General features: G+C 35.9%; 2 long non-coding RNA genes across 6 annotated transcripts; one reads left to right on the top strand and one right to left on the bottom strand.

Annotated features, from left to right (window-relative positions):
• The first annotated feature begins 68,899 nt into the window (after window positions 1–68,899).
• On the top strand, window positions 68,900–342,187 carry LOC135299240 (uncharacterized). 5 transcript variants are annotated; one of them, XR_010361266.1, is made up of 12 exons: window positions 68,900–69,044; window positions 106,625–106,682; window positions 109,795–109,996; window positions 110,451–110,569; window positions 185,289–185,370; window positions 335,593–335,793; window positions 336,945–337,016; window positions 337,909–337,959; window positions 338,263–338,407; window positions 339,531–339,594; window positions 340,569–340,671; window positions 341,397–342,187. It is a non-coding gene; the product is annotated as an uncharacterized LOC135299240 (long non-coding RNA). The 5 variants fall into 5 exon arrangements; XR_010361265.1 differs by having other exon boundaries at window positions 340,569–342,187; XR_010361264.1 differs by having other exon boundaries at window positions 339,531–342,187.
• LOC135300014 (uncharacterized) lies at window positions 280,522–282,897 on the bottom strand. Its single transcript, XR_010361875.1, has 3 exons — window positions 282,501–282,897; window positions 281,726–281,798; window positions 280,522–281,437 (listed from the first exon to the last, which is right to left on the bottom strand). It is a non-coding gene; the product is annotated as an uncharacterized LOC135300014 (long non-coding RNA).
• Window positions 342,188–434,020: the final 91,833 nt, after the last annotated feature.

The following is a 434,020-nucleotide window of genomic DNA, read 5'->3' as shown; positions in this document are numbered from 1 at the left end:
ACACATTATGATTAGACGTAGATGTTATATGTATCACAGTTTCAAGAATATTGTGCAGCCTGCATCTGGAGTGGGCACAAGAGATCAAAACACATATTTCAGGCTTTCTATTTCAAGATCATTAGTATTTAAGATGTTTCCAAGTTGTCACATCAAACATGTTTTCTCCTAACACTTTTGGGTAAATTTGTGGAACTGAATAGAATAGACTTTTGTCATTAAATGTTTCTAAAGTACTGGGAGATCTCTTAGTCATGATCCACAATCTAGAGTCAGACCATCCTGGTTAGTATTGTGAATTTCCCCCAGTGATTTTAAAAGAAATCTGAAAAATGAACCAATTGGCTTCCACTCCCCTGCCCCACTAAGTCCCCTTTAAGCCATGAAACATTGTCTATCCTTAAAACAGCTTGTTGAATAAGCACATGCTATTTTTAAGCAGATAATATAAAGAGCTGTTTGGAAAACCCCAAGTGTTCACCTTTATTCTGAAGCACTTGTCTTTAAATGGGCCAGCTGGACTAAAGGGTGAGTTGGTAGTACAATATATTAATACAAAATCATAAATGAGATAGATACAGAAAGTCAATAAAGGGGGAAAAAACCCAAACATTTCCCTCAGTATAGGAAGCAGGGGACAGTCTGTTGACAACATCAAAGGGCAGACTTGGTACATAGGAAATTAAGATTCTTTTCCATGGGATCTATAGTTTGGTTTTGCGATGCACTGAGATAGGACTTCATGAAGAATAAATACATTTAAATGGAGATTATGTGAGTTCATGGAAGAAAATGTGAAGCAATGTTTTGATGAATCTTTCAACTAATAAAATCTAAAATGTGATTGCTGGAACGTGGAATGGCAAAATGAGGCAAGTTTATTCTTTACTTCTTCTTTTTTTATACTCTTTCCTGTTGCTTTTTCTACTGGCCTCTATGCAAGACAAGCTGCTGCACTAGTTACACTTGTGGCTCTCAAACTTGCTTTGAAGTCAGGCCTTGGCTGTGGTTTTGCAATGGCATTAAGAGACAGCACTGCTAGTATGGAATTCAAAGAAAAGGGAGCTATATTGTTGGGGATTTTTTAGTTATTTTCTTGGCTTTTGTTTTTAATTCTTGAGCTTTCTGTGTGCTTATTACCTTTACTATGGTATTGCTTCTTTCCTTATACTTTGTTGTGGTTACACAAAATGCTAATGCTGGAGCTGTCATCACATGTAGGTGGTGAAATGATTGGCATAGCAGCTGTCTTTTCAGCAGGACTTACAGTTTACGTGTAGCTTGCGTCTGCCAGCTCTCTGGCTTCCTGCTGATTTCTATCTCTGCATGGAAGTCACCTGCCTGGAGCTTAACACAAGCATGTCAAAGAGAGTGCTGGTAAAACAAGGTCCAGTACGTCCTCTGCGAAATGAATCTGTTATTGTTTGTCAAACTGCTCTTCAAACTGGGAAATTAATCTTTTAGTTTCAACCACTACACACAGAACTTATGACAGAATGAGAAATACATTTGTTTCTCCTATAGCTGATCAGAAATTGTTTATCAAATAGGAAATCTGTCCTCACTCCCACTGCCTGTTTGTATCTGCAAAAATGAAGGATGGTCTGGCATTCCAGCAAGGCTTTTAAGTGCCTGCTTTCCTTCAAGCACAAGTTTGGCCTTTGGTGATGATATTGCTATTGATATACTTACATTAGAGAGTGAGTAAATTCTTTGTGATTTTGTGACCTGGAGTACATTGGCATTATGCAAGCTTTTGTTTGTGAGTGTGGATCTCTGTTGAAGACTGAAATAGTTTTCAAGTTTTTCAGAATATAACATCCCTGTTCTTTCAGCTGCCAGCCCATTAGGGCACATCATTGATACTTGCCTCACGATCCTGACTCCTCACAGGATGCTATGTTAAATTCAAGGTCATGGGGTTAATCTTCAAAGTCGTTAACAGAATTGGTACATGTTACCTCAGAGAAACTCTCTTTGTGAATGCAACCTCTCCTGACAGCTGTGTTCCTCAGGAATTATGAAGCTGTCAACTTCAAGGGTGAAGCCTGAGAGGGCAGAAGACAAGACCTCCTCAGAAACACAGCCAAAGCTTTGGAAATTATTATCTGAGTAGATAAGAATGACCACAAATCTCTCAGTCTCCTAGGCGAAGTATAAAACTCACTACAACTTAGCTCCCATGGGCACAACTAAAGACAATAAAGATAGAGGATAAAAAGGTTAGCAGTAAGAAAAGGAAGAGCAAGAGACAAGGAAATAGGAGTGAGGAGAAAAATTGCTCTCACATTGTTTTCTCAAAATAAAAGCCTTGATTCTGATTTGGGACAAATAGTAGGAAGTACTTCAGAAATTACAGAGAAGGCATTTAAATTTGTTCATTAGACTTTCGTATATAGGCACCCATTTTTGTGCTCCTAAACTGATCACAATTTCTTTTTAATGTAATATTAATACATTATTAGTAATGGAGTACATGGTGGAACGGCTATATAATGCAAATAAAATTATAGATCGTTCCTTTGAATCATTAAAGAAATGTTTTGTGGCTAATCATATATGTCAGATTCCACTAACTGTCTTACAATGCAGGAAGATCAAAAATGATACACTGGGATGAGAATGCTTTATATACTTACAGGTAAGAAAAATATAGGTAGGAAAATCAAAGCCACTAACATGTTGGGATCTGCAACCTTTATGAAATTGGACTGGCCCTTTATCTTTCTCTGTGGTTTTTCAGGATTGTCTGCCTTTGAATTCAATCAATATGCATAGCTCTTGCAAGTACTGAATGCTCATAAATCTGTAGTGCAACTGTATGTCACAGAAAGAGAAAAGAAAAGGAAGCTTTGGATGTTAATGCTATGAATTTGAGACCTATAGGAAAAAATACCTGTAAGTGTTGCTTTTATGCAAGGGGGATCAAATGACACTTATTTGCTCTGAATGGCAAAGTTTTAACATTTTAAATGCTATTTACTTTGCAATCAGACACCTACCGATTAAACCCCACAATCTCTGTCCGCCGTGTTGGAAAACTGGTACTTGAAACCAGATATTTAGCCATAAAAATATAAGTACTTTTAAGATATATTCTTGCTAGGCTGTAGCTTATATCAAACCTATGTTTCTGGTGGCTATGCCATGTCCTTAAGCAATGTTTTACTAAAATAAAGATATATAGAATGTCTCCTGATACTTCAGCTTTTTCCAGATATCATCACTGCTATAAACCTGCAAGTCATACTTCAGATTGGTAGCAGTGGCAATGGCAGCAGCTCTTGAGGTTCAAGGACATTTGTGCCCGTTTGATATCCCCTTGAAGGCCTATGTATATTGTTTACTGAGTAGAGTAAGAATGCTGCTGCTGACAGTACTTAGCTTTTAGTTAATGCTGAATTTGATCCATTGCTAAGGAATAACAGGGATCCATATAAATTAAAAAAACCTCTTTATGAGCACAGAGTAATGCAAGTTCCTTTTGTGATAAAACATAACAGATTCCACAAAATTCATATATCTTTTTCCTAAAATAGCTTTACTGTTGACGTTATAGCTTCTTGAGAAATTAGTTGCTATCTTCTTTCATCTGAAGGCAAAACACCTGCTACTTGTAAGTGATTGTTAGTTAAATCACTTAAAAGATTGGCACTTGTTTTAAATGGCAATTAAATTACTGCATTAAGTCACATTTGTTTCTACTGTACTAAAAGTTCAATAACCTAGTGTACCTTGATGTGCACCACATTTCATAGTTGCAAGCTACTAGGTCAAATGTAAAGACACTGTAATAACAGGTAATAAAACACAGAAATAGCCTGGCCTGTCAAGGCCTAGACATGCAAAGCAGTGCAGGACTGCTGTGCTTGTGGCCCTTGCACTTCTGACAGCACATTTCTGCTGTTCGTTGTAGGTATTAGAGGCAGAGATAGCTGAATAGAAAAACATGTTTGTCACCTGTTCTCCATTTGGCAGAAAGTAAAAACATTTCTGAATAGTTAGTATAATGACTCTTTTTGACTGCTTTCAAAGTTGATTAACAGAATAAAATGTACTCATAAATATATAGCTTAGCAAGACTTAGGGAAAATTATTAATCTATTCACAGATAGCCTTCAACCATTGAAAATTTAGGTTGCTAAAACCCCTCTGTTTCTTTTACCTTGGAAGAGAAACTGGCCTTTATTAGCATCACAGCTCTATGCACACCCTCTCATTTTCTATACCTTTTAAAAAGGAACATATCTTGTCCTGTAAAAATGCAAGTGACCTGTTTACCTGAAATATATTGAACAGCTCCAATTGGAGTTGTGGTGGGAATTCCTTAATATCAAGCACAGTTACTAGTATAGAAATAGTTAACTATTGAAGAGGAAAATACAGTTTACTGTACTGTAGGCATCTATCATGGCATTAGGTGAAATACAATAAGTTCAGGAAATAGATATTGCTTCCATCAGAAAAACAATCAATTTTGGATCTATGTATAACACAGCATATCTATTATTGCACTAAAAGGCATCTGTCTTCCAGTCAATGCTTCTTTCACAAGAAGCATTTTTACTCCACAGAAAGACTTCTGTAAAAGGATATAGTTTGTGAATTGCCCTGTTGGAACTGATCAGGGATCTAAGGTATTTATAAAACACAGTTAGTGCCTAAGATGTATTCACTTTGATCAAAGAGGTTTTTCGGACTGACTCAACATGTGGACACACATCTGTTAAATGTCAGACATTAGGTAGTAGTACCAAATAACTCCCGAAAGAATCACTTTACATTCCCCACAAGTCACAACTTGCTTTATGTTCAGCTTTCTGTTGCATAAGGATTTGTTCCTGGCAGGTTGTATATATGTGTGAGACAGCAGGGACAAGAGTGATTATGATGAGTGTTGCTGTCAAGTCATCATTATGCTTACTACCATAAATAGAAGCACACAGCTCTAGCACCTGCCTGCTCCTACCCTGTAAACAGCTAGGATCAACTGAAATATAATCTGACAACAAGACCTAGATTACTTTTGTTCTGCATGCAGAGTTGTGCCTTGGTTATCTTTTATGAATGTGGTGCGATAGTGCAACACTCTGTGTTGGCTGGCAGATTTCCTGTGAATAAAAGAAAAAGCCCATCAGAGCAAAATTGTACTCTTTTCTCATTTTGAAGCAAAACTGAATGAACATTCTAGCAGCTGAGGCTTTCAAGGGGGAGCGGGCACCATTGGCTAATTTGCCATTATTACTCTGTAGTGAAGTTTAAACAAAGTTTAAAAATAACTAGATACCTCATTCTAAATTCCTGTGTGTGAGATTCAGCTCTTGTGGCTTTTTCCCCCATGTGTTTACAGGTGAAATACTCTGGATTTTTTGTAAGTGATTGTGTTTGGTGACTGCACTGAACATATTAGTGGCAAAGATATATCCTTCTCCTTTCTGGATCTGTTAAATAGCCACAAAACAGTGGTGAGAAGTTTATCCCTAGGCTTTTTTAAAGTTGAAGTTCTTTACATTTCATTGTGTGATCTCAGAACAAAGGCTCTTACAAACTTAATTACAAAAAGGAAACAACGAAAAAGGACTAGGTAAAAGGGATAGTGACAGTCTGTAATTGATTTTTTTTTCTTGTGCTGAGTTTAACAGAGGCAGTTCCTTGTCATCATTATGTTTATCAGTCTGTTTTCCTGCTTTGATCAATCTGCTTTCTGCTAAAATTTTGTAAGATAATTTTATTTTCATTTAAATGCTGCAATGGATTAGTAATTCTCAGTGTCCTGTTTTTCTGCATGAGAAGAAAAACTTGGCAGTTTTTTGAGATACAATGTGATGCCCATGCATTTTAGTTGCTGTTAAATATGCAAGCACTGCAGTGGCAAACAGCATGTTCACTCTAGGGTAGCTTTTGTACATTATAGTTAACTGGAACCCTTGATTTCCATAAATTATCCTTTATTGTAACATTTTAAATCTATGCTTTAGCATAAATACTGCTTGTGTAAATTTTTTTTGAGAACTACCAGGTTTGTTGCATGAAAGATACTTGTGGCAGTCTTTCATGAATACTTACTTTGATTTTTTTCTTGTTAATGAAATAATTGACCAAAAATCATGTTCACTGTTTTTTCCAGAGAAAATCCCACAAATGTACTTCAGCAAGCATTTCTGCAGGAAGTAAAGATTTTCTGGTACTCTTTGGGATTAAAACTCTGGATTTGTTCTTCCATGTGGTGCGTGTTTTCCATACCACCTATGATGACTGATGTCAGACTCTATCAGGGTCACAGTTTTACTGTTTTTTTTTTGTCCAGAGAACTCGTGGAGCCCATATGTTAGTCCAATCAAAAAGCATAGTGTTTTTATAGAGTCAGATAATTACCTCCTATGGTTCTGTTTTTACTGGCAGAAAGTAATTTTTAAGCATTACCTGACCTCCCACTTCTGGTAGATTTTAGGTTTTCCATCAAAACCAGTCTGCTCCCAATCTCTTCTGCATGTAGTTAATTCCTCAGTTCTAATGACCCACATCTGTCATGATGAATGTGACAGTAATTCAGAAGTGTTATAAGAGGCAGCAGTCAAATTACAACTCACTGAAGATAAAGGAACTGTTTCTAAAGTTAGATCAATTTGGTGTTTAGCTGTGGCTTTATGTGGGAAATCTTGTTTTTTCAACCTTTAAAATGAAATTTATTCTCTAAATTTTGCAGGATCTCTTTTACTACTTGGAGCTTAACTATGTATGTAGGGGATGCAGTGAAGGTTAAGGCAGAGAGAAATCTTACTAGATGGCAAGAGTGCATGAGGGATGGCTAAGGGCAGCTAGTCATATTCCTTCAATCAGAGGTTAAAGGGAGACAGACACAGCAATTTTGTTAACTGATCTGTACATATATGCTGAGAGATAGTTTTAAAAAACATTTAAAATTGCACATGTGAAAGCATTCCTTTTGAATGGAAGGAACATTTCCTTTTCCAAAAACAAGAAGTGTTGGTGGTAGAAAAAACCCTGAAAAAGATTCTCCTGCTCACCAAACTTTCCCTTTTAAATTGTACTAACTTTAGATAGAGTACTTGCTGTCACTTTATAGAAAGTTATGAAGTATAGAAGTTAGGAAACCATTGAACTATTGGATAGCAGAAAGAAAGGCTCGAGCAATACAGAAAAGATGGATTGAATCTCTGCCTAAAGATATTGAGCATCATAGTCCTTAGTGAGAGATTTTCAGCTATAGATCCATAGTGATTTGGGTACCACTTAGAGTACTCGTATGTCCTTCTTTATTCTCCCAAGACATAGTCTTAACTGTAGCTCTGGGTCTTTGGCAACATGAGACGCTAAAGCCTGAAATGTCTAATTTGTGTCTTGCACTGACGCTACTATATCATTGTGGTAGATATCACTTCTGATTCTAACCTGTTTAAGATATAAGTAAGAAGTGAATAAAGCTTGATGACTTCAGGGAAAGTCCATGAGCAAGAGTACTGGGGTATTCAGTTCAGGCCCAGGATTTCTGCAGTGAAAACTGTCATTCCTATGTTGATTAAGGCAAGGGAAATTAAAGTGCAAATATGGTAATGTCAATTATCATTCAGTACAAACTGTTAACTTTCCTAGCCAGAGAGCACTGCCATTTTTTTCTCTCATTCTAGGGAAAATGGAAGCCTGATGACTACTGTAATTTCTTCCCAGCATACAAAACATGTCTATAAGATACTTTAACAGAAAGTGATTGTCAGAGGGTGAGATGGTGTTGATAGGGACAAAATGTAATATGGAATGTATTCCTTCTTCATTATAACACCATATATTTGTTTAGGCAAAAGATTTCCCTTCCATAGTAATTTACTTTAGTCTCTGCAAAATGCTTATATTCAGAATGAAAGATAAAAACAGCAGTCCCTTCCCACTTAGCAGATTCTAGGTTACTACATACTGGGTTTTTCTTTTTCATGCTATTTTCTGCCTTACCAAACTTTTCTTTTATGGTAGAATCTGACCTGCTATAAACAAACAGTATTAATAGAGCTCTGTCATCCTACATTGGATCCATAGCATCTATCTTTGGCTCACTCTTCTCCCAAGTACATCAGTAATCTTTATATGTACTACTAGTCAATTAATTCATACATTTGCTGAAGGTTTAAATTCTTACTGATATTATTTTATACATTATCTCAATGCATGGATAAGGCTATATAAAACAGGGATGATGTAGTGTCATTTTGAAAAACATGGCAGTTTTGCAGACTTGAGCTTATAATATCAAAGTGCAATAGGCTGTTTGAAGAGAAGATAGCAAACTCCTAAGTCCCACCAGGTAATGGTTTATGGGCTAATACAAAGTTGCATTACAAAACCTCTGCTTGTTTTTTCTTACCTAATAGTGGACAAAAGTGCACTGAGTTTTTATGTTGAAATTTCCTATGAGTCTGAAGTTTGCTCATTAACCTGCCCAGTAACAGCATGTACTCCTTTTGTCCCTGGAAGAAGCTTTCCTTTTCTTGGTACGTGCTCTGAATGTGCTCTATTACTTGGGATCACTAGAGCAGGCAGTGAAGAAGGTTTGCAACATCCTCTTTCTGTGAAGGGTAGCTCAGTGTTTAGAGCTCTTATTGATTAGATCCTGTCATGTCAGACTGGATCAATTCCTTCCCTTGCCTTGAATGGTGTGAAGACAATTTGGATATGTCTTATGTCATAAAAATATTTCTTAGAATCTGAGTTTAATCTTTTTGTAGGTGGAAATATCTTCTCTTCATGAGTCAGCATAGAGAAGAGTCAACTATAATTTATTTTACAACCACTTATTGACATTTAATTTTCCTTTTTTTTTTTAGATGAAATGACAGAATGTAAATATCATTCAAACTTTAATCCCAAATAACAGGTTTTTTCCAAACTTTTTTGTATTTTTGTTGGTTTTCTTTTGGACTCTTTCAAATTGCTATGTGTTCTTGTTGAAGTCATTATCTAAGACAAGGCACATTTGTTTTGTCTTTGGGCTCAAAGCTGTAAGTAAAGTGAAAAAATGACTCCTAAATTACAGGTAAAATTCCAGTTAGTATATTTGAAGACAAATTTCAATATTCTGCTTTGCTTTTCCGGTGTTATCTGCTTGCTCAGTTTATGGTTGATCAGCATCTTCTTCATGGTACCTAGCTTAGGCAGATGTTTTGAATATCATAACTGGGTAGTGGATTTCTTCCACTGAGTACAGTGTCATAATGAATTTCAGCTTCTGATTTTGGATACTTTCTGCAAATGTTCATAACCATCCTCAAAACAGAGGTGAATTGAAAGTGTTCACAATGTTAAGCTTTGTTATATGCAAGTTTTTAATTTTCTGTTTTGCTGTTTCTTCACCATCCATCTTGCCTGTCATTCAGACCATCAGTGAAAATATTGACTAGAAGTAAGGATTTTTTTGGTTGCTGTTGTCTGTTTGAAATGCTTTTGCACTTTGACAGGGAGCTGCTGAATTCTGTACTTGGGAGATTTTTAGAGGGTTCTGCCATGTTACAGGGAATTAATGCAGACCAGATTTTCTTAGCATACTTAAGAGAAAACCCTAGAGAATTAAAAAAAAGAAAAAAAAGAAAAAAAAGTAATGCTTATGTTTATCACATTTATTGCTTCCCTGTTATCCATTAGCTTGCAACTCTGTCAAAGAAATAAATTATGCCAATTTGATACAAGCTTTTTTCTTGACAAATCCTTGTCATATGTTTTTATCATCTTATTATTTTGAGGTGCTTATGAATTGCTCAATAATATGTTCCAGAATATTTTCAGGAATCAGTTAGGCTGTCTCCAATTCCCCAGTCCCTTCTTTCTCTCCTGTTTAAAGATGGTACCAAGATTATCCTTTTCCAGTCCCATGAGAGTATCCAGTGAATTTTAGAAAAATCCATTTGAGAGACTGTTTCACTGGGTCCTAAATGCAGAATTTAATCAAGCCTTGCAAACCTGTGTACTTACAATTTATCTGAATATTCCTCAACGTGTGTTTCCTAGCTTGGCCAATTCTTCTTCCCTCTTTAAAAATATGTGGTTACAAGTCACCTTATTTGCAAAAAAATAAAGCTGTTTTATAAATTAACCTTTTTGTTATCATCAGCTTTCCTGGCTTTTCTGTGAAACAGTCAACCTATATTTTAATCTGTTTTTGTCTATTTAGTGTATTTATAGGATCTTTTTCTGCTTCTTTGTTAGTTGATTGGCATCTCAGCCTTTTAATTTCAGCTCTGAGTGTTTGTGCTTTATATTCATAGTACAATTTCCATAGTTCTTTTTGATTTGCAGAGTTCCTAAAAAGGTCTTGAGGTAATAATTAAGGTTGTAATATTTTTCTTCTTATAGAATTAATTGGAAAATATGATTTTAATGTTGCATCTTTGAGAGATTTCAGTTCCTGTCACTCTAGTTGATGCAGTCCTTGTGAAGGACCAAACACAGCTTTTGCTTTAGATTTTGATGCGGAGAAATCTAAAAGTTATTTAGGTTATTTAAGTGCTTTTGAAAGCTTAAAGCCATAAACTCTGTTATTAAGTGACAGATTGAAACTAAGTGCTTTTGAAAGCTTAAAGCCATGAACTCTGTTATTAAGTGACAGATTGAAACTATCTTCCACTTTCTCCCACCAAAAACCTCTAATTAAATTTTGATTAAATATGGGATATTTTTTCTTCCTTTACATTCTGTATTTAATTTCTATATAAAAAAATCTTGGGTTTAAATAATGGCTTCAGTGGCTTTGTTAGCATTCAGGAATATATAACCACCTTTTTCTCACTATATGTTGAATAAATCAATGATTTTCCTTGGCCTTTACATAGTATCCAGGATCCAGGTTTCACACCTCATTTCCCAGCTTGTGCTAACTCAGCAAGTATTGCTGGATTGGTGGGTTTGTTTGTTTGTGTTGGGTTTTTGGTGGGTTTTTTGTTTGTTTGTTTGGGGTTTTTTTGCATCTGTGTGGTTTGGCTTGTCTGTAATTAATTTGGCATCTATTGCACAACTTATTCAAGGCTTCTTAACTGGATAACCAACTTGAAGTGTGTTGTCTCCAAAGACAAAGCTTTTGGCTGGGGCAGTTCCTGCTTGGGAAGTGGAGAAAGTGAAAAATGGAGGTAAAATCATGGAATGGCTTGGGTTGGAAGGCACCCTAAGGATGATCTAATTCCAGCTCCCCTGCCTTGGGCTGCTAGGATGGGATTCTCTTGAAGAGCTCTAAATTATGCCCTTCCCTTTCCTGCTGCCAGGAAATTAATTTTTTAATAGGGAATACAAAGAATGGAGAGGATTCCTCATTGGTAACAGACACAAAGAATTCCCTAAAATTCATTCTTACAAGTGGTTTTTGCTACCCTATGTCCTGAGTCAGAAAGGGCTCTATAAGTAGAATGGTGTAATTTTATTTCCTTTTGGGATCAACTATTTTAGGTGGCTTTCTTCTTGGAATATGCCTGGTAAGGGTTTAGCTTAGTGGGAAATATATGTTATTTTCTTGTTACTTTAGGTGTGCTGCAATAGATTTCTCTGCAGTAATAACTGTAGCCCAGAGTCAGCCAAGCATATGAGCATGAGTGTGACAGTTGTTTACTATGAATAGATGCTTTTTGGAGCCTAAATTTTTGTGCTTATCTGTGTGCAAAGAGAGTCCATAAAAATGATGACTCTAAATTAGGTGAATCCTGAATTTTCTTTATGCTTGCTGCCATTTTATAAATCTAATAATCCATCGTTTCTCCTGTTCTTAAGTTTCATTGTTAGGTTAGCATTGTAGACTGCAGTTGAATTTTTTTTGAGATCCTTAAAAATGTCCTGAGATTTCTTTCTGTGAAAAAGTGCTGTACATCTTGAACTTGTTGGGAAAACTTTATGCCATAAAATTGGTATAGGTGTCAACTGTTTCTAAATATTTAATGTCAAAGGGATTTTTTTGGAAGATAAGATAATATTAATATATACAAGATTGTGTTTGTTAAGATTCATCACTGTCAGAATGGCTAAATTTTCTTGGAGATGATGATAGATTTATTATATCACCTTTACAGAGATTTCTCTTCCCTGCAAACTTAAATTTTAAGTATTCGCTTAGGCAACCGCCCTCACTTCCTCTTCACTGCTAGACAGAAAAATGCTGTGCTCATCCATTCCGTAGCTAAAGAACTGTAGGGAAATTGATAACTGTCTGATGAAGTATTTGTACCATGTGAGTAAAAGTCATCCAGAATAGCATGAGAGTTGGTGCTGATCAGATCCTTTTCTAAAATACTTTATTTGACTCAGCATTAGATGGACTGATACATGTAAATGGAGACAGAGGGAAAGATCTGCCTGGACAGATCACCTTGAACTGTTGAGATCTGTAGTTCAGCACTCCACCGACATTTGGTCTTGTTGACTCACCTTTGCCAGGTCCACAAAAGTCATCACTGATTGATAACCAACAAAACAAGAAATGCCCTTCTCCTGGGATTTTTCTCATAGTTTTGCCAGTGGACACTGGATGATAAAGCAAAACAAATAATTCATTGTAAAAGTTCAGAAAGAAGATTCAGATTTTTCTAGTTTGTGCACTTCTATTTGGGTCATTACATAGTAAGGATGAAGATGTCAGGCATAGGAAATGTGCTTTGAAAAAAACATCCAACAAGGCAGATGGAGAACTGAGACCATGGTGAACAGCAGGATCTCCCAGCAATATCAACAGGTATTGTACTCATGTCAGCAATGTTCAGCTTTGATGGGTTTTGCCCATGCTGTTCTTGCCATCAGTGGAGATTGTCATTGTTGTCTTATGAGAGAAAAATAAGTTTCTTTGTAGAAATGTCAGCCTGACATGTCTCCGATTTGCTTGTACTGAAGTATTAGTGGCTTTGTGTGTTCTATGCTGATATGCACTGTGGCACTGTGCCCAGCATCTTGCAATTAGCTGTCACTTTGCATCTTCATTTTTGCACCTTAAACTGAAGGTAAGAACAAAAGGAAAGACACTGTTAGTACAATATCTAGATGGATTAAATGTAGGGAAAGTGAAGAAAAGGGGGAAAAAGATATTAAATATTTATGAATTCTTGCTTTATACTGCTTATTTTGATGTGTATTCTTTATTCCACATGAGGCCACATACTATCCTAAGAAGTTTACTTACTCTGATGTTTTGATGTTTGTTTTTTAAAAACATTTTTCTCAACAGCTGGGCTTTGTAATTTTTATACATCTAGGAGAGTGTGTAGTATGAATGTGTGGTGTTTTTTATTTATTTTTTTTTAAGAAACAGAAGTAAAAGCAGGTAGAGATGTAGTATGCAGAATATTTAAACCATGTGCTTTATCCTACCTTTTATCTGTCAGTTTACCATGCTTCAGATTTTATTTGTGTGGTGCTGCCTTGGAGCTATTTTTTCTATTTTGCTTCCATGATACCTGGGCTAAACTTGCACGTTTTTCAGCAACATCTGCAGGATAGGCTTTCAACTTCATGTTGTCCTTTGCTTATCCTGATAAGAAACTAGATGTCATCTTGTCCAACACGAAATGTAAAGAGCAGATAAACAAACAGTTATGTAGGCTTTTATTCCCCTCACTTTGTTGTTGAGAAGAATTGCATCACCTAATATGCTCAAAGCTTCCACCACACCCAGTGCAGGTTGTGCCTAAAGAGGCAGCACTACTCTGCGAACGCTTAAAAATCTGAGCACTGAAGAGTACTGGGAGAAGGGATGGAAGGCAAAGCTTATGTATGGCTCAAATCAAAAATCTGTAGTTATTAGCTTCATCTTCAAACTCCACTCCTTTTTTACTAGATTTTCACAGCATGTTTTTAAAGCAAATGTAACTTGCTTATAGTCAGGACTAATAGTATAAAAACTTATAACTTGTCTTCAGTTTAGCCTGGGGTTCTGGAGAGCAGCTGAACCCACAGATTCCTATTGACCATGCATTAGTTAGTACTGGATAAACACATCACTTTATGGAATTTGTAGTACTGGAATGAATTAAATAACATTAACTCATTGCATCTTTCTAAGCATTGGTTTTCCTTATGTCGAGAGGAAGATGTTGAATAGCTTACAAATATTTTGACTTCAAAATGAATACTTCAGGGACCTGATTAAGTAAAAAGAGCTGGAATTCCATTTTGAAAGAAAGAAGAGAATTCTGTCAATTATTTCATCAAGAGCTATGTAGAAGATATATAAGTAGATAAATAAATATTATCCAGTAGTATGCTTGAAAAATTGGCATACCTGTCTCCATCAAAACAGAAATTATTGCAATAGAATATTTTCTGCCTCAACTTCTGGGAAACAGAACAAATGGTCTGAGTGGAAAAAAAAACAACAAAAGAGAAGAAAAAAAATCCTGTGAAATTTCAATAAAAATACCTTCACTCACAAGGTAGATATAATATCAACTCTTTATCAACCTCTGTTTTGATATTTAGAGATTCTAACCTCTTCTGCTTCCTGTAGCTCTTCTCAGTTTCATTCAATAAAGCTTTCTCTTCCTCAAATGGCTGAATCTCTTTCAGGTTATCACTTCCAGGGCCACAGATCTGTTAACAACATACCTTTACAGCATACATTTACTACTTTTCCAAGTGAAGGAGGCTGTCCCTAGGGCAGGAACGTAATGCAGTCTGACAATTCCCACCAAGTATCTTGGGAAATCTTTCTTTTGCTCCATAGATAATGTATGTCTGTTTAAGCAACAGCCTCCACCAGTGAAGCCTGTCTTCCACCTGATAATTCACTTCAGTGGGAATTGGATGTTCTGAGTAGAATGTAGTAACACATATCAGACTTCTGGGTCTCTACCATACATGCTGGGGCAAGTAATAAAACAGAAAGATAATAATATAGCAGGATAAATCCTTTATTTTTCAGTGTCTTTTGGACTGATCTAATAGTGACAAAATTGTTCTATGGAAATCTGCTGAAATTTAAAAGGATGGATTTCCTAATTTTAACAATGCCTTGTGAAAATAAACATGTGGAATGAAGTCAGAGTGCCAGAACTGCTGCTTTTAACATAAAGAGAGCCCACTCTTGCCTTAAGTTTAACAAGTGAAACTTTATGTGTTCAACAGCTGGCATGTATGTTCTGAGGGGCAAGGAGAAATCCTTGGTAAAGGGAAGGAGCAATGTATTTTTAAGATTTCCTCAGGAATAGGAATTTAGAAGTCCTCTTTAAAAAAAACTAACAGTACCTTCTCCTTCTCCAACTTTTTAGAGCTGCCAGCAAGGGATGAAACCATAGCATAAGTCCCAGTGTTCCTGGGCAGTGCCCCAGCCAGAAGCCTGGCTGCCTGTCAGTGCTGTCTCAAGTGGAACCACATGTACTCATGATGGCTTGTTGTGGTCTCAGCAGAGGGGTGCATGAGGCATCAGAAAACCATACAGGTTTGTGAGTTTGAAAAAGCTACGTAATTCTCGAAAGAAATTTTCAACTGGAAAACTTTTTTCTATCTTTACATATGTGGGAATATTGTTGCCACCTGCTCTAAAAGAGGTGGACCAGATGAACTAAGAAGGCACAGTAGTTATCACTTTAATTTCAGAGTAAAAAGATTCCTCAAATGAATCAAAATAATATGTCCCCTCTCTTATTTTTTTTCTAAAAGTTGTAGTCCCAGCTTTACTACTAGCTTTCCTTACTCAGCTGTAATTGCACAACATGCTGAGCAAATGCAAAAGAAGACAGTGTGACCTACTTTAATGAATGGAAAGATTAAGTTCTAATTTCATGTTGCTTTTTGCAGCCCTTTTTCAGGGACCAAATCCCTCTACTTTTAGATTATAGGGGTCCCTGTTTCATAGCTCACTTTCACTGGTTTTGCATCTGTATTATTGTGATAGGAGTTTGAGTGTCCTTATTTTATCATGGGTTATAATTAATTTATTAATCTACCAAATTAATTTATTTTTCATGCTGGTGGATAGATTTAGTTCAATACCCTTTATGGTTTAAAGTTTGCTCTGTCTTCTTTGTATTGGATGTAAATACTGGCAACTGCTCAAGCTGAGATAGATGAAGGAAATTTTAATTACCTTGAGGGAGTGAAGATTGCTTTTTCAAACACAATAGACTATCACTTAAACTGGATTATTAGCCTTTTTTTTCAGAAGGATCAGCTGTTTTTTTAGAGGATATTCAGTTCTGTATTCTGCCATTATTATTCAGATTTACATTCTGCAGTTTGAATTTTGTCTTTATATTTTGGCAGCTGTTGTGGATTTTAAAAAATAATTATTTTTTTATTACTTCATATTGCTGAGCTTGATATTTTCTAACAGCTTTTGTCAAATAGAGAAGATAATGCATTTCAGCTTTTCATTATTAAAAGCTTTTCTTTTTTCCCCCCATCCATGTTATTTCATTCTCTCCCTTGATTTTTCTTTTTTGTAGGTAGGTGTGTGGAAGAAAAAAACCTAGCAATTTTCTTGGCAGTATATTAAATATGACAGCAGGAAGGACAAAGATAAAATAATACACACATACCAGTTATTTGAACAATACAAGCAGAGAAACAATGGGTTTGTTTTAGCCACCGGGGAGCAATGAATTTGTGTGATTTGACTGCTAGTAATATTTCTGATATAGTCTGGAAAAAAAAAAAATCAAGCTTAGTATAAATGCTCAGAGTTTGAGGTTTTTTGTCTTTCTCACTCAAATCTGGGATCAAACAGTGCTAACCATAGACAGTTACAAACATGTTTGGAATAAATTAGCTCATAAACATTTTATTCTCATCCCTTAATGGGGAACACTTCACAATGCACTGTCAAATATGATGAGATTTCTCATTTAATGGCTCACTTTATCAACATTCTAGTAATTGCACTTTTAATGGCACAGTGTTTGTGTAAAGCAATGGTGACATTCAGTGCCCAGTTAGGCTACAATGTGATTGATCCTTTGCAAACATTGCTTAAGGGTCTTATAATTCATATTCTCTTGTTTTACCATGGCAGGTATGAGAGAATCTGAATATGCAATGAGTTAATCTGCATCAAATATCAAGTTGCTTGAGATACTGAATGTATTTTCCAAATGCATGACCATGTAAGAATGATCTGAAAATACTTTTCCAGCTAACAGTGCTCAGAGCTGCACCTGGGCATATGAGAGTTTATATGGGTTTTGGAAAAAATCTGGAATAAGCTGCATTATGTGATATACAAACTCTTTATAAGCTTTTCTAGTTGAAAGGTTAAGTGTAAAAAGCTTTGTTGGCAAGAGCTTGAGAGCTATCTTGTCTATCAAGAATCACACACGTGATAGTTAAGAGTGCATTATTGGTTAAACATGATTGTATAGAAATCTTAAGGAAAGCTAGTTTTTAGGGGGAATCCAGTTCTATTTAAGTGAAACAGAGAAAGCAGTTCAACTCATACCTCTTGAATTAATCTGCATAGTTTCTTGGAATTAGGAAGGAAAGATGTACATCCCTTAGGTCCTCTTTGAGGGTCTTACATGCAGTAGTCTTCTAGTGCTTAGGTCCTTCAATGTTACAGGTAGGCAAAGCTACCACAGTTTGAAATGACCATACATTTATGAAGTATAGCTGTGGGTGCTGCCTTTCTAAAATGCAATTAGCAATTAGTAGATGAGGTTTGTTTTTGATTAAGATATTTGCTCAGTATATACCACACCAATGCTCAGTTTTTTCTATTACATTGAGAGCAAGGACAATCTTTCTGTTCCTTTCAATTCGGCAGAAAGTAAATCCCCTTGCATTCCATTTGATGAATTGCCAATTTATTATCACAAAAATAGAAAGAATTTGATTTCTAGCTCTGAGATGGGTGTTTTAAATGCTGTTTTACATTTCTCCTGGGTTACCCTCTCTTCATTAAAACACTTTGCATCCTTCAAGATTGCTTACTCAGCAGGGAAGCAGCAAAGCTAGAATATATATAATTTATTAAGAGTCTTCCATCAGGTTTACCCATGCCCCTCTGACACCCAGAGCTCAGGATCTATGGTGCACTTATCACACTTCTCTTCAGCTATACTGGCTGGGTTGCATTGTTTTTGCTTCCTTTGCTAACTAGAGGCTTTGCCTTAAAGACATGGTCTGGTCTGTTTGCTTGGATGCAAACATCAATAGCCAATTAATCCCAGGTGTAAATCAGTTGAAATCATTAAAAGTAGATTGGTTGGAATAAATTATTCTTTCTTTTACATCTGAGCAGCTCAGCTGATTTCTGTTGGGCACCTGAGAGCAGAATTTATTTCCTGGAATCTTTGCAGAGAGATGCAGCTGTGTGAGCTACCAAGACCAGATTGCAAGTTGTGGGCTGAACTTTCTTTTTGTGCAACAGCTATAAGAGCATGGGGTCAGCGCTTATATTATGTGTCTGAAAGTTGTCTGGTCACAGAGGACTCTTACTCCTGCTGCTGTGTTCAGTTCTTGTGGTTGCAGAAGGCTTGTGCCAGTCACCACCACCTGGAGTGCCAGGTCACAACCATCTGAGAGTCTCACTATTCAGCTGCATCCCTCCTGTGAAGTCTAATTTCCAGTATAGTCCCTGCCTTTGTGTTCCCCAGACAAATGCACTGACATCTTTCTTGCAACTCCAGCTTATTGTCTAGATGCCCATCCACCTCTGTACCCTGGTTGTGGGTCCCTATGCTGCATTGCTTTTATCAGATGGATGTTGCACCTGGCATAGCTGGAGAGCCTAAGTAGCAGATGCTTTTCTCAGTTTTCTTTGAACTGGTCTTTTATGTTGCACATTTGATTAATACCAGATTAGTTTACTTTATTAGCCTCTGTTGGGATATGTTGATGACCCATATCTGTTCTTTTATTTGCTTTTTTCTTTAATCTGTTTTTCTACTGAATGGAAACTTACTGAAGCCTGTAGAAGACTATACAACTTCCTTGTAATTTATCACCTGTCAGCGAGAGAGGTTAATTTTGATGGCAATTAATTTATAACAAACATAAACAACAATTAAACAGTATTTCTATATTAGTGTTAACAACCGTGCTTCAAAGGTAGCAATCATCTTAACTTATAATTAATAGAAACAAATTGTAATAGTGGAAAGATGAAAAAAATTAATTCAACCTCTCCCGTTTGTTTAATGTAATAAAAATATAATGACTTAATTGATCTTTAGCTGCTATAAATAAAAGCTAATGACATGAAATTAAGTTTAGATATTGGCTTCAGGGAATGATATCTTTTAATGTAATAAAATATAGTGGGATGCACATAAGTGAATACTTTATGTTCCATTAATGGAATGATGTACTTTTCACTGTGGCAAGATAAATACCTATAAACAATTAATGTGGGGAAGTCTGCTTGTTTTTAAAAGCATAATCTCTGGCAGCAACTGTAGTGGGGCCATATGTTGCTAAATTAAAGGTTATGGAAAGAACCTGATAGGGGATATTTTGTATCTTGTCCATTAACTCATCTTTCAGGACACACACAGAATGTCTTTGGTATCACCAAATCAAAACTCTAGCATCTCCATGTAGTTTGATTATCTGACCTTTAAAAGTCTTAAGGGATTACTATTAATGCGTTTTGTTGTTTTTTTTTTTAAAGTTTTGTAATTCTAGCCGTAACATGAAGACCATTTTAATTAACTTTAGAAAAAAATTTGTTTATGTTCCATTTTCTGTTATTTTTGATAGGAAAAAAGGTAAGATTAGTCAAACATCAGAGATTCAGGCAGTAGGAACCGTCGTGGGTTATATTTCATCATGCAGTAGGAAGCTGGGTACCAAGGGAGATCATTAATTACCATTAATTTCGTGTGCATGTGCCATGAGATGTATTGACATTTTCAGGAGTGTAAAGGAAAAGCAAATTAATTTATTGAAAATTGTGTGGCATTGGATAAATTCAGTAATTTTATTTACATTCTGAGTTCAGGTACAAATTGCTGTCAGATAGAAAATTAGGGAAACAAAATCACCTCCATTCTTTCTGTGACTTGTAACAAGCCAGTTAAAATTAAATTAAAGTCACTTTGATTTTCATTCAACTAGAATGAAATGTAAGTATTTTAAGTATTTATCAGATTTGAAATCAAAATTAAATAAATGAATAAATGAACGAGCAATCATGTTAGACTGAAACACCATCAGGTGAGCAATTTTAACCACTCAGTACTGTGGTTAACCATGCTATGTGGTAATGATAGGAATTCCTTTTCTAAAGTGAAAGCTAACTTATTATTCTGTAGTCTATGATACCTGAAAAGTACAGCCATTAATGTAATTTAGTGTATTTTTTTCCATGAGTTTTTAAATTTGGTTTTGAAGCCTTTTATTTAATTTTCTCTGTAACATTCTGTGCCAGTTAGTTTCGTAGTTATGCATTGTGTGATTATTTGATTGATGTTCCTGGTTTTGGTTTGTTTTTCCAAAGCCAGGTGGGAATTTAATTAGTCAGAAGACTCATGGAGTCTCCCCTGGATTTTAAAACAGTGTTATACCACAATTGCTGAAGTTTCTCTTTATTCCTGAAAATGTTGTATTAATAGGTTTTCTTTTAATTGAGGTTACTGTAGCAAAATTTTTATGAGAATTGTTACTCCACCAGTTTCTTCAAGTCTTAGCTGTCCCTAACATTTGCCTCATTTTCACTGAAAGTAGTGCCAGCTTAGTTGACAGGTTGTTTTCTTACTATATGTCTGCAAATGTGAATATTCATTTCTTAGAACAGCCTCCTGTTGTTTTGTTAGATTATTTGTCACAGATTAGTCAATAATTTCTGAATATTGAGATCTTTCTATGGCCAAAAATCTTTAATGTAATACGCTTTACTGACTGATATAAATATCAAAAAGAATATTTTATTGCAGAAGTGTCTGTCTTTTTAATTTTTTCACCCAAGGACTGAAAAACAAAATTCAGAACAACATTGGTTTTGTTTCTTTGGTTTGCTTTCCTTTTGTGAATGTGTATGTATTTATGTACCAGGGTGCTCCTGCATAAAATGTGTTTGGATGAGTGTAACTATAAAATTAAGTTCAGCCTTTTCTTTAAGCTGCTAATGTGGCATTTAATCTTGTTGAGATGAAGAGCTAAGTTAACTGGTTGTTGTTGTAAACCGGGAAGCATTGTGTGAAGCTAAATGAAGCCATTAATTTGGCAGTCACAGCCTTTTCAAAGCTAGAAGTTTGAGAAGATTTTGCCAGATGATGGTGACAATTCTTCTGTGCTTTAGTTAGTTTTATTGTTTTATAGCCAGTGTCTCTCTTCTAGGGTTGGCTTTGGTCCTAGAAGAGCTACATCTAGCAAAGTGTCCACCACAATTAGGATAGGCTAAAACTGAGGGCTCTGTCATGGAGGCACTAGTTGCTTGTTTGAAGCTCTCTGGTGTTGCTCTGTTCAAGTGACAGAGAGCTTCAGATTATTTTCCCTTCTCTTCCTCAGAAACTTGTGTGGATCAACGTTGCTACGGCACAAAATCTGTGAATGGACATCTGATGGAAGACTAACTTAGCTACTTTTAACATTTGAGGTTTTTTTTCTCGTTATTTGCTGGTTTCTCTCCAAGGATGGCAACAGCCATGCTATTGTCTGCATTTGTTATCCAACTTCAGCCAATAGTTATCACTCACAAATGGATGACCTGTCTTTCTTGAGCAATCAGTTAAAAAACTGTAGCCAAAACTGCTGCAGTGCTTTCTCTAAAGTCCCTACTTTGAAATATTAACATAAGCAGATGTTGTGCATATAAAGATAATTTGCCTCCTATGCAAATTCTCCAGAGAACCTCTCTGTACATTGCTGAAAGGAAGTGTGTGGATTTATATATTTGTATGGGCTTCTTCCTTAATTTGGAATCTGAATAAACATTTGCATTTTTAGGTCCTTTTGAAGAGTAATATGTGTCATGCATATTTGATATAGACTTCAAGGCAAAATATAGGTGGCCAGAGGTAGATTAAACAGCTCAGAGTGGATAAAGTCACCTTAGATTCAGTGTAACATCAATTTCCAACAACTCAAGCAAATGTCCAATAAGCAGGATCTTGGTTTTTTATTCTAGGTAGATTCTTTCTAACTGTCTGGTTGGAACTGCTCCACTACATATAAATTGTATATGTCTTGAAGTTAATGCTCTTGTTTCTTATGTCATTATAGTCAATCTCCTTCACTTTGGTCAAAAGACCATTGAATTAAGTGGAAGAGCTCCAGCAGGAAATGTGCGGAGTCACTGCAGAGGCTGTCAAGAAAACATTCACTGATTTTTATTAAACTGTTTCTTAGAGAAAGTTTTCTCTGTTTGCACAAAACAGAGGCTAGATATTTTAGCAGAGAGAGTCGGAAGAATACTTCTGTACAGGCTCAATCCTGTAGAAAAGTGCAGGCATTGGTCAAGTATTCTCAATTTTCCGTGCAATACCACAGGAACAGTAAAAATGTCATCACCTAAGCTTAATTGAAACAGAGGAAAATGATGTGACATCAATAATAGCTTAAAAAAAATCTCCTTTTTGTAGTAACTCTTTGAATTTGTCAGAGAATGTCAATTATTTATTTCTGTGACATTGGCTCCAAGACACTTGGAGGCCAGTGCTCTGTAAGCTGGTAACTGTAGAAATATGTACTGTGCAGTAGTTCCCTTTTCGGGTAGCACTGAACTATACCTTAGCTGTTGCATGGACCCTTGATGGAGTAAGGAGGGCAGTCCTGCTGAATTAGAAGCAGTGCATGTAACTTCCTCTGTCCTATCTTGTGATTTCCCTGACAGCATCCCTGCAGATAATTTCACTGGCCTGTGTCCCATGCAGTGATTGCATCCAACTGTATGTTAGTTGCCACAGTATGTACTACTCCCTTCCCCAGCTGAGATTTTTTTCCTTCATCTTTACACTCGCAGTGGTGGGTAACTGCTCAAGTCAGATTGCATTTGAAGCCCAAGCTCCTTCTGAGTAGATCTCTATCTCTGTATGTTGACGTTTTGTAGTCATGTCAGGAATCAACGTAGGCTTCTTCTTATTTTTTTTTAATTGACAAGAACAAGATGAAATATCAAGTTAAAATCAACTTCCTTGAAACAGTTATTCTTCTTTCAGATTAAATATTGATTGTTGTAGCTCTTGTGCTGCTATTAATAGTTGAAAATGAAGTTTGATTTTTGTCAGTTTTGTTAACAAGACCTTAAATACTCTCCAGTTTTGGCAAGCTTTGATCAGTGTTTTCCCTACAAATAAACTGAAGGCTCACTCCTGGGAAAACTTCCCTGTTTTCTTTATTTCTGTCTCAGCATATCCCTTTTGAAAGCAAATTTCCATTTGATAAACCAAGCTGCTTAGAGCTTATCCAGTTTTTTTCTTAGGAAGTTGCCAATTTGCTTCTTATTTGAAAGTCCTTCTTTAAAATTCGTTCTGCTTCTCAGGAATAAGATAGCAGATTTTCCACAGGAGTTTGTTTTTTAATCCCTTCCCTGTTTTCCAGCAAGTGTATTTCAGCAGCTTTAATTTGTCAGTAACCCACTTATGACTCAGCTCTGCTTTACTTGCTCAAGTTTTCTTTTCTCTAGCATGAAGATATAGACTCTCTCTCCCTTTAATTATAATAATGTAGATAATTACCATTCTGCCAACTTTTTTTTGCTTTTCACTATCAAAAGGGTTTCTGAAACCGGGTTGATTTAAACATGTTTTATCTTTTTGTTGCAATTTATTGGGGATTTTTCATTCAATGATTATTAAAACAAGTTAATCATCTTCTGTTACATTTCACTGCCTGCCTTTTGAGTGTGTTTTTGCCTCTGCAACTCTGTGGAACCAGCAGGTGGGAGTGAGTTTATTGTGCTCATCTGCTGTGAGTCATTTTAACCTGGCAGTGGGGCTTGTTGTGTTGAGGACATGCTAGTTTAGGCCAAATACCTTTTTGTAGCTTTTGAACTGCACCACCTCAGTGCCTGGATGAAGAGAACCTTCATCCAAGAGGTGCAAGAGCAACTGTTTGCACCTTTCTTTGGAAATGCTCACTAGTTGTTTCAGTGATAGTGCTCAACCACAAGCTCTCCTTCCAGCCTTTCCCTCAACAATCTGAAGCAATTTCTGAGCTATTCTGTTATACTGCAAATCTTTGACATTGAGACAGATCTGGCTGGCTCAACAAACGTCATTTGTTTAGATCAGGATAATTTTAAAATTATAATTTCATTGAAGTTTATATCTGAGTTCCAACAGAAGACTTAATGCTTTGGATTCCTCTTCAGAGTATGAGAAATACAGGGAGTGTAGCACACCCCACTGTCACACCTGTCTGCTTTGAACTTCCTTTTTAGGCTTCTTTACAGAAGAGAGACCAAGCTGAATATGAGATTGAGTGTTCTGGGTCTTAAATTCTGGAAGTATATTTAGCCAGCCCATAACAGTCTTGTATACTCGATAAGAATACTGAGGAAATTGCTAGCTTTGAATTATAAGCTGTAGTTTGTGGTCCCTTCTTCTGAGGAATCAAAAATATGTTTTATATTTTAGCAGCACAACTACCATTTTACAAGTAATTCAGTGAATTTTTCCCACAATTTGGAAATCTGGCCTTTGCTGGCTTTAGCCAGACTCCCAGCTCAGTGGAAATATTCTCTTTAATTTTAATTAGACTTTATCCCAATAGATTAATTAATCAATAAGTAAAAAATTGTGAGAATGGGGCAAAATCTAACAATTGATAAAATAAATATGAAGTTTTCAGTCAGTAGTAATAGAGTTATTCAGTTTGAGAGATATGAATATGATATCTGAATATCATAGGTGAGACATGAGAATGCTATTGGAATCAGTCCTACGATAATAAAAACCTTAGGGCACATTTCAACTACACTGCCCAAGCATTTCTCCAATCTGTTTTCTGTAACTCCTGGAAGGAGAGACAATAAAATTTTTAACTGTGATATAACAATAGCTTAGCTCAAGTTTCTGTCAGCCCTACCCAATAAGTGTGAATGCAGGTTCATGGTACTAGGCTGGAACAAATGATCAAGTGATGTTTACCTGATAGAAATATCTCCTGACAGTTCTGTACTCTGGTTATGATAGTTACAGTTATCAATAAACACCAGATACAATTATAGCAAGCCTGTGCTATATACATAAATTATTACTTGCATTTTAAAACAACATTATGAATTCAGATATTGTTGAGAGATAAATATTTTTGTATCATTCTGAGCTCTGAAAGCAGCCCTCCCTCTATACAGAACTTGCATCAGAGTTTATTCTGTGGTTTCTTCAGCACTCACTGGGCTTTTTGAAGGAGGGTGAAGGACCTTTGCTGTGAAGGAGAGCATTCCTACTGGTACTAGAAATCTTTTGTGTGCTGACTCCACACCTATGGCACATATGTTTTTATGTGCTTGCATACCACTGAATGGGCATGATTTAGCTACCTGACAGAATAAAGGATGTCCTTTTAGCTGTGTTAGGGATAGGAGGTTGGAAAATTTGGATGGTAATGCTGTGATCTTTCATAATACCTTCATAATTCCTTCCAGCTGATTTTTCTGATTGTCCAGTTTTCTTCATGTAAGTCAGAAATATATTTGCAGTTTATTCCAGGATAACTTAATCCATGTCTAAAAATTGCTTTCAGATAACTTTGGAGTAAGCCTCCTAGAGCTACAGTGCCCTTTTTCTTGATAATTTAATTTTAATGTTAATTTTCAGAAGCAAGATAAAGCATTGCTTTACAACATTTTTCTACAGTGCTAACAAGAGTAGCTAAGGAGAAAGACCTCCATATTTAATCAGTATTTCAAGACTGCTATGTTTCAAGAAGGAAATTAACAGCTGAAATTCACCATCTTTACAAGAGCAGTGCAGGTTCTGTGAGTGACATTTCTCTAAGGCAGGCTTTTCAGTGTGAGTTTGCAGATTTCACAATGTCTTTTGTTGTTCTATTGTCAAGGTCATGCAGTCTTCCCAACCAACATGTGAAGAAATTCTGACACATACAAAATCAACATAATAGTTGCCTTTGATGCCTTTAGGCAGTACTAGTAGTTGGGTATAATTTTACATAGCTGACAATTGTTTCATTGTGAAGTCTGTGAAGAAAGACTTTCTTTGGTGCTTCATCCGTCTTACCATTTTTGTTTTAATCTTGTATTATGGTAGATCAGCCTTCTTTTGTACCCCATATAATTATTTTGTTGCCTCTTGATGGTGATATTGAGAAGCAGTCCATATTAGTACTATTCTTCCTAGTATGCTCAGGGAGAGCGAATAGTTTTGAACTGTCACTGGATGTTTAAGATTGCATTTTTTATCCGAACAATAACCAATTAGGGAAAAAAAGTGCCTTCATTTTTGCTGCCAGTGTTAATCCATTCATTAACTGGCAAAGTTGATGAATGAGTGGTCTCTTTAGAAGATGAACATGCTGCTTTCCCAGTGTAGACAAGGTGACCTGATTATAACCTGTGTGATTTGAGTGACAGTTCAGCTTGCTGCTTTCATTCTAGAGTTGAATCAATGTTAATGAAGAGTGGAATTAAGAAGGTTTATAGATACAATAATGATCTCCCCCAAGGCCTTTCAGGGGGGTAAATAAAAGCATCATTTTACTTTTATCACTGCTCACATATTGAACCGATAGATGAGGCACCACCTTACAGAGGTAAGTGTATGATGTACATTGTCAAATTTACAGTCTTAGCCTTAATTTCCCAAAGACCAGCTCTTGAAAACCTGAATCAACTAGCAGTAGTCCTCCAAAGTATTATCTCTGTTATGTCCCAGTACAACATCTTTTGTACAATTAATAACCTAAAGTCAAGTCTGAGTTTTGCCATCTTAGAGCACTTGTGAAAAGTACATTTTATACTTGCTATCTAGAATGGTCAGGGGATGGTACCTTTGTGCTCTGAAATGTAGGTAAATCTGTAATAGTTATTGCCAGATCCATCAGTCTGTAATTGTATACTGTTTTGAAAGCAATTATTAATACAACACATGCAACAGAAATTTCAGGGCTGCTGTTACAGATCTCACTATGATTACCAGACTAGATCAGGTAGTATTTTTAGGTTTTTTCTGCGCTATTGAAATTATATAACAGCACTTTCAAGGCTGTTATTTCTCCTTATTTTCAAAATTTTTCTATTAATATAGTTTGAATGAGTTGCTGAGATAATATTTTAGTAGAAAGAGTATGGTGGTACTATGGTTGGTCTTAATTGTCTGCATTAGGTAATTTCCCATGTGAAACAAGAGAAACATCAATTGACACAGACTCTAACAAAACAGATATATGCTATTTCAGTAATTGTTCCAATTTGTATAGGTTTATAAGAAAATATTTGTTCTGTGACATTCATACTTATTTCATGTTTGCAGTTTAAAAATAAATAGAATCCAATAAAATATCCTATTATAAGCACCCTAATGGATTTAAATAAAAAGGCAAAAAATAGCTTCCAGCATAATTAAATGTATTGTTGTGGTATTATACTGGAAATGCTCAGTAGAATTTGAAGCACATAGGAGAAGTATGCCAAAAGCACAGCAATTATGCAATAAATCTCTTAAAATATCTACATTATTGGTGCAGGGAGAGGGGGAATAAAATACAACCCTTCCGCCACTGTGAGGCCTGAAAATAATAAGAAGTGTATGCTTCTTTTAAAGCCACTTGATTGGGCATTAGGACACTGTTTTATTGTAGTATGAGTACTACCCATGCTTTTTTTACCACTTTTTTCTTTATTAGAGAGAAGAGAGTAGCAACTTGTGTGAATGACAGTACATAGAAACCACCGTTCTCTCTACTCAAGAGAAATGCAAGTATGTGAGATTGTATTTTTAGAGGTAGTAGGATATGTCATATATTGAAGAAATCTCTACTTGAGATAAAGGTGCAATGAAAATAGTTTGTGGTGTTGTAATTAAGGACCATTTATACGAAATATTGACTTGAGACTGAATTTAGATTGCCTTGGCAATCTTTATTGTTGCATGTCAGCTTCTGAGAGTTGTGTTTTGTCCTTGTCTCTGTGATCTAAAACCAAGCTGTGAGAACTCTGTGACACTGGTGTGCAGAACCAAGTAGCATATCAGGATGAGAGAAGTGGAGTCAGCACCTTCATGGACTAGCAATCCTTTTTTTGGATCAGGCTCTTGAAAGCAAGAATAATAGACACATTCTTTCCTTGGGATTTCAAAAGTATTTGCTCTGAGAGTGATGAAAACTTGTGATGAGACTTGCATTATGTTCCAGGTCCCAGGAAAATTGTAGTGCCTTAATTATTCAGCCTTTGTCCATACCTTTAAAACTAATCCTGCTTGCCTGTGCCTCTTCATGCTGTCATGGAGATTCCTCTTCTGCTTCTCTCCTTTTTGCTTCGGTTTGCATTTCTGCTCCCTCTGCTCTCTCTAGGTCCTGCAGCAAGAGTAGGCTTTGCAAATCAGTGCTGTGAGCAATGAACCTGTGCTTTTCAGGCATGCTAAGTACAAGGACTCATTCAGCCTGTCAAGTTCCAGTGTAACCTCTCAGTCTCAAAGAAACAAAGAATGTAGATTTATTGATATAATAATTTGAGGGATATCCATTACCAATAAACTATTTTCCTTTTGTTTCTAAAATACACTCCCAATAAGGCTTTACACTGCTTTTGGCAGTGTAACTTTTCTCTGCTCTCTTTAATATGTACTTCATTACAGATTTAAGGGGAATGAAAATAGCATTACTTAATTACCATACCTAGCACTATACTGAAACGAAGTCTCTGTCAATGTGTTAAGGTTGTCTCTTAACAAAGAATTTGGAAGCATTGGTTAGAACAATATGGAAGACATAAAAGTTAGTTATAAAAGAATTGTTTAACTCAATTTGTTTCACCTTTGTATTTAGAAAAGCAATAGACTAAAATTGCTACTTCTAATTACTGAAATCCAATTTTGCTAACTACTTAATTTTTAACTCCTTTTACCCATCAGAAAGGAGAAAAATAGAAGGAGGCAAGCAGCATTTTAAAATTAATTTTTTTTCATATGTCTATTTAAACAAAATTGTGACTGTTTGGATGCCTTAGGAATATTATATAATGGACTTTGAGACATTGCAGTGTTTAGTATTTGTACTGGATTTACAGGCCATAGAAGAAACAGAAGAGCGCTTCATTGTTAAGAAAGAACAATACCATTGTGCCAGATTACCCACAATTTTGTGTGCCTTTTCCTCCACCATCTCTTACATAAAAAAAATTAACAATAGACCTTGTTAGCAAAAACTGTGATAAAACAAATAAAGAAGATTCATAAATTTATTGCACTGATATAAACTTCTTAAATGTCATGTAACGTGGATTTTTGAATTTTCAACCTAATGCAATTTAGTCATCATTCAGGTTTGAGCTTTCCGTGTATACATTCATATGATCTGAAACTGAAATTAGAATATCCTCTACCATGAGAGAAGTTAAAAAAAAATGTTGGGAGTCTGAACTTTGCCACTCATGTCCTGCTCAATTCTGGATTTAATTGCAATTCAAAGAAGTTTTAATGATAAACACAAACAGGTGTTTATTACTAAACAACAGGCAGTTAAGTGTTTGACAGGATCACTTTTTGGTCCCAAAGTAGGAAATAGTTGCCAAGACTGAAATACTGAAGTTAACATGCTTCAGCAGAGCAGGAGGAAGTTTTTTTGAATGCCCTGTCCCCAGCTGTTTACCTCTCACACAAACAGAGTATTGGGCACACTTTGTCTTCGGCAAATATGATCATGATTCATTAGCCATAATGTAGCCAGTTATCAAGCAATATAACCCAAACTTACTCCTCATGAGGTTGTGAAATTCTGAAGGACAGAATTTATTGTGCTGTTTAGAATGTTCTGCCTTCCTAAAACTTCTGACCTATTCATTTCAAAAGCAATGAAAATGATGTCTCTGCTTTTCTCCCATCTGTTCCACCCAATAGATTTTTGAGTGTTGAGTTCAGTGAAGCCTAGGTAATTACCTGAAATTAGTTGGTACTATTTGTATGTTCTTTTGTGTCTTAAAGAGTCCTTTTTTCTAAAGGATGTGCTGCCATGCTCACTGAAATATTTGGGGATGTTCTAGGTACTATTTAATAATAAATTAATATGATTGTATTGCACACAATTGTTGCTTATGTTACCAGTAAGAATAAAATTCAATTTGTAGATTTTGATGTTAATTCTAATGTAGATTTTGTTTTCATGAATGTTTTTCTCACTTACTGGGGAAAGGGATATCAGGGGAAGAATTTTGGACAAGGAGATTCAATTTTGTTTTGATTCCTATTTAGGATATAATTGTTATAGAGTCAAGAGTCTGGGCACTCATTTGTGCCATGGGACAAGTCTTAAATGAGGCAAACTAACAGGTTTGCTCTACTATACTTTATATTTCTTCTGTCTCAACTGCATCTTTGTACTCTAGATCAGATTGATGCTAACATGCTTACATGAGGGAAGAATAGTCTATGCAGATGACTCGCTTGCCAGAGAAGCTATACCCTTCTTCATGAAGCCCTGTAAATTCAGTGTCTCCTGGTGTCCAGGTTTTGAGAAGCATGTATGGATCTAAAAATGACAATATAGGCTAGATTTCCTTCTAGGATGGCATAAAAGCCTCCTTGTACTACTGTGCTTGTTGCTGTGCTCTGGTGGTGTAAATCTCTTTTGCTTGTATCCTGTATTTGCTAGATTTCCAGGATTGTCAAGAAGAAGCAACCATTTTTAAAGGGTGGAGGCCAAAGGGATTTGTGTGCTTTGTCTTATACATGCTCCTATTTAAATATTTTGGACAAATCTTTTATTTTTCTTTGTTAGTGTTAAATATAATTAAAAATCTGTTGCGCTCATGGAAATGAAAGTTTCATTGTGATATTCACTCATACTGGAGGTGTGCCAGCTCTTTATGCCTGAATCCTTGCTGAAATACATGCTCTTCTATATTTCACTCTCTTCAAATACATGACATTGACTATAGTGTTTGTTAATCAGTTTTTCTATTTGCTGGCACTGTGTCTTGTGAAACCCTGGCTGCAGATTCTTCTGTTGATACACTGGCAACAAGAGCACTGACAGCTGTCTGTTTTTCAAGAATATATAACCATGTTTTCTGATCACTTTCTCCTATGGCTGTCTTTCAACGTGTAAACAGAGGGACAGATTCAAGTCTCAGCTACACCACTATAAATATGAGACTATCAAAAGAATTCTTTTAATCTCAGAAATGCAAATCAATGCTTGTTCTGGTGATACAGTTAGTTTTAACATAAGGGGAACAGTCAGAAAAATTGCTTTTAAAAAAATAATCCTGAAAAAGGCTTCTATTATTTCAGATTTAAATGGGTGCTGTTTATGTCATTATTGGAACTGGGATTGAATATTTGATTGAGATTTTAAAATTTAGCGACAATATTGATTAAGGGAAAAAAAGGTTTATCAGAAAATTGCGTACTCGTTTGTACATTCATTCACACTTTTGTCTTTGGATTAACATACAATATCCAGCTGTCTGACATGTTATAGTGATGCAAATAGATCTGAGCAGACCTAACTTTCGTTGAACTCATATGAACCTGAAGAGTGGTCTTAGCACACAGAAAATTACAAAGCTGAGCACAAAACTAACTCTATTTCCTGCTGTAATTAAATTCTTCAGACAGATAACTGTCCTTTTGTTTGTACTATGACAGTCAGAATGAAATGTGTTAGGTGGAACTGTTGTACTTAAATTAAAAATGAAAGGTGTTTAGCACTTCTATTTTTTGTGATGTTACATGCTGTGTATTTTGGTACTTTGCTGTACTTTGCTTGTTTATATATAATGCTGTCTGTGACAGCCTTTCTCATGTGAATATCACTTTTTTTCTGCATGAAGTCCCATATATTTGTAAAGAAAGGATGGACAGTATGGGCTTTACCAGTTTAAAATAAACAGTGTCATAGAATACTGATATTAGAGGAGATGGAGGTGAGAGATTTACAGCTAATTCATCAATCTACTAAATGTGGTACAAAATAGATTCAGTACTTTATCAAGAGTAACTGTGCATGGCTTTTCTTCATGGAAAAAAATACCATTTTCTGTGGAAAATATCTCACTTGCTGGTAATCTTATAGGTGGAAATAGATTGTAGTCTGCTGAAATACGAAAATGAGCAAGAAGCATCAAAGTACTTGAAAAAATGAGACTTAGGGTGAAACGGCATTGATAATAACCAAGTGGTGTTATGAAATCTGTCTTCACCAGAGAGTGGCCCAAGAGTGGCATTTAGTAAATGTTACTGTTCAAGAGTATCCTAATGAACTGATACAATAAAGAACTGGTGTTTTATTATCTTTGTGGATTCTTTCTATGGCACTTGGTAATCTGGGGTTAGATAAATTTTGCACTTTTAATCAGAGATTCAATCTCATGCCTACTATGGAGCAGAAATTTATATTGTTAAAAATATCAAGGATAAATCTTTGTATTACAGAACTGCATTAAATTAATTGTATTACTATGGTGAAGTCTACATTTGAAAAGTTACAAAATGTCAAAGTGAAGGCTGCAGGTGCACTTATGTGCATGATCTCTTCCTTACATGTTGCTGCTTACTTATTAGCTAGAATGTGCATTGTGTATAAGCATACAGTGCTAGATACAGATCTCTGAAATTCTCAACCTATGTTGAGGATTAGGGACTTGAGTCCTGCTAAAGAAAAAGGGTTCTGGGTAGCTGAAGCTTTAGGAAGTTGGGACCTACACTTCTCACTGAAATGTGGTAATTATAGAAAGTAATTGTAATGAAAAATGCAGAAGAAATATTGTTGGATGATATAATATGGAAAGGCTGGGAAATCACCATTTTTTGAGAAATTACCAGGTGGCTGATTTCTGACTGTAACTACAATTTAAACAGTCCCTAGAACACTGTCTATCATTCATATCTATTTTGAAGTTGGAGTTTTAAAATCTATGCTGATTACATAGTTGTAATAGTTTACATTTCAGGTAAAGTCTTTTTTTCTGGGTTTGAAATGTAACTTAAGCAACATGAACCTGTATGACTAAACTAATCACATCTTTGCTTATTACATGTTTTCCATTAACAGTTCATGCTATTTAGATTAAAACAGAATGCAGAATAATAATCAGTGGAATTTCAAGCACTAAAACAATTTCAAGCATTAAAAAAATGTTATAGACTTGTGCATCATAGGTATCAAAGTATACTTCCCCAAGATGTCTCAAACTGGAGTAAAGATTAATTTCTGATTAATTGAAATCCTGATTATTCCTTTTCTTCCCTTAAATTTCACTTTATTAATATGAAATTTTTAAAAACAATGCTAAAATAAGCTAAGATGGAACTTGGGATTTGCCTCTGGTTGCTTCATATGTATCTGTTCTCACCAGTGAACAATTTTTATTATCCTGGCTGTTGTTTTCATGGTCTCTGAAGTTCATGCCTTGTTGGTATAATTTCTGTTAATTTTTTGTTCTGTTTCTCATATCCTAGAAATGTATGTTGCAACACTTTTCCCTTTATCTAGCCTAACATTTCATTTTACATGTCCAATAGATTTTAATTGCTTTTGGTGATATTTGAGTTCATTCCAAAAAGGTCTTTACAAGGGATATTAATTGCAATAAAAAAAATTCCAGTGTACCATTTTGACATAATAATCTATAATGCTTGAATGAGCATATAAAAAATACGAATGCTGGCATGACCTACATCTGAGACAAAAGCTATTCCCTTAGGGAATGGAGATAATTTGCTTTTGTCTCATACATTATACATCTCCTCTTTTACACACCATTTCCATGAAAAATATTTTTTATTTTGTATCAGAGAGTTGTTAAAGTTGCGAGTAGAGTATTAGGCTCAGTTTTTTGGGATGTTAACATCCTGGCAGGATTTTGGCACTCTCATTCTTTGTTTCCTATTAACTGTTCGTTGTTTGTTTTTGTCCTCAATGCTTTTCTCCAAGTGAAGTTTTCTTTTTCCTCTTATGTTTTTTGAAGAGTGAATGATATCAATTCCTTTTTATTGGGGATGATACAAAGAAATGGCAAACTTTATAAACAGAAAGTAAACTGAAAATGTTTCACTGATACAGCCATGCCAGTGATTAATTAGCCACTTTATGTTAAATATGCAACCAACCTCTCCAAAGCTGATGGATTCCTACATAGATAGAGAACAGGACTGGCTGCTTCTAAAGCACTGTTTTGTCTCTTCAGACAGGATTTATGAGCAGACATTGGAGGTAAGGGAAGGGGTTCAAGGTACAATGGATGTACAACCCCACAAGAAGAAATCATCTCTGCCACAACATTTAAAGGAATTGTCCCTTTATGGTAACTGAGCTTTTAGGAATGGACTTTTTAGCTACTTTATGCTGAGGACAAAACAGTGTAGATTACCACTGTGCTAATTTGTTAGCATCCTCTCTACCCTTTTAACTGGACATGTATTATGTGGGTTAAATGATAGGGAACTAGACAGTTTTCTAGATAGGAACCAGATGGAAGCATAGTATAGTGGTTTTCTTGCTTGTCTTTCTGAAGGTACCTATTTATTTCATAGACACCTTTGCTCAGGTACCTCCACCTTAAGTTTTTAATTTGAAACCTCACCTATATCTCACCACCTAGGATCTTGGTATGAAAAATGATATGTGAAAAATAAAATACTACATGACAATTTGATAAGCTCTGGGGACAAATGATGTTCAGGTGAGCCATTTACTCCTGAATGTGGATCCAGTTTACTAGTGGCTGTGATATATTTCATAGACAATGACTTTTTTTTAGACAATTGTGTTTATGGTGTATTTGTTGTTAGGTTATTTATCATTAATCGTTTACAGACAGAATGTGAGTATAACTGGTGTGTATGTAACTGTGGACTGAAAGATGTGTATTTCATTTTCATTGTTGTATTTTTTGATCATATTTATATGGCTCTCTTATTTGCATATGTACATTTCTATATTAATAGGCAAGTATTTTTTTTCAACTATCAGCAAAAAGAGACATTCATGCCACTGTATCTTGTACAATGTTTACAGCATCTAACTTAACAAAAGTACTTACAAAGTATTTTACAGATGTGTTTGGTTTCATCACTATTCAAATCACAGTGTGAAATGTTTTACAGCAAAGTTGTATTAGTTGTTATGAGAGTGCCATGGGCTTACATGAATGTTTTAAACAATATTGCCTGTGTATTAACCTTAACATGAGAGGAAACACTGGATCATTGCCTTGCTGTGGGATTGTCAGCTTGCTGTGTGAAAAGCAGCAGCAGCAGCAGCATGACAATGTGAGGAATGAGTGAAATCAGCAGAGAGTGGCCTGAAAGGCTGTCAGACTCTGAATAATGTTTGAACAAGTGTGAAGCAGGAATATTGTTAGATGATGTATGTGACGTACCAGAGCCTTGGAAATACTGCTCTTCTATCAGATGAATTACTGTGTGCGTCTGAGCCCTGAATATCTTTCATCTGCTCCACACTCTCTTAACTGTGATGTGCTGTATTTCCTGCCTCAGAAATTCTGCAGAATATTTTATAGGGATTTTTTGGTTAGCTGAACTTCAGTTTTTACTCTCTTTTTTTTTTTCTTTTTTTTTTTTTTGTCTTTTAGACATTGGGTGTTCTGGGATTGGGATTTTTGTGAGAAAAGCTAATAGGGGAATAGCAGCCACTTTTCCTCTTAAGAGGAAAAGAATACTTACTCCTCTTGGAGCACTTACAGTGGCTAAACACATTATATTAAAGAAATTCTTTTCTTCAAGGGTAATTGTGATTAGCAGTGCTAGCCATTAACAAGGTGATAAATGTTACAGATTCCTGTTAACTTCATTGGGAATAGTATTTAAGCCTTTAAATTAAACTGGATGCAGAAAATCTGTGGTGTTTATGATCAGGAAGGTGTATCAAAGCTTTGTCCTTTTTACTGTTGAAGGTGGGAATTTCTTGCTGAAGGATGTATCCTGTACTAAAGGGCATCCAGTGCTGTGTTTTTAATAGTAATTTTAAATGTGTGTCTCTTATGTATTTGTCTGTTTGGGTGTTGCATATATTTCCCAGTGCTTTTTCACACTTTTCCATATGCTTAAACATTATTTTTTATGCTTGCTCTCATTCTTTTTACAACTTATTGTCTTTGCCAATATTATTACAAGTAATGTATTATCCAGCTCTCTCTTCTTGCTTTTGGCAATTAAAGCCCAAAGGGAAGTGACACCCCATTAAAAATACCCCAATAAGGTATATGATATGATATGATATGATATGATATGACAGGATATGATTGATATACTCACTTGACAAAGCATCACCTCAAAAAAAAGTATATTCCTCCTAATGTAATCTCTTGTCCTTTTTTATTCCCTATCATGTCTGTTGTGATTATTTCTGGTTATTATGACTTTCAAATCCTCTGGCTTCTTTCTACATGAAAAACAGAATTTTTCAAAGGCACAAATGGTGGCTACATTTCCTACAGAGAAGATTGAGTTCTGCTCCTTATGGATACAAACAACATTAGTTTATCCTCATTGTCATGACTGATTTTGCTGGTTTGAGACACTAAACTTCCAGAAAATCCCAATAGGAGAGAATGGCCCCCCATGTCTGTGATCAATATCCTTTGTTAAAGGCAGTTTGTTACTATAGTTTCCCTGAAAATATATGCTGTTTTGTTTATGTAGGTGGTGTGGTTTAACCCCAGCCAGCAGCTAAGCACCACACAGCCACTCTCTCCCTCCCAGCAGGATGTGGGAGAGAACTTGAAGGATAGAAGTGAGAAAAGTAGTGGTAGAGATAAAGACAGTTTAATAGTGAAAACAAAAGCCACATGCACAACAAGGAATTCGTTCACTGCTTCCCATGGGCAGGCAGGTGTTCAGCCACCTCCCGGATAGCAGGGCTCCATCACATATAACTCTTCCCTTGGAAGTCAAACACCGTCAGTCCAAATGTCCCCCCTTTCCATACTTCCCCAGTTTTATATGCTGAGCATGATGCCATATGGTCTGGAACATCCCTTTGGTCAGCTGGGATCACAGCTGTGTCCCCTCACTACTTGTGCACCCGTAGCCTCCTCGCTGGAGGGGTGAGGTGAGGAGCAGAAGAGGCCTGAGATTGGTGTAAACCCTACTCAGCAATAACAAAAATAACCTGGTGTTTTCAAGACTGTTTTCAGAACAAATCCAAAACATAGCTATGTACAAGGTACTATGAAAAAAGTAATTTGATCACAGTGCAAAGCAGCGCAGTAGGCACTAGTGGCAACAGCAGTGTGAGGGTAAGAATGTGATGTCTACAACTCTGCTTTCATGAGATATTGCCATTGTATCTCAGTTTTATTTAAGTCAGTGGAACTACTACTCACATCTATTCTTTTTTTTTCTCAGTGTCGTGCAGTAGTCTAATGATTTCTTTGCTGAAATCCTCATTGTGTAAATCTAGTTCTTAACATAATCTCAGATTTGTTTTTTATAATGGTTGAGAAGGTTATCTTTGGTCCTGTGAAGCATTGCCTGCTGTGGAAATTAAAATATAGTGTTTATTCTCTTCAGCTCAGCTTGACTAGCCAAGTATCATTCAGTGCAGACAGGAATAGATTTGGAAAGGTGGAAGGTGGCTTTCAAGTTACAGTTATGCTGTCCTGACTGTGGATCAGTTAGGGCTGGTTTGCTCCTCAGAATTATCTTAAACCATTTCCAATTCACTTTTGCTCATCCTGCAGTCACAGGATACCTTCTTGGAAAGCCATGGAACTTGTGTCATCACTACCTTCTTTTCTCCAGTTGAATTAAGTGCAACTGGAAAAAACTCCTGTTAATTTTCAAACTCAGAACTAGGAGGTTTAATTATGTGAGAAACTGGACAAAGGGAAGAAATTCAGTCACGGAAATCCATGCCAGCACCTTACCTTGAAGCAAGTGTTTTCATTTGGAGACATCCATGTCCAGAATGAATGTGGTTGTAAAAGTTATACAAAGAGTAGGCACTATTAATAAGTAGGCACCATGGAAACACAGCTTCAAAAAACATTTTGAGGAGCAGCGCTACAACCCTATGATTAGGTGTGCTTGAAGCACAAGCTGGGCCACTGCATACATGTGTAAAGAAATGTCAGTGAGCAATAAACACAGATATCACATAGTTTATTAAAGAGGAGCCTGAAATTATTTGAAGTGTTTGAAACTTTGTCTCAGACTGCATTGACACTAATCAGAAATCATGTGTAGTGATGACTTTATGCTGATTTCTTAAATATATTATTTTTTTACCATAATGGTTAAATTAGGCATGCTGTATTTAACATAATAACACCTGACAGTGCAGTTATTAGCAGCACTTACAAACTAACTAGGTGGTTATAGTCTAGAGGCAAAATTATTCCAATTTTGATATGTCATTTTTGTGTCTGTTTTAAGATGGTTGTGTTTTTATCCATGTCCAATACTTCTTATGAGGCAGGGAGAATGCAATTCTAGATTATAGTGAATTTCTATCCAATTCTGACTGAATGAAGAATGGAAAAAACCTTTACTGTGTAAAATAACTTTTAATATCCTAACATGAGTTGCCAAATAGTAGCAAAGTAACTTCTGGATAACTCAGTATCTGCTGAGTGTCAAAATACAACCTTGAAGGTTGGACCTTTGAAAGGCAAATTTACTGTGCTTTTGGAATGGTGTGGATTATAGGAGAAAAGAAATAACACATTCTGCAGAATCTGCTTTGATAAGAGTTTTCATAGCTGATATAATTATAGTGTTTCTAGAGCAGAATACTGCTGCATTGCTGATATTAGCTCACTAAAGGGCGTTTAGTTCATAGTGATGGCAGTAACTCTATGAATTGTCCCACTACCTACATTAATATTACACCTTTAAATAATGGTTCACCAGCAGAACTAAGACAGTCACAAACTTGTCATGGTTGAAAAGTCTTGGTCAGGTCCTGAACCTACCATTTTTAAAACACTAACTTTAGCTCTTGCATGTATTGTCTTAAAGAATATAACTTGCTCTTCATAGACTTTATTTTACCTTCCTAGCTTTAACAACCTTTGGAGTCTGCTCTTTGACTGTAACAAGATTATGGTTGTATGTGGGAAGATCCTAAGGATAGTGGAACAAGCCATCTAATGTCCATTTTAAAGAATCCCTCTAACTTGGACAGCATTGAATACTAAGATATCCTTCGTATCTCCAATATGGCAAATGTCATCTGCTGATTACATGCCACTGTCAGTCAACTAATTAGGTGTATTTCCTCCTACTCCTCAGGTAGCCTGAGGGAGTCATAAGCCAGTAATTGGTGAAGGTGATGCTGACAACATAAAATATTTAGAAAAATAGTGGTGTTCACATAGGGAGCAAAACTTCAAAATTTGAGACTTTCAGTGGTGTTATATTAATTCAATTTAGACAAAGAGCTCCATGTTTGTTCAAAGTACTTTTTCACACTAATTGGATACTCTTCAAAGGCTTAATTATAATTTTGAAATTACTTTTGTATCCTGGATAGATACCGAAATGCTAATATCTTCACAGCCATAAGCTTTGTAGCTGGGATAGTGTTTTCTAATACTGAAACTTTAAAATACAGGGCAGTACTTCTTACAGATGTAAAAAAGACAGAATGAAAAAACCCAGTTCAGTATAGTCTTATTACTGTAATATCTTGATATGATCCTGCTGTACTTTGGCAGTTGAATGTTTAGAGAAGTCATAAGAATGAGGCAAAATTTTTGACTGGGGGCCATAACTTCTCTTCTGCAGTTTCAATCACTGGAGAATGAACTGAAAAGAAAAACCTAACCATCCCCCACTCCACACCCCAACAATAACAACAGCAATAACAATGATAACAGCAATTACAACAACAACATTAATGGAATATAAACCCTGTGCATTTTTGTGTGTATTTTTGCGGGGAGGAGATAGTGCATCATAAGCTGTGGACTGTGAATCCAAAATATCTGAGGATTATTTTGCCTGTGTGCTAAGCATCTACAGCAAGACTGGACATCTTTGTGTTTGAAGGAATAACTTTCTACCATCTGAGCTGAAAGTTTTGTTTCTCTTAGTCATGAATCTAGCAGTTTAGGGCTGAATGTAGCTGACATATAGCTGGACAAGAGGATTTGAGGCTGTTGTATTGCCCTATGAGAGGAAAGTAGAGGAAGCTGCATCCATTTTAGGCCCTCTGTCCTTTCCTGATAAATCTGGCTATAGGTCCCTCCATAAAACCAATACATAGTTTTTGCACCTAATAAAAGAGCAGAGGGCCCACCAATAAATAGTTAAAGGTAGTGTAAATAAAGTGTTTGTGCATGACTTTGTGTTTCTGTGCTTTTGTGTCTTAGCACTCTGAATATGAATGTTTTAACCGGCACTGTATCTGAAGTTTAAAATCTGAAGTGCAGTTAACATATGGCCTCTAGCTGTAGTTTACAGATTACCTGGCAACTGCACATAAGACTGATCTCTTTTAGCCATTAGAATGATTTTACACACAAATTTTGAGTTAATTCCATTCTTTGGTTCTTGGAAATAGTCTGATTTCCTTGCTAATATGTCTTGGTTAAGCTTTACACTTTAATAACAGATGCTCTTCATGAAGTAGCTGGCAGATTGCACTGGAGTTGTGCAGCAACTACACTCTTGTTTGTGATTTTTGAATCTTGCAGCTGTTCATCCATATAACTGACAGGTTTACCATAAGACCAAATGCGAACTTGGTTGTGTTTGTAGAATTCATCAATACCATAGCAAAATAATGTTTCACAATTTTAGCTGGTGACATTCTCAGAGTTTCCTTCTGGTTGCCTCCAGAAGTCCTCCCTGGTTAATATACAGATATATGCAGTTTGGATGAGACATGTTTGTTGTGGGCCATTCAATTTTAAGGCATTTATGATTTTTTCAAAAAGGAATAGAGGCCTTCTGAAGGAGAAGAGGTAATCCAAGAGATCCAGGCTGTTCTTTTTAGGCCTTTGTCAGAGCCAGTTAGATCTTAATTGCTGTATTTGTACTGCTTAGCAATTTACTTAGCAGGTCTGTTATCCTGAGTCTTCAAAAGTCTTTAAAATTTCCAATAATTATAAAAAGATCAGATCTGAGTGCATAGAATTCCTACACACATAAACCAGAACATTTGATTCTCTAATGTTTCTTTTGGGGCCATATTCTAATACTTCCAATACAAATGGCCATATTCTACTGGCCTAATTCTAATAATAAGAATTCAAATTATTTTATTTCCTAATGAGTATCACCTTACTCAAAAATTGTGGCAGTTGGAGGTAGAGGAAGCAAGCTCTTGAGATTAGTGAAAGTGATGAACTCTGGCAGAAAATATATTAAAGTTCTAAGAAATTCAGCTGTTTCCTTAACTATTTTTAGCTATGTTGTGACCTGTCCTAATTAAACCATGCATATTTATTAAACATATTTTGCAAACTGGGATATTATTTGGCTGTTTAAATATAAATACATTTCATCCCATTCAGTGTCGAATGAAAGCTACAGAACAGGAAGACCTGCAGGAACCAGCTTTGCTACAAACTGATAAAAAGAATGCCCTCTCCCTAGAAATACAATCTGCTGAATAGACTGTTTTAATGTAAGCCCAGTTGCTTTAGCAAAGGGTGCATATTTTATTATACTCTGCCTACTGCCTGGTGTTTTTGTCTGGTTTTTGTGGGACCATTCTGCTGAGAGCTGTCAGGTGAGCAGAAGGCTGGGGATAGAGCAGTGAATATTGACTGGAGATTCCTGAGTAGGCAGGGGGAAGAGGAAGGAGGAAGGCAGCACACAGCATACAGCAACAGATGTAGTCCATCACTGGAGATTTTGCTGCAAGGTGGCAAAAGCTTATGCAAATAATGGAAGTACAGAGTGGAAAAAAAGCCCACTTACTGTGAAGCTCTCTTGACAGACTTTTCAATAGGCACAGTTTTTTCATAAATTATTGCATACTTCCAGAAGTACATAAAATGACAGAAGGGTTTTTGGCTGCTTTTTTTCTTGTGGTTCCAAATATTTCCTTGGAGAGTCTATGTGGACTTTCTGCTAGGTTTGCATCAGCATTTTTTGCTAATTGTTCCTGATGCTTCTCCATATTGTAAACTTTTTAACTGAAAAGTAGCAGTAGATTGCTGTCCCTAGAGATGAACAAAAATGTCTGTTTATACAATTTAAAAAGAGAAAGGATAGAAAATAGTGCTTAAAATAAATGTTTCCATTTTGGTACATACTGAATGAGTGGTTAAATGACATTAAACAACTTAATAATTGAATGAGAAGTCACATTTCTCTCACAGTTTCTCCTCTTAACTTGCCTGGAATTTTGCTAAAGCTGGTTTACTGCTATGAAATTGCTTACTGGAGAATCTGCTTTTGCAGGGATGCTGACAAATGAACTCTGTTTTGCACTGGTTAGGTCAGTGACAAGCTGTGACTCATAAAACTTGTTTTGGTTGGCTTCTCCTATCAATCTGTGCTTAGCCATTTTATCTGTGACAACAGTCTGTCGTGATAGTTGTCATTTGCCTTTGGCAAGTTCACCTCCTTGTCACATGTTGTCTATCAGGTATAATGGTGTACCAGGCATAATGCTGGACACCATTAATCTACAAAAAGGAGTGGTTGTCTCTTCAGAGGCGAAAAAAAAATAGGGCTGGGATTGTTCAAGGGTCTGAAAGTAGTTTCACTGAGTAGTTTCTCCAGAACTGCTTAAAGTTTTTACCTGCTAACATTCTGGTATTGATTTATAAAGCAGACATTCTGCATATTTGGAGAATATCAGGTTATACACAATTCTGTAAATCAGCCAGGCATACAGAACTGGAACAGGTGACTGTTTCACTTCAGCTGAGAGCTGAATGGGATGGAAGTGACCTTTTCATATAGGGGACAAAAAGAGCAAAACTAAAGGACAAGTGGAATACTTGTGACACTTTTTGTTAAAATACATCTAAATATCATGACCTCTAGAATTCAGGCCTCTGTGTACAAAACTTGTGAAGATTGCTAACTAAGTTTCATATAAATGTGGAATTTTGGGCTCCCCCCACCTTTGCCTTATTTGTTAGTAGTTTAACAGCATTGGATGGAATTTTTGGGTCATATTCCACAATGCTTATTTATCAAGAAGCACCTGATTTGGGGTTTTGATACCTTTTCTGCAGGCTGCCAAGTGCTTTATTGAATCTAATCCTCCAGTACATGCCCCACCTGTGGCATGTGCCACAGCTTTGGGGAGCAGCCATTGTGTAGTATATGTTACTGTGCAGATAGACCCTCCAGCTGGGTACAAAGCAAACTGCCCTGACCCAGGGCAGGGGATATACAGCATGATCACACTCTCACTTCTCGTTCACTGGGTGGTTATTTTGAAGTGATTATCCATCTCAGCCTGCTGGGAAGAACTGTTTGTGCAGCTTTCCTCCTGAACTTGCTATGTGGATAAATTGAGAATTTTTCACTACAGTCATGTGAAACCTTTCATGACCCCACATGGCGCAGGCAGTCAGCACTCACATAGGCCACTGTCTTATATATATGTTGGGAGGGTCTCTTGGAGAGCAACACTTGCATGTATTTTTAATTTCTCCAGGAATCTTCCTCTGATAGGGTGAGTCCTACTATTTTTCTCGGCTGTGTATATTTGCCAATTATCATGCCACAAGAAAAAATTTTCATCATGATGTTGTCATCTTTCATTTTTATGCTGATGCTACAGTTATGAGTGTCTTTGAAACATGACCTTTCTGGGTCTTACCTCTTTTATTTTTTTTGTCTGTCAGGCATTAAATCATTAATGTTTCAAAAATCAGATGTCTCTGAACACAAAAGTGAAGTTGTTAGTTAACTGTTTTCTTAAATTTTTTGAGAAGTATTAATCCTGTTTTTCTAACCTTCAATGACCTCCAGTTCTACTTCAAACAGGTGTTTAGTGGTTACCTTTGGTGGAGGATTGTTTCTTTTATATATAAGGAACTGCCTTTTATCATTGACATCTTGCTAGATTGTAGGTATTTCTTTCTGTTCTGGAAAGAGACACTTTTCACCCCTGACACATTGTGGTTTAGCTTATAGGAATTCTTTATTTGTCATTTTTCCAAAATCTTGAATATTCTGCCTGTAAAAAGTTCCCTAATCTTCTTTCTTCTTCTCCAAATCATGCCATACATCAGTGCAGTAATTTTCCATAATTAATAATTATTGCCTAAGTCTACATTGATTTTTATTTTTACGTAATTTTTTAAATGCAGGGCCTTTAAAAAACGTATCCAAATTGTATTTATAGTTGACTTGTTTATGAGAAATGGTTTTGCTCTTTTTAAAGCTGTAAGTATAAAAGTGGCTGCTTTATTCCATGATGATATTCACATATTTCATTAAAATTTTCCTTTCTCCATTTACAAAAATCATTTATTTAGACTGGTTATTTGAAGAAGACAAGCAAGAAGTAGAAGGGTGCTCTCTACCTTTGAACAGCCAGAAATACATCTTAATAGGAATATTACTGCAATCAGACATTCATGTCCAGTGTGCTCCAATGAAGCTCTTGGGTTTTTTATTAAAATGAAATGCAACATATCCGCCTCTTTTTATTCTAGTTCTCACCTATTTTTGTCCCTTCCTGTTCTCTTCAAACCCTCAAATTTCCTTGTACCCCAATAACTACTTTATCTCTTGCATGTCTTTTTGAACAAAGTCCTTTTCCTCACTTGACTTCTAGTGTTCATCTGTTTGATTATAGTCTCTGAGTTTCTTTTTACTCTGATAGACTTCTTCCTTCCTTCCCTGCCTGTGTCCCTTTTCTTCCCTCTGCCTAGTCCTTGTACTCTTGGCATTTGCTCCCTTGGGCATAACATTTAGCTTTGGGTAAGTATACACAGAACTTCTTCTGTTAAGCTGACTTCAACACAATTTTTCTTCAGTAGTGAGCAATATGTAGCTAAACCCAGATAACACAGTGACAAAGTTCAAAATTAGGTTTTGGCTAATGCCTGAGAATATGAATTCATGGCTTTCAGTCTGTGAAACAAATGCTCTTGGTCTGGCTTCCCACTAGCAGAAGCTTCCCTCTTCCTTCTGTTATAGCTGACTAAAGAGTAATTTTCAAGTGGGGTCTGACAGTCTTTCATTCTGGCCAACCGAGGCAAGGTGGTGGTCTTTAAATGGTAAACACAAAATACGGAATCCTGGTGGTGTTGAAATGAATGACAGCAACATCTACTGACTTTGTCAGAAGACTTTCTAGGGATTGTTGTTCCTTTTGACTTCAGGGAATTCAAAACTGGATTCTGGCATAAAGAGAAAACACTTGTATACATTGCATGTCTTTCAGACCTTTGAAAAGCCAGAGCTTACTGATGTTATTTTAATTACTGGATGATGTTATACAGGAGTGTGAATCTGAGGTACTGTAGCCCTGGTGGGAAAGATGCTCAGCCAGCTGAAACTGATTTGTGTTGCACTTTGAAAAGGCAGCACTAGAGCCAGCCTGGCTGTTGTTAAATTGCTTTCTAAAGCTGCTATTGTAAGTAGCTGGCTGTTCAGCTACAGAAGAATCTGTCTGTAACCAGGGATTCACTTTCATTTTCCTGAAACGGATTCATACAGACCTTTATGATTTCCCTAGGGAAATACTTTTACATTCATATTGTTCATTCCAGGTGCATGGCCACAGCAGTACACCTTACTTCCTCACAACAATTTACTATACATGTCAGCATTGGTTTTGCTGCTGTGACTGAGATAATTTGTGCTTTCTCATGAAAGGAAAGTTAGAATCAAGGATGATGAGAGAATCTCATATTTCACTCTGACTGAAACCCATAGGGAGAGTTTAATATTATACAATTCAAATTCTCTTTAAAAAAAAAAATCCATAGCAATTGTAATTTTCCTTCTACATTAGCATCTTGAGGTACCTTACAGAAACTGTGTGATTCTCACAGGGAAGAAGAAGGGATGGACTGCTTCTTCTTCTTACTAGCTTTTGTGATTCTCACTATTTTTAGGAATAATAGTGGTGATGGAGACAAACCACTAAGCTTTGAAAAGAGACAACTATGCTTCTGTATACAACATGGTGACAACTTTGAAGGAAAATATTTTTCTCATGTTCAGATGGTACATTATGGAAATTCTATTTCTTGTCACTTCTCTGGCCTGGTTAATTAGTGGGGCTTTGACTCTTGTTTTTTTTTTTTTTTTTTTTTTTTGCATGACTGAGGAAATACCTAAACCTAACAGGATATCTGCTTGAGTGCAGAAACCTGGACAGAAAAAAAGGAAGGGAAGAAGGAAGATAGAAAAAGACGGGGGATTTTAATGTTTTCTAGCTTCTTCAAATTTATTTTATAACATTGTAATAACACTGCTAGTAAAGGTTTTGAGAATCACTATATCTGCCTTCCAAATAGTTTTTTTTCCCCCTCAATATTTTTATTTTATCTGAATTGGGGGGGGGGGTATGCATATATGTGCATCTCTTTATAAAATCTAAATTTTTTCTGAATAATAAATAATGAGAAAAATTGTGCTAGACCCTGGAGACCAAGTGGGACCACTAAGAGCCAGATTACAGCACCACTTCTCAAGGTTTGCAGCAGAAATCCAGAAAGGTGGCTCTGAGCAAATGGAACCATGGACACCAAGATTCCATTTTCCTTGGCCACATGGCAGTCTAGCTGAGCTGTTGTCCTTGGCTTTTGTGGTTGTGAAACACTAACATTTAGTCCATCTCTGGTGGGCTGTTGTGACTTCATTTTGAGTCCTGTGGAAGATGGCTCAGAATGATTCTCAGAAACCATTTGTCTGCAACATTTATTCAAAATAGTTTGGGCTCAATGAAATAACATCTTCTGATCTGGCCTTAAGCTAATCAGTGTTTTAGCATTTAAGCACTAAATTTCCTGTAGTAAAAAACTGACTTTTGTAAAAATAATTCATTGCTATCTTCATTAACCTGTGGCATATCCATTGAAAGTTCCTGTTCACTGTTTATGTGCAGTGCAAAATGGAGAATAAAACTTTAGATAATTGTGGGCCCTCTGGTGGTCTTCCTGGAGCTGCATGTTCAGAAAATTACAAGACTGAAATGCATCACCTTTATGTGTGATATGTTTATGTATTCCAATATTTGTTTGTCATACCCAGCAAAATGAAGTTGTTTAGATTCCATTGTGTTCTCTGGTTATTTATATTAATGAACTAAAAAAACCTCTACTCCAAAAATCTTGCAGTCTAGATGGAAAAGAAATCTTGGTCAGGTATCTTAGTCCATCAGCATTCAGCAGCCATAGTTCAATGATCTCTCACAGTCAGCACCACTTCTGAAAGAAGTCTCAAATTCCCATTTTCCACGTTCATTTTTTTTATTTTTCTGCCATTGTCTCTGTTGTGCAGGTACAGGGGACTGAACAAGGAACTAACAAGAAAAAAGGCCTAATCTTACTATAATCTTCCCTAATACACATGTCTACATAAAGAAAGTACATCAACCAATTAACAAAGTAACAGTTTAAAAACTACTCTAAAAATTTGACTAATGCTAACTGGACCTTAGTCACATATTATATAACTTACATATATAATACTTTTTTATGAGATGTATGCTTGCAACCATCCTTTTAGGTAGAGATAACAGACTGCTCTTCTGGCAAAGAATGATGATGTGATTAACCCTGTAGCAGGACTTTTTCATTTGATCACCTACGAAAAGAATACCTTTCTTCCTATAATCCCCCTCCCCGCCCTTTTTTTCTGTTTCTGTCTGTTTTCTCTCCCCTCAAAGAGTTGCTGTGAGAGGAAAGTGCAAGAAAGCCAGCTGTAGTAGAAAATTTGATTATGCAAATGTTGTTTAAAGTTTGTAGAGAGTTACAGAAGATTAACGGTGTGTGATGTGAGAAATGAGGGCAGCTTCTTCTTACGGATGAATAACTGCAAGCAAATGTATATCTGTGGATGAAACATTCAGATAAAATCAGTAGTTGTGTTCTTCTGCCTTCCTTCTAGTTTGCCTGTTTGTTTTTTACCACATGCACTATAAAACTCCGATCTTCCAAGAATCTGAAGATTGTAGAAGTGTAGAAAAGCACAAGTGTCATGCATATTTGATCAGAGAACAGGCTGTATTTTCTTTTACACAGGACCTGGAGGGGATGAAGTAGTAACTGCAAGTGACATGTCCACCACAAACAGAAAGTGATACTTCACACAGTATAATATAAAGCTGTAAAAGCTTATTGTCCCAGAGTTTTTGGGGATATTCAAGGGTTCAAAAATTCATTAGATATGTTTATGAAAAGAAAATATATAAAAGCTGTTGCCTGTGGCTAAGAAAGTCTGGAAGCCACAAATCATGTGAATCAAACAAAAATATTCTAGAGAAGTACTTTTGTATGCTGCTTCTGTTCTTTCATTCCCATCTACATCTGCTACTCTCCGCTGTCAGAGACAGGATGCTGGATGGACTTGGCTTGGTGTTCCTGCATCTCTGGAAAAAAATCAGGTTTTGTCTGTTATATTTCAGTTTTGTATTTCTTTCAGATCCTTGTCTCCAGATGAGACTCAAACCACAACACTAGGCTATCCACCAAGGATTTCTTAACATCATTTCCATCATAGCTGAGACCAAAAGGAAGCATAAATTTCAAAGAAAAGTCTTGCTGAATTCTTTCAGACTAAGTTAAAGCAACCAGCTTCCTCCCCAGCTCCCTTGCCTTCTGGAAATAACAAACCACTGAATGAAGACAAATACATTTTCATTGGTCCTTAAAGATTTAAACTTTTCCCTAAGTGAAGATAATGGATCTTCCTTAGACAGGATATCTTTAGGTTTGGGTATTCTGGCAGGCTGTAGACTCTCTTAGGCTATGTGCAGATTGAACTGTCTGTGTCCTTCTTGCTTTCATTAAAATGTTTTGTGCTAAGCACAGTTCTCCACTTCAGTGTCCTTGGGAAGTATTATCTTTGTACTTTTGTAAAGAATCAGTATTGCTTTAGGCATTATAGTCCCATTATTTTGTCACAATCTTTGTTCTTCAGACCTTGTTGGCTTTTACCTTCTCCTTTTGCCTTGATAAAAGACATGGCTTGATTTTTTTTTCTGATTTCATGGAAAAAATGGCAGTATTAGGCACCTATAGGGCAGGAATATTATTTATGTAAAAGCTTCAAAATCTTCATAAAATAGGGTTATGTTTTTTTAATAATAATATTTTTTCTCAAAATTTGTCAATCAGGTGACAATTGTGAGTTGTAACAAAAGCAAACATGATTTTCAAGCAGTCTGATTAAAGCCCCTTGCTTTGATAACTGTTGAGGTTTCATTTTTTTATATTTGAGATGTACAAACCTCAGTATTTGTATGAAGAGATAATTAATAAATACAGTTATTTTCTTTACAGTTGTTATGGTTTCCCCCCAGGCAGTAGCCAAGCCCCATGCATCCACTTGCTCACTCCCCCACCAGCAGGACCGGGGAGAGAATTGGAAGGGTAGAAGCTACAAAGCTCGTGGGCTGAGGTAAAGACAGTTTAATAGGGAAAGCAAAAGCTATCAAGCAAAGCAAAACAAAGAATGAATTCACTGTTTCCCATGGACAGGCAGGTGTTCAGCCATCCCCAGTAGAGCAGGGCCCCATCACTTGTAATGGTGACTTAAGAATAAAAAAACCCATCACTCCAAACATCCCCCCTCTTCCTCCTTCTTCCCCCTGCCCCCCCAAATCACTTTATACACTAAGCATGATCCCATATGATCTAGAATGACCCTTTGGTCAGTTGGGGACACCTGTCCTGGCTGTGTCTCCTCCCAACCTCCCATGCACCCCCAACTTCCTTCCCAGTGTGGCAGTACAGAAAGCAGAAAATTCCTTGGCTCTGTGAAAGTTCTGCTCAGCAAAAATATCTCTACCTTGTCAACCTTGTGTTCAGCACAAATCCAAAACAGAGCCGCATACCAGCCACTGTAAAGAAAATCACAGCAGAACCCAGCGCAAAGAGTATTTGTGGTTGACTTAATTTCCTGCATAAAGAAGTTGCATGATTTAAGGAAGGCAGCCAATGTAGCATGATAAGCATGTGAACTGTTGACAGGAATATTTTTGATTCCTGGTTATTCACAGCTAAATGGCATAGTCCTGGAGAAATGCTTTAATCTCTCAGTGTTTCAGTTCTTATCTGGACTGTAAGGGTTTTGATGATAATCTCCTTAATGATAGGAGATGCCATGCACACTGTGCATTCAAGCACAGAACCGTGTTTGGTTTCACTGCTTGTGGCAGGTTGCGGTTTTTAGTACCTGAACTGCTCTCTCCATCTTAAAATTGGGTAAAGAGGATTCTAAGGAACAGGCCCAAAATGAAGGAGAAACTGTTCTATCTGCTTTGTTGGAGGTGGAATGTGGAATAGAGCTGGAGTAGCAATGAGGGAGTTTGAAAAGTGAGAAATAAATAGGCAGTAGCAACAGCAGAAGCAATAACAGGAAGACATCAATGGCAGAATGAGATCAGCAGTAGCTGGAACTGAAAGAATCTGCAAGACTCATGATTCACTAAAGACGTCTGCAGCTGGAAAGTGTTTAGGAGAAAGACTACATTAAACCATTAAACAACAACAAAAAAGACAACATATAAATGGTTTATCGTTTTGTCCTTACAAGTATACTGCTTGTGCTGCCCGAAGAATGAAAAGCCTGAGACTTTGCAGAACAGGTGTACTTCAGGGATACTTTGCTAAAAAAGTAAGATATGAATGCTTCTCTCCACCCACTTAAAACTCTGGAAAAAGTCTGTGCTTTAATATCAGTACAGTGTATACTTTTATGAATTTCTTAACTTGCACTTGGAAAGACCAGTTGAAATCCATTAGAAAGAGTTACTGAATTTTGTTAGCTTGCGACCTAATTAAAATTTTAAAATATTTTTTTTTCTTTTTCTTTCTCTGTCTCACTAGTAAGGCAATCATGTCAAATGATCCTTTGGCACATGGATTGCACTGTACTTTTAAAAACTGAGTTGTACTTGCTCTCACTCATATTTTTGGTCTTCAGTCACTCAAATATAACATCTACTATTTTTGTGGATCAAAAGCTTTCTATACCCTGAACTTTGTTGATTTTAATTGTTTTATGCTGCCTTTTACAGTTTGCGCCTTAGCATACAGATGGTAGATATTTACCATATATATAAAATTATTATTATGCTGCTCACATCACATGCCAGGCCACTGATGTAGTAAGGAAGGAATGCCTTGATCTGCATAAAGCTGTTGCATACATTTTTATTCTCTATTAATATATTTTTTTCTCACCCTTTCTTCTGCTCTAGTTTTGTATCATATTTTATAATAACTCACGCTGGATATTCTCTTGTTCAGCTGTTTATTAGAACTTCATTATTGCTTTGACTAGATGCTTCCCTTGCCAAAGCCACCCCATTTCAAGCAGACTGGGGTAGCTCAATTCTACATTCCAGGATGTTTGGACCAGACACATCCTGACAGATGTCATCTTGCAAGTACTGAGTATTTTCAAAAGTAAAAATTCAGGCTTTATATAGTTTCAGAAAAAGCTGTTGTAGTTTATGCACTAATCCAATGGCTCAGTGACCCTATGTGCACATTTAGAAACTCTAGAAGCTGTTAGTGTTGAAGCTTGTGTTCAGTATGTGTCTTTTGCTTCCAGGTGTGCGAAGTACTGCTATCATGCACAGGCCTGATCCTGCCTTTCTGTTCAAGGATGCATTGTGCTGCTCCAGTACCTTTCAGCTATGGTCATAGTACACCTTCAGCCTTGAGTGCATGTTAGCAATCATCTTCTCTCACAGTAATAAGGATATGCACATAGGTCCAGCCAGATGTGGAAAGAGATCAAACTACTGTAAATGCAGCCAGCCAATACCTCATTATTAGTAGTTTAAAGTAACTAAATGCATTAAGATGAGAAAGGAAAACAATAACAAAATGAAGTTCAGCCCATGTGTTCTTGTTCACAGAGCTAATTTAATTTATTGATAGCATTTCCAAACAACTCTGGTTATAGCTGCTGTTAGACTTCTCCAAATGTTCTGTATCTTATTAGTGCTACATGATAGTATCACCAGAGTTATTAAATTTCTGCTCTCCACCACAATATAAGCCTTTGAAAAGCCACCGGGCACATAAAGCGTGCACTTTCACAGTTCTTTTATTTGTAGAATTTCTGTTTCACTGTGCAGCTTTACAGTTATTAAAAATTATATTTAATCTGTTCAGTTGGCTGTCTCTTGAGTTGCTATTCCTATTTAGTGTTGCAACTTGGTTGAGTTTTAAAGCATTTTTCATTCACGAAGCAGGGCCAAAGCATTATTGAGCTAATGTGATGTTATGCGCAATAGAGACTCTTAATAGGTATTCACATTTTGGAAATGTTGTAGCTTGGATAGATTCTTGTGGCCTAATTTTAAACTGGTTTATGTCACATGCTGTTCCATTGACTTGGCAGAATCCAGTTCACTAAATGCAATTATACATATGTAACTGAAATAGATTTTCCCCCCTTTGTCCTGTTTATGTTCTCAGTTACTTGTGCACCCCTCACAGAGCCACAAAAATTCAGAAGTAACAAGCCCATTATTTTTCAAGGGTGTCTATATGGCGTTGCAAACACAACTTGGTAGCTACATATATATATACTTAAAATTTAATTTTATGTGTTGGTACATTGGTTTCCTGGACATCTGGGGTTCTGTACCAGTTCCTACTCTAGAAAAAATTTTGCCTGTTAGTTTCATTGTCATGCTAGTACCTCAGCACTTTTCCACTACATTGTTCTTGATGCTCTTGTGCCCACTCCTACAATATTATACTGGGGTTTAATGAGTGGGTGAATTATTCCCAGGGTGATTAACTTTAAGGTAGGACCCACATACATGCATACCTATATATGCATATGGCAGGAAACATTTTATAAAAATGTACTTTCCAGAAAGAAATGCTAATTTCCTAGGTTATAATTTTTAATTTTTTTTAAATGGACAGAGATAAAATGGGGTGTAGTTGTGCTTTACTAAAGTTTTGGCATTAAAATTGGAGTACTCTTAGGAAAAAATTCTTGGGTTTTGTTTCATCAAAGTAATTCAGCGATAAATATGGGAAACATCCACTCCTTTCTAATACATTTTCCTTCCACATAATTTTCATTACATCTATCTATAGTTAAAGCAGCTGATCCAGGAAGACAACAGTTTTGTGACTGGAAATTTTCTATTACAGGCATCCAATTGTTAGAAAAGTTCCTGTGCAGAAACTGTGTGTGTTGTGGGCCTACAACCATGGCAGCCATTCAAATATTAAGGAGCAGGGTAAGTGTTACTTGTATCATGTGCTGAGAGTGTTTTCTATGTTCTAAGTAATGCGGATATGTCTACAAGTAACACATGAAATCACAAGCCAGTCTGAGGTAAAGAGGTTAGCCTGGATGGTAATAGTTTTAGTTTAGGTATGGCCTCAGTAATTCTTGGAGTATGTTAAAAACCCACCAAATGAATTGGTGCTATTTAGCATCTGACCATGATTGCTGCTGGCTGTTTTTAGCAGAGCTGCCTAAGCTCCTCCCTTTGGATCTGCCTGCAGATCTGCAGCACTTTGGATCTGCCTGCATAAGTTGTAGCTGTATACCTTCAGTGTAGTTACCTTTGCAAGGTAATCACAGTTTATCCTGTGCATGTAGCTGTCGCTTATGCTTTCCTCATTGTAAAGTTACCACTCTGCCACATTGCACTGTCTGATGTGATACTTAAAAAAGATGTGGTAAGCATTTAATTTTATTTTCATATGAATAATGTCAATGGGCGGTCCTGTTCTAAGGTGGAATCAAGTCTCTTACATCAGTAAAACAATCTTGGTGTAACTTAAATTATCAAAAGCCCTGATGTGGTATGTGCTGTTCAGACAACACGATCTTATCACCTTATTTAAGTACTTCAGCAGAACTATTTGGTTAACACAATTGCATAGACAAAATAATAATAATGATTAATAATTAACTTCTTCTGATGATGACAGAAAGTAATAATTTTATCATGTATAGGTAATAGATAGTAAAAAATGGGCAAAAAAACCCATGAGACAGAAAATGGTGCTGTCAAAAAATACAGAGACAATGCTCGTTATTTAATGTTTCTTCAGTGATGACTGTTTTGACAGCTCTGCAGTGCTGCTACACATTAACAAAACTCAGAGCAAGTACTTAGTAAATATATATTTTTTAAAATCCAACATGTTGCTTATACAACTTCATTTTCATGTGTTACATGCCACTGTGCAGTGATTGGAGGCTTTAGGTGATTGCAATGCAGGGAAATTAAACTGATTTGTAAAAGTGTTAATTTCTTATAGCTACACGTACAGTTGTGTGTAATCTCATTCATAATGAAAAATACAGTTCCATACTTATATATACGTGAGTATATATAAAAATGCTTTTAATAATAATTTCTTTAAACATTATTAGGAAATAAATGTTATATCTTAATCTGTCAGAAAATCTTGTAAAAATTGAAGTAAAATAGCATTTTCAGAGAGAAATGGTTCATGTACCAGCAAGGCAACAGGAGTTTCATTATGTATGATACGGTCTGCATATAATTTCTTTCAAGCCTTTAGAAATTTTCCATGTATGATTTATGAAATATTCACTACCTGTTTCTGCAAGTTGCAGCAGTGGCTAGGCTAATTGTTGGTCCATTTTTTCCCAAAGTATAGCCCTTTGTGGATGTTATCTTTCATTTAAATTGTAATGATCGAACTATTAAGCTCATTTTTTTTAAGGAATCTTCTTTTTTCTTGCTTTGTCATGTCAACTTTCTTTTCTGTTTTAGAGAAACATTCTCAATAATTTTTATTGTATTATCAGTTGCTTCTATAGACTGATATTAATTTCATAAATAAATAGTTGTCATGGTATGGCATTTTTCTGTGAAAGAAAGCAAACAAATGGAGAAGTAAATTTATGTTCTTTCTTGCTTAGCTATGATTCACTATGTAACAATTTGGTGATTGAAATAAATCCGAGGAATATAATTATCTGCAGCCAATGGTCATAAAATAGTAAATACATTGAGCCACTTATGTGTGCTAATTTAAATGAATTTATTCCTAAGAGACTATAGTGACCATTAATAGTTTCTTATTTAATTGAACTGTTGCACTATTTATTTGTGTTTTATCTAGATTCGCCCTCATTTTCCCATTACTACTTTGTAGTAACATGTTGTGATGCATGTTTTTGAAGAAATACAGCTGGCATTTGTTGCAGAATCTCTGTGGGTATCTCCACCAGCTAGATAAAATCTGTTGTGTGTAATAGTCATGTTTGCAATAACTACGAAATTCATCGCAGCTGCAAGCTCTTTACACCCTGAAAAATGAGGCCTAATGTATAGCAGGGAACAGTTAAAAAGGTAGTGACCAATTTCTGCATGAGATTGTTTAGTTTAGTATCCTGCAAAAAAGGGAAGGAGCACATGAGCTTCTGCAGCAAATGTATGAGAAATAGACTGGCAGCTTAAAGTATTGCATGTAGCTTGTCCGCTGTTGAATTAAAAATGCGCCTTTCCTTCACTGTATGTTTGACTTAATAATCCTTTTCAGAAATGTCTGCATAAGGTTCTCTGAAAATGCAGATTTAATAAATTACTTGACAAAGGGTAAAAAAGGGTATAGCTTCCCCTATCTTTAGGAAGTCTTTTCTTAATGGGATTTACACTATGTGATGAAAGAAGCTAGGTATCCCTTCTTGGGTGCCCAAATCTGTAAGTAGCTTTCTTTCACTTAGCTGTTAAAGTAGAGCACAAGCAATAGAAAATGATGTGCATGAAGAAATATCTTTGTAGTGATGATACAATGGTTCCTTTAGAAAACTTTACTGTGAACAAACGTTTGCCTGGATCACACTCCAAATAATATAAAAAACTATTACTGGTCAAATAATAATGATGTGCACTTGAGATCTGGAATGAATGCCTGAAGAGAAGACTTCTTTAAGAAAGACTCAATCAGGTATCTCCTCCTACTTGCTCCTTCATCAAAATGTATTTGTTTGGCATGAGGTGTGTTGGTGGACATTAATTTGAAGCATAAACAAATTAACTTTGAGATTGGAAAGATCCCACCTTTTTTTTTTTTTATTTCCAGTCTGTCATCTACTGGCCATCTAAAGATGGTGGTTTCCTTTTTTATCTGAGGATGTGCAAATAATTTTAATAAAATAAAAATGAAGAAAGACTCAATACTCTTGAAACCATTAATATTCTGACTGGAAGAAGCATTTTGCATGTACACTTAATATTATAGTGATAAAATTGAAACTAAAACTATGTGTATTTTTCTAAACTGTGGGGATTAGAAAAAGGAATACAGATTTTAAATTTGGAAGGTGAATGAAAAACATCCATGTCATATTTCTTTTCCCCTTTGTTCAAAGATATAACAAAAATAGGGTAGTGTTCCCGTAGAATGGTTTAATGAAGGAAAGGGTTTGAATTCCTATCTGATAAACATTTACAGATGGATGTACAAAGGCAATACTTCAAAATGTAAAAGATAATCAATGTGAATAAAAATTTGGCTTTGAATACTTTACTGCAATGTTATTACTTCCTCTATGTGGTGTGTTTCCAATTTGGAAAAATAAAAACCCAACTATGAGCAGGAAAAAAATATATCCTTCAATAGTGACTCCATTTGTTGAGAAGATCTAATGGTTTTATTTTTATGCTTAATGCCTGTGAAGTTGCACAGACCATAATTTCTAAATCCATCAGGAATACCACTGTAGTACTGTTGCCTTCAAAACTATCTGTAATGGATTGCTTGCTTTTGATTTGTAGAGTGACATGGCAACCAGGATTAACTTTCACCCCCCCACCCCCATTCAAACATGTATATATTTTAGACCCCATTAAAAAAATTAAAAGGGGAAGTCATAACTGTTAGGTTAGATCATGGTTTTGAGTTCTGGATTCTAATATCCCTGCACCCAGGCTGTTAAAACTAGGAGATTGATACTTAATGATGTTTCTTGCCCTTTGTTCCCCCATCTAAGCTATAAAGCAGATTTGACAAACTCTTTTAAAAAGTGCTTGAAGAAAAAGGGGAAGACAAATGAGAGATGGGAGGGATAAAATGGGTTGTTGAGAGAGGCTTTGGCATCTGAAGAGTTGGAGAATAACTTCTGAATTTCACAAGCCCACAAAAATGTCTTGTATTTGACACAGAAAATGTATTCTTCTTTTGGTTAAAAGGTGAGAGCTATATGCATCTAGGTTTCATTCCTAATTGTATACACATTTTCTTCTATCAAAACACATTTTTTTAGGTGAAATATTTGAAATCAGTAAATACAGAACACTTGACATAATTTTAGATGTGAGAAAACCTTAATGAAATGACATGCTAATAAGAAATAATTTTTTCTGAAATAATGAAAAGAGGAGTTCCGAGTTGAAGTATGATGTTTGTGTTTGATGTAACATCTCTTAGCTTATTATATTACAGTATGATGTTTAAACCTAATATTAAAAATATAGTTGTGGTGCAAAGAAAAGTTAGGACATGGATTAAAGAATTGGAAGCAATTTTTTTGTTGTCTAGGATGTAAAGAAATCACAAATGAAGTGTTTTCCAGTTTTCATATTAGATGTGATGTAGTGGAAGACTCTTTAGTTTAGCAATGAAAGTTATAGAAAAATCATATGGATAGAATTTGAAATCAGAAAAATTGGGAATAAACTAAATGCAGTTTCATTAGAATTCCTTGCCATGAGCTACTATGCATTCTCTGCCAATGAAAATTCCAGAATCAAATTTCTTTAGTAATTGTATTTTTTCCTGATATTGAATTCAAACACAGTTGCTAGACTTTAAATGGACAGTAATTTAGGGCAGCTTGCCTCTTGCTTCATGCAGGATAAAATTCATTGCACAGGTTTCTTCTGGCCTTAGAATGTGTGATTTGGCGTTGATTCTTAAATCTATCTCAGGTTTTCATGCTGGCATATCTTCATCAGAACAGATATTTCCTATGAAGAAAGAAAATAATAAGCAAATAGGAAATCAGAAATGCATGATAATCTACTGAAATTATCTTTTGAGTGTGGTCAGGTGGAAGAATAGAGTAAGTAAAAACTTTTCAAATTAAAAAAGTTACTGTCTGAGCAATCTGTCTACCTGTGCTGAAAAGCCTGTTATCCAAGAATGCTGAACTGCATTTATAGATTTTTTTTCTGCCTTTCTGTGTATGAGACAGTAAAAGTTCAAGTCTACTGTCAATAGTGCTTTATTCAGAGAGCTTTGGATTTGTGCAATTGTTTCCAGAGTCTTAAATCTGAAAATCACAGGCTTTGTTCATCTCCATTGTGCTTATTTTCTTCTTTTTCTTTAGTCAGGTCAGAAAGTAGTTCTAAATTGCTTAGTTACATGTTCTTTAATTCTAGTCTCCTTAATCTTTTTACTTGTCCCATAGCTACTTGACATAGTATTCTAGGCAATATTCCAAATCTTCAAAATATTATCAAGATACTTTTTTTTTTGGTCTGGCATGAAATAGAGCTCGATTATCATTCAGTATCAAAAGCTGATCCAGTTGAAATAATCAATGTAACAGATTAACAGTGCAACATAATTGCTTTCCTTATATGTGTGTTTAGCTACATCACAGAATACTCTGAGTTGCAATACTCTGATCCACAAGGATCAAATTTAACTCTTAACTGAATGGACTATACAGGGGATGAAGCCACAGCCTTGATGTTGTTAGTACTCTGCTCTAACTAGCTGAGCTAACCTCAGATGACTTTGTGTCTGATCAACTGCAGACTTGGAAAAAATGAAGTAACATTTTCTATATCATTAGATAAGTCATTTTAATATATCAGGTAGCTTGAAGTTGCTTTAATAATTTTCAAAGGGAATTTACTAATAATTTTGAAACGGAGACTATCCATCCTCTTTATATGTGTAAAACCCTGGGTTACTTGAGTGACATTTCAGTTTAGCAGTTTAGTCTCTCTGCAGGCCCTTCCTTCCTTGGAGGGAGTCAGCAGCTCCTCCCAGTTCTGTATCATGTGTGAACTTGCTCAGTATCCCTCCCAGTCTTGTGTCCAAGTCATTAATTAAGATGTTGAAGAGCACAGGTTTGAGGTTGGAACCTGTGGAACCCACTAGTGACAGATCCCCAGTCTGATGTCACCCCATTCATTCTAACCCTTTGTGCCCAACCCATCAGCCAGCTGCTCACCCATTGCATGTTGTGTTCATCCAGCTGTGTGCTGGACATGCTGTCCAGAACAATACTGTGAAAGAAAGTAGTGAAAGCTTGATGTTTAGAGGAGAATGATTTCATTTTGCATACTTTGTATAAAGCAGTTAAAACATCACGGAACAATGAAGCATAAATCTACTCGAGATGTGGCATATTACTTCTGCTGGTTTGGTAACAAATATACCTAATTTAGGTACTGCAAACAGCAGCACTACTTCAGTACCCAGAATCTGTTCTGTGAACAGACTTGAAAAACTCTCTAATCGTGCTCAGTCCATATGGGACCTCCTTTAATGTTGGTTCTGTAAATTAGCCATCAGGGATCTTTTTTTCAGGTTTATGACAATGTACAATTGAAGAAAGACAAAAAGAATAAGTAGAAGTCTAGGAAGGTGAGATTACAAGGAAGCCGTGCATCCTGTACACTGGTTTTCTCCTGGAAATATTCTCAATAATAGTTCACAAGTACTTTTTACTGAAAGGGTTAAAGAGTTATCCAAAGTTGAACTTTTAAACTACTATGTGAAAGAATTTCAGAAATATGTTGAGGGTTGAAGCTTAGCAAGTGAATCATACCTTTCAATGGCTTTATTTAGAGACAAAACAAATGTAAAATGCTCACAAGATCTCCTTATATTATATTTACAAACAGGATTGATTTTACTCTGTTTTCTCAGAGATGCTCCTAAAATAAGACCCTCCTTGATACTTGTTTTAAGAATTCCAGGAATCATCTCCGCTTGTTTCAAGTTTCTTTCCTTGCTTCTTTCAGTCTTTTTATTGAAAAAACGGGTTTTTTCTTCTCTCTAGTCCTTAGTGTAGAAAAAGCCTTTCTATTATTTTTTTTAAATTTAAACCAGCTGCCATATTAATGTTCTAAATGACAAATGCTACAGCAGTGGCTCTATCATGCAGATTGTTAAAATATGTTTAATTTATATTATGTGTGTTATGATCCAAAGGAGCGACAATGGCATGTTGGATCACAGAATGCTTCTAACTCCCCTCCCAAATCCCACAAAACCCAAACACCCCTCCCCACCCCAGACCCCCAGCTCCATACAGATTTATGTGACTGTCCCAGAGGTCCTGAATTAATAATATGTAGCATGTGCACAAGAATGATAGATGGACGAGGAATGGCTTATGTCTCTGTTAAATACTGCATTGTAAAAGTTGTACCAATACATGTTTGTGAGACAGGTCTGGTTTCTCTTGCTTTCCTGCAGGTTGCTAATCTCTTGGGCAGATAAGGAAGGGGGTAGCTTCTGAGCTTTTGGATTTAACAACTCTGTAGTGTACCTCATACTTTCAAGCAAAGCACTAAAGCACCATTAAATTTTAAAATAGAGTTCAGAAACATTAAACTTTCTTATACACTGCAGTTCTTGGTACAAATGACTGAATTTCAGATTAAGGTAAAGAAAAAAAAACAAAAAACCAAAACCACGAAGAACTAAACAAGTGCAAATCACCCAGGAGTTAGAGTGGGAGATAGGCATTGTAGTGAGTCAGTCTGTATTTTTCTGTAGCTGAAAAGTGACAGCTGCCGTGTCCCAAAGGCTGTTTTGCATTTAAAAGTGAAGATTATACAGAGAACAAAGGAACTGTCTCCTTTCCCCTCCATATTCAGCTCATAGAAAAAGTCCTCTAGCTGGGGAGTAACAGTTTGGTGAAGGGCTTCAATTTTTTTCACATTCCTCCTCATTGCATATAAGATTAAAAATTGGCAAAATTGTGAATAGTGATATGAGTACAGAACAAATAATTTCATGCTGATAATCTCAATTTTACCTCTTCAAAACAGTATATGTTTTACAAAGTCACTTCAAATGGAAATGCACTACAAAATGGGACAACTGTAATAGAATAGAATTGCAGGATGGCAGGGGCTGGAATGGATCTCAATCATCCAGTTCCAACCCCCTGCTTTATGGGCAGGGACACATTTCACTACATCAGGTTCCTCAAGGCTTCCTCCAGCCTGGCCTTGAACACTACCCAGGGATGGGTTATCCACAACTTCTCTGGGCAACATGTTCCAGTGCTTCATCACACTTTGACTAAAGAATTTCTTCCTAATACCTCATCTAAACCTGTCCTCTTTGAATTTTAAACCACTGCCCATTGTCCTGTCACTATCTGCCCATCCCTCTCCCTCCTTTTCATAAGTCCCCTTCAGGTACTGAAATGCTGGTCTTTCTCAAGGCTTCTCTTCTCCAGGATGAACAACCCCAGCTCTCTCAATCTATCTTTGCAGACAGATCTCCATCCCTTTGATCATTTTCATGGCCTTCTCTGGATGCATTTTAACATGTCCATATCTTTCTCGTGTTGAGGACCCCAGACCTGGTCACGGTACTTCAGGTGATCCAGGTGGGGTCACTAGAGTTGCAGAATCACCTCCCTTGATGTGCTGGACACTCCTCTTTTGATACAGCCCAGGATACAGTTGACCTCCTGGGCTGCAGGTGCACTCTGTTGGCTCATATCCAGCTTGCCATCCTCAAGAATTCACCAGACCTTCTCTGCAGGGCTGCTCTCAATGACTTATTCTTCTTGTCTGGACTCATGTCTGGGATTCTCCTGACCCAGGTGCAGCATATTGCACTTTCTGAACTCCACGAGATTGTCATGGGCCTACCTCTCATGTTTGTTCAGGTCCCTCTGGATGACATCCTGTCCTGTTACTTAGCTTTGTGTCATCTGCAAACTTGTTGAGAGTGTGTTTGGTCTCACTAGGTCATTAATGAAGATATTGAAGAACATCAGTCCTGAGACAGAGTCCTGAAGGGACACCTCTTATCACTGGCCTCCAACAGGACATAGAGTCATTGGCTACAACGCTGTGGCTGCATCCATCCAGCCAATTCCTTAGCTACTGAGTAGTCCATCCATCAAATCCATATGTCTCCAATTTTAAGATAAGGATGTCGTGTGGGTTCATATTGTAGGTGCTACAGAGGTCTAGATGGATGACATCTGTTAGTCTTTCCTTGTCAACCATTATCATCACTTCACCCTAGAAAGAAGATTGATCTGGCACAATTTGCCACTCTTAGTAAAGCCAGACAGACTGCCTTAATGTTTATTTCTAAAATGTCAAAGTGGGATGTTTTGACATTGTTACAATGGCCTTTATTCAATATTAAATGCCACTTACACCTCATTATGCAGTAAGGAGAATAAACACGGATCACCTAGGGAACAAGGCAACCTGAAAAGTGTCTTTATCAGGGAAGTATGAAAGACTAAACTACCCAACTATTCATTATATTGAAGGTCATTCCTAAATCAGTCATCAGTCTCTGAGACTTAATTTGAATAGAGATTCTCAGGTGGTGCTTCATTGAAATATCCGTGTGTGGCAGAAATGGTTCACCAGGATGGAATTGTGTTTGAACAAAAGTTGCATTATTAATCAGTTACTGAAATCGATAGGTTGTCATAGTGCATTTTGGAGAAGCTGGGTATTGTGAGACATGAGGATCTTCTCTCAGTCAAGCTATCATATAGGGAACCTGAAAGCACAGGGAGCAGAAGGCTTTTGGTACCATAGAATGTGAAAGAATAAAAGCTCCTCAACTTAAAGAAGCTGTAGAGCTCCATTCTAAAATCTGCTCAGCACAGTTAAGTGAGTGTTATGAACTTGAGTACAGAAGAGCAAAGAAAACTGTGAATAAAATTGATCAAACACAGAAAGATTTGAAATATACCCCAAAACTTGATTAAAACCAAACAAGGTTAAATGTTGATACCAAAAAATTGATATATTTTATTTACTAGTAAAAGGAAGAAAGGAAGAAAGAAAAAGAAAGAAAGAAAGAAAGAAAGAAAGAAAGAAAGAAAGAAAGAAAGAAAGAAAGAAAGAAAGAAAGAAAGAAAGAAAGAAAGAAAGAAAGAAAGAAAGAAAGAAAGAAAGAAAGAAAGAAAGAAAGAAGTGTCTGTGAGGGGGACAGGGAGAGTCACAGGTATTAGGTAGAAACAGGTCACCTTTCTGAGGGTCCCAATGATGTCTTGTTGCTCCCCTCCATCTGGTCTTGGTACTGAAGGTCCCCCATGCCAAAAAAGCATAGAATCCAGTGGATTAGTATACACTTTGGGGGATGCATCCCAGTAGTAACGTGTTATGTTTCCTTGCAGAAAGACCAAATAATTTAAAGAATAATCTTTCTTTCACAGAAAATATGAAAGAATGCACCAAAACACTGCTTGTTTTGAGACAAAAGCAATGTCTTTTCTGTATGTAGAAGTTAAAATTCTATTTTTCTTTCTTCTGGTATTAGAGCTGACGTTTTTTCATCAGAGTGACAGTTTCCTGTTAATGTGGCAGCTTGATCAGTTCTGTCATTTTGTATCAGTCCACTAATTAAAATGTTGATTCTCTTTTTGAGACCAGCTTTGAAGAAAAGATGTTTTTGATGGCTTAGGTAATGAGCTGAGATGTACAGAAGCTAGACATATAGAATAGAGGGATGTCTGCAACAACAATTTGCAATTTCAATGTAAGTAATACAGAAAGTGAATGTTTTACACTAGTTCCTCACAGTCTGTACTGAATAGCACCTTGTGCTGAGTAAGAACTGCTGGAAACTGGCTGGTAGATTTTTCTTTCTCAGTATGGCCAATCTATTTTAGCTGAAGATCAATATGGGAAAGCAATACCAGCAGGCATTAAAGTGTAAAAGAAAGCAAAAGTGAACCACCCTTCAGTCTTGCAGACAATGAAATAGTGCATACTTATACAAACCATTAGTTCTCCTGAGCTCCTTCATCCACAGCTGACTGTGTAACCTCTGCAACAGGTTGTGTCTTGCTAATTGCATTTTTATAGCCTTACACCCTGTATCATTTTAACTTGGAATTCAGCATTCCCTTTGTTTTCACTATAAACTGGTGTACCCCACACTACTGTAGTACTGAGCTTCCTAGGAAAGCTCAATTTCCTGCAGAGGCAGATGTGCTAAATGGCAATGCAAGGATGATTTGTCGAAGCAGATTTGGGACGTGACATCTGATACTACCTGCAGCACTGTCAAGGGAGGAACATTGTCAACAAGCTGTTAAAAATGACTTCTAATGGCTGAGCAAAGTAGATGAAACATCAAGAAAATCACTTTGTTCTTTGTTCTTATTGATTGCCTAATTTAATTGGCATAGTTTTATTGAATTTTTTAACAGAACAAAATGAGATTTTAATGTAATCTCACTGAGGTTGGTTCTAATTAGATATATTAATTTATTATGACTTTCTTGGTTAGAAGAACTAAAAGTCATTAATTTCTTTTGATAAAGTTATTTTAGACAAAGTCCCAAACCTTCCAGCTATCTGTACTCTTGCGTATATTGGTGTATACTTTGTTGCAAATCTACAGAAGACTGAAGAGACCAAACAATTTTACTTATTATGTTGAAATTCAAATTCTAAAACCAATCAAAACTATTGAAAACTTCTGGTATTTTACAGATACCATTCTGTAAGATTTTCAGGAGTTGATACACCTGTAGTGTCAACCTCTGCAATTGTTGCAATAAGAGTGAGACAAGGCAAAGTAGGTTTCTTTGTTTGCATAACTTTCTAAGGCTTAATCAGTTTCCAGTTCATGCTAATTCTTCCTTACTTAAAAACCCAGATGGCAAAAGAAGTCAGTTTAATTTTGCTGGATTAGACATTGAGTGATTTGCAATACAGTGCATTTTTGCTTTCAAGCAAGTTGCTTGAAATATGGATTTATACACTTAACTTCATCCTTACAAGATAGTTTGGATCAGGAGTAATCTTGAAATGCTCTTGTATTACTGGAATTTGATAATTTCTTTCTGAGGTTTATGCATTGATCACATGTGAGCTTTATTGGGACCATGAAGAGTAGGGTGGAAAGTGTATATAGATTCAAAGAGCTGTCCTATACTGAGTCTAGAGATTTGCTCCCTGGGTCATTTGTGGGATGGTGTATTTTGGTGGGGAAATGCAAAGCTTTGTTAACACCGGACATTTTGGGATTTGTAATTCAAAGTTAGAAATATCACAGTGGTTTGCTTCACTGGCACTCCACTGTAAACCATATTTTCTCAACAGGAACCTGCACCTTATAGTATGGAACATTCTATAATCAGAGTAACTGAAATGCTACTTGTGTAATTCAGAAAACTCAAGTGATGTTGACCCACACACCCCTCTGGTGATGAGACAAAAAAGCTGTTGAAAGAGAAGAGATGATGAATTAACTGCTTTCTTCATTTGATAGAATGACTCTATCTGAGTGCTAGTGGTGGTTTTTTTTTTTTTTTTTTTTTCTTTTTAAAGAAAAGTTGAGTTTTCTATGTGTAAAAATTCTGTGGTTTGTACAGCTTTGTTCATTTACAATATACATAAGGTGACATTTTTACTGTCTTTTAGTCCTTTTTCAACAGAGCAAAAGGGCTTAAACAGAATTTCAAGTTCAGGTGTTTAGTTGTTCAGAAACAATGTCTTTCTCTAGAAGTTAATGTAACAGAGGCATAGAAAAGGATTCAGAGGTCTCTCTTAAATACCTGCTATGTAATACAATTGCTGGAAAAGGGAAATAGACTGAGAAAGGAACATTCTCTGACTCTATGAGAGACAATTTAGTGTGATCACAAGTTCTCCATGTTCTCTTTTGAAATGGCTGTTTCATTGATACACTCATAGAGAAATTGCTGTTGAACAACTGATGTCAGTGAGGATGATGGCAAGCTGGGCATGTCTTTAATTTGGAGCAATGTTTTAGATATTTACTTTGACTCATCTCATTTACAAGCCTCAAGGATGGTTCACAATTCCAATTCCCAAGCCCTGTGCTAACTTTCCAATCAGTAAGTGCATGAATGCTGGCATTCAGCCTGCTGCATCTGCCTATGCTCTGACAGGCAAATGAGAGAAGTTGGCTCCAGATTTGAATAATTTTGGTACTTCTGCAAGTAGCATTAGGCATTGTGTAACACTGAGGTAGCTAAAGGCAGTTGTGTAGATATGGTCCTTTGCTTCTTTTGGTTGGATTCCTGAAGTGTAAAATACCAATAATAATAGGGGGCTAATTCTTAGTTTCATAGAGATGTTGTCAGAAAAATATGCTTAGTAAGTCTGTGGATGTGCAAAATATATTGGTTCCTAATAAAATGTTACTGATTTTGCAGCAGTAGTCTATTGCATAATTTTCTTTCTTTGAATCTTAATTGCTTTATTTTTCAGGTTCGCATTGATAAGAAGACCTTATTATGGTCTTAATTTCTCAAATCAGATTTCATGCATTTTTGCTGTCAGAACATGCCTACAGATATGCAAGACACATAGAAAATTAATAAATCTTAGAATTTTGGAAGAGAAGATTATCCATTAACTCTTCAGCTTTTTGTAGCCCTCCAAAGAAAACTAAGAAACACCAAAATGCAGTGAAATACGAAGAGTACTTGTCAGTAACATTTGTAAGTGGTCATTGTTAACATGTCAGGAGTGTGTCTAGATTTCTGCTTTGATGTTTTACTACATGGCACAAACTCCAGTAAGGGTTTGCTTTTTCTCCTGCTTATTACTCTCGGTCTTTAATTGGACATAGGTCTTTTAGGGCCAATTGTTCTTGCTGCTTCTATCTTGCAGTGTTTGAAACACACTGTAGCCCTTTTTTCCTCACCTTGCATTCTATTAGTGAAATAAGCCATATAGGAAGATGGAGTGTTTGAAACACACTGTAGCCCTTTTTTCCTCACCTTGCATTCTATTAGTGAAATAAGCCGTATAGGAAGATGGTATGAGAGAGAGTTTGCTAGGTAGAATTAGGAAAAAAACCCCAACTCTTATGGTTCGCTTGAGTTCTTCTTGCATGACACACAGACACCTTTCTGCTAAATCAGACTTGACTGAACACTTGCAACAGGCTGTGAATGCTCTGATGTTTGACAGCTCCTGTTTCAGGTTTCCTTCATGAGAGCATGGTTCACTGTCAACTGATCCACCCCTGAAATTGAATCTTAAAGCTTTCTGCAAGTACTATGCTACACTCCCATTATGCCAGGAGGGAAACAGTCTGTTGCTCATTCTGACTGTGAAATGAGCCAGTGCTATGTGATTACCCTTCAGTTTGACTCTGGGAAGTAACTTGAACCTCATCAGATTGTGTGTTGTTTGGTTTTCCTGTATAGGTGCTCACTCTTTTCGCAGGCTTTCTGAAGTGTTGCTGTAATTGTTGATTTGTGTTGATTTTTCTTTTCACATAACACCATATGCTGCAGTTGAGAGATGCATTCATAATTTGTTTTCACACAGACTAAGTCCTGAATCACACACACATTGTCTTGATGCAATTTCCTTTGACAGTCAAGAAAGCTTGCTACAGTTGTGGACGCGTTAAAAGGCAGAAACCAGTAGTGAAAACCAGAAGACAAAAGCTATATAGCCTAAAAAAAGATGGAATAATATAATGAATGTGTAAATGAACTTTTGATAGTTTCCTGTTTGTGTCAGTTCACAAAATGAAATAATGAAAGTTCATGTGAGAAAGGAATTAAAAAATGCTTGAGGTTAAATGTTTCAATTTTCTTGGGAAAAGAAGTGATGTATTTCTGTCACTGGGAGAAAATTATTGTTTCCATGAAAAAAACTCCAACAAACTCCTAAACAAAAAAATGTTATCATAAATTTGGAGGAGGGTGAGTGTTTATGGATAATACAAAAAGTGCTAGGTAAGTCTTACAAAAACAGTGTTTGTTCAAAGTTTTAAGTCAATTTCAATCAGTAGGATGTGATTTCTGTGTTTGACAGCTCACTTTGTGTCTGTCTCTCATGGAGATTTAGAGAAAAATGAAGGACATATCCAAGGCTAGGAACTGCCAAAGATGGGACCTGAGGCTAGACTTATATCCATTCTGACAATACCTACATTCCTAGAGCTCTCCTGCCTTCTACCCTTCTCTCCATCATTGGTAGACACAAGCTATTTTCTTTAAGTCAAGTCAATACCTTGCCCATTATCAAAACAACTTGATCAGTCAGAAAGTCATTTTGCACTGCCTTTTCAAACTTAGAGAACTAAATTCAATAAAAACACCTCAGATCTTTTGGGAGAAGTGACAGTCTAATCATTAAGGAACATGTTCATTATGAAACACCAGAATATATCTCACTGGGAGCAGGAGGAGATATATTTGGTTATTGAGCTTTCTTTTCTTCACAAATTTTGTCAATACCTGTGTAGGGAGAATGAAAGTGTTCATTATTGGGAGACTTACTTTGTAATCAGGATGTGCATGATAAGGATAAGAATATATTTATCAGTGGAAATTATGCCCTACCATATGATTGCCACAAATGCAGTGATGATTTTTTTCTTCTTGGTGTTTTAGCTTCCCTAAATTCAGAGAAAGTTCAATTGATTCTTATTGAGGTATGAATAAAAAACATATTTTTTTTCCCAGTTATTTATTATAATTACCATGCTTCTTTCTTTTGAGTAAGTCACAGTGAGGGAGGTAGACACATTTTGTTCCACTTGGTTGCAACATTGTTTTGTTAGAATAATGCTTGTACTGTTTGCTTGTTAGGGTTGCTAAGCCATTATATTTCCCCCTGGAAGGGGTGTAAAGCTCGGACTCCAGTTCCCAAAATTCTTGTTATATTGTGATCTGATTAATCTTGCGGGAATGGGTGGTCTTTTAATTGCTGAACCTCCATCTCATTCTTGTGTCCTTACTTTTGGAACAGCTGAAAAGGTGAGTGCCATTCTGGGTCACCTCTGCTGCATGAATCTGTCGAGCATATGATGATCGTTTCTTGTTCCCTCTCTGAAGAGAGCCTTTTCTTGCATCTCAGGTACAGTAAGGGAGAAAAAGGGCATTCTGTTTTATGAAAACCTTTTCCACTTAAACTCTTTTCTCATTCTGATACAGGGTTAAACCTCTAGCTTCCGAAATTCTCTGTTAAAAATGAGACTGCTGTCAGTGGCTTGGAATAGGTCACAAGACTGACTGTTTTGGAGGTGCATGTCCTGAAGTGTTGGCAAGCTGAGGAGTTGGCAAAGCAATGGAGAAGGCAGGCTCTGAAGAGCACCAGAATGGCCCCTCTGCAGCAGCCTGCTGTGGGAAGGGAAGTGCATTTTTGCCATTTCCCGTTACTTTACTAGAAAGATGGTGGGTGCTTGGTGTATGAGGCTCAAAGCAAAGGTGACTGAGGATTTTCTCTGCCCCCTCTCTCTCCTGCATGCCCCTGGGACCCATAGGGAGTGAACACAGATGTCTCAGCTGAAAAGGAGTGGTGGTAAAAGATTACCAGCCATGACAGGGGAGGCTCTCCCCAGAGACCTGGGGAGAGCTACAGCATGTACTGGCCCCACAGTTTTAAAGATTAAAAGCAGTCGTATTGCATGCAGGTTGCTCTAGATCAGTGCATTTTTATCTCAGCCTAGTGACACTGTTTTCCCAACTGCTGTTTCCTTCTTTGTAGGCATTATTTATATGGAGAGTACTTTGCTTTTTATTAATTGCTTGTGATACTGTCCTGGGATACCTTAAGGTGCAGATAGTGAACGTCCATACTCATTGCTTTATCCTTTTATTGAATTTTGTGAGGTTAATAATTTAGCAGGAGCAATACAGATAGTCAGAATGCTGTTATTTCTGCTGTTTCTGGTGTTTTCTGGAATAAAATAAAAGTTAGGGCCTGGTATCTGTTGTTTCCTAAAGTAAGAAAAGCTTTTTTAGGCATAATGTCTGGTTAGCTGTTTACTTCTTAAGAATGTATATGATATCTGTAGCATACATACTCTCAAGCCTATATCATTATAAGTGATAAATTCAAGGCATCTAATCCAAAGTCATGCTCAGTTTATTCTTGACTTTTTCAGAAGAAATGCAAGCTTCCCACAAGATTAAACAACTGACTTTTAGCTCCCAGAGAAGAATGTTATTGTACTTTTATATGAGAATCTCATATAATGAAAAGCAGAACTTAATTGCATACTAGTGTCACAATAAGAAATTCTGATTAAAAATCTTAGAAGTTTAGGTGTAGGAAGTGTGGACAAAAGTTGAAATTCTTTAATCATAGGACTTCTGATTTTTAATGATGCTGTATTTTTTACAGCAAATTCATCATCTCTTAGATAATGCATTCAGGGCTTTTCTAGTGCTTGATTTATCAAGGAGACTGGTACAAATTCCTTTGTATTTTAGTCCAAGTGCCATGAGGGTAAAAGTGACAAGGCTTCTGTCATTGATTGACTATTGCCAAATCATATTTCGTGACTCTGCTTGCTGTTTTTTTGGGTTTTTTTTTTTTTTTTTTTTTTTTTTTTTTTTTTTTTCTTCCTGGAGTTTTTCTTTCCTTTCTCTCTTAATTTGTATATTTTATAACTTTTAAGCAGCTCCTTTAGATGAAAGACACCACATTTTCTTCTTGGCTTACTCTATGACCTCTGTCAGTCACTTAGATATTCTATTCCTTGGTTTAATTACATGTAGAAAGGAGAGATAGTTACACCTGTTGGCAAATATTTTATGAATAATCCCTTTACACATAAAAAAATATTACAGGGTTGTTGAGGTAAGTCAGTAGGTTTCCAGCCTGATTAATGAAAAAACAAAAACTGGTCCTGCGGGACTTTTAGCTATACAACTTCACTGGTGGTTTACTGAGCTTCCCATTTTGAGCAAAAGGTCAAGAACAGATGAAACTGTGAGTGGATTTTGAATTGTGTCTCTAATATTCTCCTCAGCTTCTGCTGAAATGGATATGAAGGATCTCTTCAGTAGTTCCCTCTATGTTATTTTAAAAATTTGTTACAAAAATAGGGGACATTGCTGTTTATTCAGTTCACAGAAACCAATCAGGAACCATAGTAAAACAGTTTTATAATTTCCTTTTATATTATGTTTAAGTCAAAGAGTAATTCAGTTGGATTAATTTGAGCTACACTTAGAACTCACAATTGAATTTAAGACTCCAAGATGGTCTTGATTTGACCTTAACACTGGAATTACTGGATATATAAAAGCAAGAAAGAAGCTGAAAGCAATGATGAGTCTCTAACCTGCTGTGCAGTAGCTTTTGCCATTTAGGTACCTGGGCAAAAACAAGACACAATTTGTAGTTCTAATGCATTTCCAAGAAAGCAGAGAGCTGTTGACTCTGCAGAAATAAGAAGCTTTTTAACATTTAGTTACTACACCTGTCAACACATTGACAAAATGTAAATGTGAATGATTGTTTTAATCCTGCTAAACATTTTCTTTAGCTGATCTCATGTATTTCATGCTAAAATTGATTTTAGCCATGAATATAAGCAATCAGCTTCTTCCAGATCACTGCAACCGTTACTGTCTGTAGGCAAAAGCATATATGACAAAGGCTAGCAGCAACTGGCTTAAATATTGATTTTTGACTCTGTCTTGTTTCCTAATAATCGATCAAGAAGACATGTGTGAAAAATTGTTATTATGAAGTACTTATCTGTACAGCACATGAAGAAAATACTGAAGAAGTTTTTTTTTTGTTATTATTTTTACAAGTAGTGTAGAACAGGTGCTTTCAAATACCAACCCAAGAATAAAATGTAGGGTAAAGGCAATAGTTTGGATGACATTTCCAAAATAGGCATCTACTTTTTGAAATGTTAGGTTCAAGGAGCAGCTACAGTGTTCAAAATTTTTGAAAGCTATATGACTATATATGTCTAATGTGTTCAGATACTTGAACTTAAATTTCCTCTCTTGCCCTTGCAGAATAGATACTGCTAGTATTTATTTGGAAGTTCTTCCATTTTTTTCCCAAGGATGTTTTTTTAAGCAAATCAATGATTCCCTAAAGCCATTAGAGATGAGATAGCTTTGCAGTGGTCCCAGGACTTTATTTGAGATCACTTTTGCAGGAGGTCCTGCTAACTATGCTTATCAGTTCAGTTGTATGTCTGCAAAAGTGATTTGGAAAGTGGACACCCCTGTTGCTAGTGATCTAAGAGGTGAGGACAGACTTCAAACTCTGCCCGTGTTTCTTAACATGTAATCAGCCTTGTCCAGGAGAAATCTAGCTAGCACGTTTGACAGCTAACTCAATACTCATGGTGTGCAGAGTTTGGTAATCCTCTGGAATTCCTTGAAAACATGTGAGTAGTAAGAGGAAAGCCTGCCTAAAGAAATTTTTAGTGTTTAAAGAGGTGAACTGCTGGCATTGTCTATTCTGCTTTCCAGAACACAGAGAGTGGCTTGTGCTTTGAAATGTTTCCAGAAGTGAACAGCTTCTTCCTTGTGCTCCTGAGCACAGCTGTCATTTTTTGGGTTTCAAGGGGAATTTGAAGAAAAGTCTGTGCTGTGTCTCAGTTGTCTAAGCTTCTGTACATGGCTATGGGGAGAGCTGATGAGAATTTCCACTGCAGTACACTATGGAGAAATCTGGAGTAAAAGACTCCAGCCTAAAGATAACTGCATGTGATGACTGGGCTGAGGGCAGATCTTCCTTTCGTAAGGACTTGACTGTTGTGCATGGACTAAAAAAGGATATTAGGCGAATGGTGTGGGCAGGATGACTGACCTTTTGACTGGTCATTTCGTTGGGACCCTTAATGCAGTGGCCACTTAGTTCTCTATAGGTCAGGCTCTGCACCCTAATCTGTCCAATTGCATTTAGAGTTGTATGAGTATGAACACAGCGTAACCTTTTTCAGCCATTAGTTGTTTTGAAAGAATTCCCTCCTAACCTCTTCTCTGTGGTATGTTAATCCTTTTGAATCCTGAGCAGCAGTTATGACACCTTGCCTCCTGCTGTGACACAGATTGGTTTCACACACAAATTAAACAGGTTACACAGAGCGATGAATGCCATGTTTTAGTGCAAGACTCCTGTTATATTGTCAGACAGACAACAGTACAAAATAGTAGCATACAAACTTCAAAAGGACTCTATCAAGCTAAGTAATAGTGAGTCCTTTAGTAGCTTTCATGAATAGTTTTCGTTGAAATGTTGATAATCCACTTGCCATGGTTTGATTTTAATTAGTGATGTCATTGTTCCATACTAATACTGAAACTATCACCTCACAGAATAAATAGAAAATGTTTCTGTATAGATGAATAAAAAATCTGTTTGTCATGTTGATTTTGTATTTAATGTGTTAGAATATTTAAATATAAGATCATTCCTTTGCATTTTCTTAATGTTACTATGATATGCTCTCTGTAACATTTATTTTCCCTTATTTTTAACCTGCACAAGCATTTATAGGATTTTAGTTATACATTTTAAGAAAATAGCCTGAACTTTAACACTGAAACAAACATACAGTATCATACAAACATACAATTGATAAATTTAAATTACATTATTAGTGTGCATTTTATAATGCATCTGCACTGATTTGAAGTTAATTTCATGTGAATTTAGACTTCTAAGCCCCTGTCAGCCACTATATTGTCATGGAGTTTTTTTCCTCATTAATATAGTTACTATTCTAACATTTGTTAAATTTTAATGAACATAAACTTAATTAAAATGCAAGTTTAGATTCCTTAGTGGTCACTGTGGTTACCCTCCAAAACAACAATCCTATCCCTCTCCTGCTCTCCAAGTCCAACTATGTGGGCTCCGTATATTTGCTGTTTTGTTTTACTTTCCTGCTTTACATAGAGGTTATTTTTCATATCTATGTGGACTGGAAAATTACATGTATGATTGAGAGACTGTACTGCAGATTTGCCTGTTTGAGTTGTGCTTTGGTTTCCCTGGTGGAATAGAGTGTAGGAATATAAATGCTTTCCATTTTGGGTCTAGGCTTGCAAAATAATTAATCGCTTTCCTTTTTTTAGGGATCTGATGATTTTAGGAGTAGAAAAGTAAAGAAGTCCTAGCAGGTGATGTGTGACACACTTGATTTGGGAAATCTCTTTCAAAGGCTTAAACAGGAGTTGAGAAAAGTTTCTTTAAATGTTTATCTGTTTATTTTGGTTCATACACCAGGTCCTCAGATCTCTAACTTTCCTTGTGAGCATTGGATTTTTTTGTCTCTAGGAGATGAAAAGGCTGATATTCTTAAAGCATTGCAATTGTTGTCTTTGTGAGCAGAAGCTTTCCCTTTGCCACAGCCATGCTTGGCTTCTAATGCTCATTTAATAAGCAATTCAATGCCGACAGAGTCAAATTTGATGTGAGCTGCTGGCCTTGCTCTGGTTTAGGGAGTACATGTGTGCTCTGCCTGCTTTCCTGCTTGGAAACGGTGACATGACCTTGAGAACTGAAGCATGCCAAGACACTTGCCAAGAGTGAAGCAGGGCAGACATGCCATTCAGCTATCCCTCTGGAGACAGCCACACTTGGACTGTGTTAGAATCATTACAAAGGCTTAGCTGGGAAGTCTGTGGCTTTTAATGCCATTTCATGGTAGTAAAACTTGTTGTCCCACCAGCTAAAAGAGTGGGTGTTTTAATAGAATAAGCATTTGATTAATGAAACAACATGTACTGTACAGAAGAAATGATCATAAAAAGCTGCCTTTTAATGGTCTAAAGTACCTTTTGCAGCTTGGAACCTTTTATCACCTTGTAAATCGCCCCTTGAGATGAATAGCTGAAGTTAGACGAGGCACACTTCCATTACCAGCATATCCTCCTGCAGATATTATAGAGCTTGGGCTGCAGCTGCTTCAAAGCTGCCCTTCTCACCAACACATTTTTACATCTTGCTTTCATTATGCCAAGGCGTATTGTGTGTTATTGCAGTGGCTTTGCTTTTAATAATCTTCTTGATGAAAACATTCAGACCTGAGGGAGGTCCACTATTTCTCCTTATCCTTCTCTTACAAGGTGGTGACCATTTTTTGCTACTTTTGTTCTGTTTTATAGATAATGTTCAAAGGTGCTAGTTAACAAGACTTAAACATACTCAGGAGGAGAGGAAAAGGCATAATAAAGCCTCCTTTAAAGCAAATATGGGAGAGAGAATAAAGTTATGTCATTTTCATTATGGAGGATTGAAAACTTCTCATTGCTTTCAGTGGGAGTATAAGCAGGAAAATAAAAAACATGACCCTAACAGCAAACAGATGGCATTCCCTTTTCTGTGATTTTGTACACTTTTGAAGTTGTAGAGGAACCACATAAGCAGTCATGCTTTCAATTATTTTCCCCACTAACAGAGGCAGACACAAAATTTATTAGTTTTTTCTTACTGATTACTCTTCCATTTCAGTCAGTGTGTCTGAGCTCTAAATTATCTTATGTGAAAGAAAGGGAAATAAATTTCAGAAACTTCTTGCACTCAAAACCAAAGGAAATATTCACTAAGTTTAAATTTTAATTTGCTAGCCTCTCTCTTATTTTGCCCTTCTTAGGGATTAGAATGGAGGCTGCAATGATATGGCTTCACTTTAGTAGAGATGAGCACCCAGCAACTGTTCTTTTCCATAAGAGGCATCTCTCTACAGAATGGATAGAACACCCTTTCAAGTTCCTTTTTTTCCCCTTTCTCCATTGTGGCTGAGATATACAATGAACATCCAGATTTAATCGTTTTCCTTCACAATAATAGTAAGAAATCTGTTATCTCATGTTATGACTAACCTGAAAACAAAACCTTGTGAAGAATGAATATGATAAGTCCCATAAAGACTCTAAAATGGAAACAAAACACAATGTCAAGGCAATCCAAATTAAAATAATATATTCCCAGTATGACTTCAAAATAGGTATTGTGTTTCAGAGTAATGATAAGCTTAGAAACAAGAGCATTTTATGTTTCCCTGTACTTTTATGCTAGGGTCTCAAAGCACTTTACAGCTGTAAATTGAGCAGTTTTATAGATGGGGAGGGGGGTGGGGGAGAAAGTCAGCAGTTTCCACATGGAAAAACAAAAATTATGGAGGGGACAATATAATGTTACGGACATTCCATAGTTTGGGGCAAAAGTAGGAAGACAAGAAGATTTTTTTTATTTGTGTATCTAGATTCTGTGAACTTACCAGTCGTCCCTTCCAAAACATATTTTTGTGTAGTCAGAAACTGTTCTGCAACTACCAGCACTGATATAAATCAATGGTCACAGGAAAGGAAATGAGATATTTCTCAAGTTAGATTTCCTAATCTGCTATTGATTTTCTATGTACCTGTATCTTAACACTGGTCTGTAGTTCACTTGTCTTTTGTAAACTCATGCACTGATATCCTTGAAAGAACTAGATAAGTGCAAACGGGTTTCTTTCTGTACTGAAGATGCCAGCTGATAGCTGCTATATCTCTGTGTGCAGGTTCTTCTCCTTCATCAGCATCCAGGGGTGACAATTAAGAGCTGCATCCTGTAGTTTCAGAAACCAGTGGGAGTTTTTTAGTAACTTTTCATATCTTTTTTTTCCAGATGCTCTGGGTATGAAATAAGAGACAACTATGGATATACTGTACAGGGTTGTTTATAAAAAAAATGTCACAGGAAGCCTCCTTGTTGCATACAGAGTGATCTGATTTATTTTTTTCTGGATGGTACTAATTTGCATATATTGATGAATACCTTTACATTTTAGCTAGTTACTGTAGGCCTTGCCACGGCACCTGTCTCATGCTTGTGCTGGGATGTCTTGGTCTGAGGAATTGTGCCTCTTCAAGTCATGGGACATGAATGACTGCCTGAGATGTAGTAATTTACACTGTATGGCTCCAAAGTTAGGTTACTCCAGCTAGCCCTACTCCTGGATGGTGTAGCTTTCTTTTGAAAACTTGCTTTCTCTATAGTTTTTGGCTAGAGTAGTTAGAATCCCTTTTTTGTCCGTAGCTGAGGTTCAAGTGCAAAATCTTTGATAAAACATGGTAACAGTATTTATTACACATTGTTTCTTCTAATATGAAGAAAATTAGTCAAATCTGAACTGACTGACTATACTCTCCATGCTTTATAGTGTTTATAATACTTCATTTTCACCAAACAATGATATAATAACCCGAGCATGCCTGTTGGTTTTATTTTTTGAAAGTCAGGCTTTTGTGTGAAGGGCCACTGAAACCTCCCCTTTCTTTTCTTTTTTCTTGTTCCAGGATATTGCATCTTTGATCACAGAAATATTTCAAGAAAAACTATATAGCAGAATTCCCTGGAGTGAGTCTTCAGTGAAACCTTCCTGTCCTAGTAAACTACTACTTCCTAATTAGAAATAAGGCAATCTGTATCACTTTCATTAATTTTTCAGTCCAGCATTTTTTACTCTGGTCTTTATACATAGTGCATTCTCTGAACTTTCCTGTTTTGAAGAAGACAAACAGTATTTCAGTGAAATGCTGCAATTTTTTTCTGAAATGTATCTTTATTCCTCAAGGTTCAAAAAATAACTCCCCACATGCTTTTAGACATTCTAATGATCAGTTTGCAGTGTTAATGATGTTAGATTTAGAAATGGTCCAAAGAGACAAATATCTTGTGTGAATGTAATGTAATAAGATTGGAATTTTGAAAGAGAATTTTAATTATTTTATTATCTCCTAAGAGAACTGAAGAATAACGTCTGTGTTAAAGAGATTTTGATAGAAAGAAAGCAGAATCAGCAGATGACTAATGAGTTTCCATTATGGAAACAATGTCTGAATTATAGCATTTCTTTTCAATGAAGTGAAAATAACTTGGCTCTATCAAGAGGTAAGTTACCTTAATAGATTTTCTTTGTTGATTTAAATTCTCTTTCATGAAGTACTGAGCATGCTAAGAACTTCTGGATTCCTCTATTTGAGCAACAGGAATTTAAAAAATAGGTAAAGCAAAGGTATTTTTATTATGATGCTGTCCAGGTTTTCATAGTTACAGATAGTAAAATTAATATGAACACATATGATAACTGTAATCTAAAAAATCAATTATCTGTCTAGCTATGAAAAAATTAATATTGCACATCTAAAAGAGCAAGTCATTTTACACCTCAGATGAAAGTCTTCCTAGTGAATTCAGTGGTCTATGGATTAGGCATTTCTTACATTTTCTCCAGCTTTTTAAAATATACAACATGAATAACCTTTGCAGCTTGGAACTGATGAGGAAAATATTGATTTTATAACTTCAGGATTAACAGGAATAGAGAGTAACTTCCACAGTCGCTAAAAGATTGATGGTCCTGATCTCTGCAGGGTTCACTGTATCCTGCGTGGACTAGCTCACCCTTTTTGAAACAGATCCTTATTTCTGATTGTTCTTACATGGTTCATTCTTTTTTGCCATTCTGTCATTCTTTTCGGCCCTTTTCTTTTCATATGAACTTCCCAACATTAGAATGAGAATTTTAAGGGAGTTGGGAGTTAATTCAGAGGTGTTTGAATGCCAAGCTTCTGTGCATATCTCATTTTGTGTTATGTATTCAGCAGGCAATTTACATATATTTAAGATGCATAAAATGATAGAATTCAAGTTTTTCTTTCTACCTCATGAAATTTGAATGATTTTTAATATAAATGTTCAATGTTTGGCTAGTGTATTTAAAAGCAAATTGTAGTAAATAAGTGGCAGATGGTGAATTAAGTGCTATGATTTCTTTGGGTTCTCTGAGTACATGTATTTTCTTACTAACTGCCAAATTTTCATTTAATATCCTTCTCTAGATCCTATAAGCAAAAAAGGTAAAACCGATTTAAAAATTTATACTTCATTTTTTGACAGCTTGTAAAATAAGTTTCAAACTTACTGGATTCCAAATACTTTTAACATCTGTATAATAGAAAATTTGTAGTAGAAACAACCATGGTGCCAGAAATACTGCAGTGATGTTGCTGATAGGACTGTGACTAAATGAAAGATGTAAGATAATGCACTGATACATTATCCTAAAAGTGCAGTGAACTTGTGACAAGCTTGTGTTTGAAATTCTGTTGCTGAATGTCCTGGGTTGACTATATGATGCTTTTATCCCTAATCGTCTTGTTCTGAATCAAGAAAATAATGGAATGTATATAAAGAGATATTTTTCCTCTTGATCTCCCAGTATTTTGGGATGTGCTTTCTTGCTAGAAATGATTGCCCTAGCTCCCTGAGTGTCTACAGAAAACCAGACAAATGAGTATCCAGTAGCCTTAGACTTGCTGCTTTCTCATAAAAAAGGAAGTCGTCTCTGATAGATACACCCCTACCAAGGTTGACTGTAGCAGATTTAATTTGATCTTTCAAGCACGGATTAAAAATAGTGTTCTTGTTTCAGTTAGAACATTACCACTTAAGCTTCAATACAAAAGGAGCTTTTTCATCATCCCAAAGCACACACTCTCAAACATTTTAACTGACAGTGGTTTAGTATTTGCATTATCTTTTCCTGATTGTGCATTTTTCACCAGAGACAGATGATAAAAGTTTATGTGAGAGAAGATCTGCAGTAACATCAAGAAAAGGCTTCATACTCTGTATTACTGGGGACTGCAGATGGCTAGAAATTGCATTAAAAATTTGTTGCATTTTCCGTGTGTGAGCATTTCTGCATATTTAGCTGATACTGCTGTTTTACAAGGAGGCGAACAGCATCAGTCTTGTTTTAACATTAGAACCAAGGTTGTAGAGAGTTGTAAAGGATTCTTCCAATATTCCTGGACCAAGGAAGATGATTTCTGCATGGATTAATTGTAGAATTAAAAATTAATCCTGTTGGTAAGTAGATACATAGATGTAAGATCAATTATTTGAAAGAAAATAAGGTATCAAAGGCCAAACCCTAATTTTATTTGCACCTCAGATAGATTTGCTTACATCCATTTTCATATATTTTACATCATGTTTTAATTTGATAAAAGTGGGACAGCCTTCCCAAGTAAGTGGTTGAGTCACCATCCCTGAAAGTATTTAAAAGCATGGTTTAGTGGTGAACTTGGCAGTGTTAGGTTTGTGGTTGGACTCAATCATCTCAAGGTTCTTTTCCAACCTAAATTATTCTGTGAACATGGTTTGGGGCTTGAGGACCTCCCATACCAGTCTTTGCTTCAGTGGTGGGTCCATACTGTACTGGCTGCCCAAGGGGGCCACTCTGTTCTGTTGTCATGCACAGTGTAATGCAGACTGAACAAACTGTGTTGCTGTTCTGAGCATTTGGCAGAGTGTTGTAAAACTTGAAGTGTGTTCAGTTATCTTTGTTAGTTATTATTCATCTCCCTTTTCTGTGGATGGATGGGTGGGAAATGCATGGAAGTGGCCAGTCTAAATGAATGGAATGGCTAAGGCTTGCATGTTGCAGAGCACTGCTGTATTTCACATAATTTTTCAGGAATTAAAATTCCAGTATCTCATATTTGTGGAAAACACTATATTGAGAGTTAAAACAGCACTTATGGAAGACTGTTTTCAGAAAATGAAATGTTAATAATACACCCCTGTCTAATTGTAATCAATCTTTTTATCTGTGGGTTTAATGTCTAGTCCCCTCAAGCAAAAATGGTCTATATTAGAACCATCAAATCTGTCATCATCATCATCATCATAGTCATCAGCATGATTGTACAATTGAATTTTCAGGTCTGATGAGAACTTTGTATGCACAACTTTGTTCTTTTGATCTCTTAGCTTTTAAACCCTTGATCCCAAATCCATTGTATTTGATGAAAGAGCTCTCCCAGCCTTCTGCAGAGACTGAAGATAACATTCACTGTGTTCTTTGTAATCTCTGTTCCTGGCAGAGGTGCCTATGACAATGGAGCCCTCTAAAGATTTTTTTTTTAAATTTTTTTTCTGGCTGGACAGAAAGTTTTCTGTACACAAATACACACTCAGTGCCCATAGTTCTGTCCAGTATTACTCCATGTGACTGGAATGGCCTACAGCAACAAGTAGAGCAATAGGAGCAGGTCTGTAGAGCAGAATAATTGATCTTGAGGATCTGACATTTGTGCTACATACATTTCAAAAGTTTTAGATTGGATTAACTTAGGCCTGTTCCATATGTGAGAGTGCACTAGGCGTTCTCCCAGACTTCTGTCTCCTCATTTAGTTGAAGTGGAAGGGATCCAAGTGCTCTCTGAGACGATTCTGTTGTACAAACAGGGGTATGATACATGGAGAGAGAGGCAGATACACGTGAAAAGCACATTCCTGATACCAAAACACTTGCATTCAGTGTTGGCTTGATTTGATCTATTCTTTGACTGAAGAAGTAAAGCCTCAACACTATATCAAAAATAATTGATAAAAAAGGCAGAATAAAAAAATTGCCATTTGACCTTTAGATTATGAAATTTTACTCAGAATTACCAATTATTCATGTAACAGTTTCAGATTTTTTTTGTTAGTGTATTTTTACTACAGGTGCTGGCAACATGTATTGTGGGTGTATGTATTCCCATTTAATGGAGAAATCTAGGGATGATGCCAAATGGGAGTGCTTTTTAAGCCCCGTGAGCAGTGAAATCTGTTAACAAAGGAACTGAGTTTATGTGGATATTGAGAAAAATTTCTTTTACTGAGATGAAGTTAGTGTCTGTAGTGTGAAGAAGTAGGCTAAGAAATACTTAGTACAAAACTTTATTATGATAGTATTGATCATACTGTTTAACTTTCTTCCTGACCTAAAAATTATGATCCCATTTCTCTGCTTCAGTCTAATCTGACAGTAGTGGAGGTATTTTAAACATTCTAAGTCCCTTCAAGTTTGTGAAAATGTGGCCTTGGGTAGAAGAAGTACCAGCTGTCTGAGCTGGGAAAGGCTGCAACTGAGCCCTCACTGGACAACACAGAATCCACACTGGTGGAAACCGGGAACCTGGGACTTCATTAGATACAGGAATAGCCACCCAAACATAACAAAGTGCTCATCACTTGTCTTGTTAAGCATGAAAATTTAATTTATATGAAGGTTTTTCTTTTCGTCTTTAATTTTAAAAAACTAAAATTAGGAAGCTGAAACTGAGGGTTTGTATTACCGGGTATCAGTAGGTTATCTGTTCTCATTGATTGAAATGAAAGGAAGATTATAGTATTTTACTGTTCTATGACTTCTAGTCTATTTTTTTGTTGATTCATTGGAGCACATAAGCCAGAGAAAGACAATTAGCTCCTGAGACCATGTGTAAATGACACTAACAGAAATCAGGAACTGCAGTGACACTGTAACTGAAATTTGAAGTTGCTGAGAGATGCTGCTTGATGCTATTGCAGACTTGCTGTTTCCTTTATCTATATGTAGTAGCAATGTTCATTTGAAAAAAAGTGTTTAATGTCACCAGCAGTCACTTGACAAACATTGCTCTGTATGAATCTCAGTTTTAGGAACAGCAGGTTAAATGTTCACATTCATACAAGTAAATAGATAGTACCAGTCTTCTAGAACTCACGCAGTTAGACGTTTGCATCCTGCTTCTACATTAAAAATTCCAGCCATCAGAAGTTTCCTGCATTAATTTAATTGGGAAATATCTTATTCAGACATCTTTATCTAATTTCCCTGACAATTCTTGGCTGCTTTCCCTTGTGAAAATACAAATTCACCGAAAAATTAGGTCACAGAAATAAGGAGAATGACTTCTGGTTGAAATGATACTGTATGTGCAGCTTGATTTCTTAAATGCTCTGAAGTGTTGATTTAGAAAGCTGAAAAAAATCTCCTTAAATAAAATATGTCTTTACAATATAGCATTGAAAGTGTCTGCCCAGTTGGGGAAAATACATTTCTAACAATGCAAGGTTGCCTTCCTAAACACATACCTGTGTATTTTCTATTATAGTACAGGAACAGATGAAGGGGATTTATTTAATTTTGCTTTTCAGCATAAATCTTCAAGTTCTCAACTTTTCCACTCATTTTTTAGAAGTTACCATCTGTAAGGGAATTAATTTTTAAGTGTTGTAATTTCAGAATTTCTCACCTACCAGGTGGCTAACATTACAATTTTTAAAATTTGCTTTCTCTCACTAAAATATGGTTCCTCATTTGAGTATTGGTCTGAAAAATAAAAAATTATGCCCAGGTCTTAATAGATATATAAATATGAGAAAGTTATAACAGAGCCTAATTCTTGGAATTGGCATTAGTTTAGACTGTGTTGGACTGTGTGTCATAAACCTCTCTTTGATAGCAAGCATTTAGGGGTCCCGATTCTCATGTGCCTTATTCTGGTTTTTTACCAGCTCCCTGACTGGAGTTGAATTACTTCTGATTTATAGATATCAGATTTATGGCTTCTGTGGGTTATCTTAATTTAGTTAAATTAAAATAAAATTAATCAAAACTAGTTTGGAAATGTTTTATCAGAATACTACATGCACAATATTTTTCTATATAATAAACAGATACTCTGTGGACATTAGAAATCCACTCTGATACAGAGTGTGCATGCGAGGACATGCAGCTGAGCTGACTTAGTTGTAATTAACAAAATTTATCCTATTACTAACAATTTTAAAGGTTTTACGTAGTTAAGCAATTTTCCAGAAGCTAGTGATGCCGTTTTTTATTAAGAGCTTATTTTCTTAAGTATCCCATTACCCTTTCAGTAGTTGCAGGCAATGGTCATCATCTTCACTTAGAAAACTGATACACATATTACAGTTTCCTGAGGAGCAGAGAAGTATCTTCCTTGTTAGAAGTTCCTTCTTGAATAATAATATGAGACGCTGCTAAATGTTCTTATTTGTAGGCTCAGTATATTTAAATTTTAAATGTTCTTTAAGGATTGTCAACTGTTTGTAAACCTCAATCCCATCCATACATACTAAGGAGAAAAACTAAGGGTTGGGTTGTATGGAGTGTCATAAAAAGGTGACTTTCCAAAACTCTGCCTTGGGTGGTAATAAGATAATGCACAGCACTGGGTGTAATGGTGTTTCCCTATCAAACACCAGAAACATGGTTTCTACATAGGATATCACAACAACAGAAGGATAAGCTAGAGAATGATCAGTAATTTTTGGTCTCCAATGACAGTCATGGTATAGAGTGTTAAATATACTTAGGAAAATCTGACTGTCTAAAATCCAATTGCTATATTCTGTAAAATCCTCACTGAAACAGTTGAATTATTTAGTTGAAGATGGAGAAGGATGGAAAGAGATGAGATTTAGAATAGCTAAAACTTCATAGACTTGACAGACTTCTGTTTATGTTTAATCCACAAAAACATAGGTTAATGTATTTTCTTTATATAAATATAAAGAAATAGAAAGTATTTTCTTCCAGTTTTAAATAACCTTGTAGTGCCTGTATAAAGATAATTATGTTTGCTTCATGTTTTATTCTGTGTCGTGGTTTGTAATTTACTGGCAGCGGTGGGCCTTTGGTTAAGAAACATGTCTACAGAATGGCTATTTCTAGCTCTGATATTGCTTCATTGTCTTAGATCTTTCTATGCCTTATTTGTCCCTAAATCTCTCAGAAAAAAAATTCAGAGTTTTGAGAATGCTGGAAAAGTGATACATACTATATGCAGTAAATACTGCAGTCCTGTGTCAGATGCTGCTGTCCTTACACCTATTGAATAGTCAATATTTGGAACATTCATATGTAGATTTTGAGCAATATAACAAGATGTTTTATCACTGTAAAACGTGCTTTAAACTAACAACAACCCACAGTGCTCAATAGTTGACCTATTATTTTATTTAGTTTAAATTGAGGGTTTAAACCAGCTAATTTTGCTAATAAATTTTGTGTAATTTAAATATGAGGGTTTTGTAATTCCACAGAGATTACTAATTTTGTATGCATGAATAAAAACTTCCAGGCAGCAAAATGCTAGTGATTAAAATATAAATTTTATACTCTAAAATCTTCAATGAAACTATGAGTTTTTCCTTATTTGAAGAGGGATAATGATAGAGATAAGATTTAAAAGAGTTAACACTTGAAAGACAGACATCCGTGATTTCTAATCTCTAGATATGGATTCAGATACAAGTTTGTTTTTTTCCTGCAAGTGTAAAGGACAGATAAGCATGTTTTTATCAGTGAATTTTGCTTAATTGCTTTCTGATGGTATCTAATACTACTGCTTAAATGATTATGTTTCTATTAAAAGGTAGGTTGTAATCTCACGTCTTCTACTTCCAACTTCAAAATGAACACATTAGAAATTATTTTCATTTTAATCTTTGAAATCTGTGTTGTAGTAAATGAAGTTCACAGTCATACAGTGGTTATATTTTGAGTTTTTTTTTATAAATTTAATTTAATTTAAAGAGGAAGACACCTATAACGCTTTCTGCTATATATTTATTTAAAAATTTCAATTTTTCTTTTCAAGAATATTTACTGGTGCTAATTACTATTGTGCTAAATACATGTTGGCAGAAGTGGAACAGTTTTGCCATGCTTATGATAATTCAAGAATAAAAAATTAAATGGGCTGGATGTTTGCAGATAATGTGAGAACAAGTTTGAGTCTTCACCTTTTCTAAGCTAAATCAGTAATGAACCCCATTCTTTGTATTTTGGGTAAATGTCTGGAATTTCTAATTTGCATCTATGATGTGACCATTGATATTCTCTGGTGAAAATGCAAATAAACTAATTTTTTGTGCAAAAAGAGAATGGGAAAATCTTGGAGGTCTCAGAAAGCTCTCAGAAGGCTTCAAGACCTCCTGAGCCTGCAGAGAAGTTCATGGTGTGGTTAATACCACCCTAATGACAGATCAGCCCATGAAGCCTGTTCCTACTATCTTTGCTGCTGTTGTGAAAACTCAGAAGTAAAAGGACCAAGAGAGCAAGAATGCTTATGAGACTGCTTGAAATATTTGCTTTTCTCCTATCTGCTAAAGCAGAAAGACAAAACATTTGTAAAGGCAGTTTATCCCAGTCATTTATTAATCAAGCAGTGGGGATACATTTCTTCCTCCCTTGTATTTTTTAAGGTTGAAACATGCCCTGTAAATCTAGTAGGCCCCAGAACATTGGGTTTTAATTAAAAGATTCTGGAAAACTTTATAAGCAAAGTTAATCTATTGCTTCATAATGCTGTGATTCAGTAAGAAAAGCTAGGACTGGAAATGATGAACAAGTAATTAAAATAACTGCACAATAAAAAGAAACATCTCTATCATTGTTACTCTAGTGAATCAAGGTTATCATAAAGAAGAAAAAATTGCATTAGCATCTCAGCTATTACATTTAGGAAATAATCTTACAACAGAAGAGAAGGAAACAGTAAAGAGTTTGTGATGCAGATCCAATTTACTACACAGTTCCTGGAAAACAGATTAGGGTTTTCTTAAATTTATATTGAGGCACCTTTTTTCAACCCCAGAGTACAATGCAGCATGAGTATAATACTAACTAACATCCTGGGCATTATAAAAATTGGAATCTGCTTGCCACTGCATAATTTCACGCAGCAAAACGAAATCAAGAGGGATTAATTCAGTCTCTTAAACTTAAAAGGTTGTTCTAAAGGTCCCCTGTCAGCCAGACTTATTCCTTACCTATGGGAGATGTGTACAAGAAAAAAACACCTGGCTACCTTCCTTTCACAGGCCTGTGGACTTTTTGATGTTGCACCAATGTGTCCCCATAAAATAGCATGTGTTAAGCAAACAAAACCTAATGTATCAAGATCTGCTATCCTTTGTTTTAGGTTATTCATGAGAAACCATGGTAAAAAATGCCAAGTTAACCAACCTTTCCATTCTTTGAAAAGTTTGCAAGTAGAAGGGCTTGCCTTGTCTGGTTTCTAATGTAAACCAGCAATCTCACACTTACTGTTATTTCATCTACTTAAAACCAGCTGCCACAGACTAATATGAGCTCCATGTAGCTTAAAAAAAAGGTGTCCAGATTAGTAGAACTCTTATTCTCAGGTTACTTTATTTCTCAGGCAGAATCCTGAGGCACAGACTAACCTGAAAACACTTTTCACTGAAACAGCACATATTTTGCTAAAACAAAAGGTCTATAGGCCATTATAAGCCTTATTTCTACTGCTTAGCTGTGAGACTTACACAAATACTCCTAACAATCTGCAGTTTTGTTATGCTTTTGGAAATAAGCAATTCTTTAGCTTGTCCTGGCAAGTAGTCACTGAATTCTACATGAGAGTAGGAAAATGAACTAATTTTCTATGCATATAATATTCAGGGGGTCTAGTTTTACCAAATAGCTTTATGTAAAATCCCTTCTTTTTTCCCCCAGTATCCATGACAAAGGCAATAAATATTGTCTGTTCTTCATCAATTTTACAGTAAACTCATCACCGTGTGATTAACTATGCACTCAGCTAGCTAATCAGTGTATCAGAAAATTAATTCAAACAGAGCACCAATCCAACAAACCTTGCCTTTTGCATATGCATTTGGTCTGATTACTGAATTCACAGAAATAACTCAGTTACTGTCTTCATGTGGCTAGCAGGAACTTACAGAACACGAATATTGCTATTTTTATAGCTATATATATGGGAGTTACTATACATTGTGTGGCATCTCAATTCTACTTGAAAAATGCACAGTATCAGACAATTTTCACTGTTACACAGAAAATCAAATTAATAATGGAAAATGGTCTGCCTTAGAGCTGCTGAGTTAGTCCAATTATCCTGTGTTAATTTGGAACTTCACATATCTTTTGCACTTGATTTTTATATTGCTGGAGTACAATGACCTCCCAAACTAAAATCTAGCCTGGCTGCCACCTGCATAGCAACCATGCTAGTACACAGTTTCCTCTACAGAGAACACAAAGTAGGTGAGTATTGTCCTCACTTTACTGAAGAAAGCCTGAAGTGTTTCATAGTTCTTCATGGTTTCTCTGGAAGTCTCTTACAGAGCTAGAAAGGGGAATCTGGATTTTCTCAGTCATTGCCCCATTCTTTATTGACAGAGAATGTTTTTTTTTTTTTTTTTTTGCAGAGCATTCTGCATGATGCTCTTCCCCTGTGTCACTGAAAATCTCTAGCTTTGCTCTTTTGGTTTTAATAGTAATGGGGCTGATTGACTGTTTGAAGTCTGTGGCAGCAAACTGGGAAGCAGAAGATGCTCTGTCTCTGAAGGTAAAGGTACATGTCTTGGGCCGTGAGAAAACACATGGAAATGAGTCTCCATTGGTTTTTGGTCCTTGTCTTTTATGAACAAGATTGAAGCATTGTTCTTCTGTTTCCTTATGTGTTTTCCCACTGAACTTACAAGAATCTGTCTGTCCTTCTTTGGTCTTCAGCTTTGAAAGAAGGACTTGCTTATCAGTGGTGGCAACAAAAAACCAGCAGCTTCTCCAAGAGTCCTGAAATAAGATATAATTATTTCCACTGAAAGTAATATTTTGCCTTTAACTTCAGACATTTTAATGCAAAGTGTTGTGTGAATATCATATGTTCTCCAGCATTTCAGATTCTGTTCCTGTTTGCCTGGATGATGGGACCCTCAGGCAAATAAGTTAATTGCAAGGGTATATGAAGAACTATGATATGGGGAAAAGATTATACATTTATTAATAATATGATCATTGGTCATTTTTCTACAGTTTCTCTTAACTTGAACTGATAGAAAGCTTGACTAAAAGTAGTACAGTACCAAAAAGAGGTCAAAATTACTCCTCCAGGAAAATAGTTTCTTTGTTTTTAGTTAGACATACTTAAAATGCTAATAGTGTCAATTAATTTGATTTACTTTATGCAGTTGGCAGCTAAACAACTTCAGAAGCTCCAAACTTCAATTTTCTGCAGACAGACAAGTGGCCTAGAGACCTTCTTCAGTGTGATTAAAAAGGCATTTTAATTTCTAAAGCAGTTGGGTAGAAATAACTGTAAAATAATAAAAATATTTTTTAATAGGTGGTGGACAGAGGCTTGTTGAAAAGGTATTTTTAAGGGTAGTGGAGTTGCCTTTTTTTAATACATTCATTTCCTAGTGTGGACTGCAGATAAAAACCCAGCTCTCTTGATGATTTCAAACAAACCATATTCCATAAAGAAACTTGGTTTTTGCTGTATGTTGTGACAGTTCTTTTACAATGTTTTCTGTAACACCCTTAAGCATTGTCACTTGATTCCTGTAATGTTAATTACCTCTGAAAGTTCCCTCTAGCCCTTCTTAAGAATATGAGTAATTGTAAATGCATCAAAATGACTTCTGTGCATTTATTAAAAATAAATAAACTTGACCCAGGAATTAAGCAACAATGAAGTACGTAATACTGAAGCTAAAAAGCTTTTTTTCCCTTGGATTAATTTGGTATGTTTTACTCACAGTAAAACATTTTTACAGCAACAGTAGTGTCACACATATGGGACTAATGATGTTGTCTTTTGAGGGAATATAGTAGCTTAAACGAAAGGAGTTTCTTTTCCTCCTAAATATGGTGTTTTGCTTTATACAGGAATTCAGGTCAGCCCTATGATTATATAGTACAGGACTGCAGATGTCCCTTCTGTCTGATTCCCTAAACTGTGTGTCTGTGTAACTGATGGATTTGTGGTATACAAGATGTTATTATGAACTCACTGAAATCAGTGATCATCTCCATGTGAAGTCAGTCTTTCTCAGTAAGTTGCCAAATGGTCCATGGACATTAGATCATGTCTTTTGGATGTTAACACTAAAAAGGCCCTTCAGGCTCTCCTACTTTCAAGTCTTTCAAGGCACCCTAGACCATTTCTTTGTATGTAATGTAGGACCCTCTTTGTGCACATGACTGAGATGTCTAATGTGGCTCCTATGGATGCTTCCATGAATATTTTTCTTCAGTGATGTGAGTTCCTGAGAAAAATCTATTGTCCTTTCTTTCTGTAGGATCTCCCTTCGCTGATTCTCCTCACTTGGTTGCTGACTTTGATTTCCTCCTTGTCTCTCCTCCCTGCCTCTGCCCTCATGCTTTGGAGTCGTGTGATTTCCTTTCCACCTTGACAGTAACTGAGCTGTCACTCGAGCACTCTTCTTTCCTTTGAGGAAATCTTGCTCTCATGAAGATTTAAGGATATATAATGATGACTGATTGCATAATAATTTTTCTTGTAATTCTTAATACTGCTTTTATCAGGACTTCTCTCAGAAAATCTTTCCTGCTCAGGACACAGTATGCTGCTTAAATGATGGACACAGTATGCACAAGGATCAAGTTTGTTTTGCCTTGATTAATGTCAATATTTGATTAGCATTTGACAAAACAAATATATGTAAATTAAACATCTGACTTTATTTTCAAGATCATAGTACCCCTGACTGCACACTTTCACAAAACCTCTCAGTGGGACTGGAGTAGACGTACTCCTACTGTAAAAGTTAGATCTGCAGAATTGAACAGTTCTGACAAAGATTTTAAGGAACAAGGATTCTCTCTATGTATACAAGGAAAAAGTAGGAATTTTTTTTTTGAAAGGGGAAGGGCAAGGCGAAGGAAGCGTAAAGCTATTCTTCCAATATTTTTTTATTTAATATATATATATCATAGTAATGTTTTGAGTTCCATCAGGCCAGCTTTCTGCTATAACAGATTTCTCTGTTATTTAGACAAAAAAAGTAGGTACCCAAATACCCATGAAGTACAGTGCCTCCACTCTGATTCATGGGAATGCATCTTTGTATAAAGAAATGTGGGTCAGGTATTGCTTTTATATTTTTTAATATGGTGATGTGAGAAGATGATTAGTGTTCTTCTTACTTGCTGAATTCAGCAGCTTCAATAGTACTCCTTTAATTGGTTTACCGGTGAAGTCTCTGAGGATCCTGAGACGTTTGCCTATGTCATAAAGCAGTGAGAAAGATGCCAAAAGGATTAAACACTTGTCTAGTTTCCAGACTCTGATGTTAGTGGTCCCTATTCAAATATGTTATGGCATGGAAATGTTCTGCTTGATAGGGATTTACTGAAAGCAAAAGTTAGATTATTTCTTGAAACTGCTGTAACTTACACTGGATACAAAGTAAATGGAATATAGGGTGCACAATGCTATTTGAAGTTAAATTTCCATTCCACTGAACCCCATCCTGTATATGCCTCCAATAATGGATTGACCTGAGAGAGAAGTGTATAAATTGTGGTTTCCAAAAGACATGTAATATTTGGACCAACTTTGGGCCAGTCCTTGCCCCTTTAAATATGTTGTCTTTCAGGCATACAACAGCCTCAAACATTCTTGCAATGGAAGATTGCATGCAGAGTAACGGAAACTCATCCCATTTATTTCCATTTTTGTCTCCCAGCACCATTTCCCTTGACTCTCTACTGCCTACAAGATACTGCTTTCTGTAATAGTAATTTTGCAGCTTCCACTAGCAGACACATATGCTATTGCTTCCAATCTCTCATCTTCAAATGATTGACTGACAAGTCTGACAGAAACAAATAGCAGGTGTGTTGACAGATATTGTGTTTGTATTTGCTTTTGAGTGCTTTATCCCCCCCTTCTCTTCATCTTTTTTTTTTCTTTTCTTGTTCAGCACCTTTTTCTATATAATATAATAATTCCAGTTTGCTTGGTATATAATCATGGGTCACTATACTAATATTATCACAGCTGTGGGTATAATGTCATGTTATTTCCTTTGGAATATCTTGTGCTTTTGCTTTTTTTAAAAAAATACCTCTGTATCATATTCCTTTAAGTCCTTTACAAAGGAATTTTCTTCAGTTTTCTTTCCTTACAGTATGGCAGGATGGACCAACAGCATGCCAAATGGCTTCTAGATCTCTTGTTATTTTAATTCTCCATTCAATACATGCACTTTTGTAGATGCCAGTAGATCCCATCTGTGCCCTGGTTGAAATACTACAAATGACGCAGATGAAAACTACATATTAGCAGAAATACCTGAGGAAACTTGGGCAGATTGCCTTTTATAATCTGCTGGCTTCTTGTTCCAGCTGGACAAACCACAAGGCTCCTTCGCCTCAGAGTTTGGCTCCTCTGTGCATCACCTTAGAATTCAGATTTGGAAAGATGACAGTTGTTAATATTTGTCTACATTTTGCAGATTATTTGTTTCTCATCGCATAAAAGCTTGCTAGAAACTTGGTAGCCTTATCTCCAAAATAAACCTTTTAAAATATATTTGTTTATACCCTTTATTAATGAAGCAAGTGTAATTGTATCGGGGATACTTTACATTGAATTCAAACTCCAAAGGTAGGGAGGTATGTGAGGCATAACCCAGATAGTCTAAGGCTGAACTAGGGCAAGGAAATAAGCTTTTTTATTTTCTTTTTTTTATCTTTTTTTTTGTGCAGTTACTAAAATCCATCTAAAATTATAAAAATAAAATACATATAAAATAATTAGTAAGACTGGTAGAAATAATATCTAATTACACAATATTTTTATTGTGACAGCTGGTGAAAGACCTTATCTAGAATAAAGGATTAGCATCTCCATTATGAAGAAGGGGGAATTGAGGCAGAGCATTTAACTGGTTTCTTCAAGATGACAGAATGAATAAATTATAACAAGAGAATGCAGATATCATCCAGCACAGAGGTCTGTCTCTATGTTACTGGGATTCCTATCAGGGGAAATCTGCCATAGTACGAATGTGAAATCTTGTAATTTTGTAATGCTTAGAGGTAATCGTTGGCTTAGCACCTTTGGGAGAGAAAGAGAAGAGGAACTGGAATATGCACCTCGATCCAATACAAGAAGATTCTTTTTAAGTATAACATGGAGAAATTGCAGTTTTCTGATATGAGTGTGCATGTGGGAATCTGTCTGTATGTTATGTCATACCTTGATCCTCCTTGTCACACCCTCAGCAAAAAGAAGGAGCTGCTTGAGGGTCATGTTTGTGAGTTGCTTCAGTTCAAATTGCCATCACTGAGGAATGTATTTTTCATTGCCATTACACTGATGGTTTACCTTCTGCTCACATATGTGAAAAGGTTATTTCAGAAAGAGGTTATTTTTTTCCTAGATGTATAACAGTACCAGTTATACCAGATGTATACCATACGTAACAAAATAAGTATTGTGCTTCACCATCATCATCTGTGGATTTTTGATTTGTGAACAAAATTGTCTTGAATTGTGATTTGAACTAGTAAAATTCTTTCCTGTAGCAGAGGGGAGGCTGCAGAAGAAGTTGAGGAGGCTTGGTCGTTTGTTTTTGTGTTTCTCCTGCTTTTCATTTGTTCTAGGGCCTGGCATGCCTTTGCTTTTTCAATTTTAAGGATCATTTACTACTCAAAGTGTTAGAAGTTTAGTTTTAAAACCTAGAGGTAAGAGGTTAAGCAAGTGTAGCAGAGGGTTTATGTTGTCCTGTCAGAATCAGGTGAAGGGGAGATGAAATGGAAGAACCAGAACACTTTCCTAGAGAGTGGAAAGCCTGCTGAAGTGGGAATGTCTGTCTGCCCCATAGCAGCTTCACTGTCAGCCTTCTCTCTTTAGGGTGGCAGGTCCATGAGGAAATTAGACAGGTCAATGTATGAAAAGGGACGTATGAATGAAACAATGAATGAAACAATGTATGAAACAGGGATTTGTACCTATGAAAAAAGGAAGACTGAAAGTTTGTGTTTGCTGGGGGGGAAGAAGGAAGCACAAAGTCTATATAAAGATTAAAGTTTATATACTTTCTCAGTTCTTTAAATTTGCTGAGTTCACTAGCAGGTCATCTGCCTCCAACTGGTTTAGTCTATTTCGAGGAGCTATCATTGGTATGGATAGGAGTTATGTTAACAAAGATGGCAGTACTAAACCCTGTGAGCATTCATAAAAAAAAAGAAAATTCACTCTGGGAAGAAGTTGTGGGAAAGCATTTGGGGTAATTATCTGTGCTGGGGAGTCAGGGAAGAGAATATTTGCCTTCCAACTTCGAGACTTCTAGGAGGAACAGCTACATTATTAGTAAGCCATTCACAAAAATCTGACATTAGAAAGATTTTAATTTAAATTTTAAATTTAAAGCCATTTAAAAATAGCTCTGTACAATAGCATTCTCCCTGAAATAGGGAGGATGTGAAATCAAAAATTCAAAGAAGCGAGATCCTTATGCGATCAAAGCTGCTAAGAATATAATGGGCATTAGTTCCTTCATTCTTTACAATGACATCTTGCTTTCTGTAGTTTAGAAAATTATTAATTAGCTATGTATGTTTTTTTGGATGGAGCTGATATAGTTTGAATATAAGTATCACTCAAAAAATTGTTTTTGTCATTAACTCATCGTATAGATTGGTGGATGAACAGAAAGTGAGACATAAGATGGACATGATGAGGGAGACATACCAAATATTTTGTCCCTTGTAACCAACTCCCACAACCTGTTTTGAAAAGGACATTGGATACTTTCTCTGCCACGCTCTCCAAGGCAACAGGAATAGTCAGCTGTTTCTGTCTTGGTTAAGAAAACCACTGAAGCTGTTTAATGGAATGAAGGCAGTAACACTGGATTGGCTGGATTCTCACCACATATGCAGTACCTTGCTGACCAGAGAATTTCTGTTACCTGAATGTTATTCTAGATTTTTCATTGTGAGTCACATTAAGACAGCATTGTAGAAATTTGATTATTCTATTTATTTATTGAAAAAAGGAAGGAATTCTCAGGCAACACAGATATTCTGGGAATCGTGTTGTTGGAAAACTTGTTTCCCTGATCATCAGTTTCAATTTTTGAAGGACATGGATTAGAATGAAAAAAAATGGATTAAATCGGCTGTGTTGTCATTAGATTGTGGTATACATATACACATGTACACACATATGCATATATGTATGTGTGTACAAGCATGTGTATATATGTTGAGTTGAGAATATTCTCAGGTATTAATAGACCTTTTAAAAAATGTTAGTGATCAATCTTCCATTTTAGCATTCTCTTTTGGCACTGTAAACAAATGCTGATGCTGATAGGTTCAAAGGATGGGAAAGACTCTAGCTCATAGACCATCAGACTCAATAAAACTTCTAACCAGAAACAATGACATAAAATGCTTTATTAATTTTAAGGTACTTTAGACTCCCACAAAACTGTATAGAAGTTCCTCAGAAAAATATAGTTCTTCTTCCTTTGCTAACAATGATAAACATTTATATTTAGTTGCTTTGGCATTTTTGCAGGGCAGTTTGGGGCCATCTTATTAACTAAGATTGCAGTCAATTATCTGCTTTATTGAGTATTTGTTTTCATTTGAGTGATCTTTGTATTGTTTGCCAGATAATTTTTCTGTAGTGAGGAAACTCATTAGAGCTCTTTCTCTACCTGCTTGCTAGAGTCTTACTCGTCTGAAACTGAAAATTCCAATTAACGTGATCTGAATTTGATTGGAGCTGTAAACAAGTGCAGCTACCTTTGCTTCATTAAAATATGGAAAATCATGTGCTTGTTTTAATTATAATTTATAATTACTTTTTTTCCCCACTGCTTGATGCAAATAGGCACTGGCCTTTACTCTGACATAGAAGGTGCAGCATCAAATCAAAAACTTTATTTTATTGCATGAAACAGATGGTAAAGATCACAGATATTTCCAAGAAAAGACAACGTAATTTCAGTGCTAAATTACCATTGCTCAAGGGCCTAACCTCCAGGAGCTGATAGAGAATGCAACTTTATGGTGTATTTCTTGTTCTAGTCTAGGCTTGGCTCACTTGAGGCTAGGAAATATGGAATCTGCTTCATATTGTTTAAAACCAGACCACAGTGTAATCATTGGTAGTTTCATAGCTGATTTTATTGGATTTCATTCACTCAGTGGTTTGTGCAATGTACTACTGTGTATAAAATGAAGCAAAAAGGGATCAGATAGAAAATTCCTGAGCAGCTGAAATCAGTGACAAAGCTTTCCCTAAGGAAGATCCAGGCCTCTTCCATGGTGTAGGGTGACAAACATTCTGTGTCTTCAAAGGTATCTCTCATTTTAGGAGGCAAACAATAGCTGCTTTTCTTCAGGGACATACAGGAAAGCAGTGTGTATACAGCCAAGTTTTCAAATGCCTAGAATCTTGATTTCATCATACTTTCTTTCCCAGGGACAGTATGGTTTTCTGTGAGGCTCTAGAATATTCTAGAATATTCTTCTACTGTCAACTGCTGTATGGTCTGCCATTCTTGCTTCCCCAGGATGTTTATATCTAAACATCTGTCCTTTTTTAACTTTCTCAGGTGAGTTACAGAACAAAGGAACCTGCTTATGCCCAGGCTGGTATAGGTGCCCACCAGTCTACCATGTTTGTCAGTAACTAGTAACAAACTTGGGGATACCACTGCATCCAGTGAAATCAGCCTGTATGCACCCAGATAAAATACTTTTTGCAACAGGGTGTGTCTGCAAATATTCTGAGGACAGGCCAGGTTAGTTTAAAAACTTCTCTGATGGATTGCTGTTTGTGGTTTGTGATGCATCCTGTCTAATTGAAGTAGCATGCCATTTTTAGTAAACCAGAAGCAATATTGGGTCATGTAAATATAAATTCAGAATGCACCTAAGAACTGCCCAGGGGTTGTTTGTGGGTTGGTGGCTCAATTTTTGGTGCTATTCCAGCTATCTTTTTAATTAGAAACCTGCCAGGGCTCCTGCCATTTCTTCTGCCCATCCTCCTCAGCAGGCTGCCTGCAACCACTTTGGAGCACAGGATTCCAGGTTTCCAGGTCAGCTGTTCTCAGTGGTTTAGCCACCACTTTATCTTGTAATAAATTGCCATAATTTTATAGTCTGGCTTAATTGGGACTTTGCATTATGCATAATATTTTGAAACAAAGTTAAAATTACATTTTTTATTGTAATTAATTATAGTTAAGGTTGGCTTTTAGAAATCTGCTGTCAATCTTTCTACATTTGTTTAAGTACAACACCTTTAAGTGAATTTATTTTTTTGTTTTGAGAATCTGTCTAAGACCTTCTAAACTTAGCTGGAATATATCCAACTTAACTTTGGTAATTTAATTGAGACACCTAATTTAGGAGCATCTATCTATCTATCTATCTATCTATCTATCTATCTATCTATCTATCTATCTATCTATCATCTATCTATCTATCTATCTATCTATCTATCTATCTATCTATCTATCTATCTCATTAAGTTCCCTTTCAGTTTAGTATAGACACAGTCCAAATAACATCTGAATTGCCTTTTGAATGTATATCCCTTTCCTTATAGCAGAGGAGAATGGAATGAGATTGCCAGAAGTTATGAGGCACAGATCTGTGCCAAAAATCATGTTCTTCCACTTAAATTTAGATACCTGCTTTTTTAGTTTGATTTTCCACTCTGCTGAGCGCCCAGTGATTCATAGCTTGTTTTTCTTTTCTGTCAATAGGACAAACACTTTCATCTATTTGCTTTAATATTTCTGCAACCATGCTATAGAGAATAAATGGCAGAATTACCACTTTTGAATGTCAGGCCACTGACCTCTTTTTAAAAGGTTTTAGAGCCTTAGCTATAGTAATGTAGCTTGGAAAATATCTGATCAAGTTGCAGTTAGTATGTGTAAGGAGGATCAGATTTCGTACAGGTGTGTATTCTTTCATGTTGAGTTGAGCAATAATTTAACCATTTCTTTCAGTGGTAAGATTTTTTAAAATGAACTGTTAAGTTCTTAAAAAGATTTCCACCTTTTGCTTGACTTGATGTGAGGGATATAAAAAGATGGTTTGTAGATATTTCTAATACATTAATTTTTCTCTCTAGTCTTTGTTCACCTGCAAAGTGACAGGGTTGCTAGTTACCACACAAGGACCTAGGCCAGTTTCAGTATCTGTTTATTTGGAGATGGTACAAAATCAACAACAGGACTGTTGTTGGGACTGCAGGCTGCATGTATAATGTATAATTATATAATTACATAATGTATAATTCTGTGTAACATGCTCCTGCAATACCCTTAAATAATATGTACAGTTTTAGGAAATATAGAATTGATTTGAAACTCATAAAGTTTTTCTTTTCTAACTGCACACAGTTACAGCGTACTGAATGGTATTGAGTCTGAATTAATAATAGAATATGAAAAAGTCTGTCTTAAAACTAGGCAGAAGTACATGTGCAGTTATTATATCATTCCTATTAGTCAAGGGCAGTTTTCAGTGAATTTCAGAGGGAATTCTTGTGGAATGGAATGTTTAAATTGTAGAAGAATGGTGGCAGTTCTCTGCAAGTTTCTTGCAGATAACAGGATTGCTTCAAGAGTACTATTTGAAGGATATTGAAGCTTTGCAGAAACTAAAGGCAAGTTTAATGGTAACTTCAATGGTAACTTCAATGGGGTCAGGAGTTGCTATTCCATTCTTTAACTTTTATAACAGTTATTCAGTTTATCAGTGATTGTGATGAAACTAATGAGAGATCAGAATTCTAACTGTGCAAGTTATTTACATTAATACTGATCTTTTCTTTCCTCCTTCTGAGGGAAAATGATTATGACAATAATTTTGAAATTAATGTATCTATGGAGTCACCACGGTTAACCCCAAGGCTGCATGCTATAGATTTAAAATGTCTTGTTAAAAAAAAAAAAAAAAACCTTAAAAAAAAATCCCTACACCAGTTCTTTGAAAGAGTCTAATGCATTGCATTGTATCCAAGTCTAAAATACACGTACTTTTATGAGATAATTTCAACAATAGGTACCATCTGCTTAATGTGTTCATAAAACCAGATATTAATTTCCTGGTAAATCAGTTGTAAACCAGAAAATATTATTATTATTATTGCAATAATTTTTACATAAATAAATGTCTCAGTGGCTCAGAAGGTTAAAGTTTAGAATAAGAGCTGGCATTTACTTTTCTTTGCAATTTGGCTAAAATTAAATTGCCTGATCATGAATCCAAGCCATATTTTATCTTTCATAAAAATAGAAAAGACCTGGAAACAATCTGTAGACCACCAGGATGTCTGAAAGTTATTTTCCAGTTATAAAAATAAACTAGCCTTGAATTTATTCACCATCTGTCAGTCTTCTTTTCCTACCAGGGAGCTGAATTTTCTGATGAGTTGCTTGCAGTCGTAAGGAACAGCTGTAGGAAGCAAGGATACCAAGATTGCTCTAATTATATTAAGACACAGAGCGGCTTTTGGAAATTTGAAAGAGTTCAGTTGCAGTGTCTGGGGAGAAGTTTAACATTTTCAGGATTCTCAAAAGCGCACACACTTCCTACCATGTCAGAACCTCCAAGGGTTCATTCAAATGGAATGGAAATGGGCAGAGTGACCTTCTGTTACTTAATTTTCCTCTGCACCAGAATCTGTGTGCAGGGCTGGAACAGGTGAAGCAAGAGACAGTGTTAATCTCATTAAGGTAAATCTTGATGATCAGAAGAATGTTACCTTTCCATCATAACCTTTGGGCACCTACTGACTTTGATTCTTATTAGTGGTATGCTGTTCTGTTTGAGAAAGAAAAGCAGAAGGTGATTTTTAGTCCATGCATGAAGTGATGATGACTGACTGTAGCTGGGTGAGCTGTGTCCCGTTTGTAGGAAGAGGCTCAGATTTACCAGCAAGTCCTCTCTGACTCCCTTCAGGACACATGTGTAGCAAGATTAAGGTCACCCCTGCTGTAGAGAGGGATGTAATTGACCTGTTTCTATTCTAAGGTTTTTGATTTCTATTATAATTATTATAAATGTATGTCAGCACTCAATAAACATAGGGGTAGCTGCATTTGAAAGAGCCCACATCTTATTTAGACTGCCTGAGATGTTTACTGACACAGAGAGATGGTTCAAAAGTGGTTTCTCTTCTCAAGAACAAAACAAGAGAAAGGTGAAAAGCACAACAGAATCATCTCTGTCTAGATACAATAATGGATTTGACTTCAACATAATAACTAATTAATGAATGAAAGGACTTTCAGACCAAAACTATATGACCTTAACTGTAAGAATGGCAGGTTAAATCTCCTTGGAGACTATTAGGAGCATTAATGGAAAGCTTATTCCTGTATTGTAGACTCTGTAACAAACTGAAGAAAATTGCTTTACAGGATGAATGAAGTGCAAGAATAGTTAAGGAATTATTTGAACAGTATTTCCAGCCTGAAGAAAAATGATTTCTGTATATGTCTTTCATCTTAGTTCTTTTATTTGAACAAAAGCAGCTTAAAATTAACATGACATATTCAGAAAACTGCTGACAGACTTCAGGTCTCTCTACACCGGAATATGCAAAGGGAAAAAGAAGGCATGAAATATGAAGCTATGCTGTCTGTCAGACTTACAGAATGACTGGGCCATGCACCAGATTTATGAAACACTACAATACAATTTGAAGTATATGTCATTTTCCCCCAAAACTTTGTGTGCATGTTTTTTTCCAAAGGCTTGCAGCACAAGGCTGTCAATTCCACAGTGTCAGGTACTGTGCAGCTGAAAATATATATGAAGAAAGGCTAGATGGCTGGCAAATAATATATTATCCTAGAGTTCATTTGTGCAGGTGTTACCCATGCTTCTGGTATACCTGCTCACAGTAGAGTACTCTACTTGGGGCAGAAAGGCTGAAGAACTGAATGCATGACATTTTATAAAAATCTGAGGAGACAAGTCATTATTAGTACATTAGAACTACATCTCTTTTCTTCAGTACCCTTGGTATCACTGCTTGGCATGGAAATTCTGACCCTATTAACAGTGGCTGAGTCTGAGGTTTATTTCTGGAAGCTTTTAAAAAACAGCTGGGGAGTACCTTTCACTTTTATTCATATGCTGTGGCTTCTTTTTCATGTCTTAAAGTTGAAAAAAATCCCAGGGCTCTCCCTGGCCTTATGTGACTTTCATGTGAATACATCTATGTTCCTAACCTTATCAACTTTTTGTGGTAGGTAGAAACAGCCTAGTGCTACCTCTAGTTGATAAATTTCAAAAAGCTTAGTTCATATCCCAATTCCTCTTAAACCTCTCCTTTTTCAGTTCACAACTTCGCAGGCTTTGCTGGAAAATTAAAATTGTATCCTTAAGCTTCATGCTGTGTGCTGTATTTCTTCACAAGTATGATGCCACAAGTAGCTTATTTCTGAGTTTTCAGGCATTTTTATTGTGAAAGTCTTTGAGGCAAGATTACCTGAATTTACAAGTATTTGACTACAGAAGTCCACCTTAAAATATTCTGTGCTAATCCAAATGATCTTTGCTACTTTCATTTAGGATTTCCTTCGGGAAAGAAATAAATGTCTATGTTACAACAGTACCTTTCTTTCTGGAGTGTTATAATTCAGGTCCATCCTTTCAGCTGCTTTCAGACCTCATCCATATTTGTATCATCTGTATCATCTTTTTATTTTTAATGTTCATAGGAAACAACAAGTTAGATCTGTTAGTGTCTTCTGGTTAGCATGGCTGTCAGGTTTCTGAATCTTCACAGTTACCATTCTAGTTCCCTTCCTCTGCAGTGCTGCTTCTAAACTCTTGTGCATGACCAGTATATGGGGCATACAAATCTTTCTTGAAGTATTAAAAAATAATTTTTTCTCTTTTTGGTATAAGTCCAAAAATCTTGCTGCAGGAAAAAGCTAGTCTCAAAATATTATCAGCTGACTTGTCCTAATCCTAGAAGTTTGAGTGACCCTTAGCTTTATCATTTGAATGTCTGAAGCTTAACTATTAATAATGCAGAAGTTTCCTTGGATATACTTTTAGAAACATCAGTAAACTGGGAACTTTTCTTGCTGAAAAGAAATAAATAGAACACTGTGATCTCAAAGGAGCAAAGAATTCCTGGAGCCAGCTTGCTCGGAAGCAGCTGAGTGGTAGCCAAGATTAATTTGTTCTTTAGATCTTAGTAGTCTGAATTTCCTTACTACTCAAGATTGCTTTGGTGATATTTATTATCCTTTTCACACCTATAGCAATTTCAGATGACATTTTTAGAGGTGGTAAAAGAAATGAACTTCTCTAATTTGTAAGAGAAGTTATGTGAATAACTTCACCAAGTGAAGTTTTTCAGGAAACAAACTTTATTAAAACTGCGCAGATTGACCCTTGAATTGTTGTTGTGGTTTTTTTTTTTCTCAATAAAATAATTGGGAAAATATATGTATTTCAGCTCAGTTTCTCAAAATGAGACATATCTACTTTGGTTTCAGAATTCAGCTTAATTTAAAATCATATACACTCATTTTTTAATAGCGCAATAGATAATATAGTCCAGTTTCTTAATTTTTACAAATGTTTCAAAGTGTTTTGTTTTATTTTATGGAGTCAACCAGAAAACTCCCCAAAATAATTATTCACATAGCTCAAGAAATGGGTGCCCAAGTTACTTAGGCTCACTGCAAATGTTCAGCAGTAGCTGTTTTTATTGAAACTAAAATTTCTGTGTAATAAAAACAAAGGTACTGTATAATGAATGTTGTTAACTTGCTTTGGTTGGGTTTTTGTTCTCACTTTTCAGAAGGAAATGGATGGAAAAGTCTGTTCATGTACAGAAATCTCTTATCACATTTCTGGCAAGATGAAAAGACCAGTGACTTGAAGCCCTTAGATAATGAATACATGGATGACAGTGACAAGTGTATTAATGTTATCTGCATTACAATATATTATACACTAGTGAGGGGATAGAATTTATGGGACTGGACAAAGTGACTACAGATCAGGCAATGATTAACATTTGGACCAGTGGCTTAAGACTTGGTTTCCTAAAATTAGGTAGTTAAATCCAGATTCTGGACTTTGGTTACTTTCAAATATGTAACTTAATTTTCTGGGATGCAGAAGACTAGTAGGTGTCATTTAAACCCTGCTTTGTAAACTTAAGTTGGTACTGTAATTGCAATATTTTATAGTTTATGGTTACTAATGGTTTAGTTTGATATTTCATTTGTACATGCTGTATGTGTACTTGTTTGATACATTGCAGTGCGCATAGTTACTGAAAAAGAGTAAAAGAGGAGATTTTTGATGGAACTGCTGAGATACCTACCATCTTAATATAAACCAGTAGCATCATATCTGTAATGAAAATCCACAGAGAGATTGAATTTGCAGTTGGAGAAGTCCAGACTGAAATGCTAAATCTGTAATACAGCAATCTAAAAATTACAAAATAAATAAGACCATCAAGAAAAAAAAATAGAAAAAAGACTGTGAACAGTTTTAAAAAATTGTCTCAAGTACCTTTCATTTCTCTTTATAAGATTTTCATCTGATTAGAGCTCAAATCATTGCTAGTTAGACTTATGTACCAGGCAATTAAATAAGATGAGAAATAACAGACTGAAGAAAGATTTTAAGTTAACATCTCAAATTTCAAGAACACAAGTTTGTACCATTCTACTGCTTGCATGTGGTATTTACACATTCATCATTTCACATATTTCTGAAATATAGCTATGCTACTGTTATGCAAACCTTTTTAGAACTCAAATTAATGTTAAATTCACACAGTTTATTCAATATTTTAGTTTCATGCCACCTTTTAAACTAGTGCTCTAATAATGTCTAGTACCAGTAAATGTAGAAGTATTTCAGTGACCATTTCTAGCTTCTTCTACTTTGTTCTTCAGAATTTGAAACATTCTAGAGTAATGATTTTTACATGTCCCCTGGGGAACCTAGAGGAGTTGAAGTGGTGACTATGCCCTCTTGCTTAATTGTAAATACCAAGCAGTAAATTAGTGAATAGGCTGGTATTCAACTATTATTCATATTTGGTCAAAGGTTGGACGTGATGATCTTGGAGGTCTTTTCCAACCTTAATGATTCTATGTGTTCTCTATATACTCTAGCCAGTACAGAACGCAGCTTTTCAGAATATTTTGAAAGAAAGCTTGGCTGACAAAGAAACAGGAAGAAATAAAAGCACAGGTGGCAGTGGTATCCACGTGAATGTTCTGAGTATTTTAATCGTCACATTAAACCCATGGAATGAGGATAAAGTTCCCAAATGCAAGCAAAAGATACATGAATTCTTCTAAAGGACCAATACTGTGGACAGCTGACAGACATAAGGTGTAAATTCTAGGGTGTTCTTTCTCTTTTTCAGTTCAGACACTAAGCTCCTGGCCAACTGGCAATGGAGAATTGTTGGATAAGTCTTGTCCATAAAACTGGTCCTCAGCTAAATGACAGTAATGCAGATTTCCTTAATGTTCTCAATAGATAGCCTGCTAGATTGAGTTAGCCAGCCCTAATTTATGACAGCTTTTGATCTAACACAGTTTATTGCAGATTATTTTTTTCTATCAGCTCCTTAAAAAAAAAAAAAAAAAAAAAAAAAAAAGTTCTGCATCTTTCTTGCACTGCACTTTGGTTACACAGGCCTCCAGCCAGCCTCCAGGTGAAGTACTCGTGAAAGATGTTATAATCTACAGTTGAATCTCACCCCAGCAGCCTTTCTGATTTGAGACTGATACTCCTAAATCTCAGAGATAAGAATTTTGATGGAAAATACCGTAAGATGGAATGTAGAAGAAAAGGCTAGAGTTAATCTACCTCAGTCCCAGATTTATTTTGAGCCGAGCCAGGCCTACCTGGCTAGTATGATGACTAGTTTGTACTAAGTATAATTCATATACCTTGTCAAAAAGTGCTTCCATCAGCAACTTGTGTAATAGTAAACTCCAAATAATGAGACATTTTGGAAAATTCAGCTCCACGGCTAGACTATAGAAATATTTACTTGTTTTGTGGAGAAGTCTGATTTAATCTTTCATTTTCAGCTGTGGGTAAAATTCTTTCTCTAGAGTCCTGTATTATTCATTCAATGCCAAGGTCTTTGATGAGTTGTTGAGAAGCCTGGCCAGGATGGGAGAACACACAAAAGACTATCATGCTTCTGTAAACAACAGAGTGGTTCAGTCTGAAAAGGTTGGCCAGCTAAGACTTTAAAATGACTGCAGCCCCACAACTGCCTGGGAGAGGTCTGTCATTACTTTGTGGCTTAGAGTGTTGTAGGACAGTGGTCTAAATCAAGGGTATCATAAAGTTTTTACTAAGCTTCTTTTAACAAGACATTGGAAGTGAAGTACTTGTTTTATTGCTCCAGTTACACTCTATTGGATCCAGGCCTACTAAAAGTAACAAATTGTGAGTTGCTTTTTACAGAGGAAGAAATAGTTAATTTTCATGTTGTTTCTTCTGGCCATTGTTTTTTTTTTTTCCTTGGCATCCTTGCTCAGACATTTGGCCTAAGATCAACAAATTTATGTGGAAGATATTGTTCAAATCAGGCCTTTCATAAAAATGGCTTAAGGAGGAAATTTGGTCCTGGCTTGCAACTTAGTCTGAATATAAGAGTTACAATGTGAAGGAATGATTCACCAATGCCACTGGTTGATTGCAACCTCCATATAACTTCTTCCTGCACAAAGACTGTTTAACATTTTTCAAAATCAGCGTCCCTTATTTGTCTTTCTCTTGACATTATGACACTGCACAAACTTCCATAAGGAAATTATATTGGCATCTGAAGGTGTTACTTTTCCTGTCCTTTTTCCTTTTTGATATATTTAATAACACTGAGGTAGAGAGGGAAGACTTCTATGCATTGGAAGTTATGATTCAGGTGTGCAATTTGGAAAAAGAAATCAACAACATGATTTGGACAGGAAGACAATGAGCAATTATTGAGACACTGCAGGAAATTTAATTAAAACTAGGATTTTTATGAGCAGTGTTAATGCTTGCTGTCTCAGCTAACCTGACAATAAAGGCTTTCCAATTGACAGTGACATCTGGCACAGGATCACATGTAGGAATTATGCAGAGGTAATAAAAAGCACTTAATTAGCATTGCAAATAGTATTCCAACATTTAGGAGATGTCTGCAAATTTGCATACAGATACGTAATTACGTAATTTGCAGCTGTTGTGTTTGTTCTGTAAGACCTTGCCACTTTACTAGTAGAATATGTAAATCAGGAATTAATCCTTTTTAGCACCTACTTTCTCAGTAGTCCATAAATCTGTGGCAAATTACAGAAACTTGTGGACTTTCCTATCTTGGCTCAAAATTCAGTGGAAAACAGAACTATATCCCTGGGCTTACTTAACTCTAAAGGTCTTTCAAGAGGTTTGTAAAATGCAGCTCCTTCGTGGTCAGTTTTTTGAACTCCATTCATGTCTGATACCTTAGTTTGCAAGGTCATGCTTCAAATCTCTTTTGATATATTCTCCTCCAGTTTTAGAGAGGATCCAGTTAATATTTATTCTCATTAGTACCTTTCTGATAGAGGTAATTACCTTATGTTACAGGTAAACAGACAAGGCTGGGCAGGAAGGATATCTGACCAAACAATAGTGCTGTCTAGATAGGATATTAAATTCAAGGTGAAGCTGGGCAACTCAGATGCCCAAAAAACACAACTGGACCAAATTATCAGCTAGTAATTTCTTAATGTATGATTTCTCAGTGTAACTTCTTATAATTCCCTTGTATATAAGATTTCTTTGCCTGGATGAGCTTGAACAATTTTCTCTTAGGTATCAACAGAAAAATACATGAAAAATGTTTATCTATACCAGCTTTCTTGAGATATATTTTAATATTAACTTCTGTTTTCTGCATTGATATTTTTGTAGCACATTTCTTGTATTTAGCTCTGGGGAGGTTTGCAGAGATACAGTCGATTAAGAGAAGGTAAGTCTGGCTACAGAGTTTGAACATATCAAAGTAATATATAGAGAAGTTGTTCTTTGGTTTTTATTTTTTAACATGTTTTCCCTTGTGTTTTTGAAAGTGCTTTTAGTACAATCATGCCATTGCCCCTTCCATGTAGTGGAAGATTCCCCTTATGCCTGAGTCCTGTAAAGAATAAAGTTCAAAGCAACAAGGGAGTTCAGAGCAGATTAGGTGATAAAGCATCTTAGAAAACAGTGATTATGCTCTCCCCCAGGAGAACTTCATTGTATCCAAGTTTAATTTGTGCTATGAAATTGACTGGGTTGTGGGCTGCTAGTTCCTTTTACACTCTTCCATTAGACTAAAGCAGTTTGCAGTAATATTTTTCTTTATTGACTGTATAATACCTTTTTGTTATTTTTTCTTGTAATCTAAGTGACATTTGCAAAATGACAATCTGTTTATGGAATAATTATAATTAACAATGAATATATTTTTAAGGGTCTTGTTGCTGGTTTTAATGAGTATGAAAATGGGAATTGAAAATGAAATCTTTCTGCCTAGAATGACTGATCTGCCTTATAGGCATTGTCAGCAACAGTTTTTATGGAGAGAGGGAAGTTGTAGTAAGAGAAAGAATAAAATAATGAGCCTTCATAAATGCACTAGACAAAGACAGGAGCAACAGATGTTTCTTTTTCTTTAAACTGAGTGTGTGAGCACAAGGAGAAATGTTCTCTGCTGACTGCTTCAGCAGAGTGTTACTGCTAGTAGCTGCTCTACTGAAAACAGAAAACATGGAAACATTGCTTCACATTGCTGTAGCTACACCTGGTTTTCTACAGCTGACCTTTACTTTCTAGAGGAGAGTTCTAGAGGATGAACTGTGGCTGGCTGTGCAGATGGTTCTGAGCTCTCTCTGCACCTCTGACTGCAGAATGGGAAGTTCTGGGGACTCAAATTCAGAGATGAAAATCCCCACGACTCCAGCCTCGTGCCATTTAAATACTGTAGGCATCTAATCAGATCATATGCAGAAGGTGTCAGCTCTGTGTCTATTTTGCTTCTGATCACAGGCTTCCAAGGTAGCACGCTGTCTCACTGAACCCCAGAGTTACTTTTAACGTCTTCAATGACTTACACTTCTCCTGAGGTAGCTGTAACTTAGGCACTGTCCCCTCTTCTTTCCTGCTCCACCTGCTGTCCCTCCTTACCTGGCTGGAGGTCTACTGCCCTTTGTGTGGATTCCATGTGCTGGGTCTTGAACCATTTGTTAAAGAGCTTTTTCTGGAAAAAACCCATGTGGAACAATACTGTCGCCATGATATTTTATGAAAAATCCTTTGCTAGGATTTTTCTCCTATTCTAGCCTTGAGAAGCCTCAGAAAAGAAATGTAAACAATTAACTATCTGATGGCTGTGGAATGTGGTCTGGACATTGTTTACCAACAGGTGCACCTTTGATTGGTTCATGTGAGTTGTTTCTACTTAATAACCAATCAAAGATGCAGCCGTGTCAGACTCTGAGTCACAAGCTTTTGTTATCGTTCCATTCCTCTCCTGTCCTTTCTGGTTTCTGAAGGACCTTTTCTCTCTATTCTTTTTAGTATAGTTTTAGTATATAATTTTAATATAATATATATAATAATATAATAAATCAGCCTTCTGAAACATGGAGTCAAGATTCTCCTCTTTTCCCTCATCCTGGCAGCCTCAAACATCACCATACAATACTCTTTCAAAAGGAGTGAGTGGTTGTACAGAAGTGCCAGAGTTTGGGAATGCTTCAGACTCCCCAGGCAGAGACTGACTTGGTGTTTGCCTGCTGTGCAGGGCTAGGGACACAGGCCTTGGTCATAGGCCAGGGCTCCCTTCTACTGCCAGACACAAAGAAAGGCCCAAACCACTCCTCCATGAAGGAATTTGTGTGGCTGAGAGTCTTTCCCTCGTCTCATGTGAGGTACAAACCTTCCAGCAGCAGATAGAAGATGATTAGGACTAATGGTGCTTCTCCTTTTGTGTTCTGGTTCTTTCAGCCACAGTTACTAAAAAGTACACTCACAGAGGACATTCTTTTGAATTAAAGATCCATGGCATTTTTTCTCCCAATTAAGGGGTGCATTTTTGAGATGCACAGCACAGTTCTTTCTTTTGAAAAAGTAGGGGAGTTCCCAGTAGTTTGATCTGTTTTCTGAACTTTCTTACAGCTTGAAAAAGGTTTTCTTGCAGATTATAACTGATTTATTTTGGTCAGTGCCATGCCACATGCCAGTTCTAGGCCAAACCAATTATAAACACATATCTTTTGTTAGCTGAACAAATCTGATGTAACAAAATGTAAGCCTGGAAACCCAGACTTTTGCAGGAAGCAGGCTGTCTGGAAGACTGTGATAGAACGTCCTCTGCAATGCTGAAGCCGGGCAGGAACTCACTCACAACCTGTGACAACCTGTGTGCCTACAATTCTTAGGGCTTATTTGGAAATTTCAGGTTGTCAGGGGCCTATCCTGATGTAGGACCAAGGCTTTTTAGCCCTGTGTATATTCCTTTGCTATTATTAGTAAAGAAAAGAGTGTATACAAAGTCACTTTTTATTGAGCTGTTGAAAAGGATCTGTAGTTATATATGTTTCGGCAACCCCTGGCACAGTCCTGGTCTTGTCTGTCATCTCTAGATACTCTTGTTTTATGAAACACTGAAATCACACTGTGCAAGCCAAAGAAATAATTTCCTTCCTTTCAGTCAGGAATAGATGGTGGAGAAACTCCACTATCAATTTAATTCATCAGCTTCATTGGCAGTATTTCAAATTCAATGGTTTTCAAATATATTTCTAATTTGCTACTAAGAAAATTAAAATAAAATTCCTAAATGTGTTACCAAAAGCAGCATTCAATACAGACTAATCTACACGTCAGGAAGGCATTCAATTTTTTTTTTGTCTGTAACTGCACATAATTAGTGTGTCTGCAATAAGCATGTAATTTTTATTATCTCTGAAGAGTTTGGCAGGGGGAATACATCATTACCTGCACATCTAATAATGTGTAGTGCTACAGTTCGTTTTCTGAGATGCCATGTGTACTGACAAAAAACATTGACTTTATCTTTCTCTTTGTTTTTTTTATAGACATAGCAGAAGCCTAGCAGTCTGAAGCAGATAAAAAATAAGGATGGACAATATGCTGCAAAGACATTTGCATAAACAGTGAGCAGTAGTGAACAGCAAAAACCAGTCCGAAGATTCAGTGAAAAACTGCTTATTTCCAAGGCTCAGGGAATGTCAAGCAACAACAAAAAAAGTACATTCTATCCAGCAACCTTGAATATGTGTAAGTGGTTTTATGGACATGTAAAATAGCATAAGAATTAGCAGACTACTGGGACATAAATAAACATACCATTGCTTTTTATTGTTGGGCTTTGGGCCATATGAAGTACAATCTCTTGAATATACAGCTTTACTATTAAATGTGTTTAATTATCTCACTAAATTGTGGATATAAGTGAATGGAATAATTTAGAAAAAGTAGCTACAGACATGAAGTAGCACTGAGAGCTGCTCAGAGTTGTGTAGTTCCTTGAAGAAGGAATCTTTGTATTAGGAGCAGTAGTATGCTGGAAAAGGTTGTGTAAAGAGGACAGTGATAAAGAGGAGAAAAGCTCCTTGAGGGTAACAATGAGAACTGTGTGGGCATGATTCTTCAAAACACTGTTTTGAGGGACCAGCAAGCAAGTCCTGCCCTTCCAAGGCGCTTCTTGGGATCAGATTTATTTTTCTTGCAGTCAGTGAAGCCTCAAGTGTAATCCTAAAAGCCCATGTAGAGCCCCCACATGAAGACTGCTTGTCAGCTGTGATATGGCATCTGGAAGACCTGGAGGGTGGATGTGTCAGGAAGTACACTGTGAGTATGGCTATTCCTGCAATCCTTTCAAGACAGCATAAATCCACACTTTGAGCCATATACATAATTTAAGCAGAAAAATGCAATTTAAATTACATTCTTTCTGTCTGAATGGAAAACAGGCATCTCTGGTGCAGTTCTTAGTTGGTTTTAATAATTTCTTCTTCACATTTGCACTGAATATGAAAAAGAGGAAAGAAAAGTCTCTTAAAATAAGAAGTACCAATAGGACAATTCAATGAAAAGGAAGTTCTGTTAAATTATTTTTCTTCTCAAATTAAATATTTGAGAAGAAAAACGAAAAACTCTTCAGCTGCTAAATGTCCTGTATTAAACTTTAGAGCTGTAAGTCCCTTCTTCAGGTGAGGAAGTTCTGTGGGTCCAGCTGGAGTCTCGTGAGAGCTGTGGTAGAAGCTGATCTTCCTTGCTAATGGAAAATTTGATTTCTGCCACACACCATTTCTCTTCTGCAAAATCTAAGCTAATGGGGTTTTTTTGAGAAATGTATATTTTATTAATTGTGGTTTGTAAGACTGTTTTTAGACTACAAATCAAATTCTGCAGTTATATTACTATGAACGCAGTCAAAAAATGGAACTTTTCTGTCTTAGTGGATGCTAAAATAATATTTAGTGTTTATAGGTGTGCCAGGAAAAAAAAAATCAACTAGTAAGTTTATCTAGTCTAGTTACATGAATTGACCCCTTCCTTCTATGATCTACAATCAGAATACCTAGTGATTTTTCAGATATGTAAATGATCCTGTCTTCTCTCAGCACTTCTGAAAGAGAATACACCTATTTCTCTGTATATGATAATGACTGTTAATATATGTTGAATCTGTAGAGTGTAACTTTTTTTTTGTAGTAGATTATTTTTGAAAAATCTGATCCCATAGCAAAAAAAAGCATATACAATAATGTTTTAAGATAAATATCCTCTATAGCAGCTTGCTATGAAAGCTTTAAACTAAAAGTATGATGAAAAAATTGAGATAGAAAAATGATTTTTTAGGAAAATTGTTTATGCTCAGAAGGAAATATTACCTGGTTTCAGAAATTCTGTTGATGTCTGCTGCATGTGTACATTTCTCATTCCCTATTATAGCTTTCATTCTTTACTTATGTTCAGTTTTTATTATGACTATCATTTGAGACTAATAATACAAAGTAATATTTTTTCTGCAGTTCTTGGAAGTATCACTTTTGATGCCTAAGCCACCTGATTTTTACAGACTGAATATTTTATGCTGGGAATGAAAAAAAAATATGCAGCGCTCCCAATAATGAGTTTCTACATAAAATCATTGCCTTAGGTCCAATTTATCTTTTCTGTTTTAAATGTTGCTTTTCTTTGTCTTTGACTACAAATGTTTCTCAAGTTTTTTCAAGGGCTGAAATTGTGCTTCAGAAGTAACAATATAAAGAATGCCAAAGTTATATTTATTAAACAAACAAAGATCTCAAAGAGTTCTGCCATTTCCTTTTTTTTTTTTTTTTAACTTGCTTGGCTAATGCAGTCATACTGAAGATTAGCACAATTTTACTGAAGAAAACCAATGCATAATTGTTTTACTAAGGGAAGTTCCACATATTACAAATGCTAAAAGCTTACCTAGAACTGTTTTTTTCTCACATAATTATCAGTTAATAATTTTTATAAATAGTTATTTATGCATAATTAGATACTAGAGACATTTTGAGGACCCCAGATGATACATTTTAAATTGAACTCTTGGTTTCATTGCCTTCTAGGGGTCCACTACTTTGTGGGTTTGGGCCAAACACAATGCTTGAGATGAATTATGTTATTTCAGAAACAGTAGCTGCTGATAAAAACAGTGAAAAGTGAAATTCAAGGAACTGTTCAGTGACATAAATACCAATAAACTACAGAATTACAGCCCATTCCTCTGAGATTCTATGCACCAACAGTTAGTCTTAAGTGATTCAGTCGTGACTAATTACATATTACCAGTCCTGATCTTTAACACTTCAATCAACCTTTAGTTGTGCTGTTTATAATTTGTCTCTGTTTATGGCTTTATGTGATAACTGTGCCAATCTGCATTTCATTAAAATTGACGTGGAGGTGATGGAGGCTTTCTCACATATTTTTTTTTTTAGATGCATCTCTTTCTTTGCTCTACCTCTTCATTTTTGCTCTGCAGCTTATTTTACTGACTGCCCCATAGTTCAGTGGCTTTTGTTGAGTTGTTGTGAGGGAAAAAAGGGGAAACCAAACATCTCTGCAGTCCAAACATGACCAGTTGCATTGAACAACCTGGAGCAGTGTGAAGTGCAGGATGTAGATGTCACCAGCAGCAGGACAATGGACACTGCAGCCATATCAGCCTTATGCTGTATGCTGAGAGGCAGGGTTTGAGTGTTTTAGCTCAGTGTTATTGTGACAGCGTTTTCTGAGGTTTGGGAAAAGATTACATTGTGCTTCCCTAGCCCTCTGAGACATGACAGGCTTTTGGAGACTGCTCTGGGATCTGTGGATCATCTTCATGTTGTGGAGCTGGCTCACTCTTCAACCACCAAATCCATGGATGTGAATTCTACATATGGAGTCCTCATAGATGTAGATGGGAAGAGCAAGATACCACACAGGGACACCAAAAAAGCCACTAACAGAAGGGGGGGGGTTCAAAAACTGGTAACACCAAATGCATTATTAAATGGATTCTCTGAACTACTAAATCAGAATTGGGCGCTTTCTTGCAGGTGGGAATCCTCAGACAGGGTTGCCCCTCTTGGAATTAATCTTCTAAAGCATATCTGCCTTTTTTCAGTAGTCCATGGCCTAGAGAGCAAAAATTTATGTTTCTTCTTGTGGGCAGTATCTCTTTAAGTTCATGATTTGTTCATGATCTCTAGCTTTTGGCTGTGGTTTGTGCAGGTATTATCCTTTGCATCCTTAATAATGTCACAATTCCACACTTGTTTTGGTGATATATCTATATATATCGGTGATATATCAGCCGATAGATATAATGTACTAAAATTGTTTGGAGTATACTGACAAATTCAGACTTTTTTTTGATGAGGTAGCTGTTTCTAGTTCAGTCAAACATTTAGAGGGGCCTCTAGGCTGTCAGTTTAATACAGAATAACACACAGAGAATATTCTGAGTTGGAAGGGACCCACAAGGATCACTGAATCCAACTCTTAAGATAATTGGTTTCTTCTATGGTACGACACAGTTTATTTTTTGTGTGAAAGGATGCTTTAAAAACACCAGACAGCAGCAACAGAGTGGTTTAGGTATGTTGGGGTATAGTACTGAGTCAGGACAATCCTGAGTTGAAATCTTTTGTTTGACTTCAATCACATTTTCTTTTATTTGTGGGTACAAAACTGGCTCTTGTTTATTCTGGACAGAAATTGCTGAGTAGCCTGCTATGATGACTGCTTTTGGCAGCATAAATCTCATAATGCAGGTGTTAAACTTCGCTGTTTAAGCAATTTTGTACTGTGCTCTCTCCCTATTCATGAACTGGTGTCTTGGATCTCTGCTTGTTTAGGGATCTCTGTGCTGCAGTCCATTTCATAACACAGGGGTGCTGTCAGGATTGTCTGTCTCTGCAAATCCAGCCCAGCATGTCTCTTTAAAACATTAAGTCCTCATGTACAGCCAAACCTTTGGGTTAGATCCCTTTTAGAATCAACAGTATCAGCTGTGAATATATCAGCTGGAGGATGAACCCTGAAGTCATGTGCTGCATGTTTCAGGCTGAATTTGAGTTTAATTGCATGTGGGAAAAAAAAGAAACAAGAAACATTTTAAATTTTCTGACCACAAAGATAACCTCCCACTAGGGGTCAAAACCATGCTCATTAATCCATGTTTATATACTTGAGTCATTGTTCTTGATTTTAAAATATCTTCTAAATCATCAGCTCTAATGAAAATGGTTGGGTATTGAGAATTTCCAGATGTACTCTGCAATGTAGTTTTCTGATGATAGGTCTGATATCCCTAAGAAAAAAATAGCCTATGTTTTTTGCTGGCTTTGACTGTGAAATTGCAAATTTCTTTTTAAAGAAATTTCAAGAATTTTTTAAAAGAAATTTTTCAACAATTTACTTGAAGTAAAATGTTACCATATGATTACTGATAAAAACATTTCTGATTGTGTTGGGGATAGAATCACAAAATGCTTTCTACTTGGGAGTAACTCATGGTTTCTAAGGTTGTTCTAAAACCAGTGTGTTTTGACCTCATGAGCTGTTTAAGCCAAATGACTCTCAGCTTTGACTTAGCAAGAGATAGGAAATTATTCCCTTGTGTAAAAAATGATATGGGATCCTGCAAGCAATGCATTTTGAGGTGTTAAAATAATTTCTTAAAAGCAGTAGTTTGTGATTGAGCAGATCTGTCAACTGCTACTTTTGTGTGAATGGAGCTTATTTTAGGTTGCTTTCACTTCCATATCCCTGGCCAAATTGCTGTGCTGAAGAAATGCAGGAAGCAAATTGTGGTGCTCGACTTCCCAAGAATCTCTTGGACCTTTCTACTGGCCTTTCAAATTGTAGCAAAACTGCAGCAGGGCAGTACTAATTTTTTCTTCAGCATTTTACATTTATTAATACTAGATGGTAGGTCCATATTTTTAGAGTAATATGAATTCAGCTGCTGAAGTAGCCGGTTGTTTTTAGAAATACCAGAGAGGAGTACTAAATGCCACAGCATACCAATTTTTAATATTTCTTTTTCTTATGCATAACTTACTGAAAGAAGTAGTACATAATCTTTGGATCTTAAGCTACATTTATTTTCCTTCAAAAAAGAGATATTGATACATTTTGCATATATGGGAAAAGAGATAAAACACGTTGTAAACAGTCTTCATTAACCTTCATCACAGTCTGTAATAGTTGGTTAGGGTGTCAAGTTATAGAAAAATGCATTTTGTTTAAACTGATTTTAGTTGACTAAAGAATTTCCTCCTGTGGTAACCAAGTGAATGTCTAAGAACTTATTTTTGCAGGGAAAGTGGGAATCTGTTAGAAATTATCTCTAGATAAGGTGCATGAGCTGTGTAATGAAATGCTTTCAATACCAGACCACATTTGCTTTTAATATAAAAGTAGTTGGACATGAGAATTGTCTCCCTAAAGGAGTTCTTGCACAAGTGATTTCCTGCCAGTAAAAATGTTTTCTAAATTTTTATTGAATTCGTTTCCGGTTCCTGCAAACTAGTTATTATAAGATATGAAAATCAATTCTGACATTTCCATTTTTAACATTTATTTTAGTGTCTATTTTGTAAAGAGGAAACTAGCAAATTGTGCATGCAGATCTCTAAAAGTTGTACCTGGATGTGGTGAGTAGTGGATGCTTAGGAAAATAAATGAGAATCAAGACTGGTGCGGCTTTGCTTTGGCCTAGCAACTTCTGGCAAACAGGGGGAGATGGCAGGCACACCATTCTTTTGGGTAGCCACCAGTAGACATGCTATTCATAAAGTTGTCTTGCCTTTCTTATAACGCATGTCAATATTTTCCACAAAGTTCTTTGGCAATGAGTTTTGCTACGGAGTGCAGGTGATGGGTGATGAACTCGTATTTCCATTTATTTTCTTGTCCTTGAGTGCTCTGTATCTTTTGCTGAAGAATGAATGTTCTCTATTCACTTTCTCTGCACTACTCATGGATTAGTCGTCTTCCTCCCTATTCACTCTTCATTAGTTTTCTGTCTAATAAATATAAGAACATGAATCATTATGGGAAAAGGAAATGAGAAGACTCAGAGCATGCAGTGTAGTGCTTTGGGTTTGGAAAAAAAATTAGAATATTCTGGTGAGCAGTATAACAAAACACCCCACAGCTGACCATAAAATCTACTTGTGTTGTCTTTACTGAGGTAATTTCTTGCAATATTAGATTTGACTGATATTGGTCTGTAATTGTAGTGCCATTGTTTTCTTAGTGATTTTAATCACATAGAAATGTTTTGAGAGACTGGTAAATTTGGAAAATTGTCTCTTTTCATATGAGACAGAGAAACAGAGGTTTCAACAGGCAACAGAAGTTGCCTGTTTAGAGTGAATGCATTTAAAAATCTCCAGTATGCAGCCTACCAGATTTCACTAGAGAAGAATCCTAGGCCAGATCCAAAAATTCCATAATTGCCCCCAGAAGGACACAGAGTTAAAAAAGACCAGACTCAAACAGATTCGCTTCTCAGTCCTGCAGGGACTTATAATGAAAAACTTTCAAAAAGTCTTGCTCAGAACTGAACTAACAAACCTTGAAGTGTTGCAAAATTAAGCACAGTAAAAAGGACTATTCAGGAAAGGACAATATTTTTAATAAATTAACTTATTACCTAAATTAATCTCCTGATTGAAGTTTTAAAAAACTAATATAAAAGACAAAAAAATCCTCCCTCATGAAACTTTGAGATTTTGTATTTAAATGCAATCTACAATTTTTCTTCCACAATGAATTTATGGCCTTTCTTCTTAAACCAGGAGACCTACATAACAGGAAGGAAGGTCTTCCCTGTTAGTAAACTAGTACCTTTGCTGGTGACCTAAGTTGAGTTCATGCTAGCATCCTTCTAAGACATATGTTACAAATCCACTAGGATTTCTTGACCACCAGTCACTTCCTGATGGTCTACAAATAACTTTCCACACAGATATTTGGACTTTTAGACTTTCTTTTTGTATTACATCATTCTCTATTTGGATGGTATGTCTCAGAATAGGAATCTTAAGTCTTCATCAACCTGGAGAGTCAGAAGTGTGGTCTAGGTCACTGGCCTAATATTTAATGAGTGCCAGAGTTTATACTCTGGAGTTAAAGCTTCAGGTGAGGTAGAGACTGACTTTTACATTTGAATGCAAATCAATTAAGTTGGGTTAATTTGTTCACTTAGACATAGCATGCCCTGTGTTGTTCTGACCTTAGTTCTCCAGCTAGACTCTTCTGGAGATTCAAACTGGAGTTCCAGGTGCTAGGAAACTTTAAGAAAATTACAGGGATAATCAAATTTTTGTAACCAAACAGCAACATCAAAAAAATTCTGATAAACAATATTTTCTCTAAAATAATTTGGAAACACAATATTTTTCTATTAATGTCTGGGTCTTGAAAGGGATCCATTGTCACTAGAGACCTGATACACTTAATATCAAGCCCAGTGAAGAGAAAAATGTTGTTTTCAAGTGTATTTTCCTCCAAATTTCTTGCCAGGAAGACTGAAAAAAAATCCCCAGCTTCCTGATTCTATCAGACATTCATTGTTTTTCTACCAACTAGCCTTGAGGGTTGAATGTTGTGTGTCTGTTGAAATCAACAGAATATTCAATGCTTATTAGAGAGCTGCTGTTTTGTTGTATGAATTAATGTCTGTGCAAATAGTGACTTAGTGTTTTGAGTTCTCATGCAGAAGAACGAAAGAATAGCTTGGCAGATGGGCTTCTCAGGAGGTACATTCAACAGATAATCAGTACAATACAATTCCTTTTATCTCTGCACGTACACAAAAATATAAAACACTGTTCTGATAATGTTTCCTCCCTTTCCTCAGCTTAGCAGCTCTGTGTTTCTATCTAGTGTCCAACCACACAAGCCCCTATGGTGGCAAGTGTTGGAATATTTCACTACAGGCTGACACATCTATTTTAGTGGATTTTTATACTTGAACTTTAATAATATATAATGATGTTGCTAGAGTGTGTAGGAGCACAGGAATGTTTTGCATCTCCAAGTCATTGAATCCAGTTTTCTGCTGCTCCAACAATAATATAATCTAACTGTATCTGATTTGAAGATATTTTGTTTAATCCTACTTCCTTCTGTCGGAAGCTGTCCTGTCAGCTCAGTGCTTAATGGTAAAAAGACTCTTGTCTGCCCTGCGTCTTATTAGTGGTTTGACTGTGGATGGTAGAGTGTCATTGATCCTGACACAGTAGTGCAACTCAATTTTTTCCCCAGTTGTCTCTTGGAAATACCTCTCTTACACATTCCACATTTGACATTCCACATTTGACTGTTGCCATACACAAATAATGTCACTGTTTCACAGTCCACAAATACTGTATGTTATACTCAGGTCTTTTTCCTTCTTGTGTAGTTTCAAATATAAGATTGACCAGCTTTGAATGAATAAGTATTTCTTATTCATTCAGAACTGTATAACCTTGCGTGATTTCTTGTTTTATTTAATCCCATATTTCCTTCTCTATTATTCAGTGTAATTCAGTTCTTCCTTTGTATAATTCGACTCTTCCTTTTTGCCTTTTGGGTATCTTTTTGCATAGGCAAAGTTTCCCTAAGATGTCACCACATCTCCTTGGCAGATTTCTCTCTTATTCCTTTTTGTAACAAATACATTAGTGAAATCATGAAATTAGGAGTGATACCCTAATTACTAACCTAATTATTACCGTACCCTGCTGTATCCTTCTAGCCATATACATCTTATTTTACCAGTATTTCTCACCTCAGTAATTTCCATTCTTCTCTCTTCCTTCTTTATTCCATTAATCAGTCTGTTTTCCTGCTAAGTTAATTATTATCTAATTTAATTAATAATATCCTCTCTCTGGACTTGGCAGGTATTTGACTTCCAGCTTAATTATTAATTAATTGATAGCTCTATACCATCTCTGATGGGATATGAGTTGACTTATCAAAGAAACTCAGTTTTCCACACAAAGCTTTCAGATTAGGATTATGTGATTAATTTCCAATAGATATTTGCTACCTTCTGTTCATCTAGTGAAGTTGAAGACAGCTCCTTCAGTTCACCACTTCAATATAGCTCTTCCAGATTATGGACAAGCAAGGGGAAAGGAAGAGAAGAAAAGACTTGTAAAAACTGAAGAGACATTATACTGAATTCACCTGTTTTGTATATTATTTAGGAATTGCAAACATGATATTTCCCTCTTTCTTTAAAATAGATATTTCATGGACATTTATAGAATTATTGTTGTGTTCTTACAGAGTAGGGTCCATTCAGATAGAAATCTACATATGTTTTTCTCATCAAGGTGATACAGTCAATGTGTCTTTCTCCTCTGTACTTTGATTTTAAGACATACCAGCCCAAGTAGCTGTGAAGCATGCAAGTCCTGAAAGTATTGCAAGCACAGGATGTTTTCTCAGTAACCTTTAAATGTAGATGGCATTGCTTAGTTTTGGCTTTTCCTTTTCAATCTGCTCTATTTTTTACTTCTGCATAATTATCCTCACATGAAATAATTAGTTTCAGCTGTACTGATCCCTCCTCATATATGAAAAAGCTTCCTGGCTACTGTAAATCTTCATCACCGAGGCTAATTCCCTTACAAGTATGGAGCTTCTATTTGGATTAAAGCACTGAGCAAAGATTAAACGCATTTATATTTATTCATTCTTTTGACTTCTATATTCCGGTCCAGGAGGCAGCTTTGGAAGGCTGTGACGGTTTTGATAGCCTGCCATTATGTTGTTTTTATCCTCATGTACTTCAGTGCTTAATCTGATTATTATTTATATCAAAACCAGTAAATGATCAGTTTTGTGTTCATGCTTTTAGGACAGCTTTTACAGCCTGATAACTCAGTCAGTATTCATGATTTCCCTCTCCAGAATGCCTTTTCAAGTGCTTATTGAAGGAAAATATGTAATGATAATGGTAAAATTTCTGCTGAGATAAGAGTTCTGGATGTGTTTGTTTAATACTTTAAGGTGCTGGACCATGTGACTTGCATAACTCAGGGAGATTTAAGACAGCTCCCCAAAGAATCCACCACCTTGCAGGACTGGAACCTCAATGAGTGTTTTTGGCTGGCTGTATTAGGCAATTTGTTCTCAAAGTTTTTGTGTTCTTCATGGTCTTCTTGTGTGGATTACCTCACACTGCACTCTAATTCCTCTTTTTTTTTTTTTTTTCCATATAAGCATCTGTGCAGCTCAGTAAATAATCTATTGACATAATCATGTCAGCTAAGACTCTGAAGTTGTGTAATCTCTGAAGCTAACTGGAACTGTTAGAATGAATGTGTTACAACAGAGGAGAGTTAATTTCACAGATATGTGGGGCTTGTGCTGTGATACAAAGCAGCGGAGTTTTCTTGGCATAGTTACAGTCATGCTGAATGTGCTGCCTTGGTATAGGGTATTGTTGTAATTCCTCATCTATAAATTGCAGTGCAGTCATCGTTCTGGTGGTTCTGCCCAAACCAAACAGATTGTCTCCATAATCTGTCAGAAATTACTCCTTCAGTCAAAGCAAAAGGCCCAGAGAATTTTGCAAGCCTGGCTCCCTGAAAAACACCATTCTTTTAAAGACTCATTGATAAAGACACTGAATGTGTCACATCCCAGAACAGATCCCTGTGGTCCTGTTTGTCACTGTCCTCCAGTATGACTCATTAGTCACTGCCTCATGAATTCTACCTTTCCAAATGTACTCCAAAGTCCATGTACAGAAAAAAAAACTAAATTCTTGTTTAATTGCAGGCTTTCTGGGAGACCTTGTCCAGTTCAGTTACAAAAGTTTAGGCTAATAAATAAATGTTAATCCATCATGTGTTCTTCATGGCAGATGGAAAGGATCAGAATTACACAATTACACCTACCATTAAGCTGTTCTGCTGGAATGGGACTTGATTCTGAATAATCACTAGTAGCCTCATGTCAGTAGTGAAAGCTGTCACTTCCTAATGTCTTTACTTTTTGCTACCTACCTTAAAGAGGAATGTAGAAAACTAGATTTCATCTTCCTTTGGAAATAGTGTGTGTTTGTAGATGAAGGATGTTTCAGAGAAATGGTTGTATTGTTTAGTCATTGGCATACATCAGGCTGTTCTCTTCAACTTTTGTTTGCCTTTACGACCTCAAAAATCTTAATTTTTATCTTTATTCCAAAACATTCTATGAAAAAATAGGAATACTTTTGGCTGCATTTCCTGGGGGAGACTATCCACTGTGGAACATGTTTAAAATATGCATTACATTCTTCTTGACATGTTAGCTGATAAGTGTTGCTTAAGATCAAAGGTGTCTGATTTAGAAAAAAGTCTTGTAAGTGCCCTTGACTGTGGGTTAATGGTACTATCACTTAATGCTACTTGTCATTGAAGGCAGCCCTAAGGATTTGTAAGAGATGCAACTGACCAAGAATGAAGGCCAGAGTAAATATGTGTGTGGAAATACTTGAAAGATAAACTATCTTTTTGTCATGGGAAAAGAAACAACCTGTTTAGAAGCAAATTGAATAAATCTTCCTTTGTGTCCAGAGAGAGCTTCTAAGATATTTTACTTAGAAAAATATAACAGGTCTGCTCTTTTTGGTTTTCAAGTATAAAGAAAATTAATAATAGGAAGGACATCCTGTTGTTGAAAAGAATCTGGTTATATGGTGCATAGGGTTTATGGTCTAAAATAATGGAGATATATTTAGCTGTTTTATTCCTTTAATTGTAGGATATGCAGGGTTCAGCTGGGATAATATGAATCATGTGGCATAACATTTCTCACTGTTCTCCATGCAGAGTGTCTGGATGTGCTGTCCATTGCTGCAAACTATGGCTGTGAGTAACCTGACAACACGGGCCAGCTCTGTGTCTGGAATAACTCTGCTGAAACTAATACAATCAGCTGTTGGGTGAGCCTTTCCATTGTGTGCAGCCCATACAATTACTTTAAAGGTGATAAGAGCTTAATTAACTCACTTTGAATTTTCAGTGTAATTTCCCTTTCACTTAGAATGCTTTTCTGCTGATTGGTAACATACGTAAACATTGACCATGTATTGTCAAACCCTTTCTCTTTTTCTCTTTGTTGCATGGCATCCCTTTTAATAACTAAAGCAGAAAATCATATATCATTGCTACTAATGTGATCTCTTTGTCCTTTTGTTCCCTCTCACACAACACTTTTGGTACATTCTGTCCTCCAACAGAGAAGTATGAGGCATAAGCATCTTCTTTAGCCTTGATAGGAGAACAAGTAATACCCATTAACATTAAAAGGATTTCAACATATGGCTTGAAGTTTCCCCAGAGATACTATATACATTTAATTGAAGTCATCATTAATAATGATCCTTTCCTTCACCTAAAACCTTGAGTTAAAACAGCAGAGCATTCTCTTTGAATGTATGGTTTCTGCAGATGTGTATATTTCAACTATCTTTTAATTAATTTCTCCCTGATGAAAAAAGTGTGAGTTGCAGGGAATGGGGCAATTTAATCTGAGCTTTTGTAAGGACTGTGTGGCACCCTGGGTAGTCAGCAATTATACTGGAAGTTTGGCTGCAATGATTTGGAACTTCAATGTTTCCAGCTGTCTGTTCTGCCCTTCTGCCAGACACCCCATCTTGGTAGAAGTGGGAGAAAGGGCTATATGCCTGTGTTTTGGCTATTCCAGACTACAGTTCAGCACTTCACGTTGCTTGTGGGTCCTGTTGGACTGGGATGTGTCCTGGTCATGCCAAGGTGCAGTCACATCTGCCTCTCTCAGAGGGAGTTCAGAGTAGTGTAGCTGGAAGCAAGAATAGCTAAGGGCTCTGCTCTGCTCTGCTCTCCTCTCAGACTTTAATGTACAATTCTGAGAGTAAAGAAAAAGGTCTTTTCTTAATTTGGGTCAGCCAATCTGAGCTAGATAACTTGAGCAAAACCAGCAGAGTAGATAAAGTTTAGAGTAGAAGTGTTAAAATTGATAGGGGTGTTTTGGGGGAAAAAAGTTTGGCTGCTAGCTGAAATTAAAGCCAAGTTGACCTTTTTTTCATTGCTCTTTTAGCTATTGCTAGTTCACTTGGGTTTTTCAGGAATTGAAAACTACTTGGGTCAAGACTGAGGAAGACTTGTTTAAATATACACCAACATTTGAAGAATTGTATTTTCTTACTTTATGATGCTGAAGATTTTTTGCCTTTTGTGTAAAAAAAATCTGACTGCCATTGTATAGGTATCTTGGGGCTAGAAAAAGTTTAATATGAGAAAGATCTTTAAAACAGAAGAAAAGTAAAAGCTCAATGTAGAAAGCTGAAGTAAAACCATTCAAATTAGAGAAATAAATTTAAAGGAAGGGTATAACTATTGGAACAAAATGCTGTGAAAACTGATAGTTTTCATGTCTTGAATCAAAATCGGATTTTTACCTGACAGACAAATTTTATCCCGACAGAAGTTATGTTTATTCCAGTGTGGGTTGTGGACAACATTTTTCATTAAAATAAGCTAATTGGGTAAAATTGAAAGGCCTAGTATGTAGAAAAATTCACAGTACATCATCGACTGAGTTATTTTGACATCATGATCTGTATATGTGTGAAACTAAGAAAATGGAGCAAAGCAATGAGATAGTAATTACAATTTTATGAATAAACACCTACTTATGTTGTGATAAGCCTCTCAATGTATGTGCAGCTGATCTCTTTCTATGCTCATTTACACCCATTAAATGAACCTGACTTACCCTCTGGTGAAACCAGTGAAAACCCTGTTATTCCCTGCTGATTTTAATGAACAACTCCTACCCTATTGATGTTGTTGATATAATATTGTGTATTAGATAGGCAGGGGGCAGTTGGTACTAGTAGTTTTCAAGTAACACTTCCAGGAAGGCAATTTCAATAAAAAGTAGAGAGTTTGCACACCATGATGAAGGCAGAGCAATCAATACTTATACTTGCTGGTACTTTCCTCTCACTGTTCAATATTTCTGAATTTTCATAGGTCTCTGGCTCATCCAAGATTATACTTATCAGTAATGCCACCACCCCAGATAGTGTTTCATTTTCAACTTTCTGGGTTGTTGGAGTTGACACTTTCTATTTCATTTTTAAAAAGGCATATTTCATCTGATTTCATCCACTGTACCCTGTAGTGTGCTGCTGCTGCCTGGCAAAGCACACAACTGGCTCCTAGATGTGCTCTCTCATCTCCTACAGTGACATTCTTATAATGAAGTAAACATTCCTCAGTGGACAGGTCCTTCTAGTTTCAGTTCCAGAGTGTCATTGGTTGACACATCACAGCTCTGCCTTGGAGGCCAGCTGGTGATGAGGCTGGATACTGAAACCCTCACTTGGCTGTAACTCTTACACAGCATGTTGTACAGCATAGGCTCAGATGTGTAGGATATTTTTTATTTACAAACAATAACCAAGTTTGGGTATTTAGTATTTCTAGTGGAATAGCTGTCATCCTTTTCCTTGCTTCATTTTCAGTTGGGTTAAGTGCGCTAATAAATGTAATGCTTGTAATGATTTCTAACTGGTTTGTGTCACATTTTCTGGTCTAAATTTCATGTAAATGTTAATCTATTTAAGAAAAAAATCTATCCTGATATTACAAAAAAATTATCAAAATGATTCTCCTGTTTTCTGAGATTCTGTCTTGAAAATCTGATCTAGTTTTTATAGCATGTTGCTTTGTAAACTTACTCTAAAGTTAATGATTCAGAGACTTGAAAGATCACAATTACATCCTATTTATCAGACAGCTATATCAGATCAAGCAGAAGTCATAGATGAACAGAAATAGTGATCAGCTGACAAAAGCATGGGCCATGCATCAGGCCAGGATAGGACAGCAGTATGCATGAACCTTGTGATTGGAGATGTTGGGAAGGACTTGCCCGTGAGCTCTGGTCAATGAAGTCTGTGGAATTAAGCGTGCTGTGATTTCGTGCCTGTTTCTGTTCAAGCTACAAATAGAATTTTGTCTGACTGGAGTTTACATTTCTAATTTGGTCCAAAACTCTTTTTTAACTTTCACTTAGCTTTGTGCTTGAAAGAGAAAAGATGAAAAGGTAAATCTGATGGCACATTTTTGAAACAAAGGCATTAAATCAGGAAGGAACTGTGCTTTCATTGAATAAAAATATTCAATTTCTAAATCAACAACTAAGTGGAGATGCATCAAGTAAAATTTCAACCTTCCTTGCCTCAATTCAATGTACAGTAGGATAATTCTTTAGAACAAGTTATTTTAAAGGATTTTTGATAGTTTAATGTGATAAGGTGTCTTCTTGTCCATAGTGCACATAAAAATAAATAAAAAGTACTCAATGGGAGTTACCTGATCTAAAAGAAACTGATCTAAATGGTACCAATGGACCATGGTAGCTCTACATTTTTGTCATTAGTGAATCTTCAAAAAGCTTTTATAGCAATGAAAACTGTAGTTTTGCTGCTAGTTGTCCAATAGGAAATGTATTAAAAGGCTGCAACCTTCTGTATGGCCCCAAAACACTAATTTCAAGAGTGATCTTTATTTTTTTTTCCTCCTTGGATAGTGTCAAGCAGCAATGGAGTTGTGCATTCGCCTATTCATATTACCATGTATCATGGTCCACATCACCATATAATTTAGTAATTAACTGCTTTTTTAGACAAAAATAGAGATATGTTTCTTGACCAAAGGTGTTTCGTTTGAACAGCTTCAAGGACAGTCTAGTATTAGCTGAGCAGGATTTCCCTGTGTCTATGTAGTAAAAACTAACTAACCCTTTTCACAAATGCCAGTAGCCTGCAAGTCTAATAAGTTAACCCTCCAAAAGAAAAAAGTATATTTTTTTTAAAGAAGTAAATACCAGGATATTTTTTATTTCATTTGAGTGGCTGCTTTCCAATATTTTGCTGTTTCTGTGTTGAGCTTTAAGGCTATGGATTTTTTGCTTCAAAGAGCCAACAGTCCTTGGAGTGACTGGTTTTATAATAAAATGGCACAAATAATCTTTTATCTCTTGCTAATTTTTCTGATTTTTTTCTGGTGTTGTTGAGATCTGCTGAAGTGCTAATAACTAGTTAGCTGACTTAGCTGCTTTGTCAGCTGCTGCTCTCAGTCTTCACCAATGAGCTTCACTCAAAATGAGAACTGTAAAAATGAGAAAAAAAATCAGATTATTTCAACAATTGGTTATGGTGAGTAAAATGGTTTAAAATGTCTGTTCTTGCTTCCTCACACACAGCAATCTTACTGTAGGATTTAATGAATAGTTGTGAAAACACGCTGTTCTTGCTGCAGAAGTAAGTCTGGACAGGCTGCCAAAAAATGTTGGCAGAAAAAGTCTTTGTCTTTTGTATAGGTCAAAAGTCAATTCTTTTGAACATTGTAACACATTGCAAAAAGCTGCTGTCCTTTAAAATTTCTATTGAAGGACCCTGTTGCCTTAGATGTTTTAATGGTCTGAATAAGTGAGTAATGGCATAATAATTAATTAGCCTTATGTAAGGTATTTCAACCAGAGATTTCAAAGTCATGGTTATGTCAGAACCCAAGTACATTAAACCCCAATGTGGATTCTTTCTTTGAGTGGTAAAGTAGTTTGAAATTACCAAGGCTTAAACTAAGAAGGATTGAGCAGTAGAGAATCAAGGCCACTTTATTTGTCTCTGAGAGTACTGGGAGAAGGATATGTAGTGCATTTTAGCTTGTGCTCTTTAACTGCATACCTGCAGTGAACATATTTTAACACTCCTGAATGCCTTGTGGGACAAAGAAGCAGAATACTGTCTCAAAGTAGGGAGCCTGCTTCTTTTTCATCTGCAGATAATTCTGTAGCAAATTGTAGACAGTAAGCGGTTACATTCATTTTTGGTAGATTTTCTTTTTTGCACTCTCATAAAAAGGTTCTATGATTTAAGACCCATGAGTTTCAGCATGGTTCTAACAGCTGTAGGCTCATGAGGCTTGCTCATGCTAGATTAACTTAAGCAGTTATTAATGCTTTTGTAGAATCATTAGCAATGTGATATTAATAAGAAAATATGGAAATGTCATATTAGTGAGAACGTGAAACAGGATGGGATACATGATATGTGAAATAAAAAATTTCTGATAAAGTCAAAAAGTGTACTTTGGTTCACTTCAATGGTGTTTGCTTTTATTCAGCTTAGTAAGTTAAAAGTTGCTAAGACTTTATGTAATTCCTGTAAAATATCCTAATTAAAATAAATAAAGTACTGGAGAAAATCTCTTCTAGCTATTAATGGCTACCATGCTTGCCTGATAAGTATACATCAAAATTACACTTTACAACCCATGAGAGGATACATAAATCCATCAAAATTAGGTGAGGATTCATAACTCATCTCCTTATCTTCTTTCTACTTCTGTTCTTTCTGAGAGAAGAAATGAGTCAAATACAAGAAACTAAACACAGAAACATAATTTAAATGCTGTCCTTTAGAATTTCTATTGAAGGACTCTGTTGCCTTAGATGTTTTAATGGTCTGAATAAGTGTTGATCTAACATGTTTATTATCTCCAGAACACGGGTCTCTGAATGTCTGTGGCGAGTTGACCCTGCCTCAATGCCAGCTGCCCACCAAAGCTGCTCTGCCATTGCCCTCTTCAGCTGGACAGGGAAGAGAAAATATAATGAAAGCATTTCAGTTGGACAAAGAGAGATCACTCATCTATTTTGTCCATGATGGTAACTGACTTTACTCAGGGAAATGAGTAATTTATTCTTAGTCAGTCAGATCAGGATAATAAGATATAAACCCACATCTTGAAAATATCTTCCCCCACCCCTTCCTGATTCCTAGGTTTATTTTTACTCACAAATTCTCTACTTGTTCACCCCTCCAGTGGCACAAGTGGACAGAAAATTGAGATTCTCAGCTCACTGTTTCTTCTGTTCCTTCCTCCTCACGAAGAAGGATTCTTCACACTCTTCCCCTGCTCCAGCACAGGGTCCATCCCATGGGAGACAGTCCTCCATGAACTTATCCAACTTGAGTCTTCGCACAGGGTGCAGTTTATACGAACTGCTCCAGCGTGAGTCCCTTCCATGGGGACACAAGTCCTGCCAACAAATCTGCTCCAGTGTGGGCTCCTCTCTCCACAGATCCTGCCAGGAGCCTACTGCAGCACTGGCTTCCCATGGGATCACAGCTACCTTTGGGCACCCACCTGATCCAGTGTGGTGTTCTGCACATGGATCTCTGCATCCCTCTGGTCTTCCATGTGCTGCAGGGGCACAGCTGCCTCACCATGTATCTGCACCACAGGCTGCAGGAAAATCTCTGCTCTGGTGCCTGGAGCACATCCTCCCCCTTCTTCTGCACTGATCTGGGTGTATGCAGAGCTGTTTTGCTCAGTGTTTTAACTCCTCTCTCTGCCTGCTGCTGCTCAAGTTTTCTTTTCTCCCCCCCTTGTTAACTACATTATCCCAGAGGTGCTGCCACTGTTGCTGATGGGCTCAGCCTTGGCCAGCAGTGGGTCTGTGCTGGAGCCATCTGGCATTGGCCCCATTGGACATAAGGGAAGCTTCTCAGAGGAGTCAGCCCTGTAGCACCATCTCTACCAAAACCTTGCCATGCAAATCCAATAGAATGCATAACATGCCTTTTGTAAGGGAAGCATATTTTTGAAGAAAACACATGTTTCTGGGAATACAGGGTTATCCAAGCTTCCCCCGCATAGTGCTGCAAAACAGCTTAGCTTTCTCCCTGAAAATTGTATCCAGCTACTGCCAGTTATCTCTTGGCAGCATTCATGATACTGTGGTGATTTTAAAAGACTGAAAGAATATGTAGTATTATGTTTTTTCTCTGTCCTACTGTGGAGAGACACAATTTTCATATTTGCAGAGAGATTTTTAAACTTACATGTGGAATGCCTGACTTCCTAAAACAGATGATTTGGCTTTCTTTCTGTCTAAAACAGAACAATAACATATTAAATCTTTGAGTTTTCTTGAAAGCCAGGTCTAGGTATAATTTGAACATATTTAAGTAGACACTGATACTAAAACATGATGGTCCCATTTAAGGTTGCAGGGCTATAGCTTATTTGAAAGAATAAGAAGTCCATCTCTTTTGAATTTTTTCCACTCTAAAATAATTTTATTTCAGATACTAAATATATGTGAATCCCATTAAGCTTAACTATGGTTATTCTGTTCAGAACACCATCTTTGCTAGCATAGGTCTTCTCTAGAAATGGAAACCCTGTTTGAAGATAGTTACAGCATTCTTTTTCCCAGCTAATTTGTTAAAAATGCAACCTCCAATATGCAGAGCTATGAGAATTTATGGCAAGTGTATTTGGAAGTGCCTCTGAAAGAATTGCCACAAGGGGTTTCAGACTTGATATTGTTTCAGCCTTTCACTGCCTTGTGTGAAGTCTGCAGTACTGAGACAATGCTGAAGGGATGGGAAGGAAAATGGTATTAATATGTGTAGTCCTGAATGCAAACTTACCTGAACACTTTGTAGACAAGTGTATTGACAATTCAAAACTACTTACTTTTACAAAGTTTTCGTGACTGAATATCTGTTGTTTAGGAGCAGAAATCAGTATGACTTGTGAGATATGTTCACATTCACTATATTTTGCCATTTAAGAGAACACCAGCAGCCTCCTATCAATACTGTATGTGTATTTGCCTACTTGACTCTATCTCTCTTCTTTCTATGTGCTTGTAAGGTCGTGGTTGTCCCACGGGGCTCCTCTTTCTGACACATACACCAACAGATGGAGTGAATAGAGGAGATAGGGTTACCATTGTAGTAACATCCCTTTTTTCCAAAATATATTCAGAACTGTTATATAAAACTTACTGTGAGCACAAACTTCATACTCATGTAGCCTTTCTTCTGAATTATACTTATCTGAAGCAAAGCAGAAAGCAAATTCAGTGGTTTAGCAAAAGGACATTTAATTAAGCGTGGATGTTATCTGGTCTCTGTTGGTCTGAATCATGAACAAAGCTGTTCAACTACACCGTACAAAGTTTTCAGCTTTTTTGAAAAACCCAAGATTGATGGTTTTGTTCCTGTCTTAGAACAAGAAAATGTCAGGGTAGATTATTGTTTAGGTTACAGGGGAGAAAAAGTACACATGAAGCTCTTAGTTTTATATTTGTTTCTGCTTTAATTCTTCCTTTTATGAATGTCATACTGCAATTAAATAACAAGTATCTGCTGAATTACTGAAGAAGTATTGCAGGAACTTGTATTGCATCAGTGATTTTCCCACAATTTCTTGATAATCTCAGAAGGCTTTGGAAAATAATCTTTGATATATTATACTAAGTAAAAATGTTGGTGTTTACAAAAAATTAGGTATCTGGGAACTTCACTATGGCAGATACTGTCTGCTAGAACCATGTATTGTTACTCTTGTGGAAGAGCATCAAGATTCTATTTATCCTTAATTTTAAAGCACTTAATACTTTACCTTTATGCTCCAAGTTCTTCACACTTGAAGGGCACATACAACAGGTAAAGTTAACAGTAAAACAAAGCCTGACATCATATTAGCAAATTCAGGATCAAAGGCCTTCTTTATAAATTGTTTCTTATTCAGTCTACTTCCAATGAGATCAATGAGTACTAAAATTATTGTCTTTACAGTGAAAAAGAAAATGTTTTTCTTCCCCTTGGCTTTCTCAAAGCATCATTGTCAAAGAACAGTTCAGGGAATGATGTGGGACGTATACAGGCTTTTTTTTTGTGTTCACTTTAATTGGAGTGTGTTGCAGCCTTGAATGCTGCAATGATGAACATGCTACAAAACATGGATATTAGGGGGTTATAGGTTTCCAGTAAATCAGACTTCTGTTTAAGCACTAAATTTGTAGCCTTCCTGCTGGGCTGAGTAAAAAAAGCATCTGTTAGTGTGAGCAGAAATCATTTTTGTTTTACCAAAACTCAAGACAGAGGCTAGTGAGGCTAAATCAGGAAGCAAACCAAGTTGTCATGTGCTTGCCACACATCAATCAAGAGCTTTTTGTGGTTTTTGAAAGAAGCATTTTTTGTTTTTCTTATAAACCAAGCCATTGTTTTTGGTCTTCTGTAATTCTTCATTTGTATGGATTTCAGAAATCCCAAAATAATATGTATAAGGCTTGACTTGCAATTTTAGTTAGCCTCTGGTAGGAAGCAGTAAAAACCTGATGTAGAGAAAGGGTTCCATTACTTTGATAATTATTAAAGCACACTGGTGAAATATGAGCACATCTAGTTGTGCAGGGTACTTAGAGACATTTCAGTCCAGCCTTGGCATTGCAGGTTATTAGCTTTTTATAAAGAAGCCCAGTGAATGTATACATCCTATAGACATGTGTCTGATCATAAGTTATTAGCTAAGAATAAAATAGGAAAACAAAAATAGAGGAGCTGTTTGTTTAGTAGCAGGGTTTGAGGAAAGTTTGAGACCTCTTAGGCACTTCCTCACAGAGGAATTTGAAGGAAGATTAGTCACTGGGTTTCCTCTGCAGGAGGGAAAATAAAAGCCCATGAATGGATCATCTGAGTGTAGGCATGCAAGGAACTCTGCAGACAAGGATGACAAAGTAATTTTTAAAACTCTCAAAGCACCAGGCAGTGCAACTTACCTAGCAGAACCTTTTGAAAACTTGAGGAGAAAACTGAACAGTCAAGGGAATTAGTAAGTTAGACTTGTGGGTGAGAAGAGCTAATTTCACAATTGAAACAGATGATTTCTGATTTCCACCATCCTGTGGTCAAAGAAGGGTTCTCTTGTAAGCTGTTTTTGTGACTGCCAGGAAAAGAAAAACTTTCCTTTGGTGATGATGACTTGTAGTAATGTCTGTTTATAGTAATGTTGTCCCTCTTATGCTGTTTATTCAGACCAAACTGGATCTGCAGCCATTTTCACTTAATTGTTAACCTTGTTATCCTTTTGTGTAGAATAGATTTAAACTGGCTGGCATACCTGACTCACCAAGGAATGGTACAACATTTCATATTTTTGAAAACTTCTTGAAACATCTTTATTTTCTTGAAAAACCTTCTTGAACAATAAAACAGTATATAGGATTCTTGCTTAATTAGAAATAAAGTTGCAAAAAATCTAGCAGAGTGTAGGGGAGATAAAGTACAACTATTGCTCTCTGGTTCTTGAAGAACTAATAGATGAGTTTGGAAATGGTTGTACTCAAAATGAGCAAATTCTGATAACTGTAAAACAATTTTTGTTGGATTTAAGTTGACAATTATCAACTACTCTAACCAGCTGTCCAGCTGAAATGAAGGCTGAGATATTTTAGATGCATCTTGCATTTAAAGTTTACCAGAAATAGAAATACCAAGAAGAAACCAGCTGGGGTATATGACCTGTACATCAGGCATGCCTTGTGAAGTTAAGATTTTTTTCTACTTAATTTTCTTTTACTTTGACTTAACTTGTCCATCTCTGTCAAATCTGTCTACCCATTTGACATAACCTTGTCTCTGATGTATTGGAGGAGCAGACACTGCAGCAGATGATGAGAGTTCCAGTATATTCCCTTAATGCATATCACATTAAAACTCAAGAACTCTTGAGAAACTGCTGAAACTACATGCTTGTCCATGCTGGATCAGAGAGCATATGCAATTTCCTGGCATTGCTCACTCACTCAAAAGAGCAGAACCATTTTCTACTGACAACAGACTAGGTACCTTTTGTTACTCCATTTTCAGTTCATGTGAATTAAATGCTTCAAAGTAAATTGGTAACTGTAAATTTAAAAAAAAAAAGCATATTATGTAATAGTACCAACAGAAATAAAATTCTAGTGATTTATGTGAATTTATTTGTACAAAAGAAATTGCAACTTGAACCATTATATTTTTTGAAAATTATTTTTAAGAAATTAATTGCCCATTTATCATATCCCATTATTTTTCAGTTTTGTGGAGCTTGTAATCTGTCTCTAATAAAGACTGTGTTCATAGAAACTGAAAAATGTCTAGAGAATTTCTATCTCAGATCAAATAGGAAGAAGAATATGAAATAATTCTCAAAAGGCTTGGGAAATTTCCAGCTCAATTTTTAAACCTTACTGTGTTTGGATGAACAGTTGGAATTTGGCGTTCCAGATGGACCAAACTGTAGTTCTGAACTTTTCTGCAGTTCATTTTCAAGGAACCAGTATTTGGCCCATAGTGTAAACCATGTTTTAATCTTATGAAATATGGATTTTTTTTTCCCTAGCCTTAAAATACATCTCAGATTGAGAAAACTAAAATGAGATTGAAAAAAATCTAATGTTTTGGGTGGGAGAAGAAATATATGAGGAAGAAAAAGTGGCTTGATGAGGTGCATTGCATAAAAACTAAATACATTCTTAAAAAAAACAAAGCTAAGATTAATGCTTATATTTAACATCCACATAATAATTGAAACAGTGGTATTTTTAAAGATGTAGGTTTAGCATTTTATTCACACATTGTAACATTCCATATAATCAGGTCTACATATCTATGAATATCTCACTTCCGTGTTACAGATAAAATGCTTACACACCATTCATTGAGGAGTTAGTCCTTATTTACAAAAAAGCTCTTTATAAAACCACAAAAATTATACATAGCATTTCTTCACTACCTGGTCTGATTTCACCAAGGTCTGTTGGTAATTCCTGGCATTCTAAGTGGGTTACTGCTCCTGAAGGGAGCTGGGAAATGGTGCCCAGGAGTAGAAAAATAATAATGTTAAGCTGGCAGTTAATCTATTTTAGTATGCTGATTTTTGAATTTTTCTACCAGACATATATTTCTCATTTAAATAGAGATGGTAGAAAAGTCATATTCTCCCATTCTTTCCTTCACCAGGCAGTATTTATGTGCCTGCTTCTCATTCTCTTTAGGGTGCCCTGCATGTCTCCAAATGTTTTGGAGATCAGGTCCTCATTGCCTTCATGCTAGCAATATGGTTTTTGATGAAAGTGCTCTGTAGTCTCAGAGAAGATGACTTCAGTGAGTGGAAGCAGATCCTTATATCACTGCAGCACAAATAAAAATCATAGCTCAAAAAGTGAAATTGGAATCTGTCTAAGGCTGAAATTGTGGTTGTGCCTCACTCTTATTTACAAGCAATACTTTCATTTCCTATATGTTATTAAATAAGATTTTAGTAATCCAAATGTTCTATATGGAACATTACTATGTAATCCATGCTTATGACCTGCTCTGTATTTCATATGTCATAAACAGCTCTACTCCTTTTCTATAAATCACTGTAACTGCAAATAGTGTAGAAGAAAAATGGGTAGCTTGTCTAATTACAGAGCACTAGGAAGATCAGAAGAGAGCAGCTCTTTAAATGAACAGACATAATGCTTAATCCCTGATTGTAACAACGTAGCATGACACACATTTGCCCTTTCCTCCTGGCAGTCATTGTAAAAGGGATGAGAAATTGCAGAATCATCATCAATTCTCATTAAACTGAGTGAACTTCTGTATACTTTCTGTGAGTGCAGTATTCATTCACCTACAAATCATTACGTCAGCCAATTTAATGTTTGAATGCCAAGTTCAGTAAAGAGATACCTTATTTTGATATGACAAGAAGATGATAATTAAAGAACAACTTTAAGGACATACATTTTTTTTATTTTCCCATTTAAAATCTGATTTTCTCAAGAGCAATGTAAGAATGGTCTGTCATTTTGTAGAGGATTTGCTGTTACAGAATTGTATGGGAAACTGTAATTCTGTAACATATAATGCTTAGATTGTGATAAAACAAAGAACAGCGGTTTGAAATTGGACTATGACCCATGCTCAGGAATTGCTTGTGGTTAGAAGTAGCTACCTGAAAATGTGAGACTGTTCTAGTAAAAACCCTGAGGGTGCTCCCCAGGTTGGAACTTCTCTTGCTTCCTTCCCTCTGGTGCAGAAGAGTTTGTTTTTTCATTGCAGGAAATCAAGTGATCACTTGTATTCCCTACGGAGCCTCAACAAAATTCTGTGGTTTTGTAGTCCTGGAATAACACTGGCTTGAAATGCTTTTTTGTCCAAGTGTAGACCTCTGGCTGCTCTGTATTTGTGAAAAAAGACAAGTGTGGCTGCTCCAGCTGGCTTCCTCTGTGTAAGCAACTCGGGTGCTCTTTAAGTGGAGGGATGCTTAAAAAGGCCTCCAATGTGCAGGTTGAAAAGATTTCTGGAGGCCAATGGTTTAAGCACATAACAAAGATGAAGAAAAATGGGAGAAATAAACAGTGGCAGAGGGAACATATACGGTGAGTCTGTAGTGCCATTTTCCTGTCTTACAGGTTAATGGTAATCTTAGGTTCTTATTTCTGATAAAGGGCTAGTTTATTAGCTCATAACTGCAACAGAACAAACAGCTTAGACTCTCTCCCTTTGTGGTTCCATTTCTTCTTCCCATCTGTTCAATTGGCTATTGCTTTTTCTGTAATGGATCCTCTGCAGTATTATAGTTCATAGTTATGTGAAGAAAATGAAAGACATTATGAAAATGGCAAAGCAATGAACATTTCTCTTGGCTAAAACAGTTTTAGCCTTCCCTTCATGACATGAAAGAAACTTGTTTTACTTTAGTCTTTTTTGATGCGTTGAACTTATGGTACAATATAGGAATTAAAATTTTAAAATAAAAATAGAAAGATTCTTTGATCAGTGTTGGATTCTGAGTTATGAGTGCTTTGGATATGGTGAAAACCTTTAAAATTTATATTCTTATGACACTGTCTAGATATTTATTTCTGAAAATACCACACTCATAGTACTCTTTCTTCATGTTGTTAAACAATACTAAAATACTGGGGTTTTATAAGTGATTCCAAAGAAACAATGTTTTTTTTCCATGTGAAATAAAGTTTCATTGTGGTAATTCTACAATACTGTCATTTTCAAAAAAGTGTATCTTATCAAGGTACATTTTATTGAAGAGTAAAGTGTAAAGAATTGTGTTTCTATGTGATTTTTTTTTATGGTGGAACTATTTATTTTATTGTTATGACACTATGTGTGGGAACAGGAAGTGCCTTGTATTTGCTCTTTGCTACCTGTCCAGAGTTAGTCTGCTGGTCAGATCTTCTTTCATATAGATTAAAAAAGTTATTTTGTATTTGCCATAGGCTGGAATAATACAGCTGACTTTTGAGGGTTCCTTAGGGTGGTTGGGTTTTGCCATTAGGCTTCAGGACATCCTAATGTTGTATGGCAGTAATTTGTTTATGATGCCAGACCCTGTGTGAGTTCCCAGGTCTCCAAGAAAAAATAATGTAGAAGAAGGAACAGAAGACAGTGCTAAGAAAATCTTCAGTGATATAAGGAGGCAGAACAATAAATCTTGAGATTTATAGATGGGACAATGTCACCTTCACAGAAGTACCTGACCTTTCCACAGTGCCCTCCTCTTCCTCTGTTCAGTGAATTCACTAAGTTTATGGTCACACAAACTCCCTCCTATGAGATAAATTGTGCTGCTGTCTACAAAGAGGTACCTGTTTGCATTTAATGCCTTGCAGATACTGAGCAGTAGTTGTGATGTATTATAACTACTTAGCAGTTTATCACCATGTGCTATAACTATCTGTCCAGGCAAAGCTGATAATAAAAAAAGGTCCTACAAATATATTTTCATATGGTATGATGACAAATCCTGTCATTAGAAACCTCTTTTTCTTTTTGCCTAGAAACCTTATATGGCAACCTTCTCTCCAAAACCCCATGTAACTACCACTATATTCAATGAAGTGAGGTAGAATAGTATCAAGTTGTAATTGACTGATATATTGAAAATATTAACTGAAATGACATAAAATCAACAGCTTGTTGAGGCAGAGCAATATACTCCAGTAATGAGTTATACACTTTAAATTTGCTGTATGGCAATATATTTTTAATTGGTCATTTCTAATAAATGCATACTATCAAATTTCAGCTATTCATATAAATGTAATAATGTTTTCATAGTATGCATTGTTATGAGCTTAAGTTTTGTGGTTTGCTGTGAGTACTTGCCTCTGTTGGATAAACTTTGAGGTACAGTACCTGGTTTGAGCTGTAGTCCCCTGGTGGCAAATTAGTTTATTTATGGTTTGATTGTTAAGCATTGAGAATGTGCACTAGGTTTTCATGCTGATTCAAATAAGAATTTATATGAAGATTTCTCAGAAATAAAGTTAATGGAGATCAGTTTCTCTCTTGAATCCACTCCTGTTGTTATGATTAAGGGTTTTCTTGAAAGCATTGAAGAAATATGTCTTAAGAAAAGTGTTGAATGAAGGAGGGGTTGAAAGATTGACCTACCGTTGTCTTCCTTCACTTCTTAGGTACTTACTATTTAGCAGGGAAGATGAGATTTTTGGTTTTTGTTAAGAATTGGAGTGATTCAAACTCTCCAGATTTTCTGGGCTTGATGGCAAAGCTAAGAGATTTAAATTTAGAAGTTTAAATTTCACGTGGCAGAAGACAGAAAGAGTTAAACAACAATGTGATGTGGTCTTATTGAAAGGAAAGATAGTATTAACAAATTAGCATTGAATTAATTGCAACAGAGCAATTTTGACAAGCCTAAATATTCAAATGCATAAAATGTTCTCCAGATGCCCTCTACAAGTTGCATCTTTGAAATAATAACAGGTTTCAGAGATTTATCATTTGTGTTGTGATATTTGGACAATCACAGTCCAAGTTCTCAAACACATGTTATTTATTGGAAATGCTTCCAGTAGCTTTGTATCGAATAAATCCTGGTCAGCTTCAAGTCCTCATATTTTCCCTGTTAGTCTTCTCAGTATTGTTCTTTAGCTTATTCAGTGCTCCTGAAGACCTGAAATGCCTCAATTTCAAGAGAGGGTCATCTAGATATTTAATAATTTGCTGTTAGCTGTGTTTCAACATTGGAATTTCCAGGCAAGGTGAAACTAAAAAGAAAACAGAGAACTTCATCTAGCTTTACAGTCAGCAAGCAATTTGTAAGGTTTTGATTAGAACAACATAGAACAGAATAGGTCCTGTTGGAAGAGACCTACAGCAATCGCTTCTGGACTGAGGCTTGAAACATCAAACACCTCTCTAGTTAGCCTTTCCCAGTAACTACAGTGCACTGGTTCATAGTATCAAGCCTAGTTCCAGTATATAGAGTCATTTTGTGAATCAATCACATTTGCTTCTGAAGGGTAATAGGGAAATAGTATTTTAATTGCTTAAGTCATGTCTCCTGGAGACAGAAGTAGAAGACCATGCTTACATGGAATGCTTATGAAGTCTATTAACACGAAAACTTACAACATAGGCACAAGGTATGAAGAAGCACATAAGGAAGCACATTCAGCTAACATCCTCTAATAAGTCTGGAATAATGGAAAGAAGAGTCTGACCTGTTAACTTTGCAGATAAAATTGGGGAAGATAAAAACATGATTTTCTTATGCAAACAAGTGAGTTCTGTGTGTGCAGTTTTGGGTACCACAATATAAGGATATAAAGCTACTAGGGGGCATCCAAAGGGTGACTATGAAGATGGTGAAGGGCCTTGAGAGAAAGCCATATGAGCAGTGGCTGAGGTCACTTGGTCTGTTCAGCCTGGAAAACAAGAGACTGGGAGAAGACCTCATTGCAGATACAACTTCCTTGTGAGGGGAAGAGGAGGAGCAGACACTGATCTCTTCTCTGTGGTGGCCAGTGATGGGACCCATCAGAATGGCATGAAACTCTATCAGGGGAGGTTTAGATTGTATATTGGGAAAAAAATTCTTCACCCAGAGGGCATTTGGGCACTGGAACAGGTCCCTAGGGAAGTGGTCACAGCACCAAGCCTGGCAGAGTTCAAGAAGCATTTGGGCAATGCTCTCAGGCACACGGTGTGACTCCTGGCATGTTCTGTGCAGGATCTGGAGTGGGGCTCGATGATCCTGATGGGTCCCTTTTAACTTGGGATATTCTATGATTCTGTAGTACCAGGACATTAATTTATGTCTTCATGCATGTACATGTTATACAGACAGTATTAATCACCACTCTCCACCTACACTTTCTGTATATTATGATGTAATCTAGTTTACAGTCATCTGTTTTTCACAAATTTTCTGTCTCAATTTGATATCATAATCTTTAAATGAAATTAATTTTGTCTCTTTATGTAAAGAAATTGCGCAAAGCAGTTAATTCTCTCCCAACTTGATTTCCTCAGATTTGAACGTGAAACAGCAAAACTATTTCTACAAATTCCAGATTTAGTGCTTGTAGCAAAGGAATATCCCAGATAATAATTATTTCTTAACTGCTAAAATGATACTTAAAAGCATTGCTTCTACTGTTTAGATTTACAGTTTTGAATACATTGGTATGCCCTGGGTAATTCTGAGATCTATTTGACCTTTAAGTTTTCGGTAGAAATGTTAATCAGATTTTGGAAAATGATGCCCAACAATGCTCTCTTTCCCTATTCTTGCCAGTTTTTTTGACATACCAGCTGTGCTTTGAACATATCTTTAAGGAGCCATGGAAACCCAGACAAGAGGAAGGAGGGTGGTCTTTAGGAAGCTGTAAACAGCAGACAGATGGAATATGAGAACCTTGGGGATCATTAGAGAGTCTTTGCCAGTCAAGAAGTTTGGCAGTTACATCAAGATCAAGGAGATGCTTAGCACTGTCCCAAGTTAAAATGTTCAGCTCTGATGCACTTAAAGAGCAATTTTTTTTCCTACTGATGCCATTATTTGTATTTTTGTGTATTCAGACTGTGGTACTATGGGAGCTTGGGATGCCTTTGGAACAGAGCTATCTGATATTTCCAACCAAATCCCTGATATATAAGGAACTAACTTTCTGCTGGCTTTATGTGACATATACCAAAGGGCTGAAGATATTTCAGCATGATGAAGCTTGTAAAAAAAAGGGGAGGAATAATAAATAACAGCATGAGAGAACATCATACCTATAGCCAAACAAGAACATTAAAAGGGAGACAAATTTAAGAAAATATTGTCTAAGAATTACAGACTAAGTTTGCTCAGTGAGTAGCTGGCTAAAATCCTGAATTTATTTTTTGTTGTTTTTTTTTTTATTTTTGTGTGTTTTGTGTGTGTGTGATACTTTCCATTTGTATGGAAATTCTATTATAAAATCACAACAAGTCTTAGGGAAGTTGCTTACTGCCTTGTACATAGACACAGAGGTTACAAGAAAGCATACAGGACCAGATGTTTTAAGAAGCTTATTGCTGATTGACAGAAGCATGTAAGAGGAGGAGGATCATGCTGCATTTACTTCATGTTCCTCCCCTGCATGTCTTTACTCTTGACACTGGTGGAGACAGAAGACTGGGGTTTTGGGATCTTTCCTATGAGACAGTGTGTCTTGTCTTATGTTATTGAGCAATATATTCCCCATAGTTTCACAAAAGCTGTCATTTTTTTCTGGAATCATAAATTGTGATTTTTAAAGATTGTGAAGAGTAATTTGTAAATGGAAGTACTATAAAAATACAAAAAGGTTGTTTGAAATTAAGCGATCCTTATTCAAGTCCAGAATGCACCCTTTTGCTCTTTGCAGAGAGAGATTAATCTACTTTATCCATGATAAGAAAAAGAATAATTCCTGAGAGAGATTTCATGAAAACAAAAGGGTACAGCTCTGTCTGCAAACCATTCAAGAGACTTCCATAAGCTATGGCAAAAGACTGTGTATTTTCTACAGCTTCAGTGTTTGATGAGGATTTCTCTATATTTTTAAAACTGTATGATGAGGACTTCATTAGGCCTGGTGCACAAGGCAAAAAATACTGCAAAACCACACATCTGCTTTACATGCTCATGTCTCTAAACATATCAAGGTCTATTTATTGTTGTTGTTGTCTTTTCTCAGTTTCAGGAATGGGATGGCAATCATTGATACAGAGTAAAAACTTCTTTCTGCTTTCTCTGTGGCAAAGGCATGGTAAAATACTGTGACTAACCTTCTAATTTGCCTTTGGTCAAGCAAAGGGCTGCTTAGTTTTGCCTGGGTAAAGGCTACATAGTTGTCCTTGGTTACTATGTAGCCTCAATCTCTCATTTAAAAACGTCTGAGTCTGAAATGGGCTCAGATGAACAGAATAAATTACAGGAGAAACGGAGAGTGGCTGAAAAGAAGGCTCTGCCTTTCTCACTAAAAGGAAAGGCAGATACCAACATGCTCTTTATTAAGATTCGTGTGTTTTCTGCTGAGGGAAGATAAGACACGGAGGAAGAGAGAGTAGAAGTTTAAATTAGAATTGATATCAGATGCAACGATTAAGTATTGACGATTTTTCAGGCTTTGGAATGGTTCCCATTTGCAGCTGCAAGGCACTGCAGCAGCTTTAGTATTTACGAGCTCTCAGTGAGTACTCTGACAGGTTTATTATTTGTTGGCTTTCTCCAGCATTGCACAGTAAAAATTGTTTTCAAGGAGTGTTCAAAAGTATAGCAGGCTGCCACTGTATCAAGCCCAATCAATCCGCCAATGTATTTCACATTCTTGATTGATAACTGGCTCAGCAGTTTGGCATTTCAGGGAAGGAGTGGAAGGGGAGCAGGTCTCGACAGTCATTAATCCTTTTTCCCTGAGCCTCCCTTGGGCAGCTGCTTGTGCCATTATCCACATTTCTTAGTGCTGATTTCCACAATCCCATGGCTGCTAGAACCACCACAAATTCACCGCTGTCCCTTTCACTTACTGTGGGCCTTTCATCACACTGGACTCAGCAGCCCTCCTGGGCTGACAGTGGTCAGTGGAACATCTCTCTCGTTTCTTTTTTAAACCCGGGCCATTAATTTGGTTTCTTACCTCTATTTCCTTTCCTCCCTCTAAATTTATGTTGTTCCTTACTGAGCAAGAACATGAGGATAGGAATGTACTTCCTTTAAAATATGTTTTTGTGGGTTGGGGTGAGAGATGTCTTATGGTAAATAGAGATTCTCTCTGTCTGCTCTTCCATGAAGCTGAATAAACTATCTTAGCTGCTGGGGAGATAAGCTATTTATTTATTTATTTGTTTGTTCATTTATTTATTTGAATGCTGCAAAATTGTGAACAAGCTCACAGTGTGCTGACTGAAATGTCAGAATTAATTAAGCTAAACTGTTTCCAGTGGGGGGGTGGGGGGGAAGTCATCTTAATTAGGATCTGGAACTGTTCAAGAGAAAGGAAAGAGAGACAAAGAGAAAAAAAACCCCACATTTTCCACATTTTTCCTGTGTTGGCTTCATTGCACCAAGGGTACTGAATACTCCAGATGGGTTTAAAAAATACAGATTTGGGCTTCCCACTGAGGATTCAGGATAAAGTCTATCTGTCATTTGCCAGCAATCTGGTGTTATGTGTAACTGTGCTGCTGGGAGCACTGTCTCATGTGTATTTACTATTATATTAACGCACAAATGTCTCCTCCACCTGTCCTCTAAAGAGCAATGTGTCCTGGACAAATCTGTTCCATATAATCTATATTTAACTGCCCTTATCTTTGAAGGCAGAATCCATGTTAGGAAGGAGTGAAATACCCAAATGAAAGGAATTAATTGTACGGGGAAGGGGAATTCAAGTGAGGAAGGCAGTGTAAAGAATTTAAAGGAGAGGAAAGAGAGACAAGGAGACACAGAACCTCACTGGGAAATTATGTAAGATAGTCAAATATTATGAAAGAGTTGAGCATACACAGATATCCTCCAGCATCTCTCTAAATTGCAAATAAAAATGTTCCCCTGAAAACCTGTCTCCTGTAAGCTTTTACCCATGTCAAAGTCTCCAGTGAGCCTACTATAATGACCATCCCCTAAATTTTGTGTTAATAGTTTACAGGTCTGAGGCCAGTTAACTCATGAGATCCTTATTTCATCTGAGAAAATATCATGTTTTTTGAGGAGAAATAAATAAAGGGCAAATACATCAGCTGTTAATGAATATGGACAAGAGGAGGTTCCATGTTGAGTCTGGGTGCTGCATCAACTTGGGCAAGAAATTAAAAAAAAAAATCAGTGTTATAGAATACTGCTTCTATTGAAATAATCTTGATCCTGTGCTAAGATAGAGCTTGATTCCCCATGCTAGCAAAACATCAGACTACCTGGGAAAGTGGGCAGGTTGTACCTGAACTTATTCTAGAACTGGAATGCTGCTCCAAAAATAGGTTGTGTTGAGGCAGTGCTGGTGGGAGATGGTTCTGTACTTTCTTGAGCAGCATTTGCAAGCAGTATTGCTGCAGATATTTGGGGCAGTTTGAAAGAAACATGGTCAATTTAGCAATTTGCTAAAAAGGCCCCACATTTTCTTTCTTCTTAGGAGTGGAAAGCTTGAAGCTTGACTTCCTATGGTTTTACACCCCAAAGTGAAACTGTTGTGTATATCCTTTTGTATCCAAAAGGGATGACCTAATTTTGCAGCCTGTCTGCCAGTAGAGGCACTTCAGAGTTTCCATTTCTCATCCGTCCAATTGCATTTTACCAAATTTACAGGGATTTTAACACATTTGGGAGCCTCATCTCAACTTAATTTGAATTGGTGAAAGGGTACCAAAATTGTTGGGGAATAAAGGGTGAGGAAGCTTACAAAACTGGACTAAAATAATGTTTACATAATAATGGGCAAAAGGATCTTATGGGGATGTGCGTCCTATTGACTGATTTCCCTCTGGTCTTTATCTGACATAAGTCAATACAGCAAGATGAGACCTTATTTATATTTTTCCCCTTAGGAGAAAGTAACACAAAAAAGGATCTTCATTCTTCATATTGCCCTCCCAAACAGCCTTTCAGAATTCTGTCCAAGCTGCTCTAATACTCAAATTCCCTTGTTAGAAATTCCTTATTCTCCAGAACAGTCCTCTGATCTGAGCTCTGCTATTAAATAGGCCATGCGGGGAGGGATGATACAGAAGACCTTGGCTGTTGCCTGGACTGCTTTAGAGAAAAAAGTAGTGCACTGTATCAGTTTGAATACATTGCAAGGTTCTAAAAGGGCTTGATTTAAATTAATCTGTGTCCTTCAGTAATGAATTGTATGAAGATACAGTCCTCTCAACACATGCATACATTACTTCCCAAATATAAGTGTTGGAGAATTGGGCTTTGTTTTTAGTCTGCACACTAGTAAAGATAATGAAGAAATGAAACATTTGACTTGGCTGTGAGCACCCAGTGAAAGATGCCATAGTTACTGAACATTTATTGCTAAATCTTAAGCCTTTAGCAGTGTGCTCTGACTATCAGGATGTGTCAGAATATTCACAGTTTATTATTGCTAATAGTACTGACAGGTTCATCAAACTCATCTTTGTAGAGCAAGAGCAATTTATTACAACTTTTTAACCCAAAGGAGTTTATATAATTGATGGATTTGGGTTACATTACAGATAGAAAATAACCTTGAGAGATTTGGTGCTCACTGCTGGAGCTGAATTTGATAGAGCTGAAGTGCCATTCACCTGGGGCTTCAACAAAACTGATAACTCAAAGTTCTGTAGAACTAATTTAAATTGTTTGACTAAAGTTACATTTTATGTCTTTAATATAGGACATGCTGATTAGATATGAGGGAGAGGGAGTGGAGAACATGTAACTTAAATAAAACCTCCTAAACCAGTAGAGATTTCTCCCTGAGGATTTTTTTTTCTTTTTACTTTTATTTTGAATGTTAAGTGATAATGTTTCTAATATTCAAATAGGATCATCAGAAACCAAACTCAGCATTCCCACAGTAGTGGGCCTTTATTCTCCAAGACGAATGGAGTCTATGCTGCCATGCATAGGTGTAAGCCTTTAAGAGAGCTTTGTGTTAAAATAAAGACTGGATATTATCATGCATGTGCAACAGCTTTTCTTTTAGGGTAAAATAGTGCTTTCCAAAGGACAGCTGAGTAACTGAGAGGTTGAGTGGTTTGACTAAGCTCCCACAGTATGTCACTGGCAAAGCTGTGGCTAGGCTCTAGACTCTGGCATGCAGATTTGTGCTGTTTATAAAGCCCATTTCCTTTTTTGCAGTTCTGATTGTTTCTTCAGTCTTGGCTGTGTCTTCTTACACTGGAGTATGTGGTAGAAACTAGATCCAGAAAATAAAGAAGAAAAATTAAAAATTGAAAGCAAAATGTAATAGCATGGAATGATAAGGTCACATTTTCTGGTTTATTATTCAAGTGGAGTAAATAAATTATGGTGATGTTCCTACCATAAAAGCAGGTTTCAAAAGAATGTGTATGGTGGTGGTGCTGCTGATTATTATTATTGTTATTGTTGTTGTGTTGTTGCTGATATTTTAAAGAAATGTATTAAGTTCAGTAAGGGACTGGAGGTGAAGAGTGGGACAAGAGTTAGACTGAGGAGTGTGAAGATGATTTCAAATGTTCTCTGGTTTTGAAGGAAGTTTAAGCAGCCAAAGGGGCTTCAGCAGAACAGAGACCACAAAGTACATGAAGATTTAGGCAGGCATAATCTTGTAGGAAATGGAGCACCCTGCTCAACACTGCTAAAGATTGGTGGGAGAAAGATGCTGTTGTATGACTCTTTGTTTCCCTAAGTTATCCTCCTGCAAGCATTCTCACACCTGCTTGTTGTTACTTTCCACCCAGAAAAACCCACAGATGGGACTCACAGAGCATGGTAGAGAAGCAACACTTACTGGGTAGTATTTTCTCTAGGTGTGAACTCAGGTTCTAGATTTCTTGGAGTCTTTGCCTGAAATATTTTATCTTCTTCCTCAACCTTATTATTGAAGACATCTTGAACATGTTTTGGAAATGGCTTGAAAAAATAAGAGATGAATTGATTGTTCTGAGTTCCTCCAGTCATTAAAAAAAAATAGATGAAATTTTGAGAATTAGACCTCTTCACAATAATGTAAGGGATTCAGATAGCCAGCAAGATATATCTTCTCCATAATAAGGAACAACTGAAGAATTCTCAGATACTTTTATTTTCTTTCTTGGATATTATTTCCCAATCAGATTTTTAGGTGTCTTTTTTATGTTAAGAATTTAAAAGCAGTGGTGATGATGATGATATGATAACAACCTTTTCCCTGTGACATTAACTCAAACTTATCTACACAAATATTGGCAGATCTTATGGAAAAAATCCCAATGTTAGCTTTGAAATGGTCTTGAGTGTATTTTTTTGAGACAGCATTAGATGACTCTCATCAGTAGGGTGGTAAAATGGGCTCCTCTTCTGAAACATCATTTCTGAAGGAGGCAGTGTCAATATGGAGCTGAATATGAGGGAGGTGATCAATTCTGTTGAGTGATATTACCCAAAGGGATTTACTTCATACACATCTAAAACGGAGAGGTAGCAAATATAATACATCTGGTTATTAGTTTATGAATTCCATATTCATGTCACTCTGCTGGTATGTGCATTTGCAACTTTTTATTTGGGAATATAAACAGCTTTGTGTTCTGTTCTATGCAATTTTGTCTAGAATAATTGGTAGCCAAAAGCCTTGTATTCAAATAAATAATGTCTCTTGCTCTGATACTTCTTAATGTTATTGCAGCTTTATTCCAAGACTGGAGACACTTATATGTCTGTCTGAATATTCTAAATACAGGTCTATTAATCATAAGACATGTTAGCATAAAGCTATATTTTCTGATGGAGTGTAGCACTCATCTACATTAATACAGCTGTATATACATGTGTATTTATATATATATATATATATGTTAATATTCAAGTTGAACAATCATTTGTTTTCAAAACTCCCTGATTTACTATAAATGTTATATTATTATCTCTTTGAGGACTGTGTTTCTAATGTCTAGTCATTTTCCACACTCCTCATATTTTTTGCTCTGCTGCCTCCTCTCTGTCTTGTGCATAAAGTAAATATGTCACACCACATCTTTCACAACTGTTATGGGAGTCTGCTAGGTTAACTGGTCAGAAACCACAGATTTGTCTCATTTTCTCTTTCATGCAGAAGCAGTCCATAAGGGTGCTTTGCATTCTGCATTGCTGCCTTGGAACAGCCACTGTAGTGCTGTTCCTGCCACTGCTTGCTGCTCTCAAAAGCTTGTGTGGCCAGCCAGGCAAGTGGCTGCTGTTTGCACATCCTCACTTTGATATAATTACAAGCACTTTTCTTTTTCTATGTTCTCTTTACTACCCTGCAATCTGTTCTATTGTGTGACTTTTCTTTCAAAGGTCATAAAGGTAATGTAAAGGGAAACATTTTTCAATCAAAACAGAATTTGGTAAAACTGTGATTCAGCACAAATTCAATGAGATGGAGACTGTCTGACTGGTATATATTGTGGAAAAGGTACAAATTTTGTTTTTGGTTTTACCAATTTATATATTTTTTCTGTTACTTTCACAGCTGTGGTAGGTTTATGCTGGTTGCCGGTTGTTTTCTTTTTCCTTTTTTACTTTTTTTTTTTAAATCTTTGTTAATTATGTCCTGGGAAATAACCTTTGGAATTTTTTTACTAAGTATGTATTTGAACTTAAGCTTATTGTAGGTTATATTTGGTTAACATTATCTTTCTTTATTTAGGAAAAAAAAGTGTTTTCATAAATAAAAGGACACTAATGCTGCATTATATAAAATTCTGATAAGGCTGTAATTGCCATGCCAATAAACAACTGAGTGCAGCATACTTTTAGCTTTTAACTGCACCAAAGAAGTTTTACAAATGATAGAATGATGGTCTTGATGTTCTGACCAAATTAGATCTGAGAGTGCTAAGTTTTTCCTGTCAGTGCTCTCCTGTGGCTTCAGTTCAATTTTCTGACAGTTCTGAGCAAGTCCAACGGCTTTTGACCTTTTCATTCGTATCGGATTTTTTTAAAATGAATTAACTGTACTTGAATCATGCTGCTTTTCAGAGATGTGTTGCCCAATATTTTTAAGTGATATGGCTGTGAAGCAGTAATTGCTTCTTGCTTTGCTCCCTGTCATTTCTGTGTGTAGATGTACAAATACAGAGATGGATAGTATGATTTCAATCTACTTTTTGATAATATGCTTACTAAAGAGAAGGTCTTCCATACAGATGAGATGAACCTCAATATAGATTGACAGATTTATTTCTTTGCATTTTTTACAGTACCTGGTTGTCCTGGTACACTGGTTTATAAAATCTTGTGCTGCTTCATGGCTTACAGGGCAGGAAAAATATTACTTCTTGTATAACACAAAAATGCACACATTTTCACACTCTGTGCACAGTCTTTATCATGCATTGCTATTTTAGAAGTCATTTAGCTATCCAGAAAATACCTTTTTTAACCTAGTACAAAATTCATAAGTATTGTAACAGAAGAAAACATTCTTACTGACTTAAGTGAGCCTTAGACTGAGCCTATAAAAGCAAATCTTAATAGTATCTCTAAACACCAAGAATATAGTACAAGTGGATACTGTACACAGACCTACAGAAAAAGAACTGAAGTATTCTTTCATACATTTTTACAGTCAGTTTTGTTGATATTCCTTTGTCCTCTGCTATTTACATTTGTAGATGAACTTTGAGAACAATGTAAATTATTTGGTTAGCATCTTGTGACTTCCCATCCACTTTGTGGGTAGCATTTTTATTTCCTGGTCTCAAAATGCTATTATTTCTGGTTCCATCTATTACAACCATAGCCATGTGATTCTTGGAGAGGTCAAACCCACATTTTGGCATTTTCCTCCTTCAGCTCTTTTATTCAAGTTTATGGTACTGATCTGTTCATTGTCTTCAGATAATGTACAATCCTGTCAACAGAACAATGCACAGTGAATATGTTGTCTAATATATCATTGAGCTTTTAGTTCTCTGGCTACAGAATTAAATGCTAGGCTCTTAAAATTAACCTGTATTTCAAAGTCAGTATTTCAGTGAAGTCTTTAGATAGTCACTAGTGCTCTGAAATACTGAGTATTATAATACAGGGGAATTTTGGTTAGCTGTTAGAAAGATAACAGTACTGCCCTGGTAACTTACAGGATAATTCTGTCTATCACTAAGCCCATACAACTGGGTACAGATTCTGATAGAGTGTGTTGATTTTTCTCTTTAGATACTTCTGTGACTTTTTTTGGTATGCAAAAGACAAAAATAATTACTTACATGTATAAGGTTAAAATTGCTGCTGTGCCATGAAGTACATGATGTGGCAGGTACTGTAGCAGCTTTTTTGGGCCTATGTAAGCAAAGCCAGTCAACAAGTGGATTCTAAGCTACTGAATGTCTACATTGATGTTTGCACATATGTAATATAGTTGGTGCTGTATCCTTGTCTGATTAGTGAAAAAATCTGTGAGCCCAAGTCGCCATTGCAGCTATAATTGCTTCCAGCCACTGTGAGCTGCAACCAGACTATCAATTTCTTCTTGTCTTTTCTGAATTCTTCACTGTTTTCTAATAAATAGAGCATAGTGAGGGAATTACAGTTAATTCTACAAATTTTAAATGTCAAAATATTCTTAATTGTGGTTAAAAAAAGAAACAGTATTTGTTAGTGTTAAACAGTTATTTCTAGTCTCTTTGGAGATACTCACATTTATTTCTAAATCCCCAATATGTATCTATAATGAAGAGCTCAGCTGTGGTCTATGATATGACTTTAATTTTTACATGCTTACCACGTATTTATGTAGCCATGTGTTTGTCTCTCAGTTCCCTCTCCTTCATAAACAATATAAGAAATTTCTATTAGATCCTATTGGAATACTGTGAAAAGGACAACACAGAAAACATGCTGGTCATGTTAGTCTTGGATGGGTATCGGTTCTATATGCTCTGTAGTTGGCCCAGTTCATCCACAGTGTCCCTTTTGAAGAACAACTTAATTGTTTGTGCTGGGTTCCAGTTTGAGAACGACATTGACTATATGGTCTTGAAATGGTACAAAAGGAGCTCAGGTAACAGTAACGTGAAAAATGTTTTTAGCATGCATTAAGCATTGGGGAAGAAGCAGTGTAAACATAAGTGCTCCATCTCCAAATGTCTGCTAATGTAAATGAAGAGTATGCTGTTGGGCACTAGATAGAGGTGTGCAGAGGAGATGAAGCAAGTATGGAATGAGTCCTCTAAACAACTGGTTTACTGTAGCACCTTTCTTTTTTCTGAATTACTGGAAGACACCACTGCTGAGCAGTGTGCTTCAGCTGCTACATTTTATAAATCCAATAAATCCCCCCTGCTACAACCTTTTTTGAGAGAATTTGAGTAATGAGCAGGAAGTGAGAGTTGAACTCTAGTTACTTATTGCAGAAAGAGATATAAAAGATAATTTATAGCAACTCTGGAAAATTAAGAGGAACATTTAGCAGCTTTCAAGAGGCGCATCCACAGAAGCAGCTTCAAATTTGGGAGTGCAGGCAGACTTGGCATTCTTACAGAGCAGCTTGCCACTGTACCCTCTGCTAATGAACTTGGCAGTCTGTCTCCAGGGTAATATTGGACAGTTCAGCCTGACAGCTGAACTGTCAGGAGAAAATAATACACAAGCCTGAGTTCAATGTTAAAAAATGCAAGATGTATAAGGCATTGATGTCTAATTATTGCGGTCCATAAGCAATGAATCTCTGCAAATAAGCTATTTCAGATAACTTTATACTTTGCTCTTCCTGTCAACCTCAACTTTAACATTTAAATTCACATGGCAATTTATATCTTGCAGAGCAGCTATGAAATGAAGGTCACTGGGTTAGGACAATTTAAAAGAGAGGACAACAGAGGGACAGGTAAACTCCAGGCAGAAGTTCCAGCACAGCAGAGATAGCAGGGCAGCTAAAAAGTCTGGAATAGAGCTGGATCAATCCTTGGAAATAGTTAAGGTCAGAATGTCAATGTGTGAAGCCTGGCATTGATATGGAAAGTATATTTTGCATACTGTTTTCTAGTTTTATTAACTGACTTAGAGATTCTTGTGTCACAATGAAGGTGACTGACATGAGCATGAATACATCCTCATCTGAGGACACAAATGCATCTGCACATGCTGTGATTGGAAGTGGTCATGGTGCTGAACAAGAAGAAATGACCCTGCAATGGCAAAGAACGTTAGGGTATTCCACATTTGTGTCAATGCAGGTATATGAACTACTGCAATTTTTTTAAGATTAACAAGGTTGGAGACCCAGTAAAATTTTGAAGAAAGGAGAGGCTGAGGATATATAAGAAGCAGTGCCAAGGAACCAGTTTTCTGATTTGTTGAAAGGGAAGAGAAAACTGATCATAATACTGTATTCTACATAAGAGAGGTAGTTGTATGATGCATTTCAGGTTTCTATCAAATGTTGATCTGAAGGTAAAACTATCACTTGCATAATCTTGTATGAATACTTTTGAAACCTTGGTCTTGCCAGCACTACATCTACCTATGGGTTAACATAAGCCAGTCATTAAAAAGTCACTTGATGGGATTGAGTTTAACCTGGCATGACTCACATGCTTTGACATTCAGAAAGCTTTTTTAGTGAGTTCTCTGGTGGATTCATTGTTAGTGCACTATTTACAGAAAAGAAAGTCGTTCCAAGAGGAAAAAAGCCAGGCATTAAGATGCATATATATTCATATTGTAGGCACATGCAGAAAATTTCAGTAGTACAGTGTGCTTTATGAGTGGTGTCTAAGTGTCTGGAGGAGTAATGAAATGATCTGTTATTCTAGCTTTAAAAAGACTAAAGTTCTGTTCATGCGCCTGATACAGTGTAGGCGTAAATAAAGTAGGTTTTCAACATTGTTCTCTCAAATTAAGGAGGTGGCAAAGATAAATTAATCTCTGTGTTCTGTCAAGAAGCTCATGCTTACTCTTTTCATGCCTGCTGTGTATAAGGACTGTGACACAGGCTGACAAAGCCTGTGTCTTTGCAGCTATAAGAATGGTATCATTCGACTATTTTCTATGAGAAAATAGAGACAATATCTTACAGAATTAGTCAGATTAACCATTTGAAAAATGAACATAGCTCAAGTTTTGGGGTTCACATATGCCAGGCATTTTACTAAAAGTCTGCTGGGACTTCTACTGGTTGGCTCCAGTTCTACACCAATATTAATTACATGGGAAGCCAAGCCATGATACCAAGACACACAGCAAACAGCAAATAATACCAGTTTCAGGACAGCCATTGTAACTGAAGCTATTCTGGCCATGTACATGTGCTCCCCTGGGCATCCACTACTCATTTGTATGGACTGAGACCTTCACGGTCAAGAGCAGGACCTCTTCCACTTCTGTGCAGGGGTGTGCGAGCATGGTCACCCTCTCAGGGAGCAATTATAGATGCCAGATTATTGCAGCGTGTGGATGGCAACCTGCTGAAGTAAAATGTCTATTTTATATGTTGGACCAATGCAGCCTTTTAAATGAGCTGCCCAGCAGACACATGTCAGAGCTGTGGCAAAAATAAACCTTTATGGCTTTGACATCTCTATGGAAACACTAAATAGAATATTATAAACAGTGTAAGAATACTAAACAGAATATTATAAATGTAGGGTACTTTAGGTCACTTTAGAAAGCCAAGAGTGAGAGTTCTTAGCAGAAAGGAGAATAAGAAGGAAAATTAATAGAGCAAAACACAGTGCATTATCTTTGATTGGAAGGATAAGACTGCAGGACTGGATTGAATATGTGTCAATAGTTAAGAAAGTTTTGTTACCTAATTGGAACAAGATACAAGAAAGTCTGTGTATGCTGACAAGTCCAGTACCAATCTAGTTACCAAATGGTTAAATTTTTGGGTTATTGAGATGAACTGATGCAAATGTTTGGGTTATTAAATGATGGAAGAAACAGTAAAAACCTTAAAGGGAAGTTCACAGTACTGACTGTATTTTCTCAAGTTTTCTGTTACTGCTTAGTACAATGATGTCTATATCTTGCTAGATGGTATCTAGCAAAATAGAAGTCTGATTGATAAATAAGGTTTCCAAAGCTAAAACAGCTTATATAGTATAACATACTTAGCCTCTCTAAGGAGGTACTCTGTAGCAAATAAGGTGAAAGAAATATTTTGTCCTGGTAACAAAGACGGAATACTTTATAAAAATGTGTGGGGCGATCTTAGCTACCCTATTCACTTTTACGTAGTTTCTATTATAGAAGAGAAATTATAACTTCTTAGCACTGACATTCTTTGTTAACTGTCCCAGAATGCTAGTTCATAATAACTTTTATATTAGCTCTTTATTTCCTCTAAATTTAGTTGTAACTATTGCAGTTATACTTCTGTCTAAAAAAATAATTCAGAAGTATTTTTCAGCAGATGGTGAGTTGGAATATATAGTTTAGGATGCTCTGGCATCTTCCTAGTAAAATTTAGTATGCATATTAAATACATACTAATAAAAATTATGAGAAGTCTCCACTTAACATAAGCCTACTCATATTACTGGTACACATATCTGTATGCAAGTTTGAATCTTGCAAGTTTTCTTTGGAAACGTGGTTGATTTGGGGTGAATGGGAATATGAGGCATCTAGACTACAGCTTCTGTATGATATGGAGTCAGTCCAGCTAAAGGCAGAACAAGTGATCTCATAGAGCAAAACAAAACTTTTTAATAAATTTCTCTTAAGAAGAATTTCTCTTATTGAGTTTGGGTTTGCTTAATAATTAATGAGAAAGATAAAACAGAAGAGCATGGACATCTGTTTTACAAGGGAAACCTTCAAGGAGCTCTAGCTGTTACTGAAAAATGAGCTTCTCTGTTGAGGCTGCAGAGACTTATGATGATATTTAATTAAAAAGCATCAAAAGAAAGATCTTTTCTAATTCTTACATAACTAATGTCGCAGTATGAAAAAAAAGGACTACTTAAACCAAATTTTTAATTTTGTTCTATGAAAACAACAGGTCTTCTTGATTAATATACAATTTTAACAAATTTTTAGTGACAAAATTATGAGAATACCATATAAAAACAACTTGTGTCTGCCACATTGGCATACTGCTTGTCAAATATGCTGAAAATTATTAATAATTACATTATTAAATCAATACAGTATAGATGAGTGAATTAATAATAAATTACTAACAATAGTGTAATGTAGACACCTCTTTGTGTTCAAGATTCTGAAGGGAGATTTTCCCAGGTGTTACATAAATAGTAGATAACTGGAAATCTTTATTGATACTTGCTCTTACTTTTTAAATGTTTTCAAATTTGCCAGTGTGACGGTTACCAATTTCACAGCAAATCAGTATTTTTCAGTGCGATGAAGCAGAGTGCCTGTCAGCAGCTGAATCCTGTTTTGTGTCCTCTAACTTTTCCTATCTCTGTTTTTTAACTTGTCTCCGTTGCTGCCCTTATGCTATCCCCTGTCCTTGAAAGAATTTCCCATGTGCCTTTTTTTTTTAGTTCTTTTATTCTTGTCATTAAAGGCCTACTTGTCCATATTCTGTCATTTATAGCAGATCAGTCACAACAAATGATTGGCACCACAGCAGAGTTTGGCACGGACTGAGACTTTCCAGCTAGCATCATGACTCTCAGCTGCAATGCTGTTTAAAATAAATTTTATATCAGACAGCAGATGGGTTTGCTGTCAGGGAGCTAGATCTAGTTAATAGGTTTTTAAAGTTTTTTGATACAACAAGTTTATTGGAGGACATGACAGTTTTCTAAGTCATGCTGGTAGCGTGTACTCCTGTGGAGCTACGGGGGTAATTACACCTTAGATCTGATGAATTACTGAGTAGGGGTAACAGAAAGGGGAATATCTGAAAACAGGAGAAGTTGCAGTTGGTGCAGCTCAGGATTAGCTAGTTATATCCAGGATGTCTAGCAGGCTTCAGCATTTGAGGCACAGGAAAACCAGTGCCATAGGTATCTTGCTGCAATGCTGAATAAAAAAAAATTAAGCCTTTTTGTGCAGTGGTTTTTCCACAATGGCCAATGTTCTTCATAGCTTACAGGCTTAAGACTAACAACACTCAGCAAGCAGTCAATAGTAGGTACTGTTGTATTCCCTGCTCAAACAACCTCATAGCGTTATCAGTCACCAACTTTTTTAGGAAAGGGAATACTATCGCAAGATTATGTACGTGACTGAATCCGAACACAGCTTCTAACAGAGAATTTGTTTGGATCAAATTTGAATGTTTAGACCATAACTTGTTTTAAGAAAACCACTTAGGGAATTTGGCTCCAAACTTCCTGTAAGTATTTTCTTTTTCTTTTTTAAAAAAGAGTGAATATTTTCATATGTCTTGAGTAAGAAAATACACAAAATACACAAAAATTATGTTTGGGGATAATTACCTGACATCATGCATAGCCATGGTGCATATGTACTGCATCTCTTAGGAGATACTCAGTTCATGCCCTGCAGCAGATCCATGGCAGCAGCACCTTTCAGGAATTGTAGATGTCAGGCCTGACTTCATTTGTTTCATAATTTAGAGATACCTGATGTTGCTCAGCCTCAGGAAGTTGAGTACATCATGGGAAAGTGAACTAAAGTGAGACAAGAGAGAATTTGAGGTAATAATTGTTTCTTTAGGAGAACATGGGGTTGTATTCCAAAATGAAATATTTAGATTTAAAATTGGTTGATATATGTGGCTAATATGACAGGGTTTTTTTCAATGTTCATTATTTAATTTATTTAATTTAAAATATTAGTGCCACCATCGTTTGTGTGGAAAAAATATTTCCTTTTATATTTTTAAGTAGTTCTAACAAAATTATTTATTTTAAACAGCTACATCTCCCACATACTAATATGAGTAAAATATGAGTAGTGATTTATGAAATAATTACTAAATAGTGTGAACAAAATACTGCGAAAAGGAGAAACACTGCAAAAAGAACAAACCTGACAACAAAAGCTATTTTTTCAGTGCTATTTTAATAAATTCCCTAAGTGTGGATACCTATGCACTTATCTGGAGAGCAACTGAATATCAGTTAGGATTCACAGTCACAGGCATTTTTGAAGAAAGAGAGCCAGTGTAGGTGAATGCAAACAAATGTACCTCTCTAGAAGTGTGATGTGGTGGCCTGCAGGAGTTTCTTATTTTAACCTTTAACAGAGATACTTCTGCAGAAGAATAGGCACCATGTACAAAGAGCTCAAAACCAGTTGCAGTGGCTGTATGGAGACATAAGCTAGATAGAGTTCTTCACCTTATAATTTCCTGGAAAATGATATATACTGGAAAAATCCTCTAAACCAATCTTAATCATGTCTTTTAATACTGGCAAGGCTTGTGGCTTTTTAAGCTCTGTTTTCTTGGTGTTTCCCTTTAAGAGCAATATCTTCCTTTGAAGCAGGCTGACATCCATCACAACAAGTCCTGTTGTCAATGTCATACCAGTTTTAATTTCAAATGGCTGAAATCCTGATCCCCTAATAGAATAGTTACCACATGAATGAGCAGATGCTGACATGGGGAGCGTCTGACACTTTATAAATGAATGCCATCCAAGCAAAACATCAGCAGGATTGGATATGTTTAGAAAGTCAAACATCTGCAGAGGTGACTTGTTTGCCAGTTGCTAAGAATAAAAGCTTGTTAATTGTGAGAGAACCTTGGCATACACATGGCCACTCTGGGTCTAGTCCTCCTTGGGATTGTGTGTTAGCATCAGAGATGTCTATTCCCAAACATTTTTGGCAAGGTGAACTCCCTGACGTTTATGTTCACACAATAGATCTAAGTAGCATCAAAACACATGCTGTGAAAATCTTAGCCTAGACACCTCTAATTGCCAGGAAGTCATTTGAAAAGGTTCGAGTCTCCATATTTATACCACCATGTTCTAGAATGAAGGGATTGTGGAAGTGCTCCCTCTATGCAGGATACTGCAATCAGCCTTCCTGATGAATAGAAACACTTGTTATAAAGCAAAAATTATGCTATGGAAGTAAACATTTGGAACATTTGTATGTAGGTTATGTTTCCTGATTATGTTATTCTGTGTCTCTCCCTAGAACAACACAATTATTTCTAAGCTGTCATAGACATCTGGAGACCCCTCACACCTCTTCCTGAGTGAGCTGTGACAGACCCCACATAATATTTTCTTGTTCAGAAAATAATGGCTATGGGCAGAAACCAGATCTGAGGCTTTTAGATGGGGGCTCTGGCACTGAGGTAAAACAGGAGGCACTGCAGAATTCTGTTTCTAATAACTACTGAGTAAAAGTTGAAGACATACCAAACTCAAACTGGAATAATTAACCCAGGAAATTCTCAGTGGGAAGATGGTACACTGACTAATGTGTGAGCAAGCTTTGTAAATAAAAGGCTTTAAAACTGCCTGAGGTTGACTATAAAGAGTGAGGCATTGCATTTTGCAAAGGAAACCAATTTGCTGAGGGTTGCTTTGTAAGGTTGAAGGGGGGTGCTTCTTTTAGGTTACACATCACAAATTAGAGTTGCCATTTGAGAAATAGAAGGTGTATTGATAGTAAACAGGTGGCTGCTGTTCCAAGGAGATTTGTTTAGTACCATTTTATGACTGAGCTGATGCTGTGACACATTAAGTGGAACTTGTCACTCTCCCATCTGGTCTACACAACTGCTGGAGGCGGAACCCATTTAGGAAGTTGTACATTTCTTGCAGCTGTTCCTGAATGTTTCATAAATAACTAGCAGAAACCACTGATTCGTTTGGCTTTATTAAACCTATCTTAGGGGAATCATGTCATTGTTCATGGAGAAAATTGCACACGTTGCATGGCATTTAAGGGACTTGTTACCAAATTGCAGTGTTTTACAGCCTTACTTAGTGCTAATGGGAAAATTGTGAAGTACAGATCAGAACTTCTTTTGGCCTGATTATAATTTATCTAAATGACTGCACTTGATAAAGAGTCCTTCATGCTAAGTAAAATGCTTTTTGCCTGTGGAACCCAATGGTGTCTTGTTTTCATCTCCCTGTGGAGGCAGTTTATCCTTGGGTCTTATCTGGAAGAAGCAGTTGTTGCAGAATCCTGTGTTCACTTCATACATCATTTAAACTGGTTTTGTTATTGATGAATTGCTTTTTTAATTCACAGATGAAAGTGAACATTATAAACAAGGCATTCCCATATTAGCTTTTCAGTGCTTTGCCCAATGGGCAATTTAATGCGACATCAAACGCGATAATAGCTGAATGACAAAAAGAACCTTTCCCATGCTTGTTGGCTTCTAATAGCTTGATTTCATTTTTAATAGGCTGTTAATCTTCAGCTAGTGTTTTGCTCTGTATCAAACATTTTGCTGCAGTAAGCTGGGTTGTTTGTCTACTTTAGGTTTGTGTTGTGTTCAGTTAACACTCCCTTTGGAAGGCATTTGGTGCACATAAAATGCCTGAGATTGACTTTGCAGTGGGAAATTTTGACTCCCCTTAACAAAACTTTCCTATCTGTCATGATGTGACAGACTAATAAAACCACTCATGTGCTAAGTTATAATGATATCTAATATGTTGACAATAAAAGAGTATCACCTACTGAATTCAAAGTAAGCAGTGTGCTGCATAGAAAAAGAGACACTAGGCGTAAAGGAGGACCTAAAATGTATTGCTGTCTAGCTTAGGGAAAAAAATAAATACACTACAGTGAGCTGTGTGACCTGAAAGAGACACACAGTTACTGTCCAGCTAGCCTGTTATATCCACAGTATGTATGGAGAGGCTGTAAAAACTGTGGAGAACATTGTGAAATTTATGCAAATTCTTTTTCTAGATGAAGGAGGAATGTCACTGATGGGTTTGTGTTACTTTAAAAGATGTAATTTTTATTTTTGCTGGTCTGGAATCTGATTTATTTTGGACACTCACTTGATATCTTTAGATACTAAGCTCAGTTTTCTCTCAGAACTGCCACTAGCCAGAGATACCTGAGTTTGAACAAGCTCCATTCTGTTATGTCAGTATTTTCTTGACCGACAAATGACTGTCAAAGGGATAGAGAAAGCACCTCTCTTGCTGCTCAGTGAGAGTTATAAAAGAATCCGTAATTCTTATCTGGTGGGTCAGTGGGTAACATTCTGTTACTTCCTCATTAGGTGCTGATCTTCATATCTCCAAGACTACAGGGAGAGTCACCTGCTGATTCACTGGACCTAGTCCCACTTCAGCTGCATAACTGACAATCATAAACTGATCAACTCCCCTATGAAAAGCACCTATTTGGGGAGGGGGGGACAGAAATCATCTAGTGTCACAAAACAGCTCTAAAATATCTACTGTCCCCAGCTTCCTGATGGATAATTTCAAGCCCACAGTTATTGAATTATACCTGTTTCTGTCCTCAGGTGAAATAATTCCTCCTCGTGCCTGGTGCTTACCTAGTTAGTGTTAAGTAATCAATTTGCCCCACCACAGGCTTTCATAGTGAAATGTGTGAAGTGATCCTCAGCCTGGTGGTCAGCTGAAATGGGAAAGTCACATAAACTCAGATCTGTGATCAGTGTTGGATGAATTAATTATGTTGCTTTGGACCCAAGCTGAACACATGAACCAAAGGTATAGATATTTCTCAGTCTGTATGGCTGATGTTTTCCATACCCATCCAATTCCTAGCAGTATTAATTTCTTAAACACTATTACAACAATATCTGCTGCTGGATGACTGTAGACCTCTAGCTTTGCTATGATGGACTGTCTCTTATAAAGTTTTGTAAAACAAAATCAGTTAATCTCGATACATGCTAGCTCTAATTTTTTTCCAATTGAAGCACTCCATTCAGTGTTTCCTTTACCTTTTCTTCCTAATCAATATACCTCCATTCCAGCCTCTTGTGTTTTTGCTGCCACTGCATAGTTAGTTAGCTGTTGGGCATCAGTAACATTTCCGTTTTGTTATTATCTTTTCATTGTATAGAAAAACTTCACATTTCTTTCAAAGATATGACATATTAATGAAACAGATTAGTTGGAATACTTGTTTCAGCTCACTTGCCTAGTATTACTGTAGTTTTTTATCCCTTGTTTCTCCCCTGTAACATTTCTTTATCCAGTGTTGAATCTCTATTTGCCCTGTCTTTTTCTTCTACTATATTTAAAACTTGTGATTATCAGAGTTACTTCCACCTTTTCTATTCTTTTTTAGTATAATAACTCTTATCTCTTAACTCTTATACTCTTATCTCACTATATTTCTGCCTTTCAACATGTCTCAACATGCAAGAAGAATTTAAATATCTTCCTCTGGGTCTCATTAATTAGTGTTCTCTTCTAAAAGTGTTTATACAGAAGACAAGATTTCCTTGTCTTTCTGTTATGTGGTGGGACTATTGATAAGAGAAATCTACTTTGCTGGATATGAAGATTAATTTTATACATTCACTTTGCAAAGAAGCTACATGAAAGTAGTTACTAATTTTCCTGTTGGAATCTTAAGGGACCTTAAAAACTTGTCTTCTTACATAGTTAATCTAATGACAATCATTAATCTTACGGAAAAATTGGGGCACATCATACACCTCAATTTCTGTACAAGCAGTCAATTTATCATTGGTGTCAGAAATAGCAACTGTTTTTTCCTATTTCTTAGTTCAGAAACTGGTATAATTTCATAGGTCCCTAAGTTTTGTGATGAATGGACTAAGTGTAATGATGAAAATGTAGGTATTTAGTCTTCCCTTGGCATTGAGTTAATTCCAGAACCCACATGTCAAACGGCAAGATTTTTCTTCTACTTGGGGCCATTTTAGACTTCACTTTAAATCATGTATGGCATTTCAATGGGTCTTAAAGAGTAATAGTTTTACTTGTCAAAGCATCTTTCAAACAAATCTGAAAAAGATAGAGAACTTTGAAAAGGAAAAATGCAGAGCTGATTTACAGATGCTTGAAAAAAACACTTATCACAGGCTGAATAAAATCTGCAGTACAGAGACATATATGTTCTCCAGAATATATTAATCACTGATAATTCCTACTTTATCATTTCAGAATATTTCCTTGCAAAAGTGCAACTCAATCAATAATTGGTTTTTGTTTGAGGTCTAGGCTAAATATGGTTTTTTACATGTGCTCTGACCAAACGTATCAGGAACCATTATCGTTCATTTTGTGTGTAGTTCCCATAATGTTGCCTGTGTATGGGAATGGAACTTAGGAAATGGCTTTCCATAACATCTCCTGAAAAAGAAACTGAACCAGACCATGTTCCCTTATTATCCTTCTCTTCTAATCTATGAAACTTGATAGTTTGTGTATAATTTACAAAATTATTGTCTTTGTTTGCATTTCACGTGTGGTTGTCTGTTTTGATTTCTGCTAGATTTGGTCTTCATTCTGCTGTTTAATTATTGTCCTAATAAATGTTCTCTTTCTTTTTTCTCACTATTTTTTTTTCTGGTTGTTTTGATGGGCAATAAATGACAAGTCAGATTTTAATTAAATTACTGATTTTGTAGGCAAAAGATAATCACATCATGTTACATCTAAAAATATAGATATATTTTGATTTCCATCCAATGGATCTGCAATTCTATGTCACTTATGATTTTCTTAGTCAATTTTGGGTTTTTCCTAATTTTCAGTATTTTTCAATATGCAATCATACACATTACAATGAAAAATTTAATATGTGGGAACAAAAATAAAAAAAAGAAAAGTGTCCTTTCATGTGCTGTCCAATTAAATGCATCCTACCTAAATGCTATCTAAAATGCTATGTAGAAAGCTATTTTTAAATGGAAAATATTGCCATTTTATATATCACGTTCTCCCAAAATACAACATAGAGAAGCATTTCATTTCTTTAAGTGAGGTAAGTAACCTCTGTCTTTGAGGTGCTAACCTTACAGCTGCAGCAGATTTCAAGGACTATTATTCTTTCCATTAGAATATATTTGCTTTATATTGGTTACATGAAAAAAATAATGTATTCATTAGTAGAAGCATGGCATCACAAGTAATGCTTGGCTTAAAATCATTAAATATAAACAGAAGGTTAAATCTTCTTTGGCATTCTTCTGAGACTAAAAGACTGTTAAAGAGATGTTTTAAAATGACTCCACAAGATTGCATCTTTAAAAAAAATTGAGCCAATTTCCATTCTAAAAGGTTTTATACTTTAGAAAGTTTTCCACCACCGTATATCTTCACTAGGTACAAAAATAAAGATGAAAGTAGGGAGGGGAACAAGGACTTGGACAATTCTTTTCACAGCTCTGCTGTACTAATTACCTTTGAAATTGCATGGAATTTGTATAGCCAAACTTTCATTTGGATACACATTTTTCATCATTGCTCAGTTTCATTCTTCGTTATCTCAGTGATGGTTGAAAATATTGCCAACTAGAAATGTAGGGGTCTGAAAGATACATAACCCAGATGAGGAAATCACATTGGTTGTTTGTTCCATTTGTTCCCATATTTTGACTGTTGCCATGGACTATTCCCATCTTTCTCCATACCTCTCCAGTGCTGTTGCATGTCTACTTTCACAGTACCACTTGCTGGGTAAATATGACTGATAATAAAATTATAACTATGCAACATTTGATCTCAGCTAGACAAAGAGCCTAAAGTTATAAAGGTATAATTTCAGCATAGTTGTCACAGTCTGCTGAGGCTCATACCCCAAGGTACAAATACCTCTGGGTTGAAATGTGTAGGATCACCTGAGCTTTCAAATGCCATGCAGAAAAAGGCACCCTGGAAGCCGGAGTGTCGCAGTCCTTTCATAGACTTATCTAGCATTTCATCAAGATCTGTACATCCAAAACCTGGTGAGCTGTTGTAGATTTATCACAAAACCAGACATGCTTAATACTTTATCATTGCTGAAAGCCTTGCTCAGGCTGTACAGACACATTTTCAAGGGTGTCTGTACTTTCAGCTGGGGGAAATGAACTGTAGTGCAGTGGGTATAAATTTGTGTATATAACATAGCACTGGAAATGCTGTGCTTTTGATGAAGCTCATCTTGATATAGGATATCTATCTCACAATATGCTCTGCATTTTGGTCTGTGACCACTGATGTTTTCCTGTCTTTTTTGTGAAGAAATTTGCTGAGACTGTATTTATATCTCCTTTCCATTTACAGGAGCTTGGGATTTTTTCATATAGCCAGGCAGTAAATGTGAATTAGGAATTTCAAAGTCCTTGGTCCTCTGGTCATATCAATAGAACAGCTTCTGGCTTATGCTGGTGAGAATGCCATAAGCATCCAATTTAGACCTCTTTGGTACTCTCTGTCAGTTACTAAATGTGGTCAGATTTTTTAATATATGTTATCCAAGGACAAAACAAATAAAACCCCCAAAAATAATAAAAAAACCCAAACAAACACCACCATGACCACTAACAAAAAAAAAAAAAAACAAACCCGAAATCCCCCCAAAATGAAACTAAAAACCACAACCAACCAAACAAAAAACCCAACCAAACAAAAAATTTAAAATTCCCAAACTGTATTATTTAAAAGTCCTGGGCTACTAATCATTATTACTTGACTAAAAAAAAATAATTTGAAATCTTAAGTTAATTATGCAAGTTGCTATTTCTTTCATTCTTAGTAGTACAAGAATGAGGTATTTAATACTCAAGATTTTGGAAAAAGAATGTAGATAGTAGTTGCAGATCAGCTTTCTTCTAGCCTTGGTGCCTGGTTTTGGCTGCTGGCTTAAGTGTCAAGGTAGAAAGCACAGTTACATTTTTGTGATGAATCCTGTAATATCAAGCAGAAAAATCAAATCTAGTTGCTTGCCGTGTAATCCTAAAGGAAAAGCTCTCAAGTTACAACACAGTTTCAGTAAAAGCAGTTTCTTATCAGTGGCACAGCTACTGGAAAAATGCCTTATCATGTATTAAAGGCATCCAGAAACAGAGTCAAGGTAGTTCAGCTGGTTTCCCTCAAGCTGTGTGGATGAATATTGTGAGCAAAAGTCTGATCTTTCTTGTAGCAATGTAGCTCTGGGTAACTTGTTTTGAGAGAGCTCTCTGGATTTGACTGCAATCACATGCTGGTGTCCTCAGCTGTTCTATTTCAAGAGATCCCTTGTTCAAGTGGCCTTCACCAGTAGATGTTGATGACTTTCTCTGGGACCTAATTTTGTTCCTAGACCTCTTTCTAAAAATATTATATCCTATCCAGTTACACTTTGCAGACAACTCTAACTGGTGTGGGAGTGTTGATCTCCTGGAGACTAGGAGAACAGGCTGGATTCATGGGCTGAGACCAACAGTATGAGCTTTAATGAGGCCAAGTGCTGGGTCCTGCAATTGGGTCACAAAAAGCCCCTGCAGCACTACAGGCTGGGGGTGGAGTGGCTGGAAATCTGCCCAGCAGAAGAGGGACCTAGGGATGCTGGTTGGCAGCAGCTGAACCTGAGCAGTGTGTTTAGGTGGCCAAGAAAGCCAGTGGCATCCTGGCTTGTATCAAAACCAAAGTTGCCAGCAGGACTAGAGAAGGGATTTTGCCTCTGTACTTGGTGGTGCCACACCTCGCTGAGTGCTCTGTTCAGTTCTGCATCACTAGCTGCAAGAAAGACCTTGAGATGCTGGAGCCTGTCCAGAGAAGGGCAACAGAGCTGCTGAAGGATCTGGAGAGTCAGGAGCAGCTGACAGTCCTGTGATTATTTAGCCTAGAGAAGAGGAGCCTCAGGGTGACCTTATCATTCTCTCTAACTATGTGGAAGGAGGTTTTCACAGAATGGATGTCAGCACATCTTGCTACAACTTTCCCAGGCCATTAGCAACAGGACAAGAGGAAGTGGCCTCAAGCTGTGTCAGGGGAGGTTCAAGCTGGGCATCAGGAGGAATTTCTTCACTGGAAGAGTGGTGAAGCACTGGAATAGGCTTCACAGGGAAGTGGAGTCACTACCCCAGGAAGTGTTCACGAAATGACTGAAGTGGCACCTAGTGCTATGGTTTAGTTGACAGGCAGTGTTTGGTCAATGTTCATCCTTTAGGATCTTGGAGGGATTTTACCTAGACGTTTCTATGATCCTTTCTGTATGAAATTGCTCAGCAATGCAGAAAGACAGAGAGTGGAGGTTATGGTCAGTTCATCACAGGTGTCTCTTGCAGTTTCCTCCAGGGAGAGAAGTCCTTCCCCTACTCTTGCATGGGGTTCTGCCAAAGGAGAAAGTTCTTAATGAACTTTTCCAATGTGAGTCCTTCCCATGGGCTGCAGTTCTTCGGGAACTACTCCAGCATCAGTACCGCCCATGGGGTGCAGTTCTTCAGGGACAGGCTGCTCCTCTGTGGGACTCCAATGGGGTCACAAGTTCTACCAGGAAATCCACTTCAGCAAGGGCTCCTCTCTCCATCGGTCTGCAGGCCCCTAACAGGAGTCTTTTCCAGCACTGGCTTGCCATGGAACTACAGCCTTGTTTTGGGCATCCACCTGCTCTGGTGTGGGTCTCCTCCCTGTGGACCTCTATGAGCTGCACAGGCTAAGCTGCTTCACCATGATCTGCAGGGGAATCTCAGCTCTGGTGCCTGAAGAACCTTCATCCTCTCCTTCCTCACTGTCCTTGCTGTCTACAAAGTTGTTCCTCTTACATATTCTCAGTCCTCTCTTCTCTAGATGCTGAATTACTTCTGCACAGCAACTGTTTTTTTTTTTTTTTAATTAAATATATTATCACAGAGGTGTTACCACCATCTCTAATGGGCTCAGCCTTGTCCAGTGGTGGGTCCATTTTGGAGCAGCCTGGCATTGGTTCTGATGGACACAGGGGAAACTTCTGGGAGTTCCTCACTGAAGCCATCCCTGTAGCCCCCCCTACACTACCAAACCTGGCCACACAAACCCAATATATGTTTCTTGTAATGTGAATTCTTTAGGAGGTATGATCTTTGGTACCTTACTCCTGGAATGTTTCATTTTCACAATACCTTTATAGTTGTAGAGCTAATGATATTATGACCTACAAGTAGGCATTGATGTGAAATCCTGTCTTTTTTCCACTCTCCATCAGATTAAACCCTAGACTTTTCAATTTTCAAGCCAAATTTAAAGGCTCCAAGGTTATAGTGTCAGAAACAAACTGTTGCCATTGCACTTGAATATATCACTAGAATACTAATGATAGCTAAAATTGTTTGAGCTATTAAAGTTCACAGAGAGCATTTTTAGTCATTATGGATTAGTGTAGGAACAATAGGCTACATAGATCTTTGGCCAAGGTGTCTGCTAATGTCTTTTGTAGAGACCTTTATCACTGTCATATTTCAAAGAAATGTTTAATGGCACTTTTTTTTTTTTTTGGTAAAATCTCATGATTTAAGTAGTGCTAATTGTGATGTTCCTTGTTTCCTTTCAGTCACAACTGTTTCTTCCAGTTGTTATATCCCGTGTGGCTTTTGCCTTCTTGATTATGCACCTTAATGTCTTCCATCGTGTTGTCCAAATGTCATTAATCACAAGCAGCAATAAGAGTACCTTCATGTGAATGAATTATGTTCTAATAATCTGCAGTCTGGCCACAAATTATTTAAACCCCAAAGCAAAATTTTAACCTTTCTGACTATTGTCTGTTCCTTCTGGCATGTGTCTCTTGCATGAGCTACTGTGTTAGCCAACATCTGAGGAATATTGGCTGTTAACACTTTGACCCTTGTTTGAGGGTGTAGCTACTCACTGTTCATAGCTATAAGTGCATGAGGATATGTTCTAAGTCTCACCTCTTGCACGGACAAAACCTGCACAGCCTTTCATCTTGACCTGATGCTGTGTTTATCAGGCACATTTAAATATAAAAAATAGCAAACCGTACACTTCGTGATCTGGCAACACTTGGTGGAGTGCAACTATTCAATAAGCAGGGCCCAAATCTATTAGTCTGCAATATACTTTGGATTTCATCTTCATCTTCTAATTGATTATCCTGTGTTTCATCATTTTCACTTAATTACTTTATCCATATTTAAAGCATGTTCTCAGATTCTTGCAATTAGCAGCACCATATGTTCACTTCCTGATATACAACTTTAAGCTGTGTTTGACCATTTTTGGGTCTATGTATCTTCATTGTGCAATACCACAGCTTCAGTCTGTAGGCATTTGTTGGTCCTTTTGTGGACTACAGTCAGTTCATTAGTCTTGTATGCAGCCACTGACCAGTCACACTAGTGAGTCATTTCAGCTGTGCAGCTACAGCTGTTTGATTTTATCCCATGAGCTTCAAATGCCCTAATGAGTGTAAGATAGTAAAAAGGAGGATTAGGTTTTACAGAGCAAGGTCTGCTTTAATAAGTACCAGAAAGAAAGAAATAAAGAAAAAAAAAAAGGAAAAAGCTAGTATTTAACAGTAGACAGAAAGAAATAGAGTGCTCATAAAATCAAAGAGAAATTCTGAAGTGGGAAAAAAATCCTCCAGATCTTCCCAGAAGTGCTTTGGGAATACTTTTGTCAATAATTAAAGGTTTTGGATTAATAACAGAATGCAGTGCATGTGACACTTCATGAATGCAAATGGCTTTACATTCTGTGATGTCTGAAACTTTTTCTTCATGCATCTCTCTTGACTTTGTGATTTTCTGTTTATTCTACAGTGCTTGATGAGCTCTCTCTAAGACCAATGGCAGGTGAATATTTTCTTCAACAAGTTTTAGGATCATTAATGATCATGCCACAGATGGAGAAAGCACTAAGCCTTTCCACACATCTTTGGTTAACATTAATTAGATACTTTATGCACTTTATAGGATGGTAAAATGCATGCAGTGGACTGCAGCGCAGTGGGAAGAGAAAAGGAAGAGCAACTGTGAGTGAGAATACTCCAATGTGCTGAGAGAGTATGTTCAACATTTGCTGACAAAGACCTGTTCTGGCATCAACTGTGATGGAATTAGGTTTTTTTAATTAGTAGCTGGTATAGGGCTTTACTTTTAATTTAGGATGAGAATAATGTTGATAACACACTGATGGTTTTAGGTGTTGCTAAGCAGTGCTTGTCCTAAGTCAAGGACATTTCAGTGTCCCATGCTCTGTCCCAAGGATGTGCAGAAGAAGCTGGAAAAGACCATAGCTGATTCCAGCTGGGCATGGGGCTATTCCATGTCTTTGTGGGATGCCCAGTATATAAATTGAGGGGGTTTGGCTGGGAGCTGATGATCACTGCAGGGGGATAGGCTGGTCATCGGTCAGTGGATGGTGAGTAGTTGTATTTTGCATCGTTTGTTCCTCTTGGGTTTCATTCCAATCTCTCTCTCCTTGTCATGGCTTAACCTCAGTCAGCAACTAAGCACCACACAGTGGCTTCCTCACTCCAACATTTTGGAGTGAAAGGGAAGGGTGAAAGCAAGAAAACTCGGGGGTTGAGATAAAGAAAGTTTAATAGCAAAAGCAAAAGCTATCGTACACATTCACAAAACAAAACAAGTCATTCACTGCTTCCCATGGGCTGACAGGTGTTCAGCAGGGTTCCATCATGCATAATGGTGACTTGGGAAGATAAACACCAGCTCTCCATTCCTCCTGCTTTCCTCTCCTTCATATGCTGTGCATAATGCTATGTGGTCTGGAATGTCCCTTTGGTCAGCTGGGGTCACCTGTTCTGGCTGTGTCCCCTCCCAACTCCTTGTCCACCCCCAGCCTCCTTGATGATGGGTTGGGGTGAAGAGCAGAATAGTCCTTGACAACGTGCAAGCCCATCTCACCAGTAACAACTCTTCAGTAAAAATCCAAAACACAACCCCACACCAGTTACTGTGAAGAAAATTAATTCTACCCCAGCCAAAACCAGACCAATTCTTCCCATTGTGATTATTTTAATTGTCCTAATTAGTATTATTATTACATTTTTCTTTATTTCAGTTGTTAATCTGTTCTTATCTCAACTGCAGGGTTTTACCATTTTTTTCTATTCCCCTTCCCATCCCATCACAGAGGGAAGGTGGTGGGGGGTGGGGGTGAGAGAGCAAGCAGCTGTATGGTATTTAGTTGCTGGCTGGGGTTAACTATGACAAGTCCTTAATTCAGAACCTTCACTCAGAGTGAGAAGGGTCAACAGGTGCCATTCTGTCAAAAGTGTGTGACAGTTGTACTGCAGCTTGCAATTGCCCATAAGGTGCAAGAGTGAATTCTGGCCTAATTATCTCATATATTTCACCTGTAAGATCCCATTAGACCTTTGAACAATAAATTTTGTTCTTAGGAATTTACTGCTGAAAAATGTCTCATTATGTTTTTATTTGAAGATCCTATGCAATAATGAGACAATAGTTATACCTCATCATCAGCTTTAACTACACTATATTTCATGGACTAAATTCCTAGAAGACCAGAAATAACACTGGAGTTTTGGGACTCTTTTACCTGCTTTTGTGATGTGTAGGGAGTCACAAAACATTTTCAGATTATATCTGTGGGATTTGAGACTGGCTGATATGAATTGGACACAAGGAAAATATCATCCGGATCAAGGTTTCATGACCACTGGCTGATATGGACTAGTTTATTTACTGAGTAGGAAGTTCTGATGTACAAACACTAAAATACTCATCTGAAAGTATTTCTTGATCTGTTCCCAAGGAGTTTTAAAAAGAGGATTAAATCTATGCAGCAGAGAAATCTGCTTTGTTCTTTTCTAGTTATGGAACCCATTCAGACAAAACAATGGCTGTCTCAACCTAAACATTTACATATCCCCATGTACATTCTAGGCAAATATGATGTTTCTTAAAAAATGCTAATGGTATATTAATTTGGTGAACATCAGTTTTATGCCAGGAACTAAACTGAAGGGAATTTCTTGATGAAATATGTGACAGAAGGCTTCTCAGTGCTGAATTTTATATTATTATGTGGTTCTGTGGTTGCATAATCATGTTTCTAGTATATGAGAAACATATATATTTCCCATATATATAAAAGTCTCAGCTGGGGAATTGATTGCACCTTAAATTACAGTTTCTACTGCATTTCAGAAGGCCACAGGTTTAAGTACATTATTCTGCCATGGGTTTGATTTAAGCTAGTGCAATAGCTTTTGCAATTTTCATTATGCTCTTTGCCCTGAAAAAAAGATTTGTCAAGAGAACAGATTCATGTCATGTTAGTTTGTGTGCCTACTACAAATTGTGATAGGAATAAATGACCAGATTTTAACTACCCAATATGTTATAGACAGTGTGCCATTTTAGCTTCTATCATGGCATTTCATTGGATAGACATTTTACTGTCACATACCTATCAATTACTGCTTGAATAAGGATTAATGGAATGGTTATAAAATCAGAAGGAAGCACATAGAAAAGGTTATGCCATAGAACACAAAATTTTAATTCAGAGAATAGGACTGTATTATCTTTTAACAAGAGGGAAATGACATGATCAATCCATTTCTCAAAATTAAGCTTGGTTAAAAATTGTTCTAAATGATAATTCATAGAAGAGATGACTAGCTGATAGCAGACTCTCTCCAAAGCTCTTAGCTACTCATGTCTAAATTCCTGGGAATAACTGGGATGAGCAAATTGCTCTGCTATTAACATTCAGAATTAACTATATCATGACTGTGATATATTCAGGGTTTAGTCAGAGTGAGAAAGAGTGGCTGAGCAACACACAGAGGTAACAAGTGAGATAAATTAGAGACCTGAACAGCCAAATGTAGAGACAAAGGTGGACATTGGACACTTGCTGAGGTCTGGAGCAGAAGAAGTGGGATTGTAGTTTGCAAATTGGCTAGTGAGAAATATGGGGGTTCAAGTCTGTTTTTCTGGAATAGGTGTACACTTTACTTTAGTATTCATAGCTGTCCTCATAAGTATTTTGCCCTACACTGATGTTTTCTGTCGATTTAACAAATGCCTGAAGTGTTGGCGGTTGCAAAAAGGTTCAGCTTTAACTGAAATGATGAAACACATTGTATGTCAGGCTATGTTATGCATAGTAAAGAAGATACTTCTGTGGTTTATGCTTGATGTAGCTCCATGAGTCTAGATATGAAGAGACCCCGCAGTGGGAGAGTCGTGTGGTGTTGTGTGGCAGATTTAGATTTAAACTCAGATGGACTGATTGCTGTAACTTACACTGAACTGATTAAGGGATCTTAAACTCCAACGATGAATTTTGATGGCATATGTGTATAAAATGAATAAATAGAGGTATGCATAGTCTTTGCCTTATTGATGTCAATAGGCCTATTTTATGGAATTTTTCAGGAGCCTACTTAGAGAATTGAAGTAGGAATGAACAGCTATACTCTCCAGTTATTTAAGAAGTTATATAAACATTTGTCTGAACTGCTTCTCCTACCTACCAACTTGTCTCCAAAGGACTAAACTGTAGAATTATTTCTGCCTTTCTCATCATACTTGAAATGTACAGGGTGTGCTGCCAGTCTTTCTGATTCTGTATTACCTGAGATCTGTAGACAGCGTTTGGCATCTGCGATTTGACAGACGAGCTCTTCAGTCTCATATAGATTCATGATGTGTGTGATAGGTTATAATTACTGCCACCTTACACATTTCTGCTGAAACTGATCCTTCCTGTCTCACACAGTTCTTGATTCTAAAGCCTCACCCAAAATGTCATCTGTGATAAGGTACCACTAAATGGGTAATGCTCACTTGCAGCTCTAGCCACAATCCCATCTGCTTCTCAGGAAGTAGTCAGTATCTTTCGGGATTTTTAGGTGTGTATATCACTGCTGCAAAGTCAGATAGAGAAGAAAAGTTAGTGAAGCAGAGTTATTTTATTAGCAGAATTATATAAGCAGAAGTAGTTTTGTATTTCTTAGACATATTTTGAAAGCCTGATATTTGAGTTCAAAAGAAAGGATATGGCCACATTAGTACCTAATAAGTAGTAATTGCTGGAATTATGGCAGTTATTATAATCCAAATGGAATTTTTGCACACAGCCATTAGTAATTAACACATTTGAAATAAAACAGAAGATATGCAATTATTTGGCCTGCAAATGCATTTTTGGATTTTCCTTATTATTCAGTATCATTAAGATATTATGAAAACATGTAAGCCAGAGAATCCTGATGTTTTAAGCATAGGTAGGCACATAAAGGAAAACTGAACTGTAGCATAACTCTCTGAAAAATGTAAATGTAAATAATTAGGAAATCATATTAATTTTACAATTTTTAAACTTCACTGCAGATAGAATACTGCTGAAAAATGCATAAGGAAGATTTAAAAATTAGCTAAAATATGAAATATATATTTCTAACTGAATCAGTGAATATCTTCCAAAGTGGAAAAGCCCTACCATAGGTAACACCATATAGATATTAATTGCATTTAAATTTTTTAGGTATTTCCTTTTAATGAAAGATCTGTTAGAGCTGCTAATACCTACTAATCCATCTGAGGCAAGCCTGTATAATACCTGAAAATGGAACAGCCTGAAACACCTATTTTTGAGAAGTGATGTGGAACCAGCATATGCTGGAAAGGAAGCAGTGGGGATTTTAAATCCAAGTTCAGTTTGTCTCGTTGCAATACATATCTGCAAGACACATGTGAAACATTCCTTTCAATTTATATCTGTCACTCTCCAATTTATACATATTGAGGAGAAAAGCATCTACTTTAATTGGTCTTATACCAGCATGGAAGCTCTTATATCTGAACATCAGAATGAAGTTTACTCAGATAATCTTTCCACTGATGGCTGAATGCACGTGTCTTAGATATTACCCTATGAGCTAAATAAATCCCTTCATTAAAGAAATAGAATTACATCAGGGGTGTATTTTGCTCTATGCACACTATTCAGGTCTATTTTAGATGAAATGTGATTTCTAACATGATTCTAACATGAATATGAATGCAGTCTTAAAACTTTTCATAACATGAGATATGAGTCAGAAAGCAGATGCAGATGATTAGATGATGATCCAAAAGCAATTAAGCTGGCAGCATCTTCAGTACACCTGGACTGGGTTGGAGTCACCTGTGGTTCCTTCATCTGGACTCATGCTGGACTCAGATAATGTGCCTTTTCCTCCTTTACTCCCTCAAGTTTGTAATGAACATCATGTAGACCCTTAATGGACATATCTCATGTATCCTAATGAATTTCTTAAGCTGCTATATATGGTTGTGGGATTTACCCTCTTTCTCCCCAGTTAACATGTAGTTCATCATCATAAAAAGTCCTTGTTTTCATCCCTGACAGGAAAAAAAAAAGCAGCCATATTGACCTAAACATAGCTGTAGATCAAGATCTGCTCATTATAGAGGAATATTTGCATGGGAAAGTGGTATTCTTTTTTATTTTAGAATAGTAGTTCAAGGCAAATTTTCTATCTAAAATAATCCCAGTGTAAATGAAGTAGAAGGCTGCTTTCTGTCTCCTTTGGTAACACCTGCTTTCAGATCCTGGGAAAGGATCTTTATGAACTGATGTACTGAAGTCTTCAGTGTATCAAAGTTTGGGACATATGTCAACATGCTGAAGATCTTGCCCATTAATGCCAGACTGGGGGAAGGAAGAGGAGAGCAATACCTCAGAATTTTCACAGAAATTGCTTGTCAATTCTTGGGATGTTTTAACTTATTCCTTAATATTTTCGTTTAAATGTCTTAATTTTGTTTTGATTATGTGCTTTTATGTTTATATTTTTGCCCAGTGTGCAGCCTTTCAATTCATTTTAATGGAAGTTAAATGTGTTCAGTCAAAATAAAATTGCAATACCAATCTGGAAGTGCCTAAAAAACAAGCAAGGTGTTAGCAGCTTTTTCAGCACCAAGCATGTTTTCATATTAATAAATTGGCCACAAGAAAAAATCCCATTTCAAGGGAGTCACACTGTCAAACAATTAAATCACAGCATAACATATTAAAGCTGATTCACAATAATGAGAAAACTTCTGTCAGTTCTGGCAATTTTGGTAGTACAAAAACAGCAAGTAAAGGAGCATCTCAGTCTCTCTCATTTCCTGTTAGCAATCAAGTCCTGAGTGTTGAAACAGAAGGCTAGATATACCTTTGCAGTAGTAAAGCTGTTTTTTTTTTTTTTTTACTGTTGACAAAAGAGCAAATATTGTGACTGTTACAAGATTAAAGAGAAAATCTCCAAAGATGTACTCAGTTTGAAGGAAATTACACTGACTCATAGTGATACTTTGAAAAAAGTAATGGCCATGTAATGTGATTTTAATGTGCAAAGTTCAAAGAAAGATGAAGGTGAAAGAGCCAAGAAAGGTAATGGAAATGAAATTTAAATAATTATTGCTTTTGCAGCAATTTTTGCTAGTAGAAATTTTTTATTAGACATAATGATTTTCAATTAAATATTTGTCCTCTACAATGCCTACAAAATTTTCAGGCATTTTTTACAGCTTTATAGAAGGATTTTAAAAATCACATTGTACACAGCATGCATAGGGATATATCTTGAATTATCCCTTCTGTGTCTACTTGAGGAAGGGAAAATGTGTCTGGATCCATCAAGAAGGCAGAGCATGGCTTTCTGGTTTTGTTGCCTGACCCCTAAAGCCCTGTGCAATTGAAAATACCCAGAATACCAGGCAATATGGAGCCTAAAGAACTGATGCTGCAACATATTAGACCTTTTCCCCCCGCTCTTAATGTGATTTTAATTCCATGAAGTCATTCTTCTGGGGAGAGAGACTTTTGAAATAGGAGCTGGGTGAAATATTTTGCTGAGTCCTCTGTCCTGCTGCACATGGAGAGAGAAGTTGATAAAGGAAATAGAAGAAACATTGTCTCTTGCACCATATTTACATGGTATGATTTTTTTAATTGTTGGGAACTTGTAACATAGTACAGCTGTACTATAAAATCTTACGTCTCAAAATGATGAGTATTCTTCATAATTTTCCAATTATGATGATATTAAAACATTGATATGTAATTATGTCTATATTTTGTCACTGGCAATGTTCACCCTAAAGGTACATTACCCCAGTAAATTACCATGAAGTGCCAATTCACAGTACTCCCTTTTCAAAAAGGTTTGCCCATTTTGCATTATTCATAAAATGTGTTGTGAAAACCAGCTAAACCTGGGTTAAGCTGTTGGCTCAATATAGCATAAATACATAAAAATGTCAAAGTCCTGGAAAATTTGATTTATGTCTGGCACTTCGGGCAAATAGTAGCTAAACATATAGTTTTCAAATTTTTGTCTTTTTCTGCAGGGAATATTTTTTTAGTTGCTAAGAAACTACTAGATGAGAATATATGGCACTGATGAAGATTTAGCTAGTTCTTATTAGCTCATAAAAGCAATCATGTTATTTTGGTCCTTGTGCTGCAGTGGGAATCATGAAAATGAGTTAATTTTATTTAAGCAATTACATTGCCATTTCTATGAAATCTGCAAGTATTTTTGCAAGAAGAGGGTAGAAATCAGAAATAAGGATCACAAATTTTAATATTTATGAAAGCCTTGAAATTGGTGATGGTTTACATTTACAAAAAGGTGTTATGATACTGTTAAAAACCAGTTGATGTTTAATAATCCACCTACTAAAATCCTCGCTCCAATAAATACACCAAGTTTATTTTCTGTGTTTCTCTGTCTGAAAATAGCTGCACCTTGAGACAGGCTGGGAGAGACTCCCCTGGTTCTTCCTTGCACCCTGGGGACTCCGTGCTGGGCCCTGTGGGGCCATGGCCAGGGGTCTCAGCTCAGCTCTGCTGGGGGTACAGCCCTGCACCCAGGCTCACCTGCCACCTCTCTTCTGGGGAGAGAAACTGAGAGATGAAGGAGGGGTGGCAGGTAGAAATATATGAACCTGTGAATGTACTAGGCAGGTCAATTTAAAATTACCTTTCCTATAATACAGCAACTGGGGCACAAATATGGTTAGATGGAAAAGGAATGGTTTTTTTTACATTGTGTATATAAATCCTGAAATGCCTTGTCCTAGGATAATAGTTTGAAATATAATCCAGAAAACATCTTAAACAAAAAGGCAGAGATACAGTTTTTGACACTGCATGGTTCTGAGTAGTTTTTTAAAGGTAGAAGGAGCAATATTAAGAGAACTATGATTTCAGCTTGCTTTATAATTTTCCTAAGCAATTGCAGTTGGCCACTTGTAGTCACACAACTGCTGTGGTCTGTTCAGTATGTTGTTCCTTATGTTCCTACTGTGAGATGATGCTGAAAAGCTAAACATTTAAATGTTTCCCCATAATTTTCTATAAAAAGACCAACTATAGTCAAATGGTTTTTTGACATTAGTAAAAAGTGAGGACAGGGAAAATGTCATCCTCTTGAATGGAGAAGGGAAGGAGTGCTTAGATAATTTGCATATCAGCTTTATTAAGACAGACCCCAAATGACACATAAAATAAATTGACATAAATAGAAGATAACTGGATTAAGGGGATATTGGAATAAAACTCTTAACATTTAGAAGAACAAATGGATTAGAGTGGTCCACCAGTACCACTGGTAGCAGTAAGAAATCACCATGCCTGAAGGACTTTTAGAATACCTTAGATAAACATCTGTCAGCACGTACACTGGTACAGTGGTTTGTGCATTAGAGCAAGCAGCTGTGTTGATCAATCAGCCTGTACTCTTTAAAATATGAAAAGCTTGTAAATGTAATGTTTGTAGCACGACAGCAAACTCCATGCAAATCCATCCTATAAAACACGACTAAATTAAAAAAAATCAAAATATGAATAGCAGTCAAATTTTTATTTTTATCTTTCTTCCCACAAATTAAAAAATACAAGATGGTCCATAAATTTATTATCTTTCCCAAAACGTTTCAGCTAAAAGTATAATTAGGTGAGCTAAATAATCTTTGAAGTCCTTTATGAGTGTGTGATTCTGTAAACAATGTCCCCAGTGTCTGAATAGTTGACGAAGGAGCATGGTCAAACCCAGCAGAGAATGCAGCTGACCCCTAACACTTTTGTGACTGTCATTCTCCATTAACTATAAAACGAGACAGAATTAATGGCATTTAGAGCTTTGGCATTCAGGTACAGCTAAGGTTTTCACACAGGGAACCTGTGAGGAATACTATGGGTTGATCTACAGCTTTTTTCCATGGATAATTGGAGGGGTCTTGATTTGGATACATTAGGTACCTTGAACAGAATAATTTTTTTTCCAAAGAGAAGAAAATCTGTGGGCATTAATATTTATGTTGTATTATGACCGTTTTGTTAGTAATTTAAAGTACACAAATTGCATAGGCACCCGAGGAAATGGAAGGAATAACTCAGTCAAGGTAATTTAGTAAGAATACTGACTGAAAAGTTGTAGTCCCGGTAAGATTGCAATGTGCAGAGAGTTTGCAAAAAGAAAAACGCAAGCAAGAAGAAAAAGCTAATAGGCAAAAGTGAGAACACTCAGGTAGATCTTGCTGGAAAAAGAAATTCCATAAAATATTAATGATAAAAGAGTTTCTTTTAGCAACCAATTCCAGTGTTGTGTGTGTGAGATGCGAAACAAAAAATTCCTATTGGGAATATAAAGAAAAGCTCCTAGAAAATAAGGGACTACCTCTTTTCCCTTTTATTGAATTTACACTTTATTTCAACCAATCTATATGGGTTGTTACCAGGTTCAATTCATACAATGATAATGGCAATAGACATCAACTTCATAAAGAGCAGTTGTGAGCTTGTGATTTTGCTAACTGAGAGTTTACGCCACTTCCGAGCTCAGTGCTGGAGTTACTGATGTGCTGTTCCCATCATTCACAGTCCATTCTAAAGAAGACAAAAGCAGGTTTTGCAAGAGATACAGGCAGAAGAGCATGTAAAATTTCTGGAAAGAGAGTTTTGCAAAGGCTTTTAGAAAATTTTGCTGTGTGGCAATGTGGCCTCCACAAGTCCAGTCCCACTTTTTCTCTCAGCAAGTTAGAAATTGTTCCCAAACTTCACTCTCTCCTGCATCCATCTGGGCTCCTTGGGGCACAAATATGTGGGATGGGATATGTGGGATCCATTAAATACCCATGCTTGGAAGATTTCCCTCTTAGCCATATCCAGTGTTTGTTTAGTTTTTATACCATGTGACTCAAAAAACAAGATAATGGAAAACCTGACAGTTTGACAGTTATGTTTTCATTTTAGATTCAGATCCCTTAAGCTACATTTGGCACTATTAAGTAAAATTTTCACATTCAAGTCAAAGACTAAACCAGCAGGCATTCTGGAATATAAAGTGAGTAGAGTACTCCATAGCAGAAACAAATGCTTTCATAATGATTTACATGTTTACAATGTAACAGTGGCTAATGTGCAGTAAAGTCAAATCTCAGTAAAAATGAGTTAATTAAACCTAATTTTAATGCTGAGAAGAAAAAATAAGCATCATGAATGGCTGATATAAATATTAATTGCCAGCAAGATGACATATAAAAGCATAATATTCTGTTATAATAATGAAGCAAATCCTGAAATAGCAGACTGCTGTTCACCACTGCATACACACTGTCTGTACACTGTCAGGGCATGGGAGAGAGATGCAGATCTTGTAAATAAGGTCTTTTTAACTAGGGAAAAAGACCCCTTTTCGATTTCACAGTTCTAGAATATGTCATAGCACTGAAAATGCCTTTATTATCTACTCTCTGTGTATTTGGTTGTGCATGTGTGGAATGAAAGAAACCAATTTCTCAGCATCTGTATTAAGCCACAAAATTATGGTCAGTTTTTTTTTGATACTGAGGTAAAAGGACCCTCTAGAAAAAAAGGTTTCTAGAGAAAATATAAATATTAAATAATTCATTGGTCCTTTCTATCAGACAAATCTTTCTGTCACATAATGTCAAGTGAGTGACACATTCTGTGCATTTGTCCTCTTGCAACTTCATTCATATTTCTTTTTATTCAGAATACCAAAGTCAGTACTTTTGGAATGTTGCTGAAAAACAAGAACATTACAAAGTTAGCTTCAGAGTTTCACCGCTTATCTTTGTCTGATACAAGTTGGTATTGGTCATTTAAAAATCATAGCATTTCTTTGGACTGGTGCAGTGATCTGCTTGCATGCCTAATGCCATGGGATGCTGGGCTAAATGCAAACCACATGCTCTCTCTGTAAGACATAGGGAAAGGCTTTTTCTTTTATTGCTCTATATTCTTAGTTAAATACTCATGCTCTGCTTCTCAGCTGATGTAAATTGAAGATTTGTTGAAGTCAACTTAGTGAAGCTCTGCCAACTCATAACTGCCCATGATTATGTTCCTAAAATATTTACCAAATTATTGCATCAGCTTTGAAATTCTAGATGTGGTAGGAATGCCATACATCAAATGTAGACCAACTTCTTTTCAGAGCAGTTCTACTGATTTCTGAGGGTCTGCTTGAAGAGTGAAGTATTACTCTATGTGAATATGATTCTCCTGATTCAACTCTTAAGCCATTCAGATGAAAACAGGAGTGCATATCTGCAAAGAAAAAGACACATAAATTCTTGGCAATTGGGATTCCTTTACTGATGAACTCCTCCTTCATGCCACTGGTGGATTCTCATGTGCGAATGAAAATATCAGGTGGGTGATTAAACAGACTTTGTTATTGTGTGTAGTTCCACAAAACAAATGATGCTCCTGCAATTGCATTCCTTAGAGGGTGATTCTTATCCTATTGAAAGTATTAGCTGTGTCTTTGATACACTAACTTCTTCTGCAAACATGTCCAAATTATTGTTGTATGATGTATAGTATAATTTTAATCACTTGTCTTCCCAGTGAATGCAAACTATAAAATTTTAAACTGATCATAAAAAACATTTACTGATAAGGTTTTATTAATATTTATAGTTGAAAATGTATTTTTGTTTATCAATCAATCTAATGAAAAATCATACTTTACTAAATGTGATGGAATGAAAAAAAACTAAGTGAAAAATCTGGAGTGCTTTAAGATAGAAAGATTCTAATAAACTACATTCAGATAGGTTTTTTCTTAACAAGACAATCTAATACATACACATTATCAGTAGGTGTGGTTTTTGGTTTAATTTAGTTGTTTTTTTCTTTTCTTTTTTTTTTTTTTTTTTTTTTTGTTAATATTCTCTGGCTTCTTGCTTTTAAGATCATTCCATCTATGGGTTGTTTTTTTTTTTGCTGGGCTTGGGGTCCAGATAGAATTTGCTTAGACTTTTTGATAAGGGATTAGTGAAGTACAGCTTTGCTGCTTTTCAGTTCTGCCAGAAAATACTCTTTTTTTTTCCTAGGTGCTTCATTAGACTGTGACTTGTGCAGATTTACAAAGGTGTGTGTGTGACTTTCATCAACAGAGCACACAAACACACAAAGTCTATAACATTGATGAGACTGGAATGATTAAATAAGTACAGGGAACAGAAGTACATCTGGATGGCTCCCACATTAGACATCTGAATAACAACAAGTACATGATTACAGCAGTAGGAAAAGAAAGTGGAGTATGGGTGAGAAAAATCTAGAGGCAAAGAATTAACTCTAAATGCACCAGTTTGTCAAATCATGTCTCTTCTGCAATATTTTCCCTCTTCTTAACCATGTGACAAAGATATAGAGAGTTGCCTTCATCTAATACTGAAATTTGTTAAGATAAGGATATCAGAGTCCTTAGATAAGGATATCTCTGTACCCCCTCCTCCAGGCACTCCTCAGCACCATCCTCTCCCCTCCGGGTTTCAAAGCTTAATTCACTGCACAGCTTTTGCCCAACACCTTTTCCAACCAAGCCTGGCTTCTGGAGGCAGATGAAAAGCAGCAGCAAACACACACAAGAAAGTGTAATTGGCTTGCCAAAAAGTTGGTTGAAAATAACTAAACTTTGAAGTTGAATGCACTAGTGCTGGTGTGATTTTGCAGCTCAGGCTCACAGCTAGTCTCACTCTTTGTAAATTCAAAGGCTACTAAAGAGACAGAGAAGGTTTCTGTGAAAAGTAAATACGGTGCAGATATACTGTCTAGTTGACCTATGGTCAAAGACAATCAATGTGTGGCTTTCTTTTTTCCTTTCAATTTCTTTCTTTTCTAACAACATCAAAAGAAAGGGTTTCAGATATGCAAATATTTTGTATATTCTTAGATTAATCAATAAGTCCTTCTCTGATAGACATGAAAGATATATAATAATGAAATAGACAAACATAAAAATGTTTGTCCTGTCATCGGTTTCAAATCTTAAATATTTGAGAACAAACTGCTCTGAATAAACATGATAATATTATTTATAATAATATAATAAGGGGTTAACTTGGAGTTCTTGGGACTAAGGAATCCTGGAAATGACAACCTCAGTTATTTCAGTTACAGAATATAAACATTCACATGGAGGTACAGGAACAAACAGGATTCTCTGTGCCAGTGATGGGTTGCTGTTCATTGTACTTTCAGAAATCCCTTTTCAAATGCTGATAAGCTGTAGTCTGCTGCTATTGCTCATGGCATTGGCAGTGCTACACACCAATTACCTGTCAAAGGTATTTTCAAAGCAAATGTGCAGCTTCTTGATTTTTGGCTTTATTCCTCCTACAAGCCAGAAAAAGGAAAGTAATAGCAGGGTATGTCTGAACCAAAGTGTATTTTTTTTTAAACGAAGAAAGATAATATTTGTTATTTCTCACATTGAACAGAAAGTTTAACTGTGCTTGCTTGAAATATTTAATCTGCAACATTTGTACAGGGAGCCAAACGGTAGAGCATTTTTTCGGCATCTCCCCCACTCCCAAGGAGACGCTGGGGACCTGTGCCTCTCCCATGCAGCTGGGTGACAGTAGTATCCTGCCTCTCCTCTTCACTACTTTAGAAATCTGACCACGGAGAAAAAAAAATCTGAGCCAAGACTAACAATGTAGTTAACATAATATGATTGTTTTTATTATTGAAGTCAGATGAAGTCACATTTTTGGATACCATGGCATTCACCAAAAATTCTGTGCCTGGCTCTTAACTATCCTGCAGCTGTCACAACTGTTGGTAGCATTTGGCTGTAGAGACAAAGGACCTTTCACTTGCCTGTTGCTGTGATGCCCACTTATAATGACAGCAGAAATCAGCCAAGAACAGCCTGAGTGTTTAGGTACCACCAGCATGTTCCTCTGGATGCCTCAATGGGACAGAGAAAGACAACATCTCACAGCATGATGGGCGAACAGCCACTTGTGCTGGGTTTATTCCAGCCTCTGCAATGGTGACCATCTTCTGGAAAGAGGGGAAAGAATCAATGGTGGCCCAATATGCTCAGCTGCTATTCAGGCTGGCCAGATAGAGGTGGAGTAACTTCAGTTCTCTACTTCCTTCCAGTTCTCCATGTGCAAAACAGCTAATCATAATCTTAAGGCATGTTTTTGAGCCAGGAGGAGAACAAATTAAAATGTTGACATTAGGATTCTAAAGCTGGATTTTGTGTAAAATTTTCCTACGTATGTAATTAATATGCCTCCTGGGGAAGTGCAGCTGGAAATTTCTACATGGAAAACTCTGTTTAAAATACACAGAGCACTGATATGCTAATCTAATTCAGGATTTAAAACTGAAATGTAGATAAATTGATAATTATAGCTATATAAATAACACAACTTTAATTGTGTGTGAATGTCCTAACTGGCATGTGAGATGCAGACTACTGCCAATTTTTAATTTCCAGTAGAATCAGCTACAGCTATGATTCCTACTGTGAAAATTTTTGTGTTACTGAATATGTATTTTTAACGAACCCAGTAGTCATTCAGTCTACAAAAAATCAGAAGCTTAATCCTGTTGTTTGAGGCTTGTAAAGAACTAAGTTTGGCATCCTACTTGTTATATTAAAGGAAACAACTGAGAGTTTGGAAACATTTGTCTGTTCACCATATGACAATTTGGTGGTTTCTGCCTTTTTGGACAGATAATGTGCAAAAGCCCCAATTCTGGTACTAGACCAATCTGCCTGAATGTGCCTGGTCAAAGAGACTTTGAAGTGCTCAATGTACCTCTGATTAATGTGCTCAGCACAGCACCAAGTTACTGCTAAATGACTGCACTTTGACTTGTTTTCAGACTTCTACTAGTATATTTTGATATGAATCAGTCTTTGAAAAGGTCATTAATAAAAATTGGGGGTAAATGTATTGTCACATGCAAATTAGATGCCTCTTTTCATATGCTTAGTGCCATGTTGAGATTGACAATTTTGGAAATCCCAATAATTGTGCTTTGATTTGTGTACCTACCTGATTTTACATATATTGTCCAAAAATTAAGGAAAAAATCCAACATAGATACTGGGGAATTAATTTTTTTAACATAAATACCTTGAATAAGTTCTGTTCTTAGCAGACTGCATGGATTTGCATCATGCTGCCCTCTTAGGGAAGTCTACCACATATGGTGGCTGTTATCTAGCTCAAAAATGGTCATTAATCTCATTTCTCAGAGGGACACACCACAGTATTCTTGAGGCTGGGACACCCAAGGTGTGTATAATGTCTTCTGATGAGCTGAGGAGAAAGAAGTTCTGGGACTGGTGCACAGGCAGGGCATGACAGTGTAACCTCAGGGACTCTTCTCTATTTTAGCAGGCTGGCAGCTGGATGTGAACTATGTTCTAGAGCACCCAGCCTCTGTAGTCAGAACTATCTTTTTTCTTGCCATGTCTGGCAACCTTGGACTGTTACATCTCTTTTGCTGCTTGCTTGGGGTACTTTTCTCACAGGAGCTGCACCTGAACTGCCTTGCTGTGGCTCCATTTCTTGAAGGCTCAGTTTACTCTAAGACTACATTATATACTCCAGGGACCCCAAGATTATGTTGAATGTTCCATTCTTCCTTCTACTGCCAGCCCTTTTCACTTGTATTAGCATTATTTTGCCTTCTAACTGGGTATTTTTAGATGATTTTTTTGGCCTCATTTGGACCTTAATTGGATTTAGAGAGAGAAATGTTACAGCTAAAATATTTTATATTGGCTAGCTATTAATGGGGTTTCTTTGCTGATTTAGTTACAAAATTTTTTATAAAGAGCCCAGACTACAGCAGGAGAAAGGAACAGAGGCACAAATGACATATGTACAGGAATAAAGTATGTCAGTGCCCTATAAAAAAGAAATACCTCCTGGAAACTTAAAAGGGAAATCATGAAGCTTCAGAGTAAAGGAAATTGTACCAGATTTCCTAAAACATGACATTTTGTCTATACTGCAGGAAGATGTGAAGTACTTTTTGACCTTAAAGTCTGCTTCTGAAGCAGCTTTATAACAATGTCATCGTAAAGGGCCCTCTTCATTTACTGCTAATGACTTTCTTATCAAAATTGTGCAGTTTACAATCCAGAGGATGATTTTTGTAGTTGCTTGCACTCCTAACTGCTCTTGGGATCTAGGAATTGAGCTGCTTTTTGTGCCTTTTACATTACCACCAGTAATAAAAAACCTGCAATTCAACACAGCAAAACTCATTCCACTCTGGGAGCCCTTTGCCGTGCTAACTGAGGGAAAAGTCTTGGTTTTATCAGAAAGTTGATAGGACTCTGAGGCGTAGAGGGTACTCATGTGCAAGAATGTTGTACTTAAGGACTTTCTTGTTTTAAAATATTTGTATTACCTTTATTTTCCTTCTGTTTATAATTTCTCAGTTGCTTGTTTAAGATAAGTGCCTTCCTTGGAAAGAAAAAAATTGGTATCATCCTAAGCAATAATCCTGCAACCTCCGGATGAAGGAGGCTTTATAGCAGAAGTCTTTACTGTGTGTTGGCTATTTTGTACCAGCTGTTTCTACTTAGGAACTGTTGTACTTTCATGCATGAACCTGTGTCCTGGATTCAGGACATTACTAGTGTTTCAGTTTCTGAAAAGGAACTTGAGAGGCAGTTATCATTTAAAAGAAATATTCTGTGAATATACATCAAATGCATTTATTCAAATGTGCGTGTAAATGTTCCTTTCATAGTAAAGCCACTTAACTTCATATAGAAACTACTTTCAGCATAAGACCTCTGATGTTTCCTTGTCTGAGTACATATTCTAAGGACTTAAAAGTTGTGTAGGAGATGTATGGTTGGGAATTAGACAACACAGCTTGGCTCCAGGGAGTAAGGAGACACCCAGCCTGGCTTTACAACACATGTCTGGCCTATATATAACAATATGCACCTAGATCTAGAGAGCATTTCTTCTGACAGAAAGGAAGGACAAACAACTCCCACTGCAAGAATGGAGCAGAGCTACCACAAGAATTATTATGACTGCAGCATTGTTGGGCAATATTGCTATGTAATATGACTTTCTTTTTTTTTTTTAGGGGTCTTCCTGGCATCCCATAATTCTGTGTATCATCTTTATGATTCCCATGCTCCAGAAGACACTGTAGTCTTTCAGCAATGGTAAGCTTTTCTCTCTCCTTGCATTCTTACTATGTTATTCCTGCAATAAAATACCATCAGAATGTCCGCAGTGACCTGCCTTAGAAGCAGATAAAACATATCTTGCAAACAAGGCTAATGACTTCAGCAGTTGAGGACTAATTGATCCTAGCTTTTCTGTAAGTTATCTGATAAAAAGGAGTAGACAAAATGCTTCAGAATTACCCAAGCTATGGAAATAAATACATTAATGACATCCTCATATGTCCCACACATTTATTGGAAGAGCGTTGTCTGATAGCTTTGGTAAACTTCTCATTTCATGATATAGAAATTGATATTACTAAAGGTTTCTGTTGTTTGTGCAGTTATAAATCTCAACTAGATAAAAATTCTTTTATGTTGTCACTGGAAAAGAATTCCCTTTTGCATATTGTGAACTATTTATGAAGTCTAAATGTAATGGAAGACATGAATGTACATATTGCTATTGTTCTCTGACCTTGCTCACAATGTGGTTTCTGCTTTACAACACATCAGGAATATGAAGACGATACATAAACACAATATATAAACACAAAGTGGCTTTTTGTATGTATGGTTTTTTATATGTATGTGTATGTATATATTTGTCCAGTGGTAGCTTGTAAAATTTAACAGTAAACAATTAATTTTCTTACCTGAGCAAAACTAATATTTGGTGTGTGTATGAGGAAAGATAATCTGAACTTTAGATAAAACTTCTGTTCCATCTGCCAATGTTAAAGGTTTTCTCTATCACTGAAAGAAAATTCACTCTTTTTTAAAACAAAAAATTGGATTTCACTGTGAGTGAAACTATTATTTCTAGTTAAAGCGAGTACTTTAGAAATATAATTTGGATTTGAATGATGTAGTAAGAATTTTTTTCTAAAGTCTCTCCCTCTGGTTTAATCGTGATACTGGCTGGATTTCTCTGTCCAGCTTCTGATCATATTTTCTGCTAATAGATGCATCTCCTGTCATAGGTTTATATTGATTATTCTGCTGTCTGGTAAAGGTTGTGTTTGCTTTTACATACTGGGGGTGATGGCCTGAAATGATGCCTTGGTGTAATGGGTTCCCTACATTAGAGTCAAGTACCAGAGGCAGTTTTAAGTGTCTGAACCATAAAGACCTTATTCTTCAGAATACTTGAGGAGTAGAGTTGGAAAAGATAATGTGATGCATATATAACACCTGTCATTTTGAGAAATGTGAAAGTGCTTTAGAAATGAGTACAGGTCTTGACTGATTTACACTCTATGAAATGTAGTTTTCTCAGGGCAGGAATATGGAGGGAAAAAAGAACTGTTTAACAATGCACAACATTGTTAGACAATGTCTTAGGAAAAAATTAAGGTGCACATAATTAAATGTGTGTTGTACTGGCTCAAATCAATATGAACAAGACCATTTTTAATCAGCTTTTTTTTGGCTGGTTGTCCTTTTTATTGTTCCATTTTGATTTTACAAATGCCCCAGATGAAGTGAGGATAAACCAAACTAATTCCTGAAATGAAGTAATAAAGGACCTACTCATTATTTTGGGCCTGTCTCTACACCATAAAGCTTTGGAATATCCTGAGACCTATTGCCATAGTTGCACATTTCTCAGTAAGGTTCAAGGAAGGTGACTGCATGCCCTGTGCCACAGACAGATGCATTTGGACTGTGATGCTGTAGAGGCTTCTGTTCATCTGTGCTGCTCATCCCTGGCCATCAGTAAACAAAAACTTACATGCTTTTATGCCACTGGTTGTTAAAATCTGCTGGAACTGAGCTAAGCCATTTGCCCAGACTGTGACCTTGAGTATACAAGGACTTCTAACCCCTCTTAGACATTGCTGTTTACGTGTTCTGTTTTTGACAACCAGATAGAAAATTGCTCTGTTGTACTGCTGAAGAACGGATCGGTTTCAAATTACTCTGAAAGGAAGCCAACAGAACAGCTAACACCATGGGGCCAAGTTTTTAATGGCCTTCAGTCTGGCTCTTAAGTTTGTGTTCCCAGGTTTGCACTCTCAATCAATTGTAGAAAAAAGTAATTTCAGGCCCAATTAGATGTGACTTGCCATCTACCAGGTTCAGAGAAAACTGAATATATTTATGATTGAAAGGACAGTAGAAAAAATAGACAGCACTTGAACTTCCCCTAGTGCAATTGGTTTTACTGTTCTTCACTCAGGTTGTGTGGTCTTTTTAAGTTACAACAGCACTGCATGCTGATTGCAGTATTCATCAGTGTCTCTTTAATGATGAAAGGCATCAATATATAATTTAGCAATGGAGCAAACTTTGTCAGAGGTTGAGTGTTCCAGAAACTTCCCTGTCTGACCATCCAGGAGTAACTCTGCTGGTCACTCTCTACCATCTGAGCTGGGAATGAAGCCCTTTCATTGCAACACAACCCACACTCATACAGTCAGACCAGGTTTTCTCACTGGTTTGACCCCAGGATTCCCATAGCAGAGTCTCAGACATCAGGATCCTGTAAATAATTTAATCATGGTACAACAACAGAATAAGCACTTGAGCTGGTGCCTCTAAGGAGGGACTCTGAACAAAGGAATCCCTTGGGAGGCTTTTGTACCCTCCCAGTCTAAGCATGGGAAAATCTGAGGGTCCTGAGCTCCTGCTGTGTCTCTGAGTGTCCAGTCCCCTGGCTGGCACCACAGGTCACTGTGCCCTTTGCTATGCAAAGGCTGGTTTCAGTTCATGGCCTCTTCTCTGGGGCTCTCACCACCAGAGCTGAACCCAGAGCTGGCACTGCACCTACTCACAGAGCTACCAGTACTGAGCATGTTGCTTCCTTTTCTGCATCTGGAGTTATACCATGGGTTGAAAACCAGGTGTTAGTGTCTCCAGGCAATCTGCCATTTACTTCAGCCAGGATTTCAATTTCAGAGAGTGTAGATGGGGTAAAATGCTGGATGCGTCACAAAAAATTTCATATCAATTGTCAGAACAGCTGTGAGAATCCTGCATCATTCTGCAGGATGCTTCAGGAGTGGAACCAGAGAACAACATGCCAGTGAGAGAAACTATTTGGTCCAGAGTGCGACTAGTTTAGTTTCAGGATTTTGTGATTCCCTGACAACAGCAAGATTAATTTTCTTGCCCTTTTCTGTGCATGTTAAGATCTTGCAGCCTCTTCCACTAGAAGAAGAGAAAAAGACTGAGCACAGAAGGAATTTAAAACAGCATGATTTTCAATACAGTCTGTCACCTAAAATAATTTTCCTTCTGTGGATCAATTCTGTCCTAATTAAGGTCACCTTAAGGACTGATATTCTTGGCAAATTTCCTTTTATAAAGACAGCTTTCTTAAATGCACTTTTTCATTAATCTGTTTTGTCATGATTACCAGTACTGAATTTCTCACTTTCTACTAAGAAAGCAACTATGGAAACTCATGTTTTCTGATAGAATAAACATATAAATAAAACTAGTATACTCTACAAGTGATCAAGCTGAATCTCTCATACAGCAAAAAGTGCCTGGGAAGTGCTGTATGCATCTTCTTTTCTTGCCTTGACACACCATTGCTTATAGTGAGTCAATATCTCATGTGAGGAAATGGTATTTTCTCAATATCAGGAAAAGGAAGTTGCAGTCTTATGTTTTGCTGCTCCCCAGAAAATCATGGGAAAGTCATCCAGAAAAGCTTTCACTGCACTGTACAGCAGTTTTTAAATTCTCTTTGGAACAGGATGGCTTCAAATCATGCTGTTTTGATGGTTGCTGTGAAAAGAAAGACGTGTCTGAAACCTTGAAAGTATTTCTACTTTTTGTGTTTCTACCCCTCATCTGTGGAAAGGGACAAATGTACTTTGCATAGAGCAGATTTGTGCTCTCAGGACAGTTGGCTGCCTTCTTAAACTGCAGCATTTCAAAATGAGTTGACAATAGTGGAAGAAGCTGCTTTCTCACTATCTTTCTCATAAAACTCAAATCAGAGGCTGCCCTCAGGGAATCTGACTACTGTTTTCTTAAAATGCACCTGAATCTTTAATTATATGTGACATAAGGCATTTAATTTGCTAGAAATGTTCTTTTATTTGTTTTTTGGTTTTCTTTTGTAATTACCAATTTACTGTAAAATTAAGAAAAAGGATTTAGAGAGTAAAGTTAACCTTTGACACCTTTCTTTATGCTGATGGTTCAAAAGGGTGTGATCTACATTTAATGCCTCCCTAATGTACATAATGAGAGCTTTCTGTACCCTTATGTTCTATGCTTAAGGTCTTTCAGTCTCTCATGTTCATTATCTTGAAGTACACAAATCAAATGAGCTTCTTCTTTCATGGGGGTGTAATATTTTTGCACAAGACAATGATTGCTCTCACATCTCCAGTGCAAAGTCTTAATTACAGCATCAGGAAACACTTCAAGTAGTCTATAAACATCTCTGCATCCTGAGTTTGGCAGGAGCTTTTTTGGCAGAGGTTGTTAGTGGCCTTACATTGATCACTTCAGTCCTGAGCTGCTATCTGACAGATGTGCTGGAGGGAACAGCATCAGGCTGTTCATGCTCCTGGTCTCTGTGCTAGGCTTTCATCTACCAGATGTGTGATGGAACCCACAATCTCTTTAAATCAGAAGAGCCTAATAAATAAAGATGAAGCTCCTCCAGTCTCTGATTAGTTTACTACATAGGGGGAAGTAGAAAACAAGCATTTTTTGTGGTGATATTTAAGGTATGAAAGAATAGTTCAAAGCAAGTTTACATAAACACAAAGTAGATAAAATTTGGAGCTCTGTGGAACTCTCATGGGAAGGAAAAGAAATACCCTTCCTCTTGAATATAGCTCCCTTAGGTTGCTCTTGGTCAGTCCTGCACTGCAACTGTAAAGGATTCTGGCTTCCCAGCTCCACGATGCAATTACTCACAGCTTAAGAGCCACACAGCACGCAGGACTGAGCTGTGTCCCCGTATCCGGGACACGTTAGGGGAATGCAGTTAACCCTGGCTCCCTAGACAAGTTAGAAACAATCCTGTAATTGTATCTGGGGACAGGCAGGTTGGACTGGAGTTCCCTGACCCAATTATAGTTGTAACTCTGACAAAGCTTAGCTCTAAAAGCAGGTTAATAAGCTAAAGGGACAGATTCATGTTATGTGCAGAGCATGAAAGTTTCTTTGAAGCTGTTCCACAGTGCTCTAACCTGAAGTTCAACAGGCACTCTGCCAGTCTCTCTGCTGTATCCCATGTGAACTTTACATTGCTTTGCTTATTAGTGACATTCAGAATGCTTGATGTATTTTTCATCATTCTTACAGCCTTGTGGAATAATGTAAGTCATATAGTCCCTTTCTTTAGCAGAGAGGCTGCTTTTTACAATTTTTAGAAACCATTTACAAAATCCTTTACTTTTACCAGTGAAGGCTATACTTTCTTTTGTAACAAATAAGTTCTGTTTTTCCTGTTTACTTATCTGTCTATTGCTCATTCCATTTAAATGGGGAATTGCTTCCCATGAGCAATTCCAATGAGTCAAAGCCAAATCTTTTGAAGATATGCGATGTTGAAGGAGAGGATCTAGGACTAAAGTGTGGAATAGATCTGTCTGTAAAAGGCTCAACCACTCCTATCATAAGAAAACATTTGTGATCTGCTTCAGGAACATTTCTATAAGTAGGTACATGTACACTTAATGTTCTGCAGTTGAGGAGAGCAGGTGTTGAGTTTTCAAATTACAGGGCTCTAATGGTTTCTTAAAAGCCCTATGTTTCCCTTAGTCTTCATCGTGTGAAACTTCCCACTAGTCCTAGAATGGCACCTCAGGTTTCCTTAGGAAGAATTTGGGCTCCACTGGTGTTAATCAAGAGTTTTGCCATTGTCTTCAGTGTAGCAATTGAACACCTGCAGCTCAATAGCCTGAGCTTAATGTCCCATATTTTCATGCAAAGCTTTGTGGAGATGTTAATGCCAATTCAGTGAAACCACTTCTGGTTTCCAATTTTAAAAATTGTCAAATTCTTTAATAATATGGATTCATTTAATGTACTTAATAATATATATTTATACAGTTAAAAGAAGTGAAAAGTAGGAAGACTAGAGACAGGTACTGGGTACTCAATGAAAATACTATGAGTTGTGCTAAAGATCTCCTAAGAACATGCTTAATTCCAGATGCTGTTATTGATATTGCACATTGCTAGTGAAAAGCAAGGCTAAGTGAGCCTAAAGAAAATGGCCAGCATGATAAGAGCACCCTAAGACATGTTTTGAATGAAAACTTGGGACACTGCAGTCATGAATATGCTTATAGCTGATCTAACTTATGAGCTGTATTTAAACTGATATAGCTAGCTTGTGTATCAATTACAACAAAAATATGGGCTTTAGGGGACTGCCAAACCTCTGGATACATGGACCACTCATCTGTTCTTTGGCCTAATGCACTGTAATTGCTATCTGAGCTAAGTAGGTTAAAGACAGATAGCATCTATGTAAGAGATTGCACTGTTGTGTGCAGATAGCTAAACCATCAAAAAATAACTGAGTGTGGTCTCAAAACAGCCCTGGAATGTTATATAGAACTTAGGGTGGGCTAACTGAAAGACTAGGAAAAAAAATACGTGTCAGTTGAGAAAATACAAAGCAGTCAGGAAAAAAGCATACTAGAACATAGCTGAAATCTTGCAGAGGTCATGGTGTGCTAAGGTAAGGGACTAGGAAAAGTATACATGTTGGCTGAGAAAACGAAAAATAGTGGGGAAACAAGGTTTAACTAGTGCATGACTGAAATATTATAGAAAGGAATGAGGAAAAAGTAAAAAAAGAACAAAAGAAAAAGAAGCACAGATTGAAAAGAATTGTATATACACAGAAACAAAACAAGGGAACTACAAAATCCGGAAGTTATCAGAAGTGTGATATAGAACTATTATTGAAATGGAGGAAAGGGAATAGATGATAGAAAGGGAGAAATATGGAAAGATCACACATAACGAAAGAAAACAAGGAGATTTCCAGAACCTTCTGAATAGCGTTTTCTTGTGAATGTGCTTTTCTGCAGGACTTCAATTTTGTAACTTATTTTCTGCCTCTGTTGCTGAAGGAGCCAAAGCTTAAGGGCAGGAAAACAGGAAAGCATTCCATTGAAATCAAATCTAAATCCAGACACGAGCCTGGTTTTCAACTTACAGCCTAACTCTTAATCCGTTTAAAGTTTCTTGTCACTTAATTGCACTACAAAGCCTTGGCAGCTTCCTCACATCACAATTCTAAGCTGTCAAAGTAAGTAAAAGTAGATATAAAGCCCGTCTAGTGTCTGTCAACTTTTAGAAACCATTTTCTAGCTGCAACTATGTACCAAGCAATAAGTTTATTGTGTCAGGTCATAAGGCCCAACCTACAAATTATGTTTCATCAACCTTAGTTGGGCCTTTCTTTACTAGGTGGCCTTTCTGGAACAATATAATCCACCTTTATCATACCTGGAACTGGAGTCTTTGATCTTAAGTTTTACATATTGCATGTTTGTTTGAACTGACATACAAAGAAGAAAGATAAAACAACTAAAAATTCTGTCACTTCACTGTTAAGTGTTAGACATGCTCTCAATTACATGCACAAGCAGTGGAAAACTTTATAACTGGGGTAATTCCTAGGGACTTCTGGGGCACATATATAGCAACATGTAGCATTATGATAGCCTCACATCACCCTTCTGACAAGGTATTGTAACCACTGGGTCACATGAAGAGGAATATTAAAGCCCCAGTTATCTCCCAGACAGTGCATGGAATATTGCAACCTACGTTACCTTGTGGACATAGTGCATCCCTGTATAACAACTACACAAAACTTCAAAGCTATTTTGTAGCATAAATTTGAAAGTTTGTAGCATAAACAATGCTAGATACTTTTCTGTTAATTAAGAAGGGAATATAAAGAGGACGGATTAAAGGAAGGAAAGTTTTCATAGTTTTGGTAAAAACGGAATTAAGAGTCAGGCTAGTCACATCAATGCCACATATCAATAAAATGTGGATTCAAATTGACGTATTTAATCAATCATTAAGTAGTAGTAGTAAACAGCAGAGTAGACTGATTCAGGTTTCTCATTCTTACACTCTTCCAACAGCACTCAACTGATTTTATTGACATTACTTCTGCTTTGGACTGCTGCTTATGGGACTTGCACTACAGCATTTACCCACACCTAACATAAAGTACACTTGCACCACAAAAGAGTCAGTAGTCTTAAAATTGTACATTAGCAGTTTGCTGAGAATGGACATGCTGAGCATATGTGCTCCTAAGGAGCATAGGTCTGATTGCAATAGTAGGAAGAAAGCACAGTTCAGTTGGATTTCTAGCTGAGATATTTTTAAAGGGTAGTTTTTTTGAACATGGAGAAATGCAGTGCTGAAAATAAGAATTCATATATAAAATCTTAATGTTTTTGTAGAAATAGTGGCTTTCTTTCTTATGTGCTTTTGGAAAGAAATATTTACAGGTATTTATATGGGTTGTGTGTTACTATGGAAATGTCAGGGAGGGCTAAACAAAGAGGAACAATTTTGTTTATAAAGAAAAGAGAAAACAGATGAGAGGAAGAAAATATAATTATCTCCATTTTACAGCTGAGAAATTTGAACACAACAAAGATAAAGAACCCAACTCTTATGGAAATCCATCAACCCTTTTAGGTTCACCTGTCACTTGGGCATTGTTCTGCCTGCAGGGTGCTCACAGAACACCAACAAATCATTACGCTCCCCTCACACTGTACCTTTTGCCTGCTTCTGTGTTCAGATGCAACCTTTCATCATAGCTGTCAACACTGTATTTTGTAAAAAGACCCAAGTCACCCCACCACCCCAGCTTCTAAAGAAATATTGGCAAGGCCCAGTGATCAATAAGAGAGCTCAGAACAGAAATAAAGGAACTGGTACTACCAGCAATGAGGCATTGCTTTCTGTCCACAGTGTGGATGTGGGCCCTCTATTCATAACATGTCACACTAACTTTACAGTCTGATCATTTTCTTTTGTTTCGGAACTGACGTTTAGGAAGTGGGTGGGTCATTTAGTAGTCTGTTCAGACTTGACAGTAAGTTCTGCACTCTCTGATTGTGAGTGTTGAGGGTCAGAAACATCCCCAAGCCACCAAGAAGAGGTTATAAATGAAAACAGGTTCAAATTTAAATATGCAAACAATCTTAGTGACTACAGCCTTCCCACTCCTGCCTTCTGTTAGGCATTTCTGATCCTTGCACTCCACAACTGATTGAGCCTGGATTCAAGCTACTGTTCAGAGAATCTGGCTTAGATACATCTAAGAAATGCACCAGGAGAGGTGGAGGCGATACAGGAGAAAGTGACCAGCCCCAATCAAACACTTAACGTACTTAAAGATAGTTTGATCCCACGGTTCTTTGTTAGAGCAAGGAGCCTGAAAAATAAAATCCTACAAAAAGCCATCTATCTGTCAGAATCCAGTCCCAGTAGGTAAACAAGATATTTTTCCTCAAGACCAGAGTAAAAGGAACAGAAATTGTTCCTCAAGAATAGAGTAGAAGAGGACCTTCTGCGCATGCTTTTTTCAGCTGCTTTTCCTGACAGCCTATATTGAGCCTGAGAGACAAGCTGAAGAATTTATACTCTGATCCAGAACTTGGCGGGTGTAACTGGGGCCGTAAAAATTGTAACTTTGGCATAATCAAGACATACCATAACTGTGTCTGCATATCTTCCTCTGAACTTCTAGAGTATTAGCTCCTGGTGAAAAAGTTGGTGGGAAAAAACACCCGACTGAGGATCATGGACATGTGCTACAAAATGAGCTACTTCTCTCCTTGGTCACAGAGATGGATGTCAAAAAATGTCTAGGAAGTAGGTCACACTGACTCCTCAGATAATAGTGGATTGTCGCATGCATCTCACTTCCATCACACTTCCACACCTCCACAAGACAGTCAACCAGCACTTGATACTCTTGGATCTCAACTCTGAACTCCATTATTCTCTACATGTTGTATATTTCTTTTAAAAGAAATCCTTTTTTAAAAAATTCTTGACCTTCACTCTGTCTTGGCTTGTCTTTCTGACTAGAGTTGTGTTCATCTTAGGTGAAAAAGGATGGAACAGTCATCTAGTGAAAGGAATTGCCCAGAAAATGAAGCCAGATATCATTTAAATAACCCAGACTGTGTCACAGATTCAGCCTGGACTGAGACCAAAAGAATACTTAGAGCCTTTTTCACCTGAAACTTGAGGCATGTTTCTTGTGAATATAAATATTCACAAGAAACATACTGAATATGTTTCACTTTACATATTCAATAAAGAGTGCGTCATAGAAAAAATGTTCATATGTGAAGTCTAGGAAACTGGAGCTGGTAGAAGCTTTTTGCTTTTCTCCCAGAACTTGTTAGGTGATGTACTTCTCTAGTGTATGGGCTTGTCTCAGAGGCCTGTCTGGGTAGAAATCCACAGCACTGTCATATTCCCTGTTCCAGTTCTGCCCCCACTAAAAGCAGAAATCACTATTGCTTCCTACACCATAAAACTATCTATAGCCTTGCTTTTAGTCATAGTCACCTACAACTTTTGCCATCCATTCCTATCCTTAGTGCCACTCCATGCCAATCTCATCTGGAAAAATCCTGCACTTGTTAAATCATGTCTCTCACTCTTTACTAATCTATCAACCAAGAGAAGACCTGAAGGTTTCAGTGCTGTCAACTGGTGTCTAAGGTTCTTGTCTGCTTCAAGCTTCCGTTCCACTTTCCTTCAGCCACCTGGCAGGCTACAGTAACAGTAATCACATATAATGAAACTGAGGACTTCAAGAACAGCAGTGGAGGAATGTAAATATCTTGAAAGTAGGGGAAAGACCAGGATAGGGCTTGAATGCAAATCTTAATTGTGAAGGCTGTCAGAGTTTTATAAGCTGAGCATGTGTACAGGGTCATCTAAGAGGTGCAAGGAACTTTAGACTTCTAAATGTAAATGACAACATAAAATAAATGCCAAATGTCTAAGAGTATATGAGCATGTGGGCATGGAGGCAAAAAAAGTTTATATACCATCACAAACTGAGATGTGAAACAGGGCTAAATCTTACTTGAGATGAAAAATCTGTGATGTCCCCAAGAATTGAGTCTCTCTTGAATTCCAATCCTTCATCTTCTACAGCTGCAGCCTAACCCTACTTCAAAATCATCTTTAGACTGTAAGACCTCTTAAACAAGCCACTATAGCTGATAATTTCTAACAAATGCTAGTCTAAGACTGTTACTTAAAACAGCTGCTTATGTGATGCATTTTTCCAGTGTTGTCCTTGAAAAAAAAAAAAATTTCATCAATAGAACATGTCTATCCAAAAAGGTGCAGTCTGTTTAACTTTCTGATTCAGATAAAAAAAATTTGTCCTCAGAACTGTTGTAACCCTGTTGTCTTGGCTGTTGTTGAGCCTGCCTGTTCTGCTGTGGGGAGGCAGGAGAAAGCAGCTCAGGCTGCAGCAGTGTGGCTTCTGAGCTTGCTTGAGTGATGTGCAGGCAGCAGGTGTGCATGTCTGCCTACACCTGAATAAATAGTCTAGCATCACTGAAAGAAAGGTTGTAAGGCTTTGAAGAATAAATCCTGAAGGTGGATCGGACTCCTAATTCAAAACCTAATCTAATTTTTTCCATGTGCAAAATTCAGATTCTTAGCTCCAAATACTCCATAATACTGAAGTTAATTATGCGGGCTGCATTTTACACTCTTGCTCTAAGAATACAGTGATTTAAAATCCAGTTGGAAAATTTCAGGATGTTTGTAATTATTTTCCGAACTCGTGTGTGTTATGCCTTCTGGTTATTTCAAGATAGAGAAGAAAACAATGAAAAATGAAAAAATTATAAATAATACCTTGAAAATAATTCTAAAATATTCTAGCATGTAAAAAAAGAAATCAATATTTTATTACATTTCATAGGAAATACAAACAACCTGCTGTTCAGTGCTTCAGCTACACAGAGAGTTTTCCAGCTTCTGGCAATAACAGAATTTAAGAAGAAATATTGTCTTCTGATAGTTTTTCCTTTCGAGATTGTTGATAAAATATAGGGACTGGTCCAACATCACCAATTTTCTAACACCACTAGGAACTGTAATATGAATCAAATGCTTGAACAACTAATGCTGCAATCACTTTAGCAGATGATAGAAAATGGACTAATCTTGGAAGTGTATCTATGTACATGTTATATGTTTCCACATCTAGATGGGGCAGTCAGAATGCAAATAAATTGGGCAGAAGCAGGGAGGTGGCTCATCTCAGATTTGTTGCAGAAAGAAGGTATTCTGACTATGATGTTTAATTTTGAGCAAAATGGGGGATCTTGACAATTAAGAACTTTTGATGTGGGTTTGGAGTTTGTGTAAACTATCAGTAAAACAGTAAGAGCCACTAGACATATCAGGTCTAGTGATAGACCTAGGTCTATCTGTATGAATTTAAATGCTTTATTTGCAGAAATGGTACACACTGTTTTGCACTGTGATTAAACAAAGATTTGGCTTCTTTGGAAAAGCTTACCTGGGCTTAGTTCTGCTCTCTGAGAGAAAACCCAGAGACAGTAGGATTTTTTCTGCTAACTCTGGGTACCAAGGTCTGGTAAGGAGGATCCAGGCATAGGCACATCAGGAGGAATTTTGAAAGAATTTCAAGAAGAAAACTTGAGGATCAGATCTGCTATGCTCGTATTCAAAGGAAAAGAAGTCAGGTACAGGACTCTACTTTGACTTTAGAACTGAGGAAAGACAATCAAGGAGACAAACCAAAGTAAAAAAAAAAAGATTACATGGTCATGGCTGCTTACATTTAAAAGAACTGCTTTTCATCCACCCTCTCCTCTTTGTTATCGTTTATCTGTGACATAAAAGCAAAGACTGCCAGTTAAAGGAAGCATCTCTGTAAAAGCATGGGAAATACAGATATGAGTATTTTCTTTTCTACAGCAAAGGAGCATGGAACCCAGCTCTAATATTAAAACAGAGAGCAAGGAAAGAAATATTTTACTTAGATATTGGCTGAGAGGAGAGAAAAGGCTCTTTTTTAGTATTAGCCCAGTTAAGGGAACTTGAAAGGTTAAATAAACATATAAATTCCTGAGAGGTAACAGTGTGATATGGGTCTAGAGAGAGAATAGCAACATGAAGCTAAAGTATTCTCAGCAGTGCTGTTATAGAGCATTTGCTGTGCTAACATTACCTTATACTATAAATTGATGTATCTTTTGCTGTATTTTGCTAGGCATTTTAGTTTGTATTTTTGTTGTATGCTTCCACTGTATTTTCCTATTATAATAAGATACGTAATTCTACCACAACAAAAGCAGATGCAATAAAGCTTGACTGATTGATGCTGCTTGTATATTTTAGACTGCCGTTTGAAATCAGCCTGAATTTCCAAGCTGACAGTAAATAAAGATTGATGCAAAAACTATTCATGGAACACAAAGCTTTTTACCCTGTGTTCTAAGTGTTTTCTTACTTGACTGGCTGGGTTTGAGATGTCTTTTAACATATCTAACTGAGAGAATAGGAGTAAACATATTTTTAGTTCTGAAAGTTGCATGATACAATGATTCTGATTGATTAAAAATAGAACAAGCACAGGAAAAAGTATTCTTTGGAAGTTAGATCTTTTTGCTGCTTCTGCTTTATGTCCTTTTGATATCCAATGCTACAAGCAAATTCTACTTGACTACAGAAGACAGAAAGTTTCTGGAAAATAAATTCTTTATTCTCTTTTTCCATCTGTGGGAGAGAGGAGTGGATTCTACTGAGTTTTGAAAAGTGCCTGTGCCAGGGGGGGCATAGATAGTTTCCTGTTAATAGCAACTGCCAGCTTTGGAACTCCTCTGCTCCTCTTCCTTTCTTGCCCATGTTGAACCTTTCATCAGCTGAGTGCTGAATGAGTAAAATGACTGAAATAAATAGTACCCCATGATGTACCAGATTTCCGGTTCTTAGAAAAAAGAGAACCAGAGATACAGATAATGTTCTTTAAAAGCACGCTGGCTAAAAGTCATTGCTAACACTGTTGTGCTCTCTATCAGTAACAGATCTATGAATAAAATGATTGGTTATTCCTGAAGAGTGTTCAGTTACTGCTTCAGCTGATATAGGTAAAACTAGCACAGTTGTAACTGTTCTTCTTCATCCATGACTTTAATGAAATATATTTAATTTCTACCTCCTAAATTACTAATTCACTAAACGGCTTCAGGAAAATGCTGAAGTATTTGAAAAGAAAAAGAAAAATTGCATGAGATGCTTTCCAAAAGTATAGGTGAAGATCCACAGGGCACTGCATTCAATTTTGGAGATCTTCTGAGCACTTACAGGTTGCATATCTTGCTTGTGTCTCAATTTATTATCAGGTAGAGACCCACCTAGGTGCTAATCTCACATGACAATCAGATTTTGATGAGACACATGCCTGTGATACCTTTACAGACTGTATATTCTCATTAGGGCTTCATATTTTGTTGGACCAAAAAAACATGTTATGCCCCAGTTGCTTATTTAAGCTGTTAAAGAGATATAGAGAATTTGAGCATGTTTTATTTTCCAAAAATTATGATTTTGCTCATGGACCAAGAGGGATAGCAAGAGAGGCTCAATAATCCTACCCAGATGTTTCCTTAAAATTGACAGAAAGAGAAAAGAGTTTATAATTGATAAATTCATAGTGCAGTGGTCCAATAATTGAAGAAAATGTAGTTAATTTCTGGCACCTGAAATGGAAGGACTGGGAGACTGTATTCTGATGATTGTGACCAAATATGTCAGAAGACGACTGATCTTGATTTTCTTAGTTAGCTTCTTTCATGGTTGGTAGCAAGAAGAGATTCCTAAATAAGTATTAAAATGAATACTCATACTTTGATTCTTATAAGTTATTTGCAAATTATGTTGAAAGATGGAAATACTAGATAATCTAAAGGACCACACTTGTCTCACTAAAAAAAACAACAAAAAACCCAAAACCAAACAAAACCCACAAAAGAAGAACCAGAAGAAGAAGGTTGCAAATTTCCTTTAAGCATGATATGGTATCAAATACACACTCATCTAGTAAAATATTTTTATTGGAGAAAAGCAATCATTGGTAACTTCATAAATTTTAATGGGGCAATTACACACTCAATAATGCTACATGTAATGGTTTCTCTTTCACCGACACTTCAGTGTTGTCAGTTGACCTTTAATAGACATTCAGTGATGTAAAACAGCTCTCTCATAGAATTCAAAGTAATGACACTGGCCCTTCTAAAAACTCAAATGACATTCTCTAGTTCAGCTAATTATAAATGATCCTGAATAATCTAGGATCATGTAAATATCAGAAGAGAATTTTTTTTTTGCCTACAAAAACCTTAGCTGTTTTCTGTGATTGGCAGTTTCCAATCAGTACTGTCCTTTTTAATTATCCTCAAGTTTTCTTGTAGCAAAATGGTGCCAAGAAAACATTTGAAGTCTCAACAATGTCCCTGATTGCCACAGTAGAAATAATAGACCTGAAAGTAAGATGCTATCAAGATAGAGATTTACAAACTCGATTTTTCGCAATAAAGTGAAGAAGTTAATGTGAAGACTGATAAATGTGGGGGCAAGGATGTGGCCTGCATTTTAATGTTCCTTATCTCATTTACTGTGCCTTAATGTTGCCAAGCTAAGTTCTTGACCAAGTTACATATGGTTTATGTCACATTATAGGGAACATTAAGCACAAAATTCCCTCAGTATAGGATATCCCTCTCATGCAAGGTGGTCTTTATATGCCTACACCCTGGAGTGAGCTCCAGCTCACTCCCCAGTTCACATTAACAGAGAGTGAAATTGCATTTTTGCAGCTCAGTTTATGAAGCTGATCACAAACATAGCTTGCTTTGCATATAATGATACACTTTTGAGTGGCCTGGAACTGGCTGAATGCTGGGTTGCTCTGTAGAATCTTGTTTCTTTTTTCTTAACTATTGATTTGTGATTTACCTTTTGAGGTACGAAAGAGACCAGAACTGCACAAGACTGTCTCCCATTGACAGGCAGCAGGCCGTGATATGACTACTTGAGATATCCGCAGAAATTGTTAGCAGATCTATAGAGATCTTCAGACAACATCTCCAGAATATGTGACAGTTTTACAATATTGCAACTGAGTGAATGACAGATACATATCAGACTGCAGGGCTCTGCCCTGTATTTACACTACGTGGATTACTTCTTCCTTGGGATGTTAACAAATACTTCAATACACTGGAAGAATGGCTTTAAAAAAAAGTTATACACATAGGATAAGGCAATGTTTTTACCATCTGTGGTCCATTTAATTATAAAAGCTACATTAGAAAGTAGAAGCAGATCTATAGAGAAAAGAGTTGTCCTGGTGTCCACACAGTCTGTGTCACTCTGGACTAGCTTTCGTCTGAATCGGTAGACAGCATCTTCAGCAGTAGCAATTCTTTAAATGCTTTGCTTCTACTGATCTTCTGCTTTATATTCATCACGGAGGAATTGGATCTGGATTTTGTGATCCCACAAGTATGACAAGTTGGAGTTAGTGGAGAGAGTTGCTTCTAAACTACTGATTAACATGAATTTGAGATCATAAAAAAGTACATATAATCCCATCAACTTCTTGAATAACTACAGGACAGTTGAATTCAAACCTAAGTCAAAACATCTGTGGACATTGAGTTAATAATAAATGCTGTTCATTTTGACAGAATAAATCATTACGAAATGATTTTTTTAAAGATGCAAGGACTTGAACCAAGTGTTTTTGTAACAAAATGTTTACTAGGTGCAATTCTGCATGTATTTTACTTAGGAACCAAATGTGAGAACAATACATGGGCTATTGAATGAGTGTATACACTATATTATGAGAAAAAATTATGCAAATTAAACTTCCAGTTTGCTTCTTTAAAGGAAAAAAAAAATTTTTTTAACTTCAGGATAAAGAATACTTCTCAACTTGATATCACACTTTTGTGATCATTATTATGCATAATGTTTTGTTAACACTGCTTTTGCTACAGCACAAACATCTAAAGCAAATACTCATGCTCAGAGTTGTGGAGACAACTCTGATTAATCATAAGGCTTTTTCCACATGTGGTGGGGAAATGATGTAGTTTTCTGACTTAAGTCCCTAATCAGAACTCTCACTATCTCTCCACTTTAGGCACATTTACTTTCATATTGGAAAAATATGAACATTTCCCCTCTATTTATCTTCTGTCTGTTAACTGATGGAGGATTGGTGATTCCTCTTATTTTAAAAAAGTGTCTTCACTCAGGCTGCTAGGCATGAGGAAGTTTGATGCCAAAAGGACCAGGAATATAGCTCTAAGGTTATAAGGGACAGTCAGCAGAACCTACATTGCTATATAAATTAGCAAGATTCAGTGGCACCAGTCAAGTTACGCCAATGTGCTTCAACTGAGCATCCACAATGGAAAAAAACATTGTGAGCTTTGTACTGGGATTATCTGATGTGAAATCTTTGTTGCGCTCTGACTTTTTTTTTGCCAATAGTAACACATGACCCCATTGAAATCTTTTGCAACAGTGAGTTTTTAGAAGGCATATAGGGGAACCATTCTAAATCACGCAGACTGGTTTCCCCCCATAGTGAGTTTGCATATGATGAAAAGACACTGAAAGCTCAGAATATTCTGGATTTTTAATAGTGGAATGAATAAAAAGAATGTATAGAAATGAAGACTTCTGTAAAAGCAGAGGTTATAACACCAGCTAACAGCTGTAAACAAATATTAAGCACTTTTTGCTAGAAATATTTTAGCTTTTCCAGTCACAGGAACACAACACTACACAGCATAACACTGCTGTGAATTTACATTGGCTTTTGCTGTCTTTGAAGGTTAATATTACTTATGAGCTGGGACAGAGAGCTAGTGGCTGTTGTATTTTTATATACTTATTTCACTTTTGGCTTAATGAAGAGACATTGATATCATACATCCTAGTATTCTATAGAGAGTTAAAATGGTTTTGCTCAGAAACCACAGGATCCTATAATAGTAAGTGTTTGGTTCTGAAGGAAGAATTTTCTTTTACTGGGTCATGGCTAGTGACTGAAACTATAATAGGGCTGTGCTTCAAGAAAGAGATCAAATTGTTCAACATAATTTCTTTCAAGATTCTACTTAGACGTTGTATGTCTTTATATAGACATTTTCTGTTGACTTGGGAAAGAAACTGATACTGTGCAAACCTTTACTGGACCTGTCTCTGTGTGCCAAAAATGGCTTACTTGGATTTATCTTTTTCTGGTGTTTCTAATGCTAACTTCCATCCTGCTATCATAGCCAGCTTTCCTCTTTGGAGACATGTTACTCAATTATATGATAAATTCCTCAAAGCTGTGAAACTAATCCCTGCCAGAGGGCAGTGAGCTGCAATTTTCATCGTCCTTCAGAAAGTATTACTGCCAGCATTTCAGTTCCCCAATTGTTTATTATTACAATAATACTCATCTATTTACAGACAGGCTGGATATAAATGCTGTGGCTTGGCCTATCTTCCAAAGTGGTTTCTGACTTCGATGCATCACTGAAAATCCAGGGAAAGGATTATGCCTCTAAAACACTTTCCTGTTGTATTTTGACTGGACTGAAGTAAAGGATTTGTGAAGTATCTGAATGTTGCTGATAGAAATGGCCTCTTTCTAGTTTGTTACTCATTTAGCCACAGTTTAAATAATTTCGTTTTGGGTCTTTGGTTATGTGTTTCCTGGGTGATTTGTTTAACAAATTCTAATGTTTAGTTGTGTTTTTTTTTTTTTTTTTTTTTTTAAATAAAATTGATTTCCTTTAGAATAAATAGTCTTTCCATTTAATATAATGGAAAATAAAACCAAAATCAATTTCCTATGACCAAACTATACCTAACCCCACCCCACCTTGCAAGCCCCATGAAGGAAATAATTCTGCTATTTCAGGAGTCATACTTTGGAGCATTCTATATAGCCCTGGCAGAGAACTGCCAGGTAGGATTAACCTTACTGATTCCCAGTCTTCCAACTTTTTCTACCCCTACTTTGCAAGATAGAGGCTTGATTGATTACAACGGCTGTAGCAAGATTATTTAAGATGTTGGCTGATCTTCCTTACAGAACAACTTGTCTTGGATTGACTTAGAAAAGCTGTCATGGCCATTTGAAAGGTAATATTTGGAATCTATGAGTATGAAGGCAAGTTACAACTTGGATCTAAGTCAGAGTCTGCTCAGGTCTAGATTTTCAAGTGTCATAGGGGAAAGAAGACATCTAAATATTTTGTTGTGTCTGTTTTTTTTTGCTTCTTGGGGTTTTTTATCCTTTGGTGTTTCTGATGTGTTGGGGGTTTTTTGTATGTTTTGGGGGTGCTAGTGAGGGAGGACATTGGGTTGCTGCTATTTGACTTATTCTCTGATATCCTGAAAAAAGTTCTTGTAGCCAAATTTGGAGTTTAGTCAGCTCCCCAGATCTGGGTGTTGAAGATTTCTGTGAATCACATTGGCAGCTCCTGCCAGGTAGCCTCCGTAAATTCATAAAGTATATGAAGTAAGGCATAATTAAAATCCTGTCTAGTTATTTCCTTTCTGTGTAGTCTGGAAGATAAATTAAGCAGTTAAAAATGAAGAATAGAAAGTACTGCTACCACATAGGAAGCATATGCCCAGCTTTTATATACTGAGTTAGAGTTGGAAAGGAACCTGGCAGTTCCTTGACTGCACTAGCAGTGATTTTCTTGCTTTCTGAAGGTCTTGATATTCAGTCTTTTACAGAAGGTAGTAAAGCCTCCGGGAGAACCATTTGCTAGTTAGATGACACTGCTGAGTGATTAGTACAAGGCAATTTTTTTCTTTTTTTAATGAGGTAAGTAGTTAACTCAGGGTGAAGACTCACAACTGTATAAAAGACACTCCACCCTGGCGCCCCGCCCCGTTCAGCATCAAATATGCAACTCTAACTCTTTCTGAGGACATACAACATCAAGTTTTTTGAGGGACTTCTACAGGGAAATACTTAAAACAGCTCTGGAAATCACAGAATCTCTCTGAAATTTTTGTCAAAGTATTTTCCTCTGAAAATGGTGAAGGAGTTAGTCCTTTTATGTAAGTGACAGCAGACTCTTCCTAGCTACAGCACTCAGTCTTGGCTGTAGGAGGCCTTAGTGTCCCAAAGGAAGTCCCAAGTTGTCAGCCATCAGCTGTTTTGAGCCCGTGCCAATTTGCATTAGGTTTCAGTATTTACTAGGAGTGAGAAAGAGAAAGCACTAGACAATACCCTAGATATAGGAATTCAAAAATTTATGCTTAAATTCCTATTTCAGAGGCTTTTTATACATTTTATATTTTATAGTTGCTAGATATGTATACAGCACATAACTAGTCCTTGACACATGGTCAGAACTCAGGTATTTGTCCAAATTTAAAGTGGTCAGCTCATACGTATACTTCTGGTCTACCTTAATGAAAATTTAAGTCTCTTCTATGAAAAGGCCCTACACTAACAGAAAGAAAAAAATGTTTCCTGGTTCACTTTTTATTTCCAAATGTCTACAATTTACAGTAGCTAGATGGTAAGGGAAAGATGGGATTAAATTTCACTGGAGATCCAGTTCAAGATAACAGTGTATGCGGAGTTTTTTATATTTTGGATGAGGCTGTAAACAACTTTTCCCCTCTCTACCATAATTTTTGGATGCCTATTCTAATTACCATGTACTCCTTTCATACGATCCTTAATTTGAGCACTTCTTCCACTTGATTCATTCTAACTTTAAAATATATTCCATTTCTCACACATTTCCATACTGACTTTTCATTATGTATGTCAGAACTTAAGAAACACTTAAAGAATTAAAGACTGACATAGATTGCAATGAAATGTGTTTACAAGGAAGGAACGTGAAGTGGTTTTCTGAGAAACAGTTTATTTGTGAGTTATTTGCTTGTCCTTGATTTTGGTTTGCCTCAAGTATTGCATTATGCATTTTATGCCTTTGAGCATAGGGTGCTGGGAACAGCTGTATCCGTGTGTATGAACACATCTTCAAATGAGAATCATACTCTGTAGAAACCAAGATGACAAAAATTTATAAAACATCCTGTCTGATTCACAGTGGATGACAACAGTTGTTTGACAGTGCACAAGGGAAGTTAACAAGTTTCAAGTGCAGAAAGATACTTGTGTTTGATAGAACATATTTTAGTTTTACTATGTATAAGTTGCACTGCGTCATTCAGTGCTAGATGTCAAAAATATACTTTAAGTCTTTAACCTTTAAATTAAGTAGCACAAACCACTGGTTATACTTCTCTAAAAGAAATTGTTTGGAAATTACTAGTAAAAAAAATAAGGTCCAAGTGTTTATTGTAAAGTGTAGGGTTAAAATTTACTTTGGAAATGTTTTGCTCCCGTGATAATTTAACCAGTAAGACAATGGCTCCCACTGATATTTACCACTGTTATGGTAATAGCACTTATCAGAATGTTGCCAAAGTTGTGGCTGTGTAAGTGTTTTCTAGGATATTACATGAGAGAGGATTTTGTTCAGGCTTTGGTCTGTAGAAGGCATAAAGCTCATAAATCAGAAGCAGACTGTTGAAGCAACAGCAACCCAGTGAAATTCAAGAACTGCTCCAAGGGGAACAGTTTCCATTTTTAATCTGCTATACATGCTAGTTCATGCTTGGAAAAAACTTCACACTAATAATTTTAGATTGAAGGAAAGCAAAAAAATAGCTACCTAACTATTTATTGTTGGTCAGTGAGTGCACAATCCAAACACAATTAAATTTTGGGGAGAGCACCAGTTCCTGCAAAATTCCAAAGGGTATGGATAGCCTTTGGGCTGTCATTAAGCTGGTCCCTTGGTCACATTAATAAACTACAGAGATATGTCATTCAGTAGCATATATTTTTAAACAAGCCAGGGTTCAGTACCCTGATACCCTCATGATATACTTCTATCCATTTTGAATGAAAAATATGTTCAAAATTAGACAAGAGGCCATAATAACAATGAAATCAAAATAAGACTTTCCCACATAATTTCCAATAAAAAATCCCCACATGATATTGCATATACTTCCCACAGAATATGGAAAATAAGCATTGTTGTTGTTTCATTATTATATTAACTACTAGCTAGTTACAAAATAGGATCAGCATGCTATTTATTTCAGACCCGGTACAGGTGTGTAATGTAAGCAGTTAACATTAGTCCCACTAAAAACCCACAGTACCTATACAGGTTTTCGCCCTGAAAACTGCTTCTGTCTAGCAATTGTTATTCTAGAAAGCTGCCCAAATTCTAAAGGTTAGTTTTGAGGAATCTTAGCATTTCTCAGAAGCTATGAGTCATAAAATTATAGAATGGTTTCCATTGGAAGGGACCTTAAAGCTCATCTTGTTCCAGCCTGTTGTCATGGGCACCAGGCCAGGTTGCTTAGACCCCCACCGAACCTGGCCTTTAACACTTCCAGAGATGGGACACCTGAGCAACTTGTTCCAGTGTCTGACCACTCTCACAATAAACAGTTTCTTCCTAACATCTAAACTTGACTATTGTGCCAAGGAGAGTGTCAAAATACTGTGCAGTTGCTCAAAATGATGTAGAGAATAGAGGCAGAACACAGCAACCTGAGTATTGTGTCTGTAGTGCTACTGCTACAAAAAATACTGCCATTCATAAAGACCATGTCTCTCCATGTCTCCTGTTTCATTTTGGATTAACAGCAAACCTCTAAATGGATAATGAGAGAAAGACAAAAGAAGGATTAGGAAAGAGGAGTAAAAGGCAATGATTATTTGTGCAGTTTAATTGTCAGAAAATATGAGTTACAGGTTTAGATCTAATTACAAACCAAGTGGAATATGCTATCAGGCTTATTACCTATAAATGCATGCTGTTGTAATTAGAATCTAATTTAGATAATCAAAACATGTTTCTAGAACTATGTTTTTCTTCCTGAAAAATTATATTCTGGTTCAGGAAAGTAATCTTAGGAGACAGTTCAATCTTGAAAATATTAGATTTAATTTCTTTATTACATCTGGTGGAGAGATAATTTTTTTTGAAGTTTCACTTCCCAATGGTGGTTTGAAATTCAGCTTGTTGAATACTTTGAATACTACTGCTGGGTACCTAATTTTCTAGGTGTTTAAAAATTAAACATGGCAGAACTAGTGTCTCTTTCATAAATTTTTCCCTCTATGCTCCTAAGAAGTACTGCGGTTCCACACTAACCAAAATCCAGTTATAAATACTTTTGAAAGAAATGTCTGACTTCTGCTTGTGCTTCTACTTTTTCTCCTTCAATAGCACATTGGGCTTATGAATACTGGTTAGAATTCATCTCTACATGTATTTTTAATATCAACTTCAAGTTTTTCACTGAAGCCAGAGTTATATGTGCATATTTCAAGATTATACGTTAGGCAAGCAATCTACATATATAAATGACTCACTTGGCAATTTGAACGACTTCTCAGTTTCTGAACAATTCCTGTCTCTAGCCCTTTTCTATAAATGGTTTTTAACGGATCTGGCTTAGAACTTCTCATTTATGCTTTCACTTTTTTGTTGTGTGTATGTGGAAGAAATTATATTGGTGCTTTTTCCTGGGAATGTGCTATCTCTAGAGATTAGGGGACTGTAGTTTATTTGCACTTTCAGCCATTTCTTTCGTTGTCTGATAGATATTTTCATAACTGATAAAAAGACTTGCTGACTAATCTAATTCAATATAAACACATAGAGAAATTCAGGGATATCTAAGATTTCTCTTACCAAATAAGATACTTAAGGTTGGGAGGACTGACTGAAAAAAAAAGAGAAAACACTTAATCCATAACAATGAAAAACCCCACAGAACATGTGTTTGAGTTGCTTGCAATGAGAAAGGAATATGGGCTCTGGGCCCTGTCCGGACTTCTCTGTTTATTTGTTTATTTTCCTTCTGAGTGTTTGTTTACTGGGTAGTGTCCTCTTCCTATAGGTGAAGTCAAATGCCTTCATAACATTTCCTTGTAGTCTTGGTTTATTTATTTTTTTCTTGATTTACTATATGGCTGTGCTTATGAAGAAGAAAAAGAAGAAGCTGTCCTCAGACAAAAGTTTATTCAGCTGCAGCATATTTTGCTTGACACAGCTGGACTGTCACAGCACTGTTGCGGTACATCACAATTCCATTGTCATTTCACTCTTAACACAGCCTGGTTTGGAGGAGTTACAAATGTATTTCGTGACTACTGATACTTTAAATTTCTGGAATTCAGAAGACTTGCAGGGCAAATAGGCCATTTTTGGCATAGCAAACAATTATCAGTAAATCTTAAACAGCGTTGTTCTTGCAGTGGTCTTAGGTACAGGATAAAGCCCACATTTAGCAGTGGTGGCCAGTTAATTGGCATGAATTATGTTCCATAAAAAGAACTAAGGAAAAAAAGTGAATCGCTATGTTACTTTGGCTCTTATTTTCTTTTATAAAAATAAAACTCTACAAACAATCTTCTGAGACAATGCTCACACTATTGTAATTTGGTTTTAGCGAAATAAAGGCAGTGGCAGAATGATTTTCTGCATATAACTTGTTTGATTCTGCTAAGCTGTGGCCTAAAAAAGGACTATGGTTCCTCATGAGGCACTGTATGTACAGAATTTTGAACTAGACTGCTTGGACTGATATATCTACATGGCTGCTCATATTCTTTTTTCTGGTTAATCAGTTAGTGATTCACAGTCCTCTAAACTTCCATGGATTTTTTACGATACCATGGTTAAATCTTTTCTTTGTATTTCATGGTACAGTGTCTCTATTTTTTTATTGCTTCTCATTGTTTTTCTTCATCTACTCTAAAATCCCTACCATTTCTGTACCATATTAATTTCACTTTTAATAAGCGTTGTAGGACAGCAGGAAAAAAATCACCACTGTAGACAGAAATCCTAAAATCTATACTATGATCATTCTTTTTCTTGGAAGGAGTCACAGGACCTATTAGGCCATCTTGCTAAACTGGTGATAAAAAGAAAAATTAAAGATGAAAGAAAAATTGTACAAGATATTAAAACTATACAGACTCCTGAATCAGAAAGAAACAGGAAATCATTGAAGTAGAAAATAGATCTAAAAATGAAAGGGAAAAAATGTATTGATGCCATGGGGAGATATTGCTAAAAGTGAAATTAATTCTAGGAAAGATGCCAGTAACATACACGACTTCATGAGAAGAATAAATAATTCTGGAGAACATAATAATTTCCTGGAACAAATGACCAGTAAATTAAGAAAAATCATAAGGATGATAAGCCTATGAACAGATGGGAGATAGCCAAGAAATGTAAAGAAAAATGTATCCCCGACATAACTATTCACAGCATCTAGGGGTGCTGGGAATAGACAATGGACAAACTGTCTTAGTACTGTAAGGATTCCTGAGCACTTAGGGAAATTCAGAGTGCCAGAATGTTCTTCTTTTGTCAGGAAAAGTGTGAATTAAATGAGAACCTATTTTTGTTGTAAGTCTGTCTTTCTATGAACATGGAGTCCAACTTCTAGACTTCTAACAATGATCTCTGGGTATTGCATCAATGTGGCTGCTGAAGCCTGGGAAACAGAGAGTTGATTTAATTCAGTGGTTGTGTTGTTGGCTGTCATAACACCATGACCATATTGTGATGGCTACAAGGTTTTCTATTTAGAAGTAATTACAAAGCTTCAACTACTTAGCATTGGATAACACCTGACCTATTTGTCAAAACTTATTCTGTGTAATCTCAAATATTTTAATAACGTAGCCAATTTTGCATTCTGTCCCCCTTCCCTTTTAGTCCAAAAACATGAGCCTTAAAGAATAGATAGAAGATACCAGAAACCTCAGTGTGTATGAATTGGGTATTTTGTTTATGAACTTCCTCCCATTACGCTAATTTACTGATTTCTACTGATAGAAAAGTGGAGCTCTGCTTGAGAAAATCCTCCTTGCTGAAGCTCTGCGCACATATTACAACAGAAAGGAATGGAAACAGAAACTTTCTGGTACCCTATGAACCAGGTCTTACTGTCCAAGAATTTTTTAGCATCTACTTTTCTGTATCAAATCTGATTGAATTTAGCATTTAGCTCTTCATATGGTGACTGAATGTTTGGTCCTGTGGATTGAAATAAATGGTGTAGGAATTCCTTGGACCAACAGAACATTTAGCAATTCATGTCTAATTAAGCAGGTATATATCCATAAAACAAAGAATCACAGAATCATTTAGGCTGGAAAAGACCATTGAGCCCAACCATTAACCTGCTGCCAAGCCCACCACTGAACCATGTCCTTAAGTGCCACATCTACACGTTTTAAATACCTCCAGGGATGGTGACTCAGCTACTTCCCTGGGCAGCCTGTTCCAGTGCTTGACAACCCATTCCATGAAGAATTTTTTCCTAATATCCAATCTAAACCTCCCCTGGCAAAACTTGAGGCCATTTCCTCTCATGCTTGTTACCAGGGAGGAGAGACCACCACACTCCAGTGCCTCAATGTTTTTCTTGTAGTGAGGGGCCCAATACCTTTAATTTCTCTTAATATAAGCCTTAAAGAAACCCCAAACCCCCTTACCTCTTAAATTACTGATATAATCTGCCAGCACTTTTAGGTCACAAACTTTCACATCTCCATTTTATGTGACATAATTAATAACAGTATCTCTGCTGATTGTTAGCCATATCAATGTGATGAACATGTGATTCAGATTTTCAATTATCTGAAAGTAGTCTGAATTAAATGTATTCTAAAATTTGCATCAAGATGACAGAGAGGGAAACTTCAGAGACGGAATAAAAAAGCACTAAAGGCAGAACTACTAAAGGCAATAGAAAGTTAATCCCACGTGAGTAATGAACCAATAGTCTCCAGTTTTTTTGCTATAGTCCTGTACAATCCAACAGTAAACAAGCAGATTCTACAGCAAACCAAATAATTTTAGGATTTATTAAAAGCATTTTGCAATATTTTGTTGTTTACAGGAGAGTCAGGTAATTTCAACTATATTGATTTGTGCTCAAATCATTGTCACAGTGTCACAACTGATCATGTCTGATGACATTTCCATTCAAAAATCCTTATTTTTTAAAAAGTGTCTAGACCTTTCTAGCTGCAAATAATTCACAATTACTTCCACACAAGTCCTGAGTATAGAACAGCAATGAGTAGATTTTCCATTTGCATGCCATTACATAATTTGGCCTATGTCTCCGCAGGACTCTGTTACATAGTCTCTAAAAATTGTTCACAAAAATTCTGGAATGTTTTACCTAATGCCAAGACTTATTTATTTGTAGTTTAAAGAAAATGCAAACTTAAAAATTGATCTGCCTTCTGAATCTCAAAATACAAACACTTTTGAATGTATATTAGGATATCAGGTCTTGTTATACACTTCTAGGAAGTCCTCCAAAATCAGGATAGTCATCAGTTAAAAGCAATAGATCTTCACTTAGACTGTTGTGCTATAATAATTAAAATTTTATTATGGCTCTCTCTTTTGCTAACCTTTAAGGAGTGTAAGTACAGTTATCACTAGTTTCCCTGGTGGATTTATTGGGTTACTTTTGTCTGATTTTGAAAAATATCTGTTCATGGAATCATGTAAAAAAAAATTAGTAAAGTGTTTCTTTTTAGCAACAGTTAAATCCCAAAAACTACAGAGTAATGAAATTTCAATAAAAGAATGTATGGCCAGAGAAACACACAGACAAACAGTGACCAAAAAATAGTATGATATAGATACAAATCTCAACAGTATTATAAAATGTGGATATATTTGAAGCCTTCACATATTTCATCTTTTATAATTCATAGCTTTTCCATCCAGATAGAGATTGTATGGAACATTAGTTGCCTTCAGTGGAAAATGGAGGCATGAATGTTAGAACAAACATCTTCCCTTGTCACAGCAAGAACTGAGTGTATTAAACTTCTTGACATATAGTATTTTACTGAGATACAGAATATAAATTAAGTTACCTATAATTTATTATCAGCAAATATCTCATATTTTAAAGATTCTTTTTTTAACCTTCATCCTAATTCATATTCTGCTCTTTATCCTTCAAGCAAATGACAGTAGTTCCAATGCAGTGACCTAACTTTTTTAAATTATCAAGTAAAACAAATCTTCTTTATGTAATTATTGCCAAAATAGCCAGAAAAAGGTCTCCTGGAAAGAAATGTTGGAAATATCTTTTTCTTTCCATACTCTTAGTTTTAACAGACGTTTCACAAAATGAAACCTCTTAATTTTATTTGGCTGATTAGTAGTTGGACTAAGATTTCTGTCTCTTTCACTGCTTTAAAAAATAAAAATGTAATTCTATTCGCTTGAAGGATGTTTTTCTAGCACAACATTCTGCATCCAGTGGTGGCCATAAAACAAAAAAGTAGGAAAAGCATTTATGCTTTCTTCTGCCTGCCTCTCTCTTCTTCCCAGATGGTTTGTGCCTCCAAAAGTTTTTATTTTGTATTTCTTGAATACATTAGGGCTTGGTTACTGCTTTAGATTATCTGCCTGGTGTTTCCTAGAAACCATGCAAGCTTTTTTCTTCTCTCTAATATGTTACAAGATCATCTAGAACAGCAAGAACAGCATAGATTCCATTGTATCAGGTGTTATGTGACCCCAGGCATAGGAGGATATCCAATTGATATTTGCTATACTGAAATGTTTTGTTACCCCAGTAATAAAATTTCATTAGTTTTATTCTGTACTTTAAAAATCAAATAAATATGTCTGTTAATACTCTCTTGATTTGCTGGAAGTTTATAAGTAAATTAAGCTCCACTGAGATGCTCTTTCCTTCTCTGTGGTTGGTTGCAAAGTTGTCTTTCTGCAAATATCTTAATTACTTTGGAAAAAATGTGAAGGACATTTGACATTTGCACTAATTTTCAACAACACTTCAGATCACAGTATTAGACTGATTTGTTTCCAAATTCTCCTCTGTAACATGGGCTTTAGAATGATTAGATAACCATTGCCTTCTGAGGCTGGAAATCTCACAGGAATCCTGATGTCTTAGAGCCATTTGAAACGCAGGTTTAGACCCAAAGGCAAGTACAGATGCATTTTCTTTGTATTTATGGTAACTGATATGACATGCAGCTCAGATGAGAAAACAATTTTGCAGTTACAACTGGCTCATATTTGTACAAGGCCTGTTGATAGACAGAAAGATAATAACATGGAGCTATAATTCCCCCTGGCAAAATTATTTGACTCATTAAAGAAAATATACCCACATTAAGAATGGTCTGATATATGTCACAGAAAAACAAACTGAAGGTCACTTACACTTTATCTGAACTGATTGTATAGGATTTTCATTCTATTCTTGAATTAAAGATAAAATGGATATGTCTGCGCTATATTAAAAAAAAAAGCAGTCAAATTTCTTTTGTATTTATAGTGCTGTCCCACAGAGTGCTTGTTGTCTGCTTTGTGAGGAATCAACATCTATTATGTATCAGTCCAGGGACACAAACCATTTTCTAGGCTTTTACTATTCAATCCTGAATGCAGTTTTGCAGAATTCAGCAAAAAGAAATATTTCATAATCAAATAATTGAATTTTCAAAGAACTTTTCAATACCCTAGGCACAGATGGTACATATCAAGAAGATTGCCGATCACATTACCCAACAGATAAACAGTATGTTATGCTCTTCTGATCTACTGAAATTTTGCTTGGCAATATAAGTTCTCCACAAAGATATTTGTCAAAGGAAAGGACTCTTTCTTTCATAAAGAATTCAGAGCCTGCCTATCATATGTTCAAAATACCAATACCTGCTTTTACATTAACATTTTTTTTCATCAAGTTTCTGCCTACATTTATAGTGGATTCAGATAATATCAAGTTGTTAGTCTATTACCTGCCCTCATCTACATAGACATTTAAAAAGTTGTAGAGTGACAGGGCAGCCCAGCATGTTATCCAAGGATTAGAAGCAACTTCAGTTGTTATTTAATCCACCTCATTGTTCTAGGGCAAGATCTAATGTGCCCCTGTCCTTCCTGTCACTTTCGTGTGAAGGTTCAACTTAACATTCATGAAATCCAGCACTTGTACTCATTTGCTGTTGAGCACCGGGGAAAACTTGTAATTGCTACTACATTTTCTCATTCCTCGGCTGTGAAGATGATTGCTTTTGAAGAATGTTAGAGAACTACAGCTTTTTAAAGAATCTGTGTGTCTGTTTAATTGGAGAATATTATTAGCATCTTATTTTACAGATGAAGAGATTTATGCATTGAACAGCCTGACCCATTATGCACTGAATGGGTCTGTCCAGAAATAAAGCGTTGCCTTATGTTTACATGAAAAAACATTTTTGGGAGGTGGATTTCAGTCTGCCTGGCTATGGCCTCATTGGCAGGAGGAGCAGCGCCCGGAATCAGTGCTCAGCTCACGCTTCCCGAAGCGGGGCACTGGAGTTTGGGGCTGCTCTGGCCGAGGCGAGGCGCTCCCTGTGGGGAGCCCATGGCCCCTCATGGCCACGGCAGGCCGCTTTCACAGGAGGCCCTGCTGGCACTACGCCTTGTGCCGGGTCGCAGCCGGGTCCCCGCCATGCGGCCGCCCCCAGTGCTCTTCCCTTGTGACACAGCCCGAGCAGGAGCGTTCCCAGGCAGGCGCTGTGTCCGGGAATGGCCGCCGGCACGGCTGCCCTCAGGGCCCCGCTGCTGCCCCGGCCGCTCGGCCCAGCGGGACTGCAGGCACGGCAGCGGCTCCTGCCCATCCCGGCAGCGCCCCGCACAAACACTGCCCTTAACAGAGGAAAGATTTGGTTCAGGGCTGAGCTTCTATGTTTCTGTCTTTTTGTACTAATGGAAAACAAAATAGGTACAAAACAAAATTTTGTACATTTTGTTATAAATTTTTAACTAAGAAAACGTTTTCTTAGTTAAAAAGTTATAACAAAATGTACAAAATTTCACAGGAGATAAAGATTCAAAAGGAGGTTCTTTGTAGAACCTGGGAGGGAATGTAGGAATGAGTTATAGTGCAGACTGAATTTCTGGCACACTGTGCCAGTCTACTGTGATGAGAGGTATAGAAACATGTATAAATAATGAACATATCCATTAAAGAAACCAAAATCTGGACTTAAGCTCCTGCTTCTAAACCTTAACATAATTAAGATTTGCATCAAAAGAGGTTCTAACTGCAGATGTAATTCTAAATGAGGATGTCAGATTACAAGTAAATGAGCTGTAGAAGATGAAGAAATAGATGGCTAACAATCTTTTTAATGGGTAAAAGAAACATCTAGCAGTCATGTAACACTAACTGCTGAATAAGGTTCTGGTGTTCACAATGTTTCTAACCATTAACATTTAAATAAAACTTATTATTTAGTTTAGATTTAGTTCAATTCTGAAGTATGCCATTTCCCCTCTCTACTCTCCCCCACAAATTCCCATGGCATGTGTTGTTCAAAAAATGCAAAAGTTCTCAGGATTAGTAAATATTATATGCACAGTATCACTGTGGTGATACTTGGCTTGATTAACAAACCTTACACTTTCTATTTGGTCAACATAAATAAATAAATAAATAAATAAATAAATAAATAATGACTTCTCTTTGATTTAAATACTACATTTTCTACTGTGGAGAGAAATAATTGAGACAGTAGGATGACTGTTTGGTCCAAACCTTGTAATGTGTTGGCAGGAAAAATTAGAATGTAGGACTTGATTGTGGTGTAACCCATTTCTCTCTAATAAGGAATGATTATGTCTGCTGTTGTAACTAAAATATTTTTTAAGAACCTAGCTTTGTTTTTGAATTTTTTCTTAATAGTGTATCATTCAAAAGCAGAAAAAGTTGGAGTGCATAATTCAAGAGCAGACTGGTGATAATAAATGAAGAACTTTCCCATACTGCAAGATAGATGAGCAGGTTGTGAGTTTCATTCATCTGGAATAATTGATTTACATCAGTTCTGCAGAGCTTTTGGAAATTGCTATTTCAAATCAATTTGATCCAGTTATAAAGTACAAGACACTTTAACTTATTTTAACTGTTATTTGTGAGATGGATGTAAGGATAGTTAATAATATTTGAAATTTTAATTCACTAAATTGTGGAAGTATACAATATCTATTTTAATTATATAATGCAATCTACTGATATGCTGATTGGGGTCTAGATAGCTAAATTATATTTTATATATTTTGCTACCACAAATAAAGTAACATGAATCAACAGAATATAAAAGGTTACTTAAGGAATTTAAAAATTTTTCTAAGATTATGGGAACTATTATCAGTTGAACATCTCTCCAAAAAAGCATAGATAAAAAAGTAGCAGATTTGCAAAATAAAGTTGCTTAAAACTTTTAGCTTTTTGAGAAAGTACAAAATGTTATGCAATTTTAAGAAATTATTTTCTATGTCTTAATTATTTATTTTATTTTTTTTATTCAAAGAGAAGATTAAAAATAAAAAAGGAAGTGCATAAAACATGGTTTCTACAGCAGAATCTCATCACTTTTTTAACAGTCTGCTGTGTTACATTACAGATCTTTGAGCCTGTTTTTCTTCATTCTTTTTGTGCTCAGACTGTTTCTGGGTAAAATGAATGATGGCAATAAATAATTTTGGAGAAATTCCTGGCAACTCATAAAACCATATTTGCCCTATTATGTGAAACAGAAGGTCAACGTTTGAAGTAAGATTTAAAAGGAGAGGTCAGCAATGACTTCCTACTCTCCTCTTTTAAAATCCCCAAAGCTGCTGAGTTTGCCTGCAATATGCCAGTACAGCACTAATAGTTAATAACTACTTCTGCAAATGAACTCTCCCTAGGAGAGTCTCCAGGCTTTAGGTGGTTTTACCTAATCTCATATCTGTCAGGTAAGTAAGTACTACTAACCCTCTTTAACACATAGCAAAACTTAGTCTCTGAGAGACTAGCAACAAGGTTATGCAGGAAGTGTACAGCAGAAGAAGAAATAAAAGGCTTGATTTCCTTATTCTCGTGAGCCTTAGTTATGCTGTGTTTCTTCTATCCATCACCAGCAAAAAGTCATGTGCTGGCTTTCAAAAACTGCAGCAATCGTTTGTTTCTCCACACTTAACAGCAGCCACCCCTCTCATGTGAAGCCTTTGTGCTACAATGGCCACAGGTCTCTTGGTGAGGTGGGTGAACTGTGAATTGAATACTTTCTGTGTTGTATCAGTGCTGCTAGATTAGCCTCTCTTATACACACACCCACCCACACCATTATTTATATATAAATATTTAATGCCTTTCCATCAGAGTTTGTCATGTTTACACATGGATGTGTGTATGGATTTATATGTGTACGAGGGCAGGAATGGTAGGCAAACTGGTTTGGGTTTAAAGAGATTAGACTAGAATAGTCCTCTCTGCTCCTATCTTCCTTTCTCCAGAAGGAAGAGAAACAATGCCTCTGCCAACACTTAAACTAGCTTGATTAATGAGCTCTGTTCTGCCAGCCTTCCTGTAATCTCTTCTGAAGTTTTAGGTTTGGTTTAATACAGTCTAGTCTGGGGTGAGAAGTTGGCTGGGTTTAATTGTATCTGGATCATTAAACCAGAATCTAATTGGCACTCATAATTGAGGGGGAAGAGTTCTTCCCCTTTGAACTGACTCAGATAACAACCAACAAAAATTAGCTAGAAAAGGAGTTGACAGCAGTGTACTCTGCTTTATTCAGATATGCATGAGATTTGCATTTGGACATGTGATACAGCCAAATGCAGCATCCAGAATTCATCTTTTGTAGTGACTTGTTAAGGAAATGCTTGTGATCAGTAAGCATTAGCAGATGAAAAGATCCAAGTATTTCTGTGAATCTTGATGTCAGCTCTTGCTCTTTACTGAGGGATTGTTTTAACTAGAAGTTCCAGGATTTAACATTTGAGATGCTTTCTTACTTTCCTTCACATTGAGTTGGACTCCACTCTGATCCCTGTCTGTAGGTGGCACTGATCCTTCACTGTAACAGTGGAAGGAAAATTATGAATGCAGTTAATTGCAAAAAGAAATCTTACTTCTTTAAAAATATAAGATATGTGTGTGTGATTGTGAATCTGGTAGTAACATGAAGCATATATGAGCCTACGAAGCTCATAACACTGTAACAGTGAAAGAGGCATCTTCTTGTCTTTAATTTAACCTGTAGAGAATATTCTTATGTAATGTTAGTCTGTATGTTTTCTTTTCAGTTTTCTTTTCCCAGGAGCATTAGAACTTGAAACAAACAAGAACTGAAAATCTGACCAGCACCTCATGCATGCTTGATTTACTTGGAGTCAAAAACTGATTTTACTTTTTTTCTAGTTGAATAATTCCTGGAGTGATGTAATTCTGCTAGGAATGGTGCAGGATTCCAAACAGCATGCAGTATCTGGTATAAACCTATTTTTACGTTACTATATTTTTGGATGAATACAACTCTGGTCGGTAATATCCATTCTAACCAAAACAGGTATGCTTAAATGCAGAAAATTATTTAGATGCTGTTACACTGAAAATGTTACAGCCTTGTGTTGGGCACCCTTATCTGCAATAAGATCCTCTTGTCTGGAGACAATTAGTTGCCAAGAGAAAAAAACACAGAAATTTGAAAGCTGAATAACATAAACTAGGCAGAAAGAAACACTAAAGATAGTAATAGGGCCTATGGCCATTTACTCAAAGACAGCTAAGAAATTAGTTCCACCAGAAGCTGAGCTCTGGAGACTGCTCCCTTGTAGTATTCTCTTTAAAACACATTTTCATGCCATCTTCATCCCATTCTAAGACAGTAAGAATTAGTTTACGTTGGTTCACTGTCACAGTAAGCCTGGAGGAATGTCATAACTGTCAGGCAAGGTATTCTGAAGCAAACATCCGTTGTTTTCCAAGCTGTTCCAATAGTATAGATTAATAAATATTTATTGAAGCAGGGATTTGAACTGAACTCTCCCACAGGAGTATCCTGACCAATTCTGTAAGCTTTTATGTCAGTTTGTGATCTGTCCCTCCTCCCTCTAGCCTATAACTACACATTTACTTGTTGCCTGCAGAACATCTCTAGAAGTTCTTTCTGGCAAAATCATCAAGTCTTCATTGTTAGGTCCTTCAGCTTACATAAAGGTGTGCTGGATTGAAGTTGAAAATGAAGAATTTGTTAGAATGGAAATTCAGAACTACTTTAATCACTGTGCTGTTGAATGTACTGGGATCTGTGTGCTTCATGAATCTCCTATCAAAAAGAGATATTTATTTGTTATCAGTGAGAGTGGAACTGGCAAAGAATGTGTGAAGGGAAACACCTAGCCTGAGGATAAACACCTTGTCAGCAGTAGCTCTAATCAGATTTCTAGATTTTGCTGCTAGGAAATTTAGGATTTTATATGTGCATTTCTTAAATCTAGAAATCTACTCAGAAGATTTCCTGAAGATTTTGGATGCCTCAGTTCTAGTTCTCATTCTAGGTTGCTTGTATTATGAAGTGTGTCTGAAATTACTTCCAAGCTGTTTCCAATCAGGAGGTAAACTTTGCCTCCAAGTCAGAGCAGCAGGGTTCATCACAGTGAATCCAAAATGTTGCCTCGAGTCTGACTGGTGTGCCTTAAGAAGATTTCCCTCCATTTAACTGTAGTAAAATTTATTCCAGCATGCACACATGTTTCCTTAAATGAGGATTTGGCACTGAGGAAACTTAGCATTTGGGTTGGATACATTTTTTATAGTCTGTTTCTTATGCCAAGACTATTACCTTTCTTTTGGAGAGGAAAGTAACTGCAAACTGTAAAAAAGTGGGAGGGGAAAACTGTAACTTGGATTGGGTTATTTCTTTCCCCAGTTTCTGGATCCAGAAATATTTGGGGGAGTTTTTCATCCTCTGGGGTCTTTATCCTTCATTCAGACCAACTTTCCAGAAGAAAAAAAAAATCTAGTTCTGCTCAGGTGAAAGGGAATTAGTAGGTGCTGTGCCCAGAAAAGTTGTCTTTGGGAGCAGAGACAAAGTGTTCCAGCAAATTATAGCTGGAATTATAGTCACAAATAGAAAGGAGGAATCTGAAGCCCGCAGGGGGTTCTCACAGTTCTCCCTAAATGGTCTTCACAATTGTAACCTAGGACATTTTTTCCCTGTGCTTTGTTTGCTTTAGCTGTGCTCTTGCTTTCCTTTTCTTTCGTGTCCTTTCCCAATACCAACTTTTCCCATTAACTTGTTTAGGATCTTGGTAGCATCTACCAATGATACTTCACATAATGTGGTCTTCAAGTGTGGTGAAAGGATAATCTTTAGATAAGATTCACTAGGGAGAAGGAACAGGTAGATACAGTGAGAGACTTCAAGGTGTTAATACTGGTTAGTGTGATAATGGTGATCTCATCTTCAGAACTGTGTAGGTCCCACAGACAAAGCAATTCAAAAGGACAACAAAAAAGCTTTTATCCTATCTTGCTTAGAAAGTTTTCTGAGTGGAAGAGGTTGCAAGGAAAGTTTGGGAGACACACAAGCAGGTAAGAGAACCTGGCAGAGAGGATGCAGGAGATGACAGATTGGTAAGACATAGGAGATACAGCATCACACTTGGCAAATGTGAAAGGGAAAAATAATAATATCCATATTCTACATACATAATTGCAGGGCAATGTGAATCTTAATAATGCTATGCCACATTGCTGAGAGTTTCTTTTTCAGATTGTGGGTGAGGCCAGGGAGTAACTTGAAAATACTTGGATTTTTTCCTCAAGACAGTTCATGAAGACTTTCATTTGTTTGATTTTTATTTGCCCAGTTTGCATTGGAGCATGTCTTACCTGGTTTGACTGACAGCAGGATTAAGGGACACGGTCAGTGGAATAAGGATAAAGGACTACCCTATATCTAAGAAAGGGTGGTCTCACCTCATGTTATAGTATTTATGCATGTGCTAAGAAAACATGACTAGATTAATAAAGGAGGATTTTAAAAAACATTTTAGTGAAGGGATGACCTACTATCTCTGAGCAGCAAATGCGGGGTCTCACAGAATAGAAGCTATTCTGGCTGCAAAAGCCAGAATTTGGAGAATTCTTAAAGAGCAGATCAAGAGTAACAAACCTTTAATCAGCCTAGGCATCCTCTCATTGCCTCCGTTCTCTGCCTGCAGAAGCTGAGGACGCTACAGATGTGATTCTCACGCCTGCTATTGTGGTCACTCACTGAAAGGTACCTTGTAACCCTGTACAGTTTGTATCCAATAGGAAAAGAAGAACTCTCAAAGGATTTTTTTTTCCCCAAAAGATTGCCTTTTACCAGTTGGTTATGGCTGTTTATTAACAGCCATATAATTTGTGACTAATTTATTTTTCCCTGCAGCAATGGCAGCAAAGTCCCTTCACAGCTGAGAAGTGAGCAGCTGAATTGCGCCTTATGTTTGCACATCAGGCAAAGTCATATGGAGAAAAACTGAAGCATATTTTTCTTCACAGTCAAGAATGACTGTGGGAGCACAGCCTTTCAGAGACAGCCGTTTTAGACTCAAATGTATGGTGAATGAAGACTGCTCATCTACATAAAATGCATATTTGTATGGATAAACCCTGAATGCAAATAGTCCCATCTTATTCCTGGCCCAAATTTTTTTTTATTCTGAATGCATAATTCTCTTCTATCACTATTGGACCTAGTAAGTTTTTAAAATATTGCATTTAGTTGAAATAATAAAATCTTGGTTGTATTTTTCAAATTAGCATTAATTTGATCTAGTATAAATGTTTCTGCAATTCGTGATACTACTCTACCAAGATAAACATCAAATTAAGTGTTTGAAAGTTTCAGTAATTTCAGTAGATAGCTACACACAATATGTATTTGTTGATTTAGGTACCTGAAAATATTTCTACAGTGCACTGGCTTGCTGAAAAAAGTTTTGATAAATTGTATCTATAACCTGGACCTTCATTTTTAGTTTTGCCTTAAGTCAACACAGCTACCTAACTGCTCCTGATTTCACCATACCCTCTTTCTTCAATAATTTTGATGTCAGTGAACTGAAGTTAGTAATTTACTTCTCTGTGAGCTTCTCAGACAGAGACTATTGAAAAGATTTTTGGTGGTGATATGATCTAAAAACCTGAAGTTTACTAGTTGAAGGTTGAAGCTAATAGGGAACCATATGCATTTCTAAACTACTAATTCTGTTAAATGTACCAGAGAGAATCACCTTATTATGAACTTGATAGTAAATGTCCAGTTAAGTTCATTTGCATACCACATGCATGACAGTAAATTAGCTAAGGGAAAATGAAACACTAAACACACAGATGGTTGAACCCTTGTTTTCCCATTCAATTTAGAAGTCTTCTTTGAGCTGGTGGAGAACAATCAGAACATACAACAGAACTAGTTAGCACCAATCTGTTACTATTTTAAGTAAATTAATTAAGTAATTGTCCCCAAGTTCATCTCTCATCTGACACCTCCCTTGCTTCTGGTTAAAAGATGAAAGGGAAGAAGTACCTGACAAGGGTAATGATTTCTCATTACAGGTGTAGAGAAAATGAACATTTGTACTTGTTTTAATCTCTGTAGATCCCCAGGTACAACTTGTCTATTGTGAGCAAATATCAGGAGATAAACCCATGTCTTTAGAACTGCTAAGGTTTGAAGACATATATAGCGGCCATGCCAAATTTCAGGTCAGCCAGATTCAGAATTATTAGTTGGAAATATAAGCATAGTCCTGGAAAATGTAAAATACTAGCTCACAGTGTTATATTTGATTTTCTTATTTTTTAGGCTAGTGGTTCTGTTAGTTAGAAATGTCTTTGAGTGTTGTATCCCCAGCAAAAGAGGTTCTATTCTTCACTACTTAAATAGGACTCAGAGAAGAAGGGAAGCAGACAGAACTCTTGCTGGAACTTAGGGAAGATATGGATTATGCTTTTATTTATATTGAAGCTATTAATTGGCAAAAACCAGGTGTCTAATTTATGGAATTCTGTGGCTGCCAGTATGTGAAGAACAGTTGCTACGTTATGGAGAAGGAATGGTGATACATGCATTAGAAATGTATGTATGCATACCTGTGTTTTTCTTCAAAGGTTTCTCCCATCTAGAGCTTAGTCTATGAAGGCACAATTAGAACTCTAGAAAACCTGGCTTAAATCTTTCTGGAGTGTTATTCAAAGAAAAGAGACCTTGTAGCAAAAGGAGGGATTTTTCTAAGAGAATGGTGTTCAGCCTTATGCAAAAGTCCATTATAAGATTTAAGCAAGACTTAAATAGATACTTACTAGGCAGTGATTGAATACATAGAGCTCTGTTGAGGAAACTGCTGAAAAATAAGTGAATTCTTGTAAAATGTTTTACAAATCTGTAAAAAAATATGACCATCATTATTATTGGTCACAAATCTTTGCCAGGAAGGATGCTGCTTTATTCTGGAACAAATGATTAAAAAAGTTCTGACTGAATAGTAGGTGCCCAGGCTGTGTCACCTGGACGTATATATGCACATGTTTCTTCCTAGTGTCTTTTTGTCTCTTCTGGAAACTCATAAATTTGTTCTCTCGTGCAAGTATGATTACATCTGCAAAAACTATTTTGATGGACTCAATGGATTTTGGAATATATTTGTGATAATTTGGAGCCATATTATCTCCCTGAAACTGTCTCCTCCTCAGGCTACACTGTAAGATAAAACCAGGTAGTGGCTGACTACCTGTGCAGGTGCTCTATTTGCAAATCAATGATCCTTAGAATTTGGCTTCGTTGGTTTGCTTTCGCCATTTGGTTTCTCTGTAGTAACAGACTGAGGCTTCCCTCTCCATTAAAGGATGCTGCAAACTATTTCCAGAAAAATCTGCTTTTCTGACTGAATGTTTTTCTTTATTTTTGATCAAGATAAATAAATTATGACTGTAGTAGAATAATGTGTAGATATGTCAGTTGAAAGAGGGGTCTTTTTTAATGCAACAAAAATTTAAAAAATCCTTAATTTTCCTATAAAAATTTGTATACTTGTATGAACAAATACATATTTGACTGTTCAAAAAGTAAACTCTAAGTAGCAGTCTTTTATTGCAAAAATAATTACGTATTTCTTATTTTAATGTATCTGCCAGCTATTTACATTGTGAACACCTATTTTTCAAAAACTTGGTTCTCAAGTGTTTTTTTCTCTGACGACGCTGTATTTTAAAACTTAATTAGAAAAATATCCTTGAAGAACAATGCAAATATGTCATTAGCTGTTTTTCTGTAATGGTGGGTTCTCTCATCTGGAACATAAAACTTGAAATTCATTAATAGTTTTATATTTAATTGAATGTTGTGTAGTGAGTTTTTAGCAGGCTTTTCTTCATTATGTTTATTAGAACTGGTTGGCATGTTCATCATTAATATTCCTAGCAGTTTTTCCTAGCATTTTTCACTTACAAATAATTTCTGATTCCAGAATAACTTGTTTCTGTCTTTGAGTTAACAGGCTGGATCCAGTCCCAGGAAAGTAGAATATGATTGCTAGCTCTAACAGCACTTCTGTTTGAAAGATTGGCTGATGTAACCTAGAGCTCAGGCACGAATGATTTGACTCAATTTTGTGGAAGTTAGGTATTGAGAAGAGATAAACATAAATCTTGCAAAACCAAATCCATACTCACTGTATTTCAGAAGCTTAGATTAGGCATATAAAGTAGGAATCTTAGTTTTGTAGGCTCCCTCTGTAGAGAGTAAAGGAGTACATGTTCTGTGGGGGAGTAAATCAGATCACTCAAAAATTAATCTACTTGTACAGTGTAGCCTGTCTCTCTGGGTGCACTATAACAGGAATACTGAGTGACTTTGTTCCTTACTTGGACATTTATACATACCATAAAGTTATGAAGCTGAACCTGGATCTAAGTATAAAATACAGTAAATAGTCAGTAGGGAATTCTGAAGGATGTGTTTAAGTGCTGTCTTCTCTGATGCACAGTTTATAATTCACAGAAGTACTTCTGTACATTTCTGGCTTGCAGTTGTAAAATTATCTTGGAGTTAGTTATCACTCATCCCTTTCTCACAAAATTCTATTGAACCTGGAAGATTGCCTTTTCTCTGGCAGATTACTGCTAAAGATCTTTTCTGAACTGAAAGAAAGAGATTGTTCTCTGTGTGAGGAGATTTGAACTCGTTTTTAACATTCAAGAGTGATGAAGTGGGCAGAAAGGAAAGAAATTTGCCAGTCCTCATGAAGTAGATGCTTTGTTAAGAAAGTGGTTGGAGCCCAGTTCTTCAGCTCCAGGGAGATTTCCTCATTCCCAGCGGATTGAGATGGCAACACAACATTTCCTTCTTGCACCTTCTGTTCTCTCTTCAGAAGAGTTTTACAAGACATCTTATTTCATAGGAATTAAGAAATATGCCAAACATAGTCCTACAGTTAATTAATTAAGGGGATGATGCTTAAGGAAAAACATCATGTTCAAAACGAGACATTTGGGCAGTGAGAATGTCAGATCTCGAGGAAACGCAAGTGTCTGTGAGGTCAAAGATGGGGTAATCTATAATTTTGTCAACTAATTAATGTTCAGTCTCCATTATGTACTTAGCTCTGAATGAACAGTTCTTTATCTATAAAATATTTTTTATTTTTTGTCTTGTAATTAAGCTAGGGCACACTTTTTCTATGTTCTATTTAAAAAGTCATCACTTCTATTATGGGAGTAGGAAAAGTATACTTTAGAAGACCCTAGAATCCTTCTTGTGTCTCATGGCATTATTACTACTATTATTATAATTATTTTCTCACTAGAGAGTGAGAAATGGTAAATGGAACACATTTATATCACATGAAAACTTGGATGAAAAGCGACTTCTGTGAAAAAAAGGAAAAGAGGTTTTTGTGGGCTTTTGGTGCTTGAAGATCATCTTGTGTGTTTTAGTTGGTAAGAACACATGTATATCCTTCCTGTGAGACAGCAGGAGCAAAGTGGACCTGAAATACAGGGATCTCTGAATTCTTTGTAGCCTGAGGGCTGTAGAGTGCATAGGGCAGATTGTGTGGCTGACCTCCCTTGTTCTCTGTCAAGTCCTAGTCCACAGGGCTTGTGGGCTTTGATGGCTCTGAAGAGTCCCATGTGACATACACAGGGATCATAAATCTACTTTCTTCACATCAAGTTGCAACTCAGAATAAAAATCAGTATCCCTGCTTTTCAGTTCCATTTATTTTCGTGGTATCATAAGTATTTGGCATTTATAAATAATATAATGCTGATTAAATCCTAAACAGACTTACACTAATTTTAAGAGCCAAGAAAAGTATAAAAAATTTAGGGAAGTGTTCTTGACCATATGACAGACTTTTTGGCTCTATGTTTCTAAGCAATGCTGGCGGGTTCTCCCAAAATTTTATCCTTCTAAAAGAAAGTGTCTATTGTAGAAAAGTAGTCTAGGATTCCTCTTTAGCTGAAGGGGAAAGGTAAACACTTTTTGTATGTATTCAGTCCTGTGCTAAATTATGATTGCAAATTATGTGACATGTCCTTTGCAGGTGACAGCTTCTTTCAATGTACCAGGAAGCTGTGTAGGTGACAATCTTAGTTTATATGTGCACCTTTTATACGATGATGCATATCTGAAAAAAAAAAGCTGAACACAAAATACTTGGTCAAGGAAACAGATAAAATAGATAATTCTGTATGTATATACATACCTGCACACACACACACACATGTATATATTTATGTGGTATCTTTACCACTCAGGAAAATTCAGCTTCTACTCAAAACTGGCAGGTTATTAAAAATGGAAAGGTTCATTCATTTACCTTTTTAATTCAGCTTGCATGTACAAAACTATTATCTCAGCAATTGAGTGAGCCCTGCTTGTCAGTAGTTTAAGTAATTAAAGGGTTCAGTGGTTAAATATTGCTACAAGTAGTTCAAAAATAAATTGTTATTTTTAAAGACAGTTTGGGAGAGAAGAGCAGATGAATAATAAATATGTGGTTACATGCATAGATCTGTAGCTGGAAAAACAGCTGCTGACAGCTCACTATTTTTCATCACTTTTCTTCATTAAAAAAGGCAATTGGTGAAATTATGGTTGAGGGTGGGAAATATGAAGGAATGAAATGTTAATGACAGTTTCCATTTTGAAATTCAGCAATGATGCTCATAGCAAAGGAAAATCGATGCAAACATCACACTTGCAGACCAAAACTAATCATGTCTGTTCCATTTGTCAAGCATTGAATCAAAGAGCTGGAATATTTCAATGAGCTATTTTGTCAAGCTAGTCTTCCTGAGATTGTCCACTTGCAAAGAATATTAAACTTAAGACCATCTATCTTGAGATAGCAAATGATTTTGTTTACAACCATCCTTACCTTGCCTGCCTTCCTCCCATTCTAATTTTTTAATTTTTTAATAAATAGTCTTTTTCATGAATTATGATTGAAATTAATGAACACCTGTCTCCTGAGGGATTAGTCACAGCCACAGTCTCTAGCTAACATGCTAACCCAAGGAAGACTAATATACATCACAATATTAGAATATTCCACTTTCTGCATGTTTACATTATCAAATGTCAGCAGCTGTCCTTACTGTGGGTGATTTTGAAGTCGTTCAGGGAAATAGCTGTCACACGTTGCTGTAGACAGTGGGATACATGGAAAATAACAATTTAATGACCAAAACATTTGTTCTGTATCTCATTTTCTCTGTCCTCTTTTTTGATGAATTCCCAACTTGAAACACAAAGATGTATGGGAACTGAGAGACCTTTAAAAAGTTTTAACATTAACAGACTCTAGTCATAGTCTAAGGCCTTTAAAATGATCTTCAATGTAATTTAAAAGTACACATTTGTATCTCTAGTGACCCAATCTTCCAATGTCATTTGAAAAAGCATCAAAACTATTTTTAAGTTTGGTTTGCTACAGCAAGGTGGTTTTCATGACAAGAATTCAACATTAATATATATAACATGTAATAAGCAATTTCTGTGGTTGCTGTATGGAACACAACATATTTAATTATCCTTGCTAAAGAAAAAATAATGTTGATGAATTAGACTTAAAAGTACATCACAGGCTCAGACCAGTTAATATGAAGCCTACTATTTCAGGAATTTCAATATGTATAGGTATTTTAACTTACTTTTTTTTCCCTCTGTAGCATAATGCTTTCTCTTTCTTAATCTCCTAAATACTAAGACTCAACAACTATACTTTAAAAAGTTTTACATATCATTTTATTATATTATGGTTATTTATCTTTGAAAGATACATTACTGTCCTATTAGTTTCTGCAATGGCTAAATGTAATGTTTAGTAAAGAATGAGTGGACATTATTTGAGGTGTTAGTGATATCTTTTCTACTACAGTTGACCTTGGAATTTATTTTTAATTCTGTAGCAGTTGCTACAAAGACTTCAAATAGATATTGTCTAAGGCACCCTACCAAGATCAAATGCAGATTTTTTGATACAAAATATAGAGCTCTATACTGTGATAATTTCAAATGTTACAAATGCTAGCTTTCAATATTGCTTGTCACACTATTTTTTTTCCTGGAAATGAGTCCTACTGCCACATGGAGGGAAAAAAGTAGCAGCACAGGAACAATGCAAATTCTGGAAATTTGATTTCTATTATTATTAACCAGATTTAAAGAAAACAGAACATACATTTACAAAACAAAACAAGAGATATTAACTTTGTAAACTAAATATTCATCCCCCTCAATTCACTTCATAAAACATTTGCCTCTCACTTAGAGCAAAACTGATGATGTTCAGAGATAGTTTTACGTCACTGATGTCCACTTATACTACAATACTGCAATGACTGCTGGACAGAGAAAAGGGAAGAAAATCAGTGGAAGTGTACTGGGTCTGGCTGAGCAGGAGTTCATTTTCCCACAGCAGCTCTCAAATGCTGTGCCCTCCCCTGGTAGCTGGAAATGTGCTGATAACACCTCAGTGCTTTGGCTGCTGCTGAGCAGTGCTGGCACAGCATCAGTGCTGTCTCCCCATCAGCAGGCTGCGGGTGGGCAAGAACTGGGGAGGGGACACAACTAGGGCAGCTGTCCCAAACTGACCAAAGGAGATTCCACACCATATGGTGTCTGGTCAACAATGAAAGCTCAAAGAAAGGAGGAAAGGGGAGAGCAAGAGGAATTTGTTACTTATGACTCCTGTCTTCTGGAGCAACTATTACTTGCCCTGATGCCTGGCTTCTATGGAAGTGGCTGGGCATTGCCTACTGATGGAATAAAAAAGAATAAATCTTTTGTTTTACTTTGCTTTTGCTTTATTAAACTGCCTTTATCTTGACCATCTTTTTTCCACTCTCTTCCCAACTTTTTTTTTTTCCACTTCTCCTAATGGTAAACAATGACTGCTTTTTTCTCCCTCTTTTTTTTTTTTTTTTTGTCCCCATTTGACCGGGATCTGAATAAATGTACCAGAGTAGCTGAAGTTGTTTCAGCACAATAAGTGGAAGAGGAAAGTGTATGTTTTCATGTTAAAAACCTCTCTATTCAAGATCTGTCTAGATTTTACACCTCTTTATGAGAAATTTAGAGGTAGGAGGGGAAAGCAGAAGTGTTGATGGTCCTTTTCTTGCAATACTATTTCTCTCACTCAAAACAGTGTCTGAAAATCTGACCCTGCTTGAGCAGGGAGGTTGTACAAGATGACCTCCAGAGCTTCCCTCCAACCCCAACCATTCTGTAGTTCCAGGAATTGATTTTGTTGCATCTCAAAGGAATGCATTTTCTAAGAGAGCCATTAGAAACAAGATGCTAACTGAGGTGCCAGTGACCTCTACTCTCTAAGCATTCCCTGGCAGTCATTGCATAGTCATTAGAATGTTTCTGCTTTGTTTTGAGACTGTGAGAGTATTCCCTGGTGACCATGTACTGCTGGCTATCTACCTTCTCCCACAAACAGTAGGTTCCATATACTAATTATTATATCCTTTCTATGCAAGGGGACAACTAAGTTATATAGTCATATTCAGCCAATACCATGCTTAGGCTTCATACTAAAGTACACCTTACATTTTGTTAGGTTTAATCTCTCCTTTACTACATAAAATGATGTTCTTGACTAAATGTAAAAAATTGTCTGCATCAGATAATACATATTTACATCATCTTATTGGGTAAAATATCCCCAAACTTATTTATCTGAAATACTAATCTTTAATCCTAGTTTCATTATATTTAAAACAGTGTTCACATTAGAGGAAGACTGAAGGAGTTGTTCTTAGCCCTGATGAAACTAAGTAGTAAAAATTAGTATTGTTTTAGTTAAGTGGAAATCTAATTCATTTTGCTTAATCAAAAAGTCCACAACTAAAATTTTCCAGTCTAACAATTAATCAGAGAACAGGCTGCAGTTAAAATTTGAACTGTAATGCATTAAAAGGCAAATTCATAATCTTAGGACATACAAGGCCTTAGGGTAATGGAATAACCTGTCCCTATTCCTTATATACTCACCTGAGACTTAAAATATGGGTATGAGTTAATTGCAAGGACAGATACCTGCTAGAAAAATACCTATTTAATTGCAGTTACTATTCAATAGCTGTTGGTGCAGCAATGGTTTCTGCATATTATTAATCTAGACTGGATTCAAAAGAAGCCTTGAGGGTGCATCTTCTTCCTCTCTCCTCCAAGGTTATGGATTGAAGTAAGAGCGTAAGTACTATAAGCATGAACTTACTGAGTCATCCACTTATAGCCAACAGGAGTTAAATTTCAGTGTTAAGAGGGAACAACTGAAAAATTCTCTTTATTAAGTAGAAACAAGTAAAGAGAATTTTTTGAATTTTAAATCTAGCAGTAACTGAATGTGACTGTTGACTGTAAATGCAGATCTGTGGAAAGTGCCGCTGAAGCTGTGTTTGCAGCTGTAGTGTGCGGGAATGCTGATGTAATAATCTAGAAAATGTCCCAGATGAACTTTTATTGATGGATTCTGAGAGAATGACACTGTTTTCATACTGAGAAGACAAGGAAGTGACCTTGATACAGTGGTCCAAATCAGAGCAGAAGAAAAACCCCCAAAATTTCAGTGTGCTAAAATTATTTCATGTTTTCCACAATTGCAACTTAATCTTTTTGTTTATGCTGCCTTTTAAAGGGTGCCAATCCAAGCAAAAGTTCAAGTATCAGCATAAATCATAACTTAAAATTTTTGATATTGCAGGGTAGAAAGAAGATGAGTGTATAGAAGATCAGTACAGTGCCTGCAATCTTCGCAAACAATGGTGCTGGCTTAGAAGATTGTACTGGCTCTGGACAAGATAGGATTAAATTGTCTTCGTAGCACTCAATGTGCTGCCATGTTTGTGTTTTGGATCTGTGGTTAAACCAGTGTTGATAAACATTTCTGGCCTAACCTCTGAGCAGTGGTTTGCACAGTGGTAAGGCATTCTATTATTTTTTCTCTCTCTGTTCTGGGGGTAATAATTAAGTATTCTGGGGGTGGGCAAGAGATTGGGAGGGGACATAGCCAGGAATACTGACCTAAGCCACAAGTATATTCTGTACCATATAATCTCACTTCGTGGCAATAAAAGCTGAGGCTTAGGGAGGATGTGAGTGATTTGCTGTGCATGATTTCTTTTTTTTCCCCTTTTCCCCCCTCCTTTTGTCTTCACTTGTTAATCTCTCTTTATTTTGACTCATGAGATTTCTAGCTTTTGCTCTTTGTATTCCTTCTCCCAGTCTGCTATATAGGGTGGGGAGAGCAACACTGTGGATGTTTGGCTGCTGGCTGGGGCTACCCATCACACTGGTAAACTAAATTTTAAGTCAATAATCCATCACTGCTGCAGACTGAAGTTAGTACAACTCAGCTTATATCCAAAATATATTAGTATCCAGGGTATGAGAAGTGGTTAATATTGCCAATCTACATAGCATGACTACTTAAAAGGTGACCAAAATCTCCCTTAAGACTGGCTGTGTACACAAAACAGCTGAAGAAAATGCAATACAAAAAGCCTAGCAAAGCCACATGTCTCCACAAGAAGTTATGCACATTAAAGTAGTCATGGTATTTCTTCCGTGATATAAGGCAACTCTAAACCTTGCAAGTGGAGTTAGTGGTGTGTCTTTTAAGAGTTCTTATGTTTGAGAATTTCTTGAATTTTCTTTGACTAAAAATCTGATTTTTCAATGCTGTATTTTAGTACCATCAAATATACAGTCAAGTTAGAAAGATAAAAGGTAAAACTGGGATTTTTATTATGACTGCATTACTCTTCTAACCACAAGGATGCTTCAGCATGTTGTGACATGCATCCATATAAAATTATTTTGATATTTCACCAGTATAATATCATATTAAAGATATAAATTGGCATTCTGTCGATGTAAAGCATCCCTGAGGTCCTTCAGGAATTACTACTGAATTTCATTTTTCATTTAGCCGCTACATGCTGTACATTTATTAACAAAATGGAACTTTGGTAGATCTGCAGTGAACTGTGTTCACCCTGCAGGCAAACAAGCCCCTCAAAGCTCAGGAGTTTTAGCTCACAAGCTGCCTGCATGTCTTGCAAGTTTGCTTCTGTCTGCAAACCTAAAAGCATTCAACAGGCTGACATGGAAGGGACTGCCTAGAGGAAATGTGAATATTTCAACAGTGAACCACTGGGAAGCTTCCACAGTTGAAAATAAAGATATAGAATAATCCTTTTCAGCTATCTCTTGGAAGGAAATCACTAATCATGATATTTAAATTACTTTTAGGAGAAAAAATGTAAATTAAGATGAAGTACAGCTTAGTGGCTGGAACAAAAATATTGTAAATGAGAAGAGAAGAACAAGGGTGGAATACAAAGGGCAGACACTGAAAACAGTGGGTCTAATTCCCCAGAGAGACTGAATTGGAGGAAAACCTTCAATTAAGGAAAAAAATATCCAAGCAGCCCCAGTCACCAAATTCTTGAGCTGGACTTTGTAAAAAGTGCTCAGACAAACCAAGAATTGGTATTTCATAGATGCTGGAAGAAAACAGTAGAGATTTAGTTAACACTAAGTGACTACAGTGTGGAATTTTCAATTACAGAAAGAGTCTCATTTTGGGAGTTGAGGATTCTGGTACAGAACTCATTTGGGTATTAAAGTCAAATTCTTAAGGAATATTAAATAAATGTATGACCTAGTACCCTAATTTTGGCCAAGGCCTTTAGGAGCCATGTGGGCATGAAGGTTGTTATTTTATGCTATTTACATCATCTTTAAGGGTGGAATTAAGGGATTGTCACTTTGAAGAAGGGGGCATGGCTTGGGGTGGAGAAAAAAAAATAGGGTATGGAGCATCTGCTGGCACTTTGTCCTTTTCCATGGACAGAGGAGAGGCTGTATGTGGCTTAATTTCCAGCTGGCCTTAAATCATGACACCTGGCCAGGACTGACTAGATTTAAATATTTTTTTATATATCAGTAAATCTGTATCTGTTGGCTGTGTTCATCAGAAAGTGATCAGGAAGTTATGGAAAGATTTGTATGCCATCTGTCAGAATAGAATCTGTGTTTTGTGAGGGCTAGTACCCTCAGGAGTCCCTATTTCTTGTGACCTGAAGAGCTCACAAGAGTACTGCAAAAGCAGCATTGGCTAATGTAGGAGAACAGATATTAGTAGATAGAAGTTTGAGAAAGTTTCCTGTGAAATTGCATCACACAGGTTATTAGATCAAGAGGAGAAGATTTCACTGCAATCCTTTAAAGAACAGATAGGGGAAACAGTGGCTGAAGTCAGCAGGAGGGGAAGATTCTGATCAGTTTAAAACATCCTTAGGTATTGAGAGTGAGATGAAGATGATGAGGAGAGTAAAGTTATTAATTTATTCACAAAAATGAAGGTGTGAAGATTTCTGATAAGACTGACATAATGATCTTATGTCACTTTACCTGCTTAGAACTGCATCAGTAATAGTTGTCATTTAGCAAACCTTTGTCTAGTCAGTTTTAAAGAACCCTCCCCAAACAAACAATATCAGAATTAAATCATCCAGTCACAGGTTCTACAACCTACAGGTATGCTTTTTAATGTTTACTCATAATGGTGAAATTTTTTTACTGCCTAAGAATCTCTCCTCAAATGCCCCCTTGCAAGAGTTGGGCCTCATCAACCTTCAGATCATTCACATGTAGAAACAATTCAGGACTTCCTTTAAAACCCATCTGGCTTGCTGAGGAATGTAGAACAATAAATCTTTAACCTAGATGCATTTTCAAACTTCAAAAGAAAAGAAGGAGGAGATTCCAGAGCAATATTTTTAAATGCTTCTTCATGATTTCTTGCTGTACTTGAGGGGATCAAAAAGACTTTTAAAAAAATATTTCTCAAAAGTTAAGGAGAGAATGAAAGATTAAGGTTCCTGTTGGAATACACTGATGGGTAAGATGAGATTTTTTTATTGTTTTCTTTCTTCCTCTTTTGTTGGTGTTGTTGTTACATGGAGAAAAAAAATGCACTTAAAGCTCCACAAGAACATTAAAATTTTATGTTCACCATAATGCCTTAAAACTCTGACATTATTGTCTTCCCCAGGATGTAATGAAAAGATCAGAGATGCCAGGAAACTGGCAGATTTAGATTGAAGACACTCACATCTCTTCTCTTTTGGTGATTTTGTGTCTCCTTCTCTTTTGGTGATTTTGATATTAATATATTTTGCCAAACTTTCTATTGCATAGAAAACAGCAGTATGCATAGTGCACTTGATTTTTCTTTCTCTAATTCTATGCTGATCTGTTAACCATTCAGGAATATAGTAGAAGCATATTACATAGATTTTGCAAATAAATCGTACTGGTGACAAACTGCAGCAGGTTTCCTTATAATTCATCTGCTTGGCAGAATCACTACATAAACCAAAATCTTTTTTTTTAATTGCTGTAGTTTGTATCCTGCTGTGTAAGCAATCTCCTGTCTTAAAGTTATAACTTCCTTCAGAGAAGCCATTCTCTTCAAAGTATTTGTTTCATCTAGACTTTAATTTTCAGAGAGGGGGTAACAAAGCAATTTTCTCCTTTATTTCTTACAGCAATTAACTACAATTAAATTTAAGTGAATTACATGTTCAGCTACAAGCAGCTGTCTGGGTTTCATTTGAATCCTGGTGATCTCACGTCCCAGTCTTATACGTGCAGAGGTGCCTTGAGAATTACTTCCAGTGATTGCATTCAATTTAAGATCTACTTTGCAGCATTTGTTTCATGTATGATCTGATAAATCCTGTAGTTGTAACATTTCCATGTTTTCTGTGCATCTTGCTTTTCTGATTATGTTTTCAGTAGTTGAACCAAAGATTGCTGTTATTTAACTAGCAATTGAATTTGAGGTACTAATTAAAATTAAATGTACCATTATACTTTTCATTTCAGTTGTGTAAGGAATTAAATCTGGGCAATGTAGTAAAGATCTCACTTTCAGAAGCTTTGCTTTTGGCAGACTTTAACCTGAGCACTCATGCTTGAAGTATATCTTACCTGAATAATTTACTAAATCAAGCAGCTAGATAGTATTCATTGTGTAGAGGAGCAGGCATAAGCATGTTTCTGTCTCAGCCTTTCTGATTGTTGTGGCAGGAAAGCAGTGATGGAAAGAGAGTGTCCCATGGAGCAGGGGCAGTGCCATTCTGAGCCATCTTCCTTTTCCACCTTCAGACTCATACTCAGTGCTCCTGTTGCAACTTCCCTGCCCCTGCCCATTAGCTCATGGAGGGCGGAAACAAATGTTTACCCCCTAGAGATGGAGCAAGAGCCACTGCTGTGTTGTATAATACTTAGAATTCTGTCTTGAAGTGTCTAAAAGTATAAAAACTAGCAGAAAAAAATGGGAAATCATAATTCTTTATATAATTGAAATATTTTCTAGAACTTTCTGTGTCAGTCAAATGAATAGACAGGGCTTTCTTTTTTTATACATGGAAAATATGCAGGGATATTATCATCTTTTAGTGTAACATTTTCCATCTTAGAAGAATACCGGTCTGATAAGAAAGTAAAATAGTGAGTTTTCTGCTTTGGTGATTCATCATATAATTTTAGGCCTGCAGCTGGAACAGAAACCCCCACATCCTCAATTGACTCTTTCACCCTTACTATCTAATTGAAACCTTCTGCATCTAAAAATAAATCATAAAAATCTCCTATCCATATATGAGATCCTGAAAGCTTCCAAAACTAATTGGCCTTCTGTTGGGAAACATATAAAAATAAGACTGTTAACGTTTTCTGGCAATGTTTTGGTAAGCCTGTAAGTTGGCTTTGAGGAATAGGAATAAAAATAAATAAGAATACTAAGATCTTCCAGCAATGTTTTGGTAAGTCTGTAAGTTGGCTTTGAGGGGCGGTGTAATCTCCTATTATGCATTATTAGGGGGTTTGGAAGTAGAAACTAAATGACTTAGAAAGAGATATTATTTGACTGGAGAAAATTATAAGGGAGTATTTCTAAATAAAAATGCAATTATACAGAGAAGGGGTGAAATTTTAAAAAAAAGATAAAATGCAACTGGAGTATAAACTGTTCAATAAAAACTTGAGCAAATGACTCAAACGGTTAAATCTTAATTTAAACTTTCTGGGACAATGCCCAGATTTATTATGTTTTCTCAAAGAATAATCTCTGGCTTTTCCAAAGTAGAAGTGATTCCAGTCATTAGAAGTTAAAACTGGTATTCTTACTCTAAGTAATTGGAAATTTCAAATGTCAGTGTTGGTATCATAAATATTTACAGTGGTTGTGTTTCTATAACTTCAAATAAAGAGAATCATCACTTAAAAATGCAAATATAAGTCACTCTGGAAACCTGTCCCAAATTTGCTTACCCATTCAATCCTAAGGCATCAGGTGATACCAGAGTATTGCCCAAAGAAGGACAGATTATTTGAATTATTGCTCTCACGTGTTTCTTACTGTATTAAACACAAAGTTCAGAATATTTACGAAGTATTAAGTTTTGATGGTTTTCTTGCTTTCTATTTGATGAATGGAAGCAGAACAGAAGTTATCATTTATTGGATAGTATAGCATATTTATGAGCAATTTTTTGTGCAAAAATAGCTGTGATGAAGCCAGACCAAAATGTTTACTCTGCTAGTTGAAGACCTACTGAAAGTAAATAAAAGGCTGCAACATTTCTAAGTGAATTCATCATAGCAATTATAAATGTTTAGGAGACACAAGTGATTCTTTTCAAATCTACCAATAAAGCCTTTTTTTAGATAATGAAAGAATTGAGTTTACATGTCAGCAGTCCTCAGGAAGGTTTAAGCTCGTCAGTGATTGCTCAGATACCAAAACCAAACTATAATGCAGAACACATCTTCCATTTTTATTTTTCACTGAGGAAGAAAAATACCCTGTCAGTAAATCACATCATACTGACAAATCAGTTTTCCACTTCCTTGGTATTGTATTTAAAGTATAGCCTGTGGCAATATATTTATACAGGTGCATCAATTAAAAAATTTCAGTTAAAGATTTAAAATGCCTTAGCTACTCTTTATAGAGTGCTTAAATGCATTTTTTGTACTTTTCATTTTCAGTCCTGTAGCAGTGTTAAAGAGAGTCTGACTAAATATGTGAAGGTCTCCTTGACAAACCATCCTATGATTCTATTACATGGAAGAGGGTAGAAGAATGAAAGATCCCTTGTCAGCAATCCCTGCCAGCCAAACATAAACCTCTTTAGTCCAGTAGTGGCAATAGTGTTTGTCCCAGTCTTGTCTGCTGCTAGGACAGCCCACAGCAATGGAAAACAATGAACATATTTTTTTCCACCTGTTTTTGTGGGCATTCTCAAATTTGAACTGATTGTTTGTAGTTGGTACTGTCTCTTTTTAAAAGATCACAGTATTAAAACATGTCACTGAATCAGACAATATCAGACAATGAATCAGACAATGTTGTAAGGAAACAAGGAGATTTCTCATACAGCCTCCCATTCAGGGAGGGTCAGCTGCAGAATTACACCACGTTTCCCAGGGCTGTATCCAGATGATTATTTAAAAACATTCAAGGATAGAGTGCACAATCTCCCAGGACAAACTACCCCACTCTATTTGTATGGAGTAAAAAAGTTTCCCCTATGTCAAGTCTGATATTTTTCCATCTTATCACTTTTGTCTTGTCTTCCCACTCAGTGCTTTCAAGGGCATGGCTCCATCTTGTCAGTGTAGTTTCTAAGTGGTTTTTTAGGTTTCCCTGAAGCCATCTTTCCTCCAGACTCAACAAGACCTGGTCCTTCAGCCTCTCCTTTCAGGGTGAACAACAATCTTTATGATTCTGGTAGACTTCCCCTGAACTCCTGCCTTTGTTGTTGTGGTGGTGGGGTGGGGTGGGAGGTCCAAAACTGGATACAGTATTCTATAATATTGGTCTAGTGATTGCAAAGCAGAAGGTGACTGTCCCTTCCCTTGACTGCTCCATTTCTCATAGTTTGCTAGTTGAACAGTCCCTCTTGAACAGCCTGTCAGTTTAAATCATATTCCTGGTACCCCTACTCCTTACAAGGCCTGCTAAAGTAAGCTTAGTAAACTCCATCTGATGTGGACACCTTCATTCACAATATTTCTAGGACTATGCTGAACTGATGTGGGCAATTTAAGACCTTGATTGAGCAAAACACTGTAGCACATTGTTTACTTTTTCTTTACTGAACAATTTTTGAGATGCTTGGTGTTTTGGAGATGTCTCTGGCATTATGCTGCTGCACAGACTTCTGGGGCAGAAAGAAACACGTGAGTCAGATTGTCTGGAGGGTGAAGCTTTGCCACATGGCACTTTGTTTTGTTTGAATAGGAATCTCCTTATAATATGTTATTGTTGCTTAAAGATGGCTTGTTTATTCCAGTTGCTGACTACATAGTAATTTTGCAAATAAACCAGAATTTAAGGTAATGGGATACCATTACAACTAGTGATTACAATTTAAAATAAAATTGCTACTAATTTGTGTTTTGGATGTTTAAGTGTTTATGCAGTAAGAAAGAGAATATCAGAGCATCCTTTACATGTTCTTGCAATTCCAAAGCACTGAAGTAGTTCCATGATTGCAACCAATATTTAATGATACGCAGCAGTACAGTACATTAAGGAGACTTTATTGACTTCAATTATAGGTAAACTAATCAGCAGATAATGACAGAAAGGAAAGTGAATGTAGTCAAACATTTAACTTGAAACACATATTGCAAATCAGTAATGTTTCAAATTAAACACTTACAGACTAAGCATTCAATGATCAAAAAAAGTACACAACTTACAATTAATTTACTTGCTGAAAAATATAAAAAATATGTTAATACCACTAAATTATTATGTCCTTTGCAGTTATTGCTTGGTAACTGTACTGTTTACATACAAAAATCTTTAAAGAGTGTGCAAAGTGTAATTTAAATTCGGTAAATATTACACAATTTGAGTATATAACAACTTTGCCCTCCTCCTCCAGAATTTGCCAGGAAAAAAAAATTATAATTTCCTTTTGTTGCAGTTAAATAATACACAATGATACAATACTATTTTGAAATTATAAATAGCTATCTCTTTGCCAATACCTGAATGTGGAGTCTGAAGCAGTTCAGGAGAATAAGTTTTTTTTTTTTCCCTGCACTTTAAGATTTCCTTTTTACTTCAGTGTCAATATAAATGTGTAACTTCTTTCAGGTCTTCAGTTTAGAGATATCAGAAAAAGAATCCCAAATATATTGGTCTGTTTAGATATACCAAAAAATATCTGGGGCATAGTATCTTGAGTCTTTTATGCTGGCAGACATCTTGGCTGGTCTTTAGCAGCTGCAAAGTGCTTCATTTCGTGATCTCCTTTCTGCAGTGCCTCTGTAAGATCCTCAGAGCCTAACTTATTTTAGTGAACTCAAGGTCATTTTTGGAAACTGCAATTTTCTTTTTTTGTGCTATCAGGGTAAGAGTGGCCTGGAAGACATCACCATGTGTTTTTAGTGCCTTAAATCATATGGAAATTATGCAGTTCTTAAATATAGAACCTCTCCTTCAGAATTTCTAATCCCAATTAATCAGCCATTCTCTGTCTCAGATTAAAGGATTCTAAACTTCCATGGCTTCTTTTGCATTTATTATAATTTTCCTACCTTACCATTTCTAGGATCTTTATCTTTGGCCACGTTTTCAAGTGTATCTCAACTGCTCTGGAAGTTGGAAACCTGAGTTGAAATCTGTCTGTTACATAATTCTTTCACTAGAAATAATCATTCAGGGTGTCTCTATAATGGATGTATAGCAAATATGTGTTGTGAGACTTAGGTTAACACCACAAGGAGAAACTAACTTGAACTTGCAATTTGCATTTACCAGAATGATATGTCTAAATACTTTTTTACTTGTTTTGCTCTGTTTGGTTTACCTAAAAAACAAAACCAGGTCAGGTAAAATTATACAGGGAAATGCTACTTAATTGTGGCTGATAAAGTCTGATTTTGTAGAATGACCTTACAAATGCAGGGAAAAGAGAAACACAAGGCAGAGGAATAGCGGCATTCAGGTTCCTCCCTCCTTCTCTCTGTTTTTTTCTCTCTTCCCCTCTCCTGTTTGCTTTTTACCAAGTCAGCATCTTTTTTCTTTTCTCAAATTAATGGAGGATGCAGTAGACATTTACAACAGTTATATTCTTCAATCTACTTAAATAATGGCAGAGCTCATAGTGAGCAAGAAGAGCAGTTGCTTGTTATAGAATGTTTTCTGATAGTCTCTAGAACTGTTTTTGTTTATCATTGTGGATCTTCAATAGAAGGTTCCTTTTAAAGGAAAAGGTAACCATCTGTGCCTGAGCACACATCCTGTTTCTAAAAGATAGCAGCTTGTTTTGTTGGGTGTTTGAAAATGTTTAAATGTTTGTTTATGCCATATGGCATAAAATTAATTTCTTAGTGTATTCCTCTCAGTACATTTGGAAAAATATAACCTTTGATGTTATAACCTATAAATGCTACAACATATAAATTTTTATGTCATTTGATTATTTACAGATTACAAGACATGGGGACTAAAGGCTGATATTTCTTACTGCCATAAAAAAATCCTACCCATTTAGAGGGTCCTTGAGCAAAAATCCCAACATCACAAAACATTCAACAGCAAAAATATTTCAATCCTAGAATGAAGTGGACTTTCAACTGTGCAGTTAATTCATGGGGCCAGAACAGTTGCACTTTTGCCACAGGAGATTTGCATTCACAAAGGCTTTTGCTTTAGTTTATGCAGGCTGTGCGACGTGCTGCTGGTGCTCGAAAAGGTTTCTTATGTTCTGCTTACAAGGCACAGCACTGAGGCACTCAAATGCTAAGGGATTTAATGTAGCTGCATATTGTCTCCCACTTGTATTTCCTTTGATAATCCTGTGATAGTACATACCACATTAAAACACAGTTGGTTTTTTTTTTCATGCCTGAGTAGATGCACTGACTCACTCACTGAATAATGTCATCAGATCACATTCTCTCAATTGTCAGTGTTTGACTCTGTGCAGTTTCTCTCTGGTGCAGAAAAACATCTTTGTGAAAACCCTGGTGTTCTGTAGTAGAATAAAATACAATTAAAAGTAACACATTCCTGTTTCAATAAGACCAAAATCATGGCCATGGCAGCCCAGTTGGAGAGCAGATACTGATCTCTGAAATTTGAGCTGTGTATATAATTTGGCAGAGAAAAAATTTGTTGCAGCAGGGCATATTTAATTTCAAAATGCATTTCCATATCACCAGAAAATTATGACAGCATTGTTTTGGCAAACTGAGACAATTCAAAATTATATGTGGCAGGTGGAAGAAAAGAAAAGAATTTCTTTATCAATATTGAAAGAACACAGTGCAAAGAGAACAAAAAATTGTGGAGGAGGAGGAAGAGTCAAGAAATAAAGCTGGATGCCCTGTTGATGGAAATAAAATTATTTCACTAATTTGGGTGAGGTCTGTATAATTCAGCAGTGAAACCTGCTCTTGAGTGGAGATTGTTGCTTAGTTTCCTGGCACCATACAGAATAATTGCTAGGGAATGTCCAAGTATCTATATCAAAAACACTGAAATTAGCAAAAAGGAAAAATTTGCATATTCTATTTTATCTCTATTCTAATATAGATTTGTCATCATTGTATAGTTTCTAAGTCTTTGTCCAGCTGTACTGGACACTATATTTCACATCAGTTGCTTTTGAGACTTGAAAATTATGCTGGGCAATAAATTATGGATTATTGGCAATATATTCTATTATTGGCAGATTCCTTCCCAATACAAAGTACATGTATAGAGACAACCATTTACATCCCTTAGCATATTTTTCTCTGTGTTTCTGCATTTCCTGAAATACTGACAAATACTTTTCTTCTCCTTCAAAGCCATTGTAGGTTTTTTGAACAATGGGATATTTGAGCAGAACAGTAAGAGAAACTTTGCCAGCTTTCCAAAGCTTTCATCCTTTTGTGAGGCAAAGGACGCTTCAAGAATCCTACCTTAAGCCTAAACTGGCTGCATACAGAAAATGGTGCCCCATTCCGAATCGTGTGGCTGTCACCTCCTCATTACAATTCCTTTGGTATCTTGGATGTCCTTGTGTTCAGTTACTGTTGCAGAATCTTTGTGCCTCTCAGGCACAAAGATTTAACTCAGGATTTGATTCCTAATCTTTAATCCCAGGTTAGCAGCAAGCTATAATCAATTGCTCATTAATCATTCTTGACAAGTATTCAGCTAATTAGAAAAGCAAAGCTGGAAGAGAGAGTTTTTTATTATTATAGGTAAGATGTGGATAGATTGTAGTTTTAACTTGTCACCTTTATACATGTCTTTACTTAATCATTAAAATCTCTATATTAGTACCTTTCCTTGAATAGTATATTGTATTTTTTCCTAGAGACATGGATGGACACAACCCAATGAACATGCATATCTGACTATTTTAAATACCAACTATGTCAAACTCTGAACTTGCATTTGAAATTATACATGTCCACCGACATTAGAATGGAGAACCTGTCTTTGCTTTATTTTCCGTTTGAAATAAAATTCTGCTTGTTTGTCCTGTTTTTTTCATTCCTTCCTATTCCTTTGTCAACTATTCTACTTGTGCTGAATAAGCTCTCATAAGATGGTATTTGGTTCCCCTTTGAAGACAGGCATTTTGAAGTTCTGTGGGCTGTAAGTCATGAGGAGTTGAAAAGCCACAGAGATCTGTGGGAGCAGTCGCCATCTCCCAAAGGACGTAGTGCAGTCTGCTCTTCCTCATGCCTGTCAGTATGGCTCAGTGACTGTGAAACAAAATCATCAGGTGTAGTCTAGCATGCCTTTTGGAGTTAGGCTTAAAAAACCTCAAAGCCCAGAGCTCCAGGGACACTGCAACTACAAATGGCATGCCAAGGAGGGCAAGATACTGCCCCAGCATTGCTCCTTCCACTCCTTTCTGCCTGGCACCAGCTGTGTGCTGGACACCTCAGCCTCAGCAGAAGGCTGCTTTTACTGCTCTGCTTGGGGTTTGGGTGGTGCTTTGGGTTGGGGTTGAGGCTTCACAGAGTATGTGTTCCTAACAGGAACATAAAACTTATGTTTGCACTGCATGAAGAGCTTGGCTCAGAGTTACAGGGGTAACACGTTTTTGTGTCTTGGTGGAAGCATGACTATAATATACTCTGATCCTGGCTCTGTCTGTTTTTTGTACCACACTCTGGTTCACTTTTGCTGGAACAAGAAAACACCCACTTTGCTCGCAATGATTAAGCTTAGAGCTTAATACGTTTGCATGTTTCCAAAACAGTTAGTATTGTGGTAATGTAATTGAAGTGTTCCTAATGCTCTAATGCTCTTCGTACTTTTATATTGTGGAAAATGACAATACCTAGACACTTCCTCTGGGACATCTTGCTTACTTATCCCTGAATTTATACACATTGTTGTTTGTCAGCATCTTTTGTTTGCATTCCACTTGGAGTCTTATTTCACATGGCAGTGTTTACTGAGCTAATGTAAGATCTTGCTCAGAGATCTTTTTTAAGCCTATTTAAGATCTTGACATAGTTTGGCTACAGTTTCCCCTCACCTATTCCACTTCTGCTTGTAATATCAAAAAGTAGTTCTGTTTCTCTGTCACTATTATTTTTTACTTTCTAAGATTTTGTTATTCTCCAGATGTCTGCCTGTTTTTAACTCACAGTGCTGGCTGTGTTTTTTAATAGGGATGCAAAGAAAACCAGATTATTTAGGCTTCAGTATGTCAAATCCAAGTTGCTTCCCTTTCCTCATATTCCTACCTGAAGTGTCTAGCTATCCATTAGTCTTTCAAATATATTGGTGGACTTAGTAAATTTGTTAATTAGTGTTTTTAAAACTCAAATACTCTCAGCTAGTATGATTTGCAGATAGCTTTTTTTCCTTCCATGTTTCCTTCCTGCCCACTTAATGTGTTTACACCTTTGTTGATTTAAGATGTTACTTTTCCTGTGATCTCTGGTTTTGATAACTTTCCTATAACATTATTGTCAATAGCAATGATTCCCTATCTTCTTTGTTTCATTGTTCATTGTTCTTTTTCCTCTTCCTAAAATTCTGACCTTTCCTGTTTTTTTCAAACAGATCCAACACAAGTATCTAATTTCTGAATTATTTAAGATTTTAAAATTCATATAGGAGCAATCCCTATCTGTCAGGAAAGCACACTCAGAGCACCTTCTGATTCGTAAAATGTGTTTGAAACACCAAACAGAAAAAGCACCTGTAAAGTCACACTTCAGAGGTGAGGTGTGACAAAATAACTTCTCTGGTCACGGACCAAGCAAATTGAACTCCCCTCATATCCCGCAATATCTCATAGCTGAGCTACATCACTGGTCTCTAGTGAGTCTGACCAAGGCTCAGTGAAACCAAATCTGACTTCATGCTTCTTACCCATATTCCTTTAAATACGGTGCTGCAACTCTCCACCATGTCCTTTTAATCTGATCTGTGAATAGTGCTAATTTCAGTAACCTTAAGTGATCCCACTCTGCTGTCTCCAGTTAGGCACTAATACTCATATTTGCAATGATCCTTTTCCTGCCTTTAGTTTCTAATTTATGGTACTTTCAATATAATAGGATGATGTTTAGCATAAGCTCTGGCTCCTGTATGTTCACGTGGCTTGCCTCATACAGAGAGGCAATAGAAGAACAATAGTTTCACTCATCCATGAAGAGTTATTACAATATTACAATATCCATAATATTTGGAAAAGTACAAATGATGTGTGACTTATGTGACAATGATGAGTACCAGTCTACATGTTAGTAACTGAAATCAAGACAGTCTCATAATCAGAGAAAAAAGTAATGAGATGTGTAGCTCTGTCTGTGATTTTTGTCTTGATTTGTTATTTTCATTACACGTTGTATAGTTATGAACACCTATAATACACATACGTACGTGGGAAAAGAATCAAAAATATAGTAAAAAATAGATTAAAAATGTTTCTTTCAAAGTCAAGAAATAAAAACCTGCAACAAAGCTGTAACTTACCTTTAAAGTCATTAGACCTAAGAAATAGTTCCTTGAGAAAGGTCAGTAAAATAATTAGCAAATTTATTCCTAAAGTTTCAAAGATGGTATTTCATTACTGAATCTTTTAGCTTTTTTGGTTTGTAGAATGGAATATGAAATATATTTATCTCTGAAACTGTTGTTTGTAGAGATCTATATACCATACAAATCAATATTCGATCTCAACCAACAGTGAAGAGAGAAAAATTATTCTCAGCATAATGACATTACAATTATTCAGCTTAATTCTATATTTATTAGCTACAAAATTACTTCAACATATTAAAATGGCTTGATGCTTTTCAGAGAGTACAATCCAAGACACATTGTCTGAAATAGACATTCTCAGGGTTGCTTAACTGATTGGATTTTTGAGGGGGTGGGGTTCATATCGGGAGAGGAGAGATATTTTTCAATAGATGTATGGATTCTGGATGTCTTCACTAAGGATTACATTTTTGTAGTTTGCAGCCTCCACTTGAGCCCTGGGGAAAGCATGGCTGTCCTCTGCCCTATAGAGAGATATTTATTCATTTTATGTAAGCTGCTTATGGGAGTCATTACTGTAAGTGGAGAAAAATGTTAATTCTTGTCACCTGTGGACTGATTTTAACCTGATTATATACAAAATTTTTTCTCATTGTCTAAATAAAGAATAAAATATTCCACTGGAGACATTCAATATTAGTGACATATTACATAGCAAAAATTACTTACTAAGGATATAATTATTTACTATTAATACATATATCTTGTCTTGACCAATCTCTTTAGTTACTTAAATGAGAATATATGTGACTCAGTGTTGGCTTTTTGTAAATAGGTTGCAATGAACCACTAAATCCTGGGGTACATTAATTTCCTTTATTTCATTTACCGAATCAGAAAATGATAAATCAATATTTAGAATTGGAGTTCAGAAAGGGAGAAGATAAAGCTATTAGAAAAACTATAACCCAGCAGTTTTAGAATGGCCAAGGCCTTGTTAAAATCCTAAAATATGTTTTTTTTTTTACAGGGAAAGTTGGAAATCTAAAGTATAATTTCAAAGGATATTTATGCAGTCTATATATATATCACTGATAAAGCAAATAATCAATGAATCCTCCAACCTAGACATTTGATTAGGGAAATCAAATGATTTATATAGAGGAAAAGAAACAAGATGTTTTTTATCTTTAATCCTCATAGGTTTATTAGGATTAATATTTAATACTCTAGCTAAAAATAAAGCTATAGCAATGGGATTTGATGATCTGGTATTCATTCATTAGGAGGGTTTCCCTAATTTCAGCTATAAAACAAATTTAGGCATTGTGTCTGCTCTGCTGGAATCTAAGCCTTACGGCTCAAAAATGTCTGTGAACATTAATGAGGACCAGCAGATACAGAGCAATGATGTCCCCTGATTGCAATCAGAATAATGAATTAGAAATTGATACATGGCAGAATATAAAAGTAGGTGTTCAATACTAAACCACATGAGAAGAAGGCTTTGATGACTGTAGTGATTAACTTGATTTTTTTCCCCTGGCACTTAGATTCTAAATCACTGCATTTTACCAGACAGATACATTTTCAAATATGTACCTCATATTTGGCTAAATTTAGGATAGTAAGGAGGCTTGCTTTGCTCTTAGGTTTTTTGTTTGTTTATGTGTTTGAAATCTCCCTACTTTTGGATTAAGAACTGTCAAGTGAATGAGAAATCTGAGGTTATTTGTGAAAAGAAAGCAGAAAAGCTTCTTAGTAATGTTGATATTTATTTTTATGAAACATTGCAACCATACGCTGGCATTTCCAGATTGAGAAGGGTTATTTAGTAAGAATGGGAAATATGCTTAGTAAGAGCTCCTCAGAATCACATATTTCTGTAGAAATCTAAATATAGATGGTAAAATTTCTTTGTGATCAGAGTCACATTTTAAATAGCTATTTTCTAGAAAAAATAAAGTCTGCCTATTTGGAGAAAAGAAAATGGCTGCAGAAGGGGAAACCAGTGCTACCTGGTCATTCAAGAGTTCAAATGGGGTTAGCACCATCAGCTTCCATCTTTCTTCAGCAGGAGTGACAGAGCTCTTGTGGTAGTGACGGCATGACAGTCTTTGTATAGTAGTGACAGCTCTTGTGGTGCTGCAGTAGTGACCATGGCTCTTGCGGCAGAGCAGGAGGAGTGGCAGAGCACTTCTGCAGCCAGTTTAGCATATACATTGAGGCAGCTCTCAATCATTTTTGTTCAATGGCTAAGTTGCTGTGAAAAAAAAAAAGGTCATGAAATTTCAATGTCATATCACCTGAAACTGGGTTAATAAAGACCTAAATTGCAATAGCTTGATTCGTTTGGACTTAACAGGGATACACTTTCAGTAACAGACAATTTGCCCTCTGTGTCTCATGAGAACATTTAGTCAGGATGGCAGTCCTCAAGAAATCCACTTCAAAAGATGAGAGGTGTGATATAGACATATTTGGTTAAATTAAAGTCTATCTATGGTACAAATAACTCATCTTCTACCCTCCAGTGTTCCTTTATTGCTGTCTATAAAGAAAATTTTAAAATTACTTTTCTTCCTTAATATTGTGTGGTGGATTTACATTACAGAATGCTTTCACCTTTTAAAATTCTTGTAAATACTAACAGAGTGTAAGGGACTAGCAAGAGGCATTATGTCTGCAAGTAGATTTAATATTTGACAGCATACATTTGTGCTTCAAATTTCAGGTGAGTATAGTTTTATAATATCAGTGTTATCTACAGTGCCTTTATTACTACCCTGAAAAGTGAAGCTGAGTGCACATGCTGAACTCTTCTATTTCTGGAGTTGTCTAAACAGGACAATAATTTTCTGTGGCCATCTTCATCATGGAATGATTACACTGACATAAAAGGTCAGTATAAATTTTTCTAATCTCTCTTGAATCAATGTTCAAATACTAAAACTCTGCTGCTAGATGAAATTTCTTCACAGACAGTGTTTTTCGTGAGGTCTGTAGTGGTTTAGGTCTCGTTTTCATGTTGTATAATTATACAGATCTGAAATATAAATAGCAGCTATTCAAAACAACTCAAAATAGCCCATACAGCCAATTTCTTCCATGTAGAAGAAATGTTAAGTAGTAGATATGTGTATTTTAAGTCTTGTTTTTTTATCATCTTGTTGTAGTTATATTTGCATTTTGCTGGAATGTGCTTGTGACAGCTTTTGATGGGGGAAGCGTATCAGCATTATAGGGATGTCAGCATAAAACAGGCTGTCTAATAATTCAAAAGTAAAGATCAAATTTCAGATTAAATGAGTTTTGCTGTGTTGACTGTAAGACAATTCTACTAGAGCCAGAACTCAACTTCTTGCCAGCATAATATAACATGTTAAATAAAAAAAGCACACTTCTGTTGATGTGTCAGCTTAATACTGGTCTGTGGAATGCTAAATGTAGAAGAGTTGCTTTATAACTCCAGTCCAAAAAACCACCACCAACCAGCTTTGAGTTAGACACTACACATTTGTTGTAATCCATAGCTGAAACACTTTGCACTATGAAAATGTGAGTTAACACTACAAAAGAATTAAAAAAAAATAATTAGGTGAAGAAAATTAATTCAAAGCAACTGAACAGCAACTACATTTTCATCAAAACTGGCCTTAAAATATGGGAAGAATGTTCAAGTAAAAAAAGTATTTGGTTTCTACTTCTAAGTGAAATGAAAGGGTGCATCAGCCAAATAATAAATTTTTTGATCTGCCATATTATCCAAAAGGTATCCTTGGGTTTCTTTGTAGTCACAGATATGTCTCATCATCTTTCAGCGCAGCCCTCATAAGCATACATTTGAATAAGTGATTGAAACCTTAAATTCCATTTGGTGCAAGACTTTGTTGATATTCCCAAAAGAGAAATGAGTTTCTGTTTATTTTGGTGAGCTGGTGAAGTTTTGAAAATTGTTAAATATTGGAGTTCTGGTATGAGTGCATGTAGGACTGTGGACTCTTAGTTAAAAAGACTAACACAAACACTGTTATATGAATAATTTTGTTCTTACAGTGTGCGTTAACATACTGCAGATTCTTCAAAAATATTGATTGATAATGCATTTGTTAGCATTTCAAAGCCTACCACTGATTTTGAGAATGGTAACCTGTAGCTGTTAAAAAATCATGAAGTGAAATTCTTACTCTGTTAAAATGAATAATGTTCCTTTATTAATTACACCTTGATCTGGGGTTTACTTTTACACTTTAAATGACATTTGACATTTTTCAGAAAGTGAAGTAAAAGTAATGCTATTATTCATTTTTTAAAGTTTGGACTGTATAAAATATCAGTATGGAAAGCATATAACCTGTGTACCCGGGAACATAATAAAAAAATGCAGAAGCGTGCAACTGTCAGAAAGTTATTGAGCACATAGACAATTCATTTGATCTGCATTCTGAGCCATTCTTACTTAGTGTTACCTAGAGAATTACCATCAGAAGGGACCTAAAATTTATTTTGCTTTGTCAAAAATAGCTTTCTAAATAAGCTTGTATGGTTATGGGTGTATATTTTATTTTTTATATTCATATAAGCACAAGGGCTGCTACATGGTACAGCAGTGTGCTCTCCTGTGTGACCTGAATTTGTATTCTGAATGAGATGATGCTGGTTCCAGCGACAAGTGGCCCAGCAATGCCAGTTTTTCAGGCTACATGATCCTGCTTTTCTTGCTAAAAGACTGAAGCAGGATGCCTTGCTGAGGGATCTATGCTAATCTCCAGTGCACAGGTTGCTTTCCTCAAAAGCTGGCCTGGATACCAACTTGTGGCACAAATATGTTCTCTTTTAACACATCCTGAGTGCACTGTATAGAAAGTACATCTAGTCCTTCATGTAGGTTCAATTCTTTCTTAGGGAATGGTTTAATTGAAATATTTACAGATTGTATGCTTGAATCACAGCTGACTTACCTATCTATCATTTCCTATACCGGACTCTATTGCTTCCCTGTCTACTTGAGACAAATGGAGATAAAATAATAGATTCTGAGTTTTTATTCACTTTAAATAGGAAGATCTTATATTAGTGTTGAAATTGAATAATTAACCAAAATAATTTTCTGATTTGAAAATAAGAATGGAAAAATGTCTTTGACTTCATGGGAATCAGTTTCAAGTCAGCTATAGAACCAAAACACTAAAATTGGAAAATGCACATACCAATCTGTATGACTGCTACATGTACATTTGGTAAAAATTATCTATTTCTCTCTGTATATGAATATATTTCATTAAATTAATTCTATAACATTTTATTTCTGTCCTTGATTCATGACAGAAATCATAAGGACACACATTGCATGGAATGTTTGGCAGACATTAATATAGAGATATTGAGATAAAAACAGTTATCTAGTTAACATTTTGTGTTTAACTATACATTTCAATGCACAATCAGATAAGGGTCAGTTTTGTTGCATATTCTTATTTGTCTTTAATTTGATACTGTTAATAAAAAGAATGAACATTTTATAGCTACAGATTTTTTTAGCATTTCAATCAGACAGGATTTTTCCTATTATAAGCCTTATCTACTGAATTTTTACAGTTTAAAAAAAACCAACAACTTAGCAAAAATATTTCTTGACTGACCCTCACAGGAAATAGATATATTCATTCAATGCCTGTTCTTCTTTACCCTTTTCCACCTTACTTTTTACCATCCTCTCCTGATGCAGTCCAAGCAAAGCACTCAAGTGAAGTTGAATGGTGAAAACCCTATGAATAATGGAAGTACTGGAAAGATGACTTTTTATGTAACATCAGGATCATGAGTGTGTCTGTGCATGGTCAGGACTGGATCTTCCCAGTCTTTACAACAGGCTGTCATAGTCTCAGTGCTGCCTGATAAAAACATAAAAATACGATTGACTTCATAAGAGAGTTTTATTGACAGGAGAAACAGACATAACTATATTTAAAGATGGTCTTAAATAGACTGAAATATTAGTTGTACTTTGTATGCTGTGTATAAATAGTATAAATACTGTGCTGTGAATAACACTTGAAGATCACCTACTTTACTTTTTCAGTATTGTACACTTCAGAAGTTTCATTTATTTCAGTCATAAACAGAAGTTTTGCCTTGTAACATGAAATAAACAGAGGTTTTAGTTAGAATAGCTGGTTTTACAGGCTATTGCAGAATCTCCTGTTAGAGTTGTCAACATTTCCATTTCTAAGGGTTTATAATTATAATCAGGCTGTAAAAATGGACTGTAGACTGAAACTGACAGCTTAAGTCTCAATTAAGAACCAAGTTATTTTAAAAGAACACATTTCCATAGCTCTCTTCTGTATTAAAATTGAATGGCTTAGTTTAGCTTCTGTAATGAGCTCATCTGATATTTTGTTAACACAACAGCAGCTCTGGGTTGCTAAAAAGAATCCTGTCCTCAAAATACCAGTGGGAAAATGTCATAATATGAGAGGGTAGAATTTTTTTTTCAGTTTTCTAAGTAGCACAACAGATATGCATATACTTTTTTCCTCCTTCTGAATCAGTAGAGGCTGAAGAAACTTCAGTTTAGCTCAAAAGACACACTGCAGTATCAGAATACTCATATTGGAAACTCAGACAGCTGAGCTGAGTCTCAGTCACATGAAATACTGCCTCAGCTGATGCATTTTGTGCCAAATCTATCCTACTTCTGAATTTAAGTTGTTGTTGTTTTGGGGGTATTCTTGGGAACTTTTTTGGGGGAGTGGTGGTAGTGTTTTTTAAATTGCACCAATCTGGCATTAATCATCCCAAGACAATGCAAAATATACGCTACTCAATTAAATCCTTGACCACTCTCTACATGGATTTTCTTCCCCAGAGGAGCAGCCAGCTTTTCATCTGCATTATCATCTTATGCCAGGTAGAGACCAGGTGATCTTCAGGTAAATACTTATCAGGTTACCTCAATAGGGTAAAAGAAAGATAAAATAAATTTTATGGTAGAAAGGAAAGATAATCTGTCTTATACATGGTGTGCTTTTATGAAATATTCTAGATATGTAAAATAATGGACTGATTATGGCATTATGTTGAACATAAAATGAGATGTGATATTTCAGAGAGGGATGTTTCTTTCAGTTCTTTTATGTAAGTGGAAGAACAAAGGCTTTTTGGGATTTCTTGACACATTTATATTGTCCACATATCTACCTGATAAGTTCATTTGTCAAGAATATCATACATTTGCCCATCAAAACATTAGCAGAGTTGGTTTCACATTGCATACAAAGCCTTGTGAGAGTAAATCAGTATGAGATATGTGAAAACCTGGTATAAGGATACATGCCTAATAGTTCATCATATTGCTTATTCAATAGTACATATTATAAAATCATTGAGACAGTGGCCTCCAAGGCATTACTCTAACCAATCTTATATATTTCCTGTTAATAGTGCAGTTCTTTTCCTGCAATTGGTTGTTTATTATTCTCTGAAGAGTCCAGCTCAGAGTCTTTTATTGTATATCATTGTCCTCTCTCTGTGATGTTGAAAATGAGGATGAAACCTGGTGGATTTTAATGGTCATGACATAAATGGTTTCTAGACATACAGGGGAGAATAGAGCATTGGGATATGTTGCTCAAAGGCAGGGATAAAACACTTTATGTGTACAGACCATACACATATATGTCTGTACGAGGTTTTTCTGTGCTATCACAGTATTGTACACTGGACTCCAGAAGAAGTTATTTTTGGTATTTTTCCCTGGACTGTAGGCACATACACATTGCAGGTATGTAAGACTGGTTTGGATGCTCAAGGTGTATTGCATTGCCTGAGACAGAAGCTATTCCAAATGGTTCACCAAAAAGGGTGATACCAAAGCTGCCATACAAGAGTTGTGCTGTCCTGTGATGGTTATACCCTTTTCTTTGACAATGACTTAATGCTTTTAATGCTTTCAAACCAAGAATCATAACTGTGTGTTCTTACCAGCCAGCTTTTAACCAAAGCAGACCTAAGAATCCCTTTAGATGCAGCAACATGCTTTTTGCTTTACACGGCTTTTTCTGAAAAGGTCCCAGTACAGACAGGTTTTGGACTCTTGTGTATAGTTTATAATTTTTCATTATGCTGTGGCTTTCCTGGGTTGAAAGCTGACAAAGAACTTGGTCAGAGTTCACTGTCTGACTTTTGGTGTGTAACACTCTTGAAGACCTTTTTGCAAAGAACTCCCGAAAGAAGTGAAGCACATGGCAGAGCAAGTCATAGGTTCTGAAATGCTCACAAGAACTTGGAAGAGTTCTGTCACAGAGAGTATAGCAACCAATAAAAATCAATATTTTCAATGGTCATAAAGTTAGTCTAAAATGTTAACAATGTAATATAGCCATGTCATATAATGCATATGTTGCAGAATTAATCTATATTTATATTAATGTTGTGAAGATTAATTTCTTGGGAAAACATGCAGAAGATAGAAAACTGGAATGTCACTAAATATTTCTATTTAATGAAAAAAATATAATTGTATTTATAAACTGTTTCATTTCTTTCATAAGTACCTAACTTCTGAGTTTACATTTCATAGAAGATTATATGATGTTGTAAAAATGTAGAAAGAATGTAGTAAAAAGTGTGTGAAATAGCAGCTATCAGCTTCTGTGGTGATGAATTTGCTGGATGTATCACAGCTCAGAGAACAGTGAAGATGTGAGGCTATGCAAAATGCATACACTCCCATAATGTTCTTTCTCACAATTAACCATAACTTCCTTTTAAAAATTGGTAATATTATAGGAGGATCTGTCTATATTAAAAAAAAATTAAAATCAGTCATAATATAGATATGATTTTGTAAGTCATTCACACATCTGAAAAGCAATTGAACTGGATGTCTTGGCTCATTAAATGTTTACATGTTAGGTTTATGGATGTACTGCAATTTTATACTTCACTGCCTATGATCTATGAATAGTACAACATGGTTCTTTCTTTGAAGCTATGAGTAATGGGTGAGATGATGTTCAGTTTATAGTTTTATAAAGTCTTTATGCTCATAATCAAGTAGATATCCTTAATCTCACTAGCTTTGAAAGCTAAATTCTATATTGTTAGGGATAGCTTAACTCACATGCAAGTCAAAAAGCCTGTGACAGACTTTTAACACAGCATTAATAAAGATCACATGGCCATCAGAGAACAGGTGTCTAGTGTAAGCTGTCTAAACTCCACAGATTGAGAACAGCAGAAAAGACAGACTTTCTCTATCTGTGTTACCAAATTCCAATTTTAGTTTTTCACCCAAGTAGTGTGTGCATGGGTTTGACTAGCAGACACATGATTTTATATTTCTGAAACACTGAAAATTATGGTCTAAGGTGTAGACTTTATCTGTGTTTTACTGATTATCTTTCCTGCATGAAAGAAAAATTATTTCTTCATTTAGGGGGATTTTACAATTCTGTCTTCTTTAGAAAAGTTCATAAAGGGCTTCATGATTGTCATGTGAAAGGGGGTTTCCTTGTAATCTTTGTGTTTAATTGGTCTGTCAATGCCCCAGGAAAGCCAAGCCCCTTGTGCCTGACCAGTCTGTCAGTGTCCTGTTATGGGGACTCCACTGAACAGTGTTTTGTGTCAGAGGGCAGTTCAAATACTGTTAGGGACATGCTACAACAGCATATTGGAGTCAAATATCTTACTACAAACCAGAAAGAAGTAGCCACTCCCAGATCTCCTCAATTTCATTTAGTATGTTGTCTGCTGCTGTTGACTGCTATTGCCCTTGAGGGACTCGTGCTAAACTGTTCACAGAATAACAGACTTTGATAATAAACATCCTGATAATAGAAAATTGTGATGAGTTGATGTTTGAAGATTGCTGATGATGGTGACTGACTGCAAAAGTTAATTTTAAGCAATATACAGGCAAGTCCCAGTCACCAATGAAAGCCAGCTTGAGTTAATAATTCAGTGCTCATAGAGGAAGGTTCTTACCCAGTAGATGTCCCTAGGGAAGAGAAGAGAGGTTCAGCCAGTCAGCTGATCCCAGAAGGTACTATGGAGTCTTTCCTATCTTCTCCCCATTTTTTTTCCTATTTTCTCCCATTCACTTTTATACTATTTCATTGTATTTAGGTGGAACTGATTTTCTCCCATCATACATTTGTTACTGATCGGTATAAAATTCTCTTGCTTCACTGTTGAAAATATAGTCAATAAAATAAAGTGGTTGGTGAGAGGTGATCATACCATGGGGGCAGGCAATTTTGGGATGGTGGTGTGAGTTAGTATTACAATTAGATAATAATGAACTGAGTTCATCTGAAGAGACCAATATCCTCACAGTTGCTGGCTCAGCAGCAGGACGTCCCCTGGGCTGACAGCTGCTGTTTGCTGTATCAGACACATGGAACCATCACAGTCCCCACAGCCCTGCAAGGAGTACAGCAGAGCCTGGCTCTGGTGTTTCTGCTCTGCTCCATCCTCTGTTTCATCCCTCAGCGTGTGCTTAAGATTGCAGGCTGTGGGGAATGTATGTAGGGAATCATCATGGAATAGATTTTGTGCCTGGCAACCAGATTCCATCTGGGAAGTAGCAACTGCATTTCACCTTATAATTTCTGTCCTAACTTCTGTTTGAATTTGAATATAACTTACTGGTTTTCACTCATTTTACCCCCAGCCATCTTCCCACAATGGTAGAGAAGATGAGCTTCTTCAAGCATGGCTCATAGGTCAGTCTGAGACAGTTTATCTCCTACAATATTATTGCACATGCGATCAGTGGTGGTTAAACTCCACTCTTTATGCTCAGTCATGTACTGAGCGGAATTCCAGCTGACTGAGTTGTTGAAGGGCAAGTTTGTATTTTGTAGCTATATATACAGAACTGTGAAAACACCCTTTATTTTTATTTGTAGTGTCAGCCTTGTCTGGTACATCAAAGGTCAAAGGATATTTCATATGCAGCATCCTCTTAGAATTTGGAAACTGAACAAACAAAAGGGAAACAGCACAAAGGTTAACACTATACTAAGAGTACGTGAAAGGGAATAGAGAAGTAGCAGCTCAGGAGTTGAACTCTGCCCTCATGGCCTTTGCAAAAGGTGGAAGGTTGCCTGGGACAGAATGGTCCCAGATGAGCACTGATCTTTTCCAGGCTGAGTAGCATAATTCTATCTGTTACACAGAAAGAAAGAATACAGTGTGTCCAGTTCAGCATCTGAAGTGAGAAATAATTTAAATTTTTAAATTATTTATTAATTTAAAATAATTTAAATTATTTTTTAATTTAATTTAAATAATTTAAATAATTTAAACTATTTTTTCACATCTAGTCTTGTAACTGATATTTCTCTTGCATATCCTGCATTTGCTGGAAATAGAGACACCAAATAGAAAGATTGCTTAAGATGGACCAAATTCAGCCAACAAAGGCTATGTCATTACCTTGCATTGTCCTTTCATTCCCTAGTATCCACATTCTTTGGAATGTAGAGGTTGTGATGATATATGTATTCTCTGTGCAGAGAGAATAAACCTATAAGCCTATAATATACCTAAACTCTGCTGCATCTTTATAGTGTCAATATTGTGCCTAGGAAGAAGTTAAAAAATCAAGATCACTGTGACTATTTTGAGACTCTTTGCCTTTGACAGTAAGAGAACTCAGTACTTGTACCTAATACCATTTATTTTTCTGGAGCTTTGTCTCATTCTGCATTCCTCATTTTACAGAAGCTCTAATGATGTGTCATCAGGGAAATGTACCAGTTAAAGTAAAACACCACCCCTAATGACATTTCTTAGCTTACCTGGCTTTAAAAAAACTTTATCTTGTCAGAGCCTTCTTAAGTACATAGTTGAATGGGACTACAAATTTTATTTTCATATTCCACAAGTTTGTACCAAAAACTCTAAAACTGCTGTAACAGATGTAATTAGATAGCTAATGATATTACAGCTCATATAAATGTAAATTTACATGTTTGTCTTGAATTCCATTTGACAAATATTTTTAACAAAACTAAGTTTAAGAGGATACCTTTGAAATTTCTGACTTCGGTGAAAATGGAATGCATAATTTCAAATTAACATAAAACAGGTAAATCAAAGCAGACTATAACTGGCCAATTAGTTCAATACATTGCCAACAACAGTGGTAAATACCAAATGTGAATCATTACTGAAAGCAAGTGAATAGTATCAGAGAAGTGGTTTGAGACACTGAGGATCCAAAGCTTCTCAAAATGCTCTCCCTGAGTCTATAATCACGTTTCTGAAGATCACTAAGGCAGAGGCAGTGTCTTTGCATTTAGGAGTACTTCACAGGCTACCTAATGAAGGAAAAATCTGACATTTAGTATCTACAGATGTGTTGCAATGAGGAACTTATGTACATGACTTAAAAAAAAAGTCCTATTTTGGAGGTTTTTTGAGCCTGTTGCTTGATGATTTTGCTGTAAGAGACCGTAGACAAACTTTATCTGTTCATCATATTACAGCTATTCATATCCCTCCCTTTTCTTGTTCCAGTACTGAAAAGTCCTACATTTCAGTTACTCTTTGCATGGAGTTCTTTCTCTACTTTGAATCAGCCTTGCTTTTCTCCAGTTTTTTCCCTGTTTTCTTGAACATCACAAGGCATGAATGAACAATGACAGACTTCATTTCCTATCCCTTCTAATAAAACCTGGTGTCCTATTTCCATTATCAAGTGCTTCTGAACTGTTGCCTAATGATTTTATTAGAATCCCTTATTGCAACCCAAATTTTTAATTTCCCAGCAGCTCATATCACAATACTGTACATTTAAAGCAGGGATTGTTTTAATCTATGTGCATTTCTTTTTGAGTATTGGTATTTTGTTTTGTCTAACATTTTGTTAGAAGGACTTTCTGCAGTAATCCACAAATGGCTTTTGGGAATTCTCTCCTGAATCACTTAATACCAGCATGCACCCCTCTCTCACCTGTCCAGATTACATCATACAGCCCAGGTCCTCTTACACCTCACCTCCAGAAGCAACCTACCCCAATATGAAAGTAAAACATATTTTCCACTGTGTGTTTCATACTTTCTACTGCTTCTTTAATAGATAAAGAAACTATTACATAAAATATTTCAAGTTTAATTATCCTGACCCAAATTAAGTTAATTCATTTCAGGCTGGAGCAGTGTTGTGTGTTTATTAGAGACTGGACTACTAGTGAGTAATGACTCAAGCATTCAACCACTTGCAGTAATCACCCAGGAGATGTAGGAGATTGGAGGGTTGGTGCCTGTGGCTTAAACAATGGGCTGGCTGCTTTGCCCTGATGCTCAGAGTGGCTTCCCAAGTGCAGAAGGTCCAGCACACCCGAGCCTACTAAAAGGGTTCCCAGATAAAGCAAGAGGCTGATAAGAGGAAAATCCTGCAAATTCTTCCTATAATGTCAATGTACTCCCTTGCATAATGACTCAGCAGTGGGAACTTCCCCTTGAAGTACAAGGACATGTGGGATGGAGGTATTAATTTAAGCTGATAGGCCATGATCTATTAAACTAACTCTGACATAAGAGACAGTTGCAATATCTTAGAAGGTCTCAAAGGCTCACAAAATGTCCCTTGATCCAGTATTATATCATCCAGGGGAGCTACAGGGGTGTTTCCACCCAGCCTCAGCTGGGTGGAAACGTGTAAGTATAAACCCCATGGGCTTGGTGTTTTGTGGATTCTTTCCTCCCACCACTTGATGGATACAGTCTGCAACACTTGAGAAGAGGACACTTGGGATGTTGTTGTAATCTATGGAGTCATGATATTCCTTCTACTTAATCTGTTTCTCTGTTGCACTTTTGGTCCCTCTCACTTCCCTATCTCCCTCACTACTTCACATTTAGCGTTAAATAAAATCCATACTATTGACTTTGGCATATGGTCTCATTTGCACCTTAATTTGGACAGAGGCATCTCTAGATTTTAAATAATTGAATCCTAAGAGTGTTATAGAGTTTAATGAAGTTGCAGAATATTTATAAATTGACATTTGGGTGTTTCAATATTTTCTACTAGGTTTAATTTTCTGCCTCCAACAACTTTTTAATATCACAAAATCTACATTGCAGGTAAATTTTTGTTTTCCAGCATTCACTGGGAGTATTCCATGAGGACACAGTTCACTGTTATATAGACATTAAATATGCAGGTTTTTTTGACAGACTGTCCTAGTTTAAACTGCAACAGTCAAGTTTTCTAATTCAATTTTCCCTCAGACAGACAGACTAACCCACCCAGATACACAGAAGTAGAATTAACATTCATGTATCAAATATCTTTGTTCAAATTGTTATTTGTTTCAGTCATATGCTAATCCTCCAATGCAGACTGTTCTGCTGACAGTAAACTCTCATGGTATTTCTTAGAATAACATAGGTCCCTTTTATTTTCCAAATTTCCCTAACTATATCTGGCAATTTTATCAAGTAGAAATTGCCTCTGTAATGCTTCAGCTTCCTTAAAATTGTGTGTGCATATGAATAAAACCTGAAAGCTGTAGATATGGTTCCACAAATTGTATCAGTAATGTACAATATGTTCTATTCACACACTTCAGGAAAAAACAGAAGTTCAGCATTACAGCCAAACTTTAGTTTAAGGTCTGCATGAAGTACTTTCAGATAAGCAATTAGCATCAGATATTTTTGTTTCCCCAAAGTAATAATTTTCTGTTGAGATATTTGGTTTATATCTTCATTGAAAAGCCCAAATCAGAGACTCATATAGACCGTCTTGTCCAATCATAGATACTCATGTAGTTAAGCAGAATTAGGCTCTAGTAAATCCACTTAGATATCCGGCAGTCTGTTTTATTTCTTTGACAGAAATACGTTTTACCACAGATTGCTATTTTAATCTTTGACCAGAAATTTATTTTAAGATATTTCCAAGTTTATGGAAACATAGGAAAATATCCTCTTCAGAGGAAATATTTTTAGAGGAATCCTTAAGAGCAAATCTCATAAATTTGAGGCAAAGAACTTGTTTTTAGGGAGTGAATATTTTGTTTATGTGGGGTGATAGCAGTTTTCATCAGTGGTGCCACTAAAGCAATTGAAAATTGGAGTTTCATGGTCTGATTCTCTTCTATGCAAATGAATGGGAATTGCACAGGTGGCTTCTAAAATCTAGTTTCAAGTAGGATAAATGCCTTACAAAATTGATAATTTGTAACTAATGGCTTGAATAGTACTAGCACCACTTAGAAAGACACTGAACTATTCGTTTTTTAAAAGAAACACATATTTCATTCACACCTTGGGTTTCCTCTATAGAAGCTTTCCTCGAGGTCTTCCCACTTGCAAGCTCTGTTCAGGAGTTTTATTTCTAATATAAGTAAACCTGAAAACTATAAACAAATACTTTTTTTAAGTGACAACAACATTTTAATGCTAAATAAAGGCAGTCTTGGATTTTGATAAATTAAATTTGGGATTGTGGGCTAGATATGTTTCTAACTGGACTTCAAGTATGGTTAGTATATATAAACATGCAATTAAGGTGAAAGATTGTGCTCCAATACATATTTCCTCTTTAATGTAAATCCAGCTACATACAGACAATTTCAATTTGGTATGTAACCAATTAATAAGAGCTTTAAATATATATATTTTCAAAAGCTGAAAAAAAGTTTTTTACTTTACTAATGGTAATTTCCCCAGTAATTAAATAGTCAGAAACAGTGGATTCAGTGCAATTTAGACTAGAATAGGGTCTAAAATAGTCACCCTCTTAAGAGAAGTTATTTTTACTTATGACTCAACATTAGGATTGCTATGGATTTTTCTCCATTTTTCCTGGTTCCTCTGTTAGACCCTTAGAAGAAAATAATTTTTATATCCATCTTAAGAATGTCTGGTGGCAAAATCCAGCTACAGAGGCTAGTAATTTACGGCACAATTTAAATCTCCCCCTGTGGAATGGAAAGATCCATTCCTACTTTTAAAAAATGAAATTTAAAGTTTATTATTATCAGGAAGATAGATACTTTTTTACTTAGAGGATGGGGAATGGGTGTGATGCTGCAGATTCTCCTGTTTATTTCATACATATGCAAACTTCACATAATTGGTTTCTGGATGATGGTTACACCTTGAATAGCAATAAGAAGATACTCTGTTTCCATGAGTTTTTGTTTTAGCTTTTTCAGCTCTAGTTTACATAGCCTAATTTACAGCTATATCATGTCTCAACAGAGTAAAAATATTCTACTAATAGTTCCATTATTTTCTCCGTGACAGAATTTAACAACATCTTCATTTAAATGCTAATTTTTTTTCAGTTAACTGCAGAAATAACATGCTTGAAGACAAATATAACACTTCAAGCATTTTAAAACATATACAAAAATTCATGCAAATCGTACAAATCAGTCAGTAACTTTCCAAGACAGGAGAAACATATCAGAAGTGAGTAGACAGTGAGAAACACACTGCTGGTTTATCGCAGAAGCATCACTGCTGACTTACTGCAGATAGAGAAAGTGGAATGGAGTTCTTTGTGCCCTTTTCCCCCCTCTTTTTTACTGTAGTGCAGCAAATTACAGAGTATAAACATTTCAGTTTGGTATCTTCACAACAGACCTATGTTTTGTATTCTCAAATTCAGATGCAACTAATTTTCATTTCCTGGCTCTCCCACTGCCACACGAGCTAACCAGTGGCATGTCATTTAATACATCAGGGTTTCTGTGGAATTATCTTTCTTACTCTCCATGTCCATGTGCACTTCAATAGTTAGGTAGACAGAAGAGCTATTGCCTCTTTTTGAGCTTCATCTACAAATGGGGTTTGTTGTAGTCCTTTCAAATCTGGGGCAAGGTAAAATCATCATTCTGTCTCTGAATTTTATACTTTGAGCCCTTTTTTTTAAAAAAGGATTTATTTGGACAGAAGAAACAGTATTAGGAAATTGAAAACTAATTTGTTCATGAACTAAGACAAGGACATGCTGTAAAATCATATATTGAAACAGATATACCATATTTAAATCCACATTCAGTAAGAAAACCATCAGCAATATTACAGGAGTCATGTTTTTCCCAGATAATATAAAATCTATTTTAAAAGAAATTTGTGCAGTGAATGTGGTTCATTACTATGCCAGGGTCTTAATATTTCCTTATTCATAATTAAAACTAGATTAAGCTTTGTTCTGGGTCCCCTATGGATTTGTTCAAGGTGACAGCCATGGGAATTACTCTATATTAGACAGTACTGATAGTGTTGTAAGTTTGAATGAGGCTTTTGAAAATAGCTAATACACAGTTTTAAAAATTTTGTATTTAATTAAAGAGACTACCATCTCAAAAATGGTGCTAGCCACTATGGCCCAAGTAAAACCAGTGAAGTGGATACAGTTATAGCCATGCTTTTCCCCTTACCTTATAATGTATTCTAGTACTTCATCTGGCTATCTTTTTTACCAAGTAAAGGGAAGTTCTGTCTAAAAAAACTCTGCCAAAATATATGTCTTAATGCTTTTCAAAGACTCATATCTCTTTCTTTTATTAATAGTTTTGTGTGGAAATGTCTTGGGGCTGCTTGAAGTGAGGTACTGGTGAACAGGTTCTTTTCAGTTATTTTAGCTCCTATAAATGTAAAAAAAAAAAAAAAAGAAAAAGAGAAGAAAAGAGAAAAGAAAAGAGAAAAGAAAACAGAAAAGAAAAGAGGAAAAGAAAGGAAATTCACATGCTGAAAGGATGGAGGCTTATTGAAATCCAATAAATAAAATGTTAAAAAGAAACTACTAAGAGAAACATATGCAATTTTACCAATTACTACAGCCATTTAATTCTCATAACAAAATATTTCTTTCCCATCTTAACATGAAGTACCATTTGAAACCCAAACAGGAGCAATGTGAAATCAGCACTGCAGGAAATGTAACTCTTGTTCAGCAAACTCCCAAAATATTTTGGGATGCACTCAGGATAGCCGGATGATTTTCCCTGCTGGGAAGACTGTTCACACTCTACCTGCATTCTGTAAATCCATGCAGGCTGGCAAATGCACTTGGCTGTTTCATTTAATTAGACAATGGTCCCTTGATGCAGAATGAAGACAAATCCAATGCCTGATATGTAGAGCACTGAAAGTTTGTAAGTTGTTGCTATTTTTGGCATATTTAAACCAAAAAATACATTTATATTTCTATAAATGTGTCATTGCTACATTTTGCTGGTTAGCTATTGCTTTCAAGCAGCTGAGTTCTGATTTACAGGCTAAACCTGCAGTAGTGATACAGACGTTACATCCGGTAAAAAGCACAGGACACTCTTTAACAGCTCTCATTGTTCCCCAGTTTAGGACAAAAGTTTTCTAAGTTATAGGTCCCCTTTTTTGCTAGGGTGGTAGCCTTTAAATATATGTCTGGTGGGTAGGAGCAGACTCCTTTTCAAAATTCATGATCCCTAACAAAGATGAGTCACTTGATAAAGTATGAAACTCAAATAAAAATTTGATTAAAATGCAGACATTCTAGTCTGTAGACCAGTTTTTAACTGTGGTATTAGGAAAAAAATATTCCACCCCCCCATTTTTGCAAAAACAGGAGAGGAAGGGGAGGAAAACAGGGAAGAGTCAACCAAAATTGTTTACAATGAGAAACAGATGTGAGTTATTATGGAGTGCTACTGTATTATTAATAGGAGTTTGGTGTCTGTATTATTTCAGATACACCTATAGGTATATTCCCAGGTATATTTCCCAGGTATGTTTAGAACACAGAAAGCTTGGGAGTTCTGCAAGTATTATTGTAAACCTCTGGTTATTTTTCATGGGAATGTCATGACTAGGGTTGCAAGCTAGTGGTATAGGAAGGAGACAGAAAAAGGTCTCTAGGCAGCTGTCCTGCTTCAGTGGAAGCGAAAGGGAAGTACTTCCAGTGAACCACAACCACGGAGGGCTGAGAAATAACTGAGTAGTGACATTCTGATATTGCATTATATTTGCCTTCTGGTGCAACTGCCATGCTTGCTTGCACTCCTGCGTCAAGTATTGTGACAAAAGTGTGAGACAGCACCATGATGTTGAGTCAGGGCATCACTTAGCAATTACAATGCTGCTGTCCAGCTCCATCAGGTAAAGTATGTTGCATGTCTCTCTTACAGAGGATCACTGATCTACAACATGCATGTACCAGCAAAAGCATTTGTGGTGGTAGTTGAGAAATCAAGTGTCAGAATTGTAAGCAATAGGTCATCTCTAAATTGCAAAAGAAATTTAGGAGAAGAGATTTAGGAGAACGCATTTTGAATCTATGCATCAAATAACAACTTTAAATCCACTTGAGCACTTGGTAAAGAATGCTCTTGCATGGCAGAATGGTTTCATATGTGACCAAGTAAATACAAGTCTGATGATGGAAAAACTGCAGCTATGAGTTCTGAATTATCAACAATGTGGATACATGGTGATACTGAATTGTAGTAGATACATCAAGTATCTACATTATTAACTGGAAGCTAATTTAAATGTATAATTTTAATGTATAATGAAAAGGAATCTAATCTAATTCTGAATTTCCATGTATCACTAATAAATTGGAAGACTAATTAATCAAATATTGCTGCAATATTAAATAGCTAATTTACCAAGCAAATTGTTTATGAACTCTTGTGTGAAGCTGCCTGTGGCTATGTCAAATGATGGTGTACAAGTTATGTACTGAAGTTTATTTTGACTACCAGAATACTCTAGCATAGACCAGAACACTACAAATTCATGTGTGCTGCCCATAATAGAACCCCAGAAAAGCTGACACATTTCTTATGCAGAATACTTATTCTCTTTCACGTAAAACAAAGTTTTACACATAAAGAAATTGAAGATACTGCTTTTAAAGGTTTGGGGTAACATATCACATTTTATCTAATTGGAGCACCATTTAGAAACAAGAGCTACTAAATAAGAAGCCAGCCAAAGAAATGGTGAAATTATAATAATCAGTTTAAATATCAAGCTTCAAATGTGGATTTTGAAATTCCCAGTAGGAATGGGATAGAAATTTAATCCTTGTCCCAGACTAAGGAATATTTTAAAAGCTTGATTATAGAAAATGTTGACTGCAATTCTTGAGTAATATACAGTGTCTTTGAACAGTGAGGAAACAATGATCAATGAAATATGTTTTATATCCTGAACTGGGGTATAAAACTGCTCTTATATGCAATGTGTATAGACATAGTTGTAAAATAAAATAATATCATTAGATAACACATGATGGGACTCTTTAAACTAGTATTTAAGTGTTTTGATGCCATACATAGAGACTTGCTCAGGTAAGATTTTCTTTATTATGTATAATATTTGAGGGGGAATCTTCATCAATCAGGAATTCTAAATTATCTCCTTGAATTGGAGGTAGAAATGAGCCCAGGACAACTGCTCTTTCAGCACTGCTGTAGGTATTTCCAGAACTCCATGGTTCAGAGGTGCTAAGTACAGCAATCAGATTTCACCTAGATTTCTCCATGATTTAATGGTCTTATACTTAAATAAGCCATAAAGTTTAATGGTGGTGTTTATGTTTAAAGCCAGAAACATACTTATATACTTTTCTGAACTAAGACCATTAACACCATCATTGAAATATCTGAACAACGCAAGTGAGGCAATAAATGGAACATTTTGTGGAGGCAAGTTCCTATTTGTATTACCATCGCATTGATTCAAGGACAAGGGAGGAGGAGACTGAAGATTTTTTTTCCCATTTTCACAAGGAAGCATGATGCTTTGCTCTACATGTAGTTCCAAATGAATCACAGGGGAGCATGCTTTAGCTCACTATGATTAAAGAAACTATCATAGTTTGTCTGGAAATAGCATTCAGAAAACTCACACAGGAAGTTTGTGTCAGATCCTAACCCTGCATTATCTGACTCTTAGCCAATGCTTTAACTACAAGACAATCTGAATTGCCTTAGTTTTCAATCTTCTTTTCCAGAAGGTTAGTTTTTATTTCTTTCCCTCATATGGTGTGAGTTTCAATAATTACATTAAGAAGATGTTAGGAAGGGGAGGTGTAGGGGGAAGGAAGAAATTGGTTTCAGTGTAAGGGCCCAGAATTTTAAGATTGAAAGTTTCTTAGCCTACTCACAATTGTCTTGAATTATTGTGTTACTTTTTATTGATAAAGTATGAATTTTTAATCTGGTAGTTGGAAAATGGGCAGGTGAAATGAGGTGTCATAGTAGACTACATAGATTTTGAAGAGCCAAATTCCAACAAAATAATTTAAGTCTATGATATTATTACTGCCATCACAAAATTAATAGACATCTATTTTTCATTAAAAAATGATGTTTTATTAAGTTCTAATTTCCTTGTTTGGTGGGACACTGACATAACAAATGAGTATTTTATTTATAGTTGTTGTCCAGCACTTCAAATCTGAAAATTCTTACTTTATTGTAAGAAGAAACGTACAAGAGGATGGTTTGTGACCTCATGAGTGGTCCTAATTCCAGGATCATGTTGGAGCATGCGAATCACAGGAATCCATTCCCCAATCCCAGTGAAAAGGGAAGCAGTTGGCTGCTCATCTGTGGTCACTTACTGAATACAGCCAGTTACAACCACACACCCCCCCCAGTGACATATTGCAAGATGAGAACTGGATTACCAATGAAGCCATAGAGCAGAACTGAAAACTTTTCATCTCAGGGTCTGAGTCACGGTTAGCAGGATAATTGGAATTTATCAAAGACCACATTATGCTACCAACTCAGCTGCTCCAATATTCAAAATCTTACACTCTTTCACCATTAAAGATTTTGAAATTTACTTAGCATACCGGTAGCATTAATCAGTAGAATAAAGGACACTGTAGTCTTTCAGAGTGTATTATGATCAGCTAGGAAATTAGGACTGAGGGTAAGGAATTCTATTTTGATTTTACAGGATAATTGGCAGGCAAACAGCAACTACTGGCATCATAATTTGTCATGAGGACACATCCACAACCCTTGCAAGGTCCTTGACAAACTCTGTAAAGTACAGTATGGAATGTGCAGAGGTCTCCTTGAGTTTCCTTGTCAGCAGATTTTCTGTCACTGTCCTAATGGGAGCAGCTCTGTATGGCTCTAGCTTTGAATGGAAAGTGGTGTAATGGAGTAGCACTCTGCGCACTCACAGCTCAGGCTTTCCTGTGCTTTTCCTCCTACAATGACACTTGGCTGAGTTAAGCTGAAATGGCTGTGATGGGCATGACCCACATTGCTTCCTCCAGCAGCAAGGAAGTCGCCTTGCCAAGGGGAGCTCTTCTCCCTGTGCAGCTGTTCAAACTGGGACAGATCTCTGTCTGGTAGTACGTCAGCTGCAAAAGGAGCTGAGCATATCAGCAGGCTGGAGATCCACTTTCTGTATCAGAATAACAAGACTTTTAGTCACTTTTTATTTTATGAATAATCTTACATAGATTCCTCAAAGTTATATCCCAAAAGAAATTAAATACCAAAGAACTGATGAGAGAAGCAAGACTGTCTGCCTTCTTTTAGGTTTCTGAACTACTTTGTTCAGACAAAACATCTGATTAAGTGCCAGTTTGTTATATCATTATGATAAAATATTTTCTGAACTTTATCCATCATGAGAAAGAATTCTAAACTTGGTAGTACACACTCACTTGTGCCAAATTTATTATACTACAAAAGCCAGTCATAAAAAGACATTATTTCTAATGGGTGATTCATGTCTGTAGAAAAACACTATTATTTTTTATCTGGTCACAATGTCACATCTGTTTTATGTCTTGATTGGAACAGCAAAAGTACTATTTTATATTGAATTTCCAATTTTGCTCTTTTATCCTGCATCTCTTCTGTATTGTTCATGTGATAAGCTCCATCTTGCTTGAGGAAAACCGCTCTTTTATTTAGTCACAGGGTGTGTTAGCAATCTATCTTTCAAGTGTCAGAATCAAATATTAGTATACACCATAAAATGACAATCAAGCATCATCTGAGAAGACAGAAGCATGTCTATTTATTTTGCAATCTGGAGAGGAAAATGGATTCATGTTACCGTGTTTATAAGAAAAAAGTAGGTTTTTTTTACAAAGTAAGTTCTCTATGTTTTCTCAAGGCACTTTTTAAGATTTTTTAAGACATAAGTAATACCATGCTGTAGTCTTGGACATGCCAAATTGCAGTTGCAATATCATAGCTATCACCCAGTCAGACCTATGATATCGTCTCTCATCTTTACTACTGATGTCCTTAAGCCTTCAAAATAATAATTGTCCTGTGTTAGTAGGACTTAGTTTTGGTTTAAATGTTTCAGGGTCATAGAGAAGAATGTACACTGTGGGCTCAGTGAAGGAAGTTGGAAATCGGGAATCTGCTGTGTTTTCTTGATCTTCCCCTTCCCATATGCATTTTCTCTTGAGATCTTTCTGATGCCTCATTTTACAACTTGTTCCATTTAACAGCATATCAATAAGACATTTTACATTTTTTTCAAATTCCATATGTAAGCATAGTAACAAGTAATGTTTAGGTGAAGATGAGTCAAATCAGTCCAGATAATAACTGATATTTTGTAGTAAGGAAAATCTAAAAGACTGAAAAGTGTCTTCAGTTGTATTCAGGGACACAGCCTACATAGGTATGTCCCTGAATAGGGATAGTTTTTCTCAGGTTAGCAGTCTCTAGCTGTGTATCAAAGAATATGTAAGTGTAGTCTATAAATATTAGTTTTGAGTTTTGTTTAAGGCAGGTAACTGTGTACCACAAATCAAAAGAACTCTTTGTAGATAGTTTTGTTTTTTAACCTCAGAATTATCACTACTTGCTACTTTTACAGATTCAAGTCAAGTCTACAACTATATGTAAGATAGCTAAAATTGTATATGCCACTAAAATTTTTTTGAAGTCCTGTGAGGACCTAAATGCCTCTTTCAGAAATCCAAATATTGATTGAAATAATCATAGTTTCTCTTTTATTGTCATCATTTATATGCAGAATTCAAATCAATTAGAATAAAAAACAAGGTGTGAGTAACCACAAAGTCCCATATTTCCTCTTTAGTCAAGCCCACACATATTTTTTTCATTTCTGCTCTCCAGTAACTGACCCAGTTCACTAGTATTGGGACAAGTCATTCTCAGTTTCAGATGCAAAAACAGAAAAAAAGAAAAGAAATAAAAATGGGTATAGTGAAGGATAGTACTTAGCTACCAGTAAGCACGATTTCCATGTGTTACTCATGACAGGAAGGGTTTATGTGAGTATAACAATTTTATATATTGGAGGAAATCTCCAGGTGTTCCACAGTTTTGAAATTGGGTCACCTAAATACACGTTGCTGTTTTTAAAAGCTTTGTCTACCATCTAATAATAATGAAGTATTGAGAAATAATTCTTACTCATTGCTACGGCATTCAGTGTGGTCATTGATTTCCTCATAATCAACCACAAGTATAATGGTCTTTTACTTTAAAAATTAATTCAACTCTTTATCTTTTTAAAATGATGCATGACAAAGGCTCTTAGAGTTCAAGCATAAAATAATGTTGTGATTTTACCATATAGTTTATTTTCCTTTGTTGGATGATTTGCTAAAGCAGATTAAAAGCTGCTTGCCAATCTTTCAAATGCTATTATATATTATTCTAGGGAAAATGTTATTTAAACTGGTCTGAAGCTGATATTCCTTTTAAGTTTGAAACACTTCTTTCCAGAACCAGGAAGGGACAAATAAGTTTAAAAAGTAAGAGAAAAACTTAACAGGAAATGCAGCAGCCTGTTGCTTATCCATATGCAGAGCCACACCACTGGAGCAAATCAGCACAGTACACAGCCTCATTAGCTGCTCTGAGACCTGTTACAAGTGTATGAATCCCAGGCTGCTGGCGGATTTGCTTTTGGCTGCCTCCTGGGTTTCGGACTCATGAGAGTGGTGTAAGGGATATAACCCTAAGGGATGTTGACCTGGATAGGCTGAGCAGCAGCTGGACCAGAAAATGATACAATTATGGCAGAAAGGCATAGGACGTGTAAAAATCAGAAGGGCATCTTCTAAATGTTTTTTGGATTACACATGAAGCTGGGGAGGAAGGAATGTCTTCTCTTCTCAGGCCACAATTTCACTCAGGATCAGAAGTTAAAATTACTGAGGATCTTAAGCAGTAGCAGTGTCATAGCTGACACAGTCAGATATGTACCAACCCAGATACACTGCAAGGCTAATTGGTTGCAGCTGTTTGCAGGTGACAGGTCTTTTTATTATTATAATTATAATTATTTATTTTCTGCAGTAAATTAATGCACAGTTGTAATATTAGCAGCCATTTAAAATAGAAATTATATGGGTAAAATCATCATAAACAAAATAAGTTTTAACCTATTTTCATGCTGGTGGTGATTTTAACAGAATCTTAAGAAACTCATCTGTCAGCCTTAACCTAAATAAACCATTTTCAGCTGTTCTCCTAAGTGACTTTCATGCAGTAAATAGACCCAGCCTTATTTATTTACCTTCCACTGAAAACAAGTTCAAAATACTGTAAAGAAATTTATATTAAAAATACAGCCTTGTGAGGGATATGTGAGAAGAGTAAGGGGAATATAAGAAGTATTCAGAGATCTCACTTTTTAAAATAGAAATGAAAACTCAGCAAGACAGCTGGAATGCAACAGCAACATTATGCACCTGTTTAGTCCTGAGCATGAAGACATTAGGACCTGTTTTAAATTATTAATGAAGTAAATTAATAAGCAGGATGAAAATCCTTTCCAGTTCCCAGAGAGGAAGGGCTTTATACTTATAAAGACAGTTGTTCTTTCCAGCCTACTGAATGATGCAGAGGTTTGTGGAAATGTCCTTAAGACAGGACATAAAATAAATGATGGAAGACTTGGGAATTACTGTCTAGAATTGTTTTTTTTCCCTTCATCTGTTTTTGTCAAATTAACATAGACAATATTTTGTATTATTGCCAAGTGGGTACCATGAAAGTAAGCAAGCCTTATTTTGAGGCATTTAAGCACCAAATTTCCTTAGAAATCAGAAATCTTTGCTTGAAGACTCTAGATTTTCCTTTGAAAGAACTGCCATTTGATTCTAATTGATCCTGATGTGTCAAGTGTAACTTTGCTGTTTGTCTGTATCTGGTATAACTGCAGATAATGACCTTTTAATTCTTCCCACACTGTAGAAGTTAAAACTAAATCTGGTGTATTGCCTTAAATTGGCAGTGGCTGTGTCTGTACTCAAGGAACTTATATTCACGAGTAAATTAGATTACTGTTTTAAGATATACCAGTAATTCTCTTTCTAAGTATAGAATGGCATTGGTTAAAAGAAGCACTGTAAATCTTATTTCCAATTAGCTTAAGCCCTATAAACATTCACTGAAACCCTACTAAATCTGCTTAAATTCAAAGACTGTCCGCAATTTGCCAGCTGGTTGTTCCTGTCTGGAGATTTAGCAACAGATATCTGTGGGATGGGAGAAAGCTGATTAGAGATGAATAATGAAGAAAGACCAAAACCCCATTAGGCAGGTCTGAAAGCAGAGTCTGACAAATGACCCCAAGAGATATTTAATAGTGCCCAGTTAGACAAAGAGCAGTAGGCAATAGAACCTGTTCCTTATGAAGGAGAGTGCAGAACTATGTATATTCAGCTTGTTTTGGCTTCCTGTGGATTCAGTGACTTTTTACAGTAGGAATAAACCCCTCATGCTTCATCAAACTGATAAATAATTATTTAGTTTATGGAGTTATATCAGTGAATGACAGTCTGGATTTTCATTAAATGGATGTGGTTTATGAGTTTCACAAGCAGTAATAAAAAAAAGAAGTTGCCCCTTCAAAATGGGAGAGTTTAAATAATATGTTCACACTGGAAAAAAATAATAAAAGAAAAAGGTAAATCCTTACATTTCCTCTTATATTCAGCATGCTATCTGTAAAAAAAACAAAAACAAATCACTGAAACCTTTGCCAATCTTTCTTTTGCTGGGAATAAATTAAAAAATGTATTTGAGTCAAGAAGGGTCCCCTAGGTCCTTGTGTCAGAACTATTCTGCTTTTGCTATAGCAAATTCCTCTACCAATTCTCTTAGGCAGAACAACTTCCCCTGATGACAAAGAGCATCAGCCATCCTTTGAGATAAATCTTCTCTTTGATGTGTGTGACATTGGGAAGCTGAGTAATATGTTAGTATTCAAACTTATTCTGTTCAAGTCATCATGTCTTGCTAAGTATTTAGACTCTTCTGCTCAGGATATTTTTTTAAAAACATCAATGCCACATTTATTTTGCTATTTGAAAAACCTGTGGATATATTTCATATTAATGTGTATGTTCAAAGCAAAATTAATCTTTACCTGAGTAAAAAATCCATTTTTTTTTCTTGTTCTAGGATTACATTCTGAAAGAAGAGGCTCGCTGTTGTAATGTAGTGGATTTCATGCTCCTAAGATAGATGACAAAATGAAATATCATCTCCTTTTCTGATTCTTCTGTCTAGATGCTTTTTGTATAGCGGGCAGTGGGGAATTACGAGATTAGAATTCCACTGAGGTGTTCTGCTGACATCATAAGCCATACAACTGAAGCTCAAGTGGTTTACATTGTCATTAGACTCCCAAGATAGAAATGTAAAACTACATAATTCATGGTGTGCCTGTTTGTTTTATATAATAATGCACAGTCTGAGTTCCTGATGCAGTTCTAAGTCCCACTGAGACCACTCCTCCTTTTCCCAAAACAGCATTCTGACAGCACAATTGAAACAACATTTTGTTTTAAAACAAAAGGTATTTTTTTAATTGAAAGAAAAGACTGAGCATTTCTTGAGAGGGGAATATAAAAGTTTTTTACCTCTAAGTCAGTAGAGATAAAAAAGGTAAATTTGGGATTGAAGTACTGTTCATCAAAACTGGATCAACACATGGGTTACTAAAGCAGTAGAATGTGGCAGCTTGGAAGGAGCAAGCATCTTAAGTGAGAGTACAGATCAAGCTGAACAGCTGGCCTGAAGAATATCTAGTTTAAGAGATTTCAATTATTTGAAAATAAGGCAAGATATTTTCTGATACAACAAACAATCGGGCTGTAAAAAAAGTCAAATTTGGGTTTTCTCAAAAAAAGCTCTTAAGATTTGAAATGTTTTAAATGGTGAGATGTGCTATTTTGGCTATGCAAGCTGGCATTACAAAGAACCATTCTTCCAACATGTCCTCAAATCTTCTTGACCCAAATTTCTATTATAGAAACTTTAGTGCTAAGGTAATTTTAAGTAAAAATTCTTCCTGTTGCTTATGTAAAACTGAAAGTATGGATAATTTTAAATACTGATTATTTTCTTTTTTACTCTCAATGCCAATTGCCACAATTCTGTGGCATTAGGTAGCACAACAGGTTTCACTTTTCTAAGTGTTGGATATGGTTCTTACGCATATTGGAGCAATGAAGGGAAGGTGTCTTAAAATATGAATCAATCAAGAAAAATAGATATGTGCTCAGGTAGATGTTAAGACAGGCTATTTAAATAGATAACAGTATGCAGTGGTAATTTAATTACTGTGTAGCCTTCTTCCAATACTCTTAAAAAGTTGAATGAACAATGCAGCACAAATCTCCTATGATCTCGCCCTAACATATTTTTTATTAAAAACCAAACAACAAAGTAGCTCATAGCTGTCACAGAAGCTGCATCTGTATATCAAACTATTTTTAGAAGGTAATGCGATTTTATGCTTTCAAACGCGTTGGTCATGATAAGAATCCTTTTGAAACCCTTCTTTTAAAGGGAAGATATCAGCAAACAGAAAACAGAAGAATTTCACATTCTGAAATTGTACTCTTGTTTGTTTAAATCTGTTTTTCTTTTGAAACAGAACTTTGGCAGATGCCACAGATTCTTCTCTAGTTAAAGTACTGTGCTTAGATTGTTGGGCAATTCATAGCACCCACTCTCAGCAGTGATATAACTCAAAGAAAAGAAAAGCAGAGAAAAAAAAAGGGAAGAATCTTTTTTATGAAATGGCACCAGACAATCTTTCTTAAGGGAATATATAAAATAGATGTGTTTACTGCTGATAGGCTTGCATGCCTGATAACAGTAAGCAGATTAAGTATATACAGAAGGTCTTTTATGCCTGCTTCACTTGAGTGAAAGGTATTATGTTTGTTAATCAAAGTCTAAATGCTGGCAAAGGGGGACACATTGCATAATCCTATTGAAAGGTCTATATCTTTAAAAAGCATCTTGACATAACTGTAACTTGACCATTCCTCTAGTTCAGCTTCAGAAGCACACAGAGGAGGAGAGGCTTCCCAATAACAAATCAGTCACAGCTCCTAAAAATGAGGGATTTTTTCCAAATAAATGTATTTTTAACATTATTTTTACAGACTACAATGTGTGTTTATAAGAAACATTTACATCTGTAAATTCAGATTTTAGCTACAATAAAATTTCAACCTTAAATGTGTAGAGTTATGATAAAATAAATAAAAGGTAGTTTAAGACAGAGGAATACATACAACCTTCTATCTTGAAAAACTGTAAATTAAACCAAAATCCTCAAGAATTTTGAGCAGAGAAAATATTGCTTGGAAATATTTCTTTATTTGGACTTTATATTATTATTTTTTGCATGTGCATTTGATTTTGGTTTTTTGTTTATTTTTCTCTTAAAATTGTAAAGATCTGTTCAGATTGGAGCACTGGAAAAACCCCCTGCACTAGATTGCTGACATGATTCCAGATAAAGTTACCAAAGTGTCTGGCTTTAATATGCACTCTCTAGTCCCAAAATATGAAAAAAAAAAATTGCTTTTTGACTAACATTACTGGACCAAATATGAGCTTAAGAAATTTCTTTTTTTTAATCCTAAATTTCTTGCTTATTAAAAAAAAAATCTGTAGTAACATATAAAACCTTCAGAGAAAAGATTAAAGAAGGCTTGAATTTGAATAGAGTAGTGGAGAGAACAGGAAGAACCAAGAGGACAGAGGAGAAGAGCTGCAATTTTTGAGGAGGAGAGCAAAAGGTCGGGAATTTCTCCTGGACATCTGAGAAATGGGAGAGAGATGCCTAAAAAGAAAGATCTGATTCTAAAGGTCAAGACTGTGTCTTGCAGTGTGGTGAGAAACAAGTTCTGACTAGGAACGTATCTGGAACAAGGAATAAATGCAGATGCAAGCTACAATCAGCCTGGTTGTGGGCAATAAATTGGAGTAGAAGAGATTTGACCAGGGACATCAAGACTTTCTGTCCAAAATACATCTGAGCCTTTAGCAAGAGACTGAAATTGGAAAACTAAGGCCTTAAAAGTAAGATATATAATGATGAAGGCCAAGAAAACAGATGGTACTTCAATAGAGAACAACTGGACTGAGTAGAATATAAAATAGCAAACACAAAGACTTAGGATTAGTGGAACACATTCCTTTGCAAGAACTAATGTGGAATCCAGTCTCTTAGTTTTATCTAGGAAATATAATGGTAAGTGTCTCAGGACCATGAAAGCAGGTATATTTTGGAAAGCCTGTTGAAATGAAAATGTTTGGAGTCAGATGAGTCCTGCATGCATTTATACATAAGTTAAACAATGTCAAATGTTTTCACATGATCAAGGCTACACTCAGTAATTTAACTGTGGAATAAGAAAATATTTAGACAGAAAAATTCAGGCTTATCCATTTCAAACTTAGCTCTGAGTTTTGTAGAATTATTTTCCCAGCAGCTGTTTACAACAGCTTCCAAAAATATTTTTGTCTAAGAAAGTTATGATTATTAAAAATAGATGGATGCTTTACTCAGTGTGGGGCAGCAATTAATCATTGGGGAACAAAAAAAGATTGAAAAGTGAGAAGATGGCAGGATTATTTTCATTCATTTTAGTCATAGACATCTCTGGGATTTATGCAGTTACAACATAAGCAGCCAGGCTCTTTCCTGTACAAATTGTCTTGAATTTTTTACATGCAAGTTCTAAGGCCCTGTGCTCAGCTTTTCCTTTCAAGTCTAATTTGTGGAACTGTCATTTATAAATTTACAGTCCAAACTGAAGATGGTTTTGGACTGTGTGTATGGAATGGGTTGTTATCTCATTCTAAATAGACTGGAATGGAAAATTGCATCCTACATCAGTGTGTAGAAGATCAATGAAATGGGTTTTTTTCTCCATATGTCACTCAGTTTAGTATGAAATGGAATTTTTATGACATTAAGCTTGGGATGCAAATAAATTTTCAGTGAATGCTACAACTCTAACCTTAACAAATTATTAACTGTGTTAGGTTACAGTGATTACTGGAGCTTTAACAATCACAAAAGATATCCCAGGGAAGAATGCTAACCAACTTGAAATATTGATTTAACACATGTAATGACAACAACAAAAAAAGAAAGTAGCAGTTCTATTACATCAGATGCTGAAAATCAGCTGTATCTCACTCTCTGATCTAAGGAGGGCTAAGTTCCAATGAAATAACATACACAATTTCTCTAACTTGATTATGACCGCCAACTTTCAAGTTTCATTAAGCAGTCAAATTTTCTTTAGAAACCTTCTGGAAGAATAGGACAAGTATTCAGTGGCTGAGGCAATAGGCAGAGAGGATGGCTGTATCCTTAGCAACATTGTCACCAGATAAACACTTAGCAGAGCTGAGTCCTGAGACACATCTTCAGACAATCTGACACTTGGACTTAAACCTGCTGGAGTGAATTTCCACTCCATTACACTTAAGTACATTTCTCTTTGCTACAATGGTGTCACCTATCTCTGTGGTATTGAAGAGTTTGGATAAGGACATGAGAAGCTGAGCTTACAAGTTTTCAGCAACTGCTGCAAACTTGCAAGAACATCCTGTAAAGTCAAGGATGCCTGAACAGCTTGTGATGGTACATGCAATGTACTTAGCTGTGATTGCTTGGTGAAACCCTGCTGCAGTTCTGACCCATGCCTTGCTAAATTGGTTTGAGTTTACACCTTTTCTGTTTTTTAACACCTACAGTTATTCCATGATGACTGGGTTAAATTTTACAACAAATTTTAAAGACAAAGGGGGAATACTCCCCTCTGCACACAAAACTGTAAAACAATATTGTGAAAGGATTTGTATGAAAACAAAAAATAAAACCCATATTTCTTCTGAGGTAGCGTACTTCTGGACACAGAGTTTTCTAGGTACCTTTACTGGACATCAAATGTATCTTGGAAAACAAATATGGTAGGAAATAAGGATTGACAGGTAGCTTTAAAAAAATATCCAAACAGCAGAGTAAAAGCAAGTTATGATTATGCTGAAAAAGAGAAAACTGGATGTAAAACCTACTGTTAATAAATATTTTCTGCCTCAAGCCGTTTATACTTTTCTCCAAACACACAACATGTATTTAAATTTCAGTTTGAGAAATATGACATTAGGACAGTAGGACTAGTAATATCACAAAGTGAAAGAAATAACCATACAATAACATAATTCATAGTATGTTTTCTATATTATGACTTTGCACTAACCTAGAAAAAACTTCCAGTCCTTTCATTTTTTTCCTGTCTACATTTATTTTTTCTGCATCCCCTATTGCATATGCTCCCTACCTTTTAGATGTTCCTTAGTTATTGATTCCTACACACAACTGACACACAGGGAGTGGAAGGGTGAAGAAGGCCAGTAGAATAAATCAGCTTTCCAGTGGACTTAGATACCTCACCGCTTCAGGTGCTTTTAAAGTTCACAAAAATGAGAGCAAACAGTGCATAAGTGTTGCCATATTTTTGTCAAGCCCAGCAATATATCTGCTCCCATCACTTGTCAAAATACTGATATGATAGTTGAAGTAATACTTGAAAAAAATGGCATGGATTCCAGTTGTTATTTCTTTTGTCAATGTTATGAAGTCATAATGTAGAACTGTAAATGAGAACCAAAGTAGATGTTCTGGCAACTACATGTTGGAGAGTAGCAGAAAAGTTCACTGGGCTGGAGTAACATTTTTAAATAATCCATTCTGTGAATATATGGATGGGAACAAGTTCAATGACTAAATATTAAGTAAGCAGACACTTGGAGAATTTGACTGTGTGGTCCCTGTTAAAACAGTTTACAAGACAAATTACTTATTTTCTTGTATTAATACCTTAATCCCATTGTTTCTCTGTGGTACATGCAAGTGTAAAGCTTGCCCTTCATTATGTCAAGCTTTAGATTAGCTAAAATTGAGATAGCTCCTCAGGCACCAATGCTTGAAAAATCTGTGTCTTCTCAATGTGGTTTTGTTGAGCAGATTCTTGCCCAGATTCATTCCTCAGCTTACACAACATTTATATAGCTAAGCCTGCAGAGAACAATGCCTTGTTAAATGACTTTTACAACTGACTGAATTGAACAGATTTATATATATATGGCTCAAGTAGGCAGATTCTGAAATTTAAAATTTAATACTTGGAAAAATCTCAAATGCATTAAAAGCTTAAGAATATTTAAAAACTTAAAAAAAAAAAAGCAGTTTAAAAAGTCAGGAACACTTTGCTTTAATGACATGAAGAGCTCCAGTGGCTTGGAATTTAACCTTTAATTATATCCATATCAATTAACTTCCTGTGTCTAGAGGCATCCAACCCATACATTCCAGTGTTACAAGAAAATCTGTTTGGATTTGAGAACTTTCATAACACTTAAAACTGACTTCATGCACACCCCTGGTATTTTACCAACCTTTGTGTTGGCACTGCATACTACTAGGCAGTAAAGAGTGGAGTGGAATTTTTCATTTCAGCTCCAATATTTGGAAAGTCAGCAAATGCTCATAACTCCGGATGAAGTGAAAGGAACATGTAGATCTTTAACACCCATAAAAATTCAGCACAGAGAAGCACTTACAACGGCTGATGACTGTGAGGATGGAAAGGGGACAGCACTGTTGTTCTCACCTTACAACCACAAGTAGATTTTGAGCCAGAGATGATCAAGAAATATATTTTCCCAGTTCTTTATCACTTCTATTTTAAAATATTTCCCTCTTCCCATCAGGGTAAACATTAAAATTGTGTGGTAATATAATGTTTTAAAGCACAGGAACAGGCAGATCTGGTTAAAAACTCCTTGTATGTTCAGCAGAGGTTTGGGAACCAGCCTTCTGCCTCCTGTCTCTGCCTGGATTACAGCAGAAAACAAAACAGTCTCTATTCAGCAGCAGCTAGAGCAGGAAAAGAAATCCAAACCCAGGCTCAACTGAATTATATCATCTCTTCCAGGTTTCCATCTTGAAATTTGGAAATGGTTTCCTAAACAAAATGGTTTCCTTACTACAAAAATATAGTCCTTCTAAAGTATTGTTAAAAACAGCAAAACAAACAACACCTCCCACAACCAATATCAAACCAAGACAGAAAAAAAAAATTAAAAAGCATTAGCTGGGGGAGATACAGGCTAAGAATGTGATGTTTTAAACAAAGCCATGACATTTTTCTTGTCTTAAACCTGAAAAAAAGAAGAAAGATGAAAAAATTGGCATTTTAAATTTAACTAGACTTTTATTAGTTGTAGAAAGCATTTGCACTTTTGCAGGTGACATTTTGGTTTCTTTAAAGCATTTCATTTGCTAAGGATGAAACTGCCATCTTAATCACACTTATTACATCAGCTGTTTCTATTTATTACTAGTTTGCTCATATTGATTATCTTTATTCTTCTTTATAAAAGAATAATAATAATTTTATTGCAATAGTAATTGCAGAAGAGTAATCTCTACTAAATATCAATTGTTACCTGCAGAATCAGCAAGGTTATTCCACGTTGTTTGGGATCACTGGGATAAAGATAACAGGCACTTCTGTAGCACCTAATCATCCATGAAACAAAGAGTGATAATAAGTACAAATTGAAATCCCTGGCATGCCTAAGGCATTTATCTTTGCTGACAACATTTAGAGTACATTGCTCTAAGAAGATGTTCAGGCAGTGAAACCACTCATCTCAGTAGTGTCACCCCTCTCAAAAATAGCATCAGAAATGTCAGGTCTTTTTTGGATCCCTGTTGGCTTTAATACATCAAGCACATTATGTTCATATAAGACTTTGCTCTTCAATCATTATTTAAAAGAAGAGAAAATAAATTTTCAGACACTTGTGCATTTTTTTTCCTCTCATTTTTGTTGTTCTATATGCAATCAACTCCTGAAAATATCAATGATTATGAAAAGGAAAGAGTTCCAGGCATTCTGCTTTTATGAAAACAAATTCCATTTAGTATTAATTTCCATTTTTCTTTGGTGAACAATGCACTAAATCAGCAAAACAGGGCTGGGTTCAATTAAACTGGTCCCTTTGTCTATTATTTCACTGCATTTTAGTTATTCAGGAAAACCCCTCAAACACACTTTTTTTTCAGTGAAGCATAAAAAAGCTGTAGAAATCATATTGTTTTTTAAAAATAACCTTACTAGACATGAGCATGTAATTCTCACACAGCAAGATTGTCCTAATATACCCAGGTAATTCCTTTTTTAGCCATTTATGTTTCTTGATCTTCTCATGAACATACCTGAGAACTCCGATTCCACTCCTAAGCAAACCTCAGTCACAGGAGGTATATTTTCACAAGAGACTATTTTCTTAGCAGCACTTTAGATGACTGTGTCAAGAGGCATTTTCCCCCTCCTCCCTTCAAGTTGTCATGGATCCAAATTGCCAAGATTTGCAGGTGTTGAGCTTTAGCTGTAAAGCATTTGATCTGCCCACCCACAAAGAATTCCCCTGGACACATATAGATATTGCAGCAGTTCTCCAGCTTGCTCTTGAATATAACAGCTTCTCAGGGTCACTTCATGATAACAAAGCCAGAAAGGAATCCTGAGAGAAGTCCAGATTACCTTATAGCACCTATTATAAATTAAATAGCCTCCTTTTTAGTCTGTTCATTTGCTTCAAACTTCTGGCTCTGTTATAGTGTGAATAAAGCTAATTAGGACTGGTTTGTACTTCAAACAGAGTTTTAAAGATATCTGCACTGAATTAAGCAGAGTAATTCATGGAAATGTTTGAAAGAGGATTTATTACAAAAATCTCACGTTTGTTAATTTGCACACAGGAACAGCATCTAAATTGTAATTTAACAGCATCTAAATTTGTAATTTATCTGCTGCATAGCTGGATACCTTGTGTCAGCCTACACCCAAAAAGACTTCTTTTTGGCCAGCAGAGCACAGAAATAGGTTGAAATCAGTAATTATGACTTTTGATAACAAAACTAATACATATGTGATCTTTTTACTCTAACAATTATCAGTGCAGTCGTGTAACTCTTGGCTGGTTCAGGCAGGTGTCACAAAAATAAACAAGACCTTCAGCTTAGGGTATACTTTTTATTTCTCTTCATTACTTCTCTCAATTCCCTTGGGGTCTGACTTCTCTCGCCCTACTGTTTTTTTCTGCAATTAAGATATTTGTTTTGTTTCAACTAAATGAGGATGGTCTCTCTGTGTCTCCTGTGTCCTCACTTAAAGAGCCTCAGCCTGAACTTAACGTAAATGTGCCTCCCTTACCCGTGATAAATGACAGCCCTCCCTTCCTTCTGAGACTGGGAAGCAGATCGAGTCTCAGGTCTGGTTGGGAATGAGGTTTGTTCAGTCATCATGAAAACTCTTGAGTTTTCCTGCTTTCTGTGGGGTCCCAGAACCCACTTGCACAGAAAAGGCAGACAGAAGCTGCAGGAATACTTACAGTACTTTGACATTTTGATGAACTTGTGTACATAATTTTCAATTTTCTATGTCATACTTGTAAGAGTAGATATTTACATATTGCTATATTTTATAGGTGGCTGCATGTCATAGAACAAAATTATATGTTGTTCTATACTCTAATATTTAATGGATTTATAGTTCAAGCTAAAAAACCCATGGAAAACTTTATTTATTGAAATGTTGAAGTACAGCTTTGACTTCTCCCAGTATATGTCAGAAATCTGTCCAAAAAACAGTAATTAAGAAATATAAAAGATCACTCTTAAACAATCAGAAGGAGTTCACATTATTAATTTTTCAAACCTGAAACAGAACAAGTCCTCCACAGTAAGATCAACATAATATTTCAACATCTCTTTGAAATAGGGGTGGGTTTGTCTTTTATAACCAAACATTTAGAAAGCTTCTCTTCCAAATGTAAATACTCTGTTACATGAAGTTTGTTGTATAAAAATATGTTTAAAAACATCTTAAAGGTAAAAGGAATTTATTTCTTCATTTTCCAGTGAAATGTAGAGTCCACATGTTCAGGTTTTAATAATTAACATCATATATGGAAGGGTGACTGGTTCACACACAAACTAAATTTTTTAATCACTGGCAAGTGGATAACATGTGAATCTTAATTTCAGTCATTTTTGAGAGAAAATTTTCCTCCTTTCCTGCTTCCTCTGTGTAAGCAGATTGCAGGATATAGCTTACATATTTTTAATAAATAATAAAGCTAAAAGTTCACATAAAGATCAGATAGGTTCACTGAGAGGATGGAGAGTGAAAGGTGTTTTCCATGCTTTCTAACGACTCATTTACCAGCTGTTTCTCAATGAAAAGTTCCTTTTATATTGTATAGAGTTATGAAGGGAAGTTGCACGGAAAACACCTCTGCTGTATTAAAAGAAGAAGGTCTCCAAACCTAAAACCCAAACAGTGTCTTTTGGTTTTATGTGGGGCTTGTTTAACTTCTCTAGCCAGTTTGATGAACACTTGGGCAAAAACGGTGCTTGTTGAAAAATTCGCACTTTAGATGAACTAAGGCACCTCACACTCTTGTTCTTTCATACCTCAAAGTAATTCTGCAAGCCAAATCCCACAATGATATTCATTGTATTGTAAAGGTCAAAAATAAGCAGGGGAAAAAGTCAAAAACCATTTCAGAACTTGTTTACATATGAGAGAATAAGGAGAAACAGGAAGGCAGTACAATTTGTTTATCTTTACAAGTCATTTTTTATTAATTTGATGTGCTGTATGCCATCAAAATCAGAGGGTTTCCAAGGTTAATAGTTTATCAGTCAGATTGTATTCAAGAATCTTTAAAATATGGTTTGTGTTAATAAATGAAGTCTGGAATGATTACTTTATTACTATATCCAATGCTTGCTTTATTCAGAAGCAAAATGACAACATGTCATGAATAGCAAGTGGTAGTTGGATAGTAGTCTAAAAACTAGCAGAAGAGGAAAATCAGAGGTTACAAAACTAATTACAATACAGTAATGAAAGGAGAACTAGAGAAATGTTCAGACATCTGCTTTTGAAATTCGCTAAAACTATTAGGACTTGTTCTAAACAAAATGCAATTTTGTTTCTTTATTTTCAGATGACAAATTTTTGGTCAATGGAGAAAAGCTAAACATCCATTAACACACATAGCATTACAATTGATTTATTTAGATTAATTTTACATCTACAGAATTTTAAAAAGCCAGTTTGCTCTTTTAATTAAAGATGGATTTTATTGCATTGTTATTATGTTACCACTGGCAATTAAATAGTTACAATTTTTTTTTGTTCTTGCACCTGAACAATTTTGCAATAAGCAGCAGTAGAGAAGAAAAAAAATCTATTGTATGATTATTGCTAATCATAGATTTATGTTCCCAAAAAGTTTTAGACGTGTGTGCAGGCTGAAAATCTGTGAAAACAGGCTGTTTGAAAACAGTAGACACAGAAAGGACATGGGTTATTTTCTACACTATGTGGTAGTTACCATGATATCTATACCACAAAGTGCATTTACTCCCCTCAGATATTGCCAGAATAATCTCTTCCTACTTTGGCATTTCCCTCCCACTCCTCCTCATCAAACTTTTTTACTGAGAATTGCTAAAGGATCATAAAGTTTCAGTATCAAGCTAACGAAGCTTCAGGGCATAGATTTCCTAGTAAGTAAAATAATGATCAGAGAGACAAGGTCAAATTAAAAAAAAAAGAAAAAACCAAACCAAACCAAAAAAACCCAAAAAACCAAAAACCAAAACAAACAAACAAAAAAACCAAACAAAAAACCCACCAAAAAACCCCAAAACAAAACACACAACCCTAAAAGCTTTATTCATTTCATCAGACTGGGATATCTGGGGCTCTCAGGTTTCAGCAGAGGTGCTAGCAAAGTTTATCACAGAATTATTTTACAATACTATGCAATATATGTGTTAGCTAAGGCAGTAAATATGTCTTTGTTGAAGGGAAGAGAACCTCCAACCCAACACCATAGTCAACAGGGATCAACAGACTTAAAATAGTCTTTCAGTTGCTTTCACCTTGTACAAGGTAACTAATCCAAGAACAAAGGCTTTTTGGAATAACTTTCCAAGGAGGAATAACTTTTGGTATAGAATTCTCTTTGTTTAGAATTTCATCTTTATTCCAGGCTTTGTCTGGATAGTAAAACATTGGAGAATGCTCAGATCAAGTTTTCATTACATTTCACTTTCAGTCTAAGAAAAAAAATCTGAATCGAATGCACTCCGAGTAGAGTATAATGCCCTATTTGGAACACCTCCAGATTCCATGGGATCAGAGCAGGGGAAGAGGAAAATAAGGAAAAAGGAAACAAATCACACCCCCCCAAAAAAAGAGGCTAGTTCTATGTGAGAGATAAAACATTCATTCCACCCAACAAAGAAACAGATTTCAAGGGGAGAAAATATGCCTACAACATCTTACAGCCCAGCAGATAATGGGAATGACAAGTGTGAGCTCAGGTATTTCAGGGCAAGATGGAAAGGGGCAAAGTTAGATAAGTGTATCAACTCACTGTTAAAAGTAACAGTTGTCATTAGCAGGCTATTGTGAAAGAAAAAACAAATGATTTGGCCCAGCTGGCAGTCTGGACTGCCCACTACACTGCCTGCTCACTTCCCCTTGGGTGTTCTGAGCTGGAAGAGTATGGACATTGTAACTGAGGGAAAAGGACTGACTCTGTCTTACTAGTACACCAAGTAAAATATTTTCAAAGTTACTTATAATCCAGTGAAAGGAAGCTAAATCAAGGCATGAGAGGTCTGTTGGTTGTATTTCTTCAAAGTAATGGTATTAAAAATATTGCATCTTGCAGTTGATTCCAACAGTGAATTTTCAGCTCATCTGCTGCTGGTTGCTTCTGTTTCATTCTCTAATAAGCAGAGTCAATAAGTAATAAAGTCATAGTCAGAATTAATTGTGATTACCTGCAGATTTTAGGAATGTAAATGGTATTCCTGTTATTTCCTTTTTTTTTTAATCACTCTGTAGACTGCCTTCACAGTTTCTCTTCATTTAGGGCATGGAGTTAATAATAAAATGTTATCTTCCCTTTATGTTCATTAATTAGGACAGAAATTAAAATTATTTCTAATGCCAATCTCTGTCATATTAAAATTGACAGCTAGAGTTCAGTCCTAAGCAGCTATGTGATAAAGACTTAAATGTCTTTGCATACCAGCATTCAGCTCTAAATGGGTACACTAAATCTCTCTCTATACTTCTTTCTGTAGCCATTCAGTCTGTGTAATAGGAGTCCTCCTTCTAGTTTTGATTTGGAAGAGTTTAAAGGGTTATCACCCATAAACATTTCAGTAACAGTCCAGAGGTATTTTTGACCCTGTTTATGTACAGAAATGTGCTTTAAGCTCTTCCTGGAGCCTTCTCTTCTCCAAGTGTCTCAGCCTGTCTTCATAGGAGAGGTGCTCCAGCCTTCTAATCAGCTTTGTAACCTCTGGACTGGCTCTGTCAGTTCCACATGCATCCTATGTTGGTTATTTATTATTTTGTCAATTTTATGACACAGGGAACATGCTACATGGTCTAGTATCATTTAGGATTTCACAAAATGGGTTTGACTTTGGTTATGTTTGTCAGTTCTCTCAGAGCACATCATCATCCCAATAAGAAAAATCACAGCTATAGGTTTAGTATTGCTATAGGACTGTGGAAATGTTTTTGGCTTATAGGAATTGTGAAGATAGTTTGTAAGCCCATACATCTGTTGAACAGACAAGGAGTGAGGATCCATCTCTGCAGCACTAATCTCTTATCCCACTCATGATTTAGAGTGTACATGATGCATGTCTCAGCTCCAGAAAAGCTAAAAACCTACTTCTCTTTTTTCATCTTAATGGATCCATTTCTACCTTATTTTTGCTTGAACTGTTTCAATCTGTCAAGTGTATGGATCTAAAGTTGGACAACAAAAGAAAAGTTCAAATAGCCACTTGGAACTTAATTAAGTGTAAAGACTAGCATTTAAACTTGCAATATGAAGTCAAGAAAGAAAAGAAAGGATTTTGTAAGGGACATGACAGGAAACTCCCTCCTAAACCTAAAAATACATGGTTATCAAGAGACTGAGGTAATTAAGCTTTGTGATCTCGACTGCACAGAAAGGTAAGGTAACTGCTTATGGCGTGAAGGTAAGTTCTAGAGAAAGCAAGCTGGAAAATCAGTTGGTGTAATCAGGATGAGAAACAAATGTTTTCTTCCTGTGCACATCTCTTACTTACTGTCTACATGGCAAAACCCTTTCTAATTCCATTAAATTTCTGCCTACCACCACAGAGGTATGATGCTTTTGCTGTACCATTTGCACAGAAACGGGATACTTTCTTCAAAACAGTGTTCTTCAGGGCAGTGTCACATGGCTGGTTAGTGCATTAATTACAAAAGTAATATAATCTATGGGTATCTGAATTGTCATTAATTGTACTTCAAAACTATAAATAAATACAAATTTTTTAAAGATCTAATACCACTTTCTGCTATTTTTAAAAGTCTACTAAAGGTTTTCCTTTTTCTCCCCTCCATCCTAGAGTTCTGAGTTCTTAGGGATATATCTGTATTTGAAGAGGATAGATCGTTTCACTCTGTAAGAATAGATTGGCTATTAAAAAAAAAAGGTGTATTTCCTTGTGTGAGACTTTTATGGAGATAAGTACTTGAGAATGGAAAATAATGCAAGTCTTCAGTTTCTTGAAAGCTGTTTTGATCTTGAAATCTAGCTGCTTAGTTAAATTTCACAAATATATTGCAGTAATTCAAATGCTTTTATCCCACATAATTTACAAAACCCACTGGTTCTGTAATTATGTTTATCCTTCAGAAAGATGATTTATCTCTTGGTGTTTAACCAAAAGAATATTATCCATTATGATGTTCTTCCCTTGATATATATACTTTGTCTATGTATTGTTTTTAGACTTTTACTAAGAATTTCATGAATTTCAAAAGTGTGGATATTCATCTATTTGCAAATTATATGTCTGTATCATCTTTCACGTCTTGTCTTCACAGAGAAGAAACTGCACTGGTTTCTGGGGGATTGTTTATTACTTATACTATAGTTTTAGGCAAACTTACTTTCTTGAAACCTGTTGCGCTTTGTGAAAGCACAACCAAAATCAATTATGTGTGACACAGTTTCATTTTCTATATACAACATTCTGAAGTGCTCTCATATAGGTGTGAGATATCCTCCCATTTCCTTTGGGGTTTATAGAAAAAACCCAAATAAATCAACAAACAAGCAACAACAACAAAAACAACAAAAAACCCCCAAAACCAACAACAAACCAAAACCACCCCAAAAAAACAACCCCCCCCAAAAAAACCCTCAAAACCAAAACAAACCAAAAAACTCCCAAAAGATCAACCAACAAAAAACCAACCAACCAACAACAACACAAAACCAAACAAAGAAGAAAAACCCCCGAAAACCAAACCTGAAAGAACTAAACCAACTAAATAAAATCAAACTAAATCAAACCAACAAAAAGCCTTAACTGTAATCCCCAAACAGAATAACCACTCAGGAAAGTTAAATGTTTAAATTATAAATGTGGATAAAATGTATATATATATGTGTAATTTATATATAATGTTATAGCATCAAGATTTTATTCCTCTTGTTTTTTTTTCTCTCAAATGTTTACATTGGGATATGTCTATCCTGGAAGATTTCTTGGTAACACAGTGCTGAACTGAAAGGCAGTAGGGACTGTTGGACCTCCTTTCATATGTCCTTGAATAGCAGGAGAATTCATCATATTTCTTGCAGCATAGAAGTTTTAGAGGAAGTATCAAGCAGCACATCTTGAAATAAATCTCAAAGTATTGCAGTGTTTCTTGTGTATCAGATCTCTGAAAAAAACCCCTGTCACTATACTGTCTTCCCAACAGAATATATGTGATTAAATATGCTGCAGTATATATGAATATGTTACATTCCATATTAACTTCCATGTTTGTGTCTTTCCAAGGATGCATTCTCATAGCCTCACTCTGGAGCTAGTGTTCTTTAAACAAACAGGTGTTGAATTGAAGAGACAGTCCAAAACCTTTGCACTGCAGTTATCTCCAGACTCTTGATTTGATCTTTGAATAGAGAAACAAGCTGTATAATTACTAAGTAGGCTTCTTTCTGTTCATGTTCACTTTTTCTTATTTTATTTGACCACTTCCAATATCTTTAAATGAAGTTTTGAATTGCAGAGTATCAAACACATGCTGAGAAAAATGGTTTTTCTTACTAACATATGTATCAGTTTACAGGTAATTTCCTCCTTTAACAGCTATCAAAACTGTGTAATATGTATTCACACACCACCCTCATCCCCAAAATTCCTTTCCTCAATCTCTCCTACCAAATTTCAAAACAAAGCATGAAAGCCTTTTATCATCTTTCATGTGGAGTTTGTTTGAACATGTTATCTTCTACATGTATATATTTTCAGGATAGCTGTACCTTTGCAGGGCTAACTTCGTTAACCTCACAGTTCCGTAATAATTTCCAAAATGTAGCTGCTCACTTGATTAAATAAAAGTACTAGTGATCCCATTACCAGAATGAAAACACATGCATCATAAAGTGTTGGAGAATAAAATTGTTGTCTCTGTCTAGATGGCTGTTTAATAAGTAAATAGCTGTAATGAATAAATATACTTGAACAAAAAGAGATACATTTGTAAATCCACTAAAACTTCAGCTGTCTGGAAGCAGGTTCACTGAATATTCACCAACAGCCTGAAATTTTTGTCAGACTTCATTACTACTGTCAAGGCTCATTAAAATACAAATTCTGGGGTTTTTTGCATTGAATCACTGTATGTTTAATTTCATATATTTTTAAAGGATCCCTAACAATCCTTTTAATATTCCAGGGACTAGCTTGTGCTCTTTGGAAATATGAAATAGTTTTTAAAAATAGCACATTTTCTGTGCTTCCTGGATCCATTCTGGTTAGATGAAATGAGGAAAAACTCCAGCAGACTCTCCCCCCTACCTTAACAGTTTTGTTTCCATAAAAGTTAGTAAATTTAAGTATTAATTAAATAATATGAAGTTGATTATAAAAAATATGAGTTTGAAATGACATAAAAATAAAGTGTAACTCTTTTACACTCAAAGTTTATTTCTACTGGAACAGAGATGTTGGTTAATTATGAATGGTAATATTCATCCCTACACAGGAAAAAGGGCAAAGTACAAGGACCATTGAACATTGCATTTTTCCAATGTTACCTAATTATAAGAACACCTGTGCTGAATAACTTTCAGCTGATCTATTTGCAGAGTGTTTAATAGTCCTTAAAATTCCTCATTTCTTAACAGTAATGGGCCAGCAATGTTTGCACATTAAGTTGTGTAAGAAGTACTTTGGCAGAAGCTGCTCAAAATACTTGTTTTCCTACATTATATTTAATCAGTACTTCCTAGCAGGGTGCATACTTGAGATTTATGCCAATAGTACATTAAATTTTCATGGATATTCTGGGTCATTTTTGTTAAGGGTGAAGTGTTTTTTCTCTGCTACAAAGAACTCATTCTAGGGAAAAACCCAGTGACTCACCTACTCCCCTCAGAGAGATTATTTGCATGCCAAAATGCATATATACTTCTAAATTGCTAAAATAGAAAGTCTTTGTCTCATTCTCCCTCTCTTCCTTGTTCTTTCCGGCTTTTTATTTTATTTTTTTTCTTTAGTTGCATGGTACTCCTCATCCCTCAGTATACTGGGAAAAACTAAATATCTTCAATATCAAACTCAAAATTAAACATCTTCAATATCAAATGGTAGTTTGTCACTACTATTGTTTCTAGAGAAATCTGGAAATAATTATTTCTGGATTCTGAGTATTTAAGTGTAACAGAATTTTTTTTCCCCAAGGCTTAGCAGTGAGTGATCATTACAAATGCAGACATAAATGTTTATAGTAGCTCTGCAACAGTCAGGCTAATGGCTATTAATCATCTTTTGATTGCTCATATCTGTTAAGTTCCTCTGAAGTGAAATAAAAAACTAGTTCTAGCAGTTAATTAGATGAAAGTCAGGGAGAGGAAAGGAAGTCAGGAAATGCTTTTAAAGTTGTTTAACTGCCACAATTGCACAAAAAAATCTTTTGGTTTGAATAACTCCGCAGTTTGTGCTGCCAAATCAAGAATTTAGCAGAGGACAACTCTGAAGGGTGTTGTGTGCTTTTTTTAAGTATGTGTGAGGGGGAGGTAAGATAAAATGTTGCGGTGCAGACAGATTTGTGAATTCAGAGATAAGGTTATTGTAGAAGTTTCTGCAACCTGCATTATAGAAAAGGTTATGCTTTGACCATAATGATCCATTCTGAATTTAAGATCTATAATTTAAACTCTATTTTCCTCTCATCTTGGAATTTCTTTGACTGCTACTGAACTGCTCCTCCTTCGAACACGTGGCTATATCCCAGGCTATTCCTACCCATAATCTCTTTTCTTCAGTAGTTTAATGAGATCATGGGTGATCCAGTTTTCACTGACTGTAAAACTTATGTTTGTCTATTTGCATCAGAGTATTTCCATGGCAAGGAAAGGCTTCTGTGCAAACTGTCTTAGTAGCTTAATTATGGGAAACTCTATATGTTGCTTTATCTTTGTGTTGGGCTGTGTTTTTAAAGTCAGACTCAGAAAGCCATGATGTATCTGTGTAAGAAAAAAACCAAAACTCTGGCATCTTAAACAAATATAAAAATCTGTTACATAAAATTATATAAGGTAATAATAATTAAATGTTTAGGAGGTTCTTAGTTTCATCTGTTTGAAAAAAGAATGTGAGTGGATCTAGATTTCAAATTAGAATCTCCTAAACTTGAATTCATTGTTGCTCACGTTCTAACATAGACTGAACCATAAACAGATTTTTTTAATGCCTGCAATTTCCCAGTGGCGCCTGTGATAAGAAACTCAGAAAGGTAACATTTTCACTGCACAATTACAGTGTATTTTAGAGGGCAACAGCAAATCTGAATTTGACTTTTAATACTTTTAATACTTTTAATACTTTTAATACTTTTAATACTTTTAATTTGTACTATATTTATAAAGCTGTGAGTGCTGATGGCTTAATTTAATTACCTAATTTCTCAAAAAGGTAATTAAAATTTTTTGGTTTATATTATTGTGACATTGTAGTAGCTCTTTCTGTGGATTGACATTTTTAGATGAAATGTGATTTTCCATACATGATTCACAATACTTGGGAAATCTTTATTGATCTTATTGTCTATTAAGCGAGTGATGCATGTAATAGGCTTAACCTTATTTATGGATTCCCAGTCCTCCTGCTATAATAATTGCTCTTAGAACTGCTACTTGCATAGAATAAATATGTATTTTTGTTTAAGACAGGTGTAACCTGACAGCTTGAGTTCTTTCTAAAACTGGAGCCTCTGGTCGTATACTTTCCCCCTTTGCTCCAACTTCATATCAAAATGTCATCTATACAGATGTTCATATACTCTAGCCCTTGAAGAATATGTGTGTTTTCTGCTAAATCAGCCTTATTGATGGACCTAGACCAAATGGCAGTTTGAGAAAGAGCATATTGGAAAGGGAGTGTTATATGCACCATGTATGTGTGTGCTATGGGTTTTTAAAGACATGTGCCAGACTACTGCAGATGTAAGTGCTATAAGAAAACATTTAGTATCAACCAGCTCTTCTGGAATTCACTTTTGTAGGTAGTGGAAAATATTCATTTCATATATAACAACTGTACTTCTTTAATTCAATATAGACAAGAAAATTTCTGGGGTTTTTTATTTCTTTTTCTTTTATTTCCGTGTCACGAGTGTTTACCTTCTGCTAGTTTTCATTTCTTGCTTTGGGCTTGACCAGCCATATTCCTAGGGCAAGTGAGACATTCCCAGGGCTGTGACTGACGTAGCAGCTATACTTATTCTGGACATTACCCACTCAACTCAGTACTCCCCTACCCATGTAAGATTTTTCTTTGACTCTCTCAATTATAGCATTTTTGCACAGTTCAAATGAAAGAAAGCTGTTGGTCATGCTGAATACCCTTCAGACGGGCACTTTTCCCAGGTAAAATTTTGACAGATGTCTTTTCTGTCACATGTGCATATGCTCAGTTCATGTTGGAGAAAATAGTCTTTTACCTTAGTTCAGTCTTACTTCTCTTTCAGTTTAGATAGCACTATTCTGGCAACTTGTGGCCTTGTATTCTTGTTGCCAGCTTCAATTCAGTACTTGCTTTTCCTTAAGACTGATACTGCCTCCAAGGTAATAATGCCCATCATTCCCCATGAAGAATTTTTCCCACTCTAGTAATTTTCCTTCCAGATTTTTCAAACTTGACGGGTGTTTTTGAACACTGTAAGGTAATAATATACACTGTCAATCTTATCTCATTCCCCAAACTCTTTCTTCTCTTGCCTTTCTTTTAGTTTAAGAGACTATTTTCTGTCTGCTCTGACTTTGAGAAAAAATTTCAGATAGCATTTTAGATTCTTTGTCGTGTTTCTTCTTGTCTGTCTTGGTTATAGCGTGAGGAAAACTGACCTATTCGTATCAGTTTAATTTTGAGTTAGACATTCTCGCACATTTGGCCTTTTTTACTGCATTGTTAAGCACAAACTGTGCGCTTTCCACAATAGTGGCTAGCTAAAAATAAGGATATAAAATATGGAGGAAATTTTGGAAATGACAGAGTGTTTTAGGTGTGGTTTTTTTCCCTAAATGTATCTGACAATTTAACTGGATGAACTGGAGAATTGAGGAAAATAATAAAGAGAGAGACTTGGCCATTTTCTGTGTCTCAGGGCAGGATGTGTTTGTGAACCTGGTCTCATCCTTAGTTACATCTTTGTGGTCAAGTGCTCTGTTTAGGTATCATTTTAAGATTCTCTTTTCCTAGTATTTTTTTTTATGTGAATAGTTCTGCTTTGGGGCAGGAAGAGTCATTACTTCTCAGATGAGTAATATTAGTATAGTCCCAAAAGACCTTGACAAATATATTTTCCTGTTTGTTTATTTTTTTGTTTTTCTCAGCAGAGATCTCTTACTTTTCTTGGTTGGATTCTATTGGAAGTGTTGATATATAGCCCATTTATCTTTTAGGTGTTATACGATAAACTTTCATGTGTCTCTGTGCAATGTTCTTGAAATAAAAAAGAGAAGTTTCTTTGGACCTTTTATAGTGAGGGGTGATTGAGCTGTCCTTCTTTCAAAGCACCTATTTTAAACTAGGGGCTTAAAAATACTTGCAATAATCTTTTGATTCTGCCTCAGGTGGTAATGTATCATTTTTCTCTATTTGGATAGAGGTACCACTGAAAAATCTCAAGGCAGAATTTCACCTGTAGCCAATTTTGGTGTTGCACATTTCTTACTTATTTCTTCCATTTACATTCTATCAAGCTGTCTTCTTGCCTTGTAAGAATTATATATCTAAGACAAGCTTAGAAGATGGGGTGTTGAAGAAAAGTCAAAGTGCAGATTAATTAGATTAGCTTAATTAATTAAAGATCCATTAATTAGAGATTCATCTTTTCCCCTACACACTTGTTTCATACTTGTTCTACAGCAGTATATGTTAATTTAGAAAAATAGTACTCCTATGTGAAATTGTAAATAAATGCTGAGAATTGTCTTTAAATCTGACACCTCAAAAGAACAATGATTTGCACCAGGAGGTGCTAGTCAGTTATGATGTTGAATAAGAAAGGATATCAGACTCTATAAAATCTGTATCATTAAAGTGTCATTTAAAATACTTTTTTTGAGAACTAGCACAATGATGAAAGAGAGAATAGTATAGACATTCATAGAATCCCAGAATCATTTAGATTGGAAAAGACCTCAGAGATTATTGATTCCAACTGTTAACCTAGCACTAACAACTTCCTCACTAAACCACATCCCTAAGCAGGACATCTTGACTTTTTGTGAATACTTCCAGGGATGTGTGTCCAGTGATGTAATTCCACCACTTCCCTGGACAGCATGTTCCAATTGACCACCCTTTCAGCGAAGAATTTTTTTCCTAATATCCAGTCTAAACGTCCCCTGGTGCAACTTGAGATAATTTCTTGTCATCCTGTTGGTTCTCCTTGGGAGAAAGCCCAACCTCCACCTCTCTACCACCGCCTTTCAGGTAGCTGTCCTTTAAGACACTTCTCATAAGAATTGCTCTTTCACCAGCCTAATTGCCTTTCTTATAATCTTATATCCCTTCAGATGCGGGGATCCCTGAGCTGTGCAGCACCAAATGTGCCTCCCACCAGCCTGCAGCACATCATGCAGGCCCTGTCTGTAGGAAGGGTTACCCCATTTTGGTCATTCAAGCTGTTACTCGATTCCCTTACTAGAAAATAGTTTTATTCATCATTTTTACAGTTGAACAGAGAGGATGTTTACATGAGAACTTCTTGCTGCACTTTTAGATAAAGGCAAGGTGATGCAGGAGGTGTAATTGCTGGAACCAAAGGGGAGTTACCTGCAGAATCCTCCTCTATAATGAACATGCTGAGGTTACCCTGCAGGCAAGAGATTTGTCCAGCACACACTGACGTGGAGCCTAAACTCCACATGTGGCACAGCACCACACTGCACAGAAGTTTCATCCTACTCAGGTTAAATGTTTTGTGGCCCACTAACTACTCTATATACAAATGGTCTTCTGCTCAGGATTACTACAAACCATTATTTTCAGAAACTGTAGACAATTCTGTATGTTCACTATTGTTCTTGCTAATAAAAGGATCGAAAATCACACTGGTTTGCAAGATAAAATGTCCTTTTCAATATTGAGTGGTTCCCTCCAGGTGAGGGTTAAGGCACAGAAAAGAAAGAATGAAAAGTCTTGGCCTCATCCTTTGCCTGTGGTGTTCTTGTTTGGGGAATAAAATATTCAAGTCATTATATTGTCAATCTGTCAGCTTCTCTGTGCATGAAGGAAGGATTTGGAAACTGCCTAAGTAGGATGTGAAGATGTAAGAAGATCAGGTTCTTTTTAAATTCCCAGAATAAATTAAAATTATTTTGATGGATGTCAACATTTTCTCCCTGCTTTTATGGGAAAAAATAAACCCAAAAAAGGTTTAATTCCACTTTTTTTAAAAAAAATTTTTTTGGAACAAAGTATCACTGTTGTAGATTAGCTTTTCTTTTTTCCTGGACCATGAGTTCCTTAACAGTATTAACTGAGGGAAATTTACATTCTGAAATGTGTTCATCTCAGAACTAGACATGCCTGACCTGCTTTGATGATGTGTTGCAGGATGACAGCAGGCATTTTAGTGGTGCAGTCCTGTAAGACATCTTCAGATTGAGAGTTAACAATAGAGCATAAACTTGTTTCTTAATTGCCATTATTCTATGCTTTGGGCTTAGGAAACTGGTTTAAATATAGTGTCACAGCAGAGTGTTATGATATTACTATTAATAAAACAGTAACATTTAGCTTATTAGGCAGCATTAGAGCTCAAGTGCTTTACAGAAAATCTAGGAATGGGAAGACTGAGTGAAGAGGTAAGTAAATCTAATTTTAACCCCTTCAAAAAATCCCAGTTTACTTCTTCCCTAGCATCTCTTAAAATTGAATGGTTGAACTTGAACAGACATTTTTATTTGAATGGGGGTGTTTTTAAGTCACTTCTCTTATGAAACAACTTAGGGAAAAAACTTGTGCCACTGTACAGTATCAGCAGAGGTTCCCAGCCCTTCTCTAGGAAAAGCTATTGTAGGTAATAGATGCTGCTTCTGAATTAAGATATATTTGGCCATGTGCTGCCCTCGACTATGCCAGTGGAATTTCCAATGCATCAAAGTCCATGAAATGGCTGATTTTCCAGTGGTATAATTGAGGACAGATTTTGTCTTACTGTTAGTGGAGTACATAGGCAGTGTAAGAAAAACATGAAGTCTTTTGATCTGCTTATAACCTCTGGTATAAGTATGTGGAGTGATCTGGCAGAATGAAGCTCTTCTGCAGGTTATTTCTGCACTCTTAGTTATGAGATCACTGTCCAGCAGATTCTTTAATTCATTATGCCGTGTGCTACACTATTACATTTCATATTGTAGCCCTGGGATTGTGTGTCCTCTTAACCTTTAGAGTGGTTTTAATCTAGGAATTTTTTCCCAGCAAGGATGTACTGAAAATCTGTAGAGACTAATAATTAAATGAAAAGATCTCCTGACAGGTTTTGGTTTTTCTGGGTTTTTCGGGTTGTTAGCTGTTGTTTTTTTTTTCCCTTAGTTTTATTTTGTGTTTTTCGGGTTTTTTAAAAATTTGTTTGTTTGTTTTTTAGGGGAAATTTTATGTTAAGTAATTAAAACATTTTTGGCTCTTTATATCATGTTGACATTTTAAATTTACAGACATTTGGGAAATTTATGGAAACATATAAAATTGCTTTTGGTGTTCTTAGCAGAAAAATTCATCACTGAATATTACTCTTTTGTCTATTAAGATCACAATAATTCTGTCAGGATTTATATAGGAATGTTTTGGTTCAATCTTAAAGACAGACTCTCTCTCAAGCAGAGTTCTTGTGCTGGATCTGTACTTTGTAGTCCACAGCAGGGCCACGGTAGTCAAATCCATTCTGGTAATACAAAATAATGGCAGGAAGAAATCACCTGAATACACAAACTCAATTGCTCAAGTCAGCCCTGAAAACCATGGAGTGTGTGGAGAACCTTTCTTACCTGTGAACCACTGTGGAAGTGCTCTCTCCTTTTGTGTTGGTGCTATGATTCTGTGGCTCTTTGCCAAAAGTTTTACAGACTTGAGAATGCTGCCCCCCTTTCTTTCACCTTCATCTTTGTACTGTAAATTTTCATCAAGTGTTTTGATGTGCACTGAAATACTAACAGGGCTGATATTAAAGTACCCTTAGTACCTGGGTGAACATCACTGGGATCAAGTGGGAATTAATTTAGCAGAGATATTTTTTCAAGCTTTATAATGGATTTGTCTATTTGTCTGTAAACCTTGCTTCTTGTTTTAATCTTTGCATCTGAAGGAGACAGATGTGTTTCAAAATTCTGAATAAATCTGTAAGGCTCTTTCACTGTCACTATACTTCTATAAATGCTGCCCTTTACATATACTTATTTCAGAGTTTGGTGGGCAAACTACAAACTGTCCTCAATTTGGGTTTGTTTCATTTTATTGGCAAAGTACAAGCTGGAGACACCTGAGATCTGGTGGAAAGAAAACAAGTGAAAACTTTCCCATGTGAACTCTTGCGTTCAGCCTCTGGTCTCAGCAGGAAATGGGACAGCAGGAGTTTCCTTCATGGGATCAGGTTTTCTGGCAAGCAAATTTTCAACAATTTCTTAACAATTTAGAAGCTCAGTGAAGTATATTATTAAGTGGAGATAATGGCTTCTGCAACTATATTAGGAAAAGTTTGGATTTGTTTCCTTTCAAATGCATATCTGTTTGTTGTTCTAAACAAATATGTCAGATATTATTCTTGCTGTCACTGGTCCATTATCTCAACTTATAACAATTTATTTCTGTCTTTTCTTGTGTGGAGTTTTTGTTTGTTTGTTTGGTCTGGTTTTTCTTTTGGTTGATTGGTTTTAATAGATTTTTCAGGCTAGAAAATTGATTAAAGTTTACTTGTAACTCATCCTAAGCAATTTGTGACAGAAAACTTTTTGCCCAAGTTACCTCTCAAGTACATGTATTTCCATAAGAATTACGCACAATTCATCAATCCTTGGAAATTATTTTCGTTAGTATGGTTCCTGCAAAATAGGACTGTGATAAAATAGGATTTGACACTATAAAGGCATACAGATATGCCTAGATCTATGTGGAGAAATATTAGAGATGCTTTCCAGGTCTGGGTTGTCATTTTCAGGACAGATCAGTGTCCTCATGCCTTTAGAGTAAGAAACCCAAAAAGCTTAATTGACACAAAATACTTGGAATTCATAGGATAAAAAAAACTCCAACGAACTAACATTGGCGGGGGGTCTCACCATTTCAGAATGAAAACTTCATGAAACATTTTGGACTTTATTGATTAAGACCATTGTATAGTAACATGAACCAGACCATGACATGAGTAACAAAGTGATTTGATTTCTGTCCTGGAAAAGGCTATAAAATATTGTTCAACTTTATCTGTGATAATTTAATTTTAGTTCTTAAAACTGAACTATTTCTATGTCTAGATGGTACCCAGACAAAAGGAACCAATTCCATCTAGCATTTCAGAGAATGAAGTAACAAGTGAAATAATAAGATCTAAAGGATTGACTTGGAGTGAGTGCTGCTTAGAAAGGAGAATATTAGTGATTTGAATGAATCTGAATAGCTTAACATTGTGCAAATCAACTCTGAGATGCAGAGCAATAGCAGTTGTATATTGAAAATGGGTAGGAAAGAACCAATTTTCAATGAGAAATCAGTAAGATTCCCAACTTTTAATTTTTTTTTTTTTATTCTGGAAGTTCTTTACAGTGTCTACAAACTGTAAATATCTACAAGCCTGCAAAGCCTTTTTGTCTATTTGGCACGAAGCTGGTAGTTCCTGCTCTATGCCAGCCTTTATGCCATTATTTCAGTATTTTTTAAAGTTTTTATCAAACTCTTTCACTTTTCTAAGACACAATCTTTGTATTTGAATGCTATGGACCCCTCAGGAAATACGTGATGGAGGGAGCTGGTGCTGTTCAGTTACTCAGCTGAGCAGGAAACCTTTCCTACAGAGACTATTTTCTATCTTAAATCAGATCTACACATGTTGCAAAATGTCTATGTGGTAATTAACAGTATCTGAGAAAGATTATTGATAGCAAAAATAATATTTGGCAACATTTAATTCTATACTTTAAAATAGTTTTTGCAAGTTATATTTCCCTGTGTTTATGTGAAAACACAAAATATCTTCATTTTCCGAGGGTTTGACATACTTGTTATGTTCAAAAAACTTAACTTTAGCTCAGTTATCTCAGTAGGTATCTCAACATCTGCCCCTCTCTTTCCTTCTGTCAGTTCCACCCCCTGCCCCCAATTTCAGATGTAGTTTCTCTGAACAGGTCTTTATCTGCAGCAAGCATGTTCAGTCTGTAAGGATAACACTGACAGTCCCGTCTCTTCCTGGCTGGAAGGATGGACATTATGTGCAATGCAAACTGACATGGGGTGTTAGGATATTTAGTGCACACAGAATTAGATTCCTAAAGTCTGAATATGTGCATACTCTGTCTTTTCAACAGTTTGCAACTCAGTCAAAAAATCAGACTGATTTTTCTGAGGGAAAACAGGCTGGACTACTTAACAGCTGCTCTCAGGCAAAAATTCATAACCCTGCTTATCAACAGTTAAATAGTGAAACATTGAAACTACTCTTTGTCAAAATGTCAAGTTTGAGATTTAACGTTATAAAAACGTACTTTCCCCGGTCCAATTTTTTAATGTCCATTCTGACTGTGTTTTCCTCAAAAGCTTGTGGCAGCCATCCACCATAAAGAATAGCATCTCAAGTAGTTACATGTTAGGAAAGCTTTTATAAAGGCAAATGAAAATGGCTTCTTTCAGAGGGAAAAGATGATCTTTCTGAAAGGAGACCAGATAAACAACCTGCTTCTGAAAAAAGAAATGACCTAGCACAGTACAAGGAGTGCTTAATAACTATTTGCATCATTAGCAGTTAGAATTCAAATAACCTAATCAGGATTTATGTATATATTGCTGCAAATATTCGTTAACATGAGTAGATGGTTCAGAAAAAAAACCCCAAAAAACCCACTGTGCTAAGGGAACAATAAATAAATCATGTCAGAGTATGATTTTTCATCTTGAATTCATAAAAATCCTGTATTATTAATAAAAATCTTTACTGAACTGGCATACAAAGCAGAGCATAAGCTGTTCTGTATCTATCAGGACCATAATTACTCTGCTAGGCAATACAGGGGTTAACTGTTTGTTGTTCTCATTAACAGTTGCAGAAGGAAATGGTCCTTCACTAATTGGCAAATGCTGGCTTAACAAAACAAGGCTGGCCTGGGACACTAAACAGCACACGTTAAGTAATCAGAGAAATTAAGAGAAAATGTATATATGATGGCAATACAGATGTTACTCCTTTCAAATCAAGAGGAAACAACTCAAAGTGATGGAAAGGGTTGAATCTAAATTTCCTGGAGTTCATCCCTAATTCTGGTGACTTCTGAGCATTTTCAGAGAGAATGAGAGAAACTGAAAATAGTGCCTGTATTGTTTTAGTGAACGGCATTTTCCATTTAGTCATACGTAAGGATAAGGTTCTTTTTTATTCCCTAAATGTAAGGAAGTGAAAGGAAAAATGTAAGTTTGATTGGGTGTCAACAAATCTTTTTCTCAAATAGAATGTAAAATAAAGTATAATTAGTGCATTCACCTCAGACATATGAAATGGAATTTGTGTTGCATTGTATCTGGTCTACTAATTACAGGCAAGGATTTGGGTATCGAAAACAGTGGCACAGTACAGTTAATAGCCTTGATGTTATCAAAAAGAATGTATTGGGTTCCAATGTTTTTAAAACCTTTGCTTCTAAAGTTGTTTTTTGCTACAGAAATGGTATAGTATTAACTGCCAGAAACATAATAGATCATCTAGGAGACCACAAAATCTTTTGAGATTCTTGTAAAAATATGTATTACAGTAAGATGTTAAAGTTCAGATGGAAAAGTGTGATATAATTTGGTATAAATGTTCAGGCAGATAATACAGAATAATTTAAAAGATCAGGAGTTGTCTCTCAAGAAAAGAATATGATATGTGGTGTAAGATTAGTAATATTAAACATATGATGCAAGATGAAGTACAAACATCTGTATGACATAATGCATCAGAAACATTTTGGTTCTGGTAATTTCTTAGGTTGATTTAGGTGAAATAGAACAAGAGAAATCAGTTGATGTTGACTGCTTGGTTATTACCCCACAAACTATGTATCCCCCCACAGACCTGAATTTAACAGCCAGCAGAGTTCACTGTGTGGTATTTCTCTGTCAGACACATGCCCTGCTGACACTGCAGACGAGGTGAAACCCTCAGCTGTGTGAGCGTCAAGGCTCATGTTTATTCCAGCTGGCTGCAAATGGTAGAAGGAAAATATTACTGCTGCTAATATTCTTGGGACATTGCATAGTATGCTTTCTGAGCGGAAGCACAGACAGGGGCTATTTCACCTCAGTTTTCTCAGAGGAATTGTAAATTACCCTCATGAGATACTCAGTAACACACACAAGATCAGCTGTTTATCAGCCTGTTTCAGAAGGGTTAGTGTAATGGATTCTACAGAAATTTTCACTCCTTGTAATTTAAAATATGGCTCCAGGAACACCAATATATGAGATTAAGTGCAGCAGACTTTAAAGAAGAAAGGGGTTTTACCAGCCAGCAGAGGAGGAAAGGGCAGAACCTTTTCCCTTTAAATTGCGAGGTTTAGCTAGATTAGCGAATTACATTTCTACCAGCAATCTGGCCAGGAATTGCTGGAATAGGAAGTAAAGAAGATGGGGATAGCGAGATAGAAGGGAGGAGATCCTTCCTCTGGCTTCATCTATGCAGAAGTTGAGAGAGTTTCAGTACGAACCTCAGTCTTTCATGACTTTGGCTTCCTCATTTGAGATTGTTTGGAAATTTCTTCCCTGTTACTTCTCAGTCTTGCGCAGCCAGAATAAGAATGAAGTCTGATGCTTTTCTGTTTTGCATGTATCAACCTTTCCTTTTAAAAAATTGTAATTATAGTCATCAGTTTTTATTATGACTGAGAAGAGAATATCCCTTGTCATTGTATTGATGTCATTTTCACCCCTAGGTAAGATATTTGGTAAGTGTAAAATTTCAGGCAGGCAAGCTTTCCTGAAAAGGGTTTCAGCCCTCTTCTTAATGGTGGCTGGGAGTGATTTTAGAAAGCAGGCAACAACAGAGACGAGAATATACTGAGCTCCTACAGCCATGAGAAAGGCATTGATTTTCAACCTCATCAGTGCCTCATGCTATGAGAGAAAAGCAGAGTACAAACAACCATCTGGCATCAAATTAAAAGATGGTTGTGCTGGTAGTACTTGCTTGGAATAATCAAATGAAAATTATGGTTTTCTAAAGTCTAGTTCAATACACTACTGTAGTCTCAGGCAAGTCAGCAAATATGTAGATTAATTCAGCCTCACTTCTTGCTTTTTTTTTATTCCTTGCCTACTTTCAGACAGATTGTATTTATTGCATAGGCCAGCAGTACTCCAATCTACAGCAGGTTCATTCCTTAAATGTCAGTTGATTTCATGAGCTCACATTTAACAAAAGAAGATGCAGAGTAAGGGAGTCTCAGGTATTTATGTGTAACCCAAACTGGATATATAATACCTTTCAAAGTACTGGGTTGAGATAAAAGGGAAAAATAATAAATGAGGATTCTGATTAGCTCTTGCTCCAGATTCTGGGAAAGAAAAAGAACAGGAGATGTTAGCAGAACACACACAAAGCCATGTACACCTTAGTCTTACATTAGCAGCATGCAAGGCTGTGAGACTATGCAGGCAAACTGAAGAAATTCCAAAAGTATGTGTTGGCAGGCTTGGGAAAGGACAGATGCTTAGCAGACATGTATTCTGAAGACTTTCTTTATTTTTGTTGTCCCATCCAGAATGTAGTTATATAATTATGTGTTGAGCTGGTTTTTTTTGTTGTTCATGAATGCACTATATAAATGGTAAACCAAAAATTTGATAGTTTCTCTTGTGCAACAATCAAAAATCTCTCCCTTGTGTGATGCTGGGAGAACTGTTCTGTGCCATAAGATTTCAGTGGTGTTTTTAAAAAGGACATTTGTCTGAGTCTCTGAGTTCCATTATGGGAGCAAGCCTTATCTTTCTGTCTATTTGTAACATTAGACAGAAAATCACTTTTCTTCTGATATGATGATGTGTCCAAGACAAATTTCTGCTGCAGCCGAAGTCAGGACAAAGCACGTGCTGCCTGCAGGGTAGAATTTTCATTAATGTCTTAGAGCAGCACTGTCTTCTGGAAAGATTCTGTGTTTCAGATCTTGCTTAATATGGATGTTTTAATACAGACCTACTTTCAATGAAAGGGCTGCCTCAGGAGCAGTATGCCTACTGTTACAAAGATTTAGTGGGCATTTTCTGGCAAAACCCCTTTTTTGGTCTGTTTTTTTTTTTTTTTTTAAATCATTTTAGGTATGACTTCAGGGAAGACAATTCAAATTTTTTCACATGAATATTAGTTATTATTATAAATTATTACTTAATGATTGGAAAAGGTGATGAAAAAGAATACAGATATATATAAAGATTTTTGTAAACCTGGTGAAATTCCACAAGACAAATTTCAGCATTGAGAGAAGATTATTTTTATAATTTGTATTTTTTCTGTTTTGATGAAATCTAACTCAAGGATAGGATTTTTATAATTACCATTGATGCCGAGATAAAATTTTAATTGTTCCTTTAAAAGTTGTCCTTTATCCTCTCCAAACTCCTAGTAGAACCAGTTAAAGGCTTCCTAATACAATAATATTTAACACAAGCAGTGAAATAAGTAGGTGAAGTGTCTTAGATATTTTTTTTAGTATTAGAAAATGGAAACGACTATTATCATCACATTACCATAATATAACTTCCATAATAAGCTACAGAGTTTTTAGAAAGGTACCGAGTTAAACTGGAGTGTGCTTGTAATATGGGGAGTTCACTGAGCATGGAGCAAATAGGAATTTACACTAGTGCACTAGAAGACAACTCCCAAAGATTTCTCCTGCTCCTGAGATTAAGTTGCATTTCTCCTCTTTGGGCACTGAGCAAGGAGAGCTCCACCCACACCGTGGTGGATGACTCCTCAGGCCTGGTACCATATGGTGACAGCACACAGCACACAGCACTGACAGGTCAGGCTTCAGCATTCCATGGTGGAGCAGAGGCAACGTGTCCTTTTCCAACTGCTTAGTACTGACTAGCTCATCCCTGAATTGCTGCTGTTCTGGGCTGTTTGCCCAGAAGTCTTCCCAAGAAAGACTAAACCCTGACAGCAAGAGAAATCGTCATCCATCTGCCTCTCTGTGGGGAGAGGAGAAAACTCAGCTGCAAAACTGTGCTCGTTGTAATTCTCTGCAGTGAGAACACACCTGTAAACATGACAAAATGGCAACGTCCCTGAAGTACAGCGGGAACATCTGTTGAATTCAGGTGTCTGATCATGCCAACCAGTGATGTGCACAAGGAGTGAGAAAGGGGAGAGTAGGAAAGACCAGTAATGTGCAGAACAGAAGCTTGGTATCCATTTTGTCACAGTAGAATTATCATTTTTGTGCCACTATTGATAAACTGTTACCATGTCTAATAAATAAACCTCAGCCGCTAAACTGATACAGTTTTTGTTTGGTTTTTTTTTAAGGATGAACAAGAGTGGCTTTGGATCTCTCTCACAATGGTGTCATTGCTGGGGTAATTAGGTTTTCTGTGCTCGCACCAGAACTTCAGTTTTATATGTTTGCTTCCCCAGTTACTTGCTAGCTAAAAGGGGAAATTTTATCATTGAAAGCTTAGGAAGAACTAGCATGTAGATATAACTCTTGGGTAATATGATTTTCATTAATGTGATGTTTAGAATATAGGTAATGGAATGGTAACTCCAGTGAATTTTTTCTGAAAGGAGAGTGAAGAAGAAAACTGTCATGTCTGAAATTGTTGTAAAGGGATCAGAATCTCCTCATTTGAATCTGCTGCTATGTGTGTGTTGAGTTAAAAAATAGATGTTTAATGTAGATTTTTTAAGAGAATATACTTAAAACTGCAGAATTATTTCAAATAATATTCCATTTTGAATACAGGTAACAACCAGTGAAACATAATTTTGCATTTGTTCTAGAGAGCATAAAGTATTGAAAGGAAATGACTGAATTAATACTGTAAACATTGAATTTATATCAAATGCATCATTGTTCTCTAGTCTACATAAGTAATTAAAACTGGAAAATAGGATTGCAAATAAACCTTTTGATATGACATAAACTAATCTACTGTAAACAAAGGATGACAGGCTGAACCATGCCTTTCACTAATCTGATTGTGAATGAGTTTTACAGGCACAATTGTACAGTGAAACTTACTTTTAAATAAATTATATTTTTTGTGCAATAGAATAGATTTTTTATGGAGGCATATTTTATATGCATCAATCAATGATGGCTTAAAGCAGTGACTCATAAAGCTGATTTTATATGAACATGTATTTTGCATATCATGTAGGAAGGACCAAAAAAACCACCATATAAGGTAATATATGAAATTACATTAAGTATATCTCTGTTTCATGTTAAAGATCTTTTAGTTAATATCACATTTTAGATTTAAAAGCATGGCATTTCTTCTAATCAGCAAGTGCTGAAATGAGAAAAATTCTTTAATGTTTTGAGTTGGGGCTTTCACAAATAATAGGTGGTGCCTTTATCTACTGCCCTTCCTTTTTGGAGTTACAAAGCAGCTTAACCAGCAGTGGAAGAATGCTACAACCCAGCTGTGTTTCTGTGGTGCAATTAGGAATTTTCTGCCCTGTACCTGCTGCTGGGGACTGAAAGGTATCCAGACTAGGTTTTCTCTTTGGGTGAGGTGGTAGTGTTCTGCATCTATATTTCAATACTTTTTGTGATCTTGGAATGATATATTGCTATACTCCACACTGCCCATGGGGTTATGGTTTCAACCTGAAATCTTGCCTTTCCTGGCTAGTGAGCAATTAACTTGGGATGTTCCTTGCATTTTAATACCTTTGGACTGATCCTGTCACTATTGAAGAGAACATCAAACTGGCACTTGTTTCAAAAATTGTTACCATGTTATGTAACAGATATAATTGCATTTCATATCATACTTAATGATTTTGTACTTTCCAGAGTGCTCAAATATCAGGTTTTGGGTGTTTTTTTGATCTCTCCTGTTTAAATTTAGCATGTTTTGCCATTTAATGAAGAAGAAGAGATTTAGCAGCATTATTAATGGACAAATTAAATGTCAATTAGCACTTACATTATAACAACACACTTTTAATCCACAACAGATTTGGTTCAGCATACTAATTCATGCTTACTTACTTCTATTTGTGATGTTAATATTTATCCACAAATTTAATAATGCATATGGAAAATTTTTAGGTTAAAATTCTGTAATTTTTGGAAGAGTCTAGGGTTTCTGTAAAATACATTCCTTGAAAATGTCATATTCTACAAGCATGGTCTCAACAGGATTTTTTATTTTATTGCCACAAACACCATGGATTTCCTTGGGAAATAAATAAAACCAACAGTTCTTCAGCAGCCCCTCTTAGGTACATGCCATTTATATCTAACATATTTATTTTTAATTTTAAATATCTTTGTAAAATTAAAATTTACCAATATTTCCATTTTAAAATTTACCAATATTTCCATTAAGGGAAAGTAGTAGCATTAATATCAGTATCTGAATTAAAGAAACAGAATAAGTTAGTGTTTGTCATAATTAAATCAATTTTTTAAAAATAGAAAATAATCATGCACTATTTGTAAATTATTAGCCCTAAAGTTACTGCTCTTTTAAGCAGAAAACCTAGAGTTCTGAACACTGAATAGGAATTATGTATTAAAAAAGTTTCAAATGGTTTGCTGATGTTTAATAATTGAATTGCAAACTGGTGATTCTAATACTTGTGATTTTTCTTCCCCTGACTTGCTTCAAGTCTAAATTCCTTCTTGAAGCTGGGAAAATATCAGTTTCTTGCTTGTTCTTTGTTTTTTCACTTTAGCCATGTGTCGTGAATTCAGCAACAAAAAAATACAATTAATTCAACTTAAATATCTCAATATACTTAATGGATGGCATAATGCTCACATTCTTATTTGTAAACATGTGCATAATTGATAACTAAATGAGTATCCAACAGACTTGTGTCTCTGTCAGTAAAGAAACTGGAACTGTGAAAAATAGTAAAAAAAATGAAGGGACTGCAATGTCTCTGAAATGCTGAGGTAGGGAAACAGCATGCATGGATCTGATCTGAAACATGAGTCAATGGGTAATTCCATGTCGAAGAACCTCAGAATATGCTTCAAAACTGGCCAGCTACAGATAACTCTGCAGGTCTCACACCTGAAACTGACCAACCTGCCAGCGTTTTAAATCAGCATACTGTGCCTCTTCCATTATTTATGCATGCTTTGCAATAAGCACTCCTAGAAAGAGAGACAAAGTGTAAAGCTCACTCACCTAGGCAAACAGATAATGCTGGCTTTCCTTATAAACACAATTGTCAGAGCTGCAGTTGTAGCACAAACTTGCATCTTGATTCTGGGAAGGCAGTGAACTGAAACAATTAAGAGATTAAATTAAAACAAAGCTAAAGTACTAGGAAAAAATACCCTCAATCTTTATTATGACTAATATATACAATAAGTCAAATCATGATTGCACAATACTTCTCTGTTATCAATAGCCAATAAGGACTGTGTTTGAAGAGTTGGGGTCTGTAAAGATGCCATTAACTGGACAGACAAAATACTGAGTGCCAAAGTCCCTCATTAAACACTTCAGGAATATAATAATGATAATAATAATAGTAAAAAAAAAAAGAAGTGTGTATGGATCCAATTCTTGGATTTACCCAGTGGGACATAACTGACTTGGAATAACAGGAATACTTAATTCGTCTGTTGTTTCTGAACAATTAGAAAAGCACTACTCTGGGACCTAGCAAAGGAAATGAGGTATTGGTGTACTAGAAGAGAGATATTTCTCATAACATTTTCTATATGGGATTTTGATCTAGAAATATGTGTCCAGAAATATGTTTTCTTTTTCTCACTAGCTTGGTAAAATTTTCACTTTCTTGGTATTTTATTTAAATATATTTATATTTGGCTTGTTAATTTTTTTTTTTATCATGCAAAGACATTTTGAAACTCAATGTCTCTATTCTGGTATACCCAGAATATAGGTGGGTATTTGTCCTGGCTTGTAAAATAAGCATGTATTCTATTTTTGCCATCTGTTGGGGGTTAGGCAGTTTTTCTTCTCTCTTTCAAGAACAATGACACTGCCAGGAAGATAATCTCCTGCTAATGGGCTATTGAATTACTCACTGTGGCTGGTAAGATTAGTTACATCATCCCATTGGGAGATGCTCCACCCAGAGGGAGGAGTCAAACATCCCTGCCACCATAAAACAAGCATTTCTGAGACCACAGACAGCCTTCTTTGCTGGATTTCCGAGAGGAATCAGGAACCAAGGCCCAGCTGCTCCTTCACTGCATTTTCAGAAAGGATCTACACCCTTCTGCAGATCGCCACTCCAGGAGGAGCAGCCACCATCTGGCTGGACTACTATCAACACCCTGACTTCTCAGGGTGTCAGGTTTTTCTCACTCTGCCAGTGTTTTTTTGCTTGTGCTAAATTACATTGTTATTTAGTTTTTTTTCTTCCTAGTAAAAACTGTTATTCCCATTCCCATATCTTTGCCTGAGAGCCCTTTTAATTCTGAAATTGTAATAATTCGGAAGGAAGGGGTTTACCTTTTCCATTTCGCAGGAGGCTTTTGCCTTCCTTCACAGACTCCTGTCTTTTCAAACCAAGACAGTATTGTTCACCCAGCTTGAGTGACTTGACATACAGATGTTTACCACAGCAAATTATCAGTCTGAGAAGCAAACATATCATAGTTATATCAGGATATAGTGTGTCATATTTAATTCAAGATCATTTTTCAATGTTTGAGATACAGTTGTTAGATTATTACAGTGTGTTATGAATGACAAGAAAGTCATGAATATTAATAAATATTGTGTCTAACATGTTCTGTCACTTTGGCAAATACTTTTAAAGCTAGAAAAAGCTTTGTAATTTGATAATGGTAAAAAGACTGATCAAGAAATGTATACAGTATGCATTAGGGACCTCCTGCTCTGGGAGTTAATTTTGTCTGGTTTGATGACTGTATCATGATCTGTCCTCCATTTTGAGTAAAACCAGCAATACCATAATTTCTTGCATCTTCATATTTCCAAGTAGTGGAATGGAATTAGTTATATTTCTTAAGCGGTCATGTAAAGGTAGTTAGCATTCATTGACATCTGGAAAAAATTGTATAGTTAGAAATTATATGTAGAGATGAGTGAAATGATTTAAGAGCTAAGCTTGTCACTAGGTAATTGCCATGTATCTTTGTAATGATCCTTGCATATAGCAAATGAAAATGTTCCCTTCTTTATTTGGCATATTGTTTAAATTAATATTGCATCATAACTTGCAATTTTCATGTTGTGGTCAATTAATGGTATAATTTGTGAAGAGTACTTCTATTCAGTGTTAAAAAATACATTGGTCTATCTGCATTCTGCTGTTATTGATGATAATGATCACAACTGAAAATTGTGCAAGGAACACAGTGAAGAGAAAGGCCCTTGAAGAACATGTCAGCTTTTTTATGATAAAGGTAGCTAGATTTATTTCTGTAATAACAAATAAGTGAAAGAAACACACAGATAATGTACATGTTAATTCACTTCATTCAAGAAGTATTTGACTGCAAGTTGTTCTTTCAACACTGTTCATATTTTGGGAGCACTCAGACAATGAAACCAACCACATTTCCAGTAGAGAAGACAGAAGATGGCTTTTAGGTTTTCAGACTTAAGGTCAAGTGCTTCAATAATGTGAGTGGCTGGTATGTATTCTAAGAGGTTGTTAGGAGGTGGTTTGCTTTTCACAAAGTGAGAAAAGGAGGAAGGGCTGAATACAAATCGACCCTTCTTTCATCTGCTGTGAATTGTTTTACAGACAGAAATGACAGTTTTTATTTTCCCTGAGGGTTCTTATGTTCACTAGGAACCTGAACCTGTAGATCTTTAACATCTGAAGTGTTTCCTTTGTAATTTTTTTTGTTTTTCCCAGCCAAATACACACTATTTATTTAGCATTTTAAATTGTATCTTGCTGTTTTCGGAAAACCGCCTTATTTCCTTCTGATTTTTTTTTCTGTGTATCAACATTTGTCCTGGAATTTCAAAAAAGTGGCCTCTTCTGCTTTAATAAGTGTATTTACATTTGTGTAAAAAATACTCAACATAGCTAAAATATTCCTTTCAATTCCCCAGACACATTATTCTGCTTCTGCTTTGGGATAGTATAAATATAGTGTGTAGTGAACTAACTGAAGGTACTGTATTAATTGAAAATGATCCTGTATAAAATATATGTATTTTCTGTCCACAGTCAAATAAGGGGAATGGTATTTCCTATCACTGTATTGAATTTCTTCAAAGGGTCATACTTGTATTTAAACCTTACCATAAAACTATAGAATCCACACCTTCTTAGTTACATATAAAAAAACTTCACATATAACAAATCCTAACTGAATATGTACATGGCTTTAAAAACAAAAACCTGTAAGACTGTAATTCTTATTAGATATCAGAGGCTTTTATTTTCTTTGCAGACCAAAGTTTTCTTTTGTACTTGTAATTGTATTATTCTGAAAAGGATTATTTTTCTTTTAGGAGAGAAATACCACCCCCCAAATTTGCAGTGGTTTTCCCCAGAAATCTTTGGGTTTCTTATTATTTCACCCTTCCTTTAAAATACTTACCCATTGTTTCTTGTAAGGAAAAGTTCTTTTCAGTATTAAGCTTTATTTTACTGTCATTTGATGGAAATAGTTTTATTTTATAAATAAAGGCCTATTTAAATGAGTTCAATGTTTCTCATAAGCCTCACTGAGCAGTGGATGAAGTTAAAGAATCATTCTGCTCCTTTTTTTTCCTTCTGGTTGTTCTTCTCCTCAGTTCTTCAGGTTAGTTTGTGAAACAGCTGCAAAACTTCATCTTGGAGCTAGAAACAGTTTAATAGAAAAAAAAAAAAAGACCCACAAAAGGCAGGATCTGCCTTAGACAATGCTTGGCTTTATCTTTTATATCATCTCTGGCTGGGATTCACAGAATAGCTCAGACCAGTCAAAAAATAAGGCTGATGAACTCCTGTATTGCTTGTGTGGATACTGGAATGACACATCAAAATTAAGAACTATTTCAGGGAGCTGACTGGGCTGAAAACCCTCCCTACCAAAAGCTTGCTACACAAGCATGCGGGTGAGAGAGAAGGCAAGAGCTTGCTAAACAGCACGTCTTTATAAATTCCACAAATAACAAGGGGACAAACCTGAAAACCACTAGTTTGCTTTAAAGACTAGAAGGCCTAGAATTTTAAGAAGTGGCCACACACATTTTGTGTTTGGACATGATTATGGGAAGGAAAACCATGGCTTTTTATATCAATATCAGAACTTTCACTGACCTTAAGCAAAACATTTTCATTTCAAATTATTTATTCTTCCATCAAGGCTCCTCCTAACTGGGAGTTTAGCATAGAACACATGCAGAACTTTAAATTTGTTTCTAAGCTCAGCAATATGGTAAAAAAACCTGACCCTTAATCATATGAAAAATTCTTCTGGTTCATACAAATTTTACAGGATTACTTGAAAATTTACTCCTTTACTGTCAAAACCCTACTTTTCTTTTTCGAATTTTATCATAGGGAATTAAAATATCCTGACAATTTTGTTAATATTATGAACTTCTAGTGCCAAGAGTATATAATTTTGTAATATATTTATATATTTATTATATGGAGAACTGCCAAAGCTAAAAGAGATTTAGAAAAAAATGATAGCCTAATGCTCATTGGCATGTCTGTCAGTAGACTGATAGGGTATGTAATTATGAGTACCTGTGAATGGGATTTAAGACACAGTAGAAGCCAGTTTCCCTTTAATCATGTTGTTCTTGATGCCCATGGAGGTCAGGCACCCAGATGGGCACAGGTGATTTTAACTGAGGAAGTTTCAGCATTAAGAGCTGGGTGCATCTGTGAAATACAGAGTGATATAAGTTATGCAGGCAGTAAATTTGTTTGTATGAAGTACTCTTTGACAGGAAAAAAATCATGGGCAACAGAAAACTGAATACATTTTTATAAAACCTTTTCTTACTTTATACCTTCCTGCTATTTTTATCCTTCCAAAGGATCACAATTCTATTTCTTAGAGAATAATTTCCACCTAGCTGTCCTTCTTGCCACATTAAAACCTCTTGTCATAAAAGCATTCCTTGCTTAGTGGGTTACTTAAATATCATTCATTGACTAATTGCCAGAAGGGGAAAACACAATAGCAGCAAACCTCCATGGCTATGTTAACCTTTAATGAAAATGGTTTATTGATGGAGGAACTGAATATATGTGGAAAGTCAGAAATCCAATGGCTTGTTCATTAGTAATCTTCCACACTTTTGTCTGCAAAGTCAGGAAAGAAGAGTCTGAAGTAAATCTGTAGATAAATGTAATCAGTTTGCAATTGTCTTACTGGTTGACTTTTGATAATACAGTATTTGCTTTATTTATGTCCAAAACTATGATATGTTTTTCTCTGATGAATCAGCAGAGACTTGCAAATGAAGAAAATAATGTACATACTGAAAACAGTGCTGCAGAATCTCTTCTAGGACTGTAATAGATCAGTACCCTTTAAAAATCAGGGTAAGAAAGAAAGGGAATTTGAAACCTAAAATAGATCAGAAGTTTTATCTACTTTAGGAATTGCCCTCACTTACCTCTGCTTTGGTTCATGTCTTGGGGCACTTGAGTTGTATTCCTTTCTGAAGAAAGTAGACTAGGAGGTTTGCTCCAGGGCCTCACAAGTACTCACCTGTGAGTGAGTATTCAGTCAGTCAGATTAATTCTACTCCCAAGTAAAGATTCCTCAAAATACATATATGGATAATAGGTCCCCAACAACAACTTGTTCTGTTCTATAAATGCATTCAGACTATGCTGCTTACAAAGGAATAGATCCTGTGCAGTAACAATATATTATACAATATTGAGATAACACTTGCTCGTGGCCTAGATTTATGCCCACAAAAAAAGTGCATTGATTCATTGTCTAGCAGGGCTACCTTTACTGCAATTGTAATTTTTTATTGTGTGGTAGATTTGCATCGTATGTTGCTGTTTGGGTGAACGGACCTAGAAATCCTTGCACTGAGATCATTATGGGTAAAGATAGGTTGAAAGGCAATTCAAATAAACTTTGGAGGAAACAAGACTGTACCAGTCTCTTTCCATTCTGATTTTTTCAATCTCATCAACAAAGTTCTAAATTCATTCAACTGTGCAAAATGGGAATTTCCAAGGCACAAGAGTATTGAGTTCTAGAAAACGATCAGATGATGTAACACTGGCATTTTATTTTGGGGACCAATTCTGCAGAATTTCATTCACTCTGTAAGTTTGTTAGTCTGAGAAAAATAGTTTCTCATATAGGAAACAGAATGATATATCATAGGAGACGTTCAATGTGAATTCCTTCTTTGCTTAGTGTAACTCTTACCTGAACTTCTAAATACTTGAGAGGTTATCTACTTGCTTGGCAGCTTTTTCACTCTAGTAGATGGACATGCAGGCACAATAATGTTAACACGTACAGTTATTCAGAAATCTTTAAGGGGACACTAGAATTGTGTGTCTTGGAAATTGTCCTTCCTTGTTCCCATAAACTGGATATATGTATGCCTCCAAAGAGAAAGGAAATACATGAAGAAAAAGGATACATTGAAAATAGACTCTGCCTCAGACAGATTTATTGGATGGAATTACATTCACAAGCAGAACAAATAGGTTAATTTATTTTTATCCGTAAGTCAGCTAACTGCATGTGAAGTAGGTAATCTAAGTTGAAAGAGACAAAAAATAGTGTTAATTAGATTTTTAAAGGCTATCTCACACCAGCCGAACTTCTAAACAGAGTTTGTTAAACTTTGAAGCAATACTTGTGCTTTGAGGTTTACGAACAATTAGACTGCCAGATATACAACTAGTGAGATGAAATGTACTCTATTAATGATCATATCAGTTGGTAATTCATAGTTATATACAGTTCTATTTTTTCCCAATATTTGTAGCCATAAAATTAACTCATAGATTAAGGAATTAAAATAACAGGGAGCTGACATAGTAAAGTGAGTCCAAACTCAGGAGTTCAAACATTTCTTGGTTAGTTTTTCTTGACAATTATTAACTATGAGATTTTGAGAGATACAGTATCAATATTTTTTTGAAGGACAAGTTGATTATATATTGATATTTTGTCTCTGAAGTCCTTTTTTACTTTCCGTATGATGCAAAAGGCAATTGAATGCTTTTGAATAACTAATTTTAGAATTAAGCAGTCAGTTTCACCCTTTTATCTCTTTTAAGAAGATGAAGTTTTCTTCTTAGAATCAGTTCAGTGTAGTTCAGTGCAACAATTATTTGCTGGTCTCTAAGGCTTCGAAATTGTGATGTTACAGCAGAAACATAGGGCTTTTTTTGGCATTCCATGTAGGGTTTTTGCATGGGACTGCAAGGCATGCATACACACACACACACATGAAAAATATCCGAGTGTGGTAGGAAAAGAGAAAGAATGAGAGAGAGTGGGTAAGACAGCTTCACTTTCCTATGTGACTGAAGTGAGGGTAATTATATCTGTCCTTTTGTGCTGAATAGATTCAAGATCTATGGTGTCAGTTTTGGAAATGCTTTTCTTTTTTCCTTTCCTCTTTTCTTCTACTACTCTCTTTCTCTATCTTGCTACATGCAAACCCCATATATACACAAACTACCTAAACGGATTGTCATGGAATGTTGCATTTAAATGTTTTGCCAAAATAAGATTTAAAATTAGAAGCTCTATTTAGGGCATCAGGGCAAAGAATAAAAGATTGTTAATCCCGGCCTGAGTAGGGGAGGGGTGGATGGTTTCTTCTGGCAACAGTCAGAAGAAATAAATTCCACATAGAATGGAACTAATCTGAAAAAAATCTGAAATTATTTAAGTAACATTAGTTTCAATTGTACTATCCTGTTCTTAAAATATAAGTTATATATACATTCATAAGTCTGCCCTTTTGTTGTTGTTGTTGGATTGTTGCATGGCATAGGGTTGTAATTGGATTTTTTCCCTCTATCTTGTCTATTTCTCCCTTCTGGAGGAGCTGATAGTCATTATCCTGTTACTCACTGAAAATGAAAAAAAACCCAAACTTCACAATACTGCTGTTTTCTGAGACAAATGTTATGTTTTCTGTTACCCAGTGCTGTGCAAAGAATGTGTCTAAAGCATCTAGCCTTTGCCTTGGACTTGGTTTTAGAGTGTTCTGCTAGAAAGGTATTGCAGGGACAAAGGTCTCACTCATTGCATTATAAAGATGCTACCAACTCAGCTACCCTTAAAATCATTGAGGGTGTACAATTTGTCTCAGTTTTGCATCACTTGATTGAAGAGTTCATTGAAAAAAGTTTGGTAAGGATTAAGGCAATATTTTCTGGTTATGGAGTGCTCTCTAAGAGGTTGTGTTTGGGGATGATTGAATTACTGGATTTTTTCCTAATGCTGGGGTCTGTACCTCTTTCTTGCATGTAAAGTAGTAAAACTGAGCTTGGGGTTTTTATGTATTTATTATTATTTCCACAGAATATGTAGAAACAATAATTTTTAAGCAATAAAGATATTGCAAAACACTGTTACAAGTACTGCAAAATTCAGAAACTGTCAAAATGAAAAATTATTGACATTAGACTCCAATACAAACATAAAATAACATCCCTATATTTAAATTTACAATGGCTTATGAAAACTGCAAACTATATAAATGTGATTGTTGTACTTTCCATGAACTCCATTAACTGCTTCCATGAAGATAATTGAAATAGTTTTCTCCTAATGAAAAGGTGAAAAAAATGATTCCACAAATGTCTAGAAAGATCTCATTTTTCAGAAAGATAACATGTTACGATGACTGGATGTTTTTATTTGAGCATTTTAAATGCTTTAATAAAATGCTTTCATTGGCAACATTTGCATTTTTCTTTGCATTCATTTGCCTCATTTTTTCTTTTATTTTGGTTTTAGAAACAGAGTAGATTACATTTCTTTCAAATTTAGCTATCAAGAAATTTAATTGAGTAGTAGAAGCTTTGTACTCAAGCAATTCATAAACTAGATACTCCATCTGAAATGGGTGTGAAGAGTATAATTAGTTGTGTCAATAAGTGATATCAAGATTCTCTGAAAAATGCAGTGAGAATATCACAGAAGTAAACAGAAGATTTTACTCCCCTCACTTGTCAGTTGAGTACCTTCATGAGTATTGACTAATTTAAATTAGTGTTTCTTTTACCCCTGAAAAAAGCAAAGTAAAACAAGCAATCATAAGATGAATTTAGCTGGTTATCCTTTTGACAGGTGATGCACTGAAAAAGTTGTGCACTTTGTGTACCTGAAGTACATTTTTCTATCCATCAAGTGCTCGCTGTCATGTGATGCTTACTTATCTGTGAATGAAAAATTTGTTACAGCAAATGTATTTCAGAATATGAATCTTTAAACTACAGTGCACATTGCTCAGGATGTGTCAGAGCTGAAACCATTCCAATCATAAAGCCCCATGGTACTTCTTATCTGTATTTGCTGAACATATTTAAGCAGGCTGCTAAAAAATAGCTTTGGGGAGATGGATTGTGTATGTTTTTCAGAACATAAAAAATAAACAAGCGTATAGCAGACATATACTGCACAGAAATCTACCTCCTTTTTCTGCCTTTTCTCATTACTATCAGAACCTGAGACTTGAACAGTCATTCCACTTTACAATTACTGACAATTTCTCATAGAAATCAAAACTTAGAAGCATTTATTTTCTACCTCTTCTCTATTTACAAACAGATTGAATTTTTAAAAGCAATATAGAAGTTTGGGGTTTTTTTAAGAGAGAAAATTGCTTTTACAAAATTATTTTTCTACAACAATGGAATGAGAATTATATAAACATTGCCTACAGGAAGGACCAGCAACAGAGAATGTAAAATGCTCCTTTGAGATGGGCCATCATTGGAAGGGTGGTATATGGAAATGTTTCAGAAATTTGAGTATGAATAATTTTCTGAAAATCAGATGTGGCATACTGTATCTTAAAAATCCATAAATAACAGCAACTTTGTTCAGCGCATCTTCTTGTGAATTTATGTGTTTTTTAAATAAATAAATTTCTCTACAGAAAATAGCTTTCAAATATACAAGTTAACATGGATATAGCTGAAGGCAATATAAAGCTACCTGTGCTCCTGTTAAGACCCTTATCCCCAAACCATCCTTCTATTATAATAAGAAAACTAACTGTCCAAAAGAAAAAGGCTGCATTTGTCAATAATTAAACTAATATTGCACAGAACATTTAATTGTTTAAAGAAAGACCAGAAGGTTATTTTTGGAGAGAAGGGAGAAAAAGGGAGAAAAACTGGCTTTGTTTTAAATATTCCATCTATGAAGAAAGGGAAGGCTAATCTGAAAAGGCATAATGGAAAAAGTGGGTGCTGCAATTAAGTTTATTCAGGTGGAAATGGCATTTCCTGTAGTTCAAAACCAGAAGTAATGACTCCTCTACTCAGATTACCAAGGACAAAATAAATGAGGGGTTTTTTGCTTAGTCGTCACAGCAATGGAGCACTGTGTTACTACACAGTGCAGATCTGATCCTAAAAGGGCTTATGCAAAAATTATACAAAACTGCTCTTCTAAGGAGCAGAGAAGACACTTCTTCAGTACTACCCCAAGCCTTCTGTCCTTTGTTGATAAATTGTTCTTTTATCCTATGATTCAGAGTATGTGCCGTGGTTTAGTTGAGGGCATGGGTTGGACTTGATGATCTTGAAGATCTCTCCCACCCTAGAGATTCTGTGTGATTCTGTATGTGATTTACACATGAAAAGCATGCTGCGAATTTATCTTTAAGTTGGGGGCTCAAATTAACAAGACACCTGCTGTTTCAGACTGAATGCTGTGTTGAAGCAGGAATAAATGTTTTGTTATAGCCAGTTTCAGGCACAGTGGGGTTGCTGCAGGGTGTAGGGATGAGACATTTTCTTATGAGTTTCCTAGCTGGAAACTCAGACTCAGTGCAGAATTGTCTTCCTGCGAGTGAGAGGTTGTGTAGGTGGGAAATTCTTCAATGAGTCTTCTGGCATGAGGTTATCAAAACTCTGGCAACACCTGAAATATCCAGTCAGGGAGTCTGTTTCTTTATTCCATTGTCAACTTTACTCCTTCCATCACTCATAGATCTGTTGCCAGATTAAATTTAGCATACTTCCAGCTGTTACCCTGAGATTTTTCCATGTATTATTCAAAATATGGATTAGGTATTTCACATGTCATTTGCTTCAAATATTTTAGTATTTTCTTTCATAATTTACCAAAGAAACGCTAAATAATAAGAACCTATATGAGCAAGGCCCATGAGGAAAGAAAAAAATAGGCAGTTAACAAACTCAGACTCACCATATATACTACAACATGAACACTGAACAAGCAAGTCTTTCAACCACAGCATGTATTCAAAGACCCTCACTCTAGTGAAATGCATATGTTTAACCCAATCCTTTTTGAAATGTATGTAGTCCAAATAGACATCTCTAAATTCCAAACTTCTCTAAACTAGAGTCTCACTTTCCTTCATGGCATACACAGAAGCAAAGTCCTAGCAGTCCTTCAAACAAGATTCTCATGTTGAAACCTGTTGCATTAATGTGAGCTCAGGTTTTTGCTGTTCCCTCTTCCTTCTTGTGCTGTTGAATCTTGGAACCAGAAGGAAAAAAAAAAAAAAAGAAAAAAAAGAAAGGAGGTAGCATGATTTTCATTTTCTCAATACATTTATGTTAGATTCCTATTTCATAATGATTCTTACTTGATGTCATATGGATATACCCTTCTGTTTCCTTTGCATTAATAGGTGAAGAGTTCCTCACCCTGTCTAGAGAGTTTGACTATCTGACCCTTGTTTTCATTGTGATATAAGCAAAAAGCATTATTTTGATTTCTTGTGATTCTATTGAACAAATTATGCTGTTTCACTCCTTCAGGTCCACATGCTTTCAGAGCCTTCTGTGATGCCAGAGAATGGCAGACCTGATTTTCATCAAAGGCAAGAAGGCAGTTATGCAGATGATTAATGATCCCCTGCTGCAGGAATACCGTCCGCTGGTGGATGCACTCCGCTAACTAACTTCAGATTTCTCTGGCAGCATGATCTATAGCAAGTCAGCATTTGTATTCAGTATGCAACTCTCACTTTATATTCAGTCTAAAAGTAAAAGGTAGCTTGTAGCCTTAGCCTTTTTGCCTTAGCCTTTAGTTCTATTATATGTTCAGAGAAATTAGAAGAATTTCCTTGCTTTGGGTAAAACAGAGGTTCTCTGTCCTTCTCATAACTTAGCTTTTACTCTGCACTGTACCATTTTATTTTTTATCACTTTGAATACAATTGTTTCACTTTTTTTATCTAAGACCTTTGCTATTTCTGCCTCCACTCTTCTTCTACTTGCACTGCCAAAAATATATGCAAACATGGTTTGAGACCATAACTCAAGACTTTTAGCTAATTCTTATACTACATCCACTGCATTTCTGCTGCATTTTAATTGAGGAAGATAAGATTTTTCTTTTCAGTCAGGGAACTGAAAATATTGTAAATATTGTAAAGACAATAAAGAATAAAAATGACTTTGTCAAAAACTCCAACAATACTAATTTTAAATAGTCAGATCTGAACTACTCAACTAGTAGATTCTCACTGCACTTTTCCTCAGTCTCCTTTTGTCTTAGTTTAGGAAATTTTTGAGTAATCATTGCATTCAAAATTTAGATAGTAAACTTACCTGTCAAAAGACACTGAAATAAAACTTGCACAATTTCTGAAAAGGAGGGTTTTTTGGTTAAAGCATGAACCTAGATGGTTTCCTTCTGTAATGTGGTGAGAACCTTGACTGTGTCTGCCTGTCTGCTTCCTTTGACAATTTAATTGTTCTTGTCCTAAAACTGTAATACTTTAATAGTCACAAATTATTCTAACAATTAAAACAAACCCATGGTTTATGTGGTTTTAAGGAACATGTAAATTACAACAAAGTTACTGGGAATTTTTTTCTTAGGTGTGGGGTGGAAAGGACAGTTCATATCATCACAGAAAAGGGAATGTGAGCAGGGTATGAGAACAGAATTGACAGTACGAGAGTACAAGAACAGTCTTGGTATTCACCAGTGCTGGTTTTGGCTGGGGTAGAGTTAATTTTGTTTACAATATCTAGGGTGGGTGTATGTTTTGAATTGTGCTGAAAACAGAGTAAATAACACAGGGATGATTTCATTACTGCTGAGCAGCCTGTACACAGAGTCAGGGCTTTTCCTGCTTCTTGCGCTTGCCAGCGAGGAGGCTGGGAGTGCACAAGAAATTGAGAGAGAAGGCAGCAGAGACAGCTGATCCCAATGGACTTAAGCAATATTCTATACCATATGGTATCATGCTCAGCATATAAAGCTGGAGGAAGAAGAAAGAAGGAAGGGGGAGCCCACTCAGAGTGATGCTGTTCTCTCTTCCCAAGTCACTGTTAAGTGTGATGGAGCCCTGTGTGACTGGGGATGGCTGAACATCTGCCTGCCCATGGATTGATATTTTGCTTTGTTTGTGCATGCAGCTTTTACTGGATATATTAAGTTAATTCATCTTAGTTCATGAGTTTTCTCTCTCTTAACCTTCCAGTTGTCTCCCCTATCCCATTAGAGGGGAGGGGGTGAGAGGATGTCTGGTGCTTAATTTTCTGCTGGGGTTAAACCACAATATCACCTATATTGTGCAAGACACAAGTTTTAACCCTACAGCAACAGTTTTAGACAACATGACTTTATCATGGATTTTCTATATCCTCTGAGCCTAGGCTGGGTTCATGGTTCTTTACTGCATAAGCCTTTCTTTGCAGCTCAAAAGACCCTGAGAAAATTAAGAAAAAAGAATGATAGAGAGCACTGTGAAGTGAGAAAAAAAAATTCTCTCTGATCTCGAACTTCTTTACTTACACAATATTTATCTTTGTAATCTTTTTAAGGTGATCGTTAGCAGTGTCCAAAGAAGAGGAGAGTATTTTTATTATTATCTTTTTATTCAGAAAATATAAAGTAGTGATGCAGGTAACAGTGAATTGTGTATTTCCCTAGGGGTGAATCAAACATGACATTGGGAAAATATTGCAGTAGAGAAATGGATGGATTTTATATTTTAGTCAGAGGTCTTATGCAGTAAGTGTGGAAAACCCCATGGCATAAAATGGACTTAAAGCAGCAAGAACACTGTTTTGATAATGTATTTTAGGCAGGTGACAGGTTGAGAAAACAGAAGCTGGTGAGGACATGGTCATTATATACTAGTGCCAGGAGTTTCAGCAGTTATTACAAGCTGAAAGGCACACTGAAGAAGTTTGCGAGGAAAGACAATTTTCGGAGGCAGAAACAAATATGTTTACTGACCCTTGGCATGAAAATTGTGGTTTTCTTTATTTTTATATCTTAGAAGAAATAAGGCTGGTTTTTACTAAACTTGAATTGTGAATATTTTGTGATAACAAGTTTCTTCAGGCCTACTTCTTCAGGCTCTTTCCATTTCATGCTTTTTTTTTTCTTTCTGAACCTGGAATAGAAAAGACAGTAACAGCTGCCAATATAAGGTTCTAAACAATTGACATTTTAATATTTAACTCACATTCTAATAGGTTTGAATGATCCTGGCATGCTCAATTTGTGCTGAATCTTGTGACAGGAATTTTTTCATAATGACTGTTGGAATGAGATTAAAATGGCAGGAAAAATAGCAAGACTTTGCATCGTGAATTAAGTGAAATTAATATATGTACAGCTGCTCACCCATACACCACAATCTAGTAATTTTGCAGAAAGGTTTCCCTTATGGCATTTGCAGGATTCTCCCCCACAAAAAACATCCACTGGACATGGTGTTTTGTGAGTAGAGTTCAAATTCTTGTAACATTTATGCAGAATTCAGAAGTAACCTTGGGATCACCTTATTTGAGATGCCTTATTCATGAAAATTACAAATGGCTGTTTGGCCTAGGGCTTTTGAGAACGCTTTTAAAGAAGGCATAAAAATTAAAGAGATTCCTTTCAAAGGAAGGCATTCATGCTTAATGCTAAACAGACACTCCACATGCCAACAGTTGTAAGAATGCCAAAAATACAGGAATTGCATGGTACAAATGTCTGTGCATAAAAGAAAGAAATAAATTATAAGAAGATAAATATTCATTTTTGTCCTTGTGCTGTATGCAATAGGGAAAGAAGGAGGTGGAGCACAAGCATCATTGTTTTCCCAGGTGTGTGTCAGGTCTGCACAAGGACCAAAGTATTGAAGTTACAGCAAGTTGTTCAGACTACTGGCCTCACTTCTGGTTAACACAGTAGAGATGAGGGTGATTGGCATGCCTGGAGAGAGGTGGTCTCAAGTATAATTTTGAACTGTCAGCAAGGACTAAACTCTTCTTTCTCATCTTTAGCCTTAACATCTGTCACTAGACGGGAACAAGCTGACATATATGTAGCACTGCTTTCCTGCTAATGCAGCTGCAAGCTTTGCTGTTCCCCCTTTGCAGCTCATCCTTTTTTATCTTGTGCTTATACAAGCAATACTCAGCACCTCTGATGTGTAGGATTAAACCCTTAAAGCTGGCAGATTATATTTGTAAAACATAACTTCTGCAAAGCAGGGTGTTTGGTCTGTGGTAAGCTTATCCCACCGTCTTTAGTTAATTCACATGTATCCACATAGGAACTTTCAGATTAATATGTCTGTAGGGGTTATCTTTAGAGATATGAGCAACCAGATCAACCTCATATCTTCTGTGTTTCAGCACAATTAATTGTGAGTGACAGTCAGAGTGAGAATTACAGTGCACATGCTGAACACTTCATCCAAAGCAGAAGAAAGCAAAAAGTAGCAAAGGACACAGGAGCAATTACTAGCATGTTTGCTAAGCAATAGTGCCAAAGTTGAAATATCACTTCTGACCTCTCTACATTATTTGTATTATTATTATGTAACAATGGCAGACATGCCTGAAGTTCTTGATAACTTTTTTTCAGTTATTGTATCTTTAAATTTAATGTGGGTTTTTTGGTTTTTTTTTGAGGAGTTGGGCTCCAGTCGGGTATATTGGGTGGCTGTACCAATGCAGGTTATTCCTAAGTAATATATTGTCTTGAGAAAGAAATAAAATAGAAAAAAAAAAAAATAAAAACCCTTTCAGTCTGTAAAGCTTTACTTATGATGTGAATACAACCAGTCTTGTGTCCTGCCCAAACCCTAATGAAGCATTCTCAAGGCCTTTATGGTGTTTATTATCTGCATTTTATCTTCAAGTTAAATTGAGATAGAGCAGTGGTTTTTTTTTAAACAAAAAATTTAAAACGGGGAATATCCTAGAAAGACTGTTTTAAAGATGAATTAAGTTGCACATGAATGGTTGGGGTATTTACTCAGTGATTTATATCTGACATGCTTCCCGAAGCTAATACTCAGCAGGTGTCTTGTTTGCATTTGATAAAATGACACAGTGTAAGGTCGTGTGTAAGTTCTGTGTCAACAGCAATTATTTATATCTAGGTTAGGGTGTTAAAAGTATGTAAGGAGACTTTCATATAGCTTTTAAGGAAAGTTATCTTAAAAAATCCAAATAGTCTGATTCATATGCATGCTAAATTCAAAAAAATATTAATTTACAAAAACATCAATTTTCCTTGTTTGAAATCTTGACATGAGAATGAAAATCCTGTTAACTATTGTGATTAATTCATTTAAGAAGAGTTGCAAACACTTCTAAATAATTTGTATATCATATACAGTAGAAAAAATTGTAAATATTTCAGTGTGTCTACTTTATTGTGTAGGGGAAACTGTTCTTTTTAGACTTTTTGCTTCTATGCCATTCCATTCCTAAACACATATGCAAAAAATGGCTGCGAGTTGTTTTACAGATGCTCACTGATACTCATGGTGAATTTCAGAGAAGTTTCCAGATCTATTTTTTTATCATTATACTTTTGTCTGGTTGGCATATGCATGCAAAAAGTCTTCTCATAAGCAATTAACCGCTGCTTCAGGACTGTAATTGCATTTAAAAAAAATGAAATCTCTTACACGTTCCTTTTCAGAAAGTCCCAATTTATTTGCTCCCGGTTAGCATCTTTCACCAACACTTACTCTCCCTGCCCTTTCACAGTCTGTGTGGCAGAGTTGAGCTCTCCTCTGTCGTCCCACCTCAGCTGGCTCAGAACTGATCTCTCATCTGTACATCCACTGTCTTACACTGATCTCTTCTTCACCTCTCTGGTAGACATTTCTGCTCTTGAAGACTTTGCTCTCTAATTTCTCTTTGTATTTAGCTTAAAACTTACAGTCTCTGCAAATTATGTGTGGCCCAGAATGTTATAAGAACATAATATACTCTGTAAATGCTTGTGCTGTATCAGTCAACGTGTCATCATGAGTATTTTTTGATGTAATCTTCTCTTATTTTTCACTATTGTTCCCTGTACTTAGGTTTTCTATTAACTGATTTAGTTGTACTTTCATTTCCTTCTTTAATTATACTCAAAAAAAAGGTGTACCAAAAAATATCCAAAATATTTTTGGATAGAAGAAAGAAGAGAAGAAAGCAGAGCTAATACTTGGGGAATTTTTTTATCATTTAAAATCTTTAAGATACTTAAAATCATCACCATGATATTAATTTTGAAATACTGATCTTCTTGTAATATTTTAGTTAGAGAGACTAGCAAAGATGTCTGCAAAGAAAAAAAGTCATTAAAGAAACTCACTGAACATTATGTCATATTCATATTCCATGATACTTAATTCTGGAGATAGAAGGACACGGATGTCTCAATCAGTTATGTCTGCATTTCTTTATTTAAAAAAAAAAATTCAAAGCAGCAGATGGGTGAGACCCACTGTTTTTAAAACAGAGTGAGCAAGAAGTGATGTATTGAAATGGTTTCTGGCTTGGTCTGACAGCATCTCTGTGATTTAGTGTTTGATCCTGCATTCTGACCTCAAGCAAAACCCTCTTCATGCCAGTGGGAGTCTTATTTCTCTAGGAACTGCAGTATCTGATTCTTCACTATATGGTAAAATTCTGTGGTATTCTGGATCTATAAATGTTAACACTTAATATTTGTACATTTCAGAGCAGGTCTGTGCCTATATTTGCTGGAAAAGGTGACTGTTCAGAAAATCTGTATTTTTGCACTTGCTGTTATAAGGAAACAATAGATTTTTACAGTCTTCGGCTAAACAAATTCTGGAATGGGAAATTAAAGGGGAGAATAAATAAATAAATAAATAAATAAATAAATAAAACACTTCTCTTCATTGCACTATACTGGAGGCCCTGCTGCCTCCATCTGCATGGTCACATTCATGGCAATTTCAGAGGAATATGCGAGATGTCTGCACTGACATGCCAGCTTTCTGCATTCTTCCTGCCTTCCATCGCTCATTGCAACACTGCTGAACAAATTTTAGGATTCTTGCCTTCCATCTTTATCTCACCCATGTCTAGCTCTGAAATCTATATTAACATTTATCATGGTTCAAATTTGTTGTTTTTATGATAAAATTGTTGGGGTGTCCCTAGGCACAAGATTAAAATTATAAAATATTTATATTTCACCAGGAAAACAAGACAAAAACTGAAGACAACCAAAAAGGAGATATTGACACCTCATTCTGCTTATGATCAATATATGGAATTTTATGAATTTTCTTTATTTACTTTACAGTTTATAAGACAGCTGTGATATAATCTCAGTCTACATTCATTGCACGGCTGCACAAAAAGAATAAACCCTTCCCCATAGTTTTTATCTCTCTCTGGTAGGTAAATGGTCACAGCATGACTGAGATCCACAGTGATCTGCTCAAAGAACAAATTTAGATTACATTTAAAACATAAAAAAACCCAAAAAACCTACGTCATTTGGATTCTATTCCTTGGGTCAGGACCCCTTTTCTTTCTACATTCTTTGTTGCAATATTTTGGCTCAGAGATTCTGGATAAATCTGTTGACTTTGGGCTCGTAATTTGGCCCTCCTTACACAGACAGCTTACTCATATATGGTTGCATTCTTGATTTGACATCATTAAATTGTGAATGTTAAATAAATGTTTAGATGTTTGAGTGAAAACTTATTAGTTTAGCTCTTTTCTATGAGGCTAACTCACAGAAGAAAATCTCACAATGTCCTAGAATTACTGACTGTACTAAAAAAGGCCAAGGAAGGAGTGATATTCATGTCTTGGGACAGTCAGGGAGCCAAGCATCTTGTGTAGATTTTGTTACTATTATTGCATATTCCATCCTAAAGAAACTATAAAAAACCTAAAAGTACAGCAAAGGTTAAAGAAAAATATTTTTGTTTTATTTAATTCATCAGACTAACATTTATTTATCAAGTTCTTTATTTCTGTCACAAATAAGAAGATAGAAATAAATATACTATGAAAGAAAATCAATTTTAAAATCAAACAATTTACATCAGGGATAGAAAACAGTCAGCAAATGGTGGATTGAAGACATATACTGTAATTACAGCATTATTGTCAATAATTATAAAAAATACAATAAATACAATGTTTTATGAAAGATACAAAATGGGGGATGCTCAAAAGGGCATATCTTAATTTCTTTGGTACTACTACCAATGTACTCAGACACACAGAGGCGCACACAAACCCACAGACACATGCAGAGAAATCAACTTTTGCTTTGTTCTTGTATTGGAGACAAAATGGATTATAAACCCTAGTAACTAAGGTGCTTTTCAGCTGATTTAAAACTGCCAGAGGCCCTGCTAGCATGTAGTTTTGTACATGGATATTAATTCACCTTCCAGCCATCTTCCATACAGAGATTTACAAATAACAATGCTTCTGTCATCTGAGTGTGAGCTCTGATAAAACATATGTATGCAGTGATGATTAAAATGCTATTCCATTTTTGTTCTCATATTTTTCAATTACTTTTTCAAGGCTGCAATTTAAAACTATGTGATGTCGAACAAAAGTTTTGCAAACTAAAAACCTTTTGCCTTCTTTCACACTTTCCTGAGAATATTTCTTCACATTCATTGCTTTCAAATAGTAAACTGTATGAATTCACTGAAATAGGAAAGACTTTAGAAATAAAAATGCATATTACACACAATGTATGTGAAGATGTTTTAGAAGATAATTAGGTAAAGGCAATGCATTTTCTTGTGGACCTTCACAAGAAATTTTTTTCTTAAAAGACAACCCACACTGAATTCTCTAAACCCTTACTTTGTATAATACAGCAGCATACAGTATAGGAATACTCCATTCTTCCATGTAGATACAGGCAGAGCAGAGCAGCCTGCTTTGGTTTCTGTACATAGCCACCTTCTTTCCATTGACTAGTTATTTATGGCCAGGAGTGGCAGTGTAACCTCCCCCATGCCACACTGGGGTCTAAGAAATGCTTGTTAGACTTTGGCCTTGATGAACAACACCTGGGCTGGGCTCCTCTTGAGCTTACCAGAAACTGTCTGCTCCAAGGAACTAATGTTGTCTAATGAGCTTTAATGAAGAGCCTCAGAAACTTATTTTTCTCTCCTGAATAACAACCCAAGTGGAAAAACACTTTTATCTCATCAAAATTTTAAAGAAAGTTACCTACCCAAATTGTAGCCAGGATGAAAAATTATTGTGACTAAAGCCCACTCTTTTAGAACAGAATAAAAACTTTTGAGCCCTCCTGGGTGTGTTAGGCTGCAAGCAGCAAGCTCACTCTGAATGGGCACCTCTCAGAGGCAGCAAACCCTCAGGTTTGCTGCACTTGGAGAACCGACACCAAACACCACTGATGGAACCTGGCCTGATACCCCCATGCCTCAAGACTCAACTCTTTGCTGTTGAGAAGATGCAAAAGTGTCCAGTGTGAGTAAGTCACTGAATTTGAGGGGAATTTTTCACAGGTGTGTCTTGCACATGTTCCTTACATCTGTGTGTATGCAAGTGTGATTACTCTATGGCAAATGAGAGTTGCTCTCCTAGATTCTTAAGAATTTTGGATTTATTATTAAGTTACACTATGAGATACTGTTGTGCTTAGTAAATTCTATATGACTGTTTTGTTAAACTGTGTAACATAAGCTATTGATTAAGTGTTATTTGTGCTGTTGAAACTTTAGGCCCGGTTTAGCAAGGGAGGGTCTCTCTTATTCCTTTTTATCCTTACCTTCCCATCCCATTCTCCTTCCCCCTGCCCCCAGCCTCTACAAAGGTTGACTTTTGATTAGATTGATTGATTTTAGGTTTTAGGCTGTGTTTCCTTTGTGTACTTTAAGTATCTCTTAAATAGTAGAGAGAACTATTTCAATTAAATTTTTAATGCATTCACTTTTATATTAAACCTGCTTTTGCTGATGCCTTTGAGGTGATTCTTTAAGGGACCCTAGAACACTCATTTGTGACACCAGAGAGGATGGAATGTATGAGAACATTCTTCAAATATAATGGAATACATAAAATCGAAGATTGTGACTTGTGTGTATATAGAAAACATATACAACACTCCTATGGGATAATGTAAGGAACAAGTACTATTATGTGATAAAAAAAAATTGTATAGTTTAGCCAAAGATGTATGGGAAAAGTTGCATATTTCCTAAATAACCAACTCGAGGCTGATTATGTGTTTTCCTGAAAATTTTTCATCAACATTTGGTTCCAGGATGCTGATGCAAAATTTGAAACAAAAATGGCTCCTTTTGTGTCCACAAGGTAATTATTATGGTAGTTCCTCTGTTCTGTTGCTAATGTGGATCACATATACTTCTTGTAAATTGTACACTTGTTGTACTTCTCTTGGCTTTGCTCTGGGCATGAGGCATGGAATGGGTTTGAAGTAGTGGGCTGTAACAGTGACTAATAGCAGTATACATCCTCTGATCTCGAATAAAGGACAGTTAGCTGGTTCTGTTGTAGTTAAACACATTCCCCAAAGCAAAGGAGGTTTTTGCAGAGTTGATCAATATCTTGCATAACTGTTACAACAAAACTGGTCATACATAGTTACCAGTAATAAAAGATACTGTGAATCAAAAAATAATCAAACAGCATAATATGTTTTTTCACACCTATTAGGCACAGTTATAGTAGCAGTTTCAATAAAATCTTATGAATGGCTTGCTATTTATAGAAGCTCAACATATTTCTGTGCTACAAAATAATAAAAAAAAAGCTACAATATTTTGAACAGAAGTTTTCCTTTCCTTTACATATAGGTATTTAAATTACTAAGTTCTATTATGGACCATGGATTCCCTCCATCTTCCTATTCTTTGATTCAAAGCTTTCTTCTGTAAGCATTTAGCTGACACCACTTAGACAAGTTTTACAGGGCTTATCTTTAAAGTGCAGTGGATTTCAAGAAAAGATGGAAAAAGGAAGTGTTGAGTGGAGGGCTTTGAATTGAAAAATGTTTCTTTTTGGACAGACACTAATCACTGTATAGCTGTCTGCCCTATCTACATATCTACCTATTTATACACAAACAGTCACCACCTACCCCTTTGTGTTAATATACATATGTGTGTATATATATATATATGTATATATATACACACACCTCAATCTCAGCTCAGTTTAAATGCACTTGGATCCACAATGATTTAAAAGACCATTTTTTGCACTTAAATATAAATGTTTTTTCACTTCATTCATTGAGAGAATATCTCTACATAGATCTTATCCCCACAGAGATCTGTAGAGAGCGACTCAAGCCGCCTTCAGGTCCTTGGATTTTACCTACTGATCCCCAAATCATCATCTCTTCTATTCAACTCTCCTTATTTCCTTGGCCTGACTTCACATCCTTCACATGTGAGGCAGCATGTATTTACTTCTCCTGCCAGAGAGCACCATCAGTCTCTATTCTTAGACTGGGTTTTCCCACAAGTGCCCATGATGGGTTCAATGGGACTCAACATCTGAGATTCTGCACTTCAGCAATCTTTGGCAATGATTGTATTCTTAAAATTAAAAAAATCCTTTTTGTTAACAATGTGAAGACAATGCTTCTACTTACAAGAGAAGTAATTTTTCATGCTTTGTTTCTGTGTGTATGTGTGTGTCTGTGTCTCTCTCTGCACATGAGCAAGAGAGATAGAGGGAATGCATAAGTCAATCACCCGGTGTCCAAGTATGTCATAGTGACTGTAAGCAGATATTGGAGAACATATGACAAAATAGAAGCCTGGTGGAACTTCCTCCTTGACTTGCAATTTGTATTATCATATGTTACAGACCATGAAAACCTTTATTCTGTGAATGTCTCCAAATATTTTCTGAACCATTTACTTATGGTTCAGGCCTCCGTAATTTCCCCCAGAGATCAGAGAGTTCAGTAATATCTTATTTGCTTCATGAACAGTATCTCCTCTTTGTTTTAAACTAGTGACAATAATTTTTAGACTAAAATTTGAAACATTATTAATAATTATTCCCATTAAGCTTCTCATATGGTTGTTAATTTAGTTGATTTTTGTCCATCACCATAATTAAAGATTTTAAAGTACAGTAGATTTGAAAGAGTAACAGTGCTTCTGTTTGCTCATTGATCCTTTTTAGTTTTTACTGGCATCCATTTCCTCTTCACCATCATGTCATAGGCAGACACTTTCAATGAAGCATTCAAGATCTCTCTCTTGAATTCAGAGTCCTCTCTTCTTTCTATCCTCACCAATTACTGTTTTGAATGTTATTGGTTCTGTATCCTTAGCCTCTTCTCTGTGATTTCCCATTGTGCTTCCTGCAGTACCTACAAACACTCTCACCGGTATTAAAAATCTCCGTTTCCTCAAAGCTCTCTAGACTCTTCTAAATTCTCATCCTTCTCAATAATATTCTTAGTTGATCATAGCCTCCTACTGTCAACCTATTTGCATGAATTAATGCTGTCCCACTTCTTCAGTTCATGCTTCTTTATCATCTTACTCACTTACTGTCTTAGCATCCTGTGAATTTTTGTCTCTGCCTTCAAACTCATTCTAATCCTATCAATGGGCACTAAATTCTAAGACTTTCCTTTACCTACCACAAGATCCTGGTAGCCTTGTATAGAAGAGGCTCTTACATAAAGAATATTATCTCCATGGGTTCTGTACACAAAATTTCCCCTTAATCACCTGCTCTATTCAGCCTTGACTATTTGCACTTCAAAACACTTTATAGGCCTGTGCTTGGCCTAATCCACAGTCTCAGTGTATACTACTTACCACATGACCTCTTCACATTTCTGTGAAACTGTGTGAGAAAACCCAATGCTATGCTACAAGGACAGTACTATTAAAAATCTGTAATGCACAAGTTGTCTTGGTAATTTAACTTCAGTACTTTTTCTTTATTTGCAAAAGTGCACATCTTTCTTAGGCTGATACCTTAAAAATTTTTAATACTTACTTCTAGATTGCTTTTGTGGTGAATCTAACAGATACTTATAGGCAGGTCAGTGGAGCATGAAAGCAGCACAAAATTCATATGTGTATCATGAGGTCATGTTTGTCAGTGTGCTATGTTTAAAATAACACTTTTCAGTAGAACAGTGGATACATAGGGGAATGTATGCGTGAGGTCTTTTAGTAATAAAAAATACCATTGTAGTGTGCAGAATTTAGTATGCATTTCCTAAGCAAGCACAAACTTTTTTTTTCCCCTTGAAATATAAAATAGCCTTAAAAATCTTAAATAGCTTCCTTGGGTAACTTGAAATTTAAATGAAAGTTTTATCAAAGGGTTGGCAGAATATATTTATTCAGAGACCTCAGGAAATTACTTTTTCTTATGGCTCTGATTAAATATTTCATGACACTACATGCTTATTTATTTGTACTTGCTCTGTCAAATTAAAAAAAAAAAATCAAACAAACAAGCTCCTCTTATGGTAGTAAATACACTTCTTTTGAATATGGTCCCTGTCAAAATGAGAAGACCTGACCCAGGCAGACTGCTGAGTCTGCAGGGTGAATTGTCTCATGCTGAAAATGAACATGCAGGGGCATTCCTCACTGACAGCTTTGGGAGCTGGTTTGTTAATTTAACACTTGAAGAAACACATCGAAGACCACAGGCAATTTTTTGTACTGAAAGTAAGAGGAAGCATATCTAACTTCAGAGCTTCACATGGGTAGAGGATCAACAGTAGATAATACAAGCTGTTGTCTTTCCTATCTTTAAAATTAATGACCCCTTCCTTTTTCTTGCATAGATGTTGTAATATATCTTCCATGTGTGCATTTTTGATTACTAGATCTCCTGTAATTAAACACTGATGAACAAATCTTGCCAAAGGCTTAGGTCCATTCTACCAGGCAGTGTGTAGCTACCACAGCCAGCATCCCTTTTTTCACATCCTTTCTCTTCAAACTTTATTATTTATCTTATGAGTCTGCTCCTTAACACTCTTAAATCTGGAATTATTTTTTCTTGTATGTTTATTCATAACATAAAAAAAAAAAATTTGCTTAAAAGAAAACTAGAGTTCAAATCTTAATCTTCATATGTAGTGGAGAAAGGTCATGGTAGAGTCTGTGAAAATTCTATTAAAAATGAGCTCACAGGGTCAAAATTTCTTCAGTTTTCTAAAATATGTAAGCTTTATGTTATTTCTGGTTGTTAGTCATTTTGCTATGATTTTGATCCTAAATATATTGGCCTCTATGTTGTACAGTCATATGCTGAAAGAGAAACCATCTGAAAGATCTTTAAAACATTGTCTGATGCTCTTGACATGCAAAAAATTGTATGCTTTTTTATAACCCCACATGGAATCACTTCTCATAGCTGCCTCTGTGGGGACCACCTCTGGCTCTGTGTTACGGTAGATGGGATTACCAATTTCAACTTCCCTCTATAAAGTTCCTAAATCATCAATAAGATACTAAAAGAAAGCAATTAATCACCCCTGCCAATTTTAACAGGAAACAATTTTTATTGACAAATCATAAATGTTTAATATTAACAAATTTGAAATTTTTTTGGCTCTTGCAGCCTCCTGGAAGCTTAAAGGCATTCTCTGCCTGCTTTTAACTAGATGAGCAAGGGGTTTCTCCAAGTGTTTGAGATTTGTGAAAATGAAAAAAAGTATAGAAATTGGTGGAAGAAAGAGATATTTTGCATACAAAACTTTTAAACAGTATTAACTTCCAGCAAAATCTGGTCTTCATCCAGTGGAATTCACATGCAGCTCTACATTATTATCCATAAATTATGGTTTCTCTTCTAACTTCAATTTTTAGGCTTTTACTAAGTATTAATAAAATTTTCCCTCTTTTTTCCATTTCACAGATGACAGTTATTGTTGGGAAAACCTTTGCAGCTGGCAATTAATGGAAACAAATTTTATGAAATGGACTATTAAACCTCAAAATAATGATAAAGATAAAAGTATGAACAGTTTTATTAAACAATATTTAAAAAAAAACAACAATCTTGTGCTTTATGTTTATGTTCACCAAAGTAAAGCAATATATCACTGGACATAAAAAGGTGAGCAAGCCTTTAAAAATCAAAGTTAAGCAGAAAAAAAGATAATATTAAGTTGTTTTACTGGAGTTAATAAACTCTACATTCTGAGACAAATATCCTCAAGCCGTTTGTTTAAACAAGCATTAAGTTTAGCAGTGCTACACCATAACATGATACTCAAAATTAAACTTTTGCATCTCAAGTGACCTTTATTTGAATTTTATAGTTCATAAATTCTTTACAATGGTGCTCTGTGGAGTAGTTTTAATAAATCTTGATTGTGCTGTAAATGTTACAGCACATACTTAAAATGGCATCTCTAGTCCTAACAAACACAAGTGTGGAATGATTCCCCTATTCCTCATGGAGAATTTTGGTGCAGTATTTATGAAATATTGGAAAATATTACAGTAATGAGGGGGAAAGTACCAAAAGTAATCCCATCATACTGGAGAAGAAAAACATCGCCGATAAACATGTTTATCAAAGCAGGTGGAAAGCATACTGATTCCTCATATTCCAGTAGGAAAATCTTCTGCCACTTAGAGAGCTCCTAAAGTACTCTAGGATAGCTGGATAGAGACAGGATTATGTTTTCCATTTTCTCTTTAAAGACTTGTTTCCTGGCACAGTATCACATACATAGAACTCTAAACTGTGTGGTTGGTTTCACTGGCCCTAGTGCACTGGGAAAAGTGCACCTTGATAAAGAGTCTGCCCAATCTTATTTGTCTGTTTAACATGATTTTATTTTCATGCAAAGTGTCATTAAATAATATACTGAAAGTACCCTGGTAATGTGTTAAATCACCTACTTCAATATTTAATTATTTTTTTTTTTGTTGCTGTATATGCTCCACCCTTTAATCCATCTATTTGTTCACTTATTGGCTTCTTAACATCTTTTCATATATTGTAGTTATGCTTGATACAAAAATCATCAACTGTGAGCCATCATTTTGAGGCAGCCATGAAATCCTCTATCTTAACAACTTCCATCTAATAAGAGTTAATTTATAAATGTATTTTCTCATTCGTAGACATATAATTTAGTTTCTTGCATACATCTGAGAGCCTTTTCCTGTGTTCATAATTTTCACAATTTTTCTTTCTCGATCTCAGCTCAAACTTTTATCCTCACTGTATTTTTGTCTTTTCTTCCTTTTCCCCAGATGCAAGAACATGAAAAAAATCATCCTTTCTTCCTCATATAGTCTGTTAAAGGTGTTTCTACTCAGATAAATGTAAGCATTTGAAAGGAAAAGTTTTTAAACTTTGCTTTCTCTGTAGATGTTGCTATTGAAAATAAGCCAAGTTTTAAAAAACCCCACATTTCCATGAACATTAAATTATGGATTTTGAAGTCAGAACTCTAAGCTTTTACTTCTTTTAAGGATCTTATTCATAAAAAATGTACAAGTTAATGATGAATTAGTTAAAAGATAAGTACTGCCATGAATGTTCTGGTCCTTCCCTAAAATAAGCAAAATCTGCAAGATCTATAAAACTCTGTCTGTTTCTTCAGGGATGAATAGTGTGACTTTGAGAAAGTGTCATTCTGATAAATTAATTTGCTTATACTGAACAATATATATGGCACTTTGTGATGAAATAAAGATAATATATTAGATAGAGAGGTACAATCAAATTCAAATAATAAATGTTAAGGTCTGGTATAAATTATGATTGCAGAAATCTATAAGAAAAAGATTTTTATAAGTGGTTCTGTAAGAAAATGTATAATGCCATATGAATAAATCTGAGTTATAGACCCATTATTAGTACTAGAAATGGGTTTTTTTAGCAGTAGTTATATGTTGATCCTTGAAGACTGTTTAGTAATGAATGACAAATCCAAAATATGGTCTATTTTTGCTAAGGATAGAAAATATGCAGATGAAAGTATCTGAGCAATTTAAAGAAGACAGAGGTTAATAGTCTCTATAATTGCCAGAACCTGTGATGAGTACTTAAAGCAAACAATCAAGTTGCAATATAGAGTATCTATAAATTACACCAAGGTATAAGGAGTGGGAGTTGTTCTACTACATTGCTTTGATGATATTGCCTATGATTACAGAATGTGATTTTTTTTTTCCATCTCTGTCTAACACTTTACATTTACTCTGTAAACAGCTAAACACATCTGAAAGGATTGTGGACAGCAGAACATGATGTTTAGTGAAGGTGAGACAATCAAACTATCCTTATTTTGTTTTCTAGATGCATTTATAGTTTTTTTATGTCTTGTAGAGGGAATTCTTGATATTTGAAAGTTTTTGGTGTTGCACCTTTGATTTTAGGTTATGTCACATAAAATTTTTAAATGCATCATCCTAAGAATTTAGTATATTATACATTATGATAATGATTGATAATCCATTGGTCTCAAGCATTTAATTTATACTTTCTGAAACAAGGATTGTATTGGATTTGGAAATTAGAGGACACTTTTAAACTCTCTCAGCTGTCTTTATTTTTATTATTTAGAGGATATCATTCAGGGAAAGCTCAAGTCCTATTGGATTCTGAATGTGCAAAAGGCTATAGAAAAAGTTCTGGAATTCTCTTCAGTCCTGAAATAGGGAAGACAGAAGTAGGAATGGAGGCATAAAGAAGCATTTTTTTATGGACAGTAAGTATCAATTGAGCTTTCTGCTTAATCAGGGCAAAAATTAGTCACAGATTAACTACTACACCATGACAGTGATCAAGCTGCTTGGCCAAACCACCCCAGAGCCCAGACTCTGAGAAGTTTAGCCTTGTGCAGATTTGTGTGGTTATGAACCAGTTCTAAAATAACCTCTGAATTAGGAACACCCATGATGCAGCATTTTTCTTTGTGAATACCTTTCAGACAGAAAAGCAAAACTCAAGTTGCACTGAGAAGGGTTTTCTGTGAAAAATCGTGCTGACTGTTACCCAGTTGGCATTCTGACTGCAAACTGGATAACATCCAGATAAGTCATCCTCTTCTCATGTATAACCATCACCTGAAAAACATACATTCCAAAACACATGCAAAGATTTATAGCAAAAAGAGATCACCTAGAACAATGTATTAGGCTTAAATATAAGCTATTCCCAGCTGAAGTGACATATGAACGTAGTTTTCTGAAAAATAATGATGATGTCATTAAAGAAGAAAAAAATGTCCAGTTCCAGTGCAGTTTTCTACATCTTGCTTCTATCTTATTAATTGAACCCAGCATCATGTCCTTCTTTAAAAAGACTATCTGTTTTTTGCTTTGAAAATTATTTTGGCACATATTTTAAAATAAAAAATGAGAAAGAAACCAATGAATTTCAAATAAATGTTTTCTGTCTTTTGGATGTCAACAGAATTTGGTTAGTAGAAGTTCCTCCAACAGAAAGAGGAAAAATATCGGACATTGGAAAACTAGGCTGTAACTCCTACTTTCCTAAGTGAAACAAGGAGATGCACATCCATGAGCAACAACAGAGAAGTCAATTACCTATGAATAATTTCATTTGGGTGTAGATGTTCCGCTAGAGACTGAGGTTACATAACTCTATGAAATCTGTCCAGGTTTGACACACATTCCAAAACACATGCTATATCCTTCACTTCATCATAAAATTTGCAGAAGTCCACTGGAGCTACACATAAATATTGCATTGCTGTGTTTTAACTGGGTACTTCATATTCATTGTGACAAGGGGATAATTCAACTTGCTCTGCATAAAAACTGCTCCTGACTACATTTCAAGTTTCCTTTCTTCTTCTACCCTAACAGATTTCCAAGACGAAGTTCCTCCAAGCACAATCTTCATTCAGAGCTCAGTTTCTGGAAGCTTAGGGTAGGCTTGTGATTACTTCTCTTGCAATTTTTGAGCACTGAAAAGCTAGGTGTGCTGAAAAGGCTTGTGTCGTGTTAAATGTGATAGTGGTCTTGAAGTATAGAAAAGATTGCTGCAGTGAGGAAAGGGATAAACTGCTTTCCATATCTGAAATGTGTGTGAAAGAAAATAAATTAAAGCAAGGTAGATTAAGCCTGACATACCTCGGAAAAATTTCTATCTTTAAGGACCATATTGCTTTGGAAAAGTGTGGAAGCACCATGACTGGATGTTAGACAGTATCTGTCAGGCATGAACGAGGTGCACTTGATTTTGGCTTGAGGAAAGAAATGGAGTAGATAATTTCCTAATGTTCCTGCCAGCTGTGTTTTCTATTATTCTCTGTGACTAGACATTAGAAAGAAATCATGTGTGATTTATCTATGTGCCAATGGATACACTAGTTTCTTTCCATTTCAGTGATTAATTGTTCTAATGTGAGGCTCCCAAAATTTTATACTAAAACTAGTGAGACTTTTGCACAGCCAAGAAGTTGTTAAAATCTGACATCCAATTCCACTTTAAAACTGAGTTCAACCAAATGCTTCTAATGAAACTTTTTCAAGTTTCTTACACAAATTAATAAAATTTGATTATTTTTTGGATAGGTGAATAAGTCCTTCATTTAAATTACAAATTCTGTTTTATGTTTTTTCAGATTTGAAAAAAAAAGTTTAATTATTTATGAATGCTATTGTCACTGCTGACAACATCATCTCCAGAGACTGATACTAACAGATATGTACAAGTATAGTAAAATACTGTATCTCATTTATGAGTGATTAGACCAGATTGTTGACTCAAGATGGGACAAGGCTATTTTTCTAAATAAGATTGTATAACATGGTCACTCGTAATGTTTTAGATTTTTAAAAATATTTTGAATTTTTTTTTCTGATACAACAAAACTTATATTTTCATTTATTCATTTGTAGAACTTGCACAACATCATAGTTTCTATGAAAGTATCATACATTTACCTGGATAATTAATTTGCAAGAGGGAGGATCTGGTCCAACAAGCAAATTAAACAAAGAGGTAAACCTAAGTAATTCGGGAAGGGATGGAAGGAGGGAAATGAGTGATAATTCAAATTTGCAAGGCAAATTCATGGCAAATGACAACTGAAGGTTACGGTAACCTTGAATAAAATTACTCATACAAACATATATTACGAGGATATTTCTCTTTCATTGTTTCCCTGTCAAATACTGGGAATGTTTCACTTTTCTGAAAAGAGTTTCTGTATTGTTAACAATACAAGTTCACCCTATACATAGGTTCTGGTAGTTTCCCTTTGTAGTGCTGGGGGTACCAACACAAATTTGTTTTTTGTTCAAATTCTGATCTTCACTTTTTTTATCTTCTAGACTTCAACATCCAGTACAGAATAAGTCTTTTATTACTGTTAATTTATTTCTAAGTCATAACATTAAGAACTACATTGATATTAAGTGTAATTGCATCACTTCCTTGAAGAAAGACACTTTCTGTGTCTCTAAAGAACCTTGCATTTTCCAACAAGGAAAACTGGATGTTGCAATTGATCAGAGAGATGTGAAGACTATACCATTTCTGTTGCTCATTCTTATATCAGGAGTAGTGTATTAATGGCTCTGAGATGAAGAGTCATAGGCTGTAGGAACTACTAACATAAATTTTACTTTACAAGCTGGATCTTTGTGTGGCAAGGTTTTGGTAGTGGGGGGATACAGGAGTGGCCCCTCTGAGAAGCTGACAGAAGCTTTGCTCATGTCTGACAGAGCCATTCCAGGATGGGCTCACTGCTCACCAAGGCTGGGCCCTTCAGCCATGGTAGTACCATGATAGCAGCCATGATAGGATATTGAGGAAGGAAACGAGTTATTGCGCAGATGTAATTGCAGCCAGAGGAGAGAGGAGTGAGAATATGAGAGGGCAATAGCTCTGCAGACACCAAGGTCAGTGCAAAAGGAAGGGAGGAGGTGTTGCAGGCACAAGAGCAGAAATTCCTTTGCAGCCCCTGGTTAACAGCACAGTGAGGCAGCTGTGCCCCGCCGCCTGTGGAGGTCCATTGGGAAGCACCTGTATCCCTGAAGAGCCCCATGCTGGAGCAGGTGGATGCACAAAAGAGGCTGTGCCCCTTTGGGAAGCCCACTCTGTAGCAGGATTCTGGCAGGACCCACTGAGCCATGAAGAGAAGGTTCCACACTGGAGCAGGTTTGCTGTGGGACTTGTGATCCAACAGGGGACCAGCACTGGAGCAGCCTGTGCCTGAAGGACTGCAGCCTGTGGAAAGGACCCCCACTGGAGAAGCTGGTGGACACTGTGTCCCATGTGAGTTTCCCCCACGTTGGAGCAGGGGAAGAGTGTGAGGTGTCTTTCCCCTGAGGGGGAAGGAAATATGTGATGAACATTGCTTTCATTCTGCACGTTCCTGCACCGCTTGGAGAGTGGTACAAAATTCTGGACTGACGTTTAGCTTAGGAAGGTAGGAGTGGAGGAAAGATGTTTTAAGACTTGGTTTTATTTCTTGTTATGCTACTCTGATTTTATTGGCAATAAATTCAATTAATTTCCCCAAACTGAGTCTGTTTTGCACATGATAGTAACTGGTGAGTGATCCCTTCCTGCCTTTATCTTTGTCCCAGGGGCTTTCATTCTGTTTTCTGTCCCCTGTCCAGCTGAGGAGGGGAGTGATAGAGAAGCGTCAGTAGGCATGTGGAATGGTCACAAGGTCACCCACCACAGTCCCTCACTACTTAAAAAATAAAGGTCCAGAGAATGAAACTTAACTTGTGACAAAAGGTCTTAATGAATTCAATCTTTTCCCAGAGTGTGTATAAAAATCCTGTTTCTGAAGTAATTATAGGACTTTGAAAGTAAGTCATTCCATGTAATTTATTATTTTACTTTCATTTCCATGGAACTTATAGACTGGGCAAGAAAAAAAAAATCAAATGTGAAATAAAAAAGGATAAAATTTTCACTTTGAATATTTCTTTTAGTAACTGGAAAAATCAACGTGTTAATTTAAGATGTGGAATGCATTAACTTATTTATATCTACAAGGTCACTTAAAAGTGGTGTAATTCTAATTTGAGACAGTAAAACTCTTCTGGCTAAAAGTAATACTGATTTCAAAATATTGCCAGCTCTTCCTATGCTTATTTGAGCTGGAAGAAGAACCTGTCCTCCAAAAGAAGGACTTATAGATATTTAAAACAAAAAATAAATTAAAAAAAAGAGATAAAATAGTTATGTATTTCTGATATTTAGGGAATATCAGAAAAATATTCTAGAAAAATTGAATTACTTGAGAAAGTTTGATTTAGGCATTTTGAATTGACTCTTACTCGTCTTTGGGTGGGAGAACACCAAGAGAGGTGTGCATGCAGAAACCTCAGGGGTAAGTCCTTTGGGATGGTATCTCCAAGAACACAATTCTCACACTAGAAGCTCTGAAGCATGCAACACCCAGACACTGATTTGTTCTCGAGTATGATGGAAGGTCTTCAGTTAGTGGATGACAGGTACCTTTTTCCATTTGTCACTGTGTTAAACTAATGACTTCACTGTCTCCTGCATTAGAGATTTATGGCCCTATGACTGGTACTAGATGTATCAACAGAATTGACCTCGCCTCTAAAAAGAGCCATGCAGTAGCAAAAAAGCTGGAGAAAGTGGACCTGGCTATAAGAGGAACAGCAACAGATCATTGTTTTATCTTGTGTTTTTCTGAAGAGAAGTATAGTGTCTCCCTTTGAGAGACAAAAGATCAGCATTCAGCTTGTGCCAGATGATAGCCTGAACCTTAGCTATTTAGAGGTAGATTAGAATTAGTTGGGGAACAGGAATGTATCCACTGTATTTGAGCTGGTTTCACATTGCTGGGAGGGAAAAAAAGAAAGTTTTGAGCAATTATTAATTAGCTGGTAATCCTCATCCAGCACAGACTGTCTTGTTGCTGCCTAACATGCAAAAGTGTAAATATGGAGTTTCAGAAGACTTCTTCATTGTAAAGATGCATTTCTACTGACTATCATGTAGTGATTTATTCTGCACTGCATGTACTCCAGACTAAGAATTTTCCTTGCTTAAACTATTGTCTATTTTCCATGCGCAAACCTGCCCCAGTTTTTGCATGCACAATTACATTTTTTTATAGGTAGTACATTTTAATTCTATATAAAACATCACCTTAAATTATTATTCTCATTTCTATCCAGTTGCAGAGAAAATGATAAGAAAAATAAATCAATGTCTGATAATATGCTATAAATCTTGGGGATTTCTGGTGGGTTTAAGAGTGTCCTTGTAAAATAATGTTCTGATTGCACAGAGAAGTGTCAGCCTGGGTAAATTATCTGAATAAAAGTGACCAATAGATGTTAAGATAGTTATTCTTGAGGTCACCTTGAAAGCTGTACTGGAAACAGGCTCAGTCCCAGTCTCACATTAAAACCCAAGAAAGTAGAACTATTTAAACATGCCTTCCTTCTGTTTCTTGGGAATTTTTGTGGGCTTTTTTTGGGGGGGTTTTGTTTTTTGGTTGGTTGCCTTTTTTTTTGGTTTGGTTTGGTTTGGTTTGGTTTTTTTTGTTTTGGTTTGGTTTGGTTTGGTTTTTTTTTGTTTTTGTTTTTTTTCTTTTTCTTTTTCTTTTTTTTTTTGGGGGGGGCTTTTAAATTATTTGGTAGGAGGTTTGGTGTGGTTATTTCTAGTTTACTTTGGCTGGTCTTTTTTTTTTAATTTGGGTTGGTTTTTTTTATAATAGGAAAACACTAAAGGGTGGACTTTGACTTCAACATGCACTATAAGATATTGATAAATTATACTTTCCTAGTGTAACCTTAGGCTTGTCAGTAAGACAGAATTGATGCTTTGGGCCCTAAGGTCAAAACAGTCTTTCTGTGAAGGACTTGAAATATGCAAATAAAAAGTACCAGATCAAAATATTACCAGGTATGAAACAGCAGACAGTGGCAGAATACTGTTGGTGTTAGATAAATGCAAACAACTTATCTTGAAGATCAAAAATGCAAGCTTTTGCTGCCCAGCTATGGAATAAGGACTCAGCTCTTCTCTATTTGCCTCTACAGCACCTCTGCTGTTGTGGATTTATCTAAATATGATTCAAACCAACCTCTCTTTCTAAACCAACTGATGGTGAAAAAACTGAAAATCCTTAGTATTTCTACTCAAGTATCCTTATCAAATCAAACCTCTTTCACTAATCTTAAGATATCATGCCTACAGAGATGAAATCTTCCTACAATTTTCCCTAGCAAATATGCTCTTTGAAGTAGTTTCAGAGCAAATCTGAGTGCTCTCTTTGTGCATAAGATTCTTCAATCAGATAAGAAGTTACAGAGCAATTTTAAGAAATATTTTTGCACTTTTCAATATGAAGATGTACAAACCTCTCTTGTTAGTCTCTGCTCTGATTATGGATCTATATTCATTGCTTTATATGGCTACATAAAGAAAACAGAGTATGTTTTACATGTAACCATTGTAGTTCCATAATACGCATGTAAGAAGAGGGAGGTTATATGATTCCTCCACCACATTCTTATTGTTTCCATTAAGCCTTAAAAAGTGAAGATAAAGCAGTGCAAAATAAAAAGATAACTAATGCTGCAAGATAAAATGTGACCTTTCCTCACTGCACAAAAGAATATTTATGGTATTCAGAGTCACAGAAGCAGAAGAGTAGATGTGGCCAAAATAAGATGTAGCCCACATTCATACAGTGAGATAGGATCAAGCAAATGTAGACCATCACCATCTGTTGTTGATAACATGTTTTACCAAAACAGAAAATTACAATAAAATATCAAAACATTTGGACAATGTCTACAGAAAGTGCTTTCTCTCCTGGAGAATTCTCATTCCTAGAATCCAAATTAAAAATATTTTTCATACATGGGGAAAATAGATCTGATCTCTGGCTCTGTCATTTAACCAAATGATCATGTGTTATCCATCCACCTGGATGCCACCACTTTTCTTTGTGCCTTTTGTTAACCAAATGTTGGCAGTTCATGGCCTTGTGTCTCAGGCTCCCACCCAAAGCTCAAACTGCAGCTTGCAAACAGATCTACCTGCACCAGATGTACTCCGCAACACTTGTAACTGGCCTAAGAGAATGAAATAATATGATCAGCTCTTAGGAAAACCAATAAGATGCTACTATCTAAACTTCTAGATATTTTAGAATTCAGAAATTCATTGAGGACATTAAGAAAAATCAATATGTGCATTTAAGTGAATAGTTATATGAAGGAAAACTACTATAACTGTACTATAGTGTCTAATTTTTGCTTTTTAGTGCAAGGTTTGCTTTTATTTTGGATATTAGGGGCAAATTTGAGGGGACAGTTATGTTTAGTTAGAGATCAGGAATAAATAAAGCTTATGCTTTATAGAGTTATTTTCTTAGTGAAAAAACAGTTATTTTATTTTCATATTCTTAAATATATTGTCATCTACACTGTTATTTCCTGGTTAAAAATGAATTTATTACAGATTTTACTCCAGAGAGCTTCTACAGATGCAATTTTGTTTCTTTGTTATCAGAAAGACTTGAGAACAGATACTATTGAATGCTTCAATCTTTTTTGAGTCTTTCTTAATCTTCTCCACTGTTAAGCAGCTAGCCTGTGTTTTGATTTTCTCTTTCTGCATTTAGTGAACCTTATCTTGTTTCTTTTTATGTCACTGTGCTTTTTGATCTTATCCCTAAGGGTCTTGAGCTGTTCCTTTATATTCACATTAAAACCTATAATCTTCTTTCCACTTTTTGTTTGATTCTTTTTGGATTTTCAGGTCACTGGAGAAATTCTGATGTCTCCACAATAGTTTCTTACTATTCTGCCATTCCTTGCTTCACTTGCAAATAACTTACCACTATGAATTAAATACCGTCTCTTTCAGTAAATTCCAGCAGTGCTGTGTTCTTGTACCCTTTAAATTTTTTCTCTTCCCAGTAGGCTGTCTCCTGTACTCCAGGAAAAGGTGGACTTTGCCTTCCCCCTCAGCCACCATTTTCTGCTTTTTTACCTTCACACTTCATTACTTCTCACATATTCTTTGTAATCTTTCACAATTTCATTTTCTGATTGTACCTTTGGTTTACATGTTCTATCATTTTAGTTAGTTGAAAGACGATCTTAAAAAGGAGCATCCTTTAATCTCTAAAACAATATTGCCTCCAAAATATACTATGCACTAGCCGTGTCATCCTACTTTGCCCTTTAGATATGTCTGAAAAATTACAATCTCCTTCTGTTACAAGGCTTTAATTAAAAACAAAAAAAAGGTTAACCATTTTCTCTTCTAGCTTATGTGGAATATGTGAATTCTTTGCAGTTATGATCCTTTTATAAAACACAAATAATTTAGCAAAATTCTCTCCTTTCCATGAACTTGTGAAAAATGCACCTTTAATATGTAGTTCACCTTTCTTTTTCTTACATCTGTCATTCTTAGGAGATGGTATCTCTATATCAGTAATGGACCTCTGTGGTATAGCTTTCCAGGATGACATTTTCATTGTGTTTTGGCTGTGTTTTAACAGTTCTCTCTACATGCTCCCATATTTGGACAGCTGTGTTGTAACACCCCAAGGACTGATCTCTTAGTTGACCCTCTCATAATTGTGATTCACCTCTGCCTAAATTTAGGCAGAAAATGGGCTTTTGTGCTGATTTCTTTTCCTCTCTCTTCACTTCTGAGATTTTATCACAGATATGGGCTATTTTGAAATCTCCTCCCCTGTGTGCAAAGATCTTCCTCTTCCTATAAACCTTTTTTTGCTCCCTCCTTTGTGTAATGCCAGACGTCATGACACCTATATACTTTCATTAGTTGTTTGAAATGTTCACCTCCAAGTCCTCTGTCTCTATGATCTTTGTCACACTGAGCTGCTGTCTTCTGTTCCACCACTCTGCTCTCAGATTCTCGGAGTCTCTTTTATACTGCATAGGATTCAATGTAACAGTAGCATCTGAAGGTGCATCTAAATAAGTAGCATGGTGAAGAAATCCAGAGGGATGGGGATACATTGCTTGTCTTTCTGAAATAGCCTTTTTATTATGGGTACAAGCAGGAGCACGTTCCTGAGACAATGTGTTGTCTGCACTTTAAGGTAGCCAAGGTCAGGACCTTCCAAAAGACCTTTAGGTAATGATTTTTCTTTGCAAATGATCTTAGGTGGCAGTACAGGCAAGAAGCAATCTAGGATTGATGTTCCTATTTTAGACTGTTCCACGTGTGGGCACGTTTTCTTTCAAGAAGAGGTAATAATAGAAAACTAAGAATAGAATGAGTCAGAACAAAATTAAAATGTAACCTTGACTTTCTTGCCTCTTAGTCCTTCAGGAAATCACATGTGGATTGTACAGATTGCTGGGTATTTTGTACATTCATTCACTTTGAGTCCTTTTTGGGAAGCAGAAGTCATTATGTCTTTTCTGTTGCAGAGAGAGGCAGCTGAATCCAACCCTGGAAGCACTGGAATAGGCAGAAACTCAGGAGAGAATATGCTTCATATACCTCTGGGACAGAATAATTATAGGATTTGTAATATGCCTTTCTCTCCTTTCTATATTCAGTTTCTGTTTACTGCAGTGTTTGGCCACTGGTCTTCTAGAACCACGTACTGGGTGCAATAAAAAAGACAGATGTGGGCCAAGAAGAACATAATTTTAAAATGCATAATTCTGCAGGCTATACAATTTTCTCAGTTTCTTGTGTTTTGGTGGTTTGTTGTTGTTGTTGTTTGTTTTTTTTTTTTAAATTTTATTACTGAGTGTGCCACATCACTATATTTTTAATTGCAATGAATAAGACTTTCTCTTTCTAATGTATAATGCTATATTTGATTAGGCATTGTATTTGGCAATGTTTACCTTGCTGTGATCATGTGTTATTCTGACTGTTAAAGTTGTGTCAGCAAACTCAGTATTTTCAATCTTAATTTCATAAGCCCCACTTTTTGCAGGTGTGTAACCTGATCACAATACGTTTCTTCAGGCAAATAGTTCTCTAACATCTCACCACAAAAACTTTTATTTATTTTAATTAAAATAAAACATCAATTTAATTTTGAAATATTTTTATATTAACCATACCAAACTAGAGATAAATTATCCTTGCTTTCTTTGAAGTTTTTGACCTTTCCCAAAGGTCATTAAAGGGGTTCAAATGAGTTGTTTAAACACACTCAACAGATATTTTAACATTTGTCAGTACTTCCATGTTTATAATGCATGATCTCATGCAAATTGGACTATTTTACATCAAAATTAATCTTTTAAATATATTATGGTACTGCAATTCATGCTGATTTTGATCCATACAGAAACCAACCTTTCTAGGGCATTTCAGAAGTTGTCACAGCTGTCTAAAAGAGAACGGTGCAGTTTAAGATGAGTATATTCAAGAATCAGACCCTGGAAATCTCCATTCAGACTGAGGCCCCACTCTTCAGTCACACACCTGAGACTCCTGCGAGAGAGAACGCTGACTGTATATTTTGTTCCTAACTACCTAGTGCATGACAGTGGCAGAGCAATCACTCTGAGCAGCACCTGGGGTGCAATTTGCCTCTGTTACTTGCCCTGAGTGTTATGTGCTTACAGAGAAACCTGTTCCCTGAGAGTGGCAGTGTCTGGTTCCTAATTGCCAGTAATGCCCTAGTTCCTTGTGCTTGTTTCCAACCCAGATGAAGTCAACATTACTGGCAGTGTTAGAAGTATTATAAAATCTCCACTATAATTCCTCTTTAATTAGCATCCTATTATCTTAAATTGCTTCAACACTTTTTTTCTCTAAATCTCCTCCATTCTTTCAGTAATACCTTTTTTTTTTTTTTTTTTTTTTTGTAAAATTGCCTCGGTATTTCCCCACTGGTTGGATCTACTACAGTTTTTATACTTTGTCTTTTAATAGCTTATTCAAAAGGATAGAAAGGCTCAATGGGCTCCTGGTAGAGTGCAGTAATATCAGTGTTTGTATTCTCAGGGTTTTTCTTTCTCTGGAGCATAATGGTTGAACTAAGTCTTGCGGTGAAGAGCAAACCCACTGGGCTAATGGCAATAAACTTGAAAACAGTGAGAGGCTTGTTCACTCAGGTTCAATGTGTGAATAGCTCTGCACAACTCTAATTAGGACCCCGGTTCTCAATAGGTAATTAAATATCAGTTTGGTTATCCAAGTGAAGGGATTAAGGTGAAAATGTACCATTCACATTTTTAGTAGAATAAAAAGTTCTGCATTTCTTTTGGTTGACTGGCATTATAGTGAACTCTGTCAGAAATACCTTTAAATGTGCCATTGTGAGGCAGAAAATTGAAATGTAGCACACTGCCTGCAAGGAATCTCTCATGGCAATGACGTGGTTACTGAATAACCTAAAGCTGTCATTTTGTCTTTAAGGAAGATATCCCTTAGCCTCTGGAAAAGTGAGCATTATTGTGTATCAATAAAAATAAAATTAGTGCCATTATTTTAGCTGGTACTTTGTCTGTTTTGACTTTCCTCCCTCACTCTCTTACCCTCAGTTATCTCATGTATAGCTGAATGCACACTGCAATATGGGGCATATATATTTGTACTTTAAGGACTGTTATTCAGATAGAGGTGAATGTTTAATTTTAGTAATCTAATCACCTAAAGCAGGTACCTTGGATTCACATATTTTATGAGGTTTTAAACCTGTGAAATACCTTTGGCTATACCCACCAATGTCTTTGAAGTTTCTTTGCTTCCCAAGGCTAAACCCCAGATCATTTTTCCCTCTGAACATAAATATTTCAGAATTTAAAATACTTTAAAAATCTTTTTAGGCACTTCATTTGTATTACTGCTTTCTGTCAATCCTCATATTGACATAGAAATATAGTTCAAACAAACATTGCAGAATATAAGGCTAGCAAGGTCCAGAAAAAAATTAAAACTCAAGGATCATTTTCAGAATTTTAGAATTATGCACTAGCAAGTAATTCTATCTATTCTCCAAAGCAGGACTTCATATGTTCTATTATTTAAAGGATAGAAAGCTGTTTGTGCCCTATACCAGAATAAAGGTTTAATGATTGTCCTGGTTTTGCTGAAAATTAGGAAGGAGAATGGAATTTCATACGTGCCAAAAAGTGACTGCTAAGGACAGAGGAAAACCTGAAACAGGTCATTGCCTCAGGCAGTACATTCTCCCAGACCTGCTGATGTGCCCTTACTTTTACTCTTCCCACTTGTCTGTATGAAAAGCAAACACTACATTTCTACAGAACCTTCCTCCAATTTTCTTCCAGTCCCTTAAAAAATTCAGTTAAAGGAAATCTCACCTTTCTTTTCCTTCCACACCACTACATAGGCTAGATAAGACAGTGTATAAGGTTTTTTCCCCCAGATTTTCATGATCTAGACTTCATTAATTTCAAGAACAGAAAGGGTTATTGTAACATCATCTGTTTTCTTTGTTACACTGATATTCCTATTTCCAAGTTCATTCAATAATTCATTGTAAAGGGTGACATTGTAAAAAGTCCCTTACTGAAATTACGCCTGCCTGCCTCCTAAACCCTTGCAATTTCTTTTAAATGATTTCTGTACATATTTTACTGTAAGATAAAATTAATTAACAAATATTTTCAATAATGTGTTTTCTCTGTAAGCACAAAGCTGTGTAGGTATTGAGTATAGATTTTTCTATGTGATTAAAAAATAATGAAGTTTGTGATTTTATTTATATTCTGTAAGTGAGAAATTGTACTATGTCTTACCCTCTTTTGTGAGCTGATCATGTCAAACTTCTACATTGAGTGTTTTTATTCCTACAATTTCCAATTCCTACAAGTTTTTAATAGACCACAATTACCAATTATTTCATTATTTTGTAACATACACTTTGTTAAAATGATTACTTCATCAATCACATGCCACATAATTAATCAAATGTAATTGACCAAATTAATTTACATTTAATTAATTTGAAACAGAAGGTACTGCTTGAAAAATGATCTTTTAATACAGACTGGAATAAGTTCTCCTGGATTTTGACCATAGTTTGGTACTGTTCATATCTGAATTCTTCAGAAAAGTCTGTGAAGCTTCACCTTACAGGTGAAGATCAAGAGCTGAGATAATGTGATTAAGCCATCCTCAATATCCAACAGAAGAAAACCCTGCCTGTGTTGTTCAAACAACATTTTAAAATATGGATAATGCTGTCTGAATTAGGGTATCTGCAGACACCTTTGGCACATCTAGTTTTCATATCAAGGTAGACCTTTGATGTGAACATTAGGACAGGTGATTAAAGGCTCATCCTGAAGAGCGCAGAAGAGCACAGCTGGTAGGGAAACCCTAATTGCACAGGCCCTGCTCCACCTCCTCCTCCCAGGGCTGTTCCTGTTCCAGGGGAGCCTCAATCCTAAGGCCTAGGGTGATACCCATGAAAAGGAGTTATCAGAAAACCTCTCTGGGCTGCCTTTTGGACTGAGTGTATTAACAGCCTTTGGATAGAGGTATGGCACTGACTAGGGGTGTGGGAAAAATACATCTTGGAATTGTAGGAGGTGTTTCTTATAGGGTCTTTAGGAGAAGAATCAAAGGTCGGAAAAGGGAGGGATAAAGATGGTTTGAAATGGAAATGTAAGGGGAAAAGATGATAAAAGGGGTTGATTTCATGTAAGCAGATTTCCAGTCAATACACCTGTGTGGCTGTGTTCTACACTGATCTCTCTAGACACTTATGTCTTCTAATTTAATGCCATTTCTAGCTGATTTTCTGTTAAACAGGACTCTAGTCTGTGTGTGTATGGATGTCCAAGTGCCAGCAATGGGAGTGGGGCTGTTGGTCACAGCCCTGAGTGCCAGCACCTGGATACTCCAGAGGTCATGCATGTTGTGTGGGCAGGCACACCAGGGCGTGATCACAGCCTACATCCAGCTAGACTAACTAGCAAACGGGGAAGGAGATTTGGGAGTCCAGTGTTGCAGGTACCACAAGTCTAGGCCAGAAGGTGGAGAAATCAGAATCTTGAATCCAATACTGGAGGAACAAGGAGGTTCAGACCAAAAACTGGAGAGCCCATGATCTTTGTGGGATGACTGCTGGTAAGTTTATGAATCTGGACCAGCTACCAGGGACATCTCTGTTTCTCTGTGCAAGGCAGCTGAGGGACTGGAGGACCCAAGGGCCAGGTATATAATTTCTTGGGTGTCTGTGGGAGACTGGAACAAATGACTGCCTCAAAACATTTTGTGTGCATGTGGGAGAAGGAGAAGGTTGGGTCTTGCCTTTGGTGTGGCAATGCACTGCCCTAAATATCCTCTCCGCTCCCTGGGCCTGTATCCCAACCTTGCAGGGGCTGCAAATCCCTGGCACACCAGAGGCCATGCTCCACACCTGCCCTGGAGCCCCTAACCCAGCTCCTGAGTGGTTAGATGAATGAAAGTCCCATCTGGAGGAAGGGCCCAGGAAAGCCAAAGAGTACTTAAGCAAAGCATGAGGTAAGGTATGTCTTAGCTGTACCTGCTCTTAGAATTTATATCAGCTGAAACAATGATGGAACTAGGAGTGGTGGGTATATTTATTATTTTCTGTCACTGTCTTTCTTCTTCCAATTCTCTCTTCTTGAAGTCTGAGTAACTTAAAATCAGATAGGCTTGGATTATGCTTAAGATGAATGAGCTAAATTAATCCTTTGTGAAATTATTTACGTTGATTGAACATTGCTTCAAACTTTTGCCAAAGTTCCCTGATTTTCCGAAGCTTGCCAGTAAAATTTCTGTTTTCTCTTGAGGGATGTATTTTTGGTAATTCTCCCTTGCTTCTGACTCAAGATACATTAAGAAAAAATAAGCTTGTTTAAGAGATTCCTCAAGTGAGTTCTGGGCCCTGCAGTGTCCAAGACCAGGTGCTGGACAGGTCCAGAGTGTGGGTGCCTGTGTGTGTAGGTCTGAGTACCTGCATGTGGAGTGGGGCTGCATCCTCGGGTTCACATGTCCAGGTACCTACACCTGGGGAGACAGGGGATCCAGGGTGGGTCATGTGTCATTGGCCAGCTACCTGAGGAACTTATACTCTAATGGGCTTTCATCCTGATCAGCCAGAAAATGTAACAGCATGAGGTTGTTAGTGCTGGTTTTTCTAGTGCTGACTGTGTGTGTCTGTGGCGACCTGTGCAGCTGGCTGTGCTTGTGCATGCATTTTTTACTGTTGGATTCAATAATCTTAAAATTCTATTCCAACCTAAATTATTCTATATGAGTGTGTGTATGTGCAAGTCTACTAGGAATTCAGTCTTGCTACTTGCTAGAGTAGGCTGTGGCCTGGCCTCCATCAATGTACTGGATTTGACAGCTCCTAACAAATAAGATTCCTTTTTGAGAGAAATCTCTCCTTTATTTTTCTGCTTATTACCTTTCATAATTCCACATTCCTAGTCTTGTGACTTTTGCACCAGCAATATTCTTCCACTAAATAGTCTTCTGCAGTTCTCTGCAGAAGTCCAGAGGGAACAGCTTTGTTAATGAGGCGCTTAAACCAAGTGTTAGATTAACCAGGGGAAGACGCTGTACTTGGTCTACTGAATAAGACTATTACCTTAATTTCACCTATTCCAGATTTTAGAATTAATATTCCTCTTTGCAGTAACTCTGTCCTGAGCCCCAAGCCGTTCACTTCAATTGATGCCTTTGAAAGAGAGGCCAAATCTAAAGACTCAGAGAGCAATGCATGCAATTTATGTATGTTGTCTATTTTTAAGATACCCTAGTTAGCCAAGAACCATTGAGCTTCAGTTATTTCAGGAGTTAGCCAGATTACTGAATAAATGTGTTACATAACTGTGCTGTATGCTTACATAGAAGGCACACCTAAATGAAATATGGATTTCTTAAAAAAAAAAGATGGAAGTGAGGGGTGGGGGAGAAGATGGAGCAGGCTAGTTTAGTTGTATCCTATTAAATACTGGAAAAAATAATCAAGAAACGTCCCTCAGTTGTTTCTTCTGTTCCTGTTTAAGACTATTCACACAAAAGACACATTCCCTTCCTCTTCACATTACTTGAAATAAGTGACTCTAAATCAGACAAATGCTGGCTCTGTGGCTCAGCAGGCAGTAATTGAACTCTTACAGATTAGAAGTGCTCTTGTGCCCTTTTGCTCTGGGCACAACTCCATTTCACAATTCGGGGTTTTTTTCCCAATTAAAAAAAACCACCAACTTGTGTTACAAGATGGCCATGTAATTTGAAATTACATGTGATTGATGCTAAATGGGATCTGATTAAATATGAAGAACATGAGTTCAGCTGAGGAGTAGTAATAGTGAAGAGACTAAAACTGAAATGGAAACTCAGAAAGCATAAACTAAAAACCATGGTGTGAACCTGAATCTGATCCCCAAAATGAGATAAAGATTAACCAAGAGATACTTGTAGACATGTGAATATATCTGTATAAAATAATAACAATGCTCCTCTATACCTAGAACCTCTCTATTGCTGTCCAGTTCACCATAGCTTGAATTTTATCTACTTGCACTTTCTGAGCTTTGCCTGCTTCTCTTTTTCTTCATTACAGTACTTTCATATTTTATGCTTTTCACTCTTCAAGTATAAATGTGAACTGTTATTCCTAATACTGTCTCTGTAATTCTACTGGAGAAAAGGAAACTTAATATCTAAGAATTGTTGCATTCTTATACACAGATACTGCTGATCCATGAAAAGGGCAAACAAAAACAGCTTTATTATTGGTTTGCACAAAGGTTTCAGTGTAGTTACAATCAGGTTTTGTTCTTAGCACATTCAGAACATTTTGCATTCAAACTGTTGTTTTAAATTCATTTTATATTAAAAGTCAACCAGGAAAACCATCTGTGTCAAAGTAAGCTGGTGCAGAACAGAGAAAATTGTTATTAGACTTACAGAGTGAGTCACTTGCTGAGCTCTTTTGCTATCTTTATGGACTGGATTTTTTTCTCCTTCATCTCTGAGACGCAATGAATATAATGCAAATTTCTGTTTTATGTGGCCTGCTGAGAAGATCTGAGCCAACTGCTTTATTTGCTGTTTTCCAGTAGGGAAATATCAACCCTAATTTGTCAGATTTTTGATAGAATAGCTGAGCATGTGATTATGTATATAATGTGCTGGATCTAATGAGACTCATTCAGTGCTTCAGAGTGCAATCATTCACTCCTTGATTGGCATATAACTATCCTGAGTTGAAATATCTGAAGCATCATTACATGATTTCCCAAATTATGCACTTAAATGTACCTCTGCTGTGCATATTCCATGCCACATGAATAATTTCTATACTTGCCAATGAGTGTTTTGGCTACACTTATCCAAACAATATATAGGCTACCTCTAGGCTCCTATGATATGAAACAGCTTTATCCCTAGGAAGAAGCACGAGCAGAATGACTTCTTTTCTACTTCTCTATACAGACCACACAGACTGGCTTTCACTATATTAGATACAACTTCCTTTTCCCTCCCCTCCTTCCCCCACAAAAGAGACTAGGATGCAGACACTTTGCCTCTGAAAAGAACTCCACAAAATTTAATATTAGCCTCCTGGGGAAAAACCCATCAAGCTCTTCCTGATAGGCAGAAATGAATGCCAGAGCACAATTTCTATCTCACAAGTGACATGACAAAGGCACAGAATTGGGCCAGGTAGCTTTGTCATTCAGAAACTGTCTTTAGGAGAGACAGATTGACCACTTCTGCTCATGCTTTGACACTGTACAGCTAGATTGAATTTTTTCATTTTTAATTGATAAGGAAGAGCTTCTGAAATGATCAAGTTTGTCGTAGAAGCCAAGTTAAAGATTTTGTGTGCATTGTCAAAAAACTACTTTATCAACAGTAAAAGATGCCTTTTACCTGAAAGTTTATGTATGCCATGAGTTTCTAAATGGGTAGTCCTCAAGCACATAACAGTGAGTCAAGTGAGACAAAACAAGGCATCAGGTCAGTTGGAAAAGTGAGAGAACATATGTTTTCTCATGTAATGAATCCATCTGAAGTCATTGTTCATCAGGACCATAGAGCTGTGCTGCAGAAGGTATTGACATCATTAATATGAAAAAGCTCCCACACTAAAATAGTATAGTTTTTCTTTCCAGAAAGATCTGAGCTCTGTTGTTTATTTCCGTTGTAGTCAACAGTCAGAAAAATGACTTATCTTTTCCAGAGGCAATTCTCTTAGGGTAAAAGAGACAATCCCTATAAAGTGAAGTCATGCTATGAAAAGATGGTGTGGTCCTAATTTAAAGGAACAGAATAGAAAAATCCTGTTATTAAGCCATGGGAAATCTGTCAGACTGAAGGGTGGTTTTGTGTTGATCTTAATCTACTCAAGATTAAAACATATAATGTTTTTTACCAGTGACTGTTCAGTCTAAATTTCTGATAGATCTACAGAATTGTTATTCTTTTGCCTAGTGATCTTTAGGATCTTGTCAGTTTTTATCATCTTCTCTATGGATTTGAAAAATTCAACTTAGATTGTTTCAATGCTCTCCACCCACTTCTCTTGGCAGCATACTCAGCATTATTGCCCTTGAATCATTTCACTGGTGAATAAAGCAGCATCATCTCTCTTGACATGAAGGACACCTCATACATTCTGTGGACTTCCCTTAAAAATAATTTCCAGCCTCAGATTCACACGACATATCCTTGCTGCTGGAAGATAAATCATGGTTTTGTTCTTTGAATCAGTGCAATGGCCAGTGAGATGTGTCTGCCTGATAGCTTGTGCAGTGCTCTTGGTGTTGCTGAGGTTATATTCTCTGCAGCCCTTTCTCTTTCTCTCTACAGACATTTCCATCATTCCATTTCTTTCCAAACATCTCTAATTTCTAATCACAGATCAGATGCTTTGGTCTCAGCATGTCCTTTCTTCTTTCTTTTCTCAGGGTTCTGCGGGCACCACCACTCCTCAGTAGTCCTGACTAACTTCCCTAGGGCCACACACTGCCCATGGCTCCATATCCTATTTCTGCCCAGCCATGTCCCAGAGATACTGTAGGAAGGCAGATCTCCATGCCTCTCTCTCCTTTGCTGTGCACTGTGGGTAGCTTATGTCCTGGATGGCCACTTTCAACATACATTGTGGCTTGTCTTCAATCTTGTCTTTTTTCGCTTCCCAATTGGTTCCTGACCTGAGTGGATTCTGACCACATTTGGAAAACATAATTGAAAGAGATGACTACAACCAAAGGATTTTTTTTCTAGCAAGAGCTATGAGGAGATCATTTCACTGCCTTTTTTGTAAGTGTTTATAAGAACATTTATGCTTTCATAGTGATGCTTTTACTTTTTTTGTGACCTTACTTGTTCTTGAACAATTACATTTATACCTGTATTTGTTTGTCTTTCTGTTACTAGAAGTCAGTAGCAATATGTTCAGTGAAAGTCACTCAGCCTGAGCTATCTCAGGCCTTGTTATCATATAGCTGTCATTTAGATTTCATTAACTTAGGCAAATTGTTTCATTATCTATTTGGACAAGACAGACACAGTTTGGTCTTTCCTTCAGATGTTAAGTCCTTTTTTGACCCTTGCTGTGATTATTCAACTAGTTGTAATTAAGTTATTTGCCATAAAGGGTCTTGTTTACAGGATTATTACACATTATTTTAGCCATTTATTTGCTCTCTAAAAAAATATAAAATATTCTTTAATGTTTTAAACAAAATTAATTTTGCTGCCCATATTTTCATGCATTTATAATCTAGTGGATTTTAGAACAAAGGTTGAGCCTAGGGGGAAACAGATAAAATAATATAAAGTGTATTAATAAAGCTCCAATTACACTTATGATTAAAAGAATTTTCTCACTGTGTAATTATATATTTGTATAATAAAGAAACCTACCCAAACTTGCAATCCAAAGAAATGAAAGGAAAAAAGGTAGAGTGCTAAAAGTGCTGAATTAATTAAAACTTTAAGAAAGCTTTTTGAATAAAAGCTGTGATGAAAAACAAGTAACCTCTTGTAGTTTCAGGCTACATTAACTTGGAGTGGTATGGGAACTTAAAAAGCCTTCAGTGGTAAACGTGGAAAAGGATTAAGGGAAGGAACAGTCATCTTTGTGTGGTGAGACTAGGTGTGGTGAAAAATAAATATTAAAGAAATAGTATTAGGTCTTTCTGCCTTGAAACTAAATATGGTCAGTAATACTACAAGGGAGAGGGATGGAGTGTTATCACACCAAGACAGAAACAAAACCAAGGTGGTTGTGCCCAGCTTGGGCACAACAGTGAACTGATGGTCTAAAATATGAAAGACTCATGCATAAACCTAAAGATAAGAGCAGCTGTAGATCAAATTTGGAACTAAGGAAATGCAGTGCCTATTGTTCTGAAATAAAATTCAGAAAAATTTGTCAGTTTATCTGGTGATTATGCAGTGGTTTAAACATCTTTTTTGAAAGAATTATTACTATCAACATTAACAGAAGAACAGAGTAATCTGAGCTCTAATTAAAAAAAATCAAATTAACCTGTTATATTTTTATATAAATTTTGAATTTTAAAGTTGACATCCTTTTATAAAGATGAAAAAGGACATTGGACAGCTATAGGACACACTGGTACAGTGATGCCTGCACTATTCTTGTGAAACTACTCCTAAACTAATAAAGATTGTCCTTAGTACCAGTGAGAGGTAGTAGTTGGAGTAAGTATCTAGTCAGCTTTGGATAAACCATCTAGAAACTGTATGTTTTATGAAATTGCCATACCTTATCTAAGCTGCTTTAATCTGGCTCATTAGCTTTGACATAGTGCCATGGTTGTATGGTTCATGAAACAGAGATACCTCACTCTGAACTGCTAAAAAACTATTGGAGCAGCACATTAATCAGTCATTCAAGCATCTCTGCTGTAATCAGAGTGAAAAGAAAAATAGCACTATTTTTGTTCCTTATATTTCAAAGCAATTAATGCCACAAGCTGAGTTTCTCTGAATGAAACTGATAAAACTCAGAGATGGTAAAATGAAGCTAGCTTAATTTTGAAGGGAAGTTGATTTAACCTGTACATGTTTCAGATTTAGATCTCTATTCCTGATTGCATTGGTATAAATGAAAAGCAAAGTGGGCCCAAATTCCTATATCAGAATAGAATCAATTTACTTCTGTTCTGCATTTCTATTAAAATAAAGCTAAAGACACCATTCAAAGCCAAGGAATTACAATATACAAGACAATAGAGAATTAAGTTTGTTGATTTTCATTATTTTCCATTGGATCATACCTTGAAGGCAGTTTACTTTCATCAAGATTACAGAAAATACTATCAAAAGAAAAGCTTCCTTTAGGAGCAGATATAGGGCATTGCAGATGATTGGGAAGCCACCAAAATATTAAATTTTGGTAAAAAACAAGTGTTTACTTATTATTTATCACTATGGTTTTATTCAGTCTTTACAGCATTAACAGTAAAGCTTTTTTTTGTTTGTTTGTTCGTTTTGTTTATTTTTGTTTCTGGGGAGAGGTCTGCAGTGATATCTAAGTGTTTAGAATGTTCCTCTCTATGGAGAACAATTTGAGAATAAATGTTTGATTTTTTTTTTTTTTTGTGCTCCTGAAGTAATTAAAGGTTTCTCATTGCCAGTACGTGTGTTGTTTTTCAAGGAATGAGATGGAAGAAACTCTACCTTTATTTAAACTAAGAAAAATAGAAAAACAGTCTTACACTTCTTCCTTATCTATCAACTTGGACAGCAACAGAACCAATCGTAAGCTGACATAAACTGAAATTTTCAGAAAACAATTGTGGTTTCCTAAAATGATCCTCCTAACCTAAACTTTTACCAAGATAGTCATATCTTATAAGAGACCATAAATACTTTTAATGTAAGGCACAATGTACCTGATTAGGATATTGCACACTGCAAAAGACACTGCATTGAGTGGCCTGGAATGACCAGATAATTTCCTGACCTTTGAAATCTGAGGTTGTTATCTACCTTATCTTCTTTATTACTCCAAATCTGGAAGTTAATTGGCCTAACTCTGATCTCTAGCCAAGTAAAACCTAATAAGAATGAATCCTTGTGATGTTACACATCAATTTGAGGACATAGAAAAATCACTAAACCTTCTTTCTTCCTACAATCAAATTATTGAGGCTCTTCAATATATATAATGACAAAATTCTATGTCACTAGAATAAAAACAGTGTTTTGCTGTAACTATGGGAAACAATCATATGAAAGACAATAAGTAATGATTTTTTAGGGTAAATAGTACCTTTCAGCTATCTTCTGTTCCTCCCCTGAAGGGGAAATAACTGAATGTAGAAACTTTGCCTTGCTCTCTGGTGCAGTCTGCACAAGAATAAAAGTGTTGGCGGGACCTTGCCCCACAGCATAGGATTTTAACTACAATAGCTATGAACTCAGTTCTTGGTGGACTCATAAGGGATAAAAATGTCAGTTTGGTTGTGGTTTTCTCTCAGTAATTAAACATGGATCAATAATGATGTTTCCCCCACAAAATTGTTCAGGGAAAGATTTTTGTTTATAAAATAATTACTTATGAGTGCTTTATAGAAAAATAGAAAAGTCACATGTTTTTATATACTGTTATTTTACATTGCAAGAAAGAATGTTCTGCACATTGTTTTATCACCTAACTCAATCAAAATGAATTCCTCAGCCTGGAGTCCATCATTCCTTACACAGTTGAAGTGTGAAAGTGAAAACCCTGGTTTAAAAATTTTGTTCCACTCATAATATTTATAGTCTTATTCTTGTCAGCTTCACATTTATTTGAAGGATTTGACTTTGAAAGCTATTTAACTGGGGTGTAAAGGAAAGAAGGGATGAAGAGTTTGATGGTATTGTTGGCACCAGTGCTTTCCAGTAGAAAATGTCTAATTGCTATTGCAGATGAGTCACATGTGCCAGACACAAGCAGAGGTTTGTAAGCATGTTTCAATATTAATGTGGTTCAGTTTAAATTTCTTTTGTTTGCAAGTCCCAAACACATCTCCTGTACCAAAATAATTTAAAAAATATTCTATCAAATGTCTGCAACATTTCCTTGTTGCACCTACCCCCAAGAGTAGGTGACCCTTCACTGAGAATGGCTTTGTCAAGTAGTATTGTGTTCATAGCTCCACTGACTTGTATTATGTCCTTCTTTCAGAATTCACTTCTGCAGGTACAATTTTTTTTTTCTTTTTAGCTATAAAATATATTGCTGTTTTAATATGGTGGTGGTAAAGCTAGCACTTTCTGGGGGTGAGAAATACAAAGAAAGAAATACAAAGCACCTGCTATAACTTTAGTTGTTCTGTGTTTATACATGGGAACAGAAACAAGTGCATTTTAAAATGTGAAAGTCTACACTGTGAAAGGATAAATACCTTTATTGTAAAGGCTGTAAGTTAAAAAGTATATGGATGTAAATAAGCACTGCTGTATTGTTACAGCATTAAATGCATAAAATTCATGGTAGTTATGGTGGTGTTAATTTATCAGATTATACTAATCATAGTATTTTGATACTTAGATTAATTAATTAATTCTCCTTATAAATATTGCTGTAGTTACTTTACTACATTTGCAGTATTACTGCTTTGCTAAAAATAAGAAATATGTTTGCAAAACCAGCAATGAATCTCTCTCCGTAGTATATGTAGACTACATATTCTAGTTTAATCACTCCAGCTGCGGCCCTTTCTGTGCCTAAGGTCAGACTTGCACCTTATAACAGTATTTGCTAACCTCTTTTCATAGTTTTCATGAATTTTTTGAGACAAGACAAGAATTACTATGCGAGATGAACTCTGTCAAGTCACAGCATCAGCATCTGAGTACACAAGTGAGCTCTGTACTACAGAAACACAGGGTGGCCTTACAAGGAGCAGTGCAAGTGCAGCAGTGACCTGACCTGAGCTGCCTTTGGTTCCCTCCTGTCCCAAGTGATCACCTGAACAGATTTAGCCCTAAGCCATAGACTAAATGAACTCCACTGTCCTTGTGTAGACAGTGGTGAACATTTTACAGCCATTTTACAGGGGTGACCCTCAAACTAGGAGAACAATCTCTGGGTATTCTATCAAACATGACAGGAAGGGTTGAATATCTTCAGATTTATGAGTGAATGTCCTGGTACTTCTTTGGAGGGAGTTTTTCACACCCAGGACACTCTATGAGAACATGGGTATATAAAATACATTATCTCACCTTGCAGTATCCGCTTCTTATATGCCTCTTCCCTTATCTTGTTCAACACCCAGCTTGTGGCCTCCAGCAGTGAGTGCACACCCCTCTGCACCTGGGCTCTTACTGTGTGCATAGTCACCCACTGCCTTTGCAAATGGCTATTTCTGTGAACCATTAACATTCCACTTTCAGGAGGTTAACAAGGGGGTGCTGGATAATGTTGGATCTGAGCATGATATAAATAATATGGAACAAGGGGTGGAGAACATGCTTGTTTCAGCTGGGATAAATTAATTTTCTTCAGAGTAGCTGTATGGGGCAATGTTTTGGATTTTTCTGAAACCAGGGAAGTTTTCATTCTAGTTGAGCAGTGCTTACTGCATCAAGGCCTTTTCTGCTTCTCACCCCACCCACCTGTGAGACGCTGTAGGGGAAGAGTTTGGAGGGGACACAGCTGGGACAGCTGACCTCAACCTGACCCAAGGGATATTTCAGATCATATGGCATCATGTTCAGCATATAAACCTGGGAGCAGAAGAAGAAAGCAGAGGATGTTCTGAGCAATGATGCTTGTCTCCCCATGTCTGTTATCCACGACAAAGCTCTGCTTTCCTGGCAACGGCTGAACATCTGCCTGCCGTCAGAAGCTGTGAATTTATTCCTTGTTTTGCTTTCCTTGCACATCTTTTGCTTTACCTATTAAACTGTCTTTATCTCAACCCACAAGCTTTCTTTCTTTTACTCTTCTGGTTCTCTCCCCATTCCATCGGGGTGAGTTCCCGAGCAGTTGTATGGTGCTGAGTTGCCATCAGGAATCTTTGGGTTCTTTAAATGAAATAATTAATGTGATCACAGAAACTGTTTAAGCAAAGAGTTTATGTAGAGAAGAATATACCCCTAAATTTTTTAGCCAGCAAAATTATTTTTAACAGTGTCTAAACCAAGTTAAGGTAATAATATCTTTTCTTTTTAAGTTTTTTGTAAAACTTAAAAAAATTTTAGTGAGCAACATTATGACCCAAGAAAGTTTTTACATGTCAAAAACCAAAGACAGAGTAGTATGTATGAATGGATTTTTGTTATTTTGGGTGTTTTTGTTGATACAGATACAAAGGTATTGAACTTGCAATTTGTTGTTCTTCTTCAGCTTACATTAGAAAACAAGTGCTGCAACTGGAACGGGGGAACTTTTATCATTACTTCATATATATAAGAATATTAAGAAAATCCACTTCTAACAGTATTTTCCCTCTTTTCTGTCATGAAAACCTCTAAAATTTCCACCCAGTAAATATATTTTATATGGTTTTTTTTCCCCGAAGGTTAAGAACACTCGTCTTAGTTCCATCTTAATAACTCTAGGATCACAAAATGAAAGAATGACTGCTTTATTTTTGGCTGACTTCCCTCAGAATTCAGTAAGAATTCTGGTTTTATAATACATCTAGCATAGACTATTGTACTCTTGTTCTACACAAAGTGTGATGATAGTGTATTTGAAGTAAAATACACATACTCTTTGTTTCTGTGAGCTACGGTATCTTTAACAAGAACTTGGATGTCTTTTTCCTGCTGGCTGAAGGCAATGAATTACTGAAAGTGAGAATGCAAAGAGAATTAGATCTCACAAAACTATAACAATTACTTTATGTAATGCCTCAGAAGTGACTGTGGTATATAGCCCTAGGCCAGCTTTAAATTGTCCCTTGTACAGGCTAATTCACACTGAATAAGAGAAAATTTTTGAGCTGATATTATTAGAAACTTAATTTTCAGTCTTGAAGGATATCAGGAACTATATAGCCCATGCATGAAATCCTTGAACTATTCAATTTTATTAGAAAAATGCCATTTATTTTAGATTAACTGGAATTTTCTTTGCATACTAAACTTGAATATATTTATGTAATGTGTAATTGTACTTTGTGGCACTGCAGTGGAAGTAATATTAGTTGGGGTATTACAATAACACAGTTATGCTACTTTTGGCACTTGTGCCTGCCTAGATATCTCTACAAAGCATTGTACTGGGTATAATGGCAGTCTACTGCAAGAGATATGACAGCTGCATGAAGAATGCTTACTCTCATTCTAATCCTGACTTTTTGAACTTATATATGATGAATTGGGAGAGAAAGGAGAAAGCATATTCATTAGAATAGTTTAGTAGAGATTTGTACTACAGTTTTAGAGTGTTCCAATGAGACTGAACTATGGATTTAAAAATAGAGATTAAAAGTACCACACATTTCCTGGAACAAAATTTTCAAAAGCAACTATACATGAGTACTTGGGACTTCTGCAATGCCCTTTCATGACCAAGTTGCTTCAGTCAAGTGTAAAATCATGTTTAAATCCTCTGCAAAGATTTTGTTAAATGAATGAGCTCTCATTCATTGAACAAGATTTTAAAAAATCTGGAGTAAAATATATATTTCAAGAAACTCAAAGTATAACGGCAGTGGAAACAGATAGAAAAAACTCCCATGAAATTTTGGTGATATACTAATGGAATAACAGTCTGCCACCCAGAAAATTCTCTGGTTGCCACAACGTTTCAGGTAAATTAGGTGTGGTTTTTATTTTTTATTTATTTTTTTTCTTTTCTTTTACTGGTTACAAAGTAAGAATAGTTGAGATCTAAGTTACAGAGCAACATCAGTCAGCTTAGTGCAGTCACCCCCCTGCAAAACCAGAGTCCATGTGACATCAAGCAAAATTGTTAGGGATCTAATCATAGCAAGCAGTCTCATACCATTTCAACTAACCTGGAGACAGACTACAGCCTGTCTGGTGAAGTCTGGGCTTTTTTGTGTGATAATGTGCTTGACATGTTAACATAATTGCCCAGAGGTTGCCTTACTAACCTGCAGCTCATCTGTGTGAAAGTTTGGAGGTCACCAAACTCATTATTTAGGTCCCCATGTGCCATCAAGAAGAAAAACTAAATTTTATTGTGATTAGACTTCTTTGCCATGTGATTCATGTGATGGTCTTTTAAACTACTCATTTCTTGATCTCACTTTTGTTTGCCAAATACATGGTCCATAAATCAGCTTGAAATCCCCAGAATAGAAGAAAAATTCATACGCAATTATTTGACATTTGATACAACAGATACCACTTCAATGCTACACACACTTACCAATATTATTTTATTGCTTTTTTTTGGGCACTAGTACCATTGTTTACAAACACTTATTTATTACACTAAGTCTGAGGATTTGGCTTCCCCCAGTTTAGTGTATATTTGTATTTACTTATTAATTTAAGTTTTAATTATACTGAAAGTACATTATGACTGAACAGGGGTGTTCAGTATGAGCCTAATCTGTTGTATACAAGCACATAAACTTTCTACTGGGCAGATAATAGCTATAATTTCCAAAAAAATGGTAATGTGGAATACAGTAGACTATTTCAATAGCAGCAGACTTTTATACAGGTAGTGGCATTCCTAGCATTATTAGAAATTAGCATAATACTTCATCCTCTTCAGTACTGACTCTGGCTTTGCTGCAAACAGGGTCCTGTTAGTGAAGGAATTGAATAATTTTCAAATTTCACAGTAAAAGAGACTTTCAGAGTCAGGACTGAAATACTGTTGCAGCAACAGTCAAAACTAAATTTTCACTATCTTATACATTTAACCATACCTGAAATATATGTTGGAAATTCTTATACAACATGATTACAAAGGATGCAGTCCATAAGAAAGACCAATAAAACAAAAGGAAAGAAGATGGCTTAAATGTGATGCACTCATATTGTTTACTTCAAGTGATTTATGTGTAACATGAAGATTAATAAGAACTCATAAGGTGCATGAAAGTTTGAAACAACATAAAAATATATAGGGTATTTTCCTGAGTAAATAGTTTTGCTAAAATGGCCTACAATGTGGAAAGAGCTCAGTAGATTTCAGTATAAGCTCTGAAGTATTTCTTGACTAAGGGAACCTGAAAAAGAGTGAATGCATATATGTGCATTTTGGATTTATTTTTTGATGTTAGATGTCTGTAATATTTTGCTGTAATAAAGTAAACTTTTGATTCCACTTGTTCCAAACTTAACATATGAAAAAAAAGATATCTTGTAAGCTGTTACAGCAGCAGTCTAATTCTGCAGCCTTTGCCTCTGCAAATACATAGACTGTCAGATAACTTCCACATGAGAAGGCACATTAATGACATTTTTTGAGTAGCCAAAGATTGGTATATTGTATATGATTCTTCTGATATTTGATATTTGTTAGCTAAAAATTTACACTTTCCTATGAAAGAGCTTAGAGCTGAAAGCCAGAAAAATCATATTATGTGCCTGCCCTGCGAGGTGCATGATTAAAGACACTACATTTTACAAGCTACTCAAATGACACTGTGTAGAATTGTTTTGAGTATTAAACATAATTGCACATGCTCAAAGGTGACAGAATGACAGAACTAAACTTTATATATAAGGGATATAAAAATGGATATAGCACACAAGTCTCTAGTTTTCAAATAATCAGAGACTGCAATGAGGAATAGAGTCTGCTTGCTGCAATGTGAGTTTGAAGGATGATATGAAAATGGAAGGAATTTTTCAATTTTGTTCAGAATCACTGGAGTGCTAAGAGAAACTACAGAAGTCCTCTTGTGGTCAACACGACAAATAATATTTCTTGGAGTGGAAGGGGGAATTAAAGAAACTATCTTCTTTATAGTGATGTTTCAATGTGCTAGCAAACAAAAAAATATCTGTCTTGAAAAAACATTCTTATAAATTCAATCTATGTCCTTTCAAAATAGTAATGCTTTGCAGAGAGTAGTGTTCAAATTACTTTACAGGTAAGTATGACTGAATATGGTTTAAACTGATTGTTTTTCTCCGGTAAAACTATGAATGACTGATTGCTTTTTCCAGTTTGCCGTCTGAATAGGAAAAATAAAATGGGCAAACAGTTTCTGAAGTGAACCAGAAATGCTTTCCTTCAAAATGCAAAGACAAAATAAAGAATAGGGCTTACTGCCTAAATGGCATTATCAGTGTCTCCTAATCTCTTCTGGAAGCATTCAGGTTTACCTATGGAAAAGCTGCAGAGCGTGCACCTAACAGTCTGTCAGGTACTGGAATCAGTTGGCAAAATCGCATCTGTGAATTAAAAGATGACACACAAGTGGACAGACATTAAGAGTCTTATTTACCTTATTTGCCTCATTTGCCTTATATCTCCTTTTAATAAAAACTATGTACTATTTTCGCCTAATGTATATAATTCAGATAAGAGAACTCAAACTGAGCCTGTAAAAAGCATATCCATTCTCTCTCTTATTGCAATAATTCCTTTTTATATTTGTAGTGTACATTCTGCCTTCCATCTGAGGAACATTTAACATTTAGAAATATTTATTTAATTATAAACCTACTCCATTAACATGATCCTTGCATTCACATTTCTTTACATGTGAAGTGAGACTTCTCTAAGCCTTAGTTTTCACTTCAGTAGTCTGTTTCTAAGTGACACCACTCAGAGACATGTAAAATATTCTAGTCTACTTGGCCTACCAAGCCATTTGGTGACAATAGTGGGATATTCAAAGGGTAAACATAGTCAATATTGTCAAATTTGGAGTTGTTTATTTAGACCTTAGGCAGTGTGTTACACATACAAACTGTATTTAACTTGACTGAGGAACCCGTACCATGATGCTGAATATGTTCCTTTAGCATTGTTTGATTATATTCAACCTCAACATTTGTCTGAGAGATCTTATTAGGCAGCTAATAGCATCGACTTTGGTAGATTTTTATGAATTAAAATTCATCTACTGGAGTAATTGGCTGTTTTAGCAATTCTTTGGGAGAAAGCAAGTAGCAGTCTGTGACTTCGTTTGACAGTATTTTTATAGCTCTTGTTGCCTTCCTCTAATTATTTTTTTCTTTTTTTCTGTCCCAGCTTTCTATTTAGCTACACTTCCATTACCCAATGAATTAATTTTATTATAATTCTGTACTGAAATTTCAGAGCCTGGCAATGCAAATTTATGCCAGAATAGGTACTGTGGAATAAATCCAGGTTTTTGTTACTTATGGTAATGGGGAATCTCAATTCCTTTTATAACCCCAACAAAGAAATGAGTTTTTAAAAACAATTAAATAATTCTTATTAGTAGTAATACTTTTCTTTAGTAGAGTTGGAGAGATGGAATCTGAGAGATAATTTTTTTAAATAAATACTTGTACATCTTTAGAAATACTGTTCAAGAAAACCCTTCAATTTTATTTCAATATCTATGCCTCAGATATGTGACACCTTATTCGTACAGCCCTTTTGTCCTGACAATCCTTGAATACTTTACAAAACAAAAACCTTCTACCTAAAATATTGACATTATTAGACTGAATTTAATACTTGGACAGTATTCCATATAGATAGTGAACATAAAGGGTCTTACTGGACCAGTTAAAGTACTCACAAGTTTAAAATCAATTATGTATGGAAATGAAAGGGAAAATTATAGAGAAAAAAAAATAAAACAAACCCAAAAAGGCCAAACAAATCCCAACTGCCTGGTGAAGTGCAGATCAATCTTATTCCAACAGAACAAAGACAGAAATGAGCGACATCAGTTGGGCAGTGTACAAATAGTGATCAACAAGCCTTTAGTGAAAGGCTTTTCTCCCCAAAAAGTATTCAGATGTTGACAAATTACACAATACCTGCAAAATTTAAACACTTTTGTCTATTTCAAATGAATTGCAATATGAATCATACTACATAAGTGTGAAGTGAAAGCGACACCTTTAAGGACTCTAAGGATACATGTAAATAATTGTCATGTCTATTCACAGGCATATAAATCGAGTTCCTCTGCCAAAATGGCAATAAGGTATCTTTCACTCCATAGGAAAAGTTATGTTCATTTCCATTTATTTCAAACTGAAAAATAGTATATGCACTGACACTTTAATGTGCATTCTGTCTCTTGTTCCTCTTGGTTGATCAAAGCTAATTTATAGCTCTGTCTTTTTCATAACTCCCAACAAAGTCTGGAGTTATCAATAAGGAATAGAAATACCATTTTTCCATATAGATGATATGAGCTAAAATCTCATACACCATGGGGTTTACTTACTGAATTATAGCTGATGGGTGGCATTCAGTATGACAGTCCACCGTCATTTGTAAAACTTACAGTAACAAAGAATCACTCCTTCAAAAAATGTAAATTTTGTAGTTCAGAAAAATAATGTGTGGAGATACAGTTTTAACAAAATAAAATGGCAACGTCCCATAATTCAGACCATCAATAACATTGATTGTGCATCTCAATGTTGAAATATATGTTTGTCTTTTCTGGAGGTAACATAAATTCAGAGTTTACAGTATATTGTGTGTATGCATGTATATGAAGGTATAAATATGTATGTACTCATACAATAGAGACAAAACCCAATCAATTTCTAGAAATATGCATATGAAAGTCCTGTTCAGCCACATTCAACACATAGTTCAAACTTTGTTTGGCTTTTTTGGAAACACCCTTTTTTGCCATCACTGGCCTGTTTCTGCACACATAATTTTCCCATAAAATGTTAAGAAGATCATAATATTCACCTTCCTTCTCCTCAAATGAGTGAAATCCTCATGAAGCAAGCAAATAAGCAATTTGATAGCCTGCTTTGTCGGTGCCTGCAATCCCTTGCAGCCTGTGTGTGGGTCAGAGCAGCTGCCCTGTCCTGAGCAGCTTGGTGTGCACACTTGGGGGAAGCGCTGTGGACAGCCTGTGTGAGCTTAGGGGATGCTTTCTTTCAGACTTGACTTGTGTACTAATGAGTTGTGAAGAGCAGCACAGGTACTCACAAAGCACTTGCCCTTGTGTTTGACTGGAGGTTTGTGAAACATGGGAACCTGCACTCTGGAGAGAGGTGAGAGAGTATTTGTAGCTGTGTGAATGAACTTTTCTAGCAAGGTGTTGAGAAAGTTGTGGATGTTTATTAACATTTTGTAAGTGTGCAAAGTTGTAATTTGTATATATTTTACTTCTTACATTGATCCTGACTATGTAGTTCACTGATTTTGAGTTAATTACTGTCATTTCGGAATCAATAATCCTGATTTAAAATATGTGAAGTGAGCATTGTTCCTTGAGGCTGTATTTCAGTTCAAATTTTTTTGACACTAAATGTCTAAGTGAGCCAAAAAATGTGGTGTGTAAGAGTGAGTTGTCACTAGCCTATTTTACTCATGAAGAATTATGATTTTGCAGTAAGTAATGACAGTATTTTATCCTAGAGCATCCCTGTCTAGAAAGAGTACACACCAGCCAAGTATTATGCATATAAATGCGTAGGACCCAAAAGAAAAATAACTCCCTAAAATATCAGTCTATTTCTGCCTATTGTCAGTGGGATAAATCCCTTTCTCTCTCTCTCTCTGCTTTTCTCCCCAAATACTATCCAGAACAGTTTTATCTAGTCTGCATATTTGCCTGAAAAAACAGCTACTAAATCTTGCAGTTGCTTCTATACCTACAATAATAAATTTTCAGATTGCCTTGAGCAGCAATCCAGCTGGGGCTGCACAATGTTGTTAATCTCAGTGCAATTCATTGTTGAAGATCAAACTTAAAAAAGTGGCTCTAGCCCTGTTTCTTGAGCATTGAACCTTTGTGGCAAACACCTGCGAACTTTTCTGTGGTGGGAGAGTTTTTCATTAGTCAACACACAGAGTCTGGCTTCAGCAGCTTTTGATGAAGTGTGGGTAGATAACTTTAGGTGCTCTATATCACACAGTGGAGGCATCTCTGCTCTACTGAGTAGGATAAATGATGCTTGACATCTAATAGCAGGGATGTGTCAAGAGGCAGCCAGACCCAATCACACCTGAGATAAGACACACACACAGGCCAGCAAGGAACACCATCATTTTACTGATCTTTGGGAACATGATTTCTTTTCAAAAGCCTAATTTAGGGTGAAAGACTCATACCATTTTTACTGGGAACTGTTTCACTAGACTTTTTTCTAATACTTTGGATAGCATATTTTTCTCTCACGTGATGTTAAAGATTACACTTTTATTTTCCCAGAAGGGTAGTAAAAAAAGAGTAAAGTTAATTATTGCTAGCATTTATGCTTTTTTATTTAATAAAATATTATTTCAGATGAAAATGTGTATAAGATGTAATTAATGTTGTCTTTACGGAAAATTAAAAGTAGATAAAATGTTTTATGGAATTTTTAAAAACTATCCTTTTTAATAGATATCTTTATGATGTCAGTAGTTGCCTCCATATTGGAAAGTGATGAAAAATTCCACCTTGATTAAGTGGTAATATTAAGTAACCTGATTGAGAAAGAGTGTGAGACCAGTTTTCCAGAGGCTGGAAATAGCTATATTTTGAGTCAAAGTCCTATTTCTGTCCCTGAATTCCTCATTTCTTGCAGGGAAAAGCAGCATGAGGGAGTTCATTAACTGCTGCAGAATTACTTCAACTTTTTGTAGGTGGCAGACCAAGTTGTAGTGACCTAAGCAGTGGAGATTGTCCTGAATACCAGCCACTGTCTTATATGGAGGGGAGAGTGGTGAGGTTAGAACTGCTGTGAATAGAGGTCTTGCACAGGTGACAAAAATATCTTCTCTATTTTGCACACAAATCCCATTTTCTTTTGCTCTTTAGTACTTACATGAAGAAAAGTTAAACATTTTATACTTAAATCAGTTGTCAGGACTGATAGACCTACTTTTCATAAAGTTTTTCTGTTTTGACTATAAACTTCTTAGTAAAGGAACTGAAGTCGCTTTCCATCTCTGAAAGCTGAGTTGAGTTCAACAAATGGTTTAAAGTTGAAAGAGACAGTGACTTGTAGCTTTTAGTTTTTCTCTAGAGTCTAGTAACCCATGTGAAGGAAATCTGGGTTAAGTGCTGTAGAATTTCCTCTGAGAGCAGGTTTACAGTACTACAATTTCTTCTTTAGCTTTGCAACACAGCATAGTCTTCAGAAGTTTCAGAAATATGCTTAACAAACAGTGAATTCAGCTGAATACTAAAGATGAGAGTTTTGCTTATTGAGCATGGGCTTACAGAAGACCGTAAATTTAATCTTTAGTGGTCTGGGTTAATGCAGCAAGACATCTTAGATCCACAAGAATGTGTAATTTAGATTTGTCATTTTCTCATACCAGAGTAGATAATTGTATTATATTTGTGTTTTCCATATTCCTCATCAGGTCTTCTGATAATTTCTGTTACTCTGACAGTAAAAACCAATAATTTATATCTCCTTGTTGAAGTTCTTACTGCCGTCTAGATTAAATGTCCGTCAATATGGCAGAACAATGCCCCCATCCATTCAACATTGATATCAACAAATCAAAATCATATATTCTGACAAGAACAATATTTCATTTTATACAATACCTTTCTGGAACAAAGTCACCTCATTTTCTTATGCAGACATTTATCAGATTTTCTTTAGGCTGCAGCTTTTTTCTTTGAAATAAAACTTATGATACTATTTAAGAGTTCCCATTTTCCTTTTAATCTGTTTCTTTGAATTAATATTTTAAAGATGGTTTCATAATATGAAAAATATAATGGAAAAATGACATATCCTTAAACAATATCTTTACGTATGAGAACAGAGGGCATTGATTTATACAGCTTTAATTCTTATAAGAAGTAATTTATCTTCTCAGTGACAGCAAAGCATTCTTTCATTAGGTAACCATGAAAGAAACTTACCCTTAACAGCAAAACTGAACATGGTCTTGCAAAAATTTTTCACATGGTAGCTTATGGAAGGCAGCTGAATAAAAAGCAGGAAACAAAATTTCCACAGAACTTACAGATAAGCTGGTCTGCATCAAATAATTAGGACAGAGCAACCCTATACTTGTTAATATCAAAATAATTTGATCTTGTTACAACTTCAGAGATTTTCCATATTCCAGCCAAAGGAATTTTTTCTCTATTAGACAAGGGGAGTACTCCTTGACATTTATGAAGTAACTGTAATTATCCACAGGCAAATCTGTCACTTAAACAGATTTTGTAATTTTGGAACCTTAAATAGTGAAGAGGAGAAACAATGCCAAAATATCTGTGTATCAAAAAGTGAACAAATTAGCTATTGGTAGGTTCAGTTCTTTTTAGTCTAAGAGGAGTTAATAAGAAAAGATCAAAAAGTGTACTGTGACTACTTTGTAACACAAATAGGTGGAAAAGGCTTAAAACAGATTCTGCCCCTGTGGTAGGGAAGCAGTAGAAGTAGGAAAAGATTGTGACAAAAGTTAAGACAGGGTAATCACCACTGTTATCTATCCTCATGCCCTTTAAGAGCACTTCCTAATGTCCACCTCTGTATTCCCACCACATTGTGTATTCCCGCCACATTGCCTAAATACCAAGTTTGGTTAAATCACTCTGAAGTGCTTAATGAGGCTGAAAACTTTTAGGATTTAATAGAATTTGCAGTTGTTATCACCTCATTGCTCAACATTTTTGTCATTAATAAACACACTAAGTACTGGTACTACTTTTCAGATGGTTAGTTCTTTCATCTTAGAATTGGCCTTTTTCTCTGTGTCTTGCAGCTAAAAAAAGATGAAATTAATCCAACCTTTGATCTTAGGGTTTGAGTTTTTTAGAATTAAACCAGAGTGAAATTTTGTACAAGGAAAGGAAATCAGGGACATTTCATAGTGCTTATATTAAATGTGCAGAATAACAAAAAAGTTGTTCACATTCTTACAGATGTGCTTCTAAACTTAACATTAGGATGTCTTTTTTCAGGTCAAAGTATTGCTTTGTTTTGAAGCGGTGATAGATTGCTTGACTTGAGCTTGATAATACTGACAAATCACAGGCAAGGTTTCTTTCTGAGTATGACTAGGTCATTTTGATTCTCTTTTTTCTTAAAGGAAGATAAAAGCTGAGAAAATTTAGGGTATTGAAGGATTTGTAAGTAGTTGAGAATATTTTTTGGTATCTTATAGGTGACTTTCATTGTGGGTAACTTGTTTCACTTCACATTTGTTAGTTAGTAAAATGGACTGATATTTTCAGTAAAATAAATATTTTCTTCTTCTCGTCTTCAGATCCAAGTATAATTAAATATCAGTTTCTTACTTGTAGCATCAGAAAATACCAACAAGGTTATGTGTGCTTTCTCATTTTGTTGTATCCACCTGTAAAGAGTGCAAGAGGGTTTCTCAGCAGATACTTCTTTAGAAAGTTTTTGATAATGCTGTAGCAGTTTATGAATCTTCCATAATAAAAATCTCTGATGAGACACAGAATACATTATTAAAAATTGTTAATATGGTATAAATATCACAAAACCCCTCATTCCATAAGCAAGCTGTGCTCTAGCTAGTTATTAGAATACATCTTTGAGGAGATAAACATGATAAAAATGAATGTCAGATGCCATAGATTTGTGTTGTATGACTGTTCCATTTCCACATTTGACCCTTCTGCAGGCAAAACAATGCAATTTTTGTGTTAAAAAACTTTTCTATTTGTTTTAATAAATCGTATGTTAATATTGTACTACAGAAAACACAGAATATTTCCTTGAATTATTTTCAGTTCCTAACCTATTATTTATATTAATTGTAAAAAGACACCATATCTTGTTTTAAGAATCTATATTACATAAGAAACCAAATTCTTAACAGAAAATGAAACAGAAAATTATCAACTTGGTTTAATAGAATTAAAATTTAGAAGGAAAAAACTTCTTTGTTTATCAAGTTGTAGATATGATATACAACAGTTAGAAAAGTAGTGTGAAAACAAATAGACAATGGGACTTAAAGCCTCTAACTGGTTGCAGAACATATTAACTACTTTGAGAGCATTACCCAGACTGTTCAATCACCTCAGGAGTAGTCCTCCAAGTGCACCATCTCTGCATCTTCTAAGGTCACATTACTGATTTTGCAAAGACTTTGCTGTCATGGCTCTGATTTTGGAAAGCTACACTGAAGCACCCACTGCAGAAGTGGGAGCTGGAACGTAAAATATCCTGGACCACTTAATATCTTCAACTAATCAAAACCCACTAATTTACTCTCAAAAAAATTAACAGTAATTAAAGCTGATCTCATCAACACTTTGGTTTGTTTAAAGTTATTGCCAGAGTTTTTAGATATTTTAATACATTAAACATTGAAAATATGTTCTTTGACCACTCTTACTTTATATTTTGTTTTTATATAGCAGCAGATGCCTTATCAGTTTATATGAGTCAGTAGAAAACTGCTATAAATTCCTTAGAAGTTGGAATGTAAAGGGCATTTAAAAATTGTTTTTGAAGTTTCATGGATTTTTTCAGTATTTAATCTGAACATTTTAAAAGTAGACCAAGTTCCTTGAAATTTTACTTGTATATAAGGCCATGCTTCTTATTTGTGCCATTTTGAATTGAAAATATTGGAATTTTGATTTAGAAATGAATTTTCACAGTATCTTTTCTTGTATCATTCACATAGTAATCCCCACATTTTAAAGGGAAAAAAATAGACTTCAAATAATTTAATGTTTTCTAATGAAAGCAAACCAATTTTTGATTAATCCAAAATTAATTTGGTTGGAACACATTCCAGAGCATAGATTTAAGCCGCTTGTTTAAGGCTTTTTTGTTCAATTTATTGCTATGCCCCTTTCCTCCTGAGCCCCCTTCTAATAGCAGCCGTTCTTAATTCTCAAAAGCTTTGGTGTCCAGAGCTCTACTAATAGAAATGGAAGTGTCTTTCTAAATTGACGTCAGAGAAGCTATGCCAGTGTATACCAGCTGTTTCTTTGGCCTTGTACCTTTTTATTTGGATAAACCCAGCTGATTTTTTGTATCCCTGCTCCCAAATTGTTTCCAAATAAGCATCTCACATTCCAAGGGCCATCTGCTGTTGGTTCTGAGTTAATGGGTGTGCTTTAGTTTTAATGTCCTTGGAAGGAGATGTTATACTGTCACTTTGTGAAACTGGGCTCTTGTTTTCTTATGAAGTTCAATTTCTAACCTTAATGAATTAGCAAGTTTAAATATTTTTTTTTGCCCCACCATGCTCACAGATGTGAATCATAGGGGCACAGAGAGTGCTATACAGATCCATAGTACAGTCTGGTGATCTAGGTTTAATGACCCTTTTTCAAGCAAGGATACAGACCCATTAGCAGGGGGGACTTCTGTTCAATAACAAGACTTAAAGTGCACTGAAAATAAAAACTCTTTTGCCTATGACTGGTTATGGGGAGCCAGTGTCTTCATCAAAATGAAGAAATCATATTCATAGAACTATTTGTAGTAAGCCTCATGGAAGTATTGTAAATATCTCCTGGAATTTCAAATACAGACTTTTCTTCTAGATATTCTAAAAATCCTTTTGGTTAATTTTTCAAATACATATACTTCTTTTATATGTTTACCTCAATTGTATGTTTTGGCTTTAAAGACAGTAATTCTTGAAGAGAAAGCTGTCCATAAGAATCTCTTAGGTTATGTGGTACATTAGGTCTATATCTAGATTACTGTGTTTAGTCACTGTCCTCTGAAAGCTGCTAGGATGATGATGATAATAATGTGTCTTCTACCTTACTATTGACAAAAGTAAAAGGACCATCAGTGCTGTTCACCAGAAAAGTAGTGCTCCGTAGTTGCAAGTGTAGAGATGATCCTTTTGTGTAGAGATGATCTTGACATAACTATATGCTGAAATAACCATAGTTTAAGGCTAGCTTTAGTTAGGGGATTTCTCAGATAAGGTTATGATTCATGATAATTCTTTTGAAAATGAATGTTCTTGAGTCAGAGCTGGGATTTGGGCTGGAAACCATCAGTATGCTATTATCCAACAGCAAAATAAATCCCCCAGGCAATGGGGGATAAAAATGAACAAATTCTCTGGACACACAATCTAGAGCACCCAGCATATTCTACTATTTGGAATATGTTTCTTTTAGGGGTTAGCTAAATTTTGACCTGTCAGACTTCACTTTGGATATAACAGTGCCACTCCAACAGGGACAAAACTAGAATGGTAGTCTAATTTAGTGAAAATTTCATAAGGTGCCATGGCCAATATAATAAATAAGTCCATACCTGGTCTAGAGCAAATGTGTGCCTTTGGGCATGGGCTTGATAAAATCAGCTGAAACCCACAGTTTCAGCAATACCTACAGTACAGGGCAAAAATCCAAGGAAAAAGAGCACCTTAATTTGAAAAGAGGGAAGAGGGAACTGCCTCCTGCTATCCCATTTGTTTTGCTATTAGAACAAAAATCCGAGATAAAAAAGTCCTTTTCCTTCCATCTTCTTGGTCTTATGGAAGGCATTTTTCTTTTCCAGTTTGATTAAGTAATCTCAGCCTTTACACACCCACAGCTCTTATCCTGATGACTAGCACTTCATAAATTTTATTGGAGGATGTAGCTTTTTTCAGTAGACTATGCAGTTAATGGAGTTCTTTATATACAGGAAGGAATGGAGCTTGAATCACCCCACATGCTTATATTTTGTGCTATATTAGTTCTTCCTAGAATATTCTAATGAAAAAATTGAATAATATGAACATTTCTGCAGACTGTACTCCACAGAAAGATTCAGAAGTGTAAGAAGCTTTGGAAAGAAATGTAGTTAATGAATCATGGTTACGTAAGCTACTTATTTCAAGAATAATTTGTTTTGATATTTCTGTAACTTCCAGATTTTCTGCTGGTAATGGAATAAAAGATACAGATGAGGAGAAGGCCTTTTAAGTTATCTTAATTACTGCAAGTCAAAACTTGCCCTTTTGAAGATATGTTATAAAATGTGAATATTTTATTGTGAATATGAGAAGGTCAATTAAATTAAGTTGTGATGTTTGATGTTATTTTTTCTTTTATATTAATTTATTTCAAGGCTTGCTATAGAAGAAAGAGCAAATATTTGCTGGAGAACAAAACTGCTACATGCTACATATTATGTATAGTGCTTAACCCCATTTCATACTCTTATTGTGGTCTACTTATTCTAGAGCCTGTCAAATTTTCTGGGAGATCAATACAGGAATAGATATGATGCTTATAAAGATTTATGTACTGATATTATTATAAACAACAATCTGTCAGTAAAAAAAGGATAATATTTAGGTACAATATAAGGTTCCTTTTGTATTAAGGCATTTTATTATTGTTAAATGAACACAAGAGGTGTTCAAGTCCATTTGTATATTAGTAGAATTACTCTCAATGCATCAGTCAGTGACAGGTGTAAAAGAGACAGGTAACCATGACAGCCAGGTCATGCTTTCTCTTAGTTGGTTAAAACAAAACTTGATTTGTTTCTGTATGTGGGATAAAAAGAGAAAAAACCAAAAATCCCATGTATTCTATTTTTCTGGCAAACTTTCTAATGAAAGCCTACGGTGCACTATCCTTTAATCCCTGCATTAAAAATGCATCTGAACCTTTTAACACTAGGAACTGTATAATTTAGGAAAAAAATACTTTATCTTAAAATGTATTCTTTCTCCTATTTTACATAATTTTGCATAGGGATTTGTGGAAATTCACATATATTTTTCACTTCTTCAAGTGTTAAGGTAGATTATATGGCAGGGTAATTAACTAGCAAGGAAAGTATCTATACATTCTCCTCTTTTGTGTCATGTTAATTAAGTGAAGCAAAAAGATACTTCTTGGAATCAGATTGATATAGTACATAAAAATTCAATTAGGTTTTGAATTTAGAGAAAATGAAAAAATTTTTCCCTAAAAAGTATAAAAATGTAAAATATAAGTTAAAAAAATATACTGGAAATCCTCAAAATGTCTGAAAAATTTTATATTAGCAGCATATGCAGAATATTCAGAATTTCAAACATTGAACATGAGAAAGGAAGGGAAAAGTATATCTTCAACCAAACTGGCAATTCATCATCAAGAATGAGTTAAATTTGTTGTCTTAATGCTTAGATGGACTACTAGGCTCAGATAAGGAGAAGAGTGCACCTAATAAATATTTTTACAAAGCTGCATGAACTGAATGAAACAGTAAGAATGACGTGCCTTTTCTTCATTTGGTAGCAGCCCTTCAGAAAGAATTTTTTTTGTTTTTTCACAAAAGAATAATTAAACCTGAATTTTCCATTTTCAGATATTTTTATTGTATTTCAGACATAGCAGAAGAGGAGAAAAATTTAACCTAAAAACCCCAGAAGGCTTACAAAGGGGATCCATTGAAGGGAATGATAAAATATCCAGTTAAACTCTATAAATAAAATGTAAAAATGGTAAAAAAATGAAGAAAACTACTATTACTTTGTATTTTCCCCCAAAGAAGGCAAGACTTCTGAGAATACCAGAATCATTACTTTGAAACCATCAGTGCAGTCCTTTTGTACCATTCAGTTCAATGAAAAAACTCTTTCTTGAACTTTGTCTCTTCCATATTTTCTTCAGTACAAATTTGCCAGTTCATAAACTACCACAAAGAAGAAATATAATGCACCTGCACTGTTAATCTGAGTCAAAAGTATTTTCTTGAACCTAGTAAATTCAGTGGAGTCACAAGAAGCAGTTTATTGATCAAATGTTGAGTGGAGTCTCTGAGCTGACTTATGGTGAGTTACATCCTTAGACTTCCTCTCATTCATGTCCAGGGTCTTAGAGCAAACAGTGGTGAATGGAAAACTTTAAAATCATCTTATTCACAGGTGGAAGAAGATTAGATTCTGAGATTCGATCTTTTATAAATTTCACATGATAAAAGCAATACTGCCTCTCAGAAAAAGGAGGGCATTTCCACCTCTTTAGTTCTTTAATACCAGTTAAAAAAAATACATCAAAAGCTATCTCAGTAATAGCTCTGCAACTAACAACCTGCATGCAATAAACTGGAGCATTATTTGTTCCCATTTGGAACATCTCCAAATGTTTGATCAAAACCCCCATAGGCTAGAAATATTAATTTCTGAGGCCAGAATGCTTCAAACCATTTTTTGTGTACACCACAATCTACGTAGTTCCTGACAGCAGTGCAGTTAGAGCTCCATAGAGTTCAGTGTGTAGTGCTTCACAGGTACTTAACTGAAGTAGCCCTTCTGAGCTAGCTTGAGCATGGTGTAAATTGTAATTATGTTTGTGTATTACAGATGTGTAAACAAGAGGACAAAGTGCTGAAGGCAAGGCAGGATACAATTTCCTGTCATAAATTTGGAGATGTCAGAAGGCAGATGCATTTTTCAGACAGCAGAATTGACATTTTTTTTTATTTTCAATGGGTAGGATTCATTGCTTTCTTAAATAGAGGCCAGTTAACGTTCCAAGTATTTTATACAGAGAAAAGTTGATTTCCATGGAAATGATGTATAAAACCTCTGTTCTAAGCTACTATTAATTATGATAAAGTTTGCATCTACTATATACATGTCATGCAATACTGATGTAGATGAGTAGCTTCTATAGTATAGAAAATATTATACACCCCTTTTGCTGTCACAAAAAGTCCATTAGGATAATAAATATGTTTCATACATACATATATACAGACATACAAGTGAAAAAATAATAAAATTATCAGAAATATAACTACAGAATATACCAGATATTAAGAACTGAGAACAAAGTAATGAATATTTGCTGAATATTTTTCAATGACCTAAATTTTCAGCTCATTTGCTTTGCAGATAAATGATTCATCCCCTGTATTGCACCTTTGGAAGGCTTTCTTACTTGTGTATGCCAAGATAAATTAAGAAGGCTAATGAATTCAGAAGTAGGTCTGAGTGGAGAAAACTTCCACTATATGGGTTCAGGGAATGTGTGTTTGATATAACACGTACCCTAAAAATAAAGAAACTAAATCCTGTAGAAAAGAGTATGGCTTCGCTAGCCCCAATAGACATTCTAAGATATGAATTTCCAAGGTCACAATGTATGTTGCTAGTATGTTACCATATGAAGGGCCCTTAATAAAATCCAGTTTATAGCTGTGCACTTGCAATATATGCTAAGAAATCCTAGTGTACCAGAAATGTAGCAAAATTAACAGAAAAGAGATAAGTTCCATGATCTTCCACTTTTACATCCCTCCTCCAGTGACATGGTGTTTCTAAGCAATGTGGAAACATGAAAGTGTGCTTCATGTGAGTAATTCAGACTACTACCTATAATATGTATGTAATATGTGGGAAAAGTATTAATATTATATTATTGAAGACAAAATAAGCTCAGGTAATAAAAGTGTTGGAAGATGTATTTGTAGTTCATGTTTGTGTTTGAATCTTTAACGTTAATAGTGGTGGAAGTGTTATAATTAAGCACCTACTTTTACTTAATAATGTAGCTTTTGATAAAGAATTAGGTCATTGATTTATTTGAAGTCCGGATTTATGCACTGCATTTTTACTTCATTGTTGGATGAATCGACTTTATCTTATGTAATAACCCTTTGAAATCTCTGAAAGATAGAGATGGAACTTATTAGACACTTTCTATTCTAGTGGTATTAAAAATCAAAGGATACTTTAAAGAAACTTTAATAACAAACTAATTAAGAATATTTAGCATTAATGACAGTCAAACCTCATAAGTATTGTTCTTTGAGCTATAATTAGAATGCAGCAGCACCTGAGTGGGTATCTCATGAGATGTGGCTTGCTTTCCATGACATTTCTAGCCATTCTGGATTTTGAAGACTGTCGTATTTCATGTTATTCAAACAATTCTCTTATTAACTGTTTCACAGTTTTATTCAGAGTTAGTATTGTGACCATTCTACTTCTTACCAGAACACAGAAGTTCAAAGACAGACAAAAATATTTTGCCTATAATAGGTAATAGATTTCTCATCAACTCATCCACATCCTTCTATGACAATGCTTCAGAGCCATCTTCTACATCTTCTGTACACAGTTCTTCAACTGGACAGCAAGGGAAAAGATACTTTACCATAAAAATTTCACAAAATGTTTCATCTCTTAGAAGACACCTTACGTACTGATCTAAAACAACACACACACACACACACACACACACACACACACACACACACACGCACACACACACACATGCATTCTTATTGTATTAAGAGCAACTCAAATTTAGCCAAAGACAGCATGTTATTCCACATCTTCCTAACATTCTACTCTCTGTGCAGCTGGAATCCTGCGTATTGTTTGACACAGCAGAGTCCTCTTCTAATGGCAAAAAGTAGAAAACTCTGGGCATTAACTTGGCCATCCTGACAACACCAGTGGCGGATGTTGGCAGAAACATCTTACTGTTTCTTCATTAGTGGCTACATTTTGAATGTAGCCACTAATGTTCCTTCTCAATAGCCCTCTAGGCCTCAAGCTGTAGTTTTAGACTCCTTCCTCTGTCAGTTTTCAGCTGATCTTGCCTCTTGCTTTTTGTGATGCTAATGACTTAAATGAGACACGATTTTTCATAACAGTGCAATCTTGCCTGTCTCCGGCCTTCCAGGGAGCATGTGGCTACAGAAATTACTTGAGGATCTTATTTTTTATTCAGACTTGAAGCCAAACCCTATTACTCGTGTGCTATTGTTAAGTTGCAGAGACAAGTTAAGGCCAAGCATTGCTTGAGCCTCCAATTCTGCATTTATTTGGCTGTTGCCAACTTTTTCTTCTTAGGTTCTTATCAGACCTTTTTTTTTTCTCTCAAAATATTGTGCTATCTCTTTTGAGCAGTTGGGACATTGATATACATTTTTCCACACTGGGTGTCGTATCATGTCATAACTGACAGAAATTCTGTTCTTTTTCTCACCATTCCCTTTTTTTAACGTTCCAATTGCCTTGAATTTTAATTAATACACCTTCACAATCACATTCTTCATAGTATTGCATAATATATATTCTAAATCCTAATGGATATATACTCACATCCTGTTACTTTTACTGTCTTTTATTAATCTTGGAATGAAAGTGCTAAAAGTTCCTGACTTCCTTTACATGCCTGCAGTATAAGTAAAGCATCAAATAATTAATCATTGTGCTGTTGGGGAAAACTAGTGTCTGAGAAACACACTGACAGGAAGGCATTCCACAAAATATAGTAATATTGTGGACTCCATTCAAGTCAAGGAGGAAATTTAATACTGTGTATGACTCCAGAGGTGAACTGAAAATAGTTTGCTTTCCCTAAATCAGAGAACAGTGTTTGGCTACAGATTAAAGCAGAGAATGAATGGAAATACTGATGCAAATTGTAGCTACAGGTGAGATTTACTGCATCTATGGAAAGTCTTAATCTTTTGGCTGCATGTGAAAAGTTGGATAGGTCAAATACATCTCCTGCTGAGAAAGTTGCTGCTAAACCCTAACTAAGCAGCAATTCATCTCTGTGGGCTGAAGTGCTCTGTAAATGAAGGTCCATGTGGAAGCAGATAGATAAGATGCCAGCAGTTATCATGCAGTAACAGGTAACTAAGTCCTTGTGCTTTGCAGTGGCAGTATGACCTGTTATGAACTCCAGAGACTTGGCTCTGTCCATTTCTCAACTACTCATCACTCTGCCTTCCCACATGTGAACCTCAATGCATTTGCATCTTCCCTCATGCATAAGGAGTGCCAAGGCCATATGGAAATTCCATTCTAAGACTATTCCTTGTTTATGCCTTTCTAATGTCCTTTATTATTTAGCACTCCCAGATTTTCTAAATCATAATATGATAATGTTCTTCCATAGAATAGCATTATTGTATTATAATGCTGCTTTACTGAAATAAGCAATTATTAGGAACGATATCAATGATTTTAATGGGAAAGAAAAGAAGAAAAGAGTTTTCTTTCACTTTAAATTGAGAATGAATTTAGAGGGATTTTTTTTTCCCTCTCTCTTCAGCAGGGAGGAATTAATTTTTAAGCTTCCTAAGCCTTGTATTTGCCTGTTTTTCATTAGATTGCATCAAAAGTAAGGCAAATTGGTTTGTTAACCTGTCATAAACTTACAATATCACTCCTTGTCCTTTGTTTTTGCATTTGGGGGGGGGGGGGCAGCTGAATCTTTGGACAACAATCACTAAATTAGAAAATTCTTGGCAGAAGCCCAAGATCTTGGAATGTGCAGAAGACCTATGCTGCCATTTCAGAAATAAGTTGGGAGTTCATCTTAACACTTTAATTCCTAATCTTTCTGTAGTTGCTTAGTTTTAATCTTTTACATAAATTAGCATAAGCATCTTTGTTCATATTCATTTTGGCAGAACTGGTAGTATGTGATATCTGCCCAGAATTTGCTTTGTCAGTGGTTTCAGTATCTGTGCTTTGTCAAAACTGTTTAATTTACAGTTATGAAGGGAGAAACCTAGATTTAATTCATGCTGCAATTTTTTTGCATTTGCCAAAAGAGCTGGAAGGCAGAGTTATTACTAGATGCAATGTCTCTGCTTTCATATCTTATTTCAACTAATAATTTTAGACTCAGACATCACATAGTTATCTAAAAAGAAAATTAATTGAAAGGAAAAAAAGCAAAAAAGAAAAAGCAGCATTCACCCAGCTATTCCTGTGTGTAATAGTCATATATGGTTTGAATTCATACTAGTTGCTGATGCCTGAGAATAAAAAAAAATTTGTCTAATATAAACCACATAACTTGGAGGATCATTTATGATAATGCTCTCAGAAGAGAAACTGAAGGCCTTTTTCTATATAAAAATTCATATTTATTTAAATTTACCTCTATTTTTGGACTTGTTGGACATTGATAATTTAGTTATTGATCCTTAGGGAAAGATTCTCAAACTTAAGATCTTAAAGGAAGATGAAAATGCATTCTTAACAAAATTATATTTTGCTTTGGACACTCATTTGTCCTGTTGCTTTTCTTCCTGTTTCATTGATTTGATCTTAGAAATACTACTCTCATCTGAGCAAAATAGGTTTTTAGAATTTCTCCATTATGTGTAGTGAACACCTTAATCACCCATCTACTCAGTACTCTTTAACATTTTCTTTCAAAAATAATTTTGAAATTTTTTTGGCCAAAGAAGCAGAATTCTTGGAGGAAAGGAATTATTGAGATTCAGCTGCATTCTAAAGCTTCAGAAATTCTAGAATTTCCAACAATTTCTTGGATGAGCATGCTGAAGATATATTCAGTCTGGTATTGAGTGTTTTCTTATTTTACTCTCAGGGCTCTACATACTGTATGTAGTTTTATTCTGGAGCACAGTTTTGTACTACTCATAAGATATAGGCTTGTTGCTATCTCCTCTCCAGAGCTAAAGATTCTTTCTGATATCCACACACAAAGATTGGATTTGGCCCTTTAGGTGACTTTTCATGCAGAGAGAAACTCTAAGCCAACAAACACTTTGAGCACTCTTTACATTAAATGCTGCATGCTCACTACACTAAATGCTGTCAAATGTCAGCTGTTTTGAGAAATCTTACATCTTTCAAAGGTGATATTGTTGTTCTCTGACATATTTTATCTGACAGATTCTCTGCTACTGCTTGCTTTATAATCCCCTTATGTCTTGATATGTAGAGAATCACCTAGAAGCATGATTTTGAATTTGTTTTAGTCTATCCTAGTGGAAAATAATAGTGCAGTATTATCTGAGGATACAGGATACTTTAATTTTTAGGTATGATAACACTAATTAAAAAAAGTCTCAAACAGAATGCCTCAGAAACAGGACTGAAAGTTTTACATGAATGGTACGGTACAAAGCATCTTGCTTTGGGCTGCTTTTTTCCAATGTCTTGATGAATTAGAAAGAAACTCTTGTCCTGCGTTAACTGACTGTTTAAAAATATTCTTTCTATAGTGTAAATTTATTTCAAAGGAATTTTGTAAAGGACTGAGTTATTTCTGACTTTTCCTAGTAGTCATGCTTTAAGATGTATCCAAAACTTTCCTCCTCAAGCTAGATCACTATGGAAAGCTCTTTAGAAAACAAACCTAAATATGTCAACTGCACTGAAGATGTAAATTGTTAAGGTTTTGGCATTGATAGTTAAATGTCATCTACAATGCGTTTCAGTCATTTCAGTGAAGGAATTTGTTTACATCCATAGGCTAAAGTCTTGTGGAAAAGTTGCATTTCGTTCTTTTTCCTTCTCATCAGTTAAAACATAATGGCATATGCTGATGCCTGGGGTATAGATTCTTTAATGAAATGAATTTCTATTAGTGTATCTCACAGAAATGCAATATAAAAATATTTTCACTAATATTTAACATTTTTGATGATATCATCTGCCTCTGGGTTCAATTAATTTGACCTTGAACACTTCCAAGTGTTCCAAGGATATCCACAACTTCTGTGAGCAACTTGTTCCAATGCCTCACCACCCTCACAGCAAAGAATTTCTCCCTAATATCCAACCTAAACCTAAACTCTTTCACTTTTTAGCCAATCCTCTTTCTCTTTTCACTGCATACTATTGTTAATAGTCTCCCTCTGTGTTTCCTGTAGACTCTGCAAGATTTTTAAAAACATTTTCTAGAATGGGATCAGTTTATACCATATAATTCTGAATGTGAAAGCTTTTATATTCAAAAAGACATAAAGGAATTACTCAATTTTGATACTTTTTTTAGACATTCTCAAGCTACAAGGACTCATTGGGCCAGGCAGTACTATGAGATGAGATAAACTCATACAAACATGGATATGCTGCTGCTAAAGGCAGCATTTTTTTTTTTTTTAATAGGTAGAATGTCTCTGTTTCAGAGACATTTCAGTTATTTTGCTTGGAGGGCCACTAAGTTCAGGCAGACTTATTATCTCTAGACATGCCAACTGCACAGATCCACTGATCCTCAGCTGCAGGCAAGTTATCAGACTGGCTTAGCCCTGTGGGAACCCCAGGTCCAGGCTACTTCTCTGCTCAACCTATTAAGCTCTGCTGCTGGAGTACTCAGGGGCAGAGCCAGGATCCTCACTGAGGTTTCAGAGCTGCCACAGTGAGCCTAGCAAGGAAAATGCTGAGCCACAGTTAATAAGCTCAGCTGACCCTGAACTAACTCATTATGGAGAACTGGAAAGTTTCTGCAGTGACCTCCATACCTTCATCATTTGGGGTCAGGACTATTTCAGCTCACTGAATAATGAAGAGCTGAATACATGCATGAGGTCTTGATTCTCTGTTGTATTTTCCTTTAATACTCTAAGTCATATTTTGGACTTCTTTACAGAAATCCTAGGATTTGAAATTACATTTTTCAGACTTTTTTTTTCTATCTTTCTCTCTCCTCTTTTTTTTAATTTTTTTATTTCTCACCCGAGAAGCAATTTCCTTTGCTTGTTTGTTCTGTTACAGTTCAGCAAGTTGAAATAGTGCTAAGGAGCCCAGTGCAACAAAAAAAGAACATTCCATATTTCTCATTTAAAAGTGATAGTTCAAAGTAAAAATGTCAATTTTCATCACAATAGATATTTTTATATATCTATTGGTTTTATTAATGTTCTGTCACTGGTCTAAAGATGTCATTTTCAGAATAGCATGAAACTGTTTGCTGAAAGTTCTGAGTTCAAACATTCCCTTATAAATATGACGGCATAATTCAATACAGTCTCCTTTGCTAATGACATAGTGTGATTTGGAGCAAAGGATCTTTTACAAAATTCCCGGATGCATTAACCCATTCCAATCAGCATACACAACTTGCTGCTCTACTAAGTAGTTTCTTAGGTACTAGGACAGGTCTTGGGCACCAGCTGACAAAAAAAAAAGGGGGCAAAGAGATTGCAAGTAAATGGAAATACAGGTTTTTTGAAGGAAAGAAAATAACAAAGGAAAGTAATGGTTCCTGTCTCTTCAAATTACCAGTAGCATGGGTTTGCTGCAGCTAGGTTTTTACAGCTCTCACAACACATCAGCTTTACCTCAGCAGCTGTAAGGTCAGCTTGTCTCAGCATCACCTTGCAGCAGACTATACCTTCTGTAGCAAAGAGCATTTCCCTTTGGACATTTTAGTCCTCACAAAGTCTCCAGCTAAGCTTTGGTTTCAAAATCTAGAAGCTTCATATATTTGGTACAGATGTGCACCAATTCAATTTCTTACCTTCTTGCAACTTAAGAAAAACTTGTTTTCATTTTTTTTCCTGTGCCTCAGAGAAACTGAAAACTAGAAATGAACATGTAGAACAAGAATAAATACCAAATCTCGCCGCCCTCTTCAGTATTTTTCTTCCTTCACTGTTTTGGATCAGATTATAAAATATGCCATGAAAAGGTTCATTATTAGCTTACGTATCAAATGATTTATCCTACTTTCTTCAATATGTTTACATAATTGATATTGGATTGATAGTGGTAGATAAATATGTATGAACAAGTTTTAAGCTAATTTATTTGTCATCTAAGTGACTACGTTCAAAATTCTGTCACAAGGTTTGAAAAAAAAGTTATCATGAGCCTACTGAAGAGAAGGTATATGTGGGAAGTTTTCAAAAGCTTACAATTACCATACCTCTTATCATTGCCATATGTGCTGGTAAAATTTGTCTCAAATTCTCAGAATCATTTTGAGGCTTAGATTTTGCTAAGCTATAACTTAACTTATAACCACAGCTATAACTTCAGTCTTTTGCCTACATAATGTGTGAAGCAGATACTTTTGCCCTTTGGACATTCTTCATATAACTGATAAATATTAGACATATATCAGGATATCCATACCAATTTATAGATCAAAGCAGGCGAAACTAACTTCAAATAAAACTACAAATAAAGTGATGAGAAAATCTAAGAACATGTGAGCCCAAGTCTGAGATGTTAGGTTCAGTAATCATGATCTACACCCTGATGTGTGCTAAGAGAGAATTTAACAACAATAAGTATCCTAAAAAACCAACCAAAACAATCCTTTTCTTTTGTGTTGAAGGGAATGTCACCAGGGAACCAGAAACTTTTAATTGGGTTTTGAAACATTGCCTTTGATTTTTTTTAATTCTATAGCAAATAGGTCACTGTCTGATTAAGCCTTGTTAACAACTTCCTGTCCAGAGAATAGAAATTAGTATGTGAAATAAGATTTTAAAATTCTACATATTTTTTAGCTATAACTTTAGGTAGAAAAATAGTGCAAAGAATTAAAAGAAATTATGTAGACCAGAATGGTCTTTTTATAATATATTAGGTCAAAATGTTATGAATTTATTTTAATTTTCATTTAACATAGTTCTTATTTTTTCATGGTGTGTTTTTTTATTCTTTGCTCTCATCCATTGCAGCTGCCACCTTAATCTATGCCAGTATTTCTTAATCTGGCATACTGCCTTGGGAAGACAGGGATGTGGGTGAAGCAGGACTAGGTGAGATTTCAGCATAAAATATTTTGGTTTTTTCATCTCTTGTAATCCTATTAGATATTCTATAATTAAATTCCCATTTATTGATACTGGTTATTTATTTTCAAATTTAGATGTGTACACGAGTGCACAAATGAATAAAAAAATAAGAAGATATGACTCAAAGTCAGATCATCACACATGCTTGCAGAATTTAGAGTATTTCTGTTAAACCCCATGCAATAATCAGCCAGGCTCCCCTGTCAATCAAATTTAGGACCAAACTCTGCTTTTATGAACATGTGGAATATGTGCTATGTCCTTTAGCACCAGAAAATGTAATATTATTCAGACAATATTTTGTTGTATTTGGGATAAATTCTAGAATTAAAAAACTTGAAATTGTTATAACAAAAATTAAAGCCAAGACACAATACTTAACAAAAATACTAAAAGGGAAAACAGAAAAAGAAATTAGCTCATTTTAGGAGAATACATCAGATATTTGTGATAGCCACTAATAAAGTCTCCTTTACCATAGTAGAGGATGGAATCTTGGTGTCAGAGCTTTTCATCTGAGTTATCATGTGGTTTTCAACACTTTTCATTCAGACTTCAGGGACCTTGAGAGTGACAGAGGAGGTTCAGACATAAAAGTATTTCTAGTCTAGGTGTCCATAGATAAAAAACCTGCACCTTTGAATGATCTCTTGTGTATATTTTAGAGCTCCACAAACACATTCCTTACTCCCAGAAGTCCTTACACCTCAAGATTTTCATTATTTTGCACCCAGCTCAAGTCCTTAAGAATACTAAAAAATAATTTTTTAATTTTTTTTCTTGTACATTTTGACAACAGGGATCATACCTATTAGAGGTACATGCATATGTATGTAGGCAAATACATATAATTAATGAAATGGTTACTTGTTTATAATTCATTAATGAGTGAAAAAAATCCAAATAAAAACTGAATAGGAAAATAAATACTAAAATAGCATTTTCACCAAATAACTTGAGAAAAACCAGACACACAAGAACAGAAAGAAAAAAGACTGGGGAGCATCAAAGTGAAAAAAGACAAGAGAAAACATTATCAGTTTCCTTCACTGTTGCAATCTATCTTTCTAATCAAAAATTGCAATTAAAAATTTTCACATTGAAAGGGCCACCAGACTCATAGGCTTTGAAAGAGAGGGGAAACAGAAGTACATTGAGTATATTGCAGGAAGGAAGGGATTATGCCTCTCCACATGGCACTTTTGAGAGAACCACTGGAGTGTTGCATCTAGTTTTGTGCCCTGCAGTATGAGTGGTTCATAATGGACCATACAAGAGTCATGATCAAAAGATGAACAAGAGAGAATCAGACTGGATATAAATTTTTAAAATTCCACTGTGAGGACAGTATAGCAGTGGGTAAGTTTGTTCAAAGAAGATGTGCAATTCCCATTATTGGAGATTTTTGTGATTTCACCTGGTAAGGCCTGAGCAACCTCATCTGATTTCACCACTTGAACAGACAGTCAGACAATGCAGTTCTTGAATCCTCTCAACATGGGTTACCCATGATCTTACATGCACTGCTGTTGCTCAAATACTTCAGATTTAATCAGGAACATATGTTTAAAATCAATAACCCATGATACAAACTATCAACTTAAATTGGTATTCAATATTGAAGCAAATTTTGGTGCTTTATTAAATATCCAGTCAAAGGAAGACTGCACTATTCTGTTAGGTCAATAACTTCAGTGGATCAATAGAACTCACTGGGTCAAATTCATACCTAAATTTATTCTATTGATTTTGGAGATTTACCACTGGAAATGCTATCTCAAGTATTTTCTCTAAGTATTCACTGATTCATAGAGAGCAAAGAAACTCCATAACTGAAACAAGAGAATTAACTCTCTTGTAGAAGGGTTTCTTCCATAACCCAAAAAATTTGTGCTGGGTATGAGACATAAAATACCTGTCTGTATAGCCATCATACACTTTCACTTTACATAAAAAACAGTGAAAGTTTTCCATATCTTCATATATTTCTAATCTTTACACAGTGTTGAGGAATACATCTGGTGCAGGTAGCTCTGTTAGAGGAGCAGTTTGAGTTCAGGGTGGGAGCCTGAGACAAAAGGCCATGAACTGCCAACATTTGGTTAACAAAAGGCAAGAACACTGATGGTGCCAGCCAGGTGGATGGATGCTCCGAGGCGCATAAGGAGCAGAGGACTCAGGAGGAAGAGCATAGACACTTTAGACACTTCAGCACCCTCAGATGTGAAGGTGTGAAAGCCTGCAGATACCTTTGTTGGGGCTCCCCCCTTGGAGGCAGCAGCTCAGGCTCTTTCTGTGTTATTATGCTGTGAATAAATTGTTTTATGGAACAAGGCTTCTGGGACTCTGCTGTGGGAAACCTGATCTGACTGTGTGAGTGGGGTGTGGGAGGAATCAAGTTGGGTCCTTCTGGCCTCTGGAGCTGCCTGCTGTGAGGAGACTTTGTTCACACCAGTGGAAGTCTGTGGCATTGGGAGTGTGACCATCAGAGATCCTCCTGAATGCTCAGACTGGGAAGTTTCCTTAAAAATAGTTCTACTAAAGCCTTAACTTCAATAATGTTTTTGAAGAAATTGATAACAAACTTTCTAAGATTAAGTGTGGATCTATTTTCATGACCAATGAACATCACATAGATTACAGTTCAATTTATAATTTAGGTTGTGCTGTTTAGTTAAATTATTGTAATAGGAAATTGTTAAATAGGAAATTGGGCATATAAATCACCAAATGAGTTGTGAAACATGAACTTGGTACAAAATTAATTTATATTTACTTTTAAGATTTAGCAGTATTTCTTCTGTCATAATTTATTTAATTTATAGATCTCAGTGGTGGAAATCACTTCTTGAGTAGAGAATATCAGCAAAAAAACCTTTCAATTTTTTTTTTCCTATACTTATGTTCAATTGTAGCATTGTGAAATACTTTATACAAAACTGGAATAATTTCTCTTTGCTTATGACTCAAAATATTACAAATTGTGAAATATTGTCTCATGCTATCAGAGCCATCCTCTGATTTGGACTAGTTCTTGTTGTCCTCCTGTTTTAGAATCCAGAGACAGAGGTAGATTTATACATCTAATTTTATTTAGATCAATTCCACATGTATTAATAGAGTTCTTCTTTCAGTCCCAGAACTTTCCAAAAACCTTCAGAGGTGCATTCTGCACTTCAAGGTTATAAGTTTAATGAAGTTTATTGAAAACAGTGTCTTTATTTCTGTTTCTTCCAAAGCCTAAAACAAGAAGTCTTGGCAGATAGGTAACCTGAATATATTCTCCAATAAAAAAATTTACATTCAAAAACCTGCAGTTTAGCAAGACTTGCATTGTGACATGCTTTTTGCATATTTTCATATACCTTCTTTCATGAAATTTTTGGTTGATTTTTACAATATATTAAGTTTTAAGGAAAGTTATGTGATGGCTGGCTTGAATCTTTCAGGATACACATGAAGCACACAGCTACTGTTCTGGTAGAACAATAAAAAACATTCTTATTTTCCTAACCCTTCAGACTCTTATACACATTAAGAAGATCATCTGAACATAAGAAAAGGATTACTTAAATACTTTATGTGCTTAATATAGGAGAAATGTAGTTGTATCTTGACTTCACCAGCCATGGCTCAGTACCCTAAATTCAGTTCCAACACCCTGGAATTACTTGAACTCCTAAAGCTTTCAGCCAGTATGACCGACCAGATGCATTTTTTACCTGTGATGTCCAGTAGTTATTTAGTAACATTAGAATGATGTAGAAGGATCATATGATGGCATCAGAAAAGCCATGTGAATTAACCTGTTTCAGTGTTTCTAAAATAGAACCAGAAAAAGAATACTAACATTTGAAAAAAAAAAAAAATAGAGCATCAAAATGAGTGTGGGATGTAGCCTACTAAACAATTAAATAGATAAAATATTCATTAGGTGGCTAGGCAAGTGTTTTATACACATTTTCTTTCCTTCTTAGTATTGGTGAAGACAAGTCCTCAATTCTCTAGAGAAAATGGAAGATATTTGTTAAAAAATCATGGAATCAAACAATCTTTGATGCCTTCAGGTCTATCACTTGGAATTCAGTAGGCAATATCTTACAATGTAATTGTTTCGGTCTTTCAATGCAATAAATGATTTGTCATGAAAGTGTAAGGCCATCAATAATTATACTGAATGTGATGAAGTATTATTAAAAGCATTGGACCTCTAGAGCTCAAATCCTAATGTGAACTGCTGACATTATAAAATGCATTTGGGTAAAACTTAAAGTGGTACTCAGCAGTGATAATACTGCACAGCTCCTTGCTCAGTTGTCACATTAATAGAGCACAATAAAAATATGATATTATTCCATGTCATCTATGGTCTTCCACACATATTGTCTGAAAAGCAGGGGCTTAAATATTTACTTATTTTAAAAGTTAGTTATCTAAAGGAAATATTTTATAGGAAATTGTTTTATGATGTAATCATGAAGAGCTTAGGTCAAATCTACATAAAGCCATAAAGATATAGATTATAAATAACCAGGTATTTTAATGCAAATTTAATATTCTAGAATGTAGAGCTCCACTGATATTCAAATGTTAATGACTTTGAAAGGAAAAACTTATTCAGGTTTTGTTATGAATTATTATTGATCTGTGTTGTTTTCTGACAAGATTATTTATTGCTTTAATCTAGTCTTTATAAAACAAGACACAAAGAGCTAACCCAAAAAAGAAACCAAGGAGACTGCAGATTTATTGTTAGTCTTCTTGTTGCCACTAAAATAGTCTCTAGAGATTTCAGTTTAAGGCTAGTTATTATCTTTTCCAAACCTTGCCTGCATTACCATGTACTGTAATTAGTATAAGAGATAATACCTGCAATGTGCAGCTTCTTTTGTTCTTTCAGGATTACAGTCAACAGCACTCAAATTCTCTTATCTTTGAACAAATGAGCTAAATGAAGTCACCCACGCAGGAGGCAACCGTAATTTGTCTGGGTGTGTGCCCAGAGCCCAAACAGGAGGTGGGAGGACAGGAATCCTTAGCTGAAGTTCTCCTGAATACTGCAGTTAATTTTCATGTTCTGGAGCATGTTGTGGTTATAAGCACATAGTCATTTACATGCACGTAAAGTTAAAGGACAATATTTGTTGGTTTTGTTTGCCCTTTATGGATCTCCATGATACTTTTGCAGTTGAGCACCTACAATTCAGACACTGTATGTTGAGCATGAACTTGCAGATTTGTAATCCTAAGAAATTACATAAACCAACAACGGCATTGCAGTATCTAAAATTCGCTCTTTGCTCTTATCTCTTTCTGAAGGAATCAGACTTAAGTTTCTTGGCAGTACAAGAAATAATGTTGCCTTTAAATGCTTGTTCATGTGACTGGGCATTTGGGCAGCTCCTTACTGTAGTCATGTACTAAGGGTAAGAGGGGGTGGGTTTGCAAACAAGCGTTTCTAAAAAATCAGTGCCTAGATTTTTCTTTCAATTAGAGGTTCTCAAACAGAGCAAAAACTGTATTCTCAGAGTATTTAATGCAATTATATGAATCTCAGGATAAAAGCAGAAAAGCAGACATGTTCTTGAATTCAGAAATCCAAAAAAAAAAGGGCTACTTTCTCCTAGATCAATGCCTTTAAATTCCACAACACAGAATGGTAACTCCTCTGCCTGTTATTATTACTTCCCCATAAATCTGATATTGCTGCCATAAGACAGCTTCACAAAGAAGTAGAAAAGCTCCTACTTTATTGTCATTATATCCTTCTCAAACTGCTCTCACCAGGATCTGCAGTAGCAGGTCTGAACAGCATGAACAGAGAGGAAAGATTTTCTCCTGCCCTGGGGCAAGTGGAGGGGAAGTGGAATCATGTGGTCACAAAACTATGATATGAACAGCAGGCAGATCTTTCTGCCAATCCTAGTCTGCCTAGCTTGTCCTGGATGCAGACTTGTTATGCATGTGCAGAGATTATTGCGCATTCTCAACAGTGGTGGCAGCTAGGGACCCTCTGAAATCTCTCTGATCTCTCCCTGATTCAGGGCAACATCACAGCAAAAGTTCAAGAGGATAAAAAAGTTTGGGGACTAGCTCCTGAATCTGTGCACTGTGCATGAACACACAAATTTACTTGTCTGGGTAGTGCAAAAGTAGATATCAAAATGAAATTGATAATTACATATAAAAATGCATTTGTTTGAATCTGTTCTAATTTTATTTCATGTGTCAAAGCTAATCCTACAGGTCTGACCCTAAATTTTTCATGCTGTTTCCACAATAGTAATACCATTTCATTGCAGTTTCAATATAGCCTTCATGGAAAGCTGTAGCATTTTAAGTCTGGTAGTCATAGATCAAAAAGCCAATAATTAATGAGAGATCCAGTAAATGTCACCTGTGCTGATCTGTCTCCATGAATTCTGAATACAAAACAATTGGGAACTGTGGAGAATTTCTTAACGCTTTTGAATTTTTAATGATAATGACTGTAGCAAGTAGAAATTTCACATTTCCTTTTTTTTCCTTTAGGAATCTATTATTATAAGAAAAACTGAAGATGACAGAATGCAATAAGTATATTTAAAGGCCAGAGAGCACTTAAAATATTAGTTGTGTCATATTGTGATGATCTAGATTAAAAGGAAAATAATAAGAATTACCTTTTAGACTTATGTTCACTCAGAACTTTCCACATAGTCTTTTGTCTCTGTACATAGCTGCAAGAATCAAAACATTTTTAAACTTATATTTTCACATTCAACTGCATCTAAGTGAAATGCAAAATAATAGTATGTTTCACAAATAATCTTAAGGAATCTGGTTTCGTTACCTACATGTGTGGTTTTCATCAGAAAATTGCAATAATTTTCATTTTACAAATATGTTTTTATAATGTTTTTCAGGTTTTGTATTACTGTGATGGAATTTAAAAATAATATCATTGCCCTATACGTGCCTAAAAGAAAACAAATAGATTTATCCTGGCATTAGTGTTTTAGAATTAAAACAAAATAAATTTGTGTGTATTTTGAAGAGGAAACATAAAATTAATAATCTAAAATGTAAAGTGACCACTAGAAAAATTACAACTGTATTTATTTTTTCTACAAATCTGATTTTTAATGTTTTTCTAATGCATTTCAAAAATAAACTCCAAACTTCTTGACTCAGAAGTGTCTTCATATTTTATGAAGACATGTTTCCTTTCCTGTTATCTCTCTCACATTCAAGAACCCTGGTTTTTGACAGGCAGGCATGACAAATGCCATATTAATCAGTATGTATTGTTGCTGACTTCAAATTAATCTTTATCTTAATTTCTCTTTCAGAGAAATAATAATTCAGACTATTTTTCTGAATTCAAAATTATACATATTAAATTTATTAAGCATTATTACTCTAAGGTCCATTAAAATTATCTAGGCACATTCTGGAGATATGCAACATTCATTGAGGCTGTGATTCACCAGCTCACATAGATAAATGCTTTTCAAGGGGTCTTAGAACACAGAAGGACCTATGGTAGATTTCATATTACTGCAGAAGTTGTTTCATTGTCATTACTAGACACTTCAAAGAGATTTAATTGCATATTTTCACATCTCATGTGTTTTCAGAGCTATTTGCAGCACCACTATTTCTCCTCTCGTGTCAAAAATAAAACATAAGCTATGAATATCATTTCATTCCTACTTGCTTTCGAGAAAATCAATGGTACATGACTCCTTTTGACTTCAGTAAAACTGAAACGGCTCTTTTTTTAAACCATATTCTCTATTTAAGTAGTATTAATAATGTTTTCATCTGAAATTATTTTCTAAAAAGAAAAGAATATGAAATATATCAGAATGATTTGTTTGTGTGACAGCAGTAGTTACTGAGGTGACATTTCAGGTGTGAAAGGCTCATTCTCATTTTTTGCCTTAACACCAGACAAAAAGAGATGAAGAGGAAGGAAATTACCCTAAAAGGCTTGTTCGCAACTGGGTGATTTCTGAGAATGTGTTTTGAGGGGAAGGGAAAGGAAGAGGAGGAGCAGGGATTTATTTTCATTAGATTGCCTGGTTATTTTTCCAAGGCCATAAAGAAAATATCTGTTTTCTAATAATTCTACTATCCACTCTCCATCCTAAGGAGTCAGTTGTAGTTCTAGAAGGCAATACAAAGTTAACTGTTTGGTCTATTGTCCCTCCAGAAATGCTGTTGAAAGTATTTCTCTATTTCATTCTTTCCCACTTAGCACTGTCCCTGTTCCACAATGTTCTGGAACCCAGATAGGCTGACAGATCGAAGTTTTGGCAGTTGCATGAGCTAAATGGGAGATAGCCTAAACGGGGAACAAGTCTAAAATCAATGAATGGAACAGAAATAATCAGGACGAGCTCTCTCACCTCATCCATCAATTCTCTGCACTGAGAGCTATGGCAGCAGCAGAGCTGAAGAAGAGACTCTGCCAGGTCTGTAGCTGGAGTACAAGAGCCAGTGGCACAAGTTACTCTTCCTGAGCATTTTTAAGTTGATAGTGTTAGCAAACAAGTTTTATCACTGGAGTGGTAATGGGTGAAGGGAGGAAATGTTTGGGAGAGGCAGGAGATGCTCCACCTTAGCCATGAGTCACACCTCCCTACAAGCTACAAACCATGAATACCAGTGCTGTGCAGCAGGAGTCTGGTAAAGGTTCATTTTCCACAGAGGCAAAGGGACTGTAATTACAGCAATGGAATTGTGATATTGAGAAACCTGGAAAGACTGTTTTAAGTGAGATATATTTTTTTCCCCAGTGCTGGATCCCAGGATTATAGATGAAATTTAAATACCCTGTAATTTTGTTCCACAATTTTCACAACATATATGTGTGTTCCTATAGTTTTCAAAATCAGGGATGATTATATCTGCCTATATATTTAACATTTTCTTTCTTATATCTTGTTCTTAAGCAGATGAATTTGATATGGCTATAGTATTTTGCTGTTGTTTTTTGGATAAATTTTGTTTTTCCATTTAAGTTGTGAATGTTGTATCCCAGGAAGTGTTCCAGACTAGGTTGGTCAGAACTCTGAGCAACCTGGTCTAGTGAAAGTGCCCCTGTCCACGGCAGGTGGGGCTGGAACTGGATGGTCTTTAAGGTCCCTTCCTACTCAGACCATTCTACAGTTCTCTGATTCCATGATTTTTCCCCAAACAGAATCACATTAAATGCAATTCCTCATTATCTTTAAAAGAAAATAAAATCCCCAAAAGGTAACTTGCCTCAGAGAAATAATTAAAGAGTTACTGAAACTGAATGTACCTCTCAAATTTGGTTCAAAACACCTTTAATTATTTCTCAGAAACAACTACATTTCTTTTTCTTGTAGTAATCAGTTGGATCTAGTAATCCACATGCACTTATGCTAAAAACACAAAGGGTAGATTTACTGCATATGTTCATCTTTGAAGACTGTTTTCTGGCCCTCTCAAGAAATGGAATCTTTCACATTCAGCAAGTACATTTGCATTATAATTACTTGGAAAAATTAGTCATTATTAATTGAAATTACAAAATATATGTAAGTTTCTATTCAAACTGAGTTGTGGTATGATGACTGTATAGCTATCTCTGAAATAAATGGTATTATTTTCATTTAACAAAAAAATTCGTGTTTGAGGGAGAAGAGTAAATAAAGCTGGGATCTAATTACTTCAGCAAAAATATTATTTTTTATGAATGCTACCTTCATTCTATAATCTGAGGATTTTAAGGCGTGGGTATTGACTATGCTAGTGTCTGTCCACACATGTACGCAGGATAAACCTCTGTTCTAACATATGATGAATAAGTAGCCTTTCAGATAATTTAAATCACTGGCTTTACAAGTAGGCAGACAATTGTCAGACACTTTCCCAAATGCAGCCATCTTTTGTGTTTCATAAAAAATACTGATTTTATAGAAAGTGTTGGGAGCAGAGCTCTGTAAGCCATCCAAGTAAATGGGAGGTTGGGTGCTGACACTCCAAACTGAAAATAGATCAGGACATTCATTTGGTTTTCAGGATAGCATCATGAATCAAATCAGAGAAAAGGCCTTCCTCTCCCTTCCCCTCCATTTATTGACAGACTGTAGCTCCATTTGAATGATGTGTGGGTTTCCTTGACCCTTAGCTGTGTGTAAAGGAGGTGTAAAAGGACTGGGTGGCAGAGGAAATGCCTGAGAATGATAAGGGGTGAGGCCCAGTTCAGTCCAGGTGTGCTTGGATCCTAGTGAGGCTATTCCAGGTCTGAAGAGGGCAGATGGATCAAGTCATACAGCAGAGTGCACTCAAGTACATCAGAGATGTGCTTGAAGTAGCTAAATAAAGATGTGGACTTGCTGAAGGTTGAGTATTACAGTAAAGTGTAATAGCAGGTGGTCATCATCTTTACAGGAAATATGAGCATCCTGAGACCACAAGTGCAGCCCACTAATTCCAAAGCCAGCATGAATAACTACCTGCAAAAAAGTAAAGCTCTTCCCTTTGGAGACATACTCATAACCTGTAGTACAAAAATCAATGGTTTTGATTTTTTTCTGCTATTTTCTTTTTTTATTTTTTTAATGCAGTCTTTTGAGATAATTATCATGTAATATTGAAATAATTAAAATGGAAGTTCTATTTGTGGCAATAATAGCAGATTTATGACATTGAATTTGCCCTTGAAGTTTAGGTCATCCCACCAACGCTGTGAGAAGCTCTGAAAAGGCATTAGGGGTAATACGACCTTCAGAAGTCTCCTCTTGCTTCTGTAAAGAGGCAGAAATCTCTCTTAGGTTTGTCATTTTTATATAACAGATGGTGTAGAAACTACAGATATGCTTGAATGTTTAAATAGTCCCTCAGGTTGTATCATACATGAAGCACTAATTTTTTATATTCCATTAGTTCTCTAAGAATTGCTGTAAGTCAGTGCCCAATCCTTGACAGTAGCCAGCACCAGATACTTCAGGGTAAGATGCAAGAGTGTCTGATCTCTACAACTGCAGAATAAAGTGCTCAAAAGAAAATAAGTTTTTGGGGTTTTATGCGTTGGTTTTTTTTTTTTTCCTTAACAGAATTTTGCTCTCCAATGCTTTGCCTATCCTCTAGGGCACAGCCTCCTTATCAGCAGTAACAACAAAAGACTATCCTTGTATACAGGACATACTTATCTGAGCAACAGCTGGATTTTTCAGGCCAAAGGGTTACATTTTTATCCAATGGAAGCACTGAGCCTTGAGCTGTCTCAGTAAGATAACGAATTATCAAAAGACAGTATGTTTGACTTGAAGAATTTTTAGAATCTTAAGTTCACTAATCATTGTCATCTAAAGTATGCTGCATGTAATGACCTAGGGATGTGCCAGAAGGTGTATTTCTTAATCCAAGATAGTTCTGACTCTGAGCTGCCATGAGAAAGAGCTTCAAGGTTAGAAATTTTATAATGTTTTTTGTTGCTTACTGGTATACTACTGTTAGTTTTGGTTTTCAGACTTAAAATTTTTCTAGAAATACCTTTTTCCTCTTAGTAATTGCAAGTTACTGATAATATGCTGTGAGAAATTCCTCATCAGTTTCTGAATCTTTTTCTAAACTTCTGAGTTATGTACTGCCCTGGGACAGTATGTTTCACACCTGTGTTATGTGACAGAAACAGTACTTTGTGCACATTAACTCCTGGTAATAAACACCATTTTAAGGATTGAATATTTCAGTTAGTAGTGTGAAGAATTTATTATCCCACAGCTGTGGAACACATATTGCTGAAACCTGGAGATGTGTTTCCTGATGTTTTGTTAATTACAATTTGAATTTTTTACAGCAACCTCTTAGGAGAAATTGAAGTAGAAGAATAAAATTTCCCTTTAATTTCCTGAAAGAGAAGTTCCTTGACAGAAATCTATTGCAACAATTTTTGTGCTAAAGATGAATGCAAAGGAATAATTTAGAGTCAAGGTATAAAGCCATACAGGTTCCATGGTTTTACATTGAGCATCCATACTGCTAGGGCAAATTTGGGCATTTCTCAACTTCCACTCCTTTCCTCATTTTCCCAGGTGTTTTCAGATTTCTGCCAAAGCACTGGCCCTGGCTAGGCTCCTATCCCTGTTTTAATCTAACATACCCCTAGAAGGAGCTGCTCTCACAAAGTGGAAGTGGGATATATGCTTGGCAGTGCAAGAAGAAGAAGAGTGGACAATGGAAGTGGATTTTTGGCATTTGTCAACAAATTTATCTGAAGCTGATTGTAAAATTCAGTTCTTCCCATCCTGACATTGGTGCCAAAACAGCTGTTCACACAATGAAAAAAGACAAGAGATATTCCAGGGCCCTGGATCTGTCCCTAAATAAAATGTTTGGTTCTCTGTTCACACTAAAGAGAAGAATTTGTTAATCCAAGTGACCATGGAGCCACACAAATATATATGCTGGCATAACATGAGGAGAAGCTTGACATTGGAAGTGATTCAGGAAAAATCAAGAATATGGTCTCCTAGGGAAGGTCTCATATATCCTCAGATGAGGATAGCTTCAGATGAACTAGTGAATAGTCATTCCCATGGGTAGTAGTGCTAATTTCAGAAGACTGGCCACAGAGTAAGCAATTTGCAGTGTAACCCTGGGTTTCTCTACAGCAATTTATCCTTAATTACACCCTCTATCCTGTGTGGCCTCACAGACTTCTATGTGTGCACTGTTGCCAATGTGTTACTCATTTGCATTGGCACAATGAGAAGGGTTTGTTGTTAGAGTTTTTTTCATTACAACATTTTCATTGTTGTTAGAGTTTTTTTTCATTTTTATTTTCGTAGAAAGAATTTTTAACAGTGTTAAAGGATTTGGTCCTGTGAAGTGCTGGGTTTCAGAGGCTCACTAATTTCATTTGGAGTAGAGTCTTCTGTGCATTTCTCAGGGCACTCAGCCTCTTAAAGGATTAGACCATTTTGTAATGCCATCCATTTGTGTCAATATTTTATCAGTAATACAGAGATTATGCATGAGGTCGTCTCTTAGCCTGATTAACTGCTGTACTGGAAAGGGATATTGCATCTTTATATCCTTAATAATCTAGAATTCAATTTGATTTACACAGTATTAAAACACACAGAATAAACAAAGACACTCAAAATTCTGAGAATTAATTTGTTTGGATATCCTCTACCCATACAATAGGTACAATGCACCTTTAAGGGTCTGCTGGAGTGACTGTCTGACAGGGTGGACAAGAGTAGGATAGAAGTTGCCCTCCAGGAGACCAGATGTGTACCCAGGATCTGAGATATCTGTTGCCCTATCAGATACTGTGGATAAGCCAGAAAGTCTAATGGAGAGAACAGAAGGAGAAACACGGTTGCTGCTTATGGCTACTGCACCCTTCTGTGAAGGGAGATGAAAATTTTGATCTTGAGGAACTGGAAAGGATAATTCCTTTTTTTAAGGCTATGTCGTCAAGCAGAGAAGGAAAGATGTGCAGCTATCTATTCCTACAGGCTAGTTCTTTGAAATGACAGAAGCACAAAGAGGTGACGTACTATGGAATAAATTTTGTCATTGGTTCTTGCATACTGGAATAATATCTACATTTGATGTGACATGAAATCACAGACAATCTTTTCCCACCAGGGGATGGTTTCTATGGTTTCTTCTGCTTTTTTTGTGTCTTAGAATTCATTCTTGTGTTTTTGTTTTCCCTTTCCTTCTATTCTCCCTGATATTCCTCCCTCTTTTTTTTTTTTTTTTTTAGACCTTCCCTTTGCAACACCGCATTCTCCAGTGTCCCTGCCTTGATATTACTGCTTTCCCAGTCACCAGACATTCTCACCAGAGAACCTGCCCGGTTTACCTTTTTACTCCTTCTTCAAAACCCTTTGCTAGGAAGTACTGGAGCTGCGACTCACATGTGGTGACCTTGTTTAGTCTGCTCCCAAAGTGACAGTAGTGCAGTCCTGCCTGCAGAGATCCCAAAGTGACAGTAGTGCAGTCCTGCTTGGAGAGAACCTCTGTGCTGAGTGGCATGGACTGACCGAGCCATGCAGGGGAGGCAATGGGCAGCAAGACAGAACAAAGGGTGGGAGTTGCAGTCCACAGGGTAACTCCAGAAACATGGAATTTGATGTTGGTTCACAAGAAGAATGGAAAAAGTATTTCTGACTTGCTTTGTGGAACAGGGCGTAGTACAATGACTCGGATGGCATCAGATAGGGCAAATGTGCCTTGGGGCAGTGTTCCACCCTGATCAGAAGACATGCGAGCATTTTGTATGGGATAGAAAAGTGGAAAATATTGCAATATATTTTGGTGAGAAAGAGAATGCATCTTGAAGAGCAGAAAAGTATAAATAGCAGAGAACTGGTGGATATAGCCATTTCTGAGCTTTAATATGTTTTAATCACAGAATGTAGAATAAACTGCATATTTACTCCTAGATTTCACATTATTTACTGTTTCTTCATTGAGCACAGCAAATAATAGAGCAACTTCCACAGAAGACAATATAATCTGATTTACAATGATTGTGTATTTTATTATAACTTTATTTTCTTGTATGATTCATTTTTAGCCACAGTAATGTCAGTTTATGATGCTGTTTTAAAGTAATCATAATGTCATTTTCACTATTTCTTTTGGAATGTTTGCTGTCTTAGACATATGTCTGGTGACATTTAATGAATATTCTATTTATGTGCAGTATGTACATAGGAAAAAAACTGTAAAACAGATTTTTAATGTGCAAATAAACACTACGCTATGGCACTGATGGGAGGAATTTTCAAGGTTATACAATACATTGATACCATCAGGGCAAACAGATTTTCAATATGGAACAATTTTATATCAGCATTTTTTCTAAAGACAGATACAGAAAATTGAATGCTATACAGTGTGCACTATTTAAAGATAAGGAAGATTTAATATTATTACATGCAAAAATTATCTACCATATTCAGAGAAGGATTTGTGGATGCCCAGATATGTTAAAACTCTATTTCTTTTGAATGTGAAAATGTTGAAACAGTAGAGGTGCTACTGCTTTCTCACTTTGTACTTACTTGAAATTCAGTGTCTACCAGGATGTACTGCTTCCAGTTCAGGGGCTGAAGTTTGGAAAATGAGCCACATAATTCTTCATCTTCACTGTAAGATCTCACAGAGCTACACCCTAACTTTGGAAGTTTTGTGTTACACATAAACAGATGAATTCAGAGTTAGTTCAATGGTAGGTGATTGCCTGGATGATGTAAAATACATTATATGATAAATAGAAAGCATTTCTCCGTAGCACATGGGCTGCTTATCAGGACAAGGACATCTTGGTGTTGAAAGACCTTGCAATATTTGCTGTCTGGGTTGCAGGAGTCACAGGAACTTGAGGTAGATGGGAGACACAGTGGTACCTGGGGGAGCATAGTGAAAAGGGAATGCTTCACCAAGAAGGTAAAATAGCTAATAATGAGAGAAGAGTAAGATTTAAGAGGGTAAATGGAGACTTTTATTAAAATAATTGAGAGGTAGAAGAATCTTACCTTCTAGGTATCTATCAATATCTAGAGCAATACATGTTTAATTTCAGTCAAAAGAGATATGTAAATTGGTCAAATATGAGAATAGTATGATCAGCACTTCTAAAGCAGATAGGGATTTCCTTAAGTGTATTAGTTATTCATAGAATTAAAAAATATTATTCAAAACTGATTTGATGATCTGTCCACTTTTTCTTTAAAAAGCCACTAAAGGCTTTCTACTCCTTATGCTTACCCCTCCCTTCTATCATCAGAACTTTTTCCCAAGCTCGCTTGCCATGTAATGCATGGTGCTTCTCTGGGTGTGAAAAACTCTGCTCAGTCTCCTTGGAAAATATTCTTATGGCCATCTCTGGGGTTATAAAATCCATCCACTGGAAGAGAGACCCCTACCCCTCACAAGTTTCCAGGTTTTGTTCAGGAAGAACCAGCTGCATTGTTCAGTGGGTAATTTGCATTACTTTGGGCTTTTCCAGTTATTACTAGAGAAACACTTCATTTACCCCTGCTTTGTGAGGCTTTTTATCCAAAAGAAGTTTTCAGAATGAGAATAGACGCAATTTTTCCACTCATCCTCTCAGCAACTGTCTTTAACAAAATATATCATAACTTGTAAAAATTAGATAAAGAATTCATACGGACTTACAATTCCTTGTTATTCCTAGAACTTTAGGAGGATGAACTGTATCATCATATATGTTCATTCTAGGTCAGGACACAAAGACAGAGTGCTCTGCCACTTAATACATGGGAAAAATGGGAAAAATGTTAAGATAGAATCAAATTTGATTATTCCTTCTACTTATTTCTTTAATATATTTATAAGCCACAAAGTCCTTATGGCTAACTGGAACAGAATTCCATTTCCACTTTTCCAAAAGAAAATGTCTTTTTGATTCAAATAATAGAAATTGTTTTTCTTTCATTAGAATGAGAGATCTTTTAATGCTGTGAAAATATTTCGTTTCAATGTATTGTTAAAACAGATAATAATTGATCACAGTTGATTCAAAGCTTTAGACTGTTTTATGCCATTTCCATGTGATGGCCCCACTATTGAAATTTTGGCTCATCTGGTCTGTGAGCTGTCTTATTAACCATGGGGTTCTGGATTTTTCTGACTTCTTTCTCTTGTTTTAGTGAGGGAATCTATCCTGGATCCAAGCAATTTTCCCAAAAAAGCTTGTTAAGACAAATGGTTCTGATTTTAATGAGTTAGCACATCTGACACAGAGGTTTTGTCAACAATTTTCCCAAGAGCTAATTGTAATTTCATTAATGATTCAGATAGATTGCAGTTGTAATAGTTCCTTGTGTCCTTTCAGTTTAGCTGTCATGTTAAAGTGCCTTTCTCACAGCTTCTTGCTTGTGAAGAACAGTGAGGTTTGTACCTGTCATACACTAAATTCAGCTAAAAGAGAATGTGGCAATGTGTTGTTAGTGGTTTTTGGTTTGTTTATGAGAATCTGCCAAGTCTCTTTGTAAAACAGCAAATTGCACACAGTTCAAATATGCATAAAAGTAATGTATTATTTGTTTTTATTGGAGTGCAAGTTCTCTCTGCATCAATGTTGCAGTAAGAGTACCATGAGATAACTTCCTGAGTGCCCCTTTTGCCCATCAGCTCTGGGCCAAGTCAGCTGGCTACAGGCAAGAAAAGTCATTTTAGTTCCAAAATGCAAACATTTTTCAAAATGTCATCCAATGCCAAAAAAAAAATAATACTTGCAGAGATTGGGCAACTACTCCATTTTCAATCTCTATTACTTTAGCCATTCGTTTGGAATAGACCTATTATGGCAGGTCATATTACAATGTCAGCTATTTTAAACTCACTATAGTGAAGAGTTGACAGCATTTTATTGAAAGTGTTTTCTGTAATACCTGCAAGATCCTTTATGCTGTCCACAAATATTATTTCTTAATAAACTACTCATTAGTGCTTTATCAATCTTTTGTTCTCAGAGCATGACATAATGTATTGAATATAAGCTTTGAAAAATTTAAATGCAACAGAAAACTATTAATACTTAAAGGAATAAGAAGGATTGCTGGCTATTTCAAATGTATAATATAGACCTTTTATAACTTCAAAAAAGTCTTTGTCACTCCCTCTTGCAAGTTTGTAGTTAAAACACACTTCTGGTGTAACAATAATTGCTTTACATACGTGTTAAGAATTAAGACTAAACAGAAACAAAAGGATTTAATATAAAGAGAAATTATGTCCTTGTGTGAATGACATAAATTCCCATTTTTTCTTATTTGACAGTCCATAACAGGAAATGAAAAATGCTTCTGGATGTCAAGTCTTGAAATCTGAGTTCAGAAATGCTGCGATGGAGAAGCAAATCAGTCGAAGTTTCTGTTGGCTGATACACATTGAGTAGTTCTAGCATAAATTAAAGGAGTTGCAGAGACCAAAATGTTTCACCTTCTGATACATCCCTCCTTAGTAATCTAAAATCTATGCAAGTGATGAGTTGGAAATTTTTTTTCATTGTAGTATTTGGGATCCTAGAAATTGAGACAGGCTTCTGCAATGTCTCTAAAAGAGGTCCTGTGAAAATATTATGCAAAAAGATCCCCAAATCTTTACTCATTAAACTGCAAGAGAAATGTTTGCATGCACATCGTGTTCCTGTGGCATGAAGGAAGCATAAACAACATGATATTATTATTCAGTACTCTAAACTCTTCCATGTCATCTGAACCTCCAAAAAAGAGAAGACACATTGATGGTTTGATATAATTTTACTTGTCTGCTTTGCTTGGGCGTCACAAAGTATTGAATTGAAGTTTAGAGAGTGAGCTTCTTGATATTTACTTTCATTCATGGCCAAGATATCCAGAGCAAATGGCCAGAATTTCTTTTTCTAGAAAACTTCCATTCATGTAATGAACAGTTTTATACTCTGAGGCAGAGAAAACTTAGATCTTGTGCCCCCACTCCTTCCCCCAACCCCCTGATCCACCTCTGAATCTCTACATGATGTATATTTAACAGCAGAGTAATTATTAAGTTTCAGCAAAATTCATATATAGTTTCTCCACGTTCATGATTCTGCAGGCTCAGACAGCTGTAGAGATACAGCAAAGCTGAAAAACTGCTTGCTCCTCTAAAATAGCAAAAGAAAAAATTACATGGTCTTATTTCCGACCCGACAAGCCATCTGCAATTTCCACAGCAGCTTTCCAACCGGAAAGTGGGTAGTAAATAAGCACATTGCAAATATCGACCGACACATGCAGTGAGTAATTACAGCATCAAGGTATCACTGATCTAAGTGGCAAAAGTTATTGTAGTTAACCCACAGGGCAAAAAGAGCTGTGCCTTTCCATTAACATTGCTTGGTACATTATCTGGTTACATTTAGAAACATGACCCCAGTTAGATCTGGGATCTGTCTCATTTGTTGCAGCTCATCTGAGATATAATGTTCTTTCTGCTACATTGACCTATTCAAAACCATTTTGTTATCTGAGTTTTGTCACCTCAGATGTGACCTTGCTGTGGTTTGAGCTCATCAATGGACAGTTTTTCCCCTGGGCATTTTGGTTATGGGATATACTATATCTCAGCTACAGGGGAATAAAATTTTCTCTCTCTCTCTCTCTCTCTCTCTCTCTATTTTTTGGGCTTTTTTTCTTTCTTACTTTTGAAGATGTTGAAATTTTAAGAAACAGGCCCATGGCAATTTTGTTTCTTATCTCTACTTGTTCAGATTTCTTCTTTTCTATCATATGCATTGAAAGGTGCTCAATAGATTGCTTTGTTTTTCTTCTCTTTAGAGGAAAATAAGAACTTGCTGTTATAGAAGTGTATCTGAATTTCCAAGTAGTTTGTAACTTGCCTTAGGTTTTCTTCTTTAGCAAATTGCCCATTTGCTGGGTTTTTTTTCTGCTGTAAAATGTAACCATCACTGCTGATCCTAAAAGGGATGCAAAATGAAAACAGAGTTTGAAAGTAAGATCGTAATTCTGCTTTGGGTTCTAGTTTTACATACATTTTCTTTTCTTTGTGAAACATTCCATATGTCTCACGGATAAGAAAAATTAAGAATATAATCCCGGATTACACCAACTAAATTCAACTGAATAGGTTAGAGAGAGATTATATTAATAAAACCCTTAAAAGTTAATGTAGATATGAAAGCTTACGGAATGGTTTGCTGTTGCCATATACATTTGCAATAAAATTATATATGTTGCCAGCTGGAATAACATATTTGGTAGATATTTGGCCTATGTCTGACTTATTATACAAAATGCAGGCAAGTTAAAATTGAGGTTTCTTCTGTGGTTTGCATTTTGTTAGATATGGAAGATAGATTCAGTGGGGAAACTGTGTATGTCTCTCAGATTCAACTCTAGTGCCATTTTTATTCTGTCTTTTACAAAGTAGGTGTACTAACAGAGTTTTTGAGAACAAAAATAGTGATAGTCAAAGAAGAATGAAATTTTTTCATTTTTTGCAATGATTTTTTCATAATTTTTCATTTTGAACACGTTATGTAAAACGTGTTCAAAATGAACTCATACTATTATATATAATACATATCATTATATATAATACATATTATGTATATAAAATATATGATAATATTTATATACTAAGTAGATATAGTAAGAATTAAAAAGAGTGCACACTCTGCTGCCAAACGTGAGATAATGAGTAAACATAAAAATAAAGATACAAATAACTACAGTAGGAAACAAAGGTTGTTTTCAAATATGTTCCATGCATATGAACGACCACTATGAAAAATTTTTAAGTTTAGAATAAGGTTTTTTGGGGGAGAGAAGCATTAAGGGCTACGCTTTGGAAAAAATGCTATCTTTGGCTACAGGGATTTTCTTAATTTTGGTGGCTTGGGGTGGGATAGAGTTAATTTTCTTCACAGTAGCTGCTATGGGGCTGTGTTTTGGTTTTGTGCTGAAAACAGTCTTGTTAACACAGAAATATTTTTTTACTGCTGAGCAGAACTTACACAGAATCAAGGACTTTTCTGCTCCTCACCTGACCCTACCAGTGAGGAGGCTGTGGGTGCATAAGTGGAGGAGTTTATTGCAATGTTAAACATTCTAAAATGGTCCAAAGGGACCAGGGTGGAGATTGTAATGGAAATACCTTTAAATTGTTCTAATCCATTATTTGAGTTGTATGATACAGGTATTAGGTATTACTATAGCAGGAACCACCTGAATTGTTGGGGGAGAAGCCTTACAAGAAGCAGTGCAAGTGCAGCAGTGGCTGGACCTGAGCTTTGGTGTCTAGGAATGTCACACAGCAACTCCTGTCTCCTGTCCCAAGTGACCACCAGAACAGATGGAGCCCCAGGTCTTGGACCAAATGAATTTAGTGGATATTTTGTGGATATTTGTAGACATGTTACAGACACTTTACAGTGGTGGTCCATAAACTAGGGGAATGGTTGGTGTGGAGGCTTCTGCTTTGAGACCGAGGAGGCATAAGTTGCTTAGTCACTATCACTTGCATCACTTGCCTTACTTATGTTTTATTTCTTAATTCTGTCTCTTATTTTCCATTACATGGCAAATTATAATGATAATAATAATTATTATTATGAATGCTAATAATATTTATAATTATTTTCTTTAATTGAATTATTTTTATTATTATTATCATTATTATTATTATCATTATTTCTATTATTAAACTATTCTTATCTCAACCCATGAATTTTCTTACATTTACCCTTTCAATTCTCTTTCCCCAGTCCAACTGGAGAGGGAGTGGGTGAGCAGCGGTGTGGCGTTATTGACAGTAGCAGTAGTAGAAGCATTCATGTAGAAGAATTTCTATTTGTTTTATAAATAACAATCTACTTAATTTTTATTAATTTAAACATCCTTTCAAATAAGGATTATGCATGTATTTTCAAGGGATTTTTAGTAAGTTTTATAGAAACTGTAAGGAATAGCAAACTATTATTTCAAGTGGCAAAGCGAGCACTTTTTTTAAAGCTTTTCAACAGTTTAAAAAAGACATATAATTTCTCACTTGAAGAAAAAAAAAAAAAGACTAATATTTTTAAGATCTCCTTTATATCCAGAGTTGAAAGGTCTCTAAAAGAAAATTCATGAACCTAGTGCTGTCTGTATAGTTAAATGCCGATACTAACATGCATTCATTCTTGGGTACAGAGTTCATTGAAAATTATCTCAAATTTTCAGTAGATTATTCTAAAATAGTTATTGAATATAGCTTTTTAAGGTGGGTTACCAGAAATGGTCCTTGGGAACTGCATATACAATGGCCAGATCCAGTATATTGGACAGCCATAGCAGATATACACTCAGATGGCCAATTAGAGCTTTAGATCATCATCCAAGGACTGTAGAAGGCAAAAGAAATCTTTGGTCTGACATTAATGGATGTTGGATGAAACATCCAGCTAAACTGTCAGAGGCAAAGTTAACATTCCTAGACCACAAATACTACCCAGTTATGTTAAACAATTTAACAAAAATTTACAGAGTGGTCTCACATAAATTAAATCAAAGTTCATCTGGAATCAGTGCTGAATTAGCAAATCTGAATGGTTTGGGAAGGCAGCCTGCATGATGCTGCTCACTCAGATCTAGGATATCTGGCCCGTGTTCCAGTTTGACTTGTGAGTACTTCACTGAGAAGAGCATTATAATAAAACCAGGTTTGAAACCTTCTGAATACGGAATGTTGCTTTGTATTGTGACCATCTCAACTATGACAAAATATGAGCTTTTAGGGTTTGAGGTTTGTGTGTTTTGAATCTGAGCCTGTTTTATTGTGACAAAAAAGACATATGACAGAAGCTGGACAATTCACTTGTCTCTCTGCGACAAACTCACTGCAGCACTGTAGGAGAAGTTGTTTTCCAGCTAAAGCTGACATAACGTTGTGATAATGTCATGTCAGCCTAGTTAAATAAAAAAGCAGAGAAGGGAAATAGAAATGAGGAGGAATTATGCAGGGAAATAAAAAGACATAGGGAGCCTAACAGGAGGCATATATGCTTCAGCTGGTGCCAAAGCTCAGAGTTCAGCCCAAGGCTATGTAAACAAGGAGAGTGCAATAGATCAAAGCTGGAGAATCTAAAGATGTTTTTGCATTACTACAGGAGAGATCTTAAATGGATTCATCAGTTGGAAATTAAAAGTTGACGCAACTTTGAGACTGCTGGGACTATAATTACTCTAAATCAGTGTCTCTAGACTTTTTCCAGTTATCAACTCATGTTGAAATAATGAATAACCATTCATAACTTTCTCCAACCTTTAGGCTTAGACTTGTTTTATGGTTGGTTTCTGCCTGAAGGTGAATTTATCCATTCATAGAAGAAAGGTTATTTAGCATGGATGAAGGGAGAGACCACTCTCTAGACATTATGAATAATAGACATATGGGATAGTGATTTTCATGTTAATGTTATATCCGACCTACATTCTTGTTTTACATAAAATAGTAAAAATGCTCTGGGTGATAAGCAAATCATCACATGCTTTTCTAAAATGTTCTGTCTCAATGTCTTCTTGAAGTGTCTTCTTCAGATTCTAAGACATACTGCAGTTTTCTTTGGCATCAGAGCTAAATTGATCAGTAAGGCTTTCAACTAGTGTTAAGAATCAAAATATATTTATATTGAACTTTGAGCATGGGATTACATTTAGCCTCTAATGATACAGGAGTTGGAATATCTCCTATTTGCAGCTTCCCAACACGTATTGTGTATATAGACTTGTGAGAATCTCTCTACACAGATTCTCATATTTAGTTATTCTGCAATCAGCAAATCCTCATCACTGATGAATATACTTCATTTACATTAAAAACACATTTTAGTCTCTGATCATCAACTGTCTTTCAATTCTAAGTTAACCATTAATTCGGAGAGAAACTTAAAAATTATGTATTTCAGTTTCATTTAAATCAGGGGGGAAAATATAGACAACAGTGCCCTTAACAGCGCTTTAAATAGGGAGCTAGGACAAAAGACATTTTATTGGACAGTTTCTTTTGTCTAATTCAAGAGTGTACCACAGCTGCTGTCCCTATGATGTCCACATATACAACACATTTTCTAGGAGGGAATAACACTAAAAAGGGATGATGGGGACAGAATAGATGACCAGAGCAGAATTTTTCACATAAATAGGAGAAATTCTAGGCCATTATTTTTTACAGAAAGGCCACAGACAAGCTCAAACCCCTTTCTCTTAGCCCTTTTCATTGAGAACTCTTACTGAAATACACTATGAATTTCTCTAAAATGATTTCCTGCTTGAGACAGGATTTAGGCTACCCGTAAGGGTAGCAGTGCTGGCAGGGTGCAGAATCAAAGGGACTTTTTCATAAATACTTATTTTAGGGTGAGTTAGTCACCTTTATTTACAAAACCAAGAGGATGGAAGGAGAAAAATGACAAGCAGGCATGGTTTCAAATGGAAATAAAAATCAAGAAGAGATAAAATCAGACCATCATGTACTGGAAAAAAAGATGAATTAGAATGCCAACTTCTATTTTGCACTTTGAATTCTCAACATAGTGAACTGTTTGTTACATTATTAAGCTGTCTGACAAACCCTTTGAAGAAACTCAGAAGATGAAGTCAGAAAAGAAAGAGAATTAATTTCAAAATGTCGCTATTATTGAGGACTTGACAATTATATGTAATGGAGTATTTCCAGTGTATTTAGGATTGTTTTCTCTTCTCAGGAGTAGTCTGCATTTTTTTACTATCATGCTATTTCTGTTTTTTAAATATGGGTGTTAATGAAAAATGGTGTTTTAAGGAGGTCTGACTTAAAAACCAGCAAGGGTGCTCTGTAGTTGAATATCTCTCCTCAGCAGTTTCTATCCCTCTCAGGTAACATCTAACTCCTAAGTTGCAAATTTTCACAGTGTAACCTTGCTGTCCTGTCCTCCTATCTTCTGTATGTATTGATACATTTCAGTCAAATAGGATAAAAGTTTAAAAGCCACAGAGTTTCTTCCAGCTTTGTGAGAGGGAAACAAAGGGGAAGACTATGTGTGTTGCCATTCTTATTAAAGAGTGGGAAATTCCAAATCTCCACAAACCCAAACTTCATCAACTCTGTTGCAATATATTTAGAGAATTATTTATGCATACATAATAACTGAAGAAAGGATAAGTTTTATGTGAATCAATAACCTTGATAAGAGCGAGACATTTGGCCATACACTGTCTTTCACTAAAATATTTCCTATTATTTTATTTGGGAAACTGTTTAACAGTACTGAGAAACTCTTTATGAGAGTCTTATGAGATCAAAATGATACTTACTCTTCTGATGCATCTTTTTAAACTACATTGAAGTTTCTGATTTCCTCATTCTCTCTGTCTCTGCAGAGTAGTGTGCAGAACTGAATGTCTACAAGCATTTCTAGAGAACACCAAAAACTTATGAGCAGAGCTATCTTCACCTCTTTATCTAAATAGTTCCTCAAAACACAGTCCTCACTAAGCACAAGAAAGGAAAGTTGCTTTATGTACGAGTGCTGTAAATGTTAATGCACTCTGCTTCACCATGTTGGAATGCTGCTCCAGTTGATATGTATACCACCGTAATTTAAGGCCAGATTGAATAGCTTTACTCTGACTCACAATAAATTCAATTAATGATACTAATCTCAAAGTAAGGAACTTTTCAACATAGTAGATGGTGATACAATCTAACAGGGAAGTTTCAATCTAAAGTACATGCTCACATAGAAAAGTTAATTTAGAGACATAGATCCCTCTGGAAATATGTAGTGCACTCAGTGCTCTGAATTGGGCAAGAGATTCTTGTGACTGTCAAATTAACACCCCATCATGAAACATTGTAAGCTCTCTAAGTTTTGCAATGAGTTTTCCTTCTGAGATTCTAGGGAACATAATTCACTAAAGCTGTAAGAATTTTCTTGAAAGACTGAACAATGCTCACAACTACTGTAATAGACAACAAGATCTGATGTTCAATTTAAATGAATCTAATTATTCTTGACCCTTCTTTTTATGCTTTTCAGAATGGTCCATATCCATAAGAGTATTCAGATTAATACACATATCCATATGTATTCAGATTATTTAAGCATCCAAAGCTCTCCAATGTCTTGAGGAAACAAGGAAAAGCAGCATATTTTTTGATGAGATTTCAGTTTTGAATTTTAAAATATAATCCCAAATCACGTATGTTTTATCACCACAAAAATATTCTATCCATAAATTTATTTAATAAATTAAATTATCAGTTCTGTCAGCAGAATAGAAGACAGATGATGGAATGAAGTACAAGTATAAAATCAAGGAGTCCACAAGCCACGAATAAAGAGCAATGAAGTATATTTAAAATACAGAATATAACTTTATATAGCATAAGGTGAAAAGTGTAACTATTCCTGGGTTTATTTTTTGTATTATGGAAGTCAATACTGATAAGATATTCCTTATATCTAGAGAGGAGAAACTGGCTTAATCATAGGGTTATGAAAGTTCCATTATTGTGTTGAATGTTAAGACTATGCTATAGCACACTATGAATATTTTAGTGGTGTGTATCAGTATCATTACTTAGATGTGCTGTTCTCAAATTGGGCTTAAGAATTACTATTCTGTCTTGATGCAATGCTTTCACATGTGTGGAAGGTAAACACCAGATGATCATTTAGGTACACAGTGATGCTGCAATGCAAATATTTGAACAGACTGATAGAGTGTAAAAGAGCAAGGTAAATGTATTTTTTTACTCAGATCAACCAGAAGTCTATTAAAGATTAATCTATTAATATAAACCAGCAAATACCAATGACAATATAAAGTAGACTACTAGCTGCTGTACAAATATTTTTATTACACATTAGTACTGAGCAATTAGCATAAAGATGTTTTACTGTAACTACTCCACTCCCTGACCAACAGTGTTATACCATCATGGAAGTGAATATAAAATCTAAATTTGATTCCTCTAACAAGTGGCAACCAAACAGTTTATAGTGGAATGAGAAAGAGACATAAAAGTGAGTTTAAAAAACATTCTCTCATGCAGTAAGTTTTATTAAAATATTGAAATGGTATCTGACTACACGGTGAATCAAGTTGTTGCAGATATGGAGACTGATTGATAGAAATGCACTCTTTTTACCATAAAACTAACTCAAATCAATTATCTTGAAGTAGAAAGAGAATGTTAAGTATCTTGTTAAAGTAGATAAGATACCATACATAAGTCAAAAGGCAACCGTGGCAATGATGTGAGGGAACTGGAATAAGGCTGTAAATCCATAGGAGGTAGAAAGCAGGGAAGAAAACATAAAAAAAACATGAGCTGAGTAATGAAGAAGAAAAGAATGGGTCTCATGTGTCATCTGTGTAGTGTAAGATACTTCCTCCCCAAAATATATATTTATATATAAGCTGGAATATATGAGGTTGTGTTTGAGCAGCGAAAAGTTACAACACTCTATATTACAGGTTTTTCTGTGGTTTTTCTTCTTCCAGTTTGGCATCCCTGACACCTTAGAGAATGCAGCAGGTCAGGAGTGTGAGGAGCTATGCCTGAATTGCAGTCCCAATGGCAGTCCCTGCATCATGAGTGCTCCCAGGAGATTTCTTCTGAGGTGCTCTAGGGGATACATTTTCCTTCTCTCTCCTCAAAATTGAAAGAAAAACAAGTCTCACATTTTCCCAATGTATGAGGGAAGCTAGTTACTTTTATTTTTTTTCTTTAGTTTGTCCTGTAGATCTTAACAATGGGAATATGCATACTGTGGCAGACAAAAATCTGCTGCATCTCCAGGCTCTGATGAAGAAAGGCTGAACCTTCAGCATGTTCTCTCAACTTTTCTTTGTTCCACCTGTAATTCTCTGCCTCCTTTAACTGACTGTGTCTTTGTGGTATGGGCATTTTCTGTTTTCTATCTGTAAGTGCAGAAATACAGGCAGAAACTTAGCCCAGCTGCTCAATTTTGTCAACTCCATAGTTTCAAACATCCTGTTGATGCGGAACCAAGATCTTGATAGTAGTACCAATTTGTCAGAAGCACGGATACATTTGGTCTCAGATAAAGAGTTCAGCAAACCAAGCAAACCACAAGCATATTTTTTGGGGTTTTTTTTGGAGGGGTCTGATGTGGATGTTGTTTTCAGTTTTGTTGTCTGGAAAAACAGCTGATTTCCCAATGTAAAGGCTGGTGCTCCTGCTTTCAGGGTTAATGGCTCAGGCAGCTAACTGTAAAACTATCTGTGAAAATGGTAAAATTGCATATAAAAATTATTTTAAAACCGTAATTCTCTACTAGTTTTAAGATATCTTTTTAATATTAAAATTTCAGAAAGTGATGCCAAAGGAAATCTATAGCTTGAGACTGAGTCCTCTTCTCTCTATTCCATGAACCAACTGTTTTAATACATTTTTCTTTCCTCAAAAGACATATTTTCCGATGGCTGAATTTTATTTAATTTTATTTATTCTAGTAAATCTTGGCTCCTGCTTATAAGTATTGTCTAACCTTTTCCTGGAGAGTGTATCAGTTCCTTGGTGAGACTGTGGCAGGGTGTGTTTGGTGGGAGGAAGTGGGGTGAGCGAGATGGAGAAGAGCCACAGGGACTGCATATAACTCCTGATGTAATAAAGGAGAAATTTAATTAAAATACGCCTGCTGTACGTAGTCTGCCAGAATCTAATTATACTAAGTGGCCAATTCTAATAGATGAGAATGGCTATTGTCCTTATTTTTGACTAGGTAAAGCACAATAATTCAAACCTGTCCATTGTCCTTTAAAGTTCAGAGCATCACCATTTGTCACAGCCAGCTTTAGTAAAAGTGTTTTGTCAGAGCACACAGCATTGAGGGAGCTTGATTTAGACCCTTTGTTTAAAGGAGATTCTCACATCCTTAAGTACAGACAGGCTAAACTAATGTCTATGTCTTGAAAACAGGATGAATGAAAAGGATGTTTGACTATTCTGAGCATGTAATCAGTAACTTCCATAAAAGAAATTCAAGGATGAATTAGTTATTTGACTTTTCCTTTCATAATACCACACACTTTTTTTACTTGTCTGTCTATTCCCTGGCGGTCTGCTGCCTGTGCTTTTTAGGTCAGGTTGTGCAAGTCTAGTGTTGCTTTTAACACTTTTGGTGCTTAAGATTACCCTTGACTAAATTCGTGTGGCAGTGATAATCAATGCATGCGATAAATTCCAATTTGGCAGGTATGACAGATGCTGAAGTGAAAACCTTTAAAGCACAAAGGATATGGAGTGAACAAGGATTGGATATGACTTTAAAGCATTGTTCACAATCCTCTCTTTCTTACTGATTTTTCTACAAAATCCTATTGACATCAAAACCAGGAATGAAAATCTTTGGAGTATCACCCATTTCAAGGTTACTTTTATGTAGTGTGTCAGAAGATGAGAAAAATCTGAAAAGGTGATGTATAATAGAAGGTGGCACTAAAGGAGATACCAAAAAAATCCCTGTGTAACCTGGTAATTGATATTATTTTACATATAAACTTACGTAACATAGTGCAGAATATGCTAATATATTTCCTCTACAGTTGAATAAGCACTTCTTCAGCAGGTTATGTACCATTGAAAGGAACAAATATCAATTTAAATAGCTAACATTTATATCTGGAAAAAAAATTAGAGAAGAGAAAAATGCAGTTTAGCAGTGGTAATGTATTAGTAAAGTATAAGAGAATTGTCAGGGCATCACATACACAATGCTAATGAGGCAGAGTACATCTTGCTGTAATACTGGTTGAGCCCAAATATCTTTTACATTAGAATATCAACTGTCACTCCACTCCAGTATTTTTGTCTAGACAAACTTGAGTCTATAGGTAATGACTACTTTGCTCAGTCTCTCAATACCTGCTGGAAAAAGCTGTGATGGAAGTAACTACTCCCTACATTCTCCATGACTCCTTATAAGACTGTAAGTCTCTAAAAGTATTATGTACTTAAAAAAACATTTAAAAAGCCCCTAACAACCCATTCAGATTAATAAAAATAATGAAGTTTTCATATGGTTGCCAGTGCCAAGTAAGGTTCAAGTATCATATTCTTACCTCCTGCCCTACCTTCAAACCTTTTAGACCTGTTTAACTCAGGTTAGACTTGCAGGCTTCCCTGTACAATAATGCAAAGAAGTGGTGTATTTTCTTTATAGCTATAGAGTGTAGGTGCAGTATTTTCCATCCCACGCAGAGCTGAAATCTCTTTAGGGTGACAGTTTATCCTTTGAATGAATCTAAACCCCTTGTGTGCTAAATTATGTTTTTAATCAACTCTCCTTTGCTTAGCAATCCATGACTACTCACCACTCCAGCCAGTGTAACCCAAGGGCTATATCTTGTTATTAAGGGTGACTAACAGTTACTGTTACACTTGTACTTGGTTCCACTCAGCAACTAATATATCTATATTTAAATTTAAACTTCTTGATTTACAATGTTCTGATACCAGGAAAATCTCAGACTAATCTGGTCTCTAAGGATCATTCAATGAGATGAACACATAATAATGTAAAGAAGTGGAAACAAAATAATACACTTGAAATTAAATCTTGATACAAGCTCAGCTGTCTATACAACAAATCCTTTCTAAATCATATTATTTAGTTACTTTTGTATTTTCTGTATGGTGGTGTTATCTTAACACAAAGTACTCCTCTGCAGTTATTACTTTTGTTCAATTATTTCCCTACAGGCAAAAATCTGCTGGTAACAGGAAAGGCACCCAATGAATTCTCAAAGTAATCCTCAGGTAATGTAAAGAGCAATGTCCTTATTGCTCTTAACAGCAAGTTAAATCCCAAACTTGAAAAATGAAATGCAGTGCAAGAGGAGATCTCCATACCCAAATCTCATCTAGCATCCTCTCTTCACAGAGAAGTCTCTGAAAGACCAGTTGGAGACATGAGGCTCTGTGGAGGAGTTAAACCAATATATTCACTGTGCAGGAGTCTAGCAGTCAAGGATTGTTAGGAAAGGAAGAAAATCCAGCCTTTGCTTTCATTTTCTTGTTTTGACACATATCTCCTTTAAGCTTCAGAAAACACACAGAAAAAACAGGCTCACTACTTTCCAGTTGTGACATTTAAAAATTTGTCTCCATATTATGCTGAAATTTCATTCAGGGAGTATATAAGACAATATCATTTTAATGTGAAAAGCCAAACAATGCATGTTAGGATTATGACAAGAAGACACTAGAGCAGTTGCTGGCCTGAAAGGGACATGCATGCTGATTATTAACCCCTTTTCCCCACTAGAATAGGGATTAACGCCTGTCTGGGAATTCTTTGTGTAGCCAAGACGCCTAAATGTGAGGCTATGGGCAGATCTCGAAGTCAGATTTTTCTTCCCATGTTCACTGGAATTTGAAAATGCCACTGGAAGTTTTTTTTCCAAGGGCACATTGCTGGGAAAACAAAGTTTCAGGACAAATCCCAAAATGTTTGTTATAGGATTAATTTTATGCAAGGTTTCGATCGTCTCTTGATTGTCTTAACTGAAATCAGACCTTTGATTAATGCCAAGTGAATATTTTTAATATCTAATGCAAGGTTGAGAGGTGCTAGCAAAGCATGTCTCCTAGTCATTCTTAGAGGAGATGCGATTTGAAGTGTTCTACAATCGCCAAGCTGCCTCTCCCAGATGTGGTACTTCATAGGTGCTCCCTTCTGCATCCATCACAAAAACATTCCTCTTTGATTTGTGTGTGCCTGGGTACTGTCAGATGCTACTACAGTTCTGGCAAGTGATTTCCAGAGGGCCTTCCTCAAGAATTCCTCTGAAAGGCCCAGAACCAGGCTGTCCCTATGTACCAAAGGATGAGTTAATGGGGAAGAAACCAGCCTGGCTGAAAAGAGAACTTTGGCTGGAACTCAGGGCAAATGGTGAGAATTCATTACCTTTGAAAAAGGGCCAGATAATCCAGAAGGAACTCAAGGGTGTCACAAGCTTGTGCAGAGAGAAAATTAGAAGGGCCAAAGGCCTCTTACAACCTTAATGATTCTATGACTGCACTGAACATATAAAACTATTGTTATACTTGTGCACAAAAAGGTAAACAGAATGCTTACTGTCCTGAGGACCAGGACTAGGGAGAACATGCTGAGGACATCAGAGATTCCTTCAAACTGGAGGTCCTGAACTGAGTGACAAATATGGAGTTTTGTGCATCAAATACAGATGGTATCAGTCACTCTATGCAAGCAGCAGTTATCAGGATTTTAATAGAGGGTGGCAAGCTGAATGCTGTACCTGACAGGAAATTGGGAGGAACAAAACTCATAATGATAGAGAGAACAGTCTCTGAAGAAAGATTAGGTAGAATTTGACCACGAGTAATAAATGATTGACAAAAATGTACAAATTTGAGTGGAAGTTGCCATTTGAAACTGTCTCTTTAATTCACTGCAGTACTTATTATTCATACTTTCTAACATTCAAAATAGTAACTTAATTTATAACCTAATCTATATTAATAAAAACAGAATCTTTAAACAGTTCTTTTCTCTTCTCAGAAGAAAACTTTCATGTGCCTTTATTATCAGTGATAGGAAATTTCATTTCCTGAGCTGGCCAGAAATCTCTGTTGAATTTTCTGCAGCTGATAACTTGAAACCATTCTTTTCACTGCAATAAGCTTCTTCTTCATGTCTGAGGATTTTTTGCCTGTGTTCACTTGTCTCCTGATGATTTATTTGATAGAAGGTCCCCTTTGTTTCCTGAACATATTTGGTACAATGCTCTTGCAGATTAGCTTTTGTAAAAGTGTATTTAAAAATTCAGTTTCCACAGAAAATAAATCCAGAGCTTCCATCTCTGAAGTTTATTAAAATAGTCTCCCTTCTCTCCTTCACCCAGAGAAAGAGGTTTTGACTGAGTTTTCAAGATTTTTCTTTTATGTTCCAGGGCCTATGTTTTCAAAATGTGAGAAATTATTGATGATATTAAAAAACATCTAATAGCATGGCCTTCCCTTTATCAATATATTTCTGTGTCTCCCTATGCTTTACATATTTAAAATGCTTTACAAAATGTGATGAGAAAGTAATCTGAAATATATTCTTGCTGTATACAAAAGCATTCAAACATATGTCTGATGTGAACAAGAGAAGAGCTCGGGCAAAGTAGTAAGAAATTATGAGTTAGAGTGATAATGAAAATTATTTATTGAAGGAAAATCAGCATACAAATATTTTATCAGAGTGAGAGTTCCGTGCATGCTCTTTCCCAGGGAAACCATATGTGCATATTCTCTCATATTCAGAGCTGATTTAGCCATCGAAGACTACAGCTTAATGACAATTAAAATCAAAATATGTTTTGAAACTGATTATTTGGTACTTAGGGCTGAAGATATAAGGCACACTGGAAATAACTAATATTGTTTAAAATACTTACATAATAACATTTTTGTGTTCATGGAAGAAGTTTCATAGGAAGGAATAGAATTGATGGAGAATGCATTTATTACTTCATATACAATTGGACCCTTCCATCATAAGGGTCTTTTCCAGCTTAAATGACTCTATAATTCTGTTCTATTATTCTGTGTGCTTATGTCTTGGGTTTCAGACTCTCTTCATTTTAGCCTCCTCAAAGAATGAGAAAATTACCCTGAGACCTCTGTGTTCAAATTGGAGCTGTTTAACTAGTTTAATACTAAAGAAATCATATTACAAATGAAGTTTTAAAAAAAAATCACCTGCTTTAATGAGACTTACCTATTTTTATGATATTGATGCACATCCTGAAAATTCTTGTTAGATTTAACTCTGAGAAAGGACTATTTAACTATTGAAAAGTAACAATAGTCCAACCCATATGCTTTCCAGCACTGAAGAAAAGCAGCAAGAAAACCAGAATGGACTCTATCTTACAGTAAGCAAATCTTCTAAAGATTCCCCCATATTTTGCCGTGTTGGGTGGGAGGGTGTTTTACACCAGTTGTAGACAAATTAAGAATTGGATAATGACTACTTTGGGAGATCCTTCCCTCTCACATTAATTGAAGGTGAAGTAATCACTGCTTGGCAATGTACAGTTGTGGCATCAAGGCTATATGTATAAAGATTAAAAAGAATATATTTTGAAGTTAGATATTTGGATTACATTTAATGTGACAAATATTTCATGTGGAGCTTTCAACTGGTTTTCCCTTTTAAAGATCAGCGTTGCTTTAAAGCTTTGGACAGAAATTTTCCTTGTGCCCTTACATAAATCCTTTTACTGATGTGGAAATGAAAAGATCTATATTTAACCCTATAACCTCTGCTTTCTTACAAACCAGATTTTCAACTACAGAAAGAAAGCTGCAGCTCTCTTTTAACTGAAAAAATAGCAAATTGTACATAAAGGTAAGAAAAACTTTTCCATTTCTCGTTTGTATCCTTAAGGATCAATGTGGGCAATTAGCTAAGTGTCTGCAAGACATAGATAATTGTTAATCACATATAGGACACGATCTTTATTTATGTCTTGTTTGAGATATGATAGAGAGACCTGCCTTATCCAGGGCTTCAAGTGTCAATATTTTCTTATATTAAAAAAAAATGCATTCTCCTTTCAGATTTTACAACTCCTACAGGAACTGAAGGCATATTCTCAAGTAAGCAGACTTTTAGTACAACAGCCTTTTACAAACTATTACATTCTCACTTATAAAACGTGGCAAAATTTTCACTTTTTACCTAAACATTTTGTGAAAACACCTCATGAATGTGTAAAAGTTCCTTTTGGGCTAAGTAGAGCTAAATAATTTCTTTCATACTAATAGATGCCTTTATAATTGAATACAGGGAAGAGAACAGAAGGATTTTTGCAACAATAGAAGTAAACTAAAATGTACCTATTGTGCCATTAAACAAGGGCATTTGGTGTCAGAAATGCTAAAAGCCTGAAATCACAATGGAAGCAACTAATAATTTTATTTTAATTAATGTTTCTGAGAAAAACTTCCAGAAAAAATATAGAGCTTAGTGAATAAGAAAAAATTTTCTGAGTGTTTATGTATTAGTCTTTTATCCATTATGTGGTAATTAATTTTCATTCTCCCTAAAGAAATTAATTCTAATACTGATACATCTTAATATTTAGTTTAAAAAAATCACAAGATTTCAGTTACTATTTAATTTTCAGTTACTATTTAATTTGCCTTCCCCCCCCCACCATGAGCAACTGAACAGAGTTCATACTAACTTTTATATAGATTTGCTATTTGATCATCTGTGCCTGAGTTTTGTGGATTACATGTGTAGTACAGACTGTGGTCCAGATATCCAAACTCAACAAGCTAACAGTTTATATTTCCTGACAAATAAGGATTTCTGAAATATCTAAAACCATTTGAGAATTCTAGACCTATTCAGAAGCCCAAAAGTTATGCCCTTCCCAAAACCTGTCCTATTTTCACACTTACACAAGGAAGCTATGGAGCAATACATTGTACAGCATCAAAAATTTGTTTCAACCTCCACTTGGCCTTGCTACCTTCCTAGCTTTAGTGTAACTTGTGCTTATATGGTGCCTGGGCTTCCTGCAAAGGAAGGCAGCTATCATTTAATGTTGATAAATTTATCAAAAATGGACCTATTTTGGTGTCCATTTCCCTAGTTCCCTTTCCTAGAATGACGCCTCTCCACAAAGGACTTTCCTGGTAAATGATTCTTATCTGTAGACGGCTGTAACAAAGCTCATGCTTCTTTCACAGTGAAGGCATTTATATTGATCTATCTTTTTTATTAAGGATGAGGAGCAGAAAACAAATCCCTTTAAACAGCATTATTCTGCTATGAAACATAACAGCGACCACATCCTGACTTGCATTGTGCACGAAAAGCTCTCCCAGCAGTGTCTGCAGCTGCCCTCCTTTGGCAGGGAGCGCTGCTATTGACAGAGCTCCTGCAGGGCTGCGGCTCCTCTCTGTTACTGTGTGCTGTTATTAAAGAAGGCAGCTCTGGAGAGGGTGAGCTGCACATTGAAACTGGTGCAGAGCTAGGATGGAGCAGAGAGAGATCCCTGGTGGAACTCTTAACTTCTATATGAGCCCTAATGAGCCAGGCTGTCTGTCCTTCTGCTCACCCACAGTGACTCTTCTCACAGAAAACAAACTCTGTTCTTAAATCCAAGTGCTTAGGGATAATACACATACAAGTCAAACACTGACAGGCTTGTTTACCTTTTTCTTGTCAATAATACACATACAAGTCAAACAGTGACAGGCTTGTTTACTTTTTTCTTGTCTTCCGCATAAAAATATTGTGTTCTCAAGTTCTGCTTTTGTGGTAAATTCAATAGAATGTTTGGAGAAATGTGATTTTGGTTGAGTAACCAAAAGGGTGAAGTCATAAAGCACTTGATTGAAAAGGCTCCTTAAAGTGACAACCTCTTTTAAAAAATGTTAAAAGAAGGAAAGTAGGTATGAGAGGAAAACAAAAAAGGTACATAGCATTGAAATGTTGAGATGGCAGTATAAAATAATTTAAAATAATAATGTAAAGACAGTTGAATGAAACATTTAAATAATTTATTTTCTGATATTATATGACTGGCAGAACATCTCACATAGTGAATTAAATTGCAACATCTCAGTGAGGATATCATTGAAACTGACAACGGTGAAGAATATGTACAAAGGTATATATACATATATCTTTGTATATGCAAAAAGATAATATACATTAATGGCTTTCAAAAGTTGGTACATGTTACAGTGTAACATATTTGCTCTTTTTTAAACATCTTCCACATTAACTCAGTCCTCAGCTACAAATATTAGAACAGCAATTTTATTCATGTGACATAAAACAATGCTTAATTGTAAGACTGAAAAACTTTTAAGGCTTTGCTTCTGCTGGCTCTTTCAGCATAGATTATGCTCAAAATTACAGCATTTCTTTGTAACATTCAGTAACAGTCAAAAAGTTGTTTTGTTTTTGGTCGCAAACTGTTTATCTCATTGTTCACAAACACTTTAGGTTTCCTGAAACTGCTGAAAAAATTTACATTTCTTTTCCAGTTCTGCTCACAGCACAACAAAAAAGTTTATCAAGGTTTTTACAGGGGGAATTTCATTAAAATTAATACGGTCATAATGGATTTTATGCAAGTTTATATGTTAGCCCTCCATTTCATTTCACAACAAGTTAGAACATCTTTTGACTTTATTTTTTTCCTTTTTTTCACCATATAAAAATATTTTGAACTGTACGAATATCTAACCTGTATATTTGGCATTTTTTATATTCATTTAGTGAAGAAGCACTTTAGGGTTTGTCTCATCTTTGTCTTTCAATGTAGACTTACTGTATCTCAATTTGTATGCTATCTACAACATATTGAATGTTGCAATGGTACAAATTGAATATATGCATTAATAAAAATCCATAAAATGAGAACTCCTAGTCACTTTTTCCTTATTCTAATCTTTCGGCAAAAATGGCAATTTGTTTTCTTTTCCATTTTTTTTCTAATACTTTAAAACTGCTTGCTTCTGTTCTTGCTTTCGTTCTCAGTCACTGCCATTGGTTTTTGTTCTCCTCTGGTTCCACCTTTGTTGTATTCCTTTTCAGGTTTCTCCATGTTCCAGCCAGTGAGTGACTCACTGTATCTTTGTTCCTGGAAGAAAAATTGTAAGAAGCACTGTATAAAACAAGCTGTCTGTCTTTGTAATGACCTATTTGCTTTCCTCTTCTCTGTTGAAAGGATATAAAGGGGTACTTTATTGAAATGAGTAACTTGACTTAAGTAGCCTCTTTAGTAGACAAATTAGGGTTTTTCTCGTTTACCCCTGCATTTTGCTGAGGATATTTTTCTGAAAAACTTTTCTGAAGAACTTTCTGAAAAAGTTCTGAGCTCAAGTTTGTTCTACTAAAGAGTACTCCAGTCCATGCTTGGGAAGAATGTAATTACATCAGATTAGTACCTTTTCAGCTGACCTTTCATTAAGAGAAGTCCCAGTTTTTAAGTACATTCACCATATCTTTCCAGTTATTTAGTTTATGTTTCTTTATAGCTTATAGGTTTTTTAAAGAGAAGTGAACATTCTCTAGTACATGCCTATTGCATATGTGCAAGACTGTTCAAATAATGAACTTCTGGAGGTCTACTGATTATCTGTCTTGATTGTACAGATAACTGCCTACATTTTGGGGTTTTCTTTGAAAACTGAGCAGACCAAGAGAGCTTGGATATATAAGCAAGAGGAGATTTTCTAAATAAAAGCTACAGCTGGTATTATATACTTGTAACATAGAGGAATGAAAATATTGCTTACTATGATCCTAAGAGTAGTATATGACACTCTTACAATACAAAAAGCAGCTATTTTCCTCTAAAATTTAAGTAGAATCATAAGAGTGAAGAATTTTCTGTGATCTTATTCTCTAACCTTTATATAACACATTGGTTTAGATTAGAGGAAACAGTCTCTGCTGTAAGTAACATTTACCAGAAGTTACTAAAACCACATACACCTATGAAAAAACCCCCTAGGAACAAACTAATGGAAAAGACATGTTGGTGGTAGCTTTCCAGAAGCACAAGTGACCATTTGTGCTGTTGTGTGAGTACTCTGTTAGAAACATATTAAACAGGCCCCATCCCCAGAAAATCTGGATTTCTAGCAAACCTTAAAGCTGAACGTTTGTGCTGCAGGTCATTAATGAATTGTGCAAATTGAAAACTTAGGAAAATATAACTCTATGCATTGTAGAAAAGTGCCTTTCCTTTTTTCCCCTGAACACAGTATTTAGCATAAGGATATGCAGCTAGAATATTCATAGAGAAATAACATTAATATGATTGAAAACCAAAATTTGCCTTAAAAAAAGTCTATCCAGCTTGTCCTCTCAGGAATCCTTCTGGAACATAGCTGATATAAAATCTTAAAGGCTAGGAAAAATCTCCATCAAGTCCCCATTTATTCATATTGGGTGAAAGCCAGTACTAAAGGCAATGGAACTATTATTGCAGAGCTGGATTTGGCCCAGATGTCTGTCTTGTTTACATGTGTGAAAACCTATTAAACTTATGGTGCTTGTAGTGGTGTAATTTGAGGCCAACTCATTGTTCTTGTTGAGGATCTTAAATTGAACTTAATGTAAAATTTGACCATTGTATTGTATAGGAATAAATCCTATTCAGACAATATATAGTGTGTCAGTACAACTGAGCAGGAAATCTTATAAGTGCTTTACATTTTTATTATGTTCTGGGTTTTCAGATGGATGGATTCATGCACAGAGCATATTGATTGGGTTAAAATCACAAATGTGTCAGAGTTTTAATATACTATTCTCTTATGTGTGAGTGTATGAGACAAGAGATACAGAAAGGATTTAGAGGAAAATGACAGGATGATGAAAAAAGATGATGCTAGAAAGACCTTTAATTTTGGTTTACTGAGGAAATCAGATTGCAAGAATGACAGTCATGTAGAATGAGTTTACATTCATTCAGAGAGGTGAGGGTCAGATCTTAGGCAGGAAACTGTCAGTGCAGACCATGGTGAAAATTCAGATCCTAGAGCTTGTTTGCTGTGTAGTTGACATGCCGGATTATTGGTTAAGAAGAAATCAAGTTTCTGATGTTCTGTTTTAGAAATGATAATGGAAACTGATGATTACAATAACACATATAGAAAAAAAATATAATTTTAACCACTTCTGTGTACTGGCAATAGGGGGAAAAGCAAGTTTTTTTGTTCAATCTACACTCGTTGTGCGAACTTTTACTACACATAAAATAAGAATATATTATTCCTGTCTGCAAAGAATCTACCAAAGATCTATTTTATCTGAGCAGGTTAGACTTAAGTGCCACTTGATAAAGAAAACTTTGTGAAGCTTTCTCAGTTTAAACAAGACCAGGCAGGCAGTAAAGATCTGAATATAACCCACAAATAATACAATAGTTCTTTTCCTAACTTTCTGAACATAAACTTGAAAAAGATGATGGGTATTTGTGGTGAAATTTCTTTTGGTGAGAAGTGCTTCTCTGACATGATATGCTTTTGCTATAAACAGACTTCTGCAAAAAGCTTTTCATGACTTGCTGGAAATAAATTCCTGTTTTGTTCTTGGAGCTGGAACTGGCATGATAGAAACGGCTGTGGCAGAAGTCCCTAAAAGGACACATCTTCCTGTAATGTAGACAAGACTGATGACCTCTGCTGACTTGCTGGTGGGAGCATCTGCTCTCACATCAGGGGCTCCTCATTACCTGTCCCCACACAGACCAGTAATGATTTTCAGAGGAAATGAAGCTGAGAACAAAAGTAATCTCCCAGAAATGAAACCATTAAGACTAGAGAGTGGTAATAACAACAGATTTCAAGGAGATTAGAAAGATAGAACTCATTTAGAAATGAGCTGATTTTCACTGGAAGTGGTATTAGGAGAGAAGGTACATCAGATTGTTTTAAACTGAAACTGAAGTTTTCTCTTTCCTCTCTTCCACTCTCTGCAGAAATAACCCTCTGGGCAAGCAAATACTTTGGCTTGGGGGAAGTTTGACCATTGTTGAATACTGTAAATAATCATGTTCTTGTCACTTTGGAATTGATTTGAGACTAGTTCTTCTCTCCCAAAATGCTGTCATGCCTCCCTGCCATCCTGGTTTCCTCATCCTCTTCGTCCTGTTCTCCACTGTTATCTCACTAGAGGAACTGACATGCAGCACAGAAACTCCTGCAGATGCAGATAACGGGAACCATGCTAAAAGAAATCTCAATTCTTTCTTCAATACTTTTCTGCTAACAAATTGCTTTCCAAAGCAATATTCAGCTAACACATTTGTTTCATAGAGTAGCTTTCTGAGCAGTGAGAGACTTGAACACATTTGTAAATGTTTTGTTGAGTCTGAACAACATCTATATCTTCTGAGAGCACTTTGAGAATTCTTTCCTATAATTAGAATTTTTGTATATAGTATTCTTTTCAAAAAATCTTGGAAGATGGTAATTTGTGACATTTTCCTAGTTTAAAGTAGTTTTGTAGGTTGCTTCTCATTCTGCATATGTACAGTAAGAGTATTCTCTTCTAACAAGATAAATCTACTGCAAGTCTTGAAATATTGGTCCTTTGTGGAAGAAAATTGCACCTGACAGTAGAGATTATTTGTTCTTTGCAAAGAATTATATTTGACCCCGACTCATTAAATTATGTATGGTTTCTAACGTTTTTAATGATTTTATTGATTTTCAATAATTAAGGTAATAATCTTTAAGATAATAAGATTACCTAATAGGTATTTATCTGAAATAATGGAATGGTCTAGTTTCTGAGTTTGTACAGTACCATAGTTGAAAGCATAATGTGGCAAAATGAATCAGTACTTATTTTTTCTCTGATTTTATAATTTTAATAGGATAGAAAGAACTGAAATAATGAGGTTAAATTGGTTTAAAATTTGAAGAATCTATTATTTAATTGAATAGTCAGGTTTTCACATCATTAGAGACAGTCATTCTCTCCCGTCTTTAAATCAGTGCTAGATTTTCATTAGATGTCTAAAAAATCATGTTGTATTTTGTAGTTGTTATCTGTTAAACCTTCCTTCTTTTTTAAAAAGGTCTTAAGATTATTTGGATTACTTAGAGGTTAAAAGCATGACTCATTGAAGTGCATAGCAAGAATTACATTGAAATCAATGGGCCTTTTACCAGATCTACTGTACTGCTATATAAAACAAAACTTGGCTTCTGCCAAGATTTTTCAATAGAAAAAAAGTTATAAAAATGTTTTATTTATTTAGTCATATAATGTGATTATTTTCTGCTCTGTTCCTCAGTTTGCTATTTTTTTTCTATGTTTGTGTCAATTTAATTAAATTTTTTATACATTGATTTGAGGTTTAAAGGAATTTAAAAAGTACAAACTCTGGTTTTGTTATTTATGTTCACATTTCTGGTCTTTTTTTTCATATTTTCTTTGTAGTTATTCTTTCATTTTGTGTCTTTTTCAAGCCACAGATGATGGCAAACTAAGATATCAGGTATGGAGTATGTAAAATTTGAAATATTGGTTTAACAGTCACTTTAAAAATACTTAAATTATGCATTTGATTATTTTTCTTTCCTCTGTTTTTCAATATTAAAATTACTATGAATAAAAGAGGATTAGAAGTCTAGGTTTCATATAAACATTTTTGTACTGTGATATATCTGTCCTTGTCATAGGTATAAATCTGATTCTGGAGATCTTTTCTGTGCAACATTGATTTGTATTCGAAAATATATTGCTTGTATGTTTTATTTTAAACATAAAGAACACCCTTCTCCCTGTTCTTATTTTATGAAACAAGCAAACACTGATGTTAGGGCATTTTCATTTGAAGTTCTTGTCATGGATGGGGTGGTTTCCAAGAGCCAACCCATCACCAGTGCACCCCACCGTTTACAGAGAACGCATTGTTCAGAGTGGTTTCAGTTTAACTGTGGTTTCAACACTGAGCTGGAGCTAGAAAACATTGGCATGAGAATGACTGTGGTTTGAATACAGGTTTTAGATTTAATGCCTGCAATTACAGAAGTTCCCTGGACTCACAACGATTGTCCTGGGAACACAATTCCACTGCAGACTGAATTAGTAGGCATCAGGTATCAGGCACAAAATTGCAATTCCAAAATAGATTCTATTCAGAAGAATTGTGAACACTTTAATTTTATTTTTCATTTCAGGAAAACAAAAACCCCAAAACATTCAAATAAATTTTGGTTTGTTGATAATATTTGTATGAAAAGTGGGAAAGTTGTTGGAAGTGTTTTCTTTAGATAGGTGCATATGTTGGGGCTTAAAAATATTTTAAAAAACCCAAATAATCAAGTTAATTGGTGCAATTTACCTCTGAACATGTATGTGTATGTGTGTACGTGTACATGCATATATGTGTGCGTAGGGGAGTTTGGGCTGGACAATTTGCAGAGGCCCATCCCACCTCAACTCTTCTATCTATGGGATTCCTTTCCTCCCGCTACTGTTTCTCCTAGTATTCAGAGGAATGTTTCACACAAAAGGCCACTCTTGCCAAGAATAATAGATAATGGTATATAAAATAAACAACGTGTGCTAACAAACAATGCTATTTCCAGATTTTTCTGCTTGCATATTTTCCTTAATTTTAACAAATTTAAACAATTAATCAATCTTACATACTTCTAGGCCTGTTTTTCAATAGTAATTTACTGTCTATTGCAACATTTATTCAGTTTATATTAATATGAACACTTTCATTATTCAGTATAATACTTACTCTAAAACAACTTAGAAAGCAAAAGGAACTTTAGAGAAATCCCAAAAAAATGTCATGATTTGTTACCATTAATATCACTTCCCTTATGGTTTAGAGGGTCACCTTTCCAGAAATAAACTCTCCCCTGTTGGCATAGAAGGCAACCAAATATCTCGCATTTTACATTCCTCTTTTGCTAATAGGTATATACAGAAATATGGATATCAAAAGTCTTTTGAGTTTGACTGTTCAGTACTGTAAAAAAAGAAGAATGTAATATATTAGGGAATTATGCCAGTTTTAAATGCAATATTTTTGGAAAGTTGACAATGAAATGTGTGTAATTTACAAAGGAAAAAACTATTGTACAATTATTATAATTAATGAATAAAATAACTCTAATTACACAACCAGCTTGAAAAATCATACTGAGGAAAATACACAAAATAGATTTATGTATTATGGGATATTACATACCCCAACAACTACAGATGTAGAAAACTATGAAGTATGATATGGTATGCTGGCAAATTAAATGGCTTGTCAGTTTCAGAAAATCCATGTTGTAAAGTGATCATTCATAAATCTTTTGGTTGAAATGCTAATTGCCCTAATTTCTTTGGTAGTCCTGATAGTCCTGGTAGTTTGGTAGTCCTGGAGATAGCTGTACACCATGTTTCATGGATAGAGAATATGGGATTTAACAATGGAGAGTACTAGTAATGAAAAAAATAAACTAACAATGTATAATACAGTTACAAAAAACCTTCATAAATATAAGTCCATGTCCTTTGTACAGTATAGTTTTTGGTGATTTTACATGAAAATAAAACAAAGAACTAATTTCACATGAAAATTTCCCTGTAAAATTAAAAGGAAATCTTTAATGTTTTAAGTTAAATTATGGTTATTCTGACACTCTGTAGTTTTTGGGGAACTGGTTTGGATAATCCATAGATTTTCTCCTTATGTTATATATTATTTTAATGAATATTTAATCTAAAACCCACTGCAATTTCTAGAAACACAATTGTTGTGTCACTCTGTTGTGCCTGAAATTCTCATTTTCAAGTTCATTTTACTCCTACTGGTAGAAAAATTCAGAATTAGTTGTGGAC

Source organism: Passer domesticus, chromosome 4, assembly GCF_036417665.1.
Source record: "Passer domesticus isolate bPasDom1 chromosome 4, bPasDom1.hap1, whole genome shotgun sequence".
Classification (NCBI taxonomy): Eukaryota; Metazoa; Chordata; class Aves; order Passeriformes; family Passeridae; genus Passer; species Passer domesticus.
Note: the sequence above shows the minus strand (reverse complement) of the source record. Positions and strands in the feature narration are given on the sequence as shown.